Source organism: Thunnus maccoyii, chromosome 2 (assembly GCF_910596095.1).
Source record: "Thunnus maccoyii chromosome 2, fThuMac1.1, whole genome shotgun sequence".
In the NCBI taxonomy this organism is placed as follows: Eukaryota; Metazoa; Chordata; class Actinopteri; order Scombriformes; family Scombridae; genus Thunnus; species Thunnus maccoyii.
This window is the reverse complement of record NC_056534.1, coordinates 17,756,068-18,332,783: the sequence shown is the minus strand read 5'-3', so window position 1 is coordinate 18,332,783 and position 576,716 is coordinate 17,756,068. Positions and strand designations below refer to the sequence as shown.

The window sequence follows — 576,716 nt, the reverse complement described above, 5'->3', positions numbered from 1 at the left end:
AGTCAAGCCAACCACACCACAGGTCAACGTGACCTCACCACGACACGTAATAACCTCACCACAAGTGAACCCAACCTCACATATAATCGATATGACTTCACCAGCAGTCAATATGATGTCACCATCAGTCAATGCAACCTCAAAGCCAGTCAGTATGACCTCACCAACAGTCCACATGACCTCAACACCAGCCAGTGCAACCTCGAATCCACTCAATATGACCTCACAACCAGTTTACATAACCTCACCAGCAGTCAGTGTAACATCAAATCCAGTCAATATGACCTCAGCATCAGTCCACATTGCCTCACCACCAGTCAAACCAAGCACACCACAAGTCAATATGACCTCATCACCAGTCCACATGACCTCACCTTCAGTAAATGCAACCTCAAATCCACTCAACATGACCTCACTACCAGTCAATGCAACCTCACCATCAGTAAACATTTCACCACCAGTCTATGCAACCTCCTCACTGGTCAAAATGACCTCACTACCAATCAATGCAACCTCAACACCACTCCAAATGACCTCACCACCAGTTAATTCAACCTCACCACCAGTCACCACAATGTCATTGCCAGGTAATGCATCTTCTCCCACAGCCAGTTTATCAATGCAGCTTTCAAAATGTTCATAACAATCACAACTTCACCACCAGTAAATACAATGTCAGTTTACTAGGTAACATGAGCACTACCCTAAGAAATGCATCTGCATAAAGTGTCTTTAGCACATCGCTGGCGTTATAATCAGAGCCCATCCGAGCACGAAAGTGTAAGGGGCCAAATGATCCTTTGCATTTTGAGGGGCTGGGGATGCTCAAAAACTCACAAAACTTTGTACCCATGTTCGCATTAGTAAATACTTCAGTTTGATCTCACACTTGGACTTAGGCATGGCACGTCAGCTCTATAGCGCCCACTAATTACTTTTACCATTTTTGAGGTTCGAGAGGTGCTTGAAAAGTCATGAAACTTTGCACATGTATCGGAAGTGGCGAAACTTGATAACCGATATGTGTCTTGGGCATTGGTGTGGCAAAATGGCTCGAGGGCTATCCAAAAAACTTCAAACTCTAAGCCCCCACCTTTAAATTTGACATATATGTACGAAATTTGGGACACAGCTGTACCATCTCCAGATTTAAAAAAGGCGTCTTGGAGCAATAACCTAAGTCCAACAGGAAGTAATCTGTTTTGAATCTGCTTTGCAATCTTTTTGCAAAGTGAAGCCATTGACAGGCATTGGACTTAAACAAACTCGTCCTAGAGATTTAACGCGAGCAACTTCAGATTTGGTAGTTAATATCTATAAACCTTTGCGATGTGAAATTGCGACGCTTTTGAGCTGTTGTGGAAATCCTTTGGCTGATGATCAATTTTACCCAAAACATTTAACATGTAGATGTTCTAACTCTACTTTACATTGTCTAACCTGCCCCAAATTTCTCATGCTTGATAAGCGCCACCTACTGACAACAGGAAGTCAGCCTTATGTGACAAACATCATCCGATTTACAAGAAATTTACATGGTGTGGTCTACACAATATACATTGACATCACCCATAAATAGTGGGTGTTCTCTAGCGCCACATATTTGCCAGAGGAGGTGTTATCTCCTACATGCAATGTCCAATATTCATGAAAATGTATATCCATGTCAGTTGCCATCTTGTAAATGTATTTCTCCATTAATATTTCACTTATGTAGTATTACCTTGGGGCAACAAGAAGTGAAGCCTAATTGAAACATCAACTATGTATACACAGTTTCCAATATGTCATCTCGACCGGCACCTCCTTCCCACAGGAAATAATATTTTACCCATTCACACAGTGTCCGATAATCCTGAAAATTCTGAGCCCTGTCACCCGACCTCCATTAGCAACACCACAACTGCCGCTCTCTCAGACATGCGTGAGGTGCGAGGGCCCGTACATCGCTGCTTGCAGCTTTATTTTGTAATTTTATATTTGTTAACACAGCCTCTTTTGCTGTACTTTTTTATTCATTTCTAGCTAACACAAGCTCTCCACCAGTAAATGGAACATCAGCACCACCAAGAATCACAACTACTGGTGCCCCAGCTACAACCACAACTGCTGCACCACCACCAGAGCCAAAAATTAAGCTGGGATTTAAGTTGCAGCAAGATTTTACACCAGCACTTGAAAACAAATCCTCACCAGCGTTCAAGGAATTAGAAAACAAAGTAGCCACACAGGTGAGTTTGTATATTATCAACCTCTTTTATGGCCTTGAAATAAATAAGAGTATAGACATAACATGGCATAGTTGTGGCATAATATCAGCTTTCTTGTCTCATATATATTTTGAAGAATTTAACTTGTTTTTTTAATATAATTCATTCACAGCTCAACAAGGTTTATTCAACAAAGTATGGAGAGAGTTTCAATCGAACTGTTATCAACAGCTTCAGGTATACAACATTGCTTCTTCTTCTTACTGAATGGTTTGCTGTAGTAGGTGAAAAAGGACAGTAGTCAGGTTTCATTGATTAATTTGATTTGTTCTTTCATTTATACATATTTATACTTGTCATGTAGACTACAGTTACAGTTAAACAATGGTAAATTAATCAGTATACAGCATTCGATGATTGATAATTATGTAAAAATGATTATGTTACAGGCAGGGATCCGTTGTAGCAGATGTTGACCTGATATTCAATGAGGTGAATTCACTGCCAAATGCCAGTTCAGCTGCTGACACATTGGTGGCTGCTGCTTCCAGCTCAAACTTTTCCCTGAGCGTCAACAAATCATCCATTTCTGCAACTGGTAAATTGGTTTGATTATTCCCTGATTCAAAAAGAAAACCTTAACTTTGTTACATACACTTACAAGACACTGTGAATTCAATGACAAAATAATTAAATAATGATTGCCTATGTGTTTAAAATATGACATATAAATTATTTTTTTAATTTAAAACTTTCAGTTGTGCAGACACCAACCCAAGCCCCCACCACAGCCCAACCTTCAACTCCAACAAGTGCAGCTCCCTTAACAGGTAATACAAAAATAAGAAAAAGTTTCTGCTTTTTTGTGAATTCTCTTCAAACAATGGCAGTTTGTTTTTATGAAATAATTGTATCAATACTTCTTGTCGATAACTTGAAACGTCTCAAAAGTTTTGTATGGCAACATTTCTCACTGTTCAGTGAATGTGATATGAACATTGTACCAGGAAAATGCACAAACATAGATTTCTCTACCTTCAACTTCTCAATAAGTAAAATACATAAATTACTTTTGTATCTTAAATATCATGATCAGTTGCATGAGAAAATTACGTTAAGCATAACTCAGAAGTTGTCATTTAAATAGAAAAAATGAGACCAAACAAAAAGAAAGTAATAAATCTACCTAATTCATATGTTCAATGAACTTTTACATGTAAACCTAATTATTCTCCATCGTGGTAATGCCACATCTCCACCAGGAAATGCAACTTCTCAACCAGTCAACATGACATCACTGCCAGCCAATCCAACCACACCACAAGTCAATATGACCTCACCATCAGACAATATAACCTCACCACAAGTGAACCCAACCTCACATCCAGTCAATATGACCTCACCAGCAGTCCACATGACGTCACCATCAGTCAATGCAACCTCAAATCCAGTCAACATGACCTCACCACCAGTCCACATGACCTCACCACCAGTCAATGCAACCTCAAATCCAGTCAATATGACCTCACCCCCAGTCAACATGACCTCACCACCAGTCAGTGCAACCTCACCACCAGTCCATATGACCTCTCAACCAGTTCATGCAACCTCACCACCAGTCACCACAATGTCATTGCCAGGTAATGCATCTTCTCCCACAGCCAGTTTATCGATGCAGTTATCAAAATGTTTGTAAAAATCACCACAACTTCACCACCAGTCAATACAATGTCAGTTTTCTAGGTAAGATGAGCACTACACTAAGAAATGCAGCTACCTAAGGTGTCTTTATCACATTGCTAGCACGATAATTGAGGCCCGAGCACGAAAGTGCCAGGGGTCTAATGGTCCCTTGCACTTTTGAGGGGCTCGTGATGGTCAAAAAGTCACAAGGATAGGCACAAATGTCAGAACTGTCGAAAATTGCAAATTTCTCTAGTGACTGGGCTTGGTGTGGCCAGTGGGCTCCATATCGCCCCAAAACGCAGGGCCATGTTAGGAAAAACTTGCTTGAGTGTTCTTGAAATTCAGTGAGATAATTGTTCTCATCATTCTGGACATAATCATTTTTTTTTTAAATTTTCGCCTGACAGGAAGTCAACCATTTTAAATTTTGCATATTAATTTTCATTTTACAAACACATTTCAGACCTTTGGAAAACACAAAAACTCAGAAAATTTTACACCCATATTCACACTTGGGCTTGGGAGTGGAATATCAGCTATATCGCGTCCCCTAATAGCTTTAAGCATTTTCGAGGTCTTAGGGGTACTCGAAAAGTCACAAGACTTTGCACATACATCAGAAGTAATGAAAAGTAATATCTGATTTGGGGGTTAGGCATGGGTGAGACAAAATGGTTCGAGGGGCACCCCTAAAGAACTTCAAAGTCTAATCCCCCACCTTTAAATTTCACATACATGTACGATATTTGGAAGACATATGCACCATTTCGATACAAAAAAAATACCTCTTGGAGCCATACCATGTGTCCAACAGGAAGTCGGCCATTTTGAATCAGCTTTGCATTTTTTTCGCAAAGTGAACCCATTGACAGGTGTAGTTTGACAAACTCCTCCTAGAGTTTTAACCCCTACCACAGCTATGACTTCAACTCAAACAAGTGCATATCCCTGATCTGGTAAAAAAAGAAAAGGAAAGAAAATTTTCCCCCCTATTTTTGTAAATTTACGTTAAACAATGACAATTTTTTTAAAAAATAACTGTGTCAATAATTCTTTTCAATAATTTTTTCAAATGTTTGAGTATGGAAACACCTAACAGTTACATTCGGTACACTATGATAAGAGTATTATGAAGAAATTGCGAAAAAAATGTAGATTTCTCTGCTTTACAATTACATCTCAAATGTACTCATGCATTCAGTGCACTTTTAAATGTAATCCTAATCATTTTCCATCCTGGTAATGCCATATCTCCACCAGGAGACGCAACCTCTCAACAAGTCAACATGACATCATTGCAAGTCAACCCAACCACACCACAGGTCAATATGACCTCACCGCCAGACAATATAACCTCACCACAAGTGAACCCAACCTCACATCCAGTCAATATGACCTTACCAGCGTTCAATAGGTCATCACCATCACTTAATACAACCTCAAATCCAGTCCACATGACCTCACCTCCAGTCAATATGACCTCACTGTCAGTCAAACCACAGGTCAATATGACCTCATCACCAGACATAATGACCTCACTACAAGTGAACCCAACTTCACATCCAGTCAACATGACCTCACCACCACTCCACATGACCTCACCCTCAGTCAATGTAACCTCAAATCCAGTCAATATGAGCTCACTACGAGTCAATGCAACCTCAGATCCAGTCAGCATGACCTCACCACCAGTCCACATAACCCCACCACCATTCAATATAACCTCAAATCCTGTCAATATAACCTCAAATCCAGTCCACATGATCTTGCCACCAGTCAATGCAACCTCAGATCCAGTCAACATGACCTCACCACCAGTCCACATAACCTCACAATCAGTCAATGAGACCTCAAATCCAGTCCATGTGACCGCACCACTAGTCAATGCAACCACAAATACAGTCAATATGACCTCACCAACAGTCCACATGACCTCACCACTAGTCAATTCGACCTCAAATCAAGTCAATATGACCTCACCACCAATCAACATTTCATCACCAGTGAATGCAACCTCAAAGCCAGTTAATATGACCTCACCAACAGTCCACATGACCTCACCACCAGCCAGTGCAACCTCGAATTCAGTCAATATGACCTCACAACCAGTCTACATAACCTCACCAGCAGTCAGTGTAACCTCAAATCCAGTCAATATGACCTCACCACCAGTCCACATTACCTCACCAGCAGTCAAACCAACCACACCACAGGTCAAGGTGACCTCACCACCAGACGTAATAACCTCATCACAAGTGAACCCAACCTCACATCCAGTCGACATGACCTCACTAGCAGTCAACATGACATCACCATCAGTCAATGCATCCTCAAATCCAGTCAATATGACCTCACCACCTCTCAACATGACCTCACTACCAATCAATGCAACGTCAAATCCAGTCAATATCACCTCACCATTATTCAACATCACATCTCTGCCAGTCAAACCAACCACACCACAAGACAATATGACCTCACCACCAAACATAATGACCTCACCACAAGTGAACCCAACTTCAAATCCAGTCAATATGACCTTGCCAAGAGTCACCATGACGTCACCATCAGTCAATATAACCTCAAATACAGTCCACATGACCTCACAACCAGTCCACATAACCTCACCACCAGTCAATGCAACCTCAAATCCAGTCAATATTACTTCACCAGCATTCAGTATGACATCACTGCAAGTCAATCCAACCACACCACCATTAGTCAACATGACGTCACCATTATTCAATGTAACCTTGAATACAGTCAATATAACCTCACCATCAGTCCAAATGACCTCACCGCCAGTCAAGATTTCACCACCAGTAAATGCAACCTCACCACCAGTCAACATGACATCACTGCCTGTCAAACCACCTACACCACAGGTCAATATGACCTTACCACCAGACATAATAACCTCACCACAAGTGAATCCAACGTCACATCTAGTCAACATGACTTCATCACCGGTCCAAATGACCTCACCACCAGTCAATGCAAGCTCAAATCCAGTCAATATAACCTCACCACCATTCAATACAACCTCAAATCCAGTCAATATAACTGCACCACCAGTCCACATGACCTCACTACCAGTCAATGCAACCTCACCATCAGTCAACATGACTTCACCACCGGTGGATGCAGCCTCACCACCACTTAATATAACCTCACTACCAGTCACCACATTGTCATTGCCAGGTAATCTATCTTCTCCCACAGCCAGTTTATTAATGCAATTTTCAGAATGTTTGTAACAATCACCACAACTTCACCACCAGTCAATACAATGTCAGTTTTCTAGGTGACATGAGCACCACACTAATAAATGCAGCTGAATGAGGTGTCTTTATCACATTGATAGCAGTATAGTCAAGGCCTGAGCATAAAAGTGCAAGGGGCTCAATGGTCCCTTACATATTTAAGGGGCTTGAGATACTCAAAAACTCACAAAATTGGCACATATGGCAGAACTGGCAAAAATTGCAAAGATCTGTAGTGACAGGACTTGGGTGTGGCCAGCAGGCTCCATATCACCCCCAAAAACAGGGTCATGTTGGGATAGTTATTTGGACGTTCATGAAATTCCTTCAGATAATTGCTATCATCTTTCTGGACATAATAAATTTTTTTGATTTTTTTTTGCCTGATAAAAAGTCAGCCATTTTTGATTTTGTGTGTCAATTTCCATTTTACTTACACACATTTGTGGCCCTCAGGATGCACAAAAAGTCACAAAAGTTTGCACTCATTTTTGAACTAGTAAATATTTCGATTTGATATCACAATTGGGCTTGGGCATGGCGTTGGCTCTACTGTATCCCCAAATTACTTTTACCATTTCTGACGTGCTAGGGGTGCTCGAAAAGTAATAATACTTTACACATGCATCAGAAGTGGTGAAACGTGATAGTTGATATGGGTCTTGGGCATGGGTGTGGCAAAATGGCTCAAGGGCTCCCCCTAAAAAACTTCAAAGTGCATGCCCCCACTTTTAAATTTGATGTAAATGTATGCCACTTTGAATCTGATTTGCATTTTTTTCGCAAAGTGAACCATTGACAGGCATTGTACTTTAACAAACTCCTCGCAGAGTTTTAACCCTGACCACAGCTGTGCCTTCAACTGCAACAAGTACAAATCTCTTGTCAGGTAAAAAAGAAAAAAAAGAGAAGAGAAGAGAACTTCCCCCCCTCTTTTGTAGATTCTGTTTAACAAATGACAATTTATTTTCATAAAATAAATCCATCGATACCTTTTTTTAATAATTATTTCAAATGTCTGGTTGTGGACACACCTCACTGGTACATCTGTACACTGACTGATATGAAGAAATTGCAAAACCATTGTAGATTTCTCTTTTTAAAAATTAGTTCTCAAAAAGTAAAATACATAAATTATTTTTGCATGTTAAACATCATGATCAGCTGGAGAAAATGACATTTTAAATATCACTCAGCAGTTGTCATTTAAAATGAATAAACAAACAAAAAAAAGGTAGGAATGAATGTGTCTATCTCATACATTCAATGAACTTTTACATGTGATCCTAATTACTCTCCATCCTGGTAATGTCACATCTCCACCAGGAAATGCAACTTCTCCACCAGTCAACATGACATCACTGCCAGTCAACCCAACCACACCACAGGTCAATATGACCTCACCACCAGACAATATAACCTCAGCACAAGTGAACCCAACCTCACATCCAGTCAATATGACCTCACCAGCAGTCAACATGACATCACCATCAGTCAACATGATGTCACCATCAGTCAATGCAACCTCAAATCCAGTCAATATGACCTCATCACCAGCCCACATAACCTCACCACCAGTCAATGTGACCTCAAATCCAGTCAATATGTTCTCACCACCAGTCAACATGACATCACCACCAGTCCATGCGACCTCCACAGTAGTCAACATGACCTCACCATCAGTCAATGCAACCTCACCACCAGTCCATATGACCTCTCAAACAGTTCATGCAACCTCACCACCACTCACCACAATGTCATTGCAAGGTAATGCATCTTCTCCCACACCCAGTATATCAATGCAGCTTTCAAAATGTTGGTAACAATCACCACAGCTTCACCACCAGTAAATACATTGTCAGTTTACTAGGTAATGTAGGCACTACACTAAGAAATGTATCTGCATAAGGTGTCTTTATCACCTAGCTAGCACTATAATTAGGGCCCGAGCACCAAAAACGCAAGTGGCCCAATGATCCCTTGCATTTTTGAGGGGCTTTGGATGCTGAAAAACTCAAAAAGACTGGCATACATGTCAGAAACACAGAATATTGCAAAGTTCTGTAGTGACTGGGTTTGGGCATGACCACCGGGCTCCATAGCACTCCTAAACAAAGGGCCATCTTGGGATAAAGTTTCTTGGATGTTCATGAACTTCGGTGAGATAATTGCTTGCTCATTTCTGGACATAATACTTTTTTTGGAAATTTCACATCAGCTCTATAGCACGCCCTAATTACTTTTACCAGTTTTGAGGTTCTAGAGGTGCTCAAAAAGTAATGAAACTTTGAACATGCATCAGGAGTGGAGAAACTTGATATCTGATATGGGTCTTGAACATGGGTGTGGCAAAATGGCTTGAGGGCTACCCATAAAAACCTTCAGAGTGTAAGCCCCCACCTTTAATTTTGACATATATGTATGACGCAGACGTACCATCTCCAGACCAAAAAAAAGGCCTCTTGGAGTCATACCCTAAGTCCAACAGGAAGTCATCCATTTTGAATCTGCTTTGCATTTGAAGCCACTGAGAGGCGTTGGACTTTAACAAATTTGACCTAGAGATTTAACCCCCACAACGTTAAATTTGGTAGTTAACATCTATAGACCTTTTTTGCAATGTTAAATTGCAAAGCTTTTTAACCTTTCGTGGAAATCCTTTGGCATGGCATGCCGATCATCAAAACATTAAACACATAGTTGTTGTTACTCCACTTTACATTGTCTAATCTGCCCCAAAATTCTCATGATTGATAAGTGCCACCTTCTGACGACAGGAAGTCAGCCTTATGTGACCAACATCTGATTTACAGGAAATTTACATGGTGTGGTCTACACATGATATACATCAACATGACCTATAAATAGTGGGTGTTCTCTTGCACCACATATTGGGCAGAGGAGGTGTTAGTTATCTCCTACATTGCTGTCTAGTGCATTAATATTTCACTTATGTTGTGTTGCCTATGGGCAACAAGAAGTGAAGCCTAATTGACATATAGTTCATCAAATGTATACACAATTTCCAATATGTCATCTCCAGTGCCACATCCTTCCCACAGGAATTAATATTTTACCCATTCACACGGTGTCCAATAATCCTGAAAATTCAGAGCCCTGTCAACCGACCTCTATTAGCAATACCACAGCTGCCACTCCCTCCGACATGTGTGCGGTGTGAGGGCCCATACATCGCTGCTTTCAGCTTTATTTGTAATTTTATATTTGTTAACACAGCTTGTCTTGCTGTACTATTTTTATTCATTTCTAGCTAACACAAGCTCTCCACCAGTAAATGGAACATCCGCACCACCAAGAATCACAACTACTGGTGCCCCAGCTACAACCACAACTGCTGCACCACCACCAGAGCCAAAAATTAAGCTGGGATTTAAGTTGCAGCAAGATTTTACACCAGAACTTGAAAACAAATCCTCACCAGTGTTCAAGGAATTAGAAAACAAAGTAGCCACACAGGTGAGTTTATATATTTTCAACCTCTTTTATGGCCTTGAAATAAATAAGAGTAGAGACATAACATGGAATATTTGTGACATATCAGCTATCTTGTCTCATATGTGTTTTGAAAAATTTAACTTGTTTTTTTAATATACTTCATTCACAGCTCAACAAGGTTTATTCAACAAAGTATGGAGAGAGTTTCAATCGAACTGTTATCAACAGTTTCAGGTATACAATATTGCCTCTTCTTACCGAATGGTTTGCTGTAGTAGATGAAAAAAGACAGTAGTCAGGTTTCATCAATTGATTTGATTTGTTCTTTCATTTATACATAGTTATAATTGTCATGACTACAGTTACAGTTTATAAATGGTAAAATTAATCAATATGTGGCATTCGATGATCAATAATTATGCAAAAAATATTATGTTACAGGCAGGGATCCGTTGTGGCAGATGTTGACCTGATATTCAATGAGGTGAATTCACTGCCAAATGCCAGTTCAGCTGCTGACACATTGGTGGCTGCTGCTTCCAGCTCAAACTTTTCCCTGAGCGTCAATACATCGTCCATTTCTGCAACTGGTAAATTGGTTTGATTATTCCCTGATTCAAAAGAAAACCTTAACTTTGAAAGTTTTTATTACATCCACTTACAACACAATGTATATTCAATGACAAAATAATTTAATTGCGATTGCCCATGTGTTGAAAATATGACATTTTTTTTAATTTAAAACTTAAACTTTCAGTTGTGCAGACACCAACCCAAGCCCCCACCACAGCCCAACCTTCAACTCCAACAAGTGCAAGTCCCTTACCAGGTAAGACAAAAAACAAAAAGAAAATCTTTCCCTGTTTTGTAAATTCTCATTAAACAACGACAATTTGTTTTCATAAAATAACTAGGAATAATTCTTGTCAATAATTTCAAATGTTTCATTTGGGTATGGAAATACCTCACAGATAAATTCTGTACACTGACTACTGTATGAAAATTGTATCAACAAATTGAAATTATAAATTTCTCTGCCCTAAACTTCTCAAAAAATGAAATAAATAAAATTATTTTTGCATGTTAAACATCATGAACAGCTGTATAAGAAAGTGAAATGTTGAACTTTACACAGCAATGGTCATTTAAAATGAAAAAATAAACAAAACAAATAGGAAGTAATACGTCTATCTAGTCCATACATCCACTTAACTTTTACATATAATCCTAATTATTCTCCACCCTGGTAATGCTACATCTCAAACAGGAAATGCAACTTCTACATTACTCAACATGACATCACTGCCAGTCAACTCAACCTCACATCCAGTCAATATGACCTCACCGCCGGTCAAAATGACCTCACCACCACTCACCACAATGTCACTGCCAGGTAATGCATCTTCTCCCACAGCCAGTTTGCCAATGCAGTTTTCAATCTGTTTGTAACAATCACCATAAATTCACCACTACTCAATAAAATGACAGTAGGTCTAGGTAGCAGTTTTCTCATCCATGCAATAAGACTCAACAACTTTACTAAAGCAATCAATTGTTATAGACTTTAATATATATAATACATATATACTAATTGAAACAACTGTACCACCAGTCAATGCAACTTCACAACCAGCCAACATGACCTCACCATCAATCAACATGACCTCACCTCCAGTCAATGCAACTTCACCACCAGTTAACATGACCTCACCACCAGTCAATGCAACCTCATCACCATTTAACGTGACCTCACCACTAGTCAATGCAACCTCACCACCAGTTAACATGACATCACCACCACTCAATGCAACTTCACCACCAGTCAACATGACCTCACCACCACTCAATGCAACCTCACCACCAGCCACCATGACCTCACCACAAGTGAATCTGACCTCACATCCAGTCAACATGACCTCACCACCACTCAAAGCAACTTCACCACCAGTCAATATGACATCACCACCAGTCAATGTAACCTCACCACCAGTAAACCTGACCTCACCACCAGTCAATGCAACCTCTCTGCCAGTTAACATGACATCACCACCAGCCACCATGACCTCACCACAAGTGAATCTGACCTCACATCCAGTCAACATGACCTCACCACCACTCAAAGCAACTTCACCACCAGTCCATATGACATCACCACCAGTCAGTGCAACCTCACCACCAGTTAACATGACCTCACCACCAGTCAATGCAACCTCACTGCCAGTTAACATGACATCACCACCACTCAAAGCAACTTCACCAGCAGTCAATGCATCCTCACCACCAGTCACCCTGACCTCACCACAAGTGAATCTAACCTCACATCCAGTCAACATGACCTCACCACCACTCAAAGCAACTTCACCACCAGTCAATATGACCTCACCACCACTCAATGCAACCTCGCCACCAGTCAACATGACCTCACCACCACTCAAAGCAACTTCACCACCAGTCCATATGACATCACCACCAGTCAGTGCAACCTCACCACCAGTTAACATGACCTCACCACCAGTCAATGCAACCTCACTGCCAGTTAACATGACATCACCACCACTCAAAGCAACTTCACCACCAGTCAATGCATCCTCACCACCAGTCACCCTGACCTCACCACAAGTGAATCTAACCTCACATCCAGTCAACATGACCTCACCACCACTCAAAGCAACTTCACCACCAGTCAATATGACCTCACCACCACTCAATGCAACCTCGCCACCAGTTAACATGACCTCACCACCACTCACCACAATGTCATTGCCAGGTAATGCATATTCTCCCACAACCAGTTTATCAATGAAGTTTTCAAAATTTTTGGAACAATCACCACAACTTCACCATCAATCAATACATTGTCAGTTTTTTAGGTAGCGTGAGTGCTAAACTAAGAAATACATCTACATAAGCTATTTTCATCACATTGATAGCATTATAATTTGTAAATTTATATTTGTTAACGCAGTTTGTCTTGCTGTACTTTTTTATTTATTTCTAGCTAACACAAGCTCTCCACCAGTAAATGGAACATCAGCACCACCAAAAATCACAACTACTGGTGTCCCAGCTACAACCACAACTGCTGCGCCACCACCAGAGCCAAAAATTAAGCTGGGATTTAAGTTGCGGGAAAGTTTTAAACCAGAACTTGCAAACAAATCCTCACCAGCGTTCAAGGATCTAGAAAACAAAGTAACCACTCAAGTAAGTTTGTATATATTTAGTTCTTTTTTTCATCTTTCCATATCTCAAATGAAGCATAGAAAGTTTAGATGACAGAACTTCAAAAGACGTTGTCTCCTTAAGAATGTTCTAAAGAGATTCTCAAATTAGATCATCTTTGATCCTGTAGTGGGAATGGGTTGTCAAGATGCAATAGCAGGGAATAGAATATACATTGTTAATACAAATACAGTAATAAAAATAGCTTTCATTTAAAATATGGAGTAATACAATTCAGAACAGTTCACATATGTGTATCACACAGCATTATATTTTCAATACTCAAGTTTGAGATGGAGGAAACAGATACTTGGGGATGTGATGTTTTACATGTCAAAACATGGCTAATGTCAGGCACAAATGATTATTATAAATGAAAAGGAGAAAGCTCTTTCAAACAAGACACTAAATTAAGCAGTGAAGTAGTAGTGAAGAAAAATGGATAAGTTCTGGCATACTTTCAACATTTTTCTTTTCTCGTATTTTAAAATTATATCATTGTTTTTATTAAAACTCATTTGCAGCTCGACAAGGTGTATTCAGAAAGATTTGGAACAAGCTTCAATCGAACTCTCATCAACAGCTTCAGGTATGAAATATTGCTCCTGCTATTACATTTTACAAAGTTGCATATTCTGGTTTGGTAATGAATAGATTTTTATTTGCTTATTAATAGAAATTGAGAGGATTTCTGTGCTTAAATTTCAGTTGTATGGTTTATCATAGGTACAAGACAAAAGAGTTTAGATTTTATGAAAATATTTTTGTTGTTTTTTTTATCCATACATGTATCATTAATCCTTGTCATGGAGTTTTAGTTAAACAACAATGGCCAAATAAGATTACAGCAATGAAAACTAACTAAGTTTCGGTTGTATGGTTTATCATAGGTACAAGACAAAAGAATTTATATTTACAAAAACGATTTTTATTGTTTTTCATTCATACATGTATCATTCATCCTTGTCACGAAGCCTTCATTAAACAACAATTGCCACAATGGCCAAATAAGTTTACGGCAATGAAAAATAACTTCTCAAAAACATTCATTTTACAGTCAAGGTTCAGTTGTGGTTGATGCTGAGCTGATATTCAATAATGCAACTACACTACCAAATGCCAGTTCTGCGACTGAAACTCTGAAGACTGCTGCTTCCAACTCAAGCTTTTCCCTCAGTGTCAACACATCATCTATTACTGCAACTGGTAAGACCATATATTGTTACCAAGTAATAATTTTTAAAAAATGTCAGTCATTGAATGTTGAATTTGAAAACTACTATTTCAAGCACATACTGCATGTATGATGACAAAAATATTTTTAAGATACCACAATTACTTATTTTATAATTGTTGTTTTCAGTTGTGATGGCACCAACTCAAGCCCCAGCCACGGCTGCACCTTCAACACTGATTAACACAACTCCCTCACCAGGTATTATCATAACACAACCTGTTCATGAAATTTTCACTCTATTAAGTTTAAAAGATCAAATACTGTCACTTAATCAGTTCTCAACACAATTTTACAGGTATATATAATGTAATTAGCATATCACAATTTACTGTAACTTGCTGTCATAACAATGTTATTTCTAATCAGCAAGTGACATAAGTATCTAACCAACACTTCTAGTCCATGAAATAACAAGACTCAACAACTTTACCAAAGTAATCAATTGTTATAGACTTTTATGTAATAAATATGTAATAATTAATTAAAACAACTGCACCAGCAGTCAATGCAACTTCACCACCATTCAACATGATCTCACCACCACTCAACGCAACTTCACCACCAGTGAACATGACCTCACCACCACTCAATGCAACCTCACCACAAGTTGACATGACATCACCACCAGTCAATACAACTTCACCACCAGTCAACATGACCTCACCACAACTCAACGCGACTTCATCACCAGTCAAAATGACCTCACCACCACTCAATGCCACCTCACCACCAGTAAACATGTCCTCACCACCATTCAATGCAACCTCACCACCAGTAAACATGACCTCACCACCAGCTAAAGCAACTTCACCACCAGTCAACATGACCTCACCACCATTCAATGCAACCTCACCACCAGTTAACATGACCTCACCACCAGCTAAAGCAACTTCACCACCAGTCAACATGACCTCACCACCAGTCAATGCAACCTCACCACCATTTAACACGACGTCACCACCAGTCAATGCAACCTCACCACCAGTTAACGTGATATCACCACCAGTCAATGCAACCTCACCACCAGTCATCATGACCTCACCACCACACAATGCAACTTCACCACCATTTAACATGACGTCACCACCAGTCAATGCAACCTCACCACCAGTTAACATGACCTCACCACCACTCAATTCAACTTTACCACCAGTCATCATGACGTCACCACCACTCAGTGCAAGCTCACCACCAGTTAACATGACCTCACCACCACTCAATGCAACCTCACCACCACTCACCACAATGTCATTGCCAGGTAATGTATCTTCTCCCACAGCAAATTTATTCATGCAGTTTTCAAAATTTTTGGAACAATCACTACAACCTCACCACCAGTCAATAAAATGTCAGTTTTCTAGGTAGCTTGAGTGCTTCACTAAGAAATGCATCTGCATAAGGTATCTTTATTACACTGTTAGTATTACAATTTGTAATTTTATATTTGTTAACGCAGTTTGTCTTGCTGTACTTTTTTATTAATTTGTAGCTAACACAAGCTCTCCACCAGTAAATGGAACATCATCACCACCAAGAATCACAACTACTGGTGTCCCAGCGACAACCACAACTGCTGCCCCAACTCAAGAGCCAACAATTAAGCTGGGATTTAAGTTGCGGGAAAGTTTTAAACCAGAACTTGCAAACAAATCCTCACCAGCGTTCAAGGATCTAGAGAACAAAGTAACCACACCGGTAAGTTTGTATATATTTAGTTCCTTTTTTCATCTTTCATTAATGAAATCCCAAATGAAGCATGGAAAGTTTAGATGCCAGAACTTCAAAAGACGCTGTCTCCTTAAGAATGTTTAAAGAGATTCTCAAATTAGATCAACTTTCATCCTGTAGTGGGAATGGATTGTCAAGATACAATAGCAGGTAATAGAATATACATTGTTAATACAAATACAGTAATGAAAATAGCTTTCACTTAAAATATGGAGAAATACAATTCAGAACAGTTCATATATGCGTATCACACAGCATTATATTTTCAATACTCAAGTTATAGATGTAGGAAACAGATGCCTAAGAGATGTGAGTTTTTACATGTCAAAACATGGCTAATGTCGGACACAAATGTGAGAAATGAATGAAATGGTGAAACCTCTTTCAAACAAAAAAAAGTAAAAAAGCATAGGAGTGAAGAAAAATGGAAAAGCTGTGGCGTACTTTCAACATATTTCTTGTCTCATATTTCAAAATTGTATAATTGTTTTTATCAAAACTCATTTACAGCTCAACAAGGTGTATTCAGAAAAATTTGGAACAAGCTTCAATCGAACTGTCATCAACAGCTTCAGGTATGAATTATTGCTCCTGCTATTACATTTTACAAAGTTGCTGATTCTGGTTTGCTAATGAATAGATTTTTATTTGCTTATCAATAGAAATTGGGAGGATTTTTTTGCTTAAGTTTCAGTTGTATGGTTTATCATAGGTACAAGACAAAAGAGTTTATATTTACAAAAACGATTTTTATTGTTTTTCATTCATACATGTATCATTCATCCTTGTCATGGAGCCTTCATTAAACAACAATTGCCACAATGGCCAAATAAGTTTACGGCAATGAAAAATAACTTCTCAAAAACATTCATTTTACAGTCAAGGTTCCATTGTGGTTGATGCTGAGCTGATATTCAATAATGCGACGACACTACCAAATGCCAGTTCTGTGACTGAAACTCTGAAGACTGCTGCTTCCAACTCAAGCTTTTCCCTCAGTGTCAACACATCATCTATTACTGCAACCGGTAAGACCATATAGTATTACCAAATAATAATTTTTAAAAAATATCAATCATTGAATGTTGAATTTTGAAAACTACTATTTCAAGCACATACTGTCTGTATGATGACAAAAATATTTCTAAGACACCACAATTACTTATTTTATAATTGTTGTTTTCAGTTGTGATGGCACCAACTCAAGCTCCAGCCACAGTTGCACCTTCAACACTAATGAATACAACTCCTTCACCAGGTATTATCATAACACAACCTGTCCATGAAATTTCAACTCTATTAAGTTTAAAAGATCAATTACTGTCACTTAATCAGTTCTCAACACAATTTTACACAGGTAAATATAATGTTCTTAGCATATCACAATTTAGTGTAACTGTCATGACAATGTTATTTCCAATCAGCAAGTGATATAAGTATCTAACCACCACTTCTAATCCATGAAATAACAAAACTCAACAACTTCACCAGAACAATCAATTGTTATAGACTTCAATATATATAATAAATATATATTAATTAATGAAAACAACTTCACCACCAGCCAACATGACCTCACCACCAATCAACATGACCTCACCACCAGTCAACACGACCTCACCACCAGTCAATGCAACCTCACCGCCAGTTAACATGACCTCACCACCAGTCAATGCAACCTCACCGCCAGTCAATGCAACCTCACCATCAGTTAACATGACGTCACTACCAGTCAACATGACCTCACCACCAGTCAATGCAACCTCACCACCAGTTAACATGACGTCACCACCAGTCAATGCAACTTCACCACCAGTCAACATGACCTCACCACCAGTCAATGCAACCTCACCACCAGTTAACATGACGTCACGACCAGTCAATGCAACCTCACCACCAGTCAACATGACCTCACCACCAGTCAATGCAACCTCACCACCAGTTAACATGACATCACCACCAGTCAATGCAACCTCACCACCAGTTAACATGACGTCACCACCAGTCAATGCAACTTCACCACCAGTCAACATGACCTCACCACCAGTCAATGCAACCTCACCACCAGTTAACATGACGTCACGACCAGTCAATGCAACCTCACCACCAGTCAACATGACCTCACCACCAGTCAATGCAACCTCACCACCAGTTAACATGACGTCACCACCACTCAATGCAACCTCACCACCATTTAACATGACCTCACCACCACTCACCACAATGTCATTGCCAGGTAATGCATCTTCTCCCACAGCCATTTATTCATGCAGTTTTCAAAATTTTTGGAACAATCACCACAACTTCACCACCAGTCAATAAAATGTCAGTTTCATAGGTAGCTTGAGCGCTACACTGAGAAATGCATCTGCATAAGGTATCTTTATCACATCGCTTGCACTACAATTTGTAATTTTGTATTTGTTAACACAGTTTGTCTTCCTGTGCTTTTTTTATTCATTTCTAGCTAACACAAGCTCTCCACCAGTAAATGGAACATCAGCACCACCAAGAATCACAACCACTGGTGCCCCAGCGACAACCACAACTGCTGCTCCAACTCAAGAGCCAAAAATTAAGCTGGGATTTAAGTTGCGGGAAAGTTTTAAACCAGAACTTGCAAACAAATCCTCACCAGCGTTCAAGGATCTAGAAAACAAAGTAACCACTCAGGTAAGTTTGTATATATTCAATTCTTTTTTTCATCTGTCCATAATGAAATCTCAAATGAAGCATAGAACATTTAGATGACTGAACTTCAAAAGACGTTGTCTCCTTAAGGATGTTTTGAAGAGATTCTCAAATTAGATCAATTTTCATCCTGTAATGGGAATGGGTTGTCAAGATGCAATAGCAGGTAATAGAATATACATTGTTAATACAAATAGAGTAATAAAAATAGGTTTCACTTAAAATATGGAGAAATACAAGTCAGAACAGTTCACATATGTTTATCACATGGCATTATATTTTCAATACTCAAGTTGAGATCGGGGAAACAGATACTTGGAGATGTGATGTTTTACATGTCAAAACATGGCTAATGTCAGACACAAATGTCAGAAACAAATGAAAAGGTGAAATGTCTTTCAAACAAAAAAAGAGAGTAAAAAAGCAGAGTAGTAAAAAAAATGGAAAAGCTGTGGCGTACTTTCAACATATTTCTTTTCTTGTATTTTAAAATTGTATAATTGTTTTTATTAAAACTCATTTACAGCTCGACAAGGTGTATTCAGAAAAATTTGGAAAAAGCTTCAATCAAACTGTCATCAACAGCTTCAGGTATGAAATATTGCTCCTCCTATTACATTTTACAAAGTTCCATATTGTGGTTTGGTAATGAATAGATTTTTATTTGCTTATTAATAGAAATTGGGAGGATTTTTGTGTTTAAGTTTCATTTGTATGGTTTATCATAGGTACAAGACAAAAGAGTTTAGATTTTACAGAAAGGTTTTTATTGTTTTTCATTCATACATGTATCATTCATCTTTGTCGTGGAATTTTAGGTAAACAACAATTGCCACAATGGCCAAATAAGACTACAGCAATGAAAACTAACTTCTCAAAAAATATTCATTTTACAGTCAAGGTTCCATTGTGGTTGATGCTGAGCTGAAATTCAATAATGCGACTACACTACCAAATGCCAGTTCTGTGACTGAAACTTTGAAGACTGCTGCTTCCAACTCCAGCTTTTCCCTCAGTGTCAACACATCATCTATTACTGCAACCGGTAAGACCATATAGTATCACCAAATAATAATTTTAAAAAATTACCAATCATTGAATGTTGAATTTTGAAAACTACTATTTCAAGCACATACTGCATGTATGATGACAAAAATATTTTTAAGACAACACAATTACTTATTTGATAATTGTTTTTTTCAGTTGTGATGGCACCAACTCAAGCCCCAGCCACAGTTGCACCTTCAACACTGATGAATACAACTCCCTCACCAGGTATTATCATAACACAACCCGTCCATGAAATTTTAATTCTCTCTCTATTGAGTTTAAAAGACCAAATATTGTCGCTTAATCAGTTCTCAACACAATTTTACGTAGGAAGATATAATGTAATTAGCATATCACAATTTAGTGTAACTTGCTGTCATGACAATGTTATTTCCAATCAGCAAGTGATATAAGTATCTAACCACCACTTCTAGTCCATGAAATAACAAGACTCAACAACTTTACCAAAACAATCAATTGTTATAGATTTCAATATATATAATGAATATGTAATAATTAATTAAAACAACTGCACCAGCAGTCAATGCAACTTCACCACCAGTCAACATGACATCACCACCACTCAATGCAACTTCACCACCAGTCAACATGACCTCACCACCACTCAATGCAACTTCACCACCAGTCAACATGACCTCACCACCACTCAATGCAACCTCTCCACCAGTCAACATGACCTCACCACCACTCAACGCAACTTCACCACCAGTCAACATGACCTCACCACCAGTTAATGCAACTTCACCACCAGTCAACACGACGTCACCACCAGTCAATGCAACTTCAAAACCAGTAAACATGACCTCACCACCAGTCAATGCAACTTCACCACCATTCAACATGACGTCACCACCACTCAACGCAACTTTACCACCAGCCAACATGACGTCACCACCACTCAACGCAACCTCACCACCACTCACCACAATGTCATTGCCAGGTACTGCATCATATCCCACAGCCAGTTTATCAATGAAGTTTTCAAAATTTTTGGAACAATCACCACAACCTCACCACCAGTCAATAAAATGTCAGTTTTATAGGTAGCTTGCACATTACACCAAGAAAAAATCTGCATAAGGTATCTTTGACACATCGCTAGCACTACAATTTGTAATTTTGTATATGTTAACACAGTTTGTCTTGCTGTACGTTTTTATTTATTTCTAGCTAATACAAGCGCTCCACAAGTAAATGAAACATCAGCACCATCAAGAATCACAACCACTGGTATCCCAGCAACAACCACAACTGCTGCCCCAACTCAAGAACCGACAATTAAGCTGGGATTTAAGTTGCGGGAAAGTTTTAAACCAGAACTTGCAAACAAATCCTCACCAGCGTTCAAGGATCTAGAAAACAAAGTAACCACACCGGTAAGTTTGTATATATTTAGTTCCTTTTTTCATCTTTCCATAATGAAATCCCAAATGAAGCATAGAAAGTTTGATAACAGAACTTCAAAAGACGTTGTCACCTCAAGAATGTTTTAAAGAGATTCTCAAATTAGATCAACTTTCATCCTGTAGTGGGAATGGGTTGTCAAGATACAATAGCAGGTAATAGAATATACATTGTTAATACAAATACAGTAATGAAAATAGCTTTCCCTTAAAATATGGAGAAATACAGGTCAGAACAGTTCAAGTATGTGTATCACATGGCATTATATTTTCAGTACTCAAGTTTGAGATGGAGGAAACAGATACTTGGGGATGTGATGTTTTACATGTCAAAACATGGCTAATGTCAGACACAAATGTCAGAAACAAATGAAAAGGTGAAATCTCTTTCAAACAACAAAAGAAAGTAAAAAAGCAGAGTAGTAAAGAAAAATGGAAAAGCCATGGTGTACTTGCAACATATTTCTTTTCTCATGTTTTAAAATTGTATAATTGTTTTTATTAAAACTCATTTACAGCTCAACAAGGTGTATTCAGAAAAATTTGGAACAAGCTTCAATCGAACTGTCATCATTGGCTTCAGGTTGGAAATATTGCTCCTGCTATTACATTTTAAAAAGTTGCTCATTCTGGTTTGGTAATGAATAGATTTTATTTGATTATTAATAGAAATTGGGAGGATTTTTGTGTTCAAGTTTCATTTGTATGGTTTATCATAGGTACAAGACAAATGAGTTTAGATTTTACAAAAAGATTTTTATTGTTTTTCATTCATACATGTATTATTCATCCTTGTCATGGAGACTTAGGTAAACAACAATTGCCACAATGGCCAAATAAGACTACAGCAATGAAAAGTAACATCTCAAAAATATTTATTTTACAGTCAAGGTTCCATTGTGGTTGATGCTGAGCTGAAATTCAATAATGCGACTACACTACCAAATGCCAGTTCTGTGACTGAAACTTTGAAGACTGCTGCTTCCAACTCCAGTTTTTCCCTCAGTGTCAACACATCATCTATTACTGCAACCGGTAAGACCATATAGTATTACCAAATAATAATTTTAAAAAATTACCAATCATTGAATGTTAAATTTTGAAAACTACTATTTCAAGCACATACTGCATGTATGATGACAAAAATATTTTTAAGACAACACAATTACTTATTTGATAATTGTTTTTTCCAGTTGTGATGACACCAACTCAAGCTCCAGCCACAGTTGCACCTTCAACACTGATGAATACAACTCCCTCACCAGGTATTATCATAACACAACCCATCCATGAAATTTTAATTCTCTCTCTATTAAGTTGCAAAGATCAATTACTGTCACTTAATCAGTTCTCAACACAATTTTACACAAGAAAATATAATGTAATTAGCATATCACAATTTAGTGTACCTTCCTGTCATGACAATGTCATTTCCAATCAGCAAGTGATATAAGTATCTAACCAACATTTCTAGTCAATGAAATAACAAAATTTAACAAATTTACCAAAACAATCAATTGTTATACACTTTAATACATATAATAAGTACATAATAATTAATTAAAACAACTCCACCAGCAGTCAATGCAACTTCACCACCAGTCAACATGACCTCACCACCACTCAATGCAACTTCACCACCAGTCAACATGACCTCACCACCAGTCAACATGACCTCACAGCCAGTTAATGCAACTTCACCACCAGTCAACATGACCTCACCACCACTCAATGCAACTTCACCACCAGTAAACATGACCTCACCACCAGCTAATGCAACTTCACCACCAGTCAACATGACCTCACCACCACTCAATGCAACTTCACCACCAGTCAACATGACCTCACCACCACTCAACGCAACTTCACCACCAGTCAACATGACCTCACCGCCAGTTAATGCAACTTCACCACCAGTCAACATGACCTCACAGCCAGTTAATGCAACTTCACCACCAGTCAACATGACCTCACCACCAGTCAACATGACCTCACCGCCAGTTAATGCAACTTCACCACCAGTCAACATGACCTCACAGCCAGTTAAGGCAACTTCACCACCAGTCAACATGACCTCACCACCACTCAATGCAACTTCACCACAAGTCAACATGACCTCACCACCAGCCAACATGACCTCACCACCAGTCAACATTACCTCACCACCACTCAACGCAACTTCACCACCAGTAAACATGACCTCACCACCAGTCAATGCAACCTCATCATCAGTTAACATGACCTCACCACAAGTTAATGCAACCTCACCACCAATCAACGCTACTTCACCACCAGTCAACATGACCTCACCACCAGATAACATGACGTCACCACCACTCAATGCAACCTCACCACCACTCACCACAATGTCATTGCCAGGTAATGCATATTCTCCCACAGCCAGTTTATCAATGAAGTTTTCAAAATTTTTGGAACAATCACCACAACTTCACCACAAGCCAATAAAGTGTCAGTTTCATAGGTAGCTTGAGTGCTACACTAAGAAACGCAGCTACATAAGGTATCTTTATCACTAGCACTATCATTTGTAATTTTATATTTGTTAATGCAGTTTGTCTTGCTGTACTTTTTTTATTTATTTCTAGCTAACACAAGCTCTCCACCAGTAAATGAAACATCAGCACCACCAAAAATCACAACTACTGCTGCCCCAGCTACAACCACAACTGCTGCCCCAACTCAAGAGCCAACAATTAAGCTGGGATTTAAGTTGCAGCAAAATTTTACATCACAACTTAAAAATAAATCCTCTACAGAGTTCAAGAAACTAGAAAACAAAGTAACCACACAGGTAAGTTTGTATATATTTAGTTCCTTTTTTCATCTTTCCATAATGAAATCCCAAATGAAGCATAGAAAGTTTAGATGACAGAACTTCAGAAGATCCTGTCTCCTTAGGAATGTTTTAAAGAGATTCTCAAATTAGATCAACTTTAATCCTGTAGTGGGAATGGATTCTCAAGATACAATAGCAGGTGATAGAATATACATTATTTATACAAATACAGTAATAAAAATAGCTTTCACTTAAAATATGGAGAAATACAATTTGGAACAGTTCACATAAGTTTATCACATGGCATTATATTTTCAATACTCAAGTTATAGATGGAAGAAAAAGATACCTAAGAGATGTGAGTTTTTACATGACAAAACATGGCTAATGTCAGACACAAATGATTATTACGTATGAAAAGGTGAAAACTCTTTCAAACAAAAAAATAAATTAACATATTTCTTTTCTTCTACTTTAAAATTGTGTAATCGTTTTTATTAAAATCCATTTACAGCTCGACAAGGTGTATTCAGAAAAATTTGGAACAAGCTTCAATCGAACTGTCATCAACGGCTTCAGGTATGAAATATTGCTCCTCCTATTACATTTTACAAAATTGCATATTCTGATGTGCTAATGAATACATTTGTATTTGCTTGTTAATTGAAATTGAGAGGAGTTTTGTACTTGAGTTTCAATTGTATGGTTTATCATATGTATAAGAGAAAAGAGTTTAGATTTTACAAAAAGATTTTTATTGTTTTTCATTCCTACATGTATCATTCATCCTTGTCATGGAGACTTAGTTAAACAACAATGGCAACAATGGCCAAATAAGACTACAGCAATGAAAAGTAACATCTCAAAAATATTTATTTTACAGTCAAGGTTCCATTGTGGTTGATGCTGAGCTGAAATTCAATAATGCGACTACACTACCAAATGCCAGTTCTGTGACTGAAACTTTGAAGACTGCTGCTTCCAACTCCAGCTTTTCCCTCAGTGTCAACACATCATCTATTACTGCAACCGGTAAGACCATATAGTATCACCAAATAATAATTTTAAAAAATTACCAATCATTGAATGTTAAATTTTGAAAACTACTATTTCAAGCACATACTGCATGTATGATGACAAAAATATTTTTAAGACAACACAATTACTTATTTGAAAATTGTTGTTTTCAGTTGTGATGGCACCAACTCAAGCCCCAGCCACAGCTGCACCTTCAACACTGATGAACACAACTCCCTCACCAGGTATTATCATAACACAACCCATCCATGAAATTTCAACTCTATTAAGTTTAAGAGATCAAATACTGTCATTTAATCAGATCTCAAAACAATTTTAAACAAGAAAATATAATGTAATTACCATATCACAATTCAGTGTACCTTGCTGTCATGACAATATAATTTCCAATCAGCAAGTGACATAAGTATCTAACCACCATTTCTAATCCATGAAATAACAAGACTCAACAACTTTACCAAAACAGTCAATTGTTATAGACTTTAATATATATAATAAATATATATTAATTAATTCAAATAACTGCACCACCAGCCAACATGACCTCACCACCACTCAACATGACCACACCATCACTCAACATGACCACACCACCACTCAACGCAACCTCACCACCAGTCAACATGACCTCACCACCACTCAATGCAACCTCACCACCATTCAACATGACCTCACCACCACTCACTGCAACCTCACCAACATTCAACATGACCTCACCACCACTCAACGCAACTTCACCACCACTTAACATGACCTCACCACCACTCAACGCAACCTCACCACCACTCAATGCAACCTCACCACCACTCAACATGACATCACCACCACTCAATGCAACCTCACCACAACTCAATACAACCTCATCACCAGTCGACATGACCTCACTACCACTCAATGCAACCTCACCACCAGTCAACATGACCTCACCACCACTCAATGCAACTTCACCACCATTCAACATGACCTCACCACCACTCAATGCAACCTCACCACCAGTCAACATGACCTCACCACCACTCAATGCAACCTCGCCACCACTCAATACAACCTCGTCACCAGTCAACATGACTTCACTACCACTCAATGCAACCTCACCACCAGTCAACATGACCTCACCACCACTCAATGCAACCTCACCACCAGTCAACATGACCTCACCACCACTCAACATGACATCACCACCACTCAATGCAACCTCACCACAACTCAATACAACCTCATCACCAGTCAACATGACCTCACCACCACTCAATGCAACCTCACCACCAGTCAACATGACCTCACCACCAGTCAACATGACCTCACCACCGCTCAATGCAACCTCACCACCAGTCAACATGACCTCACCACCACTCAATGCAACCTCACCACCATTCAACATGACCTCACCACCACTCAATGCAACCTCACCACCACTCAACATGACCTCACCACGACTCAATGCAACTTTACCACCAGTCAACATGACCTCACCACCACTCAATGCAACTTCACCACCATTCAACATGACCTCACCACCACTCAATGCAACCTCACCACCAGTCAACATGACCTCACCACCACTCAATGCAACCTCACCACAACTCAATACAACCTCATCACCAGTCAACATGACCTCACTACCACTCAATGCAACCTCACCACCAGTCAACATGACCTCACCACCACTCAATGCAACTTCACCACCATTCAACATGACCTCACCACCACTCAATGCAACCTCACCACCAGTCAACATGACCTCACCACCACTCAATGCAACCTCACCACCACTCAACATGACATCACCACCACTCAATGCAACCTCACCACCACTCAATGCAACTTCACCACCAGTCAACATGACCTCACCACCACTCAATGCAACCTCGCCACCAGTCAACATGACCTCACTACCACTCAATGCAACCTCACCACCAGTCAACATGACCTCACCACCACTCAATGCAACCTCACCACCAGTCAACATGACCTCACCACCACTCAACATGACATCACCACCACTCAATGCAACCTCACCACAACTCAATACAACTTCATCACCAGTCAACATGACCTCACTACCACTCAATGCAACCTCACCACCAGTCAACATGACCTCACCACCACTCAATGCAACTTCACCACCATTCAACATGACCTCACCACCACTCAATGCAACCTCACCACCAGTCAACATGACCTCACCACCACTCAATGCAACCTCACCACCATTCAACATGACCTCACCACCACTCAATGCAACCTCACCACCACTCAACATGACCTCACCACCACTCAATGCAACTTTACCACCAGTCAACATGACCTCACCACCACTCAATGCAACCTCAGCACCAGTCAACATGACCTCACCACCACTCAATGCAACCTCACCACCACTCAATACAACCTCATCACCAGTCAACATGACCTCACCACCACTCAATGCAACCTCACCACCACTCAACATGACCTCACCACCACTCAACGCAACCTCACCACCATTCAACATGACCTCACCACCACTCAATGCAACCTCACCACCAGTCAACATGACCTCACCACCACTCAATGCAACCTCACCACCAGTCAACATGACCTCACCACCACTCAACATGACATCACCACCACTCAATGCAACCTCACCACAACTCAATACAACCTCATCACCAGTCAACATGACCTCACCGACACTCAATGCAACCTCACCACCAGTCAACATGACCTCACCACCACTCAATGCAACCTCACCACCACTCAACATGACCTCACCACCACTCAACGCAACTTCACCACCACTTAACATGACCTCACCACCACTCAACGCAAGCTCACCACCACTCAATGCAACCTCACCACCACTCAACATGACCTCACCACCACTCAACGCAACCTCACCACCATTCAACATGACCCCACCACCACTCAATGCAACATCACCACCACTCAACATGACCTCACCACCACTCAACACAACCTCACCACCATTCAACATGACCTCACTACCACTCAGTGCAACCTCACCACCATTCAACATGACCTCACCGACACTCAATGCAACCTCACCACCAGTCAACATGACCTCACCACCACTCAATGCAACCTCACCACCAGTCAACATGACCTCACCACCACTCAATGCAACCTCAACACCATTCAACATGACCTCACCACCACTCAATGCAACCTCACCACCATTCAACATGACCTCACCGACACTCAATGCAACCTCACCACCATTCAACGTGACCTCACCACCACTCAATGCAACCTCACCACCACTCAATGCAACCTCACCACCACTCAACATGACCTCACCACCACTCAATGCAACCTCACCACCACTCAATACAACCTCACCACCAGTCAACATGACCTCACCACCACTCAATGCAACTTCACCACCATTAAACATGACCTCACCACCACTCAATGCAACCTCACCACCACTCAATGCAACTTCACCACCATTCAACATGACCTCACCACCACTCAATGCAACCTCACCACCACTCAACATGACCTCACCACCACTCAACGCAACCTCACCACCATTCAACATGACCTCACCACCACTCAATGCAACCTCACCACCATTCAACATGACCTCACCGACACTCAATGCAACCTCACCACCAGTCAACATGACCTCACCACCACTCAACGCAACCTCACCACCATTCAACATGACCTCACCACCACTCAACACAACTTCACCACCACTTAACATGACCTCACCACCACTCAATGCAACCTCACCACCACTCAACATGACCTCACCACCCCTCAACGCAACCTCACCACCATTCAACATGACCTCACCACCACTCAATGCAACATCACCACCATTCAACGTGACCTCACCACCACTCAATGCAACCTCACCACCACTCAATACAACCTCATCACCAGTCAATATGACCTCACTACCACTCAATGCAACCTCACCACCACTCAACATGACATCACCACCACTCAATGCAACCTCACCACCACTCAACATGACATCACCACCACTCAACGCAACCTCACCACCATTCAACATGACCTCACCACCACTCAATGCAACCTCACCACCAGTCAACATGACCTCACCACCACTCAATGCAACCTCACCACCATTCAACATGACCTCACCACCACTCAATGCAACCTCACCACCACTCAACATGACCTCACCACCCCTCAACGCAACCTCACCACCATTCAACATGACCTCACCACCACTCAATGCAACATCACCACCATTCAACGTGACCTCACCACCACTCAATGCAACCTCACCACCACTCAATACAACCTCATCACCAGTCAATATGACCTCACTACCACTCAATGCAACCTCACCACCACTCAACATGACATCACCACCACTCAATGCAACCTCACCACCACTCAACATGACATCACCACCACTCAATGCAACCTCACCACCACTCAACATGACCTCACCACCACTCAATGCAACCTCACCACCAGTTAACATGACATCACCACCACTCACCACAATGTCATTGCCAGGTAATGCATCTTCTCCCATAGCCAGTTTATCAATGCAGTTTTAAAATTTTTGAATTTTTTAAAAATTTTAAAAGATCAAATAATGTTGCTTAGTCAGTTCTCAAAACAATTTTTTACAGGAAAATATAATGTAATTACCATTCGCAATTCAGTGGAACTTGTTGTCATGACAATGTACTTTCCAATCAGCAAGTGACTTAAGTCTCTAACCACCACTTCTATTCCATGAAATAATAAGACTCAACAAGTTTACTGAAGCAATCAACTGCTATAGACTTTAATATATATAATACATAAATAATAATTAACTTAATTAAAACAACTTCACCACCAGCTAACATGACATCACCACCACTCAACGCAACTTCACCACCAGTCAACATGACCTCACCGCCACTCAACGCAACTTCACCACCAGCCAACATGACCTCACCGCCACTCAACGCAACTTCACCACCAGTCAATATGACCTCACCATCGGCAAATGCAACCTCCCAACCTGTCAGTGCAACGTCATCACAAATCAATGTAACCTCACCATCAGTGAATGCAACCTCAGCACCACCGCCAGGTAATGCAAAATCTCACACAGTGACTGCACAGTAGTAGTTTATACAAGTAATATAGCATCAGCATCAATGCATGTATTATTTCAGCTCATAAAATTGTGTATATTTTATATCTAATGTAATTCTAGGCAATGTAACCTCTCCACCAGTAAATGGAACATCAGCACAACCAGTTGTCACAACTGGTGCTCCAACCCAAACAACAGCTGCCCCATCAGATGACTCAAAGCTCATATTGGGATTTAAGATGGAGCAAAACTTTACATCACAACTTGCAAACAAGTCTTCCCCAGAGTTTCAGTCTTTAGCTACCAAAGTAAAAGCAGCGGTAAGTACACTGATGTTTCTTATTGACCTTTTAAATGTAATTCTAAATAAACCATATAAATGAATGACTGAATGAATATACTGGCCAAGTGAATGTTAAAGTTATGCTAAATGCAACACAATATTTGAGACTGTACTCCCAAGAAAATCAACAAAATCAGTTGTTTCAGCAAGTGCCCCCAGAATATGTAAGTTTACATTCAAGTGACAAAGCCCTTTAGCAGACCATGACCATCCGTTAAGTAGTAGTTTAAACCCAAACCTCAATGTTTCCCTAAACCTAAACATAACCAAACCTTAACCATAACTTTGTGACATCATAAAACATTTATTTTTCAATAGTGATTGGTAATGGTTTTGGAAGGGCCAAACAAATTATGTTGTCCTTCTTATAGGAGTATCAGATCAGAAAATGTTTCTTTGTGTTGTTCTGTGGTGCGTGGACCAACAACATATTCAGTTGTTTAATTTGGAGGACTTGTCGCAAAAGTTAGTGGCTGATTAAAGTTGGTAGGTTCAACTTTCACAGAGAACAGCCTGAAATCATTTTAATTACAATGGTAAGATGTTTTCACAGCAGAAGAGCAGTATTGTTACAGTAACATTAAGAACTAAGAAAAATTAAGATGCCAAATGCTTACTCAGTTTCACATGTAGTAAGTTCAGGAAACCTTAAGGCACTCTTGAAGACGAAAAAAGTGGTAATAGAGAATGTTCTTCAGGCACTCTTAGACAGAGAGAGGAGTAGTTATATTAAGGGCCTTAATTTAGTTGGGCATATTTGGTTAAAACGTACACCGGTTTTGACCTCATTAGGGTGGGAACAGTGAAAAAAAGAGTGCCTGAAGAACATTTTCTTTTCTTTGACAATAACAACTACTCAAACAACTCCTGCAGTGCTCATGAACTTGTCGCACCAATGAGCAAGTAGGCTATGTAGCCATATTTTAGCTAGACTGTTTGGATATCAGATAATATAAAAATACTGAACATAAAGATGGACAGTGGAGACTGGCAAGATATTTTGCCTTGAAATAAACAGGAGAATGAATTACAAAAATTACACATTCATAATATAATAGCAACCCTCTTTCATATCTTATTTTAAAATATTACTAACTGTTTGTCAATTTCATTTCTACAGCTTGATGAAATCTACAAAAAAACATATGGAAGCAGTTTCCTTCGATCTGTGATCAACTCTTTCAGGTATAACAGATTACTCTTTATGTAACATTTGAGAAAGAAAATAATATATGCTTTATTAAATGTGTATGCATGGAATTGTGAAGAATCCATTTCTAATTCCTAGATTACTTTTGTTAAATTAAATTTTGTTGTTAATTTGGTCAGCAAATTCAAGTACAGACTATCCTTACCTAGATATTTGGAAGTGTTGGTGTAAAGTGTCATTACTGGGTCATGGGTGTATGCAAGAAACACACAAAGTTATCACAAATATCAATGGATATTTCAAATCTGATTGTCAGCGTTAACAATTTTTTGGTTATAAAATGTCTGCTGTATACTAACATTTTATATTGAGGTGTCATAGATAAAAGACAATAATAATTATAATAATAATAATTTCTCTTACAGTCAAGGTTCAGTTGTGGTGGATGCTGAGCTGGTATTTAACGGTGCCAGCTCAGTCCCAGATACTAGTGCTGCAAAACAAGTCCTGGTGGCAGCATCCAACAGTTCCGACTTCTCCCTTCCAGTCAATGCATCAAGTGTTTCTGTAACGAGTAAGAGTTGTTTTATATGCTTTGTTTTGTAATTATTATGAAATACAGTATGTATATCTGCATTTATTACTGCTCTGCTTCTAAAGTTCCTGCAAATGCTACAACAGTCTATATTTTATTGTTACAGGAGTTGGTACACCTACAGCCGCACCTACATCTGCAGCTCCAACTGCTGCTCCTACCGCAGCTTCAACTGCAGCTCTAACTAGAGCTCCAAATGTTACTGCTGCTCCCAATGCTACAGCTGCCCCTACTGCTGCTCCCAATGCTACAGCTGCCCCTACTGCAGCTCCAAATGCTACAGCTGCCCCTACTGCTGCTCCCAATGCTACAGCTGCTCCTACTGCTGCTCCTAATGCTACAGCTGCCCCTACTGCAGCTCCTAATGTTACAGCTGCCTCTACTGCAGCTCCAAATGCTACAGCTGCCCCTACTGCTGCTCCCAATGCTACAGCTGCCCCTACTGCTGCTCCTAATGCTACAGCTGCCCCTACTGCAGCTCCAAATGCTACAGCTGCCCCTACTGCTGCTCCTACTGCAGCTCCAACTGCAGCCCCATCAGATGACTCAAAGCTCATATTGGGATTTAAGATGGAGCAAAACTTCACATCACAACTTGCAAACAAGTCTTCCCCAGAGTTTCAGTCTTTAGCTACCAAAGTAAAAACAGCGGTAAGTACACTGATGTTTCTCATTGACCTTTTAAATGTAATTCTAAATAAACCATATAAATGAATGAAAGAATGTACTGGCCAAGTAAACGTTAAATTAATGCTATATGCAACACAATATTTGAGACTGTCCTCCCAAGAAAATCAACAAAGTCTGTTGTTTCAGCAAGTGCCCCCAGAATATGTAAGTTTACATTCAAGTGACAAAGCCCTTTAGCAGACAATGACCATCCGCAAAGTAGTAGTTTAAACCCAAACCTCAATGTTTCCCTAAACCTAAATATAACCAAACCTTAACCATAGCTTTGTGACATCATAAAACATTTATTTTTCAATAGTGATTGGTAATGGTTTTGGAAGGGCCAAACAAATTATGTTGTCCTTCTGATAGGAGTGTCAGATCACAAAATGTTTCTTTGTGTTGTTCTGTGGTGCGTGGACCAACAACATATTCAGTTGTTTAATTTGGAGGACTTGTCGCAAAAGTTAGTGGCTGATTAAAGTTGGTAGGTTCCACTTTCATTGAGAACAGCCTGAAATCATTGTAATTACAATGGTAAGATGTTTTCACAGCAGAAGAGCAGTATTGTTACAGTAACATTAAGAACTAAGAAAAATTAAAATGCCAAATGCTTACTCAGTTTCACATGTAGTAAGTTCAGGAAACCTTAAGGCACTCTTGAAGATGAAAAAAGTGGTAATAGAGAATGTTCTTCAGGCACTCTTAGACAGAGCAAGGAGCAGTTATATTAAGAGCCTTAATTTAGTCGGGCATGTTTGGTTAAAACGTACACCGGTTTTGACCTCATTAGGGTGGGAACAGTGAAAAAAAGAGTGCCTGAAGAACATTTTCTTTTCTTTGACAATAACAACTACTCAAACAACTCCTGCAGTGCTCATGAACTTGTCGCACCAATGAGCAAGTAGGCTATGTAGCCATATTTTAGCTAGACTGTTTGGATATCAGATAATATAAAAATACTGAACATAAAGATGGACAGTGGAGACTGGCAAGATATCTTGCCTTGAAATAAACAAGAGTATGAATTACAAAAATTACACAATCATGATATAATAGCAACTCTCTTGCATGTCTTATTTTAAAATATCACTAAATGTTTGTCAATTTCATTTCTACAGCTTGATGAGATCTACAAAAAAACATATGGAAGCAGTTTCCTTCGATCTGTGATCAACTCTTTCAGGTATAACATATTACTCTTTATGTAACATTTGAGAAAGAAAATAATATATGCTTTATTAAATGCGTATGCATGGAATTGTGAAGAATCAATTTCCAATTCCTTGATTAATTTTGTTAAATTAAATTTTGTTGTTAATTTGGTCAGCAAATTCAAGTACAGACTATCCTTACCTAGATATTTGGAAGCATCAGTGTAAAGTGTTGTTACTGGGTCATAGGTGTATGCAAGAAACACACAAAGTTATCACAAATCTCAATGAATATTTCAAATCTGATTGTTAACATTAACAATTTTGTTGTTATAAAATGTCTTCATTATATTAACATTTTATATTGAGCTGTCACAGATAAAAGACAATAATAATTATAATAATAATAATTTCTCTTACAGTCAAGGTTCAGTTGTGGTGGATGCTGAGCTGGTATTTAATGGTGCCAGCTCAGTCCCAGATACTAGTGCTGCAAAACAAGTCCTCGTGGCAGCATCCAACAGTTCCGATTTCTCCCTCCCAGTCAATGCATCAAGTGTTTCTGTAACGAGTAAGAGTTGTTTTATATGCTTTGTTTTGTAATTATTATGAAATACAGTATGTAGATCTGCATTTATTACTGCTCTGCTTCTAAAGTTCCTGCAAATGCTACAACAGTCTAAATTTTGTTGTTACAGGAGTTGGTACACCTACATCTGCAGCTCCAACAGCTGCTCCAACAGTGGCTCCAACTGCCGCTCCTACCGCAGCTCCAACTGCTGCTCCTACCGCAGCTCCAACTGCTGCTCCAACTGCAGCTCCAACTGCTGCTCCAACTGCAGCTCCAACTGCGGCTCCAACTGCGGCTCCAACTGCAGCTCCAACTGCAGCTCCAACTGCTGCTCCTACCGCAGCTCCAACTGCTGCTCCTACCGCAGCTCCAACTGCTGCTCCAACTGCAGCTCCAACTGCAGCTCCAACTGCGGCTCCAACTGCAGCTCCAACTGCAGCTCCAACTGCGGCTCCAACAACGACAACTACTACAACTACTACAACTATTCCATCAACAGATGCTCCTTCATCCAGTGAGGGCACCCTGGGTCTTCAGTTTAGTCTCGACCAAACATTTACATCAGATCTCTCCAGCTCATCCTCAACAGCGTTTAAGACTTTAGCCACAAAAGTGGTCACAGAGGTAAGATGTCTATGCATTATAACAGTGCGCTTCTTACAACAAAACCACTAAAAATCACTGAGATTTTACTTTGTAACAGAAATCAATCTGATCAATATGAGAATACTCATGTTACAAACATTTTTTGCATTGATGTAGATAAGATTGTGGTCTAATCTGAATTCTGGGCAGCAAAAGCCAACATTATTCTTGAAATTCCTGTTAATGTCCTTTTTTCCGTTAATTTGCCCAATATTTTGGTAGTACTGTCTGATGACGGTTCTTTGATCTTGTATGCATATTCAGTTAATGAAGGCTAACCTAAACATGTAAGACACATGAAACTGTGACACTTTGTACCACTGCTGGGGCAAAGAATAAAGGGAAACACATATCATTTTAGATAAATGATCAGATTTGTCCTCCTATTTTATATTGGCTCTTTTACATTCAAGAATAAATATCAAATTAAATATAAATATAAATATAAATATATATAATTGTCATAATAAGGCAAAATAGATACTATGTATTATATTGTAAATTAAGGCAAATCTGTAGTAAAATTTGTAAGATTAGCTTACAGGGCTGTTGCTCTATTTGAATATAAATGATCCATGCTTTTAGAATATATTAATTTCCATAATTTACACAGTGAATATGTTGTATGGTGTTCCTGTTTCTTTTCTTACTGATTGCAAATTAACAACATCCCCCATAGTGAGATTGAGCCCAGATCCCAGTGGGGCTCATTCTCCAATGTCTTCAAACCTTAGCAATGCCCCTGCCTTGCAGGGCAATCAGGAAACTTATGTATTTGTGGTAAGGTGTTCATTGGTGCTCTCTGCCAATACTTGTATTTTTTATTGTAAATGATATTAATGTTCTCTTTCAGATAAACAAAGTGGGTAAAAAGCTCCATGGATCATCTTTCCTTCGGTCCATTGTGAACTCATTCAAGTAAGACTAAATTTTAAAGACTAAGTTTTCCTAGACATTTGCTGCTCATGTAGTACTAAAAATGTTGCTTTCTCTATTTTCAATTGTAGGAGTGGATCAGTGGTTGTCGACATGACTCTTGTGTACAAAGATAAAAACTCTGTTCCTTCAACAAGCTCTGCGACTTCATCATTCAGCAGTGAACTCAGCAGCTCCACCACCCTGAACGTTGTACCAGGCAGCGTTTCTGCACGTAAGTTATTGAAAACTTAAGTCAAACTTAATGAAAGTTTTATTTATGAATCTACCACATCAAATGTTTGTTACGATATTGTTTATTTTTTGGTAAATTTTTGAATAATTGTAAAATATAAGAGAAAAATGAGTACTCAAGGTTGGGGTGTAGCTTTCTTTTAAGCCTGCATTTTGAACTTGTGAAAAATAGCTTTAAGTCAACTGAATTCTATTGACTAATACTCAGTTTTTTGTAATATTTCAGAGTCAACATCAACATCAAGCAGTCCTCCTCGACCCACAATGGTGTCATTGTCAGTCTTGTCACTAACACTGCTGGCTGTGGCACAAATGCTGATAGACTTATAGCTGGTATCCAAAGCGGACACTGACTTGACCAAATGTTGTAACTGTGCTATCAAGTGTGGAAAAAAGCAATGTACCAACAAACCAAAAACAAAAGACATAACAAATGTACATGATGAAATTTACCAGTAGAATGTCTTATGGTAAAGATGTGTGCTTTGTTTCTTGGTATTTTCCACATTTGATGTTCCAATCACTTTAGTTTCAGTTACATTTTATTTAAACTACTAATCATTAATATATAAGATAAAAAATACTATATTTAATACTTTTTTTTTTTTGCTTTTTTTTAGCAGCTTCTATTAATTGTATTTGTCTTTTTTAAATGCTTTTTTATATGCTTTTTTTTCATTTCAGCATTGTTAACATTTAAAAAACACAAATACACAGTGGACAATTTACTAAATATTTATTTCCAATGAAAAGCATTGTACAATTCAGCTAGACACAGTTTACATCCATTGCCATTGTTGAGTGTGAATGAAGGAAGAAGGTAGCAGTTAATGTACTGTGGTAAAGGTGTGGAGGTAATACAGTTATGATGTTGGAGACCAATGATTCATGTTCGTCTGAGACAAACCAGTTCTGTTTGGTTTTTTTAATATATTTAACCATGAAGACGATCATTCCCTAACCATAACCATGGAGCTTTATGTACCTAATCTCAACAACACCACAGTTGGTGTGTAAGAATATGTTAACACTGAACATTCAAATGCATTGCCATTGAACATAAAGGGGGGCTTTGCAGAATCATCCAGCATCAACTGAATAGTGTGGCAAGTGGACTGCTGAGTGGATTGTGTTGCTGAATGCTAGTCTAAAAATGTAGTAAGATTATTGACTTTAGTTGATTAAAAGTTCATATTGAATACTGGTTCTTTCTGTATGTTTCTGTGAGGGGGAATAATAAAAATGTGCATCTTCATTAATCAACAATGTGTTAAAATGTTACTTTTAATGTTATGTTATGTTAATGTTTTAATGTTATCTAACATTTTTTACTGGTGGTTTTTATAGATTTTCTTATGCTCTATTTTTTACCAGATTATTAAAAATCAGATTTTGCCCTTTACATATTTGTAAGTCATGGACAATTCTGACATTTGGAATTAGTGGTGTGATTTATGTAAGTTTTGTGATGACTGATTGGAATACAACTATCTAAAACTTTGTATTTGTTACTGTCAACAACAAGGTTTATGATCATTACTAAGATTTACAGTGGATTTCAGGGGAATACAAGTGAACACATCATAATGTGGAGATTAAAGTATCAGTATGACGCTGAAAATTGCAGTGAACACATATATTAACCTGAGTAACAAAGTGTGTTAAGGAGCCACAGTATTGACATTGAGGCAAAAATCCCAGAAACAGAAATCTCCAAGCCTGGACAAATCAAACTGAGGTAAGAGCGGGAAAAAAGGATGAACTGACCCTTTAAATTGACCGGTATGAAACGGTGCCATACCCACTTGGCCCCCACCCCCCACGATTTGAAGCGTATGATGAAGGGGACGCATACATTCCATGGATGTATTAAGGATGCAGTCGATTATTAAGTTAGCGGAGCGGTTTCTGCTGCTGTTTCCAGTGTTTCAGGCTTTTCTCCACAATCTGTGTCAGATTTTGTCTGTTGAGGACGATCACACAGCAGCCAAAATGATATGTGTGTCTCCAAACTGAGACAGAGGCTGTGCACATTTACGCACATGGCACAACCTCATGAACACGTCAACAAGATCAAACAGAATCTAACAATAATTAATGTTCAGTGTTTTTTCTTCTCATCTAACAAGTCAACAGGATTCCAGGTTTATACAGTGAAAAAGTTTGGAATGAAGCAGCCCTTTTCAGAATGAAACCTGAGCTCAATCAGAGCTGTCAGGATATTTTTATTTTAGCTAAAAATCTGTCTCCTCTCCCCACAGAGCTCCCTCTGTCCTCTCAGGTTTATAATTATAGTTTTTAGTTTTGCTGTTTAAATGTAATATCTCACAATATCTGCTGTGGTGATATTACTGTGCACATGGAAGCGTTTCCATATAGTCCTCTGAACACAGCCTCTCTAATCAATAAACTAAATCATTAAAGATAACATTTTGTTGTACCATAAGTTAGTTGTTTACTGATTGGGGATGGAGGATTGGAGATAAGTCTATTAGGCCTATTATGCACAGACGATTTCAGGAGTTTCAGTGTTACAGTGTTGGAGGACTTGAAGGTCCATTCTTCATTGAAGTGAACTTCTTAGTTCCTCAGATACATATGATACACTCTTTTATACCCTTTTCTCAGTAAACAGTAAACTTTTCATTATAGTCTTTACCACATACGAACCTGTCTTTATGAAAATGTCTTGCTTCTGCTTGGCCTGTGACTGCATTATCAGGTGTGTGATCTTTGGAAATGTCACCACAGCCTATATCTGAGATACAGAAAGCAATAACAAGTTTAACACTGTATACAGACATGTCAAAACCAGCAAGCTCAAAGAGATAGGGTTGAAGATTGGTCAAATAGATGTTTATGTTACATTTGTCCTGCCTAAACCTGTAATTAGAGAGTTAACATTTAGAGTTTCTAGACCTGCTAGTGTCTTATGTCTATAGTTCAAAGTGTCTGTTATTCCTTTTTGCAATTAGCCGTAATATATAGCCATAGTTTTTCCTAACATGTAAAAAAACAAACACCCATGCATGAGAATAAGTTTCCTAAATAATTTTGCAGGAAACAGAGGACCCAAATCATCTGACCTAGAGGGATACGTGTGAAAAATTGTTCCACATTTGTTTTTCCACATTTGCCCCTGGTTGTTTGGTGTAGCAACCGCATACTCTTCCTGGAGGGGTAAAGAGCCTTTCAAGGCTACACTTGAAAGTGTGAATGTGTGGTGACTTTTGCAGAGGTATATTACTATCAAACGAGAACTGGCTGTTTGTCTTTGGTATCTATGGTATCATCACAGTCATGAGAGTAAGTTATGGAATGGTTTGAAATGGTTGTTGTTGGTGTTTCTAGACCTGAACAGGAGACAGCTGCTTGCTACAAACAACAGGACCATAAATCACTCTTGAGCTAAATATAAAATACACAAATTTCATATGGCAGCTCAGCAACAGGGTTCAGAATGGCTGCATTTATAGACATTTGCATGAGATTGTTATTTTAAAGCAAACATAATATCTATGCTAACATCTGGCAGGAACAAGTCTTTAGAGACTGTACTAATTTTCTGGCACATCATATGTGCATGTTGTGTGGTAAAATGGACCATAAAATTTATGGACCATAAATTAGGGTCACACATGGAAGTGGGGTTTTACTTACTGGAACCAAATTATCCATGTGTCTACTTTGAGGAAACATTAACTATTGTATTATTAATAATGAATATATAATACAGTAATTGCTATTAAAAGTGACTTGCCACGTTCTCATAATGTACATGCAATATAGATAGGACACCAGAAGAGGGCTGCATTGCCTCAACCATCATCCAAACCTGTGCGTGTGTTGCTTTCATCCCTGAAATGTTACATTTACAGATTAGTGAGCTCTGTTAATAGTCAAGGTCATACAGCCCTCACATCACCCCTGGCCATGGCCATGACTTTGATCCCAAAAAAATAGCCAGAGAGAATAATTTTAAATGGGAAAAACAAGAATCAATGAGAAGAACAGCAATAACAGCAAGAAAGGAAAATAATTTATGACTTTATTTGGCTTTGGCGTTGTTTGACTTTGTTTTTTAGAAGAACTCAGTCTATGTGGATTTCTTGCAGTCCCCCACACACTGTAATATGTACTGTACTAAATCATAAATTAAATCTGAAATGACTATTATGTAGAGATTTATTTTCATTTTTCCTATTATATTTCCTCTCCTCCCAGTGGATAGAGAAACATGGCCTCCATATGCCATCTTAATGGCCAAAACAATTACAGTAGTTCCCTGATTAAACTTATTAAAGAGAAAGAAAACAAAAAAAGGCTCCTGCTTTCAATGAAATATCAGAAAGAAAATCTACTTCTACTGTACATAAAATGAAATAAAAGAATATTACTGTTCTATGGCTTGATCTCTTTATTATTTATAGCTTTTACTAAAGGCTGGGTTGATAAAAGAGGCTGAAGATAACAACCAATTAACATCGTTGGAAACATTAAACAATCACAAAGGATCATTATTATTTTTGCATTTAAGGGCCAACTAGCTAATGAATCATTGTACTGTATGATGGTTCTAGCTCATTACACTACAGGGGCCAGACTTGGAGCCAGCTGTTGTTTTGGTGGGGCCAGTCAAATAAACTCTGACACTAAGGGCTCATTATAGTAGTGGAGTGGTTCAGAAAACAAGTCAAACAGGTCATCTAAAGAAATAAATTACAAAGTAGGACTTTGTGTCATCTTACTGACAAAGTTAACAACTTCAAATTTATAGTTATTTGTTGCTGTGTTAATCTTGTTTGTTAGCTCCGTTAATAACCGTTAGCTATAACTGATCTGACTCTCCCAGCTGTTTCATTTAAATTAACTTCCTATTATTGTGAGGAAAGGCTTCACAGTTCACTTCCAGCGACTTTCATTCAGTTTCACGGTGACATGACAGTGACCGCTCCTAACTGTTTGATACTTCACTGTTTTTTAATCAAAGGATGGAAACTTCACCTCTCCACCTGTCAGTAGTCGTCGGTTAGGCTGCTATATCGTGTTTGACCACATTAGCAGCCATTATAACACAGAGGGGCGCTGTTTCACACATTGAAGGGGAACACAATAAAAAATGGTGAAGATATGGACACAACAACAAAACAAGTGTCCACTATTTGGCATAGAAATGTGTCACATAAAAATACTGCATTTTGGGGTGGGCACAGGGGGTCCAGGCTTGTTGCTACAAGGGCACTGGCCCCCCGCCCACAACTGCCACAGCTGGCGCATTTGCATTAGCTGGGAAGTCCATTGCATTATGGAACATTAGGCCTCTATCATTCAAAAAGTTGTGCTTGAAAAAAGGTTTTTGTGCCTGTTACCTTACTTTTGTGAGCTTCTACAGTTATGCTTGTACCTGTAAATTCTGTGCTGCAAGCTTGTAGACTGAACATTTAAGTTATACTGCCTGCAAACTCCGTTTTGAAAGTTTGTTCATTCAGTTACAGGCTTGCAAGCCTACATACGTTTCTCTCAAGACATATTGTTTGTTGTTAATTGGTGGTGTACTGTTCAAACATTATTTCCAGTAGACAGGGTTGCAAATTCATACATAGCCTAAAGCAGTGGTTCTCTTTTCACGTCAAGGACCCCTGAACTGACACAAATTAGACCACAGACCTCCATTTTGTCCCAGGGTCCCCCATCTGATAAGACCAAAATAGTCATACACTCTGTCATTTTGTTACTTATGGATGGACTTGTAGTGAATATAAATTATTCCCCTTTTTGCTGTGGACCCCCCTGGAACCCCCTCAAGGACCCCTGTGGGGCCCCAGACGGCAGATGGCATAGGCTACAAATTTTAGGGTTTGTATAGTAGTTCTCTGACAGGCTCCTGTGTCACTGGCAGTCACTAGATCACAGGAATTTGCCAGGTATTATTTTTTCATTATTTTCTGTAATTTAACATTATTGCAATGTATTATGTTCTAATTTGTTCATACCCTGTGGTCTGGCAAAAAGTACCCGTGCACAGGAAAAAGCTGTGTATGTGCCTAGTGGGGCACTCAGGTGTGAACAATTTGACATATTTTCCAGCATAGCCTAATTTTTGTCAAATGTTGCCAGCCGTGTATAAAAAGACTCCAGACAGAGCAAGGGAGTCATTCTGTATGAAAGTGTGGTGGTGAGCAGACTGTTGGTATATATACTGTTGCTATGTCCTGTATATATCTTTTTCTGGGGTACAATAAAATACACCATTCCACTAATTGATCATCTCAGCTTGCCTTCCTTTATGAAACCGTTTATTGAGCATAATAAATATTTTTTCCAGTTAGTTCTTGGCCAAACTACCCTCACTCAGGGATAAAGTGTGACAACCATCAGTCAGTATCAGACAACGGATAATGAAATGTGTAATCATATCAGATAGGCTTCTCTATTTGCCCCTTTGTAAATACAACAAAGCCCAGGAATCAACCTCTACTCACTCCTCTTATGATAACAAAAGAGCAGATGTGTAGCCAGACTACGTTGTCTGTAAAGCACCCTTGCATTACACATATGAATGACTGGTCTGAAAAAACACTAGTTATTGAGCCAATGTGCCTTTTATTGCGCCCTTCATTAAAAATCCCCCCATGTTTAATTAGAACACATCCGCCACACTTGAGATACGTCTGTCACTGGCTGAGGCCCAAGGTATTCAAGCTCGGCAGGATTGGCTGTACTCCACTGCACACTGAAGCACATGAAAGGGATCATCTGAGCTGTTTCGGGGGTATGTAGAAAGAAGTTGCACCAATGAAAAACTGAATATGTACTTTAAATCTGAAGTGATAGGATCTAACCTCTTCCCTCTGTGTTACTGAGTGAAGTTATTATAAATATATTTTTCTGTATTTGCTGAGATGATCTGGGATAGATGCAGTATACTTAAATGATCCACTACCACTCTCTTTTCCACCGTTTCTACTGACTGAAAACATAAGAGTTCCACAGAGTGACAGTAATCAGCCCTCTCCTATGAACAATATAGATCTTCAGTGTATACCAGTGGGTCTTGTTGTAGCTCATCCTGGTGTAATGGAGCTATGGTTAAAGTTTATTCCTTCGGATAAGAGCTGGTTCTGAACATGTCATAGTCTGATCAGTCTATTCATACCTGGCTATGGTTTTGATGGCTATTTGATCAAGTGACTGAATATAGCCTTAAGACTGTTGGACAGCCTTCCAAACCAGATGCATACAGAATTTTCAAAAGCCTTCAGGATTTGCACAGATTTCTTTATGCATTGTCTGTTATACTGTAGAGGAAATACTGTGTATTCAGCCCGAGAAATCCAGCTAATTGCTCTACCAGTAGCCTTGTGTATAATTACAGGGTTATATTCTTTCACTGGTTTGGAGTCAGGTGTCATTTTCTGTCTTTTAAGTGAAAAAGGTGCCAACCAGCACCGCAGATATTTCCAACCGATATACAGGTACTGGTCTCTTTATTCAACATGACACAATAAGAATGGTTCAGAAAATTACAAAATGTAAGTGCCCTGGTTGCTGTTTCTACAGTCATTTGAGTAGGCAGGGGAGTTGGCAGCAGACTGTATTTTGTTAATGTGATTATTGTTGCATGCGATCATTACAGCCCACCTCTCCCATCCCTCTCGTATGTAAAACCAAGGCTGACAGACCTGCAGTATGATACAGACATGAGGACAGACGATCTTCTCTTCCATACAAGTGAGTGTCATTGTTTGCACATTTCAGTTTGTCTCTTTAATGTGAATGTGTTACAGTAAACAAACCTTTGTTTTAAAACTGAATTGTAAAGATCTTATTTGCAATGCTTTGCTGCATGAACTGAGCTGTTTTTGATAGAATCAGATGGAAAGAGGTGCTTTTTTGAGTTGCAGTCACTACATGAAAAATAATAATACATGTATATGCGTACATTAACATCATACTGTACCAATCGAATTGTTTTCTCTAGTATTGCTACATTGCTGAAACTAATACCATTATCTTTAAAAAATAATATTTTTTAAAGGAGTCAAATATGACATGAAAAAGTTTTGTTTAGCTTGACAGGAAACTACTTAGTGAAGCTTTGGCACTAATGTCGCATTGATTATTGATGAACACAAATTTGCTCACATTGATGAGATTGAGAGTCAGCTGACCATGTAAGTCATCAGACTGACACTAAGAAGAGGAGTTTTGGGTAATAGTAGAGTGATGGATTATACAGAGTTAACAGATTTGAATACATTCTAACATTAACAGAAAGATTAGAAGGACAAGAGGGAGCAGTGGTATGGGTGAGGGGGTGGGGTGTTGAGATGACTGATCCCCCTCTTCTCTGAAGAGGGCATTGGCAGAGTAAAGGGCACTTTCACCTGCTTTCAATGATGATTAATATATCAAAAGCTTTTGAGTTGATCACAACAGAAACTAATACATATAAACAAGATTTTCAAAACTGGATTGGTTTGGCAGGATCTATATTCATGTACTGAGTTTAAATTAATTCTTCCCCTTTTTTACTTCATTGATATTGATAGCCAAGATGATGATGGTCGGTTAGATGCAACATCTACAAACCAAACAAAAAACACAAATTTCACTAAGCATCAAGTCCCCATCACCACTGCACAGTCCCTGTGGTGCTCATTAAAATGTATTCCAAGTCAGCTGGAACATCTGGTCCCTGTTCACACAACTGGCACTGGAAATTTAATATGATTCTGTTCATTGCAGTCATATGTGTTCTGATGTGTAATTTACTTTAATATGTAATGCATGAATGTAGAGGGCCTAAATTTGATTATTGCTTAATTGCTCTTAAAGGCAAAGACACTTTGGGGAAATCAAATAAATTACCAATATTCTTAATTATTTTAGAATTTTTATTTGCAATATTTAAAAAACTAAATGGCAAATCAAATTACAAATTATTTTCAAAAATATTTACAAAAGTCTGATACATATTTTGATAGATGTAACATGCAGGGTTCAAATTCCTAAATACCTCTACAAGAAAATGATTATCATGATTTGTGACAGATCCAACAGACCTGTTAACAGCTGACACACTTGAAAAATTTGGTGCCTCCAAGCTACTCAAGGTATTATCTGACACTGGAGAGCTTTTAGACAACACAGTAATCATACATCATTCTCCTCATACTACCGAGATCTGTGTTGATAAAAAGAACATCTGGTTTTGCTCACCACACCAAGCAAAGAGATGGCATTTTGGATAAGGCAACCGCAACAGAACAAGGGCTTTTCAGGCCAACAGTCTCTTTTGATTTCAACTAAAGCTTATGGTCTAGAGATTAACTAATGAGAAGTTACCATGGAGCAGCAATTGAGTCTGAAACAAACAGAAATCTGGGTGGTTTGTATACTTTTTCTGTGCTAATGTACCGTAGAAGAGTGCTTTGAAATGCGTCACTTACTACAAAGTCAGACCAAAACTGTCATTATTTACAACTGTATCTATGTGTTTTGACAGGTTTGATTAGACCATGGATAACAGCAGCTTGGGATTCCACTACGACGCTAACACATCTCTTCAGATTGAACTTCAGTCCTGTACGACATTGAGGAATCAGGCTTCTCGCATTTTCCTGTATGGCTTCTTCTCTATAGGCATTGTTTGCACAGTGGTGGGCAACTTCCTTGTGGTCTTGTCCATTGCCTACTTCAAGCAATTGCAGTCACCCACAAACTCCTTCGTCATGTCCCTGGCAGTGGCTGACTGCCTTGTTGGTCTGGTAGTGATGCCATATAGTATGATTCGGACTGTAGAGGGGTGCTGGTACTTTGGTGGCCTTTTTTGTCAGCTTCATTCTAGCCTGGATGTCATGCTCTGCACTGCCTCCATATTCCATCTGAGCTGTATTGCCTTTGACCGCTACTACGCTGTCTGCAACCCACTAGTTTACTCTTTAAAGATGTCCCGCAATCGGGTAGCTCTCCTCATTGTCATATGTTGGGCTGTTCCCATGCTCATTTCCTTTGGTCCCATAATGCTAGATCTCCATATTGCCGGTGTGGACATCCTGCTCCCTAACAATGTATGCATCTTCTTGGTCAATCGCATTTATGCTGTCATGGCTTCCTTGGTAGCCTTTTACTTGCCCATGGCTATTATGTTGGTGGCCTACTGGAAGATCTTCAAAGCTGCCAAACGGCAGGCCAGGCAGATCAGCGCTATGGAAAGCCAGATGGCTGCTGGAGTGGGCAAAGACTCAAGCAAGAAACAACGACACCGGAATACTATGAAGAGAGAAGGAAAGGCTGCAAAAACTTTGGGTATCATTATGGGAGTTTTCCTAATCTTCTGGATGCCCTTCTTTACAGTAAACATTGTGGACCCTTTCATTGAATACAGCACGGAGGTGGTCGTCTGGGATATATTTTTGTGGCTAGGATATATCAACTCATCACTAAATCCCTTCCTGTATGGTTTCTTCTACCGTTCCTTCCGTAGGGCTTTCCTCATGTTCATGGGCTGTAAAGTATGCCTGCCTGGATCCTCCCCTGGGATGGACCTATCGCATACTAAGAAAGAGGAAAATGAACATGCAGATCAACCATAAAATAAAGATTATATCTGTAGATTCTATGTAGGGATAGACCAGTGAGAGACTATGTTTTTTGAGTCATTACTCCAACCACACATTTTTGCTAAAAAATATGTTGGAATTAGGAAGAATTATTATTATAAGATTTATTATTGAGGTGGGACTGCCACCAACCATGCCTTCAACTATCACCTCTTTTACCTCCACATAAAAACAATGTACCCTGTGGCATAAACTTTTTCATTTTGTGAAAAAGAAAAGAGATAGAAAGGCTTTTTCCAGTATTGGCTCTTTTTAGTAAATGAGCCTTGGATTATGTCCCTTTGTTGCCCTTGGAATCAGTTGCCCAGTGTATTAAATGAAAATCCAACCAGGGACTAGTCTTGAACTGCAGGAACAGTTTTGCAAGGAGGACACCTACCTGCCAGTAATAGTACCGTGTATCCCCATTTTATATATTTTGAAGCATATCACCCAAACTGCGGTTTTCCCTGGTTATAGCTGCAATCAAACCTGTTGTAAAGTTTCCTTGAATACTTATTTTGGAATGATATAAGAGAAATGTGACTAACAAGCAGCAAACAAGACCAAGAGGATGAAATGGCGATGGCTGAACATGATTGGTTTCCTTCAATCTACAAAGTGATGAGGAGGCAACATCAGAGAGGTACCTAATGCTTCATTAGAAGGACAAAAAAGAAATTTACATTGATGCTTATATTTATATTCTGTAGTAGTATTAAGTTGATCTGTTAAAATTCTACTGAAAATAACACTTTTAGCATGATCACCGACACTGGCTGTATTACAGAGGTTGGACTCCCAGACTCTCTTTGAATAAATTTAATACATGATAAGAGACCAAATTTATGAGATGATAATTAAAATACGGGTTTATTTACTCTTACAAACATTACTGAAGTAAACAGACTTTTAACATCACTGGAAAATATAATTGACTTAGATTAAAATGTTTTCTTTCTGTATATTAAAATATTTCTTACCCACCTTGGGAGTGACAGCATGTTGCAACTCAGTGTTTTTTGTTTGTTTGCCTGAGTCTGTGTGCATTTGCGCGTGAAGAAGGAGCAGTAGTGGGTGTAGCTGTAGAACAGGCTACAGCTTTGGGGAGGGCTAAGGGGTGAAATTTGATTTCAGGGAATGAACATGACAGCTTACTTCATCAAAATCAAATGTTAGCCACTTTTTATACATTTCCAAAGACACATAAAAATTGCTTGAATCCACCAAGATGACAAATTACCATTAACCAAATTTATTACTTATTTAATGCAAAGATAAATCAATACCACATCAAATACACTACTGTACCCCTGTGTGTTGTGTGTGCACTGCTCTTTAGATTCTATAGACCCATAGCTACTTTTACATTCACGACTGATGTAAAATCTGGTATTTTGACAGCTGTTTGCCAGCTGCAGGCATGGTGAGAAATGTTGCATTCTTAAAAAATGTACCCCACAGTGAGTAGTGCAGCAGTAGTTTTCTGCCCTGTGTGATTCAGTGTTTATTTAGTCATGTGTTGTTTGAAAACAAGTCATGGATTACTGAACTAATAAATAATTTGACATTGAAATATAAACATCTTCAATGTGCTCCTGCCAGATATTGCAGAAAGTGTAATCTTGAGTGCTGTTCATGCAAACCTACTTTATGAGATAGAAATAAGACAAAATTACTAAACTAACAAAACTAAGGCTAACTTAGTGCCTATGGCTCTTGTCTATGGCAGAATAAAACATAAATCCAGATGTTGCAGCACTTATTTCAGCCATACTAGGAATATAAAAAGTAATATTAAACCTCAAGCTCTTGTGACAAAGTAGCAGGTGGTAGATGATGTGCATGGCAGTGTATGTGTGAAGGTATTCTCTTGCCTTTGATTTTATTTTTTTAGTTTATCATAACATTTTTAGAAATATACACTGCACCTTGCCTTTTTAAAAGACTGTATGAAAAATGCAGTTTATTTTTTTTTAAAAAAAGAATGTTTAACTCTTCTTTTGAATTGAAATTGAAAAGACATAAATCAATGTATGATTTTTTTGTCTAATCCATAAATGAAAATCTAATGTGAAATTAATACAAATTATATCTGTCATTATTAATTACAGATGTGTTTACACTAAATGAGACAATGCACATCACATGTTAAATGATTACAATTGAGGAAATACATCCCATTTCTAAATCTATCACATGCAATATGTTTCCCCTCTAACCTTTGTAAAAGCAAAGGCACTGACAGATTCTTACACAGCCCAGTACAAATATGAAAATCATTGTTGCATAATAATACATGATGCCTCCTGCATGATGGCACAAAAAAGCTTTAAATCTCCGTATTAAATTTTTAAGTGTTCATATAGAGATTTTTATAGATTTTTAAAGCTGTGCATATATATATATATATATATATATATATATATATATATATATACATACGTATATATATGCATCCAAGAGCCATTAATATTTTAATTTTGAAATGTTTGCATTAAACAAACAGCATGTACTGTACAAGTCATTTTCAAGTTTTGTGGCAAGTTGTCGGAAATGAAATATTAAGTATTGTTATTTAAGACAGTTCAGTGTTGGTCTAATGCATAGACCTGTTGGTGTTTTGCTTAGCTAAATTATAGTACATTAGATACAATCCACCATTTTTGGTATAATGAGGTACCTGATCTTGAGTTTGATGGAACATTATGAAGTGTGGGTGCATCATTGTCCAGTGACACTTCAGACTGAACGAACAAAACTTTCATTTTCCTCCTTTGTTTGCAGTATCACAACTGCCACTGATTTTTTGCATTGATGCACTGCACTGATGTTCTGGGTGGTTTAGTAGCATGTAGTTTAAAATCAAACTATTAATTTTAAACTTTCACACATGTGCTATTTTGTATTGACACAGCATTAAGTGGCTCCATCAGTCAGTGTTCCAGGTTTGGGGATGGGTTTTTCCCACTTTTACTCAGAATAGTTATCAACCAGTTTTGTAATCTTCCACTCTAAAACATGTACTTGTAAAGGAATATTGTTTTAGCATCAACTTTAGTTTTGCCTAAACGCTAATTGCATTTTTGTGGAATGATGCTAATAATGGGAAGAAATTAAGATTTATTAGTCTCGATAGTCTCTCACCCACTCTTTGCCTATAACCTTCATCCATTCCCAAAATCTCATTGACAGTGTTATTTTTGTTATTTCTTTATTTTTGTGAGATTTGGAGATTTGTTTGACCAGCCTTGTTTTGACCCTCTACTGACTGTAATACTAGAGAGTTGCACAAATATAAAGGCAAACTGATTTTGGCTAAAAAGGTTTAGCTCTAAAACTGAAACTGCAGCCAACCTACTCCCTGGCTATCTCAGACAGAGTTAAGGTTGTGTTTCCATTTTAACAAACTATCACACCTGCTGACAACTGACAAAAAGAAGAAAATATGTGGGGTCCAATATTGCGGTTAAGTGAGCAGGGAAAGTGGAAAGAGCTTTTGTAAACATTAGTAACTTCTTGAAAGTATGTATGATGTGCTTTTGCATCATTCATCCTGTAACTCAGTCCTGCAAAATACAGAATGCATAACAAATTTGTCCTTCGCAAGATAGTCAAAAACCAGACAGCTTTGTGCAAATAATGAACGTAGATGTCTATCTGCAGTCTGTTTATTAGCTCTAAGCCACAGTCAAAGTCTATCTCTGTTAACCAAATGCCAGAACGGTCAGAACACAATTAGTCAAGGCAGTGGCTGTCTCTGTGGTTGGCTCTTTTGCTTTGTGAAACTGTGAGAGTGTAATCAACATATTGCAGTAGGAACCAGTAACTTTATCACTCGAGTTGGAAAATAGCTTTGATGAAGTTATATTTTCGATTCAAGCCTGCTTTCTTTTTGTTTCTTTTGTATAAATACAGCTGTTGTCAGGGTTTAAATGCTATTTGAACTGTGTATATGTACAGTATATACTGTATATATGGAATATCCATACATCAGACCCTTTTGTATTTATTTTCATCTGTTTTTCCTCCTCTTGGGTATTTATTTTCTGTCACGTATTACTGGACATGATTACAAATGAAAAATAAAAAAGTAAGAATTAATCTGTTTGACTTTCCCCTAAGTCAAGAAAACATTTGAGTAAACTCATGGTGGAACGAGGCTAATAACAGGAAGCAATTGAGATTTATTAGTCTTGATAGAGTCCCCCCTCTCTCTCTCACTCACTCTCTCTCTCTCCCTTGCTATGATTCTCTGCATTGCATCCAGCTCCAGCCTCACGCCACATGAGTGTGCGTGTTACCTTCTTTCTTTAAATACCCCACAATCACAGGACCATTCACAAGGCTGTTTTTATTTGTTTGTTTCTCAGCACGACTTAGATTTTCATTGCTGTCTTCCCCTTGATTCAAATATACAAATATTGATTTAGTTCCATCCTTTTCATTGGTATTTTGTCTTAAAGCAACCAATTTTTGCATCCCAGAAGCATAAGCTTGACCCAAAGGTGAAACGGTGCAAGACATAAAACAATTAAAACAACAGTGACATCTACTGGATGGGGCAGATTTCAAGGCTGCCTTACTATAATTTTACTAAAAAACAAGATTATTGGCTCAACTTTCTCCCATTTTTATTTTGCTTTTCATTTGACATAAACAAACATAACATCAGAAAAAACAAAAGAAGCATGTTCATTTCACATCAGCACTCACTTGGCGATGAAAATTACAGTTAGGTGGGCCAAGTACATGTATGGGTTTTTATTTGAACAAGTGAACATATCAACGGAAAGAAGTTCCGTTGATATGTTCACTTGTTCAGTTATAAATCCAACAGTCATAATAAATACTGTGCAGCACTCTAATTCTTAGCTGGCCCTTTATCTTTACAATGCCTTGTCAAAACAAAATGATAGATGTAGTATCATAATTCATTCTAACACATATTACATTTGAGTAAGTTCATTCTAGCAACAACAGAAATTGCTCTCATGACTCTAATGTCCCTTTGTTAGAGCTTCAAAACATTTGTTTCAGTCACTTACAGTTTTTTTTTTTTTCTTTTTTAAATCAGCTGAATCACAGTCATCACACAGTGTCAGATGGCTAATAAAGACATGGATTGCCTGATATAAACGTAAAGAAAGAGGAGTAATGATAATAAAAATGCCAAAAGTGCATACACAGGTGAACTTTGGGTCACTGAGTGCCAACGCACAGAGCTTCAAAGTGACAGCGGTAAAGTGAAGTCCAAGGAACTGGCTAGTTTTGTGTCCACTTCCGAAAACATTGCTTTAAGATGTTCACAGGAAGTTTCATCTAAATAAACATGATGGTCATGAGGGATTGATATAAAGTGTTCGTCATGTTTATGCTGGGCTCAATCCATCATTCTTAGTCCACGGCTTTGATCAAGCTTTGATTCCAAGATATTCTGTGAACACAAAATTATGCCCTATCAGTCTTTCTTGCATGTTGGTCCAATACGGCTCTTTGAAAATAAATAAAACATTCTCTGGTGCCCCTCTAAATGTCAGTCTCTTTCAGGCCATAACATTCTGCCAGATCATATAACTGATAGCTGCTCTGCTCACAGGCATTGTAAATCCCCATAGAGACTGTGTCGACTATATCAATCCGGCCCACTGCAGGTGTGGTACCTTTTCCTGTACCTCCCTTGATTTTATTTGACAGATTGTTCACTTTCTCTTTGAGCTGGAAGGAGGACTTTTGCAGCGGCGGAAACAGGCTCCATCTCCTGAAACCTAGCGAACGCCCTTTCCCCTTGTGTAACAAAGAGCTGCCATAGGATTCGTGCACAGCATAGCCAGGTTTATATTCTCCTCTCTGATCCCTTGTCATTCCCCTGACAGCTGTCCGCCACCTCTGGTCATAGAAGCGACGCAGGACCCTCTGTCTTTGGTGACACTGGCACCTGAGGAGCCGAGTGAAAGCCCGCTTGAACTCTTTGATGGAGCAGGGGTAAATCATGGGGTTGATGCAGCTGTTGAAGTAGCCCAGCCAAAAGACCACCTTGAATACAGTTTCAGATGGCTTCAGTGACGGGAAGAAGGAACCTGGAAAGAGATAGATCCATCAGGAAGATATGTGAGTAAATGCACAATTAAAGTACAGCATATTGCATTCTATGTTCATTTAAGAATACCTTAAAAAGAAATTTAACAAAAATGTAGGAAAAGTAGAGTTTCTGTTCTAAACATTTTTTTTTAGACATATCAAATTTATGATTATGATTTTTTTCCAGTTGAGAGTTGAGAAATAAATGGTTGACAAATGGTTTCTTTTGTTTCAAGTTTTGCTTTCAATCAGAGAAGTTACCTCATTTTTTATGTACAAAACAATATAGGACCCCATTATTAAAGTGGTTTTGAATCTGCTCCTCTCCTCTGCTCTGCTCTGCTCTCTATGACTCACACACTACACACACAACAATGCAATGTGTGCACAGCTGTATAGATCTTTTTCACAGCAGACATTTTGACTTGTCATAGTGGGAAGAGCACAGATGAAGCTAATTTGGTTAACAGTGGCTCCGTTCCACTCAAGTGTACCAGTAAGCCATGACAGTGTGACAATGAGCCATTAGGTACAATATCAAGACCTTAAACTGAAGCAGCTAAATGGAATTCAGCCATCATTCATTTTATTATTTACATCTGTACTTTTCTTATTGTGACATGTCAAAATGTCCTCTGTGAAAAAGGCCTAGTGTTCTATGTATATATATTTTTCAGCATTTGATAGTATGATATTCATGGCATTGTTTGGCAATGATTTATTTTGCAGCAGTAGCTGTTTGGTTGTGTTTATTAATAGGAACGGAGGAGGTTCTGACATTTTGGTGGACTTTCATTAATGGGATAGATATTTACAGAACAGGCTTCAACCACAAGCCCACAGAACTCTATCATGATGCCTGTGCTTCAGTAGAATAGAGACAGAATATGTGATGATAAGATGTGTTCTTATAGTATATAAATGCTCTCTTAAATAATGTTAATTAATGCATACTTTTCTTATATTGACCAGGCTGCTAACAATGCAAAGGGTATTTAAAAAGATACATTCTCTGAGATTCTAAAAGGAAACTTGTAAGATGGTTGTAATGTTTTATATGAGATGTAGTCAGCACAGATTCAGTTTAACAGTACTTGAGTCATGGACTCATGAATCCTGCCATGGACAACTTTTAAATACCCTCCTCAGGATGATGGAGCATGAAAATTTAGGACAGTGATTGCCTAAAGCCTTTTGAAATCAATACAGGTTTTTTTGTTTTGTAGATTTCTTGCATATACTATTACAGCATGGTGATTAAACATAAATTAAAGCATAAATGTTTGAGTTAAAAAGGTCATTTTTTAATGAAAGCTGCTTCCTGTAGAGCTCACAAACAACCGATCTCCAGCTCCTTTGCTCATTTCTTTATACTTGCAACGTCAATTTTGCGATGACATGCTATGACATGCTGTTTTTCATGGATTGTTGCCTTTTCCTATTGCTTTCTAGTTGTTCTCTTCTCCCTGGGCTTGAATTCAACAAAGAGTTGACCCTGGACACAGTGGAAACATATCACAGGGCTAATGTCAAGTCTGCGGTGCCTGAGCCCAGAAGTCCATTTTCATTTGCGTACAGTGAAATAGCTGAAATGGTCTGTATGTGATTTTCAAAGTACTGGTTTCATACTGTTTTGACATCAGCTACCAACAACATACTGTGCACTGACAACTGCAAACAGGAGGCTTGTGCCATTTACTCACAGACAAAACTGTGGCATGAAAACTTGAGGCAGACCCTTGAAACTTTTCTGTAGCGTGTACTCAGTGTTAAGCATACTTTGATTCCCTTTTTGTTGAAATGATCATCTGTAAACCAGTTCTGACTCAACATGGTTAAAGATTAAATAAAGTGATTAAAGGAAGTGATGGTCTCCAATGATTCTTCTCACTGACATGACATCACCTTAATTGCTGACAGAAAGTGATTCACCGTCTGATGCACTACCACAACACCATGATGTCAGGTTATATTTTTAGTTTTTTATTTTGTTTAGTTGTATTGCTGTTGAGATAACACTGTCTTTTAAGTCTAGTGCCCAGAAGATATTTGCAATTTTAAATCCTTTCTGAGGATGTGATTTTTTAAAAGTTCACACTGACTCATATCCTTGTACAAATCATAAAGCCGAACAGCAAATGAATGCCTCACTTTGAAGTCAGTCAAGGCATCTGGGGACTTGTGCAATTTCTCCAACAAACTTTTATGACGGCTCTTTTGTGTGAGCAGACACAACCTTGATCAGTCCTCAGGTACAGAGCTTAGGGAATTATCTTTTTGACATTTAGTATTCCTTGTGAAGGCGAACATTTGATGCCAGGGCTTTTAAAACTCAGTCTCAACATATGGCCACCAAGGACCATGTTGTAGTCTAGTGAATACACCCATAACCACTGGTGTTCAAACCATAGTGGCCAAATGCATAATAATGCATAAACCAACCACAAATACTTACTAACAGCAATTGTAACTGCAAGTATTACAGTAGATTTTCTCAAAAACAAGGAAGGGAAACTTGAGTACTTTAGTTGATGAACAACTATAATGCACACAAATGAAAATAATAAATTGTATGAGCTGAAGGCCAAATGAAACAATTTCAATCAATGAAAGCATAGGCATAGTGATCAAGTATAATTGAAGTAATAAAAAACTTAATTATACTATTAATCTCAATGCATGAACTGTTGTTATGATGACAGAAGGTCTCTAATTACACATTCAGTGCACAGCCAGATCATCCTCATAAGAGCAAGTGCATCGTTTCAATGTTCTTGTATATTTTTGAAAATTTATACAGAGGTCAAGTATGTAGATGGTATTATTATTATTTGAACAGTCACAATGTACAGTTTTACTGGTTGGATTTATGGTAGCAATGTTATACTATCATGCATGTTATTACTAATTACAGTTAAAAAACTATTCATACTAAAAAGCTCATTCTAAACTCCCTGTGCAATCTGGTTGTACTTTGTGTTTTATTCATGACTGGGAGGCAGAATGCATTCGAAGTAAATCCAAAAAGCAATTTCTCTTTATTCCATCAGTTTCTGGCAATAAAAAAAAACAGTATTCATGAATCCGGTGCACTAATATACGCAAATGGTGTGTTAGGGCACTCTCACTTGACTTTCAGATGAGTCAGACTGCTCTGTCTAAATTTGCATCATCACAGAGAAAGGGCCTCGTTGGTATAAGAGGTGCTAAAAAGTGCATGTCTGCCTCTCAGCAAAAGGTTACTCATTAATGATGTGTCCCTACAACGTACCAACGTCATCAATCCATCCAACTGACCAAGTATGGATGAGCAGCCACATAAATTGTGGGTTGCGAGAGCTCCACGTGTATCAATCATCCAGAAAACCCCCATTGGAATGAATTGTTACAAACAACAATGTGAAACTTTACTATTCCCTGTGGGGACCACTTCCTCCAGGGAGGTCAAAGTTTGGGGTCAAATTGCAGAACAGCATGTGTTAAACTTCTGGAGGGATTCAAGAGGACAGATGGTTTCCAGCAAGGAGCTTAAATTCCTAAAAATACAATCGATCATTTAAATTACATCTATAAGATACTATACAGACACTACAAGTTAGTTTAGATGATAAAGGTGTTCAAGATAGTCTGACTTTCTTTATCATGCAAGGCCTCTTAATTAGTGGCCTCTACCATCTATAAGGAATCAAACATTTAAAAGAAACTACTCAAGATATTGTTAGATTTTTTTCTCTCAGCTAAATCTTCCATTTGGCAGAGTTCTTCTTTCTGTCATCTTTTGAATAGTTTTTCTTTTAAATTGATTTTCAGTATAGTGCCACAGTGAGAGTCATGAAACCTCTTTACGATATAAGATAACGTTTCACAAAGGCAGGCAGTCTCATGTGAGCAAAGATTTAATATATGATAGTGTTAATGAAAATAGTATAATATAAAAATGTGTTATAATCAGCTCAAAAAGTCATGTTTCAAGTTACCTTTGCTGTCTCCTTATTTGCCCCTGATCCTTATTCTGTGACTAAGACTTCCTGGTACAAATAAACTTGCCCTTTTCACTTCCACTGACTGAATGAATAAAGTGATTAGCAGCACACGTTCAATATCTTTCACCTTCTCTCTCCCTGCAGGATTTTTTTTCACTAATCATTCAATTCTATAAATTTGGATGTAAAGCAGGAACGAGAGTACTGAGAGTGCTGTATCTGATAAAATATCGGCCATTCGTTCATAATGGCTTTTACAATCAATTACATGAAATATATGCCAATGAAAATCCATGAGCACCCCTGTAAATGTGTGTGTGTGTGTGTGTGTGTGTGTGTGTGTGTGTGTGTGTATGTGTGTGTTAATACTATTACTTTCTGTAAGTACAGTCTAAATATATTTTGCATTTGTCAGTTTGATTTATGTATAGCCATAATGACTTGCATTGGTCATCCCCACTGAGGCGCCCTTTCAACCATCTGCAGTGATTAGCGAATGACTGTTTTTCTTTATTCATGCTCCACCCTTCCTCCTATATCATCCTTTCAATACTGGGTCCAATATCAGAGGTAGTCTCAACATGAACGCCTATATTTTTCTACTCCTCAATGCAAATCCTTTTGTATTTTCAAGACTTTCAGGTGGCATTTAATGTAATCATTTTGCAGTGACCTTTCACTGCAAAGACTGCAGACCTTTAACAAAACACTAACCTAACAAAAACAAGGTCTTTGTATCATTATTTTACATTACTATGTGGCACTCCCACTAAAACAGGTAGACTACGGGAACTGTTGGGCAGCTGTGACGTGTGTAGGGTGCTGGGAACATTTAGTTTTAGCGTGCACATTACTGAAGAATGTCAGTCTATTATTGCTGCTCTTTTATAAATGGGATATAAACCATCTGATAAAATTGGCTCGCAGAAAATTATAGGCATGAAAACAATCAACATTAATAATCACGTTGCTATTGCAGACCTTTTCTGATCAAAACTGTTTTTAATAACGAGATAACAATCTTAGTTTTTATACATGCCAAATATGCATTTAATTCCCCAAATAAACAGCGAGTGAAGTTTTCTGATGTGCCTTTAATCTTACTGTAGCCCACAGGTTTTCTTGAACTTGTTGGTTAAATACTGGTGCCAGGGTTGCACTGTTAACCTACGCGGGTCTGTTGTAATTATCAGGATTATTTATTTATCAGATCTGAGAAAATTCAATTCACTCCCAATGACGCGATTGCGTTAATTATCACATTCAATCTAAACATATCTCATATTACTGCCAACGATTTACATCAACATCATTATCAGCTGGGGTGCTGAGAATTACAAATTCAAATAGGCAACAGAACTTGCAGGTAATCAATGTGTTAGACTTTTTTTTAAAATTACCCTTTTAACATGCCCTCGATATCTACTAATTCTGATATAGAGTTACATGTCATTCATAAAACATGACTATCTGTGCACTTTTGTTACTTTGCACAAGACGCACGAGAGCGCATTTTACGCACACACTGAACAGAAATATAAAGTTATAAGACCTACCCATGGGCAGAAGGAAGAAAAAGGGCAGCCAACACAGGATGAACATCCCCACGACGATGGCGAGGGTTTTAGCAGCTTTTTTCTCCCTGGAGAACTTCATCAGCCGCACAGAGAGAGAACTTCGAAACGGGTGGTTTTTGTTGCTCTTTGAGCTGGTCGGACGCGCGTCCTCCAGCACGCTGCGACAGTGTATCCGAAGGACCACTTCCATCGACTTATTTCTCTCTCGTTTGACGCCCGCTTCTAAACTCTTAGTAGTCCTGCGGGCCACCACATAGACCCTAAAATACATGATGAGAATGACCATAAGCGGGAGGTAGAAAGAGAAGAGCGAGGAGAAGAGCGCGTATCCCGGCTCCTCTGTGATCCTGCAGATGCTCTCGTCGACAGGCGGCGGTTCCTTCCATCCCAGGAGCGGTCCGACAGAGATAACCGTGGATGACACCCAAACTAAGATTAAAATAGCCACTGCCTTCCTCTCTGTCATTATACTGGGGTATTTGAGGCAGTATTTCACCCCTATGTATCGGTCGATGGAGATGATGCAGAGGCTGAGGATGGATGCGGTGCAGCAAAGCACATCCACCGCTGCCCAGATGTTACAGAAAACACGGCCAAACACCCAGCATCCCAGCACCTCCAAAGACGCGGAGAAAGGCAGCACAATAATGCTCAACAGCAGGTCTGCCATGGCTAAATTGACAATAAAGAAGTTTGTCACAGTCTGCAAATGTTTATTACACAGCACAGACAGGATGACCAAAATATTCCCAACAATTGCCACCAAAATAAAAACGGAGAGAAATATCCCAACCCCGATAACCTGTGAGTCCAGTGTGAAGTTCCTGCACGTCGTGATGCTGTCGTTCGGAAATATATGGTCCAAAACAGATCCATTGAAAGCTTCAGTGAAATAGATCCCATAGTTGCTTTCGTTCCTCAAGTTAGAGTCTGTCATTTTGAAACGCCATAAAGAGAACTTTAGAGAAAGTTTGCTGTGGAAAGCAGTGTGTTGGGCATTGTTTTCAGTCTCATTTGCGTTCTCCTTCCACCAAGACAATCAAGCGGCCGTCCTCGCAGTCAAAATTTATCACGCAAAATTTACCAAGCGAAGAATACTATTTGAAAAATAGAAATAAAATAATAGCCCCTGTAGATAGAGGGAAATACATGCATGATTAGGTCATTTTTTCTGGCAACAGAGGTATTCAACGCACTAAATAGTGTTGTTGTTAGGTTCTGGAGGATGTAAAAGTAAATCAAATAGCCTAAATTTGGCTTCATCCTTCCCTGCGCTCGTTTTCCACTGGTGGCATCCTTTGTAACAACTCCCTGATCACAGAGTAAGAGCTGGTACAGCAGGTCTGAACCTACAGCTCCACCCACACGTCATATATTTACTGTTGTGTTCACAGTCTCCACAAGAGAGCGTCACTTTAAATCTGGTGACCAATTCCTTATGACACACTAATTGAAAATGTTCAGCCACTTTTCACATGTGACATGTTTTCATTGATAGGTGTCAAATGCCACACCTGTTTGTATTTATGTGTTTAGTAATGTGTAAAGGTGTTATAAAACCTTGGGTCTTGATAGAAAAATTAGGTTTTAACAAAAGAGAGAAAACAAGTTGGAACAATCTCTTTTTTTCTCTGCATAGATAAGACAAAGCAGCATCAGTCATGTCATCTAAATTGCCACGGGGCACCAACAGGACAACTCTGACCACCAGAGTGAAAAATGAGTGCCTTAAGGCAAAGCTGTGAAGTTTCCCAGTGACACTGCAGCTGACATCCCCAGGCCTGGTGTGCATAGCTTAAGTAGAAGGACAGGCCTGTACAAACCACCAGGGAGCCTGGAGGAGATGAAAGGTCAAGATGCAGAGTCACAGAGGAGACAAACAAGCCCTGCATGGGAAAACATTAGCCTTAGAAGCATAATCACCACTTTGACTGGTGTGATGAGACAATGTGATGTGACATATTACATATTACATATTACATATTACTATATGATTTATTCCAAAAATAAAATGGTAAAAAGTAGTCAAAGATACTCATGTTGGCCTAATAATAAGTGAATGCAATTCTAGATTTTAGAGAAGACTCTAGTTTCTGCTGATGTTGAACCTCTGTTGTATTACGCTGATTGTTCCCTGCTGATTCTAGTTTGCACATCATCTCTTACTGTTTAATTTAAAACAAATGTATTTAATTACCTGAGCCTGAGTGTACACACAGTTGTTCCCTGCAAATTCACCTATAAAATATTCTACTTGCAACTTCAGTTTCTATAGTAATAAGCATCACTGATGGATAACCACTCCCGAGGGATATTTTGATTGCTTTTTACTTTGATGAAATTTCACTGGTTTGCACATCATTGCATAAAACAGCTATGCATCCAAAGGTCTATGATTACAATTAAGAGTGTCACAAAAGTTAAAGTCATTTGTTGGGCTCTATCAATATTTTCTTATTAGTTTTAAAATAAACTTTTTAGAGATAAAGTTAGAGATAAAGTTTTTAGATATGCTGGAGATACATGCTGGAGGGTGAATGTTCAGGCATTTCAAAATGTATTATAGCCTAATCTTGATTACACACCAGAAAACAAAGTCACTTTATTGACAAAATATATCTTTGGTCCATGCACTCTTGAATGACACATTCAAACCAACCACTGCGCTAGTTTGGCTAAAAAAGCACACAAGATATATTAGCCAACTAGGTCTAATATGTGTTCTAGCTGTGGACAGCGGCACTTCTGTTTCTAGTCACGGCGGGTCTCTCAGCTGTCAGAGCACATCCTCATTATTGGATTTATAAAAAAGCTACAATCTCATCCAGCACACCTGCTTCTCCTTAAGAGAGAGCTAAATCTGCAGTCATGCAGAGCCAACTTTAGACCACACCGTACAGGATAGATGGTTTGATGGCATAGAATATGGGCCTGTCAGAAATATGTTTCAGATAATGATGTACAATATCAGATGAATTCTAGTCAGCAAAGGCTAAAGATAATATTCTTATATCCACTGATTAATCTACTTCTGACTCATTATCTTCTGAATTTATAACTTCAGCTTCTTGTAATGAAACAATGAATTAGAATTGAGTTGTGGCTTTCAGAGCACATATGTATTGAGTGAACTGTGAAGGACTCATAACCTAGTCCCACTTTCAGTGTAGTTCATTAGGACAATGATACTAAACAAGCAGCCAAAACAGCCAAGATATTTTTAAGACCAAACAGAGGAATGTTCTTGACTGGAAGTCAAGTTAGTCAATCTGACCATAATAGAAGTGAGCAGGTGTTTCACTCCCTCAAGACCAGACTGGAGACAAAAAGCCCCCATAACATACAGGAAGTGTGTGTTTGTGTGTGTGTGTGTGTGTGTGGCTGGTGTACAAGTTTGTCAAAGAATCAATTTTTCCAACACACTTTGGCCCTCTAAAATTAAACTATTAATCTGACATGGATGTACTTTACAACATTCAAATTAAACATTTAAGTCAGCACTTTAACCCCATAATCATTGTTTAATTTCAAATTCATTGTGCTGAGAATCTAGCAGAGTGAATGTGACTTACTGACTGACTGCCACTCACATTGTGAAATGCTCATGAGTTGCAAACGCAGTCTATCTTACCAGAGGGCGAGGCTTTCCTAGTCCTGTCTAAGTTAATTCCCATTAGAGGATTATTTGTAATGTTTCCTGTGTGTTACTTATCATGATGATACATATTCCTTGATGCTATACTGTACTGCTGCAGCAAGGAGCAGCAAAGAGCATTCCCACCATACCACACTACACCACATCACACTACACCGCACAGCTAAACTTTTCCGTTATCTCCATTTATGAGTAATCTCGAATGAAATGTGTGTGTCGTACACAACCTTCTCTTCAGCTGCACTCCACTCAACCCAGAGGCTTATGACCTATGAAAATGCCTGGTATTTCCTGTGATAGTGTACTGTATACGTACAGTTGAAAAAACGCTCTCAGCCTTCTTGCCTGTATCTGTCTGAATAAGCTATTTCATCCTAAGTCATTTGTCAGAAGTCTGTCATCAATATGTTTATGTTAAGAGAGAAAAATCTTTTGAGGGGGTTATTTTTTACTGTGTGTGTGATTTTAAATGAGCTGATCTTGCAAGCTGACAGTGGTCAGGAGAAGGAGGGGCATTCTGTTGCCCACCCATATTTTGGGTCCTATTTGTTATGGTGCTAACCCAGAATTTGCACACAAACACACACAAAAACAAACACATTCTTTCTCTCTCTCTCTCTCTCTCTCTCCCCTCAGAGTCTCAATATGGTAATCTGCCCTAGACTCTGACTATGTGCCATCTTATCAGTCCACAGCAGAGCGTTGGGATTCAGTCAACCACAAGTCATGTTGTACTCTGATATTACTTCATACATGACTGTTCAAAGGCTCAAATGTTTGTAAAGGTCAAATGATCAGAAGTTTCTCATACTGCTTCTTGGTTTGCCTCATTTTGTAGCCAGGGATAAAACTGGGCAGTATAGCGTTCATGTGTTTGATTCCAAGCTAACACAATTCACATTCACAATGTTTTAAAGATTAATTGTGCTGCATTTTGGTGTTATTTCTGTTCTGCGGGATCCTTATATGCCACAAGCAAAAGCACCTTTTGGAAGGCTGTAAATTGGAGCCACTTTGCTTCAAAGTCAAACAAAGATGTGTTCTTTTCACTCAAATTTCACTGTAAAGCAGCGTCAGCACCATCAACTCTCATCCTATTTGCATTCAAAAGTGATTTACAGCTTGTATCTGTCCTGTGCCCCCAAGAGCACTCTCATCAGACAGGGAAATTTAGTTGCATTCTCTGCTTTATTTTAACAGTGTGGGGATGGATACATTAATCACACTTTACCCATGCTTAATTAATGCCATTACAGAAAAACATCTATCTCTAGGTAGAGAAGGGGGGAAACAAGAGTGTCATCAGGGGCACATTACATAATTACCACCTTTTATAATAAAAATGCAGTCAATCCTGGCTTTTACAGTATAGAAACTTTAACAACATTAGAACTTTTATCATAGCTGGTGAGTTCTTTGATATTTATTTTAATGATGGGAACTCTAAACCCTGTTTATTTGATCAGGAGATTTTAGTTTATTGTTGTGAAGTTTATAAAATTCTATCCATCAAGCACAATTCTGGACGCTTTTGGTGATTTCATACAGTTATTCACATCAGTCTTTTGACGTGCAGGCAAGCTACTGTAGGTAAAGGATAAGGATATTTGCTCTGAGCTCTTGATTCAAGATGTGAACACTGAAAACAGTGTCAAATAAGGACTCTGCTGTTATGGCAGCAGTGGAATGCGAATCATATTATGATTGTCAGTTTGGATTGGCATGTTATGAGAATACGCTGTTTGTCTAAGAGTCCTAGAGGCCATGGTGCTGGACCTGACATAGACCAGAGTACCAGCACACACACAGGGAAGAATCTGAATCACTTACAATGATATGCTATAAGAATTAGCAGTGAACTTACACTGTTTCAGATACTCTCCCGAAAGTCATGTTAAAGGTCATTTTCTGGCCAAATCTGGGGATGTGTTATGATCTTAGGTAACATGGTAAAATACAGGCTGCAAATATATGAAAGGTGTATATTTAAAATTACCTTTCAGTAATGACAGCATCAAGGCAAATGCTGATTGCTGATTGTTTTTGGAACAATTCTGATTATTCCAATTCACATATTTTCGGAAATAAAAGATATACACTCAGGCTCAGAATATAAATACACATGATATTGCTATCATTTATTGCACAATGTCTTAACAACACACTATGAAATAAACTGCACATTGTATATAAAAGATGACATATATAAAAACACACTCTACGTAGTATTCGATATTGAGATTATCTATGGGCATAAACTTCCAACAATCTGCTGAATAATATACTATAAATAATATGCTGAACATGAACAAACTTGCATACAGACATTGTTGTTCACAGACACAAAGCACATCAATACTAAATGATGCAAACTTTTGTTTTGACTTTTGATCTGACATGTTTCACTGCTGCACCTAAGGGGGCAGGTAGCAGTGCTTTCTCCAAATGTGGTCATAGACACAGCTGTGTCTATGCAGCCACATGGAGCAGAAGATTAATGACACGCATGTAAAAGAAACAAAGCATCTCTCCTGAAATCATGTTTGGTCCAACTCTGCAGGCAGTCTATTGTTGCTCACACAGTAGATTGAGGAACTCCAGAAAGCCAGTACCTGGTGGAAGTCTGCCCCTCATAGACGGTCCAAGGTTGGATTGTGAGCGTGCCATGATGTTTCTTCTCAGCTTGGCTCGCTCAAAAGCAGGATTAATGTCGGCAAATAAAATCATAAGGCAGCTGTGGATCAGCAGAGATTTGTGAAGTGTATGGCTCCTGTTGAAATGTCCTTAAGCCAGACACTGAACCCCAAATTTCTCCCGACTAGCACACCAGCACCTTCCATGGCAACCATCAGTGTGTGTGGGGGTGGGGGGAAGTTAGGGGCTTTGTTAAACTCTTTGTCCTACTCGTATTGAAAGGCACTATATAAATGCAGCACCATTCTACTTGTAGCTACTACTTTACCACTGGCAGATGCCACAGGTGCGTGCAGTAGATCACAGGTAATTACCGTCTGCCATGATACACACACATATAAACTCACACACACACACACACACACACACACACACACACACACACACACACACACACTCCTACTATCACAAGTGGTTTTCCCCCTAGAGAGCAGATTTGGGTCTGGCCAGTCAGAGATACACAGGTAGGACACCATCTGTTTACTGAAAACTGGCCATGTAACACAAATCTACCAGCCCAAACAATACAGAAAGAGGTAGTGACGCGAAAATGGCAAAGTAACAACAGAAAATTACATCACCAGCCTAACAACTTGCTGTCATAAGCAGTTAACACAAGCCCCCAGAGCCTTTTGTTGTGTTGGTTTTTAAGGAAGAAAAATTGGGTGGTAAAATAGTGCTGTAGGCACTGTTTGACAGATAGTCATTTGAAATGTTGATTTATGTTCTCTTGTTAAGGTTGATTTTGGCATCTTGTTGACAGCATGGTGCACCAACAGCAATGTGAATTCCTTTTGCATTTTAATGTTTTCTCCAGTTTGTAAAAATTGATACAGTTTTCCTATTGCACAAATGCATGCCCATGTTTGAGATGGACAAGACATATACATCTATATTTTCTACTAGAGTTTTTAATAAGCACCCCAGAGTATTGCAAATTAGGAGAGACTATATAAAACAATTCTATTTCGAGGTCACAATAACACTGGGTGATCTGAAATTCATATTGATTTAAAATGTCTGATATTCCAAGTAAACTCCAGAATTGGAAACTTTCTTAGTGCCTTCCTAAACTGTTACAAATCACTATTGCAAAATAAATAAGGTTTGGTTTAAGAGGACATAACATGCACATTCCCAGGTCTGTATTTTTATTCTGGGGCTTGACTGGAATATCTTTGCATGATTTACAATTCAAAAAAGTCCTTATTTATCTTATACTGGCCCTTTATGAAGCCCCTCAGTTCAGCCTCTGTCTGAATGGGGCTGTTTTAGCTCCTGTCTCTTTATAGCCCCGCTAAGGAGGGGGAAGGAGCCCACTGTGTTCTGATTGGCCAGCTACTGGAAGCTGCCCCTTTCGGCGGCTCGGAAGGCTGCATAAACAAACAGTAGTAGTTACATTTAGCTTCTTTATCCCAATCTTTACTCGAAAGATAAACTTTTCAAACACATCCGGACCTAATCTGATCTGAAATATGCAAATGGACAGCATGAACAACTCATGGAACAACCTTAGCAACAAAGGCTAAAGAACGAACAGCTGTTTGTGGGCATGCACAAATGATCTGACGTCAGTTCGATGGGGAAGTAAAGGTAACTTTGCAAATGGAATGTTCAGAGCAGGTTGAAGCCCTGGCTTTGACTTGTATTTATAGATGTTTGACCTCCCTGTGTGCACTTGCTTTGTTCCTTATGGGCAAGAGTCACAATTCCTGAAGGCAACAGAAGGCATTGTAACTTTAAGGTAAAAAAATTGGGCATTTTAGGCATTTTCTGATAACTGATGCTATCATTTTTCTTGGGAGGACAGTCTCCATCAGAGACATGACGTAACTCTCTTTTGGACATTTAACCTGATTATAATGCAAACCTGATTTTTTTCTGCTCACCGGCTTCTACTATAAAAATTGAACCAGCTTTGTGGATTTCTGTCTCCTCAGATACCAAGGTACCAAGGTCTGAGATTTTCCATCTAGATTAGACCGCTGCCAGCTTCACAGGTGAAATAGTCCTTGAATTTTTGGTATTTGGAGGCATGCAGGGAATCTGTAGACTCTGTATGACACAGTTCAGGGAATATGCTGGTGATTCAGTGCAGTCGGAAACTTTTATCAAAACAGGGAGCCTAGGTAATAAATAATTGTAATGGCCCCCATCAAGCATTTGGTGCACAAACAGTACATTAATTCTAATGTGGTATCATGTAGTTGTAAGCATGCAGTAGTGTCTTTGAAGAGTTTATCGAAGTAGTAAATTTAAAAACTTAATTCCAAGACCCATTTGAGGAATTTTTATAGACATGCTTTATGACTTTAAGTGCACTGGTAAGAAATAGTAATTTACTGACATTTTTACTGTGTATGCCTTCGCAAAGCATAGGTATTTAAAATCTCCTTTTAAAAGACCAGTGTGTAGGATTTAGAGGGAATTTATTGGCAGAAATGGAATATAATATTCACAATTATATTTTCATTAGGGAGTGGGTCATCTTCCACAGAAGCCGCCAAGTTGCACCGCCATGTTTCTAGAGTAGCTCAGAATGGACAAATGAAACACTGACTCTAGAGAAAGTCTTTCGCATTTTTTCGCAAGTTGCGCGGCCATCGTAGGTTCTCCTACATGTTTGGAAGGCAACCTCACTGCTAGATGCCACTGAATCCTTCACATTGGTCCTTTAAGCAATGTGATTCTTTAAATGAAGTGCATTTAGTTACATAATAAATTAACTCCTGTCATGGAACAACCATGTCAAACTGCATACAGAATTTGCTGTATGTAAGTCTGCACTGTACATACACCAAACAGTCATGGACATAATTTTATAACATTTTATTATATTATGTCTGACGAATAAAAATTAAACAGCTACAGTTATAGGGCATATCCTGTCTGGATTGGGGGTTTAAACCCTGTTCATACTGGATTTGGGATCCTCATTTGGTTTTTTTTTGCGCATTTGCACAGGATGAGCACAGTTTGTGTTTAAATTTGCAGATCAATTCCCACACTTTAAAAAAATATATTTTCTACAGTGATATCTACAGTGATCTCTGACAACAGGAAAAATAGGACTTGTTGATTCACAAAGGCCTGATATTGTCAGATGACCTCAGACATAGTCAGATGTAGATAATATTAAGAAAACAGATGTCTTCTGAAATGTTTACAAATTATAGAAAAGACCCCAGATTATATTAAAAATGATGCCCCCAATTTCAGACCCTCAATGACCAAAAAAATCCATCCATTCATCTATGTCCAGACAGAGAGGAATCTCCCTATACACACACATACACACACACACATACACACACACACATACATACACACACACTCACACAGAGTGAGGGAGAGAAAGAGAGAAAGAGTCATAAACAGTATGAGCTTTCCAGAAATTCACATATTGTGAATAGTGCAAATGCAAGACTTGAATGAAGGTAAATCAATACAAAATTCAGCAAAGCAGAAATATGTTTTTAGGCAATTTGTAAGAGACAGAACAGTGTCAGCTAATTAGACTATTCTTGCTTTTATATATATATATACATAGAAAACTACCCCTGGAATTTTTATAGCTGAGACCTTGGTCTTTGTTAGTTGGACCTGCGGGCTTAACAGTGCCGAGGCGGTCAGAAGTTCTGAAATATAGCCAGGAGCTAGGTCGTGTTAAGATTTAAAGAAAAAAAAACAACAGAGAATTCTGAATTGAATTTTGGACTACTACTGAAACTTCAGCTTATGAGACTGAGACACAAGCAAGGGGCAGTCATATTCAGTCTTAGGTGTTAAATATTCATGCGTTGTTATTGCTACTTTTTCTTCACATCAAGCAGAAGTGCCTCCAAGCAATGTTTACGAGATAATTCAACTAACATTTAGCAGTGTGTCAGTGCAAACTGCTGCTTCTCTGTGTCTCTGTCTCACACACACATGAACACATGAAGAAACACTCAGTGAAATGAAAATTACACCTTAGAATTTACTTACTCCCAGAACACAACACTTTCATCTGTATGCATGTTCTGTTGGCCTCTCTTTGACACTGTGTAAATCTCACTTAATTATGAGCCACAGACTGAGTTTACTGAAACAAATCTCCTGAGATCTGCTCTGTGTACTCTGAGTGTCCTCCAAAACACAGGAACCCTGCAGCGCCTTTCTCACGCTACAGTGTGCTTTGTTGAGTGTGTGTGTGGAAAGATGAAATCAACACTGATCCCCGGAAAAATACTGTTAAACACAAAACACACCCTTATCCTCTTGGCCTATATTTAGTGTTGTGTAGATCTCAGTTGATTGCTCACAACAGATCTAGTTTACTGAGACATCTCTTGTATGTGTGTGGGCTTTTTAATGGCAGAATGGACAGTGCAATAATGGGATTCTCACCCACATTCTTCCTGCCATCATCTCCTTTTTACATCCATTACAGCTCTGTCTGATTATTTAATCACTTCCTCCATAATTAGAATTCAGGCTTCCAACTTAATTGCAAACACAGTCAAGTTGCCGCGGGTCACTTTCTCCTCAACGTAGAAATGAGTTCCTTAAAGACTTTTTGTAAATTTTTCAATCATTGTTCGCTTAATGTGAGCCCACAATATCCATCTTTTGGGAGACTGAGGTTTTCATTTATCCCTTCATTAATCCAGATTAAATATTGCTCACTCTTCCTTTGTGAATGGTCGTGTCCACCAGTATAAAAACTTCATTTCAACTTTGTAACAGGAAGGCTAGGGAAGCTTTTTTTCGCTGTTGTTAGTTATGATGCTGCCTTTATCCCACAGTTGGCTGCAGTGTCAGTCTGGCAATCAAATCTTCTGGGCAGGAGGTTCTTCAAAACAACAATAAAAATACAGCTTCAGCTTTTTCTGTGCTTGCTTTGCTTTGTTCCACTCATTCAACCTCTACTTTTGATAATGCCCCAGGAAAGCAGAAATACTATATAGAATTTATTATATTACTGTAGTGTAGAGAGCACAGAAAGGATGGTGTTTGATGCAAGGCAAAAAGGGAAAGAAACAAAAAATATAGAGTGGGGTCCAAAAGTCTGAGACCATACTGAAAATCTTTATTATTTTCATGTAAACCTGGAAATAATAAGAAAGCTTGAGGATTCAAAAACATTTAAAAATACAAGAAGTTATGACATGTAAAATGAATATATAAAATATATAAATAATATTTAGGTTTCTGCACTATTTCTTGGTCAGCAATCAAATTTAAGCAAATTTTGTGGCATTGATCAACTTAATTCCTTTGTACAAAAGGTCAGATTTCCTTGAATCGTATCCCTTCCATTGAAGCATGTGTTCGGATGATCTACTCATCAAAGGCTTGTTAAAGTAACTCAGCTTGCGGCAGTGTTCACCTGTTATGAATATGGCTGTGCCTCAAGTTTCCAGTAGATCATTGCTTACTAATTAGCGTAGTGATAGTGAGAAACATGGTATCAGAACTAAGTGAAAGTGCCAGAAGTCAAATTGTTACTCTAAGCAAAGAGGGGCTTTCTCAGCATCAAACTTAGAGCATGGAACTCTAAAACACTTTGCAGGAACTGGATCAGTTGTATCCAAAGCACAATCAGGTACACTAAAAGTGACCACACCATCAGAAGGTCAATACATCAGGCTTAGTTCCCTGAGAGATAGAAAAGCAACTTCATCACAGATACAGAATTTGCCAAATAAAGTCTCCAATCAGCAAAAGTACTGTCAAAACCACTTCTCAGGAGGGGAAACAAGACCAAACACTTGGGGTGGGCTAAAAAATACCAGCTTTTCATACTAACTGGAAAAAAGTCCTATTTACTGATAAATCCAAGTTTGAGATTTATGGCAGTAACAGAAGGGTGTATGTAAGGAGACAAACAGGAGAGAGAATGATACCGCAGTTCATCAAACCCACAGTGAAACATGGTGGTGGAAATATTCAAGTCTGAGGATGTTTTGCCTACTCTGGAGTCAGACACCTGCACCGCATTGACTCCACCCTGACCAAGGAGAATTACCACTCCATTCTTTGGAGACATGCTGTACACCTCTGGTTTGCATCTTTGTGGAGAGGGATTCATACTGCAGCAGGATAATGACCCCAAACTTACCTCAAAGCTTTGCAAGAACTACTTGAAGACTAAAGAAGACCAAAGAGTCACCTGACCCCAACCCCACTGAACATTTATGGGGACACTTGAAGACGGAGAAAGCCAATCATTCTGTGATATCACAAGAAAATCTTTGGAACATTGTCAAATCATGCTGGGATAACAGGGGTCATCAGGTTTTGCACAAACTGGAGCCCATGCCAGTTTGAGTAAATGCTGTCATTAAAGCAAAAGGGGGACATACCAAATACTAAGATATTCTGAAATTCATGTACATTTTTCAAAGATTCAACTTTTCACTCAAATTGTAAAGCTGGTACTATCATTTGTAATGAAAAAAGTACATTCAAAACAGATGCAAAATAGAAGTATCTTGACTAATGGTCTCAGACTTTTGGAACCCACTGTATATACAGTACCAGTCAAAAGTCCCATTCAAATGAACAGGAAGTTGTCCAAACTTTTGACCGGTACTGCATGTGTGTAAAGTTGATGGTTGCAACTGTGAGAGCAATAAAGAATAATAAATTCTAGTGCTTGAAGTGTGTACTGTATGTTTATTTCAATGGTGCCTTACATTTTCCTATTTATTGTGTCATGCCCACCACACATAGACTAACACAACACAGAAACTACCATTGTAGTGGTATAACATTTGTCATAACTTCTGACATATGACATGACAATAACATTGCATCGCAAACGAATGACTTTGTCTCCTGTCCCAATCTCTATAAATAAAGTCTGTCACAAAAAAAGATTCCCTTACACAACACGAGTTATTTTAGAGTCGTCAAACTGTTATCGCTGTTTGATATTAAAAAGGTTTCTCTGAGCTACCTTTAAAAGATTGTGCTTATTGTGTTGCTTCATAATGATCAGACTAACACCTTAGATAGGAAAGAAAATATGCAACAATGGATTTATCCTCACTGACATCACTCAGACATTGCTTCAGTAAAAATAAAAATAATGGAATAATCCAATAAAACAACAGAAGTCATACAAACGTGCTAGTTTTCCTTTTCTTGTCTCCACTTTTGTCCAATGTTGGACTTTGCATTTCCTCATATACTATACACTAAACATTTTCATGCACTGGCATTAGTCACTTCTTATCACCAACATAGCAGCCAAGCTGGAAACACAGCAGCTCAATGTTCAGTTGATGAGGAGATGATTTGCCCTTTGTGCCACCCAGGTGCCATGTCTGACAGAGTATCAACTCTGATTTACATGTAACATTTAAAATCTGCTCTTGGCCGTTGTCCTATCATCATCGTCATATCGTCAAGAGGACGGGTTTCCATGAAAATAGCAACTTGACATTTCTCATATGATTTTGGACAATGGGGCTATTATGGGTAACACGTTGATCTTAAAAACATGTTTTCTCTGTGTGGGATAAGTGACAGCTTAAAAACCAACATGACAGCGATTCTACGTTTTCTACAATTTTAACCTGTAATTGGGGCAATTTTAATAATTATATGCCGTTTAATAACACCATTTGTTTTGTTGCTAACAGTGGTACACTTAACACAGGAATGCATTGTTTCTACAGACCCATTGAAACAGAAAAGTTGCTATTGTTGATTGTTTTGTATTGTAACTAGACATACCACATATTGTTTTTTCACATTTGTACACTGGCAAACTGAATGGTTTACTGGGTCAGACAGCAGAGCAAACTTTGTGTTGGAACTTGCCTGTAACAGTGATACTGAAGCTTTTCAACAAGAGAGGCAACAAAGGATCAGCAACAGAAGGAGAGCGCAAAAATTAATGTTCAACAGTGTGGAACGTTTAGGCAGAAACCAGACTGATGTACACTAAGGTGAGAAGAACAATGAGACAGGAAAGAAAGTCTTCGTTATTGCCACCACAAAGTTTCTGGAAAAACAAACACACCTCTTTAATTCAGACAGGACACTCACATCAAGGTTTTAACCATTTATTGCAACAATATACATTTTAGCTCTGCTCATGTGATGCTCTGGAACAAATCTGAGCAAGCTTGACACAGACTGTCCCTGAGCTTAGAAACCTCCCGGGCAGAGACTGCATCATGACATGCAGTATCAACAATTCTATTGGAGTCAATTAGACAATTCTCTTCTATTAGTTTAAGGAGAAAGTTGTAGTGCCTGTCATTACACAGACAATTAGGATGTTACCCTTCCACTGACAACCCAGCAAAACCCAAATAGTTGTTTACAAAATTGAAAAACTGCCTTTACCTGTTAAGTATTGGTGTATTTGAAAGATTCTTGTCCTTATAATACAAGTAACATTCAAGATTGGTCTGAAATTCCCAGGAGAATGCAATCAGTTGGAAAGGTAATTCAGAGTTGTGTAACAACATGTCAGTCAGGCAGGTAGCAGCCTTGTGATCTTGGTGAGGATAACAGAGGCAGACTGTGTGTGTATGTGCATACTTATATGCATATATCCATACTGGTTTAGACTATACGGTCTGTCCTGCAGGATCAAGAAAATGTTAAGCCATAGTGAAGCCATACAGTAATGCATGTATGTAAGTTCCATCGTGTCAACTTGTCTGTGAAGCTTATGGAAATGTCCAGGGGTAAATCTGTGCGGAGTCAGAGTTCATACAAAGCAAATCTCATGCTCCTTCGCTCTACCCCCTCTACTTCCCTGACAACAGTTGCAAAGATTACTGCCAAATATGCCATGGAAACTATAGTGATAGCTTAAGTGAAATGCAATGTATGCTCATACGCATGCAACTTATATGCTCAAATAAAGTGTTTAAGAAGAACATCTATTGTTTTCTGAAACCAGAAAAACCCAAACTGTTGTTCTAAAAACCAAATCCCTGTAAGTATGATAACTGAGACACAGTTAACAAAGGAAACAGAAATGTAAACCTGAGTAAGTTGTATTACTCAATATCAGCAAGTGCAAGACAGGTACCATTTATCTAGTTTATTATTATATCATTTTAGCTTGAATGGCAGTCTCAAAGGAATTACTACATCTGATTTATGATTTGGATTTGGATAATCCTACAAGGCCTTCTTAGCCAGCCCGAGTTATAATAAAACACATGCTTACGTCTGTTGGCCTGTAGAGTCTATGGTATCATAAATACCTGCTGGGATAATGGTGAAATAGGTAATTTGGGGAGTAAGATTTAATGTCACTGAATAGGACTTCAAGTGCAGTAAACACATCATAAGTGAGATTCTGTCTTTAGCCTCAAATAACTAATGACGTTACATCATAACTATAACTATGGTGATAAAGAAGCACAGAGACCGACTAATTACAGTGGTGGTTGCTTGGCTTTGGCATCTCCGAGACTCCGCAACCATCATTTAGAACAGAAAGGAAAAGTACAGTGTGATAAACAGGTGGGGCATAATGAGAAAGGTCCTCTGTCCTCACTATGTGTGCTGGTGCACAGAAATGCAGTGAGTATAAACATACTTCCAATAAAGCATCCCTGGAAACTATGAAAACAGTATTGGATAAAACACAATAATATTGATTATAAATCAGAAAAAAAAGATAAAATACTATGATCAGGAGTTAGACCAAAGATATTGTAAAAATATTTAGTATAGTAACAAGAGAACCGTAAATATCAGCTGTCAAATAAGTTGTATTGTCTCTTATGCATCACAGAAGAGAAAAAATGAAACAAAGTATTAAATTGGTACCCATTGGGAGTAGAATATAGTAATCGGTTTAGTAAACAAACACATAACGCTTGAGCTGCCATGATTAGATGATCAACTAATCCCACTCCTGGGATCAATTAGTTTATCGACAGAAAATTAATCAGCAACTATTTTTTGTTTTGAGACAAACAAATTCTCTCTTTCCAGCTTCTTAAATGTGAATATTTTCTGGTTTCTTTAGTCCTCTATGATACAAAACTGAATATCTTTGGGTTGTGTACTGTCTAACAAGACATCTGTGGTTACACCTTGGGCTTTGGGACACAGTGATTGACATGAAGAACACAAAGCAACAGTAGAGCCACAACTTGTAACTAGGTTGTGTAAATTTGGAAAGATTTATGTAATCTAAACTGGAGAGTAGAAGATTATCTGTACCTTTCTGAGCCCAAGGGTGGACAGGTGGACATTTTGTGATGTTAGAATTTGATGATTTAGTTCTTCCTCGGTCTGTGCTGATTGCCTGCTTCATTCTGGTGAGTTGTGGTAATTACTGAAAATAATTTTCACTCTCATACCCTCCATAGCTGACTGGAAAGAGTGACAGGTGTGTGAGAAGCCATGGCTGTTATGTGTCCTCTAAAATATTAAACCATCCCATGCGCTGTCAAATTAGAGCTCACACATTTCTCCAAACTGAGGTGAGAACAGACTGACAGGTACATTGCTTAAGGATACCATCTTAAAAAAATAAATCAAATATCATGATTACAGATTGTCTATTTGATTGGGTGCATTCATCATGCTTATCAATATAAAAATACAAATAAAACACATTGTAGTAGCCACACATTGCTCTGTTCCATAATCATATTTTATGGATTTTGTGTTAATTTGTTGCTGAAACACTTTCGTAAAGAAAAAAAAAATAGAAAAATGTCTGTTTTTACAAGTTTAGACGTTTGTCCATGTGTGATGAAGCATTTATGATTATGTTAAACAACTAACTGCTACTGCAACAAATGAGTTAATTTGATTGAAAACAATAAAAAGAGGTTATTTTAGAGTTTAAAAATTTAAAAGGGTTTTTGCACAATTTAGATATCTTTGAAAAATCTGGACAGCATTAATGTAAGTTGAAATTCAACATAAGAAATACATATATAAATAAAGTAATAAAAATGAGTGATATTCAATGTTTTAATGTTGCTCTTGTTGAAGTTTGAGACACAAGGTGTTATTCTACTTTTTTTTTAAGCCTATGAAAAAACATAACTATCTACTGTATGTGTTGTGTTTTGTGTTGTGTATGTGTTCATCACTTACTTTCTGACTTACCTACACTATGGCACTTGGCTCCCATTTATTGAAGATGTACATCTTTAAAAAACTGCTCACGAATACAGTCTGTAGGCCGGTTTCATTTCTGTAAAAGGCTGCAATTTCCAAAAAAGAGCCTGGCAGTGTGGTTTTTACCCAACATTACTCAAAAAGGAGTAAATTGTGCTTTTATCGGAGACCATTTCTAGCCATGTATTAATACAGATTTGGTGCTCTATATTTCCATGAGTATTTCCAGCAGCAGGATAGTGTATGTGGGATTGACTCAACGTAAATTACAGTGCCCATGTTGGTTGTAATGAGGGAACAGTGCAAAGATGTGGCTCACTAATGTGTTTTTTGGACGTCAATGCAGGTTTGTGGCGGAGATGTATAGGCTGTATCAGGCTTTGGATTCACAGACAATACTTGTATTTATTAACAAAAAGAAAAATATAGAATATCTCCAGCCTTTGCCTTTAACTTTAGCCAATGCTGAGAATAGATCTTCAAAATGAACCGTTTAAGATTGTCAGTGACATGTTTATTTGAACACACTTGTTTGATATTGTTTCATTAACAGATGGATGTGCTGTGGAATGATCCACAGGGAGGCACTTCATAAAGTTTATCTTTTAGGTTAAATGTGACTCTAGGCTAAACGTTTTATAAGGAGGACTTCCCGCTTATGGGAAATCACCACTCCCCTTTTTTTTGTTGCTTCCAGCAGTTTGCTTTTATCTGCTGAGCAACATTAACAATAACAAATATACTAATTAGCCACTGTAACCTCAGCTTTCAGAGGAAAAAGAGAGCCTTTGTGGTCTCTGTATCTTGGCCTCAGAGTTTTCAAGCAGGTCGGTTCACATAACCCCAGTTTTGTGCAGAGGACATCGGCAGTAATGTTTTTCTTTCTTTCATAGCTGCATGTGGTTGCTCTGATCTTTATTTACATCTGTTTGTCACTTAGCTCTTAGCATTTTGTCACTCAGCATTATGAGATTCACTTTGGATATCTCACTAACTATTGCTTATACCTGATAAATGACTGTAGTCAGCTTTCCATTACAGTACCTATACATCTTCAGCTGAAGAGAATGACATAGAGGATGAATGAATTTTCTCTCCTTTTTTAAGACACTAGTGTCCTCTTGGCTTCAATTCAGAATGTTTTATTGCAGATCTGTAGCCCACAGTGGAAAATTATAATAATATTTTTTCAAAATTAAACAGAAATAGCAATAATGACAGTTACAATAACATAATACTTAAGTACAATTTAGAGTATTTACATATTATATAAGATGCTAAATAAATGGATAAGCAAATTAATAAAAAATAAGAGAATAAAATAGAAATAAAACAAGAATATAACCCCCACATGTTACATACACACATGTTACACACACACACACACACACACACACACTTAGTCCTGGGCTTTCAACGGAGGCTGTGGCACATCTGTGCTAGATGAAGAAATCTACAAGATAGGACAACCTGGGCAGGAGGAATTCCCAGTGGGATTCTTCCATATGTTCTGGGACTGACTGACTCCATCTGCTTGATAAGTTGTGACAGGTAATTGACAATGCAGCGTCATACCTCTTATCTGCAGACAGCTCTGTGCATGTGTGCGTGTTCGAGAGAGAGAGAGTGTGTGTACATGCTTTTATATTTCTTCAATGTTATACTTAAGTGGTGAAGACAAATCAGTCAAAGTGTAACTAAAAATAGCTCAGGTTAGTCATTGAAATTCCACATGGCATAGCTCCCAACCTTAATGGATATGTACAAGAGAAATATCTCTAGCAAGAGTCCATTTCATTTCTGCATCAGAAACAATAATGAAACAGCACTTTGTATAATTAGGTATCCTCAGTGAGAGAAGTACCGAGATAATGCCAAAAAAAGCCATACTGAAAACAATAAACTTTCAATTTCCTCAGTACTCCTGTTGAATAATGAGATGCTGTTTGAAAAACATTTGGCAGATGTGTGATTATAGCTGAACTGTGATTGAAGCTTTTGTCAAAGAGCAAGTGGATACTGGGCCTCATTCACCAACATCTTCCTAAGTTTTTTCTTAAATTTGTTGTTGTGTTAAACCACAGAATTGTTCACATGTGTGTTCTTATAAAGATGAATCCCATTGTCCTCGTAAATTTAAAGTGCATGCCAGGTGATCTTAATAAGCATAGGTAGACGCCCCGCCAATCCCCATAAAAGGGCATGAGGCTGCAAGGCCGTGTGCACACAGAGAAATCACACACAGAAATCGAAAAGAAAAGTTAAGAGGGGTCAAGAATGCCCAAACAAAAGTATAAAGAGGGTGGAGCACTAGACACCAAACGTAAAAAAGAACTTCAATAGTTCTGAAGTGGAGGTACTGGTGCAGGAAGTGAACACCAAACGAGGTTGTTGTAGAGTCAGCAGTGGATATAAGATAACAGAAAAAAAGATGTAAGAGATGCTATTACTCGTTCACTGAACACTGTATCCGGAGAAGGGCGCACCACTGATGAAGTACAAAAAAATTGGTTTGATCCCAAATCTGAGGCCAAAAAAAATATTGCCAATCACAGAAGAGAGACACTGATCACTGGAGGGGGACAGGCTTGCCCAGAGTTATCTGAGCTGGACCAGCGCACAGGGGCCATTATGGGAGAAACAGCATGGTCAGCAGGTGTGCCATCAGCTGAGCATTTGGACACAGACCTGAGCCCCGTGTCAGTGGTTTCATCTCCAAGGCCATCTCCTATCTCACAATCAGAAGGTACGCTGTTTTTTTTCCAGAATTAATACAATTTGACAGTACATTTTATCTAAAAGCTGTAAAACCATGGAACATATTACATATATAATATGTGAACACCAGTGTGTCAGACCTAAAGGCAAGTGATTATTTTTGTGAATAAATGTTCTCTCCTTTAACATATCTATGTGTTTAAAAAGTGTTCAAATTTTAAACATTTGCTTTTGCAGTATTAACCAAACATTGTTTAATTGAAACCACCAAAAATAAAAGGTCACTACAATGGTTTGATTTTTATCATTTATTTAGCGATGAACTCCCACTGAGGCAACCACCCTGTGATGCGGAACTTGGCACCTCACAGCTAGTACCTTCCTGCAGCAGTACCTCTATGCGTGCACTTAGGTCCCATTCAACTGCCCCACGTCTGATCTCTGATGATCCTGGACATTCAAGAGAGAATGGCCCAAACGCTTTCACAGATGGCCTCAACACTGGCCACAATGTCTGAGACACTTGAGGAAATTAATACAAATTAAAAAAAAAATAAAGATATGCATTGAAACCTGTTTTTTTGAAACCTTGATTTTTTTAAGTGATGTGTTTCTCTCTTGAGATTAATTGTAAGCTATAGATAATCACACTGTGAAAGTCAAATTAATTTTAATGCCTTTATTTACAAACAAGCAGTTAATTGCTGTCGAACTTGGACAGCAGGTCTGTTGTCCGGTCCCAGGAGTGGGTGAGGACGCACATCCTCTTGTTGTTGTGGTGGCTGAGGGGGAAGTGGTAAACCACGTTTTATGGCAATGTTATGCAAGACACAGCAGGCCATGTTTATCCTACAAACTTAAAATGATGAAAAGATGCCCAAAGATGATAAAATGCATGCAAAAAATTGGTCTAGAGGCTCTCTAATGTTTTTGTAAGAACAAAACACAATTTCTCAGCACAGTTTGTAAAGCAGTGTGCCACCTGTTGTGTCCAAACACATCCAGCATCCTTTTAAGATGCCAACTGAACATGCAACATGGTCCTAAAATAATATCATGATATTTCAAGGTATTTCTGGGATAATGATATTCTTGGCAATATGACAACATACTCCTTGCAGGATTTTTGGCTCTCTTTGTGCTCAACCGGGTGCTTCTGCTTGAGGGGGTTTGTTGTATTGCCCCCTTTTGTTGTTACAGTCTTGTGGCACTTCTTACATATGTAAGAAGTTGTACATCTGATCTTTCGCTCCCCTTTTTGGAACTAATTCCTCCACTGTAGAGTCAGTAGCAATATTGCTTTCGCTTTCAGCCATGCTTGTTGTTGCGTAACAGTAAGCTGGAAAATAATGCCATTATCACAATATTAATTTTTTTTTATCATATTAAAAATTACATTACATTATTGTGACTGCCATGAGATGGCACACCCCTAATGTCAATGTTGTGCTCGATGGTGGAGCGAGTATGTGCGTGCTGCTGATTGAAGGACACCTCCTGGTGAGTCCGAGGGTTGGTGAGGGGTGTCATTAACCAGGGGGTCAGGGCATATCCTCAGTCTCCTAATAAAACAAGTCATTATGCTGGAATTTATAATTACTGCTCCTTATTTAAGGTGCATACACACAGAACTGTTTTGTAAAATGTAGGAATCATGTGCACCTCCTGGGAAGCGGGGGGACACATTCAGAAGGTGGATCTGGGAGTGAAAGATGAGTTGTACATTCATGGAGTGGTATTGCTTGCGGTTGAGATATGGGAAAGGATCTGGAGAGGGTGCTTTAATGTGCATGTGCGTGCAGTCTATTGCACCGATTGTGTTGGGTAGACCAGCGATGAAATGGAATCCTCTCATGACTGGGACCTGTTCTGCTGCTGTATAGGGCAATTTTATGTATTGTGTGGCCAGTTGATTTATTCCATCCAGGACTCATGGGAGAGTGTATCTGATGGATGCCTGTGATATGCCCACCCTGTATCCTAGCTCACTCTGAAATGTCCCAGTTTGTTTTGTTTGGACTATATAAGATGGAGGAGACAAGAGCTTGTAGGAAGTGATGGTTTGTGAGGTAATAAAGACACAGATCTATGAAATCATTTTTTAAAAAACACAGAAGCTAGATCAGACTCAAGCACTCTGTGAATCTGTGACAAGAGGACAAAGGCACATGATCACTCTAGAAAGGTGGAAAATAAATGTTGTGCTGGTGTGAGTGTGCAGTGAGACAAGATGAAATAGATGTGGCATTGTTTGACAGTAACATATTTGTTTGTTGTTCTGTCCATTTTTCTTTTCTTCTCTTGTCTTTTTTCCTTCATAACTTGGAACTTGAACTAGTCAAACCAAAAGAAGTTAACTGAGTTGTTGTGCTGGTCATTTTGGAGACTCCATGAGCTCTACTTGTGCCCAATACAAATCAAAAATGTAAGTTTTACACAATGTTCTTGTTGTACATTTTTAAGTTGTAAACTCTCTGAGTCTCTGAGGTGCGTTCAGACAGACCTTTCACCTCACGTCATTCCTGTGAGTTTGACTGCTGGATCAGTTGTTCATATTAGCCCCAAACAACCAAAACACCCAAACATAATAACAGTCCATTAGCTGTAAACTAGCCTCTGACACTGACTTTGTCTGTGAGTGTGCCTGTGTGTTTGTGTTCACTTCAGCCTCTGGCTGAACTCAGAACTCACGAGAAACTCTGGTTATTTCCCTCCAGTCTCTCTCCTTTTTCCTCTTGTCTCTGTACGTTTATGAAACAGATTCATAAAGACCGAGTATACGCAGGATTTTTTTGCCCAAGTTGAAACATTTTCAACTCACACAGACGTGTATTCACATAATTCATGCCACCCTGGGCAAATTGGTGTTTACTCTGTCTTTGCATTGACTTTGTGTATGTAATCATGCCGTGTCTGAAATTTGCTTCACGTTCTGTCTGAGCACACATTTAAAGTAGGTTCTTGATGTAAGTTACGCATTGTATTGCTATTTCTATGACTATAGGTTGAGCCTTACCAATTACTCCCCATATGGCCTTAATAAATATCTGTTGTAGGCTACCTGTTGTAAGGTACATCCCAGGGCACAACAGAAAGTGGCACAGCAGAGTTCATACACACATCCTCATGATATAGGTTGTACTTGAAGCTTGATGATATGGTGACTACTCGCAGAATTAGTTGGCAAACCAGTGTAGCTAGCGAGCTAACTACGTGCCTACATGCAAGCCAGCCAGGGACATGTTAGTGCCAGTCAATCACAATAGCAACTGAGTTAGCAAGCTAGCTAGCTTGGTCGTTAGTGAAACAATTAGTTAAAACCGTTTATATAAGAGACGTATTTGTACCATTGGCTCCTAAGTCATCACTGTCTGCAAACCATGCCTCTTTTGTGGAGTTTATACACGGACAGGTTATATAAGAGTGGATGGTGCAGCATAAGGTAGTTTCCTCTGCTTTGGACTCACTGGCTTTCCAGTTTTCCTTAGAGGTCAGCACTTCCAATCTGCTACTCATCAAAGATGCAGTTTTGCATGTCGTCATGGTTCACCAAAGTTTAACATGATGCAAAAGAGTCACGCAATTTTACTTCAACCTTGCGATTCCATTGAAATGTAAATTTTTGCTGTTTTCAAACACTGGAGTGATAAGAAGGACTTTTGTTTGAACTTTGATGTTGATTTGACAAGTGCCATTGACAGTGAGAGTGATTACAGATCTAGTGATCTTGTTTGAATCTGTGTGTATTTTGTTTATTATTCTATATAGAGGAAAGAAGATATAATATTCAAATAAAATATTCTAATATCTTACTTATTCTTTCATACTGTGAAACCTACTTACATTGTTATTAAAGGTTTAGACAAATAAACCCTGCCATGAATATCCAGTTCTGTGACAATATACTGCAGTTTGGTCAGTGGATATCACTCGTCCCAAGGTGTGCCTAACGCTGCAGGTGAAGTTTAAATAAATAATGTGAAGGTATTGATTCAATCTCACATCCATGCCAATGAAGAATAAAGAGCACAATGAAACTCAGAAGTATCTTTTTTTCTTACTGTATATTTTATATAGTACCTCTGTATGCTGTGATATAAAAAAAAAAACCAAATCAGGCTTATTTATCCTGTTTTTAGTGACAATACTATCCATGAAGGTATATGTTCCACATAATGTTTGTAGTTTTATACATAAAAAATATAAAACTACAAGCCAAAATCAAATAAACAGCAGACTTCAACACAACTTTCCACATTTATGCCACCATTTTTTGTTGGCCTTTCAATGACCTCTGGCTGCAAAGGGCCACAATGTGGAGAAAGTTACAGTTTTTAGCAACAATCAAAAATCCAGAAATAATCCATTAGATTTCTTTATTTTGATGTGTTTTCATTAATAAAAGATATGGTCGTCAAAGCTTTTCTGTGTTGTCCAGGAGCGAGCATATGGCTGTTTTGATGTGTCATCCTTTATCATCTCCTATGCGCATGCACATTAACAGCTCCTGCATCTCTCTTATGAATGATAACTGCCAGCATTTTATTGATTTTTGAATATGTCTGCAAAGTTCATCTGATTCTCTTCTGGCAATCCTTTTCAGCCTTTCAGCAGTCATGAAGTTGTGAAGAATGTTTTTTGATTTTATGATATGAAATGCATTATCGGCCCTTGAAATAAGCTGGGGGGGTTTTTTGTCTCTCTGCTTATGTAGTGATTTTTATGCAGTTATTTATTCAGAAGTTGTAAAACAACAACAATGTGTCCTTCAGTGTATCCTCTCTTGCTGAATTGAGCACCTGCAGAGGAAACAAAACCACACAGTGTCACTGACTCGGAAACTACGAGATTTGCTCAAATACTTTTGACAGTTCAGCAGTAATACAGAGAGAAGGTGAGCAAATGGAGCTGGTTCAGTGTGTCCTCTTTAGACATGCCTTCTGATCACCATAAAGGAGCAGATAGTCCAATGATGAGAATGTGAATGAATGAATGAATGAATGAATGAATGAATGAATGAATGAATGAATGAGGTATACGGTCTGAAGCCATGAGGTGCTTTGCATCTGAAATGGACAGTTTCACAAGTAGCAAAAAAAGTAACAAAACAAGTCATTTAGAAAAACACATAAACACAGAGGAGAGAACAAAATATTAAACTCATTTCATTGCTTTTTTTTTCTTGCATTTATAACTTAATACTTACTTGTTTCTACACCTTTTTATATTTTGTTTTCTCCATCTCATTTATCCCCCTTTTCCCTTTTCGTTTCCTGTAAAGCACTTTTTGATTTTGTGGCACTGACTTTGGTTTTGAAAATTGCTTTCTAAATAAAGTTTGCTACATACAGTACAGTGTATATTTTCTCACCCTGCAGATATTATATACAAAATCATGCATTAAAAAAAGTAAAAATGATCTTAATCTGACTTTTTTAGAGTTTTTGGGGGGGTAATCACATGTACCTGAAAATATTGCACATGCACAGTGCTTGTATACTGCCAATGACATTGTGCAGCACATAACAATGTGCATGCATATATCTTTTGGGCAGGCTTTAGTACAATTTATTCTATTTTCACTGTTTTCTCTGACTTTCTGTAATTGTATTTCATTCCCCTGAACAACCTCCATTTCCAGGAGGTCAGTCCAAACAAGGGTTCTGCTATATCATGCTTTAATTAGTACATTTGTTATATTGGCAGACTGTGTACTCTTTATTACACAACATCACTTCAACTTGTGTGTGTGGCCCACATGTGTGAGTATTATGATGTGCTTCCAGCAATGAGATTAGTGCTATGCAGAAGAGGATATGGTTCAGATAAGGCCAAGGCAGTGGGTGAGATGCAGCCTCAGGCAGCTCTGCTAAGTCAAGAGCTCAACCAAGAGAATAGCTCCATGTTGATTTCCATCATCTCTGACAAATTCAGTCTGAGAGTCCAGACAAACCATGGAAAAGATCTGTCTGAGATGGTGATTATATTCACTGTCACATTAACAGTTGCAGCTGTCCATAAATTTAAGAACCATTTGTTTGTAAATAAGAGCATCATTTCACAGATTCAGGTGATTCTGAGGTGATGGATGCCTCCCCCGTGAGAAAGACGAGTAAGGCTGCAGAGCCAGTGCCCAGGGTCTGTGCCAGTGTATAATCAGTGCCAGACACGTCTGCGTGTCCTCACAGATGCTGTGCAGTTGAAAATTGGATTTAAGAGGCCTGTAAATGGTTTTGCTTGAGATTAGTACCAGCTTAAAAGATTCACTTAATAATATCACTGGTGATGGACAATCTCTTCCTTACTAATTTGCCTTTTTATATCTAAATAAATTACTGTCTCTATGTTTAGTGGCCCTGAATTGTACCTGATTACCCATTCACATGTATAAGACCACAACCTACAAATCAAATGATCTTATACGTATAAGAGCCCATATATTATGTATAAAGCTTACTTCTATTAGAATCTTTTATTCACTTACTTTAAAGAGGGGAATGCATTTACTCCAATTCAGCATCTGGCACAGGGCTAAACATACATGCTAATGCAAGCAAGTGAGCCAGTTCAACTGATTTATCTTAGTTAGTGCTGATATGTGAAGCATGAAACAACTTCTGTATGTGCTTCATTTAGTGACAGCAGGAGAACGCTTTTAAATCTGCATGCTCTGTTTCTGTTCCTCTTTTCCTCTATGCAGGCGTGGATTACAAAAGGAACATAAAGCCTGGAGTTTTTCTTTATCCGTCTACACAACCAACGTAATCTAAACTACAGCTCTTGCCAAGTACTGGGTAGAGCAGCAGGCAGACATACAGGCAGGCAGACACCAAGAAAAACATCTCTTAAAGAGATCAGCATGCCGTCCCTTACCTCGCATGTGTTGTTTAAGAGCCAAATTTGACTTTTAACATTAGCTTAGAACTGTTATTATTAAGACCTCATTTAACTGGATTAAGTTGTCTGAGCCTAGCTTTCACCCACAGAGCAGAGACACAGACACAACAAATATTAAGAACAAAAAAACTCCGTAAATCTTCATTATTTCTTTAATAAAGATTTAAGTCTTTATTTAATGGAAATTAATTCAAAGATTATTTACTTCATGTGGTAATTCAAAAATTATCAAGTGTTAAAAATGACGATTTTTGCATTTCTAGTCTACCTTCGGGTCTGTTTGCTTGATCCAGATTTTTTTACTTGAGCAGTTTGCAACACACATGATTTTACTTTCATTTAAATAATATGGAAGACGTGAGTAACAATACTGTACTCAAGGGTCTGCTTGTTACCCTTGAGTACTCTTTCCATCCCTGTATGCAATCTGAGGTCATATCCTGTGACTGAACTACAGTGCCTTTCCCTGCAATGATCATGCAAGTGAAAAGCAATTGAAAAAAAGCAATTGCTAATGAATACCTTTTTGTTCAGTCCTTGCAACGCCGTATAGAAAGATGCTTTCATGCACACAACAAACAAACAACAAAAACAAAAAGCAGCAGTGACCTTGAGGACCGGGAGGTGAGGTGGAAGTAGCACTGGGAATCAGCATCGTCCTGTTCCACTCCGAACATGTAAAAACGATTAATCCCCTGGCTGCCCTCTCCTTCAGCTGTGGGAAAATTCCTCAGATGTCATTAGGGGAAGCTTCCTCCTTCCGGCCATACGCAGAAAGTGTCAGGCAACTTAACTAGCATCCGTCCAATTTTATCCTCCAAGCTGCAGGTTAAGGAAAGTGTTGCTGAACAAAAAAACTCTTTAATTTCTCAGTCCATCTTTACCAGCCTGAAAAACTGTGAATAGGCATTTTAAAAGTAGATAATTTAACAGACTGCTTTCTGTTTCAATGCTTGTTAAAGCTTGTTAAAATATTGTTTCTTCTATACAGCAATAATTTATGAATGGTAGTGTTATAATACTATTGTTGGTAACTGCAGTTTTCTGTCAAACATCACATTTGTTATCTATTATCAATGGAGATAAGACTTGTGAATGACCTGGTGTGGGAAAATATATTGAAAGACCGAGATAAAGAAATAACAATTTAAATATATATGTATGGGTTTCAAAAATAATAACTAAACTGTGAAATAAATGTAAAGTGCATAAAGTACATATCTGTGGAAAACTGAATTAATAAACAGTGAAAAACAATAAAATGAATATTTATCTAAGTAAAATAAATGAACTTAGCAGCCAGGGCAGGTGACTTTTGTTTCATTATTTCATTTTATTATAAATATTTAATTATATTTATAGTACACAAAGCTGACAGCTAAGTGCAGGGAAGCAGGACAGCAATCACATTCCCTGTGGCGGTAAGCAGCAGAGGCTTCACTGGAAAATCTTCACAACTTCTCCTGAAGACTTTGGGAGAGTCAAGCTAAAGAATATGTTCAGGGAGCTGGGCGAAGAAGCAGAACAAACCAGCTTCTGGCTTTGGCTGAAAAGAAAAGGTAAGATGTAGTGAAGGAAAGGATCTTAGGGTCAGTAGTAGGGACACAGTACTGGGGTTAATGGAGCTAAACATCAAAGAAGGGTCCCAGCTGATGACCCTGCAGCTGGCCTGATGGCACTGGTGGAGGTGTGACAAGCAGCAGTGCCCTGAACGTAATTTTACCTGTGCTTCCATCTTACAGTCAGTTCCAACATGTGACTTTAAAGAGGCCATGGGTATAAAGTTTCACAAATTATGTGACTTTAGTGTTGTAAGATCATTCATTGTGCCATTGAATGTGGACTCTTCACCTTAAGAAGTTTGGATCATCTTGTTTGGATCATGACTTCAGCATACTTCATATTCTCACATCCCTTGTCTGATCTGAAAAAATGTAAATGGACTGTGCATCTTTGATGTACTTCATTACAACGACAGTCAACAGCATCTTCAGTATACTTTCCTAGCTTGTGATGAGACATATTGACTGACTGCAGACAAAAATCCATAAACCACTGTTGTGGCCTTGTTTGTTGTACTAAGCTGCAAAATCAAATGTGAGGATTCATCAATGCAATCATGAACTATGATTCTCCACCTCCACAAACAAATACTGATTGGTGTCTGTGTTGTATTGACCTTTAGTCTGTGTACTGGCATGGCACCGTTTGACACAACACGACTTATGATCGTTAAAACTTTCACTAAAATCTGAAAAAGTATCATCCTGAAGAATAATTGCACAACTGTTCCACATACATTTAAAGGGTGAAAAGGGTCAGAGTGACAGTGAAAGTTTGACAAGTAATAAATTAAAGAACTAGAGGTAAAAACTTTGGATTACAGTATTGCAATGGTGGATTTCATGGCAGGGTCTGGATCTTGGCAAATCTTCAGCACCACCCCAGCATCAAGAGAATAGGTCTAATAAGCCAAAAACAAAACAAAACAGCAATTAGTTCCACCCCATATTTGGTAATTTCAGACCTCCTTTTTTGCACCTAGCCACACTTCTGCTATTGGACCACACAACCAGCTTTTCTTAAAATTAGGAAGGACATAGAGTATTTGCAAAGATTACATAACATACAGCACATGGGCGCAAGCACTTTTTTCCTGCTGATCTTGCTGTTGAGTACATACTAATGTGCTTAATTCTGCCAATGCTCGTGGCAGCAGTATTGAATTCCCCTTATGGTGGAATCACTCTAGAATTTACACCCCATTCATTTCAATGATGAGGCTGACAAGATGCATTTTGCTTTCAGTGGTGAACTGATCCCACCTTGTTTGTCTCACACAAGGTTCAATCTGAGTGAACTTTGACCCGTGAAATAGTGAGACTCGCCATTTTCCAGTCAATTTGAGAAGATTGACTTTGTGTTTAGGAGGTAATGATAGGCTAGTGTGTATTTACCTGTTTTTGTGTACAGTAACTGTAGGATGTGAGAACACAAGCAGCAGAATCAGATGGAGGCTTCTTGGCTGGCAGTGAGTGCAAAGACACTGATAGAGAAAGAGACAAAGTGTTAGATCTAACTACTATAATCACGCTTTGTACTCAACTCTTAGTAAGAAATGAGATGATGGTGATGATGATGATGATGATGAACACTCACATTTTACAGGAACAAAAGGAAAGAGACACTGCAAGTTATTTCATCCCATTACACTGACTTTGAAAGTGGAGCAAAGCAGAAAAATTGCAGTTAGAAATAATGGGAGTGAAAAAGGGAAACAAACACCTATTATTCTATTCTATTCTATTATTATATATATATATTATTATATATTATATTATTCTATTATGGTCAGCCCTTTATTGATGGGGGTGTGTGTGGAGAGGACTTGGATAAAGTTGACTGCTTTGCTTTGCACTGCGCCTAGCAATCATACCACCAGTTACAATGAGCAGTAAGTGATTAAGAAATAATGATAAAGTAATTTCATTCTGTTACAATTAATCAAGATTTAATGCCAAATAAGGCCATAATTCCTGCCTTGTTTTCACAGTCTCATGTCTCTGCTGCATGACTCAGAAATGTCTAGCCATAAAATTTCCTACAGTATAAGTTTTCTAGAAAGACACATCTTTTGCCACTTTCCATGACGTTCCATACAGCCTTGGAAGAGGCTATTTTTATAAAGCAGGCTTAGATCCTGAAATGAGTTAATAATGAGTTAATCACACAGTAAATATTGAAGTTGCGTGTATGTTGAATAAGCTGCCATACAAGTTAACAGAGAGCGGCCTATTAGGCCCTATCTGATTACAGCACATCGCCAAGGCAACCGAGTGGCCTGTTCCCGCCAAGACCTTCTGCATGCTAAAGAGCACAAACACAGGGAACTTGACTTGGCCAACCTTGAGAGGTTTCAGATGGCAATAATTTTCTTTCAAACAAAAGAAAAGTAGCAAAATATGGTAAAACATGAGCCAGGATACACAAGAGAGAAACTAAACTGTAATGTGACAACAAATCCTCTGCTCAGGGTTTTTTTTCATTGCTACACAGAGATCTTGAGGTTTTTCCTGGAGCCAGTTCTCCTAAAGAAAAAGCAGTGCTCCACATGAAAAGGCAAACTGCTTCTGTTGGAAGATGGAGAAATACGCTATAGGCTAATTAGTTAGTAATTATCAGTTAAGTTTTCCTGAATTTTTATCCTGTGTGTCCTAAATGAAGATAATTACATGCCCCTTTTCCACATGCTCAAAATGTATCCTGTCAAGAAAATTAATCATCATTTACTACAGAAAATTAAATTATGTTATTAGAGCATCCAAGTCACATCAAAACATCTGATAGCAATCTTCTGATACTGATACTGTCTTATTAAAGACCTGCAATAAATGTAGTTTACACATTACTGTGTGTCAAATATGCTATCAAATGTTCAAATGTGGGCAGTATAAGCCATAATCAATTGAAGACTATTCTGCTATTGGTTAGGCCAGCCTGTGGCATAGGCAAATTAAAATGAAAATACACACATAAAGCCATTAAGCATTTTTAAAATTTTAAATACAAATATTATACTGATTAAACTGTCCATATGCCTGCAAAGATAATCCTTTAGAAAACAATCCTTCTTAAATAGGTTAAAAAGCAAAAACAACCATTACCAGAGGTTCTTGTGAGAAAGTCACTACAAAAATTAATAGCTGGTTCTCAAATAAGTGGAAGCAGTGGCTCCCAGGATATGAGCTTTAGGATTATGCTTACACCAGCTAACAGGGGAGGCTGCAAAATAAGCAGAATCTAATTTTAAATTCTGTTATTTTTACATGTAGATGTCTATTTGTCACCCTGCGCTCATGACGCTGACCGCATCTATAACATCTGTGTTGAGTCCTGCAGGACTCATGGTAACACACTCCCTTCGCAGCCCCCTACACTGAGAAAATGCAATAACTGTGAAATTAAACTATTCTTTATTTACTAGAAACCCCTTGGGACCCTGTCTGGGACTTGCACTTGACAATCTGCAATATGAGAATCATGGTGGGCTGGCAGTCAGCTTCCCAGACTACATCAGGAGGGGACTCTACGGGGCAGATCTAGTTTCGTAAGCTGTTCATAAAAGTGCAGAGTTTAAATTGTTTGAAATTAGTTTAAGCGGTATTGCATTTCTGTATAATTATGGCCAACTTTAACTTTTGTGAAACTTTCCCTCTTTAGGTATATGTATGTATGTATTTGCATAAAAATGATTTTTTTTTGTATGTAACTATGTATGCACTGTATGTATATATCTCTCCATCTGTCTATTTGATATAAGTAAACTGTATTGATTTTTGAATAGCAGGACCAAAATTGACTGTGCTTGCATGAAAAATGACAAAATCAGTTGGTTCAGTAAATGTCCCCAAATGACATATACAATATATCTACATTCAAGTGACAATGTCCTCTAGTGGTTGTGGTAATTACGACAGCAGCAAAGGAGGACATCAGGTGGCATGATTATACAGCAACAAAATCGACATAATAATAATTAGTTTTCTTTATGCAGTAAAATTTAAAAACATTGTTTACAAAGTGTTTAACATTGTCTGACATAGTGAAGAAGTAATACTGGATAGTACTAGAAATCCACAAGTCAACATTGTTTTTGTTTTTTTTTAAACCATGACCACAATCATTCCCTAACCTTAACCACATGGTTGTTGTTGTAACCATGACAACAAAGGTTGCCTAACCTTCAGGAGGCACTTATTCTAACCCAAACAAAGTTGTTTTTGTGCCTAACCCTAACCAAACCTGAAACATAGCATTATCGCATTTCATAAAAGTTATTTATTCTCCTCCTGTCACAGTTGCATCAGATCAGAAAATGAGACATCATCATCATCACTGAATTACCAAAGTGATGCTCTGTTATATAACAAAGTGTCTTCACTAAGCACAGCATTTCTTCCAATTGCTTGGGCTGTTTCAAATATTTATTCTTACTTTAAGAAATTAAATATGAGAAATTTCTGGAGGGAAAAGCAGCAAGTGATGTTCTTTTTAATAGTTCTTTAGGGCTCCCATATTGATACCAAAAGCAAATAACAAATTTGAGTGTTCAGTGGCAAACTCAAAACTGTTCCCTAGAGAAGAAGTTGGGAAGTTGATGGTGAGACAGAAAATTATATAAATGTTAAAACCTGTATCAGTTTATTATGCTTATGGTAAGTTATTTAACTTGGGGCCCATAGTGGTTTTCATTTATTGCAGAAAATAATTCACCTGCAGAAAAGATAAGCGCTGAATGACACAAATACATTTTGCTTCAAGAAAATTAAAACTGGAGAACGTGTCAGAGCTTGAATCCTTAACGAGGTAAATAGTCATTTCAGATTGACTCAGTGTGTGATTTCTGTCATAAATCTCTCCTTTTCCACCGTGGACAATAATGTGTGCAACAACTTTGAGGCAGATTTATCAACTGCACTGGTGGTAAACCTCTGTTCATTACAGTTTAGGACTACTCTGTGCTGCAAGATGATGGTTATTACTGTAAGCTGTGAATTATTAAATGTTCTGTCTGTTGATATAAAGGAGCCAGCAAAGCTCTTCCTGGAAACATTTCATTTTCTTATCTTCAGTGCACAACATTGTATTCTGAGGTATGCAGGTTTTAGGGCACAACTTAAAATAAGCAGTGGAGGTACTGTTATAAATGTGTATGTACCTGTTTTAATAGATAAGCTTGTGGAAGATGATTGTAAACAGTATTAATCCACTCGCTCCAGAAGGAGCCATAACCAAAAATTCCTTAGAAACCAAGTGTCTGATGCATTTTCTTCATTGTTATGAATCCGGATGAAATATTGAACTGGTTTTCAGATTGATAGGTTGAAAGTGATGTTTTGATCCTCATGCAGCCCAAATTCCAACCTTGACTTGAGTCCTTGCTGTAAGAGTTTTAAGGATTAGATGAAAGCAGTAATCCTCCATCACGCTAATTAGATTTACAAGCAAACAAATAAAAAAAAAAGTTCTTGTCCATATGACGCTTGTTAACTCAAATATACAGAGCCAAGTTTAAACATCTGGATAATATCAAATAGGATCATTCCAAAACATTTTCCGCTCGGCTTTTGATGAGTGGCTCTGTTCCCCATGCATGAAATCAAATCAGTGATTAGTGTGACACCGAAGACAAAGTGTGTGCTTTTAGCTATTGCACCTGGCTATAAATCAACGTTGATTATTTTCCAAATGCTAAAATGAAACAAAAAGATGTTTTGCTACTATTATAAATGAAACATTGCTAACACTGAAAAAACACAGTGATAGCTGGAATGTTTTCTTCAGAAATAGGGTTGATTATAGCCTTAGTAGCATGCTTTCCGGGTACTTCATGTTCTTCATATTCTTGCTGTAATCTTACTGTATTAGACTTGGCTTTACTCCTGTGATGGATCATCATTTCTTTTATTCTGGTCACAGTCTCCATATTCTATATTTCCACAGACATATTATAACATTTTTTGTGCTGCACTTAGTTTTTCACTATACAGGATTATGCAAAAAAAAAAGATCTTAAAGAACTCTAAACACAATTCAGGGAGCACTCAGAGCAAACCAGGTGCTGGCCAGCCATCTCGATCATTACTGCCATTATTCCTATCACAGTCTGCTGCCCAGTTGCTGCACTGGGCAGCATTTCAATCAGGATTCCTCTATGGTGTTCGGTAGCTACACAGGCTCTTTCGCCTTCTGGAAGGTGTGTAACCAGACGGTGGCACATGGAGAGTGGCATTTTCAAAAACATGAGTCATGTAAGGCAGAGTGCGACCTGACTATAAAAGCAAGACCATGCGTCATTGTGTGTGTGTCAGGATGGAGGTCGACATCTGAGGTGTCTACCACTGACTGATGATGGGGTCTGAATGGCAGCGAGATGGAGGTGGATGAAAGGAAGATAGACGTGTCTCGAGGAGGGAGTGAAAGCCGTGAATGGGAGGTAATCACAGTGTCAGATGAGAAGACTCATTAACAGAATGAAAAGGAGAAGTTGTTTTGTCACTGTGTAGCTTCTCATCTGAGCTGAGACAGGGGCCTTCCTGTCAGTGTATTAAATTGTGTTAGAAGAGGAATTCTAACAACACAACGATTCAGCTCATTTTACACACATGGGCTTTTGTTGTACACGCATGTGTGATGATGCTGTGGATAACCAATCCAAGATTTTAAATTACATTTTGTAGATACTATATTTGGTAATTCCATAGTCTGTATTCCTCAGTTTCAGGTTCGGGTTACTTTATTTGTACGTGTAGGTAGATTTGGTTTGCAGCAGGAGAAGACAGGCATCAATCTTGACACGCATTTTACAAAAAGCACAGACAGCAAACAAACATGATAAAGTGCTCAAAGCTCCAATAATCAGGACTTAAAAAGAGAAAAATAACAATAAAAACACACTAAAATACATAACCACTAGAATAAATAAGGTAAAATACAAGGTTAAATTAAATAAATAAACAATACTTCTATAGCATCTGTGCAATGTTGCTACGTCTTGTTCATCTGAGTGATGGCTGCTGGAACAAAGCTATTTTTATACCGCTTTGTTCTACACCTTGGGACTAGAAAACCTCTCTCCAGAGGGAAGAAGCTGGAATTCACTGTGCAAAAGGTGAGAATCGTCATTTAAAATCGAGCTGGTTATCCGCTGTAACTGTCTGGTGTACAGGGAATCTGGGTTAAGGTGTGGCTTGATCTAGGCCATTTAACAATTTGATTCAGAGAGTTTCTGTTCTTTAAAGATAGGTTTCCAAACCAATGACACCAAAGAAGAATAACTCAGTTCAGTAAAAGCATTGTAGAATAAGGTCATCATGGTTTTGTCAATATAGAAATAAGACAAACAACAAACAACAAAAGCTGGTGCCCCTTTTTGCACACGGCTTCACAATTTGCTTCAAAGTTCAGTTGTGAGTCAATAATTGTCCCAAGATATTTGTAGGATTACACATATTCCACTGTCTGACCCTTAATTGATATGACTTCATGTGTGTGGGTAGGTCTTCTAAAATAAATTATCATGTCTTTGGTTTGAGATTTGTTTAATTGAAGATATGACTTCTCACACCACTTGACAAAGTTGACAGTGACTGGGCCGTAGCTGGTCTCATTATCCTGGAGACAACTAACAATAACAGAGTCATCTGAATACTTTAAAATGGTCAATTTTCACACCTGTTCTGACATATATGTGTGTAGGATAAATAGTAGGCGCAAAAGCACACATCCTTGTGGGGAGCCAGTGGATGAGCAAACTTACCTTCACTGTTTGTGTCATATGAGTTAAAAAGTTAAGAATCCAGTCCACAAGATTGTTATTTAAGCCATATTGTTCTAAAAGCCTGCTGGTTAAAATATGGGGTAGAACTGTGTCAAAAACAGAGGAAAAGTTAACAAATAAAGTCTAACATGAGATCCAAGTGTTTAACAAGTAAGTTAAACAAGGCAACTGCAACATCTTCTACTCCTTTGCGTGGCCTATCAAGAGATCAAGTGCATTCTCAGTTTTCCTTAAGATTTCTGATCTTACCAGCTTTTCAAAGGTTTTCATTAAAATTGATATGAGAGCAACTGATCTTTGGGAACAGGGACTACCACAGCATCCTTCTAAACCTTAGGTACATACTGTGCCTGCTTATTAAAACAGTTACAACAAATTATTGAAACAAACAACTTGTAGTGAAATACAGGACTCAGTTCTTTTGTACAAGATTTAGGTAAGCGACCATAGATGTTGTCAGGTGCAGGACTCTTATTTACTCTTACTGTGAGCAAGGCCTTTTCAACATCCTATTGGTCTATGTCAAAGTGCAGATTGTCTTCAAGTTTGTGACTCAGTTCCTGAATTTCATTACTCAAATCAAAAGTATCAAAATGAATATAAAAATCATTAAGGGCATTAGGAAACTCAGTATCATAATTGAAGCCATCCAAAGTGACACGACTGCTGTTCTTTGGATTCTAGAGGTTTTTATAGTTTATAGTTTTCATGCTAGACCAGGCTGAGCCAAGGTTGTTTGCAGCCATCTTGTTCTTTAGTTCAGATTTATAGTTCTGTTTTGCTTTTAAAGATTTCTGTTTTCAGCTCTTTGGCAGCTACATGCAGATCAGAGGCTATTTTCTGTTTAAAAACAAGTTTCTTTTTCTGCATGCCGGACTTAACGGATTTGGTCACCCATGGTTTGTTGTTAGTGTAAACTTTAGCTCGCTTACTAGGAATGATCATGTCCCTACAAAAGGCAGCATTTGTGCATGTTACATCAACAAGTTTGTCTAAATCATCACTACAACTGTTTCAACATGTCCCAGTCAGTGCAATCATAACATCTGCAGGCAGAGCACAGATTCTTCTGTCTAGTCTTTTATGTCCTTTGTCTGTGACTTCTCTCTCTTTAAAACCATTTTATATATGGGCAGTAGATGCACACAGTTATGATCTGCAGGGCCCAGTGAGGGTAGTGGGAGTGATTTATAAGCAACCTTTACTGACCTATTAGAAAGATCTGCTGTCTTATCCTGCCTGGTTGAACAGGAGACATATTGGTAAAGGTTTGTGTCTTTTAAAGGGAGACATGGTTAAAATGACCCAGTATGAAGTTTGTTGCATCAGGTGAAATTGACTGCAGTTTTTGCACTACATCAAAGAAAGTGCTGGAGTCAGAGGCAGCATTTGCCTTCGGGTGGATGTATACTGTTGTTATAAAAAAGTTGTGGAAACTCGCGGGACAGATAGAAAGGACACAACGATGCAGATAAAAGTTCAACATCTGGCACACAGATGCTTTCTCTGCCAGTCACAGAGCTACAGTGTCATTTGTTAGAGTATAAACATACCCCACCACCTTGTGTTTTCCTCGTCACTTCAGCCTTTCAGTCCAGATGAAATGGAGCTCCAGAATCATTGATAAACAGGTTGATGTCCTGGTTGTGCTCAGTGAACCATGTCTCAGTGGAAGCCATGACGCAGCAGTCTCTGAAGTCCCTCTGAAAATGAACATTTCCCCAAAGTTCATCCACTTTGTTCCTCAGGAACTGGACATTCCCCATATTCACCGAGGGCAGAGGAATCTGGGTGAGCCACTCTATGATGTACTGTGCCCTAGCACATAGGGCACAGGCAGATAGACAGCCCCCAAATGCCTTATGTGACAGTGAGTTTAATGATTTAAAAAGGACATATCATGCACATTTCCATTTCTATATTTTTACTCTGGGGCTTTATTAGAATATCTTTGCATGATTTACAGTTCAAAAAAATCCTTATAAGGGACCAAGCCCAAGAGGCAGAGGACTTTTGGGCTCACCTAAGGGCGAGGACCCTATTGTTAGGGCCAGAGCCCCAAAGGGGCGAAGACCCTCTTGTATCTGTTTTGTTTCTTTCTTTCTTCTTTCTTTATTAATCTGCCACTAAAAATCAGAAAAATAAAATCAAAACTAAAATTTGTAGCTTTGTACTGCAGTTTTTCCTTTATTTGGGCCCAAGCACCTAGCGGTTCGCTCACACTCTCCATTCAAATATATGAGTGTCCAGCTGCAGTTACTTATTGTCTCTACACATCTGACAGTACACATTTCAGTCAAACTTTGACCAGGTCATGTGGGTTAAAAGTCTTTCCTTTTCTAAAAATAGACTTGATGAAAATTAGGAAATTAATTTGTTTTACACACAAACTCATCAAGAGTTTTCAATTTATAAAGTTATTATAATAACCAGGTTCAGGAACAAAACCACACCCCGCTCCTTCTCACCAATTCACAACACCTGCGCGTCGTTAACCCAAATCACCTGTGCCTCCAGGCCACATACCTGTGCGCATATATAAGCGCACCTAGCCTCCACCTCTCCTGTTCATCTTGGTTCTCTCGTTCGTTCGATTGCGCTCTGACCGACTACCACTTTAAAAAGTAAAAACAAGCAAGTTTAGATTGCTCACCGACCATGCATTACGAGTTGATCCTCGATGCTTCGGATAGTGACTTGTTCGATGACCATTCCTTGGTCACCGAATCTCCTCCACCTCTGGTCAACCCCGTCCGGATGCAGCCAACCACCCAACCATCTCATCCACGCTCCACAGTCCGCATTCCGCGACACAACGTTGTCCACTACTCATCCAGTAGCTCCGACCGGTCACCATCTCCACCTCCACCTCCACCCCAGCGTAGAGGCCGCAGTAGACATCGCCGCCGTTCCGGAGACAGCCACTCGTCAAGACGGAGCTCGCCCAACCGACCCATCTCCCTGCCCTCGACCCGCCGCCACAGCACAGCCCCCGCACATGTCCTGACTCCGGCTCCTACCCGTCCTACCATATCGGATCGGACAGTCGCCCGTCTCCAGCGCGCCCTCAAGGACAGGAACGTCCCGTTTCGCCGGACTGACAACAAGGCAAGGCTTTTCCAGCTACTTTCTGCGTCGACCTCCACCACCACTACGGATGGCCGGTCATTTCCGGGTTCCCCGCCCAGCGTCACTTGGACACGGCATGACGATGACGTCATAACGCAGCTGACTGCTCCAGCCCTTTTGCAGGGCCAGGTCGTATCTCCCCCTGTGCCTGCTCCCTCTGTGTCTGATCTTTCTCATGTATTTTCGTCCTTTCTTTCATCCCTGTGTCCGCAGGCTGCACATTCGACCCTCGCACACGCATCCCCTCATCCCCACATCCTTTCCTCTTCCCTTCCTTCAGCTGCAGCTTCAGCCCCACCCGCTTCAGCAGCTCTTTCCTCTCTCTCTGTCTCCACAACCACCTCCGGTCCTGCTGTTAACTCGGCCACAGTTGTACAGAGCCACGGCGCTCTTTCTAATGGACCCAGTCAATTTCCCACTGTGCTATCCCTGTTCCCCTCCCTTCCCCCTCCTTCCCCCAACACCCAAATGTTTTTTCTGTGTCCTCAGCTCCCCCCGTCACCGGTCTCCTTGCTCCGCCTGTCTCTAGTAAGCACTTTCACTCTGGCCTCCGCCATTCCACCTGTCTATCCCCCTCCACCAGCACGCCCCTCCCCCGTTTCACCCTCCTTCTGTCAACAGATACTTTCAGGTAATTACGTTGACCTCACTCAGCTCCTTCAGCCTTCCGCTTTCAATATAAATAATCCTAGGGTGCTTTCCACAACTCATGGTGCAGCCCATCTCAGGCACCCTTTTCCATCCCACACCAGGGAACTCACAGCAACAGAATTTGCCTTCGCATTTTCCTTATATCAAGACACCATCTGTTCAGTCTTCCCCAACCGCAGGGCAGAGCTTGACGACTATCTGTCCACCATTTTAGATCTGGTCCTGCAGTTCGGCAGCACCGGATTCTATACATACCACTTTCTCTTTGCATCCCCCAGGCTGCAGGTCGCCTCCAGCAGTTTAACCAGGGCACCTATTGGGGCGTCCTCGACACAGAACTCTACTGCCGTGTCTTCGCGGTTCGCTCCTCCCTGGCTTGCGAATTGTGTGGTGCACCTTCACATCCAGCCTCCGAATGCGTCATAGCCGCTCCATTTGCCCGCCCACTTGTCCCGCCCCCACATCCTCCTTCAGTCTTTTCAAGACTCGGTCCCACCGCACCTCCACCCCCTATCACCCCCAAACCTCCCAACCCCCCACCTGCCACCATGCCACTACTAGCCAGTGGTTCGATTCCCCGCGGAGTCGACAAAAAGGGAAGGCCCTTCCTCTACCAGGGCGGCAGGATGATATGCAATAATTTCAACAACCTAGCTTGCAGCACGTCCAGTTGCCGCTTTCTCCACACATGTTCCTTCTGCGGTGGCACCCACGCCAGGCATGCCTACCCTCACAACCCCACTTTGCACACTTCCTGACTGTATCAATATCTCAAAACTCCCATACACATTAACATGCTAGAGTCTGCCCTGAAGGACCACCCCGACCGCCAGTTCATCCACTTCCTCATCTATGGTCTCACTTTCGGCTTCCACCCTGGCATGGAAGCCCTCCCTGAATCATCCTTTACTTACCGCAACCTCCAGTCCGCCCTTGCAGAACCCGCCACTGTTTACATGCTCTTAGCCAAAGAAGTCACAGACGGCTTCATGATTGGTCCTTTTTCCAGCCTTCCTTTTCCGATCCACCGCATTAGCCCCCTAGGTATCGCCTCAAGAAAATACTCTGGAAAAAAGAGACTCATCCTTGATCTCTCTTCTCCCCACAGCACTGCTACTCCCAGTATCAACAGCCTCATCCCCAGTCCGGACATTTCCATGCACTACTCAACCATTACACACGCCACCAACCTCATCCGTCTCGCCGGCCGTGGCACCTAGTTGGCCAAGACCGACATCACCATCACTCATCTGGCCAGATTACTGGGGATTCTTCGGAGTTCAATGGAAAGGCCACTACTACTTTGATGTCCTAAAATAGCCCTAAAATATTCAATTCCCTGTCCGTGGCACTCTGCTGGCTGCTGCTAAACAACCATGAACTCCCATACGTCATCCACCTTCTGGACAACTTCCTCACAGTTACGCCACCAGCCTCACCCCCGTCACACGGTCTCTCCACCCTCAAGTCAGCCTTCCTCCAACTCGGCGTCCCCCTTTCCCCAGAAAAAACAGCAGGACCCAGTACATCTCTCGACTTTCTATCGGTATCACATTAGATTCGCTCACCTTTCAAGCCGCCCTAGCAACAGAAAAACTCCACCGTATCTCTCTATACATCTCCAACTACCTTCTAGCCTCCCGCTGTACAAAGCTCCAGCTTCTGTCCCTCCTGGGCCACATTAACTTCGTTATCCGCATCATTCCCCAAGGACGCTCCTTCCTCTCCCACCTATTATCCATATCTGCCACCATTCCTTCTCTCCATGATTTCGTCACCTTGGACACCACCTGTAAGATGGAACTCCGCATGTGGCGGGACTTCCTCTCCTCTTGTCCTTTCCATGTCCTTTTTCTACGCCCAATCTCCGCCCAACATCAATTTATCATCCGCGCCGCCCATGTTCCCGGCTACAAAAACACCATCACTGACTCCCTTTCTCGTTTCTCTTTTCAGAAATTCAAAGTCTTGGCGCCCAATTCGGACCTTCATCCAACACCAGTCCCTTCGTTTCCACAATCTTCCCATAAACCATCAGCTTCGCCATCTGGTCAATATCCTAAATAGCCTAGCACCCAGTACTCTCTCATCATACTACTCAGGATGGAGCTGCTTCAAAACTTTCCATACCGCACACAGGCTACCATTTCTATCCATCGACATCTTAAGCCTAACCAGCTTCATTACTTACTCCCATTCTGTTCTCAAAATCAGAGCATCCACCATCCAAACATACCTGAGCGGTATAAAGTTTTTCGCTAAACTAATTTCTGGAGCTCCAGCCCCTTCAATTTCCCACACCCACGTCAACATGTTAATAAAAGGCTTAAAAAAGGCAGAACCTCCATTAGCACCAAAACATCTGCCCCTGACCGCAGACCTACTCACCCGATGCATCAAACCAAACCAACCAAACCCTTCGCGCAGGTTATTTATCCCCATCCATCGACTCAATCCTCGAAGCTATGTTCCTCCTTGCCTTTTTTGGTTTTCTACTCTGCTCCAAATTCACCACCTCCACGTCCAATTACAACCCTTCATGGCATGCCAGCCTCTCTGACATTTCCATCCACTCAACAAACATCCTCAGATTCAACCTCAAACGAAGCAAAACCGACCAGCTCGGTCTTTCTCACTCCATCTTTCTATTCCGATTAAACTGATACCTGAGCCCTTTCGAACCCATCCAAACATACATTAACCATAGATTAGCTGACCATGCCTCACCCCAAGACCCACTCTTCATCACAGAATCCGGCCGAGTCGCCACACACTTCTGGTTTCACTACCACCTCCGTCAAGTCCTCTCTAAGTCAGGCATTTCACCCGATCTATACTCCGGTCACTCCTTCCGAGTGGGAGCTGCTTCAAACGCATCCAGTCAAGGAATCCTGGACCATACCATAAAAATCCTCGGCCGCTGGTCTTCTCAAGCATACCAGAGTTACATCCATAGCCACCTCCACGATATCCACAGAGCCCATTCACGCTTAGTCCAATGAAGCACTTTTGGGGATGATGAAGCAAAAAATTGCTCATCCAGACGTGCCCCCACCCTGAGTCTCCATCTCATCTTATTCCTTCCTGAACCATCTTGCTGATCAAATGAACTATTTAAACTATACACAAATGGCGTGGTCTAAGTTAGTGAAACTAATTGAAATCCAAGTGAAAGGGCCCAAAACTTGCATAATTTTGATGCCACAGGTGTGAGCAAGACAGACATGTCTTACCCTGCAGAAAATTCTCATCCTGTCAATCAAACTTTCAAAATTAAAGCACACCACACTTGTAAGAAATATCCCTCATTTTTAAAAAGCAAAATGGTCTGATCCCGGCCAGAGTGCGAGGTCCCGACCAATGCTGCTTGCAGCTTTAATTTATCTTATATTGGTCCTTTTACACAGCCTCTTTAGTTCAGCCTGTCTGAAACAGGCCATTTTAGCTCCTGTCTCTTTAAGGCCCTAGTCCCAATGAACCTACTCTGTTCTGATTGGTTCGCTCCCAGAAGCTGAGTCTCAGCAGCTCTAGGGGCAACGTAAACAAACAGAAGTAGTAGCATTTCACTTCTTTTTCTCGTTCTTTACTGGAAATGGAAACTTCTCAAATACATCTGTACACGTTCGAGCCCAAATCCGATCCAAAATCTGAGAGTGGACAACGTGAACAACACATGGAACAACCTCAGCAACAAAGGCTACAGAATGGATGGCCATTTGTGGGCATGTTCAGCGAGCTGATGTTATCAGAGACACTGGCAGTGGTACCTTCGCAAACGGAGCACAGACATCGAACATCATAACAGAAAATCATCAAAAAAAGCATGACATGTCCTCTTTAAGAGGAGTTTTTTAAAAGAAAGGCAAAGTCAGAAGTCAATGAACAGCCGGAGAAAGAGGACCTTCACAAATCACCATCCTTTAAATGGGTGTTATGATCCCACCCATGTACGATCACAATTTCATTTTAGGTCTCATAATAAAACCTAAGCCAGCTCCATTAACTGACTGGGGACTGTGAGATGAGGTTGAAACAAGACTCTATTAGATTATTCTCTTACAAAAGCAAAGTAGTTTTAATAAAGCTTCATAGTTTGCCTAAATTTGGCATAACTGAAAGATTATTACTTCCACTATAGCTGCTGTAGTTCCATTAGGAGTTATTATGCTGTGCAGTATATAAAGCAGTATTGATATAATTAATGCAAGTATAAGTCTCCGCCTCTCTCTCTCTCTCTCTTCAATAACCAAATGACATTGAAAAAATATTCCTGTAAATAAAACATTATGTTAAAGGGTGAGTTCACCAAAATTACAAAAATGTATTCTTCTAATTTAGCCCTCATGGTTTCTATCTACAGCCCATAGCTATGGCATAGTATCTGCCATAAAGACTGCCATCACCCATACAAAACACTCCACATACTAAACCTTATTGGCAATTTGTTTCCTTTACAAAATAGTTAAAATCTACATGGAATGACTGGAAATTATCTATCTCAGCAAAAAAAAAAAACTTGTGTGTGTGTGTGTGTGTGTGTGTGTGTGTGTGTGTGTGTGTGTGTGTGTGTGTGTGTGTGTGTTGTGAGTTCAGTGTATGAATCCTTTAATTAGATTTTCTTCCCTTAAATAATGAAATTGGGAAGTATACTGAATATGATATGTAGTTTTTCCCAGCCTCTTGTTACAGTTATTCTTCAGAGAGCTAAAGAAAATCAGGCCTCTTCTAATCACCAGTCAATTACTTTTCTCTTTCTTACAAATAATACAGCATTGTTTCCAGTCTTATTTAATTACCAAGCTTCAATTAGGTTCAATTTGGAAAGAAATTCCAGCACAATCCAGCCTTTTGTTTCACTCCACTATGAATCTTCTGGATTATTACAGCACTTACTGCGTATACTGAACCACTGTTACATGTTTGCATAATTTCTTTCCTCGTCAGCTGTTTTCTGTGATCGGCTGAATCCTGACCTGAATGTAGATTTTTTTTTTTAAAAAGTGCCCTTGCCAGTGTCTCTTGGCAGTCTTCTCAATATTACCCCGAATTGCTCTTAACTCCACTTACCATTACAGCATTATGTGCGTAATTGTGTAACACATTGCTAAATGTTTGCAGAAAATGGCAGCAATTTTAGCTGTCAAATTACCTGTTCTTTCTACAATAAATTTGACTGGCCAAGATGTCCTATTTAAATGGTTGTTAAAACTGCTTTTTATTTAAACTCATACCCTCACATGGACTTGCTTGGGGATTCGCGTGGAGTATCTTATCTTTTCTCCTGTTTCCCCAAACACGTGGATGTCTTGTGTTCCAAAAACACTGCTGCTTATCAACAAAAAGCTCATAAAATGTTTTGCACTGTGGATCATTTGCTGTGGAAAATGTTCTGTAAGATAGAGCTTACAAGTTACAAGAAGTTAGACCATTTAGGATTCGATTAAGTACAACCAAGTGGAACAATCTCATAACATTTCTACTATGTTTTCTCTCAGGATAGTCACCCAGCTGATGTGTATTAATGGATTCAAAATGAAGAAAAAACATTTGATCCCAAAAGGCCACATGATAGGTAGTTTTGTAATGTGTTGCAAAAGCAGTTGTTTGGCCTTAAAAGGCAATGTAACTTTTCAGTAGCTATTTTAATAACAGCTGGCATCTGCTTGGTTTGATCAGAGAGGACAGCCATACGTAAGTCAAAAAAAATCATGTGAAAAAAATAGGACTTTAAGACTATGAAATAAGAAATGAGACTCACCATATAATTTCTTACAATCAACATGAAAGTGTTTTATATACATTTCTTGTTGGTTTTAAAACTGTACTGCTTATTGATGTCATCAGTGAGCACAGTTTCTGTGGATCTGGATGTAAAATTGAATCCAGGGAGCTGAGATAAATCCAGCAACCTTTTACAGCAATGTATCTTAATTGAGTAAAGATCATTGCTTGAAACGGCTGACTCATTTTGAAAAAGGGATTACAGACTGAGTCTTTGTGGAGCCCTGTTGTCATATGTTTAAGTAATCCTTCTTCATTCAGGCTGAGGAGAGAGTCAAATTCATATTCATCAAGTCACAATGAACCTGAACATGTTACCGATGCAGGAGTACATCAATGTAGATTACATCTTGCTGATTCAATTTGAAACTTTAAAATATGATAGACATTTCTGCAGGGAGCTGTCCGACAGAAACACTGGCTGAAAGGAGGATCTTTTTTGCCCAGTAACTGCTGATTATCCGATACTACAATCAATCAGATACTACAATCAATCAGAAAATACACTTCAATTTCTGTGCATGTAGATACTCTTTATTAATTAAAAGACCAATTGATACATTGACTGTTATCCTGACTCACCACCAGATCCGTTATTTTCCTGGAAACATGCAGTGGGAGTATGAGGCTTACATTATCTGTTGCACACATGCCAATGTGTCTTGTGTTCTCAGTAGTGTTGTATTAGAGATTTTCCTGGGTTTATTATTATACCACCTCCTGCGCTGTTATTCTGACAGTAACATGACATATGCACTGGTTGTGGTTAGCTGTGGCATTGTTATGCAGTGGTGATAACAGGAGGTGCAAAGCTTAAAATAGACTCTTGTGCAATTCTACATAGCATTTAAATATTTTGGATGGGTGTTTAAAAAGGTGGACCTTTCAATAGTCTTTTTATGTTGATGCCAGATTCATTTAATGCTATTGTACCATAGAATGAGCATCTGACAGCATCATAGCAAGCTAACAGGAACATTATTCTAATTTATACCTGGAAACTGACAGATGAGAGGTGTTTACATTAGCCTGACAGATGTGTATGTATGTGCATGAACACACTCTGTACATTTGTGGCCACATACTATTCCACTCCTCTGCTCTCCAATTCTTCTCTTCACAACAAAAATAAACTTCTCTCATTACAGCAAATCTGCATTTTAGATGAACAATAATAATTCTCAGGCTTTATGTTCACCTGTTGAGCAATCAGACATGAAGCATGCAGATGCTGTTATTAGAACAATATGAGGGCAATACAATTAAAATTTTCTCTCATGGCAACCAATTAAGACATTAACCACCCACCCCATCCAATGCTGTTACTATGTGCTATGACAAGAGAAACAGACACTATTGTAAACTGTATAATAAATACAGTTTATAATATACATCTATAATAAATACTTCATTTGTGAATCTTAAATCTGCATTAACTGATTTGTTTAGCCACTTGGGGGCAGCGGAAACTAGATGCGAACACAACATTATCATATCATGACCTTTTGAGTTGATAAGGCAAGCTAATTATCAAACAGTTATTTAAACATCCAGCAGTTACGGAGCAATTTAATCATTCATTTGGAGTTTTTTTTTGACCACCTGTTGAAAATAAGTCCAATAGTTACTCTCTTTTAGTTCTGTTTTTGCTCTCTACCAACTCCTGAGGGAAACATCTGGCTCTTTAGCTGCTAAGTGCTCTACTACATTTACCAGCTAGTTGCTAACTGTGTCTGTTTGCCATTTGGTGCTGGGCAGGTTGTGCAGAGTGGGTTTTTAGAGCTTTTTCCCTGAGAACGGTTGCCTGCTGTGACCGAAAACGACGCTATGAGAGCAGTGAGAGTGAACCAAAACAATAAAGTTGTGGGCCGGACAGCTAAAAAACTATAAAAACTCAGCTATTAAAGTCTGTAAAGCCGAGGGGAGCTGCAGAGTCGCTGATAAATCTCTGACGTTACACACTGTCAGTTTGTTACATTGTTATATTAAAGAATATAGATTATTTTAATGTCCAACACACTACATCACCACAAAGTACAGCATGAAGAAAGGCTAAGTCAAGGGCACTTGGACGTGTTTCAGATTCTTGAAGAAGATGTTCTGCCTTTCAGCCGAAAGTCCAATTTTTCTTGACTTAGTCATTCTGGACAAGAAATACCACAAAATTGTGCCACAATCGTGCCACAGAACTGAACCTACACACAAGTAATTACAGAAGTAGTCTCAACACAAACTGAGCATTGTAAGTAGGTCTAGGATCGATTAGAATAGATCAGGATCGAAGATAGGTATTAAACATGTTCATTTTTTGGCCACTTGGGGGTAGCACAACTATAGTAGTTGTAAACACAACATTGACATAAAATTACCTTATAAGGTTGAAATGAAGAACAAGCTGTCAAACAGTTGCCTATTTACACATCCAGCAGACATGGAAAAACATTAGCATTCATTTGCACTCATGTTTCTGGACACCTGACAACTCTAAGTCCAATATTTTCTCTCCCTTTAGCTCAGTTTTGGTCTCCAACAACTCCCTAGGGACATATATGTATTTTTAGCTGCTATATGCTACACTATGTTCACCGGCTACAGTAAGTTACTGATTGTCTGCCATTTGGTGCTGGGGAGGTAGCATGGAGTGGTTTTATTACAGTTTTTTCCCTGAAAAGAGAAACCTAATGTGGGTGGAGTTTAATAAAAGTGGTGAGACTAAACTGTAAAGTTGTGAACTGTAAAGTCAAAACAATGTGATGAGGGAACACTGCATTTTTCTACAAGCTTAAACTACAAGCTATAATTTTTTATATAGGTTTCCATAAACACAAATACATTCTTAATGTCTTTTTGTACCTTATATTCACATTACACTGGTGGAATTGAGGAGCTCCAGGAGGCCAAAAACACAACAATAAAATCATCAGAGGTTGCCTGTATGAGCATTTTCAACAGAAGATACCATGTTGAGCATATTCAGATCTATCTGCAATCATAAAAAGCATCCAATTATATTGCTCAATGTGTGTATTCTGCAACATAAAACAACGAATCTTCAATGTTTTTGTGAACTCAAAACACTTACGCTCAACATGATGACAAAATATCAGGTGAATTACAAAACTGCAAGTCATCTCTGTACAAACAAAGATAAAGGATTTGGTTAACTTAATTTAGGGATTGTACTACAACACTCTTCAGTCCAACTATAACACAACCAGCCCAGTTGAAAGAGGGAAATGAAAGAAGAAAAGTATTTCTTCCCCTCAGCACTTCCTTATCTGTTACATGCTTGAATTATTTGGGCTATTCATTGGCATTCACATCAAAATGCACTTAATGACTCTTTAACCCTTATTAGAAACGTGAGTGCATTGCACTTTGACCATAAAAATGCGTGATGAATATCTGTTTCATTTTTGCTGAATGTGTCCCAGTCCCAGTCCCAGTTCCCTGTCCCCTGCCAGTACAAGCCACCAACACTTCAGCTCCGGCTTTCACAACAGTGTCTCTGGCTCATAAGAGCTTCCTCTTTGGAGTCCGCTCATGTGAATGATCCTGATCAGCAATTAGCAGCAATATGGAGGAAAGCAACTATCTCTATCACTGCTGACCTCATACTCACACATACACACTGTAAACAGGCAGGCTCCTGTGAGCCAGAGAAGAAAGCTCAAAGTGGAAAGGAAATGAAATCACTGATGAAACAGATGAAGAGGCAGAGATTCAAAGCAGAGGACATGAAAAGGGAAAGATATATGAATTGATAATAATTAAGAAAGTCAAATCATAAATGTGTGATTAAGAAATAAAGGACTGAGGGATCTAATCTTTTACACAGCGTTATCCAGAAATGTAGATGGACATCCTATATCATCCTGCATGTCTGTAAAATACAGAAACTCTAAATTCTTCTACTGTTACACCCTGGTACTGAGTAGAGTAAGATACATATCTACAACACTGAATGCATTTCTCCCTTTTGTAACTGTGTTTTTAACCTCGTCTGACCTTAGCATTCTTATTATCTCATTATTTAAGGCAAATGTTTCTGGTTGCTTTCCTTGGCTGGTGTTTCAATTCACCTCATTTCTCCTACCTATCTTTCTATGTGGATATCAGGGTAGAGGTGAAAACTCTGGAAAAATACCATTAAGTTGAAATGTGTCACTGCACAGTCAGGCAGGGATTGTGAGCTGAGGGCGAGTGAGGGAGAGTGTGTATCTGAGGGTGATGACTCATACCAAATGATTACATGCCGTTGCTATGTAATGATGGAGAGCATGGAGGTGTGTGTGTGTGCGTGTGTGTGTGTGTGTGTGTAGTGTGTGTGTAGAGTGTGTGTGTGTTTGTGTGCGTGTGGAGCTAGAGAAGCCGGTTGATGCCAGCAGCAAACACATATGGACCAGCGCTCACCTCTCCTTTCCGCAACAGAGACTGTATTCAGAAACTTGGTACTAGGTATATGACAGTCATGTCCATGACTCATGACAATCCATGCCACCATCACTCACTTCACACATGGAACGTAATCCATGAGTTAAACATAATTGGAGATATGACATTAAACACACAAAAAAGAGTAATCAATACTTACACATTAAGAAAACAAGATCACATGTTAAAGGACTAGTGTGTAAGATTTAGTGGCATCTAGTGGTGAGGTTGCAGATTGCAACCAAATAAATACACCTCCCCTCAGGATCCCCTTCCAATTGTGTAAGAGAACCTATGGTGGCCAAAAAACTTGCAAAAACCACAAAAGGCCCTCTCTAGAGCCAGTGTTTGGTTTGTCCGTTCTGGGCTACTGTAGAAACATGGCGGTGCAACATGGCAGGTTCCGTGGAAGAGGACCCACTCCCTCTGCAGATATAAAGGGCTCATTCTAAGGTAACGAAAACACAAGTCTTATTTTCAGGTGGTTATACACAAAGTCCACTCCATTTGATGCCACTTAATCTTACACACTGGTCCTTTAATTCGGGGAATCCGGAGAAGTCAAACAAAGTACTGAATCAGAGCTCTCAAACAAGTCTTAACCCTGCTCTTGGTATAAAATCTCTCAGATTTCAGCTTGATTCAGAAAAGAAAAACCTCTGCAATGTTTAAACATTTTCACTCTGTATTTTTGCTTCATTCACTCAGCACTAAAAGTGTCTTCTCTGGCTTTTCTTGTCTGTTTCTGCCTTTATGTGCCTCTATGGCAAATAGAAGTTCTGTGTAGTGCAAGGTGAGCCAAAAAACTCTGAACACTGAACTAGGATTACGACAAAAACTCAATTTAGCTTTACAGAGGGACAGTTCCTGCGTTTTGGTTTTTTTTACTCTATGGGAATCTGATACCTCAAAAGACGCTAAATGTGAGACTCACAGGTAAAATGTGAGATTTGAAAGGTATGGTGTGACTTGAAAAGTAAATGTGTGTCCTTGTGTACATGCTAGAAGAACATATTATCAGCATTTTTTTTTGTTCTATCTTTGTGTTGTTCTCATATCAAGAGTTTATGTTGGTGAGTTTTTAACTAAATGACCAGTGGAGCTTTGTAATTGTTTTAGTGTGTTTTATTAGTTACAGATTTTGTCCATGAGGGAGAATGTTTGCTAAACAAAACTTGTTGAGACTACATTAAGGTTATCATTGTTTTTCTTAATATTTGTTGTCATTTCGCTTGTTTCTTAATGGTTCATAATGAATAGGTTGACAAATCAAAGCAGCAAAGAAGGCCAAGATTACAAACAACGTGCCAGCATCTCTGTCTACATGCACAGGTGAAACTAATAATGTTAATAATGGTTCCATTTCATTTAGCTGGACCAGTAAGCCATGCCAGTGAGCCGGCATGCAAGCACTCACATTGATCTCTGTGCATTTGAGTTCTCCATGTAAAACTTGGGCATACCACTTGTAAAACTTGTACTGAAAGTCATGGATCAAACACCTTACTAAAAGCCACTGAGACTGATGTCACTGTGCCAATTTGAAAGGTTAATGTATAATATATATTCATATAACACTGAAGGGATGACAGCAGTGTGTCATGAGCTGGGATGAATTGCAAAGTGTACACTAATGACCCTGGAAGTAGTTTCCGTTGAAGAACCTGTAGGGAAATAAAAAGAAGTGGAAACCACCTTTTGTTCTTTTTATGTCTTGTTAGATTTTTTAAAAAGCTATAATACAGACTCCTTGTCTGTGTCATTCTGTCAACTTTTCAATTAATCTAATGAGAATTGTTACATGTATTACCTGACTGTACTTGATGCGTACAAAAATATTAATAAAAAATGTAATGTGCAGAACACAAGCTTTGTTTCATACTCCAAAAACAGCATGCACACATCAGAGGCAGGATGTGTTGGTTTGGTGAAATTAGGCATCAAAAGGAGTTGTATTTAATAATATAAATGGATTCAATTTAATTTAATATGAATTAATAAATGAAAAGGCTTTTTTGTTGTGAATCCATGGCAATGTGATTCACTCTAATCTTTCAAGCATGAAGACTGCCAAAGCATCCTTATACCCCTCTTCCCCCAATGACCTTCATGTGTGTTTTGTTCACTGGTCATAATGGATTACCTTCAGTCATGGTTTAAAACCTGAGTTGTCATTTAAGTTCTTCTTTGCTAGAAAAGGTTTTAAAAATGACCTCCATGTAGCTTCTGCTGTCTTAGCAGTCAATCTGCATATGAAATTGTAATTTCTTACATAAAGATTGTGGAAGACACTTTTTTTCTGCAAATGCATCATTTTTCTCTTTTGCTTTCTCAGTTTTCACTGGTTCATGTTTGCTTATCTGAAAGGCACAAAGATAGACTCGCTCATTTGCATGTGCTCCACTGTCAGTGTGTTGTGTCCTGCCTCAGCCATACTCACACAGAAAGCCCATGGGACCCGGTAAGTTCGGAGGCTAAGTCAAAGCTTGTGGGAACTAATCTTTACTAATGCATTCTCTTTCTCTCAGATCACCATGCAGCTTACACCGGGGTCATTTCCAGTGTCCTTAACTGAGATCCGATGTTTATGAGGAATGTAGACAGTTTACAGTTCTGCTGAATGATGATACTCATGTTGATAAGAAAGAAAAACAAAATGGCACTGGTGCCTGTCAACGAATTTTTGACAGCATACAACAGAAATGTAGTATACACAAAAAATGAAACAAAACAAAACAAACAAAATATGAAAATCTAATTCATTAATTACAATAAAATCTACAATTTTTGTCAAAAATAAACCAATTATGGATTTTAGATCTAGTTGCAATACTGTTAGTAGTCATTATCTTTAATTTGTTTGGGGGTTTTTTGGTATGATTTCCTCCCTCTAATTTTTTTCCTAACTGATGTCTTGTGGTACAGAATCTCTTCTTAGTGTTTGCTGGGACTATGTTCATTGCTGTGCTGTGGCAGACGAATACTATCTCAACCATTAAAAATACTTTCTCTTTTCTTTTAAAACATGTAAACCTGTGATGTTTGTTGCTTCACTGTTACAAGTTACTCAGCCAAAACATTTTCATTTGGTGATATGATAAGCTTTGGCTTCAATGCAGATGAAGCCAATGCAATGCATTGGATGGGAAGCTTAAATATCTGTCTGACAATTCATATCATTAGACAGGTAATAGACTTGATTAATAGGTTTTGCAACCAAATGTGTCAAATATAAACCCCTTCACCAACTAGTTAGAGTAGCCTCCAAATCATTTGGGTTAATCAGGTGCACTTTATTACCTTTTTGAGAAAAGCTGTCTTTGCATATCACCCCAACAGAAGGGACTTTAACTCATGCCCACGTCACATAACCGAGAGATTCAAGTCATCTTTATTTGCAGGGTCATTTATCTCCTGAATGGGCTCATCAAGCATCCGTGTAGTCAGAGTGCTTAATTTTCCTGTACTTCCCTCGTTCTCTTTCCTTTGATTTATACTTGATGATCTCATATTGATGTACAGTTTGTTTCAAGAGTACCTCTCGCTACAATTCTTCAGCAAGAACAAAACTGTCCTGTATCATAGCAACTTTATCAAAAGTTGTATTCCTTATTTTTCTTCTCTTTAAAATCCCTGTTAATCTTTCTTGTATTAAAGATCGTCTCTTGCACTAAATCTTATGATTAATTTCTGAAAGAACATATTTTTCTCTTCAACATTAACCAAGTGCTACATCAGAAAACTATTGTCATTTTCATATTACAATCTCTTTAACTCTGAATAAATAGTTGTGTTTATTGTTGCTATACTTCACTATTAGCACTAACACATTTCTTCGAAGATGATAAAAGTACCAATTTATCAATGCACAGCTTCTGAGATTTACACAAATTAAAATGCATGACTGACTTCGCAATCAGCCTGCAATTTACAACAGGGTTTGTTGATATCTGGTAATGATCAAATGTGAATGCAAAGCCTGATTTTTCGATTGCAGCAATAATTATTAATTCATGATGTCAGGAGAAAGTGGAAAGCAAAAACAGGGTGTTAAAAAGCTCTGAGAAAAAAGGCCTGCCTTTGGAATAACAAAAGGACTGTGGTTATAACAAATCAAAACTCATTTGTACAGTCCTAAAAATCATGTCAGTCAAAGAATCACTGGAACCCAGCAGACTGAAGGAACCGTTTTTAGACGTCACCTGTCTGGAATGAATAGAAGTGGTTGAACTGCTTGGTGTAGAGAGCGCAAAATCTATTTTAAGCACAAAATCCCTTGCAGTTAAAAAAAACACAATGGAAGGGCGACTAGTAAGGCAGCCAAAAGGTCATAAACCAAGAAAAGTTATTACTGCACCAATACCTGTTGATAACAAACGCTCTAATGAGCTAATATATGGGGATATTATTGTAGCTAAATTAAATGTGTTATCAGAATCCACATGTGTAATCAGATTTGCAAATCTGTAAAACAAATCTCCAAATCTGTATTGAGATTTGCAAGTGTATAAAGATTTGTGAATGTGTAAACAAATCTATAAATGGGTCTGATAGCTGAAAAGAATTTTGCCCCAAGAGCAGGAAATACAGACGAGTCATCATTACAGCTGACTTTTTACACTACACTTCTACACTTCTCCTGCGACAGAGATCTGCAAACGCATGTGGAGATTTGTCTTTAACTTCATGCCCTGAGCTCACGCTTACAGGCTCATGCTGCCAGACTGACACTCCTCACTAAAGAACTTGCACTACCAACATGGACATATCAATTGAGCGACCAAATCATCACAACAGGATGCAACGCAGCTGCAAAAGTCACTGTACTGTTCCCTACTGTTTTAACAAGTAGAAACAGGCGCACCTATGTTTCCATGACTTTCCATTTCATTTAACAAGTGACGACTGTCTGTGTTTGTCTCCTGTCATCTGATCACATCTGATCATCCATGCTGAACAGATTCCTTCATCTGCCACAATGAGAGCCACCAGTATCTAACCAATATCAGCAGGTAAGAATATTATTCTGACACAGAACACCACAGAATAGCTAGATAAGTTTTGCAGAAGTGACAACATCAATCTGTTGACAAGAAACCTGCAGGATGTTTATTTACAAGTTAACATGGCAATAATTTAATATTAGTTAATAATTGTTAACATTTAATTTAATCAATACAAAATAAAATAAGAGAAAATGTAATATAGACTGATCTTTGCATTTTAATACATTTATATTTATCGAAAAATGTTGATATCTGTACATATAGAGCCCAAGAGGCAGCACTGTTGTTCTGTCCAGTAAAAACATGAAGCTTCACTTAACATTCAGACAAACTAATGTGGCAGCTACAATTGTTAAATTTCATCTGTGACACCAACATTTATCTTCCAAAAGGAATTATATCAAATATCAAAATGCTACAAAGACATTAGAGCCAGTGGTAAATCACCAAAGACAAACAGACGACACAGGACTTGGGCTGCTGCTGCTAGATGACCGGCTGGTCTTAACCAGCCAGCGGCTCTTCACATCTCCAAAAATGTTGCAGCAGATTCACAAATAGGCCTTATTTGGATAAACTGACCACATATTGGGAATCTACATGGTTACTTTCTCGCCTGAAAAAATATTAAACCTTAATAAAGTGACATATTAACATTTCTAGAGTGAAAATTACAATAGTCTGGCTCAAAATCTCCACCGTGATATCATCGCCCTTGGATATCCAATCTAGCAAGGCATACTGGGTAATGTAGGCCCAGGTAATGTAAAAACAGAAAGCCTAATTTTATTTTTGATGCCAAAATTTAACTGTTGCTGTTCTGGCCCCATTAATGAGGCTCCATCCACCCATCAGTATTTTTTTGCCTTATGTAAAGTTCTTCTTGTTCTTGGTGTTGAATAGTGTATAAACTTGCTTTGTCTCATCTTGTAATGCACCAGTGTAATCGTTTGCTGGGAGGGGAGATTTTTAAAAATGTATAAATATTAAACTGCAGAAATAGCTGCACATTATGTTCAGATAATTAATCCTTGAATAATTTAGAACATAATGATCAGCTGTTACTTCATTTTAACAAACTAAATGCACTGTAGGTGACATGTCTTTGAACTCGGTGTGCATTTATCATGACAGGTCTTTTTATGTTGTAATGAAACACTATAACAGACTAAATGTGGCTTCACAGTTCTCTCAATCGTTCCTTTCAGGGGTCTTTTCCAGACAGTTTATGAAACTCTGAGCCTAACTCTGAACTCTGAGTTGATGAACCCTCAGATGGGAAACTGAGTTTTTGTTTCCAGAGTAGCGGATCAGAATTTGTTCAATCAACTCTGAGAATGTTCACTCTGAGTTAAGTGTGTGCGTGGTGAATGAAAAAAGTCACCATCAATGGAGCTCGATATTACAATTCACCATGGCGACAGGTAAATAAAAGGCAGAGCCTCCATTTTAATCCAGTGGAGGTAGAAACATTAATGCGTGTGTGCAGACTGTGAACATTTATCTCAAAAAAGGTAGCAATGACAGAACCTGAGTCAGAGCGGGGAAAAGAGTTGATAAGTTAACACAAATTTTGTTCAGTGTTGTCCATCCATCATTTACCAGACTTGAATTTCCTTTATGGATGATAAAGTGGTGGAATCTTACTGTGTATTAGGCTATAGCCTACATTACATTTTTACATATATGTATTCAGCTATAATCTGATGGGGTCAAAACACAGGGGGTAGCAACTAAAGATAAAAAAACATAGTTGAAGTTTAGAAAGATATAGCGAGATAAAACATATAATAGATATGTCACATAGAGACATGATTGTAAGCTCACAGTCTGCACCAGAAATAATGAGTTGGGGGATTTGCAGTTGAAAAGGCGTCAAGGTTCAAACTGTTTAGACGTCTATTTGGATCTTGTCTCAACAGTATTCAGTGACTATACTTCAACAAATGCAAGTAAATGTAGTACATTTTTAAACATAGTCACTGAAATGCTGTTAAAACATGCTAAGACTATATATAAGCCTATTTAAACACTCACTTTCAAATTACATTTAGTTTGCAGTCTGCAGCTGAACCACAACCCTGCTCACTCACAAATATTAATAATCTCCAACATGACATGAAAACTACCACAGCAATGTCCATCAGTGCAACCAATCACATTATGAGACATATGAGGTTATTATTGATCTTCTGCGTCTAAATCTTTTTTTATTTAGGGGAGATTACCAGATTATAAACATGTCGGTGTAGGAGCTGCTGTAACAACCAGACAGCTGTCTGATCGATGTGCACAGAGTCACAGTGTTATAAAAGAAGGACATGCAGAGGTTTAATACTGAGCTGAGAGTGAATTCACACTGTCATATTTGAATGTGAGGACAGAGATCAATATTTAAAGAAATGACTGATGTGCATAAAAGGAGTAACTGTGTTAAGGATAGTCCGTGAGTAACAAACTAATATCCAACCAGATCTTGATTCTAACATACAGTAAACCTCTGCTAATTAATACTCTTCGATACACACTTTGATATCAAATGAATGAGTAACAAATACACCCTAGGTTTTTTGACTCAGTGTCAGGAAACATTCTGCAGGTTTCTTGTCATGACATTGTTGTTGTCACTTGTTGTCACTGCAAAACTTAACTAGCTTTTCTGTGGTGTTCTGTGTCAGAGCAACATTCTTACCTGCTGGGTTAGACACTGGTATCTCTCACTGACTACATTTACATGCACACTAATATTCCACTATTATTCCGACTATGACAATATCCCGAATTTGATACGGGTCATGTAAACAGCATATTCCATCTCGATATTCCAAATTAGGCCTTATTCCGAAAGTAGCATTTTCCAATTAAGACGTGGGATGTGATGGTATTATTCTGGTTTTAGGAGCATTCTTTGGACATAAACAGTGCATTCGGAATATGCGTCTCATTTGTGGGTTTTACCGCGGTTTGCGACACACGGCCCTCTTGTCTGTTAACCCCTGCACAGGCAGGATGACATATGCTGGAACAGGAAAGCAGACAGAGGAAGGGAACGAGAGGAGAGTGGAGAGCTGTCCAGGGTGGGCTGGAAAAACAGAGCGCGCCTTCTCCATGACAAGGACGGAGGGGACTGGTGACTATCTCGACATGCAGCCATGAACTGACTCGGTGTGATGCACCAAAAAGACTCAGCAGTGTTTTAAACATCATGGGACAACCTAGGTACTGTAACTATAAATTTATATCAGTCATATAAATATCAGGCAGCAGCTCACTAATGTTTTTCACCTCACTGGTTCACTTCACTGCCTGTAGAGACCTTGTGATTCCCGTTCCCACTGGAGCAGAGGAAAACCCTGAAAACCCTCTGCATGTAAATGGGAATATTAGTGGAATATTCATTTTCATTAGCCATGTAAACAGCTTAGTAGGAATATTGTCTTTTTCAGAATAAGGGCAAAAACCGAAATATTTTGCGCATGTAAACGTAGTCACTGTGGCAGATGAAGGAATCTGTTCAGCACAGAGGATCAGATGTGATCAGATGACAGCAGATAAACACAGCATGGCTCTTTGTAGTTCACTCTAAATACAACACAGAAAAGCCTTTGGTGATAAGTTTACTGAACGTTTCAGGTCCTAACTTTATACAACCACTATAGCAAAAGTAACTGGTGTAAGTTTTACCTATCACCCTCAAAATATAAATTTACTTTACTAACTGTCATATTTCCTGGAATCATTCACCTGACTAGCTAACACTAGCAAACCCCACCAATAAAACACAGATGAGATTGTACACATCCATTGTAATAATGCCACAAACAGAATATCTTATACATGACATTAGTGTTTACTTACGGTTGAGGTTGTCTCAGGGGAAACACTGCAGCAGTACTGCTCCATCTGTTAGCTAACGATAGCCTGTGCTAGCAGTTTATAGTGAGGCTGAAACATTACAGGTTCTCTAGGGCTGTGCAGTATGACAATATGTATCGTGTGACAAAAGAAAAAATCACACTCTTTACGACAATATTTTTCATCGTTTGGAGTCTGTCCGTCTTTTGCACAGATTACATTGATTACTCTTCTTGGCTTTTTACTCACAAAGCTAACTAGTTTATTTGTCATCAATTCTCCAACTCTTCATTGCTGTCTGTCTCTCCTCTTCTGTGCTGCACACACACAGAGGGCGCAGCCCCACCTGCACCGAGAAAGAGCAGTGAAGAGGAGAGAAGCAGCGAGACGGTGACTATAAATGCCAACAAAACGCAGTAGAGACTGTCTTTACGTTATTTACCAAATTTATGTGCACTCGTTTAATTTCATCTCAGTGTGAGAGTCACTGCTGCATTTTGCTATCATTTATGGTTTATTTATGAATGTAGACTCTGCTCTTCATGGGTCACTGCAGGTGGGGCTTAGCCCTCTGTGTGTGCTGCCTGCACACACAGGAGAGACAGTGAACCAGGTGAAGTACTTGAGTTGATGACAACTACACTCAAAATGACCTATATTGGGATATGAGATTTTTATTTTGGTCAGCCCAGCCCTAAGATTCTCAGGCTCCATCGTTAGCAATTCTGAAGAGTGACCAGTCACTCTTTAACCAAGGTGGAAAGCCATGGAACCGAAAGTGCACCTGTTTCTGCTTGTTGTTAAAGCAGTGGAGAACAGTATAGTGACTTTTGTGGCTGCATAACACCCTGCCATGTTGTTTTGGTGACTCAGCTGTGAGAGCTTCCTTAAGATGTCTGTGTTAGCAGCGCAAGTTGTTTTGTTAGGAGCGTCCAAGCAGGTAGCTCCCTGTCTGAAAAGTGAAGCCAATGCCGAAATGCCTTAAACCTGCATTCTCTCTAATGGCCAGCAAAGGGTGACTCCACTGGCTGCAAAAAGAAGTCTTTGAGAAAATGACCCTACTTCTCACTTGATTTATTACCACAGTAAACACTTTCCTGATGAGTTTATGGTCTCAACCGATAGTTTCCAGTCTTCCTTGATACAGCATGATGTTCATTTTGTAAATTATGCTCCCATTTAGAGTAAAATAGATGATAAAGCAGGGTATGCTTTAGGGTGTGGCTACCTTGTGATTGACGAAGTCGTTACCATGGCGGCAATATTCATTACAGTCACGTAACCATGGCGTAGCTAGCGCTATTTCACAGTGTGTTTTCAGTTCATGAAAGTTACTTTTAACATTTGGTCACCTAAAGAAAGTCTTGTTCAGCATTTGGATGCCCTAAAAGACCTTCTAAGGGAGTCAGCTGTTCAGTTTTTCCGGTAAGTACATTTTGTTTTAATGGTTTTAAACCTTTTTTTCGCTAGCGAAAATTAGCATTAGCATTATCATACTTAACCAGACTGCACCATGCTAACCGGTGCTAACCAAGCTAGCAGCTAGCACTAGGGTCAACTCTACCCTCTCCTCATAATATGGTCACTTCTGGCTCAAAAAATCAAAGATAGCGATGGTCAAAATGCAAGATGGTGACAGTCAAATCATTAAACTCAAGGCTTCAGAACGGCAGTCAACAAACCAATGGGTGATGTCACGGTGACTACGTCCATTTTTTTTTTTTTTTTACAGTCTATGGGAGCGTCAGCCTGGCAGCGTGAAGCTGTGAGCCTGACCTTAGGGCAAAGAAGTTACAGACAAATCTCCACACGCATTTGCAGATCTCATGTAAAAAATCACATGTAAAAAGACAGCCAATTGACACTCCACACACATTTGCAAATAATTTAGATATAACAATATTCCCATACTATTGATTTCTCATCCCTCATGTCTTCCACTGTCACCGTTTGCATTGGTAAGGTTTACACACATACACACCTTGATCAATGAAAATAACAAGAAATTTGTTTTGAATGGAGTATTGAATAAGAAACACAAAGTGTGTCTTTTATACATTTGATTTGAAAAAGATGTGTTTTGCATCCTAATATTCAAGTGCTTATCCCTTTTTCTATCTCAAAAGCAAAAATGTAGTGTTCTGATTGTACAATTACTCAACATCAACATCCTGTGTTGGCTCACTGACTCAGTGTAAAAGGGGTCAAACTGAAGCCTTATCGAATGAATCTATTCCATCTCTCTGACAAAAAGGCTTTACGGTTCCATTGTGCCTTTTTGTGTTTACCACCAGTCTAATACAGTCCTCCTCTCTAAAACTCTCTCTTACCTTCTTTCTCAGTTTTCCTTTCCCTCCTAGTTTGCATCCCAAATAAGGGTCACAGAATTTTTATCAAGAATGGTGACAGCATTTTTTGGTCTTGATTGAGTATTGTTTGTGAGATTATGGCACCTGTTTGGCTGGATGGATGGCTCATTAGAAGGCTATTTAGTCATCAACATGATGCCACAGATGGCAGCACTTAGCACTAAGGGGCATACTGATAATTCTGAGGCTGCATTAAAACACAGAACTCAATTAAGCCATCATTATACAGCTGACCCAGCTAAAAATATCATAGCAGGCCCTGAAAAGAATGAGTGATGATCAGTTTTCTACCCATTTTACCTGGTATCTTTACACTGCTGGAGGAACATAGAGCTGCAGTTCTGCCTAATTTTTCAAGCTAGCCTCTTTTCGATTAGCCTTGGCCAGCTAAGCAGGGATCACTCTTTCTAAAAATCTGTCTCTTTCTAAAAGTTGTTTTTTTATTGCTTGATCCTGAGTCCAAAAAGAAATTACAGGAAAGATGTTGTAAATACCGCCATAAAGTGCTACATGAAAAAAGAGGTCAGTCGTTTCCAGACTCACCAGGTCGGCACAAGTGTATTCATAGCATCAAATATATTTGTTGCCATGAAACCTTGACACGCTGTGCCGTATGTTTATTTTGTACCCCCCCCCCCCCCCCCCCCCCCTCTCTCTCTCTCTCTCTCATCCCATCTTGCCTGACCTGCACACCCCTTTCTGTGTACATCATTCTCTATTCAAAAATATTTAATTCAAGATTGTTTAGGACATTTTTACAGGAACATGGGGGAGAAATGCGTGTTCTCCGCTCTATTTACTATATCTCCTCTGAGCCACGTTCAGCCAACCTACTGATCTTGATCTTTGCCCTTTGTATTGATGAATGATACCAATGTGTCGCTCTTTTCAATCAAAGTCATTGTCTTTCCCGGAAGCTGTACATTTGCTGGATCCATTCACATCAAACACGCTGGCAAAGCGATCCATGATAAATGGAATGTAGTAAAGGTTAGTTGGGATATTATCTCCACTGCAAAAAATGTCAAGAGGAAACACTGACATTTTAAATCTGCAGAAATGTGCCCAGTCAGGTTGATCTTACTGATATTGATTGTGACACAGTTTGTATATATGCAGTCCTCTTGCTCTTATAAACTTTTTACAGTAAATGTCCCTGAATTAGGAGTTTGCATAAGTTAAAGCCAAGGTTTATGATAGGTGCATTCAATGACCCTGGCTGATTACGCTTCTAGTCAGGCTGAAGTTACACAGAGCTATGCTGGGATATTGACGATGTCATCGACCTTGCTTAAATGAAGTGCAGGCGGCATCCGAAGTGTATGGCACTAAATCTCTCTCAGCTGATAAACAGCAGCAGTAGTGGTGTAGGTAGATGCTGTGGTCAACTTCAAATTCATCTTTTCACAGCTTTTAAGTGGTGTTGACTTGCCTCACAGTGCAGACGATTTTAGTCAGCATGAGTAGCGTTCCCAGAGCCATCTTTCTGTGATTACACCTAGCACACAGAGAAAATTGTTTACAATACCAGTCAAAAGTTTGGACACACCTTCTCATTCAGTGGAATAGAAATAACACTACACCTGAAATTAATATTATGCACTCATAAGGGGCACCACCTCCATTGATTAATTGATTCATACATAATTGATTAATTCATTAGGAAGAAAAATAATTAAATCAAATTAATCAGTCTTATACCTGAAAGTCATGAACTCTGAATACAGTGACTTCCATCTTCTGATACAAAGGAATACAAATACAACGACTTGGTGATAAATCAAGATATTTATTCAACTACTAAGGAATAGGGATGAATAGGGAAACACTAAACATATATACATATATACAACTAAAATGAATGGATGAATAGATGCATGAATGAATGGGTAAATTAAATTAATGAGTTATTGCTAACAGAATGAACGACTTAATGAATGAATGTTATCAAAAACGAGTCAAAAACGCAATGAGGGGCCAAGACTCGAACTACAGCCAATAAAAAATCAATTTTTGAATAGCTCTTGCATCAGTTCAGAGACAGAAACATGATAGATGGTTTTACTACTGTCACCTTGGTGATGAAGGGCTGATGATGAGCTTCCCAGAAAGTGCTGAGCAAGGTGAAGCACACTCAGTTATCCTTGGGTCAGCCAGAGTGACAGTCAGGTGAGAATCGTTGCAGTAGGTTCAGTGAAACAGCTTTGGTTCACTGCTTCTCAGGAGGATGAAACCAGTCTCAGTCTAGCTGAGGCCATGTAGTGGACACACACACAGCAGGGAGGTGTCCCAGTCACAGTACATTCAGTGGCAGGCTGCATGGAGCTCTAAACTAATCAGAGGAGTCCTTGGAAAAGTCTTTAAAAAAGTTAAACTACATGATAAAAACAGGAGATTACAAAAATAATAGATTATTTAAATGTCAAACGGCATGCAATGACAAATGGTACTTGGCTTGTGGCTTAGGCATCTTTGCAGTCTTTTGCTTCTTAGTGGAGTCTCTTTCTCAGTCATAGAAAAAAACAAATCCTGAAATGCAAGGCCTTCCCTGCTGCAGGGCCAAAAGAAACACAGAGGAAGTGGCAGCAGTCCACAAGGCAAAAAGCAGAAGAGGAGCAACAAGTAAAAGGGCATGAGAGAAGAAGAAGCAGACAAAGAGTTGTAAAACTTCTTATAGCTAGGAGGCTTGTTTTTGGAGAAAAAGGATCCTTGGCTCGGTTTTCGGGGACTGCATTGATTACTAATTAATTCCTTTGTGTGGAGAGAAAACTGGCCTCCAACTTTAAAGGGGAACAATTTTATTCCTATTGGATATTTGAAAATTACGCACTTGCAAATTGAATACTCACTTGTTCTGTCATCAGTATCATCAACACACCATGAAACAGTGAGGAAACACTTAGAAGCTGTAATATTGATTAACTAAATCAAATACAGAATAAAGTCAATAAACCTTCATTTCCTAATCTGTGATTAAATCTATTAAGAAAGCATTATCCTAGCAATCGAACCATAGCTAAATAAGACACTCACACTGGTTAATATGAAATAAATCAAATGCAATAATATGGATGACTTAAAATTAACAACTTTTGAAGCTTGAGTTTGAATTTCCATAATATCAAACTAATTAAATTGGTCATGGGAGTTAAAATCAAGTTAACATTTGTTAGACAAGGAAAGATACCATATATATATTTACACATTTAGTAGCATTTTCTGATCAATTCAGACACTTACTGTGCATTAAAGAAAAAGGAGAGGAGGTGAGGGACACTCAGAGAGGAATGTGGGCTTCTGTCAAATTTACAACTTAAGAGATAGTTGGCCAGCAGAAAAAGGGAGGATGGTTCAACCAGGTTGGGCAGTCTGTTTGTGTCTGAAAAGAAAAACAAAGTCATTAATTTCCAAAACTGTCCATTTTCTCTTGTGGCTGGTGGTGAGAAGGCTGGGGTTTTTTTTTAGTCCTGTCCAATGTTTCCTTGACATCCTCATGCCTTTAGGTCAGAGGTCATTGGGTCCGTGTGTGTGTGTGTGTGTGCATGCCCCTGCACCTACACAGACAGACTGTTAGGCCAAAAGGAATCATAATGTTTTTGGAAGAACTAAACTTTTCTCCTTTTCCTGGGTTCGGTATCCTACACTGGTTTTTCTTTATTTCTATTATTTTCTACATAATAAATTAATAACAAAGACATCAAAACTATGGAATTATGTAGAAAGCAAAAAAAGTATAAACATGCAAAATTTTTCATATTTTAAGTTCTTCAAAGTAGCCACCTTTTGCTCTGATGACAGCTTTGCACACTCTTGGAATTCTCTCAACCAGCTTCATAAATTAGTTACCTGGAATGCTTTTCCAACAGTCTTGAAGGAGTTCCCACATATGCTGAGTACTTGTTGGCTGCTTCTCCTTAATTGTGCAACTCATCCCAGACCATCTCTATTGGGTTTAGGTCAGGTAATTGTGAAGGCCAGGTCATCTGATGCAGCACTCCATCACTCTCCTTCTTGGGCAATAAGCCCTTACATAGCCTGGAGGTGTGTTTTGGGTCACCGTCCTGTTGAAAAACACAAGATGGTCCCACTAAGCTCAAACCAGATGGGATGGCGTGTCTCACAAAGACACAGAGGTTGGAACCAAAAATCTGTAATTTTGACTCATCAGACCAAAGTACAGATTCCCACTGGTCTAATGTCTATTCCTGATGTTTCTTGACCCAAGCAATTCTCATCTTATTATTGGTCTCCCTCAGTGGTGGTTTTTGGCAGTAGTTCGACCACTGAGAAAACTATAATGATAGTGGTGGCGTTGTCTCACAGAACATATGATGTGGTGCACATTTAAACACAGGATCGCCACAAAAAAAACAACAAAAAAAAAAAAAAAATATATATATATATATATATATATATATATATATTATTATTATTATTATTATTTATAATAATAATAATAATAATAATAATAATAATAATATATTATTATATATATAATATATATATTATTAATGCATCCACAATCTGGCATTTCTCTTCTCCTTACTTAACATTGGACTGAACGCAGAAATATCAGTTTTTTCTTTGTGGTTGTATGGTTTGGAGAGATAAAAGGGGAGTCACAGGCCTGAAATGTGGAGTTATGTAACCTTGTGGGAGGGTCTAGTCAGGAGTGGCAGTCTGTGGGTACATCCAAAGTCTCTTATTTGATATTTCTTCACTCCTCAATCCTTGCTTGAACCGGAAGTTGTTCTGGTCCACCATTTTGAAGACTGTCCCAAGTTTCTTTTTTCTGCTCCGAAAAGCGAGGAGGGATCTCTGAGGAGCTATGAGCGAGGATACATGAGAGCAGCCTTCACAGAAGTCTTTTACCAGCGGACACGCCCACTTATTGGATAGCAGTTATTGATTGGATGCTGTAGCTGATCGGACTGATCTGATACATCACAACATCACTGCAGTTTCATACTGGAGTGAAGTCAAATAACAGACTAAACTCAAGTGTATCACTCCCAAGTTTTATATTTTATTTGTTTTCTGATTCATCATCTAGTTAATCTAGATGATCTGTTAATCTGTGTTGTCGGTCTGATCAACAAAAGAACCATAAACGACTTTCTTCATTTATTAGAAAGCTTTTTCTTTTCATGATCTGTTATTTCCCCCATTAACTTTTATTATGGATAAAATTAAAGTCAGGGAGAGTCTGTCTGTCAGAAGAAACACAGTTTAAACACATTTATATTTTACATCATTTATCGTCATTTCCATTCAGTCACATGCAAGGCTGAAAATTCCTGAGCATTGGGTTTTATAGGAGTTACATAATTTCACTTTTTCCTGAAATATTTAGCCCAGTAAATAATTTCCAGTGTTCAAAAGACATCCTGACCATATTATGGGTTGTTAAATAATGAATTCACTATCAGGACATCAATAATAATGAATAAATAATATAAATGCATTCTGCCAGTAGAAATATTTCATGTGCCTTTGAGCAGGACATAGTATAAATACAGACTGCAGGTTTTTATTCATGTGCAGGTGTTTGTCAAACAGGCAACTGGCTGCAGAGAGAAAACAGCTGCTCTGGCAGTGATAACTGTCTTTATTTGTATTAGCACAGTGCACATGTGCAGACACAAACTCCATCAGAAGTCATTACAGCTGATCCAGCTGTGATCAGCTGTCGCCGTCATCAGAAACAGACGTCACTTCATGTGACGCTTCAGAGCAAAGTAAGTCTCATAAAAACAAATGTCCTCGTTTCCTCTCTTTTCGCATGGGTTCCTTGTGTCTCGAATGCATCCACGGTGGGAGAGACTAAGACGCAAGGAAAAGACACAAATGAGGTAAACATGGATGCACCCAGAGTATTGAGGCAGGTCGGGTGGACACATGATTTAACAACCATGATGGCCTGATTCATGCGGTCTCCTCCGAACAGTTGATGTTGAGATGTGTCTGCTACTTGAACCCTGGAAAGCATTGTGGTGCTATTAATTGTCCATTTCTGAGGCTTGTAACTTTACTGAACTTATCCTCTGCAGCAGAGGTAACTCTTGGTCTTCCTTTCCTGGGTTGGTCCTCATGAGAGCCAGTTTCATCATAGGATTGGATGGCTTTTGTCACTACACATCAAGAAAATTTCAAGAAGCTCTTGAAATTTTCCGGATTGACTGACATCTTGAAGTTATGATTGACTGTCATTTCTCTTTACTTAGTTGAGTGGTTCTTGCTATAATATGGATTGTTACAGTAGTTGAATAGGACTGTATTTTTGCTTTATACCATCACTGCCTCAGGACAACACAACTGATGGTCTCAAACACATTAAGAAGGCAAGAAATTCAGTCAATTAACTTTTGACAAGGCATACCTGTTCACTGAAAACCACCTAGGTGACTACCTCATGAAACTGGTGGGCAGAATGCCAAGAGTGTGCAAAACTGTCATCAAAGCAAAAGGTGGCTGCTTTGGAGAATATAAAATTTAAAATATATTTTGTTTTTTTTTAGGGGAGGGGGTTTGCTTTCTACATAATTCTATATGTTATTTCATTGTTTTGATATCTTCAGTATCAATCTACAATGAAGAAAATAATAGAGATAAAGAAAAACCACTGAATGAGAACTGGTGGCCAAACCTTTGACTGGTATTGTATTTTGAGAACTGGGAGGTTATAAACTGTAGAATGAGCAAACAGCTGCAAGTCATTGTATGGACGATAACAGGGTTTCAGATGTAGGTTTAAGAGGCAGGTCTCTTTATTAATTCTGTTTCTGGCTAACTCTGATTCTGCAGAACACAAACATGAATCTGCAAACTGATGAAAAACACGTCATCATATATCATATACAACTATGACTTCAAAAGGAGAGGTTATGAATTATTAATATTGCACTGTATTGTTTTCTAAAGGTTATCTGAATGTGCATGTGTACTGTAGCTCAGGGAAGTTCAGGAACAACAGTGTCATTCATATTCTGCCTGGGTTTGTGTTATGTCAGGTTCAGCGAAAGGCTCATTTTCGCAGGAGATTTACTGTATTTTCACTCAAGGACTGTTTTCCTGCTGAGCTCAGTTCAGCCTGTCCATAAAATATGATTTATTCAGTGTACTCCACTCATCGCTATTCTGCTGTCCTGACTTGGCTTTATAACCTTCCCCGGTTATGTCTGCACTGTCCAGAGGCCCGTTCATTGCTCCGACTGTTTTGAACATTTTTCATTATCCTCACATCACAATGTCACCAGCATATCATTCTGATATGAGAGATGTTTGTAAATAAATGTAATATTTAAGCTGTATTCACATCTTCTGCACTTTGTCTATTATAGTATTTGCACATTATCAGCAGCAAGAGGTTTGTGGTTTGTGCACTCTGTTCTGCTTTGATTTACAATGTTGCTCAAAACTTATAAAACCCAAAAAAAGAACTGTAGTCCATGTCTTTGAAGTGTATTTTATGGTTATGGCCAAAAAGTTTTTTCTTTCAATTCACAGCAACAACAGCTGCAAGGCCTTGTTAAGGTGGTTATGTAATAAAAAATTCCCTTTAATCAATCAGACCCAGGGACCAACTGTGAATGAAATATGGCCCCAACCTTTTCTGTCTAACCTTCAATCCCCCCCCCCCCCCCCCCACCCCACATACATGGACAAGATGTTGCTTTGTTTTTTTGTTTTTTTTCATTTTGTTGTGTTGTGCAAAAAAGAAAACTCTGTTGGTCTAAATGTAAAATCTTTACAATACACTCCAAGAATAAGTGTACCAACTAAGTTTGTATTTTGGAGGGATTTGAGAGTTGCATCTTTTTTTTTTTTTTATAAGCAAACACTTTTACACTATAATTATGTAGCAGCTTCTCAATGTGGCCGATTTCTTAATAGTTTCTTATTAAGAAATAGGTAGTTATTATTAATTTCTTAATAATAACTACACAAACTTAAAAGTCTTTACAATTTATTCATAGTAGCAACAAGTCCTTAGTAGTAGCAACATACCTTAAGACGAACAAATATGTTGTTTGTCAGTACCTTCCAAAATGGCCTATATGACTCTTGTGGCCTCACTATTTGCATAAAGGTGCAGCAAGCAAAGCACACTTCCAATAAACGTTGAAGACAGGTGTTGCCCTTTAAAGTTGCTCTGTGAGAACAGCAATAAATATCCACAGTATTTAGTGGAGCTAGATACTGGTCGCGGCTTTCACAGTCACGTTATTTGATAAAACACAACAAATTCAATGATAGTGATTATACATTATACATTTTACATAATTGGTCTGTAAAAATTAAACTGGATTAATAAAAGTATAGTGTAGCTGTGAAATTAGTTACAACATCCATCATGCCACGAAGAGGTCTCACTAGTGAAATAATCGACACTTTGTCCCCATAGAAATGACAGCATAGTAGATAATGTAATAAACATGTATACAACAGTACAAATAAAGAGTAAAATACAAACTAGAACAGTTAACCCAACAGTAAACTAACAGTTACTCGTTGTGTTACCAACATATTAACTTTAGACAAGTAGTATAATGGCTAGCTTGGTCAGCAATAAACCGATTGCAGTAAAACTTAATTAACAAATCACTCACTAGATACAGATAATACAGAGCCCCCCTGGGGTCACATGGTAGAAAAAATCTCAATGTATAAATATGTGTGAATGGATTTGTAAACTGTGTGCACGGACTTCTAAACCGTGTCCACAGATTCACAATCTATGTGTGCAGGTTACATGTTCTCTTCTGTTCTTCAGTGAATGGACCTGCCTTGCACAGACTGCAGTGACCACAATTCAATTTTATCTGGATTTAACGATAGTGAAATCAGTTCAATTGATTTAGCTTTGTGTTTGTATGTTTGTACACATGAAGGCTGTGAAACTTCAAAAACACAAAGCTAAATCAATTTAACTGATTTCACTATTGCTAAATCTGCAGTTATATCCAGATAAAATTGAATTTACTGGGTGGATGTGGGGGTTTTTTCTACCATGTGACCCCAGGGGTGCTCTGTAAGATAATGCTCCAACAAGGACATTTTCGCAGGAGACGCCTGTTAATAATGATGTAACAATGACTGATGTAACTAACCTGTGCCAGTAACAGTTGCTACTAGCAACAGATTGACTGAAAGCAACTGCTGGTGGCAGAATGTGACATCACAAAAATTACATTACACATGAGTATTTTCTCATCATCCAAGGTAATCCATCCATTTGGTTTAATGGAGGCAACTACTTGGTTAAGGTAAGGGAGAGATTGTGGTCATGGGTTAAAGAAAATAATGTTGACTGTTCTTAGGAGGTGGGATTTTGCAGTCAGGCATCCAACCCAGACACTATCACAGAGCACACAATTTTTTAATAGTGTACTTTATACTGTTACGTGTTTTATGTTTTTTTCATCTCAGTGGTATTTTATTATGACATTTATTCTTTTCTAGCCCTGTGGTAGGATATGCAATTTCTGCCTGGATTATGTTCACAGAACTTTCTTTCCTCTTCACAGAAATCATAGTGAGGTGGTTGGAGTGGATGGTGGAAATACAGAGTGCAAGACTCTGACACTAGTGACCAGAGTTTATGACTTTCTCAAGCTTTGGGCAATAAAGCTTAAGGTTAGGAAAAGATTAAAGTAATGAAGTAAATACAGCACAGTTTTCACATTTAGTTGCTATGAGCAGATACTGTATTACAAGAGCAAATATTTTAGTGGAAAACAAATGAAATATGTTGTCAGTAAGCATTTTACTGATATTTTCAGTATCAAAATTTTGTGCCAGATTCGATTTCATTGATTAACAACATTTCATTATTATGTTGATAAAAAAATAGAATTCAGGCATTACATTTCCTCCGAAACATGTGACACTACTTTCACCTTTGCATTTGAAAGACTATAGTTATTATTTGCCTGACCACAAGACATCAGAAGACGTAAATATAGGTCTTTGTAAGTGTTTGACTTAATGACCAATGCTGTTGTTTCTCTGGTGAGGACAATCTCCACAACACTGTGCAAAACAAAATGGGTTTGGCTCCGTGAGCTTGTTGAGAAACAGCTAAATATGTACAGTTTCATGTGCTTAATCAAAAATAAGAGCTGATACTATTCATCAATGTGATATATTGCATATGCATGTGAAGACAGACTCCACCTTGAATTAAACAGTAAATGTTTGATTTTACAGTTCCAAACAAAAAAGAGCTATTTCTTACTGCCAGAAGCTCTGTTTCAGCAATTAACTGCAACAGGTGAAAACACAGCAAACTCCACCAGACCATCATAAAAGGGCACCACATGAAATCCAACTTTCTTCTCTGCTTTCCAACAGCGAAGGCAATTTTCTCCTCTTCACCTTTCCTTTCTTCTTTTCTCTTGTGTCCCCTTGAAGGGCCTCCATTAGTTTCAATTACTGCGTCTGTGTCAAATGGCAAATCGATACTAAATCGCCACTGGCATCACAGGAAACTCTCTTTGTCTTTGTGCTGCTCTCACTTCCCTCTTTTTTATGGGCATCTGTATTAATTAGTGTAAGCTATGGTTACAGCTGTATTGCATAATGAGGAGCGGTGCAGACATGTAATGATTTATAACAGAAAAACACTGGCTGGTTTATGTTGTCAATGAGCAAAAAGTATTTGTACTGATTTCCAGTCAAGTGTATGATTGCTGTGTTTATTTAGGGAGGCTTTCATTTAATCTTTTTCACTGTGAAAATTAGTTCTTTTCGAGGGAGTCAATTATCTACAAAATCTCTCTAAAAACCTGAAAGCCTCAATGGACTTCAACATTGGTTTTTGTATCACTTTGAGTTAGACTAGTAAGGAGGGGATGTGAACTACACATATACATCGATCAAAGTGCAGATGTAGTGCATATGAAATATAATTTACAATCACTCTATTCTTTGGATTATCCTGATTTTGTACTTCTTCAGTGCTTCAGTACCACAAATGAAATTCAAGTGGCAGCAGAAGGCTTAGAGTGTGAAATCTGTTATTACTTGGGTGAACTGGCCCTTTAATATCTCATTTTTTTCTGCCATATCTAGGTTCGTGTCCTTATATTCTAAGGTTTCCATCTTAGATCTTTTATCATCACTGTCTTTCATAAGTTTCTGCGTTGCAAATCTCTCAGCCTTTTGACCCAAAGTGAATTTCAAACTGTAGCTAAAGAATGAACCACGCAGAGAGAGAGATGAGACAGAGAAAGCAAAGCTAAGGGGTAAATAGGCCGGAAATCAGATGCAAGAAGTGGCACAGAGAGTACAGCACATAGCATGCTGGGAGTTTCAGGGTGTGCGATGTCAAAGATGTAAGCTCCTCTTTTCTCACAACATGTCGCTTTCTTATTGTAAGAGTATTAAAGCAATGTGTCAATTACTGCAAGAAGTCTGGGTAATATTTGAATGCATTACATTTTCTCTGCTTGTATTCCTAATCTGATTCTTACTAAAGTATATTGTTAACAAAGAAAAATGAAATAACAAAAAACATAAATGTTAATGTTACATACAGTCACGCTCCAGCAAAAATGCGCCTCATGCAAGAAGCATTTATACAAACAGATTTGTTCTTAAAATGCACGTACAAGTGATTTAAGAATATTTGTGGCATTCATCAATTTTCTCATAGCTACTCAGAATTTTGTCTAAGGCACAAATGAAATTTACAAGTGCTCCAGACTTGTTGAATGAATAGATCATCTCTGCCTTTCTTTGCTGGGGAGAAACACTTGTTTGACTTACAATTATAATGTCCTAATCTGAATTAATTTGGAGTTTAAATATGATACCAAATTAACAAAAAAATTTAATCAAAATTGTATGTTCTGTTTACCATATTGTCGTCATTATGGCTGCCAATTTACTGAAAGGTTGTTTTTTTTTTTAGAATTTATCATTTTTTCGGCATATTTAGGCACAGCAGCTTCTACATATCAGTAGTTGTTGAAGCTTCTCACTTTGACAGCTGCCTCTGTGTCTCTGCATGTCTCTGTCCGGTATCATGTTGTGTTGCAGCTGACAGTGTAACATCACTTGTAGACTATAATATTCTCCTCTAATACCTCTGTGACTGTAACATGGCCCCCCATCATGGAGCGCTCTGCTTTAGAAAGATGTTTTTTAGCATCTAACTTCATGTCAAATCATTCCGCCTTTATTTCTGTCACAGTGCAGAGCTGCTCTGATGACATGTCGGCTGGATTCATATTGTCTAATTGTTCTGGGTCTCCTACTACTGACACTCCTAAATTTGTGACGTGTTTGTCTTATGATTTGAAGTTGTGCAGTGTTTTTACTCTTTAGGAACTTTTTGTGAATGAAACTCACCCACAAACAGAGCGAAACATGGAGCCTTATAGTACAATTTTAGGGGCGTGGATTATGCTAATAATCACATCTCACGAATGTGCACCTGACATTCATCAGGCTGAAACAAGCAATTTATGCCAATTCAGGAAGTTAAGAGAGTTTGTTGAATCCGACTTGGAACACTTGTACAAGCAAACCTCACAGAGAAAAATCTGAGTTTTAAGATAAAAATGCAACGATGTTCTTGCATGAGGCCCGATGATCTTTAGACAATAGCGTACTTCCAACTTTGTGGCAATAGTTGGACCCCTTTCTGTTACAACATGACAGTGTGCCTGAGCACAAAGTGAGGTCTGTAAATAAATAGTTATCCGAGTTTGGTATGAAGCAACTTGACTGTCCTGCACTGACACCTCAGCCATGTTGAACACTGACTTTGAGTCGCACCTTATCACGCAACATCACTGTCCAATCTCACTAATGGTGTTGTTGCTAAATGGAAGCAAATTTCTGCAACCCGGTTCCAAAATATTGTGGAACTCCTTCCCAGAAGGTTGTTATGGCAGCATATTAATGCCCATCGTCTTTTTGGACCATGTAGGTACTATTTGTGCAAGTAATCTAAAAGAGAGAATAAACATTGGTATAATCAAGAGTATTTATGCAATATTGTCATATTATTATATTATTATCATTCATGGCACCAATGTTGCATTGTCTCCAAGTTGGCATGGTATAATTTAAAAGGAAACACAAAATGGATGTTTGACATATTTAAAACCTTAACTTCTGGCGTATTTGCATGTCAGAGTGACCTGATTGCAAATGAGTGCAAAATAGGTTTGACATACACCAGAGTTGGCATAAAATTTCAAGCCTGCATATGCATAATCAAGTTAAAATGAAATTTAGTGAACAGCTGAGCTCTCTGCCTGGGATGCAAATCATCCAAGCACATGCACACTGATGTATGAATCCACGCTGAGGCCACGGCTAGATGACAAATATTCAACTCCCAATTCTGAACTCCATCTAATTTTGGCAGAATAGGACATTAATAGTAGCATTAATAGATATGAAAATGTGTCTCTTTCATTACTTTTGTCATAAGGTTTTAAATCTTGCAAGAATTTGCAGGTGCTGTGACTGAGAGGCTTTACTGCAGACCTTTCTCAATCATGGCTTTACCTCTTTGCAGTGAGGGCAGACTGCTGTACAAAACAAAGGCACAATGGCCTAAGCCTTGGGGACAGGCCATTGTGGGGCATTAACACATTACTGGACATTGTAACACACTACAGTAATAAGATTACTTATTTTTCAGAAACAAGTAGTGTAAGGGATCACAATTACAAATAAGTATAATGCCTCATCACTTTGACACGTTGGCGCTTGGTTTGTTTGTTGTCTTACCAGGAGTTTGATGGAGGGTTGATGTCAGATCTCTCTGGCTGCAGTGGAGAGACTGGTCAGGAAATGTGTTATCTTGGCGCAAAGGTTAGCCCCCAACAAAAAGAGATGAAATTCGACAATAACGTCTAAATTATTTTACTTATATGTTACACCTTCTTAGGTAGCTTAGCCACTGGTAAGCCTTAATTCAGAAATCCTGTTTACTTCAGAGAGTGTGTGAAACCCCACAACTTTCCTGTGAGGACAGAAATTTGAGTGCTCTGCATGCAGTCACCAGGGCTAAGCTATCATTAGTTACTGATGGTCAGTAATTACCTTCAAACCATATGCTTGCTGCCTTTTAAACCGTAATGTCTGGGGGGCTTTTTTGTTTTTTTCACACAATGTGACATGTTGGTGTTCAGGTTTTGGAGTCTTTTTAAGGCAACTTTGACCGAGTTAAGATGAGTAACAAAAGTAATGTAGCTCTTTATTGCTGTAAATAGTAATGTAGTTACTTTTTTCAATGAGTAATGCTGTAAAAACTCATGTTCCTCATTCATTTCGATGAGACAATTCCAATGAAGGAATTGCAGACTCTGTTATAGGGTAGTGTTGCAGTACAAGAAAAAATCTTTTTTTCCCAGTTTACTTTGTACAGTTTACTTTGGTATTTTCCAGCATGGTACTGGTTTGCTATTACCTCACAGGCACCGAGATGGAGGAGAAAGTAATTTGTGCCATGATTAACTTTTCACAGTTGCACAGTGAAACCATCCTGAGAGGAGTACAGACCACACTGCATGCTGTGTTGGCATCCTGTAAGCCTGCAAACTGTACTCAACAGTTCATATCTCACACGTTTCATGTCACTTAACTGTACCCTGTAGCAACACGCCCACACCACTGCAATGTTGTTTTTCCAGAGTACTACTGACAGTATAAAAGCCTCCTGACTAGGATGTGGTTAGCCAATCAAATTAGCCTGCCGAAGGCCATTTGCATCAGTTCCCTCTTTGTTTAATCTCATGCTCAATCAGTCAAAGTTCCTTGTATTTGGTTGTAAAGCAACAAAAAATACACAGACATAGTGTGAGTTGTTATTCTAGGAAAATATTGTACTGCTTATTCATTTCCTAAAAATTGTGTTTCTTTGTGTGTTACCGCCTCCTGTAGATCAGTGGAATAGTGTGAAACCATTCGCAGGAATATTTACTACGTCACCAACAAAACTTCTACAACTTCAAAAAATGACAAGTGGTCAAAAACTCCCCACAATACCTTAAAGATAACTAAACCCAAACAAACCTGAAAAAGAGAGTTTTGAGTTTTAAGTTCTTCACCTGATGTGACTTTCCTCAGATCCAGAGAGACATTTTCCCAGAAAGGCATAGGCAGCTTCATCATTGTAGACATAATGTTTACAGTGTGCAGTATGAACTACTTCCAGAAAATCAAACTTTCTACTCTGACAGTCTGACAGCACACCCGGTAAGTTGCCTCTCATTGCCCATTGACACAAACAAGCTCTCTCTCTCTGTAATCTACACCAAGACAAATGGCTTCCATATAGCTACACACTGCCAGTGATTGCAATGGAAGCGTTTCACACTTATTTCAGTCACGGCAAACTCACTCTATGGAACTGTTGGAAACACTGTGACAAACTTTCATGTGTAGCCAAATTTTACAAACGTACTGACGCACTATTTCTCCCTCTGAGCCTCTCAAGCAGTCTGATACTGATGACAGAGCTCAGAATTGGTTAGTAAACTGAGCTGAAATCTCCTCTGAATGCTGGAAATATTGCTTGTTTGGGTGTATACTTCTGTTTAATGACTTATCATCAGGCATCCACGACCAGTATACTAATTTCTTGGCTCATAGTAGCCTGCAGATAAGAATAAATAAATGTTATTATTCCCACACGGGGTAATTAATGATCAGTTTTTCCAAATCATTAAAAAACATGTTTTACCCCTTAGTGGTATCTGGCCATTCAGAATCAGTTTCAGTGTTATGAAATTGTTTTTGTGGTGCGAAAACCATTGAAAAAATTACACTTGAAAAACTAAACAATGTCTCTTCATAAATATTGTTCTGCTTCTTTTTGATAAAGACCTCCCTGGTCATAGTTTTATTATAGGAGCTATTTCTTCAGTCAAGTGGTTCAACAGTGAGCTCTGCAGATTACACTAATTATCGTAATTTGTAGTATGCTGTAATATTGCATTAGTCATGAGCTCACTTTTTTTCTTTTTTGTTGTGAACAAATTAGAAAACCCTTTGTCTGGATAATGGGGGGAACATGTTGTGTTCAGCCATACTAAATGCAATTCTTTAGTCAATCAGACAGCTGAGAATTTCTGGAATAACTGCTATATAAGGTTTGGAATAAGCTGTTTGTTTAACAATTAGAAACTGCGTTGTGTTTGCTGATGATTACCTCTGTTGGTATAAAGACTGAAATGCAGCAGAACCCAAACTGAGCCTTTCTGCAGTTTACATGGAAAATTCATTCTGACAAGAAATTCTGGATTGAGGAACAAAATAATTGTGCATTTTATCATATCTACTATAATTAAGTATTTTCAGATGAGAGGTTCCTGAGGCAGGATATTATCAGACCAGATTACTGGCCCACTGAGAGACCTTTGGCATGAAAAATAAGAAGACTTAGTTGCAATACAGGGGAGGTCAGGCCAAAAGAAAGTCCTGAGCGCAGAGACGATAGTTTAGAAACATATTTTTTTCTTGTAATTTCTCATTCTACCAGATACAATTTTAAGTGAGCATTAAATCATCAGTTCATATGTAAACAAAGACTGGCTGAGAGCTCCTGGCAAGAGTCAGTTTAAGCATAAGTCTTTTGACTAGTGTTTTGTGAACAGCCACTTAAACATGAGAGGAATGATGCATATGACACTATTATTAGAGGCGGCAGTAACGTAATGCAATGCTATATATAATGCCAATATGCTATATAATAATAGCTGTGTGGTTCCTCCAGCTTTTAAAAGCACAGTGGAGTGTGTCCTACATGTTTAATCTTAAATTATTCTTATTTTAAATGTTAATTTGTCTCACAGTTTTAAGAAGAGACAATTATTGGCATGAAGATTGTCTGAGACATTTGGATGCAGAGAGTACTGTAATTCAGGCTACATCATAGGAGCAGGTTTTATTAATCAATCAATAACTAAGACTAATATTAGAGGAATGATTATTTTGTTGTCATGTCTTGTCAGGCCAAGCTGTTTTCATACTTAGGTTATGTAATAAGAGGTTGTCTGGCTGTTTTTGGAAAGAAATTGTTAGAGTTCAGTTTTTTTTCTGTAATAACTCCTTGAGGCAAAGGGCTAAAACGTCCTGAGTTGAATTTGAAGGGGAATTGTAGACTCTAACTTTTACACCTGTCTTTTCCATTCAGTAATGATTTGATGTCCCATTATTCTTAATTCTTTCAGTCACAAAATTGACAGAACAAACTTGTTTATCCTCAGATGGGAGTTTTGTTTCCTATTATCTGTGAAAGTCAGGTTCCAAAAGTCACAACTGTGCAGCCCTAAATAACACAGGTTGGTTATAACAGATATTTTTTGTGTTCCTCTGCTGTTTGAGGGGAGCCGCTGATTCTGAGGAGGTCACAGTGATTCTGCGCTCGTGGCGCCTCGGTGGGATGAGGGTTGTTTTGAAAATTGTCAACAGTGGGTGCTTTCCCTAAGGAGATGGATTACATTATTACAGCATAAACCTTGATTCTAAGTCCAAACCTGTGTTCGAGGAATGTTCATATGCAGCTGACTTTCAATTTACATTCACTGGGAGCATTTATTGTCAGTGCAGGAAGTAGTGTGACTTTCACACAGTGTAGGTCAGGGTAGTGAATGGATGTCCAAAGTGTTCACCATAAACATCTGTGTTTGTTAAGTTTGTGTTCTGTCTAAGATGAATCAGTATTTCCTGTCCTTAATGACAGAAGTTCTGTCAAGAAGGACTGGTGATGTAATGATTTCCTTTTTTGTTTTTTGTCTGTAACCTCTCACATTCTGTCCTTGAGTTGTGTATTTATGTTGTTTATATTTGGTCTGTTTTTCTTGTTTGTTTTTTTTGTAATTTAAAATGTAAATACAAAAATAAGTGTTGTTGACAGTATTTCACTACTACTTTCTACTACTAAGAGTTTTTAGCTGCCAAATGTAATCATAAATGCCTTAATCATGCTTTAGTTGCTACAAGAAATATTTTACATTGTAGATTTTGTAAGAAAATGAAAAGGAAAACATACATGAACATTTTGCAGATGTATTCAGAATGAACACATTTGCAAAAACAACATGATAAATAAAACTTTAGTAGTTGTACAGCAGTTTGTGGAGTAACGGAATACATGGAGTTGCGTTACATAATTAGGATACAAAAAAAGGTACCTGTATTCCGTTACAGGAAAAAAAGACCCAATCAGATTAACGATACATTTAGTAAAAATGGAATCATTAGCAGGATTATAATTTTAAAAGACATTTTAAAATAAAGACGGATATAATACTATTTGCTGTAAAAGTCCCAAACGTAAGCAGAGCAAGAACAAGAGGGCGGAATAACTCACTGATCCAGGGTGGTGTGAGTAGAGGATGATACCACATGGCGCGCGCAGGTGCGCGCAGCGGGTGCACGTACACACACTTCATACACAGTGAATTTAAGAGCGTGCAGGGACGGTCGTTACGCACAGTGGTAGTCCCAAAGACTCGTACAAATACGTTAAAAGAGAGCTTGAGTATGTGACAGCTTGCAGCGTACATAATGGCTCTCCACCGAGATGACTGTTCGTGCGTAACGTGCCCGGAGCTGACAGTGTGTCACTTGTCGTCAAGGACTTCCAATACTGAATGAGTTAGAGAAAACTCAGACGTATCACACGGATAGAACCGAATAAAATGACACGGTGAAGCCCATGATGCTGATGCACATACAGTATGTCTGTTACTGCCATTCCTCTGAGAAGAGCTGTGGAGGAGAACAAAGCTCTCGCAGAGTGGGCACCAATACCCGGCGGGGGGTCTTCCCCCGCTGCGACATACAGTATGCCTGTGTGATAGCCTCACACAGCCAGTGGGCCAAGTGTTGTTTCATCAGAGGCTTTCCCAGAGAATGTTCTCTGTGTTGCACATCATGTGTTGTGCACTTTGATTGTGGGTCTACAGGCTACTGCCTGGATTTGCTTAATGAAAAGGAAGTTTTTCTTTAAAAATACACTGAGCAGAGGACACTTATATGATGCTAAAAATCTTGGTTTCCCCATTTTCTTTTCTAAGGTTACATTTTTGTTGTCTTACACAATACACTTAAGTAAAAGCCATCTTATAATACATTTTCAACCCTGGTTATAAGCAGATTTAAGGATATTTTAAGTGTTTTATTAATGTACAGTATTTCTCAACCAAAATTATTCATTATTACGATTGTATTTTAATACAACTCCATTGATGGATGCCCACAGGAGGAGTTATAGTTCTTGACAAATACATACGTACATAAACACTTAAAGTTTCACCAAAAACACTAACAATGAACATTTTGCAGATGTGTTCATATTGAATGAATCTCTAAAATGTTCACTGTGAAAGTTTTCTTTTATTTCAACACTGGTGACAGCAGTGGCTGCAGGCATCGTGTTTTCAGGTTGTCCATCTGTCCATCCCATTCTCATGAACATGATATCTTAGGAGCGCCCTGGGGGAATTTCTTCAAATTTGGCATATGCGTCCACTTGCACTCAAGGATGAAATGATCAGAATTTGAAGGTCAAAGGTCAAAGGTCACTGTGACCTCACAAAACATGTTTTTGGCCATAACTCAAGAATTCATACACTAATTATGACAAAGTTTCACACAAATGTTTAATAGGATAAAATGATGAAGTGATGACAGTTTGTATCCCAAAGTTAAGGTCAGCTTCACTGTGACATCATAATGTTCTGCAAAAATACTTTTCTGGCCATTATTCAACTCCATAACTCAGGAAACAGAAGGGAGATTATGACCATATTTCACATTTGGTCAGATACTGAACTGGTGACTCTAATCTTGGGTGTCCACCTTGAAACTGTGGTGATTGTATAGATCTTCTATGCTGCCAGGTTGAAGATGTATGTGAAGCATCCACGTTTTAGAATTTATAGCTTCTTTGCAGCAACATCCATATCTGAAGCATCGTCTACTGTCATGGCTACAACTTTGTGTCCTATCAGAATCAGTTTTATTGGCCAAGAATGTGAGCACATATGAGGAAAATACCCCTAATACCTTTTATTAAATTTCTTCAAAGTCTTCACTACAAATATTATATGAGTCTGGAGAGACATGGCTGGTTGGCGGAGGCATATAACAAGGCGGTATTTCTATTTGCCTTTCAATACCCTGTCATATTTTGTTGATAAAATAGTTACATGTGAGTGTCATTTTTATGAGAAACAACTCTAGCCAGCATTCATTCGCTGTTTTCTTTTTATTTCATGTATCACGCATGGCAGGTTAGATACCATACATATTAAAACTATGTGGGAACATTTGCTGGAAAAACATTTGCTAATGAAAGGTGATATTTTAAGTCTGGGATAAAATCTCAGTGGGATACTTTGTTAAAGTCTGTCTATTCTAACAATAAAGATGGAATCTGATCGTCAGTGATAAGGATGTAGTCTACAAAGAACATCTCTCTTTAACTTACTGCAGCGCAGACAGAGGACTCACTTTACATAAATAACATGGGTATGTGTATTTGATGTTAGAAAGATTGCTACTGGCTGCACTGATTACCATAGTTATTGCTCTAAGTTTTTTTTTACCCTTCTTGTTACATTCACATGAATAATTTTATCAAAAAAGCAAGTGCAATGTCAGCTGTGTGTCTGATTGGAGGAGTCATCTGAGGTCAATTCTGTTTACCTGCCTCCTTTCAGTTGACTTCAGATGGAAGCTGAATTTCTTTGAACAAGTCCTCTATATTAAAAGACCAAATATGTCACATAGGAACATTTAAAATATAATGATGTTTTATGGTATGACAGCACCGTGGTTAAGGACTGGTTAGGTTTAGAAAAGAAAAACACTTTGTTAGGGTAAGGGTTAGGTGTAGTGTGAGTTAATGTTACCACCTCCTTAAAGTTAGGCAACCTTCATCATCATGGCAACAGTGAACACTACTACATCCTACAGTTTTTAAAAAACTGTCCCGCCTCGCGGTTGAAAACATGACACTCATGGTTGGAAGCAGGAAGCGGACAGTGGTCTCCGGCAGCAAAGTCCAAAGTCCACTTTTTCCAGGTTAGGATCTAACCAGCCACCCAACCCACAACCTCTGAGCCATTGATGTATTATAATGGAAATTTGTCACCTTATATAGACATCATCTGAACTGTGTTGCTTCTACGGGTCATAATTACTACAGCTGCTAGCTGGCGTCTGTCACTCAAATGTAACTATAGGTCATTTTTGGCGACTGACATTGGGACCTATAGTGTTGTTTTTCTTGGGAGGATGGGCTCATTTCTATGGTATGCTATACTTAGGAACAATGGTAATATAATGTATACCCATGTGGTATGTGGTAAAATTGTGTTCTTTTACCAATAACATAGGTAGTTAATACAAGTCTGTTAACATATTAATGAAATAGAATTACACATACAGATTTCCTCTCAAGAGGAAAGCACATTTCCTAATTATATTCCCTTTCATATCCCTTCATTTGCCACCATGTACTCTTTGGTAAAGCTCTCCTGCCCCCTTGTGTAATACACATGATGTAAAACTGTATCATCCTCTTTGCTGTTTAATCCGTCATGCTCAACCTCGAGATGGTCACCATTCAGATGATTAATTACTCATTACAAAGGACTTAAGTCCAAGATAAGACCAAATCAATTTAAGTCTGAGTCAAGACCAAACTCATTGATGTATGTAATGAAGACTGCTCTTGAAATCAATAAATTACTGGAATGGTAAAGCCCTTCTTGTGACACTTTAAGACTCCAACTATATGTGGCTGCTGTTGAATTCGGCAAAATGTTAGATTACAACAGAAATTTCAGACAAACTTCCTTAAATTAGACATTTTGTGTGTGATAAACTTAAGTGTACCATGCTCCACAGTCAGGATTTGAATTTTAAATCCATGTTACACCAAGAAATCATTATAAAATCAATTACAATTAATTTTACATCTATTTTATGTCAACAGACAGTTTCCTAGGAGTGTACAAAGTGGCAAATGCAATGTCAGGTGATGTTTAACAGTGGAAAAGTTTGTGATTATAGTCTACCACCTAGTGGCACTAGTGTATACCTACACACTAGTCTTCAGAGTCCTATGTGAGCGTATAGGAAGGGGTCTCATTGTGGGCTTAGTAATGAAGTTCTTCTCATGATGACAGATTACAGTTACATGTAGGAGGACATTTCCATGCTTGTTTGAATAATACTCTCTGTTATACTGATATCTTGTATGTAGAATATAGCTAGACACTTCTCTGTAGTTGTATAATATTTACACTACTTGTGCAAAGAAAGCTAATGGGCCAGGGGATGTAGATGTATAAATATTCCACCTTAATGTAGTTCCTATATTAAGATATATACCTGATGACTTAATGTAACAGTTTCTATATACACCCTGTACACCAGAGGGTATATTGAGTTATTAAACAGCTTGAAATTTCTCCTCTATTTGTATCCAACATCAAGTACTTACCTTTATATTTCTTCTTAATATGAAAAAAAAAGATGTTGCCAATGTCTTAATTTTCATTCTGCTGGTGAAAATACAGTAATGAGCATGAACCAGCTCTGAATTATGTACAGACTGATTTTTCCCTGCCTATGTGTATCATCATTATCACTCTACTATGTTAGGTATCTAAACATCACTGATACAATGAAGGGACCTAACTGAGAAGTGGCTTATACTGTTGTTTCTCGTCTTCCTTTCATTAAAATACATTCAGGAAAATGTAAATAGAAGAAATTAAAGATTTTTTGTGGCATTTTTGGCCTTTATTAGATAGGACAGTATATAGTCAACAAGGGGAGAGAGCAGGTATGACATGCAACAAAGGTCCCATTGCAGTTATGTTATGCACCTAAACCATTTAGCTTTCAGGACACCCCAGTTAGAAGAAATACAATTCTACTTGCTTTGTTTTCTTTTCATTTGCTTTGTATATTTTAAGCCCTTGTCATGATATATGTAATTTTGTTCTGAGCCTGAATGATAAAGAACGCTGTCAGAGTCTTGCATTAATAAAATCATAACACCAAAATACCTCTGTACTGCAAAGTGTTGAAAATGCAATTAAAAGCATCCCAGAGGCAATCAGTCTATCTGTAATTTGGTCAGGAGAGAGTCTGAAGTGTTATCCTGTTTATCTGCTTATTGGCTTTATTCTCTGGCTCGCTGTCACTCTCCTCAAACACGTGCCTACACAATGTGCTGTCGGTACCTCAAGAACAACAAATACAAAGTAAAACAAACAAATTAAAGAACAGCCAACCAAGCACTCAGTTTATAGACATACTATACACAAACACAGTTTCTCTTTCTTCATTACTCAGCCACTCACTATTAATGAGACACTTCTGCAGAGTGAATGATTTGGCTTTTAATCTCAGTGCGGTCATGATGTTTATAACACTCTGGTTGTCAAACTCAATGTCCTGCTTTACAGAGGAGGCACTTTATCCATACTGAAATTCTGAATTAGGAACAACTTTACATACATTTTAAGATCACTCACAACGATGTCAATATTGTTCATGTACTCCTACAAATACATTCAAACGTGTTCACATAAAATCCCAAATAAATATAGGCAAATATCAGCTGATATTTGTGAATTCTAATAAAGACACAATGTTGGTCTGTTTGCACTACTAAAAAGGCTGCAAATCAGTGAGTGAGTGCTCTCCAGTCTTTCCTCATCTGAAATCAGCTGATATGTGTATCAGTGGGGAGATATTGACACTTTGTCCAACCACAATGTCACCTGTTTGTTCTTCGTTTTGACGAACATAGTTTCAATAAATCACTAACACAGTAATTTTTTAAAAGATACAATTCTGATATAATGTCACACATTTGTGTTTCCTGAATACTATGAACTCTCATTATTACAGTTATTTAGTCATTTTCAGTGCAAATTCCAAATTGCAACAGATTATGCATTTCTAAATCTCTCAAAGACTGATCTCACAGAGGTTTATTTCATTCATCTCATGGAGAAAAAAAAGTTACATTTTAAGCATAAATATGCTTTTCTTGTGTCAAACCCTTTCTTATGACATCTTTCTTATGGGTTCTTTTCTCATAATGTTATTGTCACATTATCTGCTGAGATACACACCATGTGATTACTACAGCAAATGACTCTATGAAGATTTCAATGATGCTGCAGACCATTTCACACACACACACACTTTTAAACAATGACATTAATTCACAATCACAGTCATGACCAACAAGGCTGGTGTACTGGCGAATTATCTAAACTATGTTGTGTAGCTTTACACAGACTTGAGGCTCTGATAGCTGACTATCTCTGTTGTGCCTCAGTAACACTGCAGCATATATTATAGTTTCCACTGCTAATACGAATGAGAGAACAGGTATAAGGGAGGTGCTAGTACTATAATTTAACACCAACAATAACTGAACAAAGTTTTTGATCTGGTCACCTGTTCTGAGTTATTTTCAGAATGATCACAACACTGAAATTTGCAAGTTACACCTTATTTCTGGGCTAAAGGAGAAGGCTAAATCTAAATCTTTCAAAGTCTGGTGCAACAGTCACTTTACATCCTTCAGTAAATCTGTGTCACTAATAGTCCAGAAATCAATAGGTTCTGTGATTTGGGGAAAATGCCCACAAAAGGATCTATATGTGACATCACTCAAAAGGGACTTTGTACTGTAAAGCTTTGCCCAAAACATTTCCATCTCCAGGCAGTAAAGTTTGTTCAAAGGCTGCGATAAACCACAAGTTTCTATGGTGAGGGTTAAAATCTGCCACCCGTATGACAGAAAAGCACTAGCACTTATAGACAATATTGCTCCCAGTCTGTCAAGGTTTTCATTCTCAGCTAGCACTCTGTAAGTTTAAGAAGTAAACTCTCTTTTAAAACATAATAATAATAACAAGCATTAAATAAACAAACACCATCTGTTCTCACTTGTCATCAGACTTTGAAAAATTAACAGCAAGTTAACAGATTTCCCACAGCAAGCCCTGTTAAGAAGTCAGTTACACTGAATCCTTATTATTAAGACAAAAATACAATGACAAGAAGAAAATCTAGGACAAAATATGGGAATCATGGGAGTTGTGGTTGAGTGAGGGGAGCTTTTCACCTGAGTTGTGCGCGTATATATGCAGCTTCTCCACAGGCCAAAACACATACTTGGAACAAAATAACAGAGATTTTCAAAGGTTACTTCTTCATGTGCCAGGCAAACTATATCCCCCTAGAGTCAAATGGATGTTGTCTCTCACAACAACAACAACAAAAACAACAAAAAACACTTCAGCCAGGCTTAAAGCAAATTACAGGCTGTTTCAGACCACATTCTTCTTCACTTCAGCAACATCACAGCCACACAATAATAGGTGAAATATTGATTATCATAATTTAAAAGTAGGAATAAATTGTACCTTTGAAAAAAAATGTACCTTTTCTATAACAGTGACAAAAGATTACATAGTAATGCAAAAAGATGCAATCAGTTATAACAAAAATATCAAGAAAAGCTGAACTTTCTTTCCTCCACATTGGTTTCCTCATTATAACTATTTCACACAATCTAAACAATAACACAACAATAAAAAAATTCATGATGCAAGAGATTTTAACTCCACTGTAGATTAAACTTGATGCATTGGTTGCATCATTTAATTTTTAGATCTCAAGAAAATACCAGCACATGTGAGTGCTTGTGCTGGCAGCCACACCAACGACAAATAACATCAGCACAAGTCTCTTGGTATTTTTGAACAACTCTGTGTATGTGTATGCAAGAGGGACAGCGAGGGCATCTATGTGTGTGCGTGTGTGTGTGTAGAGCAGATAGGATTGGCTCGTTCCTCCCACAAGGCCGTGCATGGGCGCTGCTGTTCTTCGCTGATACATTTCAGTTTCTCTGATCATATTCCACATCCCCATCCATACATACATCCCAGGCCAACGTAATCATTTTCAAATATGCTTTTCCCGTAGAGTTGAAATTTTTGCAGTGTTTCTGTATGTTTATTGAATATGAGCAACAGAGATTTTTGCATTTTCCTGCATTATCATTTAGTCTTGGAAGGCTACCGTGAGCTGCAGTGACAAATAAAGAACTGAGAGAGCTGACGGAAGAAAACTGCTCATGAGCTGACTGAAAGTTGTTGTAAAAGCATATAACACTTATTGTTGTTTAACTGATGAGATACAGGGAATCTGGACTTGCAAGCAACTTTTTGGGGGGGGTTAATACTTCACTGAGAGGACGCATACAATTATAACCCTACCTAATGAGCTAGAGGATTAACAGCGAGGTTCATGCTAATGGAGAAGTCATTTCACTCTCAGACAGTTAGAAACCTCTCCAGGTGGATTTAGCCTATCTTCCCAGGCTCTTTTGAAATCCGCTTACATGTATTAAGCTAATGATCCAAATACTGAAATAATTTTCAATCACACTCTCCAAAACAACACAGTGTGACACAGTTTTCCCTCTCACAAATTCTCCCCCTCATAGCTTGGAGCATAATAAACTCCCTAAAGTGTGCACTTCTCACAGTTGTCATGTAAAGTGGATTGGCAACAAAACAAAAAAGTGGTGCATTTAAGACAAAAATTAAGTCAAGTTAAGGTTTATTTTAAGTGTATCTGGAATCCCTGTGGTTTCAAATTATTTGGATACATAAATGAAAAACATTATAGCAACATGTACTCAATGAAGAGCAGTAAAGACAGGTAGAGATAGACCTCCAAGCACAAAATATGTTGTTTGTAACCGCCCCTTAGAAAGGTAATTGATTTTAATTAAAATAAGTACTTTATTAAGGTAAGGGAAAAATCATGTTCCTGATGGACAAGAGTCATAATTCCATTGGCCGCTAGGGCTTTGTCACTTGAACGTAACATGTTGTTGTGGGGCATGTGCTGAAAAAACTAATTGGGAGGACACGCTCAATTTTACTGAGCGGTGCCATTATCCTACAGTATGCCATGTAAATGTATATTAAAAAATTTAATTATTTCCGACCTTGTCAAACCCCACCAGACCAAACTCCTTCACTCTTCATTTCTATTTAAGAAGTGATCTTAAAATCTTGATCATGATCATATGGGCGCCATGACAGGGCAACCTCAGCTGTATGTTTTTAATCTTGTTTATACCATAAATTCAGCATTCCTCACTTACTAAAAATCCAGTAAGCCTTTTCTTTTAAGCTGTGATTAATGAATGGCTAAGGCTCTGATTATTAAGTAAAACCATCTCCACACATATTAACTCCCACTGAGCTAATTGGTGACTACTAAGCCTACTACAAACCACAGTGCAACAGCAAAAGAACAAAACTGTCATTGAGGTTTGTCATTTTTGATCGGTTTCCAAGTTTCAAGTAGGAAGGGCTTATCTCATATGATCCTGTGAATAGCAGCCTCCTCGAGGAGAATAGAGATATGGACAAATGTGAGAGGTGTGGGAGCATTTTTTTGTAACCGTGATGAACAATAAATGATAAACCTCATCGCTGAAGTATTTTGATTTAGTTTCTGTCTCAATCTATTTGTTAACTTACGTGATATAAAACCAAAGAGTCCACAGTTGGTGGACCTGTGTTCAGGTAAGCATCCCTTTTTTGTTGTTGGCAACTGTAGGCCTTCAGTTTATGTTGTGACCTGTTAGTAGCTGCACAGCCAGAAAGCTTAGTGATAATTAAATCCCCTAGACCTAACAACAAATCATGTTATCAGTACAGCCTGTATCGTAACAACACAATAGTAAACACCACTAAGGCTGCTGCAACTAACAGTTATTTTCATTATCAATTAATCTTCTGATTATATATAAATAATGCACAATATATATATATATATATATATATATATAGTATAATCGTTTGGTCTATAAAATGTCAGAAAATGGTGAAAAATGTTGATCACTGTTTCCTAAAGCCCAAGGTGACGTGTCTTAAAATGTCTTCTTATATCCCGACCAACAGTCCACAACCAAATGATATTTAGTTTAATATCACAGAAGACTAAAGAAACGAGAAAATAGTCACATTTAAGAAACTGGAACCGAAGAATTTTAGCATTTTGTCTTTAAAAAGGACTCAAAACTACTAATTGATTATCAAAATAGTTGCCAATTAATTTTCTGTCGATTGACTAACTGATAAATTGAGTGATCAGTGCAGGACTATACACCACAGACTCCCTGTCTGCTCTTGCTAATCAGATATGATGATGATGATGAGATGACCACCCATGATCATCTAAGATGGCTGCTAACGTTTTGACACTGTTTGTTTGACATATGTGAACTGAATAGTTATTTGATTTCTGGCAAGGAATTAATGAACATTTTGCATGACATTGGTAGTGTATTTGAATAGACCTACTACCATACAGTTAAACATTGTGAATTGTTTCTATAGTCAAAGATATTTGAAGGATGATTTCAGCCCACTACACAGCAATATCTGAGAAAGCCATGCAAACAACCACCATACTAATACATCTTGGTAAGAAAATCTGCTGCATTAATTTCCACAAAGCATTGGAGGATTTGGAAAGAATTGGAACTGCTACATCATGGCGGGTCACAACAGAAATGCAAACAAAGCAACTCTGAATGACGATCCTGAGTATGTGACAATGGACACTCTTAAGGAATTACTGGATCAGCAGAAGAGCTTTTATGAGGGTCTGTTGAAGAGGTAGGAGACTGCATTTCACATTTTCTCTCAAATGATCCTGGACTCAGCCAACAAAAGAGTGGACTCAATGTTGGGTGAGTTACAAGAACTCAAGGTGAGTCTGAATTACTTTCAAAATGACATTGATGATCTAAAGAAACACTAAAAGGCCCAACAAAGTGAGTCTAAGGACATATCCAAGCAGGTTTATGAACTGAAATCAGGACAAGCTGCAAAGGGATAATATGAGCAGATGGATTACCTACAGAATCAATGAAGGAGAAATAATCTTGTGATTAATGGACTTGGACTGGATAAAGCTGATGAAACCTGGGTTGAAATGGAATCCAAAGTACAAGAACTGTTCACCACAAAACTTAATCCAGCTGCCTCTGTGGAAATTGAGAGAACTCACAGGAATGGAAAGTTCAGAGGTGACAGTGAAAAGCCGAGATCAATGGTGATCAAGCTGTTGCGTTTTAAGGACAAACAGCTAATCCTGGCCAGGGCGACATCTAACCTCAAGAACACCTCAGTTTACATCAGTGAGGACTTTTCTGAACGAGTGAGGAAGACAAGAGCTGAGCTATTACCCACAATGAGGGAGGAAAAAAGGGAGAAGAGATCATGCTATCATCAGTTACGACCACCTAATTGTGAGGCCAAGGAGCAGTGACTGAGCAAAGAGAAGGCCCCCAATCAACGATATGTTGGACGATATGAACTGGGAAAAGCATAGTACTGAACCTACAGAAAAAAGGGCTAAGACTAGCTTATATTAATGTTGGGAGTTTATGAAAAAAGTTGATGAAATATCTAGATTAATTAACAGTGAAAATATTTATGTACTTACTGCCTTGGAAACACATTTAGACCACTTGATAACAGACATGAGGGTAACCATATCAGGCTATAACATTTTTAGAAATGATAGGAATGTTTTTTTTGGGGGGGAGGCGTAGCAATATATATACAAAGCTATATTCCCACCAAGGTTAAACTGAACCTGACGGTTTCTAGTATTAAGGCTCTTTGGTTGGAGGTCCATCTCGCTCACTGTAAACAGATTTTTGTTGGCTGCACCTATAGGCCCCCAAGTGCAAGTGTGCAATATGTTCAAGAATTATGTTCTGTGCTGATGAAGGCAACAGATATCAGTAAAGAAATATTTGTCCTTGGTGACTTTTATATAGATTGGCTGCCGGATTCATGCCCATTGAGAAAAAAGTTGAACAGCACTGCACTCATTTGTAATTTAAACTCAGACAGGGAACAAGTCAACCAGAGTGTATTGCAATTATGTTGGGCAAACAACTGCAGCCTGTATTGACCACATATCTATTAAAAACAGCGAATTATACTCTAAGCAGCATCTGTCCCTCTGGGGTTCAGCAATCATAATATTGTGGCTATAGTAAGAAAAACCATAACTCCTAAGGCTTGGCCTAAAGTACTGTATAAAAGCTCATAAACAATGTTTTGTGAAAATGATTTTGTTGGAGATATAGACAATGTTGAGTGGAACCAAGTGTTGGCATTAAATGAGGTGGAAAAAGCCCTCAAGTTATTTACTGAACAACATGTCCCACTAAGATAATTTACAGTAAGATCTAATAAAGCATCAGTGATTGATGAACTTATGGAGTGTATGCGTAAAAGAGATGTGAAACTGAAAAGAGGCAAATGTACTGTGTAACGAGAAATGAAGTTACAAAGTTAAACAGAAAGAAAGAAAAAGCATATTATCAAAACAAGATTCCGGAGAGGAAGAATGATGGTAACAAACTTTGGAAAACATTGAATGAAATAATGGGTAAAGCCAAGAATAAGGCATCTTCTTTCATATAGGTTACTGGAATTTTCTAAAGCAAAGGACATTACAAACCATTTCAATGATCATTTTGCGGACAAAGTTGATGAGTAAAGAAGGGAAATGGGCTTCCCTAGTGGGGGCGGTATGTCATTTCAAATAATAACTGATTCTATCCTGAGAAACAAACAATGAATTTTTGAGTTTCAACCAATAGAAATTGGAAAGGTGGAAAAACTACTTCCTGGGCTAAACCATGATAAACCAGCTGGTATGGATAGTCTGGATGGACAGTTACTTGAAGTTGTTTCGAATATAATTTCATTGCCAATATGTCATATTTTTTGCTTGAGTCTGAAGGAGGGGTGATTCCCCCAGGTTTGGAAATGGGAGAGTTTCTCAGCTGCCAATAGCTGACTCATTAGTATTCTTCCAATTTTGAGCAAGCTAATGGAAAAGTTGTTCTTGAACAGATACTACACTATCTTTCACTCAATAAATTAAACTCTGATTTCCAGCATGCCTATAAGGCAGATCCCCATACGTGTACAGCACTGACAGAGATGACTGACAAATGGTTATCTTATACTGACATGAAAATGATGGTTGGAACTGTATTACTTGACTTTAGCGCAGTATTTGATATTGTCGATCATAGGTTGTTATTATTAAAGAAACTAACTGCATATGGGTTTAGTCCAACAGCAATCAATTGGATGAATTGCTACTTATCCAATAGGATGCAATCTGTGTTTTTTAATGGTAGTTTTTCTCCACCTACCTGCTTACAGTGCAGTGTGCCCAAGGGGACTTGCCTTGGGCCACTGCTCTTCTCAATTTACCAATTTACCAATGATATGCCTTATGTTTTGGATAAGTGCAGTGCTACTCTATTTGCAGATGATACAACTATATATTTTGTATCAAATAACATAACTGACTTAAGGAACACACTTCAATCTGAACTCTAATTATTACCTGATGGGATGTGTGAGAATAGACTTGTTTTGAATGCAAAAACCAAGAGTATGATGTTCAGGGCCAAACATGTCACTAATAATGATAATCAGTTGTGTCTATCACTCAGAGGCTCAGATATTGAACAGGTTCAAGAGGCAAATTTGCTTGGTGTCATTCTCGATGGGCCGCTTTTATGGGAGAAACATTGAAAAACGTGTAGAGGAATATCACATACCTGCCCCTAGCGTGCTAGTGAAACAGGCACTAGTTTTATCTCACCTTGATTACTGCTCTGCAGTCTGGTTGGGTGCAGACAAAAAAGATCTGTCTAAGCTCCAGATAGCTCAGAATAAAGCTGCAAGGCTCATACTGCCCTGTCCGTGCGACAGGTGTGAAGCAGAGTACAGAGAGAATGCATGCCAGTCTATCATGGCTCAGAGTAGAGGAGAGGTTGGCATGCAACCTAATGGCTTTCATTAGGAATATCTGTTATAGTAAACAAACAAATTGTCTGTACTCACAAATAAATTATGTGAGAGAGCCGCATAATTACACTACCAGGCAGGCTACTAGGAGTTATCTAGTTAAACCAAAACCCAGAATAGATGCAGTGTGCAGATCTGTAATGTATAGGGCCATCACAATGTGGAACAAGTTACCAATGATGATCACTGAAGCACCCAGTATGGAAAGTTTTAAGAGACTACTAAGAAAAACATATTAACAATAACCCTAATGTTAATTAACCGACCTGAACAACCACGATGGAATGCAATTTGATGTGTTGTGATTAGTTTTTTTTACTTGACTTTTCCCTCTCTTGAACATGTTTCTATTGAGATTTGTTACATTTGTTATATGTCTTATTATATATGTTATGTTTTTGTTGTGTTTGGACCCCAGGAAGAGAAGCTGCTACCTTAGTGGCAGCTAATGGGGATCCACATAAAGAATAAGAATATGATATCTGGCTTTTATGATGATTTTTTTCTATTTACTGAAGGAATATGGGATGCATAAAGACATTTCTTTGCAAATGTGCATTTATACAACCATTATCATAAAACTGAATCTGCATGGATTCAACCATCCATCTGCTCTCAATAACTGTTTAATTCCATCCAGTGTCATTAGAGGCTGGAACCTATCCCAGCATGCACAGGGTGAAAAGCAGGAAAACACATGGGGCAAGACAGCAGCATTTAGATTAGTACAGCACCATTGCCTTCTTATCCTCATTGTCAGTCAAAACATTGGAGAAGTTTGTAAAATACTGTATTGTAACTTAAAGTAAGTTACTTGTTGCTTTATTCCCCCCTACTTGACAAAACAGCAGGCTTGTGGCCAGGATGTCATAGAACGACCATACATTCACTCCAAACAGCTCACGCAGCATTATTACACTGTGCTACCTATTTCCTTTTATGTTATATTGACATCCAAACCCCTACTGATGTGAGGTTTGCCTGTACTGTATATTTGTTATTCTTCAATTTATATGCAAATCCATTAAAAAACATATTCCACAAAAGCCCACCTTACTGGTGACATTTTGGTTTCCACAGTAACCTGTCTTTGAGCAATAATTAGACAAAACATCCCCGTGTCTGTGCATATCTCCCTCTAACATACTGGGTGACAACATCACCATGACAACAGGACAAGGTGGCACTCGAAAAGCTCAGAAAATTGCTCTGGACACACAGAGGTTTTCCCTCAGCTGCTCAAGTATTTCTTATGCAAATGGATCCATGTGAATGTGGTGTCATTGTGGGAATACTGATAAAACACATACATATTAAGACAGTGGTTCTCTATTACAGAAGTGAATATTTTTTAAAGACATAACAGCTTTTTTCTTTTCTCACCTTGTGTTGATGCTGTGATGTGAAGGTGCTACAAAGGAGGCAGCTGCCATGTCTTGTTTCTTGTAAGGTAAAGAGCTCCCTGAGGGCAGAGATGACAAGTCCGCCGTTAAAGGATGTAATCCGATAGAGCAATGACAACCACAAAAAGACAATATATGATCTTTTCCAAAAAACAGCATTCTCAGTTGTCTAAATGCCATTGAGCAAGTCTTTACTTTACTTTTTTTGTTTTCCATGTCTGAGTTTTTAACCTTCTCTATCCTCTTTCAGTTTCGTGTCTCTGAATTATTTTTCTTAAAGCTGTTTGCTGCAGCAAAGACAGTTTTTGCAGACAGTGTTACGAGAACAAAGATCAGTGCTTTTCAGAAACATTAGCTTCGACAAACTAAAGATATCACTTAGCAGCAATCGTGGATAACTGTGTTCCTAATTTCCTTCTTAGGTTCTGACCTCAAACACACACACACACACACACACACACACATACACACACACAAACTCCTCACCTGTCTCTCTTTCCACAGTTTATTTATTTTATATGCTCACAGGAATTTCCCGGCATGACCAAGGAAAGATGTAAATAATTGATTGCTTGAGTGGATTTTCTTGCTGGGGTGTGGAAAGGCTTCTCAAAGTAGAGCATTACTGTGTGTCATGCATACTGTTTTTCCAGCCAGCTCTAATACACATATGCACTTGTTCTATTGACATCAAGTCATTGCTGTTTCAGACGATGTTTTGTATTGCCAAATGAAAACATCCATACTGAAAATGAAGGACAAAAATTAGTCTTCTTTTTTATTAAAACTCCTCAGTTGTATAAGCAGTAGCAGATTTAGGTCAAAAAACAGTATACTTGTCAGCATTTTCTGCCTTTTCTCAGCAGGTCTGTTGTTGGAGCACAATTTTATAGCTCATTTGTTGTGTCTTCAATGAACAAAACGATTCAGCCGTGCGGACAGAGGGGCTTACAAAACTCCTTTAGTTTACGATTTTTTTATTCTCAAACTCATTCACTTTTTTCATTTGATGAATCAAATGAACTGCTCATCAGTCAATTTTCTACTGTTGCTCCGTCTCAAAAGAGTCAAGTTATCTAACGCACGGTTCAACACCCACGCTACAAATGAACCAGGAGAAACTGACAAAATAAGCATCCCAAGTATGAAAAAGCATTCTCTTTTTATATGCATACCATACTGTATGCACTAAAGTAGTGTTAATTAAATTGAGGCCACTTAACATGTACTAATGTATTAAAGTTGTACTTGAGTATATTGAAACTATACTTTTATGTGTTTTGGGATACGTTTGGCTACTAAATTAGTATAGTATAAATATATAGTTATCACAGTGTGTTTTTGCTGTGCTTAAAAGTGTATTAATAATTCACTATTATTGTTTCCTGAATTTATACATATTTGTATAAAAGGGGAAGGAGTTTAAAGGCTCCATTTACATTTAACATCACATCCTTTTACTCAGTAGAACTTTTTTCCCCTCAGTAGTCCATCTGGGTGAAAACCAGATATTACGAACAGAATGAGAAGATCTTTGTTAGGTATTGAACTAACAAGAAATTCCCAAGACACCTCACTGATGAAGTGTTTGATCTCAACATCAAAAAGACCCAGAAAATTCATCCACACAAAGTGGCCTTCAGCTGTTCATTCTGATCATTTCCAATGGTGGGACCTGAACCCAGAAGACCAGGGTAAAAACCACAAGTCCTGATGACTGAACCATAAGGGACTAGAGTGATTAGGTATCTTGGTCGCCAAAAGTCAGTCAACCAAAATGACAAGTTTTTTTTGATTGTTTGTTTGTTTTTATCTGGCATTTTCCTATCAGGTCATTTTAAAAGTTTTTGAAGTGACCAATGCTGTTGATTTTCCCCTCCATTCCACTCTCTCTGTGACAATCAGACACATTCAACAACAAGGACTCATTGCTTTAGTTGCAAACATACATTAAGCCAATGTCAAGTTGACAAATCAATTGGACAAAGTGATGTGTACTTTTGGACTGCTGTTAAGTATCTTTAATCTTCTCTCTCACATGTACACAAAAACACTGAATCATCGCAGGTTGCTTCCATTTTTCTGTTTCGGTGAAAAATAATACTTCATTCCTGATTTGCAATGTTGGGTATGCTGCCAGCAGTAATATACAACCATGTTCTCTGAGAAATCATGGAGGCTATTGTTTTACCAGCACTAAACTGACCACTCACCTCTTACTCATGACAGCCAAAATGGTTGAAAACGAAGCTTCATCATCCTCTGCAAGCTGTTTGTAAGACAAATACAACTTTCTACAGTATGTGTTAAGTGATGTTTGGGTGTATAATAGGTTTTGTGTGGGGGTTTTCTTTGGTTTTTCCACCTTTGTTAAGGAAATGTCCTCCTGATCTTTGTCCCCTTTTCTTCGTCTCTCTGAAGTCACAGATATGCCAACGGACTTTTTTACATGGCTTCCCCCAGTTGTTGTAAATCATCCTTGAACTTTCACAGTTCTTGGTTAAAATGGAGGATATTCAGCATAGTAACATTTACCTTTCTCTCCTTCAGCTTTACACTGTCCTTTTTGGTTTTATTTTATTTTATGCCTTTTGCTGGGGGTTTTGTCCTAACCGTACTTTTTGTATCTATCTATCTATCTATCTATCTATCTATCTATCTATCTATCTTTTACTGGAGCAAACTGAACAGGTTTGGTTAGCAGTTTTTTTGTACTGGTGAAAAGTATTTTCCCCAGGATAAAGGAAATGCATCTATCACATAGTGTGCTGTTTTTCCAGTAATATTTCAAACACGTCATCTCTTGCTGTTTCTCCAATACAGTGATCAAGAGTTCTGCCATTCAGTGTTGCTGCAGCATAATCTATCTGCATTTGTATATAACTGTATTGTTGACTGAAGAGAGAAAAATACATCAAGGTAGGGGATTTATCTTTCTGAATAATCTCCCTCTTGCTTTATAGCGATGGAAGCAAAAAAAAAAAACAAGAACCAAAAAAAAACATAAAGCTTTACCTTGTTCCCACTGGTGTTATGTAGAGGAGATACTGTTTATAATTTCTGAGCCTTTCCGCATAAGAACATCAAGAATGAGGGATTCAAGGAATTTTCCATTTTTGCTGCTCATTAACGAATACATTTTACAATCTCACGTAACAAAATGCATCTTGCTCCAAAGACATTTATTGTTCTCATATAGTAATAGCACCGCAGTATTATTTTGCAAGGGAAGCACAGTGGCCCTCTGGTTAGCAGTTAAACTGTCTGGAGTTTCAGTATAAACCAGTGGGACTGCACTCTGAGCAAAGCATTTGCTTTGAGACCTCCCTGGAGATCTGTTTATAAATGGATAAGAGTCACTGAATAGGACTTGGTAACAAGTGTATATTTCAGATCCTATGACAGAACACACACCATAAAACAGCCAGCACTCAAGGTTGTGTAGCTGGTTGGCTGTCTGCTTGCATAGTCTTTGTCCTTCAGTTTTTATTTGCCTCTGACTTTATTAGGCAGTGCAGCAAAAACCTAAGCAATACAAGCATCGAATGAAATGCTTGACATTTAATCAGTTATAGGAGTGTAAGTGATGTGTTTTCAGTGGTAAATCTAATGAAAATGTGCTTGGCTTTGGCTCAGTTTCAGTCATGGATATGTTGCATCATATTATCGATCTCGTGCTTTAAATGTATCATTCCATCAAATGCAGACTTCAACTCTTCTTTAACATGAGTAACCCTAATGGCAGTATATTCCTCTTTTCAAACAGCATAAAGGCAAATGAGATCAATAAAAAATAAACATGTTAAATGCTGAAGAATATGAGAATCATTAATTTTATGGTGATTTGCAAATGTGTTTTAAGAGGTATTTTTTAAAGGTGACCCTGATTTTTTAAACTAAACTCTATATAAACCTGCCAAAGAAAAGGAAAAGAAACATATTTATGACACGTAGACACACACTTGCAGAAATTGTTCATCGACTTGTTAAAGCCTTTCACAAAGTAAGTGCTTCTTCTTAATGGTTTTGAGGTGGCTCAGTAAGCCTGAGATTCATTGTGTGAGCCAAATGACTTCTATAAATCAAGATTGTGAGGTCATGTAGCTAATCTTCTCCCCATATTGTTGCAGATGCTCCGCCAAAGACAAATGATGACCAGTGCAACATCATCAATTGAGGGTAGCTGTCTCCCAGAGGGTCCTTGTTGTCTTGAACTACTGCCAGACTGGCAAGTTGGCAACACCTAGTGAATGCATCTGCCTCTCATCATTTCAGCCACACAGGAGCCCTGAGTAAAGACAATTGTGATTGATGCTTACGGGGACTGTCAAAGGAAGCTTTTATTGCCAGTTCATGTTTAGAGTTACCCACTAGAAGGTAGGCGGACAAGCATAATGTCATGCTGATAATTCTAGAGGTTTTGTAGTAAGTAATCATGTGCTTAAAAATCAACTTTTCATTTGTCAAGTTTGCAACTGTCTTCTAGAAATAATTGTATTCCTTAAAAATCTATATATGTGAATACACTTCTAGCCTGCAGTGGAAAATGCACTGCTGAGTTGAACACAGTCAAGCTTGTTCACGACAACTACTGTTACAGAAATACCCTGTATAAAAAGTTTTAAAATTAGATTTTTTTTTCTTCCTGTCAAGTGCCATTCTCAATTTCATTTTAAAAGTAAACATGATTTTTGGTTTGCATTATCTCCTCCGTGGCCCACCTGCAGCGAGGGGAGCAGTGCATATACAGTGCAATCATGTAATACAATCATCTTCTCAGTGGGGGGGCTTTTCACCCTCTGTTGAATCACAGTATTGCTGCACACATGGTTGCACCATTAATTTAAGTCTATTCCATTGCAATGAAATAATGCTCTGGGTAAAGCTGTAATGTGTAAGGAATAGTGCTTCAAAAAAATGTTTAGCAACAATTGTGATCTATTTATTGTTGCCAGCAAAAAAGGATTCTCTAAGTACATGATGGACCAAAAGAGAGACAAACAATCAGCCTATTTGTAGAAGAAGCAAAACAATTGCTAATGTATAGATTATTTTAATGTAAAGTGTAGTATATTGTTATAAGAAAAACTCAAACAAATTTCACAGTTATATGGAATCAGGTTTAATAACATGAAATAACTATTTCCAGTAATGTTATGATGAATGGTATACAAAATCTGCACTGAAGGCGGGTCGTGCATTGCAGGACACAAATTGCAAAAAGAAGCAGATGTTTAGTGACATCAGTAAACATGTGTATTTTTCATTTCAACACACTGAAACTTGCATTCACATACACAACACTATCTTACACTGAAACTTTAGCAATGTAGTGTTACACATATATTTAGAGTTTTATTTATATTTAGTTGAGGCATATTTGTAGCCTATGATTTCCTTATGTAAGTAAAATGGACAAATGCTTGTGTTCTGCTGTGTATTGATTAAATGGAGACAATTCTGTCTTTCCTCCTATTTTAAGGCTTCCACAATGAAAATTAGCTGTATTTCCTGGACAAAAGCCAGAGAGGTAATTACAACCCCCTCCCCTTAAGGCCTTGTTGGTACATTTACTGAAAGTACTGTAGGATGAATTTTAAGTCTGAGAAGTGAAAAAAACTCTCTGTGGAAATAAATCTGTGCCTAGAAACGCCCAACATTTGCTAAGGCTTATTTCTATTTTGAATATACTGTCGCATCCTCCAAACACATACGCAGGAAGTATGAATAATTGATGCCTCTTTGTCTTTTACTGTCCCTTTTTCCTTCAGTCCTTCATTCATTGTGCTCTGCAATCTTCTCTAGTTACCAACAGCTTTGAGGAACCAAGTTAGTCTGTACTATGGTTGTTCTTGCTTTTCTCAAGAAAGGTCATTAACATTTTCAAGTACAAAGTGCATCTCATCTTCTTCTGTGGGCTCTAAGGGTCTCCAGTTCTTTGGAGGGGTTTTCTGTCTGTGAAAAATCCTGTATGACATCATCATGCAGCTTTTCAGGGAACTGGAGCAATGACAAAACATGAATCATTCATGCTACAGCAGCTCTGCATGTGTGTTTGAATCGGCGGCTTCATAAAAACATGTGTTTGCACTGTATGTAATGTGATGATGAGACTTGCAGTGAAAGTGATGATTAAATTTAAATTTATAGACTTCAATGACCTTTCACACCACTGTGTTTCTTACACTGATGCCCTCTTATCTGTTTAGAGGACCACAACTCCTAATGTTACTTTCTACAGGGATCCCGCTCCTGAGCAGGTTGTTGCTGAAGAGAAAAAAATCATTAAACATTGATAACAACATGGAAGACAAACAGATCTTACAGAATATACACACACATATGAATGCTAGGGTGAACATCCAAAACAGAGACAATAATGTAAACAAACTGATCATCATGACTGCAGATGTATGACAGTGAAACCCAGTGCAGAGACCCTGTTTCAGTCATTATAAAAAAGTATTGGTGATGTACAATAAAAACAAATGCTGCAGGCTGTTGAACAGAATAGAGCTATTTCACTTTAAATAAATACTATATACTATATACAGTATTTGCCAACAGGGTGTTTAATCAAATCATTCTTTAGCCTTCTAATTATCATCATGCAGACCTGACTGGTCACACTCTTTTTATTATTGACTGGTGCAATAAGCCTGTTGTGTTTTCATAACATTGTCCAAAATTATTGATTCTTATGCTTTTATGAATGTACTTATTGATTTTCATAATTATGTTTGTGTTTTTATCTGGTCGTTATGTCTCTGTAAAGCACTTTGTTCACTTGATGTGACCATTTGTATGCAATATCACAACAGAAAGAACAGAAAGAATTCGTTACTAAGCTTATTTTTTACATTAATGAATACATGAATTTTATTTGATAAGACTGGTAGAAAATTATACATAATAATGCATGTATTTTGCTTTAAAGGGGATATTTTTTCATTCATAGGGCGCTTACAGATGTGCTGAAGTGAAACAGAAATGCTAAAGAGAGCTGGGAACCTCCCTTGAAGGTTGTTTACTGGTACAGAACTTACAAAGGAACCTGTACTGCAGTGCCACTAATTGACAACCCTTCAGCTCATTTGGCTCGAAGATAAGACATGCCTGAATATACTGTATGAAGGTCGCTTTCAGATTTATAAGTTAAACCCTGCTCACCTCATGAAATGCTTTGGTTTATACTACCTGTCTGTAAAATTATTTTCTGAATTGCTACCAGAACGTTCCTATCCTGTCTTGAAATTCACAATATATTCTTGTATAAATTGGCATAACTGGGTTCTCTGAGGGTTATGTTTGGGATTGAAGCTTTGGATTCACAAACACGCAGACAGACAAAATGACAGGCAGACGCTTTTTCATTCTCACATTAAATCCCATTGTAATGTGCGCATCACTGTGAGATGCCACACAAGCTTATCTAGTCAGCACACTCCTAACAACCTTGGATGCTAACAAAGCAAGCCGCTGGGCTACGGGGAAATGGCAACATGATCACAAATATGCCACCTCCTCCCTGAGTGCATAATAATCCACAGTGAGTTTCACAAACATAACTGCTTTTTTACTGGAGTAGAAACTGTCCCTTCAAGCATTTTATTGGATTGGCGGAGAGGCACAGTAAAGTAAGTTAAAAAAAAGATCTAACATTATTATATGCTTATATTTCAGCCCTCAAAATTATGAATATATGCACATTCACACATTATACAACCATGCCCTTGAGCATGCTGACCCTCAGCAGATGAGTATTTCAGCAGCAACATGAGAGGTAAAAAACATATTACATAGATAATGTAGTGTTTGCCATGATGTTATTGTCAACAGCCAAAGAGTGATGTAAGCAGTGAAGGAAGGTAATGGTGTATTGTTGCAGTAAATATTCGACTCATTCATGATCCATGGACCTCGGAACATTTACTACAAAATAATTTCACACACTCTCCAAAGGATTAAAGATAGCCATTAAATCCTACCCAATAATATATCATGTCTGACAGGAGTCTAAATGATTAATTTCATCTCATGTATTAAATCATGAACAATCTTTAATTCATGACCCGGGATGCTACAGAGGCTAACAGCAAAAAATAGAACACATTATGTTTAACTACTAAGGAATACTTCTCCTTGTCACATATCAAAGGAGCTGCAAGAAAACCAACCAATGTGTGGGAAGGTTTCCAAACCAGCAGATCAGGCCCTGATCGGGTTAACAAGGCAACAAGCTTAGACGTCATTTCCAATAAGATGTTTAACTCCAAAAGAATTCTCCTATTTTTAGTCTCCCTGATTGAAATCGCTAAAGTAATTGTGAGCGTATCCTCACAAAAATCATCATGTAAAGTGGGGTGCTCATTTAAATGTAATCATTCTCAATCTTGTGCTCCGCATTTGAAAGGCAATCTGACACAACCCGTTTTTAGATAGCATATCTGATTGTCACATTGAACAAGATTTTTCTCCCCCTCTCAAATCTATTTAGATAGAGGGTGAACAGTTTGAATAATACCCCCACACCAAGTGAGTACATTTGTGTTGATGTGAGGATAATGATAACGAGCACGATGAAGAGAATGGAGTCAAAAGAAATGATATGGTGATTGCTACTTTGATTATATCGCACTGGATGAAAAGATGCCAGAACAAGTTAGCAATAATGAAGACAAGTCTCTTCCAGGACTACAGTCAACAGAAGGAAAACTTGTCCTGGCTCATAAAACTATCAAAAGGCAAATCCTGGTCCGGATTTACTGAACGGCCTTTATGGTACAGACAAAGAATATGAGTTTAGCTGGGATACCCTAAAATGGACATACAGTCTGTGAAGTGCTATGATACTCATGACTGGTTGTGACAGTGCATTTTGATGATCTTTTTTTCTTATTCTTATTTTTCTTATTGTCAGCAAATCTCATGTACAGAGCCAAAACAACAATGAAGTGATCCTACTTACAAGTATTGTGTGTGTATCCAAAGCCTGATATATCTTATTCTTCTGTGCCGTAGACCTCCATCCAAAAACTACTGTTTACAGAGCTTTGCTAGCTCTTGACTTTGTACTGAAGTTCTCTGAGAAATGAATAATGTAGCACAAAGTCAATATGTAGCACAATGACTTAGCAAAGCTCTGTAAACGGAATTGTGCTCCTGTGCATGCACTGTGGTGTCTGCCTTACACAAAACTACTCTTCTAAGACTGAAAATGTGATCGTTGTTATTAGTCTTTGGAGCTAAACAAACTACCATAACTGTAGTCTTTGGGGCAAAGGAACATGTCACCCAGTGCAACGGTGTGACTCATTGACGTGTTCCAATAGTTTTTGGACAACAACAGGGGTTTATGGCACAGAGGAATAAGACATGTCAGGCTTTGGATACACACACAATACTTGCAAGTAGGATGAGTTCATTGTTGGTTTGGCTCTGCACAGGAGATTTGTTGACAATAAGAAAAATATTTTAAAAATTTCCAGCCATATCATTTAATTTGATCTCAAATTTAAGAACACATAGATTTCTCAGACGAGATTAATTCTTCTTGTAACAATTGTGACATTGTGTGTTTGCAGCAACATTGAAAAGTGAGGTGTTCTTCCTTTTTAAGGTGGCATGAAGGATCCCGCATTGTAAAATATATCTTTGAGCTGCCTTTGTAAGATAATTGTACTGCTTAAGTAACTGGTTAAGTCGTAATGCATAAAAAATGCTTATAGCTTTTACTTTTTAAATAAATGTTATTTAAATGCTACAATTATGTGACCTACCTTTAAATGGTTTTCTCATTATTACTAGTAGAGACAATGTTTTTGACACTCTTCTGACCCGGCTTACAGAGTCAAAAAGGTGGCTGCAAAGCTCATTCAGACTTACTCTGTCCATGCTCATTCATGACTCTGGCATTTGAAAATGAAATGGCTCTTGACTGCTGTTCTGTTCACAACAGATGTGAATGACCCTCATGTCACAAAAGAGGGATTAATAAAACAAAAAAGGAAAAACAAGCCTATTCTCCTCATGAGAATATTAACTTCTGCAGCTCCATCCCCTCTTTCCTGTTCACTGCATTCTCATGTGTTTGACTCACAGGATAAAGCTTGGGGTTTAGTGAGCCAAGAGACTACAAAATTTTATTATTCTGTCCCAAAGTACAGTGGGCTGGGTGTAGTGACCTCATTATGTTAAGAGAGCAGTAGAACCCAGTCCAGGGACATTTTCTGATTGCAGTCCCTGGAGTGCCTGGCCTCTGGGTGGAGGGGAGGGCCCAGCTGGACACTGAGGTGCAATGTGAATTTGTGTTTTAAACAGATGGGGTTTTATGTAAGCCAAGCGTATGGATAAGACTTGTTATTTTGGCATATGTGTATACATACACATATAGCATAGTGCATACACACTGGATGAGCAGCTGTATGTTAAAATCCCACAGGAAATCTTGGTGTGGAGTTGTGTGAGCTTGTCATCATGTACTGCTTTATAGTGCTTGCCTTGATCTAAATATAATAAAGTAGTTGACAACTCCTCAAACTCAAAGATAGGTTTATTCCCAGTGTAGCCTTGCTCCAGATGGATCAAGCCAATGAACCAGTTAGTAAAAGGCTAGGATATGCTGTGAGACAACTCTACAGTAACTCCATAGTCACGGTCCCCTATCTGACTTGATAACGTGTTGTACTGGGTTGCTGCCATGCACTTAAAACACAAGCAGATGGGAGACAATGGGCTGCTGTTCCTGCATGGTCTTTTCTTCTCCCAGGAGAACAAAGAAATGTTGGGGCTAAAGACAATGCACACAACTGGTTATCACAATGTTAACTCATGGAAAAAATGATTCACCATTAGTGACCATCACTTTCAGACTGCCCTGGTTTCATTTTTTGCTTTTAACAAAAAGTTAAAGTCTCCGCTTTAAAAAGTCTATGCCTCTTTCATGTAATCTTGAATTGGAGATAGTGTTGTTGTATTGTTAATGTGACTGTTTCACTCCAAGCGTGTTAATGCTTAGCAAGAGTTCATCTGCCACAGCTGCATAGCATCAAAGGTCCATCTAATTCAGCAGTGTCTTACTGACCTAATATGTTGGCAGGAACGCCGTGTAATCCAATTTCCTTGGAAGACATAACTTCTGGCTTTCAGTGATTACCTACTCATTTCAGACTCTGTAACTGTCCTGAAGTTCAACAGACTAAGCCTGTAAATAACGTAATGTGTCTCCTCTTTAAGCCTGTCCTGTGAGCTGATATAGTGATATATGTAGGAGTAATTAATAGGGTTCTCTACCACAATTAAGTGATTATTATAGTGATTGTAAATATACTGTATTAATAAGTAGCTCCATATAATGGTTTCATTAGGTGGTTTTAATAGGAATATGGTGATAATGTACTGTATAAAGGGTGAGAAAGTCTTTAAGTCATCATGTATCATGGATAAATTACATTTATGCATTTCTGTAAGGAGGAAAATCTTTTAAATCATTTATAGTAGGTGTCTCTTCATATCATGCATATTGGCCCTGGTTAGGTCTATTACAGTTTATTATATTATAAGGGCTTACAGCATGCTTAAACATTTGACACATGACCATTTACTCACAGGTCATGTATACAGTACTATGAAATGCTCTTGTGATTTCAGCAATACTATTTTCTTCTTTAGCCTTGAATCAGTGCTCTGTGCTCTAAAGCCCAGGGGCAATATTTACAAAAGAACTAGCAGTAAAAAATTCTAGTTAAGAGTTTCTCCTTAAGACCCATTCACCAAGCCTCCACTTTTCAGAACGGAGACATAAACAGCATGGTGTCATGGGGTTGGTAGTGAGGTGAATTCAAGTATTACAGGGTCTTGTACAGAAGTGAGGTAAAGATGGAGCAGGAGATTGACAGGCAGGCTGGTTCAGCATCTATGGTCATGCAGGCCCTGTACTGGAAAATCAAGGTGAGGAGGGAGCTGAGCCTAAAGGCAAACTTCATGATTATATCAATCCAAACATCACTTATGGTCTTGAGCTCAGGGCAGTGGCCGAAATGAGTTTCCTTCATAGTGCATCTAGGCTCACCCTTAGGGACAGGGTGAGCAGCTCAGATATGAAGCTGACCTGTACCTCTTTCTCATTAAAATGGCCAAATTGAGGTTATTCCGACATCTGATTAGGATACTTCCCTGTAGACATATTCTGGGCATGCCCAATTAGGAGAAAATCCTGGGGCAGACCCAGAACATGCAGGATTTATGACATATCCCCTCTGACATACTGTATAAAACCTTGGGATCCCTCAGGAAGAGCTAGAGGATACAGCAGACTACCTTGCACAGCCTGCTGCCACTGTGACCCAGACCCAGATGAGCAGTGGAAAGCTGAAGGATGGATGGACATGTGTAGGTTAATGTATTAATTTGGTGCAATTGTGTTTTTCTAAGTATAGGTTGTAATGTTCCTGAAACAGCTTGTGGTGGTATAAGATGACTGCAAGAGCTGTATCTGCAGCTAGATGGGAGGAAGGTTGGTTCGTCTGGTTCAAGTGAAACTTGTACATATGACAGCATTCATGGTACATTCTTTTATATGCTTATATAGGAAGTGATGCAAAACACAGACCTAACAAAGGTTACAAAACAAGTAATGTAATTTTAGAACTTTCTTTGTGGTTATAAGAAATGCCTCCAGTCAATAAATACTGTTAATTCCTTCATATAAAATCATTCTAATGTTTGTAGGAGTATTTAGCAAGTCTGTGATCAGTGGTGCAAAAGGGGCAATAATTACCTGGTGTAATTTCTCTTTCCTCACAGTTGGTTTTATCACAGAGAAGAGAACTCACACTTGTTTTCTGCTTCACTGACTAAGTCGTGTTTTATAAGTGTAGGTAATAAAAAACAAACATGTTTATGGTAAGTATGTAGATGTCTGAGTTTTATTGTTCTGTAGAGTAGAAAGACCTTGTAGCTGTATTCTGCTGTTTGATCTGACAGGGTAGGAGCTGTTTACCTGCTGTTCTTGTCCAGTGACCTGCATTGTCTCACACCTCAAACAACAGCAGCTGTGCACTCGTCTTTCTCAGGATTGCCTCATCACTTACTTGTGTGTTTGAAAGGCTTTCTCTGCAGCTAATTAAGTCGTGCGTAGAGGCGTATTTTGGCTCAGAGAAGAACCATTATTATTCCTGCAGTATCATTGTTTTCACATTCACAACAATGCCTAAAAGTAAAAGCAACAAAGCACATTAGCCTAATTGAGTGACTGTGAAACTGTGGGCTTGATTAAATGATGGGCAAGTAGGTTTAGTTACAGTTAATGGATATATTTAACTTGATATGGAGTTTATTTATTTTAACTTGTAGGGATCTGTTTGCAATAGTATTGTGGAGTAAGTTATATTACCTCGATTATTAACTTTTCCTTGTGTTTCTCAGGAAGAATAGAAAGAGTAGGTAATCCCTTACCCATCAGGCTCATGTCAAGTTCTTTGTTTTGACCCTTGCATTAGGCACAGGCAACATTTTGACATATAAAAGCAAAGGAGGCACAACTGTAAATAATAAATTGAATGAAGGCTGAATTCGCATTTAGCTGCTTCAGTTTCAGACTTGCTGTCACATTGCCATGGCTTATAGTCAAAGTCAAATGTGTCTGCTGACATATTCATTCAGTCCAGACCTGACAGCTAACAAAATTTCCAGCCTGAACCTGTCTACAGTCTGAAGACACTGTTTTAGAGCAATCCCACCCCACTCTCAAGAGATAAATGCTACTGTTCCATCAGATGAATCAGATTTATCATGACTCCTGACAAGCTGTTCCAACACTTCTGGACTAGATATAGAGAATGTAACACATGTAATGACATGCTGAGTGATGTTGCCAGCTAAACCAATACCTTTTCTGTCCCTTAATACTACAGTTTGTTTGCTACTATGACTGCAGAAGTTGCTGAGAAAGCATTTGCCATTAATGTTGCTTGTTTGTGCTTTCACCCATACCCAAGTAAATGTCTGCTGTCAGAAAGGCCTGTTGGCAGAAAGCCTCTCATGCTCATGACTTTTTACTCCTTTCTTTTTTAAAATAATGACACTTATTATGTATTTTCCTTGTAAACTTTTGGGATAATAAATGTGATAAATATTATTAGAATGTGATCCAGTTAAAGAAACCGTGTTCAACTTGTAAACAATGAAGGGTACAGTTGAAGAGATGAAGAAAATAAATCTTGCTGCATGCTTTTGAAAAAGGATTAACTTACTTGATGATTTGTGTCAAAATAGACCATAGCACCCCAAACCCAATTTAAAAGTGTTTAACTGGGGCTTTTACTCAGTTGCTCAAACTGATAAATGTTGCTTTTATTTGTTACAATATCAGTGACTGAAGGAACTTGACAAAATTTAGTAGGTATGCAGGAGAGAAAATGATTGTCTCAGTAGTTTTTTCAGTGATAGACTTCTTTTCAATTACACAGAACGCACTGACTCCAAAGAGGACATTATGATTTGATTTTTAAAATCAGATTCTTATATCGTTAAAAATACTTTTACCAAGGGTTCTTTTTATTTCGCTATTTTTATGCAATAATATTGAACACAAACAAAAACACCACCACTTTATGTATCAACATCCAGTGTTGGTCCACCTCATACCAAATAGAAGGCATATCAAATTTGCACCAGTCACGTCTGTGATATTCAGTTGTAACTTTATATTCTCTCCTTTTCATACTTGGCTAAATAAACCTAGTTTTATCTCTACAGCAAATACAGTCCTCGTGACCGTAGTTTTGCTGTAATATTCTGTCTTTGTAAGACAGATATTAGCTATACTATATTTATATTACTATTACTATAGCTGAAATTGGCAGGCACCCTGCAAAGAAATATGGCAAAGCTCAGAAATCCTCCCTACAATGTGTTCACTGACAGAGCGCATCCTCCGACCGGGAATCACGCATGCGTCAAACGCCGGAGACGCTCTGATTTGACAACCCTGGCATCTACCACACAGCCCACTATATCGCAAGGCTTCCCCGTCACTAGCGCACCATCGTCTGCACCTGCTTACTCTGTTGTTGTGGTTGGAGCGCTGGGAGGGGTCATTATTTCGCAGGGGGAACTGTGGGAGGAGGAGGAGGAGGAGGCATTTCCGAGACACCGACAGAAAAGCGTGTAGCCTCAGATTCAGCACCACAGGATTGAGGAAAGCGTCCGGACTGAGTCGATTTTCACTGTTCGCTGTGGGTTAACTAAAGAGGAGGGACACCATTTTTTTGGGGAATACACAGTTAAGCCAAGCGCTCAACACACACTTTGTGGACCTGCAAGAGGTGTCAACTCCAACGGTTTAAAGGTGCGTAACGTTAGTTTAGTTGGATGCTGTGGTTTGCCATCTGGGTGATGTGTTTTTTGCTAGCAGCCTGGTAGCATTTACACTTGCTGCACTGACTTACACCGCTGTGCTGCTAACATTAGCTTAGGCGAGGTCCGGCTTTTCATTCATCATTGTGCTTTAGCTTAAAATAAATAAATCTATTCAGCGAAACACTTTACAGTCATTTCACCACAACAGGCGTCCACAGCGTTTATTTTCTGAGCAGGGCTACTCTTGATAGCTAAAATCTCAGTGTCGCCCACTTTGCTAACGTTATGTTAACCGCACACCGAGCCCTGCTATCCAGTGAGCCCGGTGCTGAAAGCCTGCCCCGACCGACTTAACGCGAGCCTCTCGGGCAGAGACAAGCTAGGCTGCTATGCTAGTTTAGAGGCTAAGCTAACTGACACCGGCCACTTCTATGCTAGTAAAAATAACGGTAACACATCTGCATTAACGGCTGTTCAAACATTCATGGGCTCGGTAGTAAAGCTGAAACGTCTTCACTGATGTAAGGACCGCCAAGCGCCGTCTCTTCGCATATTTGCAGCGCTCTTAAATCTCTTTGTGTGGTAATTTTGCTTCTTTGTTTAATTGTCATTCTCACGAGCGGTTTAAGTAAACTCCCCTTTCGTTTTCTACTGCCATTGAATTACACGTTGACTATATTATTATTCTTCTGCTAATGATTAGGGATTCGTAATTACATCTTCTTGCTCAACTTGTTTTTTTTTAATAGCGAAGTACACAGCACTGTCTTGCCTCACCCTGTAAGTGCAACGTTACTTTATAGTTAAGTATCTATTAGGTCGTTTAACAATGAGTGTAATTAGTTTAAGTAAACTGGCAGGCTGCGTAAAAAACACAGCAACTCAAGCTTAACAATTACATCTACTGCGCCATCACGGCAAAAAAAGAAGAAAAAAAAAGAAGTGGATTCAGAGTGAACATAATCAGCCAAAGCCTGGCCGGTTGTTCATTCATAGCCTAGGTGAGTGTCTTGTATATTATACTCTGCAGCTTACTCTTGGTTCATTTGGCTTATGATTAACATGTTCCCCTTATTCATTAGCTGCTGCAGAATTGTAAATAATCAATACAGTTCCTGTGTGTTGTAGTGGACTAAGTGGGCTTGTTTACATACATGCATCATTCAGTCTACTCTGCATACTCTACAGCAGGAGTCAGACCAAAGCGCTTGTGACCCAGTGCAGTTTGCCACACTCCCTTCTTGTAACTGGAGATATGTAATCCCAGAGGCCTGTAGGGGTCACATAGTGGCTGTATTTAGAATCTGAACTTTTGATTGGCAGGGGGGCATGTTCAGACTTCACTGGCATGGGCTGTGTGGTTGTCTGTCTTTTGCTCCATATGTTTCCCTTGTCCTTTCATTAGGCAGAATGCACAGCTTGCAACAGATGAGACAAAATCATTTTAGTGGAAAAAATATGATCTTATCTTGTTGTCTTGCGTGCTGCATCTTTGGGCACTTGAGTTTTAGTGAAGAATTTAGAGTAAAGCAATCACAAAGAAATATAATATGGGTGAGCTCCCCCAAGACAACAACAGATGTTATTTGCTTTCAGTCATAAGCCCCTTTCACACATGCACTGCAATCCTGAAATTTTCCAGACATTACCCGCAGGAGCCTTATGTGTGAATGCAAATGTCTGAATCTGTCAGACCGAACATTAAACAGACTTTCCCCTGCCAGTTCTCTAGTTCAAAGTCAGTGTTATGTCCGATTGAGCCCATGTGTGAATACAGTGGTGGATTCTCTGGAGAATTCACAGCAAGTGAGTGGGCTACAGCTGCTCACTGCCGAAAGTGCAACAAAATCCGGCAGTAAGGGAGATGGTATGGGCAATTTATCAAACAACTGTTGAACAAGCAGAACATAAACTTAAATAGAACGTCTTTAACTTCCAGCAGTCAACTGCAGCCCTCTCATCCACAGCCACTATTTTACACATGTGACTGGTGCTGGATAAACGCAGCGGGTCACCTAAGCTGCATTGTTTTTACTGGGCCTGAATGATCTGCTGTGAAGCTAGTGCTAATGGGAGAGAGGAATTCCTGTGATTTCTTGTGAAATAAACGGCGTTTTATTTCTGATGAAAAGCTTAGAAACGCTGAATTACAGCCGCGGCGTACTTTTTGCGTCATGTCCTGCCTCCTGCACCCCTCGCCTAAACTAATTGGAGTGTTTCCAGTAGGTGACAACGCGTCTGACATGAGTTCATATGTGCAAAAACAGCTATGCAGTAATATCACTCAACATCCATCACTATACAACGAAAAAAGTTCTGTTTAAGGCTGCAACTAATGGTTATTTTTTACATTTGATTAATCTGTCGATCAGTAATAGATCAATCATTTAGTCTAAAAAATGTTAATAGATATTCAATTTACAATTAAATACAAGGGGGGAAATAAAAAAAAAAATCACATTTGAGGAGCTGAAACAAGCTATTTTTTTTGGCATTTTTGCTTGTAAAAGGACTTATAGAATTAATTAATTATCAAAATTGTTGTTACTCAATTTTCTGTTGATTGTCTAATTGATTAATAGATTATGACGACATTACTCATTATTTTTCCCCTATTTCCCATCTTTGACTTAGCAGAAAAAGTAACCTGATTAGTGAGAAATTTTATCTTTGTAATTTTGCTTGATTAAAAACACTATATACTACAAATATCATATGGCAAATTTTGACTAGACAAAGACAAGGCAAGAGCTGTGATTCCAGGCTGCCAAGCATGGACAGACTCCTCTGCCCTTTGGGAAATAACTACATATGTGTATCGCTGTCTAACCATCTGCTTAAGACCATCTTTTATGCAAGGCTTATTTGTTTAACCTTTAGGATAATTTTTCTGTCATTTTATAGTACACTACATTCACTTATTGAGCTTTGTGCATATTGTTGTTAGCCTGACTGAAAATGTGAATACCCACTTTCTTCACTGACTGTAAAATTAGCTCGTTTTGAGACAAATTTTTCTAGTTTTCAGTTCATACACTGTGTAGCACATCTCTTATTCCTCATTCTCCATTTCAGATTACTAGATTACAGGGTTTGACAGCCACCTGTATGCAATGATCTGAATGTCTGGGTTCAGATACTGTATGTCATTTTCAGTATAAAGCCTGTTTGTGTTACCGTGGATAAGGGAAAGCCATAATTCATGGGTGAGACTATGCAATCAATGGCAGTCAGGAGTGCATTGTGTTCCCCGTCTCCTGGGAGAGGAAGCGATATTGGCTGAACACCGTGGAACCCCCCCTGTTGTTGTACAGAGCAGAGCTTTAAGGTAGCCATGGTACCCTCGCTAACTGGAACAGGATTGCCTCTCCTCTTAGGCCTTCTTTCACTCCAGCCCTTGCACAAATGTTTGATACTGTTTAAGAGATGAGAGATGAGGCGATAGAAACAACACAGAACAATCAATAGCTGTGCCACGCTTGTCTACCACATCAATTTTAACTCTCCTAACCCCAGGGTTTGTATTACCCTATGCTGCATTGGGGAACTGCACTGAACCGACAGCAAACATTTTCTGAGTGTGTGTTTTTGATAATGTTTTTTTAAAGCAATATATTGTGTGTTTTTATAGTATTATTTGTCTCTATGTGGGACAGCATGTGACGTAGTCATAAGTTACATTTACTAGATTAATTTGCTGTTTTCCTAACTGTTTATGTATCCACATTGGACTATTAAGAAAAAAAGAAAAGAGCACTTTATTGTTTCAGGGGGGACAATAAAATAGATGATCCAGCAATGCTTGAAAGTATAGTGTCAGCAGCAGATTGGTGCAGCTAGAAAGAATGAGGTTATATTGTTAAGATCCTTTTCATGTCTGTAAGTCTGCCACAACCACGCCCACAAGGCTCAGCAGAAGGGCTGTTTAAGTTTATATTGTCATCGCTTTATTCTCTACGGGACTATCATTAAAAAATCAATCAATCCATCCATCCATCCATTACTCTGTAGTGTGTGGATGGGTGTGGTTGAAAAACATTTCATCAAGACTCTGCTCACAAAGCATTGAAAGGCATTAGAAGTCAGGCTGATATTCTGTCTGTTTTTATGAAGTTAATAAAATATAAATAAATTAAAAGTAGGGTGTGCAAAAACGTACGTGTACCCCTTTGTATCACAACGTGACTTCTGTAGAAAAATTTAATCAAAATTTAATATCTTATGCTGCTGATCTGCTATTCAGGTTACAGCTAAATTTTTAACAGCACTTCATAGCTGTATAAATTTTGCCCTTTTGACCAACATATGCCGATAATTGGCAGATTTTGTGTTGTGCAGTGGATTCAAATTGGAATGTGAGGTTCACTTGTTCATTGAGGATGTGACGTCATGAATTTTGATCTTCTGTATGTCTTTGATTATTGTCATGTAGCTACCTGTAGTTAGTCTGTACTGTATTATTTATGGTTTGGTTAATTATGTCATATAATATGGCTTGGTCTGTAGCCAGCACCTCTAAACAAGGTGGTCAGTTTCATGTGATGGTTGAACTGGATAAAATGAGAAAAACTCTTGGTGGCCAGAGGTTTTGTCTCACACCCCCAGAGAAGTAGAGAAGGTAAAGCAAACATTCAATTCGCAGCAACTCTATAAAATCTACCCATCTGAACTCATAACATTCAGAGAAAGGGTGGAAACCATGTAGTCCCTTACCTCACTGTATACCGTAGTGACTTAAGTTGACTTTCCCAGGCCTTTTTGTGCCATGAAAACCTTATTCTTGGCATGTTTGTGCATATAAATTTAGTTTTATTAAATATTTATCTGCAGGGAGTGTTTAGAAAGCTAGCTGTTCAAATGTTACTATTCTTACTTTAAAAGTAGGGGTTGACCGATATGGTTTTTGTCAGGGCCGATACCTATTATTAGTAATCAAGGAGAACGATAACTGATATTGAGAATGATATACATATACGATATAAATGCAGTGGTGGAAAGTATCTAAGTACATATACTCAAGTGCTGTACTTAAGTACAATTTAAAGGTAATTGTACTTAATTTTAGTATTTTCATTTGATATTACTTCATATTTCCATTCCACTACATTACACAGGGAAATATTGTACTTTCTACTCTGTTACATTTATTTGACAGCTTTAGTTACTAGTTACTTTTAGGATTAAAATTTCACATAAAATAACGTAATTATGAGTTCATAAATTACAATACATTGTTAAAGATTAAACCAGTGGTTCCTTTTTTTGCTTGTGGACCGTCAAGCACACAAAATCAGTCTGTATTTGTGTCTCTTTGTCATGTTTCAGATGTCTTTGAGTTGTTTGCAGTTACACCAAAGAGACATTTCCCCTCACATGGTTTCAAATAAATAACTGTTTAAGGTTAAACGGGGTTAAACTCTCCAATATTTCACAAAAATGCAAAGATTAAAAATTCTTCTGAAAAATTAATCCAAATTCTTTTTTTGTAGCAGAACTATGTTTCTTATTCTTTCCTTCCAAATCTATCATCTCAAGAACCCTCAGATTTATCTCTTGAACCTTACAAAGCAGTTTAAACTAGCTCCACCTCAAGCAGCTACAACAAAAAAAATGCTGCTGATGCATTGATTTATCAGTACTATTAATGTACTTTGTTAAATCTATTTAAACTATCAGTCACAGCCCGATTTTATGCAAAACAAGTGCTTTTACTTTAACACTTTAGGTACATTTAGGTGATAATACTTCTATACTTTTACTTAAGTATGGTTTTAAATGCAGGACTTTTACTTGTAATGGAGTATTTTTACATTATGGTATTGATACTTTTACTTGAGTTAAGGATCTGAGTACTTCCTCCACCACTGTTTAAATGTTATATTAACAACATGTGATAGCAGGGAACCTGTCATTCAAAACTAGGCTATTTCATTACTAATGATTACTATAGCTGAATATGTACAATAGCTATAGAAGAGACTATTCAACTCTGACAATTGTACACCATCTATACAGTCCGTGTATGGATTAACACAGGCCATAGATGCAGTTTCATTATGTCTAAAGTCTCTAGTCAAAGACAGCTTCAGGACACACTTCAGTAACGTTGCTATTAGTCATATGTTGAGACTTAGAGTATGATCAGCTCTGGTAAGTGACGTGCAAGAAATGTCATTATAGCCTATCATTTTTTTTGCTGTAATCAGGTGGCTAAATTATGGCTCACCAAATGAACTTACTGACATTCACCATCGCATTCAAGTAAGCTCTACGAGACTCAACATTATCTTACGTTATATCACTGCAACAAAGTGTATAATTTGGGCATTTTCAGCAGTGTAACTGGGAAACTGGGCATGCTTGTCATCATAGAAATAGATCACTAGATTGTGGTGTTTAAAACTTCAGCATAGAGGATGGTGATGTTTATTGCAACTTCGGCAATATCTGCTGCTTTACCTTCGAAACAAAGCTCTGCTCACTCGCTGGAGCTGCTGCAACCTGCAGATGTTTCTCTATGCCGTCTGTGGTACAGCAGCATGCACACCCTTCACTATTATAGGCTATTACGCATGATGTATAACCAGTCAGATAGTGCTGTGGGGAGGACATTGCCCGAGACCACAGAGTAGTGACTACAGACAGAGGGAGGGAGCTGCATCAGAGGCAAAGTAGCGAATATTGAAAAAAAAAAAAAAGATTCTGATAATTGTAAAAATACTGAATATCGGATCCGATAATCAGCCAGGCCGATAATTGGTTTACCCCTATTTAGAAATGTCCCTTTTTTATAAGCTGTTCTTTTAAAGTGCAAGGCGAGAGTATGTTGTTGTCATCATCATATTTCCTAGGTCCTATGTTACCAAGGTTAAAGTTAGGATCAGATAAGGATATGGGACTAAGATGGCTAAGGTCAGGCAACCTTAACCACTTGGTTAAGGTCTGGGCTAATTGCAGTTCAAGGGTTTATGATTATAGACAGTCATATAGGGTTAAATTGATCATATTAAACACTTTATTATTAATTATTATTATTAATTAATTAACATAGTAGAGGCATGGACATTTGTTTGTCATGTTAAGGGAAAATAGGATCTTTAGGACATATGGCAGTAGCTGCAGTTCCTTATTTAACTTGGATATTCTTGTTGATCAGTTATTGTTGGAAATCTTTTAAAATAGCAAAGCATGCAAACCAAGAACCTCCCTTTACAAAATTAAAGTTGTTCTTTGATAACAACTCTAATTAAAGGGAGAAATTACCTTGGATAAAGTGCGAGTCTTATCAGTGGAAAACACGTACAGAGAGAGAGCAGAAGGAGTTCAGAATTGAAAGAGTAAAATTTGTCAGCGAGCAGACAGCACCTTTTCTCAGTGAGATGTTGTAACTGAACTGCCACTGCCAAGATTTTTCACTACTGTTTTAATGATTCTTCTGCAGCCTCCCACAGATGTCATACTCTCCGGGGAAAAGTTACTGATTTTGACAAGATTGAATTGTTAATAGTATTTTTCGTCTGTTTGTTGATGGCCCTATTAGTTCTTACTGTCTGAAGTGTCAGCACAGCCTTTGTTCACTAGTTCAGGCAGAAGCACCTTGGCTAATTCCCAGAATTTATCCAGCTGATGTGGATCAGTTCATTGCCTTTATACGTGGGTATGCCTCACTAAGAATTCATGTTATTCATGCAGATGAGGATGGCCTGAACTGTTTTGTGAGTCTTTTTAAAGTTGGAGTGTCATGTCCAAGTCCCTTTTAAGTATGGTAGTCATGGTGAGACATGGACTCGCTTTGGGGTTTGTTAGTGGTCCAGTATGATGAGACTTTGTTATTGTCAGTTTTCATAATCAAAACTAGTTTTACTAATTTTATTCAAGATTAAAGATTCAAGAATCTTTATTGTCCGTCACAATGTAACAGATATTCCTCTTTTACTTGGCTCAATCAAAGACAAAAGTAGACAAATGTAACAATGACGAAGTAGAAACAGTAAAAACATCAAAGTAAAACATCACAGTAAAATAAGTCATGAATGCTGCTGTAACATTAATGCTGTAATGTCTGCCTCAACACCAATACGCCCTTTTCAGGATATTCACTATGCTTAAATACTATGTTTAAGTTATACTTAACATTGTATTTTAAATAAATTGATATTATGGTAAATCTATATTAATGAGTTCAGATGTATGTAAATTACTCAGGACTCAATATTATTCTGGTATAATTGTGATTGTGATATGAAAAATGTGCCTGTCTTGATCCCCATTTACTACAAAATAGATTTTTATTTTACCCATTAGGATAGTAAGAGTTGATGCAGATTGTCAGTCACGGTGTAAAAGTGGACAAGACCATAGCTCATAAAGTAGTTTATGTCTGCCTCAACAGCAAGGTCTCACTTCAATAGAAAGAGGCATTTGGTGAATTTTGTAGATGTAGCATGTAGGCATTAATGAATGGGCACTAACAATGCAGTTTGGTGAACTGTGCGTAATTTGTGTGCAAACATTCATGGTCATCACTTGCACGGCCATTGTATCTCTAGCTATGAGAGGTCATGTTAACACACTCCTGGTAGTAGAACATTTTCTCTGCGCTTCTGCTATGTCTTTATCCTCTATTGTGGCACCTTATTGTTGTGATTCTATCAAAAACAAATCTGTGCAGAGAGTCTTGCTAGAGCGCATTTAAGTCTCTCTTTATCTGAGTTGTTCTGTCCTCCCGAAGCCTCATTTGTCTCTCCCAAACTCTGTCTCTCGTCACCCCCACCACAGGCTACATCTGGGACCAGTATGGGCCCCAAGCACTATCCCAGCCCCTCCCCCACAGTGTGTGTGCTCTGTCTTGGTGCATTAACTTTTCTATTGTTAGGTGACTGCTTTTCTTCTCTCCTCTTACAGAAAATCTATATGCTGACCAGGGGCGATTCTAGAATTTGACATCCGGGGCTTAGCCTAGAAGTGTAGAGTGGGGGGCTGGAGACATATTCTTTCATGGCTATTTTTTTTTTATTCAAAAGTTAAATCCATAAGTTTCGTACGATTTAAAACGAACCTATTGAGTCAAGATAAGATAGATCTTTTCTATAAATAAATCAAAAACTAGGGTGTTAAAGGCTTACTATGTGCCAGCTGCTTACTGCTTTCCTTAGAAATGCCTCACAGTGCAATGAATGCATCCATTTTTCAGTGTCTTTAACCAGTTTCTCAGGAATTATCAACATATGTTTGTGTCATGTACCTTCTCATATTCTATGTTCTCCCTTTCTATCTGAATGCATCGCCTCGGTTGCTTCTTCAGCTGGGCAAACAGCTGTCAATGAGCACGACACCAGACTTACTTGATTCTTATTTAAGTCCAGCCAGCTATTTTATTACATTCCTTTTTGATTCTAATAAAGTAGTTTTGATTAACAAGTTGTGATTTGCTATGTGTGTACATTTACATCCGCTAGCCTAAGCTTCAAAACAATGTGAGCATGATGATAGAGAAACGTGACTATCTGTCTGTATCAGTCCCGCCCCCACATGCTCTATATGAATGTGTGTGTGCGTGCACTCAGCTGAGAGGTTGTGTCCATGGTTTCGCTCTATATTCTTAAATCTATCTCAGGAAAATGTACAATATTAACCTATCTTGTGCCTGAAATTGTGAAATTATGACTGTTGTATTATGTGTCTCATGGAGTGATGACTCTATGCTGACCAATGAAAAGTTAGCTTATTGGTACCTTGGACCCCAATAAGCTCTTTTATAATCATCTTTCCACCTTTGTTTTCCTTAAGCCAACACACACTACCCCTAGAATGTACACTAATACAATATTTTAGGCTCTGCTAAAGACACCCATGGTATGAGGACATGCCCGGGACATGTTAAACATCCGTGAAAGACATTTATTGAATGTAGTCTCTCATTTGCTTCTATCTCTTTAGGTGTAGTAAAGCGAATTTTCTCTTTGTGTTATTTGTGCGAATGTAACTACTGGACTCTTTGTGTTTATTCGCCCTAAACAGCCAATGTTCCAACTGTAGAGACGTTAGCTGTAAGTTAACTAGCAACAGATGCACCGACCATGGCTGTTGGAGTTTGCCTGTGTGTTTGTGTTTAGCTCAGTCTCTGACTTGTTGGGATGTGTGCAAATTTTTAGCTAAGATGGAGCTGGTCAATTTGCGCAGTCCCTGTCAAATTTGTGTGTACTTGCATCTTTCCATTGACTTTGTATGCAATCGCACTGCCTCTAAAATTTGCAGATACAATCTCTTCCTCACTCTGTAAATATGGCTTCTGTAGTTACAGCTACAGGCTTCTATTATGGGCTCTGTATACCTATGCCATATCATGAAGCTGATTTGGAGAGGACATAATAAACTCAGCGTAGCACTTGTTTAACTTAAAAATTAAATAATAATAGCACTTGTTTAACTTAAAAATGATCAGACATTTCTTTTTCTATGATTTGAACTTACCTCCCAAAAGGCACCCAACACAGCTGTGGTTCATATTTTTTATGTTCACATTCATGTTTGAAATACAGTACATTCTACAAGACAGCAGATGGCTGCTCTGATTTTCTGTAGCAAGCAGCAGCAACAAAAGGAGTTTTAAGTCAAGTTAAGCTTTTTATATAGCCCAAAATAACAAATTTGCATGAGAGGGCTTTTACATTTTGGATATCCATGAACGGGAACAGAGGCATTCTGTCAAAAATATACATATTTGACAGAACTATAAATGCCTCTGATTTTTGTGTGTGTATGCATGTTTGTGTACATCCTTTATACTGTATAACCGTATGCCCCTTTCACACACAAATCCCTGTGTCTGATGCGGGATTATAAGCATGTATTCAACCGTTGCTTGACCCACTTATTTATTTAGACTACAGTCATGGGTTAATCCCAGGACACTAGTCTGTTTAATTCATCATTATACTGTCATTGGTTACTCCCATGACAATATTCAGTGATAAGACCCAAGCTTGGAATATAGTTCCATACACATTTTTTGGTTTACTTACAGTATAAACCACAGTAATAATAATAATAATAATAATAATAATAATTATTATTATTATTATTATTATTATTATTATTATTATTATTATTATCCATATTATTCGTACTGTGCTTTTCATTCACAGTGAATCTCAAAGTGATTATTATCTCAGACCATAGATATATTTGCGAAACAGTTGCAGAAATTAATTTCTGTGTATGTGCTGGCTGTAGTGATTGTTTACAGTGGAGATTTAATATAGCAGGTGAGTGAGCTAAGTGGTGTAATTTTATACTTTTTCTTTTATTGGTCAACTTATGGAGATTTAATGCAATCATATTCAATTATCTGTGAGATTTAGAAGAACAGAATTTATGGTTAAGAGAGTTATAAGTCACTGTCAGTATCCACTGTAAGACTAGCAATCCTATAATCATTCTAGTGTGACTAATTGTATAGCTACTGAAAAAAAAACCTGTGTTCACTTAAATCAAATCTGAGCATTGTCAGCTGAGTTAAAACCTGGCTGAGAGCAGGTCTGCAAAGCTAGGTCAAAACCCATTTAGTTAATTTTCATGTATCAGTGCCCACGTTCATCAAATAAGAAATCTCTCATTTGTAAAATACTAATCTTGTTATCAATATTTAGTCGGACGATGGATGCTATAATTATAAACTGAAAGTGTCTGCTCCGTTACCATCTGCAGCAGCAGTTTCAGCACAGAGTAGTGGGGTGAGATGTCTGTCCTCCCTCCTGCTCTCTGTTGTAAACACACATAGCTGTTAGCGAGCAGCTACTGTCATGTCTCCCCAGGTCTTGGTGCTTGTTTCTCTCGCCAGATGGCAGGAGGGCTGCTCCGGTTCTGGTTCTAAGTGGCGGTCGTCCTCTGGCTCGTCCCCGCGTCTGTGTGTGCTGCAGCATGGCTGTATATGGAGGATGACCCACTGGCAGCAGCTTTAAGCCCTCTGTCACTAACGCTTAAGTAAGGGGAAGATCTAAACTAAAAATCTAATGTAAAAAAATCAAAGTAAGTGCTCTACAGATATTGAGAATAATTGATGAATATCTCATCTTGTCAAAATGTCTGGTGTAACTGGTAACACTGGTGTTACAAGTTTATTAACGGGTGGGAAAATTTCTCACCATGTCATCCCTAATCAGTAGAATGGTGTGCATATGTGTGTGCATGTGTGTTCTTGTATACTTACACTATAGATATAAAATGAGAACCCACTTATAAAAACAGTGCTCCATAGCTCTCCAAGTGGTTAAAAATTCCATAGGGTACCTTTAACACCTTGTTCCTGCTCTTACTCTCTAGTTGGATATGTAAAATAAGAGTGGGAGAACATTTGATAAGATTCCTGCAAGGTTGGGAATTTTGTTTCCCTAAGTAATTAACACAATTATTTTAAACCTGATCAGTTTGGCACAAAAATGTGATTACAGTGGAAAGCAATCCTTCCTTCCTCTTTGGCATTTTATCTTGACACAGATACATTGCTGTATAGTTGCGGTACAAGAGGGATTTACCTTTAATAGCTTTCCAAAGGGAACTTTGAATGATATTTGCTCTGACAGTGCATAGCCACGCATTTAAGAGTTCATCTTGGGAATTAGTTGGGAGCTACCCAAGTGTACGCTTTAACTGCCACCAGAACACTCCACCCGGTGTACATTCATCTTCTGCTTTGAGATTCCCATTGTTTGCATTCAGACTTTGTCTGAACCTTATTTTTATCAGCCTATCACAATCACAGCTATGTTCACTTAAACACAGCGTAAAAGTTGAATGAATGAAGACAAGAATAATAGAAACACAAATATAAAAACAATGTTCTTGCAGCTTGTAGTGAAGGTGCTAAAGTGCAGCTGAGGTATAGTCCATAACAAACCACCTGGAATATGTACAGAATTGATAACTTAACTGTTAAAAGTACAAAAGGTAGCCTGGTAACAAGTACTAGCTAAGTTTAATGTAAGGTTGGATATATGTCAGTATTACCATAATGGGTTATTTCAAATGTTGAAGCCCTCATAGTCAATCCCATTATTTATTCTCTTCTACGTTTTCTAATAACCATGTTACCACCAAATTCATGTAAGCCTTGCTATTTATTAACACTGTTTCATAATTAATCCACAACTCACTGAGGCTCCAGCATGACTAAATGTTTTGAATATCTTTTGATGACAACATAGGAAATTAATTCATTAATTCATTCTAATGAATGTCATTTGTCCACATAGTTCAGCAAAGTTACAAATCGAGAAACATATTGCAAGTGAATAATGTGTATGTATACATATACATGTACATGTATGGAATATGTACAGTATGTAGCAAATAGTGTTAGCTGTTTCCTATACTGGGGCTGCTTATTACTTGGCTACATGGCAAAAAGAAGAAGTGTCACACTAGTTGTTTTGTCCTAGTTGTACTGTATTGTGTTCATGTTTTGTGGGAACTTACAACTTCCTCAACTTGACATGAACAGCAACCTTTTTAATGAAAAACATTTCTTTTTGATGATGACATGCATGTATTCTTTGTTTTTGTCATGTTTTTCTTTTCGGTTTATGTTCTTATAACAAAGCCAAAACTTGTGAATAAAATGCTGTTCAACAACTTACACTAAAGTTTCAGATGTGTGAAGCACCGTGCATCTTGAAAAAATAAAAAAAAGTTTCCCTTCTGATAATATTCACTAGTTTTGAGGCTTGTCTTTTTCACAGAACCTGATGAGTATGTTATACTCAACTCAGGCCTATCATTTATAGTAAGAAATCAATATTTACCTTTGTGCTAGGATGGGCTGTATCCATTAGATGAAGGAGGATAGGACAGGTGTTTTTAAAAGACTGTTAAAATACATGATCTGACAGACAATGAGGTGTCCTAATATGGGATTTTTATGGTCACTCTCCAGCCAATCAGGGGCTGGTATTTTCAGTGGTGTTTTCAGAGCGTTTATTCAACTTTGCAGCGAGTGCATTATGTTTTTAAAGATGGGTTTTGTATTCCTAGGAGAACATGACTGCTGAGAATTTCACAGGTTGTGCTCTACTTTGATCAGCCTATTTTGGCCGCTCTGAGAACATAGCTCTGGAGAGCAGCGATATGACAGGTTGAGTCTTGACTTCTGCTTTTAGAGACTCCCCCACTGCTCCATGCAAGTGTGTGTATGTGCTTAACTCTGCTCTGAATCTGGGTCAGTGCAGTGTCGGCATATTAGCTTTCCATAATGACAAATGACAGGGATTGTAGTCACAAAGTTAGTGTCGTATAGTGAAGAAGCTCTGATGCCCATTTTATGCAGTGCAAGCAGAGTTTAAACTTTTGAATATTTTTATCTGTGACAGATATGCATGTATTTGCAAAACTCCAGGGCTAGGAATATTCTTAAAAAAAGAATTATTTCTTTCTGAGAACCCACGATTTTGAAAGCGTTTTACCCTGATGCTGTCATGAGACAAAGAATCAGCTTAACATACTATATCTTCATTGATACTCTCTTTTAGCATTTTATGTTGTAGCAGTCTGCCAATGTCTGTATCTATGAGGGTGGAGAAGTTTTCCATTTAAGTGTTAAAAGTCAAAAATATTAATAAATATTAACAACAATACCCTGAAGGCCTATCTTGCTTAGAATTGCTGGCATGAAAACAATTGAATTTGTTCAGAACTATTCTATGATGACATTGCTTCCCTTATCAATCAATCAATCAATCAATCAATTTTTTATTTATATAGCACCAAATCACAACAAAAAGTCATCGCAGGGCACTTTTCACATAGAGGAGGTCTAGACCATACTCTTTAATTTACAGAGACCCAACAATTCCCCCATGAGCAAGCACTTGGCGACAGCGGTAAACTTCCCTTTAACGGGTAGAAATCTCAAGCAGAACTCAACACAAGGTTTTCATAGGAACACTATGTGCCCCAATCTTAAAATTACTTTCTGTGAATCTTATAGGCTTTTTCTGTTCAATTACATAAATAGTATGTTTTGCCATTACCCTCGTAATTGCAACTTTATTCTCTTTATTGTCCAAATAGTATTAAATATACTAAACTCTGGTTGTTTTAGAACTTGATTTGACCTTAGCTCTTTGCTCCCTGAATGCTTATCATGTATTAACCTCATTTGTTAATACATTCATGGCAGTAAAGTTAATCCATGTCAATGTGGACTCATAGAAGGAGGAGCCTTATTTAGTTTCTGCCTGTCAGACCTCAGGATGTGACCCCAAAGAAGTGAAATGAAATAATACTGTAGTACTGTTACTGAGCCTTAAATATGCACTACTACTCCATGTTTTTTGAATACCTAAAGTCTGTCCATAGTGTTAGGGCTTTGTACAAGGATGTCTTGCACATTTTTAAGTCAGTCACACTAATGGCCGCTGAGTTATGGTCATTTAAATTTATAATTTTGAAGTCTCATCTAAAGGAAAAATGTATTTTTCAGGATTGCTCAGAGCTATTATGCCCATTGTTTACCTAAATTTGATTGCAATTACTCAATGCATTCAAGACTTATGGCAGGTAATATAAAATTTACCTTGCCAGACAGCTGGATTTGCAAGATCACAAGATCACGCAAGAATCCATCTTGTCAGGCTTCAAGTTAAGCGCTTGTGTCCGAACCACCAGATGGTTCATGCAATCGCCTGCCAAGAATTTTTTTGAAAGTGCCTACCCTTTTCCAAAGAGTTTCCAAGGACGACTTCTCAGATGGTTCTGTGTAACAAACCATCTGGCGCGTCGGGTTAATATAAAATAGCCCATACCTAGAAAACTTTGCCAAACAATTATAATGGTATGGCATGTCTAACAAGACAAATTAAGACCTTTTGTCAAGATCATCCAAATTAGAGCCCCATCGAGGCCAATACCAATGTTGATATAGCAGCTGATTTGGTTATCACAGAATTTGTAATATTTAATGAAAGATATTTATTGAGTGGGATGTGTTACTGTTGAAAATAAAGTTCAACAGTGCTCTCTGACAAAGTATTTAGTGGTGACACTGTTTCAAAATTACCTCAAACATATCTTTGGCATTTTTATACAGCAACTTTTTTTTTAACTTATCAGCTGGCCAGTTTATTGGTTGACTTCTCATCCAAATATGTACCTACATTGGTGAAGATTGGATGCAATTTGTGGGAATGATGGTGAATTAATTCAAATTAGTGGGTATATGTCTTCTCAAGGTGCAGTAGAGAATGAACCTCCACACTCAAGCAGACAGTCTGATCATAAGAAAATTGATATTGCCTCTACTGATATAGTTGTCTTGAACCAAGGAAATTTATTCACAGTTCTTTGGTCCATCAACATTACATTGAATTTCCACCAAATATCACTGTCACAGATTTTTTAGATAGCTACTAAGTAACAGACAAACATACAGGACAACATACATAACCCCTTTGACAGAGGTAATGATGGCTCTATAGTTAATGGCATGTGGTTAATTCCGAAGACTGTATAAATCCATCTATCCACTCATCCATTTTTATCTGATTATCCTTTCCGTGCTTGTGTGTGGGAGGGTGCTAGAGACCGACCCAACGTGCAGTGGTTGTGAGAGGCAGGGTACAGCCTGGACAGGTCAGGTACAACCTGTCAGGGTTAAAACACACAGACAGCCACATGCACACACGTACAGGGAGTTTAGAGTTTCCAGTTCACCTCACCTGCTTGTCTTTGAACTGCGGGAGCAAACAAAAGTTGAAGTGGTTTTCATGGTTGTGTACTTTAATGAAAGCTTTTCATGCGAGAAGATGTGAGTTAAGGTCTGTCAGGTTAGAATTGGAAAATTCGCTGACCTTTGAATCTATGTGTATCTGACTTCCTGTTAGCAACTGTGAGCATGGTGAAGTCGCAGATGGAGCAGTGGCAGAGGACAGGCTTCTCCATGGGAGGAACATTTGGTAGGGTGCAACAGAGTGTGTTTTTAGTTAGTAGATGGAAGAGAGACTCTTCTTGCAGCTTTTATGGACTTTTATGGTATGTTGGTGCGGTGATAAGACAAAAAATTACAAGTCTTTAATTGCTTAAGTCTTTTGATTTTTAGCATAAACTCCATTAAATGTGTTTTGTATTATTTACATCATTGAAGGAACATACTGTATTCAGAATATCAGTGCATACATTTGTGTGCATTACTTGAACACTACACCCATGTAGACAAATGCAAACATATATAAATACATTATTCTGGTGTATACTTCCTCAGTCAATTGAACAAAACTAGAGATTAAATGAATAACATATTAGTGTGAAATGTTTTTCAATTTAAACACACAGGAAGACTCATCAGAATACACAAGCTCACTCTATTCCTTTATTGCCAAATCCACAGCAAGTCATATGGGACACTTTATGACTGATGATATTTTTCCAAATATATAACACCAAAACCACAGGCATTACATGAAGCAAGGACAGCAGGGAATATCTGTTTGTATTAGTATGGCCAACAGTGTTGAAGAGTACTAGTCACTGCCATCTGTTTTCTTTGGTATTGCCAATAGACCGCTGGATAGAGTAGCTCTATATGAGAGGTGCTTAATCAATACACACACAGGAACAGAGCTCTGACTCAGCAGACTATCTGTCTTAACTGTCACCGTTGTGTTTGCCTGCTTTGTCTAGATGCACCGATCATCCTGCCACAGCTTTCAGCAGTTGGGTGTCTTCAACACCAAAGTACTGTATGTAAAGGAGAGAGAGTATTGAGATTGTTTTTATTTACTTCCATCAAGACTATATGCACCATTCATCCCTCATTTTTGACAAAACAATGCAAATGGGAACAACAACAATGCAAGCAATCCAATATGGATTTACCCAAGCTCAGTTCCAATCACAGAAGTAAGATCCAGCAACAGCAAAGAACACTATAAGAGCACTGCCATTAACCTTAGAAGTGTCACATTGTCTATTTTAAAAATCTGAATATAGGAAGTAACCTAGTTGAAGAGGAACTTCTGGCAGCAAATGATGTGCCAGGAACACAGTAGGTAGCTGTATAATTACGAAATAAGCAAAAATATCCCCCAAGTGGGAAATTACAAGGAACACAGAATGGACTGTAGAACTGAAATGTAATTGCAAATTTGGGATTTTGTCACTCTCTGAATCTCTAATTTGGGGTATTAAGGTTCACAAGATTTGGACTTCTTAGATGTCAGAGTTTTCTTTTCAGTATTCATGGAAATCCAATTTCTGGATCACTGGTTCTTAACAGAAATGCTCTTTGTGGTCTTAAAAGCCCATCTTTCCCCTGGAGATTTTGGATTTGTACTCAGCAGTGAGTTCACTCAAGGGTGCAGGTCATGTCAAAAAGGTAACCCTGGTACACCCCTTTCCAGGATGTAGCCTGTGCCAGATTTCTTTGTCAGAGCACTTGTATTGAGTTGATAATAGAACCTTCCTGCTTGATTGTCTGCAAGATGTCCCTTGGGTGTGTAAGGTGTATCATTTGATATGACATTAATCAAAATGTCACTTAGGTGTGAATGAATCTGTACCTGACAAGACTTAATCCATGAGTCGTTGAGATGTTGCTGGTGTTCAGTGTAGTCTGTCAGAGATTGCCTGCATCTGTCTGTGCTACTTGTTATTAGCGCAGTTGAATTTGGCCTGGCCACTTTCTTAATTAGATCTTCAGTTCTAGATATTTAAGCATCAAATTCTAATGTCGAAATGTAGAAGCTCATGTTGGATTGGATACCACAGGGCCTAGCAACATAAGCATTCATGACAGCTAAATTCATGTTAATGGAAATGCTGCAGTGAACCTGCTCAGATCAGTAAGGTAAATCCATGAAGATCAATCAACTAAGTTGATCTCAGTCACTTGAATGTGCTTTTGAACTCTAGCAATCTGAACAAGAGGTTATGAAGTAGAATCCAAATTAAAAGGAGCTATCATTCTGGCTAAGGGTGTACACTACTTCTTTGGTAAAATAGAAAATTACAGTGCAGAATTCCAGTGGACCTAAATCATTCTTCATCTCAGTGTATAAAAGGATGTCTAGACTCTTGTCATTTAAAGTGTTTTCTAAGCTCTGACTGTAACAAAACCATAAGGAGATTTGACAGTAGAAGCATTAATAGAAAAACTCAGACCCACACACATACCAAACACACACACTAAGCTCAGTTAACACCTGGTCGACTGAGGTAATTACTTTACAGCTGTTAGCTGTCTCTGTGCCATGTCATCAGCGTTTCAGGGAAGAGCTGACATTAGCAAAACCTAAGGTAATAATATTGTTTAATAGGCAATAAAAAAAAAACAGTATCAAGAAGACCCTACATTAAAGTAACAATCTTAAAGATCTGTTTCGTTCTCTTTGGCTGCACCTATGGTGATAAGCAGTAATTGCAGTTGTGTTTTTGGACCTCACTTCCCAGATATCCAAGTTGTGTCGCCCGTATGACATCAGTAACCATTTACTTGCAACACTAGCAGAGACTGGAAAAAACAGTACACCGCTTCACACACAAGTGAGTTGAAGACATGGATGTATTATAAGATATGGATAGGGCGCTTCCGCTCAGCCTTTCAGCCAATTTTTCCCAGTGGTCACTCACGGGATTGCAGCGAAAAATCCCCTTGCAGCCCAAAAGCATTTTCCCCATAGACCACCATTGTAAAAGAGACGTCTATAAAACTGTTAACAGGACACCTTGAACTGCAAACAAGGTCAATTATGGCTCTTTCTATTATGGGTTTTTGATCAATGGAAGTTTTATATAGTAAAACTTTCTTTGAGCCGAGAAGAGCGATTCAAAAATCCGTGACATCATCACAATGTAAAGTCTATGGGCCGAGCATAGACTATTCAGTTGGCCGCACAACACAGAAGCAAACCCGGAAACTAGAAACTTTTTTTGGTGTATGCACCAGCCAAGCAATTCTCATTGGACTGAATGGGCGCCATTTTTGGTCGAGTATCCAGCTGTCATAATACATCCATGGTTGAAGAGTGATACTGTTGTGTTAGCTCCGCCTGCCCTCTTTGGCCAACCACTGCTGGGTGATGGAAAACGCGTAACTAACTGTGTGCCGTTTTTTTTGTTTTTTTTTCTGGGAATGTCGCCACCGACACCCAATTCGTGATACTGTGACTGCAAGGGCTTTCATCAGTGGGCCATAAACTCAGTCACCTTTGTGTGACTTCATTCGGCGGTAGATAGTGACTTAAATTGATTTAAATAAAAATCTTTGAGATTATAACTGACCATCTACTAAGTGACAAATGAGCTGACTTGTATGAAACGGCAGCATGTGGTGAGCTACAGATGCCATTGTTACCACACCTACACTATTGCCACGATATCCATGGGAACAGGAGTTTTACTATTCATCCAAAAGGTCAGCTGTTACACACACGCAGTCCAGGTTCATACAGTGAAAATGCTTGGAGTAAAGCAGCCATTGTCTTGATAAATCCTGAGCTTCATCAGAGCTGTCTAAAAAGTTTTATTTCAGAAGCTTAAAGTTTAATTCTGTTTCCCCTGGAGAGTTTCCACTGTCCTGTCAAGTTTATAACTACAGTTTTTAGTTGTGCGCATGGAAACCTTTAGGCTACAATTACTGAAAGCAGCCTCTCTAATCTTTGAAGTGAATTGTTGAAAAAAACACTCATACATCAATACAACACTCTATAAAGAAATCACCTGGAAAGCTTGCGCTGCTCGACATAATTTAAAAAGCAATATAGCCTACAGGGACTGGTAGAGGTGGAGTGTAATGTCCACAAAAAACGGCTGTGTCGCGTTCCGGCTCTGTAGGGCTGCCAGAGACAATTCTAACCGGCATGTGTCAACAAGGGTTCATGTTCTTTTCCCCACTCCGTTATCTTTACACGCAGGGTCTATTTTTGCCAGACTAGCTCGCAGACGACAGAAAAAAAGAAATTATTGCAAGAACTGGGCCCATAGGTTGCCAGCCACCTGGAGGCAGGAGTGCCGCACCTTGGGGTGGGAGTGCTGCAGCACCCCCAGCAACCTTACTTCCCGAGACTATGATTGCCACTCTTACAATTCTGATTATGAAACATACGGTATGTCATTAATTTAGCAATGTCCTGGTGCCCCTAGATAACACTATCTCTTGTCAGCATTAACAGTTTAAATCCCTTAATGGATGTTTGGATACATTCAGATATTTATTTATTTAGATATTTAGATAAATTTAGTTTTGAGGAAACAGAATCAAAGTCACTGAAAGCCAGTACAGCAACAAGAATTGTTTGGATGGTTGTGAAAGATGGTGGTTAAAAAGTTTAATATCTCACCCTTCTCAACTCTTAGCAGTGACTTGCTTACATACTTTATCACAGTTGTGCAAAATTCAACACCAGCGCTAGGTCAGAGGGGGCAGAATAGCAATGCAGCTTTGAAGTTGCTAATTTGGGAAAAGGTGTTTGAGGCCAGATAAGTATAGGAAAAAGATTATTTCTCTAATACAACATACAAGGTTGTATGGTTCCTCAGCACTTAGTTTGTTGTTTTAGGCCATTTCTCAGTACATGTTTTTGTATTTTGCTTTCAAAGTGCATCTAAAACACAATCAGTCTTCAGTTTCTGTTTACCCATCATCAGACAAATTGAAGGTAAACACACTGGACTAGACGGTTTGTTTCAGAGCTAAGTCACAGACTTACATATTCATACATACAATATTAAGAGAGCCAATTTAGAATCTCCAGTCAACCTAAACCACAGTGTGTAGCTTCAGACTGTGGGGAAAACAGAAGCACCTGAAGTAAACCCACTTGTTTAAGGGAGAGATATTGACATGGCACACAGGCCTGCAGTGCTATACGCCAAGCATCTGTGCTGCCCATCTGTGTGGTTATTCCATTAGAAAGTGTTTCCATGCAATAATTCACATGAGCAACAATATAATGGCCTTAATCAAGATGTTTTTATTTTATGTGCATATTTTAGTTGCTCTGGAGAAAACCTGAGAAACAAAGGAGCAGAGTATGATGGGTACTCTGTGAGGTTTATACGTACAGCATAGTTCCATGGCAAACCAGTACTTTATAATCCCAGGAATTTCTAATTACTTGTTAAAATGTTTGTCCAGAGTATTTACAGTTAGTACCAATAAATGATATGAATGAATACAATTGAAAAGATTTGCATGTTTTCGAGTCTTGTTCCAAAAGTGTTGTGCACCTTTTAGTCAACTACATGACATACCAATTTGCTGCTAATAGGAAGTAAGGCAGTTAAATACTTCATTATTGTATTGGACTGCACTTAAAGAACACCTCTCTGGTCTTCCGACCGCTCAAAGTGCTTTACAATACATGTCAACATTCACCCATTCACACACACATTCATACACTGATGGCAGAGGCTGCAATGCAAGATGCCTGCTCATCAGCATCTAATCTAATGCACATTCACACACACACATTCACACACCGCTGGCGCAGCCATTGGGAGCAATTTGGGGTTCAGTATTTGCCCAAGGACACTTCGACATGCGGACTGGAGAAGCGCGGACATCGAACCACTGATCTTCTGATTAGTGGACTCTGATTAACTCTACCTTCTGAGCCACAGTCACTGTTTGTTGATTAATGTTCATTATTATACACCACAATAGTTTTATCTGTATCTTTTATCTCGCTAATTATGGAGTGTTATTTCTTCATGTTTAAAATCGCACTGTTTGCACTTTTTTCATTATGTCTTTCTTCCAGTAAACAGAGAAAAATATACAAACACTAGAGAATTTTGTAGTATTTGAAGTGTTAACACACAAAACAAAGAAACCTAATTAACAACAAAGCGACAATTTGGTGAGCATGCCTTGCCAAACACAGTAGTAGGCACATTATCTGCAGGCTGCGATGAATTGAGCAGTGTTATGCTGCTTTCCAGCACCTAAACCATTCACTGAACCACAGCCCTCAGTCCATCTAGCACCTGTGAAATGATGCATTCAGAGGTGTTTCATTTTACATACATGAAGGGGGCAGAATATTAGAAACACTTCTCAATATAATGTAAGGATGAACTTTGCCACAGTAACTCATATAATATAAAGTGAGTCTACACTGATTTAAGGCTGTAATGCATCCATTATAAAAACTTAGTGAGTAGTTAGTTTGGTAATGTACAGAAGCCTCTAGTGCAACCAGCTAGAAAGAGCTGTTGTTGGACTCAGACAAAGAGGCTTAATTAACTGGAAACAGTTCGTACCACTGCAGAACTCAACTCACCTGGCACTAGCATACAGACTAATCTTGCAGTCAGGATCACACTTCCCAATTCAAGCTAGAAAGTTCCCAAAGAGACAAAACCTAAAAACATAACAGTCGATTTTACTCTTCTGTAGAGAACACTTCAGTCATGGAATCAAATACATACTTTGTTGATTATAGTAGAATAATTTGCACTATCATTCTTGATAAAATAATGAAAGAAAAAGCTGCTGAAAACAGTAAAATATGCTCTACAGTTGTGCACACTCTCACTTTATTTCAAAACTGCTTGGATTTTTGCCTATATATCAGTGTATAACCTAGAGGAATAGTGTTAATGTGAATGCTTGTGCCATACTTTCTTTTCCAGAAAATCCTAAAAACTCTAGCAGATGGCCAATTTTCCTCCATGTGCATTGTGTTATTCTAAACCCCTGAAACATTGCCATCCTTCCCCAGAAGCCTGTCCTGGTACAGTAGGAAACAGATTTATCCCAGAAATATTGATAGGAATGTAAAAGTAAACAATGCTTGCATCAGCTGTACACAGAAAAAGCAGGTATACATATTTATTATTTTATATTATTTACATATACATTTACAGTACAGTACATCTACAAGCAAAAACACACAAAACTCCTTTTCAAAACATGCACACAACAAAGTAGAAGTGCCTATACCAATAATATTGGGATTTTCTAGTTATAATACTATGCAAAAACAAACACAAAAAAACTACCTGGGTTACCTGCCAGTTGCATATATAAAAGCGTCTGAACTCGCTTTATAGGTATTTGAATTTCATTTTGCTCATGCATTAAATAAATCATTTTCTGCTCTGTCTTCTTTTGCTCCTCTCATGCATCAGTCACACACAGTTGTACACAGCAGATGGCGGGACATCTAACAAATTACAACAACTGAAATATGACTCATGCTCTTCACCAAAACATGTTGGTTGAACAAACAGATCTGAGGGAAGAGAGGTTTTATCCCCCTTAAGAAAATGCTCACTTGTTGGTGTGGAATCTGTATAAAAGGATAGAGTTCAGATCATTTAGACCCCTGTGTGTATGGAATATGGAGACACAAGTGACAAATGGACAAAGGAGGATACACAATTAAACATACAAGTAATCGAAACACCTCCCCACATTGCTTGTTTACCTTTACTTTACTTGGGTTAACTGCTGTTTAGGATGATGTTCTTTGGATTTGTGTCATTACTTTGGAATCAGTGAGAATTCTCTTCTTCTTTTACTTTGGTGGATGTGTTTTTCCTTTTTCCAATGCTGGCTGGTGTGAGGCCAACTCGTCAAAACTGGGGGACAGAATGCATGTCACTCACCAAACTAACAGATCATATTTTGTTTATTTTTCTAATTTCCTGGACAACAGTGATGTGTGATGTGTGATGATAAGTCGGGATGTGCGTATTTGATGGTGCGATCTTGGTTGCTCAAATGGAGTGTTATCTACTTTGTTCTGTAAACTATAAGAAATGGTTATGGCCTAATATCTAATGTGTTGCACTTGTATTTGTTTGTGAAATAGTAATGTGAGATAGTACAGTTCGACTCTTCTATTAGACCAGTGGCTGTGTTCTCATGGGGGAGATTTTTTAAATTTATTTTCAGAATAAATTTAAATCACTCTGTATCATCACATTTGATCTTAATCAGTGCTGAATGTGCTGAATATTGACATTACAGTTGACAGTCTCTTTGACAGTTGATGGCCTCTCAGCTGATTTAATTCTAGCTTTGTGTGAAATACCCTAATGTAAAAAACTTGACCTGATGTTATTTTGCTTCCCTGCTTATCATCTGTATCCCTGCCTGTTTTGAAAGGTTTTGAAAATTAGCTTTTTTAATGTGACTACAATACAAACGCTTTGTATGTCAATGAACTTTATGTGGTGTGCAGTGAGAAAACTTCCCAAATTTACAAATAAAAGATGTGAAGTGCACTCATTGACAGGGTCATGACATTTACGGAAATCTCCACCAACAATAAACTGCACCACATGAGTCACCAGTACATTTGCTTTCAGTCGCAGTAATATAATACAGTGGTGTGCTGTGATTTTCACACTTAACTTGCAGTCTTCTGTCTTTCAGATGAGCCTCCATTGTAATGACAGCATTTATATTTTATTGGGAGAGTCATGTCTCCTTTACTTTTCTCCTTAGGATGTGCATATTCTAGATTTAGACTCTTTAAAGATATACTAAACTGCACCAATATCAGCATAAATTTTAACAGATGTTCAAGTCCTTTTATTACTGATCAATGACAAGAAGCATCATTTGTATGATATGGTAATCATGCACTGTAGGTTAGTGCAGGCAGTTGCAGTTTCTTTCAACTTTCAAACATTTACAGTTTACTTATAACTGACACACCTACAATAACTCATCACTTATTTCTTGACAAACTGCTTTCTATTATTGTTTTGGTTACATAATGTGTCAAGAATAGTTTCAACCCTGGTGTTTGAGAAGTTACACTGTACCATATACCAGTAAACTCTGTTTATTACATTACAGTTGCACTCTGGTATTTTTCATAGCACTGCTGTTTCCTCATCAGTGGCATGTTCTTTTGCCCAAAGCATTTTCATCACTCCTGCTTTTCACCCTACATATTATGTTCTGCCTGGAAAGTGTTATTATCAGGAAAGCTGTCCAATTAGTCTTTAAAAAGAGAGGCTATCATAGTCATCAAGTTACACTCAACTAGTACCTAACTAGCTGGTTGCTAATGTAAGGTGTCTGAAATTTATGCCAGCTAGACTGTTAGCATATAAAGACTGACTCGGGGGTTAAAAAATCTTCAGGCACCATGCATAATTTCAGATATAGAGCAGCTTTAACTTCATACAATACTTAATTCAATACATTGTACACATTTCCTCCTGGATAACTTTTCAGGCTCACAAATCTTTTCTTGCTTTAATCCCTGCTGACTGCTTTGCCAGTCTTTCTGAACAGTAAAAAGACACAGTCCACTGTCAAATGCCAACAACAAATTCCAAAATGAATTGAATGGAGTTTCTTTCTCTGGGAAACTCAACATAAATTAACCACACACTGACTAGAAGAGTCTATTCATCAGACAATAGCCACAACTTTGTATTTTTGCATATATTTAGACACTGAATGTAAACATTTTCTCTATAAATATGTTCCTTACAGAAATTTTTAGCACAAATGTGAGCTTGTGAATGTATAATTTGTGATGTATGAACATTTTCTATTACATGCATAGTGCAAGTGTTCAGGTTTTGCCAAAACTAAATAAACAGACACTGTAACACTATAGCCAATCCCACTCTTCTCCTTGGTTTCAAGGGTAGCCTCAAACCAATATTGATATGATTGTGAAAATGTCAGAACAAACTGAGAAATTACATGCATCATTCCCTGAGGTTTTGTGAAACTACTGTGTATGATTGATTGATGGGTTGACAGACACATAAGGTCTAATTTATTGCCCCTTCCCAGATTTTCTTGTGGGGGACGAAAATCTAATGACACCAGCATAAGTGAGGTGCATTTTTTTAAAATATAGAGGCCTATGCTGAACTGTACAGGTAATAACTGAGTTGTAGTTTCATCATTAGTGCCAAGTTGCCAGATTTCCTACTGTTCATCTTAACCCACTGTGTGTAGTATTAGGGGCCTCTGGCCCAGATCTGTCATTCTTATTCACATTCTTTAGTCCCTTCTGCCTCATTGACATTGGCAGTAGACTGGGCCGGTCCCAGCTGGCCCATTCTAAAATTGCTTACTGTAGAAACACATCCCCACAGTAACAACAGACTGCTACCCCCTATGCCAGCTGTTTAGTCCTCACATTCACCTAATATAACCTCAGTGAGCTTAAGGGTTTTAAAAAAACTGTAATGAAAAAATATTCAGAGTTAAAGAGCAGCAGATTGTCTAAAGAACTGTACAGTTTAGACTCATTTTGTAGAGTTCGCCTGTTTTTATTTTTTACTTATGTGACGTCTGGTTTCAGCATTTTCTGCAGAGATGAGGCTCTTCAGAATGTAGTTGGATTAGCTGAATGAGTTGAACATCAGGTTAATTTTATCTGGAACCTTTCTCCTGTTTTTTACCTCTCCTTTTGTCTCCTTTTTCTTGGGTGCTCTTATTGTGCAACACTACAGTATAATGCAAAGTTTGTACTTGAATAATTTTAAATAGGCCTAATCAGAATGCTGCTCTGACTCTCTCAAAAGCATTGTTGACAAATCTGGGCCAAAACTGCAGCTAATAACCAGCTATACAAATGAAGATAAACTGTACAATTCTCCCTGAATTTACTGCAGCCTTACTCAATAAGTTCCAGCTTTGGAGAGATATATTGTAATGGTGGAGTTAATTAAGGTTAGGGGGTTAGCCAGCTGTTAATTTATGGTTCGCTGGAATTGTTGACTGTACTTTGTTTTATTTGATGTCTAAACCTGTTTTGAGGACATCTAAGAAGTGAACCAGTGAAGCTATGGAGGATCTTTGTGCATGTTTGGACTGTACTGACTGGGATCTTTTCAAGAATGCTACCAACAGTCTGGATAAGTACACAGAGGCTATGATGTCATACATCAGCTTCTGTAAGGACAGCTGTGTACCATCATGCACCAGGGTTAGTTACAACAACATACCGTGGTTTACAGCTAAATTCAGACAGCTAAGGTTGGAAAAGGAGGAAGCATTTAGGAGTGGGGACAAGGACCGATTTAAAGAGTCTAAATACAGGTTTAGGTAAGAGATACTAAATGACTGTACTCTGACTGTACTCTGAGAAACTTCAACAGCAGTTCTCAGATAACAACTCGGTCTCTGTCTGGAAGGGCCTCAGATGGATCACCAACTTCAAACCAAAAGTCCCCCACTTCAGTAACAATTCACGCCTGGTCAACAACCTGAATGAGGTCTACTGTCGATTTGAAAGACAATAGGACAGTCCTGATACATGCCCCCTGACTCAAGCTATTATCTCCAGCTCTCCCACCTCAGCAGGGGGCCGGGCCACTGCACAACTGGCCACCTCTGAGTTCCTCCTCTTTTCCGAAAACCACAACAACTACTCTCTCCATCCTGGAGAGGGACGTTAACAGGCTGTTCAAGACACAGAACCCCTGCAAAGCAAAAGTCTCTGTCTCTCCCTCTACCTTGAAGGGTTGTGCCGACCAGCTGTCTCCAGTCTTCACAGACATCTTTAACACCTCATTGGAGACATGCCACATGCCATCCAGCTTCAAATCCTCCACCGTCATCCCTGTCCCCCCCAAAAAAAGGCGCACAGAAGACTACAGACTTGTCACCCTGTCATTTCTGGTGAGGAAGTCCTTTGAGTGCCTTGTGCTGTCCCACCTCAAATCCATTACAGACCCACTCCTGGACCCCCTGAAGTTCGCCTACAGAGCCAACAGGTCTGTGGACAATGCTATGATGGCCCTGCACCTCCTCCAGGTGCATCCTCCAGCACCTGGACTCTGCAGGAACCTACGCCAGGATCCTGTTTGTGGACTTCAGCTCCGCCTTTAACACAGTCACCCAGGCTCTGCTGCAGGATAAGCTCTCCCAGCTGCATGTGCCTGACTCCATCTGTAGGTGGATCACTGACTTCCTGTCTGACAGGAAGCAGCACGTGAAGCTGGGAAAACACGTCCCTGATTCCTGGACCATCTGCACCGGTTCCCCTCAAGGCTGTGTCCGTTCCCCTTTACTCTCCTCCCTGTATACAAACACCTGCACCTCCAGTCACCAGTCAGTCAAGCTCCTGAACTTCGCGGATGACACAGCACTCATTGGGCACATCTCTGGTGGGGATGAGACTGCCTACAGGTGGGAGCTTGACCATCTGATGACTTGGTGCAGACAAAACAACTTGGAGTTTAATGCTCTGAAGACAGTGGAGATGGTTGTGGACTTCAGAAAGAACTCAGCCTCACCCATCCCCATCATCCTGTGTGATTCCCAAGTCGACACTGTGGAATCCTTCTGCTTACTGGGAACCATCATCACCCAGGACCTCATGTGGGAGCAGAACATCAACTCCCTCAAAAGGAAGGCACAGCAGAGGATGTACCTCCTGCAACAGCTGAAGAAGTTCAACCTGCCAAAGTCAGTGATGGTGCACTAATACAACGCCATCATTGAGTCCATCCTCACCTCCTCCATCACCATCTGGTACACTGCTGCCACTGCCAAGGACAAGGGCAGACTGGAGCGTATGATTTGCTCTGCTGAGAGGGTGATTGGCTGCAGCCTGGCATCCCTCCAGGACCTGCTTGCCTCCAGGACACTGAAGCGAGCGGGAAAGATGATGGCTGACCCCTCCCACCTTGGACGTAAACTTTTTTGAATACTGCCCTCCAGCAAGAGGCTGACATCTATCTTGACCAATGCCAGAAGAACAGTTTCTTCCCAACTGCAGCTGGCCTCATCAACAAGGCCCGGGACCTCCACTGACATGGACTCTATCCCACTCAGACACTACATGTCATATTAATGTGAAATGTATAATCTTAGATTGCACATATGTGAACTCATCACATCTAACACGTCGTGTTACATTAATGCAATTACTTGAATTCTTCGTATTATTACAGTTGCAGATTACATATACTGTTTATACTGTGAACATTTGGACATTCCCAGTCAATATCTTATGCATTATACTTTTTAATCTCTACAGCTCTCTTCACTTAAAACATAATTTTTACTTATTTTTTATCATAAAATTGTATTTATATGTTTATAATAACTGTCTTTTATGGTAGTTGTATTTTTCTCATTTTGTATAGATACTTGTTTTTTCACTTACCTTCTATTTTTTGATTGTTATGCACCACTACACCAAGACAAGTTCAATAAATCTGATTCCAATTCTGATGCTCAGAGCTGGAATTTGATTACTGTAAACAGTTACCAGACATCCATGAAAACCTTGTTTTGGGGCCGGTAATTTTGGTCCAAGCCACATAATATTTTGTGGAATTTTGCTGAAATATCTATGACAGTTGAGTGATGGCACAAACAAAGTAATCCATGGCAGTTTATTTGCTTATTTAAATAAACTACTTATTACATTACAGCTTATGACCTCTTGACAAAGAGAGGAATTGCCTTTGCGAAGAGCTCTGTTTTCATAACAGCAGTGGTTTATTCTGTACATACCATGGCCAAATTCGGGACAACATAGTCTTAGAAATGTGTTGACACTTTGTCAAGCTTTTAAATAAACATTATGTTTCAAGTGGATGTCTCAGAACTCCATGACCTCAATACAGCATCGTGCAACTGGTGCCTGAACTTTTTGACCAGTCCTTTGCAGGCTTTTAGGTTAGGCAGTTACCTTTCACCCCTGGTCCCGAGCACTGGCACCTTTATAAGGGTGTGTGCTTCTTCATGCCATCTTCAGCCAGTAAGTGTGGGTGCCTATAATACCATAATTATTGCAGATGACAGATGACACAAGGACTGATCTCTAAAAACAGTTCTGAAACCTAAGACAACTTATTGTTGACTCAAGGAAGACCAGAAGTATAACTGAGTGTACATAAAAGGTAATGTGGTTTGGTCTTCTGTTTCAGAGTGAACTATACAGATGATGTCTCATGCTCATCTGACACCTCCTGTTTACAGAAGTGCCCATATCACTTTAGAAAACCGAGGAGAAATAACCTGGCTGACCAACTGTTGGTGAACTTGAATTAGTGCATCACAGAATACATTCAGTGAACAGTCGGTCAGCAAGACAGCAAAGAACCTCATAGGGACACAATCACCTCCTCAGTGATCTACAACACAGTGCTTCCCTAGAAAGTCTTCCAAATCATCAAAAACCCGACCAAGTCTGAAACCACCTGTTGTCTCCGTGCATCTGACATGCATTACGTTATCTGGGGTTGGCCAATATCACCTAAAATCAATATGATGACTGATTCTCACATTTATCTTGGTAATGATTAATGAAGCAATATCTTATTAAAGACACCTGTGCACAGGATTCTGAGTTAGTCACTCCATCTCAGTTGAAGTGGACCTCGAGGTCCACTCTATTTCACATCTCTGTGAGTGTGACTATCAAAATGAGTCATACTACAAATAAATTTGAACAACACATTTATGGCCTCTGTTCTCTCATTAGTCCATCAGCGAGATGTTTTAGAGTATGGAGTGACAGTATTTTAATGCTTGTGTAATTCACTGCTGGGTGTAAAACAACCTGCTTCAGCCTTCAGTCTGTAGTCTGGTAGTGCGGAGGGGGGGGGGGGGGGGGGGTTCTACTTACCCCTGAAGTTGTAGCTATCTTTTAACCCCCATCACCTTACTGAGTTGCTGGTAATCAAAATTCGGGAACACTCTGTAACATTTATTTTCTGACAAATTGTAGCCCATACTTAACATTTACTGTTACTCTCACGGTTTACTGTTGACCTGACTCCGTTCTGATGGTCACCACACGCCACACTTAGTGCTCCCAAAGTAGTTTTTTTTATGTCTACTTTTAGCTTAGTTCTGTTCTGTATTGTGTTGACTGAAGCCAGATTTTGTCCACACAACTGACATGACATCTTTTCGTCTGTAACAGCTTTCTTATCTGAACCTGCCCTTATCTGCTTTTCTCCGGCTGTTTTGTCTATTCAAATTAGACTGGACACTGGTTAATTATTGTGGCAGTTACTTCTAATCGCCAGGTGGAACAATGCCAACTCCACTTATGAAGTGAACCCACACAGCCCATTCTGACTGGTTGTGTATTTAGGCCTAATTGGTTAGATTAATAATGGTGATTTAATTTTTTTATTGTGCTTTTAATGGGTAGGCAGCACCCTGTATGAAGGAGTTAATGTATCAAACAAACCAATGTGACTGAAGTTACCTCAGTAAGAGTCATAATGTTAGTTTGGTAACTTTTCAATCAATTTCCCAGCCCTAACATTAACATTTACGCCTGTACACCTTGTTTCAGAAAGTTTGGTTAAGGGCTATTACACAGCTGAACACTGCCTCCAAACTTTGTGACCAGCTCAGAACACCCTGTCCTCTGAGGAAGACATGCTGTGCGATGTAAACTCTCCAACTGTTGTGTGTGTTAATGAGCCACTTTTCACTGCTAAACATTCTTCTAAGTATTGATTTGCTTTTATTTCCAACAGAGACCATGACGACCGCCACCTCCCCCATCTTGTTGAAATGGGACCCCAAGAGTCTTGAAATCCGCACCCTGACTGTGGAGAGGCTTCTGGAGCCCCTGGTCACACAGGTAGTTCTATTAACTCTGTGATGCAAACATAACAAAATAAAGATTAAAAAAATGCAACATATTGATTGAGAAAGAACAAAATCCAAGTTGATGTTTTCTGATGCAGAAGTTTTCTAAAGTCGATGCTGTCAATGGTAATGGCCTAATACACATAAGTAGCTTGTTATAGCTTAGTATAAGAGCAAAATGGATTACTTTCTGGTTACTCCTTGGCTGGATTACTTGTTACAAAGATGTTAAACTGTATTGGGTTACAGCCAAGAACTTTGGCTCATTGCCACCCACTTTGTGTGGCTTCCAAGCTGAACAGATGGCTGAACATGACTTTAGTCACCCTGGTTTACCAAGTCTGACAAGAGTTGGATATCGCTTAGATTTTGAAGATTCAGATTGAGATTCTGAATTTGTTATTTGAATCTGGTTTTGTCAGAATCTTGTTTCAGATTATTGTCATATTCTTTTAATAAAATGCACTTTATTTCAGATGTACGTTTTACATATAGTGAGAATTGAGGTCCGTATACACAGTAATTTGTCATAAATGGAAACATATTCAGTGATTGTTCTTGGTAACAAGTTTGAATAAACAGAATAGTCTTTCTTCTTGAGCTGAATATTGTTGTTGCTTGAGCATTATATGCGCCTTTGTTGCAAGAATGCAGTAATTAAACTTTGCCATAACTACTGTCCTGAGTGTAGGTTAGTGTTTACAATATTGTCTGCCAATGGATAATGAATAATGACAATATTTGTAGAATTGACTGTACTGAGTTCAATTCTACAAGACTTTAAAGTTGGTGTTGCCTCTATCAAATTACATAAAGGAGCACATTAACTGCAGGATGGTTGAGGCATGCTCCCACAACTAGCTTACACAGTCTGTAATGTTCTGTTTTCTGGCATGAGGTGGTATCCACACCATATCTCAAGTAACTTTCAATCTCTGCAGGTTTATTTTCATACGTTGCTGACATGAACAGAAACTTTTGTCCGCCTGAAAGATACTCCAGGAAGAACATACATTTAAGAAATCTTAAAATATTTTGTCTGCTGTGGGAAATAGTCAGTATGGATGTAACTCTATTCCCTTGAGAAAATCACAGGCAAGAATTTTAACTGTTGGACCTGATGTCACTGTCCCCATCTGGAGTAAGACCAGAGGCAGGCACATCCGCAGCGATGGCACTGATGTAATCAGTGTACAAGCAGCCGCCTCCTGTGGTCTGATGTTCTTTGGCTGGCTGCAGTGTACTTTTTGTTGAACATTTTTTAATAAAATCCCATTCTTTTAACTTAATGCATGGTCACCCCAATGCTGTCATAGCAGTCATCCTCTCTGTGATCTCAGTTTTTGGTGGAGCTGTAATTCTTTTACTGCTTCTGCAAAACAGTATGTTTTTAGTGACGCTGTGTATTGCCTCAATTTCTACATTTCTTCTTTCACTTTTCACTTTTCAAGTTATTTTGTCATTCCACTATGTTTTCAGGGTCCTGGTATTGTGCATGCTGGCTCACTGTCACACTGTCATGGCTTTAACTTGGACACATGAATAGAACGGAGCCATTGTTAATGTTATTAGTAACACCTTTGCTTTTCCTACTATGACAACTCAAAAAGTCCCACTGTGAAAAAGCCTGAGTCCAGCCCCGGTCTGACAACAAAATTTTCAGCCCGTGTCGGTGTAAAGACAGAATCCACGGTTTTGAGAGAAATGCCACAGTTGTATGAGATGTCTCCTGACTCCTGACAAGCTGTTCCAACAATTGTGGGCCAGATCTGGAGATTGTTAAACATGTAATGACATGCTGAGTGCTGTTGCTGACTAAACCAAAGCCTTAACTGACCCTAATACTACAGTTTGTCCCCTAACAATAACTACAGCAGTCACTGAGAAATCAGTTTGCCATCAATGTTGGTGATGTGTGCTTCCATCCATACTCAAGTATATACAGTTCATTTTAACTGAGTCTTTACATTTATTGAGGTTAATTGGATTTATAAACCAACAAAACTGTCCAGACTCCATTTTGCTTAATGTGAATTGGAGTTTTCACATTCTGATGCAAGTGTTAGCACGGTGATAGAATAACAGAATATGCATCTTGCCCTCGTTTTTCCAGAAATCCACTACAAAATCAAGCAGACGCATAGTAATTGCAAAATTAACATAGACTCTAGGTGAGAGTGTACCTATTTATTTCAGAAAGACTGGTAACTACCCAATTTCTTCAGTATACCTAAATAAAGCTTCCTCATTGCAAGTATGGTTGACCCACTGATTTTGCAGATACTGGATTTGGAAAGGCTAGATTTACCCACAGCCTGGGACTCAGAATCTAGCCTGTTTACTCTTTGGTGCCCTAGAGAATGTTTAAGTATTGATTGCAGACTTTTTGCCAGCTTCACCTGTAACAGCAGCAATACACAGCCCTTTTATCTCCTATTGCCTACTTCTTATGATTGCTTACTGTTGGAGACAAGGGACTCATAGTGTCTGGATTAATCTGAACTTCCACACAAAACCCTCATATACCCACTTGTTTTCATTATATAGTCATTATATTTGACTCAGAAGTGGGACTAAGTCATTGTTTAGTCTCAAGTCTTCACATTCAAGTCCAGAGTCCTAAACAAGTCATAATACATTCTTCAGCAAATTACATCTGAGCACCAACAGGGTAATTGTTGGAGGTTTATCGAATGAGAGTAGCACATAAATGCTGTTATTTCTTTTTCAGTCTTTCATGGTAGTACATGAATAGCCTTGAGACACTTCAGTAAACAAAAAATACAAAAGGTTGTTGTGCAGATGATGAAACGAGGTATAGGCTGTTTTGAAAATAAGAGATGAAAGTGCTGAACTCAACAATAAAAATCTTATCTTATTCTCATGAAATAAAATGTCTTTGCAAGCTTTTATTCTATAGAAGAATCCTCCACGCTGTGGTTTGGGAGGGTAATACGTCTTTGAAGTTATATGGCTCAAATCCAAATAAAGTCACAGATCATTGGTGTACAATGTCCAAGCTGAATTGCACCCCTTGTTGATATTGTCAAATTGTATTGAAATTGTAACATTTGTGACTTAAGTCTGACTCAGATTCAAGTCATATGAGGCTCTCAAGTCCAAGCTTCTCATTGAATTTTCTTGTTTTTTTGCCTGGTGATAAATGTTATGCGTCACACCACAGTGATGCAGCCTTGGGCGATAAATTCTCCTCAGTGTTACAGTTCTCATATCGATAACAAATGGGCAACCGTAACCATAAAAAGAGTTGGGAAGCTTTTGAATATGATCTGTGCAAGTAGACATTTCTTGTTGAATCCACAAAAAGAGCACTGAATGTCACAGTGTGTGTTCCTGCATTGTTTTAACCACTGAACAGACGTTGCAACATAAGTGCAAATTCTGATTATCTTTGCATCAAAACTTTACTACAGTGATTGATTATTCCTGGAACAACGCCCATTGTGCCTCTCCTTTCTCATGGGTAGAGTCAAGTTCATGGCAAGCCACCAAAATACAGTCAGGGAAGAAAATAATATTTGCAGCCAAAGAAACTGCGTAATCATGCCAATAGAGACTTTCAGTAATTCCAAATGAGTTTACCAATAAATAGGTGATATGATTTTATTGTATCCAGTCATCCTATGTATTCATAACGGAAAGAGGTAGCTGAGTTTGTGCATGAGTTGGGAATATGTTTTACTCCTGTTTATTTTTATAGAATTTTAAGGTTTAGTAATTGTTGGACATCAGACATCACCATCTGTCTCCTTATCTCGACCTGTGTAACTTCATGGGTTTTGGGCTAATTAGCTTTAATTGGATTATATTATAACTTCCAATGAACCGCCATCTTGGAAAAGGACCCAGACATGCGTTTTTCAACTGGCATCGTCACCCTAGTTTGAAAAGCATTCGCATCACCCATCTGAAAAAAAAAACATACTAAAATATATGCTTCAATTTTAGGTTGGCTTTAGTGGAAATTATCTGCAGGTAGACATTTTTTAAACCCAGATGGCTTCCATGTAGATTTACATTGAGTGTATTTTGTGTTTGTATTGCCTGTCAGCCACATCCTATGTTTGTTCTCACGAGTGGCCATCAGAGTGACAAGTAGGTAATTGCTTAATGTTAGGAGGATGAAAGGCTGATGAGCTTCCTCTCTGAACACATAGTGATGATTATTAATTGCTATCTAGCAATGCCTGACTGCCCTAACAGCAAATTATGTGTCTGACTGCCAAACTTTTTTTATTTTGAAAATGATGTGTCTCCCCCATGACATCTTCATTTCTTTTTATTGAAATTGACTTTTGCTGCAGTGATCCCTGAATGAATTCAGACAGCTTTATTCTCAGTGTGTGAAGTCCCTAACATAATGCTTATTAATTTAGCCAAATAAGAAAGAGTTCAGATGTAGGTCTGTTGTCAGAATGGTCAAATAACAATAATATCTGGAACCTGTTATGGTCTAGTGGATATTTACTAGAAGTTTCTTGACAGTGACATTAAATTGAGATTTTGTGTCGTGTTCTGTTTGTCATTATCCTTTTTACTAAATGATCTGTAACTTGATTTGCTCCTTCCATCTAATTGCCACCTTTCTGAATTGATAGATATTACAGTTAATGATTTGTCATCATCTACTCTACTGCACAATAAAAGTTATATGCTGCAACAAAGATGCTATTCTAGCAAAATGTGCACACCAATGGGAATAAGCACAATAGCCAACTATGGTAGTTCATCTTTTCTGCAATTGCATTGGAAGTGTGGAGCATTTTCGGATATGAACGAGAGACTATGATTGTTTTTCCTGTCAATTTGGATGATTCAGTGTGCTTGGATAGAATAAAAGGTTGCCTCAGGAGAATAGACAAACAGGCTCACCCTGACATTGCTTGAGATAGCAGGCTCATTTATCATGAACAAGCCTCTCTTACCACCGCTAGATTCCTGGGCAAGTCTATAGCTAATAATACTGAGGGGCGTACTTTATCACTCCATATGAAGTCAACATGCCTCTGATATAGTAAACATTTTTATACTGCAGGCGATAGCAATATTTTTTGAAAAAATTATGGGAAAATAGCCTTGAGAGCCAGGTGGTTTAAAAAAACAACAACAACAAAAAAACAGGTACTAGATATGCACAGTATCTTGATATGGAAACGTAGGACCAAGAACAGGAACCAACTGGCCAGAATGGTAAACATGGCTGGATAAAGTTTGCAGGTTTTAATACAACCATAGAAAATGATAACATAATGCCTTCATTCAACTTTGCAAGACATAGTTCTTGTTGCCTGATATCAGACAGAAATGTCAACTCGTTACACTCCGTTTCCATCTTCAGTCTGACATTGCTTGGTTTTGGCTCGTCCGTTTCCAACATGGTGGCCAGGTCACAAACTTTCTCATATTGCAGCTGAACAGTACACTAAAATATGTTACTGAAAACATTTAAGGTAAGAAATAGGCAATGCAATAACAGAATATTGATTCATATTTGATCAGCACTACCTAGTTTTACTCCTCTTTGGTTCTGGTGCACAGCTTGACAACAGCTTGACAACAGCTTGACAACAGCTTGACAACGGCGTTAGTCCCGCCTGCAGCGCTCATTGGATCGATTGCTTTTTCAACCGAGAAACCGCTGTTTCATTTCATGATGCCAGACCAACAGAATCAGTCAACTCGACTCAGTGGAATGGGCGGATTCAGAGGTCTTGACCCAGGCAATAGGTCTTGGCTTTTGGGAAATGGGGGTCAGCTGCTGACTCATGACAGGCATTTTATTTATGCATGGTCTTGATTGTTAAAAGGCAACATTTAATATGCTAAATTATAAAGAAATGTGTTGCAGTGCTCGCTTTCTGTGCCTTTTATATTGATGATAGGAGAAGATAGTGCTGTTCCACGATTCTTTGCTCCAATATTACTGATAGATTAATTTCTATCTGGCCAGTGAATTTAAAGACAAACATTTGGGTAATGATACATGTCTTCAAAGCTTCTTCATTATGTGCCCTTAAATACAGTGCAGGGGAATCTGAAATGAAGTCAGTGTTTAATTATGAGGACATTAAAGTCATTGTTGCATTATTTAACATGACTTGTGCAGATAATTGTGTCCAAATATGACTGAAAAAGTTTACATTTTAGTAAAAAGAAAAAGGAAAGACTATCACTTTAATGATCACAGAATAGACATTTTCTTAAAAAAAACACATCACTGGACAGGACATGTTGTGAATTTGTCTGCAGACATTTTAAATTCAATTTACAAAGGGACAAACTGTGCTCTACAGCCTCATATTGACTCCATGTCAGTTCATTACTGTGTACTGACAGTGATAATTAAACAAAAGTGAGCCTTGCCATTCAATGTGTCCTAGTGCTTGTCCTGCTGATACAGTGGATTTAGATTTGCACTTCTGGTAAATACAAGTGTGCTGATCCTAGAACTAAGTCTCACATGTTGTAATGTGTTTCTTGTTATCATTTCACAGCAGGAGCTACTAATGAGGTAAAAACTCTCCAACCTAAACATTCAGGGTGAGAGGTGTATAGGGGCTTCATCAAAGCTTGCAATTTCTACTGTCAAACACTATTTCATCAGAGAAAAGACAGTTTTTTTTTCTTTTCACCTCTCTCTCTCTCTCTCTCTCTCTCTCTCTCTCTCTCTCTCTCTCTCTCTGTCTCTCTCTCTCTCTGTCTCTCAAACATGCACACCGAATCTATTTTAATCTTCTCATATCTTTGTATGTTTATTTAGTCTTTGCTTCCACTTCTTGTTCACCCATTCCATTTCATCTTTACTGGTAATATACACAAAAGTAATGCTTTGTTTATCTGTGCGTTATTTGTTGTGTTTGCTCATTGGTCTTCCCTTTCGAGGAACAACTGACAAGGACAACTATAAATATCCTATTTACAACAACAAACAGGCAGCCAGCAGACGTTTTTAATTATCTCTTCAGTAGGAGTTGCCTTCTTATTTCTTTAATATTAGTCAGGTTACAGTCCTCCAATTCTTCTTAAGAACAGCTGTTTGGGGCTTTAAATTAATACAATGATAATCACATTTCCTGTTGAAAGAATATGTTTCAACAAGAAAATTGGGGGGGGGGGGGGAAGGGCAAAAGTCAGTTTTCTTTAGCCAACTTAGCCTGACTTGGATTTCGATTCCTGTTTAATTTTTGTATTTAATACCTCCTATTTAATACCTCCTTATCTCCTGGTCAGTACTTTTTCTATCACTCAGCCAGACATACCTGGTAAACCAAACACGAAAAATGTTAGCCCTTACAGGGTTAAAAGATGACATGAGTACCACTTGTGCAAAACAAAGTGGATTTACCTCCTGATCTCTCCGCCCTAATTCCGCCTCTTGGATGGGATTTCCACCATTGGGATGTTTTGGTCGTTGACATGACATTCTGCCTTCATGTGACATAGAGAAGAGTCTCTCTGCTGTACTGTCCGGTTTGCCAGATCAGAGAGAGCTATCAAACCATTTCCTAGTTATGGTTTCTTTCATCAGGGGCCTCTGAGTCCCCTGGTTGCTTTTGATACTCTTAACATGGATTCATTCATGGTGAGTACTCACTCCAGCCTTGTCAGCGCAACGTGTTGCTCTTAATGAATGTTTAATCTCAGAGGTCATCTCTTATGTATTAACTCTGTGTCTTAATAGAACTGGGTGGTGGTATAAGCTACAAACATAGCTGATTCTGGTCCAACACTGTGTGAATTTCTTCAAATGCAAATAACTGATTAATCAGGAATAATTACTGAACTATTACTGCGTGTATACACTGGTAATTCTGCATCAACTGTAGTTCTTTGGTTCTCTCTCATTGTCACATGACTAAAGGTGAACACTGGCTTGATAATGAAGGCCTTTAGAAAGAAGTTCTTCTTTGAAGATAGACAGGAACTCAGGATGAAAGAGTGAGCTTATTGAACATGGTGAATTAACAGACAAAAAGAAGAAGACATTGTTTGTGTTGCTGCCCGTCGATATTCACATGAATCATTAATTAGTGTTGTTTGGGGCACGTAGCAAAAAGTATTGTTGTGGATGTATCCTTGTTTATTTTTGTTTTATGGGTCATCAAGTTGAAAGCTATTTTTCCTCGGCATATTGGCATATTTGACTTCACAACCTAGTGATGGGCTAGCTGTGCACCTGAAGGGTAGAGTTGGCCGTCAGCAATGGATGCTTTAACCCCCTTTGTTTTTGTATGTCATCCAACTCAAGGTTTGGCTATGAGTACCGGTTGGCACCTGACACACATACACGCACGCTGTAGTCAAGGGGCTTAACATAAAGGGAGGGGAGACGATGGCGGCAAGGGGATTAAGGCTTCATGCTGCATCACTGTCATAATCCATTAAGCTAGCGGAAAAGGAGGAAGCCTGGACCTCAAACAGACACTTTTCGGAGGAGGGAAGGGATGCTATACTTCTCCTCAGAGTTTTCATTGAAACCACAGAGCAGTCGCTCTCAAAGTTGAGTAATATTGGGCACTGCTACTGAAGATGAACTAAGTTTGGAGAGTAGATAATAATAATTTTAGGAATATGATGACAGCTTGTCGACAACAGTAGCATTTTAGGAAAAAACAACAATTTTAGGAAATATGATTTCGTTTAATGACTGGGGTTGTTTCAGAAAAACCTTTATGCTACCATGAGCTAATTGAGGTATCTGCTTTTGAAGCACATCCATTTTTATTGTATTTGAAAATAATCCTCTGTCAGATTGCAGATGAGCCATATTCAGATATTATAAAGTACTGTCTGGATGTTGGAGGCACTGAAGAAATGGGTCTAGCACTTCTTCCGCTTAATTTTTGAATGCAAAGTACGGAAAAAGAAGGGAAAAAGGCTCACGGGATTTGGACATGTGAAGGCCTCCACTCTTTGTACTCTTTTCTATCTCTAGTTTGAATTTAGATGACAGTATTTCTGAGAGGCTTTGACTCCTGTGAGAGGCAGTGATGTTCAAAGTCAGTCTGGAACCCCTGCTTCTTGGCATGCTACCCATCGGACATTTGCCATGTTACAGACGGCAATCCTTCATTTAGGTTTAGAGGAGAAAACAGGGAAATTAAGTGGATGGCTGGGAAAATGGTGACATCTTGTCAAGGCCAGAGTATGGATTAAATAAAATTTGACACCAGTGGGTTAACAATGATGATTCAAGATGTTGTTTTCCACAATAACATAACAGGTTTGACTTGGTCCTGAAGCTACTTTGCAATAATGTGAAATCCATCCTAAACCATTATAGAAAAACGCTACTGAGAATGAATTTGAATTTCCCCTGCAGACACAGTAAATAACTAAAAAAGTAACATTTTAAGTTGGTGCTTTATTCCACTTTTTTATATCATTATGTAACAATCTCTGACACATCTGGGCTCCTTGAGTGTTGGCTTAGTTGGTCCTCCTGCCTCCCATGATCGTGTGACATTATCTCAGTTCTCAGTTGTTTCTGCTGACTCACACACCTGCTACCCCCAAGATTTTTGTGGCCTTATCTTTGTTGAATTTTTTTGTCCTACATGCTTTTTGACAAAACCTTTAAAGTATTTTTGATTCACAGCAAGTTCTCACAATCATGACTGCATGCAGACACTATGTTGTGTAATGCACATCTTGTGTATGAAAGCCTGTAAATTGATTTGATTTTGATACTTCAAAATCAAAATCTAGTGCAGTGACAAAGCAGTAGGATTTTTCAATTTTACTTCAAAAATCTCATGTCTGTTTGTTATTTTCTCTTGAACCTTGGGAACTACAACCATACACAGTATGCAGAGCCTTCTTTCTGCCTTTGCTGTATTTTCTCTTGGAAAAGAAAAGCCTTGGTCACAATACCCTCGTAATTGAAAATATTGCATCAGATCAGTGCATTCATTTCAATTTCATTGAAAATCAATGCAATGTTTTGCCCGTTCAGTTCAACACATACCCCCTTGAAGTCACATACACAGGCACACACAGGTACAATGCATGGATTTACTTGCACATCCTCTTGCACTTTCTTTATCTGTTACTTTCATATTTTGTGTATCTCTTACTAGGTCATACAGCCACTACATTCTCTCTCTTTCTTTCCCTTCTATATACACCAAGCTCTCAACACACACAGATACACACACATACAAACACACTACATTGAAACTGATGGCCTAAGAAAGGTGATAATAGTAAGTAATACTTTTTTAAATAGTAGTTTGATTAGGATGACAGCTGTGTCATTATGCAGAGTGCCCCTGTTAGCTTCTGTCTTCTCATTACTTCTGCCAATGCCTTAGGGTCAGTCCTGGATCTTGTGAAACACACTTTCATCTGTCTTCGGGCTGTATCTTCTGACACCTTGCTATGTCAGCATATGGCTCGCCCCAGGGTTCTGAACAGCAGCCATGCACAGATGCTGGTTGTCCGCTGCCTCCCTGCTTTTTCTGCCATAGAAAATACACCACACTAGAACAGATTGCATCAGAAACACAACCCTTGGGTGTATCATTACTTTCACAAGCTCAAACTTAGGTAGACACTGTATGTTCTCGCTGAGACAAGTTATAAAAGTTATTTAATGAGACAGTAGCTAATAGAGAAAATTACTCATCGCCTAAGCTACTGAAGACCCTGTGCCACATATGGATACATGTTCATAGTGTTGACAATCATAGTAAATGTGAGTCAACTGTACTTTTTCAATGATTAATTAATTGAATGGGTACCGAGGACTGGTCTTAAATTGGTATTAGTTCTTGTTTAGCCAGAACCATATTACCAGTAAACTCCAGACCTTGTCTTTTTCATTTGACAAAAGTATTCAATTGCTCATAAAATACACATTGTACACCAACTGCAAGAAAGACTACTTGTACTGTGTATATCCCCAAATCTTTTTGGTTTTGAAATCTTTGAATCTTGTTGAATTTCATCAAGCATTTAAAACTGTTGGTTGCATTCTTTTATTCTTCGTTTCGTTCTCTGCACTATCTCCTCTTTCTATCTCTTTTCAGTTAACAGCTTCACTTTCAAGGCTGGAGTTTTCATTGTACTACTTGATATCATGTACCATGTCAAAAGCACATATTCCTTCTGCAAGAAAAAAAAACTGTATTTAAAAAGTATCTTAAATACAATACACACACACACACTCACACAGAAGTCTGTTTTTACATTTGACATATTGAATATTGCCTTTCTCGAGCCTGAGAGCTGTGGGAGCAGCAGAGGAGAGTTCAAGGTCATCCTGTTACAGAGTTTACCCTGGATTTTTTGAGACAAAGGTGGCAAAGGCTGGAGAATGTGCATGGAGCGCCTACACAGTTTGTGCGTGAATGTCCAAATCGAAAGACGAAAGTGTCCATAGGGATTTAAATTTTATACCAAGATGGAACAAAAAAGATGAAAAATAAAGGTTGTGATGAATGAGTGTTTATTGTGCTTATAAACACTATATGCTTATCTCCTGATTCAATACTATCATGATACTTGGGTGCCGATTCGATTCAGAATCTATTCTTGATTGAATAAATAGAAAATTTTCAGTCTCTTGCTCCAGTATACTGTGTACCAAACCATTCATTGGTGTCCTTAGTCCATTGAAATACGATATGAAACATAACTGGCAGATAAGATAAATGGTGCACAGCCTTTTTATTTTAAAAAGTTAACTGCATTAATTAATGAATTAATTAATTTGAAAGCATCTTACAGTCTCCTGCCTGTATGAGAATAACAAAATGAGGGAGAGGAGGACTGCTCATGTTTTGAGCAGTGAAGAGCAGCCTCTCTGCTGCACTGTTAGCTCTGGGGAAAGCCATCGTCCAGGACGCTGAGTGGGCGCAGGGTTTTTGATGTGAAACAGACTGAGCTTCAAGTTATTTTCTATACCTCAGAGTTGGGTTAAGTTGTTTAATACTGCAGTGTGTGTTGGTTGGCCGGTCTTATTTGTTGATTTGCTGATCGCTGCTCCGCTCCGCTAACGTTAGTCTCTGAGTGATGGCATAGAAAGTTCACAATATACGTCATGTTCGTCTCACAAAGGTAATTATTTAGTCATTAAATCAAAACATGCTTGCAACCGCTGCCTTTTTTGATGATGAATTACAATATAACTCTAGCGTGTGCACGTAGTAGACTGTCCGGGTGCTGCACTGCCCTCGCAGTTGAGTTCCGCTTTTTTTGTTCTGTCAAAATCACATGCCGAATCACATTTCAACAAAAGTATCGGCCAGTAATACAAAGGCAGCCTGCCTCTGGGTTAGATAGGCAGGGGAAACTCTGTGTCACAGTACTGTATGCCTTGCAATGTTTGGCAATCTGTGAACCTGTGAATTATAGTGGTGTTATAAGCCCCCCAACACAGACACACACTTACTTGTACACTAGTGCACTGGACTGAGAAGACACTGACATAATGCTGCAGCCTTTGCTGTAAAGATGCTGAGCAGATCTACAGGCGGAATACAGCTGATCCATTTGGGATCTTCAAAGGACTCTGACAGTGAGCCAGCAGTGGTCTTACCTCCTCTCTTCTGCTGTATGTGTGTAAGAGAGAGGCAGAGAGGAGGAGGATGAAAGGGAAAGGAGTGGATGGATAATCTGAGATTCTGATTGTCTGCTTATTTGGCTGGGAGCTAGATCAGTGCAGATGTAATCTAAATGAGTCTGGATAGCCAAAAATAAGTCTGCCTGTTGTTTCTCTATCCATTCTTTTATATGTATTTGTGCTTTTTAAATATTCTTTCTGCGTTACTTCACCTAGACAACCATCGTTTCCCCCTATGATCTGTAAAACCGGGTTAATTTCATGTATGCCATCCTATTATTTCACACAAAACATGAATAATTTACTCACCAAAACTCAACTGCTACACTGCTTTGGTCTGCAGCTGTCCCACTAGTTCCCTCATACTTTTCTGAGGTTTGTATTTACTTAGAGGCAGAGTTAGTGTTCAATATAAAACTTTTGCTATGGTTCCATCGTTGGGTAAATTCTGTAGGAAGTTGCATCATCAGTCGCATTATTGTCGTAAATATCTCATCTGTGCACAGTGGTAACTAAATTATTAAACCCCTTTGCAGAGAAAGGAAGACTGGAAATCACATATCAATTTGTAAAGATAGAATGTGCACACAAGTCCATTGTGTTACCCAAAAACCTATTTAAATTCTGCTTTTCTAATGATTTTGGGAAGTAAAACTATCATCTGCACACATAAACCACTTTAATACCAAGCTGGCACCAAGCAATTGAAGCATGTCAAGGTGTTTGTATAAAAATTAACTGTGTGGAGGAAAAAATGATATTAGAAGTGTGCTGTTGGAGAAATTACTATATTTGATGATCATTAATCCAGTGTAGAACTGATCAATTTTGCCTTTAAAAGAACATGATGCACTCTTGTTCTGTTTCAAGTAAGATGTCTCGCCGAGATGTCTCACACTTTGCATGTGCAGACGAAATGAATGTCTCGTCTGTTAGGAAAGAAGAAATAGAAAGTGTTATCTGAAGTGCATGATACACGGTGACCCTGATTCTAAAGAAGTGATCGCTGGAAAAGGGGAACTAAATGCAAGAACTGGAAGCTGTACAAGAGAGGCATGACACCATATATGGAAATTGTTATTGATTATCTTACAGGAAACGATTGTCTGCAGACAGAGAAGTGTGACTGTGTGCTTGTGTAGACAGTTGTGTTGGGTGGAGGCTGAAGTGAAGTGTTTATGTGAGCTGTTCAAGGGGCTCCTCTTGCTGCAGAGCTCAGGGAGCCTGTATGCATACGCTTTAGTAATTTATTAAAGGCAGTTGGGCTGCAAAAGAATGCTGTATCTCTGGTATTTAGTTGCCTTTATCACCTAACAAGACAAGCTGATATTTCAGCTGCATTGACAGCTGTAATATATCAGCCAGTTGATTGGGCGACTGTGGCTCAAGAGGTAGAGCTGGTTTTCCTTTAATAGTGGGGTTAGCAGCTTGAACCCCAGCTCCTGTTGTTCCCAGTGGTCAAACCACCACCTTCCCCTGCTGTCATCAGTGTGCTGTAAAGTGCTTTTTCCTATGAAATTTAAATCACTATATAAGTGCAGTCCATTTACTACATGTGCTCTCTTGTGGTCATTTTCAAAATCTTCCTCCTTTACCTCAAAACCTCATGTGAAAATGATGTATATTACCAACCATTTGGGAGAAAACACAATCTCAATTTTTTGCCATGCTAGTGGTCGGTCCACCAAGTAAGTCACTGAAATAACTATTAGATGGATAATCATGGAATTTTGCACAAACATTCATGGTCCCCAGAGGATGAATACTATTGATGTTGGTGATTCCCTGACTTTCCTCTAGTGCCACCAGCAGGCAAATTTTTTCACTTACCCTGTGAGATATCTCAACATCTAAATCATGGATTGGCGCAGAATTTGGTACTCGTTCTGACAGCAGCAGAATTTGATGTGGGCATCTCTGTATTTTCAAGCACATAGAAAGTGTTTATGTGAAGGTAGTTGGAAAGATTACAGATGAAGTGAAATGTTTTGCTCACCTCTGACCTCCCTTACAGAGGCTGAGTCTTACTTTATGAACAATTTGTTTTGGAAGGGGCATGTTCAGGGTAGGTTTGATGTTGATGTGCTTTGGGGATGTGGGTGGTAGAGGTTTAGTGGCAAAACACAAATAATTGGATTACTAGATGTGGGAGGCTCATGGAGTTGAGTGATAACAAGATGCTTGCATGGCAATAACATGGCAGTAGTTTAACTCCCCTAATTAATTTGCTGGAGTTGGCCTGCTACTAAGGTATGTGTGTCCTCTGTTGCTACTATACTGTATCATCTCATCTTAACTCCAGTGCTATAATGCTATTCTCACACACTCCATGAAGCCACTTTTTCTGTAGATCGCTGTACCGATTTCTTTGACACCGATGGAGGTGACCATACCGCACACTTGAAACAGCCATGTCAGAATGAGATTTGAGAAAGCTTTTATGTGGTTTGTCTTTGAAGTGAGCGGCATATATTCTGCCATTTGTTATGAAGATTATGTAAAAAACCTGGAGGCATGTCATGAAAAAAATTAAATCCAGGTTAAATGAGGACTCTTTGGGATCTTTACCAAAGAAATGTGTAATTTTAACACAAACTTTCTGTTCACATCTATAAGTAGAGGTGGGAGGTTTGAGAGTTAAAAAAATGCATTGTTTCTGAAATTTTCTAATTGGCCAGTGTTGCACATTGATTTCAAAACCCACTCTCTTGTGCGGCTGTTGTTTTGTTTTTCTTAGATTAGTTCCCGTAGGACTAATCATTGGCTTTTTTCCATACAGATGAGATGAACGGTATTTTTAGGTAGTTTTTGGCATCCAAACAAGTTGGTTTTATTTTGTTTCTTTGGTTTTTTTTCTCTTTTTTTCCTTAGATATGCTCATTTTTCTCTCTACAATGAACAATGTTCCCCAGCACATATTTGGATCCAGAGTTTGACTCCTGCTTTGGGCTCTATGGAAGCTGTGGGATGATTTTGAAATATGTGCAAAATTGTCCTTCCAAAAACACCAACAAGAATGTCCACCTGAAAAGTGTGGCTAGAATTTATTGACCCACTCTGTCTAGCCCTATCAAATGTATCAAAAAATGTGAATGAAGTTACCTCGGTGATAGGGGAAAGAATCCGTGGTGAGAATAATAATGAAGGAGTGGGAGGATCAAACAGAGTATAGGAACATGGGCTAAGAGGGTTACTAATGAGGAAAGATTATCAGGAGTCTGAAAGTCTATTGCACACTTTTAGAAGTTCCACTTGCAAAATGTGAGAATCATTACTGCAGATCACACCACTGACTCTGCTTTTCTACTCAATCATGTTTTCTTTGCAGTATTTGTTACATACTGTGAGTGTTCATAACTTAGAGTAAGTAATGTGAAACATCTTGTGATGTTAGTGTGAAATGCTAGAACAAGTTGAAAAAAAATGCAGGTAATTAGATAAACCTGACAGTTTAGAAATATCTGAATTTACTATGAAAATCTATTAAAGTAAGACAAATAAACAAAAGAAGTATGAAAATATTTGACATCCACTAAATTTTTTAAGCACACTTCTAGGAGGTTTTATGAGGATGTTTGCGACCCAAGCTTCATTGTTAGAGTGTCAGAGGCCGACACCCCTGCAATGTGACACTTTCTGCTGAGAACCATTCAGGTACCAATTTTATTGCTCGCTAATCCTCACTGCTTTGCACTTCAGCACTTGTTAACTTTTAAAGACATTTTAAATAACAGGGAATGACACAAAGTGAGTAAAATAGGTTTTTATATTCGCCCCTGCAAGATTCACAGGCAGGGTTGTAGTGTTCGTAACAGTTAAGGCTCATACATGTTCAGGAAATTATAGGTGTGGACATATAATATGTTTGCTTATGTTTTTGTAAATGAGTATAACAAGTGTGTGTAGTGCTCTGCATTTGTATTTAATTTGTCTTGACTGTACATAGTTTATATGTGGATGGATGTACAGTTTACAGGGGAATAGGCAGTCAGTGGTATGTATTGTTTCTACAGCTACCCATTTGGTGAACACCTAGTGTGTAACATGGCCTGAAGCCACCACCTTGTGCAAGCAGGTTTCTATATAGTCCTTCTTACACCCATGTGACTGATTTGCACACTTGGAAACATGTATAGGGCCCCCTCTTGCTTTTGTCCCCTGAGCTTTTGCACACATTATACACTTTACACATTGGCATAAATGGTCTCATCAATTATTTAACAGGGAACGTTATGTATATCACTAGCCGTAGGAGGGTGCAAAAGGTTAACCATATCGCTCAGGAGCTCTATATGCGTGTACGTGATCATGCATGTGTGTGGTTGGCTTCATGTGTACACACATCCACACACCCTTCCCTAATGTTCAACAATTACAGCGCATCACTCATCTGTTGGATGCGAGTCTCAGAGGCTGAAGGCGGAAAATTGAACGGCTACGCAGACCCACAGGGATTTACTACTGAGCGGAGAGTCCAGTGGCCAGTGCTCTGGAGAGGAAAGGCCGCATGGCATTTAATACTATTGATCAGCAATAAAATGGGAGGGCAAGGCACAGCAGTTCCTTAGACTTGAAAGAAAGGTTAGCCTTACCACTGCTGCAGCATAATCACTTATGTATTACCCGTTAAAGGAGACCCATTATGCTTTCCTTATTTTCAGTCATATATATATAATGTTACAATGTCGGATGTTCATATTAAATGTGGCCAAAGTGTCAAATAATGAGGTAAACGTATGTAGAAGTAATTCCTGTAAGCAAAAAGCACCAGCTTCAGACTGTTCTGAACGCTCGGTTTCCAACATTTTTTTCTAATTTCAGCCCAAGCCAAAGTTGGCTCGTGACAGATTTCTTTATACAGTGCTCCACGCACAGCACGTGAGTTCACTGCTCTGCTCTGCTAACATTATGGTGATTTTCCATTGTTTTGGGGGTTGTCACCTGAGCCATGACTTGAGTCGAGCCGGCATGCTGTGAGTGTTTTTCCATTACACAGCGGGCAAAGTAAAATAAGTTGTTTACCTGTTGGAGTTGTGCTGGTCGTCTGCAGCTCTTCATCAAACATCTCACTGTGGCTCTTTCTGCTTGTACTATTCCTCCCTGCACTATTTCCAACTGATTTGCTGAATAAATAGCTCCAAATTTATCCATATCTTGTAGGATAATAGGAATGCTTTGATATCTCATTGCTTGCTTAAGAAAAAAAGAACTACACTGAATGTCCAGTGTATGTCCATTTTAGATAAATAAAATAGAATCTGTATGCAAAGGGTGTGGTAACAACTTGACATGGGTTGTTGTTTGTTTGCACAACATTTCTGTGTCCAACGATGTGTGAATGTTTGTTATCCAATCAGGAGTGAGCTTCCATGTCTGGGTTGCTGTGTAAAATCCTGCATATGTAGGATTTAAAAGTGGAGGCTAAGTTAATGAATTCTGGCAGAGACATGACTGCTGATGACAAAGGTGTGAGAAATAAATGGAGTTGGACATGGTTGGATTGAGGTTAAGAAACAGCTAAAAACATGCTGCCACAAACTCGATGAACCCCGCTAAGCCTGTTTCTCATGTGTTCACCATGTGTTTGAAGAATTTACAGTATTACAGCAGCATGTAATGTTAATTCAGACAAATGACAGAATTCGGAAGTCTGCCATGGTTGACCATTTCCAGTCCACAAGCACTAACTTTATACTTTTAGTGCCCATGGAATGAAAATTAATAAAAAATAAACACGGTAATATATCTCATGAGTTCCACAAATAACGCACTGCTAATTAAATACAAGCTGATCAATGTAGTTTTGCTTTTCCCCTTTTTCTAGATCATTGCTCTTCTGCCGACCCAAATCGGCATGAGAGTCCTGTACAAATGTGTTGTTGTGTTTGCTTGAGTATGGCTCAGCATTATTTGTGGATTTGTTCTCATTGAGTCTCTGTGGTCCTGTGTCTTTCTTGCCAAAATGACCATTTCTTGATGTCTCGCTGTGGTCATTGCTACGTGCGTGTATGTCTCCTTCCTTGATCATTTTTTGTGAACATCAGGAAATATTCCTAGGGCCCCTCCCCAGGCACTGGTGCTGAATTTAGTGTTGTTAAAATTTACATCATTTGTTGGAAAACATACATTGCCAATGTGATCGCCCAACACACCCATGGCCCACCAGCACAGGTGTTTTTCAGTTATTTGCCTAATTAGACCTCGTTAGAGGACTGTGTAGGCGTGTTCAGAAATGCTTGATTGGAATTTGTGTGACGCTGATTGGTTTTATTGCAACTGAGGTTTCACCTTCATCTTTTTCTTTTTGGCTCGTAATTACAGCATAGCTCTGCCCAACTTCAGCCTTAGCAGAGGTCTAATTAACCTCAAAAGGTTGAAACACCTGTGTGGTTGTTCAGGGTGTGTATTGTCATCTTTTAATATACACAAACAAGAATAAAGATAAAATACCAAAGGGAGAAGAAATAAAGCGAGTATGACAATTTAGCACACATTAACACACATGTTAAAATTAAGTTTATAAAGCACATTTAACTAGCTTAATTTAATTTGCCAAGTGTGTAGACTGCAAAAAAAAAATGAACATATAAGTCTCTATATTTCCATTTCCCCTTTACCATTATCACACTGAGCTTGCATGTGTATACATGGTGTGTAATAGGCCTGAGCACACATTCTCCTTTTAGAAATACTTGTTAACATGTGGAAAATGCAATAAACATGTTTTTTGTGCATATTTATCATGTCTACATCTGCCCTCTGGTGTATTGAACCACAGCATGTAATATAGTATGTTACAGAAGCATAATTTACTGAGACTGTGAGGAGGAACCCTGTGGTTCAGCACGTAACAACATAATGAGCCAAACAGTTGAGTGTGTCTCCTTTCACACCCAAGAAAGACATTTTAATTCTCTCCTCATCAGGCGGCACACAATCAGGCGAGAAACTCCTTTAGTTGGCAAAGAATTAAATATTTTATACTGTTGCAGCGTCTGTTCTGATGAACCACACACACACATATAATTTCCCCATCCTTCTCTTTTTCATTCAACCACCAACATATGTCCAGTCAAACGATTCTACATTTTAGTCTTCAGGCTGTTGTAAAGATTGTGTTTGTTGGCTAATACTTTTATACGCTTAGTGAAAACCAATTGTATAATTGGCTTAAATGATAGTGACTAGTCAGTTCACTCATTCGTGCTTCTACGAGTCACTGCCTCCTGTCATTTTTCACATACCATTTGACATGTCACCTGATAGATCTACATCTTCATAAAGCGTGTGATATACATTTAAGACTCCTATCCTTTGCTTTTTGCCTTTCAAGATTGCTGGGTGGTGAAACAACAGTATTCAATTTAATTCTCTATCAAATCTACAAGAAAAAGTCATTAGTTGTAAGCTTAAGATATGTAACACAACTCTATACAGGTTATAGAGGACTGTAGACTGCATAGTAAAGCTTGTTGTGTCTGAAGAATCTGGGCTATAATGGCTGAGAGAATGACATAAGTTGTGGCTGTATGGAAATAAGCCCAGTGTGGTCTTGCATAAAATCCAGGCAGCGCTGCTAATACACACGATAAATGGGCTTGCCTAGGGCCAATTACCAGCTGGCAGAAAAGGGCAAGGCTGCCTTGCCTGACACTGAATTTATTTTGTTTTGTATTAGGCCACATTTGGATGCACCAGGCAAACATTGCTGTGGCCCACTTCATTTCTTTTTGCAAACTAGTTTTGTTTCTACCTCATTCCCCGAGGAATCCATTTGATTAGTCTGTGTGCTCAGTTCTTATTTTGTACTTGCCACAGGTATTGAGGGATTCAGAGGTTTTTTTTGTGTTAAAGTCATGTCATGCACAACTTACCTTTATGACACAATTTAACATTAGACTTCAGAGCACAACACCTTGTGGTTATATGAGGTCTGAGCAGGTTACATCTTGTACTTCCCTCTCCTCTGGCCATGTGTGACCATAGAGGGGAACAGCACTATGTTTGAGGTTATGAAGATGATATAGGTTGCATAATGTCATGATAAAAATGTCACATTATCTAATTGAAACCTTGCTGCTTTGTAGTTACTAAAGGCACAATAACAAGTCTACTAAAACTGAGATGTCCTGAACTCCATCCCTCCATTCTTTACTTAGTCCCATCCCATATTTATATTATTTATTCATTTCAATTTTTATTTTCAAATTGGTCATCCAGAGAAAAGTCAACTTTGGAGTAAATTTTGTTTGTCTAAATTATAAAAAAATACAAATTTAACTCACATTAAGTTGTATATTGCACTACTGATATACTTGGCATTATTCAGTGTTTTTAAAGTGCCTTTGTTGTGTTTCTAAGCTTGTGAGTGTGTGTCTGTGTGCTGGGTGGTATTGCCATCATTTTTCATACATACTCATTACTTGCAGTGTTGTAGGCTTACATCATGTTGTAGCATTCTTTCCGTGGTTTTCTGAGGCTGAGTATGAATTTGACGGCTGTCGGTACTGAATTTGCTCCAAAAGGTAAACAGTCAGGCTATTTGTCATATGCTGCGACTCTGTGAAAGTGACAGTGATTAAACTTGGATGCCTCAGCAGCCATAATAAAAGCGGTGGTGTCTAAGGATGCTATTTAGCCTGAAATAAAAGCACTGTCTTTCCTCACTGCAGTGTTTGTCCCTGTCAGGGATGTTTGTGAAATCTGATTTCCACGCTTCATCTAATCAGTGTAAACTTCGCTGCCCATTTATGTTGGTCCTTCAAATTAGTTCTGTCTTTGCTTCTGGAAGTACACTCCAGCCTGTCTTTTTTTCATCCTTTCAACTTATCTGTCTTCAAAAAGCAGTAGTTTTAGCTGAGGTAATAGCGCATATAAAGGTTGTGACCTCAACACTGCTACAAAGTTGGTCCATGTCAGTTGGCAGAATAAAAGAGATCTGTCAGTCAGTGTGAGTTTTTAAAGCTAACTAACAGCACGCCGTGTGGTTTCACTTTAGATGCCCACATTTCAGATGCTGTTGGTATTTAATATGTTAGGGGAAACAGTCGCAAAAATTATGGCAGCATATGTCACATGTAGAAAAAATGCACAGACAAAAAAGGAACAGCAGTCACTCGTTGAAACTATATACTGCAGGCCAGCAGTACATTCAGTAGGGGTCTGGCAAATTCTTTTAACTGTAGCAGTCTAATATTGCCCACATTTGTAACTGTCTGCAAATGGTCATCTATCAACTTCAAAAAGTCAAATTTGATGAAGTGTTAGTGTTATTTTGTCTATCGTCTATATTTCCTTTAAGCTCATTCTCAGGATATTCAGGCATCTGTGTGCAGAGACAGCAGTATGTTTTCATAAAAATAGCCCAGTTAAATCTGTATGAAGGTAGATAAATTGACTAAGCCTCAGTGCACGCTGTGAAGTTATTGTGGTCATAATTAAATATACATTGAGCTTTTTAAGTCACTGTTGCAGAACAAAACGTCAACAAGCTTTGACTTCGACTGAGTCAGTCCCAGTGGAAAGCTACATGACTCATGCGGTAGCCTTATCTGTGTGTATTCCACAGCCCAGCCCTGTGTTAATGAATAAATGAACGTTTGAAGTGCAGATGCATCGTGTGGACCCAAGGCTCAGTATATTCCCATCTTCTGTTCCGTGACAGAGTTGGAAACGGCATTATATAGGCTATTACTTAGAATCTAAACATCTCATTAACTTCAGGACTCAGCTGAGATAAAAGCGAAATCTATACACTTGACCACTATCTCTCTATCTCTAAGCAAACACGCAGTATCTGAGGACGACGGTGGCTACAACAAACAGCATCCAAAGTTTGTAGTCATCTTTTGTTTGTAGTCATCTTACCATACAATTTGTCTTACTTTTGTGACATTACTTAATTTTATCACTGTATAATTGCCCCACAGCTACAAGCTGAGACACTCTGGAGCAATAGAGAATTTAATTAACACTTGAACTTTCAAAGAAGACATATATTTCAACCTTTTTTTTTATATTTAACATTTTTTTTTTACTAACACACAATTATAATTCATGACTGGTTACACCATGTTACATGCCAGGTAATCAGGTTACTGGTGAGCTGGTATAAGGGAGCAGAACCATTAACCTCAAGCAGCTGAAAACAGTAATATGCTTTCTTGACTTGTCTTTCATCCCTATTCCTAGAGACATATTTACATTGCTCCCTCTAATCTGCAGTGTCTTTTGCCAGCTGGCAGTGGATCTACTGTATAATTGTAAAGGCAGCCGCTTTGTGGATGTCATTAGCCCCAATTATTACTCTGCTTGAATATAGAAAAGTTTAAGAATGTAATGCCAAAGGACCAGGTGCACTGCAAACACTGTTCCCATGTGATGTTATTGCCAGCATGCACAGTGAAACAAATTGTATTTTCATTAACATACTGTAGGAATGAGGTTGGTTGCCCTCCGTGGCCTTCCCAGTCACCACTTCTTCACAATGAACCTTCATGGAAACATGGTAAAAACAGCATAATAATCTATAAAAACACATCAAACATCCCACCACACACATATACCAGAACATGTATGACAGTGTGCCAGGCTAAAACCTGACTCCTTGTAAGGTGGTTGTATTTACAACTATGCTCAAATTTCAGGGCTTCTTCCTCTTATACAAGCAACACTTTTTAAACATCTATATAGCACCAGTTAAGTTAGCCGACAAGATATCCTGACGTATGAAAATAATGCATCGTGTGAACGCAGCCACATAAAAAGTTAAGCTACATTCAAATATGCAGTTCTTTTTTATAAGTTAGTTTTGACATTATTTAAATTAGCTTCTCTTGTGACAGTTAATATAATGTGAAGCATTAGTATTACAGTAATATATCTAGCATACTGATTTAGATCAATGGTATAACTGTTGACCAGTCGCCTGCATTTGAGTTGTCCTGATATATGAGTTTAACAGACATCTGTCAGCTAGTCAGAAATGAGTATTTCTCTTAGTCATGGGTAGATCTAATAACAAGGTTGAAGCATAATAAAATGTCAATGTTAATCAGATATATAGAACAGGCGGTGGTAATAATGAAGACTCTGTGCAGAAGGCAAACTCATGTCTGCATCAATAGGTCTTTCTAAATCAGGCTGGACATGTTAGCTTACTGTCAGTTTACTTTCTAAACAATGAGCACAAGCAATATAGAGTTTGGTATATGAGGTAGAACTTGAAAGAATAAGGTAGTCTACGTTTATCTGTGTGACTGTGTGTGTGTGATTAATTGCACTTGTTTGTTTGTTTGTTTGTCTGTTGGTGGTGGTGGATCTATGCTGTAATGCCAGTATGTGGGCAGCCGGCATGAGTGCTTATGTGTTTGTGTATGAAAAGGGAGTTAGAGTGCACAGGTTTGTGTGTGCTTTCATGTGTAAATATAATGATAAATTGTTGATTCAGTCTTAGATTTATATAAACACACCATTGCACATCATAATGATTACTCTCGCAGCTGTGTAAGGTGAGGTTGAGCACATAAGTTGATGGTAAACAGATGTATCAAAGTTAGTTTGGTCAAGGCAGCTATGAATACAGATTATAAAAAGATTGTTATTAAATCATGTATTGCTTTTTATACAAAAATACTTGTGACAGAAAAGGTGAACATGGTCACATATCAGCACTGCTATTCCTTGCTCAATCATGAAGGAGGACATACATCATTCAAGTTCTTATTCCAGTCTAGAAGCACTTAAGTAATGCAGCCAAGACAGGACATAACTTTGCTCTTAGTAGCTTTTCAGAGTGGAAGCTTATATATTCCACAAACATATCACTACACTGTGCATGATCAGCTGCTGTCAGACTGATACTTCTAAAGCTATCTCTGACCGCAATGTGTAATGAGCTGTTCTGTCCATGTGTTACAGACATGTGTCTTTGTGTTCAGCAAAAGGTGTCACCAGCATACAATCCATGGAAAGAATACCACACTTTAATTCATTATTGACAGGCAGCAATGATTGTTTGCTCCTTTGTTGCCTGTCCTATCCTGTCCTGACAAAGTTTAATATATTGCTTGTCACGTGGCCTTCTGTTAATTACTTTGAAAGATTTCTCTTTCAGGAGAGGTGATCATTATGGTTCGGTGGTAATGACACACTTGTAATAGCACAATATAATTTAAATTGATAGTTTACAACTAGTTTTTCCCTGCAACATGTTTGTTGAAGCAGAAAAACGAAACACAGTTGTTCATTGCGTGTCCTGATTCTATTTGAATGCTTATCAGATATTTTTTCAACCCTGAGGCCTGGTTCATGTTTTTGAGTGTACTGTACAATGTGATTGCTGATTAGTTAAAAGCTTTTAGTTAGGATGCCTGTTCCTTGTAATTTCGTGACTTCTTTCAGGCATAGTGCTCGTCTGAAATGGATGCTTTTTCTGTTGTGGCCCTTAGACATCAAAATTGCATTAATAACGTGAACCAACACATAATGTTTGCACTAAACATGGCCTCTGCCTTTGTACAGTATGTCATCATCTTGACTGACTGTCTGCTGTGGGGAGAAATCAATAGTTTTAGTCCAATACACAAAAGCTTCTTGATGTTCCAGGAGCTTTTTTAATGGAACATATCTCATTACATTTCTCCTGCGAAACAGTCCTGAACTCTTACTAATACAATTAGATCAAGAGCTCATTTTGTAGGATTCAGTAACACATCATCCTATTGATTCTGTGCATTGTAGCCTATCCAAAAGAGCTGAGATCAAGGAAATGATTGCCTGAGGCTCAATTCAGTTATATTTTTCTTGTGATGAGACGGACAGCTTGATGGACTGACTGTACTTTATAGCACTCCCACTTAAACTAAGGGATTAATATTTTCAGTGGTTCCCATCTAACACAAGGCAATGTACCTGATTGATGCTATGTACAATTTAGCATTTTTCTGTAGAAATACAGAAATAGTGTTTAGAATGAATTTCCTCATTACAGTTGTGGAAGCTCATAATGTAGCTAAAGACATGATTATTTGTCATCTTGTCACGCTGTAGTTTAAAGCTTTTCTCTGAAGTAGTGTCACTATACATTCCAAAACCATGATAAAATGTACTCCCACCATTATGAGGGTATGTATTGTATATGTAAATGTTGTAAAAGTAAATGTTTTCAGAAAATTTTATATTAGAAAAAGTTTGAGTAAAAGTAAAAGTATGAGTATTTTAAAAATTATCATATTTATTACTTTATTAATAATGCTTCATTTATTTACTGTCACATATCGACATTCGCAAACCGTGCAACAGTTTGGAGCAATTTTTATCTTCTGTAAACATCTGTAAAATGTTCTATATGTGTCCAACTATTTTTACCTTTTATTTCGATTTTGACAACATAATTCTGCACTGAAAGCTTGAAAAACTGAAAACTATGATGAAAATTATTTTTTATGTCATTTTATTACTGTTCAGTTGAGTTTTCAGTTGAAGTGGTAGTCTCTTCCCAAACCTCCTCACCTACAATGACACTGTTACCAGTTCGGCAATCTGTGACCTCTGTGCATCCTTTGTACATACCATATTTCACTCAACCAACTGTAATGCCCTCTCCTTTTTTCATAGGTGACTACCCTGGTAAACACCAGCAACAAAGGGCCATCCAGTAAGAAGAAGGGGCGCTCCAAGAAGGCCCACGTCCTGGCAGTGTCTGTTGAGCAGGCTACCCAGAACTTTCTGGAGAAGGGTGAGCAAATTGCCAAAGACAGCCAGGATCTCAAGGAGGAGCTCATTGCTGCTGTGGAGGATGTTCGTAAGCAAGGTGAGCTTGTTCTCATGGAGACACAGCACTTGTGTTTTAACAGTTGTTGTAAGAATGTTGCTTTGATATTGGTCAGATAACGGTCTGTTTTTTGCCACCAGACAGACATTTAGTGCTTCCTTCTTGCCTCCAGCAATATTGTTATTGTTTTTCTCCCCCAAAGGAAAATGTCTGATCATTCATCATCAGTAAATGGTTACCCACATGTTGTCAGTCCGTTTGAAGCTTTTACTGCATCCATGTCCAAAAGGGATTGTGATTTATCTGTTTTCCCCCCCATATGACTTTGGAAAGGACACACTTGAATATTTGTTTATTTTTAGTGTTTTTCAAGAATCCTATTCAAATCCAATTTTGAAGTAAAAAACTCCAATCTTAGACTTTACATCTACTTAAAGCATTTTTATTTACTTAAATGGCAGCATAGACTACATTAAAAAATAACCCTAAATGGGCCAAACAAAATTAAAGTCACAGACTACATTTTCGGAATAAAACAGACCAAATCTGCAACACTGATACCTTGCTATCAATCTCACAACAGTTGCAACATTCTCTATTTTTTTCTATTTTTTTCAGTTTAATACTGATATTACAGAACAGTCACACATTGAAGGCAGGACTGTAAGACGGTGGTTCTCAAACCTTTTCACATCAAAGACCCCTAAACTGACACAAATTAGACCATAGACCCCCATCTGATAAGATTTTTACTTTTAGATGTTTAATTACAGAAAGTGTATGAAACCCCATGACCAAAATAGTCATACATTCTGTCACTGTGTTACTTATAGATGGAATTATAGTGAAAATAAATTATTCCCCTTTTTGCTGGGGATCCCTGGAACCCCCTCAAGGACCCCTGGGGGTCCCTGGATCCCACTGCTGTAAGGTGCATGGACGCATGTACAGTGTAATGAAATTCATTAAAACAGCCCAGCAACTGAAAGCTTCAGAGGTTCTATGGTAACTTTTGAGGCTTTGTAACAGTGTTGGGACTAGATTGCAGTAGTGAGAGTGTTCATAGTTTTGAGGTAGGTACAATAATTCAGCAGGAAAATATCATAGTAAAATGGTATCATAGACTTATCAAAATCATATAACAAAATTAACACATAGCAGAAGTAATAACAAATGTATGCTTTACACATCATGTAAAATGCTATTAATGCCTCATGTTGAGGTAATCTACAGCTTCAGTATAGTTTCCTGTCTACTGTTTTTAGTGAATTTACTGTATCAACGTGTTTTTGGGACATAATGAACAACAAGCAAATACAGATTTAACTCTCTGTTCAGCTGAAATGATTAGCAGAACAGTAATTGATTTAAATATTGTAACGTTTGGGGAAAGTACAAGTGCTCTGCATATCAGAGCAAGTCAAATATCTACACAACTGTAGAAAGATGCAGAGTTAAGAGTGTCAAAATAAATTCATTACATATAAGACATCACAATATTATCCATTATTTATGGGCTTTACTTGGCACATGCTGCCATAGGAATGTATTGAGCCTAATTCTGGAGTTGTTTACTCTAAAGTCAGGCATTGTTAAAGCTTTGACTGTCTGTGATGGTGGGGAACCTTGCAGAATTTTTAGACAGTGTAGATGCCCATTCTCATTAGCAATAATTTAGACATTTCAGACATCTGTTAATAATAAAACCTCAGCATGGAAGAAACCCTTCACGTCAACAAATTGTGCTCAGTCTTTCTGGCAGCGCTCGCTCAGATGAGGCAATGGCACAGTTGTTTGTAGTGCACTAAAGTTCCTTTTCTGTACTGAGTGCAAGTCAATGAGGCTTTATATGAATCAAATGTTTGTCCCCAGAATGGAATTGGATTCCCTGTTCAATAACTACATCAGCAGAAACAGCAAATGGAGCTCAGCATATGTTGTGTTGTACCAGTATACCTCATCCTGCACTGTCAGCTCCACTTGGCCACTGGTGTTGTTGAACACTGACTTGACTGTGTTCGCACATAGCTCTTTTGAGGCGTGAAATAGACTGTTGCCATACAGGTCATATCCACAGCTGACATCAGAAACGATAAGCTCAATCCTTCTACTTGTTAGGCATGTGAGTCAATACTAAAGGAAAACTAACAAAATTTGTGAAACAACTTCTATCTCTTCAGGGTGTGTTTTTGTTCTGGTGTAGTTCATTTTGCATCAGTGTTTGCGTTTGTACTCATTAATGATTACACTGACCTTTCTCATGCTTTTGATGCTTAAGTTCTGCCCTCGTAAAAAGGAAACAAATCAAACTCAGTCCTTGTCTTTTCCATGAAAAAAAAAATGAGTTGAGCAAAGACCAATACTTGAAAAGGAGATGAAAGTTAACATTCCACATCCCCTAACCTTTTATTGCCATTATGAAAAGATGGGCATGCTCTAAAGCTCTTCAACACAGAAGTGGGCTGATGATGGGGCTCTCTGTTCATTGTCTCTTTAAACTCCACTTTTTTGCTGGGTTGGATATAATAACATGTCAGGTCATCTAGGAAAACAGTTTTATATTATTAACATTAGAATTATGAGCACCAAAATATGCTATATTGACCATATTTAGCAGATTCTTAAAGAACATATCATTTATACAAAACCTTTAGGAGCAGGTAGACGTTGTTGTGAATTGTAGAAAACCCTTAAATCTGTCATCACCGCATCATGTCACTGTGACCTCATCATGTCAGACTTTGTCATGATTAAATTATACATGCTGATTTCAGACCACAGAGAGGTTCAGTAATCAGGCCCTTTGTACTGTCACACTTCACAAGCTCATCACTGAGCCAGAGAGAGTAATGGCACCACAAGCAATACTGTGTGTGTGTGTGTGTGTGTGTTTGTGTGTATGTGTATGTGTGTTCATGAGCTTTTGGGCTTAAGTTTGTATTTTAGCCATGCTAACGGCATGACTTAACGGAGGGCATTAACGTTCGGTCGGTCTGTCTGCCTGCCTGTCTAACTTTGTCTGACTTTTATTGATGAGAAAATACCTGCAAAACCCATGACATCCCCATCAGCTTTACTTTGTATTTTGTGCTAATTATTAAATGTTAGCATGCTCACATACTTAAAGACAATGGTGAACATGGTAAACATTATACCTGCTTAACATTAGCATGCTATCATGGTATTTGTGGCATGCTATATAGTGATAGTTATCGAGTGTAATTGAGTGTGCTGTGTAATATTGATTACAATAATTTTAAAAAATGGCAAAAGCTTTCTATACATGATTACATTTTTGCAAGTTTTAAGGCCTCATATAACTAACATCACCATACAACAAACAGCTGTGTTTGCTCAGTTATTTTGAGTCTTGGGTCGGAGCTGTTGCGGATGAGTTTTGCTCAGAGACAATGCAGAATTAAAATGTTACTTGAACAAAGGTGAAATGGTTGGGAGGTAATAACTAAGCCACTTTGCAGCACTTTATGTAGGTTTACAAGCCCACTGATCTCTTAAATCCCTTGGACTGTGTGGGTTTGAACAAACTGGGACTTCTTTGAAGCCAAATTCTGAATCATCTATTTCCTAACAAACATGGTTCTATAAGCTATGCACTAGATGATGGAAGTTAGTAGTGGGCCATCATCTCAACGTATTAATACCACTGCATAAGCTCACTTTACAGATGATAAACTATGTATATAAAAATGCATACACATACACGCACACATAATAATATATTGTGTACTCTGAGGTAAATATAGTCATGTCACTTTTTCCACTTATGGTTTTCTTCATTACTTCTTGCAGGAGAGACAATGCGTATTGCCTCCTCAGAGTTTGCTGATGACCCGTGCTCCTCCGTGAAACGTGGCACCATGGTGAGGGCCGCCCGCGCCCTGCTCTCTGCTGTCACCCGCCTGCTCATCCTCGCTGACATGGCTGATGTCATGAGGCTGCTGGCCCACCTTAAAATTGTAAGTGTGATCATAATCTTATTTTAAGACAAAAAGTATGTCAACAATGTGGTTGTTGATTGATATTAGATTAAGAGTTACGATGTCACAGGTTTTGTTTATTTTGAGTTACAGTTCCAATCAGAATTGTGAGCTGGAACTTCACTACATTAATAAATATGTTAGTATATCTAACATGTCTTTAAATGGCTGACTCCCCACAAGTCTTGATGTTTTTGCACAGTGACACAATCAAGTGCATTAATTAGACTTTCACGCACAGTATACTTAAGGATGTTGAAGAAAGGACTTCCTGGTGTTGTGTAGTCTACAGCAGCAATTTATGCTTTTATCACAACCTCTGTTCACATTAGCATATAAATGAGATGGAGGAGCATCCTGGGAACACACATCTGATGTACTGTACGGTATCATGGTACCATTGTGTGGTGTGATTAAGTGAACATACCCATTCCTCTCACTCACTGCAGAGTCATTTGAAGAACTTAGGTTTCTTTGTCCCATATTTTGAAAGTAGCTTAGTGTTTGGAAAGAGAAATTAAAGGACCAGTGTGTAGTGGCAGTGAGGTTGGAGATTGCCACCAAATGAATACCACTCAAAACGCAAAAGGCCCTCTCTAGAGCCAGTGATTGGTTTGTCCATTTCTGGGCTACTGTAGAAACATGGCAATGCAACATGGGGGCCTCTGTGGAAAAGGACCTGCTCCCTATGTAGATATAAAGGGCTCATTCTAAGGTAACGAAAACACAACAAGTCTTATTTTCAGGTGATTATACACTAATTAAAACATACTTATGAATATTATATTCCATTTCTGCTAAGTCAGTTCCACTAGATGCCACTAAATTCTACACACAGCACACTACAGATCGCTAAAATTTGCAATTGGTAGAAACTGATACAAACTCACGCCTGCATGCCACTTCATTCACTCACTTTGTCCCCCTCTCTCTCTACTCATAGTCCTTTTTTCTAGCTTCATTCTTGAGGCCCACAGAGGAGCTTAACTCAAGCCAGCATAAGCCTCGCCATCAAAGGCCACTTAAAAGTTATCTCTCTCTCTCTTCTCTCTTTTCCATTACATCTTGTGCAACACTTTCATTAGGGATAGAGAGGAGTTTAGAATCAGAATGTACCCACAAAATGGATGAAGATTGCTGAAATGAGACCCATCAAAACTGCACAACTTAATGGTTATTGTTTTTTTTTAAACCTGGTTGTAATTATACACCGTTGGAATATCATTTTTTATTCATTCGACCAAATACAAGTTTTTTGTTTTTATTTTATTTTAGAGTATGTTGTAACATTTATGGCTTTAGGTTTATTACTTCATTAAAATATATAGCTCAAGGCTTTGTAGGCTATTTTTCAGCACATCAACTCAGTTTTTGGCACGTCCAGTATGTATTTCTGTGTGTGTGTGTGTGTGTGTGTGACAGGTGGAGGAGGCCCTGGAGGGAGTGAAGAATGCGACCAATGAGCAGGACCTGGCCAACCGCTTCAAGGAGTTTGGGAAGGAGATGGTGAAGCTTAATTATGTGGCAGCCCGGAGACAGCAGGTAACTGGATGGGGGAAAAAAATCTATTGCAACATATCGCAACATTTCCACTCGCAATACATTATTGATACATTGGCACCAAGTATCGATACTTTTTCTTTTAAACATAGGACAGCTCAGAATTGATTCAGCTACTTTGGCTTACCACTACCAGAGCACCACTACCCTCTGCATCCTTGTGGAGGTTCTGAACAGATTGATGGCAATTTTAGGTGACAACGAAGAAATGCAAGCAAAATTACTAGCCATGAGCAGCTGCTGTCAGACTCTCTGTGTCCACACTGGCAACACAGAGTCCGCTGGAACTTTTGACAGTCACTGGAAGCACATTCATGGCCCTTTGTAAAAGTTTCTGGGTGGTACCTTTGTTGTAGCTGAGCTAGCAGCTCTACTATGAGAGGCTCTCGGTGTGTGTGTGTGTGTGTGTGTGTGTGTGTGTGTGTGTGTGGGGGGGGGGGGGGGGGGGTTGTCAGTACATAGCAGCTGCTGTTTATTAATGGCATTGTCTCTTTTAGGCTTGCTTTCATAGAGACACATGCACACTGCCATTATGGACAGTCATGAGATAATGATTAAAGAAGGTTAAACAAATGAAACTTTTTCCTGTAGGGGAAATTTGGTTATTTGAGCAGGAAATGGAAATATTTTCAATAGTTGTTGGACTCAATAAACATTGCATTGACAATTCTAACACATTTAAAGCAGACCTTATTTATCAAGACGAAATGAGTGAGACAGTTGGGGATTACTTGTATGTTTATGGAATTTTTAAGTAGTTGTTAATAACAGGTAACAATTTATTTCACAGAAAGTAGTGCATGCTAGAAATTCCTGTTTTTCAGTGGCACTTGAAATGACTTTAAAATAATAAATCAGCAAAAGCGCTTATTTGACCCAGGAGGATAAGACATGAAAGTGTTTGAACATTTGTTTCTAATATGGCCCCCGAGTGTGACAGAAAGCTTTTGGAGGACTTTTCCTACAATTGTTATCTTGGCAAGCTTCCACCCTGCTGAACTGTCCCAGAGTAAAACACCGAATGCCGTTCAGCTCCAGGGTTGCTGATATGCTGACACTGCCCTACTGTTGTGCGGCTGGAACAATTGCAATTGATCAGAGGGGACATGAACTTATGTTTTCCAGAAATTTCTTGAACTGGGGTTTAGTTTGTGCTCTGTTCTTCTGATGATGCCATCAGAATTCTCCACATCTTTGTGAAATACATGCTCTTAAAGCAATACTCCAACATTGTGAGAAATTCACTGTATTGCCTTTGCATTTATTACAATAGTTTCTTCATTCCTAAGTATGCACTGCTTTTTCTTTACAAGTGGTTATATAGTGCTCATTTAAGAACCTTTTGTCACCTTCACAGGAACTGAAAGACCCTCAGTGTCGAGATGAAATGGCAGCTGCACGCGGGGCCCTTAAGAAAAACGCCACCATGCTGTACACGGCCTCACAGGCCTTCCTGCGCCACCCAGATGTGGCAGCGACACGTGCTAACCGAGACTACGTGTTCAAGCAGGTGCAGGAGGCTATTGGAGGCATTTCCAGTGCTGCTCAGGCCACCTCACCCACTGATGAGAAGCATGGTCATGCTGGCATTGGAGAACTGGCTGCTGCCCTCAATGAATTTGATGTGAGTCACCCATTATCATATTGTTCTTCTTTCAAATACGCGCTCTGCACAACACTCTGCTTACATATGAAAACTAATCCATTACAACAGCCCTGCAACACTATCATCGACGTATACAAGGTACTATGTTCAGCTTTTCGACTAATCAGTTAAATCAACACCTCTGTAAACCGAATTCAACAAAAACTGAACATTATAACCTTGTTGAAGGTAGGATTTATTGCAGGGCTGTTGCATTAGCCTGAATTAGTTTTATCTAGGTGTACCCAATAAAAAACTGAGCAACTGAGTGTATTAGAGGTCGCTGATAGGACGTTTTACAAACTATCGATATCAGCAGAACTTGGGTCCAATAGTGGCTGATGGCTGCGCAGCTTCCACCGGTCATGCAGGGGTGTACATCTGCTGCTGCTCTGCCAAAGGCATGCTGTCTCTATTTTCTAGCAAGCACGGTCATTAGAGTTTGGCTAAATATGGCAAAAATATGTTGTAGCCAGAGACTCAGGCTGATGCTGGGCCGTGGTATAACTTGCAGTTTCTTTATTTACGCAGCCACAATGAAGCAGTATATGTTGCTTACAGTCTGCCAGAATATTTATATTCTCTGCTGTTAAAACCCTCTAGCTTTATGCAAACTACTGCAACGTACAGCATCAACAGCAGAGGAAGTTTGTCTTCTACTACTTCTGCTTCAAAACTTTCTCACCTTACTCAAAGGCACAACCTGGTGGCGGAAGCTGTACAACACATCCACAGACATTAATACTGCATTAAATACAAGCGAAGGAGCCGCCTTTCTGGAGAGAATGCAGACAAGCTCTGTTACCTCCATTATCATATCAGGCTTCTCAACTGGAATTACTGACTTTGAAGGAAAAAAATACCTCAAAAAATAAAAATAGCCCCCAAACACTGAGTTATTTTACATACTAGATATTTTACTGTTAGTTTGATGCTCAGTTCCAAATGTATTTATTAATTACTTTGAGTTTGATATTCAGTGATCCAGATCTATTTATTTAGGTATTTATAATTAATCAGCTATCAGCTTTTTCCTGCTAAAAACTATTGTTATATCGGCCTTTGAATGACTCTTGAATGTCCCAACTTTAATAGCACATTAATGACCTACGCTAATGAACTTACCTAGATCTTTATTTTATGACTGTAACTGTTTTTTTCCACACTATTTCATGAGTGGCACATGTGCTGCATGAATGCATTACAGCGCCATGTACTTTTACATAACAGTGAGAACAGTACAGCTTGGTGTACAGTAGGTGCATCAATACGGTCTGATATTTCCCAGCCTGATATCTAAGATGAATAGCTCTCATTCTGTCATATCCTTTTCTGACTATACTGACGCTGCTAACAAAGAGACGCACATATGTTGAGGTTGTTTGTGGAAATCTGCTTCCAAAAATCTCATTCAATCTGTCACTCTCATCTTATTTTTCACAGTGCATCTATTGTGTGCATGTAAACATTTCAAACATCTACGGATGTGTAGGATGTGTTCATTACACATTATTAGAGACACAGCATGTTACATCAGAGGAACTTCTTATCTCATCTACTTTGTGAAGGCTTCCAGTCTTTCTGTCTGAAACATTAATATTCAGTGTCACAATACCTATTTCATGTATTACAGCATATTACTCTGTCTCTGCATGTATGTACTTACTATTATTTGGTGTTTTAAGTGGTATTTTTCAAATAAAAAATAAATTAAAAAAATGAAAATATTTCATCAACCATAATATATCTAAACTCTGCATGTTAATGGATATTGCATGTGTATCTAAATAACTCATGTACCTGACAGTTACGCACGTCAATATCACTGGCGTATGAGAAATTCTTACGCTATTTGTAGTGTCAATACCATAATGTGGCAGTCACAGTGCAAGCCATATTAAGATTGATGAGATTTGATCTTTCCAGTTTTAAGACTGAGACCAATTTCAAGTGCTATATCATTAGTACAGTTTTGAACAACACAACAAAAAATTACCACACTAACATGCGGTAGTCCGAAACTTTGATAGTTGCCTTCCCTTCATTTAAATCTGATAAATTAATGACACAACAAACTGAACATAGTGAGACTCAAAACTGACTTTCCAGTACCATGATTCTCTGCTGCCATCTAGTGGTTATACGTTGACAGTGAACTCTTGGCATGTAAAGCACTCAGCTTTTTGCAGTTCAGGCGATCATGTCTGCAGATCAGGTCATTGAGGTGGCTCTGGATGTTGAATCAGGATGCTGAGCCCTTCTTTTTTTTTCAATACATCCATCCTCATTGAGACATCTTGTGAATGCAATTAAAAAGCTGGCAGGATAGAAAACCAGCAGTTCACTAGGCCTTAAGGAGCTGGTTTTAGAACCACTGTGTCAGGCTAAAAGTGGAACTTTGATTCATGTATCAAATATTGTAATGCATAATTTACTCTTGAGCTTGCATCATGACTGATGAGGCCAAGACATAATCTGAATTTAGATTTTAGACATTTAGTTGACCCTTGCAGAGCAACTTTAAATGAATGCTGCACTTTTTCAGTTTAGACTTCCAACATTACAGCAGCACGCAGTACACATAGCAATCTACTTTTTCCTAATAAAGTCACGTGGTATTTATTTTTAGACATATTTTTCAGACATAAAGTAAAGCATCCACTAAACAGAAGCAGCAAATAACTCACTTTATTGCCAATGAATGCAATTTACAGTTTTTTATTAACTGCACTGAACATTTTTCATACAGTAGATTTGCTAACTGTTAGCTGTTCATTGTATGCATGCTTTAATCACTACAACCCAGAAAACATGACATTAACTTAAAATCTACAACCATAAAATGACAATGCAATATTGAGCCCCTTTTACACATACAATCTATCCCTGAAATGTTCAGGAACATTTCCTGCATGGGGTCATGTGTGAATGGGAACAGGGATCAATATTCAGTGAAATCTGTGACACCAATTTCTCACCTCAAGACCTAGTAACATATCAGGGAAAATGCTGGTATGGCTGTGTTGTGAATGAAAGCAGTAACATTGCAGGGAAGAGAAGGTTAAGTGTAACGTCTGTCTGAAGAAAAACGTTTTCACATGGAGTGAGCGAACCAATCACAAGACTCCGCTAAATAGAGGAGACATTGCCATTTTTTGAATGTTTGAATATTTTAAATAAAATGTTCACACTCTTTTGTAAATGTTTATTCATGTAACTTTAACTGTATTGCTTTCACAAAGCCATATCGATTATTCAAAGCTCCGTCAGATGCTGAGGCACACTTAAGCTGATTATTCAAAATCTTCAATCTGACGGAGCTTTAAATAATCGATATGGCTTCATGAAAGCAATACAGTTAGTTATGTGAATAAACATTTATAAAACAGTGTGAATATTTCATTTAAAATATTTAAACACAACACAAGAAATAGCAATGTCTCCTCTATTCAAGCAACAGCTCGCTTTTATAAGTCTGTGTGTTTGTGCTTGGTGTGAAAATATCACAGCGTCATGTTCTGTTTGACATCATCTTATCTTTAATATCACAATCCAAATCATATCCATAATGTTAACAACTCTTATGGAGCGCAGAGCAAAGTTTTGGTTAGCAGGCATATGGAGAACAAAGGGGTGTCAGATCCATGGAAAAGAGGCGGTTTGAACTGAACTGATTTGTAATTAAGGATTTAAAATTCACTCGTCACTCCTGCTGATTAACGGGGCTCAACGGGCGGACATGCCGCTCCACCAGAAACATCTCTAAATGTAGCTGCAGTAGGAGCATTTATTCACTGACAAATAGCCTTAACTGTACACACATTGCACAACCACTCTCGCGACCTCACACGCTACACACACAACCTAACCTAACCCCCCAACCCACCCCACCCCATCCCACCCCCCGCTCCCTTGCCCCATCTATTCGGGCATTGCTATTGCATGTATGAGAAAGCGCAAGACGGAAATGTTCCTGAATGTAGCTGCATGTGTGAACAGTGAAAATCACTAGCTGTGCCTGAAAGGTAATTTATTTATGTGTGAAAGAGGCTTTGTATCATTAGAAAGCATACTCAATGTGCCCTAGTTGCATGTAGTGATATTTAGTTTAGTAGTATATTTAGTAGTGCCCTGTCTTCACTAGTCTAGCCTTGGCAGCAGAAGCAGTCTGATTTTTTACCCTTTCTACACACTGCAACTACCTAATTTCCTCACAGGGATCAATCATTTTATCTTTCCCTGCTCATCTAATCTGGATCCGTCTACAGAATCTGGCTATTTGTTACAACCCCAGCCCTTGTTATTGAAGATTGATGGAAGTCACACAGTCTGCTTACCTGAACATAGCTATATAGTACCTTACCCAGTGCTGTAACAGTAATAGTCTTGATTCTATTTTGCAATTTTGCTCCTTTATAGATCTCCTTATATTTAATATTTTTGAGGAGCAAGATAGTTTTTATTGCCACCTCCATAATGATGCAGAATCAAGAGAATATACTCAAAAGAATATTCTGTTTTTGTTTTTGTTTATGTATTAACACTATAGCAAACCTATTTGAAAACTAAATATGAGACACACACATTTTTAGATCCAATATAATTTAGATTTTTGTAGTGAAAATCAGATTTGATGAATAAACCATGAATCTTTTGATTCAGTGTTTTCATAGGCTAATTCTGGTTGACAGAACTCCCACTGGACACAATAGACCTGTTTCATGAACTAAAAGAAGATGTGCAAATTTTCAAGTACAATGACAGAGAAGTTGTTTTGGTACTTAATCTGAAAATGACAGGAGATCAGCCACACTGGATTTTCTAATTGTAAGGAAAGAGGGGTTTCTTTTGTTTCATAAGTGTGAAGGCATATTTGCTGTGATATACATATACATACTGTATATGTGATATAATCAGTACACTCTGAACATTTTAAGAATAGAGTCATTTATTCATCCATTCTTTATAAACAAACCATAATTTCCAATTGTTTTAGCTGAATATTGTCTGTACTCCTGTATGTAAAAAGAAAACTAAATTTTTGACTGAAGTTCGTTGAAGAAGTATAGAATCAAATGTGTATTTTACACATTAGTGCCCCTCATGCTGCACTCTTTTGTGACCTTTGTAGATTTCATGGTCAGTCCAGTAAAAAATTGGGTATACTGTCATTATATAAAACCATTCTAACAGATGTATATTGGTTTGGATGGGGGAATTATTCTTCCCTGCCTTGTTTTGTGCAGTATGTATTTACAAACCTTACTGTCCTGTTTTTTTTTAGTGTAAGATGAACGCAATTTATTAAAATGTTTTAGAGTGTTCTTGATGTTACTAGTTTACACTATATAAGTGACCCCTTGTGGTCATGGTTGGAAATTGGAAGTAGACTCTATTTGACTGTGAGGAGAGATGTTGGACCTCTAGGATGAAACATGGACTCTGACATATTAGAGGAATAAAAGATAAAACTGAAACATATTTAGAGCTAAGGGGCTAGACGCTTTGAGAAGAACTAAATTCTAGTTCCTTCTGAACCTGCTTTCCTGTTTTTTTTTTTTTTTGCATGAGGCCATGGCCTATAGTAATCACATCGACTGTTTTTATGTAAAACAGCACGGCTTTTAGAAAAGCAAAAGACCTGCATAATTTGATTCCATTCTGCAGACAGGACGACAGACAGTTAAATGAGACAAATTGCCCTTTGCTTGGCCCTCTGTGCTTGCCTGAAGCTGGTGCATGTTTAATTCCTAACTTACCACAGACACAGACTATGGTCAGATCCTCTCAGAATAGTAATGACCTGATATACTACAGTAAACTAGGATGCATGGCACTAGCAGGATTTTGTGTGTGTGTGTGTGCACATGTATCTTTATTTGTTTCTGGCATCAAACAGTCACGCACATACCCCCAATATTTCTCTAATATGGCGTGTGTATGTCATTGTAATACAGTGATACAAGGGGGGCAGTTGTACACTTTTTTTTCCAAATAATCTCAAACCGTCTCTCTTCTCTCTGTTTCTCTTTCCTTCCACACAAACCCATGAGCACTCACAAGCACGCTTGCTTTGTTTTCGGTAATGGAGTTCCTCTGGATGCTGCAGAGTTGGATGATTGCCTTTATCTGTTTTGGAGTACTGCTCCCTGTCCTAAGTCAGCTTTGATCTGTTTCTCATCCTTTGACTCCTCTGCAATGGTTGGATGCGTGGATGGCAGACCTGACTGCTGCACTGACGCAGTTAGACACAGCCTATCCAGGAACAAAAGCTTTTAATACTGGAGCACTTTTCAGTATTTTGTATGTTTTGTTTTAGTTAAAAAGCTGTAATGATGGTACTGGACATGAGTGGATGTACAACTTGTTATCTCTACCAGACAGATGTCATCATTTTGCCCTGAGTATTGGTTTTGACTCCTCTTTTGTTCTCGGTTCTGTCACCAGCCCCTTTCACTCAGATATTACAGGACATTTAGTCACTCAGCCGCATTGCTGGGTGACTAAACAAGCACAATTTTTTCTTATGTTTAATTCATATCAGTCTCGCACTTACTTGGGAATCAGTAATCCTAATCACACTGTAAACAAGTATTCCTTTTTGGGTAGACTGGAGTACACAGAGTACCTTTCATCTCCTCTATCTCTACGCCGAGAATGTGCAATCATCTGTAAAAGCAGCACAACAACACAGACAAATCAGTGAGAAATATAGATTGCGTGCTATTTGGATTCTTTAATTAGAGGGAAAAACATCCTGCGGATTCTGTATGTTTCTCAGTGTTGATTCTGGATCATATGCCACTAAAATGAAACTGGCAACAATGTTGAACACATTACCTCAACTGCTCCTGAACATGTACTGTCCATGACACAAAGGTTAGACAAGATTTTTAAATGCTGTGCACAGATGCAGGTCTATAGCTGGAGTGAAAGGGCAGCTTATGAATAAGGCAAGGAAGAGGGAATGACCTCATCTATACTTCTTTTTACTGACACACAGAATTAGTTTGGAATGAGTCAACGTAGGACACTGAGGTACAAGATTATTAAGAGAGAAAAGGGAGGTCAGCATCAGTTGAAATTCACTCAATTCCAGCGTTGTTTGGTATATCTCTATCTTGGTCTTCAGCACTTCTCCACCTTTTACCTTTAAAAGATCCTCATCACATATATTGGAAGGGTTTTATTTTCAGAAGGCTTTGAACATGTTGGGAATTGTTTGCTTTGAAAAATGTATCTGTTAATATTTAATATCTCACATAATTTAAAAGTTAAGGTTATGTTTTTTTGTAGAAAATGACAGTAGTTTCAAAGGGTGAAAATCAAGATTTGGGTTTTTCATGAGGGGGTACTTCAACTCTGATCTGCTGAATCTCGATTGACCTTTTTAAGTAGGAAAAAAGAAATAAATATCCTAAGCAGATGTTTTACCCCATCTGCCTACAATACCTACAGAGAGCATTATACTACTTACAGTATGACAAAGATAATGACGGTGGCACTTTAAAAAAAAAAGGCCTTTAAACAATAATTATTATATAGAAGTTTTACAGACCAACCCATCTGTTACACAAATACCACCCACTGGGAAAATAAGTCGGTATGGAGATGTATATAAACATAGAGATATTTGGTTCTGTTGTTTTTAGTACATGTATGTTGAGTGTTGAAGTAGTGACATTACACTCTTTTTCACACAAATTTACCTCTTTTTGTTATTAACATGAATCATACTTGTGATGGCCAGTGATAATTTGTTATGTGTTGTTTGTTTGTGTATCATCCAGATCCATTGTCCATTGACCTTGCACCATCCTGGATTAATATAGTTGTAGCAAGAACGGTTTGAAGTGATTGATTTAAAGCCTGTGAAAACCTGGCTTCAAATCTTAGGAATCTATTTTAAATATATATGACAAAAACTCAGTTAATCCGCTTCATCAAGAATGTGTTGTTGTGGTTTGATCAGATTTGACTGACAGCGCTGGTAACATAAGAAAAACCTACAACTGTCATTTTGATTCACATGTGGCAAAATCCTTATTGATCCTCAGAAGTACAGTATGTGAAATGACCTTTTTCTAACTGAGCCCCGCCCACTTCAGACCAGTAAGAAGTAAGGAGAGCACACAGAGAAAAAAAAAAGTATACAAAAATCTCTCATGTGAAATGAACAAAACTGTTCTAAACTTTGGCAGAAAATTGTGTGTTCACGTAGGAATCCGTTGTTCATAGTAAGAAGCTGATTGAGAAAATACGTTTTCAGGGCCTTCAACACAACGCTGTTGAAATGCATTTACTATTGCCAGGTTTTGCTAAAGGCAGCACAGAATTTGAGGATGGCTACCTTTAAATTCGCTATGCAGGAAAAGCCCGGTCATGTTGGAATGGAAGTCTTTATTTGGGGATCTGAGCTCAGTGGGAGGAGGACAGATGGAGTCAAGGCCCTACGGGTATGTGGGTAAAGACACACTGTAGCACACACAGGCATGGATTTTTAGGTCACAGCACACATACACAGTGTAGCAAGCCTATTAGATTTAAAGAACACAAAAATATGCCAGAGCAGTAGAGTTATGAATTTGTTGTAGAAATATTCAGATGTACAATGAGCTTTTACTGGGTAGGTAATATATCTACCTTTTGTAAGCTGTTTGTATCACATGTACATGTTTCTAAGAACTGGTCAGTATATGTGCGCATTTATATGCAGGCAGGAAACAGATAAGACTCCAACTCTCTCCCTCTGCCCTACTAACTGCTGTGCACATTTTAATATGCAAAAAAATCCCTCTTTGTCTACCTTTCTCCCTCTTGCTTTGAGCCTCCTTATCTTTGTGCAGTCAAAGCAGGAAACACCTGATACAGCCTTTTAAAATTTTGACACTGTTGGTCTCTCCTGCTCTCTCACACTTATTTGAAGTGTCACATAAAGGCATCAGCTTGTGAACAGCAACAAAGTAAGTAGTTCACACAGAGACCTTTTTGAGTATGAAGAAATACAAGATACACTATGACTCAGGTAATGTAACTGAGCTAGGAAAACGCTGGCAGCTCGAGTATGAGTTATATAAGATATGCCTTTTATTCGTCTGCAGCTGCTGCCTTCGATTAGATGAGCAAAGAGGAGTGGGGAAAAGATGGGGATGGTGTTTTTTAACATAATTGTGATTGCATCAAAATGATTGCCTAGTCCTCAGCGCTGCTTCTCCTCTTTCTACCAGCAAATTAAATTTGCCTCTTTCTGAGTAGGGATATACTATTACATTGTTTGGATTTGGAAGTTTTTTTCTCATTAGTATGTCAAGTTTGGGCCTGCGTTGTGTCCTTTGTGTGTCACATCTGCTTTGGATGGATCAATGCAAACAGGTGGTCAAAGGTGCAGCTGTTCAAATGCATTATCTTCAGACTACAATCTTACAGTATGTTCATACCATGGCCAGCAGAGGGCAGTGTTTAATTACGTTCATCACTTGTCTGTCCTTTTTCCTCTCTTATTCCCCACCCTCTCTCTCTGTCTTTTCCATTTTTATCCTTTTTTCCTGCAAGTCCTTAGAAACAGAGATTTTCAGTCTGGCTCATGCTCTGCTCAGAGCAAGAGCCTGCATCACCTTAATGGTTTTGTGGCATTAATTAGAAGCTATCTTCTGATGCTAAGATGTTTTTATGCATGTACAGCCTTAGCTGAGCTGAGCTTTGTCAAAAATAATTCAGTATTGCCACCAGATACAGCCTTACCAATTTGACCCCTCAACCATTGTCCATTGGATAGTACTGCATTCTTCTCTTCCACATGCAAAAGAAGACAACATAGTTATTAGTCCTGTGCTATACCCTTCCCATTCCAGTGCTGTTGTGTCATCGCAACTCTTGGTCACGTACAGCTACCGACATAAAAACACTGTGACTGGTGCTCAGTTGCTGCATACGTACTGTACACACACACACACACACACACACACACACACACACAGTCACAGACACACACACACACATGCTCATGCACGAGCATTTCATTCACACACAGTGCGGGCATGCATGCACTGGCAGAGCACTGCTTTGAGCCTGCGGCAGAGATCCAAGTCGCACAGGATCATTTTACCATGGTTTTTATTTCCATCTGCTTGTCCTCTACCTCTTTCACTTTTTGGGGGGTTATTTACAAAACATCTCTCTCACTCCCCCTTGTTTCCCTTCCCCTCTGTCTCTCTCTCTCTCTCTCTTTCTCTCTTTGTTCTTATCGTCTGATGTGTCTAGAGCCAACAGAGGTGTTTGAAATGCTAGCATGCTTACATGCATACTCTGAGCCCATTTGGTTGCAGCATTGTATTTTCATGCAAAACTCTCTCCCTGTATACTGCAGGGCCTGTAGCCACACTGTACAAGCATATGCTGGTCCTCACTCTGCATACATTATGGGCTAACTATAACCGGATTTACTTGCTAGCTCAGGGAAAGTGTGCATGACAGCCAGTCCTTTGAATCTCACTGTGGCAAGCATCGCCTCCAAGTGTAAGTCGCTTTCCAAATGCTGCATGCGTCCATCTGTGCATTGACAGGTAATTGGCTACATTTATGTGTATAGGATGACGCATTGAGACACTCCTTGATTTACAGATAATATGGGATTTGCAATAAAATGTCATTGACATCAGACAAGTAAGGAGGGACTTATCTTTCTCTTTCTGTCCATCCTTCACTCTTTTTTGTCCAATTTACCAGTATATACAGAGAGAGACTTCTGCTTTTCTTTTTGGGAGTTTATTTTCTTTATTCCTTTGCCAATGAGATAGATTTCTTCCTCTGTTAGTATGAGCAACATACACGATAGATGGGGTCTTCATTGTTGGTGAATGCACCGTGACTGCCCAGCGATGACCTTTTCGCGTGCTTCGTTTGTGTATGAGACGCCGCTGTGCCAACCTCAGAGAAACAGTGGCTGGGGAGCAACCCGGCTCTAATGTATGTAGATGTATTCCTAACTGAGGGATAGCTTTCTTGGTAATTGCTATATCAATCTGTGCACTCCTATCCCTGCTGTCTCGTTTCAGGCTCTCTCTTATTTCTCTCCCGCTTTTCTTTTCCTCTCTTGCACACACACACACACACACACACACACGCGCAGACACATGCAGTCTTCCACTTTCTCTGTCTGCATTGTCTTTCCTTCCCCGATTTTTCTCTCTCCTTGACTCACATTGATTCAGCGCTTGAACATGTGGGTGCTCAATGCATTCCTTAGTTACCTGTGAGAAACTGGCAGAGTGGAAAGAGTATATGCTGATCATCGCACCCATTGATACTTGCCGGAGAAGGTCAAACGTAAACTTGCACAGATGCACAAATGTGTACAGATGCTCACGAACCCCAAGCATTAATAACAGCATCGAACACAATGCCAAGTGACAGTGTTATTGACAAGAACCCCATTGTGTTCAATAAAACTCCACTCCCACTGTCATTTTCACCTTGGCTGAGCCACGTGTTAGCCCAGAGGTACACCTCTTAATTACGACATCCTCTGCCTGCCTATTACACTGCCTCATTCTCCATGGACAGATGCACCTGTCAAGAAAAATATGAATAGGGGGACTAAGCTGAAGTAATGGGACATGACCAGGGAGATAGAGAAGTATTGGTTTGTTTGTTGCTGTACAGTAATTAGCCACTGCCTATGTTGTCCTGATGGCAATAAGGCATGGGCGAGCTGTGGAGGTAGCAGAAAGAGATCGAGGTCATTGGTAAACAGGATTCGGAGATCCATAGTAGTTACAGTTGGAGCTTATAGCCCTTAGGTTCATTGTGATTATCCTCTACTTCCTTCCACCATAAAGCTCAATTTGCAGCTTTCAGGAATCAGTCAGCTCTTCTTGTTTATCTCCAGTTATAGATTTGGTCTTGTTAAATTAGACTGACAGATGTTCTGCCAAGGCATTTTGGCAGTTTGAATTCACATCTCTATGCAGCTCACAATGTAGTGAAAGTACTTAGGACATTTATCACAATGCATCAGATGGTTTATCTTAAAAATAAGTCCTCAAAAATTCCCTGGTTTTCAAGGCCGGCTTTAATTTATCTCTGTTAGTATTGCATGTTGTCATAAGCAAAATTCAGACTGTGTGTTTTGGCTCATGTCCCCAGTAAGAAGGAAAGAAATGATTAACGAAGTGGTAAGAGTATATTCTAACCACTCTATCCATATATGGACAGCCACCCTAAATTAAATGGCAACAGCAACTGAAGTGAATTACCTCACTGCATCTTCAGACCTCTCTCAGCATAAAACTCTTGGGAGTTGATTTCTGAGTGGGTGCAGCAAATTACTTTTTTTAAAGGTATCTTGCCTCCAAGTCAAGGTCTTCTCTGTAAGAGCCTCACATTCCAGCTTGCCCACTCAGCTTCGTTCAATCTCATGGATGCGGGGGCATGCTGGCTCTTGCACGTACAGTACATGTATTGTATGCAAGCACATAGACACATACACCAAGCTGTATGAATTGTCCAATTTCACCCATAGGAGCAAAGGTTAAGGTTTTGAATGAACCATCCTCTGGCCAGATTTGTCATATATTTTACAGGTAAATGTACAAACAGAGAAGGCTCTGAAGGCTAGTAGAAGACACTACAGTACCTCTGCTTTGGGCCAATCTGAATGTCCTTACAAGTCACACAAAGCCACAGTACTTTGTGAGGCTTTGATGACTTTCTGCAATGCACTATTCTCTCCCACACATATTCTAGCAGTACTCTGAACAATAATATAGGCATGCGCACACATACACACAAGCAGTCCTGTTATGGCGGCTATCTTTTCTGCAAAGGGATATATCTGGCAGGGAACTCCTGGTGGATTTGAGACAAAACCCAACCAAAAGATTATAAATGAGCTGCTTGTCTGATTTTCACTCTCCATGTTGCTAAGCTAAGCTCCCTGCCTCAAAGTCTGACTGTATAGAAATGCAAAGTAGACTCGTTTCTCTAGGCAAAATTCTACAGACATTCCCTGGTATAAACATTTAAGAGGACCTCAAACAAAGTAAATAGACTATCAAAATCCTCTTGATTAGAGCTGCCAAATTTTCTGTAATTTGACACATCTATGTGTAATGCATCCAGCATTAGACTGTGAAATGTTATAGCACACATGTAGCGTCCTTTTTGATTATGTTTAGTAGTCTTGCAAGCATTAATTTACAGAAGACAGTGTTTTTTATAGACTGATAAACGTGAGGAGTAGAGGGGGTGTACAGACTCTCAGGGGATGAGTCCTCCAAAGCCTGGAACGGAGATAGTGACATCGCCATAGGGATTTACCAGACACACATTCAATAAATTTCATTCACAGGAAATTAAGGCAGTAACACTTCAGTTCTTTGTTTGGGTTTAGCCGGCTGACTCAAGTCACCTGCTTACAATGTGAATAATTATGATTGTTGCTGTGAGATCAGGACAAAACTAATACATTATGCAGTGTGTTATGTGAAACTTAAGGACAATTGTTGACTGGATTCGTAAACAGATGGATGAATAGATGGATAGAAAGACAGAAAGAGTGGCTGCTTAACACTAAAAGCCAGTAAAAATCACTGGAGCAACAAGCAAAGCTTAAGTTGAAGCAGCCAGAGGGAGTACTGGCTTTGAATTAACATACCATCAGTTTTCAGCAGGACTTTCCTTGATGCAATGGACTTACATTTTGTTTTTCACCTCAACTTTAGGTCATAAAAATACTCAAGCCACCTGGCTAAGATTTAGATAGGCAGAGGAAACCAACCAACCAATAGCCAAGCATGTATGTTTGAATAGTGCAGCACTCAGAAACGCTCTAATTTCCCCCTGTGGCTTCCAGAATGGAAGAGATGCATCATATTCCTGATCTATGTTTGAAGGAAGCACTAAACCACCAGTGAAGTTGCTTAGATGAGTGTTGCTTTGTTGACAGGCCAATTTAGCTGTCATTTTGAGATAATGGAGTGTTCTGTGGCAGTAAGTACAACCACATCCAGCAATGATCCAGAGCCCCGCTCTCCCAAATCCTAACCAAAGCCAGTTATTCTCTTCTGTTTTTTTTCTTACACAGAACAAATTTTGTTTTCCAATTATTAAGAACAAATGGCAGTAAGTTTTTGACACTGAAAACTGTCATTAGTTATATGAATGTATGACCCTTTTTAATGCAATGTTTAAAGCAGCCTGCTTCACCAGACAAAAACACAACTTCCTAACCTCTAAGAAGAAAGGAATGTTCCCATTACCAAGATGCCAAATTTGAGTTCTCATTAAACTCATGTTTTGATAATCACAGTGTTTAACACAATGAATTTAAGAGGTATATTCTTTTCAGCTCTCAAGTTGGAAAGAAAATACTCCTTGAATGATAACTTACCATAAAGTCAGATGATGCCTCTCCTCTCATCAGCATAGCTTTCATTGTCAAGACCTCTTTTGCAGCAGTGGAATTGACTGCTCTCTTTCATATTCTTGCTTTCCCGGCATTATGTCTTCATCTTGTTAGTTCCACATCTTTTGCCTTTATCCCTTTTCCGGTCTTTTAAATCTTGTAATGGTTCCTACTAAAGCATCCACAGTGTGTACGTCGCTATTGTGTGCAGTTGTTCTCTCACTTTCAGCCTCAATGATATCCAATAGCAAATAAGTCATGGCTCAAGGTTGTGAACATCTTATATACACTATCGTGCAGAAGCTGCACCAGTTAAATGAGAAACTTTTGTAAATGATCCACCCTCCTTGCCAAGACCACTGGCTGCCATTTGTCCATCTCCATTGCCTTTCCACACAGAGGTAAATACCCAGTTGCAAATTCACTTGGGGCATGCTCTGCTGATACATCCCTTCTTATTTAGGAAATCATGTGAAACCCAAACACACGATTGAATATCAAACAAATAATTGAGTTAAATGCAATCTGCGGGTGTGAAAACAGTGTGAATTTACTTGCCTAAAGCTTTCCATGCTTAACAAATGAGAATGTGAGTGATGTAGAGAATATTGTTCGCAAATTTACTGCCAGACCTTTTCTTTTGTGTTGTCGATGCATCAACCCTTAATTCTATTAAACACTAGTTCAGTGGGCCGTCCTGGAAGTTCAGTCTACAAATGAAATGACCATGTTTCATGTTGTGCTGCTGTCTCACTGTGTGCTCTTTTAACATTTGTTCTTCAACTGTTCTGTATAAAGTAATTTAAATTGTGAATGAATCTGACAGATATTCTAAAATTAACATTTAAAAATTAGAGCTAAAAGACTACTTTTTATCCTTTCATCTAATAAAATGTCATTTGTCATAGGGAGCCACAAAATTTACATGCTTGATTCCATAATACAGTATTACAATATTACAAAAGAGCAAAGCAATAAAAAGCATTCATGGGAGAGAACATATACACTTATAGCAAAATGCAGGCAAAAGGGAGACCCGATTAATTGCCCTATTACTTATATCCAAATGGGCCTGATCATGTCAGACAAAATTAAAACACAAAATTAAGTTTTTTACATTATTATTTTAGGCATTTCACTTTATTCTGACTTAAGTAAAGAGCAACCAATCCTAAAGTTTTATCACTCCACAAACAACAAGTTTATACAGCATACCCCATACAGTGTGGAGATCTTGTTGTGATAGTTTTGGACAATAAATATACAGGTTAGCATAACATTTTACCCACTAACACATTTTAGTGACAACCTGCTGGAAAAGTTTTGGGTCAAAAGGTGCCAAAAAAATACAAGCCTTAAACTAATTCTTTCAACAACAACAAAGATCCTGTTTTTCCTTTTTGGACTGTCTGCATGACCTCTCAGTTGCACTGGCCAGGTCACATCCCACATCCTACTGTAAACACACCAAAGTCAGACATTCAGGTCATCCTGGGGGTTAACCCTAAGAGAGGCTCTGCAGCATGAAAGACAGTTGTAATGAATTATGTGGGTAATAGCATGGGAGGTCCACTTTCGTTTAAACATCTAGTTATCTGTTTTTAATAGCTGAGTTAAAGTTGGAATTGTTTACAACCCTTCTGAGGTTTGCACTTCATAGGACTCTATTGTCAAACAGAGCATTTGTACTCACTGTCTCTCATCTACAAAGTTAAACTGACCTATAGCTACTCGCTACATCAACTTCTTTTCTTTTCCTCCACATACGCAGTAGAATCATGTCCTCAAGATTTTATTTATGGAGGGAATGCTTTTGTGGAGTCCCAGAAGCCATTGTATTGCCATTGTATGTGCTGATTTAGAGCACAGCTGATTTGGAAAAGAGGGGAAAGAGTGACGAGGGGCTGGGTCATCGGGAGGGACAGAGGCAATGTCTAGCAGAATGATTTCTATTGAAGGGGTGGTGGTGACTGGGGTTTGGGGTTATCGTTTTGCTAGACGGAATTTGAAAAAGCAGAAAATGAAATGAGAACTGTATTCATATTCAAATGCAGACAAGTCCCCATATGCCGGCACTGTTTTCAATTATCAGGGATATGTATATTTATATCTGTGGCAAAGGAAACTGGACAGGGCCTCCCGATGCTTTTGCAAAACTGAGCATCATAAGTATTCTGTGTGTCACTCCCACAGTCAGAGGTATGTATTTGCATTGCTGGGCAGTGTAGATGTATAGAAGTGTAGATGAAGAATTTGGATATATGTTCCATAAATAAATATGACTATCAGTTGGCACACGGACATCCATACATTTTTGCAAGTGCTGGGTAACAAAAAAATACACAAAAGAACAAAAGAGTACCCGCACACTGCTCAGTTGTTCCCAAATCTTCTTTAATTCCGCGTGGATGTGACAACGTCTCGACCCGCTATGGGTCTTCTTCAGGTCCATAAATAATACATTAAAAAGATATATGATTCATACATATGGTGTTCTATGATGCATGCACAATTATTGAAATGCTGCAGGCTTTGTGATGATGAAACAAGTGTGTGATTGGTCTCACTCCTTCTTTAAACAGAATTAAACTAGTTGAAGTGACTTTGCTCACCTTTGTGAAGCCTGAAACCCACTCGTTGCTGCTTTGCTGCGACTTTAATTTTGCCGATTGAGCTGCTTCCCTCTGTTGGGCGCAAAAAGGTCTGAACCTGCAAATTGCCGCTTGCGGCTATATTTTATTAATGTACTTTGCCCATCGACCACTAGCAGGATGTGATGAAAAAAGGTCCTGCAACAGACAAATGTTACATATACCTGTATGATGAAGAATCAAACAGCATTGGATATTATTTTATCTTTTTCTTAAGTGTGTTCTCATACTCACTGCCAGCCCACAGGTGAAGTAGCACACTAGGAAAAGTTTTAGTACTCCAGATTGATACTCCACCCCTGGGTATGCTACATAGGAAGTAGTTTGTGTGGTGCAACTTGTTTTGATTCAGTTACCTGTAAATCTTAGTGAACATTTACATCATAGCTACTTTATCTCCTGACCTCTAGAGACCTCTGTTGCCAGTGATCTGATGAGCATTTCACCCATAGGTCCTCAGAGAGTCAGACATAGACACAAATAAATCAATCTCTGATGCCTTATCCCATAACTGTCCATCGGTTATACATGTACACAGTTGTGCTGCGGCAGCTACACTGAATGTAAATGCTGTTGTTACTGTTTGTCTGCATGCCTGATAGCACACCAGGAGATATATGGTGTCATGGCAACACCTCTGGATATGTAGACAGAGTGTGTCTGCCTTGTGCAACATAATTTCCCCTGGTCACTGTGAAAGTACAGACACCTTGCAGTGTTATGAGTGGTCTTAATCTTCATTAAGATACAGGGGCGTTAGTCTGACACACTACTACAGAGCGTTTGAGAGGGTCTATACTCCTGTTCCTACTGAGTAATTAATAAAGTCCTTTTTTCCCTCCACCCTTTTCTCCTCAACCCCCGTAGAGCAAAGGGAAGGACAAAGAAACATACATTTAAAAGTTAATTGCATCTTTATATCCCTGTAATTTCTAATTACCTTTAGTTTTTTGTTGTGCTTGCAGTAAACAGTTGTTAATGAATGGGTATTAGCAGGTGAGCCATGAGGCATATTTCTCTTCTCTTCTCTCTTAAGTCTTTGTGTTACCTTAGAGGTGATGTGGGATGTTGCTATTACTGTGAAAGTGGGGTGGCAGCTAGTTTGTAGTCCTTGAAAAATGGGATCTCCTTGAGTTTTCCTGACATGTTCCAATAGCTTAGCTATTACTTTTAGCAGTCACAACAGCTCCACAGGGTCTCAGGGCCACAGCCAGGGATAAACTGCCATGTCATCCACTACCCCTGCACTCCTATTTTTCTATGGTTGCCTATATATATGCATCACCAGAGTGCAAGAATTCAACATCTGCCTGTTTCGTGTGTTGTGCTCAGCTGGAGGCAGGGGGCATTCTACTGCCTACCCCCAACCCCCCCCGCACTCCAAGATCATGCAATCCCCTCTAATTCTCCACTCATGATGGTGTCGACAGTTAAAGCCTGGAGTTAATACCAGTACAGAGGAGCCCCCTGGCTGAGGGGGTAATGTCATGCAAGTAACTGACCGACTGTGTGTGTGTAATGCGAATATGTTCCCATATGAAAGAAATGCTAAGGAACACTTTATATGCATTGTTAATGTGTGAAGAGTATAGAAAATGAGTACTCAGGTGTTCTTCTGCAGGCGAGTGTGAGTGGGTCTGTCACACCTGATCATGAGATAACAGAAAATGCAATATTACATTTTTTTTTCTTTTTCTCACTTCTCTTGCTGTGAAAGCAGTAGGTAGCGGGCAGGTATGGGACTATCAGTACTTTCACTTACTGACATTTTGGCCTCGGCTAAACTGTGAAGGCCACTGTCACAGGTATTTAGAGACTGATTCTGAGAGCAAGGGGGGATTTCTGTCTGTAACAAGATCTTATGGGTAACACAGACTCACTAAACCTGGGCTTGAGGTCAGTTAATCGTCTCTTCTCCTCGAGCACTGTTGCAGCCTCCAAGAATCTCAGACGACTGATTGATGTGCAGGTGTCTTTGTGCTTCATTGCTTTTAGTTTTGTTTGTTGTTGGAAGGCAGACATAATCACTACCACTTAGAGCAATGAGTCCCTCATAGGGACATAAAACCTGGAGACTGGTACCAATGTCTCAGCTGTTTTCTAACAGTATAGTTATATATTTTCCCTTATATCCGGCTTCCAGTGATTACCTACTTTGGTAACTGTAGAGATGTTTTAAAATTTGCAACTTAGTGAAGGAGGTTTTTGATAAAACAGGCTAGCAGCAAAGGAAAAAAAGCAATTAGATCTAAATAAATGTCAGAAAGTGATACTCTGGTCTTAAAAATAATATCTTCACCTTCTTCATCTTCAGTCTGCAACAAAATAGTTGTGTTCATAGATATTCAAGTAAATGCCTATGTGACTTTCAATTTTCTTTCTTTAATAAAGTGTAATTAAAATAATGTACAGTATAATGTGAGGTAAATATAATAGCAATACTCAATTGTTACCTTTTATGGGTTCAAAATACAGTAAAATTCAACTGTTAGTAAATGATCAGCAAACCACTTGTACTTCTTTACATATTGTATTGTATGTGTATTGTTAAAGAGGGGTAGTTTGGGTCAAGCAAATCAAGGTTTATAGCATTTCTAATTAACACAATAACCTTCATTTATCTAATTGTTTCTCACATTGATAAACATCAGTTTGGCTAATTGTTTCTGTTTTTATGATGATTTTTCAGAAATCTGTTGTTGTTTTCTGTAACTTGCCAAGACGTCATTATCTCCTTATTTACTGGACTCCCAGGTATAGCGGAACAGACTGACTTCCAGAAACATTGATTCCACCTATCTCCCGAACACATCAAATGAGATTAGTGGGGAAGATGGCAGATGTGCCTTTGCTGATGACCCCAGCATGTGTCCTCTTTTAAACAACTGGTTATTGCTCTCAAATAACCATCTGCAGGATCATCACACAGCTAGTGATTGGCACCAGACTGGCGTGTTATTTAACAGCCCTGTGATTATTTGCTTGCAGTTTGACCGTCAACAGGGTTGTTACACTAGATGTCTTGCCATCATGATCCAGTTCAGTAATTAGTTTGATAGTATCAGCAGTATTATTAGTATTTCAGGGCTTTTACTTTTCTATTAGATAATTTTCTTCAACATGATGTTTTTGACATTCATGATATGAAGCTGCATAACTTGAAAAAAGATTTTGATTGTGGACCATTTTTTCAAACAATGAATTCAGTCTGTTAAAAATGATAAAAATACATATTAATTTCTTATTATACAGACTTAACAAGGTATAAAAAAATCCATCCATAAAATCCACAAGAAACACAACTGAGTAAAATGTAGAGAATCATTTCAACTCAAAAAGATCTCTGTCAATGACCCACTGATTAAATCAGTTCAAATGGAGGTAAAGCCTTTTAAAGTTCAGCCATTTCAGAGATCCCTCAGGGAGCCATGGATGAGCCCTTGACACTGGTGGTGGTGAAATAACAAAAAGACATGCAACAGGTAAGGTAGTTAAATACCCTTCAGCCAGGATGATCACTGGTTGACAGACAGGCTCATGAACTTAAACCACTGAGTTCAATGGATAATAACTGAGAGGCAGAGAACCGATGTGATTAGAAAATTAGAATGATAATTGTCTGGCTGCTTGAACTTGCACTAAAAGCTTCATTCGACATGCATTTTGCACATGTACACGCAAATGTTTCATCTGGTCTTAATGTGTTAATGGCTTTCACTCCAGGGGAACTCTGGGGGAAAAAAAATAAAAAAACGCCTTAAGAGCAGTTTGTCACTCTAGAGTAGAGGGAAATGTTGTTTAAAAAAACAGGAATACTGAAAATGTAATGCTTAATTTAATAAAATAAAAATGTCTTTCGCATTAAATATATAAGACATGAAACCAAGGACCACCCGGAAAAAAAATCCATATATGAGAACTGACATTTTTGACTAAATTTGTATATTTTCAGAGGTCAAAGTTGAAACTCCAATATTCCCATGCTATCACCCAATACAGTGAAATGTTGGAGACCCTCTAGTACATCCTGCCATGAGCCAAAGCCCTGTTTCCCACCCAAAACCACCCCGCCTAATGCTCCGCTGCACTTTTCTTTAGGTCCACATTCAGAGTCTACTGCCAGAAAGACTGGGCACTGCTCCAACTACCATTACCTGGGCAAGCAAGGAGCCTTGTTGGCCTTATTATGCTACTGTACTGTATGATTTATGACTCTGTCTATGTGCATCTGCTACATTAATAAACATTTGGGCACACACTCATAATTTAACCTACACGGTTTTGAATACGAGCTAAATCAAACCTTCAGTATCATGAGTATCACTGCTGAGGATCATATTGGTTTGGAGTACATAGTTTTGGTGATTGCCTTTTCAGGCCCAATGTGTTACTTATCGTATAGCAAGACCATTCATTTGTTCAAAGACAGGTGACCTTCAGCTTGTACTTAAGTGTGCCTGAAAAAAAGAATGAAAATGGGGGAAAGAACAAAAGAAAACAAAAAAAAACAGCCTTTATCTTTCTGTTTTATGATACACTGATTCAGAAGTTGTCATGGTAACAAAGCCCAGATGCAGACAATGAGACAAAGAGTCACTTTCTTAAGGCTGATTTATGGTAGGTCGCTCGACACTCTCAATAAAGGTCCCTCAACTGAAATTAAAGAGTTGCAAATTTCAATTTATGCTTCAGCAAAAGGTTTCAGTCGTCTCCATGGTAACCAGCCGCTATCCTCCAGCCAGCTTGTTTGATTATTATATGATCCAAAACCAGGACTAATTAAACAAGGACGTTACATTTTATCTAAAGTTACAGACTAAAATATCAATAAGGAAGTTCAGTGAAAACTACAATCTCCATGGTGACGTTAGTAACATTACCCAATCACATTGCGCAACAAAATATGACTTTGTCTGCGACATAACATAAGTCTCCAGGTGCACGACATGAAAGGAAAGTGTCAAGCAAGATTTCTTTTTGTTGAAAATACAGCATTTCTGTCGAGCTACACCTATCAAAAGTGTTGAGCGACCAACCATATATCAGCCTTCAGTTCTGTTTTAAGACCTGCCACAGCAGATATGTCTGAGCCAGGAGGAAACAGAAAAATCCTTGCTCCCCAGTTGAAACTGCTGTGAATTGGGACATCATTTTGTCTGCTATCACTGTTTCATTTTTTTGAGCAAACGTATCGAGGCAAGACAAAAAACGAGGAAAAGCAATGAGATGTCAAGTAATGCAAACCCAAGGGAATGAGTTAGACTTTCAATGAGACAGGGATAGTGTTACCAAAGAAGGGATGTTGACAGCTCGAATGATATAAACATTCACATAACATGCATCTGAATATGAGTTTCCGGCACATTTAAAGTGAGAATTGCCCACGGAGAACTAAATTTGTTAAAATGTTATTTAAAAATGTTGATTATACTGAAGTTATTTATTTTCCCTAATCAAGTTGATTATATGCAGATCCTTGATATCTCCCCTTCGGTATAGCCTACATGAGGCAGGCCAGATTCAAATTTGACATGATTAAACCAGCAGGGCACACTTTCAATCATTAATCAAGATGTCCTGACCATTGGGAATTGTCTCACTTCTAAATTTGTGTGCAAAAGTGGTACATTTACAATGGAAAACTATTTTGTGTTTTTGCCTGTCTTTCTATATTAGTCCCCCATCTTTCACCTCATTCATTGGTCAAAATATTCATATACAGTTATTCAATTCAAGCTCGCTGAGGACATCAGATAGATAGCAGATCATCTATCATCAGATAGCGTCAGATTGTTGAGTGAATATGACTGTTGGCAAATTGTCTTTTTTCAAAGTGCAGTTCTAATTGACATTTGTACAGTAATTCCACTCTTGTTTATTTTTCATCTAAGCTTCAACAAGCATGTGTTTTATGGGAGATATTCGTTTCTTTTGTATGCATGGTGAAGATGTATTCATACTGGATGCAGTGAGCTCAATGGGGCGTAAACTCACTATTTTTGGAATACTGCGCTTTTAGCTTCATTTCCTGCTGGTTACACTATTTTACTAATTCATGTGTCTTTCCCTTTCTCTGCTCTAATTGCCGCCTCTTTTTTCCCCCATTAATTATTTAAGAATGCTTTACTTTTTGATTTCTGATGTGATATTTGTGTGGTATATTTACCATTCAAGAGCCACTTTACTGCATCCCGTAGCAACATATGTTTACAGCACAACATGTAGCTGCAACAAAAAGGACAATATCACTCAACTTAATAATTCATATAGTTCTCCAAGGGCCAAGGGCAGACAATTACAGGCATGACCATATTTTTGAAAAGTAAAGTTTTATACAGTATTTTTGTTGAGGTCAAGCTGCTGTACAGTGTACCAATGAAAATGCATTTATGATATCTGGGCTTATAATTTATAATAATCAACATATTAAATTAAAACAATACTAAATTTGCTGGCTTGAGAGCTAATGCAGTATACTAGTATTTGTCCTGTCATGGCCAAATGTTTTTAATGGTAAATTAAAAATGAACAAAACAGCTTAAAGTATTTATGTTACTACTTGTCTACTAGATGTTAATAGTTTTCTGTTTAGCTGAAGTATCATATATGGGTGTTTGTGATATGAATTGTAAAATATCTGTTGGTTTAATTAGGCACAAAGAGATTATATGATTCCTCTGGCCAACAGGAATTTAGTTTCTAACCATATTTAATCCAAATATGATGGGTAATAAATATTGATCTGTGCATAAAATTGCTATAAATGTGGTATATTTTGCTGTACATGTAACAGTCAATGTCCCCCAAACAATGGGCATGCTAAAGGCGTCAAACTAAAGCATCTACTACTGTATGTCTGGGTTTGAGTCCAGACTAGAAATTTTGTCACATGTTGCCCCCACCCAACTTTTCTGGTCTATCTTTGAACTGTGTAATGAAGGAAAAAGCCAACAAAACAATTCTGAAGATTCCATCTTCAAGGGTTCTATGAGTTTATTATTATTTTTTTAAACCAACAATACAGTGAATTCCATGAAGACACTGTTGGTAGTTACTTGATTGTTCAGTTGGCTCCTCAATTTTTTTCCCCCCACAGTCATAATTGCTATCCAGTTATGATGGCCTTTTTTCTGATTGAACATAATTACACATGGTTGCATAATCCAAATAATTTTCAGGCTGTATTTGGTCTGATTACCTGTTTAGTAATTAATCATCATGTTTATTTTTCACATTTTGTGGTTAAAAAGAAAATTTAGAAAAATACTGTTTTTATTGAGGAAAATACCGGTTGTCTTTTCATCAATAAATGAATTAAAGATTGTTGTGTTCCCAAACAATGGGCTGTATATAGTGGACCACCTTTCACCAGCTGTTACAAAGAACAATATGCTGCTTTGAATTTTCAATCAAAACATGACTTTGTTAGTTTGATTAAAATTATTACCAACAATAAAAAAAAACATTTTAATCCTCTCAGTGAAACAGTTGTACAATTTCAGCTCAAAATTTCTGTCCCTGTGCCTGTTGCTGTGTTGAAGTGCTTAACCACAGATTTGCAGTTGTGTTTTCCTCTCATTGTGTCTCTTGACCCATGAGACTTATTGAAAGCACTTTTCATCATCCATGTGCTATTCATTTTTTCTTTAGTATTATATGAAACATTCAGCATAGTTTTGTAGATGGTATCCTGTAAAGAACAGATGTATTGAGGTCTCCTTGCTCAAGTGTCCTACTGTTTGTGTGTATAAAAGATTCAGCACTACCCTGTTTAGCTTACTATACAATATAAAAACAGAGTAAAAGCTTAGCCTTGAAATATTCAGCTTACTCCAGGAGGTCTGCCAGGTGGATGAATGGATGGATGAAAATATTATGACGCAGCCCAGTGTTTCCCCCTAGGTTGCCTGTCTTTGAGTTAGTGGGAAGGGGGACACTAAAATGAGAATAGCTGGTCCACCTTAAATGTCAGTGCTGGTCAGGTTAGGCAAACCCATTGTCCAGCAGGTGGGGAAACAGCATTTATTAACTGACACACTGTAGCCTGTACTGTACATTTACTGCTAGGCTGACAACTTACTACTAACCTTTTCCTCACATTCACTGTCACTTTCTGCTGCTTGCTTTACTCGCTCAATCACACGCTCGCTATGCACACACATTATGCACTGCCTTAAAGGAGCTACACTACTCTTATAACGGTACCTTTCACGTACAGTAGATGTACTTCGAAGAATGAGGAGAGGGAGGATTCTGGGATTTGATGCACTAGTCAGTGACTCAAAACAATACCATGATAACATAGGGTGTTATCATGCTCACACAGTGTTCCAGTGAAAATCATTAGTAGCCCATTGATATTAATGATCGTGTGAAATTTTAGCAGCGGAGCTCATAATTCATTCATATATTCATTCTGCAGCGGAGGTGCACCGCTGCAGAATGAATGAATAGCGGGGAAACACTGCAGCCATATGTCAGGGTTCATGTATATAAATTACTTTTTAGCTTTAGATGTTACAATACAATGTTGAGAGCAAAAGTTAAAAAAACTACAACTTCAATTTTATTATTTTCATATTGTTAGGCATATGATCACAGGTGTAAATTAGTCCACATGTCCACTTTTTTTAAAATTGTTGATAGATAAATAGTTTTAAAGTGAGTGTGCTAACCCTGTTATTTTCTGCTCCCACACACATCGGCCTTTTCAAAGTTGTGTAGTTGCCTTCCACTCTGTGACAATTGAGGGCCAAACCCTTACCCCGAGTAAGGCGCTCTTCATTAGGTTAATCACTCAGAGACTGGGTTATGACTAATTCCGCTCCTGGGCCAGTGTGGGCAGAGCTTTGTCAAACAGAGTAATAGTCACAACCAAACAGCCCTTGAACCCTGGAAAAGGGCCACCTTAGGCAATAAAGTGGTATGTTCAAGACTTTGCTCAACTTCCCTCTTAGACAATATACTTGTCATCAAATATTGGAAAGTCCTTGAAGGCACACATGACATAGGCTGATGTGACATGTACCCTGTCTCACTGGTTGATGCCCCAAAGTGGGGTCAAACTAATAACCTCACCCTCTCTGGGGCAAACATAATGGTGCCTCTGGTCCTGATTCACTGTCGAAATCAAACGCTACATTCAAATAGTATTACAGACTGAAAGCCTGGCCTAGAATGAAGGAAAAGAGGAAAAAAAAACTTAACTCTTTCCTCAGCCTGCAGGTAAGATTTGTCTAACTGCTCGGCACAAACATCCACAAACATCTGATCATAAAAACTATTTTTTCCAGACCATTTAAATATCTGAAAAAAACAAAAACCAAATTGCATATTTTTTAACATTGTAATTGTTTTAGAGTAAATATCAGCATTAAGAAAAAGCAAAGAGTAAATCCAACTTAACATCATGCTCAGATGAATTTACTCTTCAAGGAATTTTGAGATGCTTTAATATTTTGACATGCTGTATTGGAAGGCTTCAAAGTTCAGTGTCAGCAAATTTGCTGTGCTGAATTATTCTCGAACAAGACACTGAATCCCCATCACTAGACACGCTGCATATAAGCTGACTTTGCTCTGTGAATTTCCTGAAGAGGGATAGAGTGAGAAATTCTGATGGATATCAGTGAAATGGGGTTTTAGTTTTACAATATGGAATATACTGTATGTGAATAACATTTTTGAATGAATAATCTGCTAAGGAAAAAGTTATGATGAGGGGCTGTGATGAAAGACAAGGTTGTTTCTGGATGTAATAGGCATGTAATGGTGCCTGAAATTGTATAGACTTCAATTTTGTTACAGCAAAATGTGTGTTTTAACAAGTAACAAGTAATTGATAATGAGCTTCCAGAACAAAAAAAGTCTGAAACTCATTGAGAGAACTGATACTGATCAGTCACGTTTGTGAGCTTCTTGGAGGATGACTTCAGCCAATGCCAATTACCTAAAGAACCTCCCAGCCTTTGTCAACCAAGCATTTGCTACTCTTTCTACTCTGCCTATTCCCAACTCCCAGTGATAATTGCAACCTGACATCCTGCTTGAATAACAATCGAGTAAAGTCCTCAGGGAATGTTCTCAGTTTCCCTTTATGTTCTTTTCTTCTTTGCATCTTTCCATGTTGAGATCCTCAGTGTATTGGGCTTTGTTCTGTTCCTTTTTTCCGTCTTAAAGTTTTAATTTCTGATGTAGATTTCAACATAAGGATAGCCATTGCACAACAAGCATGAAACAAGCAACAAGGGATTTTTTTTCAAGCGGATCAACTTAACAGGGACATCCCAATGGTAGATTTTTCTCGCAGCATTTCCCTAAATTTTCAAATAATACAAACATATTTTTGTCCTATGGAAATGTTTTGCTTTTCCCCCAAAATATTCTTGTGATTATGACATCCAAATCTTACAGTTAGGACTTAGTGTTGCATAATAATGACTTGGGATCTCATACTACTTATCAAATTACTTACATATTTACTCATAAGAAAATTATTTTGTATTATGGAAAACAATTCCATTCATGATAAAAGAAACATTATGATAGTTGTTGCCATTTAATAAGACATGACCATGAGCTCACTAGCTGGTTTAATTGTCTTTTATTATTGTCTTGGTTTAAGGCATTTGACCATACATACGTAATTGAACAAGCGTTTTCTTTAAAATATGTCTTAATATGATAATAAGGTTTTTTTCTTTTTGACAATTTTTTGTCATTGTACTGTCCTCAAGAATCAAGAATGAAGTTGTTTCAGCAAATGCCCCAAAATTATGCGTATGTTTACAATCAAGTGACAAAGCCCTCGAGTGGCTCTAGTAATTATGACTCCTGTCCATTGGGAGCAAAGGAGGACGACAGGTGACATGATTATAGAACGACAAAGTCCGCGGAGGGAAGGAGATTGGGGTGGATGGATGGGCCGAACTTTACCACAGGAGAGCTCAACACACAGCAATTAAAGAAAATGTGCAAATAGACAAAACACAAGCAAATGAAGAAAACATCATCAGTTTGACAACACATGCACAGCATTTAGAAAAAAAAAACAAAAAACGCTGCAAATACAGAAAACACAACCAAATACAGAAATGTGCTACAAAAACAGAACACTGTTGTTTTGTAACTTATTTCCATTGTGTTCTGTGTCACCTGCAGCATTTCTGTATTTGGTTGCGTCAATGTCAATATACGATGATTGCGCTCTTAGAATTCATAACTATTCAAAACCCGCATGAAATAAGTTACATTAAGGCTATAAATTACACATGAATTGTTTTAGGCTTGTGTTATTCTACTTTTTGAGTAAATTTGCAAGAACACTTTTGAAACTGCATAATTGAAGGTCATGATTTTTTCAAGATCATTTACTATTGGGAATACTGCTGTTGCTCAGTGTGGGCCATCTCCTAGCAAAGATCAGGACAGAAAAAAGGTAACGAGTGAGTCGGATTGCTTGTCTTTTATGTTGAGCCATTATCAATTCTATATCTTCTGCATTTCTCTTCCCTTCTATTTCTACCTCCATTTATTTTTCTTTAGCCCCAAACTCTCTTTTGTATTACTACACACACTTTTCCTGCCAGCTGCAGATGAAAAGTAGGTTATGCTTGGTGGAGTCCTCTTTTACCTTGCATGTTATTAAGCATCATTTGACAGTCTGTCACCCTGCCCCAGGATTAGACTGGCTGAGGAGAGACCAAACACTGCACCTTTGCTCCGAACTACTACCCAACACTTGCGCGACTCGTCATGTATGCCACAGAGCCATATCTTAAGGCCGTTCCCCCTCAGAGTTATTGTTGAATGTTTAGTTGGTTTACAGCTTACACAACACTGAAATGCAACCTTTGTTTGGCTGGGCACTGTAGCTAAAAAAGCTTTTTATGGAACTGGTTTTGTTGAGTCTTAGGATGGAAATACTAAACTTGAATTGCTATTAGGTGAATTTCCCCCTGTGAATAGATGGAAAGGAGATATGATAAAACACTGTTTGCAGTAAATTACAAGGCACATGTTGTTGCTCTGCTTCATGAATTGGTGTCTCTATTCACTGACCCATGGGTATTCTTATGTCTCCAAATTGAACAAAACAAGATAAGGGAGCATTAAAATAAATGGCTTCATTACCACAGTATGCAGGTTATTTGATTAAACCTATAAGTCCAACTGTGCCCTCTATAATACTCTATCAGTTAGATTCATATGTAGAGAAGCATTTTGCCTCTAGGTGAGACTGGAATCAGAGTGAGAAAGAGATGATAGGAGCTAACATTTTATTATTATTTTATTATTATTATAAAGATATGCTATAATATACTTGTGTTTTGACCCCACTGAGTTATGTTTTAAACAGTATGCAGGGTTAACATAGAGGTAATGTGATGAAAATGGACATTTATTGTGCCATATGCCAATTTTAAATCAAATTGTGTTGTATAAATGTAGTTGTTTTACATCTCAATCGCCTCCTGGTGGCTGGCTGCAGTATAGGTCATAAGTCCTGCCCCTTCCATGTTAGCGGATGGGACATGAGCCAAACTAAAAAATCAAAGTACACATCAAACAAATATTTCCTAAATATGGTTTCTGTCATTTTAGGTAGTTCTTATCACACTGATGTTTGTGCAAGTGCTAATTTTTCTGATAAGGTTGTTTTTAATTAGTTATTTGACAATATGAAAAGGGGGCATCATGATTGACAGCTGTGACAGCCACTCTCAAACCTCCGTCAGGCAGCAGGATGGTTTAGGGGGCATGTTCGCGGGCCGTCATCCCGCCGCCCAACCCTACTGCGCAGACTCTGGCTCCAAATGACATCACAAAAGCAAGACTGCAGTTCCTGCAAAGGAGATATGTTGGCTTCACTTCTGCATAGCGGTAGGAAGTGGCGATGTGTCGTCCATATTTATATACTGTCAATGATATACAAGCAAATGTTACATCTGGTCTTGAATGTTAAAACAGCACTAATCCTAACTAATCTCCTCGTACACTTGCACAGTTTTTCAAGGTACTTCGGTGCAGGTTGGTTGTTCCAAGCATTTTGAAGAACTTGCCACAGTTCTTCTGTGGATTTAGATGTCTCAGTTGCTTCTGTCTCTTCATGTAATCCCAGACTGACTCCATGATGTTGAGATCAAGGCTCTGTGGAGGCCACACCATCTGCTGCAAGACTCCTTGTTCTTTTTGTTACTGAAGATAATTCTTTATGTCTGTGACTGTATGTGTGGAGTCATTGTCAAGCTGCAAAATAAATTTGGGACTGATCAGACGCCTCCCTGATGGTATTGCATAATGGATAAGAATCTCAACATCCAAAGTGTCTAAAACTTTTGCACAGTACTGTACATATATACACGTTTGGTTGGTTTTAATATTTCGTTTTAACACAATGTGTCTAGCAGAGGACAGAACATAATGTGTTTGTGTTACACATGTTTTGACATCTTTGTGTTAACCTTCTTGACACAGATCCTGTGTGAATATCATTAACATAGTGGTTATGTCAAAATGAACACAACAAGCACACACATTTATGTGCACTATGTAGAAGGGGGGACATGCCTGTGAAGAGAGACATGAATTTAGCAGAGCTAGAAAAGCTGTGGAGTTAACATTAAGGTCTCCTTCTTTTTTCCTTGCATCTGGTTACTATCTTAAACAGACAGCCCTGTAGTCAACAAGAAGTGAATGTTTTATACTCAAAGATATTTTGTATAGAGTATCACTTTATCCATTTACTGTCTCTAAGTCAAGCAACCCAGTGTTTGACCTTGTTCATGTAACCCTTGTTTTGCGTATCTTAGTCATGGTGGCTGATTGTTGTAACAGTTCAGTCTCATTCAGAGCTACAATTTGCATACATCTTAATAAATTTATTAACAAACTGTAGCAAATATTTGACTGCTGTTTGCTAACGTATGAAAACTCTGTGGAAGCATTTGATGTTCTTTAAGCAAATATAAATCTATTATGAATTTACAATATATGCACTTCTTAGACAGATGTTCACATTTGTCATTAGAATTTGTTGCAAGGGAGAAAAGTTATTTAGTTGTGGGCTTTTGACAAGAAGATGCTTTTCAGTTTGACTTCTATTTTCTCCTTGAAGGGATTTATTACAAAACACTTTATCCCTTTTGGGGGGAGAAATGCAGCTTAAAATTTCTCACTCAGTATTTCAAAGCTCTTTTGTTCACGAAGGTCTAAGATGGTTGCAAAGCGTAATGGTATTTGATACTATGTTTGATTTTTTTCAAGCATGTATTCATTTTGTTTAAATGTGTCTTAAAATAATGTGTTGTTTTTCCATATGCTGTAAATCTGCTTTTAGAATGAAACATTTCACTTTTAATTAGAGAGTGGAGAAAGAGGCACATTGTCCTATTTATTTGAAACACTGTACTTCCCTAATTAGTGTTTAACCATTTAATGAGTACAGTGTCTGATTAGCAGGGTTCTGGCATGTTTTGTTTGCTGTATATGGTCAGTTGATGATGCTGCTGTCTATCTACTTCAGAAATTGCTCTCTACAACCAAATGCCAAAGTCCTCTGTCACAAATTTACTTAAATTCGTCAACTATTACATCACTATTTATAAGTAATTCATGTTTACATGATGAAAACAAAATAAAGTACAAACTGTAGTCTTCATAATACATATTTAACCATAGCCTGTAATACTATTTGAATTTACAGCTTTTATTTTGCACAGGATACAGTTCCTCAGTCTTCCACTGGTCATTTCCACTGTTCAGCCTGTGATATTGTCCTGACCTGCTTTTCGTCTTTTTGCCTTACAGAACAAGATCATCCTGGACCCTTTGACATTCAGCGAGGCACGTTTCCGGCCCTCTCTTGAGGAGCGCTTGGAGAGCATCATCAGTGGTGCTGCACTAATGGCTGACTCTTCGTGCACACGTGACGACCGCCGAGAACGCATTGTGGCTGAGTGCAACGCTGTTCGACAGGCCCTCCAAGACTTGTTGAGCGAGTACATGAACAATGTGAGTTTCCTCTTTGATAATTTTTTACCCGTTACCTAGTTGCAACTGCACACATGCTGATGTGTGCATGCACCTACTTGAGCGCACACACACACAGACACACATGCTGCTCATTTCCTTTCACTTTTCTACTTAATCCTGACTACACTTTCTCAAGTGGGTAGCTTGGTGCCTTAAACCTGCATTCTTTCTAATGGTCAGCTACACTGATTGCAAAAAGAAGCCCAATTGTATAGAAGTCTGTCAGAAAATGACCCTACTTCTCACTTGATTTATTACTTCAGTAAACAGTTTCCTAATGAGTTTATGGTCTCAATCGCTAGTTTCAAGTCTTCTTCAATACAGCATGATGTTCATTTTGTAAATTATGGTCCCATTTAGAGTAAAATAATAAAGCAGAGTATACGTTAAGGTGTGGCTACTTTGTGATTGACAAGTTGCTGCCACTGCGACAACATTGTTTACATTACATATCGTAACCCCAGATTTGAATAGGAGTATAGGTGTAGCTATTTCATTGTGTTTTCAGTTCATGAAAGTTAATTGTAACATTCTGGTTGCCTAAAAAAGTCTTGTTCAGCGTTCAGCTGTATTAAAAGATCTTCTAAGGAGTTGGCTAATCAGTTTATCCTGTAAGTACATTTTGTTTTAAGCCTGTTTTTCGTTCGACAATACTAGCATTAGCATTAGCATTATCACAGTTAACCATAGACTGTAAATGCACCATGCTAACCAAGCTAGCTGCTAGCGGCTAGCAACTAGCGTTAGGGTCAGCTACACCCTCTCGTCCAAATATTGCCACTTCTGACTCCAAAAATCCAAAATGGCAACAGTCAAAATGCCAAACTTGAGGCTTCATTACGGGAGTCCACAAATCAATGGGTGACATCACAGTGGCTACGTCCATTATTTTTTTTCTTTTTTACAATCTATGGCCAACACATTTGCTGGTCACTTCTGTATTTTATCTTTTTCTCTCTTTTGTGGGATTGCAGAACTAAACACCTCTCCCTGCTATTTCAAGTAATATTTCCTCTTCTAATACTGTCACCTCCCATCAAACATTGAGTGTTACGCCGTGTCTACACAGGAAACGTAGCATGAGCAGCACATCAGCAGAGCAGCAGCTAGTCTGTCTGTGTGTCTACACAAAATGTGGCACAGTGTTTAGTGCCGCCTGCATGCTCTAGAGCCCAACGCTCAAAACCCAATACACAAGCACTTTTGCACAAGGGAACCCTGAACCGTTACAGGGCCTGTGTAGACAGCTGTATTGATTTAATAGAAGTGTATCTGTTCCAAAGGTGCAAAGGTGAGTGGAGATGAGACAGTGCAAGATGAGGTCTTGGTACTTTGGTGAAAATCACCTCTTCGATGTGCCGAGCGTAGATGTCCTAGGACCAGGTGTCTTTTCAGCTTGACATACTCTGTTGATAATTTCATGATCCCATCACTAAATGCAAAGCAACTACTTGACAGAAATTTAAAACTACAGTATAGAACAGTGCTGAATACATATAGTATATAATCACTGTTTGATGATTTTCATGTAAACATGAACATGAATTTAATAAAATGAAACATCACTTTAGCAAAGTAAACTAAAGGCAACCAAAAACAAAAACATCAAAGGAACTGACTGGACATGCAATAATGGTTGCTGTAAAGCAACATAAAAAAAGCATGACATTACACATGGAAAACATGACATAACATGACATGAAGGGACTTTCAATACCTCCACAAATGTAAATTCAAGTTAAAAGGGCACATAATGGGCCTCTGGCTACATATTTGTAATGTCATATGTTTGCATGTTGCAACTCTAAACAATAGTATTTTCTTACTTGGAGAAGCCAGTCTGGACATTTCCTCTTCATTTGGTGATCCATTTTTGTTATGCTCTTCTGTGATTCACATAGCTGTAAAAGAGGTAAGAAACTGGCCAAGACGACGACGATGATGATTAATCATCCCACACGTCTACTTCAACCGACCCTTTTGTGCGTACTCTAGTTGGGTATATATGAGCAAAAATACTAGGAACTTTTGGATACACAGTTATTGACCTGAAATGACTTTTCTTAATGCTGGTCTTTGTAATTTTGCCATTAAACTGGAGCCCATGAGATTTCTGAAACTTTCAATGTCAAATCTATTAAATGTCTGATCTTCTTTTATCATCTTAAAAGCAAGTTTGCTTTACGTTCAAGACTTATTCCTTCATTAGTCTGCAGAAACATGTGCAGACATTTTCATGGGTGGTTGTTCACTTCAGTGTCCATAGCATAAACATTATATGCTATGTGTAAATGTGCAAATAATAAAAATTCAAAATGTGTGTTAATGTAAGGTGCCATTAGATGTGGTGGGTTTACAGATGTGCAAATAATGAGATTTCATGTTAATGTAACGTGCAGTGTCCATGGGCGGGATAAGAGTCCGTGTCAGTGGGGATCCTGAGCCTTGTTGATGACGCCAGCTGCAGTCGGAAAGAAGCTGTCCTTGTGGTGTGAGGTTTTTGGTCATGATTACTGCAGCGTCTTGCCTCTGCTTCTCACAATTATTATTTTATAAACAAAATCATTCATCTCTGCTGTGTTGTCTTGGTGGCAAGAGTCTCATTGAAAGACCAAAACCTCACAAAGATAAAAATGAACTACATCTATAGATACCACTACAGGTATTTTTCACTTTTTTGTAATTTGGAAAGCTGACCTTTTAATTGTGGTTATAATTATAGTAACATTATCTTTATCTAGGCATTTATTTCTATAATCACTTAATGAGACAGCCCAATAGAAGACAGTTTTTTGCAGGATTGGTAGAATCTGCCTAGAAAATCAATAAACAAACATAAAAGGGATTTTTGTTCAAAGCAGAGGCTGTTGCAACTTTGCGATGTACATAAAATGTAGATATAGCTCTTCCATCAAAGAATGTGCGGCCATCCTTACTATAACTCAGAGTATGGTGTTAAATCTACAGAGATTTTCTCCTTTTACTTATGAAAAAAAGTAAAATCATGTGCATTTATGAACACTCAGATGCCCTTTCCCCCTCTTAAGGCACAGCAGCTTTTTGCTAAAGTAATTGTGCCTTGGTTCATTAGACCCATGAGTTGTGTTTTAGAGGCTACAGCTGGGAGATTGTTGACAGCCCCTGGCTGTCCTAGCAAGGAACACAGAGTAAATCACAGAGACACAAAGAACAAAATGCTTCTACTTCTCAGCTCAGCATCCCCAGTGAGGGTAAATCAAAATCCAAGAGTGAATATGGAGGATATCATTACCAAGCCTGCTCATAAAGTATAATATTTAATAAATATTGCAAATGCTTAAAATAGCTGTAAATACATAAAAAACTGAAGCTTTGTTGAGTCTAATCCCTCTCTGAGAAACAAGAATTGCTACTGTTTATGACCTTAACTCTATGTTTTTACTTTAGCATAAGTTGTACAGTTTTAGACAGTGATACCTCGGATCACTACAGAGCACAACAGGAATGCTATATTTTCCTTTTCTTTTAAAGAAATGTATATTTATTTATTTAATTATTAAGGCATCTGCCCCTTAGACATTTTAGACATCCTCAAATAGTCTGTTTGTCAGAGATGACTTACAGTCACATGATATAATTCACTGTAGGCAGTACTTTGACCCTGGCTGAGATTTTACTTTATATAGTTTTACTGCAAGTCCGAAATATAAAAATTAGGTTCAAATGGCAATTGGCAGTGTTCAAGCGCCATGGGATCTGTGAATCATCTCATTACTGCAGTGCCACATACAGCATAACATTCAAACTTTGTGCTTGCAATTTACAGCTGTCAAATGTTAAACATTACCTAAAACTGACTGCTGTTAAAAATCACCCAGATAAGCATCTCTGGATAACGTTTGATCATAGCTGTCTACACTCATGCAAAAGATTAATAAGTGATAATACTAATTATAGTCTTAATAATAATTATGTGCACACCAGTGTTTCTCACAGGTTGAGAATGTACTTGTGGTGGTGGGTGGTGCAGCGTGTGATGGGTGGGTTCATTATCAGTGTGCATTATGAAATGATTATTGCACATCTTGGTTGAAAAAAAAAAAAGCAACCTGGGCAGGTCTTAATCTACCTGGGTGGGCTTCTCAAGTAGAGCCTATGTAAAGGAAATGCTGCACAATATGCATTCCATGCTCAGTTGCAGTGGATTGTGCAAAGATTGAAAGATATTTTAAGAGACATCTATTTGCTATCCACAGATGTTCATTTGTACTACTAAGAAATCTTAACAAGAATAAAGACACAGACTAAACTGGCAAGAGACTGATGGTGGTGGCCATGCTTTCTAACAGACCCAGGAAGACACATTGGCCAACAGAAAATAAATGAGTAAAGACCAAAATGTGAACAAGTTGACCTCTGTAATTTACCATTCACTGGTGCCCTTGGTCCACTGAGATGTAATATAAAACAAAACTGGCAGTTATAAATGGTGCTGCAGCTTTTTGATTTTAAAAAGTTAATTGCATAATTAATTCATTTGAAAGCAGTCTACAGTATTCTGCCTGTATTAGAATAACGAAATGAAATTGTAATTTACTGACCAATATCACTGGTTAAGTTAACCCTAACGGGTTAAGTTGGTGTGTTTGCTCTGGAGTAAAGGGGGTGGATTGCTCTGCTGTGTTGTTATAAATGTTATGTTTCCAGCAGTGGAGAGCAGCCTCTCTGCTGCACCATTAGCCCCGGGACAGCCATCGTTGTACAAGATGCTGAACGGGTGCAGGGTTTTTGAAGTGAAACAGACTGTGCACAAAGTTGTTTTTCTTTGCACCAGAATTGGTTTAAGTTGTTTAATGCTGCAGTGCGCGTTGGTCAGCCGGTTTATTTTGTTAGTGCTGGAGATCGCTCCTCCGCTCCGCTGATGTTGATCTCTGGTTGATGGCATAGAAACTATTCACAATATGTTTGTCTCACTACTAGGTGAACTACAAAATATCTCTAGCATGTGCCTACTGTAGACTGTCTTGGTGCTGCACTGCCCTTGCAGTTGAGTTCTGCCGTTTTCGTTCCGTCAACATAACATTATTAACTAACATTTAGAAAATCAATTTTTGGCATTTGTGATTCAATTCGGAATCGTAGAAGATAAGAATCACAATCCTTAAGTGAATCAATTTTTTTACCCACCCTTAATAGTTTCCCACTCAATCTGCAGTGTAATTAAAAACATTATTTACCACCGTAACAGTCCAATTCTGAGACATAATCCCCTAGCTGAATGTTACCAGCCGCCACTTTGACAAGGTCGCTCGTGGCTGTACAGTGAAAGTCCTTTCGTCCAAAGTTTACTGTAGTAATGTAAACATCCAGTTGCCTTTATGTTTCTTCCGACTTCTTCATTCAGTCACACACCCCTGCCCCCTACCAACACACAAATTTTTATAGGAAGCTTGAACCACAGCACAAGGTTAATCAATGTGGTAGCTGGCAATAAATTAGGTTCAAGTGACAGGAGAATGTCCATACCTGTCTCAGCTGCTGGTGATCTGTGATTGGTGACAGCAGGCCCGGCTCCCTGGCTGGTGCTGAATCATCAGGAGCAGCTGATTTAGTTACGGCAGCTACGACAGGGCCAATCTATCAATTGATCTGGAGAGTAATGCATTACCAGCTTGGGTCAAGGGAGCCTGGGCAGAATATAGCCATAGCCAGAAGCCACGGCAGGTGAAAAGGGGCAACTCGGCAGGACTGCGAGCAGCATAGAGAAGGATTTAGGGAGTGTGATAGCAAGCGCACTAATCTCACTGTTAGCTAGATGTGACACATAAAACTGAACAGGGGTTGTGAGGTAGGATGATCATTAGGGAGAGACTGATGGCCTTCTTGCTCACACAGCTCATCTGGGAGTTGCCACGTAGAACGCTCAATCAACAATTGGGGTGACTGATCACATACTGTAAAATGTGTGTGTTTCTCTGTGCTTGTGCTGTCGCCATGAAATCATATCTTCTCCTTTCTTGTCATGCCATTGTCTTAAGTGTGAGAATGAGAGTGTTGGGACAAAGAATGAAAGGGAGACATAGTGAGACCAGACAAAGCTGCTGAACACTGAACATTGACAGGTGCAGGGAAGGGAAGGTGTGAGCAGTGATCAATAGTGAGCTCCTGGGCTGATGGCCATTATATACTTAAAAAGAAGTGTTGTTTGGACAATCTGGAAGCAGTGAAAAGTCCCTTTCCAACCGTTGGATATGGTTAGGTGTCATTAATTTATTCATCTGTTTATTTATTTATTTATTTATTACTTAACAAAACTGACAATCTAACAACTGTGACCGCTTTACTACTTTTGCCACTGTTTGTTTTTGGTGATGAATCGCACATAAAAAAGTTTTGGAGAGGAAAAAATAATGATGAACCCCTAAAAGTTTTCTTAATTGGGTTTGGCATAAATTCTGCAAGATAAAGATAAATGGAGATTTTATCTTTTAAAAATAAAATCATGTCATGAATTGGGGCCTCTTCCCATCTGTGACCATTTTGTATAGTCTCAGACAGGAAGCATCAGTCTGGCCAGAGAAACCACACAGAGCCAACAGTTGCCCACACTGTCTCTTCTTATTGTCTAGAAACCTCCACAAAGGAATTTTGTCTAACACAACCTGACATTGCCAAGGCACTACCACAAAACACAGAACGGGCCTGCTATTGCTCGGCGGATTATTCTTCTGTTTACAGTGCAATGTGATCTCAGTGTCACTGAAGTCTGAATGTGAAGAACAGAGCGGAACAAAACAGACCTGATCAATAGAGAGAGCAAATGCCAGTAGATTGTTGGAAGTGGTACTTCATGAATGCAGATATCAAAAAACAGGTGCTCTTTGGATCCAAGGACATACAGTATCATGAGACCACAAAAAAGACAGAGAGATTAGTCTTGTACTTTGCTTTGTGATCAATAAGTCGTAACCAAAAAAATACTAAGTGTCTTCTTCTGGCCCTGAAGAAGACTGTGAGTTGACATGCGTAGGCGCTAAGCACATTTATTAAAGGCTTTTTAATTTTTGCAAAGCAGTGTATCCTGATATTTTTTGGTTATGACTTATTGATCACAAAGCAAAGTACAAATCTAACCTCTATCTCTCTCTTTTTTTTTTTTTGGTCTCAAGACCTGATCAATACATCTTCCGTCCCCTAGCTCCTCTGATGTGCTCCACTGTCTATCACCCTAAGCTGGCTGAAGGGCACAGCTGTAACAGATGCAAGAATGCTGAATTTACCTTGACAGGGTTTTCTAAGGCTAATTGGGTGTTAAGGGGTCATTAAGAATGATGGCACTGATAAGTTCTGTCACAGGGGACTAGGTATAGGGTCACAATATTCAATCCATGGCTTTTAACTTTGGGTCTTGGCTGTGGCTTGTGTCAATCTGAAAGTGATAAGTACAATAACAAAAGCATTTCAAGCTAGAATAACTGTACTAAAATAAACATTGCTTAACAGTAGTTTAATGGTATAATTGTGGCTAGAATGAGTTTATAGTTAGCATGGCATTAGCCTCAAATTACTAACATAAAAAGGTGTATAACCAATGTATAACTAAAACAACACTTGCAAGATATGGAGCACACATAACTGTGACACTTGGAGAATGTAGAGATAATGCTTGATCAAGTCAGTTGTCTAGTTTCTTTGCCACTGCGCCGTTCTGACAAAATGTTGGATGTAAACAGTGTCAGAGTGAACACTGTAGGGAACTGTGCCACTTTTCCATCTGTTTTTTTTTTTTCTCTCCACCAACCCTGCCCAGCTCATTACATGACCCGTCTGTTCTATTTTTTTTTTTTCATGTTCTCATTGGTTGCTGAAAATCCAGCAAATCCAGCGTCCATGTCTTGGATAAGGCTCTTGTCATTCCATAAAAATGAACACAGCCTCACCTCACCACACAAAGGCCTGAGGAGTTACAAGCTGACACACACAGTAAAAGAAGGGAAAGGGTGTGTTTCTTTCTCAAGTGCATTCATTTTATTCATGAGCATGTACTGAATACCTACAATTTTCTTGTTATTGTTGTGTTCCGCTTCATTTCCCAGCATTTATATCTCTTTTTATGATGGTATAACTGCACAGTAACTAAATGACTAAGAGGGTCTTTTCATCAGATGTGTGATGCAGGTATAGCAGAAAGAATATGTTGATTAACACCACACAATCAGGCAGCACACATTTTCCGTAAATAAGATGTCTCTGTATATCTTTTCGCTTGGCAATAGTTTGTAAAAGTTATAATTAGTCTCTTGAATTTTCATCCTGTTCGTTGCTTTTTTGTTTTTGACACATTGGTATTTGCAAGCTGAACCACATTTTCTTTGCATTGTTGTTCTAAACTCTATGCAGCAGTGCACATCCAGCAATTTAGTATGAAAGTTTGCAGCCATTATACAAATATGAAAGGAAATTCCAGCTAATAAAGTCTGATAGTAAATCAGACTGAATCTTTTTGTGCCAGCCTGGACTTCACTTTACAGTACTAATGGTATACATGATGAATCCTGTTATGAAACAAACATGTTTTCCAGGAGATATTCTATATATGCTTTTCTCAGTACCAAATTATTATTTTTAATTGATCCCAGTGTAAGACTAAAAATGGAATGATGAGTTACTTAATTTCTGTGATGTGAATTTTACAGACCTGGGGCACACAACAATTTGTACTTTTAACAAACTAGCCAGTACACAAATGTACAATTATATCTCGATCTTTCTGCTGGAGTTTAAAGATTAATGATATAATCAAATTATAGTCAAAAAAGCTGTTATTACAAACCTACATCACAGCAGCACTGGTGGTATAACCAATACAAATAGCACACCAGTAGAGATGTGCATAATGAGCATCCACTTGTGCTGTGGCAGGAGAGAACCCACCAATACCCAGAGCTATATTGTTGACCTGCCATTATCTGTACGTGCACACTTTGGTGCCTGCCGTGTCTCTATGCTCTCCCTCTCTCTTTTTTGTGCTTGTTGCTTACTCTCCTCTCTCTCTCTCTCTCTCTCTTTCTCTCTCTCTCTCTCTCTGTCTATCTGTCACACACCTCTCCTCCTTTTTATTTCCAGTCAGGTAGTTGGTTACATGAGTGTTGTTTAAATGCAAATAACATTGAACGAAATTCCCATCAATAATTTCTGTTTCCCTTCATTTGACATCATTGGCGCTAGTGCTCACTGGTTTCTGTGTTATTCTAAGAGAAGCACATTGTTTCCTTGTGACAGCCAGCCACATGATAGTAATTTGGCCCCTGCTTTAATACAAGTTAATCAAAATCTTCCTTTAATGATCAGTGTAAATTTGCAGTACCTCCTCACTCTTTTTTGTTATCCCCTTGCTTATTCCTCTCTTTTTCCAAGTGTCCTCACATCATGGTCCCTCCAGACTCAGCACTTACACCCCGTTAAACGTCCCAGGCCCAGCAATAAATCATTGGTTCCCCACAGCGTCCCGTGCCCTCCCTCCCATCTGTCAACACCTAATGCACCACACGACAAGCTGCAATCCACTGTGCACCAACAAACCACTCACTTTGAACAACTTAGCTTTCTCAGCCATTGAAGGCTGGCTCAGAGACATAGCCTCTGAAGGGGATTGACCAGAAGGCCCAGGTAAAAACTGTAAGTCTATTTAAGGCCCTTGGGAGGCTCAGAGGACTCCTTTATTCCCACCACTTTAGTCTGAGAGCGAGTTGGAGACAGCTGAAGCAACTGACCCACAGTGAATGTCCTCTGCTGAGATAGCAAGGCTACCTGCCTGTAGAAGGTCCAAAGCTCAAAGAGATTCCCTGCTGTTAAACAGTCACCAAACAGCCCATAATGTTTTGGATCCATTTATCTGTAACTTTGCCAAGACTCAGTTCCATTCATTTATGTATGTGGGATTGCATTATTTGTAAGTATTTTTTAATGTCTTTGAACAAAATAACAGTAGCATCTTTCTAATCGTGTAACAACACATCAACGTACAGCTCAAACTTACCACGAAGTTGAAGCAGCTCCTCTCTGACACAGTTATACCAAAGCCTGAACAGAAGCTACACAGATAGGACGTCTGTTATGTTAAATTACATTGCACTTTATCTACCAAAGACAAATAGTTTTGTCCAGGGCATGAGCAGCCTCTGTACAATCCTCGACAAACACAATTTAAGTTTGGTTCCAGTCCACTGAATTTCATAATTCCATGATATTCCTGATAATTTGCTATCCATGCTGCTGTCATGCAGTCAGATTTTTAGCTCTTGTATGTGTTCTCTCTATTTTTCAAAGTTTGTTTTACTATTTGATGATTTATAATTATTCATTCTTCCAGTAAAGTTTATAACGTTTTTACTACTTACTAGGCAAGTGTATTTGTATAGCACTAAGGCAATTCAAATTGCTTTATATAAGATATAAAAAGGCATAAACTGAGGTTTACTACAGATGAAGCATGCTTTCACTTGCCACTTTAAGGTATACCTATTTAGTACTGCAGTATGTTTTTTTGATTGTTTGTTTTTTTTGATTAATATCCATATTTTTGTCAATGCTAACTCAGTAGTATTGATTTAGTATAGTACTGACAGTGCTGGCCATTGTAGTAAAACTAGAAGACTACTTTCAAATTCCCAAAACTCTCTTTTAATATTTGTTTTAAAAATGCTAGGCCATGAAAGGATCAGCAAAAATGCTTTGATATGCTGTAAAGTGTTGGTAATACATAGCTTTATGTTTGCCAAAAAAGGGCAAGTGGTTATTCTGCTATTCACTCTGTTTTTCGAGAGACAAGATAACGCAAGAAAGAGGAAGACAGAGCAAGAGATTGAATGAGGAAGGACAGATGGAGGGAGAAAGAGAGAGAAAGTCCGTGGCCATGTTCATGTTCTTCAAATTTTTCCAATTTTGCAGAGGTCGCTCTTAAAATGTTACTTTCTGAAAATCTAACTAAAAAAAAAAAAAAAAAAAGTCTTATTATCACAACAGAGACTGTGACAAGTGGTTGAAAATCTTTCTCAATTTAATCAGGACATCTAGTTACCCTTCAATGCCTATCATTCCGTTTTGATGATTATGTCTGAACCGACATGAGTAGGAACCGACATGGTCTTTCACTGCTACAACCCATCAGCTTTAATTTGACAAGCTGCCTATACAGAAACCCTTCTACGCCTCACATTGGTTTTTGCATATATGTGGCATTTCTTTTACCTTGAATAATCCTGGTTTAAGTGCCTCTGACCTCTGTCATTGAGGTGTTTCCACACACAGACCTGCCAAAGACCACCAAAGGAGGTAATTCATTTTCGTTAGTTTTCATGTACCCTTCATATGTCAATTATGTGCACAGTGCTGTACCATGAGCAACTGTGGTCAAAGCCTGTGAAGCTAGAAAGGTGTGAGTTTTTCTTCTTTCTTTATACAACAGGAACGGCAGGAGAAAACGTGTTATTTACCTTGATGATGGATTAGGTTTGAGTTTGCCCAAACTACAATAAATGCTTGTTGCCTGCAGCTTGTAATCTAACTAGGTGACTGTTGCTGCATCTTCTTTTAACATTTTTTTTTCCTTCCAATATTAAAATCTGGTTATCTGACAAAAAATGAATTTTGAATTGAATGGCTAAGGTGAGACTTCCTTTACTGGTTTCACAAGTCTTCCAGTGGTTCACCAATTAAAGGCTCTTAAAGTCAGGCAACAGCAGAAAGTATTCGCTTTGCATGAGTGGCACCTTAACAGCAGCAGACATTATTACAGCTCTGATGGATAGCACGGCAAACGCTGTTGCCTGATTGTTGATGGGGATTAGTGGGTACTTGGTTATTATTACCGGGTGGTCTGCCTACTAATTTCTATGGTAGGAGAAACATTGAAAAGCAATGCTAATTATATCAATAAAGCAGTGGGTTTTTTTTTTTTTTTTATTACAGTTGGCTCATTTGCAGTTGTGACTACTCTGTCTGATTAGTTCTGGTAAGGCCTATGCTGATGATACACCTATGCTGAGGTCACACAATACAAAGTCTCTCAAGAGCAGGTCTGAAAATAAAAGGCATGTTTACCATGCGCAGGGTTTAGTGTTTAGTGTAAAGTTTAAGGTTAGGGTTAATTTTTGCCCTAAAGTCATACCAAAGTGGAACTAATCAGAGGTGCACTTTGGCCAATCAAAAGGGATACTTTGGCTTACCAGAAGTGCACTTGAGGTGCACCTGGGCCAACCAGATTGGGACTTGAAGGAAGCTTGGGCTAACCATAGGGACAGTTGACCACAATGGCATTTAAGGCTCTGCAGTCAACCAGGCCAACACTTGGGTTTACCAGAAGGGCCCTTGGGCTGACCATGAGGAACAATTTAGTTGAACTGGTGTGTCATTTTACCAAAAAGGAGGCATGCAAGGGTACAGACATATCCGGGTTGAATAGAGTTCACCACAGATATGTCTCATCCCACCTACCCACCCTTGTCCATGCCACTGGGCAGAGATACTGGCAAACATTTTGAGGGGTGAATGATCTACCCTTCAACTCCCTCACCATCTGTATAGGATAAAGTTGTACATGGATTGATCAAAGCAATTGAATCTGGCATGATTTTGCATTGTTGGCCAAAGATAAATCCCAATGCTGTGGTAATCAAGACCTTCAAGTGGGAACGAACTGATCTGAAGGTCATTTGGACTTAATCATGGTCTAATAATGTCCAGCTTACATCAATTATTGTTTGGATCTTAACACTGCATCACATAGTTTATTATATCCCTTCAAGTCTATGAAGTGATCTGTGTAACACCTCCACACTCATCCAATAACAATAAGCCCCAAGATGTGTCTCTTGTTTTGTCTATGTGCTTACCAAGTGTACAAATGGCAGCTATAATATCAGCTAGAGAATACTGTCTGCTATATTCTCCATTCCAATTATGCTTTCTTCTGTGGCTGCAGAAGAAACAGAAACCTCTGTAGGCGGTAGCAAGCAACCAGCACATGGCTGTCTGAACGCCCTCATGTCACCATCTCCGATTGAGGTGATCGGATAAATGAGACTTTAATTGGGTTTTTAGGCTAAGTCATATTAGGAGATGAGATAGAATTATCCAGGAACATATTAATGTAATAAAAAGCTCTCAGATCTGGCAGCTCTATTGCATTAGAAAGCTGCCAGCCCTTCTCCTCTCCTCCCCCTCCCTCCAATGCCAATCCCCCTCAAGGGCTTGCTGCTTTGAGCAGCGCTAACATGATTGGCATTGATAGCTGGATCAAACTATAGAATCAACCCTAATATCATTAAGTGAGCAGACATAGAAGCAAAGACCTGGGCTCTAACTGTATTAGCTGCTACATATGTTAGGGTTATGAATGCAAGGGACTAAATGCATTGGGAAATCAAGCATGCAGTCCACAATTTGCAGAAAAAAGTGTGTATCTATAACCTTTGTGCCTTTGGGTGTATGCTACTATGTATGTGTGTGTGTGTATGTGTGTGTGTGTGTGTGTAAAAAAAAAAAAAAAAAGAATGTTTATGTACATATAAAGGCTTATGCGAATCCTGTTGGTGTTTGCCTGCTTTTTACATTAATCAGGCATTATTGTCAGTCCTGGTGTTCTGTTGCAGAGCAGACACTTCCTCGTTTTACGTAAATAAGCTAAGACCTGCACATGTCCCTCAATCTGTCAACAGCTGTTTCTGAGGAGAACGGGATTAGTTTTACAGGGTATCCTCATGTAGCAGTGAGTGCTAATACATTCTATTCCAATAAGTGGGTTGCTATTCCCTCTAATACTGCCAAATGCTTACGTATTAGTGAGCAAAATTGATGAAATAGCGTCTAGTCATCCTCTACTTGCCAGGTCATACACTATTCATACACCATTTGTTCCAGGAACTGTACCACCTTTTTTCACGGTGACCCTCTTAAATCCATCTCGTCACTCTAATTATAAGTCATCCAAGTTTCAAACACCATCTTTTTTGATACCAATGGGTTTAAAGTCGTTAAAAATGGAAACACAAGTCACTACATTCAACATTGTAGTTGCTGCACATCATCCACAATCATCAAGTTTGCAAAGGGCATACAATCTTAACTGAGCCATCTATTGCAATTTAAACAATGTTTAACAAAATTAAATTTATTCAGACTATGTTTGTGATTAAGCTGAACTTTTTTCCATATAACTAACGGCTTGATTTCCCACTGAAGGTGTCCTGCAGTTCACCACATGTCTCTGCTTTACTTTATGCTGATCAAATAAGTTTTACATTTTTGTCAATATTCTGTTAGGGACATCTTACCAACACTTGCACTTTTGCACACATTATTGTTTTGGAAAAAAAATACCTCCTTTAATGAAACCTCTACAGAATAATAGCTCATTTATATTGTTCTCCAGGATGGTTTTCTTTTCTCCTTCACATTATCAAGTAGATGCTAATTGAAGCAAAATTGATTCATAAAAGGCAAATGACTGGTTTGTTTACATATCAGACAGACTTGTCAGGTCAGTGTTTTGTTCCCTGTTTTTTATTCACTAACCCTACTCTTTAAGGTGAATAAAAATTGTAAAAAGAATTTCTGTCACTGAGTCCAGTAAGCATAGGTAAGCAGGGGAGCACAATGTTTTCAGTTTCTCTCTTTTTAACTCTCGGCCCTCCCTTCTTTGATTGAACATTCATGTGAAATGTAGTGGTGCCCCAGTACAAAGCTTTACCCCTTACACAAAAAGCTGATTGTCCTCCATGCCCTTCACCCTCATATTTTTTATATGTGGTTTCTGTTCTGCTGTCAAGTCATGTTAATTTTTACAAATCACAAACTTGCCTCAGGAGGCTTCAAAATCTGTACAGCATAAAACATCCTCTATCCTTAGACCTTCAATTAGAATAACTACAATTTGCTCAAATGTGCTGCATTACTAATATATGCTAGAATTGAAATGCTTATGAAATGTTTTTCATGTTTTATTTAACATCGGGTCTATTAAGTTAGAAGACATAAAGAAATATCCCCTTAATTCATTGTTATTTAGAAATTACTATTACTTTTAATTATATAATTATCAATTTAAAGTTATCCCATAACTTCATTATATTCATAGAGAAATGCAGTCAAACAGATGGAGCATGTATTATATTGATTCTTGGTCTCCCTCTCGTTTTTATTATATTGTTATTCTGCAGCAGTCAAATTTCATTACACCCTCTGGATCCATATAACAGCACAAACTCATCTTTGTGTCACTAATAAAGTGATTACTTAGACGGAGAAAAGGTCTAAAATGCTTTTTCATGGCTTCTGGGTGATAATTCTCTGAAATATTGGGAAAATATGAGTGCCTGTAGTGTTAAGGAAGAATGAGAGGGGGTTGTGATGTTTGAGCAAGCTTTATAGCTCACTGACCTTTTAAAGAAATAGATTGTTGTTCTGTTAGATCATGTACTCTATAGACACCCAGTTCTTGCCTGTTCTTTTATAATGCATTATTGATTTTTGTTAGCTTTATTACTATATTTAAAGGCCAGAAAAACCCCACTTGCATTTTTATCTCTAGGGAAGGATGGACATGAAAAATTAGTTATTTTCTGTTATATCAAATCTCTATGATTTACTATGTATTTTGAAGTTAATTTAGAACAGAGCTTGACAAGAATCAACACTAGCTGGTAACAAATTGGTTTGAATTATTGCTCTGCTGAATTAGGATGCTTTGACAGTTTGCTTTTGATAGACTTTGATCGACTCGATTTTCTTCCTGGTTAATTGACTTGATCATTATTTATTTATTTGTCCTTTTATTTTACCAGGTTTATCCTTTTATCATTCTCTTTTCTTTAAGTTTTACTACATGCTATTGTTTTGAACAGATCTTGGGAAACCAGCCTGTTCCATGCACTAGTTTACCAGCTATAGTCTTCTGACTTCTGGTCTGATTTGTGCTGCTAATGGATTCTCCAGAGAGCCCTCCCACACACACAGACACACACACACACACACACACACACACACACACACACACACACACACACACACACACACACACACACACACACACACACACACACACACAGTTTCATACCTTACACAAAATTGATTGATTTCGGTGCTTTGTGTTGCTTATAAGAAGTTATTTATACATTAAAATCATTTTCTACAGCACCAGACACTGCTAAGTAGCCTCCCACCAATCAAAGCTCCTCACTCACCATCATTTGAAAACCACCACAGAGACCCATTACTTTGTTTAAGTGCATAGTTCAATAGATAGTCTAATACATGTCTTTTGAAAAAGAGAAACCTGAACATAGCAGATACATAAGATGACAATAATATGACAATTGAACACAACGTAAATAATATTATCATGAAAGAGCTGAACATAAATAAAACATATTTGCAATATAATATTAGTATATTAGTATTATTAGTTTTCCTTAGAAGAACCAATCATTTCATTTAAAAAAGAGACAAGAAATTTCTGTCTGGGAAACTAGATTTAATATTGGATTGTAATCATTTTGTCCACAAAAGACAAAAATAAAATTCAATGAAAATCATCAGTTTTCTGCTAATTCATTCTATATGTAGTATAATTGCTACAGTAAATCTCACTACAGAGCTGCTGACTTTATATTCCAAATGTATTGTTAAAGTTTTCCGATGAAGCTGAAGGCTGCTCTATGATAAGCAACAAGACAGTATCTATGTGATTGAACTAAACCCACACTGAACTTTTAGGTGATAATGTTCTGCTCCTATTTGGACCTTCTTCAAAAATCCAATGTCCAATTGTCCTACATTTAAGGTACTTTGAATTCCGCATACCGTCAGGCCTTCTTGAGCTGAAGCTTACCTTAGTATGCATTTCAGTATTTACATACTGAACATTTTTGAACATATGTCACCTGGTACAAGTTGAGATCTGATGCAGACAGAATCTGTTAGCACAAGTAGAGCACTATTTCTATGGCAACATAGACTGCAGCATGCTGGTAAATTACTGACCTGGCATGTTCTTTGTTTGTCTGTCTGAGGCTGAATCCAAAATTCCATAGTAACATGCAATTCAGTGTGCTAACACTGTATGTGAGATTTTTTATTATGTCCGTAACCTTAGTATGAAACCAGTACGTTTACGGGGAAATATTAAAGTATGCAGGAACTGGACACTACGCCAGCATCAATATCCCGATATGCAGTGCAGTAGTGACAACAATGACAAGTGATCAAGGCAGCTCTGGTGTAATGTCAGTAATGCTTTAATTTAAGTGTATTGAGTTCACTTTGTCTGGTGTAATATATTTTTTAAATTAGTTAAAATCATAGTTTGGTCACATCATTGTATGCTGGTAGAGGTGAGGTTGTCACGGGCTACCATGGTTACACGTCTCCAACCAGCAAGGAGGCTCTCAGGAAGTGATGTGATTATTGCAGCTGAAGTGTGTGTATGAAAAGATACATACTACTGTTTATTCACACAAAAGTATGTTGAACAATAGAACACATACTGGGTATGAGGTGCATAGTATGTGATTTTGGATGCAGCGTGGGAGTTGCTAGATGAGATGGGATCTGCTAGATGAGGTGTTGGTATTTTGGTAAAAATTGGGTTCTTTGATTTTGTGCTTGGAATAGATGTCCAAGAAACAGGGCCTCATTTTTCAAAGCACACAAGTTCTAAATCTGTGTGTTCAGTAAGACCTGCCTGTATGCACACAGAAGTTGGTATTACTCGAACATATATAACATATGCGCACAGTGTACTCAGTGAACAATGATAAATCCTATTTTTCTACTGCCATCTGCTTGTGCAGAAACAGGGTCATTTACATAAGGAAACACCTGAAATTTGCCATACATGGTAAATAACATCCTTTAAAAAAGACCTAGTAGCCTAAATTTAGGACAACTTACGAAAAAATGTAGCAGGTGTGGAAAAAACTGAAGACAATGTTTAATAATATTAAGGTACTGCTAAATGAGATTCATATAAACAGAAATAAAAAAAAATAAATATACAGTGAAAACAAACAAACCAAAAAACAGGGGATCAGGTAATAAACACTGTGAACACAGTGGTTCTAAATGTAAGCACGTTTGGACAAATGAGAATAAATTGGTAAATTCGATTCTACATGCAGAAACAAGTGCTTACACACAGTTTAAATTAGTTGAAATGAGGCCCCGAGTCTGCCATCAGCAAGCACAAATTAAATGCCTGCTGCAAATGCACACGATTACAGGATAATGCTGAATAATCTGAATAAACAGCTTGATCATACATCGCCCAACAGTAGATACATTAACCTTTTCACTTTTTGACCCTTTTTAGTCCATATTAAAACTTCTAGTGTATATGCTGAAATGAAGTTTTCATTATCCAAATTTCATTAACACAATTTTGAGAGATACATGATGTATTTTATCACAGAACATTGGCTTTGACTGTAGTCTACCTTAATGGGAGGCCTAATGAATCGTTCAGAGAGATAATGTCCTATCTCCCTCCATCTGTCATAGCTTTTAAGTGTAGGTATACTGCAGTAGCAAGGTCCATTCTGGACAATTACACAGGCCAAGACTTGGACCGAAGTTTTAATGGCAAGATATCAAAAGTCGACCAAACATTTTTATTGATTCCTTTTATTCAAAAATTGCTACAAAAATTATATTCAAACAAACCAACCATCAAAACAACCATGTGTCTCCACCACACTCCTCCGCTCCACGTAAACTATGTTGGGTCCCCAGTGAACCGTGCTGGCCCATGGCCGAACCAAGTTGCAGACCCCTGTCCTACAGCCCGGATACAATTTGGCACTGTGTTCTGGCATTAAAAAATTGCACTTATTGGCCTGATTGGATCTGATAGACGCACTTTGTAAAGCCATAACTGCTTCACCTTGGGTCTAGTTTTAATTAAATTTAATGTCTGTGTGTAAATCGTGGGGGATGTGTGTTATTCATTTTTCAAAACTACGTGAGGTCCAAACTAGCTTCTATGATTCTATTTTCTTTCCCAGCAGTTTGCCTTATCTCATATTAAGCGTAATAACAAGTCTTTCTTTTGCCTTTTCCCTCCACCTGATGCTGTTTTTCAAGTGCATTCCTCTCCCCCAGAGAATACTGACATGGTGATGACCTAATTTGCATGAGAGGATTTGTAAAATGGGGCTAGAACTGGAGTCTTCTGCCTGTGCTAATCTTTTAGTGTGGTAATGCTGCCCTTAGTAGGTTTTGACCTGTGACTGCACCTTATTATTTTTTTCTCTTTTCCCATTGCTTTAAATCCACACATACGCACACTCAAGCATGATATACAGAGGAAAAGATAGAGAATACATAACCTTGTGACGCTGGAAGGGGTTACTGTAACTGCTATTGGCTGAAAATAGGACAACAGAATGTCCTCTTTTTGAAGATTACCCTGTACTAACATGAAATAAGACACAGTTACTAATAACATCACTTTAGCTCAATCACACAGACACAGCTGCAGCTCCAGCTTAGAAAGAGACAGCTGAGAGAGAAGAGGGGGAAAAGACCAAAAAGTTTGAATGAAGCTTTGTCATAGCTTCCTCCGCTGAACAATTATGATGTCATTTGTGGTTATTCAGTTATTCAGAACCATAATATTATTTCACTGTGGTGTTTAAATATGTTTAGGTCAATACAAAATAAAGTTCATATAAAGTCCGAAGATATGAAAATACCGTATATGATTCTTTGTTTACTTGTATAGATTTACATGTATTTATATTTAGATATATACTGGACCTACAGTGTATCTGAAATGCCAACATTTACTTTCACATGTGGTTTTAAATGTCAGGCTCTCTTAACATCCTCCAGGCTGAACATTCATGTGAACTCACATACACGCAAACAAAGACTGAGGCAAAGCACATTCAGAGGCTATTAAAACACATATATTTAGACATTCACTCCTTCTCCCACCTACATGTTTCTTTTCATCTCTCCCAGTTTCCTGAACAATCTCTAACGACTCCTTTTTGTGCTTAGCAATGGAAACACAATATAACCAAGTGTAATCATGTGTGATCAACATAAATGGAGCATGTGAAAATTCACACCTCTAAGTACTGTATGAGAAAATCAGCCTGAGGACTTGTGTTGTTTACAGTGAAACTGAAGCTGTCAGATAGTTTAACCTTACAACAGTCTTGGCTCTCAGCGCAGTGAAACTCAAGAAACAGTTTGAGGCACAGCTCAAAACCGCAGTGAGCTTTGCCTTAAGTAGGACAAGGGAACTCTCCAGGCTGGTGTTGAAAATGAAACATTCCCTCCAGAAATTTTCAAATTTGCAACCATAAGATTTTTTCAGTCCATACTTCAAGACAAATATTGCAGGGATTTGCAGTTTTTATAAATCAAACTAGTTTCTGCTTAAGTCCATGGCATTATTTAGTAAACTTCAGTTTCCACAAACAATGTTTAACCATTGCAGATTAAACACAATCGATAGTGGATTCAGAGATACTGTATGTCATTGAATGTGCAATCATATTTTTTCTTAACCAAATATTGTAGAGAAATGTTGGAGAGATTCAGTGAATCACAAAAAAACAAAGTCTGATTCATCATTTATCATTTTTATGTCATAAGTATTTCCAGTGACTTTTGGTGACTCAGACATGTCTTGCAATATGCAAGAAAGCTTCTCATGGTGGCTGACAAGGCAAAGAGCCATTTATGTACAGTCTTTTAAAAATGTATACTATACATAAAAATTTACTATGTATCTACCATGGGTCCTGCCCAAAGCTCTCAGTGTTTATTCTACTAGCCTTTTCCTGAATATTCATGCCAGCAAAACAACAGCGTTGCCCTTTCTTTCTTTTCTCCCCTGTCACTTAAAGTGTCACCATATGTTGATAATCATCATAATGTAAACATTTAAACTGTATTCAAATGCCTGCAAGAGTCAACAGATAGACTACAGTTGACAATTACATTTAATACTACATGCTACAAAGTGTCAGACAGAAATAAGTCAACTTTTAAGTGTTTGCGTCCTTCCTGACCTCTCACTAAAGCGGTGTTCATACTTCAATATGGACACAGACAGCTGTGAACATGTATTTGGACATACATACATCATACAATCGGGGGTCTGTGTCATGGATGTGCGTTACACACATGCACATCAGAAAACAAGATGGTGACCTCATGACAGCAAGAAGAAGAGCTCCTTTGTTTGTTGAATTTTGCTGAGCAACAAGAAAAAGTGTGTCTCTTTGTACTCCCTGAAGGATGAATTATACATTTTATGAAGAAAGAAAAAGGATTTATTTTTGTTATTGGTGGTGAACAAGTGCACACTTAAATTTCCTTAAACAATTTACTGTTTAAAAAAATACTGTTTTACTAACAGTGAAAAAGAAATTACAAAACCATACCAGTGTGCCTCGATTTGCTTGTCCACAGACACACCTAGATACAGATTGGAATGAGGTTAATGAAGAGTCTGTTCCAAAACAATTAAACATAGACATGGGTGTAGGGATCTCTTTTCATAAATTAACGTAATTACACCGTGGTTGATCCCATTTCATCTACATTCTGGTCACTGTGCAACATGTAATTTGCTTAAAACCAAGATCATTCCCGTCCTCTCAATATCTTTATAGAAAGAAGTGGTGAAAGTGGCATAACTTATTTCAGAGGGAAGGCCTTTCTGTGAGATATTTTTGGTCAATTTCTCTCTGTCACAATGATGTATTCCCCTCACACAGTGAGCTGTAACTGCTCTCGCACTTATTCTGCAATGGTTGATCTCATACAGAACAGAGCTCTGCTACAGGCAGCACTGACTGACATGTATCAGTAAAACATTAAGGTCTGTGCTGTATACTGTACGTTGTCAGATTTGAGTTTCTACTGAGCTTTGATTGTGTGCATATGCACTCCACTTTCCTAGTATTTTTGTGTTTTTGGCTAACTATCCCCCTTATCAGTGACACCTGGCAATCTACATCATGTTATGCAATCAACAATCATGTTATGCACTGGTTCACACTACAGCTGTCGGGTTTTCCGCATTACTGCGGTAACGCAATCACGTCACGCCCACGTCACACCCACCAGAGTCAAGCTAATCGCTGCTTCACTGCTGAGTGAGCGGCTCAAGTGATGGGACATTAGTTATTCTCTCAGGCTTGACATAAAGAATGTCGTGCCAAATGACGTGCTAAGACATTTAGAGATATAAACGATAAAGATAGACATTTAAAATATAGAGGCTATAAAGAATAGACTACTACAGGAATAAATGCATTTGAAAAGTTTACCGTATTGATCCAGTGATCCGATGTTTTTTTTTCCTGTAAATACGTCTGAAAAAGTGGGATTGTCTTATATTTGGGGTCCAGACAATTACATATTCACAACATCAGATATTCTTTTTGAATGGATAAAATACTGGTGTAAAAATGACTCCTACACAGAGTGTTGCATTATGGGTTGTTTGTAGCCTTAATGTTGCTAGGCTAGCGAGTGTCTTAAAGTCTGTGTATAGTTAGTGTGTTAGAGTCAATCAGCACTAAAAGTATTTTGTTAGACCAGTTTAATCTGCAGGAGTTTCTGAAGGCTTGTGTAACGTGTTTTTCTGCCACGGAGGAAATACATTTATGAGGAGTGAAAATGAGTCCAAAGTGTCTTCCGGCATCTCTATTGCAGAAATGGAATATGTCAAGCTGCCAAATACCACTGTCACAGATGATAAGGAGCTCAAAAAGACAAACAGGCTGTCTTATAAATGCTAACTGCTGGAGAAAATAATTTTTGACCGCTTCCAAGAGACTGGTAGGAGAGTGTGTGACTATGTAACTATGCTATGATGCAAGTTATATTCAAAAAGTATTTTTCCAAAAACAGGTGTTTGAAAGGTGTGGGGGGGGGGGGGGGGGGGGGGGGGGGGGGGCGTCTTATATTCAGGCCAATACGGTATTTAGGAACCAATCATTTCATAACATCTGAGGTTTAACTTTCATTTAACATTCTGACGGTTTGAATGGCTTTGCTAATTTGTACAGTAAGGAAAAAATCAAAACCATGGCAGCTCAGTAAGTAGTCACCTCTAACCCTTTATAATATACCTGCATATTTGAAAAGTTCATAAAAGTTTTTTTTTTCCAATGGAAGAAACTTTGCTTCTCAGTTGAAAACGCCTATTCATGGAGGAACTGTGATGATTCAGCTAACATCAATAAAGTGAAAAAAGCATAGAGAGAAGGTCATCAATAAGATGATTTGCTTTATTGAGTTAAAAAAAAAACCTTTGAGCAGACTTCTTTGTTTCTTGTACTGTATCTGTTAGTACAAATAAAGAACAAGGTCAGTTGTCTTTTTCACATTGATGCTTCAAGTGTATCGGTGCTGTATTTTGTACCTTCAGGAAATTGAAAATTTCTCTTTGTCATACTTTGTCTTACAATCACTTTGTACATTTTTCTTCATGTAGTGGAGATGGATCAGTGCAGGATGTAGAGGAGGCAGGAGAGTGCTAGTGGATCTTATTTAACACAGCATAAGCATACAACTTGTGTTTTCTTGCCTCTTTTAACATGGCTCCTAGTGCATGAAAAATAAAGTAACATAGCTGACAGTTTATATGTTATGTTGACATTTCTTGTTGTGACGGTTTTGCTTTACATACAGTATGATTTGACTTGTAAATATGCATTTATGAGAGAATCTTGCCAAAATAAAAAAAAAGTATGCATTTAAAACATATCAGTGGATGAATGTCAGTCAACTGAATAATTGCATGAAGCAACTGTTTCTTTATGTGACAGGAAAAGTCTTAATGTCTGTCAGTGATTGATTCTATTCACAGTACAGACTGCAGTATATATACAGTGCAGATGCCAAGACAGATGATTACAGACTGACAAAAATACAAAGCAGGTGTTTCATATGCCAGCTAAATAATTTGTAATCTAAATGGCTATATTGGAGCAGTGGAAGATTGTTTACCCCACTAGGCATGACTGAAAAGTCCTGACAAGTGTGGTCTCAGAGTTTCGGACATCTCATCTAGTGAAGTATGTGAAAAAACTCTTAAATTGTAACTAAAAATGTAAAAAAAAAATAAAAAAAAAAATCCTCACAATACAGCAATACTTTAGTTAGTTATTGTTTTTATTCAGTGAGTTTGTAAGATCTTTTGCTCTCTTTTCCAAGAGAGACCTGAGAACAAATTATTTACAATATACACAAGATCAGAACTAAGACAATAGTCAAACACACAGAGACACACTGATTAAACAATATAATAAAAATATCAGTGACATAGTATGGGAGGCCAGTCTTTCCCGCTTCAGGGAAAGAGTATGAAGAACTTTTAAAGCTAACCTATGTTGTGAACCGGTGTCATCTTTACAGCTTTGAATTCAACAAAGTATGTAAAATATGTTGGCAACTTGGAGGGCAATGTCTTATCAATGAAAGCTCAGTTATGCGGGTGTCTTTGAGATTCCATAAATGGCATCCAACCTTTTCATGTTATTCACAACAGTGAGTGTAGTACAAAACTTGAGTGATGAATTCAATAGCACTAAATGGTATCGAGTGGTTTAAGGTTAGTGGTAGCAGCAGAAGGTAATGATAGCCGTGGGTTTTATGTGTTTTTTCCCATTTCTTTAGGGCAAACAGTTCCAGTATAAGAGCTTGACTCTTTATTTTATGAGTGAAGTGTTCAGCATAACTTCTGAACATGTAACCTACTCAACAGTACTGTTTCCAGTCACTACAAGCATATTAGTCACAAACAAAGAAAGACCATCAAATCCTGGGAAAAACTGAAAAAAAAACTCATTAAAATTAAGGGTGAAAATGTGACCGTGACTATGCATATGTATCGTGCTTGATACCATCTTAAAAAGTTAAAGTTCAAGAAGTTAAATTAGGCTTACTGTGCAGGATGTTTTCAGCTAGTGCACAGTGCTTATCTTTTACTAAAATATGAAACGCAGTAGACTAAATGCCTTCCAGTCCATCCTTTTGTAGAGCTTTTTCACAAGCCTTAGTGAACAGTTTAATGGGAGCCTTGCAAATGGAGGGCAATTTATCTTTGCATTTTATTCAGAACACACCTACAGAAGAGTCACACTTAAATTACAATAATTACAAAAATCCCAAAAAGAGCTCTCTTGGTTAACATAGCATATAAATCCAGTTTCCTCACTTAATACTGTTATCATGCCTTTTTCTCTTTTCTCTCTCTGTGCCCATGCAACAAGCTGTTTCAGTGATACGAACATGCCACAGCTCAGGCAGTGGGACATAAATTATTCTGCCCTGTAGGCATGCAGCTCCGAAGTTACAGTGCATATGGAGAAGATAGGATTAAGTGAACCGTATAAGGGGACAAGTTTGCTCTGTATGTTTATTTAGATATGATAGTTCTATATTTTACATATGAACCTTTTACCTTGTAAGACAGATTAGTCAATTATAAAGGAAAGCTCACAAATCAAGTATTTACATATATACATACTGTACAGTATGTGTGTGTGTTTCACTTTTATATGTCATTACATGAAAAAAACAATAGAAGAAGAATATAATAAATACTGTGTAAAATCAATCTATATTAGAGATACACAGAAATTGTTTCTTCTGTGGCAATGTGGCTCAGTGATTAGCAGTGGTCGTGGGTGTATTATTCATTATTTAGGAAGTAGTGCAAAATTCACATAGTACAGCATAAAGTAAGGGTGCAATGGTCAAGATGTTGGATGGGCATACAGTATATACAGTATACAGTGTTTACTTTCAATACCTGTGGCTCAGGTTTGCATCCAGTATCATACAAGTTGTCTGTGTTGATATTTTATAAGCATAATCCTGATCTTTCACTAATCTTAACAAATAGGTTTTAGTTGGCTCACCTTAACCACACAGTTTCCATGCACAGAAACTGTAAAAGTGAAGCATTCTGTTTGACAAGATGAAGAAAAATCATATATAGGCAGCATTAAAGTGTTGCTCAAAAAACATTTGCCAAGTAAAAATAGTTGCAGATAAACACAATTTAAAGCAGATACTGAACAGTCACTAAAAAGCTTCACAAAAATAATATATAGTGATCATTTTTAGCAGGAATGTTGTGCTGTCTGGCCACATATTTTGAGGTATTGCTGTTATTTTGTTCATCCCATGAGATTGTTTCAGTAACACATCTAACTTCTTAACATTTATTTTTACATAAGAGATAATACAATACTTAAAGTATACCATTTTCAGATTGTGCTTTTATTATTCCGTTTGTATTATTGTCTAATAATCATTAAGTCTGCATTGAATATCCACAATAAAAGGTTTACAGTTGTGCCTTAAGTTTCATTCAAAGAGGGTTCATATCATCACACTTGAGTGCATTATTGTTATCGTGAGCAACATTTTTTTTTTTTATTCAGTGCGTGATCCTGAAGCTCACTTCTCTATTTTGCTGTAATAGCCACTAGGACTTGTCACTGAGAATAGAGCAGAGTCTTGGGCAACCCAGAGAGCCTGCAGCCAAACAAGGACTATGGATAAACAGGCAAAGCGAGAAGAGAGTGAGAGAGATAGGAGGCCAGAGGAGCAAGACAAGTGGAAGGAGAGGGTGAATCAAGGGCCAAAGGGAGAGGGAAATACAGAGGGTTAGGGAGAAGCTGCAGTTCTTGTGACCTACCTCGGGGTTAGTGCAGTGAGAGAGGAGATCTAATTAATGGCTTTAAGACGGCCGTTCTCATAGAAACTCCCTGTGGGTGATTACTCACCTCAAGGCTGTAGCCTTCTCAGAGATAGCCTGTGTCCGCACGTGGCCTTTGGACACAGTCACACATGCAAGCCTCATCAAAAGTCTCTTTTGCTTATCTCATTAATTGCAGTGCTAGCTTCATTAGCAGTATGAGGCATCAAATGCAAGCAATTGTGAAATGAAGCATTTTTGTTATTTCTTAAATTAAAATTGTGCTTATTCGCTCTGGGGTGGAATAAATAAATCTCACCCTTAATTGTGGAAAGCATGCACAGTTAAACAATATTCCATCAATAAATGCGACACTCATTAAAGCAGAATGTGGAGGCTTCCCCTGGGCATTTGGAAAAATATATTTTTTTATCTATTAAAAGAAATGAGTGATGCTGTGTAGCAGTTTTAAAATAAACAAATCGGAACAATGAGGAAAGTTAGTTATTTTTTATCTCTTATACATTCTTTGCCTATTTACTGGTTTTGGAAGGCTTCTCTAGTTGATATTAGTAAACACGTCTGACAACTGAACTCTTTTGGTTCCTTGTACATCCAAGGGAATTCGTTAGGCAATGCTTTGTTTTACTGACAAGTCCCATCTATGGTTTGCAATGCATATGAAACACTAATTATAAACTCTGATATGAAAGGGAAATCAGCAAGAGTTAAGAAGCAACCAGAGCCATCTAGGCTTATGGAAGTTCCAAGTTGACAAAATTAGTGATACATACAGAGAGCAGATAGGGGAAATGCTGAAATAACAAATCAATCATGTTCTACTATTTTCATTGTAATTACTGTTGCATGCAAGTAAGCAAAAACAATACAAATACAGGCTGTTTCTCTTTCACATCAACTAGCAGGAGATAAACCGCAACATGCTCTGTCTGTCTGTCTGTCATATCAACCATTCAAATGGTTCACACAGTTGAAAACTTCTCAGGAAACTGCTTGTACAGAATTAGTAAAGGTTTATAGTGGAGGCAGCTTTAAGTGTAGGTGCAGAGCTTAAAACAACTGCAGGTAAGAAAAAATATTTCAGCTGGTAAGATCGTCAAAGTATGAGCCAAGTTGCAGGTGCTGAATTTAATTCTGATACCACTACAGAGTGCTTGACTATTTCCACATGGACAATAGAATCCCGTAAAGTGTACTTATCATTTGTATGTGAAAAAGAGTTGGGTGAAGTGACATACAATCTGTAGGATCAGTCTTGTGGTTCAAGTACAATATGACCATTATCTTTTCCCTACCTAACCAAATCCCGTCAGTGCCCAAACATAATTGTAAAAATGGTTTATTCATGGTTTGTTGGCTTGTTGCTACAGATGTTTTATTGGAAGAGCAGACTATGATGGAAAAACAACTGAAATGTTTTGTCAGCGAACATTTAACAGATACAGTACATTTAGTATGAAAATATTGTGACTAGTGGATATGTTTATTAAGGCAATTTCCTTGTTATACTGATAAAAAAATGTAATGCAGGCAGTATTATATTTCTAACAAAATGTATTTGTAGTATTGTATAGACATCATTCCCAGGAGAGAGGGTTGGCTCAGTTGCATTGCTCATGTCAAACAGCTGTGCCACTCACAGTGGCATATGACAAAAATGGCTCAAAAAATGGAGAAGAGAGACCAGACATCCTTCTCAAGGAAACACCTTTTTGAGCTGGAGGTTCAGTAAGGGACAGGACAAGATACAGCACCAGCCAAAACAGGTGTTGAATTTATGTAATATTTGAATGTTTTCCAAAAAAACAATAGTCCATGTCTAGCTCTACTCATATTTGCAGTTACTGGCTTTGTAGCACTAGAAAATGTTTACAAGTAAAATAAAGAAAAAAATGTATTTAAGTATTTTACAGGTTGTCTTTTAGTCAGTGGTTGCAAGAGTTAATGTAATGTACTGACAAGGCATGTATAATTCAATGCTTTTGAAACATGCAACACATCCCCATAGTCAGAGGCAGCACACACATAGTGATCCTGCTGCAGTGCGATGGTTACAGGGATGTAATCAACCGACAATAAACGCACTCATTCATACAATCAGCTCTGGATAATATTATTGCACACAATGACCCATCCGATCCTGTGCAGTCTGCCTTAATAATGTTAAGAACTGTAATTTGATATGTGCGTGTGAAGTGAGGAATGTATATCAAAGTGACAAAGACAAACTTAACACAAATAAAAGGGGTGCATGTGATTTTTATTGTATGTTTGTATGCCACTACTAACTAAAGTCATTACAATTGCTATGTGCAACTGCTTTCGAGCCAAGACATGATCTTATACTAGATGGATGTGGGAGTATAATTACATGTCAAAGTATAAACTTGACATTGTTCTGTTGTTTATTTAGAACATGGAGACAATGACAGCATCAGCTGTGAGACAGATTGGCAGTACCGTATGTTCCCTGCTAGTTCAAGATTCAACTCAAGATCTAGGCATATTCGAATTGTTATATTGGTATATTCATAAATTAACTTGTACCTAAATGTACATGTATACTTGAGATTTTATCAAATTGTATTTTTGTGCTATTGTAAAATTAATGCAACAGAGTTGGGATTGAAAACTCTTGGTGGGGATTAGTACCGTTAAAAATGTCAGGAAGAGGGTACATTTGTTCTCTTTTTGTGTAATGAACAGAAAAACAGAAACAGCTGGATGGGTATCTTGTCTGCAGGTCAGACTTAATCCCCTCATAGCAAGTAAGACATTGGGACACACTTAATGTTTGTGTTGATTGCCCATGTGTGCACTTTCTATTTCTCTCTCTCTCGCTCCTCTTTTTTTCCCTCTCTTCTTTCAGTGGGTCGATTAAGTGATATTTAAACAGCGGTATCAGTGAATTTCCATTCCTGGTAGCAACACCAGTTCACAGAAGCTGGGCAGCATCTGACCCAAGTCCAACTCTGGTGGAGACAATGGGTCGGCTGTTGGGTCGATTCATACATACAGATAGATCCCTGACACAGGCTTGACCCACATCACTGTGTCGGTGTGAATGAGGTATGAGCTGGACCATGGATTGAATCACTCTGTGGAATTAGAGTATAACTGCGCTGTTACTTTCCCTGTGTGAAGTTGCTCTCATACACATGGGTACTTGTAAAGAGCTGTTTAGAAACCCATATACAAGGCCAAGAAATCCCTGTTCTCCAGGAGAAAACTAGGTTTTTCATAATCCCCTACCCCGATCATGGTAACCATGTTTCTCATAGACATGACAGTGAAGAAATCTTTGTACTGGAGAAAGCTGACTGTAACCCGGTTACTTAAGTGCATGTAAATGCACTGACTGTGAAATGAAATACAAGCAAAAATAATGATGTAATATATCAGTGCTTAAATGCAGCACTGGCACAGGAAAAAGAAATGTTGTCTTACCCTCTTGTCTCACAATATTTTAAATGCACTGTCATATTTAAATAAAAATATAGGCAGTAAAAACACACTGACAAAGATATTTACATTTTTAAATTGGCTTAATCACAGAGTAATGTACTATCTCAAAGAAAATCCACATTAACGTGCGGATTCACCTGTTTCACGACTTCCAAAGCTGTCAGCTGAATGACGGCTCTGGTAATAGGCATTCCTTCATTTTGTTTTTCAGTCACGTACTCATACACTCTACTATCTCACTACTGTCAAGTTCTTGGAAGTCTCCTATTTGGTCGGTTCTTTACTGAAAGCCGTCGGATTGTGGTTTCCACTCGTTAAGAATTTATTTTCTCTATGGCAGCAAAACAAATAACTTGAGTCAGCAAAGAAATCCTTTAGGTTAAACCGGGATAACTAAACAATTTGGTGCTGACTAACTGCATCAGATGCACCATAGACAGAAAAGTAGACACTCTGCAGCATAGCAACATTAAGGCTACAAACTACCTATAACGCATTGTCTCTTAAAGTAACAGGTTCACTCTTTAAAACAAGAGCTGGTACTTGCTCCTTTCAAAGAGAACATCGATTATGAATAGCTAAATGTCTAGTTAAAAATAAGATGACCCCCAGTACCTGTAAATTCCATTAAAAATATCTTGTATTTGAGCCAACACTGTATATCCTTCATCTTACCTGGAAGTAACTTTTGATTGTATTAAAGCCACTACTGTGTTATCTCCTTCTACTCACTAGTGACAACTTTCAGTTTAAAGCTATTAGATATCTATTATGCCCCAAATTATCCATCTGCTGTTTCCATCTTGGGGGACAAAACAGATTGATCATAAAAATTTAATGAATGAAAAATATAACTGTCATTTGAACATAGGCAATTATATGAACTAGGGATGTGCAGAGAGCCCAGTTTTTGTATTTGTATCTGTATTTGTTGAGACAGCAAAATTATTTGTATTTGTATTTGTATTCGAATAAAAGTGGAAATAGGCATAGCAATCCTGTTTTTGTTTTTTTATGAAACTTCTAATTTTAGGTTATTAAAGACAGCAGAGGAGAGAGACGGAGGCAGCGATGTAACCTTGCTACCTTGCTTGTTTCTTTTTCTTCCCAAAAACAAATAATTTTAAAATATTTGTATGAAATAAATATTCATTAAAAACCCATCGCTTGTGCTTTTTCGATTACTGTATTCAGATTTGGCTCCAACCCTAATATGAATACGACACATGGACATGATATTAGATCATTAAATTTGAATTGGGATGTTTTGGCCCCATTTTTATGAGAAACCCACTTGAATTGCCAAGCCATGATCTAATCACTGTTTTTTTTTTTTTTTTTGAAAGGACAGTAAAGTATAAAGCGGTGGGGTAAGAGAGACTGAGAGTGGTCTGTCAGTGTTGATCTGAGGTCACGCCAAGTTATTAACCCCTCCGCTTGAATCACTCTGTCACGGGTAAACAGCCAGGAGTAAATAATCACACTCTGCTTGCCACCCTCTCACCTTTGACCAATTGACATCTGCTTGAACAAACTTCCAGCTGCCTTTTTTTTCCCCCTCTTAACATCAAACATAGGTATTCTTTAAAAATAATACAGAGTCCTGAGGTTGTACCGTCCAAGTCCCATGGGTTGTTTGTCTGTAGGACATGCATCCATAAATCGCACCTTCCTATTACAGTGCCTGTCTATACAGCATCTGACATCCTAACTGAGGGCTCTCTAGAGACACCTTCAAAAAGTGATTTATCATGAAATATGGACACAGCTAAAACAGTAAATCAAAATTATGATGTGCATTGTTTAATAACGTTGTTTAATCTGAGATGAGATGTGAGACTGATCTCATGCTCCCACTTAGAATCACTAAACTGTTAAAAATTCAATGCATATCATAGTTTTCAATTTCACTGAAAAATATTGTAATGTTCAGGTTGCTGGTTGCTTTAAAAATGCATAATCTTCACTCATTTCTTGCTGATGGTATTTGCAAGCATGCATAGCATTAGCTTTAAATATAATCTTGCTTGTTTAGAGCTAAATGAACTGCTTGTGCTATTTCATACACCCCTAACACATGCTGCATATGCTGTCAGGTGGTCATTGTTATCCAAATCCCTATTCTAATTTTATATAATTTACCTTATTTTAGCATTTTTTTTACCATAATAATTGGTCTATAACATTTTTACAAGATGGTAGACAAACACAAAGTGGACAATTTTCAATGATTTGGTTGATCAGATGATGTTACACTGTAATTAGAAGATTGTCGTCTTTTTCTCTGGTGTTGTATTTTCCCTTACATGGTGTTGTTGTTTGCTTCACACCTACCTGCTAAATTTTAGATGCTGTTGTGTGACATCTGAGCTAAAAGCTTAAATGTCAGGAGTAGCTGTGGGTAAAGTGGGAGTGGAATTACCACAGCCTTCATAAAGTCTGTGTTCTGGCTGTCATGTCCTCTTCTTTCTGGCAGAACTGTCATCGCAGACAGGCAGAGGAGCTTTAACTCTGCTTATACTCTTTTGGCTTTGAGTACTGACGCTGTTGCTTTGTGAAGCTGCTCTGAGTTCAGAATTTGATTTCGTGTGTGCTTTTATTATGAGTATGTGTGTACATGCATGTGTGTGTCTATTTGTGTGTGTGTGTGTGTGTGTGTGTGGGGGGGGTCCATAATTTTTTAATTCGAACTTTGATTCAGATATGCTTTTGAAACAGTCATACATCATATATATTCAAACTCTCCAGCAGTAAATCTAAATTATGAAACCCTGTCCTCTAGAAATTACATTTATAGACTATAGGCAGGTCCGACTGTGGCTCAGGAGGCAGAACAGGTTGCCCACAAACCGCAGGGTTGGCGGGTCGATCCCCGGCTCTTCCCATCCGTGCGTCAAAGTGTCCTTGAGCAAGACACTGAACCCCAAGTTGCTCCTTGTGGTCAGGCCAGCACCTTGCATGGCATATGTGCAGTCCATTTACCATTTACTGAATGCTACTACTGAGCTCATATGTTAAATATCAACATTTATGCAACATAACATCAACATTCAACCCAATTCGGGTGGCCTGAAGTTTCATACTAATATCGTATTTGTTATTGCAATTTAGAACTTATTAGAAGATGATTGAAATTATGTGACTGAAATTAAGGATGAAAATGAGGGAATAAAAGACAGTGAAATTGCATTTTCCAAATAATTAAAACATGATAAATCCAGTAATAAATATAATAATTGATGGGCAACACCAGAAATAGAAGCATGATAACTGATCACTCGTGCTTGAAGTGTAATGATCTGGGGGATCCTGCAAACTTGAAACATTCAGACATATCAACAAAATTCAAAACAAATCTCTATATTAAAAGCAAACAAAAACTAAGTAGCTGTGATATGAGACTTATTGATTCTCCATATTGAGCTTAAGGCCAAGCTTGGAGTGATGGATGTTTGACAGGAACATGTATGTGAATGTAGGGAAAAAAAGTAGTGGGAGAGGTATTTTAAAGATACCTAACACTTCCTAATTTGATTTGCTTGGTTCATCCCATCTCATCCCACGCAAAGCCATATATCATTTTATTTGATTATGCTTTGCTGTCTACTAGTGTGTATGAGTAAAGGGGGATAGCATGACTGCGCAGTGCAGATGCAATATATAACTGATAAACTGAGACATCTCAATTGTGCTCACTGTAGCAGTGTGATGATAACTGGATCATAACCAGATGATCTGGCTCTGTTACAAATGATCCACCCTCATTTGGAGCTGCAGAGGCCTGGCCAAAATGGCTCTTTAGCTTTTGAACAGTATCTCACATCTTTCCTCTTTCCTTCCAATTATTATGTTAATTGATGCATGGGCTGCTTAATACTCCAGAAATGCTGTGAAAACACTGATGCCCAGTGTTCTAAGGTACGAATAACAATTTAAACAGCATCAGTAGAGACAATCTGTGCTCCGTCTGCTCAGGGATCTCTACGATCTATGATTTTTTCCCCTTAAGATCACATATGCGTAGGTCTTGCAGTAGGCGTAAAGCCCATAAGCTATTAAATTTCATTGGTGTGATGTTTGTTTTGCCTCTTTTATTGTATAGGCTGAACATTTTTCTTTCTTTCATAGTTTGATTTTTCTAAAAGGACTTTTTTTAATAGCAGTGGTGAACTTAGTTTGTTTCCATGTTCTTCAGATCATAATATTTTTCGTAGGCACTTTCCTTTCATAAAAGGACTCTACATAAACATGACATGGACATATTTACATCACCCCAGCCACCCTTCTCTCTCTCTCTCTCACACACACACACACACGCATACACATATACTGAGAAAATTGATCTTTACTCGGTCCCCTTTAATTTCTTTCCCTGCAGTTTGTCATTATTTATGCGTTTTTGTCTCTTTTGTCATCCTTGATTACACTCATTTTCTTATTCCAGGTCAGGTCATTGCTTCTAAAATCAGTACTCGTTATTAGACCATCCAAAAATGGTGATATTAAGCATGGAGAGTTTGTCATTATCTGCTTGACAAAGTCATGTCTTCTGTTTTAATCAGCACCCTGCTGCTGAAAAAGTTTGCCACTTTTTCCATTTTCAAATGAGTCTCCAGAAGCTAACAATGGGTGGATTAATGAATAGATGCATGGTTTGATTGGACAGTTTTACTGAATTAAATAAGAAACAGTTTTATTCAGACATTCCCTTATATAACTAGGCAAAGTTGGAATCTGGAATCACAGGACAGAGAACAGTACTCCTAATAGGCTTTGCACTAAAAAAAAAAAAAAAGGCCACAGCTGTTGCCCCACCTGTCTCTTGTCAGCACTTAAAAGGTATTGAAATTATGACCCTCTTCTCAAAAAAATGTGTGTGCATTTTGACTTTTTAATTATAAAAAAAGCAATCACATCACTCGATTCATTGATGGCAGCAGCTCAGAGATCATGTGAACCCAGATGCATTCCCAGCATTAAAGTTAGAATTTATTGTGTTTTGTAATGAGAGCGGTGTGAGAAGGCAAAAGGGGACCATAGCAGTTCAGTGGAGGGAGCTGTCTACAGTCACCGGGTATTACACAGCCTTCTATGTTGCGCACAGTGGAGACGTGAATACCTGTCATCAGCAATCATGAATAACACTGTATTAAAGGAACCGGATGTATAACTACTCATTCTTCCCCAGACATTAGCTGGGGAGTCAGAGATGTCTATGGAACAATGAGGGATGATATTTTTCTTAATTGGTGGTGTTAATACAGCATTGTGTCCCTTTTTCTTTTCCTTCCTCCTCCCCCTTGTTTTCCTTCATCTGGGAAATATCACATGAATTGCAAAATCTTTAGTCACAGTAATGACGTAGGAAGATGCACCCTGCTTCCACATTAGTGCTTATACCTTTAAATGTCTTCTCATTTGCAGTCAATAAATTGAATCATAATGAAAACCCATTGAAGACATCTTGTTCTGGCACATGTAGGCATATCAAGCTTTGATCTTAAAAGACTGCAATTTTTATGCAGTGGTAAATGGCACAAGATTTTGATAATCTTGTGCCATTCATTTTATTGCTTATTCTACTGTTAACCAGAATAGTGTACCATAGCGAATTAGATATACACAGTAATGTATAACAGGATTTAAAGCCTGTAACACATTTTTACATAGTATATGGGCAACAAATCAAACTAGATTTGTGAAGGCAGTAGTGGAAATTCTGAATTGATCCTTTTAATTTTGTTGTGTAAGACACTCTTAAGTGCTGAGAATATTGACCTGTTTTGCTAAAGTACTAATTTTTTTTCTGTTTCCTCTTTCCTACATGTGTTGTTTGACATGAACTCTGCATTCTCCATAACAGGTAAGTCAGTTTTTAGTTATCTATTTATTGGTCCAGCTACCTCTCTATCTATATAGATAGTGGGCCCATTTATGTTTCATGTATTCATTTATGTAATATTTAGTATATTGGTATTTGTGGTATACATGGGTAAAAAGATACACAGAAAACAGGGCTACTGATTGGTAACTATTTTTGATGACATTTTTAAAGAAAAGTTGAATTCTTTAAAAGCCTATTTTTTCACAAGCATGAACAGTCACTGTGTGCTGTTTGTGATCCTTCACTACGACCATATTCTCAAACTTTTAAAACGAAAATGTCTGCTGAGTGGATAACATAGCTTCTTCAATCTAAATTATTCTCTCTAAGATGTTCCACAGGGCCGGACGCATCTCGTACACTGCACCAATTTCCACTGGGATTGTCCCATTTTTCTAAACGTATGCCCTCAGAATACTTTGAAAGATGCTGTGATCACAAAACATTTCTACACACTGAGGCCTTACCCAGTATGACCCAAATGTTCTTACATTCCAGCAGCAGGCCGATCTCTAAATCTCTAAATTTGAAAACACTAGTTCTTCAAGGGTCAAGAGAGCTTGAGAGCTCAGCATCACAGCAGAGCTCATCATCCTTTGGCAATCCTCGGAGATTTAAAGTTTTCTTGTAATATTCCTAATTTAACTTCACATCAAATACAAAATAAAGATGCTCTGGTTTCATGTGAGGTTGTTTTCCTCGTAAACATCGTTACTCTTTTTAAAAGTAGTGATTGTAAAATCATGTTATACTAAATACTGTATATGGAATAGACATATGACCCATCAATGACCCTGAGAACACATCCCTAATAGGAACAAGTTGCACTTGAGCTAATGTTCAAATGCCTTTTAGCATTTGGTAAACATTTCTTCAATCACTGCTACTTGCAGTCGTTTTCTCCTTCGCTTAGGACTCCTCCTAAAGTGCATAAAAGTCCTCTTCCCTAATCCTAACGGTCCTTTACGCTTTGTCCAGACAAGGACTAGTTTAAACCTACAAAGACAAGACATCTCACCCATAATGACTGACTTCCACAGACAGATTTTCAGTCTTGCAGACAGAAAGGATTACATTTTTTTAGGAACTGTCTTAAAAGAATGCTGCACTGCTTTTATTACATCTCTATTTTAAAAGCAAAACTCTTACACCCAGTTGCCAAAATAGAGCCATTTGTTTTCTTACGATCAAGTTCACATTTTGTTCAGACTGTTCCAAGAACACATAGTAGTCTTTTTTATATGTGACATTCAGGCTAATATTTAGTATGCTAATGCCAGTGTTCAAGCATTAGTTTGTGTTATTTTACAAATGTGCAAACACAGTATCATATTTATCATTTTGTTATTCAAGAACCAAAAATATGGCCATTATGAGGTTAAGGTTAGGGTTAATTGAAACATTGAACATCACCATGTTAATTGTGCTATATCTATTGTTAGCAACTGCATTAGCCACCTTTTAGCAACCAAGCAAAATGAGGCAGCAGGCAAATATTGCCGCTTCCCTGTTTAAAAGTGGGCTTTGGTTAAACCAACAACATCCTCTCTTAATGCAGCTTTTGTCCCTGAACAGGTGAGAACAGAAGTGTCATCATTTAGAAATAAAATCTCAGCCAGGTCTTTACATTGTAGTTAAGTCAAATGTATGTAGTTAGAGCCCCAGAATTTGATAATATGGTGGATGCTTATGAACAGAGAAAGGAAAAGACTTTCAATGCTTTGTTTGATAGGTACATGTGAAGCCATGTAGAGTTTTAATGTCAGGCATGGTGACAACCGCCAGTTTTTGATGTTCGATAAAATAGACAGACTATTGGTTTTAGATGGAAAATACTGCATCTCATAGTGATTTTCGGAGAAAAAACACAAACAGGTGCATGTTAGAAAGCGATTCATTGATGTATATAGAGTATGTTGTTGAATCTTCTTTGATGTTCCCCTGTGGATGAGTTAATGTTACTTAAATCCTGTTTACACATACATATACATGCATAAAGGTACATAAAAAGGCACATCGCAGCCAGACCAGCTAATATGTGTTTTTGCTGTAGAAATGTGGTATGTGTAGGGTTTTTTTTTCAGATAGGCCATCAGTAGTGAGGCTGAGGATTTACTGTGTCTCAGCCAAGTTTGTTTTATGACAATGTCATCTAAACAAATATGCATATTGCAGAGATATATTTGTCTAGCAGACGTTAGAAAAATTGCAATTTATATGTGTGTGTGTCTTTTCATTTGTGCAAAATCTTTATTAATCTGTAGCTTAGGGGCATGACAGCAAAATATTGACAAGTTTAGACTGCTGCCAATTTGAGTGACTCTTATTTCTTGGCATTACATGTTTACTCACTTATAGGCGTTTGTGTTTTCAGTGTAAACAAAGGCAACTTTTTAGTTGAAGTGTGTGTGTACTAGTAGTGCGCCTTCATTTTGTACAGAAATGTGTTACAGTATTATGCGTTAGTGTTATAAATCCAGGGGGCTAATTTGAATTAGGCTGATTAGCAAACATGCTAATATCAGGGCAATTTAAACATCAGGGTGTTCTCTGAAAGATTAGTTTATTATCTTAATAAATGTGATTTGAGCAGTAGCTGTAAGTAAGTCATCCTTTTTTTTTAATTGAACAAATATTGTTAGAGTGTTACATTTTGACTGAATTATGTATCTTTATTTAATCAGATCTTGGCTGTATTAATAGGTATTATTGTAGCACACTGTAGTTAAATTTTGGAGGATTAGTTCCAAATTTAAAAGGACACATTAGATAAGCAGATGTTGTTGAATTGCTTTTCTTAAAAACACAAGAGCTAGAGAACATGCAGGCAGTTTGGACCAACTGAAATAGATGAATTATGGTCAGTATGTTCACAATCGTTGATTCTTCTCACACACCTGATACATAATATCAGAATCAATGCTGTGAATTGGTGAGTCAAAGCTGTGAGATTGTCATGAATCCCATTTGGTTACTTATTGTTTAGACACTCCATCATAGTCCTTACAGGGACTTTGAATAGCTTATCTTCCCTCTATTATATTCAGGGGATATCAATCTCCCATGGTGGGGCCAAGTCTAAAGTAAAGAAATATACAGCCTGACAGAGCCTATCAGACTATAGATTCAATCGAAGGGGGCCCTGAATGGCATCCCTGTAGATTTGAGGCAGCTATTTCTTTTTTGTATGGAGGGGGTCCCAGAGGGGTGGTGTATATTGAGTTTGTTTTGAAAGCGACGCTTCCATTAGATGGGAGTCAGTCATCTGGTTCAGTGCTAACGCTGGCAGAATGCCTGATTCAGCATCACTCTCTGGGCAAGTGTGATGCAACACTGCACCATTCATAAAGGACTTGAACGCAAAATTCTCCAAAACTGTGAATTAATTGCACTTTATATATGCAGTTAATATTACAGTAAAATAATTATTAGGCCATCAGTTTATATCCAATTTTTTGTCATTATTGTTATTTGGCCATCTCATGTTTTTCTGTTTTGTGTTTTTAAGTTACATTGTCAATTATTTACATTTAAATTTATATGTTTTAATCTGTAGCATCTACACTCTTCCTTTTGCCTCATAACTAACTACTCCTCTCCACTAGTCTGCGCTGTACATGTAAACATACAGCTGGGTTCCAGCAGTCTGTCCCTCTTTGATATAATAATCAGGGTGCATGATGTGGTGTTTAAGCCGGGGAATAAACACATTAATAAACATTATTCCATAATAAGAAATTCAAAGGTGCTTATTGCTTTGAGTCAGACTCTAATTAAAATCACTTTTTGTCAGTGTTTTGCATCCATTATTTTGAATTTCTGACCCTTTCTTCCCACTGACAGCCAGTCACTCTCCTGATGAACTTGCGCATTATAAAAACAGATTAAGCCTTGGTCTTTGTGTTGTTGATTTGCATTGCATACTAATGGATTAGTAAAACTGAATGGAAACCTCTTGGTCTCTTATGGCCCATCTGATCAGTCTAGCCATTCAGGCAGAGCCCTCCCTTTGCAAAATCAGTTCAGACCAAAGCTTATTCAATGGAGTCCTTGTAACTTCAATAGATTTTATATAACCCAGAATAGCTAGCTTATGCAAATTGTGCCTCCAAATCCACAAAAGATATCACAACAAATTATGTGACTGAAGGGTTATTGTATAAACAAACAAGCAAATGAATGAATGGATGGATGAATAAATGAATGAATTCAGACCCATATGGTGATGAATGCTGTACAGCTCTGTGACCGTGTCAGGTATAAGTCATGGGCAAGGTCTATACCATAATTTAGAGGAGCTACCTCTGCAACCTTCTACCTTAATTCTTCTCTTAAAAAAAGGCACCACTGTAAATTCGGCATGTTCTGAGTCAGCACGAAAAGCAAAACCATGAAACAAAAACGGGAACACTCTTCCTCACACCACAACCTTTTCCACAAGCTCCAAGATGCCCAAAGATTTGTCTTCTATCAGATGTCTGTAATAGGTGCAATAACATAAAAGATGAACAATATAAAAGCCTTTCAGAGCTTCACCAAAGCTGTGCAGTGAACCATACACTATTGTACCATACTGCGCTTTGTCTTATAAACAAGGAACAAATCATCTATCTATCAATGGCATCATATCTACAGTATCTACTATATCTATCTGTCTGTTTCCCTGCAGTCAATGCCATAGTGTCATCTCTTGTTGTGAGTACAAAGAGAGTATCGGCACAGTCTCTGGTCACTTGACAGTTATTTATAAGTCTTAAATGACAAACTGTTTGGATTTCAGTTATCGATTTATTACTGCATATACCCTCACTTATGTGGTAGAGGAGTCTTCAATTAATCTCTTTCCCCAGGTGGTCCACTTGGTATAATATTGTTTTTGTGCAATTCTTTAGACAGTGAAGAGGAGAAAGATTACAAAACACAGGCACACTTGTACATTATCGTAATTGTAGTGAAAGTGCAAATGTATACAGTACATTTAGTCTAAAACGTGGCCATTATTCAAAACAAAATCAGAAGTTTGTCATGGCAGACATGTTTTTAAGCATGGCCTTTCAGTTGATTAGCATCCCAGAGTGAGTTTAGCATCAGTTCTTTTTCATACTGTGAACAGTTAACTTGTCTAAAGCTGACAGAAAAGTTAGTTTTCCTTATTTCCACCTAATGCATTAAGACTTTTGTGTTAAGATTAGATGTATTTTCAGCACATATATATACATATATATGTACTTGTTAAAACAAATTATTGTAATGACTGATTGATTGAACATTTTTATGCAATTTTTTCAATGATATATTTATCTTTTATCCAAGACATGTTGGCTTATTGAAATCATTTCATGGTGTAAAACCCTAAAACCCTTTCTAGAAATAAGGACATATTGATGAATACTGTAAAAGAACATCTATTTTTCAAGTGTGAAAACAAAAAAGGTACACTTTCCACTGTCTTTGGCAGTGTAATCAAATAAAAGAGTTTTGAGAAGCAGTAAGAGAGTGTATCCAGGACATATTATCCGTACAAATCCCTCTAGACTCAAAGCTTTTCATACTAGGATTATATCCTGCTAAATGTAACATTAGAAGGAGACAACATATTTTTTTAGAGGTACGTTTGTTATTGACCAAAAGAGTTATTGCTCTATCATGGAAAAAGGTCGGTAGGCCAAGCATCAGTAAATGGATTTCTGAATTATCTATGACTCTGCCCGTACATATGCTATCAGGGGTAATCAGTCACTCTTTTACAACATTTGAGGTCCCTTCATATGTTATCTAGAGATGACAGACTTAGCCCATATAATGGAAGCACCTGGATATATAAGTAACCCTCTGCAATGTCCAAATCCGTCAAAGGTTCTGATTTTCAATATTTGTACATAAATATAAGATGTACTTAAACTGAAGTACATCACCCTAAGTGTATTAAGTTATTGTTAAAATCAATAAAGATATTGTTGGTGGAAAAAAAAAATTAAAAATTCTATTATGTGCACAAGATCAAATCTATATTTCCTGACTGAGATCAATTGTCTTATATTGTACATAGCTGGGTTCAGTCATGTCTTACCCATCTGTCTATTCACATTTATCCTAATACTGTAAAGAAGGACATGATTCTGTGTTTCTGGCTTTTATCTCAGTGACTCATAAGAAGAGTTACCGAACACTTGTAATGCCAGTTATGCCTGACAGTTTGATATAACATGCATAAAATTTACATTTTTTTTCAATTACCTGTACTGCAAAATAGGAAGTGTAGGTGGGTTGTGTAAGTAGAAATTGTGATACATACTGAGTCTCCTCTATGAGAATATCAGTTTATTCTGATTCCTGCTGTGACCACCTTTTTGCCCAATCTATAATTAAACTCAAACTTAAAAGCCAAGTGTTTTGCAAACGACCCGAGGGGGATGCTGACTTTTTGTTGCACTTTAAGTGAGCATTTATTAATACATGTCTGTGTTTTCACAGTTTTCAAAACACATTTTCATAAAAGACTTTTTAACTTCAAGGCACACTTTCCCCTAAAAGGCTCAGGGATAAAGAAAGGCATCATGCGTATTGCATGAGAGCTACTTCTTGTTTAATTAGAGAGCTTGCCTTTATTTATTTACAAGGCGTTCAAGGGAGCTTTTTCTGCGGTACATGATTTCCTCTGGAAGTGATCCGTAATTAAAAATATGTATCACACCTCCTAGTGTAAAAATTATAAAGAGCAGTTGAGGCTCCCCACTAACCAGACGTTTGGTTAAGTCATGCATGCTTCAGGGACCTGTGACAGAGAGAGACTCGGAGCTTACAAATCTGTACTACTACTCATCTATCTGGCTCTTGAGGCCATTTTAGTTGTCAAACTCACTTTATGTAATTGCTAATCACTGTGGGGATGCTTTTTGTTCACCTAAAAATAAGATGAGCTCAAAAAAGTTAAAATTTATGAGTCTTTGGCTGGCGTTGTCACATTGTGAAGCTAAGAAGACAGACAAATAAACTGGATCAAATTGTAAGGTAATTGATGAATGTTAAAGGTTAAACTTGCTCCTCTTTCCTTTTTTCTGACATGGTTTTAAGAGATTTTAAGAGGGTTCTGCTGACAAAATCAAGCTCAAGAAAAACCTTAAAAAAAATATATATATATATATATATACTCACAGTCCACTTTATTAGGAACATCTATGCAATCTAATGCAATCCAATACAACAGTTCTGCCAGAAATTCTACTTTTATGAAGCCTATACATTTTCAGGTTTTGTTGACATTGACAGAAAAGTGATAATTCTATTTTATGTTTATTATTGAGGTTGTAGTGTGTGATGGTGGTGTACTGGAGTGCATTATATTGAAAAGTGTTCCTAATATTTTGCCCTCCTCATGTATGTTAATGGAGTGGACAAAGTATTAGGAACACCATGCATCTTTAATCCTTTTCTCAAATGCGACAATTCTGCCATGATCACATGAATTTTATTTTGATTTTGTTTCAGTGGTATCAGATTTTTGACACTTGAGCATGAACTTCATATGGACAACCAGGACAGAAGTAGAGCCTGTGGTGCTTGTTGTTATTTTTCTTTTTGGCACATGAAGGGAAGACTTTTAATTGCCCTTATTAATCCAGCTGGCCTGCAGAGATGCTGTGACTTCCTTGTCTTTAAAGACCAAATTATCATAATGAGCATTGTCACCATTCATATCACAAAGCTGTATCAGGCCTTTGCCGTCACTGAAAATTCAACAGTATCTTTTGAAACATGGACAAAGAATAAATACTGTAAGTATGAGGACAGCTTCTGAAAAAATGAAGTTATTTAAGTTGAGACAGTTGGGACATTTTTGTGTGGCCCTGAAGCAAACATCGTGTACATCACGTCAAGTGTGGAGCTTAGGCTCATAAATCCTCACAGTGATTTGCATACATGTGTAGCAGTTCTCTTTGCACTGTGATGTGATGGTATGTTTCTTTAGGTCAGAGTAGGAAATAGCAGCCTACAAATAATGTGTATATACAGCAATTTCATTAGTGTGTGAAAGCCTCTTCATGACAATTGATCTTTCTATAAATGGATACTTTTTGTGATTCACTTAATAATGCTTTTATTTGTATGTTTTCAATGGGCTTTACGATTTGTCTTTAAACTTATTTTAAGACCTTATTCTAAACCTCTCACTGGGAAAGTTGCAAACAGAGTGTGACATCTTTTTTTCTTATCATGAGTGGTCAAGCCCGTCTAATGACTGTTAGAGTAACTTTAATATGTGTTTTTCAGACAGGTGTCCTGCTAAGAGAATATCTCAGGGTTTCTAAAGCATCTCAAATAATGTGCTTTGAATGTCAATCGGGATTTAGCACTCGGGTTCTATGTTCTTTTTTCTGCTTTGAGATCAAGCTGTTCTTGCTTATTTATCTTCAGAATCTCTACTCCCTTCAGCTCCTCTGTCATCTTACCTGCACAGTGTGCATGTGCAACAGTCACACAGGGAGCGTGTGACACTATTTTCTCTTATCAATCAGAAACATTCATGTTGTTCAGTCAACACAGTATCACAAGCATTGCCTATTCGTGGTCTAATGGCTTTGTTTCATATTTCCAGGTAAACTGTCCTATTATGTCTGTATGGGAAGGTATAATTCTGACATATAATAGGATTTTGTGATCATTTTTTCTCTTTTTCACTCCATGATTGAATTTACTGATGACTGTTGAATCTAGCTAGATTCACAGGTATGGATATTTTCTATCAAATACAGCAATTGCTGCGTACGTCATGATTGACGTTTTATTAACAAATACATTTTTGCCGCAGTTAGCAAGAGACTACAAGAGCATATTGTATGTATGAAGAATATTTTGTGTCAACATGCCCTGTCAGTGGGGAACTGCTCTACTTCAGTGTTTGTAATGCATAACAAATTGAACGGCAGAACCTCTGTGGGAGTATGGGCTCGACATCATGATGTACTGTAGGAATAACACACTGATCATAAGTGGCTAATGAGAAATTTCCAGACAGTGGCAATGTCCAAACAGAATCTGTGGGAGGTTTCCAAAAACAGGCTACAGGAAATTACTTTAGCTTTTTTACAACAGAATATTTATAAATTAGAAAGTCTATTACAAGAGCAAACAAAAAACTTCAAGTCAAAAGAAAAACTGGTAACCATAACAGAGCAAAGCAAGAAGTATCAAAGTAGAAAATTAAAAGGGAGGTCAAAATGTTGAAGTTTACAAATTTTTAAAAAGTATGTTTTTCATTCTGCATGTAAGCCATGTTGATGGCTGATCTTATTTTTAATTTGTGCTTTGTAACAGCCAATAAAGCTCTTTAAAATTTCAGCAAACTGCTCCATGGAAAAGCATCCAAGATGTACAAGGTAAATTATGTATCTCTGCAACTAATGGATGCAGATGTAATAGCTACCATTTTGAGTAAGATGATCAGAGCTATATGCCTAGATAAAACCAGATAATGTTTCTACATTCCCTACTCAAAGATCCTATAATTCCTTGATTTTGGAAATGCTTTGCTATAGTTCACAGAGACAAATAAAAAATCCATGTTTCATTCTTAATGAAACACACAGGGCTCAGTTACTGGCCCTTGCCTCAGTAATACATCATGTTAACTGAAGAATGAAAGAAGAATAATGGTTATGCCTGATGCTGCCACAAATCTGAGGATTCATCAGTGAAAGCCAAGATGAATAGGTTGCCTCACCTGACTTCAAATTTCACTGTGATGGAGACTTTTATACACTGGCCTTCTTTAGAGAGCTGCTTTGTATTTTTAACTCATCCCTGGAAGCCATGTGTAACTTAATGACACTGGTTTTGTTGTCATAATGTATTTGGTATTGGTAGCTTCTGTCAAATTAGATTTGAAAGATTTCAGTTGACACTTTCTCAGTGCATACACAATATGCCACCATTCTGTTATTGCTAAAGTAGATTTAAAATCCCAGGGAGTGGGAGAAATACCTACACTTCTGGGTATATTGTTTACCGATTATGCAGGTTGACTACCTGGGTATTTGAAGTGTTAAATTATCTGCTGGCAAAACAAAAGTGCACATTTGCCCAGTCTCCACTGACGCACCTAGGGAGGCAAAAAGAAATTAACATCTCAGAATGTGAGCCCAAATTTCATATAAAACCTGTGGTAGTCCATCAAGGACAATTTATCATCATAATTAAGGCTATACAGGCCCCACCAGTATGTACAAATGTGGCCTGACTCATTAGACAAAGTAGATGTTAATAAATTATTTGCACTTAATGTGGACACACTGATGTCAAAGCAGGTATTTTCCACCAGCTGTGAGATTCGTAACACCTGTGACTTCCCTCGGTGCTGTGTGAAAGTGCATGTTTGGGAGTTTTAACCTACAGAGAGCAATTCTGTAGCACTAATTTGCCCTACATGATGCAGTATTGAAAGTATTTTGGCCTCAGAAAATATTGGAGTGTTAAGTGAATACCTCACTGACACACCTTAAAAAGTAGAATATTATTACCCTCACAAAGGTAGTATTTATTGCTGTTCTAGCATACCTTTTGCGTGTGTGCATAGGACTATACTTATTGTGTACAAAAGTCCCACTCACTGTTGCTTGGTTACTAAAACTAAAGCTGTGCTCGGTGTAATAATAATGTAATAATCAAGGTGCATTATGTCATGGAAAGAACTATGTAAATAACACTTCAGAGTTTGAAGACAGGAACTCATCGTACAGAATGTAAGCAACCTTCTTGTTATTAAAATCAATTAACTGGCACACTCAGCTTTACCTGCACTTGAACATTTTCTGTTGCATCCTTCAATCAGGCCTGTATATCCATGTTCTACTAATGAAGCTTCAGCAGTATTACAGAATCATTAGGATAAGATCAAAATAAAGAGGTTCTATAAAAGAGGTTGTCACTATTGATCAAATGAACTGTACAAACTCTATAAGAGTTACAAGAGGGACTGTAAGTATTGGACCCAACCATCATTTTCTTCATTTCAAAAGATTATAGTCAATGCTAGAAAAATATAATTGAATTAAACCATGACACCTTTACCATTCAGTCAGAACTGTCAATTAAGTTAATATCCATACAGTCCATCTCTCTCTGTATCTGTCAGTGGCTGTCTTCCTCTACTTTTCCTGTCAAATCTAAGGCCCTGTTTTGGTAATGCTCTTAATCACCAAATTTGTCCCTTAATTAAAGGCTGTGTTTAAATTTACAAACAATTTAAAAAATTTGAAAAATATTAAAAACTAAAATTATTAGGGTTTATTTTCAACATCATAGCCGCCATAATTATAACAACATTAGGATCTCACCAGGAAAAGAAGACATAATGTTGTTCTTTTATGTGTAAAAAGTATAAAGTCCATATGTCTCATTATTTTACTTTCCTTTAATCTTTTAGGTTGTAGCTGCACTTTCAGTCATAGCTGCTTGTATTTCCTCCACATTATGAGAGGAAAAAGAGACCGTCTTGATGTAGCTGCAATTCTGCCTTGCTGACAAATTTTACATGTTTATTTTCTGAAAATCAAAACTACTGTCACACTCTTCTTTTCCTCTCCTTGACTTCACGCTTGTGTTCATTGCAATTAAGAAGAGAGCACTCAGGCGCATAGATGAAGGGACTAAATATTTAATTAATAGGACGACACATATACACACTTTGGGTGCATGCTGATGAGTTTTGTTTATTAAATACTGCTGTTTAATTTGGAGAGTTGGAGGCCTCATTTGGATTTGAATTAACAAGGCATGGCAAGAAAAAACTATAAAAATACTTTCTTTCTTTGTCTTTTAATGTTTAGATGACAGTTTGTAAAGGAAGATTTTTGTGTCAATTAGTCCTCTGTCATTTGCATGCTCTAAAATATAAATGCATAGAATTACTTGAGTCAAAGAATAATTGATGCCATCAACAACTTCTGACACAAACTGACACCAGTGCATGCATCAAATCATGGTGGCAGTATATAACAAAAAGCTGCACAATGAGCCTATGCTACAAGGGCTAGCTTAGCTTTTACTGCAGTTGCATATGATTACTTACTCTTAGCACATTGCTTGATAGCACCAAAAATAACCCAGATAAATAACAAAGAAATTCTTGATAACGCAAAGAAATATTACAAATCATAAACACATGCATATTTATGAGGCTATTCTAACTGCGTACAGCAAAACCATCATCCTCAAGGTATCTTGCCTGAGGAAACACATAAATGAAGCTACAAGAAAGCAATTATAAGACACACAAAGAATCAGCAATAGTTTTGACGCACAAAAAATAAAGTTAGTTTGAACTGTGATATTTTAGTGGCAACACTGATAACTGGAGTTTCTTCATTTGTTTCTTCAATCATAAAGGTGAAATTGCACTGTTTTACTGTTTTACTTGATGTGACACCAGGATTTGCTCATGGACAGCAATCAATGTGGAGTGTTCCAGACCTCAAAACCCTGCAGATAAACACAATAAGACAAGCTGATGCACACTGATGGGATTACTCTGTTGTCGCCATGGTGAACATGGCCTCGTTAGACGTGGCCCTCTCTTGGGCCAGAATAAAGGCCTATAGATGGATAGATTACAAGACAATGCTGTGTGCTACTGAGTTTTTAAACACATTACCAGCAAGTTATAATGTTGTAGTGAAAGAACAATAAATGAGTTTGACACTGAACATAGTGGTGGTTGTGGAGTAGGTCCACAGCACAAACCTGAACCCCTTGTGTTCTTATGCTAGAGGCAGTCACATCAAAGTGGATAAAAGTCGTGTTATTATTTCTGTATGCCCTGTGTTGAACTGGAGTTTTCCTGCATGTAGTACAAATTCACTTTTTAATTCATACAAAATTGTACACACATTTATGATTAACACTGAAATATTCTGATTTAAAACTCACTACCTTATTCATCAGTTGTGGTTTTCAGTCATTCCTGTGTTTACTTTGTATATACCAGTCACTTATAAATTGGAAACTTTTTCTCTCTTGCTGATTTACATTGTGGCACTGCCTCAGAAATGCCATATTAGGTGAGGGGGAGCTATCCCCCATTACTTGAATATATTGTTTTTTCAGAGCATCTTCATGGCCAAAAGACACCGAGAAAAACAGTCGGCATAATACTCAGGAGAGGCAGTGTCTTTACAGCCTCACAATAAATTGACACGAATGGAGATCACGAAGCAGGTGGAGGCTGTTAGATCCTTAAGAGAAATGCACACAATGATAAGAGAGAGCAGTTTGATTTAAAAGTTTTCACTATAAAAAGCAAGGTTGCAGCCAAGAAAAGGAACGTCAGTGCCCCAAGAGGAGGCTGCCAGTGTGCTCTCCCACACCAAGTACACCAGTGCTCTCATTAAAGATGTGTCGTCTCTGGCATCATTCTAGATGGGAGCATGAACATCATGCCCAGCAATTTACTGGCCGATAATTGGTAGGCAATCTCTCTAGAGTCTGTATTATTTTGGACTGCAGAATTTTATCCTTTTGAAAATTCTGCAGAAATTAACTTACTGAAATCAACAATGTTCTATGTGCAACACCAAGTACCAAGTGCCGTTGCAAACATGTTTATACAGACCAAAGTTTCAACCTGAATAAGGCTCTGGACTTCACAGACTTGACTATAAAAGTTAGATGATGCATTATTTCTAATCTGTCCAAATAATGAACTGTCATGCTTTATTTAAACATGCTCTCTTGACTGGGGCTAAGGTTTACTGAGAGGGAAAGTAAACATAGCCACTGATGCTATGTGGTTTAAAATGAGTAGGGTTAAAAGTGTAATTCTGAGATTAAAGCTTAAAGTAGGAGAATTTAAACTTCAATAAACTCACTAAGTAAAGGCCTCTATGGTCCATTAAGACATTAATGGCTGCTACTCTCGATTTTTGTGCTTTTAAAAGTGCCATTAGAAAAGGGATTTTTTGATATGAACATTAAAACAGATGACTCCATAACATGAAAGAGTGGCTAGTACTACCAAACCCACTGGGAATTAACACCTAAATGTGTTGAGGTTTTATTAATTAATTAATTTATTTTCACCTCCGTCACCACAAGACATGATGCGGTCAAATCAAAGCACTCTGAATGAGAAACATCTGTTGTCTTTCATCTAAAACACTCTATATAAGGTTTAAATAAACTAAACCAATACACATTTAATTGATTTGTCTGTCAAAAAGACACTATCCAAAGTTATAATTGCTGTGTTGAAATCTCTAAACTCAAGATTTCTCATTCCTAATTAATTGACAGTAAAGAGACTCCATACCCAAACCTTAGTATAAATTGCTTTGCAACAGTGATTGATTCGATGTATACTGTCAGATGTGTTCTGTTCCACATGCTGCTGATTTGCTGAACGGTCACTTGTGTTTAGCAGGATGCAGCATACTAGGAGACTGAAACAAGCAGCCTGCCTTAAAACCAAATCGCTTTCATGCATGTTTGTAATTTTCATTTTCCTCCAGTGTTTTGTGATTTTTCAGTTCATGCCTTTTGTGGCCTTTCAGAGAGATTGACAACCCACTATGTTGCAGGCTTTAGGCAGTCCTTGTTCTTCAGGGGAATAGACTATCATAATCCCATAGTAATCAGGCAAGGTGAAATTAATTTAGTTAATTTGGCACCTTTTAAATTATGTAACGTTTTTTAGGGTTCATTTGGTTCACCAGTGGTCAGCTGATGCTGTAGGTTAGCACAGTGATATGTGATGCCTGCAAGCTGTTTTAGTACAACAGTTATGTAATATCAAGTAAGCAGTTGCATCAGCTGACTTGTCATCACAAAATTTGTTTTAAACAACAGATGTTTGGTTTCTTGTTGCTGAGGAAACTGGTCTAAAACAAAACAGCAAGCAATAATATTTCTTTCTTTCTTTCTTTTCTTTTTCTTTCTTGCTTTCTTTTTTTCTCACTGTCACACTTTGCACTGGGGTCAAACAGAAGATTGTATCAGCATGCTGCATGGCACAGAGGATTTGGACACTATTTGATTCAGGAGACCGCTAGGATCAATTTCAACCTGGCCAGCTCACTGCTTGGGTAGCTTCTGTGGCTGCCAGTTCAGGGCTCTGACCTGGATTACGATGCTCAATCAATGGGACTCAGGAATTTTACCCAAAGCAAGCAAGAGATAGAAACTTGGTCCTTCAGCATATACACACATGCTTTCCCATGCTCACATCCGCCTTTTCATTTCCACTTTTTAATTTCAGATGTCTACTCTGCCAAGCTTGTTTATCTAATTCCATTGTGGTATCTGATGCTGGAGGTACACATACATCAGCATACACAGATTGTATGAGAATGTAGTTTCCCATATTGTCTTTATGGTGGTTTGGAATTTGTCCACAGTGGATATTAAGGGTTTCTGTTTCATACTAAAGTAAAAAGATTGCCCAACTCTTCACTGTGGCTGCATTGATATTAGTAACGGCAATAGCATCTCTTATGGGTGATTGATCATCAGTTGTAGATAAATGATCACATTGCTTATTATTCCTTAGTTCCTGTTGTCGTAGAAATTTTAACTTTAGGTGTTGTGACATTACATTAGAACAACCAACTAACGTGATGTATTTTGGCATCAAGGTGGAATTAGACCGACCGATTTAACATGTCAGACATTTTTGTTTTGATTTTGTTACTCAAGGCACCATTGAAGACAGCGAGTCCTGATAAAATTCTGGTCAAAAGTAGTCTTTTGTCAATATTGCTCTATTCAAATTAAGAAATTTAAATTCATTTAACTCAGGCATTGTTTATTTACAAGAAATCAGCTTCTTCTGCAGAAGGTACTCTTCATGCATCAAATGCCAAAATAAAAGACGAAACATGTTAACATCGTGTTAACACACTAAAGCAGGTAAAAAATGTCAGGTTATGACTGCATTTGTGTGTGCCATCCTCCTCTGCTGCCACACTATGATGAGCATTGTAAGCCCTGCCACTCATACATTGGTTGTCTGTAAAAGATCAGAGGGTTCAGGTAGTGTCGAGTGCCCGTGGATGGATGGGTGCTTTGAGGCAGACAGGCCATGCTTTATGGCTCCTTGGTTTTGGAGTGGCAGTGCCAGAGTGAAGTGTGTCTGCACAACAATGATCACTCAGAGCTGCTGATGCAACCATTGACAGCAGAAACACTTGTTTTCATGCACATGTGCTCATGTATGAGCACAAGACAAACACAAACACACCTACTCTGTCAGTAGGTGACATAACAACAATTTTAAGTCAGATAAAATTAATCCAACCACAGATCCTGGGGGCAAAAACAACACTTTACAGAATTGGTTTGAAACCAACCAAGGGAAAATGTTAATTGTAGCCAGTGTCAGTGAATGATGAGCACAGCTGTATGGTATACACAAAAACACAGACAAGCACAACAAAAGACAGTGAAAGTGAGTCAGTGAGAGGTTTTTTTTTTCAATTTCCTATCCAATCCATGCACAGACAAAAAATAAGCACTTTGAGACAACCAAAGCTCAGAGTGTTTTAGGTGCTTTCTTGTACTGTTAAACTTTCCCATCACATATCTCCTCTCTTTAAATAGGACAGAGGAGAAGGAAAGCAACAGAAGGAGAGGGAGGTTCAAGGACAGAAAGGGGAAATGTGATTGATCTAAAGGGAGATGTGTCTGGCCAGGCTCTCAACTATACCCCCCCACCAACCCTGTTACAGCCCATAGATCCAGCCGTCCTACCTAAGTCAGGGTGATGGAGGACCTTGTCTGCCTCTGTGCTGCAATGAGAAAAGAGAGGGGGAGAGTGCAATTGTACAGGCAGTACTGGACAAGTCTGGAAGTCAGCTGACATGGACAGTAACCTAACAAAGTTCAGGGCCAAGTCTAATGATATCAAATTTTTACCTCATATTAGGAGACATTACATGAATTGAGGCTGTAAGTGCAAATATAATTGAAGTTAGAAATAGTTTCCTAAGTAATGAAAACATATCTGTCATCAAAGGCAATATATGAAATTCAGAATCTAGCCAATAATTTTGTCTCAAAGTAGTACACAGAATTTCAAGTCATCATTAAACTGCCGCACAAAGGTAGGAGGAAATTTACTTTGGACTAATATCTTAATGATACATGTGTATACATTACATATATTTATATGTATCTTCATCTTCTAGGCAGGAGGTAATCATGTTGTCATTTCACCATTTAATTAAACAGAACATATACATATTGCTTAATGTCTACCTTTAAATATGGAAACTCACTCCATCTACAGTGGCATAATAGACTAATTCCACCAATCCATTTTATTTTCTGGCAGTAGAAATACATGAAATACTGCCCAAATGGTTTGCCCTCCCACCACAAGCCATACATCTTGGGGATTCAAGCAGAATCATTTACTGCCAGAGCAAGAGCGGATGTAGCTATGAGTAGGAGTAGATGAGCAGGGGTAGGAGTGTGCTCTTGGGCTGAGATGGGGGATGTGACTTAACTCATTTAGTTCCTCTCACAAAATGAATGTGGTCATTTCGCTCTTCATGGGGTAAGACTCCATTGTGATATCCAATACCCCCCTGAGTGACTTTGTGAGTGAAGTGCTTTACTATGTGAATGATTAGCAGGAGAAGATGTTCAGAGATTTAATGGCTGCCAACTGAAACAAAGGGACAGAGGAGGTGACCAAGAGAGATTGCATGCTAGCAGGGTAGGAATAATTACAAAAGTAAGAAGACGTGAATGAATGTGTGACATTCTCTAAAGTGTACAAGGTCAGAAGAGGACGGTTTTGGAAAGGAGGTTCCTTACTGGTGGATGAAGGCTGACTTAAGAGAAGAAGGGCACCTGGGGAGAGGAGAGGGTTCAGTCTGGCCCTGGATCCACTCCAGTGTGCTTTCTGGCCCTCTGATACTCTGAAAGCTCCTGGCCAACCTATTGACAACCTTGGCATCACTAATGAGCCTTTTGGGCCTGAACGTCTGCAGCAGACTGTAACCCAGGCAACAGGCTAGCCTACGCATGCTCCCTGAGATTTTTTACAAAATGACAAGTGGCTGACGTGAAAGCCTGCTGCTGTATCAGGTGTGTCAGCCTCGGCCAAAGTGACAAAGAGGCTTTATACTGTAACATAAAGGTTCTGCCTTTATTCTTCACCCATTTGTATTTTCTTTTTTTACATTGGGTCCTTTGCTGCGTTTAAAGGAAAACATTCAGAAATCACATCAAAAGGAGTTAAGCCCCTGTGTTTCTTGTTCTTCCTTGGCCTTTGCTTATTGTTCTTTTCATTATTCTCCCTTGCCCTAAAATGATCCATTATTGTGAGAGCGCAAGTCCTCGAGTACTCAAATGTGATGGATTTTGTTTAAAGTCAAGGTGCTACTTCATATCGTGGCCATTCACTTCTGAATGTAACATTTAGAATCAAATTTCCCTCAGGTTCCTTGGTTAACACCAAATACATGGCGCATATTGATTTTCTTTAAGACCTTAAAATGGTTTTGTGGCTATTACGGGAAGTGAGGTGTACTTCTACTTCTCAAACTCTTTATGTTAGAGCATCTAAATTCAGACCTACACTGTAATATTGGTTGTCCAAGGTGTGACAGATTACATTTGGTTGTGCTGTACAGGGCCAACATCAGAGGCTGAAAGTGCCATTTATTAATTCATTTTACGTTTCCGCTATCAGCTTTGCTCTCTAACTCAAACATGAAACTAGATTACAAAGAAACTATATCTACCTGACGTACAGTAAAACTTCAAGGGTCTATATCTAGATCACTGCACTTATTAGCCATAGTTGCTTTATCAAGTGATACAACTATGCCACCCGACTAATGTTAGGTAGTTAGGATAGCCTGATTGTTAATGCAGGTTACCTTTAGCTTTGCCAAAGGCTGTGATGGTTTGGGGGGCTTTTTGCAATCTCAATGAAGCTCCTAAATTTATGCCATGCACATTCAAATGTGTCATTCATCTTGACATGTTGCTGGTCTTTGAAGCAACTACCTTTGCACATATATTGAGTCACTGTGCTTCCATCTGGAGGGGAAGGCTTGTTGTTTTTCATGTCATGCCTACCACATGTTAGCTAGACAGCTAATTACCGGTCTAGATCACACTAACACATACAAATAAACATTTACATTTAAGTCCCTCTCTCCCTCTTGATTAAAAACAGACAAAGTAATACTATGATGTTTTGAAAAAATGCTGATAACACTCAAATGAAGAGCACATTTACAAAAAGCACTGTTGTTACCAGTGATACATTTCAGTCCCACTATCTCTTAAAATGTGAGTAAGTGATAGCATTCTGGAGCCCTGTACACTTTGGGTACATCTGGGTTCTCTCATAACAGCCCATGTGGTGAAACATATCCAGAGTGACACAACATATCACAAATCGATGTGTTTTGTACATTTGAAAAACAATTCTGCCGCAAGCTGTTGGACATTTTGCACTGTAGTAGGTGTAATGACAAATGCATCTTTGCAAGGATTAGCTTCACTACCTCCGCCTCCAGCTGTCCAGGAAAAAAAAAAAAAATCTGCATACTGTAAAAGAGGGGGAGTCCTAGGCAATTAATAAAACCAGAAGATACAATAAATGGTAGTACTTGGAATGATTTCCAGGCAATTGAAACATCTGGTACTGGCAAATTAAAATTTTGAATTGAAATATTACTCTCTGCCAGTCAGTAGTCTTGCTATAGGCTGAAAATGTACACTCACTTCATCAGTTCAGCATGTTTTTCTGTAGATTGTTAACAAGACTTAAGTAAAAGAAGAGGTTATAGGTGAAAGAAATGTCATATTGCTCTGAGCTTCTAGCATCTGTCTTCACAACTATGGTTTAGCAACTTCAATTTTTTAGCCCCTTTTTCAATTCTTAGCTGTACTGCAGTGTTAGACCTGTTTCTGTACTCTGCTATTGTTATGTCCAGGCTTGCCATGGAAGTCATACCACTTGATAATACACCCTGTTGGTAAAACACATTGGCACCTTGGTCATGTTGTGAGCGGAAATGTGTTGGTCGGATTTGAAATTGGTGTGCAGTGATCATCAGCACTCACCGGTCTGTCTAAGGAAAGTATGAGCCCTGTTTTCATGGGAAGGCATTTGGAAAAGAAAGGAATAGCTTAACTCTCTGGGTGCTTACCAGCCTTACATAGCCTTAGTAGTTGGGGTGATGAAACTTTTAGAGCTAAAAATATACACCTTTCCAGTGCTAACGAGCCATGAATGATGTTTCTGGCATCCACACAGAAAGAGGTATTTAACAGCAGACAGGCAGACATGTGGCTTATTTGTACAGGTCCCCCCCGGTTCCAATAGCTGTAGGGGATCTTATCTCGTAGTATACAGATCTCATCTGTCATTGTATAATGATGACTACAAAGTCGTTGAAGAAAACAATGAGATTTGCGAAGTTGCACATGCACTGTAGCAAAGATTATGTACTGTATATATATAATGAGCCATGTGAAATTGCTAAACACCGCCAGTGTGGGTTTATCACAGTGTGACCGATAAATGTTGTGGGTGTGTGTGTTCCTCGATGGTTTCAAATTATGTTTAAACTACACTTCCACAGTTAACATCTCTTGTTTGTCTTTCTTGTTGCACATATTCTTGTTTAGATAAGCTAATGAAAGTAACTTTGTTTATTGTTGCTTTCAACTCTTTGTCCATTTGTCCACCTTTCATGCTATTGTCTGCTGATGGAAATTATAATACATTTTGTCAGAGCTTTTGTTTACAAGTTCACATTTTTAATTTAGTGTTTGCAGTTACATTTACAGTCGCAGCACTGTTTAATGTGCTGCAACTGAGCAGCTAATAAGCTATCTAGCCTGCAAACTGACATTAGCAGTGAACTTTTTCCTCTGTTTGGATGTTTGCTTGGTGCCTCATTCAACAAGCTAAGGTGCAAGACAAGACATCTGTACATTGGATAAGAAGGAGACTAAAGCAGGAAAGCAAATGTGGGTTGTTGTACAAAGTCTGTGGCTCTTGTGTTATGTAGAAGGCATTCTGGCTCAGTGTGAAAGCTGACGTTACTGCTTTATGTAAAGATTTGATTGACTGAATGGAAACAAGGTCTCCATCTACGTAGATGTACTATATACATTTCTCCCTTTTGGTCTCTGATTTTGTGGAGAACACAGAACATGCAATTTATAGAGCAGATATGTACACTGTAGCAGACAAAAAAAAACAATTTAAAGTGACATTCATAGAATAAGAGCTAGATCAAGTTCTGTTGCATGTCTCATGAATATTAGATTATTTCTTCATTAACCCTTTCTTTTAACCTCTTCCACTTCCCGGCTTACATTACCATCTGTCAGAGGCTGTAGCGGGCTCAGTTTTAAAGCTACAGTGAAGATACTGGTATCATATAAAACTAGACAATCTAAGAAATGTCATGATAGCTTGTCGGGAAGGAGGCTAAATAACAATCCAAAGTTAGGCTAAATTTTGGCAAGGGAAAAACTGGCATGGCCGTTTTCAAAGGGGTCCCTTAACCTCTCACCTCAAGATATCTGAATGAAAATGGGTTCTATGGTTACCCAACAGTCTCCCCTTTACAGACATGCCCACTTTATGCTAATCCCATGCAGTTTTTGGCAAAAACCATGCAGTTTCATGCAGATATCATTTGATATCAAATCATCACAGCATGAATTTTTCCGTGATGTTTCTCATGGTCTTGGTGTCTTAATGTGGTATTTTGGATTTATTTTTGACCATTTTTATCAATTCTCGAGTGGTCAAAAATGGTTAAATTTTGCACCAAATCTGTTTACCAAATAGTATCAACCCGAAAATTGCTGCAACAACTTATGAGACATAATTGAGCATGGGAATGGCCATCATATACTACCATCATAATGCTCTAAGCCCTTATAAACTTTTTAAAATTTGAATAGATGCCTATCCAAAACAGAATGTAGACTATAGATTTATCACTGAAAAAACTTGACACACACAGCTGAGTGGCATCTCAAATTAATCTTCAGGTTCCCAGCTTTCAGATGATGTACACCACTTCTATGCGGCATATACTGTTGACCTGCTATCTCCCCCTAAAGATCCCCTGCGCCCCACCCAGGAAATGGGACTATGGTAGGGGAGCGGGAGTGGAAGAGGTTAAGTGCATGAAGTGGTTTTTTCCAACAGTCATTCAGCATTTACTTGATAGTCTCAGAATGTTGGAAATGCTAACTAATTTATTTAATCTGACCTCAGCTTTTATATTTGTACTTGTTTGTCACAATTGTATATATTGTATCATCTTAGGGCACAGTAAACCACAATCTTCCACTACCACCTGACATATTATTTCCCAATTGAAAAGCAAGTGGGTCCAAAGAGCAATCTGGATGGGCAGATTGTAGAGCTCGGGTGGTTCAAATTGGCATAGCGCTCCCCTCCCAGCCCACCATCCCCTGCAACACTGCCAGATTCTCCCTTCAAGCTTTCTCAAGCTCACTGAATTATTGGCTCGAGGCTTGGGTGAAAACCCTGATTTAGGAGGCTTTTGTCTATGCAACACACCCATGAATATGAATATCACTATCTGCTGACATCAGGACACAAGGCAGATTAAAACACGATTATCCGGCTTGTTGTTATTGTTTCAGGCAAGAGATTTAAACTAAAATTTGAAGATGAGGGAGCTGAAATAATTTACATCCAGCTGTGCTTTTTGTTTACATGTCTTGGGGTATCATGGGCCTAGTTAGAGTTTGTGTACATGAGTTGTTTTTGAATCTCAGTAATTGCCATCCTCCTCATCTCTGTTTATGACTACAGTATTAAAATAATAACAAGAGGTCTCTCTCATACCCCCCAACAAGCTGTAGAGACACATCTGAATTTGTATCAGTAGAATAAGACAAAACTGGAATTTATTTGCATGTGATCAAAAACCTTAATACATAACCCATAATATAGCAATTTAAGAGATGGTTGTATTATGTACTGTGACCTATATGACAAATCTCTGACGTACAGCGCTCTGATATAATCTGATGATTTATGCTCAAAGATTGGTTCAGATGAGGTCCTATTTTTTCTTCAATGTAAGAACCGGTTGAAGCTATCAGTTTTCTTTCTCACTTTTCCCCTGTTACCATTTCGTTTTCTCAGCTTTGTCATGCATGCCATCAGGTCTGTCACAGAAAGACAGGTGACAAAGGCAATCTCAAAGCCATTGACAGGGTGTCAGTGGCATAGGCAAAGCCCTTTAAACACGACCCGTCTAAGTTAATGGCACACTCTGAAAGAGAGAAAATGGATAGCCTGGGAGACAGAGGAGTGTGTTGACAGGCAAAAGCACGAGGACACACACGAGTCATCAAGTGATTCTGATTCGGGTTGTTCTGACACGGGGCACAGCAGGTATTTCAAATATTGCTCTTCTGACAGCTGTAAAGAAACAAAGGCTCTCACGCTCATTTCCTAAAACCACAGCTTGCAAAAACGTGATGATTACTGTCACTTCAACAAAACAGGTGTAGCAAAGACACAGTGGGATGCCACGGTGATGTTTCAGCCAATCAGTCGTAGGTATTCAACTGGAGCGACTGTTAAATATACACTGTGTATTTGTCAAAACATCAAAACATCATGTTGTTATGTTATCTTACACCACGACTCTTGGAAACTCAGACTGTGGAACCCCATGTGCATGTGTAGGTTCGCATACATGCACATGCATTTTCTTACAAACAGCTGTAATACCCCCTACATCCCCACCAATTTTCATACCTCTTTACTCAGTTTGAACAAGTGGGTGCAAAGTACTGTGACTCTGCCCCTCAGGCATTCTATTTATTTGTTTATTTGTCTACATTCATTTCTCCTGTTCCTGGCAAGGGAGGGTAGGGGAAGGAGGGGGGGGTAATTACTGGTGTGGAACAGCAGGAGAAGAAGCCAATTTAAGTTTGGGCACCAGTGAAGTGTGAGGCCGGCCCCGAGAGGCTCCGGCTCCTCACCTGTTCCATTTAGGCCTAGAAGAGGAGAGGGGCCACTGGGGCTAGCCACAGTATGGGATTAGATACAGCATTTGGACACACACACATACTTACTCTATCTCTCCGTCTCTCCCGTTCCAAATCAATAAATAATAACATGGGGACAAGAATGTTTCATCTAACAATATATTTGATTGAGAATATATTTTATATTGTCCCATAAAGAAAGCTGAAAGTTAATAGCCTGGAATGCAACCAGAAAATCTAAATCATTACACTTTAAACAGTTGTTAAGAAAAAAAAAAACCCTTTGAGACTGAATTGTATTTGAAATCTAGCTCAGCCGGGTTACCTGTTTTTTCTGTGATGCTGAGCATCATAGCAGCTTAAAAGATTAACACGCCACATAGCACACACCAAAACTTACAATAGTAGCTTCACTCCTAGAAATAGAAAGAAGTATGAGGAATTGGTATTATGTTTGAGAAATAAGGGACAGAGAGACAGACACAAACTTAGACTATTAGAAACTTTAACACACCTGTGACAACCTCTCTCAGAATCTAAGGGCAAGGTCATGAAAATAGTGAGTTTCTTTAAGTCCCCCCAGAGGGATAGGTGCAAAACAGAAACTCAGGATTCTGGAAAACTGATTCTACTACCATGATTGCTCCATTCCAACACCCAGTGTGAAACTCAGTCACCTTCCTTCCACTTTCTTTATACCACCTGAAAACTCTCAGGGTGCTTTAAGAACTTTTCAGTCTTATAGCTGAGTCGATAAGAAACAATGGTGAACTGAGGTAATGGGTCTGTATGGCAGTCGTTACACGTATTAAAAACTAAATCGTTCTCATGCAATGCTAAAGAGGGAATCAAACAGGCTCTGTTAGCTACAAGCCTGTAGCCAGAACCATTTTAGAGGGGCATCAGGCAACATCCCATGACCCCACAGGTAAATGACATACTTTCTTCCCATACTGTATACAGCCATCTTAACATTTTATATACAAATGGAATTTTTTTTCTCATTATTTTTTGATTAAGGCATAGCTATACTTATGCTGTCAGACTGGAAGACTTGATTACACCGGAAGACCTGACCAGACAGCTAACTCTTTATTAATAGGAGTTAGCATAAGGCTGGCACTTTCATAACTATTTCATGGAAACTGACATGAACAACATTTAAAAGCCATTCCCTCTCTTTCAATATAAAGTTGACACTTCACCTACTTGACATTGGCCAAAGGCACAAATCACATATAATAGACCGAAGTCTTACCCGTGTATTTTACTTTTCTTCATCAACTGTTTCAGAAATTTCCCTAATCTGCCAAATCCAGCAAATGCCCTAGTCCATGGAGGATTAGTTTGATGAGTATTTACAAGTACATAGCCTATAGCTAAGTTCATGTTTAACGTAACAGTGTTTTATGAGGACAGCTTGCATGAACAAAACTAAAATCCTTTAATATGAAATGGATTACACTCTGTATAACTGGTTCATTATCTTTGCCACGGGTACAAGCGGGGTCCGAAATTAACACCTGCCAAGTTCCAAATGCAGGTAGATTTTCCGTTTGGCGAGTAAATCTCAGAATATTATCCACCACACTATTGGGTAAATGTTGGTACCAAAATAGTCATGTAATTAAATATCTGGCATGATGGCTCAGAGGAAATGACTCATGTTTGTTCCTATACAGCATTGACACGCGCACCAAATGTGTTTTTTACATGCGTCTAAACAGTGCCGCTACACTGTGGGATTGCTCGAGACAGAGCACCAGCCACAGACCGTCTTGAGCGCTCCTAGTTCCGCGGCATTCATTGTTTACCGTATGGTAGGGCTGCATAATATATCATTTCAGTATCAACATTATGATGTGCACATGTGCAATAGTCACATTGCAGGATTCACTGTCAAGTAAGGCAAATTAACTCAACAACTTTTGATATGCTCTGGTGATAGGGTGTACTTCATCAATTTATCAAACAACCAAAGCAAGCCCCACTAGTCACCTACCACAGCCACATCATGCTGATCTACAGGCAGTAGATCAGCATGTACAGGATGTGTCAAGGGTGTCTAGTATACAGGTTTTTTATACTGAACAGTCTCAGCACCAGTTGAGTCAAGTCTAGTATATGGGAAAATACGTACTGAAAGGTTGCATACAGCTATGGTAATCCCCGAGGAGAAAACACCTGCACTGCCTACCAACTGAATGATTTCACACAGTACTCATGAGCACTATTTAATGTTGTAATGCTTCCATTTTGATTGCTGGTAGTTTGGTAACATAAAATAAGCAGAACAGGCTGGAGAAGGTGAGAGCTTTTGTTAGTGTAGCACTTATCGTATCGAACCCGGAAAAGAATCAGCACTTAGGATTCGTTCATACAGTTTTTGGCGAGCACTATCCCCATTGCCCTGCACTGTATGTACAAGATCTCTCTCTCTCTCTCTCTCTCACTTTTTCTCTCTTCACAAACGCACACAGGCATGCAAACAACCATATGGCTATTGTACCACATGTAAGCTGTTCTATACAGCCTCTTCCATGCTCCAGTGGTCCTGAATTGGATGATCTTTCTCTGTTTTTCCTTTTCTTCCACCTCAGTGTGGATGACACTCAGACCAGTAATGCCCAAGGTCTGCTGAGTGCTGACTAAGCTTAGTCTGTTGTTGTTTATACCTCATCTCCACAGTACTCATCTCAGGTCAGTTTTATCTCGCCTATTTAGTTTTATCTCCCCTATTTAAGAGTTTCCTGAGGCAGTTTGCGAGTGCACGTACAGCACAGGCTTCCTCAGTAATTCCTTTAATATGTCATCTTTTGTTGGAAGGATTACTGTCTGTGACAGTGGCACAGATAGAAAATAGTCTGACTATATCAAATGTCAGTCCTTATTATCAACTCGTAAATGAACAGTTTTCACATCTTTACACTTGTGTCTGTGAAAACTGTCACACAATTTGTCAAAGTTACACATCCTAGACAGGCCTGTATAGTTTAGACACCCATCTTGATTGAAATTGACTCTCGTCCTTTTCCTGACTATACCAATACTTCTGCTTTAATTGCAGTAATATATTGGTGTGTCATGGTAATCACATTATATTTGACTACCAAATGGCTACAGAGCCTGCACTCATCCATTTTCTCTGATGCACCAAAAGTGGCGTTAATCAATCAGCTGATCCATACTCAACCATGCACTGTATAGCTTTGCCTCATTTATCTATGTCTTCTGTCTGTGTCTGTTTCAAATGTTTTCCTCTCTTTCTCTCTCAAAACTCTTTACTTTACTGAATCTTTTGTTTTCTTCCTTCACCTGTTGTTATATCTATCTTACCATCAATGTACATGTGGGGTCCTCTGTTTAGGCTGTATGCCTGTTTCTTTTGATTTTGTGATGCCATATAATTTTAGATCCACCCAGGACTAATCCTCAAAACTCTTCTTGCTTTTTGTTTTCATCTTTTGATGTGCATGTTTGTTCTTTTCTCTGAATGTGAAATGCTAACTTGCAGCATTGTCATAGAGGTTTTCATTTTTGTTTTTTGTTTTTTTTCCGCCTTTCATCTTCACTTGCTGCAGCGATAATAGGAGCAACCAGGGGACATCTCTCACTATATGTATACTCATGCTGAAATGTTGGAATTGTTGTTTTGAAATAACAAGATTTACCATCTCACTGTCCCCAGACACAGCGCCTATAGGACTATTTCATTTGAAACCTTCTGCAATCTCCAGTCATCACCCCTGGCACTGTTTGTATTTTCTGTAGCCACTTTGTGTTGATAAGTAAATTCTATTGGATGTAATTAGATTTCTGTCACTGGTTTCTTCCCTGTGGCTAATTTTAGAAAACATGCCAGGAAACTAGCAACAGGGCTGTTTCAAATTCCACATGAAGACTCTTCCAATGTGGTCGGTTGGATAAAGACAAGTGTTGCATACAAGAAATTAGCAAAATTTAGTATTACTTATTGTACTTTTAAGATACATTAAAAATTCCCCATGAATCATTTAAACATAGGAAAGATAAAAGAATATTGTATTCTAGTTTTTAAATAATGTGATGCCTTGTAGCTATATTCAGTATACATTGAATCATTTGGGATGTTGCATATTGGCACAAAGCGAATGATAGTTCTGCAATAGAAAGCACATTCCCAAATATACAGAGATATTAAGATAGTTAAAATGTGTTATTGGATGTAATCATATCCACCTTTAGCTTTCAACCCAGGCTTCCTCAGCCAACTGATCTCCTTTGACACTTTGTTTGATATAATATTTCAACTTATTGCAACATCTACTTAGGACATCATCGCTCTTTGCTATAATTGGATCTCCTCTACCCCTCGTGGGCAGGGTGAAAAACACTTCCCATCTCCTAAAATTTAAAATGCACATAACACCCCAGTTCAGTTACTGACTTAGCAAAGTAAAACTTGTGCAGTAAAACGTATGTACAAAAATTGGCAGCAGACAGAAGTATGTTCTTTAAAGAGATAGAAGGCATTGCACTTCTCTTTAGATAGCATATGCATTGATTTAAAAACAACTTGTTATCCAGCAATATACCCAGATGCTGGTATTTGTGCATTTGTCCAATGTGTCACTATTGCTACTATTGCTTTATGACATTTGGCAGTTATATAGTTTGTCTTGTTGGGATTTTGTAATATTTAAATGAATAATACCAATGCACAAAATCATTAACCACATGTCCACATTTAAGCTCCTCTTTCAAAAGACTATCACAACATCATCAGCATTTACTTTATAATAAGACGCTCTTGATATTCACTGCAACAGGCATTAGTGTACAAAATAATTCCATATATATGAATATTTGGTCAAGGGTGGTATGTTTGACATGTCTTAGCAAACTATGGGCCTTGCTTGTAATAATTTGTTGCTCACAAACACTAGACTAACCTGTGCAGATCCTTATGGACCACTGTATTTGAATTTAGATCCGTGTTCCTTTGCATCATGTTTATTTAAGTCATAGCCCTAAGTAATTTCTGTTGCTGCTAGCAAAAATATTATCCTTACTGACTTGTATTGTCTGTTGTGCCATGAGAAAGCATCATTGTTGATATTACAGTTTACTTATAAAATATTGGCATATAGGTACATACAACAGTGTTTCTCTCAAGGCCAAATCTGAGAATGTGTACTCCCAATCCTTCATGGAAGAAAATGTGCTTCTCTTTGAGCAAAGGAGGGAAAATACAGAAAGAAGGCAGAGCTGAGAGAGAGGGGGTGCAAAAACGAGGAAATAAAGGTGCTGTGGATCTAGCCAGTGGATAGAAAGATCCTGAGAGAAAAGCTTTAGCAAGAAGGTGCAAATGAGCGAGCGAGAGAGGGAGACAGGGAGAAAAAAGCGAGGACTGATGCGGCAGACTGCTTGCTGGTGGGTCTTTCTCCCTACCTCTTTAATCATTTCTGTTTTATGGAACTGGTCTTGGGCCCTATGTGATGCTGCTCACCTTTGCTCAAACAGGTCAGTCAGACAGACGGGGTACCGCTGATGAAAGCTAAGCTCAAGGAATCACTGGAAGACAGTGAAATCAGCATTTACAGCAAGTGGAAGGGGAGGTGGGGGTGTAGAGGAGAAAAAAAAAAGGCCTGTCATTGTGAAAGACATGCTAATGAAGTTGTGTTCCGTCAGTGGATTTTGTCACTTCCAATATTTTTCTAGTCATCTGAAAGTGCCTTTCATGGTGTTTGTTACATTTATTTGGTGAGAATAGCATCCAGCATGTGTTTTGATTTATTTTCTATGCTCCATTTCACGGTTACAAACACGTGTTTGAAGCTGCCACAATGATTTTAGGCAGTGTCACCCTGCTGTTTTTTCATGACACTTCACTTGACACATAGCGCCTCGCTGTTTAAAATCTTTCTTTATGAAATTGCAACAAAGCACGGAAGAGCAAGAATTGCACAGACACACTGTCAGCCAGAATTCAACAAAAATCTGAATTATGAGTGTGAACAGGTGTAGGGTTAGGATATAAAAACCCTACTTTTAAGGATAGTAGAAAGCAGGTCTTGAAGTTGTGAAGTGAAGAGACAAAGAAAGCATCTTTTTATTAATTCCCTTGGTTTTTGTTTATCTTTTTTTGCTATCAGCAGTTCCCATGCTCACAGCAGGTTACACACTATTCAAAGAGAGCCAGCAGAAATTCCTATTTGGACAAAACCCGTTAAAGAAGTGAAAGGGGGGGACATCAGTCTCCCATGGACTTTAACATACATACATATGCTCTTCACAGGGAACCCCTTCAGTATCCTGATGATTTATTTCATCATTTCATTCAAGTGGCATTTCTAAGTCATGTGTCTTCTCTGGGGCTTATTTTCTAAGGAGCATGCTCTAAAATTTAAGGTCCACATCTGGCCCCAGCTGAGCAACTAATTTACAAAGACCTCAAATTTAAATCATGTCAAATGCAATTATTGAACTAGAAAAGCAAGGGTACTAGTACACATAGACCTACACCTCACATTACACAGAGGCTCACTGAACTAGAAAAATGGATTATCTGTAGGTCTGTGGAGGAAAATTAAACATTTACTTTAGGATAAATGTTATAAACAGGATCATAGTCTTTCCATGACCTCAACTCTGTTCTGCTGTTTTCACTTTGCGTACACTCGTGTTCTGCTTTCTCTGGTTTTATTTATATGTTATTCTTAATTGTATTGATTGTATACTGTGTTGCATTAGTTAAACAAATAAATAAATAAATAGGATGCAGTAAATGAGCCAATAAGGAATAAATTAGCTGAGAAAGTAATGAATACAGGAATATATTCTTGAGGCAAGATACAATCTTTCCACAGCAAACTGTGTTTGCTTTCTTTCTCGGTTCTGCTTTTCAACATGTGCCCACCCTGACTCTCCTTTTAAAACACTGCACTGAGAGATCGCTCCCCTTACAAGCTAGAGTGAAATCCATTCATGTCCAGTGCTGTGAGATGGTAGCAATTTTACTATTAACTCAATCAGTCTTCTCTAACTGTCAGTGTCAATTGTTTTATTGCTGCTGTTATATTTTTGTATTCCTCATATTTTATAGACAATAAACATGTTTGTTCTTTAGGAAAATTACACAAATTAGCACACAGTAGCAACTACATGGGCTGTCAGTTCATTGGTCTGTTTGACCACTTGTTCCAGACCAGTTGTGGGCACAGATTAATTATTAATATCAATTATTCAAAATGATCATATCAGTTACATAAGGATAACAACAAAATCCAAATCCAGAAATCCACCATTTTATGTTTGTTATGAATTGCAGTTGTTTATCCCCATGTTAACTGCAACAAAACTACAATAGCATCAGAATGATCACTAGTGGGGGCAGTGTGTGTGAGTGTAGAGGACTCTTCAGATTATTTTTATTTAGGAGAGCGAGTGCATCTCCTTTACAGTGGGTCTTACAAAAAACAGTTGTTTTCAACTCGATTATGTCCTGAGTTACAACAAACATCTTTTTTTTTTATCAAATGTCATGGTAGGCTCCACATATAGCAGGGCATGCTTGGGACAGCTCCTATTAATAATTGCATAGTTACCCTATGTGATTCAGTGATAAAGGGTGTCTAATCATTTTTCACATTATGCTAATACCATGCAGCACATTATGGGAGATTGATAAAATTCCTGGTAAGCCTTGCTAATCCGCCCTAGTGCTAAAATAATGATTGCTTTTTGTCTGCTGTTGAGAAAGCCGTCCACACCATGTGGGTCATGCGCTGCCTAAAAAATCTCTATCTGCATGCTTCATTTTAATACCTCTCTCTCTCTCTCTCTCTCTCTCTCTCCCTTTGCATCTTGCAACAAAGCCTATTTGCCACTATAAGTGAGCCGTGGGCATTTCTATTAACAAACAGTGTATGGACAGATGTGTGCATGTGCACAAACACAAGTACTTCTCTTTCCTATCACAGATGCACCACCCCCTACGCCTACAACACAGTTGTTAACTCTGACCAGAGGAAGCTGCAGGAGCTTAAAAAGAGCATGAGAAGTACATGCAGGAGAGCAGATTTAACAGTTCTCATATGGTTGTTTGTCTGTCAGTAGACAGCATACTGCAGCAAGTAATAATACCATCCCATCCTCAAAAGAAAGGCGACAGTAAAAATAACCTATTTGTGTGACAGACTCCATCTAGCGGCCGTAGTAATTATGACCTGGAAAAGTGACGCAGTTCAGATGACGTCCATATAAGGTGACAAATTTCTAGAAGTGCCAGGTTGGATAGATGGCTTGATAGATAGATGGCAAAAAGTGGACCTAGCTGCAGGAGACCGCTGTTCGCTTCCCGTTTCCTACCATGAGTCGGGACAGTTTTTTAAAAACCTTAACTACAGTTTTTGTGGTGTTTACTGTTGCCATGACGATGAAGGTTGCCTAATTTTAAGGAAGTAGTAACTTTAACCCGCACCACAATTCAAGTGATTATTTTAACCCAAACCATGATCTTTCCCTAACCCTAACCGAGTGGTTTTTCTACCTAACAAAACAGTAATTTGTAATGGTTTTGGAAAGTGCTGATAGAGGCGGCTATTAGAAAGCTCTCCTATGGGTCGCTCAGGAGTGCATAGTACAATAGACCTATGTGGTTGTTTAATTATGAGGATGTGTTGAATAATACTTGAGAGGGACCCAGGGGCTTGTGTCCTGCTGCAACCCACCACCACCACTATGGCTGCAGTTTTCTTGGCTTGATAGTGTTACTCAAAGAACCACTGCTACGTCACTGCTCATTTGTGACAGAAAGCAATACAAAGTAACATTAAATTTGCTGAATATTTTTATTTACATGCATTTGCTTTCCTGCATACAAAAACAATGCAGGGGAGAGAGAGAGATGATTTTCATGTTTCTGTAGCTTTAAATATGATTAAAGCACTCTCAAAAAGCCACTAGAAACATTCTAGCTTGATAAGACTTGGTTTGGAGGCTATTCTGTGAGTAAACAGGCTAGCAGAATACAAGGTTCCAGTTTTAGCACTCCAAATCCATGAGGAAACAAATCCTTGTGTGCTTTTGCGCAGTGGCTCATGTCCATACTGTATCATGGGTATCAGACAACAACAAGTCAACAATTATCCAAGTCACAGACAAAAGCTTAGCGAGTCCAAGATGGTTTGTCCTCTTTTTGTCTTTTTTGTGTGTGTTTCATTTTTAGAGACATAATGATTAATATGGTGGCGATATTTCCTTTGATAATTTCCAAAACTGTTTATGATCAGTCACAGTCGCAATAAAATAACGGCGAGTGTCCACAGCTTCACAAGCAATAAAAGACCCGCGTAAACACTGATCCGTACTGATACATAGCATCAAAGCCTTGTTGTTTTGAAAGGAATGAGGGTATATAATCTTAATGTAAATTGTCCCCTACATAAGATCAAAGCATTACTGTTTCAAAGGAAATGAGGGGGATATAATCTTAATGTGAATTAGACCCTGTGTATAAATCAGTTCTTCTGTGTGGGGGCAGTAAATACATTTTGACTTGTCATTATACTTTCCCTTCATGAACACAGCCTGCTTTATGTATTCCCTGCTCCAACTAAATACATAATTAAAAATTCGCATCTCTCTGCATTTCAAACAATCTCATTCCCTCTCATTTCCACAACCAGGCAAAAGGAGCAGTCGTGCGTATGTATAACCACTGCAGTGTTGTGCAGCAGCTCGTGCACAGATGGATGTCTGTTGCTTTGATAAACATTAGACCGCGCGCTATCGATCGCTCTTTACTCTGATTTGATGTGTGTGATGGCTGTGCTGCATCTAGCTGTGAGGGGGCTGTGCCTGGGCCGAGACCACAGACATCAGCAGGAATGGAGGCCCCATAGAGAAACAGGAAGGAATGAGGAAACGGCGGACACTTGCCAACTGGGAAGGCTAAGGGGGCAGAATAGATGAGCTGGTGGTGTGAAGGGTGTGGGGGTACAGCAGTTGGGGGAAAAAAATCCTTTGCAACAAAATGGGATAAATGTTTGTTAAATCTTTTAATGACGCTGGATCTGTAAGGATATAATAAGAATATAAAATATTAGATCAGAGCCAGAAACATTTACAGTACAGTGCAGAGCAGTGACTTAGTAGAAATAGGGTAACAGACTTCAGGGATTGAAGAAAGAGGAGCAGCATTGCTTCAGCTGCTGGTCTTCTGCCATCCATCAGCTCTCTGCCAGCTGCTACATTGGCATGCTTCAGGGGCAAGAGGCAGCGATATGTGTATTTTGGGGAGGAGGCGGGGTTGTCATCACTGGTCATTGCTGCCTTTCTAATCACAGCCATCAATAAACCTTCGGATGGTATGTCCTTAAAATAAAAGTCTGTAAGCAGGGAGCCTATACAGCTTGAAATTGGCCACGTGTCCGCAGTAGCTTTGTAATTAAGCAGGCTTTTGTGATAGTTTTCGCTCTACCCTGACGAAAGATTACTTTACTTTTAATCATAGTTGCTCCAGCAGGACCCCTCAGAGGGCTCTGGAGATGGAGATGTAGAGTGCCATTAGACGGAGGAGCTAAATTAGAGGTTTCAGTGGGCCTGAAAATTCAAGCATTTGCTTAACTGTCCCATGTGAGCTGAAGCCTGAGCTCAACTAGGCCTTAATTATCCTTCACATACGCATGGCGGTACACTGAAAACCTGATTACCAAAAAACGAATGATTTTCTGACCTGCAGCTCATATTAGTAGATTGAGTCGAAGGTTTAAGACACATCCATGAGGTGAAAAAAAAACAACCTGCGATTCACCTTCCATTTTACATCAGCAGCAGTTCAGTCTACCAGAATTAATTGTTGATTGGTTTTAGGAAAAACAAAAACAGAAACAAAAACATTCAGTAGAGCCTCATGTTTTTCCAACTTTAATCACATTTGGCTGCTTTAAAGATGATGTACTACACAGAGATTGGATTCTTTTTATTGGAGCTTGCCAGTTTTTTCACTTGCTGTTCACTGGCCAATGAATAGCTGAAAATGTTGCCCAAATGTAGTTTTTTAAAGACATTTAAAGGACCCAGCTGTGATGTTAACTCTCTCTACAAAGGCAGTAGATTTGGAGTTAAGTATGCCTGCCTGTTCTTCCAGCAGGCATGCTATTTTCCAACCTCAGCTAGCTACAAGATCAGCCATGCACATACTAAATGAGTCTTCATACAAGTGCAAATTGCATATGCTGTATGAACAATGACACCTGGGTGAGTGTAACATAATGTAATCTGAAGGCCTCCTTACTTAGAAGGTCCAGTCAGGTCACAGTGGTCTTTGACTTGAATAAAAACTCTTAAGCTAAATGGAGCCTTCAAGTATCTTCCGCTCATAACAGAGGTATTTAAGTACATATAGGGCTGGCTTGTAAGAAGTCAGTTTCAGTACTTTGACTTCAAAGTGATTTTTCTTTTTATGTATATTGCATGGCATTGCTGAAGTCGTCGCTAGAAACTTTCCCAGGATTTCAGATAGAGGAACGATTTTCTGGGCAACACATCAGTGTTTCCCATCATGCGTTGGCCATGATGCAACAAATATGTAGAAGGCAGGTTTAGCCTGACAGACTGAATCTGATTGAAAACGTGCCTGACCTTGAATTTTAATACAACAATGTTATTATTTTCCTTCTTTCTTTTTTTTATTGCTAAATTTTAGAAAAACCTTATCAACATTGAATGAGGAAGCTGTGAGACCTTTAGCTTGATCAAACTGAATTATCATTTCATTTCACTGTATTCATTTAGCCTGACATTGTGTTCATGTTAGCAAATGTCTTTCATCTGTCCTATTAACATAATTTTCAGTTGACTTCAAAGTTGCTGTAGAGGTCACTCGAAGCAGTTTTTCATGCTGAACTCACAACAACTTCCACAGCTGCTTCAGTCTAATCCATCTTTATCATTCATTTTCATGAATGAAGCCAGCTAGTGATGTAGGAATATGAGTTCCTGATTCTTAATCTCGCCTACAAAACTCCAACTGGTTCACTGTTTCTCTAACTGGTTGGCATAGCCTTCAATAGGCGCAGTGCCAGAACTACTTTATATGAGTCTCTGAGCAAATCTGAAATGTGTGCAGCAATTCAAAGGTGTGGAACCAGGCTACAAAAGCTTAGGCTTTGTCCACAATAATTAAATGACCTCATTTTGAAGGTCTACCTTTCTTGAACACAAGGAGTGATGTACTGTAGATTAGAAGTACCCACGCTCATTGTCAGCAAATAGGGCTTCTTTCCTCTGACTGTCCCTGCCCTGGCGGCAAGGGCAACGGCCAAGGGTAATGAGAGTTTAATGAACCACCAGGTAGTGGCATGGTTGCCTTCACCATAGATATGCCCACACTCGAAGCCAAAAAGATGCAAGATAAGGTATATAATTTATTGTAAGGAGACAAGAGTCAGTGCTAAATATCTGCTTTGAATTCTGTTTTAACTGTGCTTGTGTGACCTTGTCATTATTAGACAGATGCATAGAGTGTGAGAGTAGGAGTGTTTGTGCACACATGAATGTGTATGCACAAGTAGGTGCAGGATTTCCTGCCTACCTTATTTATTGCAGGGACGTGTGGTATTTTAGTTCCTGTCAGTACATTTGAGCTGAGTTGACAGTCCAGTTTATCTCCCTTTTGGCATTATGTATCTGTGATTCAATGGTGACTTTGTGCAAAGCAATACAGCAGTTGATATGATGAGACACTTACCCCCCCACTTGTGTTCCTCCCCGCTATGGACAAATACTCAAAGGGAATGAAATCATAAACAGAACAGCAAGTGTACAGGAAACGCAAAAAATATATAATTAGGAAAACAATTTGTCTCTTTCTGTTTCCCTCTCTGTCTCTCTCAGTCTGTCTGTCTTCTTGTCTCTCTCTCCTCTCTCTCTCATCATCTAATAACTCTAAAATCAAATTACATTACACTCCACTTTACTGGTCATTTTGTACCTTCAGGACTCACTTTTCAGCTGGCCAAACGAGAAAATGGCTAATGACCCATGATGTATTAATTGATTCATTCCTCTATGGCCAAATTATTCCGACAATGTGACCACTAAATTCCATAATTGCTCAGAATGGCATCCTTAATTCTGTTGTTACTGGTGCTTATAGGTGGCTGGGTGGAGGACAGTGGTTAGAGTTTTGCGTTAATCTTTTTGGAAACAAGGCTTTCATTTTTCAAATAACAGAGATATAATGTACTATATGTGTATATATTTCATTTACATTAATGATACATGCATGCATATGCTTTTTAGTTTAGTATGATGAATCATTGCACGGTGAAATATCCTCCGCTATCATTTATCAGTATGTCATCAGTATTATCATCTATATGTATGTAAACCATATTCATATCAGGAACATGGATCACCTATGCATACAAGATGTAAGTAATGTATGCCTTATGCATATATGTACATAGATCATAAAATAAGTGGAAAAAAAGCACTGTTTAAGGGCTCTGAAGTCAATTTTTACCCTGGTGGCACTGATGACATAAGTTACAGGCTCCAGCACAAAATCTGCTTCTCATCATGGGTCTTAATAAGTGGATAAAAAATTCAGTTCAGTACTTTATTGTCCCCCAGGGGAAATTTAATTTGGAAGCTCCATATCATGTCGTCATTACTATGAGACATCGTCATTAAAGCCCCTGAAAACTTGGTTTCAAATAGCAGGTTTTTCTCGTTAACATTAAATATCCATGACTAAATAAGAAACAATCAGACAAAAACACAAATACAGAAATTTCTCATTTGAAATAACCTAAACCGCTCCTAATTGTGTGTTCGTGTAGGAACCCATCATTCATAGTAAGAAGCTAACTGGTAAAAATATGTTTTGAGGCCCTTTAAGACAATTATTGTTATTGTTTATCATTAAAGGGAAAGTGTTCACATCAAAAAACAACTTGTGCTCAAACCTACAGTAATAAATTACGTGGCAGCTTAAATATTCTTTTAGCTTACAGGGAAGAAGTCTAATTACTGTTTCAAAAAGTTAAAACAGTATCCATCCTATAAAGCAATTTGGTTTCTGTGTTCTCTTATTTAAGTCTGCTTGTTTTCCTTTTAGTGAGCAAAGAATTTGCCAGTGTTGTCAAGGTTGGCTAATAGCACTTCTTTTCTAATGCAAATCAACATGTTTCATGTGATTTCTGGAATCAAGAAATGTTACAATAAAGTAGTATTTAGTCCTTTGTTTATCCCCAATACTTTTCTAAATTGCCCTTTAGAAAATGTAAAGGGCAATTTAGAAAAGTATTTATCTCAGATTCCTTCCCATTTGTTTCTGTTGAAGAATTAACCCTGTGGTGGCCTGATTGGCTGCAGAGTGTTCATTAATTCCTGATAATGGACACCTAATAAGTAGTTCCAGTGAAAGTGTCTGTTCACCATTCTAAATTAATTCGCTGGCTAAAATTAGTAACCATAGCAACAAGGAAGCAGTCAAAGCCTCCATCTACAATTTATTGCAACATGTTAACAAGCTAGCATCTAATTACCACAATGAGTTACTTCAACATTTCTTTTAACCTATTTGGAGAATATGACAACTTTGATGACTGGACATAGCTGTAGAATGAGAAATGGAAAAGAAAAGGGAGAAACAGCAGAAGGAGTTAACACCAGGATAGCTAGGTAGTCAGTTGTTAAACATACTGTCAATTATATGTACGATTTGTCAACCTTACGCAATGTTATTGACTTTGAATCTCGCTAGCATAACGTTAGCTTTCTGGCTCATAGCTGAGCCAAAGGGTTGTATGAGCTGAGCAGACTAGAAATATCTCCCGTTGCCAAGTCGTATCTAAGGTTTGTACTATTTACTGGAGTAGTACCTTATGGGATGATAATGATTGCTTCAGGTACTAGTCAAACTCTCAGGTGTTTCCAAGGAAACTGAGTTATGGCTTTTGAAAAAAGTTAGATTTTGATTGCAAAACACATGAAAATATAAATGAATGGTCTTAATGTTTTTTCTTTGGCAAGTGACCATGGTATAAACGGGATTACACCCTTCGAGGTGTCCATAATCAGGAATTAATGGATTCCCCAGAGGCCAATAATTCCTGATAATGGACACCTCATTGGGCATTATCCCTTACAAAGCAACCTCTGACGGTTCCAGTGTTAATTAAGAGGGTACAATATGTGCTCTGTATACTGTATGCAGTTATATATTTAACATACTCTATACACCTGTGTATATATAGTAATTGGCTCATATGCTTATACTCTATAAGCACACACTGTCTCTATCTAAACCTGCTGTGGTGTGTCATTTGCATAGAGTTTAATGTATGTGGTGGTGAGTGGGCGCCCTATATGGTGAACTGGTGACAGAGCAGTTTATGCTTTCCACATATAAGGACATATTGTACATGGTCTCCTGTTGGATGTCTGTGAATATATCACCTTGTATCAGACTTCTGTTTATGACAGATTGTCATTACTTATTCCTGGCACTTAGATTCACATTTGATGGTGGTTTTTAAAAGCTTAACATGGAGCCTGGCAGACTTTGCATTTGTTTACATGTTAAGTTAGAAGTGTTGAGGCTACAGTATCAGTTGTGTTAGAGATGTGTACTGGGGGCATGACGGGAGCAGGCCAGTGAGCTGTCTATCTTTTGTCAGCCACAAAAGGCTGTAGGCCATAAATCGCTATCAGAGACAGAAGTGAATGATGTATTCACTCCACACACACAAATCATCCCCATGCTTCAGGGCTAAAATGTAAACAAGTATGATTCTGTATTCAAGCCAGTGGATGCAAATGACAGGCTGCAAAAGAAGGACAAAGATATGGCACTTGGAATAAATATTCCAATGCAGCATAAACTCCAATAACAAACCTAGAATAAATGCAGTAAAAGTAAAAAGCAGAGAGCACATCCCTCCACCCACACAATCCTCTTAATTGGTTATTTGAATTATTGAAAATGTTTAGATTTGTTTAGAATGTTAAGACTATCTGTCTGCCAAAAACTAAAGAGCTTTATAAATGACTGCATGGTGTTGCTGTCCACACCAAAAACAAACCCTTAAATTACTTCAATCAGACACTTGTATCCAAAAGAAACTTACCATACATTTGGGAAGCAACTTTTGGTTCACTGTCTTGCTCAGTGACACCTTCATTTGATCGAAACATCAACCCTACCCTACAATCGTCAGCCTGACACAACTCCAACAACTGGGCTGAAGTCTTCCTTGTTCATTCCTGCTAATTAAGTAAATGAAGAGGTCTTGTTGATATACCTTAACCTTCTTAAAGCAGCTATAATCAATATTTTTTTAATCTAGCAATGTATGAGATGACAACGTGTAGTGTCAGCACTATCACTTGTAGTGATGAACCTACACAGAATTATCACCCAACTCTGCAGCTCCCCTCAGCTTTACAGAGCTTTATAGCAAGTTTCAGCTCATTGTTTAGATATCCGGCTCCACCTTTACTGTTTTGATTTTACTGTCACTGCTCTACACTAGCATTGTTTTCAGCTGCAGCAAAAGCAGAGAACAAAATGCATATGCAAAGTTTCTTTTTTATAAATACATAAACACACAAAAAAAGAGATACAGGTACTAATTGATTTTTAACTTTGTGCACAAGTTGAACCGTTTTAAAATCACCAAATCTTAAAATTTTAGAGCCTTTAGATGAATAAAGAGTGGTTGTAAGTTAGTATGTTAGGTTGTAAGTTTTAACGTCCTTGTTGGTCCTAATACAGCTCTGATTGACCACAAAGTAGTCCACTTACTACTTTCTTATCAATAACATTGGTAAATATATTGTCATTTAGTGTAACACTGTGGGTTGTTATTCTAGTTGGCTGTGTAATTGAGGGATATAGACTCATACTGTACATTGAGTTAATGAACTCTGTAATTGTATTGTGTTCAAGCGGATTTTACAGATCAATACTGAAATCCCTGCAAACAAAAACCATTTTCTTAATGTTTATGTCTTCATACAGCCCTGATAACTTATCCCTTAATGTATCAATGCATGATCCTGGTGTTCTATATGCACAGCTTATTAATATGTTTTTTGCTTTCTCAATCTCACTTTCTACAGTGATATATTCCATGACATTGTCTATAACAAGTTACATATTTCCACCACCCTTTAATATGATATGCAATGCAGTTACTCTGAGGTGATTAATGACTGAGGCGCGCGTGTGTGTGTGTTCATACTGTAAATGAGTGCCTATTTCTTTAAGGATCAAAATAATCAAGCAAGGAGCAACATGCAGAAGGTGTACATGGCCATTGATCTAAGAGTGCTCAACATTAGGTGCAGTAAGCCCTATAGAATTCAATTGATTTCTTTTTCCCAGTATGGCCTCTTTGTTCTATCCATACATTACAGTACATTCACAGCATGCAAGATACTGTATGCTCTGTAAACTGAAGTGAAGCCAACATCTCTACAATATTAGATGTAATAAAATGCATGTGAGATATGAGAAATAAAATGCTATTGGATTTTTAAATTATAACTATGTGCAATTCAATATCCTCTCTTCTAAATTATGCTCTCACTTAACTTGTGTTGTGAGTCATCAGACGTGTTTTATATTCTTGGTCTATTTACTTTTGAACAAGGTTAGATTGCTCCTTGTAATGAAACACACAGCCCACCCTGACAATTAATGGCTATGGATGCAATGGGTGGGAACCAATAAAAGTTTATGGACTTGTACATGTTGCAGAGGCTGGTTAGTGGCTCTTGTTGAAAACAAGGCCCCATATAGTTTAACAAGCTCATTATAACACAGGCATCAGACATTAGCGTGTGTCATATCATGACTCTCATATAGATGGGTCTGAGAAAGTATAGACACTTCAGTGTTAACAGTTGTGCAGGTCTCAGTCACTAAGAGATGGACTGATGTTTTATTAATGGAAGCAGAGGTTAAAACCGATATTGTATCTGTGCAATGAGTTAAAGTCATAGGATATCCAAACCAAATCATTGTGGTGTTGGCTTATTGGATCATAACTGTGTGAACTTCTGTTCTTAGCCATGTGCAATAATTTCCTAGAGTCTCCATAGGTTGCCTGACAAGACTGTAGTCACCATGAAGGAAGTCACATATGTGAAAATCCGACAAGGTACAATGTGTTTGCAGGATGTTTATAGCTGCCTTGAAGGGGACCATGGTTTATCGCCTCAGACTTGAAATACCACACTAAATATGCCTGTGCAAATCATCCCTGTGCATAGCAGGATGCTAGTTTTTTACCCTCTTCCGCTGTGTCTGTGTCTGTCTCTCTTTTCCTTTTTCTCATTTAAGCTTTCTTTTTTTTCCCCATCTCTTCGTCTCTAACACACACATACACGTACCTTCTTCCAGTCTCTCATGCCTGCTCCCAGTGTGACTGAATAAGAGCAAAGATAAAAGATTTGAAGGTTTGACTCTACTGTAAGTCCAGCGTTCCATTCAGAGCCAAAGCTGCCCATGAATTGCAGTCCCAATCTGTATTTATTCATGCACTTGTTTAGACTTTAATTAGTCAACTGGAGAGCATTGCCAAACCCCCAACCCCCAGGCAGTGAGGCACAAAACTTGGAACAACTATCTAGAATTCCCTACGGATGACGACATGTTTGAATGCAAAAGCTAGCTGGTGCCTAATGGTGGGCATCTTTCAAGATCTAAGAGCCAGAATGCAATGCATGAGAGATTTGAAATATTCTTCAAGACAAGGGTGAATGGTGCAGCATTATCGTGGTCTGCAGAGGTTAGAGAGTTGATTCGGTCTTCCACCATCCAGCCACCCAACCTTCCCTCTATCACTTTGGTTGCTTTGACAGCTTTTGTGTCTGTGAGTGCGTTTTGTGACTTTGTGAGTTTGTGAGATTGTTTTCCCGATGACAGACAGGGAGATGCTAACACTAACATCACAGCCTCTCCCCATAAAACGCACAGACTTTGATTGATGGCGCTTTTGGTTTGTGGGTTTGCTCAGATGGGCCTCCATCTGTCTCAGGATCCTTGTTGCCTGCACACTGATCCTCAAAGGATGGTGATACAACAATTATCATTTGTTAATGTCAGATTTTTTTTTTTTTATTTTCTATCCTTGCCTCACATAAACATTGCACTTTTTCTAAGAATCCACTTCAGAATTTATGTGTGGTGATGTTGGCTAAGGTCATTGGCATTCATTCATTCACTTTGTGTTTTCTCTCATCTTCATTAGTAACACTGATCCAATGCCATGACTCACAGCCCCTCTTGAGCTCATTTTATTGTTGCACATAAATAGTGTCACTGAGCTTTGTTCATTTGTATAATTTGCCATCACGAAGGCAGCTCCACAGTGCTCTAACTTTACTCCTTGAACTGGGTCTAGACAGACAGAACTCTGTATGCCACAACAGGTCATGTTATCAGTGTAATAGCCATGGATCTATTGGGATTAGGTTAGAGGCTCTGCTGGCCTTTCCATCAATCATTCATAAATAAGCTATGAGATATTAGCACTCTCCATTAAAAGCATTTTTTCTGCATGTTAACTACTGTATGTCATTTACTGGAAGGTCAGACCATCATAATTTGGTACTTCGCAATGTCCTATTAAAAAGGAAATACATGCAAATAGATGTTTCCGGAATTATCTTGTTTCAGTGGAAATATAAGCAGTGACTTACTATATACTTACTATACTATACTATATATTTGCAGACATATACCTACATTGTCCATATCTATATACATATGAAGTATTTAAAATACTGGTTTACAGCAACATCTTATTTGGGTCCTTATAAGAGATGTTTTGATTGATTAGGCTTTTTCAGGCAGATACCAATCAGTGCTTAACATCATTAGGACCAGTCAATCTGATACTAATCTGGTTTTTTTTTCAACATTTTTGCAGAAAGCTCTCATATTAGAGACCCTGCAAAAGCTACCACTATACCTTATATGTTACACGTTCAGTTATTGATGTAGGATCCATCAATCCAGAAAATGTAAATATTCAACGCTACCACTCATTTCAAACATGCTTCACTAGTTCATGTTAAATTCTGTTACATTCACCAACTGTGTGCAAAAATTCTGGATAAGTCTCCCTCCCCTGAATGCCTCTCTGAGTGATCACAGAGCAGCTTTAACCACCAGATGATCAAACAACCATATTTACATCACTTTCATACACCCGGTAAAACTGCCAAACAGAATGACATCACAGTTGTCGTTATTAATCCGTCTTCTTTTTCGACAGTAGGCGCATACTTGTTGCATCTCCAGTCTGATGTTGGTCTGTTATTTTTGCCATCACTTATACTGTGGACATATGGATGTATGAAGCATCCAAAAAATGTATCCACCACAAGTGATTTTCACAGAGAACTGAGAAAAGTCAGAACTGTAACTGATCTTGTCAGTTTGCTCTGTTAGCTCATTGCATGCTAAGACATGCCCCAGTGCTTGACATGCACTATAGCCTAGACACTGACTGCCTGACTGTATCTGGAGTCCCATTCTGGTCAACACCACAAAAACCTCAAGTATGTTTTGGTTTAGACAGGAACATAAACTACCTTAGACATCTGAGAGGCAGTCAGCAGACACACTGTGGATTGGGCAATGTTTGACTGACATTTACCTGGATGCTTTAAGTATTTTATGATTGTTTTCTGATCAGCTTATCACCAATCAAATAATATCCTCCCCGTATTTCCCCTCTCTCTGTATCAATCACAACATCCCTCCCTATATTATATGATACATCTACAAATTTTATTCTTGTTGCAGGTCTTTAATTCAGTTTAATTCAATGAATTTACATAAATCATAAATTTGCCTCAGAGGGCTTTACAATCTGTACAGCATATGATACCAGGTATCCAGGGAAAAACAGAAAGAAAACACAGGAAGAGCAACAAAGGAGAGAAGCAGACATGCGATTGATAATGTCCGTTCTAATTGACCTACATGTTAAACTTCTTTGCCAAATAAATTGCAGTGTAGTGTTGCTACAGGATATACTCTCAGGTATCAGGTCAGTGCCATGTATTAAAACATCTGTTAGACAAGAGATTTAAGGAAAAACCCATCCAACTCATCTACCGCACACGTGCTCACCGCACCACAGTTGAGCCTTTATACTGAGAAAAGAAAGGCATCATGCTGTCTGTTGACTTACCTTTGGGACAAAGTAAGGAATGATCAGCAACTGTGATGGAGTGCATCATAATATAGAAGGCTTTGTTTTCAAAGCCAGTAAAGGAAGTGGGACCTGCATCGTGTTCCATCTCCAGCAGCTCTACCTGTTATGAATGATGCATTTGTGTACAGGCTTATTGAATAAACTCAAGCTCAAAGTGGATAACACTCCACTGCACTGCAGACTGTCAAACTGTTGCTGTGGATGTGAGGGATACGAATGAGGGATTTGTCTCTGTTTCATTATTCTTTATTTGCTTTTTTTGCATTTCTTATCCAAACCTCCTTCTGCACACAAACTGCTGCAGGTGACTGTAAACATTAGGCATATGCAGCAAAGAACGAGTCCTCTGGCTTCACTTTTGCCCTTTTTCTACAGGTCCTTAAGGCCCAGTGTGTGGGTGGGACTGTCAGGAACTGTTACCTCTTGCAGAAATTGTGGCCATGAAAGTTTGATGGGGATTCACATAACATAAATTGTTTTGGTCAGAGCTACGCTACTGCCACCTACACTGAGCTGGAGAAAGATGCATGTCTGTGTGCATAGTTGTATGTTTTGGTGACATTCCTTAAACTGAGGGCCTGGTCATTCATTCTTTTTTTTTTCACAAATTTATTCAAACTTAGATTCACAGCGGAGCCTGTCCCAGTCCATTAACCAACACAGTCTCAACAACTCTTTTTGGCAATGCAGACTCTCTAATTTACTTGACTTGCTTGTCTTTAGTCTGAAGCTGGAAAGGGGAGCAACCATGTTCACACCACCTTATGATTATATGCTGTACTAATATGAATACATACAAACTCGACAATGAAAGGCTGAGGCGAGATGTTCTTTGTAAGTGTATGTCAAAGTGTGTCATTATCCTCATTAATGACATCTTTATAATACAGCCGGTTTAAACAGCAACACATTGCATAAGTGGACATGTATGACAGCACCATACTGGCTCTGTGCTGATGACTATGTATATACAGATATGTATGAAAAATGAGCTCACATTCATGGTGAAAGGCAATACATAAGATGCCAAAATTGAGGAAGAGGCAATTTCATGGCCTCTACTTTCCACTAGGAATGGTAAGAAGAGATAAAGCTGGTATTAAATGAACTCTTCCCCTATCAACTGTAATGAGAAAACATGAGAAGTATGTCGATGTTGTCTAGTCTTCGGTGAATGTGTGCTTTTGAGAAGGGCACTACACAGACCCTTGGTGCTGCTGGAAACGCTGTCAAGAGCACCCGTGGCCTAGATGATGAATCGTTCCTTTAACTGTGACCGATGCTGCCTGTTTTCCTCAAACAATGGTCCAGTGTTGCAGTGAGGCTGGGATGTTGACTACATAATGGCAAGTGATGTATTATATATTGGAAAGCAGCAGGGAACATGCTGTTTTCACCCATTCTCTGTGACATCTATGCAGAGGTCAAGATCATGAGAACTTACCCCAATTGGTAGCTTTTGGATAAGGCCTGGGGCGTCAGACTGCAGTTGACCCAGTAGGTCAGTAATTCCATCTTTTGTGAATGGATGCATTTACTCTCACTGTTTCAAACTATTGCTGGTTTTGTTCTCAAGTCAGACATGATATATACACACACAGTGATGCAGTGTGTGGACAGCTCTATTCGAACCTGCAATATGAATTTATGCCTCCACAGAATACACAACTAGGTCACTGTTTCCCTTCTGATCTTAATTATTTAATAATTTTCAATTTGAGAGTGAAATCATCTTCAAATTTGACCTAATCTTGGATGTTGTGAATGTAAACCATTTGTGGTAATATTTCCCCCACACCACTGATAATCTAATTCACTATATAGTACCAAACATTGTATTAGTTGTAACTTTATAATAGAGGGCCCAGATAACTTTTTCAAACCACATACTGTATTATTTATTATTTATTTGTTCCTCATTCACAAGTATTTAGTTAACTTTTGAAATTAATATTTAAATACAGTTTTATATTGTATTGTGGGCTACTACTTAGTGAACAGTGTGCCAATAAACTAGTAATACATTAGCCACAACAGCTTAAATTAGCTGCAGATTTGAACTCTGCTTGAAATTAAGATAGCAAAAATGAGCTGGTACCACACCCAGGCCAGGCCCATGTGCAGTAAGTCCTCTATTCAGACTTTTCCATCCTTTCTCCCTGGTCTACATTTTTTTTCATTACAGCAAAGGAGGACAGGATATTAGTCTTCCTCAAGGGCCAGGGAGGGAACTGTTAGTCGCAGAGCAGAGAAGTGTTGGCTATAAGGAGATGATATGGAGCCAGAGAACCATGTAGCTTAGGGTGGGGTTTGGGGTGTTCGGTGAGTAACAGTGAGCTGTAGTCAGCATGCTTCACTGTAGAATTATTTAAAAATAAAAAAAGGACAAATCTATACTATTTTAATGCATAGTATAATGCTGATGTGATGTAGTTTCAGCACAATCCTGCAAAGTAAGGCTAATTACGATGTTATTCGCCGGTGTTATATGTAGTCTGATCAGAAGATGTATGACCAAACAGATGAAATAATTCAGTTACTGTTTGCTTGAGAGGTAAGTACAGTAGATGTTAAGTGGGGTTTGTACAGTTGCACCTAGATACATAGAAAGATTCTACATCATTCACATAATAATGACAGTCTGCATTGCACAAGGACAAACAAGGACAAGTACCATGCTGCAAGTCAACAACTGTTAACACAAGGCTAAACAAAGAAAAAAATTTTAATAGAAAATATGTAGGTGTTGACTGAAAAAGTGCTTTTCTCACATGTATGTAAAACAAGTTCACAAGTTTTAAATTACACCACAACTTGCTATTCAATACCTTGTGACAAAAATGACTTAGTTTTACTGAGGTGTGAAAGAAAGAGGGAGTAGGTTATTAAAATAGATCACTTCCTGTCACTCTTGTATCTGTTATTTAAACATCAGTAGAATTATTGAAATCTCTATTTCCTTTTGAATATTGTTGTTCAACAAAAAGAACGATATATTAATGTGTACACCATACATGCAATCGGGCTGCCTGTTTATCGTCTGTTCTCATTGGATGCAGGATTTTGTCTGTCTGTGTGTGTGTGTGCTCTGTGGGGGATGGTGGACAACCTAAAAACTGAAAGCAGCCAGGGTGACCTAAATCAGGAGAGGTGATAACTCAGACAGATAGCTGGAGATTACCCAGGGATCAAGAGGCTCAGTGGCCTCTCAAACAACAATGACTGGAGAGCATATCCCTTCTCACCACCCCCTACAGAGGCCCTTATGGCTGGTATGGACCAAAACATGCATGTCAGTAAACTCCATAAAGCAGATTTATCAAATGGTTGCTTTTCTGTTTAGTGGACAAAAGAGCAACCACATAATTCTCAAAATGTTCTTAAGAGACAAAAAACACTGTAAGCTCATTTTGTGACTAAAATATGCTTTTGTTGTTGGGGTTTAATGTCCAGATACAGTACTTATTGGTTCTCTTAATGCTGTATAGTGCAGAATTATAGGATTTGTGGCATAGCAACAGTGTCTCAAAGAGGGTGTTTTTTTTTCAACAATCATTTGGTAAATGATTACAGCTATTGAATTACAGTTCAGTTTAATGAAATGGCTTTTGTGATTTGATTTTGAGTCGTGTGTCCACGAGGCCAGGAGTCTGTACATGTGTGGCTGTGTGACTGCAAGGACACGTGTTTCAATGAGATGGCCTAACCATTAATTCATAATTGATTGATGAGTCTCCTACACTTTGGTCAATAAAAAGCCTATCTTCTCCTCTCAGTATATCTGTGAGTGTGGGATGTATTGGTGCGTGGGCTTGTGAAAGAGGGGCAAGAGTAGAGCTTATAGGACTTGATGTTTCAATCCCTGTGGTAAGTCGGCACTCTTGATGTTGGCAGTGGGATTGGAGTGGTGAAAGGGAGGGTAGGTACATCATCGGGGTCATCAGGTGGGCATCCTCCCTCTTTGACGTTTCTTTGATAAGCCCATGACATCTCTAGAGGGCTCAACGGTGCTGTCCTTCCTTTTAATCCTAAGCCAGTTGCTGCTTTTTCTGCTGCATTTGACAAGGACTTGATTGCTTGTTGGAGGGAGCGACCCCTCACCCCCATTTTCTTCAATAAACTGATCGTAGATGTACCAATGAATCCCCTGCATCTCACTTCTACAGGGAAATTTTGCTCTCCCATCCATTCTGGGCAGCTTCAATTGCCAGTTTAGAGTACCTGGTCTTTTTCCTCTCATAAGCTTCTTCAACACCATCCTCCCTTGGTACTGTTAATTCTACAACGTATGTCAGCTTGGCTGTTCTGGACCACAGGACCATGTCTGGCCTTTGTTTGGGGGAAAGCATTTGTGGTGGTTTGCCTCTGTTCCAAGATTGATGCCAGCTATCTGAGAACTTGGTTATACTGCCAAGTGTAACACCCTTGAGTGAGGCTTGTAGTGCATTCTGTTAAAATGTTATGCCTTAGTGATGCAGGTGCTTGACAAAGGGAGCAAGCTTCTCCCAACCACTGCTTTAGGTTCTGGAGTGTGGGTAGGAGGTCATAAGTGGCTCCGATGACAAAACTTAGCTGAGATCCCTCCATCCCCCAGATGTCATGCCAGCTGAGTTTCCTCTTTTCCAGGCTCTCCCAATAAGTCCATTGGCTCTGCTTGGCCATTGATACAGACTTGGCGTGTCACTCTATCTGCTCCTGTCTTCTCACCTCCTCCACCACAAGCCATGGTGTTGCCTTGTGTCAATGTTGCTTTGTGCAATTGAGGAGCTTTTGGGACAGGCCTGAGACCAGCTCTCCCATGTTGGACTTGGCCAACCACATCCCTGAAGTGAAGAGCAGACTTAGCACTCTGAACCGCTTCAGATGGGGTCCACTTCCTCCCCGTTGCCATGCAGGGGGCCGCTGTTCGAATAACATTATCTTCAGATTCAGTGAGGGTCATGACCAACCTTGCTTTGGTGCAACTGAATTCTTCCACAAGACTTGCAATTGGTAATTCCAATTTGCCATTCCCGTACAGTGCAAGCAAGCAAGCAAAGTTTATTTATATAGCACCTTTCACAGACACCAGTCACAAAGTGCTTCACAGTCAAAGAAAATAAAATCAAATACAATCAAAATAAATAAAAACAAAGACAACAGTACTAAAGCATCGTGGAAGTCCAAGCCACTGTTTCACATCATCACTCAGCTTTTCCACTTTGTTGATGGGGATTTCATACGCAGTTAAAGGCCACATGAGTCTTAGGAGTATGCCGAACTGGAAGCACCACAGCTTGAGTTTTCCCGGCAGCAAGCTCTTGTTGATGCAAGCTATAGACATGATGGTATCCTTTTTTAGTTTTTCAAATTGCTCGGTGTCCTTGAGCTTTGCATCATACCATCTGCCCAAGCTCTTCAATGGCATTTCTGAAATAGTTGGGACAGGTATTCTGTCAATATGAAATATTTGATCTGTGACTTGACCTTTGACAGTGGAGACACTTCTGCACTCGCTGGGATTGATCTTCATCCTCGCCCATGTGATGTTTTGATGAAGCTTTTCCAGAAGTCTTTTGGTGCAGGGGACAGCTGTCATCAGTGTTGTTTTCACATCGGTGGTAACCACAGACCAAATTGTAGCCATTGTTCTCCCGCAACAAATTTTGAGGCTCTAATAATGAACTCCATTGCCACAGTGAAGGCCAATGGGGAGATGGTGCACCCTGCCATGATGCTTATTTCCAGTGGTTGCCAAGCTGTGGTGAAGTCTGATGTTGTAAGACTAAATTACAGATCCTGGAAGTAGTGTTGTTACCAGATTTATTACTGTTGCAGGCACCTGAAAGAATTCAGAAGCAGTCCACAAGAGGGAATGACGAACTGATCCATAGGTGTTGGTCAGGTCAAGGAACAAGACATGCAGATCCTTTCCTTCTTTATTAGCAGTCTGGATTTGATGCCATATGATGCTGGTATGTTCACGGCATCCCGAGAAGCCTGCTATGCCAGACTTTTGGATTGTCGTATCAATGATATGGTTTTGTTTCAGATACTTTTCAAATCTTCGCGCCAGCACTCTGAAAAAGATTTTTTCTTCTATTTTCAGAAGGTTTATTTGGTGAAACTCTTCAATGGTGGATGAATTCTTTTCTTTTGGGATCTGTGCTCTGCCTGCTCTTTTCCAGGTTTTGGGGATAACTTGCTTTTCCCATGCAACCCTCATGTTTCTCCAGAGGAGTTTCATAACATTTGGGGCATTCTTGTAGACCCTGTACAGAACACCGTTAGGGCCTGGCGCAGATGCTGACCTTACTTTGCTCAGCTTGGGAGTGGTGATGTCAAATTGATGTGGGGGTGAGATTGGTTCTGTAAGCAAGAGGTTACTCTCTGATTACTTTCTGCTTTGTGTCATCCAAAGAAATAAAACCATTTTTTCAGGATATTTAGATACATCTTTTCCATTGTCAGTATCCTCACCTTTTACTCAAAAATGCCTTTCTTTTTGTGCTGGAAAGATATACTTTTTTCAGTTGGTTAAAGCTGAGTGAATACATAAGTATCCATGAAAAAACTGAAAACAGGATTTGACCTGAGAGAGCAACCAAACGTGCATCTCCATTTATCTGAAAATAAGAATGTAACAGCGTCTCTCGCTCTAGAAAAACAAATTATCTTATGATCTCCCATTTGCAACACACACACTTAACAGCATAAATGCAGTTGCAGAAAACACATTGTGGATGTCTTTAGTGCCATTCTTAAATACATTTTGAGGATGATGGTGGGGGGTGTTTGGTGAGGATCCATGCTTGACTGTAAATTATAGGGGGAGGGGGTTAGGTAGCTCTAGGCAACACTTGCTCCAGGGACCATCTGGTTGTATTGGATTTTGGCATTGTTCACTTTCTGTCCTCCAAACCTTTAATTCGCTCCCAGGCTCTACTGTTCTTTTTATCTCATGTTGAGTTTGCAATTAAATGATTTTACCTGTATAATGTTTTGTATTGCATACTTGTTTATTGTAGTTCATTAAAATGCACGGGTACAGTACAAGAAAGAATTATATTTATGAAAATCTCAGTGGAATTGATTGATTATTAAAAGGAATTGTAAAAAAGCATTATTTCTTAGAAAATGTAAACGGCAATGAGGTGACTTTTTTTGTTTTTGTTGTGCTTCCTTAAGTTCCTTTAATTCAGCACTGGTATAGATATAATATTCCTGAAACCACCAAATCAAATATCAAAAGCAGTAATCTCTCAGCTACACTAACATCTCTAACCATCTCTTTTTTTGGCATCTGTCACTCAAACTTAACTATAGGTCGTTTTTGGGCAACCGACATTTGGCCTATTGTGTCATTTTTCTTGTGAGGACAGCCTTATGCCTTCAGATCTTGAAAGTTGGCAAAGAAAGATAAGAAAACATTGTATTATTGACTTCAGGAGCAACTGGATGTACATAGTCATCTAGTCAGAAATAGCATCAATACAAACAACCTGAATAAAAATGCAGAAGAGGCATACTTATACATAACCATGAACTCTACAGCTGAATGTTCCCATTGCTGTATTTGTGAAAAAAAACCCAACAGATTCTGAGGTTATTTGTCCCTATATACTGTAAAAGGGTTGGCATTAGAAAAATCACAATTCTGAAGTCTTGTGCAGCCCAGCACATCCCCTTTCAGGCTTGAGAATGCAAGAAACACAATAGACTGAACATTCAGTTTCTTCTCTTTATAAATATATAGAAGCTGTTTAAGTGTCCTTGTATCAGCGATGTGTGGATTTGATGAAACTGCTGCTTAAAAGAGAGTTATTTTGGGTTTGCAAGCTGCATACTTTAACCTTTAGAGTGTTGAATGACTAATTGGATTTAAAGGCTTTTTGTAAAGGAGTAAGAATATCCATGTGATGCTGCTCAAATCAAATTGTGCTATTGTTAATTTTTTTATTGTATAATATTAGCATTAGTGAATTTATAGATGTTTTGAAGGAAATTATATATTCTCTCCTCTTCTCTTCATAAAGTATTAATATAATGGAGTCTATCATCCTGTGTTCCTTGTGGGTGAGATTAATTCAAGTATGGAAGATGTTTGCACTCCCAGAGTAGCTGGAGTATTTACAGTGCAGTTTGTCAGTTGGTTGTAGTCCTTTAGTTTATATACATATCTGAGCTAACTAAGGTTTGTAGATTTGGTGAAATATATCAATGCATTGGTGGATTCATCAATTCAGTTGTGAATTCAAATGGAAAGTCCTCAGTTTCTGTGCAATTTTTAATAGGGTTCACTTTTGAAAATTGATCTTGATTTGCACTTAAATAGAACTCATTAAAGGCATAACTGGAGTTTTTTAGTTCCTGCAGAATCTTTGCTGAACTTTGATAGCAATTGTTGCCCGGATGTTCAAATATGTTCCTTATGACATAGATGTCATCATTTCCTATTGCTTTTTGGATACAAAATGACAATTTTTCAAAGTAAATATTCGGTAATCACTGTCCATCTTTATGTTGATTAGGCTTAGTAAATGAATAAATTACTAGAAATGGGAGTATTTCTCTTTAACATCTTGTGGGTACATTTCCTTTTGAGGCTTCATGACAAAGAAGAGAGCTGCTGTTAGATATTTAATAGTATGTATTCTAGGTTCTTGACATTTTTTAGTCAAAATAATCGAAATATATTATATATTCAAATGTTTGGTGGCATGGGACAAATATTTAAGAGGGCCATATGGCAGCTTTAAACAGTTCTTGAAATGTCAAAAAAAAGATGTCATGGATCTATTTTTTTACTGTCTCTCTCCTTCTGTCATACTTCCAAATACAAATACACACACGGACACACATGCAAGGCCAAGCAAGAAACGCATACTGGACCAAATACTTTCTCATCAAACATCCTCCCATTGTCATCGAGGACCCATGGGTTTCATTAGTGCCAGCTTTAAAACAACAATTCTCATTCCCACTCCCACACTCTAGTCCCAAATGCTTTCAATGGAGGAGGAAACAACACTTGCCTGAAGGGTACGTGCATATGAAACTCCACAAAAAATAGTGTCATTTAAATTCCACACCCTTATTTTGACAGAAGAATCACAGTGTAACGTGAACAGTTTTAATGTTAATTTACCTTTTTTCTCTTGTGCAGAGAGTGACAGTGCTTATCATAGGTAAGATTACAATTTTGCTATGTAAGGCAAATTCAGGACCAAACCAACTGATTTGATGAATTTAAGGCCAAAAATACAGGGATTGCCTGTAGGGAACAAAGTAGGGGATCACACTGGACAGTTTTTGTAATTGTTTTCAGTGAATCTGAGGGTTTTGTATGCTGTTTATGCACCCAGGGCTCCTTGCTTTTATCCACCAAGCACACCTTGCATGTTTTTCAGGAACGCCCTCAGCACCCCAAGTTTAAAAGTGTTCAACTGTGTACAGAAAAAATGGCTTGCATCACCACCAATCAAATGAAAACATGAGGCAGGCCTTTCCCCTGGCTTTATTCTTCTGCAACAGACCGACTACTGCAAACGAGGACAGTGAGGAAAAGTTGGTAGTGGTTCTTTCTGGCCACCCTGTTACAGCATGAAAGAAAATTAGAGTAAATGGCATCAACTTTGCAGTCGTGACTGAAATGCTGTTTTTCTTCTCCTTTCAATTAGAATGACATTAACAAATTTAATAGCAAAGCAGTGGACATCAGCTCACAGTGGTTGCCTAGCAACAGTATAACAACAGTTTATTTGTATATTGTTACACACCTGGCTCAGGGCTTGCAACAAATGAGAGATCCACACACTAATGAAAGGTGCAAAAAGATATGCAAAAAGAGAGAACAAGAGAAAGGTAAATATAGAGAAACAGAGAGGGCCATCACAATATGTATTCACTTATTCATTTTGTTTGTTCCAGTTAAATACAGTGTTATGTAACACAACACAATCTTTAATATGCACATGCATGTTTTTCTTTTCTTCTTTAATGATTTAATTTCTTATACATTGTTATACTTCAGGCTTTGTGCTGCTTGTTGGAAGTTTTCAGCAAGCCTTCAGGGAGAGGGGGGGATGAGCTGGATCCAGGAATCCCAGCCCAGGAGGCTTACTTATTCAGTATTCTGCCAATGTGTGATCCTGACCTTACTGTTGCATGTCCTTGGTGCATGCAGAGCGCAGCAAATGCCTTTTTGGGGGATTGCATGCTCCAGCCCATTTTAATGTGCCTTTTCATTCTCAGCACACCATCACTAAGCCCCGCAGCAGGGGCTCAGAGCCACCATTTTGATTATGAGAATGATTGAATTAATGCTCCTGAAGTTGACACTTAATGGATTATGGTGGTCAGAATTGTTAAAACACATGAGGCAGATCTGTGTAAAGACACCCTAAACCCCTTTATTTGTCACACTCCCAGGGAATAGGTTTTAAAGTCTAACCTTGCTAATCTAGTGCAAAGTCTAACCTATTGAAAATAAGGTCTAATACAACGCTGTCTAATACATACAGACAACAAGCAATAGTCCAATCATAAGGGACTGGATGTAATACATAAAGAGTAAAAACTGTCAATAGCACACCGCTGTAGTGAAGAAGTCAATATTAAATTAATGTGGTTTCTTGTACGACAAAACAAATATAAAAGGTTAGTGCAGCAAATATTTGTAAATAAAACATTTTCTACTCAAATTCTGATTTTGTAGTAGCCATTTCATCAATCTTACAAATTAGCAGAGCTAACTTTAGCATTAGAGTCACTGGAGTTTATTATATATTCGTCCTTTTTTTTCTTTTTTTATGTAAGCAAGGAAGCAAATCTGTGTTCACCTTTTGTTACAGTAGCTTTCTGACGATTACTCTTATTTTCAACACAAAGACTTCACCATTCACCTCTGTTTGTGTTTGCCTGAGCACACAGCAGTTGTATCACCCTCTGCTTTCCTGCTATGCTCAACAACGTCCAGTGCATCCTGCAGCTGGTATGGGCAAAATAACCTTAGACCTTCATGCTCGTCATTATTGTTTTCACACACAGTAATGCTCAAAGCTGCAATATGTTTGATTTCTATCTATTTTCATTTCCTTAAACCTGGTTTTCTTGTCTTCTGCTGCCATATTCTTCTCTTCAAATGTCATTACAACCTAACACTGTGGGAGGAGGTGTATTTGGATGTATACAGCACATGTACTTTATATATACTGTATGTTTTTATATGAATTTTCAGCACTCCCTACCTTGCTTTCTCTGCATTCCCACAGTTCAGCTGGCTGTTCTGGCTCTATCAGACCACCTAGAAGTTTGCACAGCAAAGGAACAAGAGTGAAGACATACAGCATTTTGTTTTAAATCATACCTTTTTACCTCTTTAATGATGTAACATGAATTATTCTCATTTTGTCATTAACATACTTGGTGTGAAAGTGGAGCCAATTGGAATTTGTAATGCATTAACTAAAAGCAGTATTGATGTCACAAAACTTTAGCTTCAGTGATCTGATTGCAAATGTATTTTGTTCAAAAAGTTATTAGGTTCATTTTCAAAAGTTATTGGATTCATTTTCCACCATAATATGTAGAGCCTGGTTGTGCATTGAGAACTTTCCTATCTAAAGCAGCCAAGAGGGAAAATAATGGCATATTGACTGAAATGCAGCCTCATATTGCAAGGTTGACATTCACCATAAATATACTGTATATTTCACTCATTCAGTCTTAAAGTGCCATCCATTGAGTGGCAGCAATGCCCAAACAGATGTGAATTTATACACTAAATTTAACAGTGATTGATTCTCTAAGCTTTCTTACCAGCCAAGAGAAAAGCCCTGATTTATACACATTTACCAAATTAGCTCTTTTAGTTTTTTTAAACCTATATCACAGTGATATTTAAACATCCAAAGGAAAGAAACCATAAACAGAGAATAGAAACAACAATAGCAAACTAGGACTATGTGCATACACACATATAACCATCAATTCCAACATTAAAACAACAAGAACGTGTAAAGCAAGACAGAGTTTGCCTGGGGCCCCCAAATCACTAAATCCACCCCCGTTGATGTATGAGTGTTTTCTTTAACGATTTACTTTAAAGATTAGAAATGCTGCTTTCAGTAATTGTAAACGTTTCCATGGTGAACTGTGCCTTTGTAATACAGTTTCATATTTATGTATGTTTGCTGCCTGCTGCGGTCCCATTTCTGCTCCTGATAACCCATGCGGTCTGGAAAGATTGTAGCATGCTGAGTGCACCAATTTCTCCAGCAATCTCTCTTGTATAATTGTAGAAATAATTGTTATTAGTGATAGTATATTTCTTAGTATTCCCTGTTGTTAGTTTCCTTAGTTGTGAGTCAGTAATTCATGCCTGACAAAAAACGAAGCTGTGCGCTGCGGAGCAGCAGCGGACCGTAGCTCCACTCTCTGCTATGTTCACATTTTAGAGAATGTAATTAATATTTTCCTCATTAATGATTTATTATTTCAACACCCGTGACCCATCCGCTATTAATCAGAATGTTCATTTTTATGATCCGACCAGCCCGATCCGCGGATTAACTGCGGTGCCTGCTGATATAACTGCAATCCACATATCACTACTATCCATGTACAAGCTATGTTTAATAAGTGTTTAAGACTGCGTTTATAACAAAAAAAACACAATAATATATTGGAATTGTCTAATTGCTTTAGCTAATATACTCACACACAGTCAGGGCAGCGTTGTGACTGAGGAGATACATAGACCGATGCCGCGGGAACATTTCAAGTCTCGAGCTGAGTAGTCAGCCAGTGATAGTAACTATAGTAAAAGCATGAGAAGATGCGTTCCCTTGTAGTCAGCGCTCGGTTTAGTATGTTGTTTGCTAAGCGATAGTTTAAACAACAACAAACAGAGATCTTCCCCAGGATACGTACTGTTCGTCCCAAACACATTTTCTACCATCCCCGGGTTAACGAGACACCGTTAGTCTTGAGCCCTGAGGGGGGCTGTTATCCCTGTACAGTATACATTTGGTAGACAGAGACATTTGAACACACTGAGGCACCTGGGACAGGTCATAAGTACACAACACAGTTTGTAGAGATAGCAGCACTCAAATTCATACCAGCAGAGTTTAGAGTCCACTTTTCCTCAGAATGATAAAAGAAACTCATGCAATACATTATAAAAAACATACACTTGTCTCGGGAAATGTCAAAAATCTAACCTGTGCCCTGTAGTGAGCAGCAGTGCTGACCAGTCAACCTTTGGCACTTTTCTTTTTCAGTTTGTGTGAAGCAATAGCAACAATGATGTGATCAAGCATCCTTTTTCACAACTTGCTTAGATTGCACAGAAGCATGGGAGTAATATAAACATATATAGACATGTATTGTTGCGCTGCATGGCTGGCAGATTGGGGTACCAGTGTCACAGTTGGCCGTCACAGCTCTTTGTCAGCACAATCTCCCAATAAAAGATCGTCTTTCTGCTTATGCTCTTTTCGCTGTCGACTATGATGGCTGTAGCAAGTTAGACATTAAACGCACCGTCAGTTTAACTACTGTATGGTACTGCGGGCTCTTTGGTCTATGCAATGCAAACACTCCATTGTACTCTGCCATAGGCTGTCTAATCTCACAGCAATCTGTTGCTTTCTCAAACTGTCTGCTTGGCCCTGAAAAAAGTCTGTGATCCCAAATTGGGTGTTTACATTACATGTAGCATTGTAGCATGAGAGAGTACAAAGACTTGTTTAGGACGAGAGAAGGACATTTCTCTTCATTTGATAACATTAAAAATAAAGTTAGACTTGTTGTCGGCTTGTTGTCGACGAGAGAAAAAGAGAGAGAGACAGAGCGCACACCATCGTCATATTACAATTATTAATCTTACATAGCCACAAATAGATACATTACCTCATTGTTATGCTTCCTGCAAACAGCTGTTTAATAAAGAAAAATAGTATTTAAAACAAGTTGAGTCTTTCTTTCACTCGCAAAACAAATGCACATGCTAGCCAGCTCAAGATCTTTACGACACAAGGCGGTGGTGCTTATGGGAAATGCAGTCTTCATTACGGGAAATATTACCACTTTTGTCCACAGGGGCCACCGAAATCAACACAAAATGAAAGTTCTTTGTTGTAACTTTAAATGCAAAGGGATATATTTTAACAAGCCTTTTCTTTTCTCTCTGTCTCTTTTTGGCATTCTTTTCGGATCCATTGGTCTTCTGCCCTGCATTTAATATGACAGGTAAGTCCATCTTTTGTATTTACTTTGAATCCTCTGGGCTGGATCAGCTTGTATGCATTGACTGTCACAGTGAGAATGTTTAGCAAAATTGCATCTGAAGTATTTGTTGCACCGGGGATGCATTTTAGCTCAGTGGTTTTGTAAACAGTGAGCACGTTCCCTTTGCTCAGCTGACACTTGGAGAATGGGGCAATTCCATTTATGCAGCCAATCTCATTGGCTACTGGAGAGATGCCAATCTGCCCTCACAGATAGGGAAGAGAGAGGGGGCAAGGAGAGCGGGTAGAATAGCATTTATTCATCCTGACACTGATCAGATAAATGGGAAATGATAAATGCTGTCTATTTTTACTTCCCTTAACCTGTGTTAACTTTTTATTCAAAAAGAAGCTCCTACAGTTTTGCCGTGCCATACCTTTGAAATGCTTAATCAAAGTTTTGTTTGGAATTTGGGTTTTATGTGAGGTGATCTGGCTACGGATAATGAAACATGATGCGGTTGTTCTGATGACTCATTTAGCATAAGTGGTGAATAAGCTGAGCTGATGTCTGTCTGCTGGGCAAAGGAGTTGACAGTCATCAGCTAAGAAGGCAAATAGGCATTGTCTTGAAATCAGTTCCCAGTATCCCCGCATTTTTTAGATTCATTTTCTTTTTGTTTGTTTGTTTGAGTTCTGTCAAAGACTGGTGGTGCCCACATGTAACACAGTGAATCTAAATGTGCATTCAGGAGCTTAATTTATAGTTGCTGTTGTTGTTGAAAAGGCCAGGATGTCCCCAGAATGGCAATTACACTGATATTTAGGTTTTAGGCAGCCTGTGAGGCTCCATAATGTTATTCATTTCATGATCATTGAATTGAGTATGTTGTGTTTGATTTTGTTATTTTTAGACTTCATGATCATACTTTTTTTCTTCCACCTGGAAAAGAAGTAGATTGGTTGACTTCTTCTTTGTATTGATATCAATTTGCACAAGACACATATCCTCAAAATATTCTTCTATATTACAACTTGGCAATGCAGTAAAATGTGACTTGAATCAAATGTAACACTTGTTTTCTGTAACATCATAATTTCATTGACCAGCCTTGTCAAATTAACGTTGCAAATTTATTTCACATCTTCTTTTATGTAGTTTGCTATCTGGACACATTCATTTACACAGTTTGCTTCTGATGTTTTCATCACCATTTTATGCCCCCATTACCCACATTTCACCCTTATGCTGGTCAGTACTGCAGCAAATACTTTCTCTAGCACAACCATGTTTTTTCTAAGACGATAAAACTGTTCAAGAGATAATAGGTTACCATAACCTTCATTCATAACTCCCATTTGAATTGAGGAGCTATATGCAGTATATATGATAAATACTGTTTCATCATTTAAATGATTTATTGTTTTTAGATAAAATAATAGCCTATGCCCTTGCAAAAATCTCAACCATGCATTTTTATTGATCACTTTGTCCTTGAGTGGGTGCTGGAGTATGTGTTGGACACATGTCTTCAGGCATCTCATTTAATATGACCATTTACATGAGAAATAGGACTAGATTTAAAAAAAACAACATTTAAAACATCCACGACCTACAAGATCTGAGGTGTAAAAATTGTTGCCGATATTATCTGTGATTTCTCGTACTTCTCATCATTTTGTCTTTCTGTCTGGTATGAATAACAATAATGAATGAACAATAAATCCCCAGTCCAGTCCTGAATAAAGCTTTGTAGTTCAGCCACGGTATTACTCTGAATATTAGGCGCTGACCCACATCTGCTCTTATATGGGTTACATGGAGCCCCAGATGCAGGCCCAGCTGTTGCCATGTATTATCTCACTGACAGACCCTGATGTTTTATGTTAAAGGCAAGGCAAAACATTAGTATAGGCCAGTCCAACCAAGTCATAGCAAGTAAGTTAACTACAAAACAACTCATGGTAATAATAATCATAATAATAATAATAACAATAGCAGCCAGTAATTCTCTGTTCCTCTCCCACCCTCTGACTCAGTGTAATGAATATTCAGCTGCCAACCTTGCCCCCATTCTCTAACTAGTTTCACCTTCCTCAGCAGCCACCACAGGTCTGCCTACAGTACTGTACCATATGTAGGTAAGAATAATGACTCCTCAGCCATTGTTATTAATTCAGTGTTGCTTGAGTATGGTGCATGTAAATGAAGCAGTGGGCGTTGAGAGCTATAGACTGCCCGGAGAGTTAGCCTGAGTAATGAATGTAATTATGGTGCCCTATTGGACCTGTGTCTGTTTTAGTGAAGTTATTATTCTGACAGTTTGTTCTATTTTCGGGGGGTGCAGAGGTTTTGTAAGTAAACTATATGCAGTTCCTAGTTTTACATCAAAATCCATTATTTAAAAGGAAGAATCTCTCTATTGTGTGGCTTTCAATTGATCCCAAACTTAGACGTTTAGTTTTTATAAACATCAGGATTTTCTTAGAGGCTATCATTGACTTTAGTGCAGTAATGTCACACTTATAACAATGACAGCAGCAGTATTTGGAAAGAGGAAGAGCAGGGAAAATGCAATGAGAGAGAAAATGTTGTGTCAGAGGTTTTGGGATTCAAAGATAATGTTGATGATGATTAGAATATTGATCCTGATAACCCACCTGTTATAAAAGAAGCAGTGGAAAGCCACCCACACATTGTCATTAGTCATCACCAGCACCTTACAGCCTACTGCAGTACATGCTGCCACCCATGATTTAGCTCTCCATCCAGTTATGAGGGGGTGTTAAGCATTTATTATGCAGCACAGTCCCAGTCCCAATGAGATGGCAGAATGTTGCCCAATCAATACCCCTCACAGGAAGCTGGGTTAATTTATTTTTTAAGGATTTGTTTGCATCTCTAAGCCCCCCCCCCACCTTGCTGCAGGTTGTGATGCAAGCTGTTTCCTAAAGATCTGCAGAGTGATGTTTTGTCATTGACACACACACCACTGCACAGGCAAAGGTACTTTACACACAGGCACACTGGCATACACGTGCATGGACCACTTTTTTTGTATGCCACTGTTGATTTTGTGTTACATAAAACCAATTTAGCTGTTAAAACAAGACTCAGTGCTGACCAGTTGTGAGGGCTTACAGATTGATATTGTGTTCATTGGTATCTGAGCTAGTTACTATCTGTACTGTTGAGTCTGCAGGGTCTGTTAGTGTTTGACCTTTTGCCTCATACTCACACATATAGAATGCCCCATTTTTTGCCCACCACACCCCTTCACATTTTCTCATTTCATTGTTATGACCTTTACTCTTTGTGTCAGTAACTCTATCTTCATACCCATCTTCTTTTTGTAACTTTTGATCTCAGAATTTTACTCATTATCACCTTACTGCATAGCCCTAGATTTCCAGGTCTGTTGTGCTTATTTATAACCACACATGTGCACAAACGCACTGCATGTGCACACATACACCACATGCTCAGTTGTGCACACATAAAGATGCAAGACAATAGCTTCAAACCTATTAGCAAGTGCATTGTGCATACTACCCCTGTATATCCTCTGGCTGGCAAGCAGCTGCAGCTCTGCAAAGTACGGAACAAATGTCACGTTTCCTGCCCAACTGCGCTTAAAAAGGAGCAGAACATCACACTTTTTGTCTGACTGATCTGATTTGTGTAAGACAGTCACAAAAAAACACGTCAACCACTTATCATCGTCCAAATCAATTATGGGTTTCCATATTAATAAAAGATATCTTCGTCAACCATCAGTGTACTCTTGGAAACGTGAGGGAGAGATGAATACATTTGTTATCACTGTGATCATTTTGGTTACCACTCATCTGTATTGATTTTTACTGAGCATCATCAATCAAGGCATTTATAATGGATGCTGTCTGAGAGCACATATTTCCCCTCAGGGAATTATCACCCCAGGCTTAGGTCAAGCAGAGATTTGATCTATTGTCAGTTAGATGAATTGATGTTTTTCTCTATATTTACTGTGTCTTACAGACACTGAGAAAAGGAGTGAGAGAGAGAGAGAGAGAGAGAGAGAGAGAGACGGTAAAGGTGAAGAAAGTTAAAGATAAGTCTAAAGTAGTTTAATGTCAGCCCTCAGGACTCAAAGCTTTTAAAATTTTAGAGCCATTCTCCATCACCTTTTGCCATGGTTGCTTTTTTAAGAAGAGAATGAAATTAAATCAATAGCGGTGCCAGTATTGCCCTCTATGCCAGGCATCATCCAATATTTATAAAAATGAAGCTTCACAACCACAAATTTACTCTGTAGTTACATGTTTTAGGGGCTGTGAAGGACTCAAAGGGGGGCAAAAATTCTAGACTGGATGAAGATGAGAGAATAAAATAAATCTCTACTATGATGTCCTGCAGTACATACTGCAGTCATTTGCATTCAGTATGTATGGCAGGTTATGATTAACAGCCATGTTGAGTCTTAAAGTGGGGCACCTTTGGTACCATAAATAAGAAATGGATCATAAATCCCACATGGCAACTTAAAGTGATTACCGCTCCCCAAAACATGTCCCCTGAACACAAAGTTTAGTGGTTCTATAACTCCCGCACTATATGCAGCACACACAGACTATTAATTTAGTTGTTTTAATCACTGGAGTTAATCAACCTGTTAATAACCAAAAACGTTAAACTACACTGTGGGTATTATATATCATTTCAACAACAAAGTGTATCTTATGCAAATTGCTCACACTGTATCTTTATTTATCATCCTACATGGACCACCTCTTCAGACACTGGTTTGATGTTGATGATTGGTAGAGGGTCACTTTACTGTCGCAGACCACTGAGGTCAGTTTCAGATTAAAACTCCATGAATCAGCACCATTTAGAATGAATATGTGTAAAGAGAAACTCCCTGAACACAACTGTGAACGGAAACTCAACAAATATACAGACACAAGCTATATATATATTTTTTAAATGATGAATCAATGATGAATTCCATGCTGAAAGTTTTTTTATGTTTATGTTTTTGAAGGAAACATTCTATGATATTGTCTAAAATTATATTTATACCATAATTTATATTGCAACATGAAATCCATGTTTACTTCCACTTGCATGAAGAATATAATAAGAAAGTAGTGTCAATTTAGTGCATTCAAGTGCAAAACTCTAAATTCCCAGCTCATCCTTCATATTAATATTGAGGATGATTAGTATGTGATTAGATTTTACCTGAGTGCAATCCTATGAGCTGTGGAAAGAAAAGAGGGTAATTCAATATGTATATCAATTTCAGTTCGTCAGTCCCTACAGGATTTGGTATTTTTATGATTGCAAGAATTAACACATATTTAATGAATAATTTTTGAGAGCTTGCAATTGTATCCACTCCCTGCAATATTTTCCAAAAAATACTGTCAAAATTTTAACCAGTAACTGCTATTTTCACTTAAACATACAGTATTTCATTTCAGTGCCTCTGATAATTAGCACAGTGAAAATAAAATTAATCCTCAACCCAGGCAAACTCTTTTTTCAGTCACATTATTGCCTGGAGGACCTTAAATCCTCTAAACTTGTCTTCTTAGGCAGAGCTTACTTCCAGGCCATGATTTGCCCTTTCAGGCTCCACCAATTCAAAACTCAACAAACCATTTCTAACCCTATAACAACACTCATCCAACGCTTATCTGTTTTTCTGACCCCTTGTTGCATGTTGTTCAAAGAATACCAGAACACCAGCTGCACTTACAATGTTGAGGGTAAATTTGAGGATAACATTTTACTCTTATTAGAGCTAATTGTGTAATGATTGTCAGTGAGTTCTTAAAACATTTTTATTCCTGCTGACTTACAAGTTGTAAACATTATCTTAATTTATCGGAAAATAACACAAAAATGATGCAAATTGATGCATTGATTTTTTTTTCAGAAAAAGCCACTTCAAATTCATTATATAACTGTTGCCCCTGCTGTGGAAGTTTGCAGAATATGGTGCACAATAGGTAAAACGCAGCCACAGTATGAGAATATGCACACTAGAGAGCAGTCTGTTCCCTCTTTCTGCAGTCGTTGTGCCTCCATCCTCCATCCTCCCTCTCACTGCCCCCCCCCCCCCCCACCCCACCCCACACAACATACTGTTCATGTCAAAGGACACAGGAAACACAACTTTTGTCAGTGAACTAATTTACACAATGAACACCAGAGGAAGAAGAATATATATACACCTCAAAATGGCCTTGTATTCAACAAACATTTTACATCACATGGAAACACAGTGAAGAATATTGAATGTGCAAATCTTCCTTGAAGCTGGTGGATAATTTCTTCAGTGATTCCAATACTGTATTTTGATATAAGTAAGCATGGTTAAGATGACTGTTGTCTTTAGTGTGCTTGATTCAGTGAAAGGAGGCATCACTCCACTATGAAAGCCAAAGAGCAAGAAGCAATGAGAGGCATAGCTTTAGATCTTTGACACTCTGCTTTCTTTACTTGGATGGTACACAAATAGTGATATAATATATGAAAATATGCTAACTGATCAAAATGTAATAGATCATTTGAATCTATTCACAGATAGGCAATGGGGAGGGGGGAAAGAAACTACACTGATAGCGAGCCAACACAGTGAATGATAAAACAACAAATATGTGAGTTAAAACAGAGATCTAAAATTCAGACCATGGATTTTACATTGGAGATGAGATGCAGATATCCCTCTGCCCCTTTCTTTTTTTTGTATTTCATTTTATTTTTTATTTTTTTGGTTCAATACACTGCAGAGACATTGCTCTCCAGTCCACGAGCGCAAAGACTGCGTCTATTGTCATTCATCCTCTCTGACAGGCTTCTCACGTACAAATGAGTTTACTGTGAATAGCAATTCATTTATTTAAACATTTTTTGTAGTTTACAAAAGAAATAGATTATCTTGTATCATTTTTTGTCCACACTTGCACTTCTTTTAACATATTTTACACAGACTTTTATCTTTACATTTTTAATCCAACTTAAACATGTTTTTTATATTTTAAATGCTTGGCAAATATTGTGTTTACCATAATACAAATGGTTTGTTTTTTTTTTTTTCTTTTTTCTTCTATTGTGTGTCCCCAGTTTATTTTCAAACAATAATTAAATGTCCTGAAGTAGAAAGACACATTAAAGCTCAAATATCCATCCATGAGAGAAAAGCCTCAGTGCCCACAATGTATTCCTCTCTGTGTTTCTGTAGTACATCAACAGGTCCAAGAGTCAGGTGCCCAGTATGCCCTGTGACCTCAAATCAGCAGTAGATAGCAGTAGCAGTAAATCCACCACGAAATAGTCAGACGCATAAAGCACACTCCTTCCACATCACAGTGAGATGCTGTGTAAAAAGTGTCCAAAAGATCCCTTAATTCCTTCTGTCCCGCAATATTCCCCTCCCCAGTGTATCCAAAAAAGGGATTTGCTGTATATCCAGATAATCACAGGTAAAGACGTACTCACAAAGCAGGGTCACACCTCACATTCCCGAGAAGGTTGCTGTTGGCAAGTGCAAGAGCCATATTCATTGATGATTACCAGAGCTCCCTCAATGTGGTTAGGTTTATAGTCAACATAGTACTCTGGTGTGGACATTGCAGCCATCTGCTGCATGCTTTGCTTTTGCTTCTGCTTACGGCGCTGACTGCTGAAGCACTGCCTCAGTTGTCTTATTCCGGCTGGAAAGCACTTCCATGCCACATATAGCATGAGCACAACAATGAGAAAGGAAAAGATGAGTGCCATGGTGCCAGTCACCACCTTGTGGATCTGCATGGTGCTCTCCAGGTCATCATGGCCCACTGTGACAGTGAAAGAACTGGTGACCACCTCACTACCCTCGCCCTCATAAGGGTTGGGAGTAAATGGGCCAAGGAACACAGAGCCACCTTGGGCCAGATCCCTTGTAGAGGCATACAGGCCTGCTGTAGTTACCTCCAGTGGGTGATCCTCACATAGCTGAAAAGCATAGACAGCATCCAACACATCCTCGCCCTGTGCGGTGTCGGGGCTTGAACACAGCAGGGAATTGTCACGCTGGCCTCGGAAGGCACTCAGCCAAGAGGCCAAGGCACACACGTTGCGGCTGCACTCCCAGTCATTCCCTGCCAGGGTAATGCTGTCCAGCGATGACCATGAATCCAGGATGCGCTGGTCCATGGAAGTCAACCGATTGGAGTCTAGCATCAGCACCTTGAGGTTCGGTGCACTCTCAAAAACATGTGGCTCAATGTACTCGATTTCATTGGCTGACAGGTCAATCTTCTCTAAAAAATGCCATGTCCAGTCCAGGGTATTGACAACAATAGTGGCACGATTGTTGTGCATGTACAGAGTACGTAAAGAGATGAGGCGAGGGAAGTGGGCTAGGTTGACTTTAACCAGCTCATTGTGCTCAAGATGCAACTCAGTCAACTTGAAGAGGCCAGCGAAGGAGTTTCGTGCCAGGCTTTGCAGTTGGTTGTATCCCAAGTCCAGAAACTGCATGCTCCGGCAGTCTTGAAAAATCCGCACTGGCACAAATTTGAGAGTATTGTAGCGCAAATGCAAATTGGTGAGCTTTCTAAGGCCGTGGAATAGGTCGGGCTCTAGTGCCTGCAGCCTGTTGTATGAGAGGTCCAGGATGCGCAGGTTTGGGAGGGGCCTAAAGGTACCATTTGGCAGACTCTCAATTCGGTTGCTGCTCAGGTCTAACTCCTTGACCCGTCTTAGCCTGTCAAATGCACCCTCCTCTACAATGTCAATGTTGTTGTGATCTAGGTAGAGCCAGGTGAGCTGTGACAGACCAGCTAGTTGGCCTTCACGCAGCTCGGTCAAGTTGTTCTCTCTCATGGACAGGCCCATAGCGCTGCTCAGATTGCGGGGAATGTCTGTGAGGTTGAGCCCCTCGCAGTACAGCAGCTTGCTGTCGCAGCGGCACAGCCTTGGACAAACCCCCTCTACCAAGGGAACCGTTCTGAGAAAAATGCCCAATGAACACAGTATCAACCCTGGGGGCTTCTTCAGTGGCCACTTTAAGTACAGTCCAATTAGAAGGAAATCCATTAGCATAAATATCCAGGGATGTCACTGAGAAAATGTCCATTGAACCACTCTGGATATTGTTTTTGCACCTATCACATCATATGTATCACATCATATTTAATTAATTTAGTAATCGGTTTTGTTCCGTTTTTGTATTTTAGCTGTAGACAGTGATATTTTATATTTCTCTTATTTAGTCAACCAAGGGAATCCTTGTCGAAAATGCAAATGATAAAGGGCAAGTCTCTTTGCTTATGTTATAAATCAAGCAGTGGGTGGAGAGTAAAGGGATGGAGAAAAAAAAACTGTCCTCATTGATCGATCTTATTTGAAAAGATTCCTACTCACCCCTATCCAAAAGCTGACAATCTCCATTCAGCGTCTCGCTTTGTGCCCCAACACTAATTATGTGCGAATCTAAAAAAGACCCTACTGTGGTACAAATTCTCCCCCCCTCCCTTCTCTCTTTTCAGTGGACACCAGATCCTTGGCAGGCTTACAATGTCTTAGTTCTCCTCAAGTGAAAGAGCCAGAAAGAGAAGGAATCCAAGTAGCTTTCAGCGAGATGGTAGGAAGTGCAAGTTCCCCTGTCTGCATGCATGAGCTCTGTCTCTTTAGCTCCTCCGCAGTCCTCTGCTGCAATGATCAGAGGGGAGAAGACACAACCAGAGAAAGAAAAAAAAAAAAGACCACGGAAAAATCTTTTTAAATATCTGTCCTGCTCTTTTCTCCTCCCCTTGCTGCTTAAGTTTCAGCAGATCTGTCAACACATATTATTGTCCATCTCTGGAAGCAATCACTGACTTGTAAGGTTTAAATCCATTCAAGTGGGTAATCATGCTTTCAGTGACGGATGCAAGGGGAAAAAAAAGGATTTAAAGAGGTGAACCCTGTTCACTGTTTTCTTGTGTAACAGTATTCCTTGTCATCTCAGTGGCTCATCTCGGTTAAGAAGCCTCTCGCATCCCCTGTGGCTTGCAGGTTTCGTTCACTCCCTTGCTCTCCGGGTGTTTTCTCAGCCAGCTGGAAGAGGCTGCTGAAGGCTGGTGCTGGTAGGCAGGCAGGGGCGGTAAATGTGGGAAGCAAAGGAGCGCGCAATCCCTTGCAGCAGACCAGTACACTGACAGCGCATGCAGAAGCACCTTCTGTTCACTGAGTGTCGTAAGCCACTCACAATTCAGAGTGCTCGCTCTCTTTCCCTCACTCTTGCTCTCTTTCCCTTGATCGCTCACTCACTTGTTCATGCTGCTCCCCTCCTCTTTCTCTCTCTCTCTCTCTCCCCCTCTTCCCTCCTCGCTTTTCTGTTGCTGTGTTTTTCTCTGTGCCTGAGACATTTACATATTCAGAATGGGCTGGGCTTAAACCAGGAGCTTTAATGAAACCCCCCCCTCTCTTCCTCTCTCTCTCTCTCTCTCTCTCTCTCTCTCTCTCTCTCTCTCTCTCTCTCTCTCTCTCTCTCTCTCTCTCTCTCTCTCTCTCTCTCTCTCTCTCTCTCTCTCTCTCTCACTCACTCTCGCTCTGTCTTTCTTTCTCTCTCTCTCTCTCTCTCTCTCTCTCTCTCTCTCTCTCTCTCTCGCTCTCTCTCTCTCTCTCTCACTCACTCTCTCGCTCTGTCTTTCTCCCTCTCTCTCTCTCTCTTTCCCTCCCTCCTTCACTGACTGTAATGAATTGGGCCATATAATGTCTGCCTCCTTTGACGTTGCTGTGAGAAAGCAGTTTTCTGATTTCAGAGTTGCGAAATAACATTTATCCAATGAACGAAAGAGTGTCCTATATTAGTTCCACCCTTGCAGCAGAAAACCATTTCCATGCATATTAACACGGATCAGATGACAGTGAGTCTACGTATAAAAGTACAAAAAAAGAGGAAATAATGTAATTAAAAATGCAATTTACTACATTCTCTATAGCCACAACACAGAGCCATATAACACATGCAATGAATTAATTTCAGTGCTGATGATACAATTTAAATGTACTCATCATCATGTATGTCTCATGATTTCAAATCTGGCTTTGTGTAATGAATCAAACTCAGTCTATTGACATTCATTGTTTGGCCTTGCCAACAATAAAGGCTAGAGTATAATGAGTCAAGACTAGAGTATGACATTGTTCATTTGATCAAACTGTCCTGTAGCCAGGCTTTCTATGTCATTGTCAATTATGGCTAGGCTATCCATTCTGAATACAGATGTAATTGCTTGACACATAATATTAGCATAAAGCTATAACATAAATATTCTTCTCTGAAGGTCCGTACTCGCCTTGCATTGCACTGCTGTGGAATCAGTCCTGGCCTTGTCATCGTTCTCCCATTAATTCTCAAAGACAATGAGCTGTGACAATGCCTTACATTCCTCATATCAGCCAAGTTTCTTTCCATCTGACTTTTTTTTCCTTGCATTTTTATTTACAGGAGTCATAACTTTGGTATCAAATCTTCTTGTTCCCTGGAATTAAAAATTAATAAAAATATTTTTACCACCGAGAATATGTGTATGGAGCCAAATATATAGTGAAGCTGGTAGAACTAAGCTTTTTGAGTTTTTTGAGTTTTTGTCCTTCTTGATAGGTACGTGCTGACACTAACATCTGCAATCTGGATTACTATTCCCAGAGAGCCTCGTCTAGTTCTGTTAACTAGATCTAATAAATACTTTCTGTTATGTCGGAACGCAGGTCTTGTATAATTATTTGGGCTAATCTGAGTAAAGGCAAAGCCTCTGTGGTTTGTGCTGTGTTTCCACAGATGTTTACCATGTCAGTGCATCTGTTCATGTGTTCTGCTTTGGCAATCAACTACTGTAATGTGGAGCTGGTAATATGGCATTAGTATGGGTTGTGAAATAGCTAGCTGGGAGAGGGATTTGCACAACTTCCATGTTATTCTACTGTACCTGTTAACCATACCTTTTGAAGAGTGAACTACTTCTACGTAGTAAATCAGGATAGCTGTCTTTATGGTGCTGCAGGAAAGTGCAAGTGCATCTCATCAAACGAAAAGAGTCCCCACCTAGTGGTGTAATCCATCACTGCAGTACTGCAGTGATGGATTACTGCAAACAGTACAGGCCTTTGTGACTGTTGCAGTACCAACATGTTAAGCTGTTGTATGTTAGAGTTTATGCAGAAAAACAATTAATCAAGGGCTAAGCTTTGGTGCAGATTTTTGTTCTCGTCTGTATTCTAATCACTGAATAAATGTATACTTTTTGGATTAGACTGTGGAGTGGTATCATCCATGCCAATGTATCGCCAGAAGTATTTTGTTCAACTATTTGACAAAAAGTTTCTCTCAAACATAATATATCTCGTATCAGGTCTACAAATATATACACAATGTGAGATGTTCTGGGGGCGCTCCAGAGAGTGGGTTATAATAATAGAATATGTATTTTGCCTTTCAGCTTCTAAATCTTCCTAAAATTGGTTAGTTGCTTGAGGTCTGGTGATTCATGTTAAGGCCATTGTCCTGCTAGATTATTATTCCACATGAAACTGAACAAGAAGGGATAGTATGCTTCTGCAAATTAGAGTGGTACTGTGTCTTTGGCCAATATGCAGTTGATTGTGTGCTGGTCTCACTGCATCTAGTGGAAGAGAGACTACCTTGAAAATGGGGTGGGAGTTTGGCTCTCTATTTGATTACAGTAATTATACCAAGGATCCACAATTACCTAACAGCCCACTACTTTGTCCTGACCCTGTCTGGCATTCCACCATTTAACCTTAGATACTGCATTTGCCAGCAGGTGATTCACAATACTTGCTTAGTGGCAAAATACACTTTATTAACATTTCTTTACATTTACTTTTAAAGAACTGCAACCATTGCATTTATGTGACTGTGGGACAAACAAAATAAAACATTTTGGCATTAAGATAGATGCAACTGAGATTGTCCTCTTTAGTTTTTAGCCCCACTTTTCCTCGGTGGATACGCTGTTCTTTGAATTTTATCTTCATTAAAGATCCCATACAGATGTGTTTTAATACATATCAAACCATACAAACCATATCAGGCACAAATACTAATATTCTGCTTCTGATGATTTGGTTCCTGATTTTTTCTCAAAGGAGAACACAGGTTAAGTGGTTTACAGAGCAGACGTGTATACTGTGGTAGAAAAGGCAGGTTAATTTCTGTGGACTTTGAGGTGGTTCTAAAGAAGCTTCTCCCTTCAGCAGATGAATATGAAAAAATTCTTCTAGTGTCAAATTCTACACATCATTCTACACAGTGTCAAACATCCAAGTGAAATAACAATACAAAAAGAAAAACATTTTTGAGTGGAGAGCTGCTTTAAGAAAACCCATGGAGTTCATGGACACCACAATCATTCTGGCATTCTCAGATCTGCTAAAGTAAAGTTTGTGGAGAGAGAAAGCAGGAGCCCTGACTTTTAGATTTCGCTTGAAACTCTGACAACTACAATGATATATTGAGCACCAAAGGAAAAGGAAGAAAAATTGTCCTTCACATGATCTGGACATCTTGATGTCGAAATCATCTCTGCTTCGCCTTTGCTATATTCCCTCTTAGCTGTAATGGATGACTACACCATCAGCTAATGACTTGGTGCACTATAATGACTTGACACAGCGAACAGGAGATGAGAGTATCCAGACCATCAGTTTTAAGACTTTAAGAGCTTTGGCTCTCTGCTTTGGAGTTAAGGTCAGCACAAGTGTAGGTGAAAGTGTGTGGCTGTGCGTGAAATACACATGCCTACACACTCACATGAACACAGTCATACAAACACATACAACCATATTGCAGATTGATGGTAGATGAGGAAATTGATTTTTTTGAATGAATAACCTTTGAATAACCCTTTTTTCCCTTTTAACACAAATCATCTATGCCTTCAATTAAGCATTCATATGTAAATGTGACTCATCAGCTTCCATATCAAACTATAAACAAAGATGTCGACAAAATTATCTTACATCTTTTTCATTTCCGCCACTAGTTGTGGCTTTATCTGTGAAACATGCTCAAAAAGTGCAGTGAGTCACATAGTTTTCTGAATGATCATATGATTCAGATTTTTTAATTGAAGAATATTTCATATCTCACATTCTGACTATCCGTGGAAAGCATGAAGACTTACAAAACATAACTGCACATATTGTATCTTCTATCCAAACAGTGGTGCGTAATCAATGTAGAAACGAGTACATTACAATCAAGTACAATCTATGTATAATGTGTAGAAAAACAGTTAAATCACCATCACTTGGTGGCTATTGGCTTCCTACTGGCTTCCCATTTGACCACTGCCGAGCCAGTTTTAGCATTGCATTGCCCAGCCCCCTGAACATGTTGCACTACATATTATTGACTTTCAGAAGAGCAGGAGTATCTTCTGAACTACATGAAAGCAATCAATCACCATTTATGGACAAGCAGTCATGGGTGAAAAGTTTCAGTTTGTGACTGTGTTGTTATGTCGTTGTTGTTGTTGTTTCTTGTATTTATGATTTTAGCTACCTGCTCTGGTCTGTACAGCACTTTGGTCAACGTGGGTTGTTTTTAAATGTGCCTTATAAATAAATTTGACTTTGAAATTGTGTTGTGTAACCGAACATGCAAAATGTAAATGGATTTCCAAACTCTAGGCTGATTTTGTTCACAACCAGTTATAATTTTATTAGATAGTTTTATTCCATAGTAAAATGGATAGAGGTTGTGGTGTATTGTATATAGACTGAATTGATTTGAGGGATCAAATAAGACTCAAAATTATCAGCATCTATGATTACAGGCCCATTATTTAAATCATTCATTGAATCAGAAGACGTCTGACTGTGGGAGCCCAACAAAACAAGGCAGATGATGAGTAATTGGCCCGCTGCAGAGATAATGTTGATGGGCAGCTGGGAAAGGATTGTAGTGGGGGTCGGTAGAGACAATTATACCATAGAGTGGCTGTCAGTGGTGTGGTGAGGAAACAGCAAGAGATGATTCTGCGTCCGCAATTGAGTGCGACCTCCAGCAGATGGAGGTTTCTCTCAGTTTGAAAGGGTCACATGTGGACAGGGAACTAAGATTGAGCTTATTCATGTTCAGTATTAGTGTTTATCTTTTATCTTCTTTTGTACTTTAGGTGACATAATCTCATTATATAATCAGCAACTGAGTATGAGCTGAAGAACAGTAGAAATTTACTCAAGATAAATTGAGATAGCCACAGGCAATTCTAATTATTACCATCGTAGTCTTATCTCAGATATACTGTGTATCTCCTAAATCAAAACTGTGAAAACATTGACCCAGTGAAGGTTTATGTCAGTATACATCCTTAGTTTCCTACAAAATCTACAAAAAAGATCCACCTCTTTCCATCTTTCTATGATTTTAAAGGAGCTTATACTAACTGCAACTGGGGTAAACAAAATAGGAAAAACAATACCATCATAATAGTCACTGGAGCATGTGACAGGGGGGGGACATGGCTGTCGCTATGGCTTACAACTCCTTGAAGCATGTTTTTATGTGATGCAAAGTTTGCTTCAATAAGCACTGTCAACTGCTTAAACAGAAAAATCAATACAGCATCATCATCATGATTTGCCCATGTGTGAGGCTTTGGAGGTGAGTGAAAGTTTAACTTATGTGTGGAAAAAGGATTCAGCTGACATTTTTGTCCATGGTAAAACATGAAGGTGATGTATGGGTTTGTCATTAAAATTATATATATATAAATTGATGATAAAGTATTTTCATTGTATTACTTTTTACACTAACTTTAAATTGTGTAAGTCTATTAAAGTACATAAAGAAAAAACAAACTTAAAATTAAAATGATCTATCTTAGCAGGCCAAAATGGTTGAAGTAAAGAGTCTATTATTGATGGTAGACAGAATAACACGTGTGTCCCAATACATCTGGGGGTGTCATTTGAAAGCAGCTTGATGTTAAATGGCCTCCAGTTTATTGTTTTTATCCCAACTCAAAAATAATGTTCTCCACTGTGTAAATAACGCAGCCATTATAAAACACTTTTTAATTTTCTTCATTGAACAGAAACCTGCCACAATGTGTATAAAACTTGGACTAGATGTTGATCTTGTGTACGTTGCAACCTCTATTTCTTTCATGCTATCCTTAAGATCTGTTTTTCCCTCTTCACCTTCTAAGATGCTACATTTTCAGTGTTTCAGTGTTCAGCAACTGCAAAGCTTTCAGTGTGAGTTAGATAAAAGACTTGTTACTTCAACAGGAGACCATAACCTTCTCATTGTGATTAAATTCCAATGAAGCAATGGTGACTACCCCTGGCATAGATAGCTGCATTTATATAGCACTTTTACAGTTTTAACGCTCATTCACCCATTCACTCACACACTCACACACAGATGGCAGCAAGCCAAGATACTGACCTAACCTGCTCTAACTCTTGAGTCACAGCTGCCCCAGAACAGAGGTCAGCAATCGTATTGTCCATATTACTACTGTATATTGTTGAGTCGTCTTCTGCCATGTGTACTTTCAGTCTGACATATGCTGAACCACACAGGTAATTTAGGATGTAGTCCATGCCGAAAGTATTAGTGTATATAATAGTTTTTACAAGAACAAGGCCATGGAAATGACAGTGGAAGGAAAAAAATATCACTAATTACTAAGTAATTTTTTTTTTCTGTTTTCAATAGTTTTCTGAAAAAGTGTAATATATTTGAAAACTTCGTCACACTCAATAGTATCTAGTATTAATCAAGGTTCCAGGCCAGGTACAGTAGTTCTGTAGGCTGTAGTTCTTAGCTTCTTAGTTCAACGTACAGAATGGATTTTTTGTGCTTTCAGGAATGTTCTTCTCTATACTACTGTTGTGCTAAGATGGTGGCCTTGAACATGTTGTCCTTCTCTTTAATTGACATGTTGTTTTTTTCCCACAAAGATGCTGTATATATATCTTCTATAAATATTCTCAATATTCCCTGTAAATTCATTCCATGTGGGTGGCTACATCTGAGATGCTGAAACCTTCACACCTGGCACTGACAACCAATCACATTCTATTGTTAGTTTAAAGAGAAACTGTACCTGTGGACTCTGTCATCATTTAATTTCAGCGACACTATTTGCTATTTGAAGGACTTCAAATGTTGCTAATGAGCATATGTTCCCTATAAATCGGTCGCGGAGTATGTGTATACATTCATAAAATACAAAGCTGCTTGAATTACATCATTGCTCACCTTAGAGAGAGAGGTACAACAAAAGAGCAAGAAGAAGGTCAAATAGTGATGGAAAATAGGGGCAGGTTAGAGAAGGACAGAGAGAGAAAATGTGATATTTGTCCTTATAATTAACTAACAAGTACTAAAGAAAGTACAAATAGATGACAGACAAAGAACAGTATATATCTATAGAGATGGTGCAAGTCAAATACTGTACTCATTAATCAGACTAACAAAGTACATTGTCACATAGACAAAGATATATAAACAAAATGCCATAAAACGTATCTATGTGTAGCATATACAGTACCTGTCAAAAGTTTGGATACACCTACTCATTCAAGTTAATGAGAAACTGTGTTCAAACTTTTGACTGTTACTGTATGTGCGGAGAGAAGATATGTCAGTGATTGTGTTTAATATGAAAATGATAACTACAAAGGTAGATAGGTAGAGTACCATGGCCTTGGTTGCTTTTGAAAAGTGCTATACAAATAAAGTTATTATTATTATTATTATTGATATTATTAATTCTCATGTTCAATATTATACTGCAAACCGCCCCAGTTTGCACTGGAGGTCCGTTCTGATGAAAACAAACAGAACCACATCATCGCCAAAAAGCAGAGATTAAATCCTGAGGTCACCTAACCAAGCACTCCCTGCTCCCTCTGACCTTTTAAAACAAATGCATTTTTATACATTTTGTTTACTATCTGTGCCATAGGGCTTAATGGTACAAGACTTATTAAGAATAATTTCAAAAATAACGATTATAATAATTAAAAATGTTAAAAACTTGCAAAAATAAATAGATAACTGCTATTTATTGGGGTTTGTGTGTTGGATTGTTTATTGGAAGTGACTCAAGAGTGAATACATCTCTGTTTGTGTTTGTGTGTGTGTGTGTGTGTGTGTGTGTGTGTGTGTGTGTGTGTGTGTGTGTGAGAGAGAGAGAGAGAGAGAAAGAGAGAGAGAGAGAAAGAGAGATAATTAATATGGGTCTAAATTGCTTCTAGCTATGTCCAATGCAAGGTGTTTCCTGTTGAGAGAGAAAGAGAGAGAGAGAGAGAGAGGCAGTGATTTTGCCATGTCACAACGCAGAGCAGTCACACTCTCAGTGTTGGACATGCTTTTATACAGAAACAAGATCAGAATTCTTCACCCGCCACCATGGCTGGTAGACATTTACAGCTACCTGCCACAGCCAGTTTTTCACCCACATTTGGCGGAATGGTGTGTGTGTGGGATTTTCATATACAGTGTTTAATTCAATTTTGTGTTTTAACATATTTACTTAGTGCCTTTCTTTATGCATTTGCGTTCTGGCTCTAATGTTTCTGGCTTCACAGACTACATCAAACATTGCCTCTGACTGGGCTCTGTCTGCCAAAAGAACTTTGTTCTGCTGTCAGATGATGCAGAAATCCCACAGAGAGCCACCAAGCCCATTTTCAAAACCCAGCTCTCTGGAGCAGCATGCCCCCACTTTTGATAGCCCTGACTACTCTGGCCTATTGCCTCATCCAGTGCCAAACAAGCCTCTACATCCTTCATGTGTCCACTAGCCTGTCTTATGTTGGAATGAATCAGTGCAGAATACAGCAAACAGAGGAGTCTCTGATGCAAAAGGCTGAAACACTTGTAAATTTAGACTGAAAATTACTTGTGCCTGTATCCCTAGTGTCCCTACTGCAGGGTAAGGTAAGTACCCTAGCCTAGAACATCTTAATAAAATTCTATTAGAGCAGTAGTGCAAGGGACAGATGAATCTTGTAATTCAAAAAAGGTCCTTGTGTTTCACGTTTGACACATTTAGTCCTACATCTTGAACCTTGGATTTAAGTCAGTTGAATTGTGTTGCATAAAGATAAAAACAGTGTACTAGAAACTTTATGTCTGCTTTCCTTTGAGCAAGTTCCCTTTTAAGCGTTTGACTCAGCATGTAATTTTAAGCATCACTTTCAATCAGCCATAAATAGAAAATGTAAAATGTCCCTCTGATTCTGATTGACTTCTGATTTTCATTCAAATACTCTCATTCTTTGCATGACAAATTCACCATGAAAGTATTACCATGTAGAAAATGTTCAGGGAGTGGCAACATGATGCTACAGCACTTAATGCTTCTTATAAAGTATACTGAGTGTTTGAAAAGTGAAGAAATGCTCTGGTGCAAAGGGTAATGCCAAAAACCTGCCTGCTGCTCATTCGCATTGTCAGTGCCACAGGTGGCGGTGTACACCAGAGGTCTTTTCTCCTTTACTGATGTCTCACCTTGATAGCGATAATTAGTTTCATGATGTCCAAAAAGCAAGGTAACACTCAGATTCATGACAGACCCTGCTGGGGGTGACCTAGGTGTCCTAAATATGTCTTTTGACTTTGGAGTGAACCTAACTACACATTCATCATTTCTTACCTCAGTCTGACCGAAAAAGAAAAATTACTGCTATTTAATTTAATCAAAAAGATATGCATGACAGATTTCAGAATTAGGTCTTTCACAAAGTAAAAAAAAATGCTTAAATCATCACATTATGTGACTTAGAATATTCTATATACTTAACATCTCATAATTATTAGAAAACTATCTCAATTATACATTGTCACCTCATATTTAACTAAAACAAAGACAATGCATTTTTTTCATAAAAAATAATAATAATGATAATTCATTTAACTCTAAATTCATAGTGAAACTTAAAGTGCTACAGTGTTTATAACATAGGACACACAACTAGGGCTTTCACAATAACTGCAATATTGCAATACCGTGCGATAGACAAGCCAGCCACGGTGGATGGCGAGCAACCGCCACAACTTTGCTATGTTACATTTTTCCTTTTTTTCATGAAGCTAGACCCTTCTTGTTTTACACTTCACTGCATGTGTATTGTATGTTCAGTGCTAAAGGCACTAATATCGCATAGACCACATAACACGCTGTTGAGCCAACCTGAATCACCGCAGGTGAAATTCCTTAACCGTGACAGCCCTACACACAACATAAAGGAAATAGTAGAAAGATGAAAAAGCCTTCCTGAATAGAAACATTTTTAGGCCTTTTTTAAAAGAGACTAGGGTCTGCGCTGCCCTCAGATGGTTAGGAAGGCTGTTCTCCAAGTGTGGTGCAGCAGAGCAGAAGGCTTGATCCCCCATGGTGTGGAGCATAGTGCTGTGGGCCTGGGGGAGCAAGCTGCTGGCAGATCTGAGGGTGCAGGTGGAGGTTTGTGGTATGATCAGTACCTGTAGGTAGAGAGGCACATTGATGGATTTGTATATATGAGTACGGGGACTTTGTAGTCAATCCTGAAGGAGACAGGGAGCCAGTGCAATGAAAACAGAAGTGGTGTTATATGTTTGTGTTTTTGCACTCTCATCAGGATCCTGGTAGCGCTGTTCTGAATGTACTGGAGTTTCTGGATGCTCCTGCCAGGGATCCCTATGAAGAGCACATTGCAGTAGTCCAGTCTTGAGGAGATAAAGGCGTGGACAAGTTTCTCTGCATCTGACAGGGTTAGAGAGCAGTGGAGTTTAGACATGTTTTTGAGATGGTAGAAAGAGGTTTTGCATAGATGTTTTACATGGTCATCAAAACTCAGCTGAGGCTCAAACCTAAAACCCAGATTAGTGACTGAAAGGAAGAGCTAGACATCAGAGAGTGGATGTTGTTGACCTTGGCTCTGAAAAAATGAATGAAGTTGTTACATTGCTCAATCTGTTGCCTCAATTGAGGAAGATGATTGTGGTTTCAGGAGATGATTTATGGTGGAAAAAAGATGTTGAGAGTTGCCAGGATTGTTATTAATTAGGTTGGAGTAGAACTGTTTCCGAGCATCTTTAAGGGACTTTGAGTAAGTCCTTTGATGTCCATGGAAGGCCAGTTTACGGAGTTTATGGTGAGTCCAGAGCATCTGAAGCGTTGTTCCAGGACATGGCCAGCTTTTTTTTTTTTTTCCACAGGTCATGAATGAACAAGGGAGCAGAACATGGAAAAATTGACCTCACACATCTTGACAGGGGCATGAAAATCAAAGACACTGCTCAGAGATGTATTGTAGAATGCCTCTAGTTCATCCACTGATGCAGAAGCTGGGCAGGTGATGTGCTGGAGGTCCACTGTCATGATGACCGGGTCAATGCTTTTCTAGTTCTGAGGTTTAGTAGGGGGTGACAGGAATGTCAAATCCATTGAGACCATCTTGGTTATTGATGGGGGCGGAGTCAGTGATGACCAGTGTGTGCCCCCTGGTTTGACAGGGACATCAACATGCTGCTTCAGGCCAAGACATTCAATCAGACTCAGGAACTCCACTGCAAAATGACAGGACTGGTTGTCAAAAGGTATATTCATATCACCAACAATGACGATGTTGGTTGACATGCAGCAGAATGAGGTGAGGAGGTCATGTATCTCAGGGAGGAAAGATGAGTTTGGTTTGGGGGGGCGATAGATAAGAAGCACTGTCATGTGTCATGTGTATGGAGGTTTACATTTTAGAGCAAAGCGTTCAATAGAAGAAAGATCAGGCATTGGCAGGGGAGAGAGTTTCAGTTCAGTCTGGTGTATGATTGCTAAACCACCACCACGGCCAGAGCTGCAGGCTTTTTCCATGTAACCATACCCAGGAGGGCAGGCCTCATTAAGCACAGAGTAGTCTCCTGGTTTATGCCAGGTTTCAGTTAGGCACATGAAATCAAGCACCTTGTCCAAGATGTGGTCAGGTATGAGGAGGGATTTATCAGTGAGAGATTGTGTTTTAAATAGTTCCATGGTGGCAGGAGACAGAGCTGAGAATGTAAGTTTCTGAAAATTCAACAGTATACTGTGATCCACTCCATATTTTGCATCTCGCTTGGTATGGGGTAGTCTTGCAATGTTTCCAGTGATGATGCCCAGGTTTGTTTTGCTTCTGTATTCCACATTGAAACCACAACGTGAGCCTCTATGGATGTAACAAGGTCTGTTTCTTAACATCCTAAACTCTTGGCAGCGGGTTAAAAAACCCTTGTCAGGTGTAATTAGGAAGCTGCGTAAACTCCATTGCTATGTGGTGGTGTAGGACATCATAATTAAAGCAGTTGTGTCGTTTAGGCAGAATGGCAGCATTGGTAACAGCCGCAGTTGCAGTGACACAGTGGAGATCATTACAGCAAACATGAGGGAAGCACCAGTTGAAGAAAAACAGTCACTAGAGTCCATCAGTGACAGCGCAGCTCTGGGTGATTTCCATGCTGATAGAGAGGGGAGCCGGACGGGGCTTTATGGCACACTTGAGCCAGCAGGCGGGAGGAAGAGACCGCCACTGTCCTCCAGAGAAAAGAAGTCCCAGTAGAGCAGGTAGGAAGCACTTAACGTTGAATAATCCAAAATCCATACATCCCAGTAGAGAAAAAAGGCAGTACTTTACTTCAGTTAATCCAAAATCCACCAGTTTGATAGAACGTATTCCAACTTAAGGAGCTATCAAAACACACAGACAGAAAATGGAAAAACATAAAAAGCTTAAGCAAAATGCAGGAAGGCCATGTTAATTACACGAGCAGTGAAGTTCACATTCAGTTGTCTATTTAGCAAAGAGGAACGACAGCCAGTATGCGCCAGCGTTCCCTCGTAATACAGAGTGTCCTCTCTCCCACCTCAACACAAGCACCAAAACAAATCTTGTACGTTTGGTTGCACAATGATTATTGCCATTTGATAAAACAGACCCATGATGACATCACCCAATTTAACTTGTTTTTATTTACTTCTTAATTTGACAAATAGGGAGATGTCATGGAGTAATGAAGATGAAAAAATCAGTACTATGTCAATGCTGTACAGGGATTTACCAGTCCGAGATCCCAAACACCAGCGACATTTTTGACTGGTCACAAATGACTGAAGACTGAAAGATCTTGAAATTCAATTCTCATTTTGCATAATGAGTTGTCAGATAATGTATGATCCCCCATGTGCCAGAAGAGCAACTGCTGTGTACAGTATTATTGTGCACTGTGACAGGCTTTTTAAACAGAAGCCATTTTGACATGTCACAGTTGGAAAAGCACAGGAGTTAATAATAAAACTAATGTCGCCAGAATTCTATTTAGCTGCTTCAGTTTCAGGGTCCTGCTATTGTGCATGATGGCTCAATGTCACACGACCATGGCTTTCTGGGACATGGAACAGAGCCATCATTAATGTTATTAACACCACCTTAACACCACCTTAAGCGCTGTAAATAATGTTTTTAAAAAGTGCTACATAAATAAAAATATTATTGTTATTATTATTATCAGTATTGCTATAATTATTATTATTATTATTAGTGTTTTTCCTACTATAACAAGTATTAAAGGTCTATTATAAACCCTTTCTGACATTGGGAGATGTGTATTAGTTGCCTAGAATTGCTTTGAATTTGTAGCTGTTAATTATGACAAACATGAGCTCATAAGGGAAGTTAATTTTAAATACAGAGAGGCTACTTGGCAAACCAACTTTTAGCATAAAGCAACAGATAAACTGCTCCAACTGGATTATTCTTATTGATTTTGTTTATTGGATGTCTGTAAAAATGGATTCAGGGTGTCAATATTTGATAGAAAGTACCATTATAACAATACATTTATTTTGATTCACTGCTTTACTCCTTTAGAATCACAGTGTTTCCAAAATGTTTGTATGCAAAGGTCACCATCTCCTTGGCTTTTATGAATCCCAGCTCTTGCATGAAAAGTGTGAACACAATGTTTATGAATGAGGTCCCCCTTCAAATATTGTGAGAAACTACTGAATGCCTCCTCCTCTCTCCATACACATTTGATAAACATCCTCAGACATTTTTCTTCCAAAGCCCAAGGTGTAGGGTATACTTTTGTACCAGTATGGTGTTATTCCACCCAGCTTGTCAAACTAGCAGAGCACTGTAAACACGGAAGCGTGTGCCCCAAGCATGGTTTCTACCCAACAAAGAGCTACTCTAAGATATCGAAAATGCAGTTGTTGTGGAGTTGTGCACAGTTGTTTCAGAATAAACGGCACTGGTGTTTTTAATGGTTTTCAGAAGGCAGTGGAGTTTAATTGCACAGAGGCACAAGCAATATCAGGCTGTAGCTACACTGGTGAGTAGGACAAATTCTTGAAGTAGATTAGATGAATGAAGAAGATAAAATTACGCAGGCCTTATCCTTCAGTGCTGTGCTTTGTCTTGTCACAGCCAGCATAGGAAGCAACCAGGGTCACATTTGGAGAAGACAGTGCCAAAGTAGAACTCAGTAGTTAGGTGAACTTCTATAGCACTTGATAAAATTACACTAACATGACCTCAGTGGTTAAACACTGTAATCTGGCACTCAAGTACGTGAGTGTGCTTGTGTTTGTGTGGTGGCATGCCCGCATGTGTGTTGGTGTGCATATGCTTTCATGTGCTTCCAAAACAGGTAACATACAGAGCACATTCTCCACTCCCGGTATAGATTAAACATTTACACTCAATGTAAAGGTGAAATTATTAATAACTTGTTTAAAAGAGTGTATTGCTATAGCAAGTGGAGACCAAAAGGAAATTTAAATCCATGATACACACCTGCTAATTCTGGCCTGTGAGCCACATATAGGCCAGATAGTAGCCAATGTAATTGTCTCACAGATCAATTTGTCAGGTCTACGCACAGTAAAGGTACAGCGCCAAAACTGTGCAGTAACATGGTAGAAGTCAAGCTTTTAGATCTTTAGATCTAAAGTTATATTAAGTCTATTACAAATGTAGAACACTAACATATTAGGCAAGTCCTCAGTATCTTTCTCTGTTTCTCTATGGATGATTTCTGCACACAAATACCTGGCTCACCTAAAAAGGAGGCATTTCCTTTGTGTTCACAGAGGGAATCCCCACAACACCTGTTTATAATATGTCCTAGACTTAAGGGGGATGTTAAAATTGTCCTTTAATAATCCCCACATGGTCCTCAGCTTTAGTTCCCATGCCAGAACCTTGATCAAGGGCAGTGAAAGGATAATACCTACCCAATATGCATGTCTATTGGTATGTGACAAAACCAAACTACCTGTAGAAAACCTAGAGTTTCCTACAGCTAGTCTAGATTCAGAGCTTAGGGGGATGTTTTGTCTTCTGAGCTTTTCATTTACAGATCATAGCATTCATAAAAACAGAGTAAAAAGTTGGATTAAAGGTCAACTGACACTGTTTTGATAGTGAAAGGAATGCTTATGGCTCTTTCTTGTTCATTTTCTGGGTTCCTGTCACTGTTAAAGGTGCTCATCTCTGTACTTTGCCACATAACTATAACAGAATCATTACTCACATGGTGCCGGTTGGTGTTACAATATCATGCTGATTGTTTTACCGGCAAATTATAGTTGAGCTTTGGAATTTATGTCACATTGCAATGCCTTCAGGGTTTTTCAGGGACTAGTGTGTCATAGTTGTTGGCAGCTAGTGTTTACATATGGAGCAAATTACACCAGGTTTTTTTTGGGTACACTTCACTTTAGATATTTCAAGGAAAATGTACAGTGTAGAAATGCACAAGCCAGGACAAACTGACGATGATGATGGAGTCACGTTAACTTAAGCAGTGTTTGTCCTTAGCAGGGCAATATCAAACAAAATATTGAATTAAGCATTACATAACATTACATTACGTCTCTGCTGACTTTGATTGTCTCCGTGGTCACTTCTTATGTGTTTGAATACGGCTCATTACACTGTACTGTACAGATGTTGGCATTTGCAGATATATCTTTCTCTTTCAGCTGATAAACAGCTGGAGGATTATAAAAACAGATTTGATCGAGGGTTGCATAAGTCTGGTAAGATTCTACAGCTTCAGCAGCAGATTTGACCTTTTCTTCCCCTTGAACATTACACATTTAGAAAACAGGAAGTTCCCACCCTAAAGGTTTAATAGGATCTTCACTATTAATTTACATCAACAAGATTGAATTCAGACTTAAAGATCAGAAAACTGTGCACTGCAACTACAAGGGTTTATTAACACTGCTCTGTATCCCTAGGAGAAAATGTCACCTTTAATCGTTAATGTTGCTCATCATATCCAATTTACTGTATCACATGAAACTGACCACCTTGGGTAATTCTACTGACTGACGTTACAGTACAAGTCAGTAGTATAGATCAACCCAGACAAGAAGGTATTATCTACACTGCTACAATCCGAGCTATATGACATACTCTAAATTGACCACAGGCACAATATAAAGATAACTAAATCCTAATACATATGGGGGATCTGTGCAATGTGACATTACATAATGACACATCCCCAGAGCCCCACACAGTATAAGTAAAAAAAAAAAAAAATTTAAAAATACAATTGTTATCACGTCACAAAGCCACTAGTTTCAGGACGGCACCCTTGATTAAAAAGCAGAGTGCCATCTCTGGCAGCAGACAATGGCAGCTAAATCCTCTGACAAGAGAAAAAATTCGCAGCCTCACTTCCTCTCTGCTGCCTTTGTGTTTGTATGTGTGTATATGTGTGTGCTTTGCTCAGTGTTTAACCGTGTAAAAAGGTTTTTGCATGATTTACTCCCTCCACCACAGTAATTTGAAACAAGAACTCTAGAGCTGAATCACAATCACGCTTTAGCCCTTTTCAGACTTGGAATAGGTAACACCGCTGGTCTTATCTATCTGTTAAACTGATGGCTTGTCATTCAGACATGGGTGTCTTTTACATTAATGTTGCTTACAGCTTTACTCAGACATGAAAGGACATTTATGGAAAGAGCTGTGCGTCCGCACGATATTTGGTAATTGGTATATGAAAAGGAGCAGAGAGAGAGAAAGAGAGAGCAGTGGTGACTTTAAACTGTTCTGATTAGGAGGAAAAAGTCTGCTTTTTGTTCTTTCACACGCTGAGTCACTGATGGATTTTAAAACTTATTTTGCTGTTGAAGCCTTTATTAATTACCATCGTGAGCGCCAGTGACACTCTACCCCGCTTCTCACAGTTCATTTTCGCATCAATTTCATCATTTGACATTATTAGAGAGAAATTTTGGCTGTCTGTTTTATGAAGTCCGACAGTGCACAAGCATTGGATAAATTGGGATCCACATTTTATTCCTTTTTGCTCACATTCTATGTTCATGTAAAACGTTTTTCCAGATATTCATTTAGTCATCCATGTAGTTGGCATGAATGATTTTTTTTTACATATAGGAGGAGATTGCTGGTGAGACCATTATTGTGGTTGGTTATTGCAGAGTTTGTTTGTTTTTTTAAATCTCTTTTGTCCTAGTCGCACCATGAGGGGAAAATAGTTTTTATAGACTGATCTGATATGAGAAGATCCCCTACGACTTAGAATTGGCTCTTTCACAGCAGTTCATAGTTTATCAAACTGATTTTATTTTCTTTGTGCGCAAGAGATGAAGATTGAGTAATAAATTCACAGTGATCTTAGAAGGTGGAACAAGATGTGCATTTGTCTGTCTTTGCATGTTTATGTTGTGCTGCTGTGTCTTTATGTTAATCTGACTGCATTCAAATCAGGCTCGTGCGGTGTTGAAAGTGTTACAGAAATGAAACCAACATGTTAAATTGCCATTAGATTAATGTAAAGGGGTGCATGTATGAAAGGAGTTTTTGCGTACAGAGCTTATTGACAAGCTGCTGAACTCTATTACTGTGGGAAGTGCTCTTTTAAAATGGAGACTGTACTCCCAAGAAAAATAACAGCATCAGTTGTTCCAGGAAATGGGAAGGAGTATGGAATTATGAATTATGAGTCTGTCTGTCAGGGGGGGAAAAAAACGACTTCTAGTCAGCAAAAAAGAATTCAATAATCCAAAATATTCCAAAAAAAAATGTCTCTTCAAATGTTTATGAGGAAGAAAATGCACTCACCTTATTATACCTTGTAAACTTTTTTCTTTAGCAGAAAGCTCCATCGGGTGCCTTAACATTGTTGGCCCCACAACTGGCAAGGCTCTAAATGTTGTTTGTTCTGCCCAGCTATGTTGTAGTGACTGTAATGAAGATTGCTCTGTCTATGAGCTGCAAAGCAGGGCTTTAAAATTTCAGTCTTGCCAATCTGAGTGACAAAGCCCAGTTTATATTAACCATTGGCAGCACTCTATTTAACTTACCAGGAACAGGGACTAGGTATCGACAGTATACATCATGTCATTCTTCTCTCAGCCACTGTCTGGTGCAGCTGCCCACCTGCACCAGAGCCTTGTCTACCAGATTGGCCATGCATAATTAAGATGATAACCCACAGCAGAGACCTGACCCTGTCACAGCGCTGAAAGTAAGGCTTGCCAGCCCAGGGGCACACTTCACCCTCCATGTGATGCCCACAAATTCCTGATATGCTGCTCCCTGACTACCATAAATGTTATTGCAGGCAGAGCACACAGTAGTATTTACATGGCCAAGGTTTTCCAAACATGACATTAAAATTTCATAAAAAAAAAAAAAAAAATTCTAAGAATAATGGACATGTCCTCCAGGTCCTTTTTATAGATTATTTTTTCATTATTTTTTTGTGTATTTAGATTTCTGGAGAGAAAAAACCCTGTTGTACTCTGTATCTTGATTTACTCATTTAGTTTACATCTTTGCTACAGACCAAAACAACATCACAAAAGAAATGAACAAAACAGGCTTCACAAAAGTACCATTTATTGTAGGCCTGTTGTTAGATGCAGTGGTCATCTAATTGTGTCCACCCATCGGCGTTGACATTGGACATGAACAACAATGTGCATTTAAAGCACATTAAGGTTTTATGTTATATTGAAACATATCATTGAACAATTGAACACGAGTTAAATTTTGCATTGAAATCATGAACAATAGCATGCCTCTAATGTGACAATTCGTACAGTCTCTATGGAATCACTTGAAAGGTCTTTATGGAGCAGAACTGATAGTGGAACATGGGCTTCATTAAGGCCGTTTCTTATGGTGAAGCCCAGTAGACACAGCAGATCTTTTACTATGTTCTCTCTGTCATGCAGGGTATAAAAATTCTGCTGCACTAGGCCTGCTGTTTAATAGGCCAACAGTTGCCAAACGCACATAGATTAGGTTGTGTTGTATGTAAATAAGAGACTAGTGCAGCATTTCCTTGTTTCCACAGCTGAATCAATTTTTCAGCCTGTGAACAAATCAGTGCTCATTTAGATGTTGTGCGACAGTTTAATAAATCAAATGTAGCGAGGTTCATATGTCTCTCCTAGAGCTTGAATGTGCGCCGTTTCCAAGACGGTTAGATAAATGACGGCCAATTAGTTCAGAATGCTGCAGCTCGGCTTCTTACTGGTTTTAATGGACGACATCACATCACCCCAATCCTGGCTTCTCTCCATTGGCTCCCTGTTTGATGTAGAATTGATTTTAAGATTTCACTGATCACTTTTAAAGCACGTCTGGGTCTGGCCCCAAGCTACATAACAGAAATGTTGACCCCAAATGAGCCAGTTCGCAGCCTCAGATCCTCAGGTGGGGCCCTTCTGGCCGTTCCAAAGTCGAAGCTTAAATCTAAAGGTGACTGTGCTTTTGCCATCAGGGCCCCTCTGCTTTGGAATGACATACCTGCGGAGATAAGGCTCACAGAATCAGTGACTTTGTTTAAATCTCTTCTTAAAATCCATTTTTTTAGACTTGCTTTTGTATGATGTCGTCTTTTTTTTTAAAATTCTTTTTATTTGTATTTATTTATATTTATGTTTTTTTATTGTCCTTTATCTCTTTTAGCGTCTTTATCTTTCATCATCCCGTCTTCTCACTCCTCTGTTTTTGCATCTTTTGTCTTACATTAGTCTTTACTCTTAACTTCATCTTAACTTTACCTTAATTTTGTCTTGCTTTTGTGTTGCCTTACTGTTAGGCTTTCTGTTGTTATCTTGCCTTCTGAGTATCCTGCTTTTGCGTTGTCTGTCAAAGCACTTTGTAAACTCTGTTTTTAAAGGTGCTATATAAATAAAGTTAATATTATTATATTTTCAAGGGTGATGTCTGCATGTCATTTCCTGAAAATACTGGTTGCACTCTAACAGCTGTGACCATTGCAGGAATACATTTTATAAGTCAGCTTAAGGAAGAGAATAGATGTCCTTTGAAAAGACATCAATCCCCAAACACCCACCATGACAGTAAGTCCCATCGCCTGATCCATCCTCACGCAGTGCACTTACATCATGTCCAGATATTCTGTGGCTTTACTGTTCCTTATTCCTTGCAACTAATAGCAGCAACAACTCTGTTAGTGGCTTGCACTGCTGCGTGGCTGGACTGACAAAGCCCACATGAAAGGATAGTGGGAGACATAATCATTTCACCAGTTCAACCAGCTCCAGCAGTCTTTGAAGTTGTTGCACCCTGGATCATTACAGCAAGGGAACACACTGTTGTCTAGCTCTGTAAAGTATATCTGTGGTGTTTTTGTATACAACTGCTGTCTCTACGGTGGGCTCAGCCACAATCTACAATAGGTGTGTTAGTGTTATCATGCTATCATTAGCATGTTTTTATTTGTTCCGCTGCTGGCTCTGTTTCGCTGTCAGACTTGAGGCCATATTTTCCTTTTCCCAAACCACCCTAATCCCTGATTAGTGCTACCTACACACATCAACCCACCCAGAAGAGCAGCTTGAGTCATCATTATCCTGGTTTACAAAAACACGCATATCAATCTCTATAGTCCTTGCTATCCCTGACAACCAACACCTTCACAATTGAGAGCAAAGGGCTCACAGCTCTGGAGAACGCGTTTGCTGGTCACATTTTTTCAGTCTGTTCATTTTTGCGGGCCTGTGCAGTGAACTATTTGAAACCACGTTGTGTCAGTGTATAGATAACTGGTTTTGGATGTCTTCACATCCACATTACATCTCATTTGTGAGAGGCAGTGTGTGAAAGATGGTGTGGGACCAGTCTCTGAAAAACTAGTTTTTTTTTTGTCAGTCAGTTCAGGTTTCTGCAGCTACCTTACTAACTTGTAATCCTGTGCTCCACACAGTGTAGTTAAGAGGTCACATAGAGGGGTGGTTTGACAGTTGCAAGCAATCAGTGGAAAGAGACCATCAGGAAAGCCGGGATGGAGTCTGAAGCAAGTGTGAAGGTGGATAATGTTTAGACACAAGTCAGTGTCTTCCCTTGCTTCTCTGCCTCTGTACATTTTCATCATTCACATTTTTTGCTGAAATAAATTGATATTCTCTGCACTTTATATCTTCATCATTTGATTGAACTGTGCATCACACCACAAATTGCAATTGCAGTTGCAACCAACTGAATACACCTTGCCTCACCTTCCCCTTCCAAGTGTGTCGGAGAACCTACAGTGGCCGCGAAACTCGCAAAAAACATGAAAGGCCCTCTCTGTAGACAGTGTTTGGTTTGTCCATTCTGGGCTACTGTTGAAACATGCTGTGCAACATGGTGGGTTCCGTGGCAGAGGACCTGCTCCCTGTGTATATATAAAGGGCTCATTCTAAGGTAACAAAAACACAACAATTCTTATCTTCAGGTGATTATACACTAATGAAAACATGCTTATGAATATTATATTCCATTTCTGCCAAGTCCGTTCCACTAGATGCCACTAAATTCTACACACTGGACCTTTAATGCTCGAGGAAGTATTTCATTAAGTTTGTATGATTGTTCATAGCACTTATTCACAGATTCTGAATAGAATATAGGATATGGATGAGACTTCATCAGGATATATTTAGTTGAGGAGATCAGACGGGGACATGATTTAATGGATAAGTAATTGAGATTTCTGACCCTCACAGTCAACATTACACTAATGTCTGCTTTCTGTCCCACAAGTGAAAATCCCCCAGTCTATAACATGTCCCTTGTTTGTTCTGATCCACTGTGGAGGGGTGGAGAATGGGATGATGCAATGCAGGAAAGAGAAAATGATGATGAAATTGGATTATGTCTCCTGATATTAAGAACGCGTCCTTAAATTGGATTGACCTAGTCCCTGTTTCAGGTGTTCCAGACGTTCCATAGCTTTTAGCCTAACTGACGCAACACTCCATTTTCAAAAACAGCGCCAAGTACCCGCAGACAGCAACGTCATGTTTGTGTATGCATGTATAGGCAAGTGTGTGTGTGTGATAAATTGCCTTTTTTTCCGCTCTGCGGTGAAACAAAAGTACATCAATGATACTCAAACCTTTTTCTCACCCCATTGACTTGCTTTTTTTCTCTTTACCACAGTTCTGCTCTCACAGATATCACACCACTCTCTATTTTCTCACCCTCTCTAACCTATTCTCAGCCTCTCCCTCCCTCGCCTCTCTTCTCTCCTGCTGCCCTTCCTTCAGTCCCTCCCTCGCAAACTACTTGCTATTCAGTTCAGGGAGGCTGCAGGCAGCATTGCTCTAGCTCCCCATACTGCTACTGCAGGACTAGACTTTTTTATACCCTGCTCTCTCTCTTTCTGTCTGATAACCAGACATTTCCCCTCACTCCTGCTCTTATTCTCCTGAAACTATGCACCTAAAACCTTGGTTTACAGCCCAGCACACTTAATATTTTAACCCTTCTCATATCTGTCATTGTTCCCCTCTTAAACCCCTGCATCTACGCATGATGTCCCATTTTGCTTTTCTGCTGACGTAATGCACGAGCTATGAAAGCATCAAATATTCAATCAGACAAATCTTAATAACCAAGGTAGACATTTCACATTGTACATTCCAGCATTTTCAAACCATTGTTATTGTTATGATAACTGGATCTTGACCTGTTCTTACAGTCTTGTAGTTAGACACCCTACAAGAGTTCAGCATCTTCACATGTTGTGTACATCTTCCAGGGATACATGAAGTATTTTATAGACTTCTGAGTCCTCAAACATCCTTGTTATATTCCTTTCCAAGTTTGTGTCCTTCCCTGCTCAATCACTACCATACCTTTATTTTTCAGACTGTTTTGCACCCTCGTAATGCCATTGTACTGAATCTCACAAAGGGAGATGGATAATAAACTCTTTATTATGTCTGTAACCTCCCTGTATGTGAAAAGGCTGTAGAAGGTCTGGATTTCCTAGAACTAACTTCTGTCCAGGAATTCAAAACCTTGCTTCAAGTTATGGCACATTTATCCATTATTTCCATCCATTTTGTCCTCTCTACCATTAAAGTTTCTCTTCATTTATGTTCAGTTAGGTTATTATTGTGCATTTGTAGAAATGATCAGTGTTATAACAAAAAAAAAGTGCCCTAGTAGTGTGAGACAAGTACTTCATAATTGCAATGTCCCTGGTTAAATTCCAGTTTGGGACCTTTGTTGCATGTCCTCCCGTTTGTTGTACCCAGATAATTCCTGTCAATCTGCACTATTCATTGCTCAAATGAAGGCAAATATCTGAAAAGAATAACCTTTAAGAAGTCTATGTAAGTATACAGTACCAAGTTTGGACACACCTTCCCATTCCCTTAAATGAGAAAGTGTGTCCAAACTTTTGACCGGTACTGTACACATAGACTCCTTAGCTAAAATGCTATACTGTATGTACATAAAAGTTCATTCTTCTGTCTCAGGATTTAGTTTTGTGTTGCATCAATCTACCGATTAACCATGTATCCATGAACACAGGGTGTTAATCCTTCATTCTGTGTTTACCCCATCCTAAACAAACTGCTCATTTCATACTTACGATGTGCTTGATGATAAGCCAGATGCTTCCTCTCATCCACAGCCTGCTTGACCACAGATGCTAATAGCCAGTGACAGGCCCACAGTCTAAACATGAGCCAGTGTAATGAGAGGAGTAAGCAAACGGCATCAGCCATTAAACATAAGAGAGCTTGTGCCAGAAGGCACTCCGGCTCCTCCTCAGGCTGTGCCGTTCTCGGCTGCATTAACTCTAACTGACAGGAGACTACCAGGCTCAAACAGCACCGTTATAGATACTATGGGCAACCATGTGAGAGGAGAAAAGACATGAAGCCCTCGCATAGGCAGCACATGGGGGGTTGGGAGTGTACTGGCTGTCCTGAGGCTCCACACAGGAGCTCAGGCTACTCATTCATTCTTCCACAGAGGAATTTAATTGGGTTTGAGAAGTAGATGTGTATGTGTGCATTTGTGTGTGTGTGTGTGTTTCTATCAATAAATGAGTTAGTTTTTAGTAACATTGCTAATAATTAAAAATACTCATAACATTTTTTGTCGTATAAGGTCAGTTAACAAATTATTGACCCCATATTATTTTCCTTTTAATAGCATAATAACCGGTATATGCTTTTTAAAATAATTGAATACTGATTGGACCAATTTTTTGGTGACACTAGTTAAAACTAAGGTTTTAATTTGTTAGTGTTTAAATAGGCTAGATAAGCGTTGTTTGTGCCTTCCTCAAAATTATAACTGATGTGTACAATTTGTGAAACATAAAGGATAATGAGTTACATGTGGTGCATCAGGAGTCCCAAGGACAAGGATTGAGAGCACTGCCTTTGGTCATTATCACTTTCATTAAACCTCATTAATAAAAAAAACAGAAAGTCTGGTGTACAGACCTATATACAAAACATTACATAAAAAACAACAAGACATGTAAGGTCAATTTTTCACGCTCTGCTCCCTGGTTCACTCATGACCTGCGGAAAATAAAAACAGCTGGAAGTGTCCTGGAACAATGCTTCAGATGCTCTGGGCCTTGCTGTCCATGAACTGGCCTTCTGTGAACATCAAAGGGCTTACTCAAAGTCCCTTAAAGATGCTCGGTCACAGTTCTACTCCAACCTAATTAATAACAATCCTGGCAACCCTAAGCATCTTTTTTTCTACCATAAATCATCTCTTGAAGCCACAATCATTTTCCCCAATTGAGGCTACAGAAGAGCCATGTAACAGCTTCATTGACTTTTTCAGAGCCAAGGTCAACAACATCCGCTCTCTGATGTCCAGTTCCTCCTGTCTCCTCCTCCTGTCATCGACCCTCTGTCTGGCAGCTTGCTGTCTCTACTCAGTTTTACTGGTGTCAGGCAGAGCCACATTGAGGAAAACCTCAGGAAGATGAAACCCTGTACTTGTGCCCTGGACGTCATTCCCACAGCTCTGTTCAAATCATACGTCCCCATTTTCAGCCCTCAAGGTCGCTGTCATTTGCCCCCTCCTCAAGAAGCCTACCTGGACCCAGAAGTTCTTGCCAGCTACAGACCTTTCTCAAACCTCCCATTCCTGTCCAAGGTGCCAGAGATGGTGGTTTCTTTTGAGCTTCAGGACCACCTTAAATACAACAACCTATTTGAAAATTTTCAGTCAGGTTTTCATTCAGCAGTGGAACAGGTCTGCTCTGGGTTGTGAATGACCTGCTGATGGCAGCTGATGCAGGGTCCCCTTCTCTCCTAATTCTTCCTGACCTGAGTGCTGCATTTGACACTGTGGATCACACTATCCTCTTATAGCGCCTCCACACCACCATTGGACTGTCAGACTGTGCACTGGTTTCAGTGCTGCACTGGTTTTCTGTAGGACTGAGTATGTCTCACTGGGAGGATGCAGGTCTAGATTGCTCCCTGTCACCTGTGGTGCTCTGCAAGGATCAGTTCTCGTTCCCATCCTGTTCTACATGCTCCCCCTTGGACATGTCATCAACAGACATCAGATGTCTTGTCCTTTCTATGCTGATGATACCCAGCTGTACATCAAAACTGCTCCAAGCTCTTCTGCAGCCATGTCACGCCTCAGCACCTGTCTTAAGGAGCTAAAAACCTGGATGAGCACAAATTTCCTCCAGTTAAACAGCAGCAAAACTTAAGGTCTCCTTATTGGCACTCCACACTAGATTCAGTCATCCCTGATACCTTATCTCACCTTGGACAGCCCATACATCCCCCTTTCCTCCTCAGTTACTGATCTGGGTGTTAGGTTTGGACCCTCAGCTGACTTTTGATGACCATGTAAGACATCTATGCAAAACCTCTTTCTACCATCTCAAAAAAATCTCTAAAGTCCACCCCTCTCTAACCCTGTCAGATGAAGAGTCCATACCTTTATCGCCTCAAGACTAGACTACTGCAATGTGTTCTTCACAGGGATCCCTGGCAGGAGCATCCAGAAGCTAGACTACTGCAATGTGCTCTTCACAGGGATCCCTGGCAGGAGCATCCAGAAGCTCCAGTACATTCAGAACAACACTGCCAGGATCCTGACGAGAGTGCGAAAACACAAACATATAACACCAATTCTGTTTTCATTGCACTGGCTCCCTGTCTTCTTCAGGATTGACTACAAAGTCCTGCTTCTCACATACAAATCCATCAACAAACATGCACCTCCCTACCTACAGGAACTGATCACACCACTAACCTCCACCCGCACCCTCAGATCTGCCAACAGCTTGCTCCCCCGGGCCCCCAGTACTAAGCACCATGGGGGATCGAGCCTTCTGCTCTGCTGCACCACACTCGTGGAACAGCCTTCCTAACCATCCGAGAGCAGCACAGACCCTAGTCTCTTCTAAAAAAGGCCTAAAAACATTTCTATTCAGGAAGGCCTTTTCATCTTAACTCTTATTACTATTTTCTTTATGTTGTATGTTCTATGGTATTAATACTGTGGCACGTTGAGTTTCACTATGTATAAAAAGCATGGTACAAATTAATATATTATTATCATTATTATTATTAGTAGTAGTAGTAGTAGTAGTATTAAACAGTATGCAACTCATCTGTTAACAATGACTCACTTTCATTCCCTTTTTATTAAATTTCAAAGAGTTGCCTCAAAAAAGCAACTTATTTGAAACAGTCAGAAAAATAGCTGAAGCATGTAAACCCTCGGAGGTAAGGTGTAAAAATAATGTGTCCGGTCAATGTCATCCAAGATGTTGTGTACAGGGAAATGCTGTTTACCAATCTGCGGTGCCCAGCTCAAATGTAACACAAATTATATTACATATTAAGGGCTATGGTGTTGCATGTATGAGTTATTATTCAGAATATATGTGGTCTGCTTTTAGTCAGCATAGACCAGACATATTTTTACAATTCATAAAGGATGTGTTAGTTGTTTTTTCACATTTGTATGTTGTTCATCTACTTGGTTATTTCTGACTGTACATCAGATTTGAGAAGCTTAAGACAGATTCTTCTCTGGGACACATTTTAGCTGAAGAAATAGATCATAATATAAAAAAAGTAAATAAAAAACAAAAATAAGTAAATAAAGAAAATAATGTTCAGTGTGGTGGCTCACTTTATATGTTCTCTCATTGTCTGCATGGCTTCCGTCTTGGTGCTACAGTTTTCCCCTCATAAACAGTACAAAATACAGTACATGCAAGTTAGGTGAACTGGAGACTCTAAATTGCCTGTAGGTGTGAATGTGAGTGTGAATGGCTGTCTGTCTGTATTTGTTAGCCCTGTGATATGGTGACTTGTCCAAGGTGGCTGTATGCCCAATGTGAGATGGGATAGACTCCAGACCCCCACGACCCTGTACAAGACAGGCAGATATAGATAATGGATAGATGGATGGCTGAAAAAACAAAATGACACTTCCCCATCTAACTTTTCTATAATTTCACACCTTTGACCCCCTTAGAACAAAATTCAGACTGGCTGTTTTGGTGTGTGTGTGTGTGTGTCTGTGTGTGCACGCGCACTCAGAAACATACTGCTACACACATACACACACTACACTATAAAATGGTATTTCTGTGCTTATTTGCTCCAGCATTACAGTGTGTTCCTGTACTGTATATCTATTAGTTTCCCAGGGGTTTATAATGGCTATAATGAGATTATGATATGGCATCTATTTCTGTACTATGTTGCTCTGTCATCTCATTTTCAAAAAGAAAAAAACAATTCTAATCTAAACCGCTCATCTTCCACCCGCAGGCATTGTGGCATGTTTTTTCAGTATCCTGTAATCAAACTAGCTGATAGCCACCGCTGCACCTCTTTAAGTTCCACTTAATGAGAACAAGTCAAATTGGCCCATCTATGGCACTACAGCTGAGGGAGCACAATGTATCTTAATGAGGATCTAGCTACCCATTATCTGCTGGTAACCCGACCAACATGTTACCACTATTATCAACCCCCACCCCCGGCTTGCTCAAACACAAACACTTTCTCACCCTCTTGTTATCAGCTTGCCTTCCCCTTTAAGCCCGCTGCAGACAGTGTAACCACAATGGACAGTAATTGTAGGCTACCTCTTGCTCCTGCCTAATTGAATTGACAAGGAGCCGGAATTGATATCATTTAACACATTGATCTTGGGAGACAATGAGACAGAATGCCTCATGCCCCCCCCCCCCCCCCCCCCCCCCCCCACCTGTCTCCTATTTTCTTCCCTCTGATTCATCTGCCCATTTCTTTGATTTGCCATGTTATTGCCTATGAATTACCAGATTCATTCCTCACTTCTTTCACCATCCCCTCGCTTCCAGTGTTTCCTTGCTATTGTCATGTTTGTTGCATTAGTTTCAAGGGAGGTGCAGCGGTGTGGAGATAAAAAACAGAATTTATTTCAATTAATGAGTGAACGCAGTCACTTTCTCTTTTAAATGCATCATAAAATAATAAAAGCTTAATACACTTATTCACATAATGCTCACAAATAAACATAGGCTATAGTCTGCTTTAAGCAATCAAAAGTGTCACAAAGGAGAATTAATTGTCTCCCAACACCACTAAAAGACATTGAGCTACAAATGCATGGCTATTGTGATTTACTTCTATATTTAATGTCAGTGATACAATACTTTAATTTGAGCCCTAGCTCTTCCTTTCCAATTCAAAATGAATGGAGAAAGGAAAACTATCATACCTGAAACCATGTGCCACATTGCTCTGCACATTATTCAGCTTGTCCAGACACTACTGTATGTCTTATTCCACCATTACATGTTTGAGGTCAGAAACACAGAAGCAATTTGCACTGCAGTGCACCACTGAATTACACAACTTACTTTAGGAGGGCCTGAGAGAGTGAACATGCTCAGGGCCCTCAGCCGTTCCACCAGCCATCTTTTGAGTGGGCAAGAATAACTCCAGTGTTACTGCTTCCATTACCCTGCACACTAGATGCTTATTTTCAGACACCCTCCTCTATCTTCCTCTCCTCAACTGAGAATGAATGACTGCACACCAGGGGGTGGAAAATAATGGATGGGGACAGTTGGGAACATTGTCTGCGAAACACCACGGGCACTTGTGTTTACCAGAGAAACCAAACATGCACATTCCATTATGTGGCAGTCAAAAACTAAACATTCAATGTTGCTGTATGGGACACAATTGAATCAACAGCCAACTGTGTTGTCAAGCTTTTAATGGCTGTAAATCGGAGAGCGCAGTTGCTTACACATACAGGGCACACCTGGATGCGAATGGAAGGAAGTCAAATAGTTTCCCAGATGGACACTGTAGACACATAAATACAGAGATTTGCCTCAGTTTGTCCCTCTTACTTTGTTTCTCATGCTCACGTGCACACAAATGCACGCATATGCGGGTCGGTCAAAACCGGTCTGCATATCAAAGACCACAGTTTTGACTGAGCTGGGCTGAATAAGAGCCTGACGCATTGACTAACCTATGATTCATCATTGTGAACTGCCTCGTATACAAAGTTTGTGATGGGAGATTCATGCATAGTGTTTTTAATTGGGTATTTTATATTTTGCAGAAAACCTATCATGAGCAATACATTTTTCCGTCTCATGAGTGGGTGAAATAGTTTTGACATATCAAAGCAGAAGTGTAATTACAGTATAAAGGAAGCATATTTTTAGAATATTTAATGGTTGCCTTCTTGACTTACTGTAACTGTCAAGCACATGCTGCGTTGATCTTGAAGATACAAGATTATACAAAGAACTGTGGTATTTATAAGGAAATATACCCTCTTCATAACAACTGCTCAGTTGTCAACAGGAGCTCAAAACAACAGGTGCAGGATTTTGTCCCCTTAGACTGTCATCACTATGCTGTTTTAATCTCCTTAGCTCAGATTAAAGAGTTCAGGGTTTTGAGAAATAAAACAGCTGGGATTTCTGATTCCAGAGAGTGAAAAAAAAACAGTTTTGTTTAGCAATTTTTTGTGGTTGTTGTTGTTGTTTTCATGATTTAAATAATGTGAAGAATTGTTTGGGTCATCAAGAACCTGACCATTTTCTCTTTCTTTCAGTTCATTCAAGTTGTCGGTTATACAAAAAATCATGTGAGCATGTTTGAAGTGTCCTCAGAAAGGTTCCAGTTAAGCCCCTTTTTATTTTTGGCGGTGAAAATCTTTAATCCTGTTCATCCCTCTGGTGCCTTAATGACACATTAGGCTCTTTAGGCAGCACAATGACTAATGTTGTCATGTCCTCTGCTTTGACATAGAAGAGTTTGTCTGTGTGTGCGCATGAAAGTGTGAGTGCTTGAATGAGTGTGTGGCACATAATGGAAGGCAGCTGAATGCTGTCTTCATTTCTTCTCCTCCCCCTGTGTCAATCAGCAATTGACTCACAATGAACTTTATTAAAAATACAACATTTTGGTCCTTAGACCTTCATCAGATAACAAGTTTTACCTGATGAAGGTAAAGGCAAATAAAAGGACAGTGTGTGGGAATTCTCTTTTCTCTTGCCTATGGATATTTCCTCCTACGCACCTGCCTACAAGGAACTGAAGGTGTGCATGAGCCTATACAATTTAAATCAACTATTGACTGAATGTCGTTTTCTGTATGTTTCAGAATATGATTTGGAACACAACCACAAAAAAACATGCACACAGAGCACACTTATGTTTCTTAGGATAGAAGTGGGGTCTGGGTCAAGTGGGTTTTTCTTTGCTGCTCTCAAATATATTGTTTGCATTATTATGCCAGTTTTCTTCCTTTCTGTTTGATTGGTGCATTGCTGCACAAAAAAAAAAAAAAAAAAAAAAATGACTGCGCTGTGTGATTGCTATTAGAAGTGAGGTTGACCAACTGTAGTATGAGCTAGAAGACAAATGACATATTCCTAATTTTTAACATCCATATGAAAGAAAACATGTGCTATGTGAGCATTGGCCAAGGGCAAGGCAGCAATACATGAGACAGAAAGGGAATCATATCTGTTTTTATGGCTATAGGCTATTTTCATTGAGCAGCACTTTCACATGAGTGACCTTGCAGACATGGGAATTCCCTGCAGCACACACCCACACTGAAATGTATGTTGAGCATGGAATGTGACAATTCCCAAATGAAGAAAATGATAAAAGATTGTTTTTTGTCCTTAAGTTGGCATCTTCTCGAATGTCAAGTCTTTTGTAAGACGGGAGCATAGACTGTATATAAAGATGGACGTAGCAAGGCGTGATGTCACCCATTTGCTTGCATTGGAGACAGTTTGAAGCCCAGAGTTGCTGCTCACGGTCAGCAACATCTTTTCCATTTGGAGCTCTGGAAACACAACCTGCTACCTCAGACCAAAGCTAACACTAATTTACCAGGAACACCGAGCAATGTAGACTTGTGCTAACACTAATTTACCAGGAACACCGAGCAATGTAGACTTGTGCTAACATTAGCTAGTTACCACGGCAGGTATCATTATCAACAGGGTTGCCAACTCTCACGCATTGACTGTGAGACTCACGCAATTGGCACTTTTCACACACTCTCACGCCACACGTCCATTTTCTCACACAGTGAAAAACAGATTCATAACTGATAATGTTGTGGATACTGACAGCGCATAGACAGAGAAGACAGAGCAGCACAGCGCAACAGCAGCACTGTTCAGCAGCGAGTTATTCAGACAATCCGGAAGAAAGCGAAAAATGTATATAAATCTATATCGTCAAGTATTCCCATGGATGCTGCTCAGAGTAATCTTAGTCAGTGGCTCTTCTAGCAGCAGCACAGCGTTGCTCACTCTCCTCTTGTGCCGTGCACACGTATGCAGGAGAGTGAGTTACTATGGTTACAGGAATGCTCTGTGTCTTTGTCGCTCTGAAACTTTCTTGCAATTCCCCAATAATAGGTTTTTAGGTAACCTACTGCCATTTTAGGCTACATAATGTTTTTATAAATGTAACTTCAAATATGAAATAGCCATTTTTCTAATAACCGTATCCTTCCTGTCCTGATCCTCACAATTATATACTGTTCTTGATGCATTCTTGGCTTTCATAGCACCCTCAAGCTAACTAACCTAGACTGGTCATTTGTCTACTTTTATGAATTCATTGGGTGTTATTCAGGATCTGTCAGTGTAAAGTTGAAGAGCTGGCCTAAGTAGAGCAAGGTTAGTAAAATTATTGCAGCATTGCAGCACTAAAGAAAGGCCAGAGAGAGGTTGAGTGGGTCAGTTTACCAAGAATAATGATAATTCTATTATGAACAAAAGTAAGTACTACTAAAATACCAGGTAAGTTTAACATTAAACTTACCGAAATACTGAGACAATGGTCCAACTCAGTGCAAGTCGGGGCAAGGAGCGAACTGCCAATTACAGCTGTCAATCAACGCTCACATGGCAGACATCAAAGCTACTTTTCATCTTGATATCTTATTAATGGAGCAATAATTTCCAAAATGACCACCAGCACACTTATTAGAGGGCCAAAATTTAGAGATTGAGACGATAATGACACATTGAAAAAATGTATTGACTTAGTATTTCATGAGAGAAGTTGACACTTTTTGAATGGGAGTCTGTTAGAGCCAGGGATTATTTGGAGCCAGCATTTGGCGACCACTAGTGGTATTGCACTGAAAGGGTCTTCCGCACTGGCTTCAGTTTCAAGCTGTGGTTGTTTCCACTTGGACAGGAGAAGAGAAAGTGGAGCAGTTGCTTTTAATGTGCCTGCTCAATGATAGATGCATCATAACCACAGTAAAGTTCTTTGCGAAAGCTCCTATTTCACTATTTCCTAAGCCAAACAGGGCCTCAAGGACAGGGCCCAGGTTGTTAATGTCAGCATGTTGTGGTTTAAATTCATGAGTGGCTGGTAGCTCTGCGTAACAGAGGGTCTGAGTTTACAGTAATCTGCAGAGGCTCTCTCTGTGTGATAGGAGGCATATTCAGAACTAATGGGGAAATAGTAATTTTACAACCTGACAGTGACCAAGGCATTGAAAGTGACAATCAGTGTTAACCTTGGGATGAATTTACTATGAGGTGGGTGTTTGATGGGGTCTCATTTAGTTCTCTTTGACACATATAAGCAGCGTTCTGTTCCACTCAGTTATCAAAAGGGCAGCACAATAGTGCAGCAGCACTGAGATAAGCAACCACATTTTGTGTCTCATTAAACAGGATAACGACTAAATAGCCCCTTTACTTAAGCCCTGTTGTTCTGGAGTTGTGGTCAGTTTGTCTCAAACAAATTTGTCATTTGAAACAGACATGGATGAATGGGAATCTGTGTCACCAGGTATTGTGTTTTCCTGCAAAGGCAGATGAGCATTCTGGTTGTTCATCTTCATGCTATCCTGGGCAGAATCGTCAGATGGTTGCTTGGCAACGACACAACTAATTTTGTATGCTGGTATTGCTTTGTCAGAAAATCACTGTGTCTTACATCTGTTGATCATCCTGCTTACCTTTTATTTTTCTATGCAAAAAATTATAATAAATCAAGCCACAGCTACCTGAAGATACTAATTGCTTGACTTGTGTTAAGTGAAATAACCAAGCAAAGCATTTAAGTGCGTCTGACTGGAACATGAATCACATCATCCAGACCACAACAAATCCTTTTATATTTATAGATTCCAAAGAGAGATTTGTCACTTAAAAAACAAATAAAAGTACATACAGTTGTAATTAGAACATTAGTAGGACATTAAGGGCATTACTAATTAACAAATTACATTTGTTGTGAAGTGTGGTGGCATTTTACTCCACGCAACACCTGATTAAGAGCATAGCCATCAATGTAGTACAAAAGGAGAATACTCTTTAGCAGTGTCCCAGTTCCTCACTCCTTACCAGTTCAAATATTGTTTTTGGTGTCCATTCATTTTACTCCTTGAACTTCACTGTGGATTTGAAAACAAACATAAATACCAAGCCAACTGACAACATACATGTGAAACTTTGCATTGACTGTAATACCCACAGTCCTTAGAGAGAAATAAAGGAACATCCTTTATCACGCTCATCTGCTCAGTCCAATTTAAGAAGTCCCATTTAACAAGTTAGTGACAATAATTTGCATTAATCTTAGTGTAACCCAACCTCCATCCATATAGAGTCTATTCAGAATAGTATTATTAGGATTGTACAACTTTGCACTGCCCTCTGAGACACACATGGATTCATTCCTCAACAGGGATCAGAGTACAGGATCATTTATATGTGTCCTGGAGCAGAAATGGTTCACTCCAAGACACTGACAGCATCTCTCTAACCTTCAGGCCAAGCTGCCATCCCAAGTTAGATAGTAAAAGTGGAAATTCAATAACTGGAGTAATATAAATCACCCCTGTCTTTTCCACGGCTTCTGAGCAAAAACAGTAGAGCTTCTAAGTGGTTAATGGGGCACCCAGGTGGCATAGCAGGAAAATGAGCCTTTCCCTTGTGCTGGCGTTTCAATGAACACAATTGGCAATATTCATGTATGAAGGCAGCAAGGGATGCTGTCCTTGTAGCTGTGTCAGCGACTGCTACTGGTTGTTTATAGTGGTTGTTCATTGGAGAGTAGGGAAATCTGGAACAGCAAGAAGCTCCATGCTGTTTTCCCAGTGAAACTCCCCACTGTTGGGTGAACAGAAGCAGCTGGTGACTCCATGTGTTTCAGGTGAAGCACGTTGTAGTCTACACCCTCTTGAAGCCACCAGTAGGAGTTGGCAATGACAGGAAGTGAGGCACACAGGGGAATTGGCAATGACTAATCTTGATACTTGCCAGATTGGCTAGTTGCTAGGTAACATTCCAAACTGATTGAGTCATGTTTTCACTGACTCCAGTCTAATCAGGGAGCACTTGTAATGTCAACATGCATTCTGTGATGAAATGTATGTTAATAATTGGCAATCTACACTAAATATACCCCATAAGCTTTGCTGAATTCACTTCAACAAGAAAATGTACACTGTGAAAAATACAGTGCCTTGTTTGAAGTCAAACAGATAAAATTGTGAAGACGTATCATTGCATTAATGTGTTATTTTTGTTTTTTCTTACAGACTGGCAGGAAAGAGAAAGGTGACCCACTGAACTCAGCTATTGATAAGATGACCAAAAAGACCAGGGACTTGCGTCGACAGGTGAGTGCATGTTTTCATGTTACATCTCAATATCCCTATTAAATACTGTAACACTCAGTTTTTCCCATTCACTTAATGTAAGAGGTTAAGTCTGGCAATTTTTTATATTTATGGTATTTTCAACAAATCTTTAAAAAAAACACTTTCCAATTTCACCTACTTACTGTGGCACATTCCTACTGAAGATAAATATTTTTATAAACAGGTCACAAATATATACGTTCATTTTCAAAAAAGGCAAAATAATTTCCTACAACAGCTGGGCACTGTAGTTTTTGGCAAACATTTGTCAAACTGGAGTAAACAGACTCAGATAAACTACAGTGCCCATGCTCATTGTAATGAAGGAACATGGCACCCAGTGCAACGGTGTGGCACATTGACGTGTTTTTAATAGCTTTTTGACAACAATGGAGGTCTGTGACACATAAGAATAAGCTATATCAGGTTTTGGCTACACATCCAATACTTGATGGTTTTGGTCTTTTCATGGGACTTGTTGACGGTAAGAAAAATATAGTATATCACAAAACTTACCCTTTAATGACCTCACAACCAGTCAATGGAATTTATTTTGGTACCAACGCTTAGTTCATAGTGTCAGCAGCATTGCACATAGACATCATGCATCAGACAGACATCAGTATAACATATCACATAATAATTAATAATCATAGTATTTGCAAGACTCACTGCTGCCATAGCTTGATACTCCATACTTATTTTAAGGGTCACAGGGTTTCCTTGACACGGCTAATAAACAGTCAAACAAATACTTCTCATATATGTAGATGGAGCACACACAAGAAATGCAAAGAAGGGACAACATGAAACTTTCACAAGACAGAACTAGCACTAGTACCTGAACCCAGTGCGTTCTTGCTGTCAGTTACCAGTGCTATCTACTGACATGCTGTGCTTCTATAGTATGTTTAATACCATTTGAATTGTTAATGCCCAATTTTCCCATGCTTCATTACATATTAGAACAATAGAACTTAAATTGCGATGCCCATACCGTAATTTTCATTTTTGTCCCAAGCTCTTTATATTTCGGGCTTTTATTTTATTTGTCTGCAGCTTGACATGGTGAACTGAACACTCTCTGCCAAAGATTTTCGTGAACAATCAAATGTATTTCAGGTATCCAGTGTTATTTATCACTGCTCCACTTCTGATCCTCAAAGAGTTGTTTCAGGAAACTGCAGTAAAACCGCTTCCAAATTCCAAAAGCTACCATACATTGGTGAAGAGTTAGTAGATGATTCATGCTGTGATACAGTGTCAGAACTCAATAGCAATATTGTTATATTTTTCATCCTCACTGAAGGCAAGATTAATCTGACTTTCTTCTGTTGGATCCTTCACAAAAATGTTGACACAATACTTGGAAAAAAAGAGGACACTTATTGAGTACGCTTAAGTGTCTGTTGATATAATGCAATCATTCAAGAATACTTCTGAGGTGTTCTTTCAGTTGTAATTAATTAAAACTCAAATGTTCTCAATCTACACATCTTTGAGTAAAGATTGGAGTACATTTCAGCAACCATCTTGTCCCAGAAAAAGTAAGCCCATTCATAAACCATCAGGACATCAGTTGTGTCCCTGAATACACATTCACTCCCAAACAAACAACTCTTTCCTGTCCTGCGTGCAAAACATTTTTTTGCAGGAGAGGCACTGTGGCAAAATTGACAATAGCAACTACCTGCACAGAGTAGCTGCGGTTGCGTCCTGTCTAACCTCTGAGGACCAGGGGATCATTCCAGATGGGAGGTTATAACTCTCCCTCCCGTTGGGCATTTGGTGGGGCTGCCTGACAGGCTGGCAGGCGGTACTCACTCTGACAGGATGTTCTATTGACTCAGGGGTTGGCTTGACAGAATGGGCGGTCTGTTTGAGCTTTGAGTTTAGAAGGGAGGGCAAACTCGCAGCACACATGCAGGCATTGCATAGAGCTGTGATACTGTAATTATGCCAACACGTTTTGAGTTTAGCAAGTCAGTGGCACCGTGTAGAGACACAAGACCTTCCTGAGGGGAGGAGCACAATTGTGCGTATGAGCATTTCAGTCTCCACCATCTCTATTGTGAAAAGGAAGGATCAAATATTGGAGCAGACAAGCACAAATGACAGACTGCGTTTGTGAAATGGGAGCAGGTAAAACCGAACAAGCCTTGTGACAACACCGCCAGAGATATGCGGCATTGTGTTTTTCTTTCATGCCATTGTGTAAACATACAAAACAAAGCTAAGCTGTCTGTTATCCAGGGCAAATTCTGTAGATGTCAACCATGTTTTTCCCATCCCCATTATGTTTTCTTCGTAAATGTAAATTCACACAACACTACGCCGTCTGATGGAGGGAATGCAGGGTAGCAAAACCATGTAGCATTTTGCATCATACAAATGTTAAGAGAATGTTTGATTGCCAGCATGACATTAAAAGCATATTTTCCATCTAAACAAGATAAGTCAAGAATACGCAAGCAAATCTTGAACCAATCTTCACGACTCAAAAATTACAGCCTGACACCCTGTTGTTATTCTTACCTCCATCCACACTGATTACATGGTTGTTCTCTATTTACAAAAGATATTAATCATCTGTATCTCCTGACGAGAGGCCTTCAGTCACCACTGAAGTGTATATTCAAAGCCTTGCCTTTGTGAGACTTACACAGTATAGTGAATGACATTTCTTCCATGTTTTGACCATGAGTCACACACACAGGTATGACAATGCAAAAAATAAATAAATAAATGAAAAAATAAAGCTCAAAATAACAATCTACACCCTAGGCTAGGGATTTGTCTGACACTGGCACTTTGATACTCAGGAAAGCTTTAAAATGTGATGATTCTCAGTTGTCAGTTATAGAGAACATCTTCTTTTGATTTATGGATTTTTATTCCCAGTGCACATATCTGTATCATGTTTGTGTGTTCAGATTTGACAGAATTATGACTCAAAGATTGAGAACGATTTTTGACACAAAATGTGGCTCATGGCTCAAGTATCTCTCTCCACGCCCCCCTTTCAACTCCCTTGCGCCCCCCTGGGGATTTTTCAGAATTTGAAAACCTCTGCCCTAGGGCATCAAAACAACATTGCATCAAAACAGCAAGCTGTGGTTTAGGAAGACCTTTTCTTGACTGAAACTTCATCTCCATAAGTCAGTACCCCTTTTGCCCTACCACCATTTGGCAGCAGGTCTCTCTCTGCTTCCCCTGCTGTACATCTGGTGCTGACAGCAGTGGGGCTTCTTCCATGCTGACCGTCTGGTCCAGGATGCAGACAGTACTGATGGCAGTACTGATCTGTTTCCCGCATTGTTACCTTAATAAAGTACTAAGAAACTGATTATAAACCGTGCCTTTCATAACAACACTTAAACAGACAAAAGACAAATTCAAGATAAGATGTAGCTTACATAAGAAAAAATGTTAAAATAACAATTCAGGCATATGTAGAAACAATAACCAAAAATGAAACTAAAACACAATTAAAACAAGGGGATGGAAAGTGAAAAACTAGATACTACTAAAATGAAATTATGAATTATTACAATTATGACTGAAAAATGTAGTGTGGTCTTGGGGTTGGACCTATACCCTGGTAAACATAAAATAATATTTAAATAAATTATAAAATTAACCAGTTTCCAGTGAAAGGTGGTTAAAATAGAGGCAATTTGATCCCATTCCTAAAACAGAGGCGATTTGATCCCATTCCTTCAATTGGTTAAAAGTCTTACTGCAATTTGCACAGGCTGCAGGCAGGACAGAGATATTCTGGCCCAGGAATGAATTAATGTAATTATAGTTGGTGGTACAAATGGTACAAATAGGGCAGGAAGTAAAAGCATAGATTACTTCATCCACCTCAGGGATAGGGAATTAAAAAGATACAATTTTTTAATGTAAAAAGCACAGTAGAGCTATTTTAACTTGAGCATCAAAACAGAGACTCAAACAAATATTACTCCCAGCTTTTTAGCTACAGGTCAAATGAAGAAACCAAATAAAACCATACAATAAATAGATTTATAGTTTGGGTTGTTGCAACTTATGGTGCCAAGACCATTTTTGAGAAGGTATAACGTGTTTGTGAATAATATGGACAAGAGGAAAGGCATACGGAAAGCAATAAAGAACCTAAATTTGACCCTGGTAGCACACCATTGAGAATGCATTACCTGTAATATGTTCCATTGGCAATATAGGATTTAAACCAGCGAAGGACTGTCAGAAATTCCAACACACTTCTCAAGATGGTTTAGCAATATGTAGCTAATGGATAACTATGTCAAGTGCTGCAGTGAGATCCAGTGGCATCAGAACAGGGCTCTCAGCTCAATTCCAGTAAGCTGCTCCACTGAAGAGTGTAACCTCCTTTTCCTGATATTTAAGGCAAGCGATTTTTAGTCTTCTCAAAATAATGTATTTAATTATTTTTTCACACCATTGAAACAGCCAAAATGTTTATTTTTATTGAATTACATCATATATTTAAAAAAAGTAAAGTGTTTGATAATTCTGATTTACTCATGTAAGTCCCTTATAATGTTGTGATCCAATGTAAATTGTCATGGTTAACTTATGAATGATGTTTGCTTAAAGCTCAAATGTCATGACAATTGGGCCTGGAATGAAAAGGAATATAGTCTGTGCCCATTACCCATTACAGGCATTACACGTTCTTTCTTTTGCAAGATTGTTAAATATTGACATTCTAATGGAGAGGACTGTGCCACTGTATACTTATAGATCACCTTTTAAAGGATAACCTATATCACTGTTGCAGTTTTGATGAAGCTTGAAGGGATAGTGTATCTTGATACAGTGTTCTGGTGTTTGGTGCAGGCATTAAAGTTCAAAATTTGAACTTTGATAGTCGCAAACTCTTATACCTTAAATCAACAGAATTTACTTAAATCAAACTACACAAACCCTTCTCCTGACAAAATACTGATTGTCCTGAACTGTTGTCCTTAAACTGTTCTTCTGTTGGTGAAGAGCTCTTGACATAGTATTAGTAGTCTTATCCTCTTCGGGTAAGCGTGTGCATGCAAACTTTCTGTATAGTTAACAGTGAGGATGTGTGGTTAAGTCAATATAAACCATTGTGTTCACTGAACCAGTGTTATAACACTGAGTCATTGTTTCTAACAAAGCTCACTTAATTTGTAAAAATAGCAATCACATTAGCACATTTAAATCCAATTAAACTTAAAAAAACATAAAAACAACTGAGATTTAACCTTATTTTCTGATATGAAAGTTGATATGATAAATGAGGTGTTATTAACAGATCAGAGGAGTAAAATATCAGGCAGGCTAATAAGTGGTCCAACCAGTCTGTATCACAGTAATTAGATGATCAGCTCAAGCTTCAAAAGTAGCGACATAAACTGGAAGTTGTTTGAGATGGTGGCCATTTTTACAGTTCAGCTTATGTGCAAATATACTATATCAAAAATGTCTGAAATTCTTGAAAATATTGCATACAAATGCAATGTGCATGTAAATCAATTTACTTGCCTGTTAGGATAAGGAAACAAATAGAATATTTTCTCTCTACCACAATTGATCTCATCTCACTGATCTCTTGAGCCTCAGTTAAGCAGCAGTATATTTAAAATTGAAGTCTCAATCAGTTATAGGCTTATTTTGAAAGTACTCTACATACCCTACATCCAGTCCTGGTGAAGGGTTAGGGTTAGGGCCTCTTATGTATAGCTTAATGCCCCTGTGATCACATGAACTGTGATCTTGAAAGTCTGAGACTGTGATAGTTGTATGTTAGCTTTAGCAAGATGCCATCACCCACTTTATCTTTTGCATGAATGTCAGTAATAGTTGCATTTGAAGACCGACTTCTTTAAGACTAATGGTATAAAAGTATGAACCTGTTTGTACAGATGCTGTACAAGTTATGTCTTTGAGGCATGAAAGCAGTGTTTTTCTAGGTATGGATCTTTGGAAAAGAGGCCTTTTGAACAGACAAAACCACGGAGAAGTGTGTTCAATTTCATAATACCAGAATAGGTGCAAAAAGTGTTCTCACCCAAAATATATAATGCCCAGATTCACAAAAATTATGTTACAAAACATCCATAGCTGCCATCAGAAAAAAAATATGTTTTAGCCTGTGGCCTTTATGAGAGTTTTGCATTTAGGAAAAGCTGATGAATTATTCTTACTGCTGCCTACTGTGTAGAAAAAAGTAAACTTATTTTTTAAGTTTAGACATTCATTATGCTTTTAAAACTACTGTAATTAACAACACAAGTGCAGTACTGAACAAAACCTTTTTATTAGAGATAAGTATTGTGTTCAAACATTTGAACTATACAGAATAACATTGAGGATTTAAATGTTTTTCCTCCCATAAATTGGTATTCAATAGGAAACCAAGCCGACAAAGTTGCTAGAAATGAGCCATGTGTTCTACCCCCTGTCATGCTGTCTGTAATGAATGCATCTATCAAGTCATCTCTCTGGGCCGTATTTTGACTGATGGCTGATTCCAGGATTCCCCGAAGCACAAATGCCTCACATGTTTTTTCTCTCTCTTTCTCTCCCTCTCTGCTTTGGGATGTTGAAATCATTTCCATTTCTGCCATTAGTTTGTTGATTAGTACAGCTGTTTTTAATTGTTGGGGGCTATCATGTTAAGAAAGAACAGCTGCTACGAATCTTGTCAACGGTAACTCTTTGTTTAGACTAACAATTCAAGATTATTTGGAAATCCTTTAGATCTTTTTCTCCAAAATGTTTTGAGGCTGCATTAAAGTTTCATTAGCCATGTTAAGACAAATTTGCTGCTATCTCAGGAACTAGAAAATATATATTTGGAGACTTTACCTGTTGATAGCTGTATTGAAAAGGATACGTTGATAAATTTTGTATTTTTAGCAACACTGTTCTAGAAATGATGTTATACAGCAAATAAATTTTGAGGAAAATGTAATCTGGATTAAGTTTTTATGAAAGAAAAAACACTGGTAATTAACATGTCTGCTGAGCAAGCAGGTAACTCCGGGTCTGAAAAGTAAAGCCATGCGGAAGTGCCTTAAACCTGCATTCTATCTAATGGCCATCAGGGGGCAACTCCACTGGCTCCAAAAAGAAGTCCAATTGTGTAGACATCTGTGAGAAAATGACCCTACTTCTCACTTAATTTATTACCTCAGTAAACAGTTTCCTAATGAGTTTATGCTCTCAATTGCTAATTTAAAGTCTTCTTCAATGCAGCATGATGTTCATTTTGTAAATTATGGTACCATTCAATTTCAACTTGACAATAAAGCTGGGTATGCTTTAGGGTGTGGCTACGTTGTGAATAAGTCGCTACCACAGCAATAACGTTGGTTAGGTAGCGTAACCATGGCATAATCCCAGATTCACAGAGTATAGGCATAGCCATAGTCATTTTTATTTCAGTGTGTTTCAGTTCATGAAAGTTAATTGTAACATTTTGGTTGCCTAAAAAGTCTTGTTCAACATTTGGTTGTACTAAAAGACCCTCTAATGAGTCCAGTATTCAGTTTTTCCGGTAAATACGTTTTGTTTAAGCCTGTTTTTTGCTAGCAGAAATTAGCACTAGCATTAGCATTATCACAGATAATCATAGACTGTAATTGCACTGTGATAACCAAGCTAGCAGCTAGTGTTAGGGTCAGCTCCACCCTCTTATCCAAATATGGTCACTTCTTATCACTTCTGGCTCTAAAAATCCAAGATGGCAACGGTCAAAATGCCAAACTCGAGGCTTCAAAACAAGAGTCTACAAACCAATGGGTGACGTCACTTTGGCTGCGTCCATTATTTTTTTATGGTCTATGCTGCTGAGTCACAAAATGCTGATACTGAACATATCTGAAATATCCATTCTTGCAATATGATCTGCTAGTAGGAACTAAAGCTTTATTTTACTTTTTGAATGTTATGTTTAAGCACTCAGTTAAGGTAACATACCGTATTTTAAAATTAAATTAAAAGCCGGGGTGTGGTCGACACAAACAAATAAAGGCCGGCCCCAAATACAGGCCGGGGAGGGAAAAAACAAGGGTGGATTAAGGCCATATTCAGACCAAATCAGGTGTTGCTGTGCACCGCAGCAGGGTTGTATGGTGGTGTGCGGGGTGTGCGGGGGTGTGCGTTTGTTTGTTTATTTGTGCTCTAGAAAGTAACCGCTGTGAAACAATTTGATATTTTTTTTATTGATCTGATTCACTGCTTACCAGCTCTATCTCTTCATTCACTCTCTAGCTCCCTCTCCCTCTTTTTCTCTCGCCTTTTTTTAAAATGAGTTGGAACCGACAGCATAGCCTAACTTTACTTTTAACATCATCAAAAGAAAAGAAATGTCCGCCCCCCTCCTCTTGGTGCCTGTTATAATGTGACTGTGGTTTGTAGTATTGACAAGTGCCACAAGATGGCTGTAGCTATATTTGAAGTACCATACAGGACCTGTGCAAGTGTCAGTGACTAAATTTTCCGTAACACTAATGCCACAACACTGTAGAGAGCGAACATGGCACCCACCAGACGGAAGTTTGACGTCAAATTCAAAGAGAGAGTTTTGCAATATGCGGAGGAAAATTAAGGAGCGAAAGCTGCAAGACATTTTGACACTGACCTGAAAAGACTCAGATACTGGAAAAAACAGAAGAGTGAGCTGATGTTAACTGACAAGAGGAGAGCATGACTAGCTGGAGGTGGGAGGAAGAAAGTTAGCTAGGAGCTAGAAAGACAGCTGATTGATATTGATATTTGACTGTGCTGTTAACTGGCTATTAATGTTTATATCCAGCGTAACGTTACCTCAGATTTGTTAAGTTTTTAATTGACACTGGCCATATTTCCCCTCCAATACTTGACCGAGACAAACCGTTCTCATCCCAGGTTGTCAAATACCGGCACTTTGTCACGCCCCTCTGGCATCTGGTGACATGACTGGTGTGGTCTGGTTAGGTTTAGGCACAAAAAACACTTGGTCAGGTTTAGGGAAAGATTGTGGTTTGGGTTAAAATGGTCATTTGAAATGTCATCATAGCAACAGTAAACACCATAACAAAAAACTGTCCTGAGTCGCACTTGGAAACATGACACTTGTGGTTGGAAGCGGCAGGCAAACAGTGGTCTCCGGCAGCAAAGTCCATTTCCACTTTTTGCCTAAGTATCTAGCCATCCACCCAACCCACCTCCTCCTAAGAAGGAAAATGTCGCCTTAAATAGACGTCATCGTTCTCATGGCATTGAATAATGACATGGATGCGTTTACATTGGAGTTAGTTGAAAGCCTGGTGCGTCTCATACAGATGCTAAAGGGTGCCTTGTGAATCGATATCAGACACCGAAGGGTGTGACAAAGGTTTTTGACACCCTGGGAATGAGAACGGGCTGGAAGAGACCCAGCTCGCCAAATCTAAACAGCATCACCTCAAACTGAGCCTGTTCATGCAACCCTTTCGCCATATAGCAAACATACAGCAATACTAGAGAAATCTGAAAACTCTGGATTACATTTAGTGACAACTGAAGTCCTTTTCATCAGCTCCAGACAATTTTATTTTTATTAAGGCAAGGTCAAGTTTCACATTCCATGTACATTATACTTACGTGAACAGTCCAACCTGTGTGTAATATCTTGTAATGTTTCAGTGGTAAATGGGATAATGGGGTTCCCTGCAATTTTTTGAAGTCATGATATGTGCCATGGCAGAAAAAAAGATTAGAGAACGCTGTCTTTCTTTAGTAAGAATGAATCAACCCTGAAGGTTGAGAACGGTGTCAGGTTGTCTCATTGATATATCACCACCCATTGAATGTTCTGCTACCTCTAATGGTGTTAAACAGTCTGATAATCCTTGGCTTTTGTCCTGAAGTAATAATGGTTGCCAGGGCTCTGCCTGCCACTAGCAACATTGAGTTGGCTTGTACATCCACTTCTATGTTACCACACATGACAACAGATGTCTCCTTTTCTATATCATTTTACAATAAACAACTATCATGGTCAATGGAATTGGTCAATAAGTTATGGTATTTAGGATTCATTACTACTTGAAAGGGTACACTCAGTCACATAGTTTGAACAGACAATAACAATTCCAGTATTTTTCAGGAAAAAATGCTGTCAGCATGTCATTGAGCAAAAATGCGGGATCTCCTTTGGGAACATAGATGCTTCAATCTAAAAGCACTGTCTATGCCCCTTTCCTTGTTTCTACGACTGGATTTCCCTGGCTAGTGTTTCATTTTGCTAGACACATCAAAATGAGGGCTCTGGCATTAGGTATCTAATGTGTTTGTCCTCAGACTGTTGATCAGTCAGTCCCTCTTTCCCCCTTTCAATTCTCCACTCTCCTCTTACTAATCATCTTCCTATGCTCCCTGATAGATATCATATATGAGAGCTATTACTTAATTTTTGATTTGCTCAGGCTGTTTCCCCTCAGCCGTGACTCTAGCCGTTTATGCTGTGATTGCGCTTGACATTTTAATAAGAAACTTTCCTGTGCTGACCCCAAGATACCCAACGCTATGTGTTCTGAATCACAAGTTAAACATAACAGAAACTGTGGTGCAATTGTAAACATTCAGAAATCCTGCACAGTGTTCCCTTTCAAATTCAGATTCATGTTTTCCACCCATTGCATGTGTTAAGACTCTATTGAATTGTAAACAAGTTGAGTTAAGGGGGTTTGTCTCTGAATACATGTGTGTACACATGATAATTCAATCTTTATTTTTGCAATCCTTTGAACATTTTTTTCTACTTTTGAGTCATACACTGATCATAGGGGATGCTTGCGTCTCCCTCTTGAATCTGTTTTTGTGACAGAGCCGGGATCTAATCCCACAAAATGCAAACATTTTCCCCATTAAAAAGCAAATATGCCAAATTAATGCTAATCTCATCTTTGAAGATCACACAGCCCTCCCACTTATCAGTGAGCAACACAGATATTCATCTGTCAAGTTTTGTTAAGCATATGCATCATCTTAATTATTTCACAGAGATTCTTGTTAGCCACTTCAGTATCAGGTGGGATTCGCTGTTGTTAATTTTAGCTATTTCTTTAAAAGTAATGAGGATAAGAGATGTACATGATAAGAGGTATGAATGAGGAATAAGAGGAGTAGGTGTGCTTACATTATTTCTGAAATTATCAAAATTCTGCAATAGCAAAGGCATTAATAGCACCATTTTCACATAATCATCTTCAATTTTCATCCCATTTTTCATTTAATGGAAAGCACATGGGTCCGTTAAGGAACTCATATTCATTCATGCATTCATTTTTCAATATACCACTCAGCATATATATGCTGATATAGCAGCCTTCACTATTCTGTGAAGGCTTTCCACAAGAATTTGCAACCTGGCTGCAGGGATTTTCTCACATTCATCCACAGGAGCATTAGAGATGTTAGGCACTGATGATGGGTGATAAGGCCCGGCTTGCAATTGACCTTCCAATTCATGCTAAAGATGTTCAGTGGGGTTGAGGTCAGGGCTCTGTGCAGGCCAGTCAACTTCCTCCCACACAAAACTTGGAAACCCATTTTTTTGATGGTCCCTGTGGATGAAAGTTTTTTCATGGAAATAATAATTTGACAAAATAATCTCAAGGTCCATTTACCAGCCTTTTCTGGAGATTTCAACTACATCTCACAAAGCCATTTTCATGTTGAAACAGGCAGAGGCCTTACGCAAACCGTTGACACAAGAAGTTAGAAGCACACTATTCTTTAAAATATCATAGCATACATTAATATTGTCCTTAATTGGAACTAAGTGGCCAAGCCTAAATCATGAAAACAGCCCTAGGGAGTCTACATACTTTTGTCCATATAATGTCTCTATCTCTCTATCTTTCTATCTGTCTATCTACCATTCTGTCTGTGTATCTATCATGACAGCAGCTTTGGCTTGCTTCTGTGTTTCATTTAAACATGTCTCCGCAGCCTTCACGTTGCCAGCATGCCAATATCATTCTGGAAAAATGAAGCAACTATTTTTCTCAAGAAATCTTAAATATTAATATATATATAAAAATATAGATATATATATATAACATTGTGTATTAATATGTAAAAAAAAACATTGTGGCACTGCACGACTAGGGAGACAAATAGCTGCCTCACTGACTTATAATGAGCAGAGCTTTTGCTGTCTATTGGAATTCCAGGTCTATTTCCTTTAAGTGTTAGTGAAATACAGAGGGAGTGTTAGAGGAGAGACGGTGGGGGTGGAGCATGGAGGGAGGTGAGATCTGAAAGATTGAAGATGGATTTCTGTGGGAGTGGTGTGTGGGCATTAGAATGCTGATGGTGCAGGAGAGACTGCGACTTGGGAAATCACTCGTCTGTATCATTTCTCCACTCAAACCTACCGTCAGAATCAGTTTCACTGTTGGGCATCCATGAGTATCTTGAGGCCTTGGACTCTCTTACACATATGCTATGCATATGCTGCTGTATGTGCCGTCAACTAGTGATTGCTCTTCAGTACCAACAATAAGAGCTTATATCTACAAGAATCTTTCTACCCGGTAGATGTCCAAAATTGATTTCCATGCTCAGATCAGTCCCTTCAATTAAAGATCTTTTTTCTAATCTTTTATATGTTAAACTTCACAAACAAAAAGGGGTTGACTAGTCTTTTTCATTATTGGATTCAAACAAATCCATCTCTGATAAAGAGATAATGGACAAAGACAAGCAAGTTGCCATATGAAGATTTCTGTAAATAATAGTGCTCAGTAAAAAACGTTTTAATAGAGATTAGGATACAATAAGCAGAAAAAAGATCATCTCAAAACTTTGGCTTTCATGCCCAAGTGATCTGCATTATAACTGAAAAATATATGCAAATATGATGATAGATAGAAGCATTTCCTTTCTTCTTTTGCTTGCCATTTATGTCAGTTCTAACTAATCATTTTTGACATGATATAAGTCTGACAGTATGTTTTAATGAAATATGGAGTTGCAGTGGCATGATGGGATAAGCGATTCCACTAAATGAGTACTGCATTCTGCTACTTTCTGCCTTTCTTGTCGGTCTATCATTTCACAATTTTCCCACACATAGAAATGTCAAAGTCTGAAAAGGTCTCCATTGCCATGGGTAACAATGAAATCAATGCTAATAATGACATGATAAAGCATATGCTGTGTCCCCATCCCAACCTACATACTAATATTGTACTGTATTTATTATATACTAATGTTCACTGTATACTAATTTTGCAGTTTGTGCGCAATAAATGAATTAACTTTACAGTTTTATAATATAGCAAATAGGCCTCATACAAGACATGGCAGACATCAGTATAATACCATTGTTTTTTTATCTCCCTGATCCTGGATCTAAAATTTTAATTTCTACAGCTTTTACAACTCTTCAAAGATCGTTCATTTTCTTTGTGCAATTTAGTATGCATATTTACATCTTTAAGTATACTTAATTTTGTTACTCTCACGGTGAGAGTGACAAAATACACTCAAAACTTGGTTAGAATTAGTATGAAGTATACATTTAGGACACAGTCATGTGTTGTGCCTACGGGAATTAATTTTTTAGCATGCAAATTGCTCCTCAACAACATCCCCCACTCAACCCAATCCTTGCATCACTGCAGTGAGAGCATCGATGAGATAATCACAGTTAAGGCCTGCAAACAACACAGATCATTTTTACACTTATCCAGAATGATAGTGGGGCTCTGCCACACCTTTCTCCTGTGCTGCAATAGCACAAACATAGTGTGGAGGTAGTTCTGGCAATGCAAGATTTGTATCTACCCCAATTTCCCACCTTTCCCACCAGGTGACAGGATAGCAAGGTTGCAATTGCACTGATGCAAGTCTGTTCTCAACTGAGTGAAAAAGATGCAATATTCACAGTTCAAAAATGCCAAAGTGTATCAGCCTTTGAGAAAAGCATGCTGTTTTGGTCTTGCACTGCATCTCGGTACGCATCTCTTCAAATCAGTGATCCAGGATTATATAGTTATGGATAAAGGAGTGCTTACAGAGAGTGTGAGCTTCAAGTTGTTTACAGCATTTGCAGACATGTCATGTCCACTAGACTGGCCGAATCTAGTCTCTTTCCAGAGGCAATAATGATGGATTATCTGCCCTTAGGAAGCCATAATTCCCCTTTTTTCTCCTCCACTCAGTGGACTGGTAATTAAGTTTGTAATCACTGCAAGTTATTTAAGTGTGGCTGACAGGCTTACATATGATTTTTTTGTTGGTTAAATGAATTTTCCCTTGTCAGTCAGTCACAGCTATTAGTCTTCTCTACCTTCTCTCATGCTCCTTCAACATTTTTAAATCAGGAATATGGCCACAATGTTTGCTTTACATCTAATTATAAAAGATGGCTTGAAAAGTCAAACAAATCTCTGTCATCCATGTTGTTAATTAAACAGTTTTCACTATAATGTCATAATTTGTATGTGTGGAGAAGTGAAAACTGAGCGGATGGAAAAGATTTTTGTCTGTATTAGCATACCCATGGGTGGTGTGCACACAGTTTGTACAGATCCTAATTATGTTTGATACTGGATCTTGCATTGATCGTATTGTCGATGTGTTACCAAAACTTTAATAAAGTGGAATTAATGAAGTGCTTTGACTGATACCACTGGTGTTACTAATTTTGTTATCAACTGCATAAATTTGGTTTCAATAGCATAACACAACAATAGCAATAATGTAATAAAACTGTTTTATTAAACTTGAATTAACTGTGATAATAATAATGTATAAAGTATAATCTTCAAATTTTAAAGATACACCCACACCACTGTATTTTTGTAGTGCAGAGAATTATAACAAATTTGTTATTGAGAAAAGCTTTAAGACTGAACAATGCCTCAAAATAAATGACACTACATGTGTGGGAATCTACTTTTTTCCCTGTAGTGTATTCTTGTCTGTCTTAGTAATGGTCTCATGTGACTTACTCCCTCTTTGTGTAAGATAAAGGACCTGTCTGTTGTGCTTTCTATACCGTTCTCTCTGGCATCTCATCGGATATCCCAGTGAGTAGCATTAGGGCCCATTTACTGTCTTATAAAACAACCAGTCCCCAGCCAGTTTGGTACAGAAAATTTCCATAAAGAAAGATATAAGTAGCAAAGTCTGCCCTAGTAAACGGCCTTATGGGAAAAATGACACCTTACAAGCAATCTATAGTCCTGCCTGTTGAGAGTTCTTTTCCTCTTTTCCACTCTCCCTCTTACTTTCCCTCTCTCTCTGTCCTTTCACCCCATTATGTTGCTACATCATATTCATTACAATGCTAAGTGATACATAATCATTGCCAAATGTAATACAGTGAAGTCATCTGAAATATTATTAATAATATGACCTCTTCCCCATCTCTTTCCCTCTGTATTCTAGTTGAGAAAGGCGGTGATGGACCACATCTCAGACTCTTTCCTAGAGACCAACGTCCCTCTGTTGGTGCTCATTGAAGCGGCTAAGAGTGGAAACGAGAAGGAGGTCAAGGAGTACGCCCAGGTGTTCCGTGAACATGCCAACAAGCTGGTGGAGGTCAGTCATAAATTATACATTGGGGCACACACATACACACACATGCACATATCTATTCTTAGTCACCACATCAGGTATTAAAGTATGTTTGAGAGTTATGTGCACATATATAAGCAATGCAGGTCAGGTCACCATAATGTGGGCTAGAATTAAGATTTCAGCCAACACACACAAGCATTTCTCCTGAGCAATACAAACTTTGCCCATTACATAAGAAGAGATAAGACATGACATGTGCTGCATGTCTAAATTCAAAATGAACAGAAGTTGGGATATTTGGTAAAATTTGGTAGCTACATCGAAATGATCTATAGAGAAACTGCAACATGCAACATGAGACAACATGCCTACTGGAAAACTTATTTACAGAATGTAACAAAACATTAATAACACTGTACAAAAGTCATAATAAAATAAATACCATGTTCCCATTTTAAATCCTTTACACCTTTGCAGACACACACACATACACACGTCCTCTAGAATTCTGCACAGATCTTGAATGCACGTCCTTGCTCTCAGTGGTGGAATACCATACAAATAGCTTTTTACCAGACAGTGGGGAAATGTTATTAGATCTTTTTGCATAGTGGTGACTGAGCAGAATCAAAGTACATTTCGCTTCAAAATCATGCTCTTCATCTAAACTGTATGTGCAGATATTTGTGACTGCAACTCAAAGCTTCAACCTTTATTGACTTTTATTTTAATCTTAGAGATTACATGCATGGTGTGCAGCTTTGCCATGCAAAGCTCAGACACTTTGAGTAATGTCGCTGCTTGCCGCTGGAAAATGAACCAAGGTATTAGTATTTTTTTTATGTATTTTCTTTCTTTCTGTGTTTCATTGTGGCGACACAAATAGGCAATCACAGCTGAACCACACAACCATGTTTTTTGGGAGGTTTTTTTATCTTTTAATTTAAATGAAGTCATTGCCTGGATAACAGTTGGGTCTTTGACTTGCTGATTTCAGACTTAACTGTCTGCATGTACAGCAAGTGATAGTGCCTTTTCTTTTTGCTATGAAAGACCATTTAAAGGAATATTTCAATGCACCTGAGATGTCCCACACTGAATGCTCCACCAGCAAAAATGCATGCAAATGTCCACCTGCCCTCAGCACCACCTTTCTAAAGATTAACAAATGATGATACAGTGGTCACAGCAATTGTAAATACAGCGTTCAGGTAGGTGTTTTATCATCTTATATGCATACGCATAGTACCCATGCAGTTCATCATTTGAAATTTGTTTTTTGAGAAAAATATGGTGACAAACACAGATGGTTAGATGAAGAGTTGCAGCATGTGGCAGTAATATGAGTTGCATCTGCAGGATTGTATCTTCATTTTGACAGAGGGGTTGTGTTTGTTATGTTTCAGATTAAATGTGCTTTTGTATGAGTAAATGCAACAAACTTAAAAATCAATAGTTAAAAAGTGTATAGCATCATAACCACTTGCTGTAAACCAAGCCAGAAGAACAATGGATCTTCATGTAAGTAGAGGTCCCTAGTGCCTGTAGCCTCACACAGGTAAATAATAACCACCCGCTATTATATATACAGCACCTATAGTTATTATTTACCTATGTGAGGCTATAGGCACTGGGGGCCTCTACTAACATGCAGATCCATGGTTGTTTCTTCTGGCTTGGTTTGCTGCACATGGTTATGACATTATTTGAGTCCCACATTTTAAGTCTGTTGCATTTATTGACAAAAAACAAAAAAGGTAAGATAGAATCCTGCAGCAAGACTTAGCTGCAACTCATGTTACTGCCACGAGCTCACTGACCACTGTTTGTCCATATGACAAGTACATAAGGCAAAAAGGTGTCACTAGGCACTAGACACTGAAATGTTATATCATGAGATGCAACATCAGTTCTCAGTACTTTCTGATAGGTTCTCCTTTATTGTTTCTGTAATCTAATTCGGATCTTATTTCTGGTTGCCATGCTTTTAGCCAAACTGTCTAAATATATTATTGATAAATTCATTAATTAGTGTAGAGGAAATACTGTGGCACATGACAAGACCAAAGTCAAAGGAATGAGATATCAGTAGGACAGTGCCATGTGTGCTTACCCACAAGGTTTGGTGCAGTTTGGAGTCTACAGGTTTCTTTCAGTCACTTAGTGTGGTTGTGGACAGGGTTATCCCCCCGAGAACTCCATAGTTCTATCTAATTTACTCTATCCTGGGGGAGGAAGGGAAAATGCAACCTAAGTTGAGAAATGGCAGCAACAGCTACTCAGAGTTGTGGTCAAAAGAAAGATAGGTGATGTTGACAATACAGGAACACACAATTGCACACCAGTGGTCAAGGAAGTTATTAAGCGGACAAGGGCAAACTTTTGGGCTTGGTTGGTGCAGGTGAGATAGCAGAAGAAGCCCAGAAGGACTACAGCCTTTGTAGTTACAGAAGCAACATTTCTGTGGGAAAGCCTGTTCTAGGGCTTCTAAGAGGCTCAAGCTAATTTTGAAAGCTTGGCCAAAATTTGGAAGAGCAATGCTGTCATTGTTATGGAACTGTTAACTAGTGCTTTACTCTTCCAAGGATACTGAAGGAGTCATGGAAGTTTGTCCATCTGGTCTACATGTGTTTTTTGGACTTATGATGAAGGCTGAACATTATGAAGGCTAATGATTGTGGTACCTGGGGTGCCAGGGCTGTTATCAAGAGCCCTCCAGTCCTTGTATAAAGTCAGTGAGAGCTTTGTCCATATTCTTGACAATAAGTCAATGCTTTCTCACTTGCTATTGTTCAGGAATAACCATCATTACTGCCAAAACCTAAAGACTGTCCATCCCTATTCAACCTAAGTTTGTCTACTTAGAGGGAAAGGCTGACGGATATCATTGCAGATGTTTTGCAGATTATCCATGATGCATAGACATATTGTTACAGTTAATGCATTGACCTTGTCATGTTTTCATGCAGGTGCTTGGAGAGAGTTTGTTTCTTGGTCATCTTGTCCTGCAGTTGGGTAGGAGGAAAAGTCCTGTAATAAATTCCTCTGCCCTTCGGTGGGAGTTGTCTTTTGTTCTCATGGCCCATTCAAAGGAGCCTGTAGAACCCTTTATGTAGGCCTCGCTTAACATACTGTCAGTTAAGACAGCACTGCTGCTTCCTTTGACTTCAGCTGAGAGAGTGAGTGATTTGTGTGCCCTTTTGGTGGAACCCCAACTGTTTGCTGATGAGGGGGATCTGACTGATGCTACGCTCAAAATCTGTCCTTTGCATCCAACATTAAAACTTTGTGTAGCCCAAGGACATTTAAGGCAAATACATTCTATTCTGTTGTTCAATGCTATCATTTTCAAGAAGAAAAAGAAAGGAGATATGACGCTGCTTTTGCCCTGTGAATTTTTTGCTTATTATGTAAAGCATATGGCAGCAAGGAGGTACACAGCAGTCGTTTATATGCTAAGAAGATGGAAGCGCCAGTCCAAGTAGAGAATAGCTCATTGGTGTGCAATGGTTTATTGCAAGTTTGTGTGTTTGCATGAACTCCCTTACTCCACGTCTACACGGGAGTTGTAGCATGTGCAGCACATTACCAGAGCAGCAGCTTCAGTAATCTGTCTGTGTCTACACAAGATGCATACCAGCACTCAGAGCCCAACACACAGTCACTGTAGTTAGTCTCGTAAAGCAGAAGAAAATAGACTTGAAGCGTATAGGGCAAGTAAAACGTGAGCATTTACGCAGCCTTTGTACACAAAATAGAAGTGTATCTGTTCTGTCAGATGCATGTGAGACAGACGATTTAAACACATAATATGTCATTTCTGCCCCTAGGGAATCAAAACAATAACAAAAGACAGAGTGTGATAATGTTGTGAAGTAGCATGGGATCATGGGAGTTGTTGTCTTCGTTGTTAAACAACCAGCTTCTCAGTGTTAGGATTACTTCAGTGTTGATCATTCAGGATGTTTTTACCGGGAATGGAGCCAAATTATCCGCAGAGTTCTTCTGCTCTCCAGAACAAACAGATCTGGTGATTAAAACAGGTAAAAACACTGAATAAAGCAGTTTCATGTAAAAAAAAATCAGAGTTTCTCTGACGCTGTCCTGTGGATACCGGACATCCGTTAGGAGCTGCAAGCTGAACTGCTGTTAACGTTTGCTCAGCTTGTTGCCCTGACAACTTAAGATACAGACGTTCAGCAGGTTTTTACCGCAAGCCAAATTATCCACAGAGGTCTTCTCCTCTCCAAAACAGACTAGCTGCTGCTAACATTTGCTCAGCTTGTTTCTCTAATAACTTAAGATCCAGATGTCCGATGACTTAAATCCTTAATCCAGTTAAAAGATATAGTTAAAAACAACCAAGATCTAAAAAGCTTATCATAAAAATGTGGCTTTAAACTGAGTAAAATTCCATTTATGACAGTTTCTGGCGGGCAACCACAACACCGGAATTGTGTTATCTTGTGCGCGCAAACTCTTTGGCAGAGGGGGTATGATGTCATTGACAGGCGGCCAAATGAAACAGACCGCTACCTTGATTAAAATTACAGATTTCTCTGGGTTTGAAAATTGCCGGGAACATTTGGGATAATGTAAGTACACAACTGAACAAAATATATAACATAGGTCTAGTTGTTTTTAGAGATTTTAATGCAGAATAGTTACATGTTATAGCTTTAAAAACCTAACACACCTCCTGTGCACTGTTACAGCTATTTGTGCACAAACATAGTGCAAATTATTTAATTTAATTAACTTTTCTGTGTCATATTCATTAGTGTGAGGAAACTGAATAAAAACTACCTATGTTTACAAAAATGTTACTTGGGTGGAGGATGGTACAGTATATAATCATTATTTTTCTCATTTGCACATTTTTCTTCACTTTGCTTTGCTGGTTGCATTTTGTCAGCCATGTTCATCTAGAGGGGGTGTTTTGTCTTTTTTGTAGCAGCAAATACAACAATATTAACATGTGTAGCAAGAAAATTGAAGGAAAAATCAGTTCTTTAAACAACCTCAGAGTGAGAGAGAGTCTCAGAGTCAATCACTGCTTGTAGTCTTGTGTCATGGTTGTCATGGATGGAATAATCCCTTGGTCCCCCCATACCTCTCTCACAGAGTGTGTGGCAGAAGGATGGGTCATATCTGGCTCCCCTATTGCATGATGGTTCATAGATGGTAACATAGTGTATTAACAAAGCATCAATGTCAATCGTTGTGTTTTGAGTAAATTCATTAAATTCCCTCAGCCAATAGAGGCCTCTTAGAGTGTAAAGCATGTTTGAAATACAATGTGCACTTCAACTCTACCTCAATGGCAGAGTCTTCAAATACATACTTGTCAGTTCAGGAGTCAATTAAGACTTATTGATAGACATGTTGCAGCTTCTGCCTTTTATTAAGGCAGATCTCCGTATGGTTATATAGGTCAATCATACTGTAACCAGCTAAGCAGCGTATGCATACAAATTTTAGTTTAATGAGATGATGACGTGCTACTTCAATAAAGTCATATTAGAGATCTCCACCTGTGATTGTAGAACTACAGTTATGGGGTCTCTTTGGCCGAGTGATTGAAATGAGTAATCAGTGTGGTTGGACATGAACTCAGCTTTCATACATTAAGAAAGCGCTTATTTCAAATAAACTTATTAAAGCAAGTTCTAGATTACCAGGAGTCAGCTCATTAGAGTGATTTATACCTTAATACTGTACAGATTTACATAGAAAGTATTGAATTTGATGTTTGCATACTAAATGCTGTTGTACAGTTCTAGACATTGTAGAGAAAATTTAACTATACACTGCATACACTGCACCTTTATTCAAAAAGGTGGCTCACCTTCTGCGTAGTGTCTATACCTGTTCCTCTGTACATGTGAATACTTTTGTATTGTATTACTAGTTGTATTGTTACACATATTAGCAAATGTAGATCACAAACTTTAAGACGTGCAGGATGTTACCCCTCAGAGTGAGCATGTATCATTACTGGTCCTTGCTAGCTAAATAGCTTATACACTCCAGGCTATCTATATACTTGGCAATACCATTGTCATAGCTGTCATCATCATTATTCATGCAATCCTAGACACAGTCATCATAACCACCATATAGAAACATATAATGTAATAACTGAATATAATATAATAAAAGATATAATTAAAACGGATCATGTAATAATCTGCCAATAATGTAATAAAATGCTGTGTGCAAAATTTGATAACTTTTGTGGAAATTATTACATTATGAATTTAGTGTCAACTTTTGTTAAAAATGTAATAAGTGGGATGGAAAAGGTGCTCTGTATGAAATATTGGACCTGAAAGCGTTACATTTGAATTTGTTATTGTTTAACAAAAAAGTTGCCACTAAACTTATAATGTAATAATTTGCACTAAATGTAATAACTTATTACATATGTGCAAAAAGTTGTTATGTTTTGCACTCACCATTTTTGTTACATTATTGGCAGATTATTATATTATCAGTTTTTATTGCATTTTTAATTACATTATGCGCAGTTATTACATTATATGCAGTAATTATATTAAGAGTTTCTACACATCACCGTCACAATCCTCTAATATATCAGTCTGAACATCCTGATCAATGTCACTGCAGTCATCTCCCTGGCAATAGGGAGGAGCTGCCTTAAACCATTAGCTTAGAGTTTGGATATTATCAAAAGTATCAAAAGGAAAAGTACTCCATTTCATGCCTGCTTTGTTTTCACTTGATTTTGTTTCATTTGGCTCCACTGTTTCCAATATCTCTCATTTCTCCACCATTGTTCTCTGTTCACGTCAGTGAGAAGCCAAGTTCACCCTCAGGGCTCTCCTAATCACATCGTACTCATTATACCATCTTGACCAGGGACAGGAAACCACTAATTACAAAGCTGGGTATATCATGGGCTTAAAGAATTGTAATGGTGCTGTGAATTTTAATTTTATGAACATGCTACAATGTGGGGACAAGAAAAATATTTTCCATGACCCCCAAATGAAATGGGTGCACCAGCGTTGATCATGTGTTCATGTTTAACTTTGTATTTGTACAAATAGTTTCACACTCACAACATGGACACACCTGTTTACCACTGACACCCTTTCACATGTACAGTTACACAACAACACTCATTCAATTTGTACTAATTCCTACTCTAATCTTACAAGATTGCAATGTGGCAGGCAGAAAAAAGGCTTCTATACCCCTTATGCCCATAATATATGACTTTTGACAATCTTCTTTCTTTGTAACTGGTATTTAAATGTAATTCCTCACAGAGGTTGCCTAATTTCAGCTATCTTGATTAACAGAGAAAAATCAGTGGGCGAGGTATATTAAAAGTAAGTAAACAGAGCATACAGACACAGAGGAATAGAGAGCTAGTTATTCCTCTGGGTTTGAGAGGTGAAAATCTTGGTATCCTTGTATCATTGGCCAATTAACACAGGTTCTTACTAATTAATTCCCAAGACTGACTTTAATGAGAGGTACCTAATCCTAACCCATCATCAATCCAGGTGATGAGTTATATAGCTGTTTCTTAGCCTGGCAGTTAATTATGTCTCAAAATCAAAATGTTACAAGAAGCTGGCAACATTCATTTTAATATTGCATGCTCCACTTGCATGAATCCAGTGTAAAAAAAAAAGAAACACTTTTTTTAGTAAGATATTTCCCACTCCATTTAAAATATCAGCCTGTGCACTTCTAGTTATTTACTTGCAAACATATTCACAAGGTTTCAGTCTTGAAGTATTTGTAATCTTTTTTCTTCCATCTTCCTTTTTACAGTCATGAATCCTCCATAACATGTCTTTAATTAAATCATCCGAATATCATGGTTTAAAGAATTTTACTAGATGATTTGCTGAGAAGTATCACAGCAATTATCAATATTTCAATTGAACTGCACAATTAGAGCTGCTAATAATGAGGATTTTAATTGTTTCTCTAGGAAGAATGAGAAATCCTCTAAAATCTTGTTTAAATTAGTAGCTAGGTCAATATTATAGGTAGGATATTGAACTTTCAGTTGAAACTTCACTCCTCTGGACCATGTAAATCTTGAATAAACAATATTTTTATTGAACATCTTGTCTTCACTAAATTTTTTCCCATTGCTAAGTCAAATCCAACAGTATCACAAATGCTCCACAACAGAAACAATGACTTAGACCATTTACAGCATAAAACTAGAATAGTCCACACCACTATACAATCCATGTCTTCTCACCTAATGGTTCCCGCATCTCTTCTCCTTCACATTATTAATTAAAAGCTCCAAAGTTTGCAAAATCAGGAATTTAAGCGTAAGAGTCCGGACTTCTTATCTAACACACTGCACTTTATATTACACCCCATTTAACTCTCACCATATGTTCACGTTGCTAAGTGAGTAGAGAACAAAGTCCCTTGACCATCATAACACGTGTATATGCACACAGATGAGTGACGGTACTAGTACACCTCTATTCATCACCTCTGTGATGACAAACCTTTATTGTAGCTAAGAGATGGTGACGAGTGGGGTATTTAATAATTGATCGATTTTGTGAAGGGATACAGTAGAACGAGTACAGTTTTCATCCAATGGACGGCTACCATAAGCTTCCCACATTATAATGTGGTTAATCTTTACAATGATAAATGATATTTAAGAATTTGTACCATTTTTGTCTCTGTTCATGTTTAATTCTGTTGTTATTCCTGATGTTATGTGTCAGTTGTATGTGCAGGTTGATTTTACTATTTCGTTCCTATTTAACACCTTTGGAACAGATCTTTAATCACATTTTTCAGTTTTTACTTCCTTGTATATGCCTGTTTCATTGATGTTTCAAGCCCAACTCTCCATTAAATTAGTGCTGCCCACACCAATATGCTCTTATTAATTCGAACACAAGATGAATATCCAATCTTTTAAAGTTACCATGGTTCCTTTTTATTGCCACTGCAGTGAGAATGCATACGTGCCAGAAATTCTTGGACATCTAAAGGACGTTACGCTCCATCACTATTCTAATGTCAGAATGAGGTTTTCCTCTGACCTTGACTCCATCTTGGAGCCTTTCTCTTTAACAGCAGTGGTGTTATGAAGGACACTTCTTTATCTGCCTCAACATTGCCACATCTCTGCAATGTTTTCTCTAGTCATGAGCAGAATTGCTTAATAGTAGAGAAGTCTATATGTGTGCAACGTACATTGTAGTGCTTGGCCCCTTTTATTGCTCTTTGCAAGTTACAGTATATTGCTTATTATTTTTGCATGTTGTTTTGATCAATGGTGGCTGGTGAAAAATATTCTAAGTGGGGCTGTGTCAGTTTCAGTAACCATCTCAATACAATTTAACACAAACTGCAGGATACCAATGTTCAGTGAAATTGTCAATATTTAAAAGTTGAGGCATTCTTACAGTAATACAGTAATACATACAGTAATATAAGCAAACACACTATTAAGACAAAATATTAGGAATTTCTAGAGTGCCATATTGCTTGATGATGTCTTATGCTCAACTATATACAAAGAAAAATGGGGTCAGGGGAACTTTGTGTGTGTGTGTGTCTGACATCTTATTTGTACAGGAATTTTGTCTTTGTGTCTTTCTGAGTGGCAAACCTCTCAATGACCCTCTTATTGAAGTCAGGAATGTTTCTGACAAGTTTTTTTCTCCATCGAGATCATAGGTAGAACATTCAGGCGATCCTGTGTCATGGTGTTCCTGAGGAAGGTCTTGATCCTCTTTAAAGTAGAGAAGCACCTCTCTGAGTCTGCTGTTGTCGTAGGTGTGGTGATGAGAATCTTGAGAGGACTGACATTCTCAGTGAACATGCCCTGAGGGTTGTTCTTCATGAAAAACTGGAACAGAGTCAGTACACCACTGCAAGCCTTGAACTCATCGTTCTCATAGATCAGATAGTTCTGTTTTGAGCTTGGCCTTGTTTAACATGGGGTCGGGCTCTGCTGTGGTTAACAGCACTGAATCCATGAACTTTACTGTCTCCTTACAAGTCTCCTTGCAACAGAGTTGCACTGATGAGGTGCTTGGTGAAAGAGAACTGCTCCTTGGTTTAACTCAAAACAGTATCACATACCTATGAAATGATACATAATTTAAAAAAACAAACAAACAAAAAAACGGGACAGCACACATAATAAACAGCAGAATTAAATTTTCACATCTCTCAGTATAAATAATGTCATCAGCTATCCTCTTACAAGATGAGCATGTTACTTTGAGACAAGCAAGGACAGCTTACTGCTTAATATCAGGAAAATAACCACATCTAAACACTTCAGTGCCTTCTTCAGTAGCTGTGTGGTGAATGGAACATATCACACAGCAGAATAAAAAAATGTATCACTCTTTTATTATTACACAGGAATTGAAGAATGCAGACAGTGAAACATATCAGAGGGTAATTTTACACGTCTTTACATATTAATAAATACTAAACTAAGAAAAACAACTAATCGAGTGTCTTGTAAACAGAACTACGTATGTTACAGCTTACCTCTGTAGCCAACTGCTGCTGCTCTACTTGTCCTAGTGTCCTCCGTTTCTTTATGGGCTGCACAGATCCACTGTATTCCCCATGCAGAGAAGGAATGGAGTCCCTGATCCAAAACACAAGTTACCATCCACAATTACTGTTTCAGAAACTAACCTACTGGAGACATAAAATTATGTCATTGTGTACTGTGTTTAATAAGTATTTATTAGTTGCTCTAGTGTGTTCAGCTATGCACATTTATGTTTTTACAGACTGTTCAAGATTGAAACAATTTTCTCATAATGAGCATTTTTTCAGCCAATGATAAGTTATTATTTACCTGATCGTTTGCATGCTGTTGGTGAACCTCTGGATGATTCCTGTGATGTAGGCAGAGTCAATGTTCCTCTTCTGCAGCTGGTTAAACAGCGTATCCACGTGTGGCATGATCTTGTGAAACAATGCCAGGGAAAAGCAGAAATCTTCATCTTCCAGCATTCTCACAAAGCCCTCGGCCTCTCTGACAGTTGGAGGATCAAAGTAACCAGAGTCTCTGATGGTCTGGAAACACCATAGGAGGTCATCCTTGTGCTCATACACAGTGTTAACAGCACGACTGTGGAAGCTCCAACTTGTTGTTGAAGTTCCGGGAAGTCTGTGTGCCACCACTTGATCAAGCACGGTGGTTCGCTTGAATGACTGGGAGAAGAATGCAGAAAATCCATTAAGGAAAAAAAAGTACTGATCCTGGGGATGTGTGATGTTGTCTGCTATATGATGAGGTTCAACTGATGCGCATAGCAGTGGATGTAGTGTGCACTTCTGTAGACATCCTTTACCTTACGCTGCACTCCACCCGTGGCTCCCCTCATCACAGCAGCCCCATCATAGACCTGTGGACGATTAGTCTGCTCTCTTGTCCCTCAGGGAGGATTGTGCTTAGCCTCTCCAAAAGTTCTGTGTGTCAGTGGTTGTATTCTGAAATCTCGAAAAACGCTCTTGAACGTTGTTATGGATGTCAATGTACCGTAGCGCAAGCACCAACTGGCAGTGGGTGGAAATGTCAGTTGTCTCATCTGCCTGAATAGCAAGATAATCAGCATTTTTTACCTCCTCCGGTATATAATCTTTAAGAACTGACAGCATGCAGTCCAAAAGTTTGTTTTGCACAGTCTTTGAGGTGCCTTTGAAAACGATAGCTGTCTTAAGGTGCTCCTCCAACACACTATCTAGCAAGGAGACAAGATCAACTATACCCCTAAATATGCTAGGGTTGCTAGCAGGGTGCTTTGTTGTGTTTCCTCATCCCAATCCTACGGCCTTTGTCCAGTTGCGTAGCGATGTTAACTCTGCCTAGCATAGCTAGCTTGACTGTATTCTCCATGTGTGCACTCATGTTTCTTAATCTTCTCTTCGATAAGTATTTTATGTCTCTAACTCCTGTAGTCCATGTTGTATCTATCCCCGCCATTTTATAAGTAAGCATGGGAAGCAAAATACAGAATTTACATGACTGCATCTAGCGAGCCAAGCCTTTCTGTTGTACCAATCCTCGCATGTACGTTTTACCTTTTTCACCTGTTGTCTGATTTTGATGTGAGGTTGATCTGGGCCAAGCTCTGTGACTTGTATTTTTATCACTTAAGTTCTCCTCTCAAATGGATTTTAGAGAAGAGATCTTATTGAATTTGGGGGCAGCCGAAATCCTGTGTCTTGAGTACCGGCGTTCATCATTGTCAATAACATCAGTCCCTACTCCACCACTGACTGACTCTGCTTGGGGCGATGATTTAATCGACCTTTAGGCATCAGGCTGATTTGTTAAATTTATGTTGCTATGTGCATATCTTGTGTCAGCAATTGGCTGCACTGCTGCACTGACTGGGCGATGTTTCTGTCGCCCCAGAAGACATATTGAGAGAGGGGAGATGAACGAGGAGCTAATTTTCCCCAAACGTGATGAGTTATATTTTATATATATTAGGTTATTGTGCATTTTAAACACACAAATTCTTAAAATAAGTAATTATTGTTTATTTTAAAGAAACAATCAAAAAACACTTTCCACCAGGGAGGGCGGCACCTGGCACTGGTTTTGATCATGATTTACCTCCCTTGTAGTGCTTTTGTAATCATTTTAATTTTTGTGAAACCCTCTCCTTGATACCTGAATCACAAATGCAATATTAGCTTACTCCACTGAGCTGTAAATGCCCTATTTGAATACAGCAAACATAGTATTTCCTATATAGTGTATTTGGTCTGTCCTCATAGAGCTTGCTACATGCATTGCTACATTAAACTAGGTTGTTTATTTTACCTTCATCAGTTCATTAGCTTTTCCCACTGTGGATTTACAGCTGTGACCTTACTTTGGACATGAGCAGAGTCAAGGAGAAAGACATACCTTCAGTGATTATGCATAATCAATACAGAGTTGAATGTAACCAATACTGAATTGGCCTTCAGGGCTCAGCGACATTAGACAGACTGCAGCAATAAATATTATTCTGGGGGCCACTGCATTAAGCACTTTACTGGACATTTAACCAGGAAGTGGATGGATCACTGTTGGAACAGGTCTATTTGTGATGACCCAAACCTTAAGGCCAACATTAATCCTCACTTTTCACACAAAGTTATTAGCCTCAGAGGAAATCTGCTTTTGGAAGGTGTAGCCACAGAAATGCATAGAAAGATACATCACACCTCCCCTAATCCACCATAGATATTCCCCTTTTGGAGTTATTTTTAGCTGAGTACATGGCCAAAAAATAGTCAGACAGAAAATAATTTAGATTTTAAAACTATATTTCACGACAATAGATTTCTGTGATTTGGATTCTTGCAGTAAAGCCTGTATACAAATCTGTGCACATTGCCTTCACAAAGCAGTCAACCCCTTGATTTTTACCAGATTCATTTTCCTTTTATTTATTTTAAACTCTCAGCCATATTAAATGATATGGAAGAGACAGACATTGGTACAGAACACAAATAGAGTAATGGGTCAAACCACAATCTTTTTTCACTGATTTACGCAAATACCTGTAATGTTAAAATATATTATATACAATAACAGTAACAATTTTAATGATTGAAAATTCATGTATCCAGATGTTACTAAATGTCTTAAATGGAGTTGCAGTTATTTAAAATTAATATTTGTGAGCAACATTTTCAACATACCAGCATCTTTATAAAATGTTTTTAATGGTTTTAGAGCACTTGCGGGTGCCTCTGACTGTCTGTCTCTTTGCAGAGATTCTTTCCTTTTTGTGAGGTCACCTCTGAGTGTTTCAAGCTGAAATCATCTCAGTATTTGAGAGAGACGCTTTTTTCATCAGTGTTACTTTTTAATGAACTAGCCAGTCATACTAGAGGAGATGAGAGTTAATGCCATTGTTTACCATGAAGGAAATTGAGGAGAAAAAACACTCACATTACCACAACAAAGAACAAAATGCTGTTTGATGGGACTACAATGGACTCTGAATCTGCCAAGTACGTGTTTTTGTAAAGGCAATGTTTTTGTGCTCCTGTATTTCCCTGTGGTACTGTAGCATACAGCTACACAACCAACTAGCTAACATTCGAACACTACCCAGCACCTGTAAGAGCCCCTGAGTGTTTTGTTCTGTTGCTCCTCCCTTGTGCCTCTGAGCGCTTTTCTACCCATCAAAGATGTCTAGTGGACACACATCCAAAGTTCTTCCACATTGCAGGGCATGTCAGAACAGAAAGTGTACAGTCAGTTCAGCCCATTAGAATTCAGAGACAGAACTGTGACAAGGCATAGCTTTGAGGGATAGTATAAAGTGATTTTTAAAGTATAGGCTGTATAAACAGAAGGCTCTGTCATTAGGAAATGGAGAAAAAAAAAACTTGGTCAGAGACTAAAGTCAAGAGAGTATAAAATACTGACAATATCCCTGATAGCCCCCGAAACCCAGGTGCCAATTCTGATACCACTACAGAGTTCTTTGGCTGTAACAGGAGATCTCTGTGTAAGTTCAGTAAATCATTTCCTAAACATGAGCTGTAGAGATCAGATCAAATTGGATAAGCACTGGCTGTGACATACAGCTCATGGAGGCAATTAAGGTACCTGAAGTAGCAAAATGAAACAATTTTTGATACCAAGAGCATTGCAGCCTGAAACTGCAGGAGCTTAACCAAAACTTTAAAAATATGATGAACATTACCTCGAGCTGGGTTTACTGCGTCACAAAACGGAGACTGGTGGTGTTTCAAGGAGAGAGAAGAGTGTAGGAGGAGTTTTAAGATGAGCCTGAAGGAAACTGAGGCCTTGTAACGAGTTGCACCACGCATTGCAAAGCCAGCCAAAGCCTACGCTATTGTGGCAACATTCACATAGACATTCATAAGGTAAGTTTAATGATATAGTGAAGATGATAACAGTATACTGTTATTGAGAGGGACTTTGGGGCATGGGTGCAGACGTTGGGGGGTAGTTATTTTTATTTTGCATTAGATTTTGAAAACCCCTGTGTTACATTGATGCATAAATCCAATATAATTGTATATATTATACATCAAAATGAAATGGAAAACTCAAAATATATTGTATGTTTATAGGTGATTGATATCTTGTTTACATGCTCTTCCTAACAATTTACCCAAAATAAATACCTTCTCTTAAAAAAATAAATCATCATATTCCACTTACAAGATTGTTGTACTTGTTTTTCAAACAAGAAATTCTTAAGGTCAAAAGTAGAATTTGTTGGAAGAAATGTTCAGCACAGATAATAACAGTTGTAGCATCTTAGCTACTTTTTACCCTGCTTTAAATGAAATCTGACTTCTGATAGGCATTCTATCTGAACAGAGAGAGTGTCAGACAATTCAGTTTTAAAGATATGCAAGTATGTTTTGGATAATATACAAAATATGCAAGACATATGAGTCAATGTATGTGCACTAATACGTGCACAAAGATAAAACTTATTTAACTAAAAGAAATATATTGAAAAGGAATTTTCAGTAATATTTACAATTCAACATCTGAATAACAAAAAGTACATAAATGTTGCTCTCTAGGTAACCCTATAAATCTTCCTACCTCAACTGCCTGAGGCAAGATGCTAGTTTTCAACCAAACATGTACCTGTAGACACCTTAGTCTTTAACAATTACATATTTTGATTCATATTGAAATACCTTAAGATAGCTCAGGATTAAAGTTATCCAGGGCAAAAACAATTCAGCCATGAATGAGTGTATCGTAGGAATCCATGAAGACTGAATATAGTAAGAAGAAAACAAACTAGAACAATCCACCAGCTGAAAATTTTGCCCCTCAGCAGTCATTACTGATAGCAGTGTATTAACGGCGGTCTTAACCTGATGAAACCTTGATATCCGTAATCTGATCAATACTGCTACAAGCCACAACTAGTAAGTCCCAGTCAATAGGAGATTTCCATTGCATGATCAGTGTGCTATTCAGTAATACTGTACCATGTTACTGCCTGATATTTTAGCACCCTTAGTGGCCAACATTACTGGTTAATTTTTGGTCATCGCATTACAGTCATCAAAATACTCTAAATATTGTAACAGGCATGGGTCTAACAAAGCTGTGTGCCATGTTGTAGTGTGTTTGAGCAATGTACTGAGCTCCTACCTGGCCGTAAGATACAGAGATAGAGATGGAAGATAGTTATTCTATTGGTTACAATTGATCAAATTACATTAAACATGCTTTTATCTGCCAAATGTTATACAAAAACAACAATTTAAAACATAATATATATATTGTATATACCGTGCATATATTATTTGTGTAACTTTGATCCTAATAATAAACACTGACATTTTTAGATTTCCCTCTTGGCTTCTATGTTAATTTCCCTGTGACTCAGTGCACATGTCTTAGAGGGAATTGGTCATCAACCCTTTTTTCTGCAGAATTACAGCTGTGCTCTAGGATGCAATCAACCAATCTTTTAACCTCAAGCTGATATTTATATTATTTGTGTTACATCTCTACTCTCCCTAAAAGAGGGATAGAGAGATAAACAAATGGAAATTATACTGGCACCAAGCATGTATTCACAAAAGACTGCCCCCAACCCCCCTTAGGGCTCAGGGGAGTCAACTCAAGGGCCCTTTATCTCTCACAGAACGCATGGATTGGTGGCAATGTTTGTGTGACACATTTCACCAAACCTTGCCCAAGCAAATTGCCATGGAGATGAGCTTAGCTCAGAGACAAAAACAACATCAGCATCCCCGCTAAGAGCTGGGATAGCTTCTGTAAAGGTGCTACATGACAAGTAGCGGTGGAATTCCTGTCATGTTTTTCAGATATGACACTAAGTGGATTACACAAGATTAAGTATGACAAAAGAGAAAGCAAAAGAGGAATAAGACTTGACATCGAACCATGGTTCCCTGCTTTGAACAAGTAGACTTCCTATGGTAATATGATATATAGCCAAGCATAAATCCTTAATTATGTCATGTGCCCATGGGGGCTTAGTCATATCACTTTAGATGTCCCATAATGCCTTTTTGCCTCTGATTCATGTATCATCTTCATTTTCCTAAGATATGAACAATACAGTGTTCCAATGTGCGAGGCATCCAGACATTTCCCATTTTATCTCTAATGTAGAAACTATAGGAAAAACGGATTTAATCTCATTAGTCATGAGATGATTAATGTTCAGTATGCAGTCTGAGGACAAAATCATTTCTGAAAATCTAGTAAGGAAAGGATTAGATGATGACCTTGAACTCTATGTCATGCTGTTGAACAATTAATAACATTATATTAAATTTTCACCATTGTGTTTGACCTTTTGCAGATTAATCAATGAGTAAAGCCTTACAAACAATAATTTACAACTAAGCAGAGCAGTCACTTTGTAGTTGTACCTACTGTAGATCATTGTAGATATTTTTTCTTGTTAGTACAGCAATCATATATTAACTTTTATATGTTATTGATTCAATAAATGGCATATACTTTGAGCAGGTCAACAATTCTGTATGTTACCTTCATAATTTATCTCATCCAATCTTTATATATCAAAAGTTATAATGATGATAAGCCCTGGGTGTCTGCCCTTCCTCGTATAGATCACTACCCATTTTCTGCTCTTACAACATAGCGGGGGAGCAGGAAATGTTAGCTTTTAAATGGGAGTCAAGGTGAAGCACGATGCCACTGGAGTTATTACCCATCAGGCCAAAGCCTTCTGTTCTTGCATGCTATGAAACTTCAATTAATGTCTGCCTCTGTTTTATTCTCAGTGAAGGATATTGAGAGCATTAGAGCGCTCTATCCTTCTCACATAAGCATGCAATGTACACAGAGATACACTCACCTTCTTAGAGAGATTAGATTCCGCACACTACTGTACGTCTTTGTGGAATCATCTCAAGTCATGCAGGAAGCAAAATGTCTGAACAAAATTAAAATGATCCAGCAGATTTGATTTTTGCGAAGGCTGACGACATTGGGAGCTTTGTCCTAAAGGTTTCTGCAACTCTGATGTCAGGGTGTGAGGTCAAAAGCATTCATTTGTATGAAGATGCTAAGCCTCCTGATGGATAGGGACAGAGTGTCGGGCTGCACTGCTGTCTAGAACAATGTTTTTTGTTGTACTACCACTAGAAGTCGCCAAAGTCAGAAATATTAAAATCCTGCAAGTAGGGCCATCAAGCAAACTACGTGCACATACTTACCAATATGACAGTAAGACCAGGTAATGTTAGCATATGAGGTAGGCTTGTGGGCCACTCATTTAAAATGTTATTTTATATTATATGAACTTGTGCTCAACCTGGATAGTGATGAGGAGCCATGTCTAATTTTGATTTTATGTGCCATAATGAGAAATAATACAGGTCTGTTCATATGAAATGGATCAGCAGACAATCTGCAATAGTCAAGTCAAGTCAATTTCCAAATCACAACAGAAGTTATCTCAGGGCACTTTCACACAGAGCAGGTCTAGACTGTACTCTTTAATTTACAGTACCATGGAAGACCCAGATACATGCACGCACAGAACAGGCCATAATTTTCAATTTTTCTCTCTTCTCTTCTTCATTGATGGAGAGACCTTCTCTAGCCATCTTTTGTCTATTAAAATTTATCATCCATAGAGCTACTGTAATGGATGGTGAGGAGAGCACATAGAACTCTCTGGCAGCTTATTTCAAAGTGAAAATTGACTCTTTGTAGCCACTGATGGATATTTTTAAAGAGAGATTTTAAACTCAATACTGAGAAGGCCCAGCCCAAAGATAGATAAATGAAAGCACCAGCAGACAAAATAAACCGTTCTGCAAGAATGGAAATCATTTAGCTTACTGTGCCAAATACATCTCAATTTTCAACAACATCTTTCGCTAAAAAACAAATAAGAGTGCTTCAGAAGAGATTTCAAATGATTTCCTTTTCAAATTGGAGTATTCCTCCACAAGAGGCCTGCCTAAATCCATATTATTAGTTTTATAGATTTGACCAGGAGTGTAGCAGTGATTCTCTGAAAGCTTAGATTGATTGGGGTGGGGATATTGACTACTCTTCCAGTTCCTCACTCAACCTGTTCACCGTCAGCATTGCTAATACACCAAACTAGGAGTGTAACTCTTTTCCTGTGGCTCATCAATTCAACGACCTCTTTATAAAAGGGTAAATTAAACCACGTCCCACAGCCATTTTACCTCACCGACAGCAGGTTAATGGCTCATCAAGAGTCTGTTCTCTCTCCTGAAACTGATCTTCTCATTCTCGTGCCTGCTCGTCCTTATACAGCTCTATTGATAACATTGTGCTGTGAGTGTGTGTGTGAGCACACGTTTCTGAGCATGTGTGCATGCTCATGGATTTTTGTGTGTGCTTTTGTATAAAAATTCCGTTTTAAAATTTAGAGTGATATGATGCCAGCTGGCAAGCTGAAATGCATGGATTTGGTGTATGGTTGAAGTCAGAGAGAGACACAGAAAGAGAGACCTGAGAGAGTGGAGAGCCACAAACAAAGGAGTCAGTTCAGAGATTGGTGCAGCAGTAACGAAGGACATCTCCCAGAAGACACAAGCTGGCCATATGCTCCCGATAGACCAGTGGAATTGGCTCTAACACGCAGGTGAAACAGAAGAGAAACAGAAAGAGACAGAAAATAGAGATCACTGTATCCTTCAAGCCACAGCCAAGACTGTGGTCTGCTGGTTAGATCACTGCACAACTTAAAATGGCCTTCAATTTGTGATATAAGGAACACTCAAGGGAAAATTGACCATTTTTTTAGTTGATGTTCAATAGCACACCACTTTGAACAGGCAGACTTTCAAATTACTGAAACATTCACTCTTAAACAGAAAATGGTTGATTTTACAGTTTTACCTCTACATGTTCTATATATGACCACGTCATGATCAGGTCTAGATCTTTCTGAAATTATTTTGAAAAGTACAGGGCATGTGGTGAATTTCATTTTCATGAACCTGTGGCTTAATTGAGCTAATTTGACATTTGTACTGATCATAATAAAAATGAAGAGGGAGTTTAATATCACGAGACATAAGTAATAGTCTAAGAAATTATAATATACGTTGATAGAAATATTTATTTTAAAAATAATATTTTTTCAGTTGTACTTTTCTGATGAGTTAACATTTTGACAAATTAACTGCCTTGTGCCTAAATGAAAACGCACCAGAAATTTTATCTTTATAACAACAAAAATAAATAAAAATATATTTAAAAATCAGTGGTGCATGCCTAATATGTGGCTGAATTAAGTATAAAAAAGACACACACATCCCAACACCCAATAGGATGGATCGAAAAATACCTTGCACAGTTGAGTAGAGATTTCCGCACACTGAGTAGCTCCCATTTAAAGGACTTTTATTTTCTGCTGTGACATTTCGAGCACAAGGCTCTTCCTCAAACTTCTGATAAATACAGAGAGTCACCATCTTAAATACACATAGTCCATACTACAAACACTTGTGAAATAACACACCTGTTGCAGATTGCCATCATTAAAATTGTAGCAAACCACTCTCAACAAAATACAACATCAAAGGTTGCTTAAATTCCCATGTGGACTGGCATATATTGGTAAGACCACCAGACCTCTAAAAACTCAAATTGCTGAACACCGCAGTATAATCTGTACATTTTTCCAAGGTGAAACACAAGACTTCCACTCTCAGATAAGTGTGGACTGACGTTATGAAACATCCACGCAGAGGGGGAGACACTAATTCTATGCTCCTAAGACGTGAACAGTTCTGGATACATAGACATTAGGCACTTTGGCCCCAAAAGGCCTTAATGAGGACTTTGACATTAGACCATTTTTGTGAATGCATACCCTATGATATTGCCTTAATGTATGTTGTGTCATCTTTTTGGAGTGTTCTTTCATATTTGCAAAATAATAGATACTTTCATAAATAAACAGAGGCGCCTCTGATAGGTAGTAGCTATGTATGACGCCTTTTTAGCCTGAGACCTTTATTGGAGTACAAACTATTGAGGGGTTTGCTACAATTTTATCAATTGCAATCTGCAACATATGTGTTATGTCACACGTACTTGTAGTATGGACTATGAGTATTTAAAATAGCGACTCTCTGTATTTATCAGATGTCTGAGGAAGAGCCTTGTGCTCGAAATGTCACAGCAGTCCTTTAAATGGGAGCTACTTGTTGTGCGGATCTCTCTGCTCAACTCTTGTTTGAGAGTATTCACATTAAAATGGACTTCAGAAGAAATACAAATACATTTTAATCCCCATTATTAAATTGCTTTACAAGCTAGAAATCACTGCTTGAAGCTATAATTGTTTATCATCTTCTTCTGGTTCCAAAAGCCATCTTTAGCTGTTGCCAGACTTTCTCAGCTGCTGGGAAATAGTTTTCCCTGTCAAAAAGATCTAACTTGCCCTGTGTAGAAGAGGCATTGATTTGATATCGTCCAAGTGCATCAGAGTGAACAAAGTTGTCGATCCCTGTTAAGAAATAACAGTGTAAAGGATTGGGTACAGTGAGCTTAAGTCCTTTTGGACAAAATCACTAGATTTGATTTTTAAGTACAACCTACTGTTCTCAGTGGGTCTGCTGTTTCATTAATTATGCTTGAAAAAGCAATCAAACACATAAATGGCCATCATAATTTTTTAATGAATTCTTGAGATATCATTTGCCAGCCCTCATATATTTTACTTGATACGTTAAATTATTACCTTTTGCTTCAGTGCTGGTATTTGAAACTAGAACAATCCTCTTCTGTGATGCGACTGCGGAAAAAATGAACTGCTCAACTCCTACCAAGCTGGATTGCAAATGCGGAAGTGAAACAAATCTCGAAGGAGCTGCTCCACAGCCCCGTCTCCCCTTCCCTGAGGTGGAGAGCCCTAGTTTGAGTGTTCACTTACATCATCAAAGGCCCCCTCTGTCTCATGTAATATTAACATGTGCTAAATCAGTGGCAAACAGCAGCAGCAATGTTTACACAGCATTAGCACAGGCTTGCAAAGCCACATAGAGAGGGGATGTCTTTGTGTTTAAAGATTAGGAGGCACTGACACCCATGGGAGGCAACAAGATTATAGAATATATGGATTCACTGTTTTACAAGGTGTCTAATTTAGGCACGCTGCATCCATCCTCTACAGGGGCCTCTATGTCTGTCTTCTAGGACCCTTTTTGAGCAGCTCAGCAGATCATTCTATAAATTATTTCTGGTTTTAAAGAGACTATTTTCCTAATCGCTTGCACTTATTTATTCTCTTTTTCGTGTATCTGAGCGTCATCATGTGACAAAAATGCTACTATGCAAAAACACAAACTGCATGAAACATAAAAATGACAAAAAACTTTTTTTTTTTTTTAATGTAACGCTTGTTAAAATAAGAGGTAGAAACTCTGCGGGTGATGAGGAGAGGACAGGGAGGGACATTCATCTGTAAGCTGTTTGACTTTTTGACACAGGCTTAAATCTAATAATCAGAAAGCTTTTGAGGTGAAGTGGGCTGTCACCGTGAAGTCAAATCTGCTGGAAATTAAGTCCATTAATCACATAGTGCTTCATTTAGTCCTTTTCTATATACAGCTCTGAAGTGTGTCTGTGTGAGGGAGTAACAGAGAATGGGGGTTTCAGTTGGAAAGAGTGAGAGAAAGAGAGAAAATGCTTGGTGGTGCAGAAGAAAAGCCATCAATTCTCATTATGGAAAATAGATCATCTCTCCTAATTAGAGCCACAGCTTTTTACCACAGTACAAATGCCGAATAACACAAGCTAGCGATGGCAGGCACCACCCACCGCTGATTAATTAGGTGAGTGAATAAAAGGAGCTATAAGGACGCTGTGATTTTGCCCCAGATAGCTTATGAAAGGTAAAATGCAATATACTGCGGGTCATGTCCTTTGGGGAAATATATGTACCATATCCAGCGCTGGTATGATGCACTGCTTATGAAACATTTGCCCGTCTGTTAACTAAATTTGTCTTGCCGTGTCTTGCTTAATAATTATGAAAGGAGCAGTGAAGGAAATACAAAAGGAAAGACATTTTTATTTGGGTACAGTAAATATAAATAAGAGAGTCTCAAAAACAACCCTGTATGCATATCAAGTTACCCCACACTGTGTCCCAGAGTAAAGGTTAGAGTTGGGACGTTCTGTCCTAATCCCCTTCCTAATCGCAATAGCAATTTGAAGATATCAAGTAACACACATTGGCATTTGTTCAATAATCATGAGAGAGGGATTTGTTCGTTGTCAAATGTGGAGTGACAGGTTTGGAGAGGAAGAGAATTTTGGCACCAGCAGAGAGGTATTGCTCAAGTGAAGAGCACTATAGATAATTGGGATCTTCCTTTTTAGATGATTAAGACAGCGTTACACATTTTTAAAAAGGAACAGGCAGGGAGGGGGGTCATTAAGGTAAAAAAGTTTTCTCCTCATTCCTATGATGAAATATTCAAAGTACAAGAGGTTCATATAATAGCTAGTCTTCTACTCATTTATAAGGCAACCTGTGTCATATATACAACATTGTAGCACAAAAATAGACACTGTAACTACTCTATATAGTTAATATTATCTATAACAGACATCTTCATGCCTGCCACATCTGTCCCAGTTTTGGCCATGACATCCCACCTGTAATTGGTCCCAAGACATTGTGCCTTCTGTTGTCTCTAGTTGACAATTCATATATAATCTGTTCTGGGGGGCATTTTAAATCGTATTCTATTTTCACCTGTGAAATTCATGACCACAGCTCTTAACATATCCATACGTCTGCTACTGCCACCACTTTTTCCTCAAATGAAATAAATAAAGCAGGAACATAAATCCAACCAAGCACAAACAGGACATATACCTAATTTCATTTCCTTTCTTCTCTAACCCAATGTAGTCTTATCTCTCTTCTCAGCACTTTTTGTGCTTTGTTTATTTATTTTCTTCTCTCTTTTCACAGTTTCTTTCAAGACTTTAAGGCTGATACGTTGTGGTTTGTTTAGCAAAGGTCACAGGTGAGGAGAATATCATGGATAAGGTGGAACAACAAGTGAAAACACAACAGTGTGGCTCAGGCCTAAAGTGACTCATAATGCAAGCAGAGCATTGCCTCCTGCATATTCATGAGGAAGGCACTGCTCATCACACTATCTTTGATCCGATTCATAGAGTATGCTAATGCATGTGTGCACACAGAAGCACACAAGGCATTTCTCGCCCTCCTGCTAGCTGCTCAGATCATCAGACCACACCACCCAGAGTTAGCCACACTGGCTCACTCAACCCCAAGATTCATGCAGTAAACACTGTTTACTGAACTATCTAATATTGTTAGTACAAACTGTTCTTTTTTTGTGCACAAGTGCTCTAATATGAATTGGTGAGAGCATACAATGTGATAAATTGTGTGTTGTGAGTTTAATGTGTGTTATTTTGGGTTGATTTAATCCATATGCATTCATTGGTCTGATCTTATTGCATTACGGGCAGCCACAGGGGGGATCGTTTCACATGTTGTACAGAGTAAATCGCTATTTGAATTGGAAATTAAGAGTAACTTGGAAAAGCAGTGGGACATGTGAGTGCATACATCTGGGTGTCATACAGCTGTTTCACACAGATGTGATGGTGAAGCCACATGCACACACATAGTGAGACTCTCTCTCTCTCTTACACACACACACACACACACACAACTGGAAAGCTTCTTGCATACATACCAGTAAAATCATGCACAGTCAAGATTTTACTTGCCTGTACATTGTTTCCTTAGTGTATGTGCCTCTTTTCACCACTATGTGTGTAAATTCCTGTGTGTGAGAGATTTTCAGTAGTGTGTAAGAAGTTTTTCAGTATTACATCTATATGGTTGTTCGTAAGTTAATGTATAGCTTCCCTTATTGTAGTCACAGTTAAAACATACAATCACTTTATAAGGCACACCTGTGCAATCTAACACAATCCACTACAACAGCTCTGCCATTAATTCTACTTTTATGAAGTGGGTGGTGGTGGTGTACTGGAGTGAATTATATTGAATATAAATATAATATTTTGTCCCCCTCATGTATGTAAATTGGGTGGATAAAATATTAGGAACACTTTTCAATATAATGCACAAGTGTTCCTTAAAGTGCTCAGTGAGCATATATCCTGCATGGCAAATAAACGTAAATTGAATTTGTTCATTGCACTGTGAATTTGACAGCAAACTGGTTAGCAAGTTCTTGGGAACACAACATTTTCAACATTATAAAAGCCAAGATGAAAATGTCCCCTATTCATGGCTGTAAAGACTTTTTATGGCAAACAGTAGTAGTTTCAAAGATGGCATTCACCTCCTCAGTGACAGAGCAGAAAGAAATATTTACAGGTTTAACACTATCTATTACTTTATTGTGTAAGTTAAAATAAAGCTAGAAGTAACGCTACAATACATGTATTTTAAACACTGCCTGATGCTGGGTTCAATGACACCAATTCAGATATTGCTTCAAAATAGAGAGAGAAAAAAATTGCTCTCTCTCAGTGCAGTTATACAGCACTGTATCAGTACTACATTATCTCTTCTATGTTTGTCCTAAAGCTTACATTGTAAATGCACATATGGTCACAGTCTCATTACTGATAATGGCAAGGATGTGGGGTAGAAGTAGTGGGTGCATTTTTGCAATAAAATATAATAATAAATATAATAGTTCTACATTTTCCATCCCAAAAGTTTATATCTGTCATAATTTCCTGAAATTGCTGACATCAACAAGACTAAACAAACACCAGCAAACAGACAGATTGTAATGGCCTTTTCAGCTCATAATTACCTGGAGTAACATGCAAAGATCATAGTAAGGTAAAAACTTTTGATCCTTGCTTGTCTGTCTTTCAGAATAGCAAATTATGTGTCATTTTGCTCTTTGTTCAGTCGGTAATGAAATCCTGTATCACCCCCTGCTTTCTCTGTCACCATGGCAACAAACATCCCCCTGGGTAATAAAGCAGAGGAACACTCAATCAAGACTGAGTCATCGAGGGGGAAACATTTTTTATCCCCAAACAATGCTGAAATAAGTAAGAAGGTGTTCCAAGAGATCCAGGGATTATTTGCGTCCAACTTTATTTGTTAAAAAAAGACCTTGATGACCTGTTTTTACATGGCTCATGTGTGATGTCATTTAATAATATCAACTTTGTCCTAAAAAGTGTGTGCATATTAATTGATATTTTGCTAAAAGCAGCATTTAGATGCATTAAAAGATGCATTTAGATCGCATGTAAGTAACTAGTTTATGCAAGTAATCGGAGAACTTCTTTGCATGTAGCTGATCAGTTTCAGCCTTGACTTCTTTTTCTTTTTTGGTGGGGGAGGGGGTGTTGTGTGTGGGCGTGTGTGTAAGTGCTGGCAAAAGAATGAATGAACAAATCTTTTGTACCGATTCTTTTTCTAGTTCGTTTACATCACAACTCTCTGAGCATACCATAGCTCAATGCACTCGCTGCTGAGGTTATTCAGTGCTACAAACATGTGTACTCGACCTGACTCGGCTCGCCTGTTGCTGATACCAGGTCTCGCACAAACTTGCTGCACTCGACACTTCCCGTACATGTCGAACTGCTGCTTGTATGCCTCAGAATACCAAAGAAACTGCATGGGGGATTCAGGCCAGCAAGATTGGTTCAAGTATCAGAGTCAGACACTGGACTCACTTGGCCTGTGGATAGTGTTCCTGCTTTGCCTGAGGAAGATCTGTAGTTGGTTGAAACATTGCAAATAAAGAAAAGGGAGCTCTGATTCAGTGTACTCCTTGTATCTAGTATTCTTGCTGCCTGCAGAGTTTGGCAAGACTTGCTGCTGAAGTTTGGTCGATCATTAGACAACTTTTAGTGGCTGCTAGTGTTATTTATTGTTTTGCATTTTGATTTAAATACTTCTACCGTTACTAGGTCATTTTTTATTTCTGCTATTGTCATGTTACAACATACATATGAGTTAGTAGATTTTTGTTTACTGTAAACATTTACTGTAAAAATAACATACAAGAAGCATCAACACAATTATCAAAAAGCCAAATACTCTCTCACAACGGGGTGGGGTCCCTCCAAAACAGAGTTTAAGCTTGCATCAGCCACACAAGTACAAGCAACAAATAAATCATGTCAATTCATTCAAACAAGTTTAAACGTGAGTTGTTTTTTTTTGATTATCTGCCGACATGTCCTGCACAACATGAATATGAACCAATCTGTTACAACAATTATCTCAAAATCAGTTTCAATCAATACTGTGGGGGCACACAACAGTAAGGGGAGATTGTTAAATGACTGATACTCTCTCCGTGTGAAGTGCTTGTTCTGCAGAAAAAAAAGCCAATTAGAAACCTGCTTGTACACTGTACAATGCCAAGAAATGGCCGTTCTAAAGTAGAAATCTAGCTGGGACCATCAGGTTCCTCTAATCCCCTACCCCAATTACGGAAACCAGATTTCTTGTTCACATGACTTTTAAGAAATCGGCTGAGTGGAGAAAGATGAATGTAACCCAGTTATTTAAGTGCGTGGGTTGGGCCTGGGTTCATGAGGCCATGTCATATCCAAACAGATCTGTTACATGTACTCTCAATGTGAGCAAGAATATTTGGCAGTTAGCTTGACTCACAGTGTCACACATTTAGTTCAGAAGCCCTGTCTGCTCTTGTTGTGTGGGAGGCCTATTTTTCCACACTGACCCTGTGCTATTCTGGGCCAGCAGCTCTGCTATATGACTGCCAACTTCTGGTCGCTATTTCCCCGGAGGTTAGGCTGAAGCGGACATCTCTCCTATGAGATGCTGGCTAACATACACAGAGCCTGTGCTCTTGCGGACATCAGCAAGCAACACATACACCACAGGGCAGTGACATTCCCAGAGGTGTCAGATGGAAGGCGGTGTTTGTACTACCTACTCCGCAGGGCTGAACTAAAGACACATCATAGTCATCTAATTCGTAAATTAAACTTGAGGCGTCGCCATGGCTATGCTGTAGGTGCGTCTGCAGTAATTGTTGATTTGTAGTTCTGTGTAGACCCCATTTACTGTCATTGCTCGGCTGCAAAACCAGATTGCTAGTTTGAGCATTAATTCTGTCAGAAAAGTAGTAATTATGTAAATTCTCTCACAATCACTTTGTGATCAGAGTAGTTATAGTAGCAAAGAGATGGTTTGCACTGGAATGGCTGTCATTGCTAGATGATGAGGAGCTAATTTTCCTGGTATTAATGAGAAAGGCGCAAGACCTGTTACATGTCGTCACACAGTCCAAGCAGGTAGAGGTACACTTTGAAGAGGTGCATGTAGGCTTTACAGACACCACAGAAATATACAAGTTATGTCTGGAGGCACTCTCCTTATTTATTTATTTATTTATTTATTATCGTATATCATGTTTCAAATACAAATTGATTGTTGACGTGAATGTTATTCTCTTTTTCTCTCACATAAAGCCATGTGTTGTTACTCATCCCAGTACACCAAAAATAATAGTCCTGATTTCTGGGAAACCTAAAACAGGACTTGTCTTAACACTATTTTGATGATTTTATGAATAGAGTTCATCAAACCTTTTATCAGTACTGATATGTGACATGCTTCGGTAACCATGGACACCAGTGCAATATAATCTAGCCATTGTTTGCAGTGACTCGGTCTCTCTTTATTTTCTTTCTCCTCCTCCTTTTGCTGTCATTGCCCCTGTTGCATTCATGCATAGATGGCATGCTAAGTGAAAGAGGAGCCAATGGGGATGAGCAATGCCTGCTAAGCTGGTCTTAGTCACGGGGCATTGTCATTAGATTAATGGAGCAGAAGGAGCCATCCGTTCTCTCTCCAGAGGGGAGCTTTACTTTTGGTAGGATGGTGGAGAGGGGAGTAAATGAAGGGGAGATGTGGCTCTGCCTCAAATGGAGGATGATTTGGCAGTTTGCACTGTCCCCCCCTCTCCCCCATAGTAATGTTGTCTGTGTGGACTCTTGGGACCCTTGTAGGTGTTGGATGTTGTTATTGGGGGCCTATGAAAAAAAAAAAGAAAAGATTATTAGTTTTTATGTCAGTTTCATTGTTTCACAAACCAACTTTAATTTGGCACACCAAACACAAATACTGTGTCACTGTTGATTCAATTTTATATCTAGTTTCATTTGCCTCATAGGACTATAATACTGATACTGGGCCTATTACTCATTATTTTATTGTGCTCAGAGATTAACTTCGATAATTACTTTTTGTGACTGATTATTACAAAAGTATTACCTGCAACTGTTTATGGCTATGTAATTACCTGACATATTATAGGCTGCATAGCTAAAACCAGGTAATTAATTTTATGTACAAATATGTAATAATTATGTTGATCTCCTAATTACAGTATTCTCTGCTATAGACAACATGTAATTGTCTTTGCACAGCAATTAACTCTTCATTATGTTGTAAGTACTTACTGTAAATACTTACTGTAATATTGTAATTACTGTGCTGTAAAATAAAGTGCTTCCCAATTGCTCTTAAAGCACAACTTCACAGCTTTGCCTACAGCATATAAATCCATATCAACACACTTCATTCAGTTTAGAATTCAGTTCTTGCTCCAATGAATTAATTCTGGCAAGAGGGGCAGCAATAAAGAGAAAACCTGAGGAGACTAAAGTTGCAAAACAGTGTTAGGAGAAGAGAAGAGACAGCTGTTACCATGGTAAATAATCCAAAAATTCTTCGCTTTACCATTTCCGGCCAATTACCCCGAACCTCTGTTTCATCTGGGTGGCAAAGGGTTTTGGCAGAAGATTTACTCCCAGTGCTGATGAGTAATTCAGCACAAGTAAAAATGTCTGAGTTAAAGAAAATGTTAGTTATTGCTGTGTCTTTTTTTAACTAAAGTGTTGGAGTATTTCAACAATCTCACATCTCAAACATATTCTACTACTCTCCCTCAATTTTGCAAACCAAGGCATATGTTTTCCCAATCTATTCACTGAACCAGTGAAATGATATGATTACCTGCCTGTTTGCATGGCACTTCCAAGTGATCCAATGCCAGGACGCTGTACTGCTTATAAATTTTTCAGTGACCGCATTTTAAATGTGGTTAACAATGCAGCAGTAATTTGTGATGGGGATAAGGGTGTGGTGTCAGGGTCAAACATTGTCAGACAGTGGTGGAGAAGTTTAAGTTTAGAGCGTGAACGGAGTGTCATCATGTGTGTGTCTTCATTAAGCCTAGTTTTTGTTTCTGGATCTTGCATTGTCCCCTGCTTTTCAGCCAAGAAATAACACAGAATTAAAAAACAAAAGCCAAACAGAAAATAGCATTTTACTCTGTGGTGTCACTTTTTCAATTTTCCTAGAAAACTGTAGTCCCCCTATAGATATATAGATATAGAAAATAGATAGATAGATAGATAAGATAGATAATATGACAGAAAAAATACTACACTGGTAAGAGAAACACTATAGTGTATGGGGTATTGCAGACTTCTTTGTGACTGTTGACTGTGTTGATGGGACTGGCAGACAGAGAACTCTGAAGAGAACTGAGGTGTTGAAATTGAAACAAGATGTGTCCTAGGCAGTCGTCCCACTGAGACCAGTAGCAATTAAGGCACATCCACCAATAGTGCTATTGGTGTGATCTTGTTTTCCCACAAAAGCAATAAGAAAGCACATGAACTGAGAGATCTATCTATCTATCTATATATCTATCTATCTCTGTCTTTGTCTGTCTCGAATGAAATGAAGATTTAGACTGAATGGTTTGACCACTGATATGAGAATTTAGCCTTTAAACATACACAGTATTTTAGTCACTTTATAGTACTTTATAGGGTGTCAGTTTATTGACTGACCAGTAGTGTTTAGAAAATTGAATCATGTCAGGATGGGTCATCTAAATTCAATCTGAGCAGTCAGAGCAAAAGCACACATTCTCTTACTGCCAGTCAGACATATAGTCAGCTCACCTTAACAAGTGTTCAGATAGGACAGAATTGCTAAAGCTGTAGTTGTCACCTTTACTTAACAGTCAAATGGCAACTGATGTCTCTCAGTATATTGGTTACTAGCTGACCTTTGTAAAGCCCTTTGAGACTGTAATTGTGATCAGAATCCGTACATATAAACCTAACTTGGTGACAGTCTTGGTTCATCTGTGAATTCAAAACAGACTGACAGCCTGATTTTTAAGACAAATATCCAATTACACAGTACGGCAACAACACCCCTGGGATGGCAGCTGTGAATATGCCCTGATGGTGACTCCCACAACCTGCCGTCTGTTATATTGTGGAAATAACCTTAAATGCTACAGGCTGGGCCCCAGCTGGTCATAAGGCTACATTAAGGCAACCGTTTCCTAAAAGTGGTTGATGAGAGCAACGTGTTTTAATGAGTTCTTTACACGAAAGAGCATTTTCAAAGTGGAAAGTGAAGGGTGCGAGCATTATTTACAGTGGGAATGTCCAGACATTACTCCCCAAGGAGCAATAGGGGTAGCAGTCTCCAATTCCTACCGCTTAATTACACCAATCCTAAATTAATTGGACCGACAATTTATAGTTTATCATTGCCACGTAAGAAAAGCACCTATAACACATGTGGTTCCAGGGTTCACATTAATTGGCAACCCAGGGCAAAAGTTATGTCTGCTCCTAAATGAAGTAATTAGCTAAAGCCATTGCATCAAAAGCTTGTGCTGATTACAAATTTGACTTTGTCTGGTCACTGGGTCCTTAGACTTGCTGCAGTCCATTTATTATTTTGGTGAATGTCCTCTGCCAAAAAGTGTGCCAAGACATTGCTATTATAATCTTAACACCCTTTTGTAAAACTGACATGGACCAAAGATAGATGTACAGTGCCACTAACACTCCCAGCACAAAACATTTGTCTTCATAAACACAGTAAAGTGGAAAATGAAATATTAACAATTATTTTTTTCAACCTAATGTGACAAGAATTCTGCTGTATGAAGTGACAGTAGGGGGAATTAGCTCACGACAACGTGGCTCATAGAAAAAGTTTGTAGATCTCCTTTTTATCACTTTTACTGATATGCTCTCATCACAGTTTTATCACCTCACGTCTTTATCCCTGCAGGAAAGTAAATACCCTGCGTACTGCAATATAGTCTATATCACCACAGAAAGTATACTTATAAAACTTTTCAAATATCAGGTGCAGATCAGGTGAACACTGCATTATACATGAAGTGTTATTTATTAACACCCTACTAGGAATAATATTCCAATATGGAGGAGGACTAATGGACATGATGGAGACAGTTTTTAATGCTGTTAATTCTGCTCACAGCCAGTGCCATGATGGCCTTTCACGTCTTCACACTTCCCTGTTCTCACCTGAGAGAAAATCACACACGCATTAATTTAAAAGCATAGGAATCAATGTCACATTTCTATGGTGCATTAGACTTCCTGAGAGACAAGTACACCAGATGCATCTGACGCATCTAGGCTCTCAAAAGCACTCATATGTTGTTGTTTACATGACTGAAATGTAGAAAACTGTGGTGCTAATTAACTTCAAATCATATCATACAAACTCCTTTATTCTTGCATAAATGTATGATTTTATGATTGCAGCATCCACAGAAGACATCTTATATTTGTTGACATTTTCCTCTCTCACTAATAAGCAACTGGAAGGATGTAAAGCAGAGTTTTTTTTCTGGCGCCTGAGCTGTGACATGTACATATTTCCACCATTTTTCACATGTGTATGACATGGAAGGAGTAATTATTGATTCTTATAAATCATCAGTGTCACCAGCTCCTATCCTCACTCCTTATTTTTTAATTTCATCTCTCCTCTCCCATCCCCCCCCCAATTTAAAGGTTGAGGCATTAAGGGCTGACAACTGCTGACCTTTCCCACTGCGTGCATCTATTATCCAACAGGACTAATCATGCTTTTCTTGTGCCTTAGAAAGATGTGAGGAGGCAGAGGGATGTGATGTGGAGAAATGTCAAGGTCTTGCCGTGTCACATTTTGTCTGAGATTGGACTATGGTGTTAAAGATCCTTTGGATCAACTAGAATCTAGTCATGTGTGAAACAGGGTTCTAATTTCCTGCTCTTTATAAGACCAAATGACACTGAGGTGATACGAATCATGCAAAACATCATGAACATGCTTGTTACAGTAACGGAAGGTTTATATCGAGATGCATCATACCTTATATGTCCATGCAGAACAAATCTTGCAATACAACCTTTTGTTTGGATTAATGAATTAATGAATTACTCTGAATTTACAGACCAGTATCATAGAAAGGCAGCCCAAATATATGTTTTACTTTATCATGTTTAGCACTGCAACATGACATGACACTAACACCTTGAGCAAAGAAGTAGTTTTGATACTGCAGCTACTGTGTATCATGTCGTGCTGCAGAATTTAATGTTTTGAAAATGGGTCTGATTTTGGCTGTGTCATTTGGGTTTTACTGGCCATTGAACTGTAAGTTGGGGAGAGAGCAGCAATTGCTGTCTGACTCTAGGCACTTTGTCATGGGTGGCACACAGTGTAAATTGATGCCAGCATTTGACAGAAAGTATCAAGCACTCAAGTCTCACTCTGCCTTGACACTGAGAAGTTTGCTTTTCTGCTAACAATATACGATGTGAGTCAGTATTACACGGGCATTTCCTGATCGTTTTGGCCAAAAATAGTGATGGATCTGTTACACACTTGATTTATATGGCAGCTGATAAAAGGTATACCATTCTTTACACTACTGTGGGTTAAACATTTCAATTCCCCTGAAACAGTTTTTAAATAGCGTCTGTTGCAGAGGGACTGTGGAATGTACAGGTAGATTAAAAGAAACAACCCAGAGGTCCATTTTCATAATTATGTTTTGGTGCCAAGCCCGACTGCTTGGCTAGCACTCTTTGAGAGGGTGGGAGGGAGAGAGAGAGAGAGAGAGAGAGAGAGAGAGAGAGAGAGAGAGAGAGAGAGAGAGAGAGAGAGAGAGAGAGAGAGAGAGAGAGAAAGCAAAGAGAAATCAATACTTCAGTTGAAACAGCCCAAGCTGCATTTTTTTTTTCTTTTTTTCTTTTTTTCTTTTTTTCGGGGGAAAGAGGGATGGAGGGGAACTGTGAGAGAGGCAGTCTGGCCCCTGTGGCGACAGTACCAGCTTTAGCAAAAGGCAAAAGATGTAAGATGAACAAACTACTGTACTACCTACCAGGGAGATACAACTTTTTGACTATATAGGTGGTACCAAACCCCACTACCCCCATGTGATAGAGTGCTCGTAGCAAAATGAAGAGAAATCAATCTAGCCAGCATTTGCTCCTGAAGACCAGACCACAGCAAAGCAGCAAGACACCAAGGCCAATAGGAAGTGTGAATAGTTGCCCTCTGCCTGAGGGAAAGTGAGTCAGCCATTTTTTTCCCATCTCCCTTCTTCCTTTAATGTCCTGTCATTCATAGCAATGTGAATAAGATAATCCAATATCCAGGACTCTAAATTGAAGCTGTAAGATGCTCATATATAGCATGTGCAGACACACACACACACACACACACACACACACACACACACACACGCACACACACACATATATATATCCTTGTCCTAATTCAGTTCTGTCCAGCTAACTTTATGATTTGTTTATATTGCTTTCAATTACCTCTCTGTGTCCCTTGTTGAGCTCAATAAAATTTTATATTGTGGGTATTATTCTCTAGGTGCCCATCCTCGCGTCCTATGGCCTTCTTCATTTAGGCATTCAAAATTCAAAGTAAATAAATCACATTGTGAAGCCTCTGTGTATTTGGTCACTGAAATGAGCCACTGGTCTTTGACATTTAGCACTATAAAGGGGTGAGCAAGCAAAGTACAGACTGCTGCAAACAGTTTGCTAGCATCTACTTCTGTATTACATCAGGTCCCTCTGCTCTCCTTTCTGGTGTGTGTATGTACATATGCAGCCATGAGCATGTGTCTGTGCATGTCTGAACTGTATTGTCTTCCACCCCCGCTTTTGTCTCATGTGCGATTCTAACCTCCCCCTGCTAGCAGTGCTGGTTCACCACCCCAGGAGCCTGCAGCGAATTACCATATTTATCAAGAAGCCGGCCATGGTTTTAGCAGGAATACCCAAACCTCAACTGCGGCTCCCGAGAAACGACCACTGTAAATCACACTCTGGCAGCCTTTCATGCGAGCTCAGTCATGGTTGTCAGGGAGACCATGGTGTGATAGTGAAGGCTATTCTGTTTTCTGTAGGGTTCAACCGCAGCTTTGATTAAAAATCACAGACTTACAAAAAAAGAAAAAGAAGGAACAATTGAAAGTCATGTTACATATTTGACATATTAATCAGATATTTTTGTAAATTACCTCATAACTCAATAAAAAATATCAGTTATTAGTAATGGGGCACTGCATTTTATTTTTTGTAGTATTCCAAAAGCATACAAACATTTATACTATCATAATTTGATATCAATTTCAATCATAGGCACTCAGACTCAGACATGTGTTGGCAAGACCTAAGATGCAGATTGAAGCAAAAAATATATTCATATATATCGGTGAAATTAAAGTTTGTTCTAAAAGATGGCACGTTAGAGGCTGTTTTATAAATGTGTAATTCAAAGAAATGCCAAAAACAAGATTTCTAGCTCAGCAATTATGGTATCATCAAAGTCACATATTGACAGTCATTATTGCAAGTGTTTCAGAGAAACTTTTGACTTGCTCCAAGAAAAAAGAAAACAGAAGGCTGACAGATTGCTTATTCTGTGAGCATGGAAGTATCAGGGTCTATCTTGGTGGAGTAGTGTTACAAATTATTAAGTACTAAGGTTTTGGCCTCAGCTGGGTTCAGGGCATTTCAGGTTTGTTTTTTATTTAGTTTCGGATTTTATGTTTTAGTACCAGTGAAGTTTGATTGAGTTCATTTTCAAAGGAACATTTGTAGTGTTTTTTAGTCAATACAGTATTTTGTGTCAGTTAAGGTTATAGTTTTATTGGTGCTGTTGAAATCACTTCTAAGGTAGGATTAAAGAGAATTCCTAAATGTGTGTTTTTTTTATTATGAAGACCTTTGGTGCACTTCGTCTACATGCTTCGGATGCTGTGCACAGCATTGATCATGAAATGAAAGGACAAAAATGTGAATTCATGAAGTTACGACGTGTCTACTGTTTCATTAGCATTTTTCTACTGTCTAGCTCGCTCGTCTGATGGAACCAATTGAATCAGTATAGCTACATAGTCTGCACAGGCCACATAACCACGACCTGAAACATATTTTTATGCTTCAAGTCTATTTTCTTCTGTTTTACACGCATATCTAAAGATTGTTTGATTGTATGTTACCAAAATGTAAGTGACCTACACACAGTAGAGTACCTGAATGAATTCTGTGTATACAGAAGCTGCCGCCGCTGCTCTGCTAACATGCTACTCACCCTAAAGTGTGTAGACACTGTGGATGCATGTCCAAATGAACAGAAACTTAACGCAGCAGCATTCTATCAAAAGTAGTGCTGTCAAAAAGTAAGCTTAATCATCCAACACACAGAGGAGCAGTATTACACACCTTACAGGGTAATTAATTTTGAACTCGAATTTCAGTGAAAGAAAATCATGCCGCATAATTGTTATCAGGCACTGTGTCATTTCCTCCTGATTTCTCCAGTCATTCCCACCTCAGTCAGGCAACTGTACATGTTCCTATAGTAAAGGTTTGGTCAAAGGGAATATGTCCAATTGCCAGAGCTGACCTAGAAGCAGCTTTGTTAAGGATTCATTGACCGTATGGAATTGGGTCACTGAACTTCCATGTTGCTATCACGCAGCCTCAGTGGATGTCTTAACCTGATTTTTTTTCACAACTTTGCCACTTACAGTTAAGCAGTACAGAATGAAAAAAAAAGCTGGGTATACTTGCATCAATAAATGAATGTTTTTTGTTTTAGTTTTTAGTTTGTTTTGTAGTCACATTTTATTTTAAGTTTGTTTGTTTTTTTCATCTTTTAGAGTTTTAGTTTTAATGCTAGTTTGATTTTTTTTTAACACCAGGATATAGTAGTGGAACCTATCTTTATTGTACTGCAAGGCATTTCCATATTTGTTCATGTGTAGGTGACCTTGTAATAATAATTTTTTTCTTGTGATTAATCGGTATTGTCATTCTGCATTTACTTTATATCGTCCTATTCAGATGAAGTCAAAGGACAGACCAAAACAGGTACATTCCTGATTGTTCACCCACTGGAGTTTAGTGGGTGAATGCTGTACTGTTTTCTACCATTTTTAAGCAGCTACCTTTACCTTAAAAATGTGCACCCATGAAATAATGAGAGGCACTCTTTCTCTGTGAGTGTGTGCCAGCAAATGTGTCTGTATGCATGGAGTTGATGGACCAGGGTTCTGTATGGAGACAGTGTGTAGAAGACTGTAGGATTGTATCCCAGTCAGCCACATATTAGTGGACCTGTCACTTAGTAAACAGTGACTTAAACTCATTTCCATGCTGAGTTAGGAAGTGTAGAGAGAGCTCCTAAGTGCATTAGAGTCACTCGCAATTTAGGTCTACTTTGTCTCTCAGGCGAGGGTGGGTGGGGAGATGGAAAAAGGTAGCAGAGGGAGCAATTAAACAGCAATCAGTAATCAAAATGACACATAAAGCTATTCCCTAATTTCAGATCATGTTGTATCCTCACCATGCATGAAAAATAAACATTGGACTGATTGTTTTCCAGTATATTTTACTAGGTATGAAATAGTGTACAACAGAAGTTTTATGAAAATGGCATCCCCTGTTGTTGGAGACAGTTTACTCTTTCTATAAACACTCGTGAGCATAACGATGTCACTCAGTCAGGAAAGCATTTTATGTTTCACACAGGTTGTGATGTGTGATATTTATTGTTCTGAAAATTACAAGCAACCCAATCAAGAAGTGCCTTTGTCTGGAGATTTGTCTGAAGAGTAGAAGTATAGACATCACAACCACTATCATGGCGAACATGCTCAAAAATCTTTCGCTTTTGTTCTTGTTATTTCACACTTTTCTTGTTTAATATGCTGCAAGGTCTGGAATGTCTTTTGATGTTGTTACGAGCCCGGCGGGCATTCGTCCTGAGGCAATACGCACTCCACTCCTTAATAGGGATTGATTTTCAAAGGCGTGGTTCATAGTCAGTCACAGCAGGTCTTCAACGCCTGCTGCTTTATATCCTCTGCAGATTTGAACCTCACACAACCTTGACATCTGGCGTTACCCAGTGTCATGCACCTTAACCTGTCTCTGTCACCTCCAGTCCATGCAATGTGTGTACAGGTGTCCCTGCTGGGAGCTGACAGCTCATGACTAAAACAAGTAGAAGTGCTCCTGTGAGGGCAGGCCTGTAATTGTTTCACAGTCTGCATACTGTATTCCCCTGTTATGTGTTCTGCTCCATCTATGTTGACAGACTGATTTATTTACTGTGTGTGTGTGTGTGTGTGTGTGTGTGTGTGTGTGTGTGTGTGCATGTGAGTGTGTGTGTGTGTGTTTGTGTGTGTTTGTGAGTGTGTGTTGATGCTCACGTATGTGTGCATAAGCAGTAGAGAGACAGAAAAAGAGCAATGAGAGATTTCAGTAGTTGTGTGTATTTGAAAGGGATATAAGACAACCCTTTAGCCCATGTCAGTGAACCCCATTTCTGAAAAAATTCAGATGACAGCCTTTTAATAGAACAAAGTGCTTCTGTCTTACATCACATAACTTAAAATGTCATCCCCACTGATTGCTTCTTCCACCGTCATTCTTCTCCTTTTTAAAATCTGTTTCTTGCCTCTGTTTTGGGAGGAGCTGTTGTTCGCAGCACCTTGGATGACACCCGCTCTATTAGTCGTTCCTGAGAGTTAGTAACTGCAAAGGGTGATTTGTGCTGTGTAGTTACTGGAAATGGCTGTAGAAATAGCATGGTTTGGAGGGGTTCTGACCATCCTGAGTGAAACAAGGAGAGTCTTCTTCTGGCTCAGCTTCCCTGCTATTTGGCACAGACACTGAAAAAAGTACAGAAACGTTAAACAAGAACATTCAAAGAAGGGGGAAAAGGGATACGTTTTAGGCATTACATCAGACATAATGCAACAGCAGCGATTCATGAGATCACATACAGTACACATGACACTGATCATGTGCACTGTATGCAGACAGTGTTAAGATGTTATTTAATATATTACCACCATCAGAGCTTCCTGTCAATAGATTTTAGGTCAGTAACAACCCCCTGTGTAAAAAGAAAGAAAGAAAAAAAAATGACACTATCAGATCTATTTTCAGTCACTCAGCTCCATTTAGGTGATTTAGATAGCATACATGAGAATGCCCATCTCTCCAACTGCAGTGGAAACCTTCATCAAATTAGAATTGAAGTGATTATCCAGAGCAGAGCAAAAGGACAAAATCGATAGTTCTTTGTTCGAGGCTAAAATGAAGAATGGGCATTCAGCTGGGATCTCTCTCTATTGCTCCTTTTCTCTCTCTCTCATACACACACATACACGCACACACCTCTTTGAATTGCGTATTCTGTTCCAACATCCTTGACCGTATCAGCATTAGGCTTGCATTGTGTAGTCTCAAACCTTCTGTCTTGGTTTTTCCCTCCTCTCTTTGGAAAAAAAAAACAAAACCTCAAAGGAGAAGCACTTCCTTAGATAATTGCAATTAGTAGATTTGGCTGGATGTTGCAGCATTGGCCCTGGCCCAGCTCTCTGTGTTGGGTAAGAGGGAGTGGGAGTGGGCCTGTTGGGCATGTTTCCAGCCTCCAGAAAGCCCTCTGCCCCCTTGCTTTACATGAGCCCATTGCAGCAGTCAGAGGGCCACTGGGCTTGAGCAGAACTAGAGAAAGGAAACTATGTAACTGGATAAAGACAGAAAGAAAAGACTTGCTTTTTACTGTTCAAGCACTGCAATTATATTGTAATTGGAAAACGAGGTAAATGGAAAAAGTGCTGCACGTTTGTCCTACTTTTTGAAAGCCTGTTATTTTATGGAGACACCACAAATGACACATAAAGGCTTTATCATTTAAAGAAAATTTCTGTGCTATTGTAGTTTTAGCCTGCAGTCCTGCACCCAATTATATAAGCAAAAATATCATGACTTAAATATTCAGAAAATAGGTCAATTCATCCATGTCACATTAATGTGTGCATTTAGGAGACAAGATATGACATGATGGGAGAGTTTTACATGCTAATACAATGTAAGTGTTTTGTCACAGTCACAAGCCACAAGATAAAACCAAAGCACGATGCTTCCATCAGCTGAAGACCATTAAACTAAAAGAAAAATACAATTACATTTTAAACTATAATGGCTGAAATTGGCCAATGCTTTTCTTAACTGGGAGTATTTGTTTAGAAACAATACAGCATTTTTTTTTTTTTTTAAATTACCTTTCAAAGACAATGAGAAAATTGCAAATGTGTCATAATGTAGTTAAGGTTCTTGGAGATGCTCTGTATAGTTTACAGTATTGTAAAACATGAAGTGAATGCAGGGAACTTAAATTATGATGGAATTATGTTTTGTATCTTTCCAAACAAATCCTCTGCATGCAGCCACTCACGTTTATGTGGAACATAGACTCTCAATCACATTCTGTCTTCTCTCTCTCTCACACACACACACACACACATACACACACACACACACACACACACACACACACACTTTAAACACATCCACACACAGCTTCACATAAAGGACTGCAATCCATCAATGTGCTCATTGCTGTCATGAGTAAAGAGACGGAGCTCTAAGCAAGAGTCCTCTAACACAAATTTGATTTACCTCAATTTGCCTCAAACAGTGACATGTGAGCACTAGAAGTGCTAATACAGACTGGCACCTTTTGCTGCCAACAGGCATGTGTCTGTTTAGCTCAGTTTCAAAGCCTGGCCTCATTCTAAAATCTGATTTACTTAGGGATGGTATTGGATTATATGGAGTTTGAAGTTATGAAAATTAACAGTGAAATACATCAATACTGTGTGTGTATGTGTGTGTGTGTGTGTGTGTGTGCATCTGTGTGTGTGTGTTCTGTCAAGAAGAAATTGCAAGAGATGTGCTAGTGGTGGTTTCAAACGTTTTCTACTACATCTAATGGATTTTCTTTTTCTTTTTTAAAACTATTTAACCAATTTGTATGATATACTGCATACAGATAGATAACATGTCTGTCCACAGTTAATTTTGAAATTAATTATGAAATATCAGTGTAGCTCTAAAGGAGTTAGATTGGAAACATGTTATGAAGAAAAGATCCCTCGATATAAAGACAGACATACATCCAACGAAGGATCATTCCATAAATAAATTAAAAAAAAAAAAAACACACACACGCACACCTGGCAACTTAATTATTGAATAAAGCACCGTCCACCACCAAACCCCATAATATTTAGGCATGCTAGTCATGCTGAAAAAATGTCAGCCCATTGAGGCTTTCTGTATATATATTGTGTTGACCTGTCCATTTTGAATCCGAATGAGTCACTCTACTATTTGTCAAACATTTTTGACATATATTACATGCTCTCAGTAGTAATGCAGCTGCAATAATGTACCTGTGAAAATGGTCATCTGTTGGACAGACATTAGGTCTATGTCATTCACTGCTCGTCTAGATTTTTATTTCCACCAACTGTCCAGCACAAAAATGAAATTGCCACCTGTGTGGTCTGATCTGATGCTGGCGATCTGCGTTTAAAACAAGACCCATAGAGTTGTTGCGTTGAATAAGGGGCAAGCAATTGAGCAGGGCCCCATTTTTTGGAACATTGTCTACCCAAAAAATGATTCTCTGAGACAAATTTTCCCTTTCATGCACAGATAGCGATACAGAAAGCATACAGTGTGCTGTATTTATATACAGTATTAATGTATCTACTGTACATACCTACTCCACACATTAAGAGAATAGCATGGGTGTCTGCCAGTGTGGGAAAACTTTTTAACTTTTTTTTTTTTCCTCTCGACCTTCAGGTAAAAACATTGGACTTCATGTTTTAAGCAATTTGTCCTTTTTTTGTTGTTGTTTTCTTTATTCAGGTGGCTAACCTGGCTTGCTCCATCTCCAACAATGAAGAGGGTGTGAAGTTGGTTCGAATGGCTGCCACCCAAATTGACAGCCTATGTCCACAGGTAAGGACTTAAAAACACTTTCATCCCATAATAAAGCAGTCTTTACATAAGTCAAAATGTTTTGGTAATCATGAACTCTCCCCCTCTTCAAAGGGGTGAATTTAGAGAGTTTTTAGAAATTAAAATAGCTAGGAATGACAGAAAAAGAAAGAGTCATGGTTTGCAGAATGGGAGAAAGCGCAATGAATCATGTGTAGGAGGATCTTGTAGTACTGTTTCTTAGGATGCAAGCAAAAGAGGAGGCCCAAATCGATCCATTGTTTCCAAGGTTAACCGTAGGCCTTATTCACATGGGGCCCAACATAGTAAGAGATAAGAGAAATGGAGAAGGGAGAGTTGGATTTAAGATTCAGGATCTAATGTGCAGGTCCTTCTGTGCACACCTGCTGAGACCCACTCACTTAGAAAACTTGGGGAGGAATCATCTCCTGATACCTCTTGGCAAAGCTCAACACAGACAGCTTACAAAAACATAATAGACTCAGACTTTGTGACTGGGGAAGAAGGAACAAAGAGGAGTTGAAACAAAGAGATATTTCCATCTGTTCTGGGTAGAATTAACTCTTATCTATGCACACATCTCCACACACTAGGGGTGTAACGGTACATGAATTCATCCCAAACCATCATGGTCAGACGTTATGGTTCAGTATATGCAGTTGTACAAAGAATACGCTGAAAGAATACCCAAACAATTACTGTCAAAATAGTTTATTAATCCACTAACTCTGACATTCGGAACAATAATTCTAGAGCGCAAGTTCCAACCGGAACAGCACACCACTTAGCTGCAGCATGCTCATGGATGTATGCTAGCTGGCTTAGCCAAGGTAGCCTGGTTACCCTGGTTACCCTGGTTACCCTTGTTACCCTGTAGTGTTGCTGCCTTCAGAATGACAAACGAGAGACCCATAGCACTGACCGAGTGCAACACAACTATTAAAATATGCTCCATTATCTCCGTAGTGAAATTATACCGTGTCTCCCCGTCCCCCTCCCCTCTCTGTGACAGCTGTCTTTGAGTGAAGCTGTTCAAAAACTCTAAACACATTTGATTTCTGACATGGTCAGACAGCATGTTGTAAAAACCAGTTCTGAGAGAGAAAAATGTAGTTAAAAAGTATGAAAGTAAAAGTAGTGGTTTAGTCCCTCTGACTGATATATTATTGTATATGACATTATATATGACACATATGTATGACACATATATATTATTATAAATGACATCATTAGATTATTATAATACTGAAGCATCAGTGCGTAAGTAGCATGTTACTGTTGTAGCTGCTGGAGGTGGCATTAGTTTGAACTACTTTATACACAATTAAATCATAAATCAGCACAAAAAAGCTGTCAGCAGATGTTTTCCTTTTCCACTGCAGCACAGCTAAACTGTTTCAGTTATAGTTTTGACCAATGAGCCATTGTTGGATGTTAACATTTTAGAAAATAAGGGACCAAAATGTTATTTTCTACCTTTCTTTTTTTTCTGCTGTACTGAAATCATACCAAACCGTGACCCCAAAACCGAGGTACATACAGAACCATACATTTTCTGTACCGTTACACCCCTACCACACACAAATACACAACCTCAGCAGCTGCTGTGTCTAGTGTTTCTTTTCCTAAATCAGAATAAATTGACTAAAACTATATCTAAAAAGCAAGTGTGAAAACAAGTGATGAAGAACAAGCTGGGAAAAAAACATGCAACTTCTGGTTAAAAGCACACATGCCAGCTGCCATAGTGACAGACTGTTCTTAAGTACAAATCTGTTGATGTTAGTGAGGCTCAGCAGGATGGTACTAATCTAAAAAATATAATTTGCACACGTTTAACAAAGCTTTCTGTTTTTGCATTTTCACCATTTCAAAATCCTGTGTTGATCTTTTGGCTTAAAGCCGAATGTTCCATCTGACACAGATCAGACTTTTGAAATCAAGATACTTGCCATTATTTTGGAAAGATGACCTTGCTCTCTTCAAACTGCAATAATGGTCTTCTGGACAACACATATTTTTGTTACTTTTTAATACAACATGTTACTGACGATGCAAGTATAAAACTGTATCTATTATTCTATATTTTTCTCATTGTCAATAAATACCATAAAAAGACCAAAATCAATAATGAACTCATTATTGGTTTTGGTCTTTTTATGGTATGCTTTTTCATCATCAGATTAGTCGATAAAAGCAAAATTAATTTCAATAATTTAGATTTTGATAATCAATTAATCTTTTAAGAATTTTTTTAAGTAAAAATGCTGAACATTTGATGTGTCTGGGTTTTCAAGTGTGAGAATTTGTTGCTTTTCTTGGTTTTACATTATAGTGAATGAAATATTTTTGAGTTTTGGTCGGACAAAATAAGACTTTTATTGACATTACCTTGTCTTCTAGCATATTGTGATCACTGTTAGTTGCAGCCCTAGAACTGATGCTACTAACAAGTATTGTCTGTGAAACCACAAAGCCTAAAATAGCTTGTTCTCCTGTGCCACAGACCTCTATTCTTGTCTAAAAACTATTAAAAATACCCCAGCGAGCCACATTGGTGCACTGGGTGACATGTTCCTTCATAAGACACATGAGCAGGAGTCAAGCCCTGTGGGTTTGCCTTGTGGGTAACCTGTGTGTGTGACATAGTCTAGCGGGTTTGTGGGAAGCGTGTATTCAGAGTGAAAGTGTGTTTTTAGCCACAGTCACAGTGAGTTGCAGAGTGTTAAGAGAGTGAAGTTACTGTAGTTAACAGTAAAAGAGCTAAGAATGTCACTGAGAGGCCATGCATTATGTTCACTGCTGTACAGAAATAAAGTCCCTGTTCTTCACTGCAGAGTTGGTCCAGACTCTTAAGAAAAGCTTGTTACCAGCTACAAGCCAGGCTAAGTTGAAATAGGCTAGCATAAAACCATAGACCTCCTAACCGCATTTCAGAGCTGCAAAACCTGGAAGGGTAACACTGTACACTGTACTTGTACATGCTTACACCACTGACTCTTCTGTCATGGTAGGTTATCAATGCTGCACTCACTCTGGCCGCCCGCCCTCAAAGCAAAGTGGCCCAGGACAACATGGATGTCTTCAAGGACCAGTGGGAGAAGCAAGTGCGCATCTTGACCGAGGCCGTGGATGACATCACTTCTGTGGACGACTTCCTTTCTGTGTCAGGTATGAGGCAATGCAGAGAAAAATCTTCACAGATTGGCTAATTGATGCAAATTACACACGTGTTCCTAATTTTCACTCACAGTTACCCTTTTTTTGTTTGTTTGTTTGTTTGTTTTTTGTTTTTAATTGACTGCATTTCCAATATTAACTTGAAGGGGTTTGTCTGTGGCAACCCTGATGAGAAAATCTAAATCACAGATTGGATAATAACAAATAAGAAATCACAACATTAAAGAAGAAGAAGCAAACCAATCAGACAACAAATTGATGTTTGTTTTGCTCAATCTGTGGTTTGTGCTGTTTTGTTTGTTAGTGTTTTGTTTTATATATTTGTCCGAACATCCCCCAAACATTTGTCATTTTCTCAGGATTTAATTATATGAAAAAAATATACCAAATAAAAGTATATCTATAAGGAGTTTGTCATCGAACTATTTAACATTAATCGACATTTTTTTTATCAACATTAATCATTAAAGATGCCCTCCAGATGTTTTAAGATGTATATAAATTAATCTACTTTGAATAATATTGTGTGTCTGATATGGTTTTTTCACCAAAAAAGTTAAATTATCTTTTTAAAATCCTTAAAATTACATCTACTGCTTCTCCCTCATTAAAAATTCCAGAATCTATAAATATGTAAATTTATTTCGTTTCAGAAGTTTATCTGCTGGACACAAGATGTTTCCTACTTCACTGAAAAGTCAGTTCTCAGTATATGCACGCTGGAGGCTTCAAGTTTCATATTGGACCAGAATTGGCTTCCAAACTATTTGTGTTGCAAATCCTGCTTGTTGGCCCACCCCTTAAAATTGGGTTTTTCAATAAGCACAGACAAACTTTCCACTTTCTGCAGATTAATGTGAAAACAGCCTTCCAGTGTCAAACTCTGCATATACAGTACATCATTCTGCACAGTGAAGCTCAAACATCCAACTGTAGGAACAAGAAGGAAAACATATTTTTGAGTGGAGGGGGACTTTAACATGATGAATTTATTAACTTTTTTATTAAGTTTTTTAAGAAAAACATGTCTTTTTCTTTTACTAAATTGTGATTTCATAGCTATATAAAAGAAACTCATTTACATTGAGGGAGAAACATTAATTATTGCATTCAGTGTTCTTTGCATTAGCGATTTACAATCATGAGCACACAACATAAAAAATGACTGATCTCCATTTATAAGGAAAATTTATTATTTTGTGGAAAAATACACATATTATACAAACATTATTTCTTTCAACAAAATAAATCCTTGGGTGTCTCCAATTCCATCCACTGTCCTTCTTTTTCTGCCTCTCTCAAGAAAACCACATCCTTGAGGACGTCAACAAATGCGTAATCGCTCTGCAAGAGGGAGATGTGGACACTCTCGACCGAACTGCTGGAGCTATCCGGGGCCGAGCTGCTCGCGTGGTCCACATCATTAATGCTGAGATGGAGAACTATGAACCTGGGGTCTACACTGAGCGTGTGCTGGAGTCCATCAAGCTCCTGTCTGAGACTGGTTAGTGCACTGTAAACAAACCTGGTGTGGCACAAGGAGTCACAGTTTAATGTTTTGCAGTGTGTTGTAAAGATGAATACAATATCCTTCACCCTCAACTTACTTTCATGAGGAGCAGTCTACCACACACACATACACACACACACGCTTGCACTTACCTTAGGTTCCTAGTCCGGTCAGTGACTTATACACACACGCCTTAATTGCCTGGATGCTCAGTATCCCACTGTTTCCATCAGTGTCTTGGCTCTAACACAAACCCTGGACACCACCTGTTCACTCCTCTGCCTCTCTTGCCTCCCATCCATTTTTCATCTGTTTTTTTTTTTTCTCCATCACTGTACGACTTCTGTGCCACTGCACATTGCAGGAGACCCCAGTTTATCCCAGTGGCGTACCAGACCCTGGGCCAACATATCTAAATCCCACCGGAAGTGAAAATTGGCACCTCCACAGTATGATTGAACACTGTTCACAGTTTATTGGAAGTTAGGATGCCGTAGAGAGTAAAGAGCAAACTCTTAGAGTTACGTTTAGTGTTGGGAAGTGTTATGTTGTCTCAGTATATACCGGGTTGGACCTCTAAATATATCCAATTTTTGAGTATTTCAGGTTTTTGAATATGCGTTGCACACAAGTAAGTAATTTATGCTTTCTTATTCTTCAAAATATTAAGTTGAATACTATATTAAGCTGATAACTTATGAAGAAGAAATTAATAGCGTACATACAGGTACAGTAAGCACTGAGTGTTAGGGCTTACTGTATGTGTCAGGCAGTCACCACCTGTAAGATACGTTATGTCACACAGTTTTCCAGTGAGTTTCTAACTGCCTGCCATCAAAATGGCGGGCAGTTAGTTTGGTAACACATAAAAGCCTAGTAGGCAGGAGAAGTTGAGAGCTTCTGTCAGTGTCAGACTCAAGAGTGTGGGGCTGTGGCTATTTCCTGGAAGCAGTACGTTCCAGTGGAGATCCAGTTCATAGTGAACATATATCAGTAGAAAAGATTTGTTGGTACATTTTTTCCCAGCATTAGTTGTGTTATAACTCCATGTGTTATGGCAAAGCAGACTGAGAATCAAACTAGTCAGTGTTTTTTGTCATTAATACAATCTTGTTCAAGATATTAAGTCAATGTGTACTGTGTCTAAACACAAAAAAGGACTCTGCTGCCTTTATTTTCCTGAGAAACATTTTTGTCACTGCCTACCATAAAACTAGGCACTCACATGTCCTTATGAAATGTAGAAAAACAAAAACGCAGAATGAAAGGAAAGAAGTAATTTAGCAATTACCTGTCCCCAAGAATCAAATCGGACCACAATCCCTCTTTTACCCAAGCCACCCCCTCCTCATTCTTATTTTTTCTCCATTCTCGCCCAGCCATCCCTCCCCCGCTTCTATCTCTCCCATTAGAGCCCATTTAGCGAGGCGGTATATCTATTGTTTCTCTCGTTACTTTCATCTGCCAGGATAATTGAGAGACACAATCAGCTACCCTCCCTGATAGCTGATAAGTCGCAAACAGCATTAGGTGAGTCACGTGTTTTCATACAGCCATCTGTTTGAGACCCTCTTCTGGCACTCAAATCCACCATAATGGACTAACTACAGTACTGGTTATATGGTATCTTAAGCACATTCTGTTCTATTATTGCATAATTCAGTTTAATTGATTGGGGTAATTAATGGATGAAGTTCAGTGGCAGTATCTCGTGGACACTTAAGGTCAATTTCATATGACCATAACCTTGTCACACACTAAGACCGTATAATGGTGCTGCTGTTCTATTAATCGTCCATGGAGTATGGAGCTTGTTTCTAGAGTCAGCAGGAACCCAGAAGCATTATGTCAGCATTACTGAGAACAACAAATGAATAACTGTTGGTGTCGCAGCATCATATCGATTGCCCTCTGATTTTTCTTTATCAAGTGTTTGCTTTTTGTAGTTAACATCATAATGTAAAGCTAATGATTTACAATGAAAAGCCAGCCAAAGTGTTTTAAACATAGTTCATTCCTAATAAAAACTGAGAGAGTAATGAGGTAAAAAAAAATCCAATAATTACATTAGATCCTGAGATTTAAGAATCTTGGTATTTTCCAAACTTGGAACAGGATACACATACAGTTTTGATTTAGTGTCACTTTACTGGAGCCTTTTCCCTTTGTGAGATTATGCACTTTTACTGCACTACATTTGAGAATTCTTTACTTTTTTCAACACATATTGTGCATGTGATGTTGTGAGGTTTTACATGCAAAACTTTCTCTACCATGATAGCATTGATTTTTTAGAAGTTGTTGAATAAACATAGCCAACAGCAGCCTGTATGGATTTGTTCAACCACCTACACATTGAAATACTGTTCTGCACTTTGTACAGTTTATACTGGAACCTGTTGAAACTATACTGCTGCATTAAAACAAACATATGACACAAGAGGTTTTTGGTGTCATCTCCAAATAAGGATTTCACTGATAACATATTTTTTCTGTGATAATACCAATAGCACAAAGTGTCACTGGTGCAAAGTAACCTGCGATCAGGCCTGGATAATATTATATAATTGCATAGCTGCAGTTCTAGTAGGTTCAGATCTTTTTGCTAGACCCTTAGTTCTGGTCGAACCTGCACCACCTGAAGGCAAAAGTAATATCAACAGAAATTAAGGACTGCTAGACATGAGTGTTATAGCTACAGTTTTTCTTTTTGTAGCTGCTGTTTGTTGGGTGTTGATTTTCAACCTGCAAAATGTAAGACTTTTGTTAACAGGAGCAGCTTTCTACTGGGAAGAGTACAGAGTTCACACTGTTCTCAGTGTGAGTGCCATATTTTATTTGTCCAAAGAAAAATAACAGGGGCGGTGGGATGCAGAGGGCAAAGAAAACCAATACCAGGAAATTAACTGTGTGGGTTGACTACTGTTTTTGGTGCTGAATGTTTCAACTACACAAATGAATGTTAGTGAAATAATTTACATATCTGTTTATTGGCAGAATAGTGAGTCCTGGATTTGTGACAACTGACACTTAGACTCTTTGCCTGATGGTCAAGTGCCTGAAAGAGTTGAATGCCATGCCCAATTTAATTCAAAAAGGAAATAAATTATATATTCACTTCTGTTTTAAAGGGCATGTTTTACAACCACAAGCCCATGCTTCTTTTGAAGTATTTAATATATAATGCAGGTAAGTGTGACAGTGATATTCCAGTTTAATTAATTATTTTATTTAGACAAGCAAGTGCTACAAGTTGTAAATGTAAAACCTCAAACAAGCTGAAAGAAACACTGCATAAAAAAGAAAACAATTGCAGCTGTTACACTCTTTTCCTGCAGATGGCAGTCTGTTAAAACTGCAGCAGCCTGGACATTCTTTGCCTGTAGATGGCAACATAATAGTGTTAATTTTGTCAGCCATTTTTTTATTTAGTCTGATTTCTGTGTTAAATGTCCTTATTACTTTTTATCATATTTAGTCAACATCATCCCGATTTTTTTAGTAAGTTTTAGTTGACTAAAAGTGTGGTCAATGAAAACTGTTGACATTTTAGTCTTTATTAGCCCTCAGATTATATTGAACATTGCAGTCAATCTAGTCTAGCCAAAACCAATCATTTTTGTCATTTTAGTCAAACTTATTTCACATAAGATTTTATCTTATCATTATCTGATGAAAAAGGTTGAATGATTAAGAAATGCAGCTGTGCAGAAAGTGTCTGGTCTGATGGTATCAATTTAAGAAATACATCTAGACATGGAACATTTTCTTATTTGCATATTTATTTTGAACCAAAACAACTGGGGCCCAATACTCTCTTTAAAGCTATTATGAAACAAAGAGAGCTGTACAAACAATAAAACGTTTTGAAACCTTTTTTTTGTTGTTGTTGCCTAAAGTACAAACTTGCCTTTCTGTTCTGAACAATAGAAATAAAAGTAGCCTGATAAAATTGAAAAAGAATACTCTACACACACCAATTGCAATCTGCTTGCATCAAAAAAAATAAACAGATCTGAGGTGGGTGTTAACAAGAAAAGAAAAAAGAAAATTGTGCCCCATGGACTTAATAATGCCATCTAGCAAGCCAGTTCACATGGCATCAATATTAAAGGTTAAACAAGGCAAGGTCTGCTAGAATAAGAACAACCATAATAAAGGAAAGGTAACATTATACACTGTTATTTTAATCAATACAGCTGTCTACATGGTCCACGTTTGACTCACACTATATACACGTAAGCATGACCAGTCATTTTAGTCTCATCTTTTTTCATCAACAGCACTGCATGTTGATATAGTGACAGTTAGTGTTTAATGACGTCGGTACCGTCTCAACATCATCTTGTCTTAGTCATGGATAAAAAGGTCGTTGACTAACATATTTAGTCATAGTTTTCATTAACAAAATTAAAACATGAACATGTCTACATTTGCGAGTCTAGACTTCTGCAACAAATTTTCTTTCCCTAGCTGTTTATCATGTATGCAACTTTTCTGAAATTGACCGAACTGCCTCATCTTGTGGAACATGCTGACATGAAAAAAGCATCCTATTAGTCAGATGCAGCTGCCCCAACCTTCGGAACTTGTGAACCCAAACACAGCGGTGCCTCTCCAAATACACAGCTGCGGCTGCTGCTTTTAGATTGACAAGATGATGGACACAGCCTCAAGCAGACAGTTTTAGGGTGCCCAGTTCCTGTCTGACTTCACTTTAAGGTCAGGGCTAAGATGATATAGTCTATACAGATGCAGCAAATAAGCAAGTCATACTGGCTGCATGGCCTTAAGGAGGACTCCTGTCTTAAATTTTAACGAGGCTTGGTGTCCACTCAAATGTGGCTGCTAATTGAGATGTTAAGGCGGGGAACCGGCAACTGTGTTAGACCAGCGTTTCATTGGCTCTATATTTCTCTTTGATGAAGAGCTGTTGTGTTTCCCCTTCCTGTTTCCCTCTTAGTGGTAGTTGTGGTTTTTAAGGGCTACCATGCACATCTGATCTGGACCATAAAGCACTTATTGATCCTTGTGAACTTTTGCTTCCCTCTCCCCTCAGTCCTCACAGGCCTGATGTCTATGGATTTGAACACAGTCAAGGAGAAATCTATAGCTGGGGGAAAGATGATTAATTGTAGCTGAACAAAGGAAAAGGATATAGGACCACACACTTTTTAGAGGGTACTGAGTCCAATTAACTAGACTCTACCAAAAAATCAATAGCTGTCACCAAGGATTTCACTAAGCGATTTGAGCAGAGATTTTAGTGGAATTCATTGATGTGGTCCCCTTTTTTTTTTTTCCTTTTCTCAGGGTGTGCATGTGTAAAACATTTATCCTCTGCCTATGGGTGTGTGTATGTGTGTGTGGGTGTCTGTGTGTGTCTTTTAGTTGGCTGTTTATGGTTTTATGTGATTGCGCCTGTGTTTATGCCCACGGCCACTCATGCCAATCGCAACCACTTGGCCTGTCTTTCTGACAGCTGCCACATCAACACAGGACGCTTATCACAACTACCTGCCCTTTGACCTTGTCTCAATTTGCCCATCCCTCTTTCTCATATTGAGTGTGGTCAGATTTAGGACCAGGCCAAATACTGGCAGCCAAGGCACACAACTCTTCTGTGTAAAGCTGAGCCATAGATTCCTGACAGACAGTCTACACATGGGCCCAGGATTGAAGCGTGTCCTTGAGAGGGAGAGAAATCAATAGCCTAATGGGAAAGTGGTTATGGCTTCTCTCTCTTTTCCCCTCTCCCTCATTCTTCCCTGAGACACTTTTCTGCCCACTAACTCCCTGTGTTTAAACTAATCTTCTCCTCAAAAAAGGGGGACAAATTTTAAAGTCGATCATTAATGTGGTGCCTGGAGAGGGTAGATTAAAAAACTGATATATGGCCTAAGTCGGGGTGCCATTTAGAGAGGCAGGGTGGCGTTGCTCCTTGTTATTACATCGAGGCACAGTAAATGGGATTTAGCCAGGGTTTTGCAGTGAGTAATAACACACATGCTCACACTGCCACCCACATGTCATGCCTGTAAATCAGTGGATCAAGTGCACTAAAAAGAAGTGCAGCAGAGACGGAGGGATAGAAGTAAAGACACTTCACACTGTCTACTGCTAAAACACTTTTAGTCTACTTTTAAAATAATAGCTCTGAGGGCCAGACTTTGTGGCTTCATGGCAGACTAAAAGCAGCTTACAATGAATACTAAGCATTTATTTTAAAACCTTTAATCAGAATGCTTATAAATGACAACTCATTAAGAGAAGAAAGAAAGTAGTCAGTATTTAAGGGCAAATAGCAGAGTGAACCAGTGCTCCTTTAATACTCAAAATGGCCTCCCTTTACGGCCTATAGGTGTACAGTGCAGAGTCGCTGAGCAGGATGAGTCACCCTTCAAATTTGTATCCATTGTTTTAATGACAGGAAAATAGGTTTTAGCCAGAATGGGAACCAGATGGCAAACTCATAGCTTGCAAAGAGAGGAGGAAAGGTCTCTTAATCAGTGCATAAATAGAGGTGGGAGTTAGGAGAGAGTGCTGATGAGGAAATTGCTATGAGAGTAGCGGTGCAGTATGTGGAGGTAGGTGAAACATTTTAACCAAGGTTAGAGTGTAGGAGAGCAGAGCAGTAAGCCGACTAAAAGCAGGAGTTCAAAGTCTTAATCTTATAACCTTCAGCGTTCCCTCAGATCTCTTGTTACGTAAAGTTTTGGTGTTTTTTTTCCTACACTGTATGACAGTGTTACACATTTTATCAAGTAAAACACTTTTTATGACTACATGTAATGTCAAACGGAAAATTCTGCAGGAAATGTCTTGTTCATAATTTTAAGTTTGGTGTATTGACATTAGTATGAGTAATATATACAGTATTCATAATGATATATTAGTATTATGTATGATATACTGTATGTACAGCAATATGCACACACTATATACAATACAATACTATGAAATATATACAACATAGCATGTATAGCATAGCATAACATAGCAAGATGTATAAACAACACTGCTTCTGCATTAACTTGTGTTAATGTAGGTTTTATTTGCATATGAGTGCATATTCTCTAAATTGAGCTGTCTTTGTGTGAAATTGAGGTTTAAGGATCAAAAACGTGCAGGTTGTGCTTGTTAAACACCTCACAGGGGCATGCCATCTCTGCTGCGAGGCTTTTAAGCATTCATTGTAACTCCATAACTTCTTACTTAAACTATGCTTAAGCCTAGAGGGTGAAAAAAATCCATTCCTACATGGTCACATTTAATTCCCTTCATCATTTTTCAACTGGAATGAGTGAAATTGCTCCTTACCATCAGCAACTTTGCTCATTAAGAGCTTGGAGAACATTTAAATATTTCTATTTAAAACGCCTTCCCAGCAATTCCCAAAAGCCTATTTTACGCTTCTCCAGTAAGTGGATTAAACTGAATTAAAAATGAAAAGAAAAAGAGAGAGACTTTTTGTAGTGCCTTTTATGTTTGGTGAAATATAGCTTATGTTTTATATCAGACAAATAAGTATACTGCAGATACACCTTTAGTGCAAGCGGACTAATTGATTTAGTTCACTTTACGTGTAAGAGGGGAGGAAAGTGTGGAGAATAGTAATAAAGTCACACAGCTGGGTTTCTGGTGGAAGCTCACCAGCCAAGCTGCCATGCCTTATTTGTCTTTTCCACTGTTTTCTTTTCCTATCGCTGTGTCCTCATTAGACCTGTCTTCTCATTTCAAAATGGCACTGTCTGAAATCAAATATCTAGTCTCCGAAAAACCCTACTCTCTATATATACAAAATTGTTGTTTATTTTTTACAAAGCACCTTTTTATAACATGTCAAAAGAGCAGGATGGTGGTGGACTGTCAACAAAAAAGTCAGTTTTATTATTTCTCTGTATCTCTCTCTGTGTTTTCTGTCATTTCTGCGCATTTACATTTATTGTGGATTCAAAGGATACCTATACAGTAGTGGACTGGAAGCACAAGTCATAGCTTATAGTTATAGGCATTTGGTGCTGTTTGAAAAAGCTCCCATAGATATAACAGTGAAGACTGGCATTTTCTGGCTGGCGACTGTCTGTCCAGGTAAACCACAGCTTTTCTTATGATAATTTGCTGCAGCACAAAGTCCACATAAGAAAAGGACATTATTAAACTCTGCATTCAATTATTATGACTCAACAGGAGATTATGTAGCAAGGTGGCCTGCTAAATATTCAAACATTCAGTCTGTATTCTTGAATATTTAATAATGTCTATTCACATTCAGCACAATTCATTTGAACACAAAAAGAGCATGAAGCTCTTCCATCAGGTCTGGCCAATTGATACTGACAAAAAGAAACCAACCATTTTTATGGTCAATAGGGACTTTTCCTCTGTTGCTTGCCTTTTGTTTGGCTCAAAAGACTTTGATGAATTTGTTTCCCTTCATGGGCATTGTGATTTGACAGGCTGAGCTTGCAAGTTACCGTCCTTGTACTGTAACACTAAAGAGCACACAGCCATTTTCTCACAAGTTACGCACACACATACACACTTCGACATGCCAACTTCGCCAGCATGCACACAAACAGATCTGTGACAGACAGGCCAATCTTCCTGTTGGGTAAGGCAAGGTGAAATAGCTAATTGGCGTGCAGAGTGCGAATGGCATATTGTCGCTTACACAGTGGTTTAGACATGAAGTGCACAAGTGAGCAGAGACTGATGTACAGGGGGACTCCACTGCTATCCAATTTCAGATGAAAAGGTTGTGATCATGTCCTTAGAGAAACTACACACCCATAATTGTGCTTTCACCCTGCCATTTTCCTTTTCTTTTTTTAAATGGCATATGACTTAACTAAATAATAAAGAGGAGAAAGAAAAGAGGAAAGAAGATAAAAGCAAAACAGAAAAAATGTGTATGCCTGCGTGCGTGGGTGTGTGTGTGTGTGTGTGTGCGTGCGTGCCAATCAGCTAATTAGTGTGTTAATTACTTAATTAGCTAGCTTTTAATCATTCTGAAAAGACAGATTACAAACAACATGATACACCTGACTCATATATTCCTTTTGTTTTCTCTCTCTACCTCCCTCACCTTTTTCTCCCTGCAGTCATGCCCCGTTTTGCTGAACAAGTGGAGGTAGCTATTGAGGCGCTGAGTACGAACCCCCCACAGGCCTTTGAGGAGAATGAGTTCATTGATGCGTCCCGTTTGGTCTACGATGGCGTCCGTGACATCAGGAAAGCTGTCCTGATGATAAGGGTATGTCCGTTACCTCCTCTAAAAGAGCAAAACGAACACACTCACTGAAAGACTTTGATATAGTTGTTGTGTGTTTGGAAATACTGATGAAGACCAAATGCAGTAATTCATTTCTGGTTTCCTGCAAATATTTAAATCATTTTATTGGGTATTATGTGAAAGTAGACATCTGAGTAATTTGCTTTTTTCTTGGTGTTGCTGAATAGTCAATCAGTCAGTGAGTCTGTATTAATCCTCTTTGGATTATATACTTTTTTGCAACCTACAATCACTTCACTCCACATATTTTACAGTGATTTTCCTCTGATTAATAATTTTAAAATAAAGATCTCTCTTCCAAAGATAGACACTGGGGCATTCATACATAAACCTATGAGAATAAGACATCCTGTGTTACTGGATCCATGACCTTATGGACTTCATAAATTTATCCCACTCAGACATTTCTCCAGTTTTTTCCTCTTCGCTCTCATTTTGGCTACACATCTGTGGGACATTATTAGTAGATGATGGTGGAAATTCTCTGATAACAACATATATCTGCCCTAAGGATGAAGAAAAACATAATTGAAATAAAAAATTCAATAGAATTCCCATTTGAGATGTCACACCTTTCTCATGATCTGTTTTGTAAGGCTGGCAGATCATTTTACAGCATGTCATCACAGAAATGCTGCATAACAACATGACACCAGCAGCTCTGCCGCCTCGAATACTCTGATGTTACAGTATCTACATTTTTCACCCAAACTGGCCCTTCTCTCTTCACCATGTAATTCATTTATTCAACTTTATGCAGGCTGGAAGGTTTCCCAGTGCAGCTCTGGAAAAAAAATCTAATTATGGAAAATAATTTGATGTTGGTAAATAATGTAAAACAGGCAGCTTTGAACTGCCCGGGACCAGCTGGCTTCATAATCCCATCCAAGTTCAATTACTTTCTCAGGAAACAACTTGGAAGATCCTTGCTTTCTCTGTTGTCTAACTCTATCATATAGAAAGCAAATTTTGGTGCCACATGTAATAGTTTTTTTTTGCAGATATTTTTTATGTGTCTGTGTTATTTTGTTCCCACTTAAGCCAAGTAATGGCTCCTTTAGAATTTTTACAGCACTGATCTTATGAGCCGTCGATGGATTAAGAAACCAATTCTCCACAGTGTTTAAAAACTGAGGCAGGTCCTGTGAAGAGTTTAAAGTTATAATGAAAGTTCTTGAAAAACATAGTTCTGTCCTGGCTTTTATATGCCCCCCACACATACAGAGCAGAGCACTGGGATAGAGAAGCACGCTATTGAAAGAATTGAACATGTACGATAGTATAACCAGTGTTTACACTATTCTCAATAAACTGACCTCTGGCATGTCCTGCGAAGAAAGTTAAACTTTAAATGGAACTTCAGACCGAAAACAGCACTGCATTTAGAAAATGTGATGATCTGTACTAGGGAGACGATAAAATACAATTCAAGAAATCTGGTTTGAGTAACAGATCATTAAGTTTAAAGGTTTATCAGATGCCAAAACAGTGCACAGCAGTTTATACCAAATGAGAGAGGATTTCTACAAATCTGGAAAGTTATCACTGTAACAATAATTTTAAGCTACATTGTGACGGAGGTCGCAGAATAACAGCAGAATTACCCTGTACACATAAGGAATCTACCAGGTATGTGTGATTGCGTAACACAGCGCCTTGTCAGATTATGTTATAGCAAAAGTTCAACTTTGGTTAAACTTTCTTGGCAGGCTCTGTTACATTGTATATTGAATTTACAATAAGAGATAAAGGGTTGTCATAAGCGGCCAAACATATACAACATTTAATAAATCAAGTGCACTGTAATTAGAGGAAGAAAAAAAAAGAAAGAGAAACAAAAAAATATATATCTGCTTGTATGCACTCTATGCATTGCCTCTGTGCACTGCCTGTGTTGGCATCTACGTCCTATCGGACTCAAACTTAGCTTTATGGCACTTACTCATGTTGTTCTCTCATGACTAGATCCCTGCTTGTGTTGTATCAGCTCGCAGATGTACATCGCTTTGGATGAAAGCGTCTGCTAAATGAAATTGTAAATTGTAATATGAGATTAGTATTTCTCATGGGGAAATAAGGTTAGTTCAAAGGCAAAAAATTGAAACAGACACACACAAAATCAGCCAAAGAAAAAGATACGTACCAACTACATACCAAAAATTGTCAACATGTTCAGTAGAATAGACATATAGGTGGATATGTGATTTTATGAATGGATATGAGCAAGACAGCATAATACAAGTGCAAAGCAAATGGTGTTTCTGCTGCTAAGGATGAATAAGCTCCATGTCACCTGAACATTGTTTGAATTAATTATTAGGAGCAAATTTTCAGTGGATATGGATCCTTTTTCAAGCTCTTCACTGCCCATAATTAGGGCACAGTGCACATATGTGATTTTTGTTTGTTTGTTTGTTTTGTATTTATACAATCACTATCTCATTGAGTCTTTTATCGGAAAATATTTTATTCACAAAGTCCTGATTTTAAGCAGTGATAGAATATGAGTGCAACAGGCCACACTGGATCAATCACTGTTGGGAATACTAATAAGGAAAATCAATACAACTAGCCCATACAACAGTAAATTTATTCATTACTCCCATAGGCTATGGTCCACTAGCAACCTGTTGTTTTGTAGCTTTATAGTCAGTGTGAGCACTGGTTTTGTGTAAAACATTTATTATATCTCTGATAGAATTAATCATTACAGAAAGGCAACATTCTCAGAGTCCAGACATAGAATAACACAGTGCTCTTTACAAAGAGACAGCGCTGTGAATGCATGACTTTTTTAAATGTCAGCATCATGTAGGAATGATGACTTCACACATATACATGTTTTGATCTGATTCTCTGCTCTGCAGCAGCTTAGCCATTCAGCACTGGTTACCATGGAGATGTACTCTACCCTAGTTAAGAGTTGAGCAAGCTTTATGAGATCAACGAGCCTTTCTTGAAACCAAAGTTAGCTGGCTAACCCACTAATCTTAATTATTGAGACAGCCCCTTAGCCAGCAGAGACGAATAAAAATGCTTATTAATCACTTAGTCACTCACTTTTAGCAGATGCAAAAAATATAACTCAATTATACTCCAATTTCTTTATTTGATGAGAGACCACAAATTGATCTTCCTCCCTATGCTGTATTTTAACATGGTGGACTGATGGTGTATATGTCCTTCAGTACACAAAGCTTACAGCACTCAATTTCTTTCCCTTTGAAGTAAAAATAGAGAAAACCAAAGAAGAGGATACGCTTTAGAAGAGTCTCAGACAGAAACTGAATGTTATTGTGCAGGTACAGAGTGTATATACTGTATACTGTAAATGCATGCAGAGAAAAAAATAATAATTTTGAAATTTTGTTTCACCCTCTTTAAAACATAATCCTGCTCTTTCTTGCCTTTTAAATATGGTTTAATTGTAGAGGTTTGATTTGATAAACCAATTTAAATACTATTTTATTAACTAAAATAGCAACATTTTGTGGTATTTTAGATTAGCCCTTAAATGAAAATACATTTTCTGCCTTTGACAATATTTTTTATACACAGTAGGTGCATTGGGTTAGGCTACAAACTTGAATTTAATATGATTTTTGATTTTTTTTTAATTTTCAATTTAACACTGTTGGAGTATTAACATTATTTTTCTTCTCAGTTGCAAAGATTCTTGATAAGTTGTTCCACTTCATAAAGTGACCAAATACAGAAAAGCATCCCTGTCTGCACTTTTAGTCTCTAATGTGACCCCTTTTCAAGCCATTTCCCCCCAACACATATGTCCACTGAGACCATGTTCATAGAATTTCTCACTCTGAGATTTGACTCTTTAAATTGTGTGACATCTCTTTCTTTCATATCCTCAGTTGGGTAAGATATAAAAATCCAGATGAGGCTCTGTATACTGAAAACAACAACACAGGTCAATGCATACTGTCTGTTACACATGATTGCAGTACAACAGGGCATAGAGGCAAAGAAAATTGCCCTTTTCAGCTGTCAGTTTAGGAGTTGTATGATTTCTTTTTTCTTTTTCAGTTCTTGCCTTGGTCTCTGACTGTTTGACCGACTTTGTCTCTTGTGTTTTTCACAGACACCAGAGGAACTGGAAGATGACTCTGACTTTGAACAGGAGGACTATGATACTCGCAGCAGGACCAGTGTCCAGACTGAAGATGACCAGCTTATTGCTGGACAGAGTGCTCGGGTAAGTGGATGTTCGCTTCCCCACTGTGCTACAACTTCTCAGTCAGGTCAGATTGGAACAGAAAAAAACAACATATATTCGGTTTGCGTAAAGGCTGGGCAAAAAGCCCAAATTCATCATGTAATAGACCGCTGTTTTATTGCTTCAATAGCAGGCTGAGGTGGAAGTTGAACTGCATCCCACCCCGACACCCACCCCTGTTCTCTGGCCATACTTGAATCGATTCATCCAACTAGTTCCACTTACATAGCATGAAAGTCCATTTAAATGATCCTAACAAGTGGGATTATTTTTAATAAACACTGTTTAGGGATGGCAGGTGTAAAATTGCAATCATAAACAAAGCAGTAATTACTAAATTCCCTTCAGATGGCAGACAAAACACAAAATACAGTATAGTACTGTGCCAAGGCCTCCGTCATGATCACCAGGGTCTGGGCTTTGTCGCACATTAGCAATTTTTCACTTGGGCCCAGCTTAAAGAACATTAAGAGGGTACCAGTGCTTGCTTCCCTCCAGCAACACAGAGGCTCTAGCGGTGTGTTGCATGTTGAATGGATTGTGGATGGCAGGAGTGTGACTTGGCCCAATGCCTCTCCCCGTGGCACAGGCCTGTATTATACAGTCTGGGCCTCTACACAGTATGAACTCTCAGGGGGGGGGGTAATGCACAAAGAAGGGAAAAATAAATAAAACCAAAACGGCAGCTTATTGTTGCTAAATCTATGTACTATATAGCTATAGCCCCAAATGTAATGCCTTTTGACAGAAGTTTAAACAAAAACAACCAACTTAGGGCCTAGGCCACTGCTAGCAGGCAACCCGTCTGAGTGAAATGCTTAAGGGTAACAACAACCACTGTACATTAAAGTGAGATTATGTAACTTTTGCTTAACAGCCACACGAGGCAATTATGGGATAATGGAAGATTGAATCTTAGCATAACGGTAGCACAAGTCGAGAACAGTCAGAAAACTGAATCACTCAGCAATATCTAGTTTAAGTTTGGTAAAGTAAAGTTAGCTAACCACCTTAAGCTACTGGTCATACCAGACCAAGTAGCTGTAACTGCGAAACCCTGTTTCAGCATGATGAATACCACTTGTTCATGAGGATGTGCAATTTCATGAGGTTTGACCATCTGTATAATCAATGCCCCTAAAATTGCCATAGAGGGTTACCTGTTCCACTCCTTTAATGGGCAAATTAATTCCTAGAAATGTTACCAAAGAGTTAAAAAAAGAGACTTTCACGTAGCTTCAGGTCATGCTTTCGGAAAATAACGAACAAAAACAACAAATTTAGCAGTGTGAGTATTCTTATTAGAGGATCCTAACCAATAATAAATTATTATCACTAGTTGTAGTCGTAGTAGTAGTAGTATTACTGTCAACAACATGCTATCAGAGTAGTGTGACAGAGGTAAAGAGGGAATGGTTAGATGCTAAAGTAATGACTAATATGGCAGGCAAGTAAAGGTGAGAGTCATGGAAATATTTGACAAGGGAAATTATAACCTGCAGTAAGTGATGTTACACTGCCTGGTAAAACAGAGGATGATACTGAATAGAGACCTGATAAAAGACCCTGAGGCAGCTGTGGGAGTGAGATAATTTTCATACAGAAATGTCAAAGTTGCTTTAATGAAACAAATCTAAGAAATCTAAGTAAATTGGCAAGCCATAATGATGATGATGACATAGTAAAGAGAATATGAAGTTTGTTTTAGTTTTTGTGAAATATGTTTTATTTTAGTTCTTTTCTGTCTTAAATTAATTTACATTAAGGCATTATGCAAAATTTTAAGTCAACTGGGGAGAAAGCAGGTCTGGACCATTCATTTATTTGTTCATTTATTTTAAAAGAGAAAATTCTAAGTCTTAGAAAATTGATGAATTCGACAAGTTCTCTTTAACCATTCATAAATGCCACTTAAGAACAACACACAAGCAGTTCTTGCGTGAGACCTAGTGTTGACAACTGGTAAAAAAAAATTTAAAAAAGGGAACAGCCAACATCAGTCTCCTGTGTCCAAGTCACACATTTTGTAGACACCTCCATGCGCCCTGACCACTTCTCTACAATGTTTTGTGGCTCAATATCAATGTCACACCTCTTGTGTTTGCTCCTGACAGAGAGGAGTCATAATTTCACACAACTATAGATCCTTGTCAGTTAAACGTAAACATAAGCTGTATTTGGGGATTTGAACCGATGACTTATGAATAATGCGGGTTTTTTGCGAGGAAGACAATTTGTTGCATCATGTTTCCACATTTATTCAGAAGACCTTACTTGACTCAGAGAAATTCAACTAATGTATTTTGTAGCCCTAATAAAGACAATATATATAGATAATATAATATATACCAAAAATGTAAAACAGCATTTTATGGTTTTGTATGTGTAAAGTAAAATATAATCAAAATTCAGAACAATCATATTAATCCCAATAGATAAAGTGTTATTTCCTCCTAGTTAGTCAAGAATGCAAGTTTTATCTAATTAATCATTCATTTCAACTGTTCATCTATGATGTAACTCTTAAAAGTTTACCATTGTCAAGTCAGAAATCCAACCATGAACAAAAAGAACAGACCCGGGCTTTGGGTGCACAAAAGTCGCTCCAAGAAGTCTGTGGGGGTCCTGGGTGTGAAGTGCTCTGAGTTTGTTGTATGGATACTCCCACAAAGGCTCCCGCAGAGTAACATTGCAGAGCCATCTGAGCTTAGATGCACCAGCGCTGCTACACAAAAGAGCTTCACAGAACCAAACTGTTAACTAGTTTTCCTGGCGCTTAACTGTGCTTTGAGTGGGCAGCTCTTCTTGGGAACAGTTGGAAATCTCAGCATGTCCCTTTGTCATAACTTGTTACTGTAATACTGTGATATAAGGTGGATTATAGGGTGACATGGCTGAATGTAATGATTGTACACGCACACTTACACACACAAGCTTGCATTGAATAAATGTCCAATAATGCATCACTGCGTATTATCAAGCGTGATTGCTCCTATTTGTACATTTAGTTCGCATTATTGTTTAGCACATACTATACATCTGGCAGCATGCTTCTCACACACTTAATTGATATCGCCTGTTTTTCCACTCATAGACATTGTTATGCCCTCAGAGACTAAACATTTACACACGCAGAAGACAAGCACATCCATAAAAGATGTGTTTGCCGCGAACCACTGGTGATCTGCCCAGACGGCCCCAGCCTGTCGTGTCAGGATAAAGCTTGCTGTCCTCTCATGGTCATGCCAAGTGCACGCTGGCGCACTGTGCTTCTACTCAAACAGACAAGAGGAAGCGTAATCCATTTTCTCCATAGGAGCTGACATGAGCACACTGAGGTTTACAGTCATGATCCCTCCAAGCCCTTCCAGTGTGCAGGTATCACACACAGGACACAGGCGTAATATCTCCCTCTCACTTTCTCCATCTTGCTGTCTCTCTCTTGCTCAGTGTAGAAAGAAATCAAATCAAGTCCAGGGCAGTCCCAGGAGCCTTTGTTCCCAATGTTTTGCCTTGTGTGGTGCTCCACTTGTCACTTCTATTACATGTACGCATAAAGCAAAGTTATTAGAGCAAACATGCATAATGAGAAGGCAGAAAAACACACAGGGGAAGGAGACCTGTACATAGTGTGTTTTTCTATTAGAACATGCAGACACAAACTCTCCTTCTATAACACACCACGGATAATGCACAGGGAACCAAACACAAAGCCCCTTCCCCTACACACATACACACACACACACACACACACACCTAACATCTCTTAACACAGTGATTGGATAACACTGTTGATAGGTCATCCATAAAATTGAACTCTGAGTGTCTGGGCAGTTTATTTCAAATGAAACAAATTAAAGTCATTTCAAGACGCCGCACTCAGTGAAGAAACCCGGAAAGCGCTCTAATCCCTGCAGACGTAGCCGAGTTGCACAGTGTATTGGCACAGCACTCCCTCGGCTGGATTTGCCACTATGTTAAGCTCCCAAGGCCTGCTCCTTGTTGTTATCAGTAAAGTAGGGGAAGGGATTTGGGGATAAGTGAATTCTAGAGAGCATGGGAGGAGGAAGGGAGGGAGGGGGGCTTCACCAAGTGCCTTCCTGCTCCCCTGACGTCCCAATTGGCTCATGTGTTTACCCCTGTGCTCCAGCTTTCTTTTGTGTTCAGAGCCCTTCGCTCTCTCTTCCTCCTTGACTCTCTCTTTTGTCACACCATTTTCAGAGTGAATTGGAATACCAACAAAATCCCTTACTCTCTCTCCCCAACCTCCCTTGATCCCTAATTTTAGAAAAGGAATTTTCAAACCAAATTGTTGAGTTTCAAGAGACTTTTTGTTCCCTTTAGCTGTTTGGTAGTGCAGTTTGTCTTGGTTTGATACAGCTCTTTTGTGCAGAAGATTCTGATTCTCAATTTACATTCTTTATCTGTCTCGTTACAATGACAATTAGCAAAACTATAACTTCACCTCTCAGTGGTGTACCCACCATTTTGACACCAGCGGCACACCATTCGGTGTAATTATAGAAATTAAGTGAATAATTGATGCCTCAACAGTTGGGTGCAGGAATGATATAAGCAGCAAAGATATGCTAATGACCACCCCCGAGTCCTGAAGTCAGAGTTCTACCTTGTGGCAAAGCACATCCACCTCTGTCGCTATTGATTAGGCAGCAATTATAGTACAGCATTGCCTGCATTATATTTTTGGCTACATTAAACATGAACATGTAATCAGCAAACCATACCCCACAGAGCTGCTGAATACTCAGAGCCACAAGCTGAGTGCACAAGCACTCTTAAGCCCCTTTCACACATGCAGTCTATCCCTGAAATTTTCAGGAACATTTCCTGCATGGGGTCATGTGTGAATGGGAGCAGGGTTCAATATTAAGGGAAATCTGTACCACCTGTCCCACCTCAAGACCTAGTAACATGTCAGGGAAAATACCAGTACAGCTGTGTTGTGAATGAGGACAGCAACATTGCAAGGACAAGCACATAAAGGGTTACGCCGAGCTGACGAAAGACACTTTCACGTGGAGCAAGCGAACCAATCACAAGACTCCGCTGATGACGTATTTGAATCAGCAACTTGCTGTCACGGATGATTTGTCTCGCAAACTTGTTGGATATTAAAAACATTACAAGAACATTGGCACCGGACAACAGCTCCTCGCTCACCATGTTCCTGAAAATAATAAAAGAACACATTCATGTACATCCAGCCTTGCCCCATCTTCTTCTTCTTCCGTTGAGTTTTAAGGCGGTTGGTGTCAGTTAGTGTTGCATGAATGCCAACTGCTGGGCTGTCCCTTTCCCCATCTATTCCGGCATTACCATGGCATGTGTGAAAGGGTGCAAGACAGAAATGTTCCTGAATGTAGCTGCATTTGTGAATGGTGAAAATCACTAGCGGTACCTGAAATGTGGTCCCAGTAATTTACCTGGAACTATGTGTGAAAGAGGCATTTAAGTGCCTGGACTAAAATGCCTTCTGTATTCTTCAAGTTTATATTTTTAAATATTTGTACTATTATTCACACAGCTGCGGATTAAAAAAAGGGTATAGTTGAAATCAACAAAATTGAAAAAAACTCTATTATAAGACACAGCAAGTGTTAATGTTGAATGAGACAAACTAAAACAACCTGGATTTTAAAATTCAGTCCACAAACTCACGAGGATTATCATGTAGAATATTTACAATGTTGATATTTTGAGTCTTAGCACTGACCTTGTCACACTCAAAAAGTAAACACCAAGCTTAGCGCAGCAGGGAGTGGGGAGTGACCATACTAACTTCCCCCCCCAGAGAAAGCTAGACTCAGAGCCTACAGATATGATGCTGGGGCCTTTGAAATACAATATAAGCAGTAACAGCAACAGCAATAGCAGTGTTACTTTCAAGCGAGCAGTGTGGCAGCAGGCATGCAGCAAAAAAGTCAGCAGATCACTGCACGCAGCCAAAATCAATGCATGCATTGCATCGGATATATATTTTGCAGTGATACAGTTATATCACCCTTTGACAAATAACATATTTGGTGATTTTTTAATTGAAAAAATGTAAACACAGCCTCTCTGGGTTATTGAACATAAAACACAATATTTTCAGCAAACATTAAGGCATAGATACTTTTTATGTCATAAATGGAACAAAAATAAAAACATCATTGTGGCATGTGTGCAAAAGTTTAGGTACCCTACATAGTCAGTACTTAGTAACACCCCCTCTGGCAGATATCACAGCTTGCAAACGCTTTTTGTAGCCAGATAAAAGTCTTTCAGTTCTCGTATTTGGGATTTTCTCCCATTCTTCCTTGAAAAAGGCTTTTAGTTCTGCAATATTCTTGGTCCATCTTGCATGTACAGCTCTTCTAAGATCTACCCACAGATTTTCAGTTATGTTTAAGTCAGTGGACTGTGATGGCTATTCCAAAACCTTCAGCTTGCGTCTCTTGAGGTAGTCCATGGTGGTTTTTGAGGTATGTTTAGGATCATCATCTTGTGTAGAAACCATTCTCTTTTCAGCTTCAGCTGTTTTACAGACAGTGTGATGTTTGCTTACAGAATTTGCTGATATTTACTGGAATCCATTTTTCCCTCCACCCGTGCAATGTTTCCTGTGCCTCTGGCTGCAATACAACCCCAAAGCATGATAGATCCACCCCCATGCTTAACAGTTGGCAAGGTGTTCTTTTCATGAAATGCTGCTCCTTTTTTCTCCAAACTGCTGATTGTGGCCAAAGAGTTTTATTTTAACTTCATCAGTCCACAGCACTTGTTTCCAAAATGCATTAGGCTTCTGTAGATGTTCCATTGCAAACTACTGACGTTGGATTTTATGATGAGAATGCATGTAAGGTTAGGTTCTTCTACTGAATCTTCCATTAAGGCCTTGTGGAAAATCTTCCTGCAAGTTTTTTGCAGTCAAATGGGGATTTTGATTTGCTTTTCTGACCAGCATAGAAGCAGTTCTCTCCAGGAGTTTTCTTGATCGTCCAGATCTCATCTTGACCTCCAGAGTTGCCCTAAACTGCCATCTCTTAATTACATTTCGCAATGTGGAAACTGCAGGCTGACAACGCTTCCCCTGCATTGTGGGCATCAGTAACTTTCATTTTCAGAGTCTTACACAGCTGCTTAGAGGAACCTATGGTTGCTGAGTGTCTGCACAAGGTTGGAAGAGTCAGAGTATTTGTAAAGCTTTGAAACTGGAACCAGCTGACATTTCCTAATGACAATTGTTGACATGCCTCAGGCCTAATGAGCTGATCAATGGCTGAGACCCTGTAGAAAGAATCTGAGGCTTTGGAACTTTTTAGGTGCCCAAACTTTTGCACATGCCACAATGATGTTTTTATTTTTTTATTTTTGTTCAGTTTATGACATAAAAAGTATCTATGCCTTAATGTTTGCTGAAAATGTTGTGTTTTATGTTCCGTATCCTAGAGAGGCTGTGTTTACATCTTTTCAATTAAAAAACATATATTATTTGTCAAGGGGTGCCCAAACTTTTGCATACAACTGTAAGCAGTGTGAGCAGATTTGGGTTGAGTGGCTTAACTAGCCATCAGGTTTCAAGAGGACTACTGCTTAAAGTTTAGTTGCAAAAGCCCATGAGTGCCAATTAACAAAGCCAAAAATGCGTAATTGAATTTAGGGATCTGGCCGTTATGTTAATTAATGAACCTATGGAGGTATGTTTGACTTGTGGATGGACAGCTATACATGTTTTGTCATAGATGGAATAAATGGTGGTGCAGGAGACCCAGAGCCACTGCCTGCTGTGTGAGACCCGTAACACATGCAAACACACCTGCACCGATCTGTTTTAAACTGTTGATTTCTTATTGTTTAGTCTAAATACATATCAACTTGGTATTTGTTTTAAATGTGAGCAGTGTTTTCGCCCCACACTCTGTTTAATGGGATTTGCTACTGCGCTGTTGTTTGTGTGTCTTGGCACAAGCAGCAGAGGAAATCTACACTGGGCTTGAGGGGGCTGGTTTTGCTTGTTTGTTTATGGCGTTCGTGTTTTTTCAAGCTAACCGCCACCAAAGCTTTGCAACACTCAGCTCACAGAGTGATCAGTAGGCCAGAGCTCATGGACACATCTGTTGGCCTCTGATGAGAAAGTTCTACCCCCATGCTTCTCTATTTCTGCCCGTAATTTCAATTTTCTCTTTCTCTCTGTTTATTTCTTTCGGAGAATTTCAGGAGGACAAGTCATCTATATTTTTTGTTTTGATTTTCCTCCTGACACATCTACCAGGGGACCTGAGCAAAGTGATGCACTTTCTCACTGAGCTCACCCCGCACCCCTACTCACCAGCTTTGCTGTGAGAGAGGGAATGAGGAAGAGGGAAAAGAAGGACGAGGGCAATTATTTCATTAAGAGAATAGCAATACTTGGAGGACAGTCAATAAAAGATGAGGTAAAAAACAATGGTGACTTTTCTTTTTTTACTGTACTCGTTTTCTCTTTCTGCCTCTCGAGTCAATATAATCGACCTAATGGAAACCAGGTTACTCTTCCTTCCATCCCACCTCCCTGACATAATGTTGAACAAATGCATTATTCATTCTCTGGTCTAAGAAGCGAGGTAATTATACATTTATCTCCCAAATAATACCGGGTCTTTACTGCGCCTGTGACCTTGCCAAAAGATTTATGCCATTTTGGACCTGCCCCCAAAGGCCGCTGAGAGAGCAAATGTATTCTTATAGAAGAAAAAATGAAGGCAAAAATGGATTTGCTTTTTATGGGTATAAGATGTCAAGGGGTTTGAAAAGGTCCAGTCATTAAATGTAAAGTTTAGAACTTTATTTTGAAGCGTTTCAGAAGGGCAGGGATAGTCAGACTCAAAACTTAATGTTCAAGTTTTGTAGGGCGGATTAAAAAGTAGACTGGACAAAAAAAAAAAAAAAATGGAACAAATGGTGCTACAGCTCTCTTTTGTATATTCTTTTCTTTATATGTACGTGTTCTCTTTAACTAATCCCTCTTCTTATTCGCCCTTTTCCTCATTTCCCTATCGTTCTCTCTTTATCTCCTTTACCTAAATTCTTCTCCTCTGGCATTTCCCTCATTCTGAGCCATCTTCCCAATTTATTCTGCACAAATTTACTCCGTTACTACTTCCTCTTCCTCTAATGCTTTTGTTTCCTCTACACTCCTGTGTTGCCTGCAGGCCATCATGGCACAGCTTCCTCAGGAGGAGAAGGCCAAGATTGCTGAGCAGGTGGAGAGCTTCAGACAGGAGAAGTGCAAGCTAGATGCAGAAGTGGCCAAGTGGGATGACAACGGCAATGACATCATTGTGCTGGCCAAGCAGATGTGTATGATCATGATGGAGATGACGGACTTCACCAGGTAAAACTGACATGGGAAAAGCAATAAGATTTAAAGTCCCTCCACTCCACTGTTTTACTTATTGTTACTTCACTCTCTTGTTTGTCCCTCACTGTGCAGAATGATGTATGTGCAGAGTTTGACAGAGTTTTAAACCACTAATAACACTATTGAGCAGTGTTTTTATGAATGAGACTCTCACATGAACATGCCAGCCTGCTGATTATCAGTTTTGTGGTGATAAAGCACCATAAAATGTGATAGTACTCCAGTCAATGCTGCTAGCAAACAATCATGGCTGTAAACATTGCACAATTTAAAATGTTTTTAAAAATCAGCTTCACAGAAAGTTTTATAAGAAATGAACATGTTTGTGTGGAACACGTACTAGCATGATTTTGTGGCATCACAGCTACTATGGGAGCCAGTCATAGTGCAGTATCTTTTACAAAATGTGATGTGGAAACTTAAAACCTTCAGCACCCATACACTGAAAAAATTTTCAGTGAAATAGGAGACATGTTGTGTCTGACAGCTAAATTTTTGAAATGAGCAATATTTGTATATTCATAGATTCTGTATTTCTGGAGAAGGAGTAAAAGTCATTTTTAAAATTTTTAACAAGGTAATTGGGTTTTTTTGTAGAAATGTTTTATATATCTTAAAACATGTCTGGAGCAGATTTTTAAATTAAACCAAAGTGACAGCAAGCTGGATTGCTGAGAAACAATCTCACCTTTGTGATGCTCCATGGCTGTACACTGGGCAGTGACCCAGACAAACTTTTTTTTGATCATGACTATGTGGTGTTGCTGTGATTCAAAGATATATTGTAATAGCTACAGTGGTTTGTTTACATTTAGTCTTGTATCTTATGTTTTCTAAAAGCCAACAGCTTTGCTCTCAATCTCCCCCATCTGGCATCAGCATATCTTGGAAATCCTTCATGTCTAACTGATGGTTATCTGTCTCATGCATGGAGTTGTGATGCACACCACAATTATATGACATGGGACAAAACCTGCTCCCCAAAAAAGAATGAAAATTTAGAGCCATGAGTGATTAGTCATGAGTGATTATGGCTGTGGTGCTGTGACTGCACCGTTATTACTTGGCATTGACCCCAGTGATTCAGATTGGCATGAACAAACTGAGGGGAAACTTCTCAGCACTGACTAAAAATGAGACATTACACAAAGACAAACACACTTATCTTTGCCACATTAACTTCCCCTGTGCCGGTGATTTAAAAAAAAAAAAAAAAGAAAAGAAAGAGAAAATAGAACACATATTACAGGCTCAGTTGTTGGCTCTTATTTCCCTTTCCTGTTTTATTTTCCTTCCGTAACCGCTCTGAATAGTCCCTTGTTTTGCTCTTGAAACCTTAAATCTTTTATTTTCTATTGGTTCAAAGCACATGTCTATGATACATCATTAGAGACAAAGGCATACTGTATTTGTTACATCCATTATCTGGTGAATCGTCTGTTGTTGGTCGATTGTAATGTATTATATTCCTCCTGTCAGCAACAGCAAATTAGCTGCTGTACGAGTTTGTATGACACAGGGGTGAGATCAGTCTTTAAAGGGAAGCTCTGCATGTCTTCTGCCTCTGCAACTCCACCCACATTCCCTTTTTTCTTCTTTTCTCACTCCTTGAATTTTCCCAGAGGCAAAGGCCCCCTGAAGAACTCGTCAGATGTGATTAACGCAGCTAAGAAGATTGCAGAGGCTGGTTCCAGGATGGACAAGTTGGCCCGTGCTGTTGCAGATCAGGTAGCTTTGCAACTCCATTTGTGTCTGTCACTGTCATTTTTATCGTTATACTTTCCATCAGTCTGAAATTGTCTCCGACTTTGTCATTGTAGCTGGCGGCGGAGCAAATTCTGAGTTAGACTAAGTGGGCATGGTCATTGGAAATCTTTAATGTGGGCACTGACGAGCCCAGCTGGAGCGGTGGGCTGTATTGCCGCATGACTTTGTCTTCCAATGGGGCCAACACTGAGAGAGCAAGACAGCAGAACCAAGTTGTGTCTCTAATATAATTAGTTCCCAACCAAGGTGTTGCATTCATTATCAGATGAGTACCTCTCTAAAACACGCTGACAGACCATTTTCAATATCTAATCAATCAGTGCTGTGCCTAGGGTAGATGGGAGTGCAAAAAACTAGGTGTGTACAATGTGTATGTGTGTGTAAAGCAAATGAAGTGGGAGTTATTTCAGAATGCTAGCAGCACTCCAGGTAATGCATAATGTTCTTCTTCATTTCATCTGTCTCTAATAAGCAGTGAGAATAAACTTAGGCACAAGACTCACTGATTTATTAAGGCAGCCTGTTGTCATTATAATTGCAACTGCTGTTAGCGCGCAAACCTTTGGAATAATTATTGTTGGTTTCACTATCACACACTGGGTTTCTTTCTTATGCCTCTAAGATGCTGAACAAATATTGGAGCTCACATCAAAATTTCAAATAATCAAATCATTTTCAGAAGTCATGCAACTAACATGAGGCCTGTACACATGTTCACCAAAAAAGCTGCTCTACCTTCAGTATCATGTACCAATTTAAAGAGTTGCTACACTCAGTTTTTTTTTTTCTTTTCTCTTTCAAAATTTAATAAGAGGGAAAACACCTTGAGATTTTCAAGATGGTCCTCAGTGAATCCTACTTAAGTCTGCAGAATCCTTAAAATGATATATTTAACCTGCATTCATTGATTTTTTTTTTTGGCCCCTTGGGGCAGCGCAATAAGCTGTAAACACAACAATCACATATAATTACCTTACAGAGTTAATATAGCAAATATGTCAACAAACAGTGGCTTGTTTACTCATCCAGCAGAAACAGAGAGCATTAGCATTCAGTTAAAATAGTGTTTCTGGCCACCTGATGAATGTACTGTATGTCCAGTATTCACTCTTCTGTCGGCTCTGTTTTGGTCTTCACCAACTCCTGAGGGAAATATCCGGCTCTTTGCTCCACTATGTTCACCAGTTAGTCACTAACTTTGTCTGTCTGTTGTTCTGTGCTGGGCAGGTAGCCTGCTGCATCTGAAAATGACACCAATGAGAGCAATGAGACAAAATAAAAACAGTAAACAGCTGAGGGAAACACCAGAGTCTGGTCAAAATGATCCGTGACCCCTTTCACATTACACACAGTCATTTGAGCCACTGTCGATACAAAAATATTGATTATATCAGCTTTAATAGTAGATAATGTCTGTCTGGATCCTTCAAAATACACATAATTATTGGGATAGATACAAGTGCCAGACAGTTTTTCATTCATTGTTAAAAATGGTTTAAAAAAAGGGAATCTGGATATAGACCAGGTAATAAAAAAAACTTGTTCTTCAGTCCGCGACCTTACCTTCCACCAAATGTAATTAATATATGTTAACAAGCTTTTGAGATGTCGTGCTAGCCAAGAAAAAAAAAACATGACTGAAAAAATAACCTGCTGTGCAGTATATTACCCTGAACCCAGCATGGGAAAACTTTCTAAGCTTTCATCAGTATTTCTTGTGAAAGTATTTTATTCTTATTAGAAACCTTCTATTCATTTAGGAAGCATGCTCCTTTCCAGGGTACTGTATGTTCCTGAGAGGTTACATAAAGTACACATAAAGGACACACTATATTAGTATTAAAAGATGATTTTCACCATCGACTGTGCATTCTCATTATTTCCTCCTTGCCTTCTGGCGACAATATGAAATTTCATAACATTATACTGTGTATCACCAAGTCCTCTGCTGTGAGCACAGCACTGAATTCCTGTCACTTTGAGTAGCCTTAGACTATACTGAGCTTCCAGCTGACCAGAAGGCATCTTTAGTCAGAGCTGGCACCATTCTCCTCATGTCACACTGTCCTGCTCTCCAGAGCATATTGCACTACAGAGCAAAGTTTCAGGCTATGAATGCATAAACTCTGTTTATTATGCAGTAATTACCACAAACAGAGAGATGAAAAACAAAGTGAGAGTTTCAATCTGTATGAGCCTTATATATCAACATTTTTTCATGTTTCCATGTGAGAACATTTGTTTCAGAAAGCAGGTCTCAGTCTGTGTCACAGCTTGTGTGTGTTGTTGAGAGCAGGATCTGGGACGGAAAGGACAAAGTAGGCATGAACTTGTGTTTGTGTGCTCATGTATTCATTTCTTGGCATGTAGGCTGCCAAGGGATGATCAGTGTTCAACAGGGTTTAGGTGGGAGTGAATCTGTCACATGGCAAATCACTGGCAGAGCCTGTGTCTGAATCAACAGTTGCTGTAATGAAAAGAGCAGGTGGCTTGCCATTTTTAATTCTCACTTAAATGGTTCCTAGACCTGTGTTTACTGAATATTCAAAGCCTTCTGTTACACTTCCAGAGACATCAGAGCTGTATTCAGGAAATAAAGAGGGTCATGAGGACCTTTTTATTTCCAACATGTATTTATTATAAAAGTGTTTTCATATGAAGCTTTTGGGGCATCTGTTTGCCATCCAATTCAGTAAATAAAATGAGTTATTAAAAGTTAAAACAGTGAAAGTTTGCTTTTATTGAGCATCTTAATGGAAGCACACAACAGATAACATAACCTTGATTATTTGTTTCTATTCCTGATGAAGACTACAAGTATTTTGCATTCACACATTATTGTAGGTAACCTGTGCTTGTCGAGAACACTGCGGCTTGACATTAAGAATAAAGGCTGCTCCGCTGCTTTCAGACAGGTCCCTTAAGTAGCAAACCTTGTCGCCATGACTCCACATCAGCCCTATTGATGAACACGTGTGAAGCAGAAGGCAATTCTGCATGGAAGGGTGGGAGGACGGCAAGCTCTTTCATAGTCATTTAAGCACAGCACTTGACGTAGAAAAACCCCTCGAGGCACCTCACCCCATTTCACTCCAGTAATGCCTTTTTTCTACTCTATTTCTCCCACTCCATTTTCCTCACTGCGCGTCATACTTTAAGTATGCCTCCTACAGACACAACCTAAATAGTAGAGGGCATCTGTACAACACGAGTGTGCCTTTTGTGAGACATACATTGATTGTCCAATGTAACGGCCCTCTGGCATGTAACAGTATGCATCATTTCGCTTTAGACGGGCAGCCTTCAGTTCCTTCAGAGTAATTCTGCAGCACCTGCTGGCTTACAATTCACCTGTGTTGTTGTTGTTGTTATCTGAAAATAAACATTAAGCCTGGTTATGTTCTATATTTGTTTTATTGTCAACAAATCCTTTAAAAAGAAGGAAACCAACGATGATACTATACTGTCTGTACTCAGCATCAAACCTATTCATTTCTTTTAAACAGATGTACATCTTTTAAAATAAACTACATGTCCATGATACTGAAGGAACATGACGCTCAGTGCAATAGTTTGGCTCACTGATTTGTTTTATATTTTATAAAATATCATCAATAGAGGCCTAGGGCACAGTAGTAGGATGGATTCATTGTTGGTTTGTATCTTTTTATGTGATTTTTTGACAGCAAGATAAGTTTAGAGTATCGCCAGCCTCCATCCTTTCACTCTGATTTCCTCTGCTGGATTAATTTATTTGTCCTTCAGGAACAGTTTTCTTTTGCATTGCATTCATGTAAAGTTTCATGTTGACGCTAAATATTCATTCTATGACGTACGCCTGGTTTTACTTTCGTGTCACAGCAGAAGCCTCTGTCGCAGAGTCCAGAACAACAAGAGCAAAGCGTCTGTCCCCTCTACTGACAGCAGTGAAACCAAGTGTGTCTGATGTGTAATTAAAAGGCCTCTCAGGAAAAACAAAAACTACAGTTTAACAGGAGCAGGCTAGAGAGGAGTCAGTATCAACTAGCTTCAAAAATTAACATGGTTGCCTATTGAAAATCTTATAACTTTTGATTTTTTTTTTTTGAATTGTCAGCTTTTCAGGAAATGAGAAAAACAGCTTTGTTTTAGTTTGAGCAATACACAAAGTGTAGTTTATTCTAAGAGGTTTTTAAAGATTTTTCTGCTGTATATTTTATATGATTTCCCATAATATGTTAGTGTCTCATCCTTTGCTTTTATTTCGAAAATATCAGAATGTAGAGTCACATTTTATGTCACTTAATACTGATGTGTCTGTTTATGAGCTTTTGAATATTTGCACTAAGTAGACTCCCTGCTTATTGAACAGGACAGCCCTGATATTTTGGACATGTGATCAATACATCAGTTAAGCCAGTGGTTCCCAACCTTGGATAAATCTGAGGTGGTTGTAAGATAAAGGTAGTGAGAAAAAAATATATATTTCTGTATGTGTATTTTTCAGATTTTTCTTTATTTTTGTAGCTTTCTGTAAAAATCCTTCAAATTAAGCAATAGGAGAAGTAAAAAACACTCACTTCCTCACCGCTCACACACAAAACCATAACCATAAACTGTGAAAAGAAGTTACAAGCTGACAATGTTTTTTTTAAGGGATCACAGGCCAAAAAGGATGGGAACCACTTAGTCTATGGTGGCATCATCCCTCACCTGTCAGTTCTTGGCCATGTCAACCATCTACATTTTCTCTTTAGTATGACTTTACTTTGACTCTGCTACTTTTACAGATCAAAAATCTGTCATAAGAAATGAAAACTCACTTTGTAGGCTCTCACATCACAGACTGACTGTCTAATGATCTGTATATTACAACATGACATGTTGCAGAGCCATTAAGGGGAAACTAGGTTCCTCTGGTTGTCCTGTTTGCTAATGGTGATGCGCCCTATTTAGAATTTCAAAGTGCATGTGGTGGAATATAACAAAAGAAGGAAAATAAGTACATTAGGAAGCCACTTGACCATAACAAGGAGTTTCAGTATGTACTAGAACACAGAATTGCTCAGTCTTTGGTGGAGATGCCAGAAACTGGATGAGAAAATAGAAAGATTACCGGCTTTCTCGAAGAAACTGGCAGGTGACAGCTTAACATCACTGTAGTGGCCCAGTCAGCTAGAAGGCATATTGTGTAACTGTGTGTAACATGCTTTAGTTGAATCTGTCATGGCACTCTCATTTCATTTAAAAAAGCCCTCCCCTCTCTCAAATATCTTTCTTGTCTTTGTCTACTATTGGATCTGTAATGGAGCAGAGATAAGAATAGTATAGAAAAGTACCATAATTAAATAGAAACAGCAAAGATGTGAAGTTGAAAATAAAATAACAGACTAAAAATCACTATTTCTTACAATCGGAGTGATTTAGGAATGTTCAGTTTCATCCTGCTTACAAATGCAGCATCAGTGTTGAGGTGTGACTCATGTTTTGACAGACTGCCACCGTCTGATAGTGTGTTGCCCTCATTTTAGCACCAGAGTTCACATCATCGTCCTTCCTGGATTATCCTTCAGGAGTCTCATTAGTTTTGGGCCCAATTATGCAATAAAACAACTTACCTTCACCTATTTCTCTGGACTAAAACTAAAAATAATTCCCAAAATGATGAGAGAAGCGATTAGCTAATGAGGAATTTCAGAGAGGTCGAGAAAAGTGTTGGGACGGGCAGTAGTGCGTTTGGTTATTAGCAATAATTCATAATTATCATAGATAATTGTGGCGTGGCGGAGAGAACAGTAGAGTCGACTCGGTGAAGACGAACGGGGCAGAGAAGTTCCATGTCTTCCTGAAGAAACTTTGTTTCTTCCTTCTCGAGGGAATTTGAGGACGCTGGTTGCAGCAGCGGTCTTTCTTGGATCCAGGAATGTGTTCGGGTGAACACGGGCAAAGTCTCGTCTCGTCCGACGAGGGGAGTCTTCAATAAGGGGAAAATGTGCGTGGGGTACCCCCTTTAGTCAAGCTGACTCACAGAGGAACAGAAGTTACCCCTAGCTCAGTGACATGGGAAAGGTGTGTGTTTCAGGGCGTGCTCAGTTTTTAAAGGGGCGGTGATGTCATGGCTGCGTCATCAGGCCGCTAGGCTGTGCAGGAGCGTCTTCACCAATGAGAGACTGTATGTTGACTGTTCCCTGCTGAGGTGTGAAAATCGCAAAGCATCCTTGGAAATGGAGTTTGCAAAGGACTCCTATTGTCTGTAAGCAGCATTTTGGCGCTATTCCTTTGTCTCGGGGGAAACAAAGGAAAAAGCACCTTGTGGTCAGGCCTCACAGGTTACATGTAGGCCTTCTCTGTGTGACCTTGTGGTTTGAGGCCCAACAAAAGTCAGGCAGTGAAACACACAGTATTTCCTCAGTAGTCTGTAATGAATGCTATTTCACTGTGACGGACAGAGAGAGGAGGGGGGGGGGGCTTCAAAGGGCCTGGCAAAGTAATGGGCCGTAGTGTTTATTTACATCAACAGGGAATCGGTGGAATAAATGGACTATTAGTCAAGTGTACAATAGGGAACAATTGTGTCATGTCTACATCAAACTTGCCTGGGGCAGAAGTGTGTGTATGTGCCAGCAGTGTGAAGTGCAGTTAGCAGTGATGCTATCCAGGACTGGCGGTGCAGTGATAACGCCCAAGGAGAAGCTTCCCTCTGCCTCACTGGCTGCTCTATGAGCTAGCAGCTCCACCTCCGTCTGCATTCAATGACACTTACTCAGAGGAAGCTGCTGCTGCTGGTGGCAGCCTCGCTCGTATTTACTGTGTAACTGAAAATCCTGTTCTGATAGTGGCCATAAGTATAGATGTAAACCATTCCTTGAATTGCTCTTCCCAATTATATCTGTAGGTGAAGAAACAAACATTTCACCAGACAGCAGCAAGACTGTTTTACTGGATATTTGTGACCGTCAGTGAAGGGCACTTGTGGCCAGTTGATTCTATTTGTCTTGGCACGAGAGGCCTATCCTCAGAGAGAAGGAGAGAAGATGAGCAGCTAGGAGAGCTGCAAGTCCTGGAGGGGGGTATATTCATATCACAGCTCGATGTTTAACTTGCCATCCCCCTCTACCCGAGCCCACAAGACAAGGAAATGAGCTGTGCATTTCCCCACACAGCGCTGCTGAATGTCCTAGTTAAGACCGTTTAATATTAATGGCCAGAAGAAAGGTGTTGCTACAAAATGATGCTCACAGTGTTTAAGCAGCTGATGCAGTGTTCTTTACCCACTGGGAGCTTAGTGGGCCATAGCTGACACCTGGAAGGCTTCCAGATGGAATAATAGGGGCAAACTGTGTGATAGTAGGAGACTGAAGGAGTTTGTCCTCATATTCCCTGTTGGTCCATTTGCTGCACTGTACGATTGGTTTCTTCGCTGTTGAAGTAGCATAAAGGCCAGCAGGACCAGGTCAGAACTTCTGGTTCCTAAAAAAAAGAAGAGGGACACTGGGAGTGAGTCTTTATGTGTTTCAAAATATTGTGTCTATTCATTGTTGATTGATCTGTTTTCTTCTTTTGCAACACGCTGTGACAAACTTGTTCTATGTGAAATGAATGAGTCTGACACCCTGCAGTGTAACTCAACTGTCCTCTGAAGCTCATACCTGCAGCAAACCACAACTGAAATAAATTGTCGAGCAACGTCTTCCTCACTCTGTGCAAGGAAGTGTAATTAGGAACCGAAAATGCTGGAACCCCACTGTTTGTGTTTGGATTGTTGTTGTTGATTTTATGCTTTAAAAAGGCCTCACCATAGAGACCATTAGACCGTTCTCTACCAATCTAATTTGGTTGGTATTCACATCTTCAACCTGTTTAGGAAAAAACATACATTACACTCTTTAAAAACCAGGTGATGGTTCTGTAATAAGCAGTTTTACATTTTGCCTGGAAGTAGGCCGAAAGTTTTTGGGGCTGAAGGTCAAATCTAGTGCACCGATGGCTTTATTTTCTGCCATTATACTATTAAATATCCTTTCAATCAGTTAACCTATTGTTCGCTTTTTGTTCCATACAGATGATCCAGTGTCAACCTTGAACACAGCAAAGATATACTCAACATTTAAATCAAATTGTTCATCAAACTGAGGAAAATATAACCAAAAAAGTTGAAATGAAGTGAGCCAATGTGAAACAAACAAATTAGGCTGTGAAATCATGCAAATGGGAAGTTAGACATACTTCCTTAATGTCACACAAAGACTATGGATAGGCCAGATGTGTGTCGGACTACTTTCAGTGAAGCCAACATAAGGCCAACTTTGCAATAGCAGATATTGCGATGTAACCTCAACCTCTGCCATATTCTACATAAATGTTATTTGCGTTATCATCATCATTTTATATCACAGAATTTGAACATTGTAATGCACAAAAGAGGTTGCAGCAAAGACACTAAATGTTGGAGTAATCAGACTCAAATGAAGTATTTGCTGAGGCCTTAAAAGTACAGTATGTCAAACCACATTTGGCTGCTCTGTAAAAGCCAGTTGCCATTTACTGTATGGCTATTATTTACTTGTTTTGTGTCTTTTTCTTTTTTAATTCAGTGCCCTGATTCAGCGTGCAAGCAGGATCTTCTTGCCTACCTGCAAAGAATTGCCCTGTACTGTCATCAGCTCAACATCTGCAGCAAGGTGAAAGCTGAGGTTCAGAATCTGGGTGGAGAGCTCATCGTGTCTGGGGTAAGTCCGTCCATACAGAACAGCACATGAGCAGCTCGATATCACTGATGCTCTAGATGGGCTTTTAGGCTTGAATCACTAGACTTGACCAATATTTTATGCTCTCCGCTGTGGGTGGGCAAACCTTTTAGTTCAAGGTCACAATGAAGCTCGGAAGACCAGATGAAGGGTCATGCAGATTGAGGCTGATGCAATTATTTCAGACCGATTACCATCTAATAATACCAGAAAGATGCACCGCAGGCTTTTTTCCATTTGTATTTTTCATGCCTCATGAACCCTATTATTACTGCTCAAACTGAAATCAGTCAATTATCCCATATTGCTTACATTTGACATTTCAACTTTTCATCATCGGTTTTCCCCAGTATATAGACAATATACATTACAGAATGTTAATATATATTAGAGAATGTGAAATGAATCTGAATTTATTCAAACCTTTCCTGAAATTAAATACTGTAGCCATGCAACATAATCAGGTGATGATTTTAGAGAACTTATTAATTTTATTAATAATCTTTTATTTCTTGAAAAATAAAGAACATACATGCTCATTTTTCTGCATATATCCTAGCTTAATGCTTTCACTTTTAATGAAAACTATTGATTAAATTTGACCCTCATTTCACCTCTGAATATAACAAATCCACATGCAAAGCCGGCAGATGATTATATGAAGGGATTTAATTTCTTCATAAATCTAATACATACTCTCTAGTTCTAACAAAGGGGAAGTTGCTCAACATAGCTGCAGACAGATGTAGATGTATCATGCAATAAAATCCTTATATCTCCCTTTATTGATAAGTATGTCAATGTCCTGAATTTAGATATTCAAGTTTATATCAGAGGAGAGAAGATGCATTTCTATTGTTTCATCTGTAAAGGGCGTATTATCAACTAGCTTAGTGTGATTTGTTCTACTAATTAGAATCAGGTTTCCTTGCATCTTGTGTTGCTACAATTCTTCATGATTTCTCAGGACTCGATTATAGTTTGTCTCACATGAGGTTTGCAAGCCCTGCTGTGATTTTAACCTTTTCATTGTGGCCAGCTGGAGTCCACACTCATTAAATCTAAGCAGTTGACTCGTCTCAGCGTGAGGTAGAAGGGGGCCCACTGGCCGCCAAGCCTTAAATGTCAGCCAAACAAACAGACGGAGACAGAGGTACACCTGACCCCTGCTTCCGCTAATTAGGAACTACTAAAATAAGATGTCATATAGCGAGAGCCACGTTTATATCCTGCTTAATTGCCAGTTGCGGCAAAGACCTCCTAGGTACTGTATGTAGCTAATACATCCTAATGTGTTCATTGAGTGCAAAAAAGTCAATGCCCTTTTTTTCTTTACAGAAACTTATTTGACTAGACCTCAAATGTTTCTCTTTCTCCTCCAACTCTCCTTGCCCTCTTGCAGCTGGATAGTGCCACCTCCCTGATCCAAGCAGCCAAGAACCTAATGAACGCAGTGGTGCTGACTGTAAAGGCATCTTATGTAGCCTCCACCAAGTACCAGAAGGTGTATGGAACAGCAGCCGTCAACTCACCCGTGGTGTCTTGGCGCATGAAGGCTCCTGAGAAGAAGCCATTGGTAAAAAGGGAGAAGCCTGAGGAGTGCCAGACACGTGTGCGACGAGGCTCCCAGAAGAAACACATCTCCCCTGTCCAGGCCCTCAGCGAATTCAAGGCCATGGACTCCTTCTAAAAAAAAATAAAAATTAAAAAAATCACGCTTACCCAAAAAAAATAACAACAAAACATGATGGTGACAAGTTGAAGAAAAGTCCCTTTTTATATTGTGTTAACCCACCTCTGTTTGCCCTGTGTGTGCTTGGTGACACCTCAGGAGGACTACAGTACGTATTAAACTGCCACACTACGGCTCCTGTGAAGACTGTGGGCCTCATGGCTCACAGGCAGCCAGCACACACCCAACACTATTTATCGATCTTATTCTAGCTTAATATGTGAGAGCCAAAATGTGACACAAATACAACTACTTTTGAAAATATGGAAGATTAAAAAAAAAGAAACATATCAGAGGAAGAGGAAGAGTGGCATTTAAAAAAAAATTGTGGCAGTTGATATTCTAGCTATATCATTAACGTGCTACTGACTGGCTGCTTGTATACTCATTTAAACTGTCTGAATGGAAATCCTGAATGGTTCAGTAGAGGAGTTATTCTATAGGGAATATATCAATGTTGGTATGCTCCCTCTTGATATTTTTTTTTAATTTGAATGTTAACCTGTAGTGCTAGGAATAACTTATGTTTAAGATACCTGGAATTGTCGGCATCCAAGTAGTTTCCTTGTTCCTGATGATTATAATAATAATCCATACTGTGTTTTTTTCCAAAGCACACTTATGGTCTATTGTATTGCCTTTTTAAATTCAATTTATTTAATGATTACGTCACTAACTATGATGACCTTGATTGGAAGTTGTGTAGCGTATAAATATAGACAGAGAGGTTTGACTAGTTGTGGTTTGCTCAGAGAATAGAATCCCTGCATACAGTACCTTTATATTCACCCTTCTCTAATAAATCCCTCAACTTGACCCCTCAAAGTTTCATGTCTGTTTCTTACTGTCTAATTTGCAGTACTCTGGAGTAGCTACCATATCAATCCACTTCAATCAGAAGTGATTATTATAGCAGTCACTATAAATATCTGACTTAATAATTGCAGATTGAAAAGTGTGACCCATAAAAGATTCCAGAAGAGAAAAAAAATCCATTATCGCACTATAAGCTTACAAGAATAGGTGTATTGATTCAAGGTCACAGGTCAAGTCCCACTACTTCACTGTGACGTGAGGTAATTGGTCTTAGGTCAGCACTGTTAATGCTATCTTTGCGATAGTTTATCTTGTCTTCAACACAAACAGTCCACCACACTCGCCAAACTCATAAAACACAGGTAACATTGACATACAGTATTAATTTTAGCCATGCTAGCAGCACAGCTCAATGAATGGTAATGTCTGTTAGTCACTTTTGACCAGACTGAAATATTTCAACAACTATATGATGAATTGCTATGAAATTTTCTACACACATTCATGGTTCCCAGTGGATGAATCCTGTTGACTTTGGTGATTCCCTGACTTTTCCTCTGGCGCCACTAGCGGATCAAATTTTTCATTTATCCAGTAAAATATCTCAACATCTACTTGATGGATTGGTGCAACATTTTCTACAAACATTCATGGCACCTAGGTGATGAATCAATTACTTTGGCGATCCCCTAACTTTTCTTTAAGAGTAGAGTCCAGAGAGTCTAGACGTGTTCATGTTAGCATTTAGCTCAGAGCAACTCAGAGCACAGCTGTCCCTTAGTACAGCCTCAGAGCCACTAATGTGGCTGTAGATTCTTAGTCTTGTTATTATTTTCCTTAGAATAAAGTTTGCCTGTTAGACTATCATCCATATAATGAACAGTTAAAGCTGTATCTATTTCATGCAATCTCAAAGTTAACTGCTGACTATATGTCAAGGTATATAAGCTAGTATTGACCACTTAAGCCCTTGTCAATCTCTCTTAAGCCTACTGAGTTGTTAAGGGAAGGAAAGGAGGGATGGACAGAGGGGAGCAGTGGTTGGGTAGCTTAAACTCAACTGAGGCCTGAAACATTGCCAGTCAGCAAGTCAAGAAACCCTCTGAGTATAAAATTTTGAGCTCTCTAAAGGCACAGAAAGATTGGTGTGGCCAGTAAAAATGTGAAGTTTATATAGTTTGTCTGCAACCACTGAGACCTGGCTGCAAGCTCACTTCATGCCAAGTGATTCTGGTGAATTAGTTGATTTTAAGAGACAGCACAACGCATTCCTATTGGAAAGAGGCTATATCAAGCCCTTGGAGGCATCCTGCCACACCCTGCCATTAAAACAGGGAGAGCAAATCAATTGATTGCTTAACACGACCTTGATCTCTTGGGAATCAAATCAAAAGCATCGACAATTATAATTGTCCCAATAATGTCTCATGGGACAATGGTTTAGATAATTCAGTGGTTTAGTCATTGATAATGAATAAGGCTCTTTATGTACCCACATTGTACCGCTAATGGCTATTAAACACAACATGCATCAGGCATCCGTGCATCACCAAAGTACCCTGTGTTTAGGAAACAGGGCCACGGGGGAGAAGTTGTAACACAGCCCAGTTAATGGAGGGATTAATTCCTGGCTGTTGTGCTGTCTAACTAGAATAATCCCTGTGTGTATCCATTCACTGCCATCCAAATAAAACATAACATGGTGGCTGAAGAGCCTCCATGTTATGTTTTATTTACATTTTTTTATTTGACAGAAAACACAATGAGAGCCTGTTCTCTTTGAAAATGAAATAATTAAAAAGAAATAATGATGGTAGCTGAAATGCCACTGCATTGGCTGGGATATTAGTGGTTTGATTTAAGAGATGTCTACATGGGATGTTCTGTATTAAGAGGATCAAAACAGTGTCTAATCTAGTTAAACAAACCTCCCTCGGACAAACTGCTGTATAAAAATAGACGGAGAGGAAAATGACTTAAAAGTCCCACAAGCAGAATGGTGATGAACAGCATACAACCAGCTGCTGCAATATGGTTTTTGGCTTTCGGTCTCTGGTGTCAGATGCCTTCTGACACTGAACACACAGGAGACTCAGCCATCTGCACAGATGGACATCAGCGCTGTAAAGGGACTACTTTTATGGCTGCAGTTATTTTATAACGCAACATGAAAATTAAATCAGATGAAGTGGAATTGAATCATCTTTATCTCACCTGATGTTGCAGTTGAGAGTTTTTTTTACCCTTTCACCAAGGTTTGAAAGACCAGGGAGGTTATCAGATGAATAGAAACATTGTTTTTGGAGAAACAGCTGAAGTGTCCTTAGCCCTAAATGAGGCAGGGTATTGCATATTTAATTTGGATTCCATTATATGGGAAAACAACAAAGCACATAAATAAATATTTTGCTGTAGAAGAATAATTTCGACTTGAACCAGATGACATATTACCAATATGAATTCATTGCAGGTAGTTTTGGGGGAGATATAAAATGAAACCTCAGGCTCTGCCTTCTCTATTTATTCATATGTTTAGCTCTTTAGATGTTCTTTCAGGAAAGGGTCTAACCTCTTTCTAATTCTAATTTCCTCAAGCAAGCTGACAGGTGGGGAAAGTTTTGGAATTTCATGATCTTCTCTGAATGCTGGAATATGCTCTGCAAAAGTCTGGGTAACATTTTAAAGCCTTGTGCCAGTAATTCTTTCTGCATGCTTCTCTCAGCTCCAACTCAACTCCTTGAATGTGTCTGCGGAGGTCAAGTGGGCATGGCATTTCAGTGTGGCTGCCCAGATTCAGACTCTTATGCTCAACACTCTGTTTTCAATCTGAAAATACGGAGTGGGAGGATGTAAATGGTTTTTGGCCATGTACCCAAATGATTAAAGCAAAAATGTGATCCTGGTAGAGGGCCAATAATCTGGCCATTCCATTGGCACAATGTCTCAATCTTTCTGAGAATATGAATAGGTCCCACTAGCACAGGCTGGGACGTTAACAGCTGAGAAGTCTTAAGGCCCAGTCACACCAGAACGTGGCACCGCAAAAATCATCCTAATGTCTTCACAAAATGTTTCATTTCTAGAAGCTTGTTTGAGGTAGCAACTATTATTACTACCTCAGGACCAGCTGGTTAACTACTGTAGCAGGGAATGTACATAATTTCATTTAATAAAGAGTTTTATTAAAGGAAGCATGTTAGCTTAGTTGCTGATTAGACAATAAATCGACACAGTTCATTCAAAAGACATATTTGCCTCATAGCTGTCTGCAAACCATTCTTCTTTTGTGGAGCAGTTTATCAACCGACTCTCACGCTTTTGCGTTCAACAAACACTTTCAGGATCTGTCTCACGCTCTGACGCTGCCTAAACAAATCTCACACCAAGTAAGAGGAAGCCACAAAGCTGCTGCTTGAGGAAAATGTTGCTAGGAAGGTTATTTAGGCTTCCACCGCATACAGGAAACAGAACATCATGCTTTTCTGCACATGCGAGCACTGACATTCATCCATAAACGTTACAGAGAGCACAAAAGCCACAGTTTGTGTGGCTTTAGTTGGTGGAGGCGCACACACACACACACACAGTCCTCACCAAAAACATCTATTACAGATTGAAATGCCCATCAAAATATAACATTTAATGAGATGAAGGCAGAGTCTGTAAGGGCTTAGATTAGATGAGTCTTACCAATTATGTGCACATGTCACCGATTTTAATGGATTTGCAGAAATGTCAGCGCTGATCTTTTGTTTGTTGCCTGTTGTATGTTGATGTATGTCTGAGATATCTGTCTCTGAGATTTCTGCCTCCACTTATAATAACAAATGAGGTGAATGGAATTGAATTTGTTACAGCATTAAAAACACCTTCATGGGAATATGAAGATATAGCTCCTATGAAAACTGTCCACAGTGAGTTCTTCAGCATTGTATTAGGGTGGAAGCAAAGATCTTAGAGAATGATATTTGAAAACCTGGACAAATAAAATCAACATTTGCTTCAAAGTCACGGCTTCACATAGGCTTCCCTTACCGTAAAATTTTGTATCTCCATTAAGACCACACATCACATTTATGAGGAGGTCACATGATCAAAAAGATGATCTTTGGTGCAAAGTTACCTGCAGTGTTAACTAGTTCACAACTAGGTCAACTGCTTACTTTGTGTTGTAGCAGTAGCTTGATGTTTCTATCCAGAAAAAAAATCAAGAGCACAGATGCTCAACTTATCAGTATCATGGATTAGAATACAACTTTTCACCCAACTATGCAATATATCATTCATATTATATAAACAGTATAAGGTTGAATAATCAGCTGGTTAACAATAAGAAGCCCATGTCATAGAAAACTGGACTGATGTTTCTATCAGATGAACTGAACCTCATGAGATTATGAGAAGGTAAAAAATTTTGTTGTATCATATAACTTTCTGTTGATACCATATTGTTATACATACACTGTACACATTGTAATCAGTCACTATCACTATATAATAACAAGCTGATGAGGTGCTGTGCAACTGAACTAATTAGCTCAGCTACTGTATGTAAACACTCATCCATTTGACTGCTGTGGAAGAAAGTCTCTCATCTTCTTCCAGCTCTGAGAGTCTTTAATACTGTTTGTTTTATTGAGGTAACAGGTCAGATATTTGTTAAAATGCAGATGCAAAGGGGTCACAAGCAGCAAATGTCCACCCACACAACACAACACAACATATTCCCAGTGTAGACAAGAAGTTAAAAGACAAAATAACAGATTTGGAGAACTTCCTTGTTGCTTACGCACATAAGGTCAATAGTCTTCCCACATATCTCCATAGATCAGTTACATAATGGGGGATATGTCAGAGATGTTCTGGGAGTTAGATCTCAAGTCTGATGTGTAGAAAGTGGAAAAGAAAACACCAAAACATGATTCCCACCCTGTTTCCCAGCCATATACAAAGAATCCCTGCGGTATATGATGCCATTTTCTATTCTTATATGACTGATATTCAAGCTGAAGCACTTCCATTACATCCATCACAAGTAGTCTGACCCTAACCCAGCGGCCTCCAGAAGAGTCTTACAATGTCAATGGATATATTGAACTGATGCAGAAAAAAAACAACACCACTGTCTGGCTTGCACATGTTCTGAGCACTCTGGATGCTGTCAGGGGCCGCTGCCTTGCTCAGGCAGAACCTCCCCAATTACCTTCTCACCTGGATGGCAGTGATGGACAGTCTTGGGGGTAGGGGAGGGCTAGGGGCCACAGTGCTGTCTCCATGTGTAATGGACAGTGTACTGCTGGGTAAAGACTTTGGAGGGGGGATCAAGGTCATAGTGTGTTGACCTTTACAGTGATGGACACTTTGGGGATGAGGGAGGGGGTATTTAGTCAGTTTCAGTCTTGTCAGTGAAGGAAGGAAGGTGATGGGCAGCGTGAGTGATGGGTAGGTGCATGTAAGTGGCGTCCCATTAGGACTGCGTGTTGAAGTGGGTGGCGATACCTGGCCCGGGGTCTTCCTGTCACACCTGCTGAAAAACAGGTTTAAAGAAGGCTGACAGTACTGCAACACCAGGCTACATGTGTGGTGTGTGGGTTTGTTTTAGTGCCACTTTTAGCATCTTGGCATAGTCACTTACATTTGAAACCAGTGTCACATCTGGCAGGTCTACTTGTTTCAACTTAAATAGACAATCCAGATAGTTTGAGTTGGAGTGAAGGTTTGCAGGTTACTTCTAAAAATATAAATAGGTCTCAGATAGGCCTCAAAAAGATCTAAGTAGAGGATGAGATGGTTATTCAGGCTGTCTGTGCTTGATTTTCAGTGTATGTTTTTTGCAAATCTTTTGAAAAAAAAAAATCCACACATAGTTATTCAGTTGCTGTCTTGGAGTTTTTCATCATATCATGTAGATCTTCATCAGCAGATGGAGTTGTTTGAAATTGCAGATGTTCACATTTCCATTTGTCTTATAAGCATTTTAAGAACTCGTTCATGTTGGCTTAAAAGTTGAGGCTCAGAATTCAACTGAAAACATTTCTATCTCTCCTTTATGTGTGGAACATCTGTATAAGATACATCTCAAACAGCTGTAGTAATATATCCTCCCATAATGCTTGAACCTAACACACAAAATGAACAAGTATAGGAGATAATAGTAGCCATATTATTAAATCTCTTCTTTATTTCACAAGATGGATTCGGCAATGGAAATAACTGCAGCCTGTTAAGAGAAGGCTGTTAAACCTACAGGTTAAGTGAATAACATTACATTTTTAATTCATGCCAGCTGTTTTATAGCACACATAAAATTCACTATACTAAACTCAAATATGTAGTCTTGGTGCATAAGAAAATTTGTTAAATAATTCAATGGAATAATTATTAAAAAGACTACTACAGACATGTAATGGTTTAAATGTTGTAGGTTTAACATTTCTTCAAATTTAAGATATTTGACCTCATGTTTCCTTCACACAAGTGTTAAGCAGCTGTGTGCTCAGTTAAATAGGATTTGTTTTGTCTGAAGGCTTCTAGATTTCAAAAAGGTTGTAGTGAGGTGAAACATCACTAATGTGAATAATATTATGTGAAACTGTGATAAAAGTTGATATCAGTAGCTTGACTGACACAGACAAGATGCAGATTATTAATTAGACCCTCCCCTGCAGATTCTTTGTCGAAATCAACCTTTTTGCACTGTCAATAAACCAACAAAAATCAACCAAACAGCACTATTAACCAAATAATCCCAAATGTAGCATGTCATCTTTAGCAATTTAAGCAAACTTTTAACTGTATTGCATTTTAGTAACCTTACAATTCTTAAGTGTCCCTTTATATTTTTACCTGTGATTTACTTTTTACACTTTCAATCTGCCGAGTACTGCTACAGTACTTTGTTTGCCAATCTTCTATGGCTTGGACATGTTTTGGGGTGCATTCAAAAGTTATTAAGAATGTGTTCTGAATGGTAAAAACATTACAGAAAGCATATAGACCCTGAGGAGAGCTGAAACTGGGGACATTTTTAAACTATGTACGCCAAGGAGCCACTGTCAAAAAGCCAAGAAAAACGAAAAAAAAAAAAAAAACTATGTTCATTTTGATGGTCACATGGCCCCATTTATCATCACGACAAACTTATACTCTTATATATCAGCTTGTAATCTATCCAGTCCATTGTTGAATGTGACAGTAACGGCTAACAGAGAAGATTATCAGGCGCAGTTGGAGGTCTGCTCTCTGCTTTCTTCTTTTATTTTTCATTTCACCAGATGGTACCTTAATGAGCCGAAGCTGTCCCTGTTTTAATTTACACAGAGCGAGGGACGGAGTGGCAGCCAAGGAGTAAAATACCCTTTGCAAACTTGAACAAGGTCATAATAAAATGGTCAGCAGTTGCCCAAAATGGCCGGAGTAACAGCTTGATTTATGTATGTCTGTAATTGAATGAGGAAAAAGGGAGTGTCCTCTACTATGCCTGAGCCTCGCCAATCACACATGAGGGAAGAAGATGCTGAAGAGTGATTTCCTCCATCACCAACTATTATCATCCCAACAACTGTTAACTTTATACTATCAATATTAGCTTTCAAAGAGAGTGGACATGCGGGGAGCTCCTCTGCTAGAGTCCATATTTGCCAACCAGGAGGGATGTGTTTTTACAGAGGTTAAAGCTTGCATAAGAAACGTTTGGCTGATGAACATTTTGCTGCCTGGTCAGCAGATTTTTATAGGGTTTTCAGCTGTACCACTAAAACACAGAAAACTACTGATATAAATCAAACTACAACATAAAACCTCTTGTTTTAATCTTTCATCCAATAAGGAGAGTTTATCTGGTCAGGCACACATTCACACGATTCACATGCTGAAAGACATTCAGGGTCATGAACATGAAAACAACGGCCCAAATATAGCAAAAAAAAAAAGTAATGTAAAAATGATAACATTTAAACTTCATTTTAGACTCATAAATAATCACTGCAAAATGTTAAAACTCACTTGGTATTAAAAGAAAGAAAGTAGTTTAAGATAATAATTTAATCTTACCTTCTGAAAAATTAAGTTTTTATATATTTTTTTTATATTATTATAATTGTTGTTATTTAAAAAAATATATTTTAAAGGTTATGTTTGTCAACAATTTAATTATTGGTGATGGACGCCTTAATTTGTGGTTCTTATTCGGCTCTACTTCGTTTTTAATCCTGTTTTGTACAGATCCTTGTGTTCTGAGCTGCATCTCTGCATGATATGTGCTTCTCAAGTTACTGAAATAAAATAATATAATTGTTTGTCCAAGAGTTCGGGGGAGGAACTCAAATTGTGCGTTTTTGTCCACTCAGGTGATAATTAATGTGACAGGAAGTGAATACCACATACAACCCCCTGTGCGCCAAGCTAACATTTAAAAACAAGACTGAAGAATATTGTGTTTTTGTCTCCCAAAGTCTACACCGGCATTTGAGAGAGGAGATGCTGCAAACAGTTTGGACCAAGGCGAGAGCAACAAGTGAGGAAACCACACTTCACAGACAGACATCGGTTCAAGCTAATCTAAGCTAACAAGCTAACAAGCTAACACCTGAGCCGCCACTCAGCGGTTGCCTCTTCTGCTCTGCTGGGGCCGCGTTCAGTGATTTTGAGACAGACAAACCGAATTTACTTCCTCCGTAGAGTTAAACTGCGCTCATTTGTGAGTTTATGGTGCAGTAAAAGAATAGCAGAATAATTATATATGTCATGGCAGACGTTACATATCGTCTCCCAAGCTGTTACACTGTTTCCAGGGCAACAGTGTCTCCAATGTGATGTGTTAAAAGTCGTTTTCTACACATAAGAACAATAAAACTAAAGAACACGTCGTCATAACAACAAGAACATGGACGGATCCTTCACAAGAGAGACCCACAAGTGGAGTACTGATTGATATAACCCTGAGATGGTTCAGCACTGGATGACTTCAACTATTTGAATGATGAGGAAATATTATTATTATTATTATTATTATTATTATTATTAAGACCACTAGCATTATTGTGTTTGTGTGGTGCTTAAGACATTTGTACATGGCACACATCTGTACCTGTTTACTAGGTTATATTTTGTTAAAACTGTCCATGGTGTTGAATTGTGGATGTGCAGGACCTAATAGGACAGCAGTGTTGGTGGGTACAGGTAGGGCTGCTGTGCATCATTAAAGAAGTGATATACACTTATCTGTGAGTGCTGACGACTACATTTGTTATTTTTGTGGTTAATTCTTTTCACATGACCTGCAGTGCCGCTTGCTACATTCGAAAAAGTTGGCTTCACCAGAAATTGCATTCTATGCACAACATATCCAATATGTGTATTATTATTCAACATGCTCTTCCTGAGAGCCTTCTTGCTATCTGGAGATGCGTAACCATGGTAGCCTGTGCCAACCATAAAGTCTGAACTAATTTTAAAAAATATATTACAACTAGCAAAGTGAAACCTTACACTTACACTTAAATTTAAGCATTATAGAAGTTATGCTAGAGCTGCCTTGGTCAGTTGTTGTTGTTGTTGTTGTTGTTGTTGTCACAACTGCAATGCATTGTTGCATTGTGGGATATTTATGCTGATGTAGTGTCCAGTGCTTGCATACATACTTCCCTGTAAGTAGTATACAATTTACGCACCATTGGTTTCATACTAAGGTTACGGACATACTAAAAAATCTCACATACTGTTTTAGTGTACGTCAGTGCACGTTAGTTTGGAATTTTGGATGCAGTCATTGAGAGTTTTCCATCTCAGTGCACCGTGGACGCACCCGAAAAAACAGGCACGTCGCAACAAATGTGTGCCGCGATGGCGTCGTTTTCGGTTATGAGTGTGCTTGTCGCACGACTCCATTGAAAATAATAAATTTGTGAACGCGGAAGATGCAACATCTGAAAATAATGAATTAAGACAAATAAGTGTCTTTTTTTCTCTCTGCTGTGTGTTGTTGGTGCTGGATTTTCAGTAATATAAGGTCAGGTTTAGACTCATTATTTCCCTTTTCCAGGCAGTCTGGTTCTCCCTCGTTGGTAATGCAGTTGTTTAATGCCCCCCCCCAGTAAAGCATTTTAAAAGTTGCTCTATTAAAATTTATTTTTCTCTTAATTTTTTTTTTTTTTAACAAATACAGGATGTGTAATTAAATAGAGTGGTATGAAATAAATGTATATATAAATAACACGTACAGATTCTAATTTGAGATGTGGTGTTTATTTTGGATATGAAAATAACTGTCAGTTAAATTAATTGACATTGTTAATGAGGGAAAATATCCACTTTTTCGAGAAACTGTACATTATACTAAAAATCTGTTTTTTTTTCTTTAAATGCCACCCCAGTTGTCCATCCCACATGTAATTATATGACATCATTTCAACAGTGTTGAGCTACACTACTACTATATACTACTATCTATTGAAGGCAAAGTTAACCAACACTGACATTCCTAATATAAATTAATTCAAATTAGCCTCACCTTTTGCAGCTGCAACATTAAAGTAATGCTTATACACTGATGCATCAATAATCAGGATCCAGTAATATACTATTCTATGGGCCATTCTGCAGAATGAGTGCTTTTACTTTTTGTACTCAAAGAATATTTTGACGCTAATACTCAGTTCAGAATATATACTTTTACTTAAGTCAAATTTGCCATTTTTAAGTACTTCTTTCACCACTGGTTACTCTCCTTGTTTTTGGCCTAGTTGCCTAAATAAAAAAAAAGCTTAGAAAGAAGACATCACACTTCCCTGCTTGTCTTCTCATTATAATGAGACACTAGTATCTGTTTTTCATACAAGAGACGCATATATAATGCATTTCCTTCGAATGCTCATTCAGCCTATGTTTGATCCATTCGTGTAAGACACAGGGTCATTTCTAGTTGTCCCTGTTCACACAGCCTCAAAGCTGAAGTTTCAGTTCTCTCCTGACACTTTTGCTCTCGCTTGTTCTCTTAGGTGCCCTCTCTGTCTCCCTCTTGCTTTCTTTCTTTTGTAGAGAAGCTGGGTAGGCAGTTTAATGTCATTTAAATGTCAATATCATTCAATTAAATATCCATGCCTAATAGAAATGCCAAAGCCAAGCAGTGACTGACCCGCATTGAAGCCAGGACGGATGATGTTTGTTGACCCATTGAGATTGGCCACCAACGCAGGTTTAAACCATGCACTGTGTGGGTCTGAAAGGGGGTATAACAGGATCTATCCTGACCTAACAGTCCATTAACCTTACTGCTTATTTGAGCAGTGTGCATGCTTTCTTTTTTGTCTTTTTTTTCCTACCGAGAGATGCAGGTGTAGTGATATCCTAAGGCTTTATATATCACCACATAAAAACAGACCTGTTGTGCCTGACTGCATTGCCGTTCCAGTAAAATGAACCTTGCCAACCCCAGAATCTAATTCAGAGTCAGTTTTCACAGCATGCTACTGTCACGTTAGCCAGTGCCTAATTCTGTCTAATTGAGTAATGACAACAACTGTGCATAGTGACACCTCCACTGCAAGGTCAGTCCAAAGCGTTGCCAGCTTCACACAGAGAAACTGAGTCAAGCCCACTCGTACCGCAGAGCACACAGCAGGAGAGATCCCCAAATCCAATAAATCTAACTGCAGGTATCCAACACACACATGTGCAGGCATCCATACACACACAACTGACTGCAACATACGAGCCAGATTCTACAAGGGGGATGTAGTGACTCCGTGGTTAGAATCGTAGCAACACAGCAAGAAGCATCTGAATTGATTCATGGCTTTTTTTTTTGTGTAGAGTTTACAGACCATATTTGTACTGTTATTCTCTTGGTACTGGTTTTAAAGACACTCTAAGGAAAGATTAGCTATAAAGTTGGATGCCTGCCTTTCTGTGTTGGTCTTTGTACGTATCTAGCCGTTCAGGAGCATCCAGGAACTCTGAAAGCATCTTTGTGTACGCTAGGGCTCTAAACATTGATGATTCCAATCATCAGTTGAAAAAGCCCCTGACCTGAATCTCATTTTTTCAGTCAAATTGCTGCACTTTTTTTTTTACTGCATCATTGTACACAGAGCAACGCAGGATAAAAGCATTGCAGGCTATAAACTTTTATAAACTGGGGTTTTACTATTAGGTTTTTAAATGATAGATGTCTGAATGAAAGTTTATATGGGAAGATGTGACTCCTGAAACTAATGTGAGGTGATTAGCAAGATACTTTTACTAGAGAAGACTAATCTCTCTGGAGTTGTGGGAACTATAAAAACACTCAACTTGTGATTGTGAGGTGGTGTTTCAGAGTGATGCTGTTTTTGCCTCAAATAATCTTCTCCTTGCAAAGTATTTACAAATATTTTTTCTTGCAAAGGTAATTAAGTTACTTAATCCAATCAATATGACTTTATTAACCACAATTATTACAAAAATCAATTTTTGGCCTTTGTGTATCAGTTCAGAATAGTACACAATGATAATAACGATTCTTATGTAATTTTTTTTCATCTGCCTCTCAATTATCAATAAAGGCTTAAAATTCACCCCAAAAACCCAAAAGTATCTATCAAAATTAAGTTAACGAATGCAAATTTCACTAGCGCTTTCAAGATTGTTGTATAAACTGCAAAAACATCAGAGAATCAGTGAAATTAGCACCTTAATGAAAAATGTTTTATTACTTATTTCCTCACCTTATTTTTCAATCACCTTTACTCATCTCACCCTCAGCTCATTTCACAAAATGTGATAAGCATGTTCTGAAGTATGTGGAAGGTGCACACATTAGGGGTGGGAATCATAGATGAACTCACAATACTCTTCCCACAATAACAATATATCACAACAATTCTGTGATACATGATATATCACAATAAAATAATGCAATATATATAATGATATCTTGCTCTCACAGAGCTGCTGGTAGTGTATTAAGTCTGATTAAGACAACAGACAGGTGATGTTGTGCTAATAACCTAAAGAGTTGTTTGAAACGACTGGGCCGGATCATCTTTATATCGCATTGGGCAAGTAGGGAACCAGCCAGTTTGCAATGCTGGGGGGCGCCAGTGTGAAAAAAATGAAAAACGTATATAATTTTTGTGGTCAGAAACAGCAGATACACCATTTAAAAAGTATTTCATTTCATTTTTATTTATCATTATTCTTATTAATAAGAATATGAATAATAAGAATAAGAACAGAGTTTAAAAGTAGCCACTGCTGTGCGTCTTTCAACACTACATAGAGGCATGGAGAGACATTATTATTATTTCAGTAATAACAGTAATACATTTTATTGCTGTTAGAAAATATGTTCAAAGACCATTTTACTAATACACCCTCCTGTGTGGAACAAGTACACAATGCTGTGGTTTATACATGTCTTATTTTCTGTTTTAAAAAGGCAAGAAAGAAAATCAAGTCCTTTACAAAAGTTGTAGCCTATCTGCCATTTCCGAAAAAGAAAAACTCCTTTCTCCGCCCACCAACCCCGCGGGATTTCTGACCAGTGAACAGAGTGACAGTTCCTACATGACTTTTGTCGATAGATTTTGGTTCGCTTGAAATTTTGCTGTGTGAAATAAAACCGAACTAAACGAACTATAGGTGTGAAAACGCCCTTATTAGATTGCTTGGAGTGCAAATTACACTCTCTGCGGCTGAGTTGGGTTGCGAACTCTCTGTCATCATTACCACACGGTTGTTGTTGAATTATTTGCTTGTTTCAGCTTGACTTATATTTAATTTTCAATCAATCGAAGTGATGTTGTGTGACTCCTGTCATACAGTCCATTCAGTGCAGCTGCCCAGGCCCACGCAAGAACTTGTGAGGCAGACAGCCGTGTTTTTTTTTTGTTTTTTGTTTCCACAATTGAATATTAATTTTCACAATCGAATGTCTGTTGTTGTTTTTTTTCTTTCTACAATTCAATGATATCATCGAATTTAGAATATTGGTTGACAGCTCTAGTGGTGCTCTGGTAGCTGAATCAATTCTTCCTATGATAACAGTGTATCGATAACGTATCGCAAGTGGAAATATGGTGATATGTTACAATATCAATTTTTTTTCCCTCCCACACCTAGTACACATTCTCACTGCACATTCAGTATTAATAAATACAAGTTTATGTGTGGGATGTGGCTTATACTTGGGGTTTTTATGTATGTATTGTTTATATATCTGCCCACTAGTGTCCTGCCTTCAGCCCATTATTTTTAGGAAGGATAAACTCTGTAAGTCTTAAAGGAATTAAGTTGAGAAAGGTAGAGAAAATGAACCACACATCCAAAGGCTTTATATTTATATGTCAGCTTTGGCCCTCCTGGTGTGTCTTTGTTCAGGAATAATGAAACATGTTGACATGACAGGATCTCTGGTTCACTTGAAGATTATACACAGGAGGAAATGTGGACAGCGGTACCATCTCACTTTGTGTATTGACAGTCTCTGTGGTAAGGATTTAGAGTGCTAATTTTCTTCAAACCTTGTTCATGCCTTTATAATACCATTTCGGTTGTACTTAATAGCACAGTGAGGTGTTGTGAGAGCTTAGAGTAGGGCACCAAGGTGCCCCTATAACCATTAAAATGTTCGACTGCCCATTAAATGCATCTGTACCTTTTTGTAAGTAGCTCTATCCATCACTATTATGACTGGTATATTCTCAGTGCATGGTCGTGGAGAGGCTGTTGATGCTCAATTTAGGCTGAACACAGAAATATGGTCTACTTAATGCCATGTTTGAGCAATGAAAAAGGAAAAGTAACAGGAATAAATGAGACGTCATGGCTCATCAATTTAGGGTAGCTCTGAAAAATCTTGAAAATAATGAGGCTACTGTTTAAATATTGATCTTGACAAAATCACAAATTGTACATTTTTATCAGAAAACAAGGACATTTGAATGATTTCACCATAACACCTTTTAAATGCAGTTAGAGAGGTTTGCACAATGTACTGTATTTACAGTATGTATCAGTGTTATCATTGAAATAATAAGTGACAGTCATAGAGCCCTAATTTGATACTGGCACAGATGACACACAGATGACGCTGTACTTGCAAAGTGGCAGTTTAATTGTGTGTAAGGTAGTGCTGTAGGAATGTCAGACAGTGCATGAATTTGTATTAAAACTATTTTAACACTAAATTATTAAACTTTCTATTTATGAACGTTTTTCACATTATCAGGACAGCGAGCAAAAAGCAAACAAGAAATGAAAAAAACAGAAAAACAAACAAATATGAGGTAATGAGACGATCAATATATCAAAGCAAATTTGCCTAATTTAAAATAAAATGTTGCACATGATACATGCAATAATTATGAAATATCTGTCTCATTGGCTAAATAAACACACCATTTTCCCCATCGTTTTTTCCGCCAGTTCTTTTTAGTGCAGTGTGGAGTAGGTCGTCTGTTCTAGAAGATGTAGGTCTTAAACAGTATTGACAAAGAGGCCAGCGGTCCGACAGTATTTTTTTGAAGCTGGTATTTTGTAATGTCCTTTTTACTTGTTGCCAGCAAGATCTTTAGGAGGTAGGTATCATCTTTACTCAGCCCGTCAAGGATATGTTCAAGGTAGAGGGATGTGGGGATGTGAATATTGTACTGATACTGAAACCCAGGATTTTTGAGATGATTGTTGCTACTTCCTTCCATAAAGTCTGAATAGAGGGACAAGACCAGAAAACATGAGCGTGATCGACCTTGATTTCTCCACACTCCCTCCAGCAGCATAGCTGGGTGCCAGTTTGTTTAGACTTCTGTTTGGGAGTGATAAAAAAAAATGAATCAAGTTTTTCCAACAGAAGTCTCTCCAGGTCCGTGAGTTGGTGGAGGACAACTGTGTTTCCCAGGCGTTCAGCCACGTCTTCAGTTATTTCAGCGTCCTGCTCTTTTTCCCATCGTTGTTTCACATAGTCTGTAATGTCCTTATTCAGTGAAGTGATGCCGTGGTATAACTTGCTCATAAGACCCTTATTTCTTCCTGAGTTATAAACATCAATAATTATATGAATAACAGTTGGTAGCTCTCTTAGATTAGAACATTTTACCTTTTTACAGAAATAATCACAAAGCTGTAAATACCTATAAAAGTCCTGCCCACCCAGCACATATGTCTGACATAAATGATTAAAACTATTAAGTTCTCATTTTTAACAATCTTGCATATGGAAGTGATGCTAGAATAGACCCATTGTCTGTATCTATGAACTTGCGATGCTGGCGTAAAATCAGGGTCATATGCTGGCCGTCTAAGCAGTTTAACCTCTCTTTTGAGTTGGAAATGTTAAACCAATTCCACCTATTCTTTCAGTGAGAAAGTTACCCATTGACTCACTGTCTGGAATATTTACTTCACCTTGCCGAGACAGCCAAGCAATGACTGTATTAGTGTTTCTATTAAAGATAACTCTGTATTCTTCCATTTGGCTATATAAGATGGGTCACACCAGTATACAAGAGGTGTCAACTAAAATAATAATTCCTTAAAGATGGGATGGCCGTGCCACCCTTTTCCTCCAGTGGCTGAGAGGTAGACTTCACCCTTGGTCTCTTTTTATTGTGAAATATGTTTATTCCATTCTCTCAATTGTTTCTGAGGAATTTCTATTGGAAGTAATAGGAAAGGATATAATAAGATGGGGGAGAATGTTAACTGATCTAATTCTGCTGCCAAAGTGTTGAGGGAGCAAGCCCCACCCACTGAGATCATCTTTTTTCTTTTTTTTTGTTAATTCAGTTGTAGTAAATATCAAATAACTGTGACAGATCTTTGGGTAAACTTACTCCCAGGTACTTGATGTGGGATGAGTACCAGTTGAAATTATATTTTGCAATGAGTTCTTGCGTGGGAGTGTAATCAAATGTCATAACCTGGGTTTTGTGTATAGGACATACCCTGACTATACCCCATACGTTTCTAGCGTTTTCATTAGTAGAGGCAGGGCTGAACCTGGGTCCGTCATTGTGACTAGTGCATCATCTGCATACAAACCTACTTTATATTCCACTCCTCCCATAGATATGCCCTTTAATTCTGTCTCCTTTCGTATTGCTTGGGCCAGAGGTTCGATGAATAAATTGAAGACACTAGGGCTAGCAGGGCAGCTCTGCCTGCAGCCGCGTTGCAGAGTTATCGGGTTAGAAAGGCTACCATAAGCCTTTTAATCTTGCAAAAAAATTCCCACCCAACTGAGTCAAAAGTTTTTTCAGTGTCTAAACTGAGAACAATAGAGCTAACTTTTTACTTATTAATCCACTCATTAATATGTAGGGCTCTCCCTGTATTGTCTTGGGTTTGTCTGTTTTTTATGAATCCTGTTTGGTCCTTATCTATTAACAGATGCATTGTAGTTTCCATCCTCTTCGTCAAGATGGCAGCATACAGTTTATAGTCTGTGTGATTATTTCATCGTAATTGGAGCATCTTTGGATTTTGGACAGCTAGTTGAACAGATTTTCATCAATTTGGGCTCTGGGAAATTGTGATGAGCATTTTTTAAACAATTGATTAATCAAGAAAACATTAGGCATATTGATGATAATTGAAACTTGTTTTATGCCTTCTTTATGTCCATCAATTAGTCAAGTGTTTTATAAATCATAAATACAAGGTAATCAAAGGAACATTACATTCATTATTTCACTATGTGTGTGATGTGTCATAATTGTGTCTGCTAGATATAGTGCAAAAAACTGCATTTTGTTAGATATGGTAATTTTGACTTAATGAAGTTTATAGACTTATAAACAAAGTTCGGGAACCAAAGACCACGCCTTGTACGCAACCCATTTCCGCACCACAGGGTATTTAGACACACCATATCCGCTCCTCTCCCCTCTGTCTCAGCTTGCAAGTACCCTGTGACACACCAGCATAAACTTAAAACTTCTTACCCACATCATGGACCTCGAACTGCTCCTCAACGCTTCGGACGAGGACTCGTTCGAAGTCCCGGAGTCCCCCGGCGTCCGATCTTTCCGGCAGCCTCGCCTGCGCTCCTCGGTTTCCCTCATCCCGGCCTCTCGGCCCTCATCCTCCGTCGACGACGGTATCGTCGAGCCCTCGATCCCCAGCGGCTCCAGGGGAAGGTCCCGTACTCGGCGTCCGAAGGAAGCTACTTATTCCCGACGCTCACTCCAGCCTCGCTCGAGATCCCGGAGCCCGCCCAAGAGGAGCAGCCACCGCGCGCAGCGCTCTCCTCGCCTCCGGTGTACGGACCGCTCCTCGGCCCCAAACATGTCCGAGTGGACCGTCGCTCGCTTAAAGCATTTCCTCAGCCAAAATAACATTCCCTTCCACCGCACCGACAACAAGGCAAGACTGTTTCAATTATACACAAACTCCCTGAAGGACAGCACTCTCTCCCGTCCATCTTCCCACGATCTTCCGGGTTCCCGACGTCGCGCGTGCGACGACGTCCGTGACGTCACGGCACGTCGCTCCGCCACACGCACACCTTCCTCCTCAGCAACCTCAGTCTCCCCAGTACAGTCCGCTTCTAACCCTATGCAGGCTCTCTCTGCTCCACAGCCATTTCCTCCTCCTACTTTCTCTTCAGCCGCACTTACATCCCATGCATATACATCCCATCAACCCAGCATCCCTTCCTCCTCTCCGGCTCCTATCTCTGCTGCTCCTTCCCTCCCGGCCATCTCAGCTGCTCCTCCACCCGCACCAACCACGGCAGCCGCTCAGACAGCACAAACAACAGCGGGCCCCAGCAGCTCCACGAGTTACACCCAACCTGTTCCTCCTCTTTCTTCTTTCCACCCTCCCTGTCTCCTCCCCTACCCCCCGGCTCCCCACGACCTGCACTCTAGCATTACCCGTACTACAGCACCTGCACCTCCTTATCCTACAGCCTTACACACGGCCAGCCTCGGCTTTTTCCTGGCTCCCACATCTCCATCCAGCAGCTACACCCTGGCCACCGCCCAGCCACCAGTGCGCCCCCTAGCATCCGCCCGGCCCTCCCCCGTGTCTCCCACCCTCAGGCAGCAGATCCTAACCGGTAATTACACTGATCTCACTCAACTCATTCACCCTACATCAATTAATCCTCACATCTCTAGGGAACTGCTCACCTCATTCGGCCCCTCGGAACTTAAACAGCCACTTCCTGCTCGCTCCAAGGACCTCACAGTCGCCGAGTTCGCTTTTGCGTTCTCATTGTATAGAGACATAATTTGTTCAGCCTTCCCCGACCGCAGGTCCGAGCTCGATGATTACTTGTCATTAATTCTTGACCTGGCCTTGCGTTTCGGCGGCAACGGTTTCTATACCTATCATATCCTCTTCGCCTCCCAAGCCGCCGGTCGCCTCCAACAGTTCAACCAGGGCACGTACTGGGGAACATTGGACCACGAGCTATACTGCCAAGTTTTCGCAGCTCGCGCTTCTCTGCACTGCGAAATGTGCGGCGCCCCTTCCCATCCCGCCGCAGCATGCACCCTCTCCGCCCCCCTGCCCCGGGCCTCGGTAACAGACAAGCGAAGCCCAGCCATGCCACACTACTTGCCATCGGTGGCTCCCCCACCATCCATCACCCCCAAACCTGCCTTAGATCACCCGTCCATCCTCGGCCCCCTCCCCAAAGGCACGGACAGGAGAGGGAGACCTGTCCTCTACCAGGGAGGACGGATGATCTGCAATAACTTCAACGACCTCAGTTGCAGCTCCTTCAGCTGCAAATTCCTCCACACTTGTTCATTCTGCGGGGGAGCCCACGCCAGAGCCACATGCCCACACAACCCGACAAAGCAACAGCTGTGTAAGCATCTCAATACCCCCGTTAACATCAACGCCCTAGCCACCGCCCTACAAAACCATCCAGACACCCAGTTCGTCAACTTCCTCATTCAGGGCTTCACTTACGGTTTCCATCCGGGTCTGCAGGCCACGCCTGAGTCCACTCACATATGCAACAACTTGCAATCAGCCCTGTCCGAACCCACCACAGTTGACAGACTACTGCAAAAAGAAGTTGATGACGCCTTCATGATTGGCCCTTTCTCCAGCCCCCCTTTCCCGTCTTTCAGAGTCAGCCCAATCGGAGTGGCAACCAGGAAGTACTCTGGGAAAAAGAGGCTCATCATCGACCTCTCGTCCCCCCACGGTTCCACTGTTCCAAGCATTAACAGCCTGATTCCCAGCCTGGACTTTTCCATGCAATACGCCACTATAGACCACGCCATTTCCCTCATCCGACTCGCGGGCCAGGGAGCATGGTTGTCCAAGGCGGACATCACAAGCGCTTTCAAAGTCCTCCCCATCCACCCCGACTACTGGCACCTCTTCGGGGTCTCCTGGAAGGGCGCATACTATTTTGCCGTGCGTCTAACCTTCGGCTGCAAGAGCAGCCCAAAAATTTTCGACTCATTGTCCGAAGCCCTCTGCTGGATTCTTTCCAACAATTATAAACTCCCATACGTCATCCACCTACTTGACGACTTCCTCACGGTCACGCCACCGTCTTCGCCCCCGTCATACGGTCTCACCACAATGATTTCCGCATTCACTGATCTCGGCGTTCCCCTGTCTCCAGAGAAAACAGAAGGCCCAAGCACATCCTTGGAATTCCTCGGCATCACCCTCAACTCCATTACACTCCAAGCATCTCTGCCTACTGAGAAACTCCACCGCATTTCTCTACTCATTCAAAACTTTCTCATGGCCAACACATGCACCAAACGTCAATTACTCTCTCTGCTGGGCCATTTCAACTACGCCACCCGCATCATCCCTCAGGGCCGATCTTTCTTGTCACACCTTCTCTCCATAGCCACCGCCGTCCCATCCATCCACGACCACGTCACGCTAGACAGCGCGTGCAAGATGGAACTAAAAATGTGGCACCAGTTCCTCTCTTCCTGGAACGGCATCTCCTTCTTTTACGACGTCCACGTTACAGACGCCAATGACATCCAGCTATACACCGACGCCGCCCCTTCAGTCGGCTTCGGTGGTTACTACGGTGGCAGATGGTTCTCCGCCGAATGGCCACCCGACTTCTCTTCCCTGGCCCCTTCCTCCACCATTTCAGAAATGTACCCGATTGTCATCGCTGCCATTCTTTGGGGGCATGAATGGTCCAAAAAGACCATCGCCATCCACTCTGACAACAGCGCCGTCGTCGACATCCTCAACAAAGGCCGGTCACACAATCTGGACATCATGCAGTTCGTGCGCAAGCTCACATTGGTTTCAGCCCAGCACCAGTTCATCATCCGTGCACTCCACATTCCAGGCCACAAAAACGCAATCGCCGATTCACTCTCTCGTTTCATGTTTCAGAAATTCAGACAACTAGCTCCAGCCTCCAACCCTCTTCCAACTCCAGTCCCACCGTTTTCAGCCACAATCTACAACTGAACCCGCTACTGGAACAACTGGTCACCAATTCACGGGACAACATCATCAACAGCATCACCCCTTGAACACTATCTCCATACTTCACCGGCTGGAATTCCTTTAAAACCTTTCACGTCTCCCACGAACTCCCATTCCCTTCACCGGACATTCTTACCCTCTCCTGCTTCATTACATTCTCTCACACTCAACTCAAGATCAAGTCTTCCACCATACAGACCTACCTCAGCGGAATCAATTCCCGGATTCCCGGAGCACCATGCCCAGCCTCGTCCCACTCTCATACCTACATCCATCACGACCCGGATAACGTTAAGAAATCCCATTCTCGCCTCTCTGGTTGAAGTCTCTTTGGGGGCCTCGTACAGATGCCAGATCATCGAGACAGCACCCCCACCCTGAGTCTCAACCCCTGTTCCCACTTACCTCCCCGACGTCGACGCATCTCCTCCTTTCATCTATCACTCTCCTATCCACTCCCTCCTTCCCCTCTTTCCTGCCTGCTCTTCTTTCTCCCCATCCCTCGACCCTCATCCCATTCGACCCCTACCCCCTCATCCCGCATCCCACGACCTCGACCCTCACCCCCGCATCCTCACACCCCCCGACCCTCTCCCTTCCCCCATCCATCCTTCCCTCTCCAACCATCCCTCTAACTATCCTTCCTCCTTTTCACCCTGCCTTCCATCACACTCCCAATAAACCATTAAATCCATATTCTAGAAGGAGTGGTCTTGGTTAGTGAAATGAAGTTTATAGACTTATAAACAAAGTTCGGGAACCAAAGACCACGCCTTGTACGCAACCCATTTCCGCACCACAGGGTATTTAGACACACCATATCCGCTCCTCTCCCCTCTGTCTCAGCTTGCAAGTCCCTCCCACCCGACCCCTCCGCTAACTTTCCTCTCTTCTCTGCTCAAACACAGGAACAGGGGGGCCTCGTACAGATGCCAGATCATCGAGACAGCACCCCCACCCTGAGTCTCAACCCCTGTTCCCACTTACCTCCCCGACGTCGACGCATCTCCTCCTTTCATCTATCACTCTCCTATCCACTCCCTCCTTCCCCTCTTTCCTGCCTGCTCTTCTTTCTCCCCATCCCTCGACCCTCATCCCATTCGACCCCTACCCCCTCATCCCGCATCCCACGACCTCGACCCTCACCCCCGCATCCTCACACCCCCCGACCCTCTCCCTTCCCCCATCCATCCTTCCCTCTCCAACCATCCCTCTAACTATCCTTCCTCCTTTTCACCCTGCCTTCCATCACACTCCCAATAAACCATTAAATCCATATTCTAGAAGGAGTGGTCTTGGTTAGTGAAATATAGTAGTATTAATAACTTTAATGATGGCCCTGTTCTATTCAAATGTTCCAGGAAGCCATGACAGTGTCACGGGTATTGAGCCTTGAGTCATGCACGATAGCACCCTGAAAGTGAAACAGCTAAATAGAATTCAGCCATAAATAATTGTATTATTCACACCTTTGCTTTTTCCTACTGTGACGAGTCAAAAGGTCATTTGTAAAAAGGCCTATTTACCATTTTTACACTATAGTAGGAATGTAGGGACATGTAGATTAGGACTTTTTATGCCTCACTAACATGCTACTCTCCATCTTATGCTTTGTTGTCATCCCTCCCATTATTTCTTGCATAATGTATATGTCTTTATTTTCCCCTTTGATTGATTATCGATTACTTAGATCTAGGCAGGCTTTTTCTCTCTTTCTGTGAATTCCTTTGAGATATGCATTTGATTTAGGGCTTTGAATGTATGTGGTTAATAGGGCTGCACAATATTGGAAAAAAACAGAAATTGCGATATCTCTTTTTCTGTGATACATATTGCAATATGCAAAAATACAGAACATTTCACCAGATACATGCAGTGTGTTATTCATGTACAGATATACAATTAACAATCACAATTTTCATCATTTGGGTACTTCAAAAAGTCTATTCTCTTCTATCAAAACGCAACCCCACTCCTACTTCTACCACGCTCGCTTCAGTCCTCTGCCATCCCTCCAGAAATCAGCTCGGAATCCCCCACTTTTAGTTTCACGTATGCGACTCTGATACCGGCATGGACACGTGGAGAGAGAACAGGTGGAGAGGTATTTAGGCAAAACAACACGTTTCCTAATAAACTTTACAAATGGACTTGTGTGTCACAGTTGTGTTATGTACATGTAATCTACCATTTCTAATGATGTTCACATGTATGCTCAATCTGCGTGATGGAAGATAAAGAAGCCTCCCGGCACGGCTGAGAACAGTAAAACTCTTAAACTCAAACAGCAAACAGATTTAGCTATATGCCAGCAAGATGTAAGCACAGATAGATCTGGATACTGCAAGTTTTGTGTGTATGTTGTGTGTGTTGCGTTTTTCTTGCATTATGGCACGGACGAGCTCAGTGACAGTAACTTTTCAACTTTTAACCAGCACCAGGATGAGGTACCGCTGATAACAGGAATACACACACTCAGAAGCCGTCTCATGTAACTGAACGCCTGCCTCTAGTTTCCAGGCATCATTATCTGTGATGATAGCTGCGTCACGTGCATTTTCACTGACTTTTTTTGCGCTCTGGTGAATGGGTCCACTTGATCAGTTTATCACACAACCAAACAAGGCAACGCTCATTTTCAGATTGTGGTAGACGACTACCGTGGCCTGCTTTGGTTGCGCTTTTGGACATGAAGAAAGAGTTGCAGTCCCAAGCCCACAATAGCACTCACATCTAAAGCATGAACAGGAAACCTGTAAATGATGAGTACTACTGTAAACGTAAGGGGAACTAGACCAACAGATGAATACTATTTATTATATACTATAATATATTCATCTTAAAAATGGAATAAATGTATTATTATTATTTATGTGAAAGGAGCAAAGCCTGGAAGAATGTTTAAGTTGTGTTTCCACATTCAAGTTTGGACCATTTACAATAGGGCAGCTCTTTGTATATTCATTAAAGAAAAGTCCAATAATGTGGAACCGTTCTTATTCTCTTACAAGTTGAAAAATTGCGAGCAGAATTGTGTTTTGATCTTTTATTTTAAAACATAATGTGTTTAATCTAAAATAAGACATAAAAAGTAATGCTTCTATTATCTTATACTACTGCTAGTGTTAAACTGTTGTTAAACCAAGATCTGAATGTGGAATATTTTACTAACTAAATATGAAAAACAAAAACAAAGCAACAAATTAAACAATTTCACACATTTTTAATGTGTTTACTGATGTTGTTGAACATTGTTGATCACATATTGTATTCACTCTCAGCAATAGTAACAGTTGTAGTTGTCCAGTGGCAGTCCAGTAGCTGTGTAGTAACATTAGGAGTAATAGTAGTATTGATATTACTGCATCACTAGATGACATCACTACATTGACATTATAGTAGCAGTAATAGTAGTGATGACAGTATCAAACAGTTTTATTTACTTTACAGTTTTTATTTCTGAATCATATCATAGTTGTCCCGAGTGGCTTGTTTAAAAGATATTGATAGTGAAAATTTGACAAATTGTTCAGTGTAAACAATTTTGTCTGATATGTTGATAAATAATATAATACAAGCAGTATCAAGTTTCCCAAAAACCTATTTTGCTAATGAAAAATAGCTGCAAAAGAAAACCAATTTTAGGAGAAAAGGTTAGTTGGCTGTTTTGTTGGAGCTCAGACACATTGCCTTTATGGAGTCTGTGCATTATTGAGTGCTTTCATTTAAATGTAACCACATAATGGAGTAAGTAGCTACTGGCTTCTTATTTACCTCTAAGGGTAAGTATTTTGCACTCAAAATACTTGATGACAATTTAATATCTGCATACAGCAAATTCAGTTTCATACAACTAAACAGTAAAATGCATGACATTCTTCAGATTCATCACTCTATATTTTTATTTTTGTACCATTATCTGATAAAGAACCATAATGGCTTTTCCTCCAAACTGGTTACAACTTATCTGTTTAGGCTACAATTTTTGATCTCTGCCAATTGTGGTTATAACAGCTTGTTGGGGAAAGCTAAGTAAAATCTGTTGAGAGAGCCCCCCCCCCCATTACCATATTATTTTGATGCTATTCTTCCTGGTCCCAGATGTGAAAGTAATAGCTCTTCATCTCAACGACAGGCACTTGGTGGCAATGAGGCTTTTTAGTTTGAAAATGACTTAATGGGAAGCTAAAAGAAGACTAAAATTAAAAACATGGCATCTAAAGTGAAGCATTTTCTTCATCAAGGCAACCCCAGGTGCGTCCCTTCCGTGACCATGCATATAAATTAGAGCCCCCCCCACTCCTCACTATATTAACTCCACAGCTGTAGAGAGGTGTCGGTACGCTATGGCAAAACTGGTTATCTATTTCAAACAGGATTTCATCAACATTTGAGGCACTATGAATGCATTTTGTCCCTGTTTACTTTGAGTCCCCCTGAGCCCCAGAGTAAATTGTACACAATACGATGGACAATAACATGCTCAGAAATGTCCTATGGTGGGAGAGCAGTCTTTTCATGTGATAACAGGCTCCGGATGGCAAGGGGTTTTCACACGTGTCTAGCCAAGTGTTTCTGACAGGAGAAGGAATATAAGGCAGCCGGTCGAGCACACCAGCACTAACCACTTCAAAATGGAGCCTTTCATCTCGCCAGCAGTCACTGAGACATATCATTCAAGGTTCAAAGGCTGTAGACATTCTTGTGCAGCAGACCAAAAGCCAGAGATGATGATGCTTAAAATCCACAAGCCCACACATTCCAGTAAATCTGTGTGTAAGACCTTTAGCTCTATGTAATATATGCGTGCACTCTTGTCTCATCCATTTACATTCACCCAAGATTTGAAGTGTAAGAGGAACCAGACCTTTAACAGAGACTTATTTTCTATATTTGAATCTATCTTAAAACATTAACAGTGCAAGAATATCTAAGGGACTAAGGGGGAATTTGCACAAACAACTTTCCACCTTGTTGTGGTTTCAATTGTATGAAATGAAATGCATAATGCCAGCACAAGAGCAAAAAAATGGTTGAAGTGAGACTCTTTTTCTTACTGTTTCTTTTATTACCCACTGTTGTTGGCGACATCCTCATCTGTTTTCAAATGTTTTAGGGAGAAAACAAAACAAAAGAAAATAAAAAAAAATGTTTGAGGGAAGGTAGGGAATACAGTATAAGCCCAAGTGTCTGTCTTTCTCTATACATACAGTGTGTACAGTATATAAATGATATATATCACACACGTGTTGCCACTAATCTAGGAAAAATAAAACACTAGTATCCCCTGTGTGATTCAATATTGGAGTTCTGCCTCTCAGAACAGCGAGCTAAATGTCGGTATTGGGGCCCATTTGATTTCCAATTTGGAGTCAAATTGGAAAACATAGAAATTGCCATTGTCGCACAACTAGCTTGATTACATTTTTCATTTGCGTGTGATTGTTTATTCTCAACAGGGAGGAACACTTGATGTCTACATTTACATGGTGTCCATTTTGTTGAATGTTCTCCCTTTGAGCTACCAGCTCTTCAGCCCTATTTGCGTAGATTATGTTTGAATGATTTCTGTGTTAACTGATCTTTTTTCTTCCTGTCAGAGAGGAGACTCATGTCACCAGAAATACAGAAGTAGGGTCAAATCCTCATAATACCGAATCAAATATGTCAAACACTGTCACTAGTGACTTTTGATACAAAAATGTAAAAAAAATAAAATCAATTCCATGCAGCCATATACTGTAGCTACAATTAAAATGGAAGAGAGAGAGAACTGTTGCTGCTTGGATATTAGGTCTTGTCAAATTGCCACAGAAATCACAGAATAATCAGTCCTCTACTGATCTACTGTGCAAATGATGATTAAAGCACAAATACAGATGCCACAATCCCATTAGGTTGGAATATCAGCTGTGTGAAGATAAATAGAAAATATCAGTTCAATGTAATTCTCAATGATAAAGCAACATTGCATTAAAAGGTTATAAAGAAGCCTTTGAAATCCAGCCTCTTTAATCTAACTACTAACATTGTGTCTGTTCTACTGCATACTGCAACACACCCCCATTCTTCCTTCATTTCTCTAGCCTGGGGAGTCTGGATGTCTCCAGAGGCCTCCACTTCAGAACGAAAACGGCATTAATGAACTCTTTAGCCTGTGCAAATGCTTTCAGGAAAAGCAGAGTACAAAAAAACACCTCTAATGCTTTGTTTTTTTCTCTTGATTTTCTAAAACGATCAGAGACTATCCTGAGTCACTAATTTCTGGCAGTGATAGGAACATTTTGACTGCTTTATCCCCACAGAGTTGGGGGAAATAGGGAGAGGGAGGCATAGAGAGCAGGATCATTCTGCTTTTGACTGTCAGATAGAGAGAATGGCGGGACTTGAATGAGCTTGGGGGCCCGCACTCTGGATTCTCTTTATAGCTCTGCCATCCCATGCAAAAAGGAATTTTGAATGTAGTTCCTACATATTTAATACACAACTTGTTTCACAGATGTTTCTCCAGACATTTTCTGCCTCATAAAACAGGTTATATTATTTTTTAATAAGCCAACATCTCCTGTTGTTATGAGGATATGCTGTGAAGCCCATCAGGGTTGCTTTGATGTGAACATTGACAGATAGATGCATAAGCTGGAATGACAGGGTAAAGGGATGCAAACACAATGCTTACATGCAACTTTGTGTGTGGTAATGCATGACGTGGATGATAAACGAAGTCCTGCAATCACTTCTGTGCTCAACTTAATATACAGGATTGTCTTATCTGCTCAACTGAAACAATTGATCTGTGGTAATAAGAGTCAAAATAATTAATCGATTCATCCAATAGTTGAAATGTAGAAAATTAACCAACAACTACTTTGATAATCGATGAGTCAAAAGCCAAAAAAATAGCTTTTATTTGTTGCAAACTGAATATTTTGGGGGTTTCAACTATTAGTCAGATAAGCACATGAAGACTTAACGTAATGTTAGCTGCAGTTCTAGTGGTAATTCAGTGTATATATTTGATGTAAATTTTGTCTTTGTGAAATTCCATTCTTCATCTTGTATATAACAAACTGAGAAACGTAATTGATTTAAATTCATACGTGCCTGATATACATTTTGATGTCATGCACATTCTGAATGTACCCTTACAAATCTATACAAACTCTACAGCAAAAACATATGTAGTTGGTAGTAGTAATGTAATTATACAATACAGTATAATTTTGTATAAAGTCTGTCGGAATAATAATGTAAAAAATTACAAGAATCTGTACAATAATACTTTTTACGTGAAAACCAACATAACCAGAAGTTCATGTGAGAATCTTGAGAGTGTACTTGAGATGCAAACTTGTTGGGGGTCTTGACACAAGCCACTTGTGTATAGTTAGGTTTATATTTCATACATTATAATATTGATCATAATAATTGGAGTTTGGACAGATTTGGGTTAATCAGTTGCATAAAAGTCTTATGTTCTACAATTAAATTGATTCAAATCAATTACCAATCTCTATTTCCCCAGTAGGAAAATATATCACAGTCTGTATGCAACACTATGGTTGTATAGTGCATTCCTGAACTGGTATGAGCTCCAGCATCCAAGATTGCATTTGAAAGAGTGTTTAACCAGTGCTGCATTCATCAGCTTTCTTGCTGTAAGACTGATTAGTGTAGGCAAACTCTAAAACATATGTGATATGTAGGTTAGGGCCTTGCTGTGTGGTTTCTATATGTTTTTTCTAGTGCCTGCCTGGGTTTCTGTGGGTGCTCTGGTTTCCTCCCACAGTCCAAAGCCCTGCAGGTTTTATAAAGTGGAAACTAAACTTCTTGTAGGTATGAATTTGAGTGTGAGTGACCTGGAACAGGTTAAAGTGGGTATAGGAGATGATTTGGCAACAGAATTGAGACTTTGTAAATCTTAAAATTAAGTTTCTGAAAGAATGAGCCGAGAGTTGACATTTTGTTGGCTGGGTGCTCAGTGTTACCTGCAGGCTTTATGGATATTGATGGAGAAAACAGTGGTGTTCTCAATAGTATATATTCTTCTCAACAACTTTAAAAAGTCATGATGCTATTTTGGTACTGCTTTAGTATATCAATGAACACAGTGGTACTTGACCTGCATGCATGTCTTTTGGTGTTCTTAGATTCGACTTAGTCCCCCCCCCCCCGAGACTGGCTGAGGTTTATTTGACTTTGTACTCTGTGCATGTGGAGGCTCTAACAGTCATCTGTGACTGTTTTTGATTTACTGAATGTTTTTGCAGATTTCTAAGGACTCGGTTACTGAAAGTATTCTGAACCGCATCATTCTTTAAATTCAAAACTCAACATAAATTCACTGAACTCACTGATTTAATTACTCATCCAAGCACACCAAATTGTATGACGACATTTTTAAAAATTCATAAATCCATTTATAAGCCCATGAATAGCAAAAACCTCACAAAAGAGCAGATACACACAGCTAAAAAGAAAAAAAAAGAAAACTTTCATCACCTTGTCAAAGCTGTAGTCACGGGTTTCTGGGTCTCTGCTCCACTATTCTATGTATCTAACTCTTAAATCCTATTATACTGCCTTAAAGACTGGCTTCTTGCAATGAATAGGCCTACAATATACTTTTCTGGTTTTGCACAGTGGCCAATTTTTTAGTAGGTGGCTATTCCTCTCACTCAGCTTGGCAAAGCCTTTGAGGACCACCTTTGAAAGTGTTGGAAGTTTATTATAAGCCTTTTATGGCGGCTGTGGATCAGGAGGTAGAGCGGATCATCCACTAACCACAGGAGGTTGGTGGAGGTTCGATCCCCGCCTGTTCCTGTCAATGTGTTAAAGTGTCCTTGAGCAAGATACTGAACCCTAAGTTGCTCCTGATGGTCAGGCCAATGCCTTGCATGGCTGCTCTGCTCTGTATGAGAGTGTGTAAGTGTGTATGTGTGTGTGTGTGTTTGTGTGGGGGGGGGGGGGGAAATGAGAGGCTAAAATTATAAAGCGCTTTGTCCGTTAAGGAAGAAAGGCGCTATAAAAGTGCAGTCCATTTACCATTTTAGCAGAGTGGATTCACGCTGAGCTGTGAAAGTGCTGAAGGAGAGCATAACAGGTCTGCTTGTACAGCAGCATCCAGAACTCAGGAGTAGGTTTGATCGCTCTGAATCTTTTAAACTACCACACTACATCTTCCCTGTGAATTTTCAGTGAAAGAGTCTTCAGGGATGGAGAGAGTGTAGTCAGCACTACCGTTGTCTCATTTAATTTCAGTATCTCTCCTTAAAGTAGCTTGACATTGTCTGAGAACAGAAAACAGCATTGCAAAAAGTGGGGGCTCCATGTAGGGAAACTACAGTTGCTAGCACAGTGAGCTCCGCGCACAAGTCATTAACCCATAATGATTATAAATCAATTCCACCAGTATACCACCTCTCTCATATTGTTCTGAACCTCTTTTGCATAATGCAGGTCTCACTAGGCTTGAAGCTAAAAAATCTATCTAAATCCTGTCTCCACCCTTTCATGAATGAAATTAGTGGGTGAATCTGGTGACTCTTAATTTTCACAACTGATCCAGTCAATCTATTCATGGAAAGAGCAGTAATCCTAATATTTTGTACAGGATGCAATAATTGAGTTAGAATTAGACCTTGGAAGATGGAGCTTTGCTATCCCAAGTGATGACCAGGAGGCTTCAGAAAGGGATGTTTCGACTGTAATGTTCTGTCTGGAGAAGACAATGTAAAGTACCTTGCAAACATAAAGCAAACAGATGCATAATGCAGACACTTAAACAAACAGTACAAAGATATGTTATATCAAGGCTGCAAGGTTAACTCCTGATGTCCACTTGATGTGGCTGTATCATGTTCCTGTTGTGCCAAGGCTTAGTTGTGTCTTTGTTGCCGTTCCAATGTCTTCTGGAGGCAGATGGCCTTCAAACAGTCTGTTCTTTAGCAGCCTTATTTCTAATACAGTTTCCAATTGTTTTGCCAACATTTTCTTTTGCTTTACTAGCATCCTGAATATACATTGAAAGCTTGTTTGTGTCTGTATTTCCTTTATATGTTAGCAGTATGTTAGTACATTTTCAACAAAGGCATAGGCATTTATACACAATCACAAGTGAATTTCATGCTTCAGATATGCAAGCTGCTCCAGAAAAAAAAATAGACTTGGCACATATAGATAGTGGAAAGGTGAAAAGAGTTGATGATGGACATTTGCACACCAGCTAGAATGGCAACGGATCATCTCTGGCAGCCGCAATGGAGCCAAAATACAATGCAAAGCTCTTTCAAAGCCTCAATTGGGCTACAGCACATCATCAGTGTAATATGAAATAAAACTAACATACTGTATGTCATGCAAAGTTATTCTACCCTGTGAAAGTGTAGATCTCTGAAAACGGAGTGTTAAATTATTCTGGCTAACACCAGCTACCTGGCACCAAAAGCTGAAGTCACTGTTGGGGAAGTCTTCGCTCATGTTGAAGTATTGGCTCAGCTACTAAGAGAGAGATTTGATTGGCTCTTGTATTTGAATGTGCAATGTTCCCAATCCTCAATTCCAGCTTTAAACTGGAAGAGTAGAATGACAACTGCCATGTAGATTCATGAGGAAGTGATTATGTAAGTAGCCATCATGATTCAAAGTGGTGATATCCAGCTTGTGTGGAAAAATTCCTGTTATATCTGTTTATGCTTACAAGATTGGAAGTCCAACTGAAATTAAAATGCATTTTTGTGTTCCTGTGTTCTCCATTGAGAAAAATATCAGAAACCAAAAGGGAGACATTTTTTAAGTTGGTTACTTTTTCAGTCGTTCTCCTGCCGGCGCTCAGTCTGCCAGCTGACTGAGACAAAAAGGAGCATTTCTGCTGTTTCCCCAAAGACCTTTTTTTCTTCTTTTTAATAATAAAAAACAATTAACAATACATTAAAAAAAAAAAACACGTCAACTGTTTGTTGATCATTTTTGACTGCAAAAAGGGATGAGTAATTGTTTGTGATCTTTCTGATGAATTAATCCACAGTTGTCTGCTGTAGAGCCTTCTGGGCATGTGCAGATAAAGCAAGGGGCCATGATACACAGTGTTTCCCCTAAAATTGTTCGAACATTCTTTTAATACCAAAAATAACACCAAATAACCATTCATTCAGAAATCAATAGCATTTGGGAGTCTACATGCAGCACTGTTCCGAAACATGAGTCAACCTCTGTCGTTGCCTGGGAAATTCTTGGTAGCGTAGCTCCTTTAAGGAATAGGGCAGTGTGTATGCGTAGCCAGTGTTTGGTTGAGTGAGTGTGAGTGGCAGAAAAGTGACGGTGAATGGGAGCGGAGCAGAGGAAAAGGTTAGCAGTAACCTGTCAAATGTACAGTACAGGCTACAGTGTGTCACTTAATAAATGCTGCAGCTTCTCATGACAAAGAAAAGTCTTGTCTGTTGTTTCCCCAACTGCTGGAAGGGGGTTAGCCCCGAAGTTAGCGACAACTGGTTAGGCTAACCTGACAAGGCTCACTTAAGGTGGACTGACCTTTTAAGGTGGACCAGCTATTCTCATTTTAGTGTTAATCTCAGCTCCTTAACATAGAATGGAGAAAAGTCTGCGAAAAAAAGCAAAAAGTGGACCTTATTTTGAAAAGGAACAAAACCTCAGAATTTCAGATTAGATTTTCATTGTGACACCACTGTGTAAAGAGAAGCGGTAGTCCTTACAGTAAGGCCAACTGGACAATACAGCTTATTATTGTCTATTTAGGCTTTGTCCCAATTCCTCTTCTGAACCCCTGTCCTTGTTTCAGAGTCACCCTCCAAAAATAGATATGTAAGAGGTGATGGTATAAACTGTGGCAACAAAGTTGTGAAGGGCCATATTTTTTATACTGATGGTGCTTCATGATAGGTTGCTTCCAGTTTAATGTTGCCAAACTGTTGCTGTCCATCTTTATTCTTCAGCTATTCAAAAGTTGTTAGGAGCAGCACTTGATGCCAAGCACAGAAGAAGTGAAAAATTCCTGTTTGGAGGTAGCTGGGGAGGGATAAAATATGATTTAAAGAGTGATTTGTATTGGGAAACCACTATATTTGACCTGAATGGGTATTCAATAGTGGAAAGGTCAAAGGTGATGACGAGGGGAAGAAATTGAACTCAGTACTTTCCTTACCAGATGACTGGAAAAAGATGGTTGAAATTGAAATTGTTGTCTTATTCATTGGCTTGGAGCCTCCACTCTTCTGGAAAGGCTTTCCAAAAGATTTTGGAACCTGGCAGCAGGGATTTGCTCCCATTCAGCTACAAGAGCATTAGTGAGGCTGGGTAATAAGGCCTGGCTCATCTAGTCATCCCAAAGGTGTTTGATGGGGATGAGGTTAGGATCCTGTGCCTGATTTGAAAGTAGGGGGCCTAGCCCAAACCAAAAGTAGCACAAATGTATGTGGACAGGGGTGTCCATACATTTGACCATATAAATGCATCCACAGTTTTGTATTGTCTCGTAATCAAGAGATGCTTGTTGCTTCTCTTCACAAGATTGTAAAATTAGGATTTAATGTTTGAAGTGAAGTTAAACTAGGGATTTAATCCCATCTTGCTTAATATTCAGCATCAAAACTGTGGAAATACTGATGATTCTGCATTAGACTATGCATATATACTTGCATGCATATGTATGCAATGCTCTATGCATTCATCCTTGCATATAATGCAGCCTAGCCTTATGCTTCTGCTTGCACAGTGGCACTTTTCTCCGCTGTTCTCCTGTATTATAAGTAGTACCATGCATTACAAGTATTGACTAAATTTAAACATCTGAGAATGTATGTCAAGAGTTGAGAGATGAGAGATGGTGTCCTTTTCATTACCCCCGGATCATCCAGCTTAGAGTTCAGAGCAGGAAAAATTGGAACGTGCGGTGCTTGGATAGCTGCACCAGTGGTATCTTTCTTCTTTCTTTTTTGTTTGCTTCCCTTTTGAGTACCACTAAGAATGTATAGAATCACATCTTTTCATGAACTTTCATTGCCTAACCTACGATCAATAAGGTATCCTCTGAAAGCTATCTTCTGGAAATGATATGTTAGCTTTAAAACTATTCTTGGACTTGGACTCTTTGATAGAAAAAAAACACACAAAAAACATCTACAACAGTATTGTTTAATTGTATACTTCTCCCATTGTTCTGTACATTTCTTTATGGGAAAATGATATTGCCATGGGAGAACAACCTTTGAATAAACATAAATGATGTAGATAACAGCAAGCACTTATTGTGTTTTTGCCTTGTATTGTATCAGCATGACATCAGATGTGTACAATTTCATCTTGTTCAGTAAGAAGGGCAGTCCACAGGAAGTAGAACCCTAGTGTATTGTACTGTTTTATTTCAAAAGAGCTTGAAGAGCGTACAACTTCATCTTTTACATTTTGTATAAACCTGTTTTTTTTAATATTACATTTCCTATATTCTTTCAAGTTCCTAAGATGATGAAATACACAAAAAAATATCAGAGCCAGTAATGTAATTTATTGGAAGTAATGAAAATCAGCATCCTCCACCTTCCCTCTTCATTTACCTCTCTTCTCTCCTTCCTCATACTTTTCGTCATCTCTCTTCTTGGTATTTCTACAGGACATGAGTTGAGATCTGAAGCTCTTTATGTGCAATGTCACCCTGCATGACTCATGCACAGAGGTCATTTCCATCCTATCTGTGGAGGCTCATGAATTTCTTCCTGGTATTGAAGAAGTTGTCACATCTGCCAACTTCATACTATCTAAAAATGATGCTGAATTTCTTGCAGAAAATCCTGCTGTGTGGTTCATACCAATATATAAAATCACTCTACTGTATGAAAACATAGAAGAAGAAAGTCAGTTTTATTTTTTCTAGAGGTAAAGAATTTAATACATTTTTAATTAGTAGTTTCATGAGTGTCCTTGAATAAATATGAAATTGTAGGGTCTCCCCCGTTACTCTTTAATGCTTCCTGATGAAAAACACTAAATGCAGAACATATTGCTCAGCTGCATGTTTTTGTCTAGGTACTCTAGCCATTTCTGCATATCAGTGGCTTGAATAATATTAATAATCCTTTAGATCTTCCAGTTGTCTTCTGTTGTTCCATTAGCATAAAACATATACAGATTACAACATGCAGCTATAGTTGGCCTTGACATAAGGTCTCTCAGCATCTTTCCTGCCCAAAACGAAAGCCTACACAAGCCTGTTTGTTTGCTCTTAACCTAAAAACAAAACTGGAGCGCAAATTGAGCAAACAAAGCCAAGGCATAACCCTTTTTTTTGTGTAATCTGCATATATGTAACAGCATGCATAATGGTAATGATATACAGTATATCACAATGCCTTGGGTAACATACATAAATAATAAAGTAAACCCCCAGTAATCAACTTAAAATCAGTTACATTTAGGTTAAAGTTGGGCTGGTGGTTGGTGTGTCTTTGTGCTTGCGGTGCAGCTGAGGCCAGTGAATAACAGTTAGTTGTTATTTGCTACAATAAATACACGTAATGTTTTCTGCTAGGAAACACTGCATTGCATATGTATTTAATCATAAGCTACTGTAAATGACTCATGAGAGTTCCAGTGTTTTGATCTCTAATTCCAGTTTTGTGTCACATACACTTGACTGTTAATCCACACATAAGAATACAAAACCTGTATCATGTAGTAGCAGATACTTTATGTAGAAAATGGCAGAAACAGTCAGTTTTCCATGGTTAAACCATCTAAACAAGGAGGAAATTAATTAGTGTTAGGTGGGAAATGTTTATTATCACAATATAATTATGCATGATAAAAACAAAAGCTGTGAAAGCAGTAAAAGGCTATCAGGTTTATGTTGACCTGTCGGTAACAATAAATTAGACAGTAGCAAGGATGCACAGCGGGTACTTGTGATGTCCAGGGCCCACCTGGGGAGAGAGGTCCAGTCAGGTTAGTAGACATGATGTTAGATGAAGGTCAAGTTCAAGTATGTTGTCATGTATTACTGAATAAAACAGAAATGTGAATTTAAAAAAGACACTATTAGACACATAAGTTATGCTTGAGAAGAAAGAGAGAGGAAAGCAAATAAGACATCTGGAACTGTTTCAGACCTTTCAGGTTTCTATCTAAACATTTCATTTATATTTTATATTTTTTCCAAACCTTGTATCAACTAAGATTAGTGAATAAAGGGACAAGAAAATGAAGATCATAACATGAAATCAGTTTTCACTTAAAGCATATTTTAGTATAGAATACTGCTTTATGATGTATATATTTATAATATAATATTCTCTGAAATTAATGAATGAACATACAAATAGGCAACATTTATCCAGCTGCATTACAGATGTAACAGTACGTGTGTTCTTTCTATAGTATGCTCATGGGTGTTTGCTTAGCTGGCTAAGCAAAAATAGCCTGGTTACCCTGGTTACCCTGTGGTGTCACTGCTGTTAGAATGACAAACGAGAGACCCATAACACCCATAACTCACGAGTGCAACACTATTATTAAAATATGCTCTGTTATCTCTGTATTGAAACAATACTGCCTCTCTCCGTCTCCCTCCCCTCTCTGTGACGATCAGCTTTTCACTCCACCTTTGAGTAAAGTCGTTCAGAACAACGATATTTTTAACGTGGTCAGACAGCACATCGTAAGAACCAGTTCTGAGAGAGAGAAGTGTAGTTAAAAAGTATGACAGAAAAAGTAGTGGTTTGGTCCCTCTGACTGGTGTTTTTTATTTGACCTTTATTTAACCTTTATTTAACCAGAAAGCCCTTGAGATTGAAATCTCTTTTCTGAGGGAGACCTGGCCAAGACAGCAGACCAGTTACAGTTCAAGTAGAAATAAAACACAACCGATAGGGAATACATCCAGCTCAAAAAAGGCAGTTGCAATTCTCAGTTCAAGGGTCTTTTAACATGGCTTGTCATTTTTCCATATATTACATATATTATGATATATGTATTGTACATCATTAGATTATTAATACTGAAGCATCAGTGTGTAAGCAGCATGTTACTGTTGTAGCTGCTGGAGGTGGAGCTAGTTTCAACTACTTTATATACAGTTAGACCATAAATCAGCATAAAACAGCTGTCAGCAGGTGTCCTGACTCCTTGCAAGAAACAGAAAGCTTGTTTTCCTTTTCCACTGCAGCAATTAAACTGTTTCAGTAATAGTTTCCACTGCAGCACAACTAAACTGTAGGGCTGTCGTGGTGAAGGAATTTCCCCAGCAGTGATTCAGGGTGCGGTCTATGCGATATGCGATTTTTTTAAAATTTATTTATTTATTTATTTATTTTGTGAAAATCAGGATATTTTAGTCTAATCTCACTCTGCCAATCTGTGCTGCAACTCTGCTGCTGCTTCAGATGCTCACAGAGCAGACACTTTCAGTTTATAATTGTAGTGTCTGTTGTCTGACAAAGTATTGACAACACGCTTAGTACTTTACAAATTAGAGTTTGTTTATTTGATGAACATGGGCGCTGATACGCAAAAATTAACTAAATGGGTTTTATTTCTATAAAAAAAAGCAAAACGAGGGTGAGCAAGTAATGTAATCGGTGTATGCCTGAACACCAAGTAACACTGGTCACACCTTTACACAGAGCAACATGTTTTGCTCAGTACCAACTACTTTTTTAAGTAATGAGCATCAGCAGAGACCACCTGTCAGCTCACCCCGAGCTCGGCTCTGTTATGAGAGCTGGGCGCTCAGCGTGCGAGATGCTGTGCACGGCGGGCGGGATACTCTGGAGCCGGTAGACTGGACCGGGGGAGCTGCCGAACATTCAGTACCCATGCATTGAAATGGAAAACAAGAAGGGGCCTAGCTTCATAAAAAAAAAAAAGAAAAAGTGAACATAGTATGGTTGCCATTCACTACCATTGGCTTGTCTATAATGCGGTATTGCAATATTGCGGTTATTGTCACAGCCCTACTGAACTGTTTCAGTAATAGTTTTAGTCAGTGAGTGATTGTTGGGTGTTTACGTTTTCAAAATAAAAGACCAAAATGTTATTTTCTGCCATTCTTTTTTTCCTTCTGTACCGAAATTGTACCAAACCGTGACCCCAAAACCAAGGTACATACTGAGCTGTGGATTTTGTATACCGTTACACCCCTTAGCTGCATGATGCATGGTGTGATTAAGAGCCTTAATGTTATCACTGTGATTATGAACTAGAAGTAGGGCCCAACCGATACTGGATTTTTTGGGCCGATGCTGATACCACTATTAGAGAGTAAAAAATTCCAATATCAATATATCAGATATATACATATATGAGATATATCAGATAGTCTTATATGTATATACAGAATATATACATAAACATGCATTTTTTGCAATGATCCCTCAGATGTGGTCAGACACTTGTGACAAAGCTATGTAATGGAGTTTAACAATAAACTGTATTGTATAAAATGACATCAGTGCACTGAAACAGTAAACTTCACTGGGAATTTAATAATTATAACTATGAACAAAAAACACAACAAAAAAACATATATACGTATATATTAAACTTGAATTAAGAAAAAGTATGATATATATATATATATATACACACAAATACGTACATGCATGCTGCCTGTATAAAGTAAAAAAAAGACGATGCATATCAGACAACATATACGCCGATACCAAGAGAGAGAATGCATGATGTGTGCATGCACCCATGTCCACATTCAGACAAAAGGCTCTGTGTATACCTGCATACTGTATGTTCCATTTCCTCAGAGAGCTTGAGCCTGTGTGCACCGGTCAGGCCTGAATGCTTGGCTCTACTAGAGTCAGCAACAGACAGCTGAAGAGGGAAAGCTCCAGGTCTGTCTCCCTGGAGAGCACCTGTGGCTAAGGAGCTTGTTATTGATCTAAGTAGGGGGAGGAATGAGAGGCAGAGGGCAAGCAGAGAAGTACCTCTGCCCTATCCTGCCCTCCAGTGTCCCATCGGACAGACCTGTGTGTCTTTATCAACTCCACAGCCTTGCCTAAGTCAAAATGGAGAAAAAAAAAACAACCATGGAGGAGGAGGTCCAAAGTCCCACAAGGATGGAGATTATATTACTGGAGATTGAATTCAATCAAATCTAAACAAAACCTGTGAAGAACCTTATCTTAACAGATTTTACATATGCAACTATTTTGTAATGATGAAAATAATAAGTTTATTGATTGAGAAGTTGACAGAAAAAAAATTAATAATTGATTAATAAGTTGCTAATAAGTTGCTTGTGGTGCACAAATGCCAAACAGAAGCTGGTTGCAGCTATTCAAGTGTGAGGATTTTCTGCCTTTCTCTGTTGTATAATTCAAAATTTAGTATCTTTGGGATTTGGACTGTTGGTAAAAAAAAAAAAAAAAAAAAGCAATTTGAGGACACCAAACATTGTCTGTACCTTATTGCAGTTATGTGCAAGTATCTACAATGAATAACACATCAATAATTTACATGAGACAGGGCTGATTTTTAAACCTGTCTCAGTGGTTTAAGAATTAAGTTTGAGATTAAAATGGAACAAAAAACTATGGGGTTGTGTATGTCCATCTTTACTAAAGTATTGTACAGGTTACTTGAGCTGAAGAGCAGAAACACCCTGTTCCCAATTCTGCACAGAAAATCAGTAAATGAACAATAGTATAGTTCAAGAGTACATTGAGTGTGAAAGCTAAAAAACATGCTTATCCACTGAGAGCAATACCAGTTTTAATATAGTGGCAGATGTAAGATGGAGGCAGTCTAGGGAGAAAAGTTCCACTGCAGCACTTCGACATGACGTGCTCTACTCCCTGCAACACATATGCAATGTGCTCTCTGAAGTAAGGTAGTCTGTTTGTTGTCAATGCACTGCTCACTGTTTTGCTCTGCCTATGTTGTGTCTCCACTTCTCAGCTTTCAAACACTACTCCTAGTGCTGCTGCTGCTGCTGTTGCTCAATATGATACCTTTTCATCAGCGCCACCTCCATCCAGCATTCACTTGTTAGCAGTGATTCAGAGTCCCCCTGAGGAAAGGGATCTCTAGCAGCCTTTGCCTCAGATCATGAGGAGCCACAATGTACAGAAACACTTTCACAATTGATCAGTGCTTTATGTCCATAACTGCAAACCATATCATCTTTTTAGACTCGAAGTGTATTTTCTCACGTCTTTCCCATGTAGGGACATTGATTGTCTATCAGTCTGTGGGTTTCACAACAGTACTGTGGATGAATGGATCCAGAGTAAACACTGATGGAGGACTGCAACTGCTGCTGATGGGTTGCTTTTAATATGCGGCTAACGTGAATGTGTGTAAATAATAACTACAGCAGACATTGTTAGTAACTACTAAGAGAGACATTTAAGTGGTTGATGGACTTCATTCAACAACATTTCACATGCCAACATGCATAGAAAAGCAAGGAGCAACCACCAAATTTTCCTACTTGTTTGCCCAAGCCAAGAACAGGTTGACAGCAGCAAAACGCCTCTTGTACCTAGAGGAACAAATAAAACATGTTGGACATCAACCCTGTCTCCTAGAAATGACATTTATGTACTACTAAGCAAATACATTTTAAAAGAAACCTAATACTACCAGCATTAAGTTCTCTTTTAAAACAGAGATATGTTACATAACGAATCCGTCAAGTTTCAAAATGTTTGTACTGAATGTATCAACAAATTGTTCACTGACAAAGTATTTCAATTATTTTCTCAACATTTACTTGTGTCAGCTAAAGCTTGATTTAATTTTTTTATGGTTATGTTTAGGCATGCACAGCACTTAGGCAAGGGAAAGATGGTTGACTTGGTTAAATAAGGTTGAAAAAGTGACAGGAAACAAGAGAAACATGTTTACTTTATCTTTGTTTACTAAAGTAACAAATGAACTTTCCACAGTGCTGCTTATTTCAAAGTAGATTCTTTCCTGTGTACATACTGTGAACCCCGTCAACGCTGCCACCTTCCTCCTCTCACTCGTCACTTGTATTCTGTGCCCACAGGATTGCTCACTTGACTCAAGGGATGTGGGAGGGGTATGTGTCACAGAGCACCTGTACGGCTTATTTGAAAATTTGTGAGAGCACAACATGTATGCATCTAATCAAATATGTTCATTCCCACCCTGTAACATAACAGTACACAATATTGCCCTAGTTATGAATAAATACGCATATTATAGCAAATATACACAATTAATATGATACAAAAGGTTGGCATTTATTGCTGCTTTAATGTTTTACAAGTGTGTTGTTTTATAGGTCGTCACTACTGCACAACTGCTGCTGATCTACAGTCCTCTCAAAATCACTCTCACAACAAATTGTTAGAATATTATCTGCCATTAGGAGCCAAACTGAGATGTGACTTGATCACAATAATGAGTCATTTTTAATACTGCTATAACATTTTAACAGAAATGTTCAGATATATATACTTATTTGTCATGTGCACGTCTCTGCAGTCTGTGATGCCGGTTTAATTTGAATTAACAGCTGGCAGCTTCCAGTCAGAGAATTGAAACATTTTCAGATTTGACTGGTGGTGTAATTTGTCACGGATGTGCAACAATCATTTGAAAACAGTGAATTTGGAGACAAAGTATAATTCTCTTAAGAGCTTTATGTTGAGTGGGTTATACATGTGATACATGAAATGCATTTTAGCCTTTCATAGCCTCCATGTTGTACAGAGAATTAATGAACATTTAGAGGTTAATTATTTGCCTCATGCCTGATGCTCTGAACAGGCCACTTGAGGAGGCAGAATTTTTAGCTGCCAAAATAAAACACTTTCAATGAATGGAAATGAAGTCCTGGAGCAGGGCCTGAGTGCTGATGGGATGTTTGAGAGAGAAGGCAGGCTATCAGTATTTTTGGCTGCACAGTTAAATGAGCATTGGACTGCTCAAAAGGATTTTTATCTGATTCTTTGAAAATGTTTGTACATATTTCACAAACTAGACCAAAACAAATTATATTAACCTATGTGATAATAACTCATAATGTTTATCAGGTGCTGTATGTCTATCCAGTGGATTGATTTTATCTTAAAAAGGCTAATTGTGTGAATGATTTGAAGAATCTCTCTGCAAAATGTTTTACAGCTGTCCAGTCTTTTGTTTTTGATTTTAGATTTATTGTATTAATTTAGGAGAGTGATAGTAGCAAGAGAAAGGTGATGGCAGACTGAGCAAAATGGTCCCTCAACTAGACAAAACTCAAATATGTTTGTTTCCTTGGAAAAAATCAAATTGGGTCACTCTCCCTGCAACAGAGTTACGATCTTAGCACCCTGCTGTGGAAGTGGTTAAAAAAAAATAAAGGTTTGGCAAACCACAATCCAAGTAGCTAAAGGGGCAAGTATACTCCATCAGAAGTACTTGCTGGATGGCTGAATAGCTGCAGAGACCCCCTCCCCCCCACATCTTTCACAACAACATTGAATTAGGAGGGCTGTGTAGGGCCATTGTGAAACTGACAATACGACATTCACACCCACTTCACACAGTGATTGGCCAGCTGTGTGGTGGTGAGAAATGAGCCTGGATTTGAACTTCTCTCTCTAGCTCTTTTTTTCATTCTTGACACAACAATTTCTGTCACTTTTCATGTTAACAACCCACTGCAACTGTAAGAATGTTTTCCAGGAGAAATTGTCTGAAAATATGCACCGTTATCCCCATATTAAAATATCAAATCTTTCCACTCTCTAACAGCTGACTTTTAACTCCACCTATTATATGTTACTAATCACTACTAAAATTGCTAACATAACTTAACTATAAACATTCATACAGCATCTTCTGATATGGTTGGACAACACGTTTTAAACCAGTTTTGATTGACCAGAAACTGACTCTAAGGCTTACCTGATGACACTGGATAAAAAAGTTAAGGGATTGCCAAAATTATTACAGTTCAACCTGAGGGGAGTTTAAATATGTGTACCAAATTTCATGGCTGTCCATCCAAAAGTTGAGAGATTTGACTCAAAAGCACATACAACACTAAAATAAAAGTCAAGTGATCACCACAGTCACTGGGATCCATCCTCTGGGCACCATTGATATCTTAACCAAATTTCATGGCAGTTCATTCAATAGTTGAGATATTATACTAAAAACCACAAAAGTGAACATCATGGTGGCAACAGAGGGAAAGTCAGGGGATCACCAAAGTCATTGGGATTCATCCTCTGGGGACCATGAATGTCTGTACTTCATCCAATAGTTGAGATAATTCGATGTGGACCAAAGTGGGACATCCAACCACCTGACAGACTGATATTGCCACCACTAGAGCCACCAGCCACCAGAATGGCTAAAAATACAATAAAATGTTTTCTACCATGAATGTATATTTGATGATGTTGCATTGTGTTGTGGCAAAAGTTGAGCCAGGCACAACTTTCTTTGCCACCTGGCCTTTGCAATGTAGTGCACATGGCCTCCTTACCTTTTTTTTTTGGCCTTAGTTCTTTGTGTCACAACCTTGCAATGCCAATGTAGTCAGTGGTCTTGAAGGAATGCTAATGTCAGTCTGAAAACAGTCTAACCTCACTACTCTCCAATCATAGATCCAACCTGGAAACACAGAGAGACACATTTTCACTGGAACTGTCTGATTTTTCCTCTAGGAAAAACTCTTGCCATCAGAGTAACTTGAAAGATGCCGGAACCACATAAAAATTCAACATATTGAAGCTTTAATGAGGAGGTGGTTAAAGAGGAAATGTCCGTAAGTAATGGATTAACTACATTAATGAGGTCTATAATGTTGATGAAAGAAAATATTTGAATAAGTGAAAGTATGAATGAATGCATGAATGGGTGAAACATTTTTTACTTTCAAAACTTGTTTTTCATATTTCAAACCTTATCTATAGGTTCAAAGCTTTTTTTCTTTCTTCACAACCTTGGCTCTAGGCCAAGGTGTTCCATAGCTTTTACATTTGCTTTTTGCCTTTTGTCAGGTTAAAGATACAAAAAGAACTCCAGCCTTTGCAGTTCACTCGTGGGTGTGTTGAGCATGTAAGGCATACTATGCGTGTGTGAATATATCCTTATAAGCTGCTGTTCTACAACATTGATACACAATATTTAGGAAAAATAGCCCTGACCTGAATGTAGTGAACAGCAATAATCTTGCCTTGAAGGTGAATGGTAGTGATAAATATTTACCCCCAAAAATGTTGCTGCTGTGGGAGAAAATATGGCACTATGCACCTTGGATTATTTTCCACACAGCTGCACATTCTGATAATTAAAAAGCAGCGAAGACAGTTCATCCATGATAAATGCATGTGTTATGACAGCACTGAACTGCTGAACTGCTGCAATATAATGGTTCATGTGCCACTGACTACTCATTTCCAAAGAACATGGCTTGTGTAATGCGTCATAACGTGTGTTTATGTGTGTGGTTTCATTAAACAAGTGAGTAAAGGATGGACAACTGTCTTGATGAGTGATTTTTCATTTTTACTTTACCAAGTCATAGTTGGCTCATTCTAGAAAACCATGTATATGCTTAAGTTTGCATGAGGTTTTGCATATTTCTTTTTTTTGTATAGGTTTGTATCAGTTTATGTTATGAAATAGCATATTAATAGTTGTATATATGCATGGTTTATACTATCTGGGCCATAGCTCTCATTGATTAGTAAATTACATTTTTTTATTTTCAATTTATTGAATCAATTTTTAAAACACTTGGGGGAACTTCATTCCCTTATTATACAGCAACAGTTGAGAGATGACAGGAAATGAGGGGAGAGAGAGATGGAGAGCGACATACAACAAAGGTCCCTTGCCGGAATTGAACCGTGGGTGATGCGGTTATTTGGAATGACTTTTAACCAATAGGCTACTGTGGTGCACCTATGACAACAATTTAATGTTTCCACAGTTACTGTCTGTTGCTTCAAACAAACATGAGTTTAAAACCTAAGGTAAAAACAGCCCTATATTTAGATTTTGACTGTTTTTAACAATTTTGCAAGTTTGCTTAATTAAATTTGCTATTAATGGAAGTATGCAGCAGTGTAATTTTTCTTTCCCCACTGGCCCACTTGGCCAGTAGATCAGAGTTTTACTGGCCCCCTGTATATTTTCACTGGCCCAGAAGCCAAAAGTTGAACATAACTCTTTTTTTTCCATAATTTCAGTGATTTATTCATTCTACACACAATACGTACAACAGTGAAATTCCCTTTAGATTTGGTTGTTTCCCTTAGTATGTTGATATATTAGACAAGTATGCAAAATATAAAATCAGGTACATATTGGATCAGTAAATGAATAGTGTATAAAATGTAGGTTTCTCCATATTTTGTGTAAAGCCAGAGATTATGCAATAAATAGGGAGAAGAGAACAGGATTTATGATAACATTTCAGTGAGTATGGATGACCTTCATAATAAACTCTTGTGTCAAGAACTGAGACAATGCTGAGAGATCTGCAGAAATGTAGAGCAGTGAGAGAAAGAACATAATGGCATTTATATGTGTGCTTGTGTTCACTACAAGCTCTTCCTTTCTGCTTCCGCAAGCTACTTGTCCACCAAAGACATGGAGTTAAACTGTAATGAATGGATGAAAAGGAGAAACGCGGAGCGGGAAAATGAAACAGAAACTAAGAGCATCTGTCTCCACAGTAAATCATCTGTTGAGTGTTTGATAGTTATTCATTTGTGCTTTCGAATGTAACCACTGTGAAACAATCAGAAAATAACATTTTATTTCTCTCATTCACGGCTTTGTTCTCGCTACCACCACTCCCTCTTGTGCTCTCCTCCCCTCAACCTAAACTGTATACCCATGATTCTGGTCACTGTTGCTCTTAAATGTATGATTACTTTGTTTCACACTACACTTTCACAAGTACTTTGGACAATATGGTCACAGACATCTCAAGTTGACTGATCTCAGGTAGATTTAAGGGATGCTTTAGCTACAATTACAAGAAAATACTCTAATATTATCCCTAATTTAGAAAGATTAAATATTTTTAATTATAATAAATACAATACCACTGTAATGTGAACTAAATTAGATAAAGTAATTTTAACACATAAAAACACTCAGTTTTTTGCCTCTGTAGTTAGATCTTTTAAGCCTCTCAGAAGAAAATGTGTTTTTAAGTAGCAGTAAAATAAGTATTTCAATGCTGGTCATCTGTTCAGCCATATTTCATCAGTGGCCTACAATTTGATTGAACCATTGGTATGAATACGCTAAGCTCTTATCTCCTTGCTTTACCTTTCAATTTGAAAACCATTAAGCAATAGTGGACTTTTAAGTGTTCCCTTGTCTGCCTCCCTCATATATTGTGGACACTGCAGAAATCTACATATGTTGAGTACAGCTCACGTTGAGTATGTATGAGTACAGCATATGTCGAGTACACTGCAAAAAGCTGGTAAGACAACCAAATTGCTGTTTCATTATGGCTCTGTCTTGGTTGTAACAAGAAATAACCATAATGCAATATTATTTTGACTCTGGGAGCAACCATCATTACTAAGCTACTGTAGCTTAGCTCACCATGTTGCACATTTCAATGGGCCAAGCCATTGCTTTCTTTGCATCTTTTTGCACATGAATATCAACTCAAATTCAGTTTATTTGTGTAGTCCAATATGACCTGTGAAGTGTCAATCCAGCCCAAGTGCTCTAACAGGACAAGGAATAACTCAACAAAGCCTTAGCATATAAAGAAACAAAAGCAAGAGGAAGAAACTTTTGGCAATTTAAAGTATCCCCTTTCTTGGACAAACCTTAGGTGGGAAAAAGGCAATTACAAAACAATGAACAGAAAGTCGTAACATGAATAGAAAGAGATTACAACAGTGGGATTATAGTAAATCCAATTTAGATATAGAAAGAAAAAAGCCAAAAAAAAGTCCAATAAAAGGATTCCAGTTTCCTGAACTATACTGTTTTGAATTTCATCTAACAATACATTTTAACTAGATTTCAAAATCACAAGGGAACAAACTCTTCAACAGCAGTTGAAGTTTATGTCAAAGAATGGGGGTGTGGTACTGTAGGAAAAGGCTCTATTTGTTGAGTTTTTTTGTCTTAGGTCTTGAGATAATTAGAAGACGTCTCTGCTGAAATGTTACAACATACAAAAGAACATTAAAGACATGTTGAATGAGTATGGCAGAGCAAGATAATTTACCATTTTACATAGGAGGAGAACTTAAAAATCCAGTCACTAGCAGACATGCTGGGAGACAAAGACTGGAATGAGCTTTTCATCCTTATTAGAATCTGTGTTGCAGTACTTTGAGCAAGCTGATGTGTTTTTCAAAAGAGTAGCATTTAGTCAGAGAAAAGGATATTATAGAAGTCGTTTGGGACCTAAGAGCTCTTTCTTTTGCTCTTTTTTTAAAACAAAATCCCCACTCTTTGTGTCAGTGATGTTGTAAATAGTGATGGGAAAATGCAAAGATGTATTTTCCTTGTTGCGTTGGGCAGCATGACAATGTATACCATGAGAACATACAGATCATGTAGTAGAGGTTTTGCCATGTCTCTACCAAAGTAGCTTTCTTTTTAATATCTCTGGATATTTTTCTGGCAATGTTGCAAATTAATGCTTCATAGCAATGTAGTGCACATGGCCTGCTTCTCCCTGCTCCTCCTACACAACACACAAACCTCTTTTTGGATGATTCTTTTAAGATCACAGCTTCAAAAACATTCTTTGGTTCCAGGTCTCTGCCACTAAAACCATGTAACAGAGACTCAAGGACCGTTTCTCTCAAGAACTTACCAAAAATCTGCCTCAGTCTCATTTCTGACAGCAGAATTTCATGTATTTGAATGTTTTATGCATGTTCATTTTACTATGGTTTGATGTTCAAATGATATCCCTGACATTTATTACAGCACTAATAATTAACGTCAGTATAACTTCTATTTCCACTCTGCTAGACATGCCATGCTTGATGTCACTTAATAACATGAATGATGACAGTTTAGGGAAAAGTAATCTCTGATTTATATCTGGTACAGCATGCAAGATATGTCCAAATCTGAGTAAAGGAACATCTGTTAGTAGAGGATGTAATCTTAGTGTTTGCGCCAAGACAAGGGTCAAATCTTTGGGCACTTGCCCTTATCTTCATATCAACCTGCATGGCTGCCATTACTGCTGAACTGAAAAACTGGAGATGGAGTAGTGAAGCAGCAAATAGTTGATGTAACTTCTTAAGCCTGTGCCGTGTCAGCCCCTAGGTTCGTCTGGTCAAATGAACCAGGCCTCCTGTCAATGAACTGTCTACAGCAGAGACCCAGAGTATCTCTCTCTCTCCTATGTGAGCCCGACTCCTTCAGCGACCTACACAACCTGCACTAAAAGCTGCATCCACGAGCTACATCTGGCCTAAGACTGAACGCTGAACATTCAGCTGTTTGAGGTCTACTGAGAGCTCCGATGGACTGCTGAATTTCATGTCGCCAGCTGACCAGCTTGATGGACCCCAGCATGATGGACCTCTGCCTAACCTAACCGCACAGTAGTCTTGCTATCATCCCTCACCACACGCTGCCATAGGTACTGTGCATTCATCATTTTATGTTCATGGGGCGTTCCAAGGTCTTCTTCCCTAAAGTAATCTAATTCTCACCTCTTTAGGAAGCCATCAAGCTATCATGGATACGTTTAGTTATCATTAAATGTAGCTTTATCATGTATTTTCCTTATTTGAATCCATTTCTTTATTTGAATCTATTGCAAAGTTTCACATTCTTAGTTGGTTCAGTCTTCAATCATTCTCTTGCTCTCCCACCTTTGATCAGTAATCAGTCTTAGTGTCTGTCTTCAATTCAATTTCTTTTGTTAACTTTTGTTATGATTTGGCACTATATAAATAAAACTGAATTGAATTATTCAGTTTTATTTATATATTGCCAAATCATAACAAAAGTTATCTCAGTGCACTTTTCACATACAGCAGGTCAAGACCGTACTCTTTTATTTACAGAGACCCAACAATTCCCCCATGAGCAACCACTTGGTGACAGCGGCAAGGAAAAACTCCCCTTTTAATAAGAAGAAACCTCAAGCAGAACTGGGCTTTAGGTGGGCAGCCATCTGCCTTGACCGGTTGGGTTGAGAGAGAAAGAAGGAGGGAGGGAGAGAGAGACACAGAGAAGCATGCACATAAATATACTTCATTTCATCGTTTATTATTAGACATAGAATAATAAATGATGAATAGAATATGTAACATATTCAACTTTGCATCACTGATTAAAAAATAAATGTATGTATATCTGAGAGAAGTTGCCATGACTTTTGTGTATGTAAATATTTTAATATTGGAGAGACTTGTGTTTCAACTCAGGTTCACTGTGAATACTCTGTTCACAACGTACTACAACAATATTGGATTTGCTGGATTTTTGCATCACATGAAATGACTGAATAAAATAAATGTACCATGTCAGTACACCTGGGTTTGGAACCTCGATACTCTTTTCATACTGAATTGAAAACTTTGGATGCCAGTTGTATTCTTAGTCTAGTTAACTGTATCTTTCAATACTTGCATCATAATTTTGTGAATGTTTTTTTATTAAGGAAAAGTTCCTGTACAGCTCCATATTTACACATTTATTTAACTTTATAGAATATGCATAAAATAAAGCATATTTTGCCCTGGTTGATTTTTTTCCATATTAGTTACATTCCCTCAGCCAGCCTCTGAAAGCAGAGTGTGCATCATGTTCAATTGCAGTAACCCAACCCACCCTTAACACGTCTGTCAGGTTGCTGCCGAGCCTTTCAGGAAAAGAGCCGGCTTGTTGTGAAACATAGAGGGACAAAAATAGAGAATGTCTAAGCTGACAAGTAGCGGAGGTTAAACAGGGTAAGGTTGTTTTTCAGAAGTAACTTAAAAAGTTTCAGGGTTACTTGTCAACTATTCAATTGACTGGTCTTGGCTTAAGATTACTTTTAAATGGATATACAGCCACGATACTGCACGCATAGTTAAACATGTATGTGAAAGACAGTCTTCTGAGCTCCGTGTATGTTCTAAGTGTGCCAAACCATCGCTTACAAGGAAAGGAAAGAAAAAGGAAAGGAGAGATATGAAAATGTCCAAAGTCAAAGCGTTTGTTTTTACAGCCATTTTATTAATTTTGAATAGCTTATCTTGATGCTAAAAATAACATGACATTTCTGTGTGCTGTATTACTCAGCATGAGCAAATTCATTTTGATTGGATTTGAAAAGAAGAGGAATATTAAGTTTCTCCTTTTTATGATTGTTTACCACAGACTGTATATAAATATGGATGATGCGTCTCCACTTCCTGCTGCTATGCAAAAGTTAAGCCAAAATATCTCCTTTCTGGGAGCTGCCATCTTGCTTATGTGATGTCATTTGGAACCAGAGTCTGCGCAGTAGAGTCGGACGGCGGAATGACACCCGCGTGACATGCCCCTCAGCCGTCCCACCGTTTGACAGAGGTTTGAGAGCAGCTATCACAGACATCGTCAAATAACTAATTAAAAACAAAATTTTCAGAAAAATGAGCACTTAAATATACATCAGTGTGATAAGAACTACCTGAAATGGCAGAAACCATCTTTAGAAGAAAATTATTTGATGTGTACTTTGATTTTTTTAGATTTTTGGGGGGAGCTGTCTTGATGTCCATATTTTATACAGTCAGTGTTGTTTACTAGTGACTCACAAGAAATTCATACACATAACATAAAACCTCAGTCTTTCTGCAATGACTTGAGAATTTTGTTTTTCTTTGGACTCTTATCAAACTGTCCAAAATATTAAAACAAATGTGTGACTTAAAGATCTAAACCTTATCTGGGAATGGGATCTTTTTTTCTTCCAATTTCACATAATTATTAGCTTTCTGATAAAAACAGGCAATTCTGGCCATGAGCTAGTGCTTCAGAGGTTGCTGAAGACACTCAAAAAAAATTAGATTGTCCTTCTGGTGACTTTGGAGAAGAGGACTGACTGAGAAGAACTGGCTTACTCAGTCTATTACATTGTACTTTATCCTCTGACATCTGGTATCTAAAGACATTGAAAAACATGTTACACTTGAAAAAAAACAATTTTTTGTTGGGGAAATAGGGGTTGTTTGAATGTCTTCTTGGCTGTTAAAATAATTTTTTTGCCAGATACAGCTAGAAGTGGGCAATGAGAAAAACTTTAACTAAACAGACTTTTTGTGTTTTAAAATATAAGAATATTTTAAACATTTTATATATATATACATGATTTCAGGCTGTGACAGATTTGGAGAAACCTGAACTTAAGTCATTTTGACATGATACAGAATGGAGAGATTAAAATCTATAAAACGCACATACAGCTCCTAGCACTTATGCTAACATAAAAGTAAAATCCAAAAACATTTAAGATTGGCTTTAGTGATGATAGACACTGGATCTCTATGTGCCAAGCTTGCCTGTTTCCAACCTAAACCCTTCTGTCTATGTTTGTTTTGGTTTTGTGACCATGATCACTGAAAACTGCAAGAAACCAGACAGATAGGAAACAATATCAAGACAAATGACAGCCTATCACAAAAAAAAAAGTAACGGCTAGACAGAGAGACAGAGGACGCAAGAAAAAGAGAGGCAGAGAGTAATGGTGAGCCTGTGAGCGGAAGAAATACACATGGTAAAGCTGTCCTGGCACGCCAGACGGAGATGAAGTAGACACAGCTCACAAGAGACTAGAGTGAAGACACTGGCATTAAAGTCCTCCACATGCCATCACAAATTCTGCCCCCGGACAACAAGACAGAAGAAAATGGCAACCATAAATAAATGTGGCCTGTCTCTTAAAGTGTGTGTGTGAGTGCGTGCGCATGTCACAGTATCAGTGTGTGCATTGGTCCATGTCTGTAAGAGAGATAATAGAATGAATGTTGGAGTGGGAGTGCATGTGTCAGTGCCACATGCACTCACTTATGTGTTTGTGTCTTTTAAGTGTGTGTGTGTGTGTGTGTGTACATGATGTGTTTGTGTGCACACTAAAAAATCCCTGAGAACAATTTCTCTGTGGCCATAAAACAAAGCGCAGAACTATATAATAAAATAACAAGTGGAATGTTAGGGTATGTAAGAGGTGTAAAACCTGCCGACTGAAAGATCGATAACTCCAGTAGATTTATGTGAAAGCCAAACTTTTGCCTCCTCGCTCCAATTTTTCTTCCACTGACACTGTTGTTTAAATTTCAAGAGCAAAGAGGCACAGACACATAAAAAAAAAAAAAAAACCCACTAATCCAAGAGTGTGCACCGGTGACTGCTAATTCAACTTATTGACAGCCATCATCGCAGGAAAGACTGTTTAATCTAAATGGAGGTAGACTGGAGTGTTTCAACTTCTCCATCCATTTCTCTCTCTATCTTACTTGGTAGCTGACAATTAGGGGTCTTTTAATACAACTGATGGTCCCAAGACATACTGGATTTGCTAACATATATGAACAGGGTACAGTAGCAGGGAGGTGCTGAGCTGAGCGTGGGATTTGAATGTGATAAAATAGCTGATATTCTCAAGAGTTTGACATGTGTCAAAACTGGGAAGTAGAGCAATGGCTAACGTGATGCGTTGACCCGCCAGTGTGTGCATGTCACCAGTGTGTGGGTTTTGATTGAAAACAGAAGAGAGTTTTCGCATGTGTGTGTGTTGCCCTCAAAGAATGGGTTCACAATTTTTCAGGTCTAAAGTTTTAAGTCTTGTCTTAAAACATTAGTCAGGTGCCCTGACTAATGCAACATTTGAAGCAGGTTTTTCTTGCTGTAATCACTCCTCCAGATCATATTGACCATTAGAGGATCCCCTCCAAATGCACTTACAGTGTAAGTGATTCACAGTCCTCGTTTTAAGCAAAAGATTATTTAAAAGTTAATCTGAAGATAATATGAGGCTTCAGCCATCTGAATTAGTCAAATAAAGTGTACATCTTCCACAGTTAAAGTTTTTTTAGTAAAAAAATTGGACAGTGTTTCCTGTTCAGCTGCAGTTGAAGGATTGTTGCAAAAAGAGGGAATTTGGCACTAAAAAGACAGTAACATTTAAAGATTTTGACTTGATTTGATTAATTTGGACAGCTGAAGCCTCATTATTTTATCATTATTTTTTATTATTATTATTAATTCATTAATTATGTGGCGGGGCTCCACAGTTTAATTTGCCCCACTACAGTTTCATGTCAGCTTCCCCCCGCATATAACTGGCACTTGCAACACTGACACACACACACACACACACACCATATATTATGCAATTGGGACACAGAGCCAGATAGAAGGTGACTTCTTCCTGGTGAAGACCTTGAGTCTCCCTCAGCATGTAGTTTCCCATTCCCAGCTCTCTTCCTGCTGAATAAACAAGAATGTTACAGACAAAAAATACAACTGAGGATACAGAGAGGTTAAATTATAGACTAGCAGAGTGTGTGCCTCTCTGTATGCAATAGGAAGGCATAGTCAGTCAGTGCGTAGGCCCTGATTTCCCTAGCATGACTCACAGCTGTAGTCTGAAGGGTCAGTTAAAGGTCTGGATGCAAATTTCAGTGACTGTGTATGTGACAGAAATCATCCTTTTGTCTGGTGGAAGGCTAGGAGCTGACAGCAAAGCCTATTAGCCTTCCAGCAAGCTGCAGGCCTAGATGTGCATGTGTTTATCTGTGTGGGCGTATGTGCTTGCTGGGTGTACAGTGGCGTGCATGTGTTTGTGTGTGGTGAAGATTGTATGCCTTTTATGTTTTAAAGTGAGAATAAAAACCACTGCATGCTACATGGTGACAAATTGGGTAGAAAGATTTTCTTGTTATGTAAAGGAAGTTTGACAAGACGGAGCCGTACTATGGCAACATGGTGTTGTGTTTGTTTGTTTTCTTTGTGTTTGTGTGTAGAAAGTGTGCACTGTTTGATCAAATATGATTGTTTGAACTTATTGCAGATTGTTGTGCATATGAACTTTCCCCTATTTTAACTGAGATTTTTAACTGGTCCCTTGCACATCAGGGGGTCCCAGCATGTTTTAAGTCAGCTGTGACTGTGCCTTTGCCTAAGAAACCCAACTCAAGCTGTCTGAATACAGACCTGTTGCTTTGACATCCATTATAATGAATATCTTTGAATGCCTGGTATGTAACCATCTCTCCAGTGCTGTCCTAGAGCCTTATCTGTTTGCATATAGAGCAAACAGGTCTGTTGATTTTGCAGTTTGCATTGTGCCTGCTCTCTATTTTTCAACACCTAGAGGCCTCTGACACCTATGCAAGGGTTCTGTTTGTTGACTACAGTTCAGCTTTTAACACTATTCTCCCATCCAGGCTGTATGACAAACTCTTTCATACCCACAGTCCCTGTGTCAATGGGTTCTTGACTGTTTGTTGGAGAGGATGCAGGTGGTCAAACAAATTCTCCTCAACCATTAGCAGGGGTGTGTACTGTCCTCACTCCTGTACTCATTGTACACAAGGAGTTAGGATGTTTAAATTGTAGTAGTGGGTTTGATCTCTAACAACAATGAAACAGCTTACAGGAATGAGTTTTATCACTGGTGGACTGTTGTAATGCAAACAATTTGGAATTAAATGTTTCCAAAACCAAAGAATTAGTCGTGGACTGTCGTAGGAGGACCACCTACCCTTACAAGGTTTTACAAAACAGAGCAAAAACTAAAATGGCTAAAACAGCTCCTGCCTATCTGAACTCCCTCATTCAGGTCTAAGCTTCCTCCCGCTCACTACGCTCTGCCAATGAAAGGTGCTTGGTACTACCACCATGACAGGGCCCTAAGTCACTAGCCAGACTCCTCTCTTCTGTAGTTCCCCAGTGGTGGAACAAGTTACCAAACTCTATCCAATCGGCAGAGTCCCTCTCAATCTTTAAGAAAAGACTAAAGACCTGGCTCTTTCACAAACACCTCTGCACTTGATGGACTGGGGGGAAAAAAATCTGCTTCTATGCACTCTATGCATTGCCTCTGTGCACTGCCTGTTGGCACCTGCGTCCCATTGGACTCAAACTTAGCTTTATAGCACTTACTCGCATTGTTCTCTTCTGACTAGATCCTTGCTTGTGTTGTATAAACCCTCAGATGTATGTCACTATGGATAAAAGTGTCTGCTAAATGAAATTATAAGTTGTCTTCAACAACGGTGAAATTCAACAAGTGGAAAGCTACAGATTCCTGGGAGAGACAGTCTTCTCCACCTTGAAATGGGGAGACAAACACCACTGTTATTCTCAAGAAAGTACACCAGAGACTTTTCTTTTTAAGACAACTGAAAAAATGTGGTTTATCCAGGGATGGTATGGTGCAGTTTTATAGAGCAGCAGTGGAGAGCATCCTTACCTACGCAATAACTGTGTGATTTGGCAACATGTCAGCTGAGGACAGGAGAGAATTAGACAAAGTGGTGCGTAATACGTCTAGAATTATTGGATGTGATCTCCCACCCCTAGTGGAAATCTATAAGGCTAGATTACGAAATAAGGGCCTTAAAGTTCTAAAGGACCCATCTCACCCGGCTAACAACCTTTTTAATTTCCTTCCTTCTCACAAAAGCCTAAGAGGCATTAAGACCAGAACATCCAGGGCTCCAGAATAGTACATATCCTGAAGCTGTCCACCTCCTTAACAGTCCAAACAGAGCACTGCAGGCCACTCGGCAGGTTTAATTGTGCAATAGGTCAGATGTTTTTAATGCACTTGAAGCACTTTATTTAGTGGGTCATCTGCTAATTTCCCTATAGATGCTAGTGTTTTATCTATGGTGTTCTTATGTGTTGGATTTTAGTTTACCCATTTGTTTCATGCTTTTATGAGTATTTTATGTGTTGGACATTAACTATCTGTTTTGTATTCTGTTTAACGTATTATGTGCTTTATGATAGAGTGGTTTTACTATTTTTGTCTTGTTCTGTTTTTAAGTGAGCTCACTAAGACAAATTCCAATCAATCATGTTGATATTGCAAAAAAGTAATGAATCTTGAATGTTAAATGTAGTGTTGTTAGGGACTTTTATTTGGAAAAAGGCTTGTTTCTTTAATGGCAGATCATGGAGAATTTTTCAACAGAAAGCCCTGGAATAGCTCTGCTCTCATTTATATTTTGCAGTCTACACATTGGTCTGTTAATTGTGTGCCACAGCGCAGAAGATTGCACTGATAAATCTCTGGATAGTTGTATCAATCTTGTCTCATCTTTCTTTCTGTGTGACACTTAAAACGGTTTTAGTCCTGTGTGTGTGTGTGTGTGTGTGTGTGTGCGTGTGTGTGTGTGTGTGTGTGAGATCTATATTGGCATTGTCAACCTTCTGCGTAAAAACAAAGCCTAGTCAGCCAACAGTCCTCTAGACTGCATGACATACACAAGCCTGGATTAAAGTGCTGGTTCTCTTTACACATCGTCTGAAATGAAACGGACATGATACTGCGTGTGACCGACAGCGCTGAGCACTTACCATGTATTTGGCTGTGAGAGTGTGTATAGCTGGGAGCAGGGGCACCACTAGAAAATGTGGGCCCCATAAAAATGGCTCAACAACAGCCATGACATATCTTATGTGCATAATTGCTTGTATGTTCCAGGGATCCTGTCCAGCTCTGGTCCCCCAGGCTCAAAGAAACATATTTCGTCCAGAGAGCATCATGCTCAGCTTTTCATTATGTGCATTCAAAGGATGTAGTGTGGTGCTTACCAACTCCTAATTCACATTCATTCATTCGTTCCACATTGTGGAACAGAGTTAACTCTTACAGCAGGCCTACATAAATATTCTGTTTTTGAACTAGAGCTGAAATGATCAGTTCATTAATCAAATAGTTGCCAGAAAGTTTGCTGGAACTATTTGGATAATCAATTAAGTGTAAGTCATTTTTCAACCTTGTTCCTGCTGCTAAATTGTAAGATTTGCTGCTTTTCTTTGTGTTAGGCGGTAGCAAACCTAATGTCTTTGGTTTGTGGATTGTTGGTCATCAAAATGTTTTTTGACCAAACAATGAATTAAAGAAAATAATCTAAAAAACATCCCCCGTTTGAAGGTTTAAAGTTTTATTTAGCCTGTAACTTCTTTTTTTTTTTTTTTTTAATACTTTATTTTATTGTCATCATGGCATTTCATACATTTTACTTATGTTGTATAGCCCATGTAATGATGACAATACATTTTTTTAATGATATACATAAATAATGTGTGTGGGTGTGTCACCCAGTGAAACATCATACAATAAATTATACAGTAAATTAAAATAATAAATAAATAAATAATGACAATTTTACATTACTGACTTTGATTATACAATGTTTTAGTAATTCTGAATTAATAGAAAAATGTGTTTGATCCCATTTCATATTTGAGAATCTACTTGAAGTATTCCATAAATCCATAGTTTATTCTTCTATCAGAATTTACCGCCTTCTTCTTTAGAAGAGGAAGGTAAAGAAGGGGTGAAAAAAAAAAAAAAAGGAAATCAAAACATACAGCATCAAAGAGCTGAGACAAAGGTAAAGACAAAAAAGAAGGGGGGGGGGGGGGGGGGAGAAAAAAAATGACAAGTCCTCACTCCAAGTAAGATACATGTAGTAGGGCTGTAGTCAACCAAAGAAAATCTTGGTCAACTAAAATCGTACATGATCTTCAACTAATCGATTAGTCACGCGGGGGGGGGGGGGGTTGTAACAGGACAGAGTGCACAGTAAACTCGGCAGCCACACATTTCTCTGTTCTGTATTTCTCTGTTTTGTGTCTTCAGCTTAGCTAGCCCATTGTTGCTAACTTTGGAGCTAACCCCCTTTACTTTTCCAGCATTTAGGGAAACAGCAGACATGACTTTTTAACATTTATTAATTGCCACACTGTAGTCTGTACTGTACATCTACTGCCAGACTGACAACTTACTACTGACCTTTTCCTCTGCTCCGCTCGCATCCACCGTCACTTCTCTGCCCCTCGCTCTTTCCCACTCGCTACGCAAACATACTCCTTCACGCTACCAATAGTTTCCCAGGCAACGACACAGAGGTTGACTCACGTACCGGAACAGCGCTGCTAAGAGACTCCCAAACGCTGTCAGATATCAATTTTTTTTTTTTTGGCCTCTCATTGTGTCATTATGGAGAAACACAGATTCAGTAAACGTTCAGCACGTTCAGTAAACGTTGAGTACAGTTAGACCCAGCAGTCTCATTTAGGTTGGGCGAGTTCAAAGTTGTGAAAACAACGGGGGTATTTTGAATACACCCCTGTTTTCACAGGTAATTTGTTAGTCTGTCCCTCCCGCCGCAGGAAATAATGGATTACTCCTGGAAAGCTGTTGATGTAGCACTTTTCTCCTTATGAAAATAACACGGAGATTATTCGACCAATGAGAATTTAGTTGGACGAGAGCATATCGACCAACTAATCAACCAGTTAGTTTTACTCTTATGTCTTGTTGATTGTGGCTGTTTTCTAAGATAGCATAAACTTCTGAGATTTGATGTGGCACTCTGACATTACTATAATTCTTTATCAAAAATTGCACAAGTGGATGAAGATCACTGCTGGTCTTCCTTCCTATTTTATTATTCTGAATATAACTTCTCACTTGTAAATATCGGAAGAAGTGGGAGTGTGGTAAATGGTAATGTTGTCTTAAAGATTCGAATGTCATTATTCCATTTTCATTTAGGCACTGTCCAAATATTGTTAATTCTTTTTGTGCCCATGTATTAAAAGCTGTATCTTGTGTGTTAGGGGTAAATTCAGGGTCTTCCTTTATCTCTCTCAATGCAATTAGGTCATCCCTCAAGTCACAGTTTTTCTTCATTCTACCCCAAGTCTCCAGAGTATTTCTGATTAGTGTATTATTAGTTATTTGTGCCCTTCGTCGACTCTTTTTACAGAAAAGCATTATTTTTATTGAAACTCGACACGTGTACTTCTCTATTGGCCTCCACCTTGTGTTAGAGTTATCATTTAACCAGGTATGTATTGGTTGCATTTGGGCTGCATAATAGTAGTGCTTTAGATTGGGGAGAGCAAGTCCCCCCTTCTCTTTAACCATTTTAAGTGTCTTCAGTTTAATTCTTGGTTTTTTACTGTCCCATACAAATTTGCTTATCATTTTGTCCCATTTTTTGAAAGCACTTGCACTTATATACAGAGGTATTGTCTGGAATAAAAATAGAAAACGGGGGAGTACGTTCATTCTGATTGCATCTATTCTTCCACCTAGTGATGGAGAAACAGTTCTCCACCGATTCAGATCTTGCCTTATTTGTGCTTCCAAACGGTTATAGTTCAATTGATATAGTAACTTGATATTCTTTGGTATCATAGTTCCCAGATATTTGACTCTATCCATGTCCCATCTCCATTGATATTCCTTTTTCAATTCTTTGCTGACAGGTGCACCTAAAACCATTGCTTCACACTTCTGCATATTTAGCTTGTATCCTGATACTAAACCATAGTTATTAATAATTTTCATAAGTATTGGTAATGATTTGATAAGTTTGTGATATATAGAACCACATCATCTGCATATAAAGCCAATTTGTGATATTCCTCTGCTATTTTCACACCTTCAACTTCATTGGTCGCTCTGATGTATTCTGCCAGGGGTTCAATACAGAATGCAAAAATTAAAGGTGAAAGTGGATCCCCTTGTCTCGTTCCCCTATTTAATTCAAAGCTATCTGACAGGGTCCTGTTTGCTCTGATCTGTGCTCTTGATGTGTTATACATTGCTTGGATCCATTTGATAAAAGTGTCATGGAAACCGAACTTAACACATGTTTCTAATATAAAAGATCATGACACCCTGTCAAAGGCTTTTTCAGCATCCAAAGTGAGGATCAATGTTTGAGTATTCGTTTTCTGTGAGTGGTCCACTATATTCAGTGTTCGTCTTACATTATCAGATAAATGTCTGTTTGTGATAAAGCCCGTTTGGTCTGGGTCTATAATGTGCGGAATTATAGCCTGTAACTTCTTTCCAAGTTTTAAATAACTTATTCACATTTTATGAACAGACTCTCAGCTAAGGATATTTTTTTAGTGAAGTGATTGTTCATGTTGGGTTACAGTTTGTGATTGTAAGTCAGGATACAAAAATATTATGAGGAAATTAAACATCCTCTCATTGTCAAACATTTTAACCAGTTCCAGCAAATTTACTCCATTTTACATCACATGTAGGCCTCTATATTTTATCATCATACAAAACAAAGTATTTATAAAATAACCAAACATGTCACGTTATGTGTTTTCCAGCAGTAAGGGAAACAACAAACGTGACTTATCATGGTCTTGACAAGCTGCAGCTTTAATTCACTGACACACTGTAGTCTGTACTGTACATTTACTGCCAGATTGACAACTTACTGTTAAACTTTTACTCTGCTCAGCTCGAATTCACCATCACTTTTCACTTTTCACTCTCTTGCTTAACCACTCACTCGCTTACATACTGCCCTATTCCTTAAAAGGCGTTACGCTACCAAGATTTTCCTGGGCAACGACACAGTCGTTGACACACGTTTCAAAACAGAGCTGCTCAGAGGCTCCCAAATGCTATTGATTTGTGAATGAATGGATATTTGGCGTTATTTTTGGCATTTAAAAAAACATTTTTTGGCCTGGTAGGGGTTCTCGTTGGCCTGGCGGCCCACCAGGCCTATTATAGGGGAAACACTGTAATCCCTCTTCTTTCTTTATCATGTAGCACAGTGTGATGTTGGGGGAGTATATATGCTGGTCTATCTAGTGTGTTATCAGATGTTAAGGCGTGTTTTCTGTATTTATTATATTCACAAATTCCGGTGTACCTAATAAATCAAAATATTCTCTTTTTATGTATTCTAATGCATTAGTGTGCCAAACAAAAAGATTAGTAAACCCATGGGCCAGCATCCATTCCTAACAAAAAAGACAAAGGAATGGGGCAAAGTGTTTCAGGGCTCAACCTTTAGACTAACAAGCATAAATAACATGAGACATCTCTTCAGAGGTTGCAAATTATTAATGTAAAAGCCTGATTATGGCATAACAAGGGCAGAGCTACGCTACTCATATGGGTGCAATAAATTATAATTACCCTACTAATGTGGAAGGGTGGAACAGATTACCACGCCAACCATACACACTCATATATTTGAAACTGTCCACATTCAAACCCATCACATGCTAGGAAAAGTCAATGTTTATCATTTTATGAATACAGGATTTTATAAAGTTTCACCTCCATGAAACACATTTGAAGGTAGAAAGAGTGAAACTGTTATTTTGTGGTTGTAGAAAAAATACATTCAAGCTTCACTATGAATTTATGCTGCTTCAAAAGTAAATGAGATGAGATTTAATTTGAACGAATTGGAAATAGATTGTAAAAATAAATGGCATGGCAAAATGTGATCATTTTCACTTTAATGGGTCCTACATTCAGTATGTGAGGTGTGTCAAGGCAGAAAGTACTGTACACCCTCCTTTAAATATTTACTGGACAAACAGCCATGCAGATTTCTAAATGGAGGAACCCTATAGAAAAGTTTTTGTGCAAGGCACTTACAAGTTTGTTTGTTTTTTTTAAAAATATGCTTCTATGACTGAGTAAGCATTCCTGCAAAGTGCAGTTTTAATGTGACATTGTAAAGGGAGGAAGATCTATGAGAAACAGGCTAAAAATCTGTTTTCATAATACTTTTTGTATAACCTAGAAATAGCCTTCCAACTGCTATGAGATGAGTTCACATGCTGTGTGCTAAATTGGAAATAAAAAGTCACTTTAACCTCATACACTGTGTACTATAGTGTATAAAGACCATTTTGCCCTGATCTATTGTTATTGAGAAACTGCACAAGATTGAAAACTAATTAATATGTTTTGTCGTGTTTCCTTCACAGCCTTTGCAGCACACATGGAAACTGCTTTTTTCTCTATTACGTCAGGACTCTGCTGTTAATAAAAAGCTGTCGGAAAACGATCATAACTTAACCAGGAAAGCTTGTAACCTGTTTGGATATATTTCTATGAGCCCCTTAACTGTCACATTTGCAGCATACCCATGGCACCCATTGCAGCTCTGCTTAAAGTATTTCACCTTAAACCATAAAACATGTGGAGGCAGTGAAACCTCAAAAGACATTTATTGTTAATATCACCACGAAAGGATTTTATTCTGACAACTGAGGACAGATAGTAAAATAGACTCTATGGGTAAGCAGTGTCGTTTCTACCTATACAGTGATGAGGCAGCAGGTGTCCTGCTACTGTGTTTGACCACAGGGGATTTCATCTTAACTTACTCCCTTGTGCAGCCATATACTCTGATTTGAATAATAATTTGTATCTATGGTTTTTCCACAAAAAAAAGTCAATTACATTTTTAATATTACATCTCCTCCTTTTTCTCCCTCATTGAAAACCCAGAATCTATGAATATGTATATATTAATTTCAGAAGTTTAACCGCTGGAAACAAGCTCTCTCCTACTTCACTGAAAAGTCCATTCTCACTGCATGTACACTGGAGGCTTCAGATTTCCATATCACACTTGTATATTGCATATTGGACCATAAATGGCCGCAAACTAGTTATGATGTCACAAATCAATCTCTCTCTAGCCTAAATCATAACATAGTTGCCATGGAGAGATATTTTAAAAGCGAGAATTGGAAAAAAAAAGTTGGCATTGGGTGTTAAAAACATTGTCATTGATGTTTGGTGTTTTGTGGAATTGTCCAATATCAATATTCTTGTTTGGTAGGTTGGTTACAGACATAAAGTAAGCCACCAAATATCATTTCATTAGACTTGGAAGACTTATATTTTTAAATGTTTTAATGTACAGGAAGGTGTTGTGATACTTGGTTGTTTTCCGTTGACCTGTTTTATTTGTGTTTATGCACATAAACAAGGTAGAAATGACGGACACTAGTTGGAATGGAAATGGCAGAAATGTGGAACAAAATATGCAGGGTGATTGAGAGGTCATTGTATGCTAAAGCAAAATCAGCAAGTGTATACAGATTTTTTTTTTTTTTGTCTAAGATTATAAGTATACATATGAGAATTTGTTACTGTGGTTTTCACTTTAAATGCTTCAGTGATTCTCATGCTCAAGCACTCCACTTACCTGCTTCAGGGATTCAGGCCTGGTAGGAGGTAACAGAGGGAGGCTAGAAGACCATTTGAAATTCATGAAGGCATCTGTCAGTGGTACGCATGAGGTAATTGGTTCAATAATAAAAGAAGAACATGTCACTCCTCGTCAGGTGGCATTGTGAATGTTGTTTCTGTTTGTGTGAACAATAATAAACCTGTTTGATGTTACTACATCAATGTCAAGCCCAGTGTTCTCTCCAGACATTCAGTGATGACACCTTCCCACTTTCATTTATCTTTTAATATTTCTTCTAAGACTTTGGCTGACTGCCACTTATATACAGTGCAAGGAAATTCACTAAGTTTTTTGACAAACACCCATCAGTCCATCGGGGTCGCAACCAATGAAAGCTTGCTGAGAAAGATGTGTTTGTTTGTTGTAACTGCGGTGTAAATTAAAGGATCGGTTCATCCAAATCATAAAAAATATCTCCTCCTTATCCCTAGTGGCATTGAGGCATAGTTTCTGTTTTGAATTACCTGCCACTGAGATTTGTGTTACCATCCCAGTACAACGGAGGTGAAAGGGATTTTGTTTGTGGTGCTCAAGGCATGAAAAAAAATACATAATTATTCAGTTTCAACAGCAACATGTGTTCCCAACAGAATGTCCTGGTTACTCAGAACATATCTCACTGTTTTCATTGTAAAGTGTTGCGTCATTTAGCGCGCATATGGCACACCACAAGTTGTCACGATATAGTATCCTGCTTTTGCTGTTCAAGGGAAATTGCTGTTTTTATAAAGAGTTGACAGGATAGTGATGTTATCAATTCCAACATTTTTTGGGGTGCATTTTAGCTTTTATTGACAGCAGACAGTTGAGATAGACAGGAAACGTGGGGAGAGAAAGAGAATACTATGCAACAACCGTCTCTGGCCAGAATGGATCCAGGCACATGTGTGTGCCTTAACTACCATGAACTACTCTTGTGTTTTTTACTGGACAAATAGTCCCACTGAAATCTGTTGACAGTTATGATTTAAATAAAATAATCCCAACCACATTCTTCAGAGACAACAAAACATACAAAATAAAATGAATAAAAACAATTCTACTCTTAAGTTTTCCACATTTGCACTTGTTTATTTTGTTGGCTTGTGAGATTTAAGTTAATTTGTTCTGCCAAGGTAAATTTGTTTGAGAGCACTGAGTACATGTGCCCTCTTCACAGTGTTGGGCTAGATGTCATGTGTGTAGATGAAATACACCATCTTCTCCTCAGGACATTTATACAATCTTGAGAGGTGAGGACCTAGTCAGTGTGCATGTGTAATCTTGTTTGCACACAAGTATCCATAACCAGTATATTTGTGTGTGAATGAATGGAGGCACCTTTGTGATTACAGTATGTGTGTGGGTGTGTGTCCAATTTTTGAACCAACTCTAGTGAAAGTAATAAAAAAAAGTTACATAGTTGCCCATTCAAGTCAATGGGAAAGTGTGCCCAAACTTTTGACTGGTAAACCAAATTAGAGCTGCAATGATTAGTTGATTAATCGATTTAGTCGATCGACAAAAAGTTTATTGCCAACTATTTTGATGATTAATTGTTTTGAGCCATTTTAAGTAAAAAAAAAAAAAAGATCGAATTCTCTGATTCCAGCCTCTCAAAGGCGATTATTCTCTGGGTTATTTAGTCTTCTATGACAACAAACTGCATATCTTTGGGTTGGTAAACAATAATCGACATTTTTCACCATTTTCAGACATTTTATTGACCAAACAATGAATCGATTAATTGAGATCTATTGGACCAAAACCTAAAGATATTCAGTTTACTATCATACGACCAAAAAAACCATCAAATTCCTGCATTTGAGAAGCTGGAAATAGCGAATGTTTGGCATTTTGCTTGAAAATTGACTTGAATTTTTGTTTTGTTAATCTACTCAATGCTTTAGTTAATAGCTTTGCAATCATCACTGATATAAAACATTATCCTTTGAGAGGACACTGTACTGTTATAATGACCAATTTGCAAATCATCCCTCTCTCTTCTAATCTCTCCTTCTCTCCATACTTTGATTTGTCTTGTAAAAGGTTGAAAAGCAAAAAGTCAAATAAATTTAAAAAAAAATACACCATCTCACACTGATTCTAACACAATGAGGGGATGACTCATGTATGCACTCAGAAATACACAGACATTTTCATACACACATACTCTAATCACACTCTCTTTATAAGATGTAAATGTCGATATGAATTTCAGCAGCGTTTTTCATAATAATTTCAGTGCACTGTAAATGGATACAGTAATGAGAGCAGTATAGGAGCCCTCAGTCCTCGGCTTGTGAATCCATCTGATGCATTTTTAATAGTGCTCCACTCTGTGGCCTTTGCAAGCCACCAGAAGTAGGGATGTTTCTATGACTACACAGTGGCAGTATCCTTTATAGCTCACACTGTAACTTTTTCATTGCTCCTAACCAGATTTGCGATCTGAAATCTGAATTTTTCCATCAAATCCAAGCAACTGCCTGCCTATATGCACTCCATATATTGCTGGTAACCATGAAAATAACTTGTTATGGTAACATCAGAAACCTGAGGTAATGTTTGATTATACTGTATAGCTGAAGCTCATATTTTATGAGGTCAGTGGTGAGGACTGTTGAAGAGGGAGAGTGAATGCATAGGAGGGTCTGAGTGTGATGTTTGGATTCCCACCAAGTAAGTTTTTTTGCATTACGTCTTTGTGGCAAGTATACAGTGTGAATGGTGCCCATGTGTTAAAGATGTGTTGTGGCTCTTTTGAATGTGATAAGAAATACTGTAAACAGACATGGTTGTACAAAAAGAAAAATGGACCACCCAAAAACTGCATATTTTAAGAGACAGATTGTTTGATATTCTTCATGTGCGGTCATGGTGCAGCATTTCATGCACCAATTAACTATTTGCCAACAGTTTGTAAATTATATTATTATGTAAATTATATTATTTCTTTGTTTATGGAAACCCTTTACAGAAATTAGTAATCAGTACTTCAAAATTGTTAAACATTAATTCACACAAACTTCAGTTAGCGGGCTAGGGGGCAGGAATTGACAGATTGTAGGAGCCTGTGGGTGTTGTCTTAAAAAAAAAAAAACAGGCCTGTACAGACCTCCAGGACAGGCGTCCTAGATATCTTTAAGTATATGATTAAAACCAACAGTTTTACAACTGACTTGTTACCTAAATAATTTGAATTCTCCACTCACTTTGGAGAAACTATTGTTCTTGTTTTTTTTAGTTTTACAGTTGGTACTACAGTATCCTTCAAAAAAAAAAACTCATATCTGAATATGAACATAATATCCTTAACGTTTATTTGACAAAAAACTTCGAAGCTCAAACATCTTCACAGCAACTGTCAAGCAGATTTATCTGTTTTCATATAATGGCCAAACCACAGCATGTGATCTCTCTAATAGGCTCTGTGTACATTTTCCATTTTTGATGAATGCTTGCCAACTCTTCTTAATCATTCTTGTGTCTTTGTTCTGTGCACAAAACATGAAACACACTGATAAAATACCTCCAGATATTGCTTGTAGATCTGACACTGCTGTGCTGATTCATCCAGTAAAACTGCGTTTTCTCAGAAAGAGGCTGTTGGAATCCATGACAGACATTAGGCAAGAGATGAATTATTTAAGAGATGGGTGACAAATTGGAGGAAAAAAAACAACATCAGATGTGTGGTCACCACAAGCTCCCAGAACTGCCTGAGTGCTTCTTTGCAACATCATCCTTCCAAAAGATATTCCCTCATTTGGTGTTTTGACGATGGTGCTGCAGAGTCCCACAGCTGTTCAACTGGGTTGAGAGCTGCTGACTGCGATGGTCATAGCATATGCCTCATATTATTTTCATTCTCATAAAACTCATCCTCAGAGACACAGTTTGCCCCAATGGAAGCATCTTTTTTTCACTCATTTATTTAGGCTTTCCCCTTTAATTTGCTACTTGTCTGTATGAATACACTGTATATATTGCAGATGTAACATCACACCTAACCTATAATTGCACACGCACACACACATCTGCTGCTGCCTACCTTCTCCCTGGTGTTCACAGCTCTGTACTGATGACCCAGGTGTCACTGTGGCAATGTGAGACCTCATCTTAACTGACCTTAATGACTTCTGAATCCTGCCTCGCTCCCCTACCTTCCTTACCCTCTCTCTCGCCCTCTCCCTCCCTGTGTGTCTACCTCAATCTTCCCCTGTCTCACACACAACCTATTAGCATAGTGCTATCTTTAACCTACCTCTCTCATTCATTAATGAAGCAAGGGAATAGGTGAAGCGCATTTAATGAAATCAGAGTGTGACCAGCCCTCCTAAATCATCTGCACAGGTTAAAGAGCAAATGGCTCTTTACACTTGATCATGCAGACTGCAAAGGTAGTTTCTAGATAGATTCTGATGAAAGTGTCCCGGTCGAACCGAATGCAGACTTTGTAATACGGAAACAGAAAATGTAATTCCAACACTATGTGATAAAGTCAAGACAAAAAAATAGTGCTCACATAGCAGTCAGTTGAAACAACTGAATCAAAAGCGTATATCTCTCTTACCTTTTTCATATAAGCTTTTATATAAAGTGGGGTGACAGACAGTTCGTGTGAAATAGAAGAAGGGAATTGAGTCATTTGAGAGATGAGAGTGAACTGAGCGAGGAAAAGATGAAACAAATGAAGTGACAGGTTGAGCCTTCCTCGTGGAAGAATAGAAACTAAAACTGGTGATACAGGACGTATGTGGGCTGAAAGGTCTGTCTGAGTGAACAAATCTGTATCTGTGATGATACTCAGTTTGAGATGTCAGTAAAACATAGTGTGCATAAAACAAAGTCTGTTAAAGCCACTATTATTTTTAGGTTTAACCATCAATTTGCTGCAAAAATCTTTCAAAGCTGATAAAAAAAACAACAACAAAAAACCAGTGCAGATTTCTTCCACGAGCCTCATTTCCGCACAGTTGGCCATAACGGGTGTAGACATGTCCTTAATCACTAATTTGCATATCAATACTTCTGCCAGATCCACCACTTGTTAGACCTGTCGATGAAAAGAACGGCAAAGAAGAGCAATTTTACCGATAATGCCACGTCAGCTCGGTTTCCCAACACTGCCAACTATGGTGATTTTTTGAGCCCATATCATTAGCTCATCACATGTATCTGTAAACCATTATTGGCGGCAGTATCTCAATCATCAGTTTTAAACATCTGAAAAATAATGCTCAGCTTATAGTGTTGTTATTGAATCAATAAAGGATAATAAAAGGTACATTTAGGCTGTAAACCTACTTTGACACAAACCTTTATTCATACAGTGTAGGCTGTTGAGAGAAAGCTCTCTTTTTCAAAGATGCCTTGATTACAATACAAATATAAAATATAAGAAACAATAATCGGCATATATAAAAGGCAAATATTAACAGATGTGCAATACGCAATATAAACAATAAAAGAAATATATAAAAGCAATAAAACACATAATATGAAACATATTAAGGCAATAAAAGTAATATATGCACATAAAATCTCAATTAAAACAATTGATTTCTGTGTAAACTGCAATAAAAATCTCATAATCAGACACAACCTTAAATTAACAATATTTTATTAGAGATTCTGTCTTTCATATTATTTTTCATCTTACCTTTTTCCCCGCGGCTCTAGAAGACTGT

At 38.7% G+C, this 576,716-nt stretch overlaps 7 protein-coding genes and 1 long non-coding RNA gene across 15 annotated transcripts; 5 read left to right on the top strand and 3 right to left on the bottom strand.

The window, feature by feature from the left end:
* The first annotated feature begins 7,696 nt into the window (after positions 1-7,696).
* LOC121885567 (mucin-5AC-like) lies at positions 7,697-23,428 on the top strand. Its single transcript, XM_042395161.1, has 17 exons — positions 7,697-7,764; positions 8,486-8,926; positions 11,057-11,205; positions 11,373-11,444; positions 13,614-13,819; positions 14,362-14,426; positions 14,895-15,043; positions 15,201-15,272; positions 19,270-19,475; positions 20,020-20,084; positions 20,390-20,538; positions 20,697-20,768; positions 21,735-21,940; positions 22,486-22,550; positions 22,854-23,002; positions 23,161-23,232; positions 23,409-23,428. Exons 1-17 carry the CDS (start codon positions 7,697-7,699, stop codon positions 23,426-23,428), a joined length of 2,226 nt encoding a protein of 741 aa, XP_042251095.1.
* Positions 23,429-24,707: 1,279 nt separating this feature from the next.
* Positions 24,708-37,786, top strand: LOC121883643 (mucin-5AC-like). The gene is made up of 15 exons (XM_042392040.1): positions 24,708-24,779; positions 25,279-25,343; positions 25,648-25,796; positions 25,955-26,026; positions 30,640-30,876; positions 31,003-31,202; positions 32,346-32,410; positions 32,801-32,949; positions 33,077-33,621; positions 34,761-34,825; positions 35,216-35,364; positions 35,492-35,988; positions 36,863-36,927; positions 37,017-37,159; positions 37,406-37,786. Exons 4-15 carry the CDS (start codon positions 25,960-25,962, stop codon positions 37,507-37,509), a joined length of 2,286 nt encoding a protein of 761 aa, XP_042247974.1. The 5' UTR covers positions 24,708-24,779; positions 25,279-25,343; positions 25,648-25,796; positions 25,955-25,959; the 3' UTR covers positions 37,510-37,786.
* Positions 37,787-46,673: 8,887 nt separating this feature from the next.
* On the top strand, positions 46,674-47,777 carry LOC121885555 (trace amine-associated receptor 1). Its single transcript, XM_042395134.1, is given in 1 exon segment — positions 46,674-47,777. A coding segment is annotated over 1 exon segment (1,104 nt).
* Positions 47,778-52,608: 4,831 nt separating this feature from the next.
* adra1d (adrenoceptor alpha 1D) lies at positions 52,609-60,724 on the bottom strand. The gene is made up of 2 exons (XM_042391076.1): positions 59,404-60,724; positions 52,609-53,863 (listed from the first exon to the last, which is right to left on the bottom strand). Exons 1-2 carry the CDS (start codon positions 60,359-60,361, stop codon positions 53,313-53,315), a joined length of 1,509 nt encoding a protein of 502 aa, XP_042247010.1. The 5' UTR covers positions 60,362-60,724; the 3' UTR covers positions 52,609-53,312.
* Positions 60,725-87,869: 27,145 nt separating this feature from the next.
* LOC121887012 lies at positions 87,870-97,900 on the bottom strand. Its single transcript, XR_006092889.1, has 5 exons — positions 97,382-97,900; positions 89,446-89,534; positions 88,873-88,952; positions 88,340-88,412; positions 87,870-88,034 (listed from the first exon to the last, which is right to left on the bottom strand). It is a non-coding gene; the product is annotated as an uncharacterized LOC121887012 (long non-coding RNA).
* A 71,500-nt stretch (positions 97,901-169,400) lies between these two features.
* Positions 169,401-507,433, top strand: ctnna2 (catenin (cadherin-associated protein), alpha 2). Of its 8 annotated transcripts, XM_042431131.1 has the most exons (19): positions 169,403-169,754; positions 170,693-170,766; positions 202,196-202,302; positions 228,514-228,709; positions 232,481-232,647; positions 234,091-234,210; positions 235,586-235,852; positions 267,737-267,940; positions 408,885-408,965; positions 424,401-424,553; positions 466,678-466,770; positions 469,785-469,941; positions 471,254-471,454; positions 480,565-480,716; positions 484,855-484,968; positions 494,184-494,365; positions 496,015-496,120; positions 504,733-504,867; positions 506,288-507,433. In XM_042431131.1, the coding sequence occupies exons 3-19, from the start codon at positions 202,201-202,203 to the stop codon at positions 506,573-506,575; spliced, it is 2,718 nt and encodes a 905-aa protein (XP_042287065.1). In that variant the 5' UTR covers positions 169,403-169,754; positions 170,693-170,766; positions 202,196-202,200; the 3' UTR covers positions 506,576-507,433. The 8 variants fall into 8 exon arrangements, with proteins under 8 accessions (XP_042287088.1, XP_042287072.1, XP_042287105.1 ...); XM_042431122.1 differs by lacking the exon at positions 170,693-170,766 and having other exon boundaries at positions 169,404-169,754; XM_042431154.1 differs by lacking the exons at positions 170,693-170,766; positions 408,885-408,965; positions 424,401-424,553; ... (7 more) ...; positions 504,733-504,867; positions 506,288-507,433 and adding an exon at positions 385,838-385,873 and having other exon boundaries at positions 169,401-169,754.
* lrrtm1 (leucine rich repeat transmembrane neuronal 1) lies at positions 370,878-372,575 on the bottom strand. Its single transcript, XM_042431189.1, has one exon. It carries the CDS (start codon positions 372,573-372,575, stop codon positions 370,998-371,000), a length of 1,578 nt encoding a protein of 525 aa, XP_042287123.1. The 3' UTR covers positions 370,878-370,997.
* Positions 507,434-525,361: 17,928 nt separating the features above from the next.
* On the top strand, positions 525,362-529,336 carry LOC121885506. Its single transcript, XM_042395022.1, has one exon. It carries the CDS (start codon positions 525,362-525,364, stop codon positions 528,830-528,832), a length of 3,471 nt encoding a protein of 1,156 aa, XP_042250956.1. The 3' UTR covers positions 528,833-529,336.
* The last annotated feature ends 47,380 nt before the right edge of the window (positions 529,337-576,716 follow it).

What these genes read in the sequence shown, in the direction of transcription:
- LOC121885506 (XM_042395022.1), top strand. Translation starts at nt 525,362, where the DNA reads ATGGACCTCGAACTGCTCCTCAACGCTTCGGACGAGGACTCGTTCGAA.
- lrrtm1 (XM_042431189.1), bottom strand. Translation starts at nt 372,575, where the DNA reads ATGCTAATGGATTTCCTTCTAATTGGACTGTACTTAAAGTGGCCACTG.
- adra1d (XM_042391076.1), bottom strand. Translation starts at nt 60,361, where the DNA reads ATGACAGACTCTAACTTGAGGAACGAAAGCAACTATGGGATCTATTTC. An exon ending in TTTCTTCCTTCTGCCCATGG is followed by an intron (nt 53,864 to 59,403) that starts GTAGGTCTTATA and finishes ATCTCTTTCCAG; the next exon opens with GTTCCTTCTTCCCGTCACTG.
- LOC121883643 (XM_042392040.1), top strand. Translation starts at nt 25,960, where the DNA reads ATGGCACCAACTCAAGCCCCAGCCACAGCTGCACCTTCAACACTGATG. An exon ending in AACCTCAGCACCACCGCCAG is followed by an intron (nt 30,877 to 31,002) that starts GTAATGCAAAAT and finishes ATGTAATTCTAG; the next exon opens with GCAATGTAACCTCTCCACCA. An exon ending in ACCAGGCAGCGTTTCTGCAC is followed by an intron (nt 37,160 to 37,405) that starts GTAAGTTATTGA and finishes GTAATATTTCAG; the next exon opens with AGTCAACATCAACATCAAGC.
- ctnna2 (XM_042431131.1), top strand. Translation starts at nt 202,201, where the DNA reads ATGACGACCGCCACCTCCCCCATCTTGTTGAAATGGGACCCCAAGAGT. An exon ending in CTGCCCTCAATGAATTTGAT is followed by an intron (nt 235,853 to 267,736) that starts GTGAGTCACCCA and finishes TTTGCCTTACAG; the next exon opens with AACAAGATCATCCTGGACCC. An exon ending in GAGAGCTCATCGTGTCTGGG is followed by an intron (nt 504,868 to 506,287) that starts GTAAGTCCGTCC and finishes GCCCTCTTGCAG; the next exon opens with CTGGATAGTGCCACCTCCCT.
- LOC121885567 (XM_042395161.1), top strand. Translation starts at nt 7,697, where the DNA reads ATGGCGTTGGCTCTACTGTATCCCCAAATTACTTTTACCATTTCTGAC. An exon ending in AAAACAAAGTAACCACTCAA is followed by an intron (nt 13,820 to 14,361) that starts GTAAGTTTGTAT and finishes ACTCATTTGCAG; the next exon opens with CTCGACAAGGTGTATTCAGA. An exon ending in ACTGTCATCATTGGCTTCAG is followed by an intron (nt 22,551 to 22,853) that starts GTTGGAAATATT and finishes TTTATTTTACAG; the next exon opens with TCAAGGTTCCATTGTGGTTG.